The sequence below is a fragment of the Patella vulgata genome, chromosome 3, assembly GCF_932274485.2.
Source record: "Patella vulgata chromosome 3, xgPatVulg1.2, whole genome shotgun sequence".
Classification (NCBI taxonomy): domain Eukaryota; kingdom Metazoa; phylum Mollusca; class Gastropoda; family Patellidae; genus Patella; species Patella vulgata.
Window position 1 is genome coordinate 9,517,103 of NC_065881.2, and position 542,099 is coordinate 10,059,201.

General features: G+C 37.1%; 7 protein-coding genes, 3 long non-coding RNA genes, 1 other non-coding gene and 1 pseudogene across 45 annotated transcripts; 10 read left to right on the top strand and 2 right to left on the bottom strand.

Moving 5' to 3' along the window:
- Positions 1-22,783: 22,783 nt before the first annotated feature.
- On the top strand, positions 22,784-37,774 carry LOC126815913 (heparanase). The gene is made up of 10 exons (XM_050542013.2): positions 22,784-22,993; positions 23,635-23,774; positions 24,949-25,122; positions 25,968-26,130; positions 27,514-27,564; positions 29,303-29,503; positions 31,933-32,044; positions 32,919-33,031; positions 34,027-34,173; positions 37,610-37,774. The coding sequence occupies exons 1-10, from the start codon at positions 22,818-22,820 to the stop codon at positions 37,764-37,766; spliced, it is 1,434 nt and encodes a 477-aa protein (XP_050397970.2). The 5' UTR covers positions 22,784-22,817; the 3' UTR covers positions 37,767-37,774.
- Positions 37,775-49,467: 11,693 nt separating this feature from the next.
- Positions 49,468-56,698, bottom strand: LOC126815349 (putative nuclease HARBI1; annotated as a pseudogene).
- Positions 56,699-81,809: 25,111 nt separating this feature from the next.
- LOC126815880 (uncharacterized) lies at positions 81,810-380,036 on the top strand. 28 transcript variants are annotated; one of them, XM_056099350.1, is made up of 7 exons: positions 348,025-348,053; positions 361,591-361,664; positions 364,183-364,306; positions 364,566-364,653; positions 375,298-375,469; positions 377,399-377,512; positions 378,280-380,036. In XM_056099350.1, the coding sequence occupies exons 5-7, from the start codon at positions 375,336-375,338 to the stop codon at positions 380,027-380,029; spliced, it is 1,998 nt and encodes a 665-aa protein (XP_055955325.1). In that variant the 5' UTR covers positions 348,025-348,053; positions 361,591-361,664; positions 364,183-364,306; positions 364,566-364,653; positions 375,298-375,335; the 3' UTR covers positions 380,030-380,036. The 28 variants fall into 28 exon arrangements, 24 of the variants coding, with proteins under 24 accessions (XP_055955327.1, XP_055955336.1, XP_050397850.2 ...); XM_056099354.1 differs by lacking the exons at positions 348,025-348,053; positions 361,591-361,664 and adding exons at positions 354,040-354,650; positions 354,910-354,955; XM_056099347.1 differs by lacking the exons at positions 348,025-348,053; positions 361,591-361,664 and adding exons at positions 356,069-356,637; positions 360,240-360,325.
- Positions 323,535-348,955, bottom strand: LOC126815882 (uncharacterized). 4 transcript variants are annotated; one of them, XM_056099369.1, is made up of 5 exons: positions 342,202-342,369; positions 331,813-331,941; positions 328,108-328,277; positions 326,872-326,985; positions 323,535-325,291 (listed from the first exon to the last, which is right to left on the bottom strand). In XM_056099369.1, exons 3-5 carry the CDS (start codon positions 328,239-328,241, stop codon positions 323,542-323,544), a joined length of 1,998 nt encoding a protein of 665 aa, XP_055955344.1. In that variant the 5' UTR covers positions 328,242-328,277; positions 331,813-331,941; positions 342,202-342,369; the 3' UTR covers positions 323,535-323,541. The 4 variants fall into 4 exon arrangements, with proteins under 4 accessions (XP_055955344.1, XP_055955342.1, XP_055955345.1 ...); XM_056099367.1 differs by lacking the exons at positions 331,813-331,941; positions 342,202-342,369 and adding an exon at positions 348,805-348,955; XM_056099370.1 differs by lacking the exons at positions 331,813-331,941; positions 342,202-342,369 and adding an exon at positions 342,412-342,477.
- Positions 380,037-385,025: 4,989 nt separating the features above from the next.
- On the top strand, positions 385,026-387,820 carry LOC126815884 (uncharacterized). Its single transcript, XR_008787650.1, has 3 exons — positions 385,026-385,146; positions 386,328-386,438; positions 387,191-387,820. It is a non-coding gene; the product is annotated as an uncharacterized LOC126815884 (long non-coding RNA).
- A 4,417-nt stretch (positions 387,821-392,237) lies between these two features.
- On the top strand, positions 392,238-394,229 carry LOC130012310 (uncharacterized). The gene is made up of 3 exons (XR_008787734.1): positions 392,238-392,452; positions 392,917-393,080; positions 394,056-394,229. It is a non-coding gene; the product is annotated as an uncharacterized LOC130012310 (long non-coding RNA).
- Positions 394,230-395,272: 1,043 nt separating this feature from the next.
- Positions 395,273-397,961, top strand: LOC126815918 (uncharacterized). The gene is made up of 4 exons (XR_008787719.1): positions 395,273-395,391; positions 396,375-396,425; positions 396,863-397,063; positions 397,879-397,961. It is a non-coding gene; the product is annotated as an uncharacterized LOC126815918 (transcript).
- A 411-nt stretch (positions 397,962-398,372) lies between these two features.
- LOC130012316 (uncharacterized) lies at positions 398,373-400,746 on the top strand. The gene is made up of 3 exons (XR_008787737.1): positions 398,373-398,485; positions 399,524-399,664; positions 400,580-400,746. It is a non-coding gene; the product is annotated as an uncharacterized LOC130012316 (long non-coding RNA).
- A 983-nt stretch (positions 400,747-401,729) lies between these two features.
- Positions 401,730-414,084, top strand: LOC126815890 (hydroxysteroid dehydrogenase-like protein 2). 2 transcript variants are annotated; one of them, XM_050541925.2, is made up of 5 exons: positions 401,730-401,764; positions 410,947-411,430; positions 412,100-412,188; positions 412,817-412,958; positions 413,839-414,084. In XM_050541925.2, the coding sequence occupies exons 2-5, from the start codon at positions 410,985-410,987 to the stop codon at positions 414,002-414,004; spliced, it is 843 nt and encodes a 280-aa protein (XP_050397882.2). In that variant the 5' UTR covers positions 401,730-401,764; positions 410,947-410,984; the 3' UTR covers positions 414,005-414,084. The 2 variants fall into 2 exon arrangements, with proteins under 2 accessions (XP_050397882.2, XP_050397881.2); XM_050541924.2 differs by lacking the exon at positions 401,730-401,764 and adding an exon at positions 406,574-409,966.
- Positions 401,771-406,563, top strand: LOC130010231 (ankyrin-1-like). Its single transcript, XM_056099655.1, has 2 exons — positions 401,771-402,124; positions 404,410-406,563. The coding sequence occupies exons 1-2, from the start codon at positions 402,122-402,124 to the stop codon at positions 406,084-406,086; spliced, it is 1,680 nt and encodes a 559-aa protein (XP_055955630.1). The 5' UTR covers positions 401,771-402,121; the 3' UTR covers positions 406,087-406,563.
- Positions 414,085-434,205: 20,121 nt separating the features above from the next.
- LOC126815926 (T-box transcription factor TBX20) lies at positions 434,206-459,638 on the top strand. Of its 2 annotated transcripts, XM_050542033.2 has the most exons (7): positions 434,206-434,524; positions 437,171-437,333; positions 449,292-449,565; positions 452,533-452,694; positions 456,444-456,520; positions 456,910-457,004; positions 457,170-459,638. In XM_050542033.2, exons 1-7 carry the CDS (start codon positions 434,314-434,316, stop codon positions 457,457-457,459), a joined length of 1,272 nt encoding a protein of 423 aa, XP_050397990.2. In that variant the 5' UTR covers positions 434,206-434,313; the 3' UTR covers positions 457,460-459,638. The 2 variants fall into 2 exon arrangements, with proteins under 2 accessions (XP_050397990.2, XP_050397991.2); XM_050542034.2 differs by lacking the exons at positions 456,910-457,004; positions 457,170-459,638 and having other exon boundaries at positions 456,444-456,524.
- A 36,529-nt stretch (positions 459,639-496,167) lies between these two features.
- LOC126815911 (T-box transcription factor TBX20) lies at positions 496,168-528,125 on the top strand. Of its 3 annotated transcripts, none has more exons than XM_050542009.2 (7): positions 496,168-496,605; positions 497,080-497,287; positions 518,997-519,270; positions 520,047-520,214; positions 520,988-521,064; positions 523,189-523,349; positions 527,690-528,125. In XM_050542009.2, exons 1-7 carry the CDS (start codon positions 496,392-496,394, stop codon positions 528,028-528,030), a joined length of 1,443 nt encoding a protein of 480 aa, XP_050397966.1. In that variant the 5' UTR covers positions 496,168-496,391; the 3' UTR covers positions 528,031-528,125. The 3 variants fall into 3 exon arrangements, with proteins under 3 accessions (XP_050397966.1, XP_050397967.1, XP_050397968.1); XM_050542010.2 differs by having other exon boundaries at positions 523,192-523,349; XM_050542011.2 differs by lacking the exons at positions 523,189-523,349; positions 527,690-528,125 and having other exon boundaries at positions 520,988-521,068.
- The last annotated feature ends 13,974 nt before the right edge of the window (positions 528,126-542,099 follow it).

The following is a 542,099-nucleotide window of genomic DNA, read 5'->3' on the forward strand; positions in this document are numbered from 1 at the left end:
TTGTGTTGAGTGGACGTTAAATCCTATTTCTCTCCCTCGCTCCCTCCCCTTTCACACAGTATTGGGTTTGCATACAATCTGATTAACTGAATCGTTTCCACGATGATTCTCTTTACAAAATTTGGGGGTTTGGATGGCCGTATGGTTAGCACGCGCGCGCTGTATCATACGGTCTGTCATTGAGTCAACTGGCGGGGTTTCGGTTGTACGTGACAAGGAGTAGGGTCGCCTGTCCAATCTCGTAGGGTTTCTCCGGGTCCTCCGGTTTCCTCCCAGTGCTAAAAAGACCCCTACGCGCAAGCGAATTATTGAAACAAAATTGAACCATGTGTTAGTCCCGAAATGACCTAGTTTGTATCGAGTGGACGTTAAACCCAATTTCTCTCTCTTTAGAAAATTATAAATTCGTTGTCCGCAGTATAGCCGTGAAGAAGGTGATTATATTTTTGTGTGTAATGAAGACATTTTGTAATACGATGAGTTAACCAGATTTCTTGGATCCTGGTAAAATCGGGTTGTCTCCAGTTACCTCTTTCCATCACTTACCTCTGTTTAGGCACACGTATTTTTGTGTAAGAACATACATTATCTATTATATCGTTTCCTATACAGCTGGGTAGACATGAATACGTTAATAACGGCCCATGTAAACAAATAAAATGAAATGAAATGGAGTTTAACGTTCTACTGTTCTGCTCCGAACTGGGCTAATGAAAACGGACATACACCATACAGTGTGCTATGAGGAAAATTTTGCCTACTCTTATATCGAATTCCCACTGTCAATTTCCAAGGTCCCGTTTACACATTTGTATGTACGTAAAAGATCCATTAACAGTTGGAATTCAATATAAGAGTAGGCCGTAGTGCCGCTGTCCGGGCAAAATTGCCCTAATAGCACACTGTATGGCATATGCTTCATTAGCCCAGTTCGGAGCAGAACAGTAGGACGTTAAACCCCATTTCATCGATTCATTTAATACAACTCGACCAACCAGTCTTTTATACATGTAGGTTATCCAGAAATCCTGCACGGAAACCATAAAAGAAAACAGTGGTGTTTGTCAGTAACAATGCTAGTCAAGACTGAACTCTTAAAAGTTAAGGCAGCTTCCCACATAACAATATGATGTTAATTTTACGTTACATTTACGTAAAAATGGTCAGTCAGTTTACCATCATTTTGCTCATCTTTTTAACGATAATTTTACGTCAGGAAATGACGTTAATCTAACGTAAACTTTACGTCATTTTTACGTTATATTTACGTCATTTTCTGACGTAAATCTAACGTAAAGTTTACGTCATTTTCTGACGTAAATCTAACGTAAAATTTGCGTAAAGTTTACGTCATTTTCGTAAGATTTACGTCAGAAAATGACGTAAACTTTACGTTAGATTTACGTCAGAAAATGATGTAAATATAACGTAAAAATGACGTAAACTTTACGCTAGATTAACGTTTCCTGACGTTAAATTGTCGTTAAAAGGATGAGCAAAAGGATGGATATCTAACCGATCATTATACCGTAAATCTAACATTAAATTAACATCATTTACGGATGCAATTCTAAAGTCAAATTTTGATGAGCATTAAAACCTTCAAAATTATTCATTATTTGCGGCAGTAAATGGGAAGTACATTCAACCAATAATCAAATTTTCCTGACCCGTGGGTGAGGCTAAAAGTTGAGTGGTCCAACGTGTGCGCTTTAGATCATAAGGTCTGTCATTGAGTCAAGTGGTTTGTTTCCACACCCAACTTGAACATGGGTTTTCTCTGGGTCCTCCTACTAAAGATTCCTTGTGCGGATGAATTATTCAACTTGAATTGAATCACTTAGTCCCAAAGGACAGTTTATGTCTATTGGATGTTTTACCCCATTGCTCTCTATCTACCCATAACCAGTCAGAATTCTAAATGTATTGCACAGAAAAGTTAAAAATCTAGCAGAATTATATGACAAAATATACTACAAGTATGTATACATATACTTTATTTAAAAGACAAAAATATAATGTTATAAAATACAAAATACACATTTAAATATTAACAGTTTTTATCCACAGCTGTTTGAGAAATGAAGACGGGCATATGCCACACTGTGTGCAGAGCTATGGCGTACTCTTATATAAAATTCCAACTGCCAAGGGATCTTTCACACACACACACACTTGAGTTTACACTGTACCTTGGTTTTTTTGTCACTTCCGTATGACTAGTCAGCCATCCATGTCAGGTCCTCTGTCCGGCATCACTGACACGGGAAAATGTTCAAGAAAAAGGTCTACATTAGCGCTATGAAAGTGTTGATATGCATATAAGAAAGAAAAAACTGGGATATTGACCAAATTGGGCCAAAACCTATAGCCTCTATCTTATTTGCTCAAGGTATTGATGGAATAGAAGTTAACTTTGGAATGAGTGAAATGAAATGGGTTTAATGTCCTATTCCGACAGGGCTAATGACATGGAAATATGCTATACAGTGTCCTATTATGGAATTTTATCCAGACAGCGGCGCTAAAGCCTACTCTTATATCGAATTCAAACTGCCAAGGGATCTTTCACGTGCACACCAATGTGTGCACAGGACCTCGATCATTCGTACCATCCAAACGACTAGACTAGGGAGAATTAACCAAGGAAAGCAAAGTCCTGAAAAGCCGTATATTGATAATGCTTGTCCTCTCACAATCGGAATGATTCACATTTCACACCCAGTGTACGGACAAACAGGGCCAAAATTGATATGTGGGTGTATAAACAAAGATATATACTACACCAATATTACATGTGTTGCAGAATTGGTTTAACACATTTCAAATATAATTGTAACACGGATATTTGCAATGGTTGATCCATGACAAAAGATTTGAAATATTTTGAAGAGACGCAAAAGGTTACGCCATACAGTGTGCTATGAGGGAAATTTTGCCCGGGCAGCAGCGCTATGGCCTACTCTTGTATCGAATTCCAACTGCCAGGGGATCTTTTATGTGCACGCCAATGTGTACACTGGACCTTGTTTTTTTTTGTCCCATCCAAACGACTAGACAGCTGTCTTCGCCAGGCCCTCCGTCCTGCATCACTGACAATGGGAAACCACACCGGAAAATCAGGATGAACTTTCTCGGCCAATGCAGGGATCGAACACCCGACCTCAAGGCTAGCGAGTCAGCGTCTTACCCACTTAGCCACATGATCCCCCCTTGGCCTCTGTACATGTACAGATGAATTTTGAGCTACCTTTATATATATATTTCTATTTTTAAAACCCGCGACAAGTATATTTATATCAAGGATGTAACCCTCTATCAGTTAACCCGTCACGGATTGGTTTCATTGGTGAACCGGTTCAAAATATTCGTTTCATATCATACCTGACCTTCAAATCCAGGAATTGTAGCCACAACGGGGATCACGTTGGTTAAGTCGGTAAGACACTGGCTATCTAGTCTGGAGGTCGGGTGTTCGATCCCTGCATTGGCCGAGAAAGTTACTCCAGATTTTCGGGCGTGGTTCTCCCTTGTCAGTGATGCAGGACAGAGGGCTAGACAAGACAGCTGTCTAGTCATTAAAATGGGACAAAAAAATGAGGTCCCATGTACACATTGGCGTGCACGTACAAGAGCCCTTGAAGTTAGAATTCGATATAAGAGAAGGCCGTAGTGCCACTGTCCGGGCCAAATTTCCCACATAGCACACTGTATGGCGTATGCCCATCTTCATTAGCCCAGTTCAGAGCAAAACAGTAGGACGTTAAACTTTCATTTCACTAGCCACAGCTCTGTTTTCTTTCAACAATAGGGGGGTGGGGTGGTGGATGGCTGAATGGTTAGCGTGCGCGCGCTGTATCATAAAGTCTGTCATTGAGTCGAATGGCGTGGTTTCGAAACCCCGGTTGTACGTGGCAAGGAGTAGGGTCGCCTGTCCAACCCCGTGGGTTTTCTCCGGGTCCTTCGGTTTCCTCCCACTGCTAAAGACCCCTACGCGCAAGCGAATTATGTAAATAAAAAATTAAACCATATGTTAGTCCCGAAATGACCTAGTTTGTGTCGAGTGGACGGTAAACCCCATTTCTCTCTCTCTCTCTCTTTCACCAAAGGGGGGGATCAAGTGGCTAAGTGGGTAAGACGCTGGCTCGCTAGCCTGGAGATCGGGTGTTCGATCCCTGTATTGGCCGAGAAAGTTCATCCTGATTTTCCGGCGTGGTTTCCCTTGTCAGTGATGCAGGACGGAGGAACTGACAGACGGACAGCTGTCTAGTCGTTATGGGACGAAAAACCGAGGTCCCGTGTAGACATTGGCATGCACGTAAAAGATCCCTTGGCAGTTGGAATTCGATATAAGAGTAGGCCGTAGCCCCGCTGCCCAGGCAAAATTTCCCTCATAGTACACTGTATGGCATATGCTCGTCTTCATTAGCCCAGGTTAGGAGCAGAACAGTAGGACGTTAAACCCCATTTCATTTCATTTCATTTCTTTCACCAAAGACCACATAAATACTTCATTTAGCACTTGTCATTTGAAACAGTTATAGCCTATGTCTTGTCTGGAAGAGGGGGCATCATCACATTACCATACAGGGTATAAGTCGATGTTGAGTATAAGTCAAATTGCCAAATTTTACATTTTTCCAACCTACTTCCATAATTAAGTAGAGGCGGTATATAAGACTAATTTTTTCCAACTCGATGAGTTTCGGGACTGTTATCCTAGTCTAATACCGTGCCGGTGTACGCCGAAGAAAAGTTGGGCCATATAAATAATGAGGGTCTGGGACAGTTGTCAATAACACTTGCATTTATAAACAAACATGAATCGTGATGACGAATTAGGATTCAATAAAAAAAACAACATAGATATGGCCCATGAAGAGAGAAATTTTACAATAAAAAAAATTAAGAGTGTTGGATATTGAACTGACAATGCAATCAAATGGATTTTCGGAAATGGCATTCTTATATAAATTTCATGGGCGTCAACATCTTGTTTTAGGACTAGTTACCTCCCTTAGACTTTGTTTATGATAATGTAAAAGACCGGATAATCTAGCCTATGACCGATTATTCTCAAATGTTGACAACGCAACCACACTAATATTTGTAGAATATAGAATATTTTTTTCTAGATGATAGAGACTAATAATATGCCAACATTGAAATGTGTGCATAAATATGGTATATACTTAACTACACCAATATTATACCTATGTCATAGAATTTGTTACACACATTACAAATATAATCTTAATAGAGATCTTTGCTATGGTTGATCTATCAATAAAAATTGGAAGATTTGTAAGGAACGCAAAAGTTTATTGTTTACTGGCTGCAGCAGGGAGCAATAACAGGAACACAGATGATTTTCAACTCACTGATACAACTCAGTTTAGACTTTAAGCCAAAGAGCTGTTATATAATACTGTGACAGGATATCTGCTCTAAACTAACTAGTCATCAAAGAATTGACTGTCAAAAGTTCAGACAGAAAGTATTTTAGGCCTACAATGCTTGTAAAGCTTTGGCCTACATTCTGATGATATTTGTGCTACCATAGATACATATATATTTATATTATTACATTATGTGACAAGTAGTAGTGTTTGGCAAGTAGTAGTGTTGTCTAACTTTCATTATAAAGCCCATATAAATCTTTTTAGAACTTCTTTGTCATTACTGCCACCAAGGGTGCTCAAATATACATGTAGGATCTGTAAAAAAAAAAAATAAATAAAAAGCAACTTTATACTCCCAAAAAAAAAACGTAATTGGGTTAAACGGCCTACTGTTCAGCTCCAACTGGGCTGACAGCCAACCTACTGTGGATCTGTAATGAAATGGGGTTCAACATCATACTGTGCTGCTCAAACAGGGCTAAAGAAGTTTGACAAATGCTTGAAAGAGTGCTGTGATGGAAATTTTGACTGGCCGTGTGTACAAAAGAGCTTGGTTTTTTGTCCTATCCGAACAACTGTACATTAGCCCTTACCAGCCCCTCTGTCTTGCAACAGTTAAAAGAGGAACCATGCCAGAAAATCCTGATGAACTTTCTTGGCCACCACAAGAAAAAATAAGCTGGGGAGTAGGACTGAAACCTTTATGTACAAGTATGTACGGGCAAACTTGTTATTTAATGTTATATCATTTAAATAGGCCTATGTATATAAGCTTAAAGTCTTGATTATCCATTTTTCAATTAAATTAAATCATTAACATTAACCGCCAGTGTTTGAATATGTGAACATCTCGAGCACCCGATGGCATTGAGACTTGATTATAGACTTAGCAAATTAATACATTAAAATGTCTTATAAAAAAATTTAACATTTACAGTCTCAAGAAATACCTACTTAACCTACGTACAATATATAGATTTAGCTCTTGCATTATGCATTATTAAATTTGCAAAAATATCAGTACAATAACAAAAAAACCCAACCTGAAACACCCATAAAAATGTTTAGAAAATACTACATGTACTTATATTATAATTAGCACAGCCTGAATTTTAACAGTCTACATCATTAATAAATTCGTTATGTGTTTGATAATTTTTTAATCCAGATTTTTTAAAAACAATTTTGGAACCAGTATTACTTTCGATAACTTAAAGCAATGTTGATTTTGTTTATGAATAGTATGGTTTACGGACAATGTAACTGCATTGTGTTAAAAACAAATACTGACTGTCTGATATACAAAGTTGCGTGCAAACTTTTTCCACGGCCAGATTATTTTTTTTATCAACATTAGATCTATCGGTATACTTTCAACGGAAGTTCGCATAAAAAGTGCACTTACCTTCAACTTTACTTTGCTGAATCCAAAATCGTCTGTGTATGTATGGAATAGCTTTATTTAACTTTAAATCACGGCATCATTTCTTCTTTGGGAAAAATAACCTATGCCGCCATTTTAAATCCCAGAATTTCGTACGTTCCGGTCAAACGAACAAACAAAAAATATTTAATAAATAATAAAAGCAATTTAGATAAATAACAACAATAACCGTAACCTATAAAAAAATATTGTAATGTGAATAGAAATAATATGATATGAACCGATTTAAACACAATCATCAACCGTGAACAGATCGTGACCTTGACCTTGCCCGAGACGATAAAAATGTATTTGTACATCTATCTCTAAAAATGGCGACTGTTCGTTTGAAAGGCCTGTAATATTTCTGATAATGAATCTATTCATATAATTTGTTTGTATACGCTCTACTATATTTTATATGAGGTTACATAATTACGTCATATTAAAAGAATAATCAAATCGGGGAATTTTAATTTTCAGAGATAGGTCTTTTATCGAGAGACGATAAATATATGGTCGTCCGCTTGCCAGTCTATCTTTTATAGTCCCATTGGTGCAGAAAAGTAGGAAAATTAAATAAAATTAAATGAGATTAAACATCCTACTGTTTTGCTCTGAGTGAGCTAATGAAGACAGGCATACACTATATACAGTGTACTATGACGGAAACTTTGCACGGATAGCGGCACTATGGCCTACTCTGATATTGAATTACTACTGTCGGAGTGTCTTTTACGTGCATGCCAATATGTACGTGAGGACTTGATTTTTTGTATGACCCAAACACCTATACCTTATCCCTTGCCAGATCCTCCGCCCTGCCACAGTCCATAGAAAATTTTCGTCATAGCACTCTGCATTGCGTATGACTATCTTCAATAGTCCGATTGGTGCAGAAAAGTATGAAAATGAATTTTAAATGGGGTTTGAAAATCCTACTATTTTGTTCCAAGTGGGCTAATGAAGAAGGGCATATGCTATAATGGTTAAAATGTTGTGATTTTGGGTTAAAATGCCGTGATGTTGGGTTATCGGTTTACGAAGGGTGATATCAGTCACCATATCTACTGGGTTTCTTTAATACTCATATTTATAGTATTTTATAGAGTCGGACTAGTGAATGCACGGATTAGTGCACCCACGGACTAGTGAACCCACAGACTAGTAATTGGTAATGATGGAAAAGTGTGTAAAGACCTGTTTTACAGGTTGGCGTGCACTTAGAACTATTGGTAATGACTATATGCGGAAATGCTGCTCTCCAGGCAAAATGTCTTTCCTAGCACATCGTCATTAGTAAGTGCGGTAATGCTGCTGTCCAGGCAAAATTTCTGTCATAGCACATCTTCATTACTAATTTTGATAAAGCCACGGTGGCTAAGTGCGTAAGATGCTGGCTCGGTAATCCGGAGGGCACGTGTTCGATGCCTGCATTGGTGGAGAAAGTTCATCAGGATTTTCCGACATGGTTTCCCCTTGTCAGAGGTGCAGGAACAAGGACAAACCTACATGAGGAAAAACCTACATTTCACAAACTTAGTAATTAGTAACGGGGGGGGGGGGGGGGGTGGATGGCTGAATGGTTAGTGTGCGGGCGCTGTATCATAAAGTCTGTCATTGAGTTGACTCGCGTGGTTTCGGATCCCCGGTTGTACGTGACAAGGAGTAGGGTCGCCTGTCCAACCTCCGGTTTTCTCCCACTGCTAAAGACCCCTACGCGCAAGCGAATTATGTAAATAAAAATTAAACCATATGTTAGTCCCGAAATGACCTAGTTTGTGTCGAGTAGACGTTAAACCCCATTTCTCCCTCTCTCTCTCTCTAGTAATTAGTAACACACGGCTAGCAAATGAGGGGTTCAATTTCCGTGTTGGTCGAGAAAAATGAAATGAAATCGGGTTTAACGTCCTACTGTTCTGCTCCTAAACTGAGCTAATGAAGACGAGCATACGCCATACAGTATGCTATGAAGGAAATTTTGCCCAGGCAGCGGCGCTATGGCCTACTCTTATATCAAGTTCCAACTACCAAGGGATCTTTCATGTGCACTCCTGTGTGTACACGTGACCTCAGTTTTTCATCCCTGACTAGACAGCTGTTCTTGTCAGGCCCACCGTCCTGTATCACTGACAAGGGGAAAACACGCAGGAAAATCTGGATGAACTTTCTCAGCCAATGCAGGGATCGAACACCCGACCTCCAGGCTAGCGAGTCAGCGTCTTACCCACTTAGCCAACGTGATCCCTATGTTGGTCGAGAAAGTTCCCTTTGTTAGTAGTGGTGTAGGACAGAGGACCTAAAAAAAACAGTGTCTAGTCCATCACGTGGGTGTGCACGTAAAAGAACCCTTGACATTTGGAATTTGAAATGAGAGTAGATCATTCATTCATTCAGTTTCTCTTTGTGTGTCACCTACAGACCGCAACTACTAAAGGAGCTAGATCTCTATTCTTGGGCACTTAGAAATGGATACAAAATGTAATGAAATGAAATGGGGTTTAACGTCCAACTGTTCTGCTCCGAACTGGGCTAATGAAGATGGCCATACACCATACAGTGTGTTATGAGGGAAATTTTGCCCTGACAGTGGCACTACGGCCTACTCTTATATCGAATTCCAACTGTCAAGGGATCTTTTACATGCATGCCAATGTGTACACGGGACCTCGTTTTTTTTTATCCCATCTGAACAACTAGACAGCTGTCCTTGTCAGACTCTCCGTCCTATTGAATGGGTCTTACCCATTTTAATGACTAGACAGCTGTCTTGTCAGGCCCTTAATTGTTAGTATCATGACATTAAACTGACATTTGTTTTGCGTTTTACAACTAATATCAGGTTTATGTTAGAAAACTAACGTTAGATTTATGTTAGAAAACTAAAGTTAGATTTATGTTATAAAATTAACATTAGATTTACGTTAGAAAACTAACGTTAAATTAACGGTTAAAATTATGTAATAAAACTAACACTAACGTTAGATTTACGTCAGAAAACTAACGTTAGATTTACGTCAGAAAACTAACGTTAGATTTACGTCAGAAAACTAACGTTAGATTTACGTCAGAAAACTAACCATAAACTAACGGTTAGAAACCTGATGTAAAATTTACGTTAGATTAACGTTAGAATTATAACCAATAATACATATATAATTATTATGTCTGAATTCCGACTATATATCAATTGTTAGAATGTGCACACACTTGTAATGTTATTTAATCAAGAAGTATTCAAAGGGAAAAAAATTGGTTAGTAATCCGTCATAAAGTTTACGTTACATTTACGTCATTTTCTGACGTAAAAGTAACCATAACCATTATGACGTAAAAGTAACGTAAATTTAACCAAAGAATTTTACCATTATTGGACGCTAACCAAAATCTAACCATAATGACGTAAACTTTACGTAAATCTAACCATCAATGTTAACTAGGTTAACTTAAGGGAAAATTTTATACTTAACAGTGCCTTTCAATACCACTTACCATTAACTTACAGGAGAGAGAGAGAGAGAAATGGGGTTTAACGTCCACTCGACACAAACTAGGTCATTTCGGGACTAACATATGGTTTAATTTTATTTACATAATTCGCTTGTGCGTAGGGGTCTTTAGCAGTGGGAGGAAACCGGAGGACCCGGAGAAAACCCACGAGATTGGACAGGCGACCCTACTCCTTGCCACGTACAACCGGGGATTCGAAACCACGCCAGTCGACTCAATGACAGACTTTATGATACAGCGCGCGCACGAACTTACAGGAAGTTACGTATATTAAGTGAAATCTAATAGTAAAGTGACCATCTTAGACTTAAGATATCCTTTGAATACGGACCCAGGGCCCTTATTCACGAAAACTTAAACTAAGTTACAACCGAAATTTTAAGAAATACTGCAACTTCATTGGATATATGCAAATTGATTTTACTGGTCAGTCAATCGAATTGCAGTATTTCTTAGTTTAAGTTTTCGTGAATAAGGGCCCAGATCGTTATATAATTTTAATCTTAAAATACTTTCTCTGGCTAACTCAGTTTTCAATTCTGATTTCAGTTTAGTTTTAACAATGCTATTATCATCCTGAAAGCTGAGTCCTTTGTTTTGAGAGTAGTAATTCTTATTCAGAATCGGACATGGTTTCAGTTTATCTCCTGACCTTAATTAGTACTTGATGTCAATAAAGTTTATTTGTGTCTAGTACATCTACATAATCCACTACTTAAAGTAGCTAAGTCTCTAACTCAATATCATCCAAAATCTTCGACATTGAAAACACGATTTATTTGTCGGTTTAAATCAACATTGATGTTGGGATCTTACCGGGAAAAGATGGCCTTCTGATATCAAATACATGTATTTAAGATAAAATAAACATTTTACAATTGGTACACGAATCGTGTACCACAATGCGTTTCAGCGATATTTGTAATAAGGGACTCGAAAAACGAGGCTAGGCATATTCCACAAGTCATGTCAAGTCAAGTCTCCAGATATATTCTTATCTGGAGAGCATGCCCAATAAATACTATCGGCGTAGACTGGAATAACCAGACGCTAGAGATTGAAATTCAATTGAGAATACTGGCGCATTTCGCCGAACCTAACTGATTAGAAATTACAGTAAAAACAAAAACGATTGAATGTAAATCAAATTATATACATTCATATTATATTATTGTATGCTTGCGACCCATTTGTGTCAATTTCTAGGTCCCAAATATTAGCGACTTGGCTCCTTTAAAACAAACACGATACGAGCTTCTTAATAATTTGTGTCTATTGTAGTACGTGATTAATGTTATGTTTGCCTTTCCTTATTACTTATAAGTTGTAGCGAATTGTAATCATAATACGAGCTTCTTAACAATATTTGTCTATTTTAGTATGTAATTAACTTTTGTCTTTCTTGTAAGATTATTATAACAATATTTGTCTATTTTAGTATGTAATTAACTTTTGTCTTTCTTGTAAGATTATTATAACCAATTCGTGGCTAATTATAATAAGCCATGTTTTGTTAAAAGTCACAAACAAGCTTCGTAATAATTTGTGTCTATTGTATCCTCCGGTTTCCTCCCACGGTTAGAGACCCCTACGCACAAGCGAATTATTGCAATAAAATTGAACCATGTTAGTCCCGAAATGACCTAGTTTGTGGCGAGTGCATGTTAAAAGCCATTTATCTCTCCCTCTCAGATGTTTGAAAATCGAGAGCCTGTATTGCATTGATCAAACAGAACAGTAGTAAAACTGAACGTGTTGTAAAAAATATCAACTGGTGGTTTAGTGGCATGGATAGTGTCTAGTCGTTAGGATATTGCGAAAAGAAGAGGTTCCGTGCACACATTAGCGTGACAGTTGCAATTCGAAATAAGATAAATAACTTATGATTTAAACCATGCAGCCATCCAACACACCTTGCTTCGAAGATGACTAATAAAACCACCGGTCATCGTATAGTTTGACAGCGGTTTCTTCTTGTTGTCGATGATGAATCTTTTATTTCTACTGCCATTGCTCTTAAAAATCATAAAATCAGCTGCAATGTCACCAACACGAAAATAACTCGGAGTTAGGGCTTTTGCCAATGCTGTTTGCATCAATTGTATCTCTCATATGAGGGTTGGGCACATTATTGCCAAAGAGCTAGGAATGACACAAGTTTCTGCAGGATGGAAGCCAGAAACGTGTCAGATTCCTGAAGTCCCGTAACAATCTGCGCCGTTTCAAAGCAGATCCTGATAATGTTTTGGCCAGCATTGTAACCATGGATGAGACCTGTTTCCAAAAATGAAAAAGGAACTAACCGGTCGTCATAAGTATTCGGTTAGTTTTTCTACATTAATCCAGTAGTATTAGGTGGCATTAGATCGTCTTACTTCAGCGAACGCTTTACGTCAACTATACTCTTTCCGGACTCCACGAACTGTTTTTCTGCTATTAGACATATTTATTGGTAACATAAGTCTACGTTACGATAATAAACATTTTTATAAGATGCAATACAATATACCAGATCACATTAAATACTTGATGAGATGTAATACAATACCAAAAAAATCACATGAAATACCTTACGGGGTATCATACAATAGCACCAATTACATTATTATGTTTTTAGGAGATGTAAGACGATACGAAAAAATACATTAAATCTAACGAATCTGAGAGAGAGAGAGAGAGAGAGGGAGAGGGGGAGAGAGATACGGGGGGGGGGGGTTATAACGTACAGTTGTTTTTTTTATGTTAATCCAGGGTATCAGAAAGGGGTATAACACAGTATATGGGAGAGAGAGAGAGAGAGAGAGAGAGAGTGTGTGTTTACCGTCCACTCGACACAAACTAGGTCATTTCAGGACTAACAAATGGTTTAATTTTATTTCAATAATTGCGCGTAGGGGTCTTTAGCAGTGGGGGTAAACCGGAGGACCCGGAGAAAACCCACGAGGTTGGACAGGTGACCCTACTCCTTGTAAACCACGCTATGATACAGCGCGCACGTGCTAACCATTTGGCCATCCAACACCCCCAGTGGTCAGTCGTTCCACTACTTAATTGTATTGTTTTTGGGCCCAGCCGAAAGACAATACAACGGTCCTTTGCAGGCGCTCTGTCCTGCACCAAGTGGCAAACACGCCGGAGAACTTCAGGCAAATGAACCACCGCGGCCCTCGAACTTCTATGGGTTATAGTTCGTCCGTATTATGGTTACACTGAAAATATAATGCGATTTATTTTATGATCAGTAGTGGAATACCGCGTTTTATCAGTGAAATAAAAGTGTTATTCCACTGGCTAGCAGTGAAATAGTTGTTTTACCTAAAATGATTGTAAAATCATAAAATAAATAGAACATTTGTCGTTTTGTCGTGAATAACACATTTTATTTCATCTCTAAGCAAGAAAACGTTTATATATTCACTCATGCTACGTATTCGTGAAAATATAAGTTTTCTTGCTTCTCGATGAAATACAATATGTTATTCACTCTAAAACGACAAATATCCTCTATTTATTTGTTAATGACCCATTGGGATAAAAAATCAAAAAGCATTTTATACGGTAGTTATGGTTTACCAAGGTTAGATCTATTTCACAAGGCCAACTTACATCAGCGACCCTGGCGGAATCTTGAGTTGGCCTTAAGGATTAGATCTAGCAGTGTATTACGGAATAAATGAAAAGAAATAGGGTTTAACGTCCTACTGTTCTGCTCCTATACTGGGCTAATGAAGACGGGCATACGCCATACAGTGTGCTATGAGGGAAATTTTCCCCGGGCAGCGGCACTATCGCCTACTCTTATATCGAATTCCAACTGCCAAGGGATCTTTTACGTGCATTCCAATGTATACACGGGACCTCGGTTTTTCGTCTTGTCCGAAGGACTAGACAGCTGTCCTTGTCAGGCCCTCCGTTCTGCACCACTGACAAGGGGAAACCACGTCGGAAAATCTGGATGAACTTTCTCGGCCAATGGTTTCCGTTTTTACTCCAATTTCAAATCAGTTATGTTCGGCGAAATAAGCCAGCAGTCTCAAGCGAATGCAAATTTCTAGCGTCTGGTTATTCCAGTCTACATACGCCGTTTGATTTGGTGCAATGTGTCTAGCCTCGTCCCTCGAGTCTCTTGATACAACTGGGGCTGAAGCGCATTATGGTACACGATTCGTGTACCAATGGTAAAATGTTTATTTTGTCTTAAATATTGGATATCAAAAGCCCATCTTTTTCCGGTAAGATCACAACATGATCCCTTGGCAGTTGGAATTCGATATAAGAGTAGGCCTTAGTGCCGCTGCCCGCGCAAAATTTCCCTAATAGCACACTGTATGGCGTATGCCCGTCTTCATTAGCCCAGTCGGAGCAAAACAGTAGGACGTTAAACCCGATTTCATTTCATTTCGTTAAATAAGACAATATCAATCAATGACTTGGCCAGTTTATGATCACGACACTACTCGAATCTATAATTAACATACGCTTGTGTTCTTTTATGGATTAGTACACGTATGTATTTCCATTAACACAGATTTCACGGCACAATATATTAGTAAGTCGTCATCACTACCACGAAAAGTAAATCATTCTAAAGCTGGGATAGATTGAAGCTCTGATTGTCTACGAGATCACCTAAGGTGAAAGTGGACGTAAAACTCGAGAAACGAACGAACGAACGAAGCTCTGATAAACAGTATGGCAACTTTTAACAACTCAAATAATATTTTTGGTGCTCACGCTCACGAACGGGTGTTTGGAAATTTGAAATTTATTTTCTGTGGAGTTGGAACGGTTTTGATCTTGTTTTCTGTCGTTTCGATAGTTGTAAATGGTATGATATTAATCGTATACATCCGATCAAAAACTTTAAGGCGGGTGCAGGACGTATTGTTGGCCATTTTATCGACCATCAGTATCTACATAGCTTTTAGTTTGCCGTTTTATATATCATACTTTGCATTTCCGGGTTACGTAATGGTAAATAAAACCCCATGTCTCTTGTTCGGCAGTTTGACACAGAGTGGAATTATGACATCAAGTTTTGTGTTACTGGCTTTGGGACTTGAAAGGTATTTCTACATAATGCGACCCTTTTCTATTATTGATGTTTCTGTAAAGCGACTGTGCTTCGTTTCGGTTTTGGTGTTTTCGGGTTTCGCCATTCTTTCTCTGTTGCCGATTCTAGGATATAATCATTGGAATTCGGAGCAACTTTGTCGCCGTGATGTGTTTCCCGAACCGTATTACAAAACCAATCAAACTATTGCTCTGTTATCTGTGGCGGTTACAACTTTCTGTCATTTGTGGGTGTTGAAAGTGGCCTTAAAACATTCGCAACAAATCACCAGTATAGAAGAACATATAGCCCAGTTAAGGGCAAGTGGACATACATATCCAAATAGAACATTGTTTCCAAAAAGAAAAAGACATGCTTTGGTAACAGTTGGAAGTATTCTGGTCGCTTATCTACTTTGCTATTTACCTCACTACCTGTTCTCGTTTATTTGGACACAACGGTTTTCGGCACTGGAAATATTACGCCAAGTGTTTTTTTGTTGTTTGATTTCAAACTCCCTTGTGAGTCCTCTCATCTACGCCAAATCCAGTCAACGTTTCATGAACAGAGCCCGTATCCTTTTTTGCAAAGCAACCGACGAAAATCGTCTACGATTGCATGACATGATATATAACCAATCCGCAACCTTCTTGGAAACGCAGCAACATGATGCACTGGAAACTTAGAAGACATCTTTCTAACGCAAGCAACCTTCGGCACCGCCGTTGCACATTTTTCGGAATGTGCAGGAATAGACGATATACTAGAGACTGTCCAAGTAAAGCAACCGTAAGCACCGCCGTTGCACATTTTTGAAAAGGTGCAGGAATAGGCGATATACTAGTCGTGGACGTTTCGAATTATTATTAAAAACTAAATGCTAGTAGTAGTGCTGGGTATTGACACCGAAGTCACAATAGGATATGTATTGCGATTAAGGTGCTACGATAAGATTCATACCAAAATGAAATGGGGTTTAACGTCCTACTGTTTTGCTCCTAAACTGGGCTTATGAAGACGGGCATACGCCATTTGTCCCATCCGAACGACTAGACAGCTGTCCTTGTCAGGCCCTCCGTCCTGCATCACTGACAAAGGGAAACCACGCCGGAAAATCTGGATGAACTTTCTCGGCAAATGCAGGGATCGAACACCTGACCTCCAGGCTAGCGAGCCAGCGTCTTATCCACTTAGCCACGTGATCCCCAGATTCCTACCACGATTCACATCTATATGTATATCGAAACGTAGCATGTTAATAAATTCAGAAGTTGTATATCCTTATATAAGTGTTTTTAATTTGTGAAATCTACCTCTATATGTCTTATAAGGATAACATAGTATTGGTTGCCAGGTACCGTTGTTACCGTAATACACGAAGTCTCGATTATAATCCTTGAGTGGCATTTAGCGATGGAGTACAGTGACTTGTCAAAACGTTGTGCTATATGTGTACACACCAGTGATTGGTTTAAACAGTATTTTATCCAGGAGAACAATAGTATTTACAATTTATCATTTAAAGACGGAATCCATGAAACGTACTTTTCATTATTCTGCATGTCTTTTATGGAACAATCTGCCTTTTGATATAAAGATGTGTAAAAATGTTGAAAATTTTAAGATAAATTATTATCTTTAACTTGCAAGTTGCATCTGCATTCTATCTTAGTTTGTGTGTAATTATAGTGTTCTTCCTATATTCTACTTGTATAATGTATATGTTTTGTAGTTTGGGAGTGACTTCCCAAACTTCTCGCTTTAAAATGCTATTCCATTTCAAATGATTTTGAATTTATCCTGATATTACATGTATATATGTCTTTGTAGCTTAGAAAGGACCTATGGAAGATTAGCTTTTTTGTTGGGTTTTTTTGCAAACTAAATACGTTGCCTCATTAAATAAAGTTTTTATAATTATTATTATTATGGGAGATTTGATAAAGAGCTGGCAATTCCCACTATAATACCGTCTTCATTAGCCCAGTATAGGAGCAGAACAGTAGGACGTTAAACCCCATTTCATTTCATTTCCCACTATAATAGTTAAAAACTAGATAATGTAAAGGCAATTTGCTGAAAATTTCTGAATTGATCCTCACTCAACTGAGATATTAGCGTTTGAATTTTAGGCCTAGCCTTGATCATCATTACTAAAGTCGGTAGGATAAAAAACATACTCGATTATCCATTTTTTGATTTAATTATGAATGGAAGTCGAACAGCAAATCGGAACGTAATCCAATAAACATCGCAGGCTAGCGATTCCATCGAGAGTTGATTATGGTCTGGATAACTTAATTAATGTACAGCGCAGTAGACGCTTACGGCTGGCTCCCGGATCCATTCACTTGATTTGATATTTGTTTGTTTGGTGCAATGTCTATTTTCTGTCTTGTCCGCAGGTTTATCTTGTAGATTTTTGTTTTACGTTTAGTGCGGTCCTCCTGCACTTACTATAAAATAACATTTCAGGCCTAAAAAATACCTGCAATAGGCAGATTTAGCTCTTGCATAATGTATGTTTAAGAGAATATAAGTGAATATGATGCAGTAACAAGCACAAATGCTCATATAAAACTGTTTCTATAATTATAGACCGGAGGCGGGGAGGTGTCCATCAAATGGGCACAAAACCAGACCCAACTTTTCTAGAGTGGTACGATGCCGAGCGGTAATCAGTCCGCCGTTGGGGCGTTTTCGAGATATTCGAGGTCAAAGGTCAAATTCGGGGAGATTTTGATTTAACAGTTTTTACGTATTTTTGAAACAGGTTTCAGAGTGTGTTGGTTCTGTTAAGCAAGATCATTTTCGACTTTCCAAAGTAAAAGTTCAGTGCTAAGACCACCTAAAGATAAATTTTAAATGATCCTATTATTAATTAGAACAAGTTTCGCTTTAGTTTTTATATTTTACGCTGACATTTATTATTTTAAATCTTCCTAGTGCTAAAACGGAAAATGTGACCTTTTGACCTCTGTGGTCACAAAGAACAAAGGTGAATTTAGCAAGTTTACATTTTTATTGAAAGTGTGATTACTTTCGATGATTTTCAGCTTATATTCATAATACAAGAAAGACTTGTGCATTCACTTTCAGTGCAAATGAACCCATTTGACCTTTGACCCCGAATATCTCGAAAATGCCCCAACGGCGGACTAATTACCACTCGATATCGTATTCTACGCAAAATTTTACTCTAGAAAAGTTGGGTCTGGTTTTGTGTCCATTTGGTGGACCCCCCCCCCCGCGCTGAGCCTCCAGACTATTACGATCATTACGTATATGACGACTATAAAGATATAAATCTGTAAGATGTTGTGTGATTTGAACCAGTGATTGTTTTCCATATAAATTGTGATGTGTCTTTTAAAATCTCGATTATCCAATTTTACATAAATTATTAAATGTCGATTGTGGCTTAATTCATCCGTTGGTTTAGACTTAAGTGCATTCTTTATGAATAAATGTCTAAAAAATAAATCATATAATATTTGAAAGATCTTCTTTGATGGTCTCATATCGTCGGTGGGGAGTCAAAAGGTCGTATCTGGATTTTGCGAAATTGTCCAGGAGAGTCAAAACTAGCCCAGCGGTTAAGAATCAAAACGTCGTATGTAAAATGTCGTATTTCTGAAGCTTTTTATATAATATTTATTTAGCTATTTAAACAGTATTGTAACGATCCGCGCATATCAAGCCCAATATCTAGTTGAGCACCCTATATACGACATTTTGAAACAATGTCTATAAAACCTCTTTTTATTGGCTTAGAAATACGACTAGCTACCAGATGAAAAGATGTGCACGAAAATTCTCATTCTGAAAAAGCAAAAAAGTGAATTTCGCAAAATATGCCATACATGTATATGACCTTTTGACTCCCCACCGACGATATATAACAATTCTTCAATATCTTTCGAAACATTTCTCTCTGTAGCGGTTTCCGCTCTCTACTTTCCCGTTTATTGTGTCACTTCCGGAATCGTGAGATAATTGTTACGGAGCAATCGTGACAAAGATGTCTATGTTAAAATTACAATTGTAATGCTCTTAAAGCAGCTAAACCTCTTAGTCATTAGTATCCATAATGGGGGGTTGGATGGCTGAATGGTTAGCACGTGCGCGCTGTATCATAAAGTCTATCATTGAGTCAACTGGCGGGGTTTCGATTCCCCGGTTGTACGTTACAAGGAGTAGGGTCGCCTGTCCAACCTCGTGTTTTTTTTTGGGTCCTCCGGTTTCCTTCCACTGCTAAAGACCCCTACGCGCAAGCGAATTATGGAAATAAAATTGAACAATATGTTAGTCCCGAAATGACCTAGTTTGTGTCGAGTGGACGTTAAACCCCATTTCTCTCTCTCTCTCTCTCTCTCTCTCTCTCTCTCAGTATTCATAATATTAGGAATTTTAAGGGTAGACCCAGAGGGGTGCGGGGTGCATGCTCAGTTACATAAAATAAATTGTAAAACAACACTTTTTATTAGCAAAGTGTCACGGTCGTGTGCTTTATCCTTTATCGTCAGATGGTGGGATGGGATGGACTATCAAAGCGCGAGATAATGATATAGGCATGTGTGATATCACAATGAATGCTTTGCATCAATGAAATTGAATCACAATATGATCGTATAATTAATTTCATAATAAAAAATGACGTCAAACGGGGTGTTGGGTTTCTCTCTTTAGTCATTTCCGGACTAACATATGGTTTAATTTGCCTGTATTTATGCGACTTGAAATGCTAAAGTTCAACTAATATGATTATGTAGATGACTCATTCAAATAGTACTAGGCCATCCCAATAAGGAAGTATTCAATGGGGATTTGTTTCCTTTGTATCTTTGTTAAGACTAATTTTACTAAAGTTCAACTTATAGTTCGCTCCAATAGAGAGAGAGACAAATGGGGTTTAAAGTCCACTCGACACAAACTAGGTAATTTCGGGACTAACATATGGTTTAATTTTTATTTCAGTAATTCGCTTGCACTTAGGGTTTTTTAGCAGTGGGAAGAAACCGGGGGGGGGGGGGCCCGGAGAAAACCCACGAGTTTGGACAGGCGATGCTACTCCTTGTCACGCACAACCGAGGATTCGAAACCATGCCAGTTGACTCAATTACAGGCCTTATGATACAGCACACACGTGCTAACCATTCGGCCACCCAAACCCCCATTTTAGAACTAAGAACTAAAAGTGGACGTATCTATATATGTAAAGTAAATAAATAGAGAATCTCCTACGAGTCTTTTCTGATATCTTGATATCAAAAAATGTCAACACTTTATCGACAAGTGTTGATATTTTTGGATATCAAAAAAGACGAGTAGGAGATTTTATTTATCATCCAACACTTTCTTACGCGCATAAATAACTAAATAGAACTTTTTGTATAGATCTAATTTTACTGAACCTGATTACATTATGGCGTAGTGATACATCGTTTTTTGACAGCAAGTCACATGTTGCAAAGTCCTTTATTTATTGACCTGGTGTTCCTTTGATTGAATAAACAAACTAATCAGTGTCACTGTTTATAATTCTTGGATGTTTACGGGGAGTAGTGTAATTGTTTATGGTAATTTAGGACATTTCTCCGACAATATTACTGGATCCACAAAGTAGTCTCTTTTTAATAAAAAAAATGTAGTTCCTCTTTCATTGACCAATCAAATTCATGTAGAGCGACATCTCCCAATATCACAGTAGATTATGAAATTTATCACACAAGCGATATCTACTGTTGAATGTGTTATTGGGTGATAAAGACATTTCAGTATATCATGTTCTTTTTGAATATCATATATCAGCCATTCGGATCAATATATGATGGACGATATTAACCGACTGCTATGTTGGGCAAATTACGAATATTTCTAGCTATAATTAACTATCAAATAAGACTAATAAGAAATGAAATGAAATGGGGTTTAACGTCCTACTGTTCTGCTCCTAAATTGGGCTAATGAAGACGGACATACGCCATACAGTGTGCTATGAGGGAAATGTTGCCCGGGCAGCGGCGCTACGGCCTACTCTTATATCGAATTCCAACTGCCAAGGGATCTTTTACGTGCATGCCAATGTGTACACGGCACCTCGGTTTTTCGTCCCATCCGAACGACTAGACAGCTGTCCTTGTCAGGCCTCCGCCCTGCATCACTGACAAGGGGAAACCACTCACAGTAGGGATTTTGCTAATGTGTTTGTGGTCTGATACCATATTGCGTACGCCTGAATATTCTCTCTTTTAGCATCTGCATGTTACAAATACCAAAATTAAATGATGAATTCCAAATATTCAATGGTTTGTGTATCAAGCGTGGATTTCCATTTAACCTCTTTATCACACAGTACACATAATATCAATTTTGTGAGAATTATTAAATCTTTTCCGCCATATGTTAATAACATTTTTCTAGATAACAATTTAGATGTTTCTGAGATGTCACATATGAATGTTAAAAACCCCCCACACCACTGTCTTTTAATTCAAATATATACTATTAAAAAAAAGTAGGGGATATTGAAATGCTACTACCTATGCAAGTTGTGATATGATAAATAGTCATGGACACTTGACATGCTTTGAGAGTATGTTCACAGATGAAGAACTTATCGCCCCAACAGAACCACTGAGCTGCATGTGCGACACGCAATAGCGCCATATACGTGGGAGGGGTTCATTGTCAAATTTGACACTCCAAGGAAGGGTTGATGAAAACTGCTGCTTGCTGGTTTATTCTATCCATGTTTGCTTTCCTATCGGTTTTTGCATATGATTTACTGTTTAGCGTATCTTTGCTTTAGTGTGTTACGTTTAATTTGACCGAGAGACGTGTTCGTCGACGTCAACGTCAACCGACAACACTGCAAGAATTGGCCGTGGCACTGCACGAGGTGTGGGTCAGATTGCCCCAAACCGTGATTGGACGGTTGATTAGGAGCATGCCACGACAAATTGCTGAATGTCTGAGGATTGGTGGAGCAATTACTCATTATTAAGACAAAAATCAAAAACGTCCATTTTCACTTTTGACAGTGTATCTCTTTGCGAGTGAAATGGGGCCCGTCAGATAAGCCGCCCATATGAACTGCTTATGTTCATGTGTAGGCAATTGGCCTGTTATTAACATACACTGGTTACCTCTAATAAAAACAGCAGTGCATTTGTATTGTTTCTGAATATCCCCTACTTTTGTTGAAGAGTATACATTAAACCCCATTCAAGCGATTAGCCCATATTGGCTCTTGTTTTACTATCGGCGACGTCTGTTACGTTTCTTTATCTCTGTTATCTAAAGCTAAAAATATATATACAGCGACATCCTGGCCATGACACATATGCGTTTAATATAATTCCCATAACACAAGAGATTTTACTTTTCATTTACTTGTCTACTACATATCTGTTGGTAGAGATTCAAGATGCAGATATTGTGGTATTTAGCACTTTGTGTGGTGCTATTGAAATGTATATACACTGAAGATATTGTCATTGATCTGGGTAGATCTACAGTTATTCGCACACTTGGACCAAGATTTATTGGATTTACTTTAGATTCAAGCGTTATACAGAACCACTGGGAAACATTTAGACCAACGTAAGCTTTTTACAATCTTTATTCCATTTGATTACACAGAGTAAATGGCACTAATGTATACAAAACTCTTTACTAAGTGGCCGAATTGTACGCATCATTTGTTAAAATGTAAGTTTATGTAGGGAGCCACGGTGGCTAAGTGCGTAAGACGCTGGCTGGCGTGTTGGATCCCTGCATTGGTCGAAAAAGTTCATCAGGATTTTCCGACGTGGTTTCCCAGCTTCCTAGTCGTTCGGATGGAACGAAAAACCGAGTTCCCGTGTACACATTGGGGTGCGTGTAAAAGATCCATTGGCAGTTGGAATTAAATATAAGAGTAGGCCGTAGTGCTGCTGTCCGGTAACAGTTTTCCTCATAGCACACTGTATGGCGTATGCCCGTCTTCACTAGCCCAGTCGAAGCAGAACAGTAGAACGTTAAACCCCATTTCATTTTATTTATTTTATTGTGGTCTGATCCCTACCACCTTTTGTATAGAGTTGTCTGTGTATGACATTAGGTTAAGGGCTATGGAACAAACATGGCGGTCAAGATTAGTTGTTTTTATTTAATATCTGGTGGTAGTTTTCATCAGTTCGTTCTCATTGGAATACGAAACGAGGATGAAAATCTAATAAGCATGAATTTGAGTTATTTTACAGGTCTTCAAAAGTATTAACCCTATCAACTGCTTTGGCGCCAGCTTATTTCCGAGTCGGTGGAACCGGTGCTGATTTTCTAATATTCAACAATTCTTTAAATATTCGAACTGGTAACGAAGACAAAAACTATACCTTCACAGGTACATTAAACATACATTATGACGTCACAGTAATAATGACGTCATTGTATTAATCATATTATTTTAAACATATTATGCAAGAGCTAAATCTTCCTATTACAGGTCTTTCCTTCGGCTTGAAATGTTATCTAAATTATTAATTATACATTAATTAACTTATCTAGATCATAATCAACCCTCGATGTCATCGCTAGCTTACGACATTTACTGGATTGAAATCTGATCTGCTGCTCAACGCTCATTGATGATTAAATCAAAAAGTGGATAATCAAGACTATTTTTTTTTATCGTACCGACTTTAGTAATGATGATCGAGGCTAAGCCTAAAAAATTCAATTGCTAAATTCTCAGTTCAGAGTGGATCAATTTGATTGAAATTTTCAGCAAATTGCCTTTACATTATCCAGTGTTTAACTATTATAGTGAGAACTCCCAGCTCTTTATCTAATCTTCCATAATGTATCTTTAACAATATAAACTATGCCCCATAATAATTGGCTAATATTACCTGGTAATGAAGATCAATACTCTACCTTTACAGGTATATTAACAATATAAACTATACCCCATAATAATTGGCTAATATTACCCGGTAATGAAGATAAAAGCTATACCTTCACAGGTATATTAACAATATAAACTATACCCCAAAATAACTGACGAATATTACTTGGCCATTAAAGTACGTTGTTAATTATCTCTTAAGGCCAAATTAAAAAAAAACAATACCTGTGTTACCTGACCGTCCGTATTTTTTAAGCGAAAATTGCCGACCATAAAAATTCTCTCTGTATTGACGTGATTTTCTCCTAGACAAATTCCAGCACGAAAATTTGGTATTATTTTCAAAAACGTTATACTTAGTAATTTAAACCAGAAATGTTTGGAAATAGATTATACAAACCCCACGAAAAAAAAGAAGATTTTCCAGCCGACCGACCCTATTTTGTTTTTGGAGGAGGGGTGGGGCCAATTGACAGTTAACAAAGGTATTTTCTTTTCTTGGGTTAATGCTAATAATGTATTTTTCAGGAATCTTAAACCCGCTTTGTTTGACTTTCCTGAAAAATTAGTCAATTGGGTTGCGACCTTTTGACTCCGCATTGACTCATTCGTGAACGGGTTTGGTTTTTTAAAATAAAATTATAATTAATAAAATGATTCTGCTTTTTAGAGTCCGACTGGGATATGCTCAATGATTTTGTGGAACGCTCTGGTTGGGAATTGATATTTGATTTGAACATATTTCTACGGAGTAATGGCCACTGGAATTCTACGAACGCTTTACAGCTGTTTAATTATTCCATTGAAAAGGGATACAAACCAGCAGGATTTGAACTAGGAAATGGTATTTGAATTTTATATTAACTATAACAATCAGGAATAAACCATACATTGGAAATGAAATGAAATGAAATGAAATGGGGTTTAACGTCCTACTGTTCTGCTCCTAACCTGGGCATACGCCATACAGTGTGCTATGAGGGAAATTTTGCCCGGGCAGCGGCACTATCGCCTACTCTTATATCGAATTCCAACTGCCAAGGGATCTTTTACGTGCATTCCAATGTATACACGGGACCTCGGTTTTTCGTCTCATCCGAAGGACTAGACAGCTGACCTTGTCAGGCCCTCTGTCCTGAATCACTGACAAGGGGGAACCACGCCGGAAAATCTGGATGAACTTTCTCGGCCAATGCAGGGATCGAACACCCGACCTCTAGGCTAGCGAGCCAGCGCCTTAACCACTTAGCCACGTGGTCCCCACCATACATTGGATCAATGCAATACAACCAAGGGTGGTGAATATCAATACGAAAATTAAGAATAGAGAATTACCCAACAAGCCAAACGATGTTCAATTTTTGCCCCAAAAGGAAACGTACAATTAAGCAACAAATCTCCCTGTACGACCTGATAGGGTCTTTAGCAATGAGGGCTATACTTGCTCACGTGTCGTGTACAAGGAATCGCAAAAACGCCATTTGATTCAAAGACAGATTTCATCTTCCAAAGCGCACGCTTGAAACCAATTGTCCACTCATATTTTTGTAAGAGCAAGAAGGGTAGGGTGGGGAGGGTGGTTCCCCATATACTTCTTTTCCCGAATGTCAAATATTCTCGCCAGTGTGTGCTCATCTGCACATCGATTTCTGGTCACATATTATGCCTATCTTATGTATCTATTTCCAGAGTTAAATGTTTACCCACAATTCAACGTTACAGCGGCACAGTCTGTTTATGATTTTGGAAACTTAAAACATATTTTATCTAGTTTACCAGAACTTGGAGGTCCATTAATACTCGGACCTGATGTTAACTCTTTAGATGTTGGGTCTTTAACATACATGGACTTGTAAGTAATGAAATAAAACGGGAATTTAGCTTCATAATTTTCTGCACTGACTCGGCCAATGAAGGCGGACGTAGGTCATACAGTGATCTATATGAGGGTACCTTTGACAGGATAACGGCACTATGGCCTATTGTAATTACATCGGGCTTACGTCCTGCAACACTGACAAGGGGAATCCGCACCGGAAAACCCGAGTAACTTTGTCGGCCGACCCCGAACCTCCTGGCTAGTGAGCCAATGCCTTATTCACGGAGATACCGCGACTACTGATCAGCAGTAAATATTCGCTAGGCCGTTACAATCACTGAGATGGGTGTCTTCGATGCGACTTAATGAGCTTTTTTTCCGTCTGCAAATTAAAATTGTAAAACATTTTTGCTTGAAGTATTAGAAAAATAAATAAAGGTGTTTGAAGTATATCTGGATAAAATATATCTCCTATGTAGTTATAATGGGTATAAAAAATGAGTAAACAGGGCACCACTCTGCCTGGATCAGTTAACGCAACAACGTCTAATGTAAACAATGCACACGCCCATGATGTGACGTTACCTATAGAAGGCATACTTGAACTAATAAAGGTCAGTCATCTGATACCGAGGTATGGGGGTGGGGGGGAGGGTCTAGAGTGTCCCGCTTCGACCTCTAGCTGGCCGGTTACCTCTGGCTTGCGGTTGTGGTTTTGATCCCTGGTGTAAGCGTATGTGTGACTTGGAGATAGGGGGCGCCTTCTCAACCTCGTGGGTTTACTCCGGGTACTCCTGTTTCCTCCCACAGGAAAGACCCCTGCGCATGCGCTAAGATAATGAAAAAAAAAAGACAACTTGACCGCGATATCACCTTCGGTGGTACTGGACGTTAAACACAAAGAACAACATACAGAGGTATAATAAGGCTTTCACAATACCTCTGTGAAACAAATTGCCGCGACTCCCCTTGTAAGTAAGCATAAATAGGTAAGAAGTACTGAGGTACTCAAACCGGTTTACTAGTATCGATAACTTGCCAATCTAAGTTACCGGAGAAAACCTAACCGGTTTACTAGTATCGATAACTTAGCCATCTAATTTAACGGTGAAAACCTAACCCGTTTACTAGTATCGATAACTTATCAATCTAAGTTAACGGTGAAAACCTAACCGGTTTACTAGTATCGATAACTTACCAATCTAATTTAACGGTGAAAACCTAATGATCTACGTGGCATTTCAAGACAACAGCTTATTTTTTTTAGAAACAAATATATTTATAATTATAAACTGAGTTTTTGATTTTTGAAATTATATGGCGCAAACATTGTGAAAATCTAAAGATCTCCTTGACCTTTCTGGATTTAAAACAAAAACATTTTCTATTTAAAAATTTATTTGTTCATTGTTCTAGATTTCTGAAATTGGGTGGGGCAAACATCGTGGATATCATCACATATCACCAGTAAGTATTCCACATTTTTATAACAGCGTTTGATTTTTCTGGACAAAAAAATATCAAAACCGAATGCATATAGTTTATCAACAAAGAATGTGTCAATGGTTAGATCTATTTGATACAGGGGAGTTGGATGGCCGAATGTTTAGCACGCGCGCTGTATCATACGGTCTGTCATTCAGTCAACTGGCAGGGTTTCGATTCCCCGGTTGTACGTGACAAGGAGTAGGGTCACCTGTTCAACCTCGTGGGTTTTCTCCGGGTCCTCCGGTTTCCTCCCACTGCTAAAGACCCCAAGCGAGTTATTGAAATATAATTGAACCATGTGTTAATCCCGAAATGACCTAGTTTGTGTCGAGTGAACGTCATACGACCAACTACAAGATGTAAACAGGGCTAGCGCTAATTCCAACCCTAACGCTTACCCTAACCTACAATCTCGCTAACAATCACGTGCCCTAACCTTATTTACTTCTCAGTGACCTTGACGAAAATTGAATTAACAATTAGATCTAGCCATGTGAAGCTTTCGTGTTCTAACGAACCTGGAGTTGGTTGAGTGGTTGAACGTGTGCTCGTTAGAACCTGGGGTCTGTCATTGAATCAGATGGCGTGTTTTCTAACTACCACGTGTTCGTGAAAAGGAGCAGAGTCGCCCAACCAACATATAGTTTCGGACGTGGACGTCCCCCTTCATTTCAGTCAGCTTCTCGTAACGAATAACCCACTGAACTATGGCGGTATATTAGATTCAAAATTCTAACATGCTATCGTCTAATTTCTAACCTCCGTTCATGTAACTTCTAACCTTAATTCATGTAACTTCTAACCTTAATTCATGTAATTTCTAACTTCAATTCGTGTAATTTCTAAATTAAGACAATGTATAATCCAACTTCTTTATTTGTTCAGTGTAAATTTTAATTCTGAACTAGGTCTGTGGGTTGACCGACACGGGCGTGATACCAGTATTCCTATCAATAATATGATTTTAGCATTCTCATAAATTATTTGAGATATTAGTATTTACATAAAATAATTTGAAATATTGGTATTCTCATAAATAATTTGATATATTAGTATTTTTATCAATAATAATTATTGGTAATTACATAAAGTAATTTAAGATATTATGATAATAATAATAATGTTTTTATTTTTTTAATGGAATATATTTAGAACACGAGTTCTAATTTACAACTTGCCCCTCCTACTCTATAAAACTATCAACTACACAGAAACAATATTTACAAAGTGTATATATATATATCATATTATATAAGCTTATAATAAAGAAGTATCAAACAGACAAGAAAGAAAAAAAAACGGCAAATAAACACACATTCAAAGGACAACAGTAATAAGCAAGGGTTAAAAGATTTAATATGTTTTACTAACTCCTTTTTGAAGATTAATAATTTGAGATAATAGTATTCTCATAATTTGATATATTAGTATTCACATAAAATAATTTGGATATAAATATTTTAAGATATTAGTATACTCATAAATAATTTGAAATAATAGTATTCTCAAAAATAATTTGAAATATAAGTATTTGCATAAAATAATTTAACATAGAAATAATTTATAAATACCAATATTCTCATAATTGATATATTAGTATTCTCATTACATAATTTGATATTAGCATTCTAATAAACAATTTGCGATATTTGATGTTGATAGTCACATTTTTGATATTTTAGAATTTTAGATTTCTGAATACTTCTTAACCTTTCAGTTACTATTTTCCGCCCACAAAAGCATCAGTTGAGACTTTTCATAATATTAGTTTACTGGAATCGTTAAGACCACAACTAATGGACGCAGTTGCGTTAGCTAAAAAGTATTGCCCCGACAAACCCATATGGTTGGGTGAAACTTCATCCTCATACGGTAGACAAGTCGATTCGTTGTCCTACATGTATGTAGCAAGCTTCATGTAAGTTTATTGTTAAGCATCTTATATTTTTAACTACTACTTTGAAAACCCCATTAACACTTCATATCTGGAAATTTCCCTTGAGAAAAAGTAGATCAAAATTTGATACAGACAGAAAAAAATCTGTTGCAATAAAGGATCCGGGATCGCTTCAGACCATGGATTCAGATGAATTCATATGAAATAGAGATTGCTGTCCTACACCTGTGCTAATGCAGACTGGTATACGCCATTCAGGATAATATGAGCGACATTTGGCCCGGACAGCGGCCTTTTATTTCGAATTCCAAATGTCAAGGGTTCAGTTACGTGCTCTCCAATGTGTAGACTGGACCTCGGTTTTTCGTTCCACCCGTCCCGCACCACGGACAAGAGAAATCACCCGGGAAGATCTCGAGTAACTTTCTCGGCTAACAGCGCGAGCAAATCGAAACGTCATAGTCAGCGAGGCTCCCGGTCATAGATTCAGTTTTCCAATAGTACAAGGATTTAAAAAAAAAAAAATTTTTATTTATTTTTTACTTTTTATTTTTTAAAAAATCCCAGTATAGGGGTTTTCCAATTCACACCATTTGAAAAACCATCGTCTTTTCTAATCCCAGTCTAGGGATTACTTTTTATAGAAATTGAGACTAAGGCGCATGCGCCAAATACTTGTATATATAGCCTGGATTATTTTGTTATATCATTTATGTACTCAACTCTGGCTGATGAAGGGCGGACAGCCCGAAACATGTTCCAGACCTAGATTATAATTTTTTAAACCTTCTACACAGTGTTGTGAGGTTTGTTGCCGGGGATCCTCTATTTTTGACATAGGTATGATGACACATCTGATCTGCTGCCGAGCAATTGTCTTAAAGCTGAACTCCGGTTACAAAAATACTGAAATAATTAAATAAAAAAAGTTAACGCCCCCAAGCCGCCATACTTGTTTCTAATTTGTGAAATAAATATGGCGGACATGGAGGCTTATGACCTGGAAAGGTTAGCCGATCTCACTTCCAGTTTGTTTCTTGTCAGCCACCTGTAGGGTGACCCACCATAAATAAATATCTCCATATATCTCGACAATTACGCCACAATATTTATATATATGCCAAGCCTCAAATCAGTTTCACACAATTATAGTCACTAAATAAACGATCATGTTGTACTTAATAAGCTATGACCATTAATCATCTATAAATAATAGACTGAAAACTGGTTCCAAGTGTCGTCCATAACATCCAGACACTTTTGAGTAAAATTTGGTTACGTGCCCTTGTTTTGAAATTAGTCTCGCTTAACCAGTCTATCGACCATTCTACGTCTGATTGACAGGTCGGGATAATCGTTTTAAGAACCTTGTAAAAGTAAAATGAAACTACTGCTAGTATCATGTTCCTGTCTAACCCGAGTGATTCAGAGATATTATTTGTACTAAACCAAAAGATACCGCTCTTAACGGTACAGTTAATGATAAAGCGATTTAAAAAATGAAACGAACGTAATTTCTAAATCTGCTGTAATAACCAAGAAGCTTAATTTCACTGCTATTCAAAATCGTCAACAATAAATTTTTTACGGCTGTAATAGTTGATAGATTTGTTGAGAATTGCACGTACCATGGCTATTTATAGTATCATACTGTCAGAAAGTTGGTCTCGGCACGGCGAATGTGTACGCTTCAGTGGTAGTCTCGAACTATCAGCGGTGGACTTTATTTCTGTAGAGTACATGGGCCACCCTACCTGTACACATCCGGCCTTATTCTATACACACGTGTGTAAAGAATAAGGCCGGATGTGTACAGGTGACTGACAAGAAACAAACTGGAAGTGAGATCGGCTAACCTTTCCAGGTCATAAGTTTAGCCTCCATGTCCGCCATATTTATTTCACAAATTGGAAACAAGTAGGCGGCTTGGGGGCGTTAACTTTTTTTTATTTAATTATTTCGGTATTTTTGTAACCGGAGTTCAGCTTTAACCAGTTCTGAACATATCCAATCAATGTGTGCACGTTTAGCGATCAGTCAGAAGATATCTGCCCTTCTGTTGCCTCTATTCGGATCATATCCAATCAACGAAGAACACGTGTCAGTATTTAACCATGTGCATAATTTTATTGAAAAAAACGAAAGATTTAAATTTTTAAAATAAATTAGCGGATTTTAATTTATCTCAAATTTGTTTACATGTATATGGGTTATGTGTACATATTTATATATATATACACATTTCCCTTTTACCTATTCCTTTTTTCTTCTTTGTTTTTCAATCTATTGTAATGTTATGTAATTTATTTCTAACCGGGATAGGGGTTTATATAGGCTTTGCCCGTTCCCCAATCCCCTCAGTTTCTGAATAAATATTGTTTATAAAAAAAATGTGTGTCCGTTCAGGGATCAGTCAGAAGATATCCCCCTTTCTGTTGCCTCTACTGCAGGTGGTTGGATAAACTTGGGATGGCAGCTCAGCTTGGTATAGACGCTGTTATTCGACAATCATTCTATGGACCAGATGATGGAGTAATAACACTACAGCTCGACCCGAGCAATGTAAGTTGATGAATGAAATTCACGAGGTAGTGTATGCTCAATAGGACATGCATTATCTTAGTAATCGGGGGGTACCGCCTGATCGAGAAAAAAATTCCACTGGATTTGTGGGTGGTGCAGGAAGAAGGGTCTGGAAATGAATTTTGTCTGGTCATTTGGATGTGACGAAAAACCAAGTTCCATGTACAAACTGTGTTACTGTTGGGCTGACATCACAGAAATATCCACGCCGGGGCTAAGATCATCCCAAGTCATACAACTGACGTAGTCACGGGAAGTTGCAACTGGAATCTGGCATTATCCTTTACTCGCGTTTCTTTAATGTTATACTATATAGTGTGTCTATATGTTTTGTTAATACGAAGACCCGACAAGGGACCCCTTGTGGTTCGAATGGGACGAAAATTCGAGGTCTCATGTACACATTGACGTGTACATAAAATAACTCTTGGCAGTTAGAATTCGATATAATTCTCCTCAATAACACATACTGCATGCCGAATGCAAATGAAAAGGGGTTTAACGCCCTACTGCTGCGTACTATTGAAAATAGTCGTGGCGGATGCCCGTCGTCATTAGCCCTGTCGGAGCAAACAGTAGGACGTTAAACCCCATTTCATTTAACGCCCTACTGCTGCGGCTGGACTAGTGAAGATGGGCGTGACGGATGCCCTTCGTCATTAACCCAGTCGGAGCAGACAGAGGACGCTAAACCCCATTTCATTTCATTTGCATTGATTCTCTAATCCACCGACGTTGCCAATTGTTTCATTTAAAAACCATCAACTGAACGCAATAATGTTCTGCCAAATAACATGTTTTGAAATATTCTGCACAGTTAAAAACATTCACGCTTTTCATTCACTTACTTTAGGACTTCTGGGTAACCTATCTGCACAAGCAATTGGTGGGAACTACCGTGCTGAACATATCTCGAGGGTCAAATGAAAATATTCGGATATATTCTCATTGTACGAATATACAAAGGTAAGAAGCATGACTTTATATTGCATCACTCAGAGGGATCTGCGGTGGCTCAGTTAGTAAGGAGCTGGCTTGCTAACCGGAAGGTCCCTTGTTAGAGTGTTGATTTCCCTGGTTACTTGAAATTATGTTCGGTTGACTTCAGTATCACTATAATATGTGCAATACCAACAATGTTCGATTGACTTTAGTATCACTATAATATGTGCAATATCAATGTTCGATTGACTTTAGTATCACTATAATATGTGCAATATCAATGTTCGATTGACTTTAGTATCACTATAATATGTGCAATATCAATGTTCGATTGACTTCAGTATCACTATAATATGTGCAATATCAATGTTCGATTGACTTCAGTATCACTATAATATGTGCAATATCAGTATAATGTCTCGCACTTGAACATTAAACTACACACATTTCTGTTGCTATAGAATATAAAAGATCAATCTGATTAAAATACTGATCTATATTTTGTTTCGTTTTTTTATACTTTCGATGGCCTACGCTACATGAAGATCTGACCCGTTGTAGTGGAAGGTCGCGTCAGAGGTCATACGTGCGGCTTTTGACCCCAAGGCGTCAGACATTTGATTAACCAATCAGCATTGATGTCTCTAGTTAGTTACCCACAGTTCCGTGCGCCTTGTGCAAAAAACTCACCGTAACAGACCGTTTCATTGGTTAACCCACCCGGGTCCTAATGTAGTAAAGACAAGTAAAACGAAAACGAAATGTTGAACAATAAAAAATACGAAACGAAATAGGATCTGTTTTTTAATCAGATTGTATAAAAGATATAAAATGTAGTAATACTATCTCCGTAATAACATAGCTATAAAATATAGAATGGAATGGTGCTACCTTCCATTGCTATAAAATGTTATAATAAACCCTGTAATATCACTGCTATAGCATATAAAATGTAATAAAAATATCGCTATAATTCCATTTTAATATAGCATGTAATAATGATATCGCTGTAATTACAGTACTACAGAATATACAAAAGGAAGTGTCACATTGATATTGATGAATTTGGGACCAACCGATGTGAACATCATTATACAAGGTGTTGAAGGAAATAATAGTGATATCTATATGTTATCACCGGGAGATGTTCAAGGTTTACAATCAAAGTTAGTGCGTTTATTTATTTGTTATTACACATAATTATCCATGAAGACGGTATACTAAATTGTCGCCAAACCGTGATATAAAATGTAAATTCGTGACCATGGTTTACAGTGAAAGTTAGTGCTTTATTTATTTATTTGTTTTCACACATAATTATCTATGAAGTGGGTACATTAAACGGTTGTCGCCAAACCATGGTAGACAATTTAAACCCAAACAATCTTCTTTGATTCATGACCACAATATTCGTGGTTGCAAAATAAAGGGAAATAACTATTGCATAGGTTAAAAATTAAGAACTACGTACAGCAGTTTAATTTATTAACGTTAGACAAGTCACAATACAGTCTTAAGACCAACTAGAAATCAGCCAGATTTCTTCAAGTTTGGGAATGTGATCTCAAAGATTTGTTGAAGGGAATCCTGTCATCAACCTCTCGAAGACAATAAATTGTAGCCCAATTATTATCTATTCAGATGGTGTATTGTATAAGTGTCATATTACAATGCGCTATATTTAGAATGTAACACTAAAGCTAGATGGGTTTGGAATCAGATTCTATGAAATTTGAATAAGAGAATAAGAAAAACTAATCAAATTAAACACAGAAATAAACAAATTTAATTACAATTTAATAAAATTAAAAAAAATTGATTCAAATATTACATAATGTAATAATAAGCATATTAATTTGATGTAATATCTACAGCAGCTTGTCTAAGCCAGGGTATAAAATATCTTACATTATTTTACTCATATACTTTGATATGGACCAATTTGATGTTAATCAATTAAATGATTTTGGAACTTTTTCTTGGGGAGATAAATATTCATAAGTAAAACAAGGGTTGTTGAGCACATTACGATTGTATAACTCTTACCAATTATATATTGATTTCTATAGAAAGGGGCCAATATCGAAATATTAATGGCCTATTGATCCATCGTACAATACTATTTACGAACTTATCAATTATCAGTAAAAGAAAATTTGATCCAAAATTATCTATTTTGGTGCAAAAATATGAACATTTACTGATTATTTACATACAGGGAAAAGGTCACCCCAAAACAATCTACATGTATTTGTTATTTAAAAGAGCTAAATCGCTAATATTTAGGACCTAGAAATTGACACAAATGGTTCGCAACACAAATAATAATGTAATATGAATGTACATAAACTGATTTAGTATTTATTGCGCATGCTCTCCAGATAGGAATATGACGTAACCGTTTGAGTTACTTGTGGAATATATCTAGCCCCGTCCTTCTAGTCCCTTGTTATAAATGGCACTTAAAGGCATTCGTGAACCAATGGTAAAATGTTTATTTTGTCTTACAATCTTATGGAAGCCTATAACTACCATTTATAATTTCTACTTTTCGCCCCTTCAAAACACGAAAGTCGAAAAGTGACCTTGAAAGTAGAGACTACATCAACTTCTGGGGCGAAAAAACAACAGTACGACAGCAAGCCAAAATCAAAGGTCGCTAATATCGCCATCAATACTAGACTTTATAAACTATTTTGTTAACGCGAATTTATTGTCAATGTCAACAAAACAGTACACCTTTAATAATGTATTATAACAATATTACTTATATTCTCTGTCACCACAGGGGGATCACGTGGCTAGGTGGGTAAGACGCTAGCTCGCTAGCCTGGAGGTCGGGTGTTCGATCCCTGCATTGGCCGAGAAAGTTCATCCAGATTTTCCGGCGTGGTTCTCCCTTGTCAGTGATGCAGGACGGAGGGGCTGACAAGGAAAGCTGTCTAGTCGTTCGGATGGGACGAAAAACCGAGGTCCCGTGTACACATTGGGGTGCACGTAAAAGATCCCTTGGCAGTTGGAATTCGATATAAGAGTAGGCCGTAGTGCCGCTGTCCGGGCAAAATTTCCCTCATAGCACACTGTATGGCGTATGCCCGTCTTCATTAGCCGAGGTTAAAAGCAGAACAGTAGGACGTTAAAACTCCATTTCATTTCATTTCATTTCTGTCACCACAGAGTTCTTGATGTGGAAATTTACACGGAAATATTTATTTATGGCTAGGGATATGATATCATATCTTTCTTACAGGATAAAATTTAGATAAGAAAGATATGATATCATATCCCTAGCCATAAATAAATATTTCCGTGTAAATTTCCACATCAAGAACTCGTAGTATTATTCTTACAATTTCTCGTACAATAGGGGCCACAAGGCAAGAAGTTAGGCCCGATATACGCGAACATCAAACCGAGATCTTTGATACATAAACATATAATATTAAGTTTTTTTCAAAACCGGATACAAATCGTTAGAGGGACCACAGCCTTCGATCCGATTATCACAAAATTCAAACCCAGGGTGTAACGGTGTATATTTAAAAGGTTTTTAAAATCGGGTATAAACTGTAATTTTTGGTACACCCGGGGTCCATAATCTAGGAGGTTACGGACCGATATGTGCGAGTATGAAAAGAAACAAAAATCCGTGGAATATAGACATATATTTTAAGTTTGATCAAAATCGGATAAAAAAATTGTGACTTCTACAGTGTCCACAACCTTGGTATTATATACTTTTATACTATTTGCGAACGAGGAGCGGGCAGTTTCAATCCGATTTTCATGAAATTCGAACTCAACCATCATAAGGGTGGAATGGTGATATGTTAGAACAGCTTTTAATATTGGATAAAATGCCAATATCAAAAGGAACCGCGTGTCAACAAATAAATTGTGGGCTGACAGGGGCGACTCAATACACGTCCACTTGAAAATATGGGCGTACAAAAATAGCTCAGCATGATAAAACTTGGTTTTTGGAAGACTAAACAACTGATATCAAAGACTTTATATGAAATGAGATTTTTATTTTAGAAATTAAAATGTTAAGTTATTTGATACTCCCACTGGCCGGTTAATAGTTGTCAACGCTTATGTAATTTATATTAGGGCAATGCTACTCAAGACGGACATGTTGTTTAGATCAGCATACCAAGCAATTAAAATCAGTGAACCGGACCAAACCCAAACATCCAAAATTTAGCACTTTTTCCTAGATAGTCCTAGCACTGAATAGCTGTTTCCCGAGATGTCAAAATATACCATACCCACCGCCACCATTATGTCTTTTTAAGCTGTTTCTTCAAATGAGATGTCAAACTGTACCAGACTTGTCCCTTTATGCTCTCCAACCTCGTGCGTTTTCTCCCGGTCCTCCCACTGGTAAAGTCCCCTACGCGCAATCGAATTATTGAAATTACATTGAACCATGTTAGTCTCGAAACGATCTAGTTTGTGTCGAGTGGACGTTAAACCCCATCTCTCTCCCTTTTATGCCCCTGAATGTTGTATTGGACTACCGTCAAGGACAAACAAAGAAATATTTTGTTTGTGTTATTGTGCAAGTCTGAACTTGGCATGTTTTTTTTTCTTCTTCAGATCTCTGAAGCTAAATGGTTATTTACTAAAGCTTAACGATAGTGGTGGGTTACCGCCTTTGCCAGTACACGCCACAACAGGTCCGATAACTCTTCCATCAAACAACATGGCATTTATTGTGCTACCTGACGCCTTGAAATCTGAGTGTATGATATAAAAATAAAAAATAATTTTATGCACTGTAATGGAAATCATCAATCCTTTTGCACATACTGTTGGCTTAGTGTTGGGATGAGTATAATAATGACTTTTTTTAAGAAGGGTTGAAGATTAGGTGCAAAGAGGTCAGTTTTAGAGGACAGGTGTAAATCATTTATAACAAGCCAACAGTGAGGCTGTAGTCCCCCATTGAAATCCCAAACTAAACAGATGACACACATTAATTAATTGCGCTTTTATCTTTTTCAAAAGTATTGAGTACTCAAACTGATTATAAGCATAAAATATTCACGGTCACACTCTGTCAGGTTTTGAAGTACCGGGTAGTGAAACTATATACTAAGTTTCATCTGCACTCTCCATCAGTTAGAATCAAAGTTATATTTTACCAAATCACTGACCAATGACATTGCTTAGCTATGCTCAGCTTTAGCGGGAAATAGCAATCATTGAACTCAGTAAAGACATTTGCATAATGAAAATCTATACGTTAATTAAAAGCTGAGTTGTTATGTTCCAAAGTCTTGACCAATCAAATTGCTTAACGCTATAAGCGCAAGTAGAAAATTCTCATCATCTAACTTAGTCAGTGTATTGATATACTGAAACTATACACAGTGTTTCATCGCTTTCACCCAATTAGAACCAAAGTTATCGTGTTCCAAAGTCTCAATCAATCAAATTGCTTATCTCTGCTTAGCCATAGTGGAAAATACGCACGATAGATGAGATTTAAGTCTCTACTTCTCCTAAGCAGAAAATGCTCAGCATCGAACTTATTTTTACGATATTGATGTAATGAAACTATACACGAAGTTTCGCCACTACGACTCAATTAGAAATCAAAGTTGTCGAGCTCCAAAGTCTCGACCAATCAAATTCTTTAGCGTTCGTCTTAGCCTGAGCAGGAAATGCTCACTATCGAACTTATTCGGGGTATTGACGTAATGAAACAAACACGAAGTTTCATCACTCCCATTTAATTAGAACTAAAGTTATCGTGTCCCAAAGCATCAACTAATTAACTTTGTTAACTATAGTATACCCTAAGCAGAAAATGCTCATCTTCGAACTCCATCAAGGTATTGACCTAATAAACACCTACACCAAGTCTGAACATTCCAACTCAATTAGAAGCAATGTTATTGTGTCCCTAAAAGTGTAAAGGACACAGACCAATTTTAATAGTCAACTGCTTTCTCCGAAAAGCGGGTGACGAAAATGTTTACATTTGTCAATAAGAGTACCATGATTTACGAAGTCGTACTCGTTGTTAAAGGACAATATTGGTGTCAGGCATTATCACATATATGATAGAACTGGTTAAACACGTTCCAAATATAATTTTAACACAGAGATCATTGCTACGATAGACACGTAATAAAGGTTTCAACAATCGGAAGTGATGAACGCAAAAGGAAAACACGAGTTGTCCTTCTATATCAGTTAATAACTTTTAAGTTGTGAAATCACAAGCCATTCGGGCCAGTAGATTACAATTTTTGACAAGCCCAAACCGAATTTCACTGGCCTAAAAATCTGAAAGGAGTAAAACAAATTTTGTTTTAAAGTCTTTATTCTCTAGAATACAAACATAGCAGTGAATCGATTCTCAGTTCATCCATATCATTCTCATCATCTTCCCCACTCCATTCATCCCCAGAAGTGTCCTTCAGGAAAATGACAAGACGTCCGCAATCATGAGTCTAAAACAAACAATCATAAGCTAGATGTAACAATTTTGTCTTCTGCCAACAAAAAACAATTAAATCATTTTTGTATTTGTAAATGAAACATAAATATGTTTGTCTTTTGCCAATAGAGTCCAGAAATTGAGTGCAGTACTTGTCATTATGTATGCATTCCCAATGTCCAAATCCTTAGCCTTATCAAGACTGCATAATAATGTATACTCTTTTAAGGAACGATGATGCTTTGCAACGAAGTTGGCATTCGTGATTTTGATTGACAGTATGTCCTAGTCTGCTTATTGCAGATTTTATACACATTTAGCTGCTTCAGATGACTTGATTGGAACCGAATTTTTTAGATTTTTGTGTTACATGTAATTTCCTCAGTTCATGCTGCTTAATGCTATCAAGCTTCATCGTTCCAAACCTTTGACAAAAGGCTCAAAAGCGGAATCCTTGTCCTTCCGAGATTCGACACATTAAACATTTTGCTTTCATCAGAATCGTACTTCAGACAAGGTCTGCCGTACTTCCATTTTTCAAGATACTGACACTCTTTTATTTCGTATTTCTTTTTTAAGTGTGTCCACTGTCATTCAACCGAGTGATTCGCCTGGTGTGTCCGCTTCGCCCAATGTAGAATTCGTTAGCCAATCACCACTGATGTCGAGGGTCACGTGATTGTCTGGAGACAAAATGGCGAGTATTATCGAGACTTGGAATTCCTAGAAAGAATTGGAACTTATCATTTCATGGGAGGAGAAGGTTGGTCTATATGATACCTCCCTCCCGGAAGATAGAGATCGTACAATAAAGGAGTAATCGAATACGGCGTAAAATTAAAAAAATTCCCAACGGTGCAGCTATTTTCCTCGGTCGCGGCCATGTTTAATCGGGGTGTTCTCACTTTCCCAGCAGCTATTGTTTTCCAGGTAAAATCATTGGACCAGTACTGATTAGGGTAACAATGGTGTTAAAACTATAGTTTTTTTCATATCAATATTAACCACTTTACATAAAAGTTATTTTATTAACAAATTTAGCATGTACATATATATTTTTCATATCAATATTAACTACTTTACATACAAGTTATTGTATTAACAAATTTTGTATTGTACATGTATATTTAAAATCCAACTAAATGTGATATCGAATTTCCGTATTCATATAAAGTCTTCAAACCAGTTAATAATCTTTGTTTTTCATCATGTATTCTTCTGTTTAATTCTAGGTATTTTCTTTTCTTTGGACGTGAAACGCCTCCATTTCCATATTGTAAAATTTGTATCTCTGTGTAACCCTGTTCTGGCGTAGTTCTATGAATCTAAAAATATTTGGGTGGTTTGACGATACTTTCTTTTACTTTGAATGCCAACCTTCAACATATTTTTGGTTGTTCTTGCACCTTCAGTGTAGAAACGGTTCCATAAACTTATATCTACACCTTCGACCCACTGACAGTGATTTATATCGTTCACACATGTCGTAGGTTAAATTGAACTGTTCATGCAATAATTAAAACTGTTCATGCAATAAATAAAACAGAGTTGTTGTTTATTACAAATTTAACATCCAATACATAATGTCGCGGGAAGAGAGGGCGGGTCATCTTCTCACTTTGTCTTAATGAAAGTTAAAATGGGAGATCCAGCTGTTTGATGCCATCGCAGCGGATCGAAAAAACCCTGTGGGGAAAAAGAATCCGCTGTTTAATGTGGAAAAGCGAAGTTCTCGCAGTAAAAACCACATAGCTGGATCCGTGGAGTATTTACAAATGAATATGGCCGTGTGGTTCTTTCCATATTATAAAAGTTAGTTAAAACAGATCTCATATAATAAAAGTTAGTTAAAAAGTCCTTTGATACACATCACAACTTCGGTTTTTAAAATCATTTATTTTCTGCAGACCATTAAAATATTTCTTTGTGTCCGACTCTTCACAGATAAAAGTTACCTGAAAAGGAAAAGAAGAGACAGTAGCAACACAGAACAGAACAATTTAAACATTTATAAGAACAGTACATTACACTAAATACAAATTATATAGATTTATATGCACTGCCATTGTTAATAAAGGGTTGTGTAGATCCTTATTCCTTTGTCATTATTATTAGATTAATATTATTATATTAAATCATGCAGTACACTGAACCGCCATACTGTCCTACAACAATATATGTAGTTCCCTATCTTAATGTGAACTTATTCCGATATTATTATAGCACCTGTTCTACACAACCAGTTATCTTTCCATGACTAGTGCTCTTTTCCGCAACTTACTTAACAGTTGATTCCCGATTCTTCTATGAATTTTGAGATAGCTTCATAAATTTTATGACATATTCCGAGTGGGGAAGAGGACATTTTGGAGGGTATATTTGTTTGGCATCTTCCATTAAACTTATTACAGGTAGTCTTTTATCTTTTAATTTATTGCATGTAATGAAGACATGATTATCGGTCAAAATTTGACCGCATTCGCACTTCACTGGCTTATATTTATGGTCGGTAATTAAATCTTTAGTTCTAAGTCTTGTGATTAACCCACAAATTTTGCACGATGGGTGCTTGATCTCCGTTTTTACAACAAGGTCTTTATTTAATTTGAATCTAAAAGTATTTGCTTTGGCCAACTCAGTTTTCCATTCTGATTTATTTTTACTTTTAACAATGCTAATAAATTCCTGAACGCTGTATTTTAAGTCTTCGGTTTCGCATAGGCTGAGCCCTTTGCGAGCCAGAGTGTCTGCAGTCTCGTTTCCTACTATACCGACATGAGATGGTATCCATGCAAATTCCACGGTTCTATTTTTGCTTTGGAGGGAGTTAACATTTGCATGAATGCTGTGAACAATTTCTGGTCTTGGTGTTGTTTTGTCGTGTTTTATTGACTCTATACTACTAAGGGAGTCTGACACGATGACTGCTTTTTGAACGGTGCATAAAAAAAAAGCAGTCATCGTGTCAGACGCCCTTAGTAGTTAGAGTCAATAGTAGGGTTAATCTGCTGGGAATGTGAGAACAAACCGTTTAATCATGTGACTTGTCATTCGGCTCGTGTGTCCACCGCTTTACTTCTTCTTGGTAAGGTTTTCGTTCTTCACTCGAGTCGACACCAGACCGTTCGCGTTTTGAATCGAGTTGGTCACATGACTGACTCGAGTCGCATCACGTGACTAACCCGTTTACTCCCCGTTGAGCGGAGAGTAAAAAGTTTGTCACGTGACAAAATGGCGTCCTATACGCAACAAAATAAAATAAAGTGTCTCGCCATTTTGTTTTGATGTCATGTGACTACTCGGACTGTTAGGGATGTTTCACCCGGGTAAACTCGGCAATGGAGTCGACTCGAGTGACGCGAGTAAACGACGAAAACCTTACCCTTGTGTTCGCGTTCGTTATTGTGCCTTGGCGGGCACTGCCCCGTCAAAATAGCGTAAAAAGACCGTTCGCGTTTTGAATCGAGTTGGTCACATGACTGACTCGAGTCGCATCACGTGACTAACCCGTTTACTCCCCGTTGAGCGGAGAGTAAAAAGTTTGTCACGTGACAAAATGGCGTCCTATACGCAACAAAATAAAATAAAGTGTCTCGCCATTTTGTTTTGATGTCATGTGACTACTCGGACTGTTAGGGATGTTTCACCCGGGTAAACTCGGCAATGGAGTCGACTCGAGTGACGCGAGTAAACGACGAAAACCTTACCCTTGTGTTCGCGTTCGTTATTGTGCCTTGGCGGGCACTGCCCCGTCAAAATAGCGTAAAAAACCCGTCATTCGAACAGACTTTCATGTTCATTTTTCAAATCTCCTTACTGAAGGTCACGTCCTTGATTTTTCAATCGAGAACCCCGTCGCAGCTTCGTAAAGGAAAATGGATTTTCCGAATATTATTTTAAGAAAATGGCGTATATTTATCTTTTTCTCGAATGATTTACAAAACAAAGGGAACATGAATCAGATGCAGGATGTTATGGTCCGATATGCGCAAATATCAAAAGGAACCGAAATCTCTGGGATACAAACATTAATTTAAGTTTCGTCAAAATCAGATGACAATTCTGACCTCTAGAGGGTCCACAACCTTGGTATTACAAACTTTTACACTATTTGCGTTCAAGGAGTGGCAGTTTCGGTCCGATGTTTACGTAATTCGAATTCAACCATCATCAGGGTGTACCGATGATATATTTAAACGATTTTAAAATTGGATAAAATTGTGACCTCTAAGGGTCCAAAAGATAAAATCGCGATTTTGTCGTTCAATCAGGGGCCATAATACGGTCCGATATGCGCAAATATCGAAAAGAAAGGAGATCTATGTCATATAAACACATGCTTTAAGTTTCATCAAAATCGGATCAAAATTGTGACCTCTAGATAGTCCACAAACTTGACATTACATACGGCCATTTTGTTTGGCAGTTTCGGTCCGATTTTCACGAAATTCGAACTCGACCGTAGTTATGGTGTAACGGTGATATATTCAAACGTTTTTTTAAATTGGTTAACCAGCGGCTGCCAGACAGGATACGCCCACATTTTGCAAGAGATGATTTGAATTTTGTCCTGAAATGCCAAGTTGATCAAATTAAAGTATATTAAATTATAATATAGTCATATTAGAAATACACAAGCCAACAGTGAGGCTGATGTCCCCAGCCGAAATCCCAAAATAAATAGATGACACATATTAATTAATAGCACATTTATTTTTTTTTCAAAAGTACCAAGCCTTCAAACTGATTATCAACCATCACACACTAAGTTTCATCACTCTCTATCGTATAGAATCAAAGTTATCTTGTCTCGAAGCATCGACCAATGAAATTGTTTAGTTCTACTTAACTTTAGCTCGAAATGTCAATCATTGAACTCAGTCAAGGCATTAACCTAATGAACATCTACATCAAGTTTCAACATTCTATCTCAATACAAAGTCTTGACCAATCAAATTGCTTATCACTTTGGTTACCCTGAGCAGAAGATGCTCATTATCGAACTTGGTCAAGTTACTGATGTAATGAAACTATACACCAAGTGTCATCACTCTCACTTAATTTGAACTAAAGTTATCGTGTCCCAAAGCATCAACCAATCAAATTGCTTATCTCTGCTTACCCTAAGCAGAAAATGCTCATCTTCGAACTCCATCAAGGCATTGACCTAATAAACACCTACACCAAGTTTTAACATTCTAGCTCAATAAGGAGAGTTAGTGTGTCCCAAAAAGTGTGACGGCAGACGGACGAACCCATTTTAATAGTCTCCTGCTTTGAAAGGCGGGGGACAATAATGTTTAAATAAAAGTAGCTTTAGGCAAACCAAAATCCCTTTTTTTTTAAAATTTTTATTTTAATTATTAGGCTCTAAGGGGTCAAAATTAAGCCTTATTTATTATGAATTATATAAATAACATTAATTTGTGGTGAAAAAACTCAAGAAAAACGCTATTGTCACATCATTCAAGCACATTTACAGTAAATGATTTGTTGGTAGGCCTAAATACTTACTGTTTACGTTTTTCACCAAGCAATCACGCTCAAAATGAAGGGAACAAATAGTTATTTTCTTCTCGCTGATCGGATCCTTACGTGTGCTTCTGACGATGGATAAGATTCTTCCCCTCCAGTCCAGGTTAGTTTGTCCTTTCGGCAGATAAAGAAAGAAAGGCCTTTATTTCTTGATCGACTTGCGGAACAACCAACAATGCAGCAATTATCTCCACCCATTAGTATTATCGTCTGCTAATACGAGATACCGGAAGTTGACAGTGCACTTACCCGAAGAACGTCGCGCATCCACAAATTATACTAGAAGTAGACGTGAGCGCACTTACCCGAAGAACGTCGCGCATCTACAAATTATACTAGAAGTAGACGTGAGCTGGCGTTCCAGGGTATTACCTGTATTGGCATTGCGGTCACAATTTTTATCCGATTTCAACGAAACTTGAAATATAGGTTTATCAGCCTAAGATCTCGGTTCCTGTCGATATTGGCATGTATCGGACTGTAACGTCATGGATTATGGCCCTTGATTGTACGAAAAATCACATTTTTAGCTTGTGAACACTGTAGAGGTCACAATGTTTATAACCCAAAGATCTCGGTTCCTTTCGATATTCGCGCATATCGGAACGTAACTTCCTGAATTATGGCCCCTGATTGTACGAAAAATCGCATTTTTAGCTTCTGGACCCTATAGAGGTCATAATTTTTATCTGATTTAAAAAAAAACCCGTATTATTATATCACCGCTAAACCCTAAGGACGGCTGAGTTCGAATTTTGTGAAAATCGGCCCAAAACTGACAAAAAAATGGCCACCCCTCGTTCTCAAATAGCGTAAAATTATGGTATATCAAGGTTGTGGACCCTATAGAGGTCAAAGTTTTTATCCGATTTTGTTGAAACTTGAAATATAAAGTTTATAACCCAAAGATCTCGGTTCCTTTCGATATTTGCGCATATCGAATTGTTATTTCCTGAATTATGACCCTTGATCGTAGGAAAAATCACTTTCTTTTTAGCTGGTTCTCTATCCATCTCTCGAAAATGTGGGCGTATCCTGCTTGGCAGCCGCTGGTATTTTTTTGTAGGCATTTCTCGGTGATAATAAAGAGAGTTCTTGAAGAACATCATGGAGCCCATTAGATTGTTCATCATAATGACACTTGCAGCTGACACAGACACGACTAAAGAGTCAGTGATCTGATGATTCTTGCCACCGATCCCCGCAGGATAGTTAGAAATAGCATATCTGTCGCCCTTGATAACTTTTGGAATCTGGTGAACCGCCGTTGAAGTTAAATAAACTGTGTCCGAGGCATTAATAAATGCCTGCCATTCGATGTGGGCGGCGCCCACACGCTCCGCGGCCAGTAGATTTAATTGACCATGAACACAATTGCAGAAAATTGTCCCCCCCCCCCCCGAAATTTTTTTTTGCACGACGCCCCTGCGCTGAGGTGATTGACTGAAAGAATAACTCACTTCTGCAGTGGTAAGCGTGGAAATTATGACCACGGAATTAAATTTTATTTTAACTGGTGAGTGGCTCAATATTTATAGCAATGTAATAATATGAGTATAATAGTATATATACAATTTCAGTTCTAATCCATCAAGATGTTAGAATTTAGAGTCTTAAAAGTTAAAGGTTATAATTAATTTGCAATACATTTATAATGATATTCACAACGATATTTTTAATAACATTTATAATACTTATAATAATTGTAATCATTTCATTCATTACATTAAATTACAATTCCTATCATGGGGTTAATATTCGCTAAGTCTTTCTTTTGCACATTCCAATGCATAGAACCTTGCCTCTTGCATAATGGCGGTGAGGTTATGGTCCTGCAAGGGCAATAAGTGTAGGGAGGATAATGGCGAATTTATATTTCGAAGATATTCTAGAATTATGTGAAAATGTTCCGGGCTGCGATCTAAAAAATAATACCTGTAGTCCTCGTGTTGTTTATATGGTTTAAAGGGTGAATCGTGGGTAATCATTTGTGCCAGAATACAGGATGAGTCTTTACTTAAAATAAACTCGCTTGTATAAAATAAGGTACCTTCAACATTCAATATGATGCGGTAGTCTTGGGCAGCTTGGAATGACTTTAAGAATTTTTTGCTTGTGGGGATATACGATTGTGCCATAGCGGCGTTTGTATTATTCTTCACTCGGCAAACCTCGGCAGATTTCGTTACTCTACATCTAGATTCGGCTGTATGACGTTAAGGTACCTACGCCTATACAATTGCGATGCGGCACCGGTTTACTTATTAGGAAAACTTGCCGCTTTTTAAAAGAAGTTATCAAAATTGCGTCGTTCGAAGCGGGTTTCGAATTTTCAGTTCAAAGTTGTCCGTGTTTGAAGAAAATCGGATAACTTGAAAGAAAAACAGCTTCAGACTTTGAAATATTTGTATGATATAACATTCTTCAAAGGCGTCTTCATGGGCAACGCCGTTGTTAATCCAGGAACTTGAAAATAGTTTCAATGGCTAGATGTAGGGTACTGGAATCTGCTGAGGTTTGCCGAGTGTATTATTCTTATCGTTGTTATTATTGCTGTCGGTATTGAAGCTTCATTTTTGTGTTTTTCAGTTTCAGGTGATGACTATCTTGAGCGAGGCTGTCGAATCGGATAATGACGATGCAAATGACGATAATTTCAGATCTTCAACTAATGTAGTGTGTAGCTGGCTCCCCTCTGTTAAAGCTGTTGCCTGTTTCTTCTCAATTGTAACTGGTGTCTTCTCTTATTCTTCTCCAGAATAAACTTGGGCACAGCTAAGTTTTTTTTTGATTGGTATACAGTATACTTGTTCGAATGAGCTGGGGATGGCTGGCTGGTCAGTGAATATTTTAGGATGTTTCGGACCATTCTATGACTTTTCAGGTAATGTTCCTTGGCAGAAAAGGGCCTGCGGTTGCTTCTCTGTAAACAAGGATCTTCTGGTAACTACAAGGGCCCTTTAATTTGTATAGAGTGGACGTTAAACCCCATTTTTTTCTCTCTCTCTCTGTTGATGAGGTTCATCTTGGCAGTTCCAGGAGATTGTGGGTGCTTTATGTCTGATCTTGCTGCCTGTCCGAAGCAGTGCGAGCACTGATAGCTAAAATTACTGTGGCAGGCAGTTATTTGCGCTCTGCATCTTGGTATTTGGCGAACTCTGCATTAATACATTATTTACAACCGTAACGGATGATCTGTTAAAAAAATGAATAGATATTTTATAGCATATTTAATTAGTTGGGTGTATTATTTCCGTATAAGGTTTCAGATGATTATGGACTGGATCACTTTAGTAGATTTAGGGATTTTTGTATTTTATAAATTACGTCATTTAAGTTATTTTCATGGACACCTTAATTTAAGGATTTAATTGAATAGATAAATCTAACAGTAGAGAAGATTATAGATATGTGCAAGGATAGTGCATTATTCAAGGATATTGAAGGATAATTGAAAGTAATTTTGAAATAGATGGAAGGTTTTTCCACTTGCCCTAGTGAACACTAGTAATCTTTATTTTAAAACATATTCTGCAATTTACCATTCACACGTTTCATTTATTTTTCGTAATTTGGGTCATATCGTTGTCTGCTGTTAGTTTGACAACAAAAATGACCTTTACCTTGTCTCGAACACTGAGTGGATGGCCGAATGGTTAGCACGTGTGCTCTGTATCATAAGGTCTGTCATTAAGTCAACTGGCGTGGTTTCAATTCCCCGGTTGTACGTGACAAAGAGTAGGGTCGCCTGTTCAACCACGTGAGTTTTCACCAGGTCCCCCGGCTTCCTTCCACTGCTAAAGACCCCTACGCGGAAGCGAATTATTGAAATAAAATTGAGCCATGTGTTAGTCCCGAAATGACCTAGTTTATGTTGAGTGGACGTTAAATCTCATTTCTCTCTGTTTTTGACGAGGCCTTGATTTTGCATTGGGAACCACTGGTGGTTCGCGTCAAATATGGTAGTGGTCAGCTGATTAAAGCTGAACTCCGATTACAAAACTACAGAAATAATTAAACAAACAAAGGTAACGCCCAAAACAACCGCCATACTTGTTTTCAATTTCTAAAACATGTCGATTGCTTTGGGCCGCCAAACACACAGGCAGGCCACGCCCACTTCCAGTATATACCTGACAAGCGAAGTATCCACATCGGGTTAGCTACCAATTGCTATACGGGAAATTTTGCCCAGACAGCTGCACTAGGGCCTACTCTTATATAGAATTCCAACAGCCAAGGGATCTTTTACGTGCATGCCAATGTGTACACGGGACCTCGGTTATTCTTCAAGGGGTAACCACGCCGGAAAATCTGGATGAAATTTCTCGGCCAATGTAGGCATCGAACGACTGACCTCGAGCCTAGCGAGCCAGCGTCTTAACCACTTAGCCACCGTGGCTCCCATTTAATTACTTCTATTTTGGTGTAAAAAAAACCCCAGTCTATCGGCCGGTTACGTTACGATAAATTAGTTTGCTACAATTCAATAGAAAATGTCAACGGGTTAGTTTTAAAACAAGTTCGTCGGGGTGTACATACAAGTGTTTTCGGGTTAATCTACTAGAGAAATAACTCGTTTCATTATTAAGAATGAAGACCTTATTTCTTAGTTTCAGAATTAACGAATAGCATAGCCTACTTACTGGCTTTCCTTTTTAATAAACCTATTATAGATGACATACGACCCAATATATTTAAAACTGATACTTTCCCAGAAAAGTATTTATTGGGTGGTTATTCCAATAAAAGTATGGCCGATTTGGTATAATATATGGAAAGCATAGACCTCCAATTATACTAGAAAAACAAGCCAACAGTGAGGCTGATGTCCCCCGCCGAAATCCCAAAATAAATAGATGACACATATTAATTAATCACACATTTATTTTTTTTTCGAAAGTATCAAGCAATCAAACTGATTATCAACTATACATTAAGTTTGATCACTCTCTATCAGATAGAATCAAATTTATCTTGTCCCAAAGCATCGACCAATGATTTTAGCTCGAAATGTTAATCATTGAACTCAGTCAAGAAATTCACCTAATGAACATCAACATCAAGTTTAAACTTCTACCTTAATTAAAAGCAGAGTTGTTATGTTCCAAAGTCTTGACCAATCAAATTGCTTATCGCTCCTTAACCTAAGCTGAAAATATTCGGAGTTTCATCGTTCTCACTTCATTATATAACCAAAGTTATCGTGCCCCAAAGCATCAACCAATCAGATTGCTTATCTCTGCTTACTGTAAGCAGACAATGTTCATCATCGAACTCCATCAAGGCATTCACCTAATGAACACCCTACACCAATTTTGAACATTCTATTTCAATTAGAAGGAGAGTTATTGTGTTCCAAAGTCTCGAGCAATCAAACTGCTTATCGATCTGCTCAGATCAAACTTAATGTAATGAAACTATACACCAAGTTTCATCACTCTCACTTAATTAGACCTAAAAGTAATCGTGTCCCAAAGCATCGACCAATCAAATTGTTTATCTCTGTTTACCCTAAGCAGAAAATGCTCATCTTCGAACTCCTCCAAGGCATTGACCTGATAAGAGAGAGAGAGATGGTGTTTAACGTCCACTCGACACAAACTAGGTCATTTCGGGACTAACATATGGTTTAATTTTATTTACATAATTCGCTTGCGCGTAGGGGTCTTTAGCAGTGGGAGGAAACCGGAGGACCCGGAGAAAACCCACGAGGTTGGACAGGCGACCCTACTCCTTGTCACGTACAACCGGGGATTCGTAACCACGCCAGTCGACTCAATGACAGACTTTATGATATAGCGCGCGGGCTAACCATTCAGCCATCCAACCCCCCCATTGACCTGATAAACACCTACACCAAGTTTGAACATTCTAGTTCAAATAGAAGGAGAGTTATTGTGTCCCAAATAGTGTGACGGACAGACAAGAGCCCATTTTAATAGTCCCCTGCTTTCTTGCAATAGTAACCCTGGTTTTTTTTTTAAATACGCTTCTGTATTATGCACAATCATCTCAAATTTCTGCAGTCATATAATATTGTTCGTGAAGTTTCAAAATAGAGCGATTCTCGAGATGCACAAATACTATCTTGTAATTATATATACATCTATTTTCAAAACATGAAATGAAATTTAAATTTGTATCCAATAAAAATATTAACAAATCAATGGTAATTGTTCTAATCATTGTGTACATGGTTTTATCTAAAATTCGATGACATACGGAGTAGAGATTGATTCACAACATTGAAATTTTACATGCAATAATTATGTTCTCTGACAGCTCTGTCATCTTGAGGACCAGTGAAGTCCGGCACTGGAACAGTTTGTTGGGGCACATCCAGGACACTTTCTTCAACCAGCGGTTCTTTCATTTTTATTTCAATATTATGCAAAATGGCACACGCTCCAAGTCCAACAAAGCGACAAACGTTTCCTGGCTTCATTCTTATCATAAACATATTAATTTTAATAATGTGAAGTGTGAACTTTGATAAGACATTATGTATTATTTATGGATGTGGACGTATAAGACAGTAAATATGCCATGTTTTAATATCATTATTATTATCATCATCCCTATGAACCTATCGAGCTGTAGTGAGAGGTACAGCCGAGCTGTAGTGGGAGGTACAGCAATATATATAATTTTTGCATTATTTCTATTTTACCTCGGAACGAAGGACATGCAATAGCCGCTTCCAGATTCCAAATGTTCTTTCTATTGTAGATCTTGTCGATGAATGGCTCTACATGCATATCTACTGTGTCCAAGAATAATGCCGTCGGATATACTTTTATGATTTAAAGTAGCTAAGTCTCTAACTCAGTATCATCCAATGTCTTCTACATTGGAAACACAAAGTATTTGTCAATTTAAATCAACATTGATGCTGTGATCTTACCGGGAAAAGATAGGCTTCTGATATCCAATATTTAAGACAAAATAAACATTTTACCATTGATTCGTGTACCATAGTGCGTTTCAGCGCCATTTGTAACATGGGACAAGAAAGAAAGAGGCTAGACATATTCCACAAGTCATGTCAAATGGTGACGCCATATTTTATCTGGAGAGCATGCGCAATAGACTGGAATATTGGAGGTTGTCATTAGACTGAGACTTCTAGCGTATTTCGCCGAACATAACGGATTTCAAATTAGAGTAAAAACGGAAAAGATTGAACGAGAATGAAAATCAGTCTATATACATTCAGTTCACATTATGCGTTGCAACCCATTTGTGTTAATTTCTAGATCACAAATGGTAGCGATTTAGCTCCTTTAATTCTAAATATCTATACACATAAGAAGCTTTAAATACGTGGGAATCGTGTGTAGATCCTGGCCATTTAGCTGTTACTAGAGTACATTTTCCTGAAATATTGATAAAAAGTATGTAAGTTTCAACGAAAGTTTATATTAGTTCACCAAAAATCGTACAATCAAACCAACCACAATTTAAATCATTTTTATAACTACAACAAAATTTTGTTATGAACTTTAAGTAAGATTTGCCGTGTTAAATAACTTGTGGGATACAGTATGTACATGTATGTATGTGCGAAAAGCCTGAATATGGCTGGAGCAATGGGATGATGGTCTCATTCCAACTATTACAATTTGTGGGTATATATAGGGGCAGACCACCATTAAATTTCACCATCTCCACCAGTTCGTCTATTTATAGCAATTCTCTCTCTCTCTCTCTTTTCTCCCCTTTTGCATGCCCATTTTTATACGCCCACATTTTCATGTGGACGTATATTGTCGTCGCCCCCGTCCGTCCACAATTGTTTGTGAACAGTCTACAGATCATCATTTTTATCCGATTTCAATGAAACTTGAAATATAGGTTTATCACCTAAGATATCGGTTCCTTTCGATATTGGCATGTATCGGACTGTAACTTCATGGATTATGGCCCCTGATTGTACGAAAAATCACGTTTTTAGCTTGTGAACACTGTAGAGGTCACAATTTTTATCTGATTTAGTTTAAACTTGAAATGTATGATTATAACCCAAAGATCTCGGTTCCTTTCGATATTCGCGCATATCAGACTGTAACTTCCTGAATTATGGCCCCTGATTGTACGAATAATCACGTTTTTAGCTTGTGGACCCTATAGAGGTCATAATTTTTACCCGATTTAAAAAAAAAACGTATTATTATATCACCGTTACACCCTAGGGACGGCTGAGTTCGAATTTCGTGAAAATCGGCCCAAAATTGACAGACAAAATGGCCGCCGTTCGTTCTCAAATAGCGTAAAAATATGGTATATCAAGGTTGTGTACCCTATAGAGGTCACAATTATGGCCCCTGATTGTACGAAAAATCACGTCTTTAGCTTGTGGACCCTATAGAGGTCATAATTTTTATCCGATTTAAAAAAACGTATTATTATGTCACCGTTACACCCTACGGACGACTGAGATCGAATTTCGGGAAAATCGGCCCAAAACTGACTGGCAAAATTTCGAGGTTGTGGACCCTAAAGAGATCACAATTTTTTATCCGATTTTGTTGAAACTTGAAATATAAGTTTAGTAGCAGGATACCCGGCTTCGTTCGGGGGTCATAACTCCGAAACCGGAAGTGGTAGACTAACGCCACCTGGCCTATGTTACTCCCAGGTCCGAGCTACCCCTATACCCCAAATTTCAGACTCGGGGCAGACCTAGTGAAGCCGCCAACCCCGAACAGACCGACTTCGCTCGGGGGTCATAACTCCGAAACCGGAAGTGGTAGACTAACGCCACCTGGCCTATGTTACTCCCCGGTCCGAGCTACCCCTATACCCCAAATTTCAGACTCTGGGCAGACCTAGTGTAGCCGCCAACCCCGAACAGACAGACAAACGACAGTCTCAAATATATATATAGATAACCCAAAGATCTCGGTTCCTTTCGATGTTCGCGCATATCGGACCGTAACTTCCTGAATTATGACCCCTGATTGTACGAAAAATCACTTTCTTTTTAGCTTATTCTATATCCATCTCTCGAAAATGTGGGCGTATCCTGCCTGGCAGCCGCTGGTTATTGATTTTTTGGTCTAGAATGGACGAAGAGGGTTTGGTAAATATTCATGATTTTGAGGTGGAAGGATAACAGGCTTATCCGGTTGGCTACGGCGATATGTACGGCAACTAGTTACATGTTTTTAGTATGCTTCTTCAAGTTTGTGTATCTCAAAAATTTTGGTGGTCAACCTCAATGATTATAGAGTTATTCCTTGCTCTCTGACAAGGTCAAGGCTTCAATGGAAGAAAATGCTTACAAATGTGAAATCCATTGGGAAAATAGGAGTAAATACGTTTGAAAACAAAGAAAAATACCTTCATGATCACAGACAGCTTATACATTTATACTGTGGTAGACCTTACGGTTGACATAAGCTGGTTTATCAGTACTGGGGGCCTGAATAGGGGTATGTATCAATACAATCTCATAGTTAAAAATAACTAGAAAAAATTACTGAAAATAAGTTTTTAGAAACTTATTTTAAGAAAAATATTATAATATAAGAACAAATTTGGTCATGATATACTTAAAACAAGATTATTATACCCAGCAAAAATTATCTAGTTTTAAGAAATAAAAACCTAATTTAAGTTTTGAAAATCTTATATTAAAAAACATGTTCCCATATGTTTCTTAAAATCAGATTTATTACTGGCTAAACCAAGAAATACAATCTACATTTTAGATTTTTTTTGTTTCTTATTTCATTGCTCATTTTAAGTAACAATAATTTAAAAAATAGCACACCCAAATTGAATAGAAAAATAGTACCGGGAACCTCAGGCAACAACTATCGGTACACCTGAATCAGATATCTGCAGATTAAAGGGAATAATAAAAATTATAGAGCAGACAATGAGGAAATGATTGACCGACGAATATGGCTGACAACTCTTAAGAAATGAAATGAAATGAAATGGAGTTTTATGGCACGTCAGCTCCAACCGGGCCATATGGTGCCAAACACATGGTGACTTTGACGAGACAAATTAAATCAATATCACATAAATATATTCATACACACAAATAAAAACAAGTATCACAGACAATGTTTTTAAAAATAAATATAAATAAATATAAGTCCTTTATGTATATAAATAATTAAAAACAAAAATACGGATATATATATATACAATTAAAATTTGTAATAAAAGTTTGTCTCTTTTAAAAAGTTGAACAATTTTCCATACAGCTCCGGTTGAGCAAATAATTGATGTAGTGACTGGCAACGGTAATAGTTTGATCTTACATTCTTGAGATGATTGCACTCAATCAAAATGTGCTTAACTGTCAAAGGAACATGACAGTGAACACATTCTGGTTGCGGCTCTCGCTTCAAAATGAAAATGTTAAGCCTTAATTTTTCTTATCACAAGTGGATAAAAGGATGAATAACAAAAGTCTGAATTATTCTCAAAATACTTTTATTTTCTTAAACATTTAGATACAGAGCTAGCCATTCTTGCTATAATAGTTCGAAAAAAGATAATGTAAAATGAATGATTTAAAAATTTCATTCATATTACTCTATTGCGAGCGAAGATATTAGCCTTTGAAGGTTTGACAAGACGTGTGCAATAATTTCAACCACCGTACTGGTTGATCGAAGCCAAGTCTCGCTCCTCCATTTTTAGATTACATAAAAATATGGCTGAATTGTTCTAATCTATTTAATATCAGAGAAGTCTGATGCCATCTAGAGTTGGCTATGGCCTGGATAAGTTAATTAATGTCTAATTAATAATTTAGATAATAACTTCAGAAGAATAAGACCTGCAATAGGCAGATTTAGCGCTTGCATAATGTATGTTTAATATTTAACGACGTAAATTCTCTGTATTTGTTTATGGATTTATTGAAGGAAACACAGTCCTTAGCATGAACACTGTCTCCTAAAATGTCCATTTGGACCTGCAGGAGAATAGTTTCCTGTCCAGGGACATAGTGCATGCTAAAGGTGTAATATAAGGTCATTAGAATGAGCATGGCACTGGAATAGGAATTGCTTCTCGGCTTCGAAAATAGTCTGCCATACATAGCAACGTATATGTTATCTGCTGTCATAAAGACAGTTGGTGTGTTGTTGCCCGAGAATGGCATTGGTTACACGATCTATTATCCGGCTGACACTGTTTTTGTCTCGACCAAGAGTATCACCAATCACCTGTAGAAATGAACCACTGGCATGAAAGTGGAGGGCAATGGCTACTTTCTGCTCGACTGTAAGATTGAATGAAAAGGGGGTTAAACGTCCTACAATTCTGCTCTCCGGAAGGGGCTAATGAAGACGGGCATACGCCATAGAGTGTGCTATGAGGGAAATATTGCCCGGGCAGCGGGGCTACGTTCTACTCTTATATCCCGTGTACACGGGACCTCGGTTTTTCGTCCTGCATCACTGGATGAACATTCTCGGTCAATGCAGGGATCGAACACCCGACCTCCAGGCTAGTGAGCCAGGGTCTAACCCACTTAGCCCCCTGTCAGACTGATTTGCTTGGTTTATACATATATATTGAAAGGAATCGTTTTCAAATCAGTATCGAGCTCTTAACTCAAAGAGTCAGTAAGGTCCTGAAGCATTGAGCTGTTTGAACCTAAAGTACACCTTTATACCCTTTTCTCTCGATTAAAGTGTGGGGCATGGCCATAGTACCTGCCTACTAGCCATCTTGAATGATTTAACGAGCGGTTAAATGATTTAACATGTCCTGCTAGGTGGGTTAAATATGGACCATTTTAACGATGACGAGAAATTGAGCCAAATGGGTCGCAACGCATATAATAATGCATATAATTTTTCATTCGTTGCGAACAAGATCCGAAATTGGAGCTTCAGGAAGGTTGTGTATATTAGAGTTGTTTCCCTTGAACGGCGTACTTGTTACAAGTTGTTGCACATTTGAAAGAGAGAGAGAAGTGGGGTTTAACGTCCACTCGACACAAACTAGGTCATTTCGGGACTAACACATGGTTTAATTTTATTTCAATAATTCGCTTGCGCGTAGGGGATTTTTGGAAGTGGAAGGACACGGGATTGGACAGGCGACCCTACTCCTTGTTGTTGCACATTTGAAAGAGAGAGAGAAGTGGGGTTTAACGTCCACTCGACACAAACTAGGTCATTTCGGGACTAACACATGGTTTAATTTTATTTCAATAATTCGCTTGCGCGTAGGGGATTTTTGGAAGTGGAAGGACACGGGATTGGACAGGCGACCCTACTCCTTGTCACGTACAACCGGGGAATTGAAACCCCGCCAGTTGACTCAATGACAACCCGTATGATACAGCGAGCGCACGTGCTAACCATTCGGCCATCCCCCCCCCCCCTGCACATTTGAAAAAGACAATACATATAATACTAAGTAACATCGTCATAGCTCCGATATGTATATTAATCCGGGAAGAAGTTAATAGTTGGACACGATTGGTCAATTTCCTTTTGCATTGAGTTTTGCTCCGAACATATTAATGAAAAACGAACCTGTTTGGTTTCAAGCAAAATCATGTCTTCAAAATTCAGTTTATAGATGGGGCTGACTTTAAAGCATAAAATATTCTATTTTATGGAATTTTGATTTGAGAGCGATAGAGATTAATTCTGCGACATAGTTGTTGGTCAGTCTTTCCAATATATCGTTGACCGCATCTAGCACACACCACCATGTACATCATATTCTTTGAAATGACAATTCATGTTTTACCTAATTGTAAAGATGGTTATTAGGCCGTGGTGTGAAATTTCTAGCTAGTCTGCTTCTGTTTTTCCGTGCCAGCAAGTTTTGGGTGAAAAAAAGTACATCATCTAATTCCTCTAGTATTATTTTGTATTGCCAAACAACTTTTCTGTTATCCAATCTTTGACGTTTGGCAGAAAACGTAAAATAAATAAATAAATGCTATGATACTTGAATTTCGCGGTGATTTGGTTTTAACAGATCACATGACATAGCTCGCCAATCAGACACACATGACGAAAAGTTCAACAGGTCGTGTGGCGAAAGGTCACCTGCATTTTGTTTACGTTATGTTAGTAACGGTACATGGCGGAAGGATAGCTAAAACTGCACACGTTGTGTACATTTTGTTAAAAACACTGAGCTTAAACCGTTCACTGCGACAAGCTATGAACAAGGTATGTGCTAACCGGTAGATAAAATGAGATGGAAATGGCAGGCTTGTGCCGGGGACAAATGCTGATTTGCTGGACAGAGAACTCCAGGAATGTGCAGACAAAACTCTCACTGGGTTATAGGCTACTAATACAGACTTCTCACATTCCACGTTACCAACGTAAATAAAACTGTGTATGAAACATTATCACGATTCCAAAATTGTTGAAGAAAGTGATGTTTAGAAACGAGCAAAAAAAGACAAAGAATAATAGGTCTGGTTAATTTGTTAAGGGGATCATAATTTAACATTTTCCCATTTTCTTGCAAATGCAAGCTGATGAAGATATTCTCCTAAATGCATGACAACCCAGACGATGGACTACTCGGCCCAAGACCACTCAGACCAATAGAAGTCCACTCAGTCAAAGACCACTATGGTAAAGACTGTGTCACCATTGAGGTGAAATACAATGTGCAGAACTCATACCCAAGTTGTTAGGGAGAAAAATAGAACCGAATCAGATGAGTTGGTACAAGTGCATTTGCTTTTTTTTTTTTTTTTTTTTTTTTTAAAAAAAATATGTATGAATTATTTCTGAACCAGACTGAGCTTGCATGAGTCTCCTGGCTGAAAATGTCATAGAACCGAATCAGATGAGTTGGTACAAGTGCATTTGCTTTTTTTTGTTTTTTTTAAAAAAAAAATATGTATGAATTATTTCTGAACCAGACTGAGCTTGCATGAGTCTCCTGGCTGAAAATGTCGCTGCGGCCCTTGCATCACCAGTCGAAAAGGGGACATATTCTGGCGCATTCCTCCCTGTTTACCTTACTGTAGCTGCGGAAATTTAAACCCCTCTTGTTAAACTCTATTGAACAAATGACAGGGTTAGGGTGACTAGAGATCAAGCACCAAACAAAATTTTCAATGCGTATGTAAATCAAGCTGCTTTACAGATAGATGTACTTGTTACAAGTGAAAACTTCTAAGTACTATATGTTTTTATTTTACTTTAGTATTCTAATTCATTTCCGACGGTTTCCCCCTTGTCAGTGGTGCAGGCGGAGGGGCTCACAAGGCACAAGGACAACAGTCTAGTTGAGGTGTGCACGTACAAAGATCCCTTGGCAGTTGGAATTTGATATAAATGAAATGAAATGGGGTTTAACGTCCTACTGTTTTGCTCCGAACTGGGCTAATGAAGACGGGCATACGCCATACAGTGTGCTATGAGGGAAATTTTGCCCGGACAGCGGCACTACGGCCTACTCTTATATCGAATTCCAACTGTCAAGGGATCTTTTACGTGCACGCCAATGTGTACACGGGACCTCGGTTTTTCGTCTCATCCGAATGACTAGACAGCTGTCCTTGCCAGGCCCTCCGTCCTGCATCACTGACAAGGGGGAACCACGCCGGAAAATCTGGATGAACTTTCTCGGCCAATGCAGGGATCGAACACCCGACCTCCAGGCTAGCGAGCCAGCGCCTTACCCACTTAGCCATCGTGATCCCCAGGAATTTGATATAAGCGTAGGCCATAGTGCTGTGCCCGGGCAAAATTTCCCTCATAGCACACTGTATGGCGTATGCAGAACATGTATATTAGCAGAACAGTAGGACGTTAAACCCCATTTCATTTCTAATTCATTTTACTAGAACCATTTTACTTAGGTAACTGTTTGTTTTTCTCTTATATGTACTTTTATTTACTGGTATATATCTTTTAATTTTGTACAGTGTATGTTGGCACAAGACCTGATCTGTGTGTAAATACATGTATTCTGTGAACATAACAACCCGAACATAGTATTAGAAACCGTTCTCCAGTATTAATACACTTTATAAATGATGATGTTGTTATTATTATTATTATTATTATTATATTATTATTATTATTATATACATTTTTCATTAATACTAGTGGTGTATGGTATTGTTGTGTACGAGGAAATTTATATGCTTGCATTGGTTTATTTTATTTTTGTTATTTTTCTTTAAATAAATGTACATATCTTATACTCTCTTATAGGGGATTGGGTAGCCGACATCTGAAGAAAGACAATGAATTCAGCACGGCTAAAATCCTAGAAATCAAGAAAAATTACACAACGGAACGTTTGAATGGGAAAATTCAGCACCACATACCTCCACCTTGTGTGCCGGAAAAGCCAAGTCAATGGGTCCCCCCATTTGAGGCGCGTGTGCGACCTCTCGTAACTTGTTCAAGGCCACGGCAATCGCCATAAGTCCGGTTCAACCCAACAACGACACATCCGTAGATTTCGAAGATTTCCTTTTTAACATCACCAACATCTCAGAAAACAGCACCGAAGATCCAGTCACAATAACCAGCACATCTCTACAACCGATCCCTTCAGATCATGATGTGGTAGTCGCTGATTACCATGACTTGGACTTTAACTCAATACTCAATTCACTCTAAAAAACCACCCTATTATTATATGCCTATCATCCTACCCATGGAGGTGTATATATTGACTAGAGTGTGTGGTGGTCACGTGATCGCGTGCCGACTATGGAGGTTGGCAGTCATTTTACAACCGGGAAGATTTAGCCTACGTTGGCATATATTAACATGCCGGAGAGTTGTTGTTTTGGTTAATTCAATGTCAGGCGAAAAGGGAGTGGATTATCATTTCATAACTAGGTAAGATATATTATAAGTGAAATAGTGATCTAATAGATATAGTATAATCATGATAATTGTAAAATAATTTAAAAAAAACACGGCGAGAAGACGTCGAACACTGGAAGTTTGAGGCCGGAAACCGGGCGGGTCTATATTATTAGTACTGATACTTTTATTATGTAATAATTACAAGGTCCGTGCGTTTAGCGAACTTCCAACTTGATGTATATATTTAATTATTATGGAAATTGCGCATATGATATATATACACACATTTGGCATTGTACGAAAAATATCGCGGGGAGTAAGTCTGCTTATTGGAGTGGAGTGTTTAGTCACAGACATGCACTCACTGGCCAGTAGTTGCTTTGCTATCGGTTAGTTTTACTCCCTCGGGTTTTATTAATTAGGCCGACATTCGTTGTGTACACAGATGTACAGAATAAAGTGAAAGTTTCTTGCAATATTTATGTTTCTTTTTTTTTTCTTCTGAAAACCCGCTTCAAACCCCCGAACTAGTTAAAAAAAAAAATGCTTAATAATAAAAATAAGTAATCTTGATAACTTTATTCCCAGTCAAAGTTTGTAAAAAAAAATAGGCCTGATATTTTTTTTACTACGAAAGTTAGTCTTATTTTTTTTGTAATATTTAATATACCGCCGTATTTTTAAACATACGTGGAAATTGAAAACCATATAGGCCTACTATATATATAAGGCCTTGCTAGGCGTGTTTATATTTTCCTTTTTGTTTTAAAAAAAAAAAAAAATTCCAATCGGCATCAGATATTATTTTACTGGTAAATGATAGAAATCATAGAATATTTTTAAAATCGATTTTATTTCTTTACATAGAGAGGTTTAGTTATCTGTCAATCAAGCAGTCCTTTCATTTCAAATCGTCCAACAAATTATTTAGATCTATCCAAAATAAAGTTTTATGTGAACTACCGAAGAGCAATGTTCAAAATTTTGCTGAACACTTTATAGATCTGGACATTCGAGGACGTTCACTTTGCTCAATTAATAAAATTAACATGATTTCGTCAGTTCTGCATTACAATTTACACCATGAATGGTGACCATGCCACGGTATTCATCATGATGATGATTATGATAAGTGTTATTCTTAATAATAATAAAGCCCCAAACCAAAACGATTTTGTTTTTAGGACAGTAAGGTAAGACCTTTAAATCATCATTTTTTTGGTTGATATTGTTGAATTAGAACTGCTTTTTTAATGGGCTTGTCCGCCCTCCGTCAGTCAATTTCCCTTTGTTTACATAGCGTTCATCCGGGCACTTCCGTGATTCTTTCCCGGTTGAAACATGGCGGCCAGTCTCCAGCGACGGCGTTAACGTTACGTTAATGGGGATCACGTGACCACAATACACTCTAGTCAATATATACCTCTATGATCCTACCATGTCACTGCGAATCGAGCGGTATCTATAATATTTTTTAATTTTAGAATCAAATCTAAATTTCATTAATTGGCTAATCAAGATGGACATACGCCATGAACTATGCTATGAGGGACTATGGCCTACCCTTATTTCTAATTCTAACTGCCAAGGGTTCTTTAACGTGCACGCCAATGTGTACAGTGGACGTTCGCGTTTTGTCCTATCCGTAGGACTAGACACTGTTCCTTGTCAGGCCCCTGTCTAGCAAACATGGAGGAGGGGAAACAACGTCGGATGCTGGTTATGGTGACCGGGTGGTTGCGATGGTTAAAGACTCAAACCAAGAAGGAAATATAAAATGAAATGTAATGGGCTAATATCCTATTTTTCCGCACTTGGATACTGAATACTGGCACACACAGTGAAGTTTGCAATTAGGGGTATTTTGCCTTGGGAGCGGTGCTACGACGTACTCTTATTTCGAGCTATAACTGACAATGTGTCATAAAATATAAACATCTTCTCCTGGGGTCAAATTCGGCTACCTAACACATTCACGGGGTCATATTGGTTAATTTGATACCACATATGTTGGGTTGGAGCGCAGCGAAGAAGCACGATGGATGGACATACATACAGAGAGAAAGAGAGAGAGGGGGGGGGGTAAAGTCCACTCGACACAATCTAGGTCATTTCGGAACTAACAGATACTGTAACACTATTTTAATGATAACAGATATCAAGTTTAATAAATACATTTTATCATTTATTTGCACCAGGAACAAAATATAAAACGGTTACATAAATACAATAAGGACTAAACTATACCAAGAACATCAACATGGTACATTAATATAGTTTATGACTATATTTCAACCATTCCGCCCTTCTGCCTCGGCAACGGCTTAACTCGGATGGGCTCATTTGCCGATCTCTACTTCTCTCTACTCGTCTCTCGTCTGCGTCTCTTCTTGGCGTATCTCTAACTGTCGGGGGGGGGGGGGGGTGGTGGATGGCTGAATGGTTAGCGTGCGCGCGCTGTATCATAAAGTCTGTCATTGAGTCCACTGGCGTGGTTTCGAATCCCCGGTTGTACGTGACAAGGAGTAGGGTCGCCTGTCCAACCTCGTGGGTTTTCTCCGGGTCCTCCCACTGCTAAAGACCCCTACGCGCAAGCGAATTATGTAAATAAAATTAAACCATATGTTAGTCCCGAAATGACCTAGTTTGTGTCGAGTGGACGTTATTTATATACCTTTCAAATGGGTCTACACAAACGAGATCATTACTATATATGGCATTTACATGTTATCTTAATTTCGCTGACTGATAAAAATATATACATGTGGAATCGATAGTCCTTAAATAGTACGTACGTGTTTAGAAAGTGTATAATATCTATTATCAAAACCAGCTGTCAATAAGTTCTATGCTCCTAAATGATCGTTCAATTTGATGAAAGTTATAGAGCAATTTGTCACATATAGTTCAATTTTATTTCAATCATTCGCTTGCTCGTAGGGGTCTTTAGCAGTGGGAGAAAACCGGAGGACCCAGAGAAACCCCATGGGGTCGAACAGGCGACCCTACTCCTTGTCACGTACAACCGGGGAATCGAAATCATGTCAGATGACTCTATGACAGACCTCACGATACAATCACCCCCTTTCTGTAACGACTGGGCTGTTTTTCCTATCAATGTTATTGACAATCGAGAATATGAACGATAGGCGGAGTTTCTATCTGCCAATCATGGCTATTTCTTGCCCAATATTCATACACAAATGTTCACAAGGTTTTTGGAAAATAGGGTCCAAGTCCGAGAAGAGGGGATAATTTCGCAACAAATATCGATACGGTTCGTCCTTGCTTCCTATCAAGTTTACAAGTGAATTATTGATGAAAGGACCAACGAACAGACCGACGGACAGGGTGACGAATATTCGCCCAAACTACATATATTATACGTTAAAGCGACGTGTAGCCGTATAAAAATAATTCAATTAAAATATTAAAAATCGTTGATCGAAAGTGTTTTTTATAAGTTGTGCAAACTACGTGTGGGTGTATAAAATGTCAATTAAATATACAAAATATTAGTGATTGACAACTTCTTAAAATTATAACAATCTAAAATACAATCAAGGAATGTATGTATTGTTAATCAAAAGTTAACATTAAGATATAACAATTTGATAGATTATAGAATTATGCCGTCATCCGATGATGTACAAATCTTAATAGTGAAATCAAATCAGATAGTATTAAACTACCAAGAGGTAGAATAATGAGAACAATTCCCATATATCCTGTATACACAGCTGATGGCCGCTCGTCGGTTGCACTCGTTTTCTTTCGTATAGTACTGGATAATGTCTCAGTTGCAACAGTCAGATTCTTTTTAATCTCAGCCTTGAACTCCGCAATAAATTCCGTGGTGTTCTCTCTCTGATCAACAGTACGACACAAACACTCACAGGACGAGGACCTATTGAACAAGATGGCGTCTCTTGGGCTAACCACATCCGGGGTTTTAGCAGATGTTGATTCTTGTATATCAACTGTTCCGACTTCAGTTGTTAGTGCTTCATAAATTGACTGGGTATTGATCGTGGTTGGGAGGGCGGGGTCCTTGGTGCTATTCCATTCCTTATTTGTCGCACTAGTGGTTACCGCCTCGACTGAGCTGATTTCTGATACTAGCGATATTGATCTTAGTGGATCAGAAATGGACGTAGTGCTTAGCTCTGAAACAGATGAAACGCTGGGATATGTCTTGGATATGCCTTTCGGGGTAGTGGTTATCGTCGCATCGGAGCTGTCTTCCGATTCTAGCGATGCTGATGGTGGAGCATTAATCTTGGAGAAGAGGGTGACATCTCTTTGGCTTACCAATTCTTTGCTTTCCGTAGTAGTGGTTATCATCTCAACTGACGTGATTGATGTTTCTAGGGATGTAGATCTTAGTTCGTCAGGAATTGGTGTAGTGCTTAGCTCTGAAACAGAAGGGTATGCCTAGGATATATTTTTCGTAGTAGTGGTTATCCAACTGATCTGACTAGTGCTTTCCGAGTTGATGTAGTGCTTATCTTTGAAACAGGCCTGTCTGTAGATGGTCTCGTACCTAATATCGCATAAGAATAAACTACTGATATGCATATCAACATATCAAGATCAAATTGACTACAATTTTGAGCCACGGGTTGTTTATAAAATAAAATACAGATATTGATATCAACAGCCTTATACAAAATCAAATTAACTACGGATTTCGGGCTAGGGTTGTTTTAGGAATTTTCTGATCAACAACACTTGGGTGTCGATACATGTACAATAGAGTGTAGGTTAATCTCAAAAATTATTTACCTAGATCTAGTTCACCATAAATCTGGACTTCACAAAGAGTCAGTGCGTAACTCAGTAAAGTTGTTATTCTGATGTATCTAGCGGTACAGTTGGTGATTGTAAGATACTGTACCAGATCTGATGTCTGATGATGATAACATTCGGTGTAACATTTACTGGTGCTGTTACAGTCAACTCCCCCTGATAAAATATAGTTACTTAATCTGTTTTCTGGAATTTATAAACATCAGAGACATTATTGTACTGCAGATAGCAAGTCGTGTCTATGTAATTCATACAAAGAGAGAGAGAGAGAGAGAGAGAGAGAGAGAGAGATGGGGTATAACGTCCACTCGACACAAACTAGACCATTTCAGGACTAACCCATGGTTCAATTGTATTTAATTATTTGGCTTGCGCGTCAGGGTCTTTAGCAATGCGTGGTTCCCCTTGTCAGTGATGCAGGTCGGAGGGCCTGACAAGGACAGCTGTCTAGTCACACGGATGAGACGAAAAACCGAGGTCCCGTGTACACATTGGCGTGCACGTAAAAGATCCCTTGACAGTTGGAATTCGATATAAGAGTAGGCCGTAGTGCCGCTGTCCGGGCAAAATTTCCCTCATAGCACACTGTATGGCGTATGCCCGTCTTCATTAGCCCAGTTCGGAGCAAAACATTAGGACGTTAAACCCCATTTCATTTCATTTCATTTCTTTAGCAGTGTGACGAAACCGGAGGGGACCCGGAGTAAACCCACGATGTTGGACAGGCGACCCTACTCCATGTACTCCTTGTCACGTACAACCGGGGAATAATTCATACAGATTTTATTTATAATTCATAAATATTAATATAATTACCATACTGTAATTATGGCAATTCATGTAGATATCATAAATGATTCATAAGTATTGATATATATGATTCCCATCAGAAACCAGTGGATGTTTTTTACATATTGTAGATGGCAATTCATTCAGATCTCATTTATCAATCATAACTATTAATACAATGAAAGGAAATGGGGTTTAACGTCCTACTGGTCTGCTGCGACTGGGCTAATGAGGACGAGCATACGCTATACAATGTGCAATGAGGGAAATTTTACCAGGGCGGGGGGGGGGGGGGGTGATGACCGAGTTCTTAGCGCGTTCGTGTTGTATCATAAGGTCTGTCATTGAGTCAACTGGCGATGTTTCCATTCCCCGGTTGTACGTGACAAGAAGTAGGATCGCCTGTCCAGCCTCGTGGGTTTTCGTCGAGTCCTTCGATCCCCCCCCACTGCTAAAGACCCCTACGCCCAAGCGAATTATTGAAATAAAATTGAACCTTATGTTAGTTCCGAAATTACCTAGTCAAACCCCATTTCTCCCTCTGTGTGTGTGTGTGTCTCTCTCTCTCTCTCTCTCTCTCTCTCTCTCTGTCTCTCTTTCTTTGCCCGGACAGCGGCGAACTTGCGAGCCAGCGTCTTACCCATTTCTCCACATAACTATTAATATCATTCTCACCAATTTAAATGAGTGTATCTTATTTACTCACCGTATTTTTCTCTGTTGTAGACAACCACCTCGTTAATAGAATACGTTGATTGTAAGTCGACTTCCCACCAACTTTTTTTAATTTCAAGGGTATGAGAGCAAGATCCATCATTAAAGTTTGTACTGTTGTCTCCATCTACTGCTTTGTTAGGATCTGCATTAATATTTAAATATGAGTGAACATATAGAGTACTCTGGTATGCAGGTTTACGTAGGGCGACATTTCTCCTCTGCCCTTTAATCACCACTGAAACGAATATACAGATAGAGAAATATTAAAAGCAAGTGCAGCACTAACTCATTCGGAAGTGTGCGGTTGTTTTGCTTCATGCGTATTGTCTGGTATTAAGGGGAATGCTCACTAGTCTGTGGGTTGATTGGTCCGCCGACATCTATTATGATAGACCGGAGGCCAAGCGCGTGGGGGGGGGGGGGGGTGTCCACCAAATGGACACAAAAACACTTTGCTAGAGTAAAATTTTGCATTTTGCGTAGAATACGAGTGGTAATCAGTCCGCCGTTTGGGGCATTTTCGAGATATTCGGGGTCAAGGGTCAAATGAGTTCATTTGCACTGAAAGTGAATGCGCAGTCATTCGTGTATTATGAAAAGAAGCTGAAAATGATCGAAAGTAATTACACTTTCAATGTACGGTAATTCTGATTCGCGTGTTTAATCTGGTATAAAACCCTCATGTTCGGGCCCTGTCTATCTGTGTGCAAACATGTATGGGAACATCATAGGCCCCAGTCAGTGCAAATAATGATGATTGAAAGGACAAGCGCCAGTTGAATTCAAATGCACTTTTAATGTTGACCGAATGGTTAGCACGTGCGCAATGTACCATAAGGTCTGTCATTGAGTCAATTGGCGTGGTTTAGATTCGCCTGTTGTACGTGACAAGGAGTAGGATCGCCTGTCCAACCTCGTGGGTTTTCTCCGGGTCCTCGAGTGGACGTTAACCCCATTTCTCTATCTCTATATAAAAAATGTTATCAACCGAAACAACTACCTAAACATCCAAGTAGACTGAAACGACCCAAAGACAAAACAACACCCCTAGTCCTAACGAGCTGTTCCAACTAGGCCTGAAATAAAATGTGGTTTCGATTACTCGGTTGTACGTGACAAGGAATAGGGTCGCCTCTCCAATCTCGTGGATTTTATCCGCCCCCCCCCCCCCACTGCTAAAGACCTATACGCGCAAGCGAATTATGGAAATAAAATTGAACCATATGTTAGTCCATAAAAGATCTGATCGTTCTATCACCGTTCCAGTATATATCAGGGCCCTGTTTCTCGTAATCTTAACTAAAGATAAAATCCAATTTTAGTGGATACTTCAATTTTGATTGGCTAAGAGAGAGATGGGGTTTAACGTTCACTCGACACAAACTAGGTCATTTCGGGACTAACATATGGTTTAATTTTATTTCAATAATTCGCTTGCGCGTAGGGGTCTTTAGCAGTGGGAGGAAACCGGAGGACCCGGAGAAAACCCACGAGGTTGGACATGCGACCCTACTCCTTATCCTTTACAAACAAGGAATCGAAATCACGCCAATTGACTCAATGACAGAGTTTATGATACAGCGCGCACGTGCTAACCATTCAGCCAACCACCCCCCACCCCCCCTCCTCTGAAAATCGGAATTTTAAGCCCCACTACCAGAAATCCCGTTGATAAGACAGGATATTAAATTGTTTGACTAATGGGGAAGTTTTTATCAACATCTATTTTTAGTTTAACCTAAACCGCATTTCGGACTCCATTAAAGCCATTTCTTCCTCCGGTGTTGCAGGAATCGCAGTGGTCTACCAGGGAATCGTGATCCTCCCAGGAATTCTGTCCATTATACGAGTGTCGACTGTCTTATTAACCTTCATCCTGGTCATTTTGCCTATATGTACATGTGGCATTCTGGATTAAAAGAGAGAGAAATGAGGTTCGACCCCGACGCAAACTCGGTCATTTTGGAACTAACATGGTTCGATATTATTTCAATAATTCGCTTGCGCGTAGGGGTCTTTAGCAGTCGAAGGAATCCGGAGCCGGGGAATCGAAACCACGCCACTTGACTCAATGACAGACCTGATGGTTTCACGCACATGCCTTAAACCATAAGACCCCCCCCCCCCCCCGATTAAAAATAAAACATGAGACAAGGTAAAATTCTAAATTTTTATTATTACCTTTGGAAGATTAAATGATTATCGAAATTGGTCATAATAATCTTTTTATTTGCTTGTTTTGTAGTTATTTGAGTTTTCATTTTTTTTTTTGGTGCTGTTCAGAGCACTATGGAACAATGGTAGGACAAATAAAATACACATTTATATACATTATAGGCCAAATATATTATTTATCTATTTAGAATGACCGGTATACTGTTCTTAAACTAAGTCAGGAAAATGATAATGTCTTTTAAAACTAAAATTCTAAAACTACAACCATTTGACAGACTCTAAAAAGTCAACTTATTTCGATCGTTTTAAAATTTATAAATTAAAACAAAAACATCAAGTGAAATTTGTAGCGAATAAAAAGCGTACGCATAAAAGTAACAGGTCGGATTTACCCCCCTGTACGAATATTCACCATATACACCTAGTTTGTGTCGAGTGGACGTTATTCCCCATTTATCTCTACACGATACATAAATACATGATAATTATAGACATGGCATACTTGATCAATACACCATAGTGGAACTATATTCTCTCGTATGGTTTATACTTACTTATATTATAGTAGAATAAAGATTTATCCATAGTCTCTACACTGTAGCATTTATACTCACCTGATTGTAGAATACAGATATAATCATAGTCTCTACACTGTAGCATTTATACTCACCTGATAGTAGAATACAGATGTAATCATAGTCTCTATACTGCCTCTACACTGTAGCATTTATACTCACCTAATAGTAGAACAAAGATACAACCATATTCCTTAAACTTCATAGTTGCAATTTATTTTAAATCAATGTTCTTGTCATGCGTCATATTTTGTCAATCTGTAAAATGTATAAAAATAAAACAAATTAAAATCTTAAGTATTTATAGATCATATTTACAACTTTAGATTGTTTACAATTATATCGGCTTAAAATACAGATGTGATGTCATCCTTTGATGTTGGCCTACCATTATTTCAAATAATGGTACGGACAATGTGCCAATCGTACAGTATTTATACTAGTTGAAGTATTGGACACGACCCTCGTGTTGTTTCAATATATTACTTAATGTCTCGCTTTCTACCATTAAAGAACACATACAAACCACTATGTGACCTCGATGATCGTGATTTTGGGTATTAACTGCCTGTGACACCATCAGAGATCAATATTGCGATATTAACCACCATGAATATTTCAAAATTACATACAAGAAAATTATAACACACAATGAATCTATTTAATAGATTGAACAAAAATATTTATCGTGGAATTTGGGGTGTTGATAATTGTTGGAATTTTAGTTTCATTGTGGACAAATTTGGAAAACATTTCGGCAGTTTGGCTAGCTTCCATCAATTCGTCATCAGACTTCGTCAACTGCATCTTAAAGATTAAGCAAGCATGTTTAGGGTCAATGTGACGTGGTAAATTAAAGGACTAATCCATTGTGAAGATAAATAGTTTTTGCTGTTAATCTCCCTTCGTTTGTATTCCCGATATAGACCCCTCGCCCCACAGCTTTCTATCCAGTAACAACCTTGTAGTGGTCTAAATCTAGTACTTACTAGTTATAATAACATTTAGTCCTTTACAGATAATTCTATTCTATAAACAGGTGTCCGTCACAGGTTCTGTATACTCCATAAACGTTTATTTCATCGCAGTATCTTCAAAGTTATGTAAGAAAATATAATTATCCTCCAATCACATATCACCCATTATATCCTTTTCATACAAGAATTTAAGTCATGCGTTCAGTTTGTATTGATCCAGATCCAGTAATCATTGAGATGAGATATTTCTGTTTTAAAGAGACCTTGCATGCAAAACGGACGTATTGAATTATGTGCATGATTTGATACACTGATCGACTTTGTGTAATTCGTCGAAGCAGTGACTATGTCTCGAAAGTCAAAGATAGCCATAACAGAAGATTATTCGAAAAGAAAAACTAGGCTGTTGACAAAAACCGATCTCTCTCATGTTCACAAGGGGTAAGCCATTTTTCTCTGAAACAGGGAAGATGGGGTGAAAAACTCCACACGGTTGCATATAAGTTCGGTTGAGTCGGCCAGCTTCTAAGTCACATTTCCTCCAAGTCTTGGAATCGGTGCCGGAAATCAGCAAAAAGACACGATCTGTGATAAATGCTAGGACACGATCGGAATTATGCTCTTGCAGCTGGAGATGACTGAGTTCGTGAGGTAGTGTCTCATCAGTTGTTTACGCCAAAGGTCCTAAGTGACAAAACCGAATATCTTGGTTTTTAAATCTACGAGAGGAAGCTCAACACATTCAACTTGCAAACAATATCGGCAGTGTAGTTAACCATGGCCTTTCCATCAATTGTCCGCAATGAATCACAAATGTCGCCACATAAATCTTGCAGGCTGTCATAAAGCTCAACAAATCTAGCAAGGCATTTGTCCATTGACAACCATCGAACAGTGTGAAGCAGAAGCTGGACGTTCTGTTAGTTCGCTTCTTTACAACATGCCCTTGGAAGTATTTCTGTCTTCGTGTTAGTTTTGATGAATTTGATGAAGGGCGTCAATACTGAATTACGCCCAGAAGAGAGATGTTTTTCGACGAGATTCACCCAGTGAACCACACAGTGGACATCAATTAGGGAAATCTGAACAAAGTATACTAATGTCCAAAAGAAAGTATACACTGCGCATTTTGTGGTGCATCAACCAAAGTCGTTTTTCCATGGTATACGGTATTCGGGTAGAATGTCAATTTGTTTCACATTTTTATTTTGCTTAAAAATGTTGAATTTGGACGCAAGAGACAAACTCAGTAATGCTTTATCAAATGTTTTTAATCTAAACAAAACTTAGTCATACTTTTAGTGTGTATACTTTCTTCTTTTGGACATCAGTATATAATGGTAAAGATTATACTTTGTTGAGAATTCCCTAATTGCTGTCCCATCTCTAATAAGGCTGCATGATGACTTTCCACCATATTCATGAAGCAGGGTTATTTACGTCGGACTTGAAACTATTGCAAAATTGTCGGATGAAATTTTTCCATTTCCGCTTTAGTGAACTGTTCAACAAACATTTTAGCTGGCCCGTCTAAATGTAAGTGAAAAACCGCCTTTCTTTTGGCCACCGTATCTATGAAATTATCAAGAGAAATAATGAATCAAATTCGGCTAGAAAAGGGTCTACAGTCCTGGTAGTGGTACCGCTAAATTTGGGTCCAATATAAAAAAAATGGCGTGGAAAATAACGAGGAGGCGGGTCACTATCAGGCTTATCATTACCTGAAATACTGGAACTGTCCAGGTGAGTATTATTGTCATGATTATGAGTATAACTATCATACATCGTTAGGGTGACCATCTTTGCTTGATGATATTGCGGCACATTATCTTTAAAAAAAACCACCAAAGAAACTGAGGCAGTATGCATAACAATGTTGATATATAGTTACTAAACTGTTCATCATAGCAACAATAGACAATCAAACTATGAAATATTCACATAAGCTTGGTTTGATGTCGTATTTCATAAAATATTTACCACATATGTTTCAGGATAATAATACATAGCAACATTATAGATATAAATACATAGCAACAAGTCATATAACAACAGAACACAGTTTTTATGGGGTACAATCACTAGTTTATTCTAAAAGCACGACGTTTCGACAAGTATCCTCTTATCGTTATCAAGCACAAATGACAATTAAGTAAACTTGTGGACAATATATATATATATGAAATCAATAAGAAGCCATCTACATGGATTACAATAACTCAGTATAAAAGCATGTTATGCTGGTTAAAGATGCATTTTATTTGCATATTACACACGTTCCTTTGACCTCAAATGTTATATAAATAATTAATGCGACATGTATTTACATACCAGGCCCATAATCAACTTTCCAGAACTTCGGACAGTTTTGATTTTTAACAGATTTATGATTTAATTCAAAAATGACAACCGAGACTATGCTATTCTGTAAACGACGATAACTCCTCAGAATGAAGTAATTTGACTGAAATTTTCAACATTTCCCCTTTCATTATCTATTTTTTAAACTATTATTGTGAGAACTGCGATGTATCATACGGTCTGCCATTGCGTCAAATGGCGGGGTTTCGATTCCCCGGTTGTACGTGACAAGGAGTAGAGTCGCCTGTCCAACCTCGTCGGTTTCCTCCTGGCCCTCCGGTTTCCTCCCACTGCTAAAGACCCCTACGCGCAAGCGAATTATTGAAATAAAATTGAACCATGTGTTAGTCCCGAAATGACCTAGTTTGTGTTGAGTGGACGTTAAACCCCATTTCTCTCTCTCTTTTTATCTAAATCTTACGAAATATGTATCTTTAACTTTCCCTGATTGATCACCATATCATGCTATATTAATAATACAAGATACCTTTACACCATCATGTTATACATCAATAGATATATTTGAAATTGAATAATTCAGAGACGATAAAGCGAACGCGAATTCAAATGATACTCAATAAAATCAAGTATATAATATAGATTATATTATATTTCCGGACAAATACATAGTTCAATTTTATTTTGATAATTCGCTTGCGTGGAAACCGGAAGACCCAGAGAAAACCCACGAGGTTGTACAGGTGACTAAACCCCTTGTCACGTACAACCAGAAATTCGAACCCACGCCAGTTGACTCAATGACAGACCTTATGATACAGCGCGCACATGCTAACCATTTGACCATCCAACCCCACCTTCAATGCCGCAGTAGTCCGCTATTATTTCACAGAATGAGTTAATAAAAACACAAAAGAAATTAAATTGCAATTATTTTTTATTTACCATAACCTACGTTTGGCATAGTATTGGCCACAGCTGTTCACTTTAATTTTTTAGTTGGGCTGACGCAACTGTCAAAGCCCGAAACAATCAAAATCAACAATTCAACAAATCAATCCAACAACAACAATACTCAAATTGACTCGGGTTAGCGATGTCAACAATTTATCAAATTAACTCGGGTCAGCGAGGTCAAAACTCGGGTTAGCGAGGTGAAACATGCTAGTGAACTCGAGTCAGCGATGTCACTTTGTCCATCTATTTTCATATGCTGATATCTATTAACATACCCATTTGATTTCATTGTCCGCGCAATCGCCAAATGACCATGTTACTTAACATGGTCACCGCCAACTGGGGGCAGCGCACAAGAAGATGTGACCACTAGTCTATTAGTAATTAGTGGTGGGTTTGGAGGGTAACAGTTTTCTAACCAATTTAACTCAAAACACTCAATAGAGTATGGAAATTCACGTCTCATGTACTCAAATATATCGCGAAGAGTATCACGAAAATTATGTAGTGGTAGGATTCCCAAATCGTTACCTCCACAATGCACAATTATATAATATGGGCAAAATTGGTTATTGTTTAAAATTATCTTCAAGGCCCCAACCGAAGGCCAGAGTGACCCTCCCATATAACCCAAAAACCAAGACGCCGTAAACAAAGACTTGGACCACCCGGCCTCGCTTTGGATTTATGATATGCATGTTCTACAATTGATGAACCAATTATCAACACAATTCGATAATCTGAAAATAACAAGAAACCACGATATTTCATAATTTTATGTTAATTTAGGTAGCCTTATATAAGTACGAAAACAAGATGATTTCCATCGACCTGCTAATTTAATTGTTTCTTCAGGACAATTGGCTAAAGACAAGGCAGAAGCACCCCCAATTCTAAATGAGTGAGTTTTATAAGGCCCGTCATCAATTCCCAACAATGTAAGAGCCTTTCTCAAGATGGAGGAGATTTGATACCTTGTAAGAATCGATTTATTAAAATGGCACAAATCTGGGCCAATAGCCCCAGGCCTAGAAACTAAAAACTGAGCCATGTGATACACTGCACACATGTTATCATTTATGGATGGAATAGTAATAGTGACTCCTTTTCCCAACTGATCAGTTTTAGAGTGACGTAAGGTAACTTTCATAACAGCGATAGAGGAATCAATCACAATGTCATCAACTGCAAGAATATTATCTATATCATTGCCCTTTGAACAAGTCAATTCCCCTATCCTAAATAAACCAAAGAATTCAATAGTAAATGCCGTTCTAAATAATTTTACTTCATATATATCAGCACAAACCGAGAGTAAAATCATTAACATTTTTCGAAGTAAAGTAACTAATTGAAGACGCGTAAGACCTTACTGTGCTAGGAGCCAAATTCCTAAGTGACAATGGTGCAATAAATTATAAAACCATTTCCAAAGTTGGAGGCCAATAGAGGTGGGGACTATTGGTAAAGAGAGGGGGTCGAGGGTCCTCCCCCGAAACGTTTTGAAAACTAGACGCTCTAAAACGCACTCAGTGGGTATTTTCAGCATCATTTTCTGGCAAACAATTTTAATCCCTGAGGCAGCATATGTTATGAAATCTAATCTTAAGACAAATCTTCAAGCCACCGTTCACGATTTATTCTCTCATGTACACTACAAGAACTAGAAATATTTACACTGAGATTCCGCCTCCATTCCAGTAGTGTTCGAAGACTAGGCCTACGTAAAGTCTTTGAGCAAAATGTGACAAATGTACAGGCCTACAAATCTTTTAATTTATATAAACTAAAACAAGCCACACACACAGCTAAACATATCAATATTCAATCCCAATTGAAATAAATGTAACATTTTACTGTATTATTCATTGGTGATTAAAAATCCGATGGCAAAGGCGAATTTTCCCACGTTAAAATTCAAAAATGGCGACCACATTGAAATAAGAACTTTTCGCTTTTTTAAAAGTTAAATCTAGCTGTTTATATTGTTCCCATAGCTATTTTAATGATTCACATAGTACCAGTTGTATTATATTATCTATTTTGAATATGACAGTGGTGATGTTATGTTAGAAATTACCTGTTTGGAATTTTGTAATTTGTCATCCAGTATACCAGATAAAAACAAAATCCAAGTTATTCCATAACCCTTTTAATACCCAGCGTTGCAGCGTATCAGATATGCACACCTACATGATATACATATTATTATAATCCCTATGGAATATTTCAATTATATACTGTTATAATATGAATTATCACTTATTCCCTGTTAAAAAAAAATCGGTCACCGGGTGCAGCTGTACAACTTCAAGGATCCTGACCTCATTGCAAGTGCCTGGGACCAACTCGACACTTTCTGAAAAGTCAATAAAAGCTCTGGAATGATTTCAATTTAAAAAAATAAACAGTAAGCAAAACATCGGAAATAAGTGGTGGGACACAGTATTGTTACACAATTGAGGAAATATCAATTTACACCTTCCTTACATCAGCAATCTTATCAGATTATCAGAAGACGAGTAACAGCTGGCACTGACTTGACACGGCGAACAGCCGTGCGAATGTCATTAACTGAAGTCATTAATCATGACAGCTGACCCGAGTTACGCAAGGTCTTGAAATTAAAAAGCAACCTGTACAGGAAGCTTAATCTGTTTATTACATAATGACTAGCTGTAATCTTCGGCCATAATTGAATCTGAAATATAATATCTGGCCATAGCGGATTGGTCAAGGACTATCTGTCCATTTGGGGCATCCACCCACCCCAGCAGACTAATACTGACCAATCAGGTCACGGTGCATGGGTGTGGTTTCTAAATTCAAGGCTGGACCTCGATCCGGCCCAGTAATATATAAATTCAAACTAAATGTTTTATCAACTATTCCTTCAGAGAACCAACAATAAAAGGAATGAATAACAGAAATAAGGTTGTAACAACGCCACCATACCGGACAACAAAACCAAATGGAAGGAAGAATGGACCAGGACTCGTACTCACCAACAAAGCCCCGAGGAAGAGTTGCACCGCCCTGCCATTCTATCGGACAGAACGACCAGACTAACCCAAACGACCCAAAATATATATATATGTACATAATATGTTTATGTCTGTAAAAATGTCCGTCTTTGTCCATGTCTGTTCCGTCAATTCGCATGCTTGTGAACGTCTACTGGCACATCTCTCGTCCTTTGCACATGTCTATTGTCCTATGTACATATATATGAAAACCTAATTATCCTATTTTTTTTTTTCTTTTCTCATTAATCACATTGTAAATTAATGCACCTTGTATACATAATATGTCATTGTCTGCGACATCACCTCGGTGGAAGCGGACGTAAAATACAACTAACTCATCATCGTTTTATCAACAATCCGGCCCAGAGAGCCGAGCTGGGAACAAGACTGCTACTAGATGAAACCCCTGTAACTTAAGTATTGTAGTACGAGTATTGTAAATATGTTTATAGCAGAATAAAAAGTATTGTATGAACCTGAAACTAGTCTTGTCATCCGAACTTGATTAAAGAACCAATAGTGTTACAGTATATCATGTCCCCACCACTAAAAATATTGGTGGGGACTCGTCCCGGTTTCCCCACCGGGATCTGCGCCCATGGCAATGACCACAGGAATCAACTCTAAAAAAGTAACATCAGCTAAAATAGGTGACTTTTCCCACACATCAGGCCAACCAAAATACACCCACTGACCGGCAAAATAAGCCCACAGCCTAACAAAGCACCCCCCAGCACTATCTGTGTACAAATCTGATGTTTCATTGGAAAACCACTTTTTCTCCAGAAATAATGTAAAACCATTAAAATTTTCTAAAACATTAGGCCACATTGACATGTCCTTCCGTAAGCTTTTATTAATCCTGATATGATGGTGTTTTTCCCTAATGCCACACACAGAATCATACATTCGTCGCAAAAATTCCCTGCCAGGTCTGACAGCCCTACACACAAGAGAGAGAGAGACATGGGGTTTAACGTCCACTCGACACAAACTAGGTCATTTCGGGACTAACATATAGTTTAATTTTTATTTCAATAATTCGCTTGCGCGTAGGGGTCTTTAGCAATGGGAGGAAACCGGAGGACCCGGAGAAAACCAACGAGGTTGGACAGGCGACCCTACTCCTTGTCACGTACAACCGGGGATTCGAAACCAGGCCAGTCGACTCAATGACAGACTTTATGATACAGCGCGCGCACGCTAACCATTCAGCCATCCCCCCACGCCTACACACAAAGTTAAGGGAACTAATCAATGTCTGCAAATCATGCAATCTTACTTTCTTGCGCTCAATTATAGACTTCAGCAATGTGATCAATTTTACAATTTTTTCATTAGGAATTCTGAGACAAAAATCCACACTGTCAATTTCAAGACCCAGGAATGTCAGCCGAGTAAGTTGGCCAACAGTCTTTTCCCTAGCAACAGGAACACCAATTTCATTACAAAGATCAGTAAAAACCGACATCAACACGCTACAATCAACAGAATCACTTGCCCCCATAAAAATAAAATCATCCAAATAATGATCAAATGAACTGCAACCAGAGTTATATTCTATAATCCAATGTAAAAATGTTGAAAACTTTTCAAATAAATTACAAGAAATGGCACAGCCCATAGGAAGACACTTATCTATATAGAAACAGTTATTGAAATAATACCCTAACAAATCAACATTCTGAACAATCATCATCCATCTGTCAAATTAACCGCAAATGTAAGTCATACCAGCATCAGCATTGATTTTCTTGACACCACCGTCTTTAAAAGTAGTAACACCAAAAACACTGGCCAACTGGAAACTAAAGTATTTTTCAAAGAAACCGATACACATCAATTATTGTTTAAGAGCTCCTTTCACCCCAAATATACTTTTTCTGGCATCATTAAATCTCAGATTCTCCGTTTTCATAGGAAATGTACTCAGAAGACCGACTTTGAGTCAGCATGTACGTTGGTATTTAGCAAACTAAGAGAAAGGGGATACTCCAAATGAAATGAAATGAAATGTGGTTTTATGGCACGTCAGCACCCACCGGGCTATATGGCGCCAAACATATGGTGATTCATGTGAGACAAGTTAAATAAATATCACAGAAAAAATATTATATGCATAAATAAAAACAATATAACAGTAAATAAAATTAAAAATAAAATAAACCTTTTATTCATATTAATATTTAAAAGACAAAAATGAAATGATAAATATACAATTAAAATTTATTATAAAAACAGGTCTCTTTTAAAAAGTCTAGTATGTTACAATATAAAGCCGGTTGGGCAAACAGATTGCGTAGAGAGACTGGCAACGGTAATATTTCGATCTTATGTTCTTGAGATGATTGCACTCAATCAAGATGTGCTTCACTGTCAAAGGAACATGACAGTGTTCACATTCTGGATGAGGCTCTCGCTTTAATATGAAAATGTGAGTTAAAAAAGTATGACCAATACGAGAGCGACACAAAACAACTTCATCTCTCCTGTTAGATCTGTAGGAGCTAGGCCAATCTCCAAGGAGAGGCTTGATGTGATGAAGTTTATTTGTGTCTGCAAGATCCCAAGACCGTTGCAAGCGGTCATATATAAAATGGTTGATACAAGATTTAAAATCTGTAAAGGGTAAAAGAAGTTGTGATATGGGAAGATCTAAAGCAGACTTGTAGCATACTGCAGTGCCAGTTTATCACGTCTGTCGTGCAACGAGGGCTCGTGAGCCTCGGCGTATAAACTGTGCACTGGAGATGTACGGAATGCTCCTAAACTGATTCTTAGTCCTTGGTTGTGTATGGTGTCGAGCTCTTTGAGATAAGACTCGCGGGCAGACCCATACACAATACACCCATAATCGAGTTTAGATCTTATTAAAGCTCGATATAATCTGAGCAAGACCTTACGGTCTGCTCCCCAGTCAGTGTTTGATAAGACTCTCAATATGTTGAGGGCTTTCAGACATTTCTTCTTCAGGGTTTTAATATGAGGGATAAATGATAATTTCTTATCAAATATCAAACCCAAGAATTTAGTTTCATCTACAACTGGAATGGGGCTTCCATCCAGTGTAAGCTCCGGATCAGGATGTAAACCTCTTTGTTGACAGAAGTGCATGCAAACAGTCTTGGATTTCGAAAATCGTTGAATAGAATTCAAACAAAGTTGCAACTGACGTTCGATTGTCTGCATACTTGGGGATACTCCAAACGCTACCTACGACGTATAAAAAACAACACTCTAGCTGAACTTGCCGCCAAAGAAACAAATAATATGCAATCAGCAGTTAAAACCAAAACTTGTGGCCATCCAAGGTGTCAAACATGCAAAATATTAAACATATCCGACCATTTCCATAACAAAACATCTAGCACACAATTCCCAATATTAGACCAACTTTCATGCAGTAGTTCAAACATAATTTATCTAATTTCATGCAGACAACGTGACAAGCAATACGTAGGGGAGACTCAAAATGCACTTAGGGAAAGAATTAACGGTCACCAAAAAAGACAAACCGGTCTCAATTCATTTCAACCAACTCAATCATGACATTTCTGATCTCAGTGTCACGCCAACAGAAAAGACCAAGAGCGACTTTTAAACTACAGAAGAAATTAAAACGTTTAAGCTAACAAGAGAAAAATTCTCGATTGACAAATTAAAAACAACAGTTACCCAAGGTTTGAATATTCATACGGCTCGCGCAATAGCCCCTTTTGTAGTTCCATTTAGCGCAACAGCAGCAAGTGCATCCAAAATCATCGGAAAACACTATACTGATCTCCAAGAAAATCACCCGAAAATATTCACACATAAACTTATAATTCCATATTCTAAAAACAAAAATCTGAACGACATCCTAGTGCACAGTAAATTAGATTAAATAAGACCAGTCTCTACCCTAACCCAAAACAAACCATATATCAAATCCTATCCCTAACCGTTAGTAAATAAAATCAACTAGATATAAGAATCCCTAGCTCTAACCCGGTGATCTGAAACAAACACGATTTTTTTAGAAAATCCAATCCGTAGTAGGAAACACACTAATGTGGCTCTCCCCCCGAGAGCCTCAAATTTATTCTTTTTCTTCTTCAGAAACAAAAATACCAGAATACCAGAAGTACCATCCAAGGAGGACCATCAGCGCCACCAACAACAAAAACAGTGAAATTACTTTTATAAATTAATCTAATGTATTGCATGTATTTTTAAAAAACTAGGAAATATCGCGAACTAATTTTTCATCATCTTAGGTCAGTGCTTATGTGGAGACTTAACCTCTCCCCCAAATTCTTAAACCTAACCCACAATCTTGTCAAAAAGCATGTAGCCTGGGCCTAAACCAAGACCTGACCCTAGCCCACAATGAAATGTTAACATGTACACTCCAAAATTCACACCTGTGTGACTTTTGACCAAACATGCAGTTGGCTTTAATATTTAGACCGAACCTCAAAACATGGCGTCTACCTTTGAGATTGACTTAGACTTATGTGACACTCAAGGTTTACTTTTTTACTGACTGTTAACTGGTTTCTTTTTGGAGCCCCAGTGACGGACTGTTCGCTAGAAATAAAGAGGTTTATTTCTATTTCAAGTTGAAACAATTTTTTTTCTTTCTTATTTTCTCACTGTTTTTTTATTGCATATTTATCCCCAGCCTCCTATCATTTCAGGTGCCAGGGTAATGTTTCATAGAGTGGAATGATTGACCTCAACACAAAGATTAAAAAAAAGAAGCAAAACAGGTGAGATAAATGTGCATTTCATACACTTTAAGAAGTACATCCAACCTGATCCCCACTGTAATGTCCAAGTACGCATCTTTAATCTAGATTTTAGAAGTCTGGATGTACTTGTCTTCATTAGTATTAATAGTATGCTATAAATTTATGTTAGGTTAATCAAGTCTGCTAGAGCTTTAGTGTTGCCTAGCAACTTCACTTCTGCAGGGTGTTGGTGGCAGGTGACAATAAAGTTTGATGGAGAGTGGGCTAGATATTAATTTTTTACCGTTTGACGGTCTGTTTTGTTAGTGATATATGATTGTGGATTGCTAGAATTGTGAATATTTCTCCGCGAAATAATTGTGAACATTTGTAATCATCTTTTGTGACTGAGTTTATAATATATTTGTAAACTTCTTCTTTGACTTTTTATTCTGGATAATAATGTGGTGAAACAGCTCGTGCCTGGGAATTCCTCTCTCACCCCCTGGAAGTTAAAATACGGGTTATCGTGCAATGTATGACCGGAAAGTATTTTTTTAATTTTTTTATCCCTCTTTCAATATATTACTTATTCCCTGGCACATTCATGAAAACATGTTTTAAAAGAGATAAAACACTCTTTCGTTTGAGCAAGGAAGGAGGGTTGGGTGGCCGAATGGTTAGCACATGCGCGCTGTTACATAATATCTGTGGTTTCGATACCCCGGTTGTACGTGACAAGGAGTACTAGTAGGCTCGCCTGTCCAACCATGTGAGTTTTCTCCGGGTCCTCCGGTTTCCTCCCACTGCTGAAGACCCCTACGGGCAAGTGAATTATTGAAATGAAATTGAACCATGTGTTAGTCCCGAAATGACCTAGTTGTGTCGAGTGGACGATAAACCCATTTCTCTCTTTGAGAATAGAAATATGTCGCTACCAGATAAAACCCAATTTCTGAAAATAGACTGACTTCTTTCAATTTATTTTCTTTATCGAAGGCCCGGTCCGATTAGCCATACTACGCACGTGGTTTTACTAGAGTCGCGGTCATAGAGTGATTTTTCTTATAGTACATAATGCTTATACTCGATTCCCCATCATTGTATGGTGACTTATTGTATATACCAGGTTGATTTCCTCTCATGTCGTCATAATGTTCTGGGTCGATTAATTTCGAGAAATGTTTTTGGAGAAATTTATTTGGAGAAATGTTTTTAGAGAAATGTTTTGCAAGATTTGTGTTTGGAAATTTGTTGTTCGAGATTTGTTTTTCGTTGCATTTCTCTGATCAAATGTAAATGTAGTCTATTTTCTTGATTTTCTAAAAAACACATCATCTGTGTCGAATTACCGCTCAAAGGAACTGTTGCTCGCATCAATGAGTTCATTTTTTTTAATATTATCAAATCCCGTAAATGACACCTCATTTGTATTTTGATATTAATTAATCATATTGCGCAGTTGTTTAAATTAAAAAATGAAAAATTTGTATTCAAAATTAACACTTTCATTTCATTTCATTGATATTAGCATAAGGTCAAGGACATACCAGATATTCGGACACGAAAGCTACCTACGAAACATTGTTTATATTTATACAACGGGGAAATATGTTATTACTAAAGGGGATACTATATAATTGTATGTATGGTGATGTAACTGAAACCTTTGCATATCTATACAATGTTCCGCTAAGCGTTGTCAGTTTAACGATTATTCGCATCATTCGTCTAAAGATATGAAGGATCATTTTCAAGATTGAAAAAAAAAATGGCGGATCCAAACCCCGTGGTAGCAAGACGTGGAAATCTCACACTACAAGGAAATAGGAAAGCAACTTGAAAAGCTAAGACTCGACTACTGTACTACATAGATCAGAGTATACATAGAGAGATAACAGCTGTCCCCAAGATTTATCGTTTTGTCTGTAAGTGCAACCGCAATTTGGCAAGAAAGTGATGAAACTGAAATTTTAGTTTACGTGATAACACGCGAATGTACGAATTTAAGGGACATTGACAGTGAAATAGTGTATTGTGAGTAAAAGAGGGCCACTATTCTGTTGGTGTTGGGGCTACTATGCAACAAGATGGTGTCACTTTACCTTGCCCTTATCACTTTCTGCTGATATGTCTCTGATATTCAGATGCACGAAATACAACCAATAATAACATTACCAACAGAATACATCAACACAAAATTTATATTGTATGACTCTACGGATATTTCACTTGAACAAAATAAATTAATATTTTCTGAGGTGCAAAACTTTTTAGAATTGAGTAATAGATTTTAAGTACTGAAATTGTCATTTATCATTACCATCACTAGATTCTGTTTACATATTTGTACACTTTCAGACCTTAAACCAAAATTAGTCATTATGTATTTCAAATAACCTTTTTATCTGAAAAAAATATTATTGTATACTTTCAGAATTTTTTAATTAATAACACAATATGAATAGTTTCGACTATATACATGTATGTAAGTAAACTAATTGTAATTATATCGTTTGGTTGACGGGAGAGGGGTGATATAGGTCTAGCCTGTTCCTCCATCCTATTCTTATTGAATAAAAAATATAGTTTAAAAAAATAACATGTTACATTTTCTTTTGCGGCTGTAAATCTATGGCGGTATATTAGATTCAAAATTCTAACATGCTATCGTCTAATTTCTTACTTCTACTACCAGGTATGTTGACGGGTGACAGAGCATCCCACCTGTTATCATTATCATGTATATATCGAATACCATCCGCGTACAATTCCATTGTTTCATCACAACTAGCTTTTCTAGTTATAATTGGATAGGCTACATAAACAAAACAGAGAAGAGTGAGATTGAACGTCCACTCGAAACAAACTACGAAACCGAGAGAAAGTCAACGATGTTGGACAGGCGACCTTACTCTTTGGTGTGTCAAACCCTTGGTGAATCAGAACCACGTCACTTGAATCATTGTCAGATCTTATGACCTAAAGCACAGACCAGCCCCCTATATAAATAAAATATGGACTTTATAAGAAATCGTCTGGGCCGACTTACAGATTCCGTTTAAGAGTATTAACTCACTAAAGCTAATCTCTAGAGTCCTAATTCAAAACATTAGTACAAGGCAAGGTTATGTTGATGTTTTGTTAAATTACAAACTACAACATATAAAGTTGGTATTTCTAGAGTTATATTGCATTCATAGTCGACAATCAATTTTTAATAAACAATAAACGAAAAAAATCAAATGTTTTCAGCGATGGTATACCCAACTATCAGGGGATCTTTTACGTCCAACATTGTTATTGTGTGTCCTACCTAACCCATAGGCTGGGCTAATTATTACGGGCATACCCCATAAAACTTCAGGGTTAGCTTGAATAACATCACATAAAGTAGGACGTTAAACCACATTTTTTATCATTTTATTTCGTTACAAAAAATGGACATACAGACTACCCGTGCCATGCTAGGTGACACAGAAAACTTCAATCCGCAATATAAAACTCTTGTTCATGATATTTAAAACAGGGAATATAAACTAAATATATAGATATATTTAAACTTACAGATCTCATTACAAACATAGCTCTCGAAAACAAATAATATGACGACATTGGTCACCATGTATCTAATCCAAAATGTCATCTTTGTTATCAACTAAATATGAAAATAAATAAAACACATTGGCAATGAGATTAAATTCATTTTAATAGTGGAGGTAACATTCTTGAATTAACATAATATGGTATTTAGCCAGAATTTCGAATTGCGTGTGGGTTGTTTTAGCGCTGGGTAGAAGCCGGAAAATCAATAGAAGTAGCATCTATGACATGCCTTAGATCAGATGAGGTTTGGAGGGGGGGGGGGGCAGCTCCAGTGGTTTATCGCGTGGGCGTTAAATATATGGAAGACCAAACAGCTTTTTATTCAGTTTTCTTAATTCTTACTTCTTAATTTATAATCCTTAATTCGTATTTCTTAATTTGTTGTCCTTTTTTGACATTTGTACACTGAAAATTAACATTTGTATATTAAAATCAATATTTGTTTTACAAATCAGACGTGTGTCATATCAGATTTGTAAAATGTATTTTTGTTTAATTCACTTGTATTTTAATATAAAGATAAAATTTATTTTAGTAAATCAAAAAAAATAATCTACGAGTTAATGGAGGCACAACACGCGGTCGTAGCGAATGCAAATAGGCTGCATGTTGCCGATTTCTAATCGTTTGGGGTGTAACCTGAATTCCTGTTACAGAAAGCTGATTGGTCGTTTGTCCTCGATTTCGCAGGACACGTGTACGACTGTATCGATCCTGGGCTTGTGTAGTGTTTCTAGGACGACCTGAATGAGGTGTATCATCAGCATTGTTTGTTTGTTGGTACCGTTTCGACAGTCTGCTGATCACAGACTGTGACACATTAAGCATGTTGGATACTGCTCGCTGTGTAGAACCCATTTGAAGCATGCCAATAGCACGTAGACGTTCATAATGTTCAAGATACGCTAAACAGTAAATCTTATACAAGAACCGATAGGAAAGCAAACATGGTTAGGATAAAGCAGAACACGGCAGTTTTCATCAAAACTTCCTTGAAGTGTCAAATTTGACATTGAACCCCTTCCACGTGTATGGCGCTATTGCGTGTCGCAAGTGCAGCTCAATGGTTCTGTTGGGGCGATAAGTTCTTCATCTGTGAATGTCAAGTGTCCATGACTATCTATCATATCACAACCTGCATAGGTATTTGCATTTCAATATCCCCTACTTTTTTGAAGAGTATACATGGTAGCCCAGGACTTCTAATGAGGTACTTAATGGTATCACCCTTCGATGGAATGATATTAGGGTAAGCTTACTCTTCCGGACACCTGTTACCACTGTTTGTCGTGTATTTGCTGATTACACTATTTTGCTTGAATACACTATTTTACCTATAACGTTTTTTAGGATTTCGAATTCTGTCTTATGGTTTGGATTGTTCGTACTTGGTTTTATTTTATTATACTTTCTATTTTGGAATGTTCACAAAAACGTATGAAGAAATTTACATACATTCGAACAGGGATTAGTGTTGCGTGTGTTGTTTATTGTTATATTCACCGACGTTATCCTGGCACACGATTATACAGCGAATTTATTATCTTTTTCAAAAGTTTCGATTCCCCGGTTGTACGTGACAAGCAGTAGGGTCCAGGATTTGTCATGGTCCCCCGGTTTCCTCTCACTGCTAAAAGACCTCTACGCGCAAACAAATTAATGAAATAATATTGAACCATGTGTTAGTCCCGAAATGACCTAGTTTGTGTCGAGTGGACGTTAAACCCCATATCTCTCTCTCTTTCTTTCTCTCTTTCAAAACCCATGATTTAATATGAATAAAAATATAACAATGTCGATATATAGTTACTTTATTTTTCGACATAGCAACTATAGACAATGAAGCAATGAAATATTCATACAAGCTTGCTTTGTACTCGTAGTATGTCATATGATATTTACCACCAATGTTTTCCGATAAAACGATAATAAAACATAGCAACCATCATAATTCAAGTCATATAATATTCATATCACCAACAACATCACAATTTTATATCCTAACCCACACAAATCTGCCCAAATCCAGAATAATCTACTAATATTCCAACTCAAATCATCATATATCGTTATATAAACGTTCCTGGTGACAATAATAGAAACTGTAGTTTGTATAGATCAAACAAAAACTATTTGGGGACAGACAATGGTTATTTAAACTACACCATGTATCAAGCATGCTACTTTTCTGCACCACTCAAGACAGTCATAAGCTGTGCAGGGTGCTATCAGGGAAATTTTTCCCCAGACAGCAACTTTAAGGCTTACACTTATTTTAAATTACAACTGTGAAGGGTTTCATTGCGCGCATGTGCACACGTGACATGGGTTTTTCATGCCATCCGAAAGGCTAGACATGTTCCATTGCATCTACCCACCTCCACCCTGTACTGCTGACAACGTGGTACCACACTGGAAAACTCCGAACTAATTTCTCAGCAAACAACATCTATGGCAAGGTTTGGGGGCATTTGTGTGGAACTTTTCACCACAACAGTTCCACAAGATATTGGGTTTCTGAAAATAAATACATTCCACAAGACTTTCGACTTAAAATAATATTCATAGAGTGTTTTGGGTCTGTCGTGTTTTTCACCACAAGAGTTCCACAAGATATTGGACATAGAAAAATTTCTTCTCAGACCACATTCAACAATATTTCTTCTCCGACCCCCCTATACGCCTGTGTGGTACCACATTCCACAATATTTTCAAACTTAGAATAAATATCAATTTTTTCAAAAATTTCTTCTCAGACCTCCCTATATGCCTATGTGGTACCACACAGGTACATATGGGGGTATGAGAAGAGTTTTTGGGAAAAAAATGATTTTTTTCTAAGTCCAATATCTTGTGGAACTCTTGTGGTGAAAAACAACACAGACCAAAAACACTGTATCAAAATTATTCTTAGTCGAAAATCTTGTGGGATGTGGTACCACCCAGGCATATAGGGAGATCTGAGAAGAAATGTTTGGAAAAAATATTGTTTTTCTTTCTAACTTCAATATCTTGTGTAACTCTTGTGGTGAAAAACACCACAGATTAATATATTTTGTAGAATATATTTTCCCCACATCTTACAAGATGATAGGATAAATTATTATTGTTCCAGCGAAATAAAAATAAAATGTTTCATCAATATTCATTGTCCACTTTTCCAAACGCCCTCAAACCTTGCCATGTCTAGCAAACAACGGGACGAAAATAAATTCTTGGGGGACAGACCACATTTATCTAAACTACAGCATAGTTTTAGGCCAGAATGTAGACGGACACATGCTATGCAATGCGCTCTGGGGGACATTTTGCCCAGAAAGCGTGGCTACGGCCTACTCTTATTTCAAATTCTAACTGAAAAGGGTTCCATTACGTACACGTGCACACAGAACCTCGTTTTTTCATAACTTCAGAAAGACTAGATACAAGACAGTGTTCCTTTCCAGTCCCCACGCCAGCGTCCTGCACCATTGACAAGGCGTTGTCCTCGTCTGTCTGTCTTTTTGAAAAAAATTGTAGATGCTATAGAGATCACCGAAATCACCCGAATGACTTACAATTTGTACTCTTAAGAGGAACAGGCCTATTGATTTTCAACAATAGCCAGGGTTATTGCCCTTGATTAATTTGAACAAAAGCTATCACCCGATTGACTGTGAATAATATATACACTTTGTTTAAAGTCTTGAGACAAGAACTATATTTTGTTTCGCTCTTTTATACTTTCGATGTCCTTCACTACATGGAGATCTGTCCGTTTGTAGTGGGAGGTCGCCTCAGGGGTCATACCAACGGTTTTTGACCGTATAACGTCCGACATTTGATTAACAAATCAGCGTTGATATCCACAGTTCCGTATGCGCGCCAAGAAATCGCCGCAACAGACCGTTTGATTGGCCAATCCCTTACATCAACCAGAACGCGGGTTATATAACAGATCTTCCAGTTCCTAGTGTAATAAAGATAAGTAAAACAAAATTGTGTACTATAAAAACGAACCGAAATAGAATCTGTGTTTTAGTCAGATTGAATTTATACAGTGTTTAAGTCGAAGAATCCTACTGATTTTTAACAATTCCCGACAACTTTAACAGCGAAATTTCAATGATTTCTTAATCAATTTTTAGTGTCTTGTAAGTTCTTTTATTAAAGACAAAAAAATTGACGACCCCGCTGAAGTGCGCAGACGACTTAGCTGTTGTGGGCACATGTTTCGTTGCCTGACAATCTATCTTTTTTTAAAAAGTTTATATCGTCCTACGTTATCTTTTACAGCTGTTAATCTACCTTGTTTTCAAACAAAATATATAAATTATTAATTTGTACGACTGCACATTTTGAAAAGATACGTGTTGTTATATATCATGATATTGAATGACTAGTGTAAGTTACCGTCAAATGGCTGCCAAATAATCATCCATGTACATTAAAGTTAGATTTTATGATAAGTGAATATAAAGGATGTTATACCAATGAAATTTCCCTGGTTGAACACAATGTTATATGATATTAATAATACAACATAACCGTTACATTATGGTCTGCTATGCATCAATAGATATATTTGGATTTTAATAATTCAGAGACCACAAAACGAAAGCGTGTGTAATTGATACTTAGGATTTAATCAGCATATAGAATACAGATCAAAATAAACAGACCGAGCTATTCGATACATCCGGCGCCTTCCAATAGTTTCTTTTTTGTTTTTTTTTTATAAAATAGAAATGTGTAGCGTTAGGTCAGCTTACTTTCTCTGTTTATGTGATTCACCATGTAACAAATGCCAATATTTATTTGCGTTTATTGTTCTTTGGTTAGTGTGTGTGTGTGTGGGGGGGGGGGGGGTATTAACACGTGTACTTGAGATCATAAGTTCTGTCATTATATCAAGTGGCATGGTTTCGATTCCCCGCATGATCATGAAAAGGAATAGGGTCGCCTGTCTAATCCCGTGGCTTTTCTTCGGGTCCTCTGGTTTCCCCCCAAAGTTAAAGGCCCTACGCGTAAGCGAATTATTGAAATAACAATTTCAATCATGTTTGTGTCGAGTGGACGTAAATCTTCTTCTCTCTCGCCTTCTTTCTCTAAAAGATAGTTGGAGAAATTAGAAGATGTTTTTTTTTCCTGAGAACGTAGATTTCTACTGGTAGTATAGGTCTCTAGTATGTTTTTAATGATTTTTTTTTCAAGTTGGGCATTAACCATTTGGGTCATAAGCGTATGAACCCTATCGATTTTCAGTGTTCCGTGACCTGCAGTTACCGCCTCAAGCCTTTCGAAAACCTTTTTTACACGATAGAGATCACAATTGCTTTTATTTTTTTTTATTTTTTTAAAACATATTTAAAACACCGGGATTGAAGATTACTCATCGAGCCACCGCGGCTCCCTAAATCTATACGATGTAAGGTAATCTGATACAAGATGCGAATACAAACCACGTCGGTGTGAATAGTTTAAAGCTATATATCATCATTCTAAAACATTCCGTTGAAGATAAAAATCGACAGAAGCGATTGAAAACTTTGTTATACCTCTCCACCCCCTCTCCCTCTCTGTCTGTAATGTTTTCATTGTTTACCGTGAAACAAAGTATTACAGCTTTACGGTTGTGCTAATATTTTTTTAAGAGAACTGAAAACATTAGGAGTAGAATTATTTCATCTGTTACTATAATATCCGTTTATTCAATTCTGGTTGAAATTCTTGTCTTAACATTCAAGTAAATCATTATGTAAAAAATTCAATTTCATCAAAAGTACAAATCAGAATTAAATGAACGGATATTATAGTAAGAGATGAAATAATTCTCTTTTTATTTATAATTTACTAAATGTGTAAATATATAAATACTATTATGTTGTATTTGATAATTATTTATAGTGACGTCATGACGTTACCTCTATTGATCTACGTAATTGTTCATGAATAAAAAATGACCCGAAGATGTTTAATTTTAGTACGAAAAGAAAGCGCTAGCCGTTAAATAAGTATATTAATGTGTTTCTTTAATTTAGTTTATAAATATATATATTAACTGGGACTTGTATTTACCTATACATTCATATATAAAATCAAAAATTGACTAAAAGGGTTGAATAATACGTATGTACATTGAAATAAAATCTTCTTTTTTCGTTTTATTAAAAATCAATGCTTTTCATTTAATCCGATTTTAACAAGAACGGACGGCTTTGTTAATTAAAAAATAAAATCTTTTAAACTCATATGTTTTTTGTAGTAGGTATTTACATACTATTTATTATCTATTAGCTATCTTTTAAATATTGAGACTTAACGTCGATATGTCCATCTTTTAAGTATTGACTCAACGTCTATAATATGTCCATCTTTTAAAGCCAACATATCTTCAACTAATCTTACTATACATAAAATAGGGTTTTACATGACCGCTGACGAACAAATAAAATAACAGTGCCTAATTCATTAATACTCATTTCAATATATCACTAATTTTAAGTGGAGGAGGACCGCACTACACCCACAACAAAAATCTATAAGATAAACCTGCGGACAAGACAGATAATAGACATTGCACCAAATAAACAAATTATATCAAATCAAGAGAATGGATCCGTTTAAAATTTGTAAAATGTTGACATCTAGTGAATAAATATTCAACATATTCTTACAGTGTTTTACAAACTGGATAATATTCGTCACTTACTTTACCTATCTTAAATAACTTTGGCTTTCACCATAATATAATTACAAAACACGTTTCTCCACATGATAGGAAAATTACTCAAGAAACTCTTCTTCTCCCAATAATTTAAACAAAAAGGTTCTATAAATTCATAGCTGAGCAGCTTTTAATAACATAATTTAGATGTGATATTTCTTACTCAAATATTTAATTGTCGAATTTTAAATGTATTTAAAGATACATTATGGGGGATTCGATAACGAGTTTGCAGTTCGCACTATAATAATTAAAAACTAGATAATGTAAAGGCAATTTGCTGAAAATTTAATTCAAATTGATCCACTATGAACCGAGAACTAACGGATTGAAATTTCCAACAAGCCTCGATCATCATTACTAAAACTGAAACTTCAGTACGATAAACAGCGTAGTCTCGGTTATCCATTTAATCGTTAAATCTTGAAGGAAAGTTATGCAGTAAATTTGCTCACAATCCACTAAATTTTGCAGACTAGCGATGCCATCTAGAGTTGATTATGGTCTGGATAGGTTAATAATGTCTAATTAATAATTTAGATAACATTTCAGCCCTAAAGAAAGACCTGCAATAGACGGATTTATCGCTTGCATAATGTATGTTTAATAACGTTTAAACTAATACACGAAATAACCAATGTTCCGACGCCTAGATTTAAAATGTCAGTTCCATGGAGCCTTTCAATAATAATTTGAAAATGCCAAAGTGCATTATTGGATAATGCCTATCTATCTTACTAAATTAAAATGATTTTTGTCCCAATATAAAATACTCTTAGCTCCTATATAAATCATCATAACCCCAAAACCATAAATACTTTGCATATGGCGTATATAGTATTATAGGACTGACTGGGTTTCGATTCCCCGGTTGTACGTGACAGGTAGTAGGGTCGCCCCTCCAACCTCGTGGGTTTTCTCCAGGTCCTCCGGTTTCCCCCAACTACTAACGAACCCTACGCGCAAGCGAATTTTGCAAACAAAATTGAACCCGAAATGACCTAGTTTGTGTCTAGTGGACGTCAAACCCCATCCTCTATCTCTCTCTCTCTCTCTCTCTCTCTCTCTCTCAGTGTTAGTTTTTCTTTTGTTTATTAATTATTTGAAAATAGTGTAATTTATACTTGAATCATATGGTAATAAATAAAATAGTAACAAAGAGTTTTGTTTACTGAAGTTTTAAGGTTTTTTTTTTTTGCTTCTTGGGGTTTTAATTTGGGGCGTCATCTAATTGCTTAAATTGCCTTACCATAAAATAAACGGGTGGGCCGCAGCTATATTTCCCATGCAAGGAAAATAAATTGAATGAAAATTATTTTTGTGAATGATAGTATGTTTTAATTATATAACCCGGGTCATTGGCAATATTATCATTATTCCAAATAAATCTACTATGTCGCAATAGATCTAACAACGTAGCTCTAATCAATGTTTGTTAATGTCGTGATTTTAAGTTAGGAGAGGGCGACGGCTGTCCTAAGTTAACATTTATTTTAGTTAAAATTGTCCCTAAAATAGTTTTGTGAAACGCCACTATTTTAAGTTAAGATACAATTTTAACTTACAATATTATTTTATTGGATTTTGTCTAAAATGCTTAAAATCGTTTTGTGAAACACATCTATCTTAGGTTAGGATAGAATTTTAGTTTAAGACGATTTTAAGGAGATTTAATTTTTTGTGAAACAGGGCCCTGGTGTTGGGAGGGGCCGCTGTTGTTACATTCAAGTTAGTTTAAATTACTCTCAATCATCATTGGAGAATACTGACTTTATCAATTCACAATTTCTAACAATTGTGTTATACCTGCGTTAACGGTTGTAAGCTTGAATTAAATTGGCATATGTTTTGTAGATACAAACCCAGTCTTAGTATTATCTAAAATATAAGCTATTTGTCTAATGCCCGAAATAATGCACATATCAATGTTGTTTATGTATTATTAAACAATGGTTGTATAGCTATATCTACTATTGAATCTGGAAAGGGTCTTGTACCTTATTTAAAATCATCCCAATATTATAATAAGTATTTATAAAATCTGGTAAATGCTTCAATAACTTTTTTGTATCTAATATATTTAAAATATCTTTACCAAGATTTAACTCACCGTCTCTGTTAAAAAGTGTATCATTGTATTTTTTCATATATGAACATACTGTTCAACACTAAATTTAATTAGCTATTTACTCTCAAGGTTAAAATCACCGACGTTTGTTTTATACGGGGAGGTTACCTATAGCCATACTTATTTCAGTTTCAATATCTGGGGGTATTGGTAGAACTGACATAAGAAAATATAATTTAGGTAAAACTGAAGATTGTACAATTTGACATGTAAGGTTAGATTTCGTTTACTCCATAATTAAGGTTGATTTTTGTAAATTTAGTATCACAGTTCATATTTCCACAATACAGCTACTTATTCGGTCCAAGACATACATCTAGAATTAACATGCACTCAGTAACAATATTAACTGGTATATTAAAGCTATATACAATATTGACTGTAGTGAGTTCAAGTGTTTGTATATCAGTGAAATCGCCTTACAACCTATAATACCTTTAAGAGGAGATTGTTATATAATAATAATGAATGGTTCTGTTGTAACGTATAGTTCTGTTGTAACATCGAACATGCCTGATTTAGTCCCCTTGACCAATCGAAGAAGGGAGAAAAATTACCATTGCACTTTACATTACTTATTGTATTTCTCTTAATCAATCATATAAATATGTCACCAAAACCAAAATGCTTCAATACAGTGAAAAGATAGTTGTGACTAACCCAACAAAGGCTTTTTCTGTAAAAAGTTTCATAACAAATCCATCTTTCAAAGTCAACATAGTCGATTACATCTCTTATACTTGCAATATTCTTAGCAATTTTATATCGTCAATATATTCTAAATTGAAGTTTATCTAGGTATTGGTGTTGATATATATCGCACATGTTATTCGCTCAATATCTTAGAGCTATACTGCTTGCTTTAATTGTAGTCATAAAGGGGTCTAAAACCTCATTTAAATCATCACCTGTTTGTGTCGTAAAATTCCATCTCTCTCTCTCTCTCTCTCTCTCTCTCTCTCTCTCACTTTCTCTCCACAAAATGAAATGAAATGAAATCTAACGTCCTACAGTTCTGATCCTATACTCGGATAATGAAAACTGGCATACGCCATACAGTGAGCTATGAGGGAAATTTTGCCCGAGCAGCGGCACTATGGCCCACTCATATCGAATTCCAACTTCCAAGCGTTCTTTTACGTGCACGCAAATGTATACACGGGATCGAAGACCCGACCTCCAGTCTAGTGAGCCAGCGTCTTACCCACTTAGCCACCGTGACCCCCACCCCACCCCCTGAAATATAAAGATAGATCTGACGAATGTAGTGTCCGTGAGTTTAATAATACTGAGTAAAAAATAAATATAAACGAAAATATTACCAAATTAAATATGTTTACCACCACTGCGCTTGTGCATCGCCACCAATCTTTAAAACGGATGTCTTCCAAATAACTAAAGCACAAGCATAATAATCAGAACAATTTGATAATTTAGAATAAAATAGAAAAAAACGTTTTGATGCAAGGGATCTAATTTATATTGTTATACCTAAATAGGATAATATACCCGACATTGGTATCAATCAACAAAAAACCCTATAATCCAAGTCGATCAATTGGGTTACAGAACATTCAAAAGGAGTTAGTGCCGGTTTGAGGTAATGCTAAAGGGATGATAACGTAAGATACTGGAACCCCTCGGTCACTATATATAGGATGTCACACTGACCTTAGAGCAGACGATGTCTCTGAGTTTACAAACATATAGACAGTTGTTAGATAGTATTGATCGGATATAGTGTTTGAGGTGGTATATATAGACGGCTATATATATATATATATATATATATATATATATATATATATATATATATATATATATATACCTTTTAATGATATACTGATTCACGTCCCGATGATAATATGATAGCATTAGATGCAATACTCCTGTGGTATATTTATGCAAGTGTTTATACATATAGCAAACATAGTTTGTCTATTTAGTTTAATTGATAGATAGTTGTCTTTAACTAAGACAATGTTCTGAAGTTATAGTTTAAATTGCTTTGTATTGAAATGAGCATAAAACATCTTTTAATCCGGGATTTCAACTTTTCATACAATTCTGATTAACTAGGAGTAAGGCTACCTTAAAATGAGAAATTTACAATGAAAAAACGCACTTAAAGAATAATAATATAATTTTAGACATGGACTTGTGGATAATTCCATTAAGAGCAATTAATAAATCTTTTTTTTTTAGTATTGATAAACGCGGAAAGCTGACACTGCTGCTTTCGACAGAGTTACATTCCAAAGAGTAATACATTTTTTTTATTGATAACGCCATATTTTAGGTTGGGAATCAGATAATACAGCAAACGATTGGCTTACTAATGGGAACATTTCCCTCCCTATTAATGTCAATGAACATTTATATAGATATGAATTCTGTTTTCAGGAATATAAAAAGAAAAACTGATTATAAAGTATCTAAAAGTCTAAACTATACCCCCCGATACATTGTTGACATAACAACTCAATATTAAAGGAGTTATGTGGCTTCAAACGTACTTTTGGTGGTCATTGTTAATTTATGCAAATTACCCTCTTTTCCCGGACCGAAAATCAAAGAACTTTGTTGCAGAGGATGATCTCACGAACACAAAGGAACCAAGAAAACGTCTTTTCCAATTTGTTCTAGGTTGCCCTAAATTTAACGTAGATTGACTGAACTAAAAGATCTGACTTTAATTTTGGTATTTTCAACAAAATGGAAAAATTTGGCATTTAAGTTCTAAAATACCCGTGACTTTAATAGTAACATATCAGATCTTATTCTATATAATGTATTCTATTCACAGGCATTACGATTTATAGCAATATGTAAGGATAAAGAACTATTTCTTTCTAGAATAGGATCTTTTCGTTTTAAATGCTCTGACAAAGGTGTAATATAAATTTCTTCAACATACCAAGTTTGAAGTTTCTTACAAGCATATATACGATAGCTGATTATATTTTGTGCAATGATATAATTAAATAATACCCTGTTTGTTCCTAAATTGTTAAATTTAAAAATTTTGGCGCATTCCTAAGTGAGGATTGGAGTGGTGGTGGATGGTCTAACCGTTTAACGCGTGGATAAGATCTGTCGTTGAGTCAAATGACGTGGTTTCGATTCCCCGCTTGATCGTCTATGAATTATTGCCCTTATTATACGTTTCTTAAAAACACTCTTCGAAGGTTCCATTTCTTAAACATACCCATATATAGCTTATTATATTTTGTGCAATGATATAGTTAAATACTACATATTTCGATTGCTTCCGTGTATTCAGTATTACTTGTTCTATGTTTTATAGAAATAAGGACTATTACACTTGAATGTTTTCACACGTCTATAATGTTTTGATCCTATTTTTGACTACTGCATAAGCCATTTAGCTTTTTACTACATTTCACGAAAATTGTTATTAATCATTTTTTTTAAATGTGTCTACATTGAGATTTCTTTTAGACCATAGCCGATCATGACTGACACGGGTATGATATAAATACCAGAAATTAATTATGATGTATATCAAAATAAATAATATACACCTTAATCGTATATACGTCTTGTTATTACAAATCTGTGGAATATTATATCAAATATTACAGCAAAATATTTTATTAGCCTGTACCAGTGGGTAAAACTGGAAGTCCCGTGTTCGATCACTGTGTTGACCGAGAAAGATCATCGGGATTTGTCGGCATGTTTCCCACTTGCCTGTGGTGCAGGACTGGGGGCCTGGCAAGAGCCACCGTGTAGTCGTGCGAATGGGGCGGAAAATCTAGGTCCCTTGTACACATTGGCGTGTATGTAAAGGATCCCTTGGCAGTTCTAATTGAATAACAGTAGGCCGTAGCGCCGCTGTCTGAGCACAATTTCCATCATAGCACACGGTATAGTGTTCGCCCTCTTTCAAAAGCCCAGTAGGAGCAGAACGGTGGGATGTTAAACCATATATTTCACTTCTTTATGTAAAACAGAAATATTGTATCCCTTCCATGGATAGATTTAGACGTCTTTGTAAGAAATATATTTTGGCGTAAGATGGCGATATGGCAAGACCCATGGTTAACTGGAGGGAATATTACCATGATGTATACGGATAAAGATAAAGATTCGTCTTCAAAGCTACAGTTATATAAGTCTAATAATAATACGTCAACATTAGGTCAAAAGTGTCGATAAAATTTAATTGTTTAACCATGTTTTACTGGAGATTTATTTACTAGTATTTTAATCCAACATAACTCCTTCTGAAGTTCGAAGAAGTCATTTGTGAAATCCAATAGATCTTTCTGGTATTTATTTAGCTTTTCTATAGAGGTATAAATTTGTTTCTAAAAGTTTTTTTTATAAAATAGAAATATCTCACCCGATATGTCAATATGAGTAAATATTAAAGCGCCGTCTGGTTTGTTTAAGCTTCTTTATTGTAGTGGCACTCTGTCTTTCTTTTTCTAAGGTCAAAAATAATTTGGTGTCTTTTTCATTAATTTCATACCAAGTTTATTTGGATCTAAGTATTGCTCCCTGTGACTCTTCCAACATTTGTCTAATGGTTGTTTAACCTCAGTATATTGGTTATCAAATTTTGCGATAACTTCAATGTCTCCGGGTTCTTGATAAGAATTTCAAACCGGATCAATACCGCAACAAGTTTATAATTTTCGCCATATTTATCAAGTTGAAAATTTAAATCTCTACCAATTATTAATTAAAACGTGCCATGTTTACACTATACCTTTGTAAATATTTCATTAAGTTTGTATAATAAGTATATAGGTCATTGTCAGGTATACGGCTATAAGTATTAACTTAAACTAAGATGTTAATTATAGATACTTAGTACCAAAATGTTAAAATAACCTATATTATCTGATTGAGTTTTAATAAAGTCTATGTTGTTACAACTGTTTCAAACAAATAGCTGTTCTGTGGAGTTAGTTCTACCATGTTAATAAAATATGCGGTCAGCCTAATCGCTCTGCCAATTGGTTTCATCGCATACACTACATTGAGTTTGGTGAAGGAAATTAACAGCGCTGTATTGTTCGTTTAACCAATTAAATATCTTTATTTTTCTTTTAAGCCATTTCCAATTTCCAAGACCGGGGTGGCGTCCTGAACACAACGCGAGAAAATGTTCCAAAAAATTACAAACTTGAAAAAAGCCGCGTTCTTATCGCGACCTGTGCGATTATACCGCGATCTAACGGCGCGCCCGTCACGAACTATCCGCGCTTATGGCGTTTCCATTTGAGTTTCTCCAGGTCACATCACAGAACCTTGGCGTTTGTTTGGAACATGCTCAAAACACCACGCCTTTACCACGTTTATGGCGATCTTGACACGCTGTGGCACCATTGTCCATCGCTGTAGCAGCACAGTAAGAACGCCACTCCGGTCTGACGGTGAAATAAAAGGTTAACACACTACATACAACAATGGAAAACCTTAACATGTCCACCCTGTGAGAGGGGGCATAACTCCTATATCAGAGTTGTCAGAGGGGGAATAACTCCCATATCAGAGTTTATGAAACACACATAATAAGGAAAGAATATTTTGCATATAAATAACTGTCTTAATGTAGCCACGATTACTAGTTTTCTTTAGTGTGTACGAGTATATTACTATAAATATAGTTACTTATATATTTATATGAAAAATGTTATAAATATCTGTAATCTACTAGACAGATTACAGATTGTGTGTGTGTGTGTGTGTGTGTGTGTGTGTGAAGTAGCTTTATTTAACGTCCGCTGCCAGATAGTAGAGAGTGATTGGCCTTATAGCAGACGATGTTTATGACTGCTGTTAGATACTATTGATCGGTATGGTGTATATAGACGACTATATATATTACATTATATATATATACCTTGTATAATATACCTTGTATACATATGATGATCTGGTAGATGTAATCACACTGTGGTAATATACATATTGATCGAGTATACTGTTTGAAGGGTATATATGGCCGACTATATAGATATAAACAAGTATCTAATTTAACAGTACACTGATTCACGCCAGAAGGCTTCAAGGTTCCCAAGAACCAGAAAAGAGCCTTGTCGATAACTGAGTGAACGAACAATACAAAACATATAAAACACTTGGACAGCGCTTTGTTTCATTCCCGAGAGTATGATCTACGCATTTTCCTTACAAAGGGACCTAACTCCAAATGTTAGCGTTGGTAATCATTGGCATCCTCACTGGTTTTAGATAACCAATATACATTTTAAATACGCGGGATGCTAATTGTGGCGTACAATGTGTTAACAATGCGTTGTTAAAAGAGAAATTAATCCAATATGTAAAGAGAGAGAGAGAATAAGACAGAAAGAGAGAGAGAAAGAGAGCGAGAGAGTGAGGGGGTGGGGGGTAACGTCCATTCGACGGGGGAGGAAACCGGGGAAAACCCATGCAGTTCGACAGGTGACGTAACTCCTTGTCACGTACAGACGTAGGATAGAAAGCGCGCCACCTAACTCAATGACTGACCTTATGATCTAACTCGCACGTCTTCGACCACGTGATCGTACAGAACGTATAATAAACAACGTGAAAACAGAAATTTAAAGATGGAGGAAACTGAATTCGAAAGTAAACAATATTTAAAATAAATGGGATTAAAAATTAAAAAGTTTACAATATTTAAAATACATTGGATTCAAATTGAGAAATTACACAGTATTTTAAAAACACGGAATAACAAATTAAAAATTCAAAATAATTTATGAAATGAAATGGGGTTTTACGTCCTACTGTTCTGCTAGAGCCGGGCTAATGAAGACAGGCATACAGTGTGCTATGAGCGGAACGGCTTATTCATATATGGAATTCCAACTGCCAAGGGTTCTTTATGTGAACACCAATGAGTATGGGGGACCCTGAAATTAAAAACTGTACAATACTTAAAATACACGAGGCTAAAAATTCGAAATTACATAATTTTTAAAATCAATGGGATTAATAATTCAAAATTACTTAATATTTAAAATCTATGGGATTAATAATTCAAAATTACTCGATATTTAAAAAAATGGAATAAAAAATTCCGAAATCAAGCAATATTAAAAATACATGGGATTGAAAATTCGAAATTACGCAATATTCAAAATACAATGGATTAAAAATTAGAAAGTACATGTTATTTAAAATACATGGAATAAAAAAACTGGCAATAACACAATATTTAAAATACATGGAATAAACAAATTGCAATTATACAATATTTAAAATATATGGAATAAAAAACTGGCAATTACACAATATTTAAAATACACGGATATATAAAATAAGAAATTACACAATATTTAAAATACATTGGATTAAAATTTCGAAAGTACACAATTATTAATATGCATAGGATCAAAAATAAAAAAATATGCATGAATTAAAATACATGAGATTAAAAATTCGAAATTACGCAATATTTGAAAAAAAAAAACAGGATTAAAAATTAGAAATTACACAATATTTAAAATACATGGAATTAAAAAACTGACAATTATACAATTTTTAAAATACATTGGATTGGAAATTATAAATTACACAATTGTTAAAATACATGGGATAAGAAATTAGAAATTACACACTTTTTAAAAGACGTGAGATTAAAATCAGGCAATTACACAATATTTGAAATACGTGAGATTGAAAATTCGAAATTAGATAATATTCAAAATACATGGAATTAAAAATTCGAATTTAGATAATATTCAAAATTCAGTGGATTAAAAATTTATATGATATATTTATATTTATATGATATGAGATTCAAATTTCGAAATTACACAATATTTAAAAGATATTAAATTAAAATTAGATATAACACATTATTTAAAAGTAGGCCCGTACTTGATTTAATGATCAGTGTAAACCGGGTACACAGGAAGTAAATCAAGTGATTACTCCAGCTTACTCCATGTGGTACAGAAGGAGCAGAAATTATTTCCAAGATAGTTAACATCGAAAAAGTTTAATCGGTATGAATTTTTAATTGATTTTTTTTTCTAATATTTTCAAAGGAATAAACATGGTTATTGTGAAAATACTCGTATAATCTATTTTCTATTGTAACAGTTTGTTCGTATTTGATTATAACCTCACCCACATATCTCGACTTATTTTACCGAATGTGACAGTTTCTCGAATTCTATATCAACAAAGGGAGACAATAAATAAAACAGATGGTTGAAGATTTAATTATTTTACCCATGCTGTATGTGACTTTAGTTTGATGGTATGTTTTAGGTACACGATCAAATCCATTATTTGGCTATAAACACAACCAACTGCATCTAGATACTGTTTCTTTTATGTGCCGTTATGTATATTTAAATAAACCTTTTCAGATGAAGACTGAGGGGGTTTAAGTTGTTTGAAAATGTATCATGTATAATATTGAGTTGGTTGCTCGGCCCTAAGGGAAAGGATTTTAATGGCTTTTAACAAAAAATAAAACAGTTTTATTCTGCCACATATAATTGAGATTGGCTCTTTAAATTTTAATGTTTAATATATAGTGGGTTTCAAGGAGTGTTCACACGTTAAGTTGTTCAGTTCCTCGATTTTCGGTAGTTAATGAGCCATGGGTTATGTTAAATAGGATAACGTTCAGAATTGCATATACTCGATGCTAGGTGGTTTCAGTATTCAGTAACATTGGATATATTCAAATTAGAAGTATGCATAATTCGGGACCGACTGAGAATCTTCCCGAAAAGTGATAATACCTTTCTCAATGGGTTTATCGATTCCTTTGTAATTGTAAATATATTTCATTCAATGGAGAATCTGACAGGGTTTCATTCCAAAAATTATCTGTTCTGGAGTCATTCCTTGAACTTGTTAAAAGGCTACTGGTGCAGTCGACATGACTAGCATACCACCATCCGCCTCCGAATCTCTTGGCACATTCCAAGTTTCCAGAATAATCAACATCGTATGTAGAGAAAGGATTGTTGTTCAAGTTGACAGTACCAGTTAAACTGTCCCCACATGTTGTTCCAACCCCAGTGTAGCCACTAATATATAGTTTATAGGACGTCGATTTATTACTAATAATGAAGTTGCTGTACTGACTAAAGCAAGTTGACGAATCTGGTTTAATCAAGACTACCCGTAAGCTGTAGGTACTGTTCGGATTATCAAGTAGATATAGTACATGTGTCAATCCTAGCCATTTGTTAGAAGCTACGTTGCCAAAACCTTCTTCATATTCTTCAAGAGTTCTATTGAAGTTCTCATGTAAACAGTCCTTATTACGACCGAGTATTCCAGTCCATCCACCATCGTCAAATGTACATAGTACTTCAACAGATTCAGGAGACGCGGGCGGTTTTATGGTTATCAATACATCATTAGTTGATCTCAAACCTTTCTGTGAACCTTCGGTGCAGTCTGAAACAGAAACAAATAAATAATAACATTGCTCAAAGTTCAGAAACACTAAATAACACGTTAAAACAATTAAATATAACCCGACCCTTCTAATGGTTACTGATTTGTTCAGGGGCAACAACTTAATGTAGAATACTACTGCTGACAAATCATAATAACATTGCTTAACGTTAAGAAACACTGAATAACATGTTAAACATTTAAATATAACCCGACCCTTCTAATGGTTATTGATTTGTTCAGGGGCAACAACTTAATGTAGAATACTGCTGCTGACAAATCATAATAACATTGCTTAACGTTAAGTAACACTGAATAACATGTTAAACATTTAAATATAACACGACACTTCTAATGGTTACTGATTTGTTAAGAGGCATTACTCACCGGGGAATACAGCTGCCTCACATAAATGAAATGAAATGGGATTTAACGTCCTATTGTTCTGCTCCAACTGGGCTAATGAAAACGGGCATAAGCCATACAGTATGCTATGAGGCGGATCTTTCACGTGCATGCCAATGTGTCCACGGGACCTCGGGTTTACGTCCCATCCCAACGACTATGCGTTGTCCTTATGCCAGGCGCTCTGTCCTGCACCACTGACAAGGAGGAACCACATTTAGGCCATTACCTCTTTCAGGGGGTGCGATTATGTATTTTATTCATTTTTATGTAAAAAATATATATTTCCAATTGTGGAAGACCAATGGACCCCGACTCCTCTAAGCACTAGGTCCAAGGCCCATCCCACATCCGCCTTTTACGTCATTTAATCATCTTCAAAAATTCTGATTCAATGGTTCTGGTACACGTTACTAGTATTCGTTACGAAGTATTGTCTTCTTTCTGTATTTGGGTCTAATGGTTTAACGATTGAGCGTGAAATCACCAGCTCTGTCATTGAGTCAAGTGACGTGGTTTCGATTCCACGCTTGAACGTGACAAGGAATAGGACCGCTTGTCCAACCTCATATGGTTTTCTCTAAAGATCCTTGCGGGCAAGCGAATTATTGAAATAAAACTGAACCATGTGTATCGAGTGGACAATAAACTCCATTTCTTTCTGCCTGTATTAAGAATTTGTAATATTTACATAGCATCTGTAACTCGTACATTTGAAAATATACAAATGCATTAAAGCTGTTTAACGTGAAATAATAAGTTAATTTTACCTGATATGATATCGTGACAGCCTTCTCCATATTTACCTAAAGGACAGGTACAATCGTCATCTTTACAACGAATGTTCTGTGAAAAAAAAACACAACTAGAGAATCCTAGTGGAAACGTCGCTCAGTAATAATCAGTAATTATACTACAGAGAATTGTGACTACTGGGTGGTATGGTTTCTCACAGACCTGTGTACACAACTGGGTAGTGTGTTTTCTCACAGATTCTGATTTTATTCTCCTACATAATAGACATACCAGGCGCGTGTGAGGAATAGTCGGTTAACTCACCAACTGGGTGATATGGATAGGATTTATTTATGCTCCTACAGCTAAGAGACTAGCGTGGGGTAGGGAATAGTAGGTAACTTGACATTTACAACCCATGAACTAATACAGCTAAATAGAGGAGCTGGAAGTTGGAGTGGTTAATTGGGCAGGATTGTGTGATGGGGTGGGGAGAAAATACTGAACAAAACTCAGTCAACTTTTCTGATTAATTACTACTAATTTATGCGTTGGCTGGTATAGTTTTATCACACAAGTAAATGATGATTAGGGTTTGATTCTCCTAGACTAAAGCAGGAACGGAAATCGATGGTAACTTTTCATGTTGGCATAACCTGGGTCCGTTTACTACCGACTGCAATTAAACTCAATCATTATTCTTAAATGCATTCTGTAAGAGTTAGGTAAAGAGTGGACCATTCTTGCTATATACTAGTTTAACAATAGATAATGAAAATTGAATATACTGAAAATATCATTCAAATTTATGATTGTTGGACGATTTGACATTAACTGTTTATTATCGTAACAACGGTACCGGACAACGGTACATGTAAGTCTCGATTATCTATTTTATCGTTAAAGTTTTTAATCTCGTGAGCCTTCTAATCCATTTAAATCTCTGCCATCCGATGCTCTAGAGGGTTGAATATGTGCTTCAATGTTAATAGCTAATAAATGTCTAAATAGACAAAATTAAGAACAGCAATAGTCAGTTAATAAATGTCTAAATAGTAATTTATATCATTAAAAGTCAAAATTAAAAAGAGCAATAGGTAGATTTTGCGCTTACATGACGAATCTTTAAATTATTTTAATATAAAATACTAACCTGTGTATAACAGGAACAACCAGTTGTATCACCAGACATAACACAATCTCTACCATCTTGATATAAATTACAGGATGAATTACGTGAACAATACAGATATCGTTTACAGTCAGCTTTCTCTGTACAGGCTATAGCACAATCCATTTCCTGAGACGTATAAATTGATTCCAGAAATCTACTTGGGTCACATGTGTTAATCACAACACTAGATTTACTATATGAAGCATTTAGATAATCGAAACTTTGGACTGAAACAAATAAAAAAAGAATAACACATTTTAAAGGCACGGTTCCGGCTATATATAAATGAATAAAAGCGTCGAAATACGCCCACACAGCCGCCGTTTCTTGAAATAAAGCGTGTCATAGACAGCAGCTTATCTGACAGGCACATGTTGTTGTTCACCACATGTGATAAGAATCTGCCTTCAAGTAATATAACCTTTGTTACGGAGTTTTGAATATCGATAGAGTTCGTCTTCTTACTATTACAATATTTCACACCAAATTTAATTTTCTCTTTGTTAAAACTGTAGTCTCTATTGCGTTAATAAGCTTTTTTTTTAAACAAGCGGTTGCCATGCAAGATACGCCCACATTTTGCAAGAGATGGACAGAGAACAAGCTCAAAAAAAGAAGTGATTTTTTCGTACAATCAAGGGCCATAATTCAGGAAGTTATGATCCAATATGTGCGAATATCGAAAGGAACCAAGATCTTTGGGTTATAAATATGTATTTCAAGTTTAATCAAAATCGGATCAAAATTGTGACCTCTATAGGGTCCACAACCTTGATATACCATATTTTACGCTATTTGAGAACGAACGGCGGCCATTTCGTCTGTCAATTTTGGGTCAATTTTCACGAAATTCGAACTCCGTCGTCCTTAGGGTGTAAATTACATTTCAAGTTTCAACAAAATCGGATAAAAATTGTGACCTCTATAGGGTCCACAACCTTGATATACCATATTTTTACGCTATTTGAGAACGAAAGGAGGCCATTTTGTCTGTCAATTTTGGGACGATTTTCACAAAATTCGAACTCAGTCGACCCTAGGGTGTAACGGTGATATAATAATACGTTTTTTTTTTTATATCGGATAAAAATTATGACCTCTATAGGGTCCACAAGCTAAAAACGCGATTTTTCGTACAATCAGGAGCCATAATTCAGGAAGTTAAGGGCCGATATGCGCGAATATCGAAAGGATCCAAGATCTTTGGGTTATAAACTTAAATTTCAAGTTTCAACAAAATCGGATAAAAATTGTGACCTTTATAGGGTCCACAATCTTGATATACCATATTTTTACGCTATTTGAGAACGAACGGCGGCCATTTTGTCTGTCAATTTTGGGCCGATTTTCACGAAATTCGAACTCAGTCGTCCTTAGGGTGTAACGGTGATATAATAATACGGGTTTTTAAATCGGATAAAAATTATGACTTCTACAGGGTACACAAGCTAAAAACGCGATTTTTCGTACAATCAGGGGCCATAATTCAGGAAGTTACAGTCCGATATGCGCGAATATCGAAAGGAACCAAGATTTTTGGGTTATAAACTTACATTTCAAGTTTCAACAAAATCGGATAAAAATTATGACTTCTATAGGGTCCACAACCTTGATATACCATATTTTTACGCTATTTGAGAACGAACGGCGGCCATTTTGTCTGTCAATTTTGGGCTGATTTTCACGAAATTCGAACTTATTCGTCCTTAGGGTGTAACGGTGATACGTTTTTTTAAATCGGATAAAAATTATGACTTCTATAGGGTCCACAAGCTAAAAACGCGATTTTTCGTACAAACTTGGCCATAATTCAGGAAGTTACAGTCCGATATGCGCGAATATCGAAAGGAACTGAGATCTTTGGGTTATAAACTTACATTTCAAGTTTCAACAAAATCGGATAAAAATTGTGACCTCTATAGGGTCCACAAGCTAAAAACGTGATTTGTCGTACAAACAGGGGCCATAATCCATGAAGTTTCGATCCGATACATGCCAATATCGAAAGCAGCCGAGATTTTTTTGGGATAAAGCTATATTTCAAGTTTCGTCAAAATCGGACAAGAATTGTGACCTGTAGAGAGTCCACAAACAAATTGTGGACGGACGGACGGACGGACGTCCGGACGGACGGACGTCCGAACGGACAGGGGCGACGACAATATACGTCCACATGAAAATGTGGGAGTATAAAAAAAAGTAAGTGTTTGTGTGTGTGTGTGTTGGGGGGATTTGGGAATGAAGGTAATGGAACACTGAATACTGATAGGGTTCGCTCCCCACCCCACCACACCCCTCATGAAGTGTTTGTGTGTGTGTGTGTTGGGGGGATTTGGGAATGAAGGTAATGGAACACTGAATACTGATAGGGTTTGCTCCCCACCCCACCACACCCCTCATGAACCCAATGCCTAACACCACATTTGAAAAAATAAACCCTTTAAAAATTATAACGTCTATTGCGTTCAAAAGATTTTCGGAAAATGGGGCTTTACTCTGATACTACGTAATGTAGCAGAATGTTGAATATCAGTTTCTAAAACGTCATTAAATTCAATGTCTTCATTTGTTTTGTTGAAAATGGAATAAACCGAAATATTTGAATGATTGCACATAAAATAGTAGAAACGATGGCGTAAGAAATGTTTGAAAACACAGAGTCCAATATTTTGTGTTATTCTAGTGGTGAAGAACGACACAGATCAAAGTCGAATATCTTGTGGAATATAATACGACAGAGTTGAGAGAGGAATCCACAATCTTGTGGAACTCTTGTGGTAGAAGAACACCAGAGACTCTAATGTTTAATAGGATTTACTTAGTCGAACTTATCCAGCTCTTGTGGTAAAAATATTGTTTGTATGTTTAGGCTGTTGGAAACCAAAACGTTGAACTTATTTTAAACAACTTTCAAGTTGCTCACAGAAAATTGATGGTGCTATTTACTTTGTATTTGGTACAGTATTTATTGATGAAATTCACAATCAATCATTGAACATAAAGTCTACCCGTGTAACTCTGTGTAACAAAGTGATATAACTTAACATCACTGACTCGTTCAACCCAAGCTACGCAATCCAAGTATATATATCCAAAACGAATGATTAGAAATAGATCCTGACAATCAGATCATCTCTCACTCAGTCTATTCTCCAGATCTGCCTCCTCCCTCTGACAGATGTGGAGCGTATGATGACCATGAGGTCATCAATGTCGTGGAAGACTTGTTAGGATCATGTGACAAACTAGTTTTCTGACGGGTTAAATATGCTGGAGAAACGATATAACAAGTGTATTGGTGTAAAGGGGATTATGTTGAAGAATAAATATAACAATATAGATCGCATATAGAGCCACCCCTAGTATACTTACATATAGACTTTCTACAGTAGATGGTGCCCTCTTGTAGAGAATTCTCAGTCGTCCAAATCCAATCAACATTTGAACTATGTAGAAGTTTTGCGTTATTCCAGGCACTGTCGTTAAAACTGTAATAAAGTTATTGAGATGAGAAAACTATTGAATATAAAAATAAAACACTTAATACAAGACGGCTTGCTCTCTGAAATATTAATACAAGATGGCCTGCTCTCTAACATATTACTACAAGACGGCTTGCTCTCTGACATATTAATACAAGACGGCTTGCTCTCTAACATATTAATACAAGACGGCTTGCTCTCTAACATAGTAACACAAGACGGCTTGCTCTCTGAAATATTAATACAAGATGGCCTGCTCTCTAACATATTAATACAAGATGGCTTGCTCTCTAACATATTAATACAAGACGGCTTGCTCTCTAACATATTAATACAAGACGGCTTGCTCTCTAACATAGTAACACAAGATGGCTTGCTCTCTAACATATTAATACAAGATGGCCTGCTCTCTGACATATTCATGAGAAAAAATATGGGGTTTAACGTCCTTTTTTTCTGCCAACCGAACGACTAGAAGCTGTTCCATACACCGCCCTCCACCCTGCACCACTGACAAGGGGAAACCACACAGACAAACCTGGGATCTCTAGGCTAGCGAGACAGCACCTTACTCACTGAGCCACCGCGCCTACCCTAATCGTTAGCAAATACAAACGACTAGAGGCTGCCCCATACCCCGCCTCCCACCTTGCACCAATGACAAGGGAAACCTTGGGTATCCAGGCTAGCGAGCCACCACGGCTGCCCTAATACTGAGCAGAGACGACATTACTATTATATAGATCTTTAACCGACTTTTCAACTTACCCAATATTGTTCCAACCCTCTTCCTCTTCTTCTGAACATTTCCAGGTTGTATCAGTTCTAACACCGTTACTCAAGCCAACGTTAAGACCACGCGGCCCGTTCGTATTATTACACTTGATTGCTATCAGTTTTGTACTGCTTGGTATATTGATGGGTGACACAGCATACCACATGTTATCATTATCATGTATATATTGAACACCATCCGCGTACAATTCCATTTCCTCGTCACAACTAGCTTGTCCAGTAATATTTCGATGGGCTGCATAAACAAAATATAGACTTTATACAAGGAAATGTTCGACTCCCGTATAGTGAATTTATGGCATATCCAGCTCTCCGCGTTCCTACTGTGAACAGATACGATCTGGTGGATTGCTTAGGTTGTAGTGAAGTCGTAGTTCATGGGTGAAGTTGTTTTTCTTAGCCCCCAAATGATCGACGAGGGTCCGTATGTCCGCTATATATCAAACATCCGCCAATCGAGGTGAGGTCGTTATAAGGGCGTGATAGGAGCTCCGTGTCAGCGTAGAGGTGTCAGCGTTCAAAAGCGTAGCGGGGACAAATGGGGCGTGGTGTAACCATGATGAAAACATGACAAAGGGTGAACAATTGGGAGATTTTGAGCTACAGAGCTCAGTTGCCTTCACATTTCAGAAGGTTTTCCGCTTTTCACTACGACCTTACACCGCTCGGTAGAATGTTTGCGCATCATAAGCGTGTAGCGAGATATTCGTTATGTATAAAGGGAGCTTTACCAGCAGCAGTCAAGACAAAAGCCATGAAGACGAATTGAACACACGTTAATAAATAAAAGTGGAACTGTCAAATTAAGAAACCAACTCCATTTAAATACTGATTGCCAGGTGTTTCAAATGGGGTAAGAATCTAATTAAAAACGACATTTGTGGCAATAGGATGGACAAATCAAATCCCTGGTGACATAAGGTGTTCCAGAAAGAGTCAGCATATCTATACAAACATGTCTGAGTTTATTCGGGCGTTAAACATACCATATATCAAGGTACTGTACTCTTTAGCTTATATCAACATGACGAGCTTTTTTCTGGAACACCTTGTGTCATGTCCTATTTGGGGAGTTCATATAGCATACAAATCTACTTTTGTTTACATACTTATAGTGCTATTGGTGAACTTTCTACAATAGATGGTGCCCTCACCAGTTGGTTCTTCAGTCGTCCAAATCCAAAACGGTAGCAACTTAGCATTTGTCCAGTTTGTGTCGTTAAATCTGCAATAATGTTATTGATAAAAGTCAAATATCCAAAATAGAGAGTGAGAGAGGTATTGATCTATCTCCAAAACATATTTTATCTATCTAGGGTTAAACCATTGAGATGAGATACTTTCTAATAGCAATGTTGTTTTAAAACAAATCTGGATCAACCTTTGCGTTGAATAAAACATAATCTATCTAATATTCACTGCCTTTCACAAACTCAATGTCTTAAATTAGTCTGCAGCCATGTAGTCGTTTGGTTACAGTAAGATATGTTATCAAGCGATAAACAGGAGATATTATCCGATTGCGTTGCATGTAACATAAATAAAGAGTTTCAAGATTAATAGATATGTTTGTAATAAGGCGAGGATAAATTCTATTCACGGTCAATTTGAAGATAATATTATGTTATTAACTACTTATTTACATTCCCTCATCGTTGTTTTTAAATTTTCAATATATGACCAAGGGGAATCAACAATAACCATGTTGTAATTCTTGTCAATAAGATAAGTTTTAATTTTTCACAAAATTAATCATAACAAGAAAAAAAAAAGATGAAGGTAACAACCCTTTGTATTCTAAGTAACTACAGCCCCTAAACAATTGGTAATTTGTATTCTCAGTATATACATGTTAGCAATTAATATAAATACAGACGAATTGATAACAACTAATTGTTGGGTCTTGGATAAAAACATGGTATCTTTAAGGGTTTTTATCTATAAATGACGATCCAACTTACGTGACACTGTTCCAACCGCCTTCTCATCATCTGAACATTTCCAGCTTAATTGTATCAATTTGTATTTTCAGTAACTACAGACCCTAAACAATTGTTAATTTGTATCCTCAGTAACTACACCATGATAACAATTGGTAATTTCTATTCTCAGTAACTACAGTCACTAAACAATTGGTAATTTGTGTTGTCAGTAACTATAACATGTATTAATACACACGGTCTGGTAAGGACAAATTGTAGGGTCTTGGATAAAACCATGGTATATTTCAACTTACGTGACAGTGTTCCAACCAATTTCTTCTTCATCGGAACATTTCCAGCTTGTATCAGTTTTAATCCCGTTACTCAAGACGGCGCTGATGCCATTCCAGTAATTGCTATTCGTACATTTAATTGCTATCAGTTGTGTACTACCAGGTATGTTGACGGGTGACAGAGCATCCCACCTGTTATCATTATCATGTATATATCGAATACCATCCGCGTACAATTCCATTGTTTCATCACAACTAGCTTTTCCAGTTATAATTGGATAGGCTACATAAACAAAACAGAGAAGAGTGAGATTGAACGTCCACTCGAAACAAACTACGAAACCGAGAGAAAGTCAACGATGTTGGACAGTCGACCTTACTCTTTGGTGTGTCAAACCCTTGGTGAATCAGAACCACGTCACTTGAATCATTGTCAGATCTTATGACCTAAAGCACAGACCAGCCCCCTATATAAATAAAATATGGACTTTATAAGAAATCGTCTGGGCCGACTTACAGATTCCGTTTAAGAGTATTAACTCACTAAAGCTAATCTCTAGAGTCCTAATTCAAAACATTAGTACAAGGCAAGGTTATGTTGATGTTTTGTTAAATTACAAACTACAACATATAAAGTTGGTATTTCTAGAGTTATATTGCATTCACAGTCGACAATCAATTTTTAATAAACAATAAACGAAAAAAATCAAATGTTTTCAGCGATGGTATACCCAACTATCAGGGGATCTTTTACGTCCAACATTGTTATTGTGTGTCCTACCTAACCCATAGGCTGGCCTAATTATTACGGGCATACCCCATAAAACTTCAGGGTTAGCTTGAATAACATCACATAAATTAGGACGTTAAACCCCATTTTTTATCATTTTATTTCGTTACAAAAAATGGACATACAGACTACCCGTGCCATGCTAGGTGACACAGAAAACTTCAATCCGCAATATAAAACTCTTGTTCATGATATTTAAAACAGGGAATATAAACTAAATATATAGATATATTTAAACTTACAGATCTCATTACAAACATAGCTCTCGAAAACAAATAATATGACGACATTGGTCACCATGTATCTAATCCAAAATGTCATCTTTGTTATCAACTAAATATGAAAATAAATAAAACATATTGGCAATGAGATTAAATTCATTTTAATAGTGGAGGTAACATTCTTGAATTAACATAATATGGTATTTAGCCAGAATTTCGAATTGCGTGTGGGTTGTTTTAGCGCTGGGTAGAAACCGGAAAATCAATAGAAGTAGCATCTATGACATGCCTTAGATCAGATGAGGTTGGGGGGGGGCAGCTCCAGTGGTTTATCGCGTGGGCGTTAAATATATGGAAGACCAAACAGCTTTTTATTCAGTTTTCTTAATTCTTAGTTCTTAATTTATAATCCTTAATTCGTATTTCTTAATTTGTTGTCCTTTTTTGACATTTGTACACTGAAAATTAACATTTGTATATTAAAATCAATATTTGTTTTACAAATCAGACGTGTGTCATATCAGATTTGTAAAATGTATTTTTGTTTAATTCAATTGTATTTTAATATAAAGATAAAATTTATTTTAGTAAATCAAAAAAAATAATCTACATTTACATTTCATCATAGACATACAACGAAAAACAAATATCGAACAATAGATTTCCAAATACAAATCTCCAAATACAAATGTTGCAAAACATTTCTCCAAAAACATTTCTTGAAATTCATCGAACCGGAACATTATGACGACATGAGCCGAAATCAACCTGGCATACAATAAGTCATCATACAATAAAGGCAAATCGAACAAGCATATAAACAAGAAAAATAGCTCGATGACCGTGACTTTAGTGAAATAACGTGCGTGTTATGTTTCTATCTATAAATATATTAGTTAATATGATCTAGCATTAAATAAAATAAATTGAAAGTAGTCTTTTTTTTAGATATTATGTTATTTTTTGATAGCGACATATTTCTTTGGACAAACGAAAGAGGATTTTATCTCTTCTAAATCATGTAATCATGAATGTCCCAGTAAAATAACCAATACTCGTATATTCAAAGAGCGATAGACAAATACTTTCAGGTGAAGCATCACTCGATAACTGAAATTTCCCATTAAGACGCGTATTTTGACTTTCAAATACCCCCCCCCCCCTCACTAAATAGTGTTCAGACGATCAAATGGTACATTTTTGAAAATGTATTTGAACCTTTTTAAGGGTATGCATCACGATATCTTGTATTTCGTGTTATGGCCCGTATTTTGACGTTAAATATCCTCCCCCCCCTCATTTAATACCAGTTAGGGCCAGTCGTCAATGTTTTTTTTCTTTTTTCAAGGTATGTACATTTAAATTTACATTTTGCAGCAAGCACAAAACATACTTTCCAGCAGTATATGAACATATATCTAGACTTTCTTATAAAGATTTTTTTTTTTTACTTTAAATACCCCTCCCCTCCCCTCACTTAATAAAGTTTAGTACCGTTCAAGGCATGTAAATATAAATGCGCCAGAAAATAACTTAAAAGGTTGTACTACGGTATTAAACTCTGTTAAGTGATGGAGAGGGGGTGGGTGAGGTCTTAAATGTCAAAATACGGGCCACACTACGACATTCCAGATATCACACAGAATACCACTGAAAAGAAATTTCATTTACCTTTTCAGAAATGTAAATTATATTCTGGCACATTTAGATAGCTTCACTTGAAAATATTAAGTAAGTGGGAGGCGGGGGGTGGGGGATTTAAAAGTTAAAATACGGTTTATCGCGCAATGTGTGACTGGAAAGTATTTTTTTTTATCCCTCTTTCAATATATTACTTATTCCCTGGCACATTCATGAAAACATGTTCTAAAAGAGATAAAACACTCTTTCGTTTGAGAAAGGAAGGAGGGTTGGGTGGCCGAATGGTTAGCACATGCGCGCTGTTACATAATATCTGTGGTTTCGATTCCCCGGTTGTACGTGACAAGGAGTACAGACTTATGAGTTTTCTCCGGGTCCTCCGGTTTCCTCCAACTGCTGAGAAGACCCCTATGGGCAAGTGAATTATTGAAATGAAATTGAACCATGTGTTAGTCCCGAAATGACCTAGTTGTGTCGAGTGGACGATAAACCCATTTCTCTCTCTCTCTTTTGAGAATAGAAATATGTCGCTACCAGATAAAACCCAATTTCTGATAATAGACTGACTACTTTCAATTTATTTTCTTTATCGAAGGTCCGGGCCGATTAGCGATACTACGCACGTGGTTTTACTAGAGTCGCGATCATAGAGCGATTTTTCTTATTATACATATGCTTATACTAGATTCCCCATTATTGTATGGTGACTTATTGTATGCCAGGTTGATTTCCTCTCATGTCGTCATAATTTTCCGGGTCGATTAATTTCGAGAAATGTTTTTGGAGAAATGTATTTGGAGAAATGTTTTTAGAGAAATGTTTTGCAAGATTTGTGTTTGGAAATTTGTTGTTCGAGATTTGTTTTTCGTTGCATTTCTCTGATGAAATGTAAATGTAGTCTATTTTTTTTTTCTAAAAAACAAATTATCTTTATATTAAAATACAATTAAGTTAAACAAAAATACATTTTACAAACTGATATGACAAATGCCTGGTATATGAAACAAATATTGATTTTAAGATACAAATGTTAATTATACTGTAAAACAAATAAAGAAATAAGAATCAAGAACTAAGAACACTGAATATGTGTTATGTGTTAGACGTTTGCATATCTTTTTTTAAAAAATATGAACAAATATATATTCATAGCAGAATATTTGCATTTTTGTTCTAAAAATGTGCATTAATTACACCTATTGTCGTCATCGTCGTAGATTTGAGTAGGGGCTAACGTCCACTTCGACGTAGGATGATATCGCAGACAAATAGTTCCTAGGATACCTGCAAGGGGAGCGAATCACATAAAAGAGGTTCGCTCCGCTTACTTAGGAGATGGAAAAGCGATTAAGAAATTTTGTCGCTTCCTCGGGACAAATAGTTTAGGGTACTGCCTTTATGTCGAGGCCTTGTTCTTTTTCTATATTTCTATTCATTATTTTATTCTTTATACCAATTTTCCAAACGACTAAGGGGATCCGCGGTGAATTAGTGAGTAAGACGTTGGACCGCTAACCTCGAGGTGTCAGTGAGTAAGAAGTTGGGCCGCTAACCTGGACGTCCCGTGTTCGATTCCGGTGTTGACCGAGAAGGTTCATTAGGATTTTCCTGTGTGGCTGTCAATGGTGTAGAACGGAAGGTTTGTCAAGATACTTAACGTATATTCTTTCGGATGGGACGAAAAAGTCTCGTGTTTCGAGTTGGCAGTAGAGCCTCTGTCCGGACAAAATTCAACCAAAGTACACTGTATGGCGTTAGCCTGTCTTCATTATCCTGGTCGGTGCAGAACAGTAAGACGTTAAACCCCATTTCATTTCATTTCCAAACTAATAATATAAATATTACCTACCTGTGTATGCTACAGGTAATTCAACATTGTTCATCAATACGTCTTATTCATTAAAGTATCCAAAGTTTCTAAGTGACTCCTGTTAACTTATTGAAAGAGACCCAACTATTGCCAGTTTATGTCTTGTCTGGTTTGTTATAGCCAGTTAAAGTATGATCAATATACTAATTCATATTCATAAGTTAGCCAATCATATAGCTATGATCTGTTATAGCCAGTTTAAGTATTTGTGACGCCCACGGGGAGATAATCGATATACTAATTAATATTCATAAGTCAGCCAATCATATAACTTTGATCTGCGCCTATCCATAAATATGTTCACCCAAGTTTTCTGATCTTTTATAGCCTGTTAAAGTATCACTGACGCACACGTATATAATCAGTGTACGAATTAATATTCATAAGTCAGCAAGTGATCGAACTGTCACAATCAATAAATATGTTCATATAGAAATACAATATTTATCAGCTATGTTAAATCCTCAACTCAGAAGTGGTATCTAGTGTTCTAGAATGAATGAAATGGGGTTTAACGTCCTACATTTCTATAACAACCGGGATAATGAAGAAGTACGAACATCAATTAAATACCAAGGTCCCATCCGAATGACTAGACATTTAGAAATCACACCGGAAAATTCCCAATGAATTCCCCAGTGAACAGGGGCATTTCTATTGCGGAAACCGATAACTATATGCATCGAAGGGGGTATGGGTAGCGGAATGGGTAACGCGTGTGCGATGTATCATAAGATCTGTCATTGAGTCAAGTTCCCCGTTTGTACGTAACAAGGCTAGTCTGTCCTCCGGTTTCCTTCCACTGCTAAAGACCCCTACTTGCAAGCGAATTAATTAAATAAAATTGGACCATATTTCTAATCCCGAAATGACCTAGTTTGTGTCGCGGGGACGTTAAACTTTTGCTAGCATTATGGTAGGTCACGTTACATCATGTAGGAATGAATGAATATACTGGGGTTAAACATTCGGTCGGGTTAATGAGATAACGGAGTATTATTATTCAAGTAGAAATACGCCAGTACAACAAAGGCTAGTTAACTGTCTTAATATTTCGAATAAGACGTGGCATCAGAGAGAGAAAGAGAAATGAGTTTTAACGTGCACTCGACACAACTGGGTCTTTAGCAGTTAAGGGAAACTGGAGGACTCAGAGGAAAGCCACGAGATTGGACAGGTGATCCCACCGATTGTTACATACAATATTGGGGAAAACACCACGCCACTTGACGTAATTACAGACCCTATGATCCACAGCGCACGCCCCAGATCAGTCGGCCAGTATGCCTCCATCCCCGTTGGCATCAGTTGTTCCAATCTAGTGTATCAGGGTTGACACAGAATACTGTAATTGCTTGGGTCGTTGCATTGTCTGGGTTGACCATTCGATGTTGGTTCGATAATAAATTTGTTTTGAGTTCATGGTATCCAACATTAATCGCACGACCAAACGACCAGTAAACTGTTAGGGCCAGTGTTTAAAAGGGCTGAGCGAGATTCCAATTGTTCAGACATCATGAAAACATCATTGGGCATTCAACAGTGGTGGAGGACCCGCGGACCAATTGGTTTCCTTGTGCTGGCCTTGCAATGAAGATTTTTTGTAGAATGGAAAGAGAAACTAGCTTGATTCGCCTTTCCCGCGTCCCATCCACAGATCACATGTTTCTGCCCAGATTTAGCTCATTATATTTTTCTGTGGATGCGAGGACGGATTTCATTTATTTTGAAAATAAATGTATGTCATTTCTTTTCCTCAACAGGAGTCGGTGAGCCGCTGACCGCCCTGGGGCCTGAGACCACTACCGATGGTCCGAGGCCTATTGCACCCTTCCATACCTGTGTCAGCGAGAGACAATGTAACGTTTATGAATCAGACCCGACTATAGATTACATGTCATGGCTGTTGCCATATAAAACCTATTTAGAACAATACGTTTTTCAAAAGTTTTATGAATTGTTTTTTAAAGTTTTTTAAAGTACCCAACATGCTGTCAGAATATTTGAATCCTTATGGATGTGATGCTATGGCATAGAATAGTCTTCCATAGTTCTTGTTGGCTTATTCTCAGCGGATACTAGTACTATGATCCACTTTGCAATTGGTTTTATGTATTCCCTATTCTTTGTACAGGTGGCATAAAACATGTTCATGTATAATATACTTCGTTATCGTGTACATGGCTGTTCTTGCACCGGGTTATTACCCAGTCTGATTTCTTATTATATACTCTTCAAAAAAAGTAGGGGATATTCAGAAACAATACAAAAATGCGGAAATGCACTGCTGTTTTTATTAGAGGTAACCAGTGTATGTTAATAATAGGCCAATTACCTACACATGAACATAAAATGTTCATATGGGCGGCTTATCTGACGGCCCCATTTCACCCGCAAAGAAATACACTGTCAAAAGTGAAAATGGACGTTTTTCATTTTCGTCTTAATAATGAGTAATTGCTCCACCAATCCTCCGACATTCAGCAATTCGTCGTGGCATGCTCCTAATCAACCGTCCAATCACGATTTGGGGCAATCTTATCCACTCCTCTTGCAGTGTTGTCGGTTGACGTTGACGTCGACGAACACGTCTCCTGATCATGTCCCAGGCATGTCCTATAGGGGAAAGGCTGGCCAAGGCATATGGACAATATGGTGAAGCTGGAGCTAGTCATTCACGACACGAGCACGGTGGGCACGGGCATTATCATCTTGAAAGATGAAACGTCGACCTGCATGTTGAGCAAAGGGCAGAACTATCGGTGCCAGGACGTGGTCACGGTAGTACACACCGGTGACCCTTCCTTGAACAATATTCAAGTTCGTTCTGCCAAACCATGACAAACCCACGCCCGAATCTGTCATGTTGTCTGACGTTAACTTTAGCATGACGCTCATTTACACGCCTCCAAACGCGAGCAGACCTATCGGAGAAATCGAGAGTTAATCTGGACTCATCTGAGAACATTACACGTGCCCATCGACGACAAACCCACTTTCTACGCTGCCTACACCATTGACGCCTGTTTGCCATGTGCTGACGAGTTAATGGAGGCACAACACGCGGTCGTAGCGAATGCAAATAGGCTGCATGTAGCCGATTTCTAATCGTTTGGGGTGCAACTTGAATTCCTGTTACAGAAAGCTGATTGGTCGTTTGTCCTCGATTTCGCAGGACACGTGTACGACTGTATCGATCCTGGGCTTGTGTAGTTTTTCTAGGACGACCTGAATGAGGTGTATCATCAGCATTGTTTGTTTGTTGGTACCGTTTCGACAGTCTGCTGATCACAGACTGTGACACATTAAGCATGTTGGATACTGCTCGCTGTGTAGAACCCATTTGAAGCATACCAATAGCACGTAGACGTTCATAATGTTCAAGATACGCTAAACAGTAAATCTTATACAAGAACCGATAGGAAAGCAAACATGGTTAGGATAAAGCAGAACACGGCAGTTTTCATCAAAACTTCCTTGAAGTGTCAAATTTGACATTGAACCCCTTCCACGTGTATGGCGCTATTGCGTGTCGCAAGTGATGGTTCTGTTGGGGCGATTACTTCTTCATCTGTGAATGTCAAGTGTCCATGACTATCTATCATATCACAACCTGCATAGGTATTTGCATTTCAATATCCCCTACTTTTTTTGAAGAGTATACATGGTAGCCCAGGACTTCTAATGAGGTACTTAATGGTATCACCCTTCGATGGAATGAATTAGGGTAAGCTTACTCTTCCGGACACCTGTTACCACTGTTTGTCGTGTATTTTGTACACGAGGAGCAGTCCATTTGCTGATTACACTATTTTGCTTGAATACACTATTTTGCTTGAATACACTATTTTACCTATAACGTTTTTTAGGACTTCGAATTCTGTCTTATGGTTTGGATTGTTCGTACTTGGTTTTATTTTATTATACTTTCTATTTTGGAATGTTCACAAAAACGTATGAAGAAATTTACATACATTCGAACAGGGATTAGTGTGACGTGTGTTGTTTATTGTTATATTCACCGACGTTATCCTGGCACACGATTATACAGCGAATTTATTATCTTTTTCAAAAGTTTCGATTCCCCGGTTGTACGTGACAAGCAGTAGGGTCCAGGATTTGTCATGGTCCCCCGGTTTCCTCTCACTGCTAAAAGACCTCTACGCGCAAACAAATTAATGAAATAATATTGAACCATGTGTTAGTCCCGAAATGACCTAGTTTGTGTCGAGTGGACGTTAAACCTCATATCTCTCTCTCTCTCTCTCTCTCTCTCTTTCTCTCTTTCAAAACCCATGATTTAATATGAATAAAAATATTACAATGTCGATATATAGTTACTTCATTTTTCGACATAGCAACTATAGACAATGAAGCAATGAAATATTCATACAAGCTTGCTTTGTACTCGTAGTATGTCATATGATATTTACCACCAATGTTTTCCGATAAAACGATAATAAAACATAGCAACAATCATAATTCAAGTCATATAATATTCATATCACCAACAACATCACAATTTTATATCCTAACCCACACAAATCTGCCCAAATCCAGAATAATCTACTAATATTCCAACTCAAATCATCATATATCGTTATATAAACGTTCCTGGTGACAATAATAGAAACTGTAGTTTGTATAGATCAAAAACAAACTATACTATTCAAAAAAAGTAGGGGATATTTGATTTTTAAGTGTTATTAAAGTCACCTAATGAAACTGACGAAGAAACAAATGACAAAATGAAATGAAGTTCACATTCATCGATTTATTCCAAATGATCGTTAGACTAAGTAAGGCACAGACTGACCATTATAAGGGTAAAATGATACCCGGGGTCAAACAGCAAAGTTACCACAGCATCACAACCAAGTCAGTAACGGGTAAATCCTCCTCTGTTTGCCAAACAAGCATTGATCCGACGTGGCATACTCCTAATGAGACGTATAAGGTCATTTTGGTCCAGATTGTCCCATTCCTGTTGCAACGCAGGAGCAAGTTCTTGGACATTGGCAGGACGTTGTTGACGTTGACGTAACCTCTGTCCAAGCATGTCCCAGACATGTTCGATGGGGGAGAGGTCGGGACTCAGTGCTGGCCAAGGTAATGTGGTGATGTTCTGTTGTTGGAGGTAACCTGTAACGATCCTGGCCCTGTGACATCTTGCGTTGTCATCCTGGAAGATGAAACGGCGGCCATGACGTCGTGCGAACGGCACAACATGGACTGCCAAGATGTTGTCCCGGTAGTACTGGCCTGTAACACGCCCTGCAACAACATGTAAAGCCGTTCTTCCAGCAACAGTGATGCCTCCCCACACCATAACAGAACCACCCCCAAATCGATCATGTCTGATGACGTTAACGTCTTGGAAGCGCTCGTTTCGACGACGCCACACCCTCCTACGTCTGTCCAAAAAATCAACAGTGAACCTTGACTCATCTGAAAACATCACATTGCTCCAGCGTCGATTATCCCAGTGTTGACGATCCCTACACCAACGACGTCTTGCCTGAATGTGATGATCTCTCAAACAAGGGATCACGCGAGGACGTCGGGCGCGAAGGTGACCCCTATGCAGTCGATTCCGAATCGTCTGGCCACTCACTCTCACACCAGTGTCTGTTTGAAGACGAGCGCTGATCTGATTTGCTGTGATGACACGATTTCTCAAGGCCAAGGTACGGATAAATCGATCCTGGGCTTGAGTTGTCGCCCTTGGTCGACCTGAGCGTGGTCTGTCCTGTACAGATTGTGTATCACGGTATCTGGACCATAGCCTGCTTATGACAGACTGAGAAACATTCATCGTCCGCGCCACAACCGCCTGTGTTGTGCCGATCTGTAGCATGCCAAGGGCACGTAACCTTTCATTTTGGGTAAGCCGACGCATATCAAAATTTGTTTTCTGGTCACTAAAACAATTAAACTGATGTTTCCACCCTGGAATTCAATGCCACAATGACTGTAACATTCAAAGTCAGAGTCGTGCAAATCTTGGGTTGGACCCCCATGATGATACCAAGCATCACCTGCATTCCATGCGGTAGCTATTGGTGCGTTTGGGCGTCACATGTAACTGGAAATGTTTCTTCTGTTAGGTTCTATAGTGACTTTTTTCGTAGTCATTTGCATATTTTAGTATTATGCCCCCAAAATCAAATATCCCCTACTTTTTTTGAATAGTATATTTGGGGACAGACAATGGTTATTTAAACTACACCATGTATCAAGCATGCTACTTTTCTGCACCACTCAAGACAGTCATAAGCTGTGCAGGGTGCTATCTGTGAAGGGTTTCATTGCGCGCATGTGCACACGTGACATGGGTTTTTCATGCCATCCGAAAGGCTAGACATGTTCCATTGCATCTACCCATTTTCACCATGTACTGCTGACAACGTGGTACCACACTGGAAAACTCCGAACTAATTTCTCAGCAAACAACATCTATGGCAAGGTTTGGGGGCATTTGTGTGGAACTTTTCACCACAACAGTTCCACAAGATATTGGGTTTCTGAAAATAAATACATTCCACAAGACTTTCGACTTAAAATAATATTCATAGAGTGTTTTGGGTACAACATTCCACAATATTTTCAAACTTAGAATAAATATCAATTTTTTCAAAAATTTCTTCTCAGACCTCCCTATATGCCTATGTGGTACCACACAGGTACATATGGGGGTATGAGAAGAGTTTTTGGGGAAAAAAATGATTTTTTTCTAAGTCCAATATCTTGTGGAACTCTTGTGGTGAAAAACAACACAGACCAAAAACACTGTATCAAAATTATTCCTAGTCGAAAATCTTGTGGGATGTGGTACCACCCAGGCATATAGGGAGATCTGAGAAGAATTGTTTGGAAAAAATATTGTTTTTCTTTCTAACTTCAATATCTTGTGTAACTCTTGTGGTGAAAAACACCACAGATTAATATATTTTGTAGAATATATTTTCCCCACATCTTACAAGATGATAGGATAAATTATTATTGTTCCAGCGAAATAAAAATAAAATGTTTCATCAATATTCATTGTCCACTTTTCCAAACGCCCTCAAACCTTGCCATGTCTAGCAAACAACGGGACGAAAATAAATTCTTGGGGGACAGACCACATTTATCTAAACTACAGCATAGTTTTAGGCAAGAATGTAGACGGACACATGCTATGCAATGCGCTCTGGGGGACATTTTGCCCAGAAAGCGTGGCTACGGCCTACTCTTATTTCAAATTCTAACTGAAAAGGGTTCCATTACGTACACGTGCACACAGAACCTCGTTTTTTCATAACTTCAGAAAGACTAGATACAAGACAGTGTTCCTTTCCAGTCCCCACGCCAGCGTCCTGCACCATTGACAAGGCGTTGTCCTCGTCTGTCTGTCTTTTTGAAAAAAATTGTAGATGCTATAGAGATCACCGGAATCACCCGAATGACTTACAATTTGTACTCTTAAGAGGAACAGGCCTATTGATTTTCAACAATAGCCAGGGTTATTGCCCTTGATTAATTTGAACAAAAGCTATCACCCGATTGACTGTGAATAATATATACACTTTGTTTAAAGTCTTGAGACAAGAACTATATTTTGTTTCGCTCTTTTATACTTTCGATGTCCTCCACTACATGGAGATCTGTCCGTTTGTAGTGGGAGGTCGCCTCAGGGGTCATACCAACGGTTTTTGACCGTATAACGTCCGACATTTGATTAACAAATCAGCGTTGATATCCACAGTTCCGTGCATCACACGCCAAGAAATCGCCGCAACAGACCATTTGATTGGCCAATCCCTTACATCAACCAGAACGCGGGTTATATAACAGATCTTCCAGTTCCTAGTGTAATAAAGATAAGTAAAACAAAATTGTGTACTATAAAAACGAACCGAAATAGAATCTGTGTTTTAGTCAGATTGAATTTATACAGTGTTTAAGTCGAAGAATCCTACTGATTTTTAACAATTCCCGACAACTTTAACAGCGAAATTTCAATGATTTCTTAATCAATTTTTAGTGTCTTGTAAGTTCTTTTATTAAAGACAAAAAAATTGACGACCCCGCTGAAGTGCGCAGACGACTTAGCTGTTGTGGGCACATGTTTCGTTGCCTGACAATCTATCTTTTTTTAAAAAGTTTATATCGTCCTACGTTATCTTTTACAGCTGTTAATCTACCTTGTTTTCAAACAAAATATATAAATTATTAATTTGTACGACTGCACATTTTGAAAAGATACGTGTTGTTATATATCATGATATTGAATGACTAGTGTAAGTTACCGTCAAATGGCTGCCAAATAATCATCCATGTACATTAAAGTTAGATTTTATGATAAGTGAATATAAAGGATGTTATACCAATTAAATTTCCCTGGTTGAACACAATGTTATATAATATTAATAATACAACATAACCGTTACATTATGGTCTGCTATGCATCAATAGATATATTTAGATTTTAATAATTCAGAGACCACAAAACGAAAGGTGTGTAATTGATACTTAGGATTTAATCAGCATATAGAATACAGATCAAAATAAACAGACCGAGCTATTCGATACATCCGGCGCCTTCGAATAGTTTCTTTTTTGTTTTTTTTTTATAAAATAGAAATGTGTAGCGTTAGGTCAGCTTACTTTCTCTGTTTATGTGATTCACCATGTAACAAATGCCAATATTTATTTGCGTTTATTGTTCTTTGGTTAGTGTGTGTGTGTGTGTGGGGGGGGGTAAGTTCTGTCATTATATCAAGTGGCATGGTTTCGATTCCCCGCATGATCATGAAAAGGAATAGGGTCGCCTGGCTAATCCCGTGGCTTTTCTTCAGGTCCTCTGGTTTCCCCCCAAAGTTAAAGGCCCTACGCGTAAGCGAATTATTGAAATAACAATTTCAATCATGTTTGTGTCGAGTGGACGTAAATCTTCTTCTCTCTCGCCTTCTTTCTCTAAAAGATAGTTGGAGACATTAAAAGATGTTTTTTTTCCCTGAGAACGTAGATTTCTACTGGTAGTATAGGTCTCTAGTATGTTTTTAATGAATTTTTTTTCAAGTTGGGCATTAACCATTTGGGTCATAAGCGTATGAACCCTATCGATTTTCAGTGTTCCGTGACCTGCAGTTACCGCCTCAAGCCTTTCGAAAACCTTTTTTACACGATAAAGATCACAATTGCTTTTATTTTTTTTATTTTTTTAAAACATATTTAAAACACCGGGATTGAAGATTACTCATCGAGCCACCGCGGCTCCCTAAATCTATACGATGTAAGGTAATCTGATACAAGATGCGAATACAAACCATGTCGGTGTGAATAGTTTATAGCTATATATCATCATTCTAAAACATTCCGTTGAAGATAAAAATCGACAGAAGCGATTGAAAACTTTGTTATACCTCTCCACCCCCTCTCCCTCTCTGTCTGTAATGTTTTCATTGTTTACCGTGAAACAAAGTATTACAGCTTTACGGTTGTGCTAATATTTTTTTAAGAGAACTGAAAACATTAGGAGTAGAATTATTTCATCATGTAATTTCTAACTTCCATTCGTGTAATTTTTTAAATGAAATGAAATGGGGTTTAACGTCCTACTGTTCTGCTCCTAACCTGGGCTAATGAAGACGGGCATACGCCATACAGTGTGCGAAGAGGGAAATTTTGCCCGAGCAGCGGCGCTACGGTCTACTCTTATATCGAATTCCAACTGCCAAGGGATCTTTTACGTTCACGCCAATGTGTTCACGGGACCTCGGTTTTTCGTCCCATCCGCACGACTAGACAGCTGTCCTTGTCAGGCCCTCCATCCTGCATCACTGACAAGGGAGAACCACGCCGGAAAATCTGGATGAACTTTCTAAATTAAGACAATGTATAATCCAACTTCTTTATTTGTTCAGTGTAAATTTTAATTCTGTTTCATCTTATTTCTATTATTAAGGTGAAACATGTCTACTTCATTGCCGCTTAACATGTTAAGCATGAACGGCAAACGAATTTAGAATTTTGATACCTTTACCTAGCAACCATCATTATGACGTCGTTTGGTGTCGCCACAATGTGCACAATTTGGCGATTGAGCGCCTGATCGAGACCATTCTGTTGATATAAACGACTAACCATTCGGCCATCCAACCCCCCAAGCAACATTGCACGGAGGACCTGACAAGGACAGCTGTTTAGTCGTTCGGATGGGACGAAAAACTGAAGACCTTTGTACACACTGGCGTGCATGTAAAAGATCCCTTGGCAGTTGGAATTCGATATAAGAGAAGGCCGTAGTGTCCCTGTCCGGGCAAAATTTCACTCATAGGGCACTGTATGGTTTATGCCCGTCTTCATTAGCTCAGTTCGGAGCAGAACGTTAAACCTCATTTCATTTCATTTTCTATTTCAAATATAAGCTAAACAGCAATTGTTCATTTTTTTAAGACAAGTGCAGGATTTGGAGAATTTTATTTGATTTTCTTTTTACAGTTGGGCCAATTAATATTTATATACTGTTAGTCTATATTAACACAGGGAACAATTTTATGGATACACAGTAATGTTACTGAGTTTAATACTAAGCGACGTTTCGACGAGGATACTCTTGTCTTTATCATCAAGTCCATCTCTCTCTCTCTCTCTCTCTCTCTCTCTCTCTCCAAATTTCAGCACCCCTTCCAACCTTCACCAGACGAAGAATGAGTCGTTTATATCAACTTAATGTCTCGCTCTCGACCATTAAACGACTTCATAATGATGGTTGCTAGGCAGAAGTGTAAAAATTAAGAAGACGTTTTGCGTCTAAATAATAGAAATAAGATGGAATATAATTAAAATTTACACTGAACAAATAAAGAAGCTGGATTATACATTGTCTTAATTTAAAAATTACATGAATAGAAGTTAGAAATTACATAAATAGAAGTAAAAAATTACATGAACAGAAGTTAGACGAAAGCACGTTAGAATTTTGAATCTAATATTATTATACCGCCATATAAATCTACCTTGCTTTCAAACAAAATATATAATTATTAATTTGTACGACTGCACAGTTTGAAAGAGCATGTGTTATTATATATCATAACATTGAATGGCGATTGTAAGTTACCGGCAAATGACTGCCAAATAATTATCCATGTACATTAATATTAGATTTTATAATAACTGAATATAAAGGATGTTATACCTATTAACTTTCCCTGATTGAACACAATGTTATATAATATCAATAATAAAAGTTACCTTTACATTATGATCTGTTATGCATCAATAGATATATTTGAATTTTAATAATTCAGTTACCACAAAACGAAAGCGCGTGTAATTGATACTTAGGATTTCATCAAGCATATAGAATACAGATCAACATAAAAGATCAAGCAAATCGATACATCCGGCGCCTTCCAATAGGTGTTTTGTGATAAAATAGAAATGTGTAGCAATAGCTCAGCTTATTTTCTCTGTTTATGTGATTAACCATGTAACAAATAGCAATATTTATTTGCGTTTATTAACGCGGCCACTTAAGATCATAAGTTCTGTCATTGAGTCAAGTGGTATGGTTTCGATTCCCCGCATGATCATGACAAGGAATAGAGTCGCCTGTTTAAATTATTACTCATCGAGCCACCGCGGCTCTCTAAATCTATACGAAGTAAGGTAATCTGATACGAGACGCGAATACAAACCACGCCGGTGTGTATATTTTACAGCTATATATCATCATTCTAAAACATTCCGTCGACACAGGCGATTGAAAACTTTGTTACCCCCCCCCCCCCCCACACACACACACACACACACCCGCTCTCCCTCTCTGTCTGTTATGTTTTCATTGTTTACCTTGAAACAAAGTATTACACATTTACGGTTGTGCTAATATTTTTTTAAAAGAGAACTCAAAACGTTATGTTTATTTCTTTTTTCAACGTATATTTTTTATATATTCCCAGGGAGTAGAATTATTTCACCTGTTACTATAATATCCGATTATTTAATTCTGGATTGTACTTTTGATGAAATTCTTGTCTTAACATTCAAGTAAATCATTATGTAAAAAATTAAATTTCATCAAAAGTACAAATCAGAATTAAATGAACGGATATTATAGTAAGAGATGAAATAATTCTCTTTTTATTTATAATTTACCAAATGTGTAAATATATAAATATTATTATGTTGTATTTGATAATTATTTATAGTGACGTCATGACGTTACCTCTATTGATCTACGTAATTGTTCATGAATACAAATGGCCTGAAGATGTTTAATTTTAGTACGAACAGAAAGCGCTAGCCGTTAAATTAGTATATTAATGTGTTTCTTTAATTTAATTTATAAATATATATATATATTAACTGGGTCTTGTATTACCTATACATTTATATATAAAATTACAAATTGATTAAAAGGGTTGAATAATACGTACGTACATTGAAATAAATTCTTCTTTTTTCGTTTTATTAAAAATCAATGCTTATCATTTAATCCGATTTTAACAAGAACGGACGGCTTTGTTAATTTAAAAATAAAATCTTTTACACTCTTTTGCTTTTTGTAGTTGATATTTACATCGTATTTATTATCTTTTAGCAATCTTTTAAATATTGACTTAGCGTCTATACTATGTCCATCTTTTAAATAGTGACTCAACGTCTATAATATATCTATCTTTTAAGGTCAACATATCTTCAACTAATCTTACTATACATAAAATAGGGTTTTACATAACCACTGACGAACAAAAAAAAATAACAGTGCCTAATTCATTAATACTCATTTCAATATATCACTAATTGTAAGTGCAGGAGGACCGCACTACACCCAAAACAATAATCTACAAGATAAACCTGCGGAAAAGACAGACAATAGACATTGCACCAAATAAACATATCAAATCAAGTGAATGGATCCAGGGGCCAGTCGTATATCCTTAATTAGAAGTTTAAAATCTGTAAAATGTTGACATCTAGTGAATAAATATTCAACATCTTATTACATTGTTGTACAAACTGGATAACTTTACCTATCTTAAATAACTTTGTCTTTCACCATAATATATTATGGTACAATCTTATAATCTAAGTCAATACATTTACAATGTTTATAATTACAAAACACGTTTCTCCACATGATAGGAAAATTACTCAAGAAACCCTTCTTCTCCCAATAATTTAAACAAAAAGGTTCTATAAATTTATAGCTGAGCAGCTTTTAATAACATAATTTAGATGTGATATTTCTTACTCAAATATTTAAATGTTGAATTTTAAATGTATTTAAAGATACATTATGGGGGATTCGATAACGAGTTGGCAGTTCTCACTATAATAATTAAAAAACTAGATAATGTAAAGGCAATTAGCTGTAAATTTAATTCAAATTGATCCACTATGAACCGAGAACTAAGGGATTGAAATTTCCAACTAGCCCCGATCATCATTACTAAAAAGTCAGTACGATAAACAGCGTAGTCTCGGTTATCCAGTTAATCGTTAAATCTTGAAGGAATGAAGGAAAGTTATGCAGTAAATTTGCTCACAATCAACTAAAGATCGCAGACTAGCGATGCCATCTAGAGTTGATTATGGTCTGGATAGGTTAATAATGTCTAATTAATAATTTAGATAACATTTCAGCCCTAAAGAAAGACCTGCAATAGACGGATTTAGCTCTTGGATAATGTATGTTTAATAACGTTTAAACTAATACACGAAATAACCAATGGTCCGACGCCTAGATTTGAAATGTCAGTTCCATGGAGCCTTTCAATAATAATTTGAAAATGCCAAAGTGCATTATTGGATAATGCCTATCTATCTTACTAAATTAAAATGATTTTTTTTCCCAAAATAAAATACTCTTAGCTCCTATATAAATCATCATAACTCCAAAACCATAAATACTTTGCATATATGGCGTATCTAGTATTATAGGACTGACTGGGTTTCGATTCCCCGGTTGTACGTGACAGGTAGTAGGATCGTCCGTCCAGCCTCGTGGGTTTTCTCCAGGTCCTCCGGTTTGCCCCAACTACTAACGAACCCTACGCGCAAGCGAATTTTTCAAACAAAATTGAACCCGAACTGACCTAGTTTGTATCTAGTGGACGTCAAACCCCATCCTCTCTCTCTCTCTCTCTCTCTCTCTCTCTCTCTCTCTCTTGAAGCATATGGTAATAAATAAAATAGTAATAAAGAGTTTTGTTTACTGAGGTTTTGGGTTGTTTTTTTTGCTTCTTGGGGTTTTAATTTGGGGCGTCATCTAATTGTTTATATTGAATTACGATGAAATAAACGGGTGGGCCGCAGCTATATTTCCCATGCAAGGAAAATAAATTGAATGAAAATTATTGTTGTGAATGATAGCGTGTTTTAATTATATAACCCGGGCCATTGGCAATATTACCATTATTCCAAATAAATCTACTATGCCGCAATAGATCTAACAACGTAGCTCTAATCAATGTTTGTTAATGTCGTGATTTTAAGTTAGGAGAGGGCGACGGCTGTCCTAAGTTAACATTTATTTTAGTTAAAATTTTCCCTAAAATAGTTTTGTGAAACGCTACTATTTTAAGTTAAGATACAATATCAACTTACAATATTATTTTAGTAGATTTTGTCTAAAATGCTTAAAATCGTTTTGTCAAACACATCTATCTTAAGTTAAGATGGAATTTTAGTTTAAGACGATTTTAAGGAGATTTAAGTTTTTGTGAAACAGGGCCCTGGTGTTGAGAGGGGCCGTTGTTGTTACATTCAAGTTGGTTTAAATTACTCTCAACCATCATTGGAGAATACTGACTTTACCAATTCATAATTTCTAACAATTGTGCTATACCTGCGTTAACGGTTGTAAGCTTGGATTAAATTGGCATATATTTTGTAGATACAAACCCAGTCTTAGTATTATCTAAAATATAAGCTATTTCTCTAATGACTGAAATAATGAACATATCAATGTTGACGTGTTTATGTATTATTAAACAATGGTTGTATAGTTATATTTACTATTGAATCTGGAAAGGGTCTTGTACCTTATTTTTTTTAAAAATCATCCCAATATTATAATAAGTATTTATAAAAATCTGGTAAATGCTTCAATAACTTTTTTTTGTATATAATACATTTAAAATATCTTTACCAAGATTTAACTCACCGTCTCTGTTAAAAAATAAATCATTGTATTTTTCCATATATGAACATACTGTTCAATACTAAATTTAATTAGCTATTTTTAACTTTACTCTCAAGGTTAAGATCAGGAGAGCTCAGTTATTCCCAATCACCGACGTTTGTTTTATACTAGGAGGTTACGTATAGCCATACTTATTTCAGTTTCAATATCTCGGGGTATTGGTAGAACTGACATAAGAAAATACAATTTAGTTAAAACTGAAGATTGTACAATTTGCCATGTAAGGTTAGATTTCGTTTACTCCATAAATAAGAATTTGTTTGATTTTTGTAAATTTAGTATCCCAGTTCATATTTTCACAATACTACTTATTCGGTCCAAGATATACATCTAGAATAAGCATGCACTCAGTAACAATATTAACGAGTATATTAAAGCTATATACAATATTGACTGTAGGGAGTTCAAGAGTTTGTATATCAGTGAAATCGCTTTACAACCTATAATGCCTTTAAGAGGAGATTGTTATAAAATAACAGTGAATGGTTCTGTTGTTACATATAGCATGGCTGATACTGGACATGCCTGATTTATACTTCTTGACCAGCGAAAGAAGGGAGGCACATGACCATTACACTTTACATTACTTATTGTATTACTCTTAATCAATCATATAAATATGTCACCAAACCCAAAATGCTTCAATACAGTAAAAAGATAGTTGTGACTAACCCAACAAAGGCTTTTTCTGCATCAAGTTTCATAACAAATCCATCTTTCAAAGTCAACATAGTCGATTACATCTCTTATACTTGCAATAGTCTCAGCAATTTTATATCGTCAATATATTCTTAATAGAAGTTTATCTGGGTATTTGTGTCGATATATATATATCACATGTTATATCGCTCGATATTGTCTTAGAGCTATACTGCTTGCTTTAATTGTAGTCATAAACGGGTCTAAAACCTCATTTAAATCATCACCTGTAATACTGGGCCCTTATTCACGAAAACTTAAACTAAGATACAATCGAAATTTTAAGAAATACTGCAATTCGATTGGCTGACCAGTAAAATCAATTTGCATATATCCAATGAAGTTGCAGTATTTCTTAAAATTTCGGTTGTAACTGAGTAATAAATAAAAAAATAAATATAAACGAAAATATTACCAAATTAAATGTGTTTACCATCCCCGCTCTTGTGCATCGCCACCAATCTTTAAAACGGATGTCTTCCAAATAACTAAAGCACAAGCATGATAATCAGAACAATTTATTAATTTGGAAATAAAATAGAAAAAAATATTTTGATGCAGGGGATCTGATTTATATTGTTATACCTAAATGGGATTATATACCCGAAATTGGTATCAATCAACAAAAAAGCCTATAATTCAAGTCGATCAATTGGGTTACAGAACATTCAAAAGGGGGTAGTGCCAGTTTGAGGTAATGCTAAAGGGATAATAACGTACGAAACTGGGATCCCTCGGTCACTTATATGGGATGTCACCCTGACCTTAGAGCAGACGATACCAGACGATGTCTCTGAGCTTACAAACATATAGACTGTTGTTTCATACTATTGATCGGATATAGTGTTTGAGGTGGTATATATAGACGGCTATATGTACTATATATATATATACCTTTTAATGATATACTGATTCACGTCCCCTATGATAATATGATAGCGTTAGATGCAATACTCCTGTGGTATATTTATGCAAGTGTTTATACATATAGCAAATATAGTTTGTCTATTTAGTTTAATTGATAGATAGTTGTCCTTAACTAAGTCAATGTCCTGAAGTTATAGTTTAAATTGCTTTGTTGGAAATGAGCATAAAACACCTTTGAATCCGGGATTTCAACGTTTCATACAATTCTGATTAACTAGGATTAAGGCTATCTTAAAAAGAGAAATTTACAATGAAACAACGCATTTGGAGAATAATAAATATAATTTTAGAAATTGACTACAAAAAAGTCAAATTGTGGACAATCCCATTCAGAGCAATTAATATATCTTTTTTTAGCATTGATAAAAGCGGAACGCTGACAATGCTGCTTTCGACAGAGTTACATTCCAGAGAGTAATACATTTTTTATTGACAACGCCATATTTTAGGTTGGGAATCAGATAATACAGCAAACGATTGGCTTACCAATGGGAACATTTCCCGCCTTATTAATGTCAATGAACATTGAACATTTATATAGATACGAATTCTGTTTTCAGGAATATAAAAAGAAAAACTGATTATAAAGTATCTAAAAGTCTAAACTATACCCTCCGATACATTGTTGACATAACAACTCAATATCAAAGGAGTTATGAGGCTCCAAAGGTACATTTGGTGGCCATGTTTAATTTATGCAAATTACCCTCTTTCCCCGGACTGAAAATCAAAGAACTTTGGACATGTTGCAGAGGATCATCTCACGAACACAAAGGAACCAAGAAACCTTCTTTTGCAATTTGTTCTAGGTTGCCCTAGATTTAACGTTGATTGACTGGACTAAAAGAACTGACTTTAATTTCGGTATTTTCAACAAAATGGACAAATTTTGCATTGAAGTTCTAAAATACCCATCACTTTATAGTAACATACCAGATCATATTCTATATAATGTATTGTATTCACCATACTCCTCGCAGTGTTTCGTTTTATTGAGCTAATCCCACTACTCACTGCTGTAAACAAAGCAAATCCTTGTTCTAAATTATGACTGGTCAATAGTCTGATTAACAACCAATAGCTTACTGCGTAACAATACCAAACAGAGCTCCAAATTGGACCAAATATGTTTACATAACGTTACGTCATGAGTCACGATTTTATTATGCCCAATTAACCAGTGTATAGCAGAATGTTGTAGTAAAACTAATTGTGTGACAAACGAGGCTATTAGTACGAATGTAATGTAAACAATACTGTTTCAAGTCGAACAACACTTTCACCGTTTTTAATACGGTACCTTAAATCACTGTCCAAAGTTTTAGGCAAGTTCCCTCATTAAACGAAGTGTTGTCATGTTGTTGTACTTGGGATAGATTTGATTGAACGGGAAGAATAGACACACTCCCTCAAAAGCGCAAGTATTAGAAGCTAATCCAGCAATGGCCAGAGAGGGATTTCTCGGGACATTGCTTCAGGAATATGTCTATTCACAGGCATTACGATTTTTAGCAATATATAAGAACTATTTCTTTCTAAAATCAGATCTTTTTTGTTTTAAATGCTCTGACAAAGGTGGAATATAAATTTCTTCAACATACCAAGTTTGACCTTTCTTACAAGCATATATACGATAGCTGATTATATTTTGTGCAACGATATAATTAAATAATACCCTTTTTGTTCCTAAATTGTTAAATCTAAAAATTTGGCGCATTCCTAAGTGTGTGATAAATACATAACTCTTATTTATTTAAAAGATATTTTAATACTGGATAACATATTTACATGTAAAATTCTACATAGGAACGTCATTTGGATGGGTATAGTAACGTCTATCTATAGATGCTCTCTCGAGGTCCGGGCCGAATTCCCTCCAGGTCTCACAGGACCTCTCTACCAGGTCTCCCTACGTCTGCCTTTTAGGTCTCCTTAAACCTGATTGTAAACTAGGCTTTTTATAATGCCATAGTTAATAGAATTAGTAATCAGAACAATGAAAACTAATTATTAAACGTCACACATCTTAACTCTAGACAATAAGTGTCAAACTTAATTCTTATGTCATATAATTTGTCTAAAGGCACGCCGAATATACAAGTTTGTATAACATATTACATCTTACATAATACTATGTCAAAAAGTCCACACCTGCTACGGATTAACTGTTACAATTAATATGTCCCTTAATATGTCCAAAATGAGATACAAAATAAAATATGAAATCAGAATACAAAATAAAATATGAAATCAGAATACAATATTAAAATTTAGATACCAAATGATATTGTATTACAAGTGAGGGTTTGGGGTGGTGGTGAATTGTCTAACCGTTTAACGCGTGCACGTGGAATCACAAGATCTGACATTGCGTCAAATGGCGAGGTGTCGATTCCCCGCTTGATCGTCTCGGAATTATCGCCCTTATTATACCTTTTTTAAAAATACATTTTGAAAGTTCCACTTCTTAAACATACCCATATATAGCTTATTATATTTTATGCAATGATATAGTTAAATACTACTTATCTCGATTGCTTCCTTGTATTCAGTATTACTTGTTCTATGTTTTATAGAAATAAGGACTAATACACTTGAATGTTTTCACACGTCTATAATGTTTTGATCCTATTTTTGACTACTGCATAAGCCATTTAGCTTTTTACTACATTTCACGAAAATTGTTATTAATCATTTTTTTTTAATGTGTCTACATTGAGATGTTTTTTAGACCATAGCCGATCATGACCGACACAAGTATGATATAAATACCAGAAATTAATTATGATGTATATCAAAATAAATAATATACACCATAATCGTATATACGTCATGTTATTGCAAACCTGTGGAATATTATATCAAATATTACAGCAAAATATTTTATTAGCCTGTACCAGTGGGTAAAACTGGAAGTCACGTGTTCGATCAATGTGTTGACAGAGAAAGATCATCGGGATTTGTCGGCATGGTACCCACTTGCCTGTGGTGCAGGAACGAGGGCCTGGCAAGAGACACCGTGTAGTCGTTCGGATGGGGTGGATAATCTAGGTCCATTGTACACATTGGCGTGCAAATAAAAGATCCCTTGGCAGTTATAATTGAATACGATAAGAGTAGGCCGTAGCGCCGCTGTCTGAGCACAATTTCCATCATAGCACACGGTATAGCGTTCGCCCTCTTTAATAAGCCCAGTAGGAGCAGAACGGTGGGATGTTAAACCATATATTTCATTTCTTTGTGTAAAGCAGAAATATGTATCCCTTCCATGGATAGATTTAGACCTCTTTGTAAAAATATATTTTGGCGTCAGATGGCGATATGGCAAGACCCATGGTTAACTGGAGGGAATATTACCATGATGTATACGGATAAAGATAAAGATTCCTCTTCAAAGCTACAGTTACATAAGTCTAATAATAATACGTCAACATTAGGTCAAAAGTGTCGATAAAATTTAATTGTTATACTATCATTTACTGGAGATTTATTTATTTTAATCCAACTTAAAGCCTTCTGAAGTTCGAAGAAGTCAGTTTTGAAACCAAATGAATCTTTTTGGTATTTATTTAGCTTTTCTATAGAGGTATAAATTTGTTTCTAAAAGTTTTTATAAAATAGAAATATCTCACCCGCTATGTCAATATGATTAAATATTAAAGCGCCGTCTGATTTGTTTAAACTTCTTTATTGTAGTGGCACTCTGTCTTTCTTTTTCTTAGATCAAAATTAATTTGGTGTCTTTTCCATTAATTTCATACCAAGTTTGTTTGGATCTAAGTAGTGCTCCCTGTGTCTCTTCCAACATTTGTCTAATGATTGTTTAACCTCAGTATATTGGTTATCAAGTTTTTCGATAATTTTAATGTCTCCGGATTCTTGATAAAGATTCCAAACCGGATCAATACCGCAACAAGTTTATAATTTTCGCCATATTTATCAAGTTGAAAATGTAAATCTCCACCAATTATTAATTAAAACGTGTCATGTTTACACTATACCTTTTGTAAATATTTCAGTAAGTTTGTATAATAAGTATATAGGTCATTGTCAGGTATACGGCTATATGTATCAACTTAAACTAAGATGTCAATTACAGATATTTATTCCCAAAATGTTAAAATACCCTATATCATCTGACTGAGTTTTAATAAGGTCTATGTTGTTGCAACTGTTTAAAACAAATAGCAGTTAGTTCTACCATGTTAATAAAATATGCCGTCAGCCCATTCGCTCTGCCAATTGGTTTCATATCATACACTAAAATGAGTTTGGTGAAGGAAATTAACAGCGCTTTATTGTTCGTTTAACCAATTAAATATCTTTTTTTTTCTTCTAAGCAATTTCGAATTCCTCTTATATTGATGAATATAAAATTAAATGGCGTAATTTAATGATATATAAAAGTAAATAAACACATTTGAAGCTATGTGGTATATAGTATATATGGATGGCTGAATGGTTAGCGTGTGTGCGCTGTATCATAAAGTCTGTCATTGAGTCAACTGGTGTGGTTTCGATTTTCCGGTTGTACGTGACAAGTAGTAGCCTATGGTCGCCTGTCCAACCTCGTGGGTTTTCTCCGGTCCCTCCGGTTTCCCCCCACTGCTAAAGACCCCTACGCGCAAGCGAATTATTGAAATAAAATTAAACCATATGTTAGTCCCGAAATGACCTAGTTTGTGTCAAGTGAACGTTAAACCCCATTTCTCTCTCTCTCATCTATGTGTAGGGAAGTCAGTTTTGAAAACATAATTGCATAATCGAATAACAATAATACATTATTTCGACATACGTCTAAGAGAATACATTAATATAATTATAAGTCTGATATACAGGTTATGCTTGAATGTAAGGCATAAATACCCATCATTCAATGTCATTGTAAGACATCAAAGTGGCGTTCTCATGGCGCTGCTGCGATCGTACGGGAACCAGAAAATGCACAAGGTCGCCGGCAAACGTGAACACAACGCGAGACAGTGTTCCAAAAAATTACAAACTTGAAAAAAGCCGCGTTCTTATTGCGACCTGTGCGATTATACCGCGATCTAACGGCGAGCCAGTCGCGAACTATCCGCGCTTATGGCGTTTCTGTTTGAGATTCTCACAGCTTTCCAGGTCACATCACAGAACCTTGGCGTTTGTTTGGAACATGCTCAAAACAAACGCCGTGACGTGGTTATCATTGGCGAGCATGCATATCACAAGCTCACAACACGTTATCTGGAGATTCTGCCACGCTTTTACCAAGTTTATGGCGATCTTGGGACCATTGTCCGTCGCCGTACCAGCACAGTAAGAACGCCACTCCGGGGATATAAAAGGGTAATATACTACATACGACGTGGAAAACCTTAACATGTCCACCTTGTGGCATGGAGATAGGGGCGCCTTCTCAACCTCGTGGGTTTACTCCGGGTACTCCGGTTTCCTCCCACACGAAAGACCCCTGCGCGTGCGCTAAGATCATGAAAATAAAAAAAAAGACAACTTGTCTGCGATATCACCTTCGGTGGAAGCGGACGTTAAACACTAACAACAACAAGAGGGGGAATAACTCATTAGAGTTGTCAGAGGGGGAATAACTCCTATATCAGAGTTTATGAAACACACATAATAAGAAAAGAATATTTTGCATATAAATAACTGTCTTAATGTAGCCACGATTACTAGTTTTCTTTAGTGTGTACGAGTACCAAGTTACTTCTATATTTATATGAAAAAGGTTATAAATATCTGTAATCTATAAGATAGATTACAGATAGTGTGTGTGTGTGTGTGAAATAGCTTTATTTCACGTCCGCTGCCAGATAGTAGAGAGTGAGTGGCCTTATAGCAGACGATGTTTATGACTGCTGTTAGATACTATTGATCGGATATGGTTTATATAGACGACTATATATGCTATACCTTTTAGCATTAGACGCAATCACTGTGGTATATTGATCGGGAATACTGTTTGAAGGGTATATATAGGCGACTATATAGATATAAACAAGTATCTAATTCAATAGTATACGTCACGTGTGATATATTTATGTAAGTGTTTATAGATATAAAACAGTTATAGCACACATAATTTGTCTATTTAGTTTAATTGATAGATAATTGTCCTTAACTAAGATAATGTCGCAAGGGTATAAGATAATTTGAATTGCTTTGTAGTGAAAATAAGCATGCAAAATCATAGAATCATGGATTTCAACTGTCATACAATTTTGATTAACATTTTGTTCCTTGTTTTGTATTGATCAAAACACTCCCATTGTTGACACTTTAGAAATAAATTAATCATGAACATAATCCTAAATCAAAATTTCGATCGCAAAGATAATTTGGATTGGTTTGTTGTTAATGCGTTCAATGGATAAATCAGTAGAAATACTGCTATGGGTGAAAGACATATACGTTTTTAAAAAAGAAATTTGGAAACATCCATTTCGTCAACATACCAAGTTTGATAATTCTTACGCGTACATAGCTTATTTTGTTTTTTGCAATGATATAGTTAAATGATCTCTATGAAATGACTATTTATAAAGGGCCGTTACCTTCAATGTGCCTATATTAAGATTTCGTGTAGCACATAGCCGATCATGACTCAAAGTAGTATGATAGAAAGTTTGGGAAATATTCCCCATTGTTTAGATGGTTCCCTTATTGTTAGTTTTTTTCTCATTTTGAGTGAAGTCTGTATAAAATGGTGTTAAACCTTTACTTAAAATCCGTCATCAAAGCGGTGAATTTTAGCGTAGTTACGGTAATAAAGCGACGTCGACGTCACTTGGTTACCGTCTTCACCGGGGCGTAAATGTGGTGGGTAGGGGTTGGGTACAGAGAATTTGCGTTAATCCGTGCGCTTAAATTGCATACGTCAAGCTCCTCACGCAAAACTATAGTATGAAATAAACTTGTCAACTTGTCATATATGATAAAAATGTTTTTAACTCTCATTCTGTTGTTTAATGTTGCCATGTTGGTCTAAGAAATGTTTTTCCCCCCGAGGGAAAAAATAGTCAGTCTCAAAATAAGTGCTCAGTGCAGTCGGTCTCCGGCTAAATACATTAATGAGGTAAACAAACAATCCGTAAATAGAAAGGGAAAATCCCAAATACTTAATCTATGTATTTTTGTGAATCCGTACACCTAAATTGCAAAGGTATAGTATAAAATAACCTAGTAAACTTGTCATGTTTGAAAACAAAATCCCTCTTATTCTGTTATGAGTATGTTGGTCTAAGAAATTGTTACAAAATGTTTTATGCTTTAAAATATATTCTTGATTGACATACAAATAATATTAGTCGAACAGTTGATAAGAAGTTATAGGAAGCATCTTCTTATCTTTAGGATTCGAAAACGAAAGGGTGAGTTGATTTGAGAAGTGCGTAAAAAATCCGTTAGTTATGAAATGTTAAGGCTATCTATTGAACATAAAGAATTTTTATTTGTTGCATATTCAATTCCAGTAGAAATATTAAATCGTATTTTACTCATGTTATAAATGTTTTCTGGCCATCAGAATTCTGCAAAATCTTCCCCCAAAGTCCAGGAAATGGCACTTCAGGGACTTCACACTCAAAAATTACACTCGCACCAGCGATGCTCGAATCCTGACTGCATCACTATCGTATAATAATAATAATAATAATAAAAGAAACTTTATTTAATGAGGCAACTTATTTAGTTTGCAAAAAAACTAATCTTCCATAAGTCCCTCCTAAACTACAAAGACATATATACATGTAATATCAGGATAAATTCAAAATCATTTGGAATGCAATAGCATTTTAAAGTGGGAAGTTTGGGAAGTCACTCCGAAACTACAAAACATATACATTATACAAGTAGAATATAGGAAGAACACTATAATTACACACAAAATAAGATAGAATGCAGTTGCAAGTTAAAAATAATAAGTATGTCATCAGTTGAATATTATGGTTTCTTCTGTGCTCAATATAAAATTTAATGAGTTTTCAGTTTAATCTTAAAATTTTCAACATTTTTACACATCTTTATATCAAAAGGCAGATTGTTCCATAAAAGACATGCAGAATAATGAAAAGTACTGGTCCGTTTTGGAAACAAGAGATTTTTCAATAAAATAGGAATTTAGATAACGTGGAGTATTAAATGTAATAATTTTAAATGACGAGACAATTATATTATAAAGAATCCTCTGTGTGAGGGTAAGCCAACCGAGTTTAGTAAATACTGAGGTAGACATAGTTTCAATTGGTGCATTAAGAATAATTCTTGCCGCCCTCTTTTGTCATTTTGAAAGAATGTATAATCTACTTTTGGTAGTGTACACATTGGCGTGCAGGTAAAAGATCCCTAATTGTCACTTGGAAATTATTATTATTATTACTATGGCACTTGTTATAACCCATCTTTCACATACGTGCTCGGATGGGCTTTACAATTAAATAAATAAATAAATAAAATAAAAAATTGTACAACACTTAAAAGAGGTCTAAATGGTAAATATCAAAGTATTAAGCATTTAAAAGGAATGTTAAGAAGTGTTATAAAAGGCAATTTTAAAAAGATGCGTTTTGATATCGCAGTTTGTCCACTCGACACAAACAAGATCATTTCGGGACTAACATATGTTTTTTTTTTATTAAAATTTATTTCAATAATTTGCTTGCGCGTATTGGTCTTTAGCAGTGGGAGGGAACCGATGGACCCGGAGAAAGTCCACGAGGTTAGACGGGCGACCCTCCTCTTTTTCACGTACAACCGGGGATTCGAAACCACGCCATGGCAGTTGAGTCAATGACAGATTTTATGATACAGCGCGCGCGTGCTAACCATTCGGTCATCCACCCCCTCCCGTAAACGTACCCATGACATGGAATTAAGAGTAGACAGTGCTGCCTGTGCAAAATTCTCCTCCCTAGCCAGGAGAGGGACGTAAATTGTTTTTTAAATTATCAGTGAAGGGACACTAGTCTGAAATGAAATGAATGGGGTTTAACGTCCTACTGTGCTGCTCCGAACCGGGATAATGAAGACGGGTATAGGCCATACGTTGTGCTATGAGGGAAATTGTACCCAGACAGCGACACTGCGTCCTAATCTTATATCGAATTCCAACTGTAAATGGATCTATTACGTGCACGCCAATGTTTGCAATGTGTTTTTCGTCCCATCCGAACGACAAGACAGCTGTCCTTGTCAGACCCCCATCCTGTATTACTGACAAGGGAGACCCACGGCGGAAAATCTGGATGAACTTTCTCGGCCAATGCAGGGATCGAACATCCGACCTCCAGGCTAGCGAGCTAGCGTATTATCGACTTAGCCACCGTGATCCCCCAGGGCACTAGTTTATAACTAGCCATGTTAAATAGGTCACTGGCTAGTAATTTATTATTGGTAGCCTCGTAAGTTTTGTTTTCGGAAGGCGGGAAATTGCTTTTGGTAGCCCAGGGCGTGGGACTAGTAGATTTTTACAACTCTAGTATTGTGCACCTTAAATTTGTCCTATTATATTAGGTAGCAACGGTGACTCAGTGAGTAAGGGGTTGCCTCGCTATTATTGAACAGGTCATGTGTTCGATCCCGCTGTTGGCCGCAACAGTTCATCAGGATTTTCCTGCCTGAATAGACTAACAAACAAACAAACAACAATCACAAAAATTAGTGTAGATTAATTATATTTCGAATTAAAAGTGGTTTGATTATTCAGTTCCATCGTGTTATGTTCCAATTAAACCGTGTGTATCTTCTGATACACAATTAAGTACATGTGCATTGTTCATCTTGCTGAAATTGATAATGTCTCTCTCAATGGATTTATCAATTCCTTTGTAATTGTAAATATATCTGATTCAATGCAGAATCGGACAGGCTTTCATTCCAAAAAATTATCTGTTCTGGGGCCATTCATTGATCCGGTTAAAAGGCTACTGGTGCAGACGACATGACTAGCATACCACCATCCGCCCCCGAATCTCTTGGCACATTCCAAGTTTCCAGTATAATCGACATTGTATGTAGAGAAAGGATTGTTGTTCAAGTTGACAGTATCAGTCAAACTGTCCACACATGATGTTCCAACCCCAGTGTAACCACTAATATATAATGTGTAGGATGTCGATTTATTACCAAAGTTGACGCAAGTTGACGCATCTTGTGTAACCAGGACTACCCGTAATTTGTCGGCATTGCCCGGATTATCAAGTAGGGACAGTACTAGTTTCAAACCTAGCCATTTGTTAGACGCAACATTGCCGAAACCCTCTTCATATTCTTCCAGAGTTCTATTACGACCTAGTATTCTAGTCCATCCACCATCGCCAAATGTACACAGTACTTCAAAAGAATCAGGAGATGTCAGCGGTTTTATGGTTGTCAATACACCATTAGTTGATCTCAAACCTTTCTGTGAACCTTTGGTGCAGTCTGAAACAAAAAAATAACATTGCTCAAAGTTCAGAAACACTAAATAACACGTGTTAAAACATTTAAATATAACCCGACCCTTCTAACGGTTACTGATTTGTTCAGGGGAAATAACTCAACGGGGAATACTGCTGCTGAAATGAAATGAAATGAGGTTTATAACCTCTGCACCGCCTTGGCTAATGATCACGGGTATACGCCATATAGTCAGCGTACGCCATACAGAGTGCTATGAGGGACATTTTGCCAGGACAGCGACACTATGGCCTACTCTTATGTCGAATTCCAACGGCCAAGGGATCGTTTAAGTGCACGCCAATGTGTACACGGGACTCCGTCCCATCCGAACTACTATACGTTGTCACTTGCCAGGCGCTCTGTTCTGTACCGCTGACAAGGGGAACCACGCCGGAAAATCCCGTTGAACGTTCTTGGCCAACGCTAGGATCGGACACTGGGCCGCCAGTATAATGTCCGTTTTGTACAATATTAATCCTTTTGCGCAGGGGCGGACTGGGTAACTCGGGTTTCCATTGGGCCTGTGATATGACTAGAAGAGAAACCAGTCATTACTTCTTTCAGGGGATCAAATTACCAATTATATCTATTTTTTTATAAAAACATTATGTAAAAATTATTTTTTTTCCAATTATGACAGACTAATCGGCTCTGACCCTTCTAAGCCCTGGGTCCAATTCCAGCCCACCCCAGGTCATTTAATCCTCTTCAAAAATTCCGATTCAATTGTCAAGGCACACGTTTTATTTCGAAGTATTGTCTTCTTTCTGTATTAAAGGGGGCGGGGTGAATGTTCTAGTAGTTTAACGATTGAGCGTGAAATCACAAGCTCTATCATTGAGTCGAGAGACGTGGTTTCAATTGCCAGCTTGCATGTGACAAGAAATAGGATCGTCTGTCGAACCTCATGGGTTACCTCTAAAGATCCCTCCGCACAAGTGTATTATTGAAATAAAATTGAACCATATGTTAGTCCCGATATGACCTTGTGTGTGTCGAGTGGAAAATATACCCATTTCTCTCTCACTGTATTAAGAATTTGTAATAATTACAAAGCATCTGTAACTTGAACATATACAAATGTATTAAAATGTTAAACATGATGCAAGCGAAAATCTAGTCGAAACGTCGCTCAGTTATAAGTTGTAATTATCATATAGCTAAATAGAGGAGCAGGAGGACGGGTTGGTGTCTAATTGGGCAGAAGTGGGTGAAGGAATGGGGGCAGCAGAAAGTTGCGTGGGGTGGGTGAAGAGTTGGAGAGAAACTACTGAATCAAACTCAGTTATTTTTTCTTATTAATCACTACTAACAATTGATGTGGTGGATCGTATTTTTTTCTCACATAAGTGGTTATTAGGGTTTGATTCTACTAGACTAAAGTTTTTAATCTCGCGGGCCTTCTAATCCATTTAAATCTCTGCCATCCGATGATCTAGAGAGTAGGTTATGTGGTTCAATGTTAATAAATGTCTAAATAATAATTTTGTATCATTTAAAGACAACATTAAGACCTGCAATAGACAGATTTAGCGCTTACATAATGCATCTTTAATTTATTTTAATATAAAATATTAACCTGTGTGTAACAGGAACAGCCAGTTGTATCACCAGACATAACACAATCTCTACCAGCTTGATATAGTTTACAAGAGGCATCTCGGGAACAATACAGATATCGTTTACAGTCAGCTTTCTCTGTACATGCTATAGCACAATCCATTTCCTGAGACGTATAAATTGATTCCTGGGTCACACGTGTTAATCACAACACTAGATTTACTAAATAAAGCATTTAGATAATCGATACTTTGGGCTGAAACAGAACAAAATAATAACACATTTTAAAGGCACAGTCCCGTCTATATATAAATGAATAAAAGCCTGGAGATACGCCCACACAGCCGAAGTGTCTTGAAATACAGATATTCATAGACAGCAGCGTATCTGACAGGCAAATGTTGTTCACCACATCTGATAAGAATCTGCCTTCAAGAAATATAACCATTGTTACGGAGCGCTGAATATCGATAGACACTATTTTGTTCAAAAGACTTTCGGAAAATGGGGCTTTATGCACAACCGTCAACACACTAGCCATTTATGTTATCTTCCAATATGACAGGCCATGATAAACACAAGGGCGTCCTTTTCAAGCTCGGAATGAAGTCATCACCAAAAAGCAAAGTTTACAGAGGTCCTCGGGGCTGGAACCCAAACTGATTACAATTTGCCACCCACTTCCACCACAGGTGTCATAGAGATCAGGGATGAAATTGATATGCATCATCGTTCTAATAAAGCCAGTCCAGGAAGACATCAGGTTTTGAGATGTAGACCTGAAATGTTAAATTTGGATGAGAATGAGAATTCTGAGGCGAATACTATCCAGGGAAACGGTCACTGACATCCAGAAAATGGTCAAAATGTGGAATTCTGTCATTCAGTTACATGCCAAGGGGAGAAGACACGCCTATGCAGTACCAAATTTCTAGACCGTTAGTGAGCAGAAGTGTCGGTCAGGTTGGATGTACTTCTTAAAGTGTATGAAATGCACATTTATCTCACCTGTTTTGCTTCTTTTTTTTAAATACTTGTGTTGAGGTCAATCATTCCACTCTATGAAACATTACCCTGGCACCTGGAATGATAGGAGGCTGGGGATAAATATGCAATAAAAAACAGTGAGAAAATAAGAAAGAAAAAAAATGGTTTCAAATGGAAATATAAATAAACCTCTTTATTTCTAGCGAACAGTCCGTCACTGGCCCTCCAAAAAGAAACCAGTTAACAGTCAGTAAAAAAGTAAACCTTGAGTGTCACATAAGTCTAAGTCAATCTCAAAGGTAGACGCCATGTTTTGAGGTTCGGTCTAAATATTAAGGCCAACTGCATGTGTGAATTTTGGAGTGTACATTTCATTGTATGATGTCAAAACATGTTAGGTCTAAATATTAAGGCCAACTGCAGACTTGGTTCAAGGTCACAACATGTAAATAGGGTTAGTTACATGATTTTTCAGACAACTGTGGGTTAGGTTTAAGAATTTGGGGGAGAGGTTAAGTCTCCACAAAAGCACTGACCCAAGATGATGAAAAATTAGTTCGTGATATTTCCTAGTTTTATTGAAAATACACACAATACATTAGCTTTATATACAAAGGCGATTTCGCTGTTTTTTGGTGGCACTGATGGTCTTCTTTGGATGGTGCTTCTGGTATTCTGGTATTTTTGTTTCTGAAGAAAAAAAGAATAAATTTGAGGCTCTCGGGGGGAGAGCCACATTTGTATGTTTCCTACTAAATATTAAGGCCAACTGCAGACTTGGTTCAAGGTCACAACATGTAAATAGGGTTAATTACATGATTTTTCAGACAACTGTGGGTTAGGTTTAAGAATTTGGGGGAGAGGTTAAGTCTCCACAAAAGCACTGACCCAAGATGATGAAAAATTAGTTCGTGATATTTCCTAGTTTTATTGAAAATACACACAATACATTAGCTTTATATACAAAGGCGATTTCGCTGTTTTTTGGTGGCACTGATGGTCTTCTTTGGATGGTGCTTCTGGTATTCTGGTATTTTTGTTTCTGAAGAAAAAAAGAATAAATTTGAGGCTCTCGGGGGGAGAGCCACATTTATATGTTTCCTACTACGAATTAGATTTTCTAAAAAATCGTATTTGTTCCACATCACCGGGTTAGGGCTAGTGAATCTTGTAACTATTTGATTTTATTTACTAACGGTTAGGGATAGGATTTGATATATGGTTTGTTTTGGGTTAGGGTGGAGACTGGTCTTATTTAATCTAATTTACTGTGTACTAGGATGTCGTTCAGATGTTTATTTTTAGGATATGCAATTATACGTTTCTGTGTGAATATTTTCGGGTTATTGTCTTGGAGATCAGTATTGTGTTTTCTGATGATTTTGGATGCACTTGCTGTTGTTGCGCTAAATGGAACTACAAAAGGGACTATTGCGCTATCCGTATGAATATTCAAACCTAGGGGAGCTGTTGTTTTCAATTTGTCAATCCAGAATTTTTCTCTTGTTATCCTAAACGTTTTAATTTCTTCTGTAGTTTCAAAGTCGCTCTTGGTCTTTTCTATTGGCGTGACAATGAGATCAGAAATGTCATGATTGGGTTGTTTGAAATGAATTGAGACCGGTTTGTCTTTTTTGGTGAATATTATTGATCTTCCCTACGTATTGCTTGTCACATTGTCTGCATGAAATTAGATCAATTATGTTTGAACTACTGCATGAAAGTTGGTCTAATATTGGGAATTGTGTGCCAGACGTTTGGTATGGAAATGGTCGAATATGTTTAATATTTTGCATGTTTGACATTTTGGATGGCCACAAGTTTTGGTTTTAACTGCTGATTGCATATTATAAAATCTTGTGTGGTTTTTTTTAATCCATATAATTCATTACGTCGACATTAAAGATAACATTTATTATGTTACTTTATCACATTATGATTTTATTTATTGAGAAAATCTGAATGGGATTGGGGAACTGGATTAGGGATCTGGCTTAGATGTAAAACCACTCTTCCTAAATTGGAATGTCGAGTAATTCACTTGATTTATGTTAACTGCATTATTAAGCAGTGTCGTAATTCCTTCCTGGATTTGTTCAGAAAACAAGAATATCAGTTTTGTGATTTTAGTATTTTTTAATACAATGTATTTATAACGCAAATTTTACGTTTCGTTTAAAACAAAATATACGTCCATTTTAATTGGCCGAAGGACGTGTGACTAATAGAAATATGGCGGGCGGACAAACTGACCAAACAGTATATTTCGATGTATTTGAGGTAAGCTAATTTAATATTATATCATAACTGCATGTGCATACTTGTGTTTCAGTGTGACTAAATACTCAAAAAATCATTCTTAGGATACAGCCTCGACACCAGTCCGCCCTGAATTGCAATGTTTGTTTTGTGTTCTGGGCGCCATTTTAAAAAACTGACATGACCTATATTCATGTAGATTTCCAGATTGCAGTAGATTTTAGAAATACAATCCAGCGATAGTGCAGTCTAATTCCTTTAAAAGGGAATCTGAATTCGTTAATTGTCTGGGAGAGATTTGTTTAAACTGCAGAAACATGTAAGGTATATAGGACTAAGACTAGTGCGAGTGTTTGTTATAAATAGACAATTTTTCCCTTAATTTTTTTCTTCCCTCTTCCTGCATTTTTTGGTTGACTTTTTGGTCTAGAATTGGAGAAAAGGGATCAAATGTTGAGCAAAAAGCTACAGCCTGTGATGTTACAGCCATTTGACATTGAAGCCAATGGCAAATAATTGCTAGTCTGAGACGATTTATTATAGATCAGAGTTAACTCCCCTTGTCCCATGAAATATAGACGATTATTATATATATTATTGCACTGTACAACGTCCCAACTGTCATGGAAGCAAAGTCCAGTTAAAAATGAAATGTGGTTTAACGTCCTACTTTTCGGCGCCGACTGGGATAATCAAGATGGACATACACCATGAACTGTGCTATGAGGCACTATGGCCTACCCTTATTTCGAATTCTAACTGCCAATGGTTCTTTAACGTGCACGCCAATTAGTACAGTGGACGTTCGCGTTTTGTCCTATCCGTACTACTAGACACTGTTCCTTGTCAGGCCCCTGTCTCACAACCATGGGGGAGGAGAAACAACGCCGGAAAACTCCGAAAAACTTATATGATGAATGGCTCTGTTTGGATGCTGGCGATGGTGACCGTATGGGACGATGGTTAAAGATTCAAACTAAGAAGGAAATATAAAATGAAATGTAATGGGTTAATATCCTATTTTTCCGCGCTAGGGTACTGAGGACTGGCACACACACAGTGAAGTTTGCAGTTAGGGGAATTTTGCCTTGGTAGCGGTGTTATGACGTACTCGTATTTCGGGCTATAACTGACATTGTGTCATAAAATATAAACATCTTCTCTCGTCGTCAAATTCGACTACCTAACACATTGACGGGATCATGCTGGTTAATCTGATACCACATATGTTGGGTTGGAGCGCAGCGAAGAAGCACGATGGGTGGACATACATACAGAGAGAAAGAGAGAGAGGGGGAGGGGTGTTAAAGTCCACTCGACACAATCTAGGTCATTTCGGAACTAACAGATACTATAACACTATTTTAGTGATAACAGATATCAGTTTAATAAATACATTTTATCATTTATTTGCATCAGGAACAAAATATAAAACGGTTACATAAATACAACAAGGGACTAAATTATACCAAGAACATCAACATGGTACATTAATATAGTTTATGACTATATTTCAACCATTCCGCCCTTCTGCCTCGGCAACGGCTTAACTCGGATGGGCCCATTTGCCGATCTCTGCTCCTCCACTCCTCTCCGCTCGTCTCTCGTCTGCGTCTCTTCTTGGCGTATCTCTAACTGTCAGGGGGGGGGGGGATGGCTGAATGGTTAGCGTGCGCGCGCTGTATCATAAAGTCTGTCATTGAGTCGACTGGCGTGGTTTCGAATCCCCGGTTGTACGTGACAAGAAGTAGGGTCGCCTGTCCAACCTCGTGGGTTTTCTCCGGGTCCTCCCGTTTCCTCCCACTGCTAAAGACCCCTACGCGCAAGCGAATTATGTAAATAAAATTAAACCATATGTTAGTCCCGAAATGACCTAGTTTGTGTCGAGTGGACGTTATTTATATACCTTTCAAATGGGTCTACACAAACGAGATCATTACTATATATGGCATTTACATGTTATCTTAATTTCGCTGACTGATAAAAATATATACATGTGGAATCGATAGTCCTTAATTAGTACGTACGTGTTTAGAAAGTGTATAATATCTATTATCAAAACCAGCTGTCAATAAGTTCTATGCTCCTAAATGATCGTTCAATTTGATGAAAGTTATAGAGCAATTTGTCACATATAGTTCAATTTTATTTCAATCATTCGCTTGCTCGTAGGGGTCTTTAGCAGTGGGAGAAAACCGGAGGACCCAGAGAAACCCCATGGGGTCTAACAGGCGACCCTACTCCTTGTCACGTACAACCGGGGAATCGAAATCATGCCAGATGACTCTATGACAGACCTCACGATACAACCACCCCCTTTCTGTAACGACTGGGCTGTTTTTCCTATCAATGTTATTGACAATCGAGAATATGAACGATAGGCGGAGTTTCTATCTGCCAATCATGGCTATTTCTTGCCCAAAATTCATACACAAATGTTCACAAGGTTTTTGGAAAATAGGGTCCAAGTCCGAGAAGAGGGGATAATTTCGCAACAAATATCGATACGGTTCGTCCTTGCTTCCTATCAAGTTTACAAGTGAATTATTGATGAAAGGACCAACGAACAGACCGACGGACAGGGTGATGAATATTCGCCCAAACTACATATATTATACGTTAAAGCGACGTGTGGCCGTATAAAAATAATTCAATTAAAATATTAAAAATCGTTGATCAAAAGTGTTTTTTATAAGTTGTGCAAACTACGTGTGGGTATATAAAATGTCAATTAAATATACAAAATATTAGTGATTGACAACTTCTTAAAATTATAACAATCTAAAATACAATCAAGGAATGTATGTATTGTTAATCAAAAGTTAACATTAAGATATAACAATTTGATAGATTATAGAATTATGCCGTCATCCGATGATGTACAAATCTTAATAGTGAAATCAAATCAGATAGTATTAAACTACCAAGAGGTAGAATAATGAGAACAATTCCCATATATCCTGCATACACAGCTGATGGCCGCTCGTCGGTTGCACTCGTTTTCTTTCGTATAGTACTGGATAATGTCTCAGTTGCAACAGTCAGATTCTTTTTAATCTCAGCCTTGAACTCCGCAATAAATTCCGTGGTGTTCTCTCTCTGATCAACAGTACGACACAAACACTCACAGGACGAGGACCTATTGAACAAGATGGCGTCTCTTGGGCTAACCACATCCGGGGTTTTAGCAGATGTTGATTCTTGTATATCAACTGTTCCGACTTCAGTTGTTAGTGCTTCATAAATTGACTGGGTATTGATCGTGGTTGGGAGGGCGGGGTCCTTGGTGCTATTCCATTCCTTATTTGTCGCACTAGTGGTTACCGCCTCGACTGAGCTGATTTCTGATACTAGCGATATTGATCTTAGTGGATCAGAAATGGACGTAGTGCTTAGCTCTGAAACAGATGAAACGCTGGGATATGTCTTGGATATGCCTTTCGGGGTAGTGGTTATCGTCGCATCGGAGCTGTCTTCCGATTCTAGCGATGCTGATGGTGGAGCATTAATCTTGGAGAAGAGGGTGACATCTCTTTGGCTTACCAATTCTTTGCTTTCCGTAGTAGTGGTTATCATCTCAACTGACGTGATTGATGTTTCTAGGGATGTAGATCTTAGTTCGTCAGGAATTGGTGTAGTGCTTAGCTCTGAAACAGAAGGGTATGCCTAGGATATATTTTTCGTAGTAGTGGTTATCCAACTGATCTGACTAGTGCTTTCCGAGTTGATGTAGTGCTTATCTTTGAAACAGGCCTGTCTGTAGATGGTCTCGTACCTAATATCGCATAAGAATAAACTACTGATATGCATATCAACATATCAAGATCAAATTAACTACAATTTTGAGCCACGGGTTGTTTATAAAATAAAATACAGATATTGATATCAACAGCCTTATACAAAATCAAATTAACTACGGATTTCGGGCTAGGGTTGTTTTAGGAATTTTCTGATCAACAACACTTGGGTGTCGATACATGTACAATAGAGTGTAGGTTAATCTCAAAAATTATTTACCTAGATCTAGTTCACCATAAATCTGGACTTCACAAAGAGTCAGTGCGTAACTCAGTAAAGTTGTTATTCTGATGTATCTAGCGGTACAGTTGGTGATTGTAAGATACTGTACCAGATCTGATGTCTGATGATGATAACATTCGGTGTAACATTTACTGGTGCTGTTACAGTCAACTCCCCCTGATAAAATATAGTTACTTAATCTGTTTTCTGGAATTTATAAACATCAGAGACATTATTGTACTGCAGATAGCAAGTCGTGTCTATGTAATTCATACAAAGAGAGAGAGAGAGAGAGAGAGAGAGAGAGAGAGAGAGATGGGGTATAACGTCCACTCGACACAAACTAGACCATTTCAGGACTAACCCATGGTTCAATTGTATTTAATTATTTGGCTTGCGCGTCAGGGTCTTTAGCAATGCGTGGTTCCCCTTGTCAGTGATGCAGGTCGGAGGGCCTGACAAGGACAGCTGTCTAGTCACACGGATGAGAGGAAAAACCGAGGTCCCGTGTACACATTGGCGTGCACGTAAAAGATCCCTTGACAGTTGGAATTCGATATAAGAGTAGGCCGTAGTGCCGCTGTCCGGGCAAAATTTCCCTCATAGCACACTGTATGGCGTATGCCCGTCTTCATTAGCCCAGTTCGGAGCAAAACATTAGGACGTTAAACCCCATTTCATTTCATTTCATTTCTTTAGCAGTGTGACGAAACCGGAGGGGACCCGGAGTAAACCCACGATGTTGGACAGGCGACCCTACTCCATGTACTCCTTGTCACGTACAACCGGGGAATAATTCATACAGATTTTATTTATAATTCATAAATATTAATATAATTACCATACTGTAATTATGGCAATTCATGTAGATATCATAAATGATTCATAAGTATTGATATATATGATTCCCATCAGAAACCAGTGGATGTTTTTTACATATTGTAGATGGCAATTCATTCAGATCTCATTTATCAATCATAACTATTAATACAATGAAAGGAAATGGGGTTTAACGTCCTACTGGTCTGCTGCGACTGGGCTAATGAAGACGAGCATACGCTATACAATGTGCAATGAGGGAAATTTTACCAGGGCGGGGGGGGGGGGTGATGACCGAGTTCTTAGCGCGTTCGTGTTGTATCATAAGGTCTGTCATTGAGTCAACTGGCGATGTTTCCATTCCCCGGTTGTACGTGACAAGAAGTAGGATCGCCTGTCCAGCCTCGTGGGTTTTCGTCGAGTCCTTCGATCCCCCCCACTGCTAAAGACCCCTACGCCCAAGCGAATTATTGAAATAAAATTGAACCTTATGTTAGTTCCGAAATTACCTAGTCAAACCCCATTTCTCCCTCTGTGTGTGTGTGTGTGTGTGTGTCTCTCTCTCTCTCTCTCTCTCTCTGTGTCTCTCTTTCTTTGCCCGGACAGCGGCGAACTTGCGAGCCAGCGTCTTACCCATTTAGCCACATAACTATTAATATCATTCTCACCAATTTAAATGAGTGTATCTTATTTACTCACCGTATTTTTCTCTGTTGTAGACAACCACCTCGTTAATAGAATACGTTGATTGTAAGTCGACTTCCCACCAACTTTTTTTAATTTCAAGGGTATGAGAGCAAGATCCATCATTAAAGTTTGTATTGGTATCTCCATCTACTGCTTTGTTAGGATCTGCATTAATATTTAAATATGAGTGAACATATAGAGTACTCTGGTATGCAGGTTTACGTAGGGCGACATTTCTCCTCTGCCCTTTAATCACCACTGAAACGAATATACAGATAGAGAAATATTAAAAGCAAGTGCAGTACTAACTCATTCGGAAGTGTGCGGTTGTTCTGCTTCATGCGTATTGTCTGGTATTAAGGGGAATGCTCACTAGTCTGTGGGTTGATTGGTCCGCCGATATCTATTATGATAGACCGGAGGCTAAGCGCGTGGGGGGGGGGGGGGGTCCACCAAATGGACACAAAAACACTTTGCTAGAGTAAAATTTTGCATTTTGCGTAGAATACGAGTGGTAATCAGTCCGCCGTTTGGGGCATTTTCGAGATATTCGGGGTCAAGGGTCAAATGAGTTCATTTGCACTGAAAGTGAATGCGCAGTCATTCGTGTATTATGAAAAGAAGCTGAAAATGATCGAAAGTAATCACACTTTCAATGTACGGTAATTCTGATTCGCGTGTTTAATCTGGTATAAAACCCTCATGTTCGGGCCCTGTCTATCTGTGTGCAAACATGTATGGGAACATCATAGGTCCCAGTCACTGCAAATAATGATGATTGAAATGACAAGCGTCAGTTGACTCACAATGCACTTTTAATGTTGACCGAATGGTTAGCACGTGCGCAGTGTACCATAAGGTCTGTCATTGAGTCAATTGGCGTGGGTTTTCTCCGGGTCCTCGAGTGGACGTTAAACCCCATTTCTCTCTCTATATATCAAAATGTTATTAACCGAAACAACTACCTAAACATCCAAGTAGACCGAAACGACCCAAAGACAAAACAACACCCCTAGTCCTAATGAGCTGTTCCAGGTAACCCTGAAATAAAATAGTGGTTTCGATTACTCGGTTGTACGTGACAAGGAAAAGGGTCGCCTGTCCAATCTCGTGTGTTTTCTCCGGTCCCCCCACCCCCTGCTAAAGACCTCTACGCGCAAGCGAATTATGGAAATAAAATTGAACCATATGTTAGTCCATAAAAGATTTGATCGTACTATCACCGTTCCAGTATATCTACACAGGTTCAAGGTAATGGCATTATGTCACCAAGACCACAACTCGGTTCTACATTGTTAATCTTGATGTTCAGACGTTTTTCTGATTTTCTAGATGCTAATACTGAAAATCGGAGAAAGAGAAAATGAGAGGGGGATAGGGAGAAATCGGGTTTAACGTCCACTCAACACAAACTAGGTCATTTCGGGACTAACATATGGTTTAATTTTATTTCAATAATTCGCTTGCGCGTAGGGGTCTTTAGCAGTGGGAGGAAACCGGAGGACCCGGAGAAAACCCACGAGGTTGGACAGGCGACCCTACTCCTTGTCACATACAACCGGGGATTGACTCAATGACAGACCTTATGATACAGCGCGCACGTGCTAAACATTCGGACATCCAACCCCCTCCCCACCCCGCCCACCCTGAAAATCGGACTTTTAAGCCCACTACCAGAAATCCCTAATGGGAAAGTTTTTTATCAACATCTATTTTTAGTTTAACCCAAACCGCATTTCGGACTCCATTAAAGCCATTTCTTCCTCCGGTGTTGCAGGAAGCGCAGTCGGTCTACCAGGGAATCGTGATCCTCCCAGGAATTCTGTCCATTATACGAGTGTCGACTGTCTTATTAACCTTCATCCTGGTCATTTTTCCTATATGTACATGTGGCATTCTGGATTAAAAGAGAGAGAAATGAGGTTCGACCCCGACGCAAACTCGGTCATTTCGGAACTAACATGGTTCGGTTTTATTTCAATAATTCGCTTGCGCGTAGGGGTCTTTAGCATCCGGAGGCGGAATCGGAACCACGCCACTTGACTCAATGACAGACCTGGTGGTTTCACGCGCATGCCTTAAACCATTAGCCCCCCCCCCCACGCGGATTAAAAGTAAAACATGAGACAAGGTAAAATTCTAAATTTCTATTATAACCTTTGGAAGATTAAATGACTATCGCTATTGGTCATAATAATTTTTTTATTTGCTTGTTATTTGATTTTTCATTTTTTTGGTGCTGTTCAGAGCACTATGGGACAATAGTGGGACAAATAAAATACACATTTATATAATATAGGCCAAATATATTATTTATCTATTTAGAATGACCTGTATACTGTTCTTAAACTAAGTCAGGAAAATGATAGTGTCTTTTAAAACTAAACTTTTAAAACTACAACCATTTGACAGACTCTAAAAAGTCAACTTATGTCGATCGTTTTAAAATTTATAAATTAAAACAAAAACATCAAACGAAATTTGTAGCGAATAAAAAGCGTACGCATAAAAGTAACAGGTCGGATTTACCCCCCTGTACGAATGTTCACCATATACACCTAGTTTGTGTCGAGTGGACGTTATTCCCCATATTTCTCTACACGATACATAAATACATGATAATTATAGACATGGCATACTTGATCAATACACCATAGTGGAACTATATTCTCTCGTATGGTTTATACTTACTTATATAGTAGAATAAAGATTTATCCATAGTCTCTACACTGTAGCAGTTATACTCACCTGATAGTAGAACAAAGATACAACCATATTCCTTAAACTTCATAGTTACAATTTATTTTAAATCACTGTTCTTGTCATGCGTCATATTTTGTCAATCTGAAAAATATATAAAAATAAAACAAACTAGAACTGCGAAGCAGTAATGACGGGTTTCACCGGTGCCACGTTACCCTAAACATGTCACTTCCGGTACCAATGAAACCATTAAACAGGTTTCCACATAAGCATTCCACACAATATCAATTCATTTTATACATTTGTTACATGTAAGTGTACAGTACTTCCGGTGATAATGAAAATGTTCAATTAGTTTTATGAAATCAGAAATGGCAAAAGGCATCACATGGTGAAATTTTTATGTAAATCGAATAATAATTGCCACTAACCGTACAAGTTAGAAACCATTTTTTGGTATCTGTATGATCGTGTGGGTTCATTGTTCAATCTATTTGTTGATTGGAATCAAATATCATAATTTTAAAAACATTACAAATCAGACTCATTTGAATAAAATATCTGTTTTGAAGGCTAAAAGTACAGATTTTGCCAAACTGACGTTACTTCCGGTGATTATTTATTACCTGTATGAAATCCTAAATGGCATTGAGTATCACACACTGAAAATATTATGAAAATCGAATAATAATTGACACTTTTATGGACAAAAACCATGAAAAGTTACCTGTTGAAAATCGTCTATTTCTCCGCAACAGAACAAGTTAGAAACCATTTTGTGATATCTATATGATCATATTGGTTCATTCTATTAGTTGATTGGAATCAAATATCAAAATTTAAAAAATTAACAATTACGACTCAATTTAATTGACTAAATTATTGGTTTTGAAGGCTATAAATACAGTTTTTGCGCAAATTACGCCATTTCCGTTCACATTAAAAATTGCTTTGACCTAATTAAAATTGACATTACGCCATCTTTTCATTTATATGCTGATGACACCCAACTTTACATTTCTTTTAAACCGTCTCAAAGTTATTTTGACATTTCTAAACTCAATATGCAAAATTGTATAACAGATATTAAAATGTGGATGTCCAACAACTTTTTAAAGCTCAATGATGATAAAACCGAGTATTAATTATTGGATCTAACACAAATTTAAATAAATTAAGTGATACTCCTGTGTAAGTTGGTCATAATTATATAACTCCTTCTAAATCAGCCAAAAATATTTTCGTAATTTTTGATTGTCAGGTGTCTTAAAATCACACATTAACTGTATTTGTAAAACTGGTTATTTTAATCTCCGTAACATCAGTAAAAGTAAAAAGTATATTTCAATTGGTGCGATGAAAATCTTAATTAACTCTCTTGTTACTTCTTGAATTGATAATTATTCTAACTCGCTCTTATACGGCACTCCAGCTAAACATCTTGATAAGTTACAAAAACTGCAGAATTCTGCAGCCCGTCTTATTTCAGGGTCATCCTATCGAGATCATATTACAGGCTGTCGTGAAGCTCAACAAATCTAGCAAGGCATTTGTCCATTGACAACCATCGAACAGTGTAAAGCAGAAGCTGGACGTTATGTTAGTTCTCTTCTTTACAACATGCCCTTGGAAGTATTTCTGTCTTCATGTTGGTTTTGATGAATTTGATGAAGGGCGTCAATACTGAATTACGCCCAGACGAGAGATGTTTTTCGACGAGATTCACCCAGTGAACCACACAGTGGACAGCATTTAGGGAAATCTGAACAAAGTATAATGGTAAAATTTATACTTTGTTGAAATTTCCCTTATTGCTGTCCCATCTCTAATAAGGCTGCATGATGACTTTCCACCATGTTCCTGGAGCAGGGTTATTTACGTCGGACTTGAAACTATTGCAAAATAGTCGGATGAAATTTTCCCATGATAAAACGTACATGCCCACTTTAGTGACTAGAGATCTTATGACCCAAAGCACACACTCGCTCTCTACATAGATAAAATATAGACTTTATAATAAAGAGCCTGGACCGACTTACAGAGTCCGTCTAAGAGTATTAACTCGCTAAAGCTAATCCCTAGAGTCCTAATTCAAAGCATTTGTACAAGGCGAGGTTATGTTACTGTTTATAGAATTACAAACTACAACATATAAAGTTGGTATATCTTTTACGTCCAACATTGTTATTGTGTGTCCTACCTAACCCATCGGCTGGGCTAATTAAGACGGGCATACACCACAAAACATCAGGGTTAGCTTGAATAACATCACATAAAGTAGGACGTTAAACCCCATTTTTTTATCATTTTATTTCGTTACAAAAAATGGCCGCACAGACTACCCGTGCCACGCTAGGTGACACACAGAAAACTTCAATCCGCGGTATAAAACTCCTGTACATGATATATAAAACAGGGAATATAAACTAAATATATAGATATATTTAAACTTACATTCAGTACAAACAACAAAGCTCTGTACAAATAATATGACGACAATGGAAACTGTGTATGTAACCCAAAATATCAACTAAATATGAAAGTAAATAAATAAAACACATTGGTAATAAGATTAATTTCATTTTAATAGTGGAGGTAACATTTTTGTGATATTTCACGAGAATTTCTAATTGCGTACGTTTTTTTAAGGCTAGGTAGAAGCCGGAAAATTAATAGAAAAGCCTTTAGATTAGCATCTATGACATGCCTTAGATCAGATGAGACTGGTAGGAGGGGGTGGGGGTCACTGCTCCAGTGGTTTATCGCTTGGGCGTTAAATCTATGGCTCTTTATTCAGTGTTCTTAATTCATAATCCTTAATTCGTATTTCTTCATTTGTTGTTGTATTTCGACATTTGTACACTGAAATTAACATTTGTATTTTAAAATCAATATTTGTTTCACAAGTCAGACATTTGTCATATCAGATTTGTAAAATGTATTTATGTGTTACTAGCAGGATACCCGGCTTCGCTCGGGGGTCATAACTCCGAAACTAGAAGTGGTAGACTAACGCCACCTGGCCTATGTTACTCCCCGGTCCGAGCTACCCCTATACCCTAAATTTCAGACTCGGGGCAGACCCCGAACAGACAGACAAACAGACAGACAAACGACAGTCACAAATATTAGTATATAAGATGTTTCTATATATAAATATATTGCTTAATATGATCTAGCATTAAATAAAATAAATTGAAAGTAGTCTTTGTTTTTAGTTATTATATTATTTTTTGATAGCGAAATATTTCTTTGAGGAGACGAAAGAAGACTTTATCTCTTCTAAATCATGTAATCATGAATGTCCCAGTAAAATAGCTAATACTCGTATATTCAAAGAGCAATAGACAAATACTTCCCGGTGAAGCATCACACGATAACTGGAATTTCCTATTAAGACGCGTATTTTGACTTTTAAATGCCCCCCCCCCCCTCACTAAATAGTGTTCAGACGATCAAATTGTACCTGCTCTAACAGGGTACGTAAATATGAATATTTTACAATTTTGAAAATGTATTTGAACCTTTTTAATGGTATGCATCACGATATCTTGTATTTCGTGTTATGGCCCGTATTTTTAGGTTAAATACCCCCCCCCCTCCTTTTTTAATACCAGTTAGTGCCAGTCAATGTTTTTTTTTCTTTTTTCAAGGTATGTAAATATAAATTTTCATTTTGTAGCAAGCAAAAAACAAACTTTCCAGCAGTATATGAACATATATCGAAAATTTCTTATTAATTAAGATCGTTTTTTTTTTTTTACTTAAAATACCCCTCCCCCTCACTTCACTTAATAAAGTTTAGTACCGTAAAACACTGATCTGTTTTCAAGGCATGTAAATATAAATCTGCCAGAAAATAACCTGAAAAGGTGTACAGTATTAAACTCTGTTAAGTGATGGGGAGGGGGTGGGTGAGGTCTTAAATGTCAAAATACGAGTCATACTACGACATTCCAGATATCACACAAAAAACCACTGAAAAGAAATTTCATTTACCTTTTCAGAAATGTAAATCATATTCCGGCACATTTACATTTACGTAGCTTGAAAATATTAAGTAAGTGGGAGACGGGGGGGGGGGATTTAAAAGTTAACATACGGGTTATCGTGCAATGTATGACCGGAAAGTATTTTTTTTATTTTTTTATCCCTCTTTCAATATATTACTTATTCCCTGGCACATTCATGAAAACATGTTTTAAAAGAGATAAAACACTCTTTCGTTTGAGCAAGGAAGGAGGGTTGGGTGGCCGAATGGTTAGCACATGCGCGCTGTTACATAATATCTGTGGTTTCGATACCCCGGTTGTACGTGACAAGGAGTACTAGTAGGGTCGCCTGTCCAACCATGTGGGTTTTCTCCGGGTCCTCCGGTTTCCTCCCACTGCTGAAGACCCCTACGGGCAAGTGAATTATTGAAATGAAATTGAACCATGTGTTAGTCCCGAAATGACCTAGTTGTGTCGTGTGGACGATAAACCCATTTCTCTCTCTCTCTTTGAGAATAGAAATATGTCGCTACCAGATAAAACCCAATTTCTGAAAATAGACTGACTGCTTTCAATTTATTTTCTTTATAGAAGGCCCGGTCCGATTAGCCATACTACGCACGTGGTTTTACTAGAGTCGCGGTCATAGAGTGATTTTTCTTATAGTACATAATGCTTATACTCGATTCCCCATTATTGTAGTACTAGTAGGGTCGCCTGTACAACCATGTGGGTTTTCTCCGGGTCCTCCGGTTTCCTCCCACTGCTGAAGACCCCTACGGGCAAGTGAATTATTGAAATGAAATTGAACCATGTGTTAGTCCCGAAATGACCTAGTTGTGTCGTGTGGACGATAAACCCATTTCTCTCTCTCTTTGAGAATAGAAATATGTCGCTACCAGATAAAACCCAATTTCTGAAAATAGACTGACTACTTTCAATTTATTTTCTTTATAGAAGGCCCGGTCCGATTAGCCATACTACGCACGTGGTTTTACTAGAGTCGCGGTCATAGAGTGATTTTTCTTATAGTACATAATGCTTATACTCGATTCCCCATTATTGTATGGTGACTTATTGTATATACCAGGTTGATTTCCTCTCATGTCGTCATAATGTTACGGGTCGATTAATTTCGAGAAATGTTTTTGGAGAAATTTATTTGGAGAAATGTTTTTAGAGAAATGTTTTGCAAGATTTGTGTTTGGAAATTTGTTGTTCGAGATTTGTTTTTCGTTGCATTTCTCTGATGAAATGTAAATGTAGTCTATTTTTTTGATTTTCTAAAAAACTCATTATCTTTATATTAAAATACAATTAAGTTAAACAAAAATACATTTTACAAACTGATATGACAAATGCCTGATTTATGAAACAAATAATGATTTTAAGATACAAATGTTAATTTTACTGTACAACAAATGAAGAATTAAGAACTAAGAACACTTGTACGTGACAAAGCGCGACGTGTGCCTATCAAACCTCGTGGGTTTTCTCTGGGTCCTCCGGATTCATTCCACTGCTAAAGACAACAACGTGCATTTGAATTATTGAAATAAAATTGTACCATATGTTAGTCTCAAAATGACCTAGTTTGTGTTGAGTTAAACCCCCCTCTCTCTCTCTCTCTCTCTCTCTCTCATATGTGTTAGACTTTCGCATCTCTTTTTTTAAAAAAAATATGGATAAATATATATTCATAGCAAAATATTTGCATTTTTGTTCTAAAAATGTACATTTATTACACCTATGTTCGTCATCGTCGTAGATTTGAGATGGGGCTAACGTCCACTTCAACCTAGGGTGATATCGCAGCCAAATAGTTCCTAGGATACCTGCAAGGGGAGCGAATCGCACGAAAGAGGTTCGCCCCGCTTACTTAGGAGATGGTGTAGCGATTAAGAAATTTTATCGCTTCCTGGGGACAAATACTTTAGGGTACTGCCTACTAGTCCAGTTTTATTTATGTCGAGGCTTTGTTCTTTAGCTATATTTCTATTCATTATTTTATTCTTTATACCAATTTTCCAAACGACTAAGGGCATCCGTGGTGACTCAGTGAGTGAGACGTTGGACCGCTAACCTGGAGGTGTCAGTGAGTAAGAAGTTGGGCCACTAACCTGGACGTCCCGTGTTCGATTCCAGTGTTGACCGAGAAGGTTCATCAGGATTTTCCGGCGTGGTTCGCCTTTGTCAGCGGTGTAAAACGGAGTGTCTGTCAAGGTACAACGTATAGTCTTTCGGATGGGACGAAAAAGTCTCGTGTTTCGAGTAGGCCGTAGAGCCTTAGTCCGGACAAAATTCACCTATAGTACACTGCATAGCGTTTGCTCGTCTTCATTATCCCGGTCGTTGCAGAACAGTAAGACGTTAAACCCCATTTCATTTCATTTCCAAACTAATAATATAAATATTACTTACCTGTGTATGCTACAGGTAATTCAACATTGTTCATCAATACGTTTTATTCAATAAAGTATCCAAAGTTTCTAATTGACTCCTGTTAACTTATTGAGAGAGATCTAACTATTATTGCCAGTTTATGTCTTGCCAGTTCATATTCATAAGTCAGCCAATCATATAACTTTGATCGGCGCCAATCGATAAAAATGTTCACCTAAGCTTTCTGATCGTTTATAGCCTGTTAAAGTATCACTGACGTCCACGTATATAATCAGTATACTAATTACTATTCATAAGTCAGCGAGTGATCGAACTGTCACAATCAATAAATATGTTCATATAGAAATACAATATTTATCAGCTATGTTAAATCCTCAACTCAGAAGTGGTATCTTGTGTTCTAGAATGAATGAAATGGGGTTTAACGTCCTACATTTCTATAACAACCGGGATAATGAAGAAGTACGAACATCAATTAAATACCAAGGTCCGATCCGAATGACTAGACATTTAGAAATCACACCGGAAAATTCCCAATGAATTCCCCAGTGAACAGGGGCATTTCTATTGCGGAAACCGATAACTATATGCATCGAAGGGGGTATGGGTAGCGGAATGGGTAACGCGTGTGCGATGTATCATAAGATCTGTCATTGAGTCAAGTTCCCCGTTTGTACGTAACAAGGCTAGTCTGTCCTCCGGTTTCCTTCCACTGCTAAAGACCCCTACTTGCAAGCGAATCAATTAAATAAAATTGGACCATATTTCTAGTCCCGAAATGACCTAGTTTGTGTCGCGGGGACGTTAAACTTTTGCTAGCATTATGGTAGGTCACGTTACATCATGTAGGAATGAATGAATATACTGGGGTTAAACATTCAGTCGGGTTAATGAGATAACGGAGTATTATTATTCAAGTAGAAATACGCCAGTACAACAAAGGCTAGTTAACTGTCTTAATACTTCCAATAAGACGTGGCATCAGGGAGAGAAAGAGAAATGAGTTTTAACGTGCACTCGACACAACTGGGTCTTTAGCAGTTAAGGGAAACTGGAGGACTCAGAGGAAAGCCACGAGATTGGACAGGTGATCCCACCGATTGTTACATACAATATTGGGGAAAACACCACGCCACTTGACGTAATTACAGACCCTATGATCCACAGCGCACGCCTCAGATCAGTCGGCAAATATGCCTCCATCACCGTTGGCATCAGTTGTTCCAATCTAGTGTATCAGGGTTGACACAGAATACTGTAATTGCTTGGGTCGTTGCATTGTCTGGGTTGACCATTCGATGTTGGTTCGATAATAGTTTGGTCTGAGTTCATGGTATCCAACATTAATCGCACGACCAAACGACCAGTAAACCGTTAGGGTCAGTGTTTAAAAGGGCTGAGCGAGATTCCAATTGTTCAGACATCATGAAAACATCATTCAACAGTGGTGGAGGACCCGCGGACCAATTGGTTTCCTTGTGCTGGCCTTGCAATGAAGATTTTTTGTAGAATGGAAAAAGAAACTAGCTTGATTCGCCTTTCCCGCGTCCCATCCACAGATCACATGTTTCTGCCCAGATTTAGCTCATTATATTTTTCTGTGGATGCGAGGACGGATTTCATTTATTTTGAAAATAAATGTATGTCATTTCTTTTCCTCAATAGGAGTCGGTGAGCCGCTGACCGCCCTGGGGCCTGAGACCACTACCGATGGTCCGAGGCTTATTGCACCCTTCCATACCTGTGTCAGCGAGAGACAATGTAACGTTTATGAATCAGACCCGACTATAGATTACATGTCATGGCTGTTGCCATATAAAACCTATTTAGAACAATACGTTTTTCAAAAGTTTTATGAATTGTTTTTTAAAGTTTTTTAAAGTACCCAACATGCTGTCAGAATATTTGAATCCTTATGGATGTGATGCTATGGCATAGAATAGTCTTCCATAGTTCGTGTTGGCTTATTCTCAGCGGATACTGGTACTATGATCCACTTTGCAATTGGTTTTATGTATTCCCTATTCTTTGTACAGGTGGCATCAAACATGTTCATGTATAATATACTTCGTTATCGTGTACATGGCTGTTCTTGCACCGGGTTATTACCCAGTCTGATTTCTTATTATATACTCTTCAAAAAAAGTAGGGGATATTCAGAAACAATACAAAAATGCGGAAATGCACTGCTGTTTTTATTAGAGGTAACCAGTGTATGTTAATAATAGGCCAATTACCTAGACATGAACATAAAATGTTCATATGGGCGGCTTATCTGACGGCCCCATTTCACCCGCAAAGAAATACACTGTCAAAAGTGAAAATGGACGTTTTTCATTTTCGTCTTAATAATGAGTAATTGCTCCACCAATCCTCCGACATTCAGTAATTCGTCGTGGCATGCTCCTAATCAACCGTCCAATCACGATTTGGGGCAATCTTATCCACTCCTCTTGCAGTGTTGTCGGTTGACGTTGACGTCGACGAACACGTCTCCTGATCATGTCCCAGGCATGTCCTATAGGGGAAAGGCTGGCCAAGGCATATGGACAATATGGTGAAGCTGGAGCTAGTCATGCACGACACGAGCACGGTGGGCACGGGCATTATCATCTTGAAAGATGAAACGTCGACCTGCATGTTGAGCAAAGGGAAGAACTGTCGGTGCGAGGAAGTGGCCAATTTAATATAAACCGGTGACCCTTCCTTGAACAATATTCAAGTTCGTTCTGCCAGACTCCTCCCCAAACCATGACAAACCCACGCCCGAATCTGTCATGCTGTCTGACGTTAACTTTAGCATGACGCTCATTTACACGCCTCCAAACGCGAGCAGACCTATCGGAGAAATCCAGAGTTAATCTGGACTCATCTGAGAACATTACACGTGCCCATCGACGACAAACCCACTTTCTACGCTGCCTACACCATTGACGCCTGTTTGCCATGTGCTGACGAGTTAATGGAGGCACAACACGCGGTCGTAGCGAATGCAAATAGGCTGCATGTAGCCGATTTCTAATCGTTTGGGGTGTAACTTGAATTCCTGTTACAGAAAGCTGATTGGTCGTTTGTCCTCGATTTCGCAGGACACGTGTACGACTGTATCGATCCTGGGCTTGTGTAGTGTTTCTAGGACGACCTGAATGAGGTGTATCATCAGCATTGTTTGTTTGTTGGTACCGTTTCGACAGTCTGCTGATCACAGACTGTGACACATTAAGCATGTTGGATACTGCTCGCTGTGTAGAACCCATTTGACGCTAAACAGTAAATCTTATACAAGAACCGATAGGAAAGCAAACATGGTTAGGATAAAGCAGAACACGGCAGTTTTCATCAAAACTTCCTTGAAGTGTCAAATTTGACATTGAACCCCTTCCACGTGTATGGCGCTATTGCGTGTCGCAAGTGCAGCTCAATGGTTCTGTTGGGGCGATTAGTTCTTCATCTGTGAATGTCAAGTGTCCATGACTATCTATCATATCACAACCTGCATAGGTATTTGCATTTCAATATCCCCTACTTTTTTTGAAGAGTATACATGGTAGCCCAGGACTTCTAATGAGGTACTTAATGGTATCACCCTTCGATGGAATGATATTAGGGTAAGCTTACTCTTCCGGACACCTGTTACCACTGTTTGTCGTGTATTTTGTACACGAGGAGCAGTCCATTTGCTGATTACACTATTTTGCTTGAATACACTATTTTACCTATAACGTTTTTTAGGATTTCGAATTCTGTCTTATGGTTTGGATTGTTCGTACTTGGTTTTATTTTATTATACTTTCTATTTTGGAATGTTCACAAAAACGTATGAAGAAATTTACATACATTCGAACAGGGATTAGTGTGACGTGTGTTGTTTATTGTTATATTCACCGACGTTATCATGGCACACGATTATACAGCGAATTTATTATCTTTTTCAAAAGTTTCGATTCCCCGGTTGTACGTGACAAGCAGTAGGGTCTAGGATTTGTCATGGTCCCCCGGTTTCCTCTCGCTGCTAAAAGACCTCTACGCGCAAACAAATTAATGAAATAATATTGAACCATGTGTTAGTCCCGAAATGACCTAGTTTGTGTCGAGTGGACGTTAAACCCCATATCTCTCTCTCTTTCTTTCTCTCTTTCAAAACCCATGATTTAATATGAATAAAAATATAACAATGTCGATATATAGTTACTTCATTTTTCGACATAGCAACTATAGACAATGAAGCAATGAAATATTCATACAAGCTTGCTTTGTACTCTAGTATGTCATATGATATTTACCACCAATGTTTTCCGATAAAACGATAATAAAACATAGCAACAATCATAATTCAAGTCATATAATATTCATATCACCAACAACATCACAATTTTATATCCTAACCCACACCAATCTGCCCAAATCCAGAATAATCTACTAATATTCCAACTCAAATCATCATATATCGTTATATAAACGTTCCTGGTGACAATAATAGAAACTGTAGTTTGTATAGATCAAACACAAACTATTTGGGGACAGACAATGGTTATTTAAACTACACCATGTATCAAGCATGCTACTTTTCTGCACCACTCAAGACAGTCATAAGCTGTGCAGGGTGCTATCAGGGAAATTTTTCCCCAGACAGCAACTTTAAGGCTTACACTTATTTTAAATTACAACTGTGAAGGGTTTCATTGCGCGCATGTGCACACATGACATGGGTTTTTCATGCCATCCGAAAGGCTAGACATGTTCCATTGCATCTACCCACCTCCACCCTGTACTGCTGACAACGTGGTACCACACTGGAAAACTCCGAACTAATTTCTCAGCAAACAACATCTATGGCAAGGTTTGGGGGCATTTGTGTGGAACTTTTCACCACAACAGTTCCACAAGATATTGGGTTTCTGAAAATAAATACATTCCACAAGACTTTCGACTTAAAATAATATTCATAGAGTATTTTGGGTCTGTCGTGTTTTTCACCACAAGAGTTCCACAAGATATTGGACATAGAAAAATTTCTTCTCAGACCATATTCAACAATATTTCTTCTCCGACCCCCCTATACGCCTGTGTGGTACCACATTCCACAATATTTTCAAACTTAGAATAAATATCAATTTTTTCAAAAATTTCTTCTCAGATCTCCCTATATGCCTATGTGGTACCACACAGGTACATATGGGGGTATGAGAAGAGTTTTTGGGGAAAAAAATGATTTTTTTCTAAGTCCAATATCTTGTGGAACTCTTGTGGTGAAAAACAACACAGACCAAAAACACTGTATCAAAATTATTCTTAGTCGAAAATCTTGTGGGATGTGGTACCACCCAGGCATATAGGGAGATCTGAGAAGAAATGTTTGGAAAAAATATTGTTTTTCTTTCTAACTTCAATATCTTGTGTAACTCTTGTGGTGAAAAACACCACAGATTAATATATTTTGTAGAAAATATTTTCCCCACATCTTACAAGATGATAGGATAAATTATTATTGTTCCAGCGAAATAAAAATAAAATGTTTCATCAATATTCATTGTCCACTTTTCCAAACGCCCTCAAACCTTGCCATGTCTAGCAAACAACGGGACGAAAATAAATTCTTGGGGGACAGACCACATTTATCTAAACTACAGCATAGTTTTAGGCAAGAATGTAGACGGACACATGCTATGCAATGCGCACTGGGGGACATTTTGCCCAGAAAGCGTGGCTACGGCCTACTCTTATTTCAAATTCTAACTGAAAAGGGTTCCATTACGTACACGTGCACACAGAACCTCGTTTTTTCATAACTTCAGAAAGACTAGATACAAGACAGTGTTCCTTTCCAGTCCCCACGCCAGCGTCCTGCACCATTGACAAGGCGTTGTCCTCGTCTGTCTGTCTTTTTGAAAAAAATTGTAGATGCTATAGAGATCACCGAAATCACCCGAATGACTTACAATTTGTACTCTTAAGAGGAACAGGCCTATTGATTTTCAACAATAGCCAGGGTTATTGCCCTTGATTAATTTGAACAAAAGCTATCACCCGATTGTTAGTCTCAAAATGACCTAGTTTGTGTTGAGTTAAACCCCCCCCTCTCTCTCTCTCTCTCTCTCTCCCATATGTGTTAGACTTTCGCATCTCTTTTTTTAAAAAAAAATATGGATAAATATATATTCATAGCAAAATATTTGCAATTTTGTTCTAAAAATGTACATTTATTACACCTATGTTCCTAGGATACCTGCAAGGGGAGCGAATCGCACGAAATTTTATCGCTTCCTGGGGACAAATACTTTAGGGTACTGCCTACTAGTCCAGTTTTATTTATGTCGAGGCTTTGTTCTTTAGCTATATTTCTATTCATTATTTTATTCTTTATACCAATTTTCCAAACGACTAAGGGGATCCGTGGTGACTCAGTGAGTGAGACGTTGGACCGCTAACCTGGAGGTGTCAGTGAGTAAGAAGTTGGCCCACTAACCTGGACGTCCCGTGTTCGATTCCAGTGTTGACCGAGAAGGTTCATCAGGATTTTCCGGCGTGGTTCGCCTTTGTCAGCGGTGTAAAACGGAGGGTCTGTCAAGGTACAACGTATAGTCTTTCGGATGGGACGAAAAAGTCTCGTGTTTCGAGTAGGCCGTAGAGCCTTAGTCCGGACAAAATTCACCTATAGTACACTGCATAGCGTTTGCTCGTCTTCATTATCCCGGTCGTTGCAGAACAGTAAGACGTTAAACCCCATTTCATTTCATTTCCAAACTAATAATATAAATATTACTTACCTGTGTATGCTACAGGTAATTCAACATTGTTCATCAATACGTTTTATTCAATAAAGTATCCAAAGTTTCTAATTGACTCCTGTTAACTTATTGAGAGAGATCTAACTATTATTGCCAGTTTATGTCTTGCCAGTTCATATTCATAAGTCAGCCAATCATATAACTCTGATCGGCGCCAATCGATAAAAATGTTCACCTAAGCTTTCTGATCGTTTATAGCCTGTTAAAGTATCACTGACGTCCACGTATATAATCAGTATACTAATTACTATTCATAAGTCAGCGAGTGATCGAACTGTCACAATCAATAAATATGTTCATATAGAAATACAATATTTATCAGCTATGTTAAATCCTCAACTCAGAAGTGGTATCTAGTGTTCTAGAATGAATGAAATGGGGTTTAACGTCCTACATTTCTATAACAACCGGGATAATGAAGAAGTACGAACATCAATTACATACCAAGGTCCCATCCGAATGACTAGACATTTAGAAATCACACCGGAAAATTCCCAATGAATTCCCCAGTGAACAGGGGCATTTCTATTGCGGAAACCGATAACTATATGCATCGAAGGGGGTATGGGTAGCAGAATGGGTAACGCGTGTGCGATGTATCATAAGATCTGTCATTAAGTCAAGTTCCCCGTTTGTACGTAACAAGGCTAGTCTGTCCTCCGGTTTCCTTCCACTGCTAAAGACCCCTACTTGCAAGCGAATTAATTAAATAAAATTGGACCATATTTCTAGTCCCGAAATGACCTAGTTTGTGTCGCGGGGACGTTAAACTTTTGCTAGCATTATGGTAGGTCACGTTACATCATGTAGGAATGAATGAATATACTGGGGTTAAACATTCAGTCGGGTTAATGAGATAACGGAGTATTATTATTCAAGTAGAAATACGCCAGTACAACAAAGGCTAGTTAACTGTCTTAATACTTCGAATAAGACGTGACATCAGGGAGAGAAAGAGAAATGAGTTTTAACGTGCACTCGACACAACTGGGTCTTTAGCAGTTAAGGGAAACTGGAGGACTCAGAGGAAAGCCACGAGATTGGACAGGTGATCCCACCGATTGTTACATACAATATTGGGGAAAACACCACGCCACTTGACGTAATTACAGACCCTATGATCCACAGCGCACGCCCCAGATCAGTCGGCCAATATGCCTCCAGCCCCGTTGGCATCAGTTGTTCCAATCTAGTGTATCAGGGTTGACACAGAATACTGTAATTGCTTGGGACGTTGCATTGTCTGGGTTGACCATTCGATGTTGGTTCGATAATAGTTTGGTCTGAGTTCATGGTATCCAACATTAATCGCACGACCAAACGACCAGTAAACCGTTAGGGTCAGTGTTTAAAAGGGCTGAGCGAGATTCCAATTGTTCAGACATCATGAAAACATCATTGGGCATTCAACAGTGGTGGAGGACCCGCGGACCAATTGGTTTCCTTGTGCTGGCCTTGCAATGAAGATTTTTTGTAGAATGAAAAAAGAAACTAGCTTGATTCGCCTTTCCCGCGTCCCATCCACAGATCACATGTTTCTGCCCAGATTTAGCTCATTATATTTTTCTGTGGATGCGAGGACGGATTTCATTTTTTTTCATCAAAACTTCCTTGAAGTGTCAAATTTGACATTGAACCCCTTCTACGTTTATGGCACTATTGCGTGTCGCAAGTGCAGCTCAATGGTTCTGTTGGGGCGATAAGTTCTTCATCTGTGAATGTCAAGTGTCCATGACTATCTATCATATCACAACCTGCATAGGTATTTGCATTTCAATATCCCCTACTTTTTTTGAAGAGTATACATGGTAGCCCAGGACTTCTAATGAGGTACTTAATGGTATCACCCTTCGATATTAGGGTAAGCTTACTCTTCTGGACACCTGTTACCACTGTTTGTCGTGTATTTTGTACACGAGGAGCAGTCCATTTGCTGATTACACTATTTTGCTTAAATACACTATTTTACCTATAACGTTTTTTAGGATTTCGAATTCTGTCTTATGGTTTGGATTGTTCGTACTTGGTTTTATTTTATTATACTTTCTATTTTGGAATGTTCACAAAAACGTATGAAGAAATTTACATACATTCGAACAGGGATTAGTGTGACGTGTGTTGTTTATTGTTATATTCACCGACGTTATCCTGGCACACGATTATACAGCGAATTTATTATCTTTTTCAAAAGTTTCGATTCCCCGGTTGTACGTGACAAGCATTAGGGTCCAGGATTTGTCATGGTCCCCCGGTTTCCTCTCACTGCTAAAAGACCTCTACGCGCAAACAAATTAATGAAATAATATTGAACCATGTGTTAGTCCCGAAATGACCTAGTTTGTGTCGAGTGGACGTTAAACCCCATATCTCTCTCTCTCTCTTTCTTTCTCTCTTTCAAAACCCATGATTTAATATGAATAAAAATATAACAATGTCGATATATAGTTACTTCATTTTTCGACATAGCAACTATAGACAATGAAGCAATGAAATATTCATACAAGCTTGCTTTGTACTCGTAGTATGTCATATGATATTTACCACCAATGTTTTCCGATAAAACGATAATAAAACATAGCAACAATCATAATTCAAGTCATATAATATTCATATCACCAACAACATCACAATTTTATATCCTAACCCACACAAATCTGCCCAAATCCAGAATAATCTACTAATATTCCAACTCAAATCATCATATATCGTTATATAAACGTTCCTGGTGACAATAATAGAAACTGTAGTTTGTATAGATCAAACACAAACTATTTGGGGACAGACAATGGTTATTTAAACTACACCATGTATCAAGCAAGGTACTTTTCTGCACCACTCAAGACAGTCATAAGCTGTGCAGGGTGCTATCAGGGAAATTTTTCTCCAGACAGCAACTTTAAGGCTTACACTTATTTTAAATTACAACTGTGAAGGGTTTCATTGCGCGCATGTGAACACGTGACATGGGTTTTTCATGCCATCCGAAAGGCTAGACATGTTCCATTGCATCTACCCACCTCCACCCTGTACTGCTGACAACGTGGTACCACACTGGAAAACTCCGAACTAATTTCTCAGCAAACAACATCTATGGCAAGGTTTGGTGGCGTTTGTGTGGAACTTTTCACCACAACTGTTCCACAAGATATTGGGTTACTGAAAACAAATACATTCCACAAGACTTTCGACTTAAAATAATATTCATAGAGTGTTTTGGGTCTGTCGTGTTTTTCACCACAAGAGTTCCACAAGATATTGGACCACATTCAACAATATTTCTTCTCCGACCCCCCTATAAGCCTGTGTGGTACCACATTCCACAATATTTTCAAACTTAGAATAAATATCAATTTTTTCAAAAATTTCTTCTCAGACCTCCCTATATGCCTATGTGGTACCACACAGGTACATATGGGGGTATGAGAAGAGTTTTTGGGAAAAAAATGATTTTTTTTCTAAGTCCAATATCTTGTGGAACTCTTGTGGTGAAAAACAACACAGACCAAAAACACTGTATCAAAATTATTCTTAGTCGAAAATCTTGTGGGATGTGGTACCACCCAGGCATATAGGGAGATCTGAGAAGAAATGAAAAACACCACAGATTAATATATTTTGTAGAATATATTTTCCCCACATCTTACAAGATGATAAGATAAATTATTATTGTTCCAGCGAAATAAAAATAAAATGTTTCATCAATATTCATTGTCCACTTTTCCAAACGCCCTCAAACCTTGCCATGTCTAGCAAACAACGGGACGAAAATAAATTCTTGGGGGACAGACCACATTTATCTAAACTACAGCATAGTTTTAGGCAAGAATGTAGACGGACACATGCTATGCAATGCGCTCTGGGGGACATTTTGCCCAGAAAGCGTGGCTACGGCCTACTCTTATTTCAAATTCTAACTGAAAAGGGTTCCATTACGTACACGTGCACACAGAACCTCGTTTTTTCATAACTTCAGAAAGACTAGATACAAGACAGTGTTCCTTTCCAGTCCCCACGCCAGCGTCCTGCACCATTGACAAGGCGTTGTCCTCGTCTGTCTGTCTTTTTGAAAAAAATTGTAGATGCTATAGAGATCACCGAAATCACCCGAATGACTTACAATTTGTACTCTTAAGAGGAACAGGCCTATTGATTTTCAACAATAGCCAGGGTTATTGCCCTTGAATAATTTGAACAAAAGCTATCACCCGATTGACTGTGAATAATATATACACTTTGTTTAAAGTCTTGAGACAAGAACTATATTTTGTTTCGCTCTTTTATACTTTCGATGTCCTCCACTACATGGAGATCTGTCCGTTTGTAGTGGGGGGTCGCCTCAGGGGTCATACCAACGGTTTTTGACCGTATAACGTTCGACATTTGATTAACAAATCAGCGTTGATATCCACAGTTCCGTATGCACGCCAAGAAATCGCCGCAACAGACCGTTTGATTGGCCAATCCCTTACATCAACCAGAACGCGGGTTATATAACAGGTCTTCCAGTTCCTAGTGTAATAAAGATAAGTAAAACAAAATTGTGTACTATAAAAACGAACCGAAATAGAATCTGTGTTTTAGTCAGATTGAATTTATACAGTGTTTAAGTCGAAGAATCCTACTGATTTTTAACAATTCCCGACAACTTTAACAGCGAAATTTCAATGATTTCCTAATCAATTTTTAGTGTCTTGTAAGTTCTTTTATTAAAGACAAAAAAATTGACGACCCCGCTGAAGTGCGCAGACGACTTAGCTGTTGTGGGCACATGTTTCGTTGCCTGACAATCTATCTTTTTTTAAAAAGTTTATATCGTCCTACGTTATCTTTTACAGCTGTTAATCTACCTTGTTTTCAAACAAAATATATAAATTATTAATTTGTACGACTGCACATTTTGAAAAGATACGTGTTGTTATATATCATGATATTGAATGACTAGTGTAAGTTACCGTCAAATGGCTGCCAAATAATCATCCATGTACATTAAAGTTAGATTTTATGATAAGTGAATATAAAGGATGTTATACCAATTAAATTTCCCTGGTTGAACACAATGTTATATAATATTAATAATACAACATAACCGTTACATTATGGTCTGCTATGCATCAAAAGATATATTTGGATTTTAATAATTCAGAGACCACAAAACGAAAGGTGTGTAATTGATACTTAGGATTTAATCAGCATATAGAATACAGATCAAAATAAACAGACCGAGCTATTCGATACATCCGACGCCTTCGAATAGTTTCTTTTTTGTTTTTTTTTATAAAATAGAAATGTGTAGCGTTAGGTCAGCTTACTTTCTCTGTTTATGTGATTCACCATGTAACAAATGCCAATATTTATTTGCGTTTATTGTTCTTTGGTTAGTGTGTGTGTGTGTGTGGGGGGGGGGGGGGGTATTAACACGTGTACTTGAGATCATAAGTTCTGTCATTATATCAAGTGGCATGGTTTCGATTCCCCGCATGATCATGAAAAGGAATAGGGTCGCCTGTCTAATCCCGTGGCTTTTCTTCGGGTCCTCTGGTTTCCCCCCAAAGTTAAAGGCCCTACGCGTAAGCGAATTATTGAAATAACAATTTCAATCATGTTTGTGTCGAGTGGACGTAAATCTTCTTCTCTCTCGCCTTCTTTCTCTAAAAGATAGTTGGAGACATTAGAAGATGTTTTTTTTTTCCTGAGAACGTAGATTTCTACTGGTAGTATAGGTTTCTAGTATGTTTTTAATGATTTTTGTTTCAAGTTGGGCATTAACCATTTGGGTCATAAGCGTATGAACCCTATCGATTTTCAGTGTTCCGTGACCTGCAGTTACCGCCTCAAGCCTTTCGAAAACCTTTTTTACACGATAGAGATCACAATTGCTTTTATTTTTTTAAAACATATTTAAAACACCGGGATTGAAGATTACTCATCGAGCCACCGCGGCTCCCTAAATCTATACGATGTAAGGTAATCTGATACAAGATGCGAATACAAACCACGTCGGTGTGAATAGTTTATAGCTATATATCATCATTCTAAAACATTCCGTTGAAGATAAAAATCGACAGAAGCGATTGAAAACTTTGTTATACCTCTCCACCCCCTCTCCCTCTCTGTCTGTAATGTTTTCATTGTTTACCGTGAAACAAAGTATTACAGCTTTACGGTTGTGCTAATATTTTTTTAAGAGAACTCAAAACATTAGGAGTAGAATTATTTCATCTGTTACTATAATATCCGTTTATTGAATACTGGTTGAAATACTTGTCTTAACATTCAAGTAAATCATTATTTAAAAAATTCAATTTCATCAAACGTACAAATCAGAATTAAACAAACGGATATTATAGTAAGAGATGAAATAATTATGTTTTTATTTATTATTTACTAAATGTGTAAATATATAAATATTATTATGTTGTATTTGATAATTATTTATAGTGACGCCATGACGTTACCTCTATTGATCTACGTAATTGTTCATGAATAAAAAATGACCCGAAGATGTTTAATTTTAGTACGAAAAGAAAGCGCTAGCCGTTAAATAAGTATATTAATGTGTTTCTTTAATTTAGTTTATAAATATATATATTAACTGGGACTTGTATTTACCTATACATTCATATATAAAATCAAAAATTGACTAAAAGGGTTGAATAATACGTATGTACATTGAAATAAAATCTTCTTTTTTCGTTTTATTAAAAATCAATGCTTATCATTTAATCCGATTTTAACAAGAACGGACGGCTTTGTTAATTAAAAAATAAAATCTTTTAAACTCATATGTTTTTTGTAGTAGATATTTACATACTATTTATTATCTATTAGCTATCTTTTAAATATTGACTTAACGTCGATATGTCCATCTTTTAAGTATTGACTCAACGTCTATAATATGTCCATCTTTTAAAGCCAACATATCTTCAACTAATCTTACTATACATAAAATAGGGTTTTACATGACCGCTGACGAACAAATAAAATAACAGTGCCTAATTCATTAATACTCATTTCAATATATCACTAATTTTAAGTGCAGGAGGACCGCACTACACCCACAACAAAAATCTATAAGATAAACCTGCGGACAAGACAGATAATAGACATTGCACCAAATAAACAAATTATATCAAATCAAGAGAATGGATCCGGGGGCCAGCCATATATCCTTAATTAGAAGTTTAAAATCTGTAAAATGTTGACATCTAGTGAATAAATATTCAACATATTCTTACAGTGTTTTACAAACTGGATAATATTCGTCACTTACTTTACCTATCTTAAATTACTTTGGCTTTCACCATAATATATATTATGATATAATCTTAGAATGTTTATAATTACAAAACACGTTTCTCCACATGATAGGAAAATTACTCAAGAAACTCTTCTTCTCCCAATAATTTAAACAAAAAGGTTCTATAAATTCATAGCTGAGCAGCTTTTAATAACATAATTTAGATGTGATATTTCTTACTCAAATATTTAATTGTCGAATTTTAAATGTATTTAAAGATACATTATGGGGGATTCGATAACGAGTTGGCAGTTCGCACTATAATAATTAAAAACTAGATAATGTAAAGGCAATTTGCTGAAAATTTAATTCAAATTGATCCACTATGAACCGAGAACTAACGGATTGAAATTTCCAACAAGCCTCGATCATCATTACTAAAACTGAAACTTCAGTACGATAAACAGCGTAGTCTCGGTTATCCATTTAATCGTGGGGGGTTGGATGGCTGAATGGTTAGCGTGCGCGCGCTGTATCATAAAGTCTGTCATTGAGTCAACTGGCGTGGTTTCGAATCCCCGGTTGTACGTGACAAGGAGTAGGGTCGCCTGTCCAACCTCGTGGGTTTTCTCCGGGTCCTCCGGTTTCCTCCCACTGCTGAAGACCCCTACGCGCAAGCGAATTGATGAAATAAAATTAACCATATGTTGGTCCCGAAATGACCTAGTTTGTGTTGAGTGGACGTTAAAGTGCATTATTGGATAATGCCTATCTATCTTACTAAATTAAAATGATTTTTGTCCCAATATAAAATACTCTTAGCTCCTATATAAATCATCATAACCCCAAAACCATAAATACTTTGCATATGGCGTATATAGTATTATAGGACTGACTGGGTTTCGATTCCCCGGTTGTACGTGACAGGTAGTAGGGTCGCCCCTCCAACCTCGTGGGTTTTCTCCAGGTCCTCCGGTTTCCCCCAACTACTAACGAACCCTACGCGCAAGCGAATTTTGCAAACAAAATTGAACCCGAAATGACCTAGTTTGTGTCTAGTGGACGTCAAACCCCATCCTCTATCTCTCTCTCTCTCTCTCTCTCTCTCTCTCTCTCTCTCTCAGTGTTAGTTTTTCTTTTGTTTATTAATTATTTGAAAATAGTATAATTTATACTTGAATCATATGGTAATAAATAAAATAGTAACAAAGAGTTTTGTTTACTGAAGTTTTAAGGGTTTTTTTTTGCTCCTTGGGGTTTTAATTTGGGGCGTCATCTAATTGCTTATATTTGCCTTACCATAAAATAAACGGGTGGGCCGCAGCTATATTTCCCATGCAAGGAAAATAAATTGAATGAAAATTATTTTTGTGAATGATAGTATGTTTTAATCATATAACCCGGGTCATTGGCAATATTATCATTATTCCAAATAAATCTACTATGCCGCAATAGATCTAACAACGTAGCTCTAATCAATGTTTGTTAATGTCGTGATTTTAAGTTAGGAGAGGGCGACGGCTGTCCAAGGTTAACATTTATTTTAGTTAAAATTGTCCCTAAAATAGTTTTGTGAAACGCCACTATTTTAAGTTAAGATACAATTTTAACTTACAATATTATTTTATTGGATTTTGTCTAAAATGCTTAAAATCGTTTTGTGAAACACATCTATCTTAGGTTAGGATAGAATTTTAGTTTAAGACGATTTTAAGGAGATTTAATTTTTTGTGAAACAGGGCCCTGGTGTTGGGAGGGGCCGCTGTTGTTACATTCAAGTTAGTTTAAATTACTCTCAATCATCATTGGAGAATACTGACTTTATCAATTCACAATTTCTAACAATTGTGTTATACCTGCGTTAACGGTTGTAAGCTTGAATTAAATTGGCATATGTTTTGTAGATACAAACCCAGTCTTAGTATTATCTAAAATATAAGCTATTTGTCTAATGCCCGAAATAATGCACATATCAATGTTGTTTATGTATTATTAAACAATGGTTGTATAGCTATATCTACTATTGAATCTGGAAAGGGTCTTGTACCTTATTTAAAATCATCCCAATATTATAATAAGTATTTATAAAATCTGGTAAATGCTTCAATAACTTTTTTGTATCTAATATATTTAAAATATCTTTACCAAGATTTAAATCACCGTCTCTGTTAAAAAGTGTATCATTGTATTTTTTCATATATGAACATACTGTTCAACACTAAATTTAATTAGCTATTTTAAACTTTACTCTCAAGGTTAAAATCACCGACGTTTGTTTTATACGGGGAGGTTACCTATAGCCATACTTATTTCAGTTTCAATATCTGGGGGTATTGGTAGAACTGACATAAGAAAATATAATTTAGTTAAAACTGAAGATTGTACAATTTGACATGTAAGGTTAGATTTCGTTTACTCCATAATTAAGGTTGATTTTTGTAAATTTAGTATCACAGTTCATATTTCCACAATACAGCTACTTATTCGGTCCAAGACATACATCTAGAATTAACATGCACTCAGTAACAATATTAACTGGTATATTAAAGCTATATACAATATTGACTGTAGTGAGTTCAAGTCAGTGAAATCGCCTTACAACCTATAATACCTTTAAGAGGAGATTGTTATATAATAATAGTGAATGGTTCTGTTGTAACGTATAGTTCTGTTGTAACATCGAACATGCCTGATTTAGTCCCCTTGACCAATCGAAGAAGGGAGAAAAATTACCATTGCACTTTACATTACTTATTGTATTTCTCTTAATCAATCATATAAATATGTCACCAAAACCAAAATGCTTCAATACAGTAAAAAGATAGTTGTGACTAACCCAACAAAGGCTTTTTCTGTAAAAAGTTTCATAACAAATCCATCTTTCAAAGTCAACATAGTCGATTACATCTCTTATACTTGCAATATTCTTAGCAATTTTATATCGTCAATATATTCTAAATTGAAGTTTATCTAGGTATTGATGTTGATATATATCGCACATGTTATTCGCTCAATATCTTAGAGCTATACTGCTTGCTTTAATTGTAGTCATAAACGGGTCTAAAACCTCATTTAAATCATCACCTGTTTGTGTCGTAAAATTCCATCCCTCTCTCTCTCTCTCTCTCTCTCACTTTCTCTCCACAAAATGAAATGAAATGAAATCTAACGTCCTACAGTTCTGATCCTATACTCGGATAATGAAAACTGGCATACGCCATACAGTGAGCTATGAGGGAAATTTTGCCCGAGCAGCGGCACTATGGCCCACTCATATCGAATTCCAACTTCCAAGCGTTCTTTTACGTGCACGCAAATGTATACACGGGATCGAAGACCCGACCTCCAGTCTAGTGAGCCAGCGTCTTACCCACTTAGCCACCGTGACCCCCACCCCACCCCCTGAAATATAAAGATAGATCTGACGAATGTAGTGTTCGTGAGTTTAATAATACTGAGTAAAAAATAAATATAAACGAAAATATTACCAAATTAAATATGTTTACCACCACTGCGCTTGTGCATCGCCACCAATCTTTAAAACGGATGTCTTCCAAATAACTAAAGCACAAGCATAATAATCAGAACAATTTGATAATTTAGAATAAAATAGAAAAAAACGTTTTGATGCAAGGGATCTAATTTATATTGTTATACCTAAATAGGATAATATACCCGACATTGGTATCAATCAACAACAAACCCTATAATCCAAGTCGATCAATTGGGTTACACAACATTCAAAAGGAGTTAGTGCCGGTTTGAGGAAATGCTAAAGGGATGATAACGTAAGATACTGGAACCCCTCGGTCACTATATATAGGATGTCACGCTGACCTTAGAGCAGACGATGTCTCTGAGTTTACAAACATATAGACAGTTGTTAGATAGTATTGATCGGATATAGTGTTTTAGGTGGTATATATAGACGGCTATATATACTATATATATATATATATATATATATATATATATACCTTTTAATGATATACTGATTCACGTCCCGATGATAATATGATAGCATTAGATGCAATACTCCTGTGGTATATTTATGCAAGTGTTTATACATATAGCAAACATAGTTTGTCTATTTAGTTTAATTGATAGATAGTTGTCCTTAACTAAGACAATGTTCTGAAGTTATAGTTTAAATTGCTTTGTATTGAAATGAGCATAAAACATCTTTTAATCCGGGATTTCAACTTTTCATACAATTCTGATTAACTAGGAGTAAGGCTACCTTATATGAGAAATTTACAATGAAAAAACGCACTTAAAGAATAATAAATATAATTTTAGACATGGACTTGTGGATATTTCCATTAAGAGCAATTAATAAATCTTTTTTTTTTAGTATTGATAAACGCGGAAAGCTGACACTACTGCTTTCGACAGAGTTACATTCCAAAGAGTAATACATTTTTTTTATTGATAACGCCATATTTTACGTTGGGAATCAGATAATACAGCAAACGATTGGCTTACTAATGGGAACATTTCCCTCCCTATTAATGTCAATGAACATTTATATAGATATGAATTCTGTTTTCAGGAATATAAAAAGAAAAACTGATTATAAAGTATCTAAAAGTCTAAACTATACCCCCCGATACATTGTTGACATAACAACTCAATATTAAAGGAGTTATGTGGCTTCAAACGTACTTTTGGTGGTCATTGTTAATTTATGCAAATTACCCTCTTTTCCCGGACCGAAAATCAAAGAACTTTGTTGCAGAGGATGATCTCACGAACACAAAGGAACCAAGAAAACGTCTTTTCCAATTTGTTCTAGGTTGCCCTAAATTTAACGTAGATTGACTGAACTAAAAGATCTGACTTTAATTTTGGTATTTTCAACAAAATGGAAAAATTTGGCATTTAAGTTCTAAAATACCCGTGACTTTAATAGTAACATATCAGATCTTATTCTATATAATGTATTCTATTCACAGGCATTACGATTTATAGCAATATGTAAGGATAAAGAACTATTTCTTTCTAGAATAGGATCTTTTCGTTTTAAATGCTCTGACAAAGGTGTAATATAAATTTCTTCAACATACCAAGTTTGAAGTTTCTTACAAGCATATATACGATAGCTGATTATATTTTGTGCAATGATATAATTAAATAATACCCTGTTTGTTCCTAAATTGTTAAATTTAAAAATTTTGGCGCATTCCTAAGTGAGGATTGGAGTGGTGGTGGATGGTCTAACCGTTTAACGCGTGGATAAGATCTGTCGTTGAGTCAAATGACGTGGTTTCGATTCCCCGCTTGATCGTCTATGAATTATTGCCCTTATTATACGTTTCTTAAAAACACTCTTCGAAGGTTCCATTTCTTAAACATACCCATATATAGCTTATTATATTTTGTGCAATGATATAGTTAAATACTACATATTTCGATTGCTTCCGTGTATTCAGTATTACTTGTTTTATGTTTTATAGAAATAAGGACTATTACACTTGAATGTTTTCACACGTCTATAATGTTTTGATCCTATTTTTGACTACTGCATAAGCCATTTAGCTTTTTACTACATTTCACGAAAATTGTTATTAATCATTTTTTTTAAATGTGTCTACATTGAGATTTCTTTTAGACCATAGCCGATCATGACTGACACAGGTATGATATAAATACCAGAAATTAATTATGATGTATATCAAAATAAATAATATACACCTTAATCGTATATACGTCTTGTTATTACAAATCTGTGGAATATTATATCAAATATCACAGCAAAATATTATATTAGAGTGTACCTATATGTTGCTATGTTATACGTATTGTGGAACATGCTTCTAAAACATCGATTATTTCTCCGTAATCCTATTTCAGACTGAGTCACCATGATTCAACTGCTAGAGTCTTAATGTAACGGGGAGCCACAGTGAATCAGTGGGTAAGACTGGAAGTTCCGTGTTCGATCACTGTGTTGACCGAGAAAGATCATCGGGATTTGTCGGCATGTTTCCCACTTGCCTGTGGTGCAGGACTGGGGGCCTGGCAAGAGCCACCGTGTAGTCGTGCGAATGGGGCGGAAAATCTAGGTCCCTTGTACACATTGGCGTGTATGTAAAGGATCCCTTGGCAGTTCTAATTGAATAACAGTAGGCCGTAGCACCGCTGTCTGAGCACAATTTCCATCATAGCACACGGTATAGTGTTCGCCCTCTTTCAAAAGCCCAGTAGGAGCAGAACGGTGGGATGTTAAACCATATATTTCACTTCTTTATGTAAAACAGAAATATTGTATCCCTTCCATGGATAGATTTAGACGTCTTTGTAAGAAATATATTTTGGCGTAAGATGGCGATATGGCAAGACCCATGGTTAACTGGAGGGAATATTACCATGATGTATACGGATAAAGATAAAGATTCGTCTTCAAAGCTACAGTTATATAAGTCTAATAATAATACGTCAACATTAGGTCAAAAGTGTCGATAAAATTTAATTGTTTAACCATGTTTTACTGGAGATTTATTTACTAGTATTTTAATCCAACATAACTCCTTCTGAAGTTCGAAGAAGTCATTTTTGAAATCCAATAGATCTTTCTGGTATTTATTTAGCTTTTCTATAGAGGTATAAATTTGTTTCTAAAAGTTTTTTTTATAAAATAGAAATATCTCACCCGATATGTCAATATGAGTAAATATTAAAGCGCCGTCTGGTTTGTTTAAGCTTCTTTATTGTAGTGGCACTCTGTCTTTCTTTTTCTAAGGTCAAAAATAATTTGGTGTCTTTTTCATTAATTTCATACCAAGTTTATTTGGATCTAAGTATTGCTCCCTGTGTCTCTTCCAACATTTGTCTAATGGTTGTTTAACCTCAGTATATTGGTTATCAAATTTTGCGATAACTTCAATGTCTCCGGGTTCTTGATAAGAATTTCAAACCGGATCAATACCGCAACAAGTTTATAATTTTCGCCATATTTATCAAGTTGAAAATTTAAATCTCTACCAATTATTAATTAAAACGTGCCATGTTTACACTATACCTTTGTAAATATTTCATTAAGTTTGTATAATAAGTATATAGGTCATTGTCAGGTATACGGCTATAAGTATTAACTTAAACTAAGATGTTAATTATAGATACTTAGTACCAAAATGTTAAAATAACCTATATTATCTGATTGAGTTTTAATAAAGTCTATGTTGTTACAACTGTTTCAAACAAATAGCTGTTCTGTGGAGTTAGTTCTACCATGTTAATAAAATATGCGGTCAGCCTAATCGCTCTGCCAATTGGTTTCATCGCATACACTACATAGAGTTTGGTGAAGGAAATTAACAGCGCTGTATTGTTCGTTTAACCAATTAAATATCTTTATTTTTCTTTTAAGCCATTTCCAATTTCCAAGACCGGGGTGGCGTCCTGAACACAACGCGAGAAAATGTTCCAAAAAATTACAAACTTGAAAAAAGCCGCGTTCTTATCGCGACCTGTGCGATTATACCGCGATCTAACGGCGCGCCCGTCACGAACTATCCGCGCTTATGGCGTTTCCATTTGAGTTTCTCCAGGTCACATCACAGAACCTTGGCGTTTGTTTGGAACATGCTCAAAACACCACGCCTTTACCACGTTTATGGCGATCTTGACACGCTGTGGCACCATTGTCCATCGCTGTAGCAGCACAGTAAGAACGCCACTCCGGTCTGACGGTGAAATAAAAGGTTAACACACTACATACGACAATGGAAAACCTTAACATGTCCACCCTGTGAGAGGGGGCATAACTCCTATATCAGAGTTGTCAGAGGGGGAATAACTCCCATATCAGAGTTTATGAAACACACATAATAAGGAAAGAATATTTTGCATATAAATAACTGTCTTAATGTAGCCACGATTACTAGTTTTCTTTAGTGTGTACGAGTATATTACTATAAATATAGTTACTTATATATTTATATGAAAAATGTTATAAATATCTGTAATCTACTAGATAGATTACAGATAGTGTGTGTGTGTGTGTGTGTGTGTGTGAAGTAGCTTTATTTAACGTCCGCTGCCAGATAGTAGAGAGTGATTGGCCTTATAGCAGACGATGTTTATGACTGCTGTTAGATACTATTGATCGGTATGGTGTATATAGACGACTATATATATTACATTATATATATATACCTTGTATAATATACCTTGTATACATATGATGATCTGGTAGATGTAATCACACTGTGGTAATATACATATTGATCGAGTATACTGTTTGAAGGGTATATATGGCCGACTATATAGATATAAACAAGTATCTAATTTAACAGTACACTGATTCACGCCAGAAGGCTTCAAGGTTCCCAAGAACCAGAAAAGAGCCTTGTCGATAACTGAGTGAACGAACAATACAAAACATATAAAACACTTGGACAGCGCTTTGTTTCATTCCCGAGAGTATGATCTACGCATTTTCCTTACAAAGGGACCTAACTCCAAATGTTAGCGTTGGTAATCATTGGCATCCTCACTGGTTTTAGATAACCAATATACATTTTAAATACGCGGGATGCTAATTGTGGCGTACAATGTGTTAACAATGCGTTGTTAAAAGAGAAATTAATCCAATATGTAAAGAGAGAGAGAGAATAAGACAGAAAGAGAGAGAGAAAGAGAGCGAGAGAGTGAGGGGGTGGGGGGTAACGTCCATTCGACGGGGGAGGAAACCGGGGAAAACCCATGCAGTTCGACAGGTGACGTAACTCCTTGTCACGTACAGACGTAGGATAGAAAGCGCGCCACCTAACTCAATGACTGACCTTATGATCTAACTCGCACGTCTTCGACCACGTGATCGTACAGAACGTATAATAAACAACGTGAAAACAGAAATTTAAAGATGGAGGAAACTGAATTCGAAAGTAAACAATATTTAAAATAAATGGGATTAAAAATTAAAAAGTTTACAATATTTAAAATACATTGGATTCAAATTGAGAAATTACACAGTATTTTAAAAACACGGAATAACAAATTAAAAATTCAAAATAATTTATGAAATGAAATGGGGTTTTACGTCCTACTGTTCTGCTAGAGCCGGGCTAATGAAGACAGGCATACAGTGTGCTATGAGCGGAACGGCTTATTCATATATGGAATTCCAACTGCCAAGGGTTCTTTATGTGAACACCAATGAGTATGGGGGACCCTGAAATTAAAAACTGTACAATACTTAAAATACACGAGGCTAAAAATTCGAAATTACATAATTTTTAAAATCAATGGGATTAATAATTCAAAATTACTTAATATTTAAAATCTATGGGATTAATAATTCAAAATTACTCGATATTTAAAAAAATGGAATAAAAAATTCCGAAATCAAGCAATATTAAAAATACATGGGATTGAAAATTCGAAATTACGCAATATTCAAAATACAATGGATTAAAAATTAGAAAGTACATGTTATTTAAAATACATGGAATAAAAAAACTGGCAATAACACAATATTTAAAATACATGGAATAAACAAATTGCAATTATACAATATTTAAAATATATGGAATAAAAAACTGGCAATTACACAATATTTAAAATACACGGATATATAAAATAAGAAATTACACAATATTTAAAATACATTGGATTAAAATTTCGAAAGTACACAATTATTAATATGCATAGGATCAAAAATAAAAAAATATGCATGAATTAAAATACATGAGATTAAAAATTCGAAATTACGCAATATTTGAAAAAAAAAACAGGATTAAAAATTAGAAATTACACAATATTTAAAATACATGGAATTAAAAAACTGACAATTATACAATTTTTAAAATACATTGGATTGGAAATTATAAATTACACAATTGTTAAAATACATGGGATAAGAAATTAGAAATTACACACTTTTTAAAAGACGTGAGATTAAAATCAGGCAATTACACAATATTTGAAATACGTGAGATTGAAAATTCGAAATTAGATAATATTCAAAATACATGGAATTAAAAATTCGAATTTAGATAATATTCAAAATTCAGATATTTAAAAAAATGGAATAAAAAATTCCGAAATCAAGCAATATTAAAAATACATGGGATTGAAAATTCGAAATTACGCAATATTCAAAATACAATGGATTAAAAATTAGAAAGTACATGTTATTTAAAATACATGGAATAAAAAAACTGGCAATAACACAATATTTAAAATACATGGAATAAACAAATTGCAATTATACAATATTTAAAATATATGGAATAAAAAACTGGCAATTACACAATATTTAAAATACACGGATATATAAAATAAGAAATTACACAATATTTAAAATACATTGGATTAAAATTTCGAAAGTACACAATTATTAATATGCATAGGATCAAAAATAAAAAAATATGCATGAATTAAAATACATGAGATTAAAAATTCGAAATTACGCAATATTTGAAAAAAAAAACAGGATTAAAAATTAGAAATTACACAATATTTAAAATACATGGAATTAAAAAACTGACAATTATACAATTTTTAAAATACATTGGATTGGAAATTATAAATTACACAATTGTTAAAATACATGGGATAAGAAATTAGAAATTACACACTTTTTAAAAGACGTGAGATTAAAATCAGGCAATTACACAATATTTGAAATACGTGAGATTGAAAATTCGAAATTAGATAATATTCAAAATACATGGAATTAAAAATTCGAATTTAGATAATATTCAAAATTCAGTGGATTAAAAATTTATATGATATATTTATATTTATATGATATGAGATTCAAATTTCGAAATTACACAATATTTAAAAGATATTAAATTAAAATTAGATATAACACATTATTTAAAAGTAGGCCCGTACTTGATTTAATGATCAGTGTAAACCGGGTACACAGGAAGTAAATCAAGTGATTACTCCAGCTTACTCCATGTGGTACAGAAGGAGCAGAAATTATTTCCAAGATAGTTAACATCGAAAAAGTTTAATCGGTATGAATTTTTAATTGATTTTTTTTTCTAATATTTTCAAAGGAATAAACATGGTTATTGTGAAAATACTCGTATAATCTATTTTCTATTGTAACAGTTTGTTCGTATTTGATTATAACCTCACCCACATATCTCGACTTATTTTACCGAATGTGACAGTTTCTCGAATTCTATATCAACAAAGGGAGACAATAAATAAAACAGATGGTTGAAGATTTAATTATTTTACCCATGCTGTATGTGACTTTAGTTTGATGGTATGTTTTAGGTACACGATCAAATCCATTATTTGGCTATAAACACAACCAACTGCATCTAGATACTGTTTCTTTTATGTGCCGTTATGTATATTTAAATAAACCTTTTCAGATGAAGACTGAGGGGGTTTAAGTTGTTTGAAAATGTATCATGTATAATATTGAGTTGGTTGCTCGGCCCTAAGGGAAAGGATTTTAATGGCTTTTAACAAAAAATAAAACAGTTTTATTCTGCCACATATAATTGAGATTGGCTCTTTAAATTTTAATGTTTAATATATAGTGGGTTTCAAGGAGTGTTCACACGTTAAGTTGTTCAGTTCCTCGATTTTCGGTAGTTAATGAGCCATGGGTTATGTTAAATAGGATAACGTTCAGAATTGCATATACTCGATGCTAGGTGGTTTCAGTATTCAGTAACATTGGATATATTCAAATTAGAAGTATGCATAATTCGGGACCGACTGAGAATCTTCCCGAAAAGTGATAATACCTTTCTCAATGGGTTTATCGATTCCTTTGTAATTGTAAATATATTTCATTCAATGGAGAATCTGACAGGGTTTCATTCCAAAAATTATCTGTTCTGGAGTCATTCCTTGAACTTGTTAAAAGGCTACTGGTGCAGTCGACATGACTAGCATACCACCATCCGCCTCCGAATCTCTTGGCACATTCCAAGTTTCCAGAATAATCAACATCGTATGTAGAGAAAGGATTGTTGTTCAAGTTGACAGTACCAGTTAAACTGTCCCCACATGTTGTTCCAACCCCAGTGTAGCCACTAATATATAGTTTATAGGACGTCGATTTATTACTAATAATGAAGTTGCTGTACTGACTAAAGCAAGTTGACGAATCTGGTTTAATCAAGACTACCCGTAAGCTGTAGGTACTGTTCGGATTATCAAGTAGATATAGTACATGTGTCAATCCTAGCCATTTGTTAGAAGCTACGTTGCCAAAACCTTCTTCATATTCTTCAAGAGTTCTATTGAAGTTCTCATGTAAACAGTCCTTATTACGACCGAGTATTCCAGTCCATCCACCATCGTCAAATGTACATAGTACTTCAACAGATTCAGGAGACGCGGGCGGTTTTATGGTTATCAATACATCATTAGTTGATCTCAAACCTTTCTGTGAACCTTCGGTGCAGTCTGAAACAGAAACAAATAAATAATAACATTGCTCAAAGTTCAGAAACACTAAATAACACGTTAAAACAATTAAATATAACCCGACCCTTCTAATGGTTACTGATTTGTTCAGGGGCAACAACTTAATGTAGAATACTGCTGCTGACAAATCATAATAACATTGCTTAACGTTAAGAAACACTGAATAACATGTTAAACATTTAAATATAACCCGACCCTTCTAATGGTTATTGATTTGTTCAGGGGCAACAACTTAATGTAGAATACTGCTGCTGACAAATCATAATAACATTGCTTAACGTTAAGTAACACTGAATAACATGTTAAACATTTAAATATAACCCGACCCTTCTAATGGTTACTGATTTGTTAAGAGGCATTACTCACCGGGCAATACAGCTGCCTCACATAAATGAAATGAAATGGGATTTAACGTCCTATTGTTCTGCTCCAACTGGGCTAATGAAAACGGGCATAAGCCATACAGTATGCTATGAGGCGGATCTTTCACGTGCATGCCAATGTGTCCACGGGACCTCGGGTTTACGTCCCATCCCAACGACTATGCGTTGTCCTTATGCCAGGCGCTCTGTCCTGCACCACTGACAAGGAGGAACCACATTTAGGCCATTACCTCTTTCAGGGGGTGCGATTATGTATTTTATTCATTTTTATGTAAAAACTATATATTTCCAATTGTGGAAGACCAATGGACCCCGACTCCTCTAAGCACTAGGTCCAAGGCCCATCCCACATCCGCCTTTTAGGTCATTTAATCATCTTCAAAAATTCTGATTCAATGGTTCTGGTACACGTTACTAGTATTCGTTACGAAGTATTGTCTTCTTTCTGTATTTGGGTCTAATGGTTTAACGATTGAGCGTGAAATCACCAGCTCTGTCATTGAGTCAAGTGACGTGGTTTCGATTCCACGCTTGAACGTGACAAGGAATAGGACCGCTTGTCCAACCTCATATGGTTTTCTCTAAAGATCCTTGCGGGCAAGCGAATTATTGAAATAAAACTGAACCATGTGTATCGAGTGGACAATAAACTCCATTTCTTTCTGTCTTTATTAAGAATTTGTAATATTTACATAGCATCTGTAACTCGTACATTTGAAAATATACAAATGCATTAAATCTGTTTAACGTGAAATAATAAGTTAATTTTACCTGATATGATATCGTGACAGCCTTCTCCATATTTACCTAAAGGACAGGTACAATCGTCATCTTTACAACGAATGTTCTGTGAAATAAAAAACACAACTAGAGAATCCTAGTGGAAACGTCGCTCAGTATTAATCAGTAATTATACTACAGAGAATTGTGACTACTGGGTGGTATGGTTTCTCACAGACCTGTGTACACAACTGGGTAGTGTGTTTTCTCACAGATTCTGATTTTATTCTCCTACATAATAGACATACCAGGCGCGTGTGAGGAATAGTCGGTTAACTCACCAACTGGGTGATATGGATAGGATTTATTTATGCTCCTACAGCTAAGAGACTAGCGTGGGGTAGGGAATAGTAGGTAACTTGACATTTACAACCCATGAACTAATACAGCTAAATAGAGGAGCTGGAAGTTGGAGTGGTTAATTGGGCAGGATTGTGTGATGGGGTGGGGAGAAAATACTGAACAAAACTCAGTCAACTTTTCTGATTAATTACTACTAATTTATGCGTTGGCTGGTATAGTTTTATCACACAAGTAAATGATGATTAGGGTTTGATTCTCCTAGACTAAAGCAGGAACGGAAATCGATGGTAACTTGTCATGTTGGCATAACCTGGGTCCGTTTACTACCGACTGCAATTAAACTCAATCATTATTCTTAAATGCATTCTGTAAGAGTTAGGTAAAGAGTGGACCATTCTTGCTATATACTAGTTTAACAATAGATAATGAAAATTGAATATACTGAAAATATCATTCAAATTTATGATTGTTGGACGATTTGACATTAACTGTTTATTATCGTAACAACGGTACCGGACAACGGTACATGTAAGTCTCGATTATCTATTTTATCGTTAAAGTTTTTAATCTCGTGAGCCTTCTAATCCATTTAAATCTCTGCCATCCGATGCTCTAGAGGGTTGAATATGTGCTTCAATGTTAATAGCTAATAAATGTCTAAATAGACAAAATTAAGAACAGCAATAGTCAGTTAATAAATGTCTAAATAGTAATTTATATCATTAAAAGTCAAAATTAAAAAGAGCAATAGGTAGATTTTGCGCTTACATGACGAATCTTTAAATTATTTTAATATAAAATACTAACCTGTGTATAACAGGAACAACCAGTTGTATCACCAGACATAACACAATCTCTACCATCTTGATATAAATTACAGGATGAATTACGTGAACAATACAGATATCGTTTACAGTCAGCTTTCTCTGTACAGGCTATAGCACAATCCATTTCCTGAGACGTATAAATTGATTCCAGAAATCTACTTGGGTCACATGTGTTAATCACAACACTAGATTTACTATATGAAGCATTTAGATAATCGAAACTTTGGACTGAAACAAATAAAAAAAGAATAACACATTTTAAAGGCACGGTTCCGGCTATATATAAATGAATAAAAGCGTCGAAATACGCCCACACAGCCGCCGTGTCTTGAAATAAAGCGTGTCATAGACAGCAGCTTATCTGACAGGCACATGTTGTTGTTCACCACATGTGATAAGAATCTGCCTTCAAGTAATATAACCTTTGTTACGGAGTTTTGAATATCGATAGAGTTCGTCTTCTTACTATTACAATATTTCACACCAAATTTAATTTTCTCTTTGTTAAAACTGTAGTCTCTATTGCGTTAATAAGCTTTTTTTTTAAACAAGCGGTTGCCATGCAAGATACGCCCACATTTTGCAAGAGATGGACAGAGAACAAGCTCAAAAAAAGAAGTGATTTTTTCGTACAATCAAGGGCCATAATTCAGGAAGTTATGATCCAATATGTGCGAATATCGAAAGGAACCAAGATCTTTGGGTTATAAATATGTATTTCAAGTTTAATCAAAATCGGATCAAAATTGTGACCTCTATAGGGTCCACAACCTTGATATACCATATTTTACGCTATTTGAGAACGAACGGCGGCCATTTCGTCTGTCAATTTTGGGTCAATTTTCACGAAATTCGAACTCCGTCGTCCTTAGGGTGTAAATTACATTTCAAGTTTCAACAAAATCAGATAAAAATTGTGACCTCTATAGGGTCCACAACCTTGATATACCATATTTTTACGCTATTTGAGAACGAACGGAGGCCATTTTGTCTGTCAATTTTGGGACGATTTTCACAAAATTCGAACTCAGTCGTCCTTAGGGTGTAAATTACATTTCAAGTTTCAACAAAATCAGATAAAAATTGTGACCTCTATAGGGTCCACAACCTTGATATACCATATTTTTACGCTATTTGAGAACGAACGGAGGCCATTTTGTCTGTCAATTTTGGGACGATTTTCACAAAATTCGAACTCAGTCGACCCTAGGGTGTAACGGTGATATAATAATACGTTTTTTTTTATATCGGATAAAAATTATGACCTCTATAGGGTCCACAAGCTAAAAACGCGATTTTTCGTACAATCAGGAGCCATAATTCAGGAAGTTAAGGGCCGATATGCGCGAATATCGAAAGGATCCAAGATCTTTGGGTTATAAACTTAAATTTCAAGTTTCAACAAAATCGGATAAAAATTGTGACCTTTATAGGGTCCACAATCTTGATATACCATATTTTTACGCTATTTGAGAACGAACGGCGGCCATTTTGTCTGTCAATTTTGGGCCGATTTTCACGAAATTCGAACTCAGTCGTCCTTAGGGTGTAACGGTGATATAATAATACGGGTTTTTAAATCGGATAAAAATTATGACTTCTACAGGGTACACAAGCTAAAAACGCGATTTTTCGTACAATCAGGGGCCATAATTCAGGAAGTTACAGTCCGATATGCGCGAATATCGAAAGGAACCAAGATCTTTGGGTTATAAACTTACATTTCAAGTTTCAACAAAATCGGATAAAAATTATGACTTCTATAGGGTCCACAACCTTGATATACCATATTTTTACGCTATTTGAGAACGAACGGCGGCCATTTTGTCTGTCAATTTTGGGCTGATTTTCACGAAATTCGAACTCATTCGTCCTTAGGGTGTAACGGTGATACGTTTTTTTAAATCGGATAAAAATTATGACTTCTATAGGGTCCACAAGCTAAAAACGCGATTTTTCGTACAAGCAGGGCCACAATTCAGGAAGTTACAGTCCGATATGCGCGAATATCGAAAGGAACTGAGATCTTTGGGTTATAAACTTACATTTCAAGTTTCAACAAAATCGGATAAAAATTGTGACCTCTATAGGGTCCACAAGCTAAAAACGTGATTTGTCGTACAAACAGGGGCCATAATCCATGAAGTTTCGATCCGATACATGCCAATATCGAAAGCAGCCGAGATTTTTTTGGGATAAAGCTATATTTCAAGTTTCGTCAAAATCGGACAAGAATTGTGACCTGTAGAGAGTCCACAAACAAATTGTGGACGGACGGACGGACGTCCGGACGGACGGACGTCCGAACGGACAGGGGCGACGACAATATACGTCCACATGAAAATGTGGGAGTATAAAAAAAAGTAAGTGTTTGTGTGTGTGTGTGTTGGGGGGATTTGGGAATGAAGGTAATGGAACACTGAATACTGATAGGGTTCGCTCCCCACCCCACCACACCCCTCATGAACCCAATGCCTAACACCACATTTGAAAAAATAAACCCTTTAAAAATTATAACGTCTATTGCGTTCAAAAGATTTTCGGAAAATGGGGCTTTACTCTGATACTACGTAATGTAGCAGAATGTTGAATATCAGTTTCTAAAACGTCATTGCATTCAATGTCTTCATTTGTTTTGTTGAAAATGGAATAAACCGAAATATTTGAATGATTGCACATAAAATAGTAGAAACGATGGCGTAAGAAATGTTTGAAAACACAGAGTCCAATATTTTGTGTTATTCTAGTGGTGAAGAACGACACAGATCAAAGTCGAATATCTTGTGGAATATAATACGACAGAGTTGAGAGAGGAATCCACAATCTTGTGGAACTCTTGTGGTAGAAGAACACCAGAGACTCTAATGTTTAATAGGATTTACTTAGTCGAACTTATCCAGCTCTTGTGGTAAAAATATTGTTTGTATGTTTAGGCTGTTGGAAACCAAAACGTTGAACTTATTTTAAACAACTTTCAAGTTGCTCACAGAAAATTGATGGTGCTATTTACTTTGTATTTGGTACAGTATTTATTGATGAAATTCACAATCAATCATTGAACATAAAGTCTACCCGTGTAACTCTGTGTAACAAAGTGATATAACTTAACATCACTGACTCGTTCAACCCAAGCTAAGCAATCCAAGTATATATATCCAAAACGAATGATTAGAAATAGATCCTGACAATCAGATCATCTCTCACTCAGTCTATTTTCCAGATCTGCCTCCTCCCTCTGACAGATGTGGAGCGTATGATGACCATGAGGTCATCAATGTCGTGGAAGACTTGTTAGGATCATGTGACAAACTAGTTTTCTGACGGGTTAAATATGCTGGAGAAACGATATAGCAAGTGTATTGGTGTAAAGGGGATTATGTTGAAGAATAAATATAACAATATAGATCGCATATAGAGCCACCCCTAGTATACTTACATATAGACTTTCTACAGTAGATGGTGCCCTCTTGTAGAGAATTCTCAGTCGTCCAAATCCAATCAACATTTGAACTATGTAGAAGTTTTGCGTTATTCCAGGCACTGTCGTTAAAACTGTAATAAAGTTATTGAGATGAGAAAACTATTGAATATAAAAATAAAACACTTAATACAAGACGGCTTGCTCTCTGAAATATTAATACAAGATGGCCTGCTCTCTAACATATTACTACAAGATGGCTTGCTCTCTGACATATTAATACAAGACGGCTTGCTCTCTAACATATTAATACAAGACGGCTTGCTCTCTAACATAGTAACACAAGACGGCTTGCTCTCTGAAATATAAATACAAGATGGCCTGCTCTCTAACATATTAATACAAGATGGCTTGCTCTCTAACATATTAATACAAGACGGCTTGCTCTCTAACATATTAATACAAGACGGCTTGCTCTCTAACATAGTAACACAAGATGGCTTGCTCTCTAACATATTAATACAAGATGGCCTGCTCTCTGACATATTCATGAGAAAAAATATGGGGTTTAACGTCCTTTTTTTCTGCCAACCGAACGACTAGAAGCTGTTCCATACACCGCCCTCCACCCTGCACCACTGACAAGGGGAAACCACACAGACAAACCTGGGATCTCTAGGCTAGCGAGACAGCACCTTACTCACTGAGCCACCGCGCCTACCCTAATCGTTAGCAAATACAAACGACTAGAGGCTGCCCCATACCCCGCCTCCCACCTTGCACCAATGACAAGGGAAACCTTGGGTATCCAGGCTAGCGAGCCACCACGGCTGCCCTAATACTGAGCAGAGACGACATTACTATTATATAGATCTTTAACCGACTTTTCAACTTACCCAATATTGTTCCAACCCTCTTCCTCTTCTTCTGAACATTTCCAGGTTGTATCAGTTCTAACACCGTTACTCAAGCCAACGTTAAGACCACGCGGCCCGTTCGTATTATTACACTTGATTGCTATCAGTTTTGTACTGCTTGGTATATTGATGGGTGACACAGCATACCACATGTTATCATTATCATGTATATATTGAACACCATCCGCGTACAATTCCATTTCCTCGTCACAACTAGCTTGTCCAGTAATATTTCGATGGGCTGCATAAACAAAATATAGACTTTATACAAGGAAATGTTCGACACCCGTATAGTGAATTTATGGCATATCCAGCTCTCCGCGTTCCTACTGTGAACAGATACGATCTGGTGGATTGCTTAGGTTGTAGTGAAGTCGTAGTTCATGGGTGAAGGTGTTTTTCTTAGCCCCCCAATGATCGACGAGGGTCCGTATGTCCGCTATATATCAAACATCCGCCAATCGAGGTGAGGTCGTTATAAGGGCGTGATAGGAGCTCCGTGTCAGCGTAGAGGTGTCAGCGTTCAAAAGCGTAGCGGGGACAAATGGGGCGTGGTGTAACCATGATGAAAACATGACAAAGGGTGAACAATTGGGAGATTTTGAGCTACAGAGCTCAGTTGCCTTCACATTTCAGAAGGTTTTCCGCTTTTCACTACGACCTTACACCGCTCGGTAGAATGTTTGCGCATCATAAGCGTGTAGCGAGATATTCGTTATGTATAAAGGGAGCTTTACCAGCAGCAGTCAAGACAAAAGCCATGAAGACGAATTGAACACAAGTTAATAAATAAAAGTGGAACTGTCAAATTAAGAAACCAACTCCATTTAAATACTGATTGCCAGGTGTTTCAAATGGGGTAAGAATCTAATTAAAAACGACATTTGTGGCAATAGGATGGACAAATCAAATCCCTGGTGACATAAGGTGTTCCAGAAAGAGTCAGCATATCTATACAAACATGTCTGAGTTTATTCGGGCGTTAAACATACCATATATCAAGGTACTGTACTCTTTAGCTTATATCAACATGACGAGCTTTTTTCTGGAACACCTTGTGTCATGTCCTATTTGGGGAGTTCATATAGCATACAAATCTACTTTTGTTTACATACTTATAGTGCTATTGGTGAACTTTCTACAATAGATGGTGCCCTCACCAGTTGGTTCTTCAGTCGTCCAAATCCAAAACGGTAGCAACTTAGCATTTGTCCAGTTTGTGTCGTTAAATCTGCAATAATGTTATTGATAAAAGTCAAATATCCAAAATAGAGAGTGAGAGAGGTATTGATCTATCTCCAAAACATATTTTATCTATCTAGGGTTAAACCATTGAGATGAGATACTTTCTAATAGCAATGTTGTTTTAAAACAAATCTGTATCAACCTTTGCGTTGAATAAAACATAATCTATCTAATATTCACTGCCTTTCACAAACTCAATGTCTTAAATTAGTCTGCAGCCATGTAGTCGTTTGGTTACAGTAAGATATGTTATCAAGCGATAAACAGGAGATATTATCCGATTGCGTTGCATGTAACATAAATAAAGAGTTTCAAGATTAATAGATATGTTTGTAATAAGGCGAGGATAAATTCTATTCACGGTCAATTTGAAGATAATATTATGTTATTAACTACTTATTTACATTCCCTCATCGTTGTTTTTAAATTTTCAATATGTGACCAAGGGGAATCAACAATAACCATGTTGTAATTCTTGTCAATAAGATAAGTTTTAATTTTTCACAAAATTAATCATAACAAGAAAAAAAAAAGATGAAGGTAACAACCCTTTGTATTCTAAGTAACTACAGCCCCTAAACAATTGGTAATTTGTATTCTCAGTATATACATGTTAGCAATTAATATAAATACAGACGAATTGATAACAACTAATTGTTGGGTCTTGGATAAAAACATGGTATCTTTAAGGGTTTTAATCTATAACTGACGATCCAACTTACGTGACACTGTTCCAACCGCCTTCTCATCATCTGAACATTTCCAGCTTAATTGTATCTATTTGTATTTTCAGTAACAACAGACCCTAAACAATTGTTAATTTGTATCTTCAGTAACTACACCATGATAACAATTGGTAATTTCTATTCTCAGTAACTACAGTCACTAAACAATTGGTAATTTGTGTTGTCAGTAACTATAACATGTATTAATACACACGGTCTGGTAAGGACAAATTGTAGGGTCTTGGATAAAACCATGGTATATTTCAACTTACGTGACAGTGTTCCAACCAATTTCTTCTTCATCGGAACATTTCCAGCTTGTATCAGTTTTAATCCCGTTACTCAAGACGGCGCTGATGCCATTCCAGTAATTGCTATTCGTACATTTAATTGCTATCAGTTGTGTACTACCAGGTATGTTGACGGGTGACAGAGCATCCCACCTGTTATCATTATCATGTATATATCGAATACCATCCGCGTACAATTCCATTGTTTCATCACAACTAGCTTTTCCAGTTATAATTGGATAGGCTACATAAACAAAACAGAGAAGAGTGAGATTTAACGTCCACTCGAAACAAACTACGAAACCGAGAGAAAGTCAACGATGTTGGACAGGCGACCTTACTTTTTGGTGTGTCAAACCCTTGGAGAATCAGAACCACGTCACTTAAATCATTGTCAGATCTTATGACCTAAAGCACAGACCAGCCCCCTATATAAATAAAATATGGACTTTATAAGAAATCGTCTGGGCCGACTTACAGATTCCGTTTAAGAGTATTAACTCACTAAAGCTAATCTCTAGAGTCCTAATTCAAAACATTAGTACAAGGCAAGGTTATGTTGATGTTTTGTTAAATTACAAACTACAACATATAAAGTTGGTATTTCTAGAGTTATATTGCATTCATAGTCGACAATCAATTTTTAATAAACAATAAACGAAAAAAATCAAATGTTTTCAGCGATGGTATACCCAACTATCAGGGGATCTTTTACGTCCAACATTGTTATTGTGTGTCCTACCTAACCCATAGGCTGGGCTAATTATTACGGGCATACCCCATAAAACTTCAGGGTTAGCTTGAATAACATCACATAAAGTAGGACGTTAAACCCCATTTTTTATCATTTTATTTCGTTACAAAAAATGGACATACAGACTACCCGTGCCATGCTAGGTGACACAGAAAACTTCAATCCGCAATATAAAACTCTTGTTCATGATATTTAAAACAGGGAATATAAACTAAATATATAGATATATTTAAACTTACAGATCTCATTACAAACATAGCTCTCGAAAACAAATAATATGACGACATTGGTCACCATGTATCTAATCCAAAATGTCATCTTTGTTATCAACTTAATATGAAAATAAATAAAACATATTGGCAATGAGATTAAATTCATTTTAATAGTGGAGGTAACATTCTTGAATTAACATAATATGGTATTTAGCCAGAATTTCGAATTGCGTGTGGGTTGTTTTAGCGCTGGGTAGAAGCCGGAAAATCAATAGAAGTAGCATCTATGACATGCCTTAGATCAGATGAGGTTTGGGGGGGGGGGCAGCTTCAGTGGTTTATCGCGTGGGCGTTAAATATATGGAAGACCAAACAGCTTTTTATTCAGTTTTCTTAATTCTTAGTTCTTAATTTATAATCCTTAATTCGTATTTCTTAATTTGTTGTCCTTTTTGGACATTTGTACACTGAAAATTAACATTTGTATATTAAAATCAATATTTGTTTTACAAATCAGACGTGTGTCATATCAGATTTGTAAAATGTATTTTTGTTTAATTCAATTGTATTTTAATATAAAGATAAAATTTATTTTAGTAAATCAAAAAAAATAATCTACATTTACATTTCATCATAGACATACAACGAAAAACAAATATCGAACAATAGATTTCCAAATACAAATCTCCAAATACAAATGTTGCAAAACATTTCTCCAAAAACATTTCTCGAAATTCATCGAACCGGAACATTATGACGACATGAGCCGAAATCAACCTGGCATACAATAAGTCATCATACAATAAAGGCAAATCGAACAAGCATATATACTATTCAAAAAAAGTAGGGGATATTTGATTTTTAAGTGTTATTAAAGTCACCTAATGAAACTGACGAAGAAACAAATGACAAAATGAAATGAAGTTCACATTCATCGATTTATTCCAAATGATCGTTAGACTAAGTAAGGCACAGACTGACCATTATAAGGGTAAAATGATACCCGGGGTCAAACAGCAAAGTTACCACAGCATCACAACCAAGTCAGTAACGGGTAAATCCTCCTCTGTTTGCCAAACAAGCATTGATCCGACGTGGCATACTCCTAATGAGACGTCTAAGGTCATTTTGGTCCAGATTGTCCCATTCCTGTTGCAACGCAGCAGCAAGTTCTTGGACATTGGCAGGACGTTGTTGACGTTGACGTAACCTCTGTCCAAGCATGTCCCAGACATGCTCGATGGGGGAGAGGTCGGGACTCAGTGCTGGCCAAGGTAATGTGGTGATGTTCTGTTGTTGGAGGTAACCTGTAACGATCCTGGCCCTGTGACATCTTGCGTTGTCATCCTGGAAGATGAAACGGCGGCCATGACGTCGTGCGAACGGCACAACATGGACTGCCAAGATGTTGTCCCGGTAGTACTGGCCTGTAACACGCCCTGCAACAACATGTAAAGCCGTTCTTCCAGCAACAGTGATGCCTCCCCACACCATAACAGAACCACCCCCAAATCGATCATGTCTGATGACGTTAACGTCTTGGAAGCGCTCGTTTCGACGACGCCACACCCTCCTACGTCTGTCCAAAAAATCAACAGTGAACCTTGACTCATCTGAAAACATCACATTGCTCCAGCGTCGATAATCCCAGTGTTGACGATCCCTACACCAACGACGTCTTGCCTGAATGTGATGATCTCTCAAACAAGGGATCACGCGAGGACGTCGGGCGCGAAGGTGACCCCTATGCAGTCGATTCCGAATCGTCTGGCCACTCACTCTCACACCAGTGTCTGTTTGAAGACGAGCGCTGATCTGATTTGCTGTGATGACACGATTTCTCAAGGCCAAGGCACGGATAAATCGATCCTGGGCTTGAGTTGTCGCCCTTGGTCGACCTGAGCGTGGTCTGTCCTGTACATATTGTGTATCACGGTATCTGGACCATAGCCTGCTTATGACAGACTGAGAAACATTTATCGTCCGCGCCACAACCGCCTGTGTTGTGCCGATCTGTAGCATGCCAAGGGCACGTAACCTTTCATTTTGGGTAAGCCGACGCATATCAAAATTTGTTTTCTGGTCACTAAAACAATTAAACTGATGTTTCCACCCTGGAATTCAATGCCACAATGACTGTAACATTCAAAGTCAGAGTCGTGCAAATCTTGGGTTGGACCCCCATGATGATCCCAAGCATCACCTGCATTCCATGCGGTAGCTATTGGTGCGTTTGGGCGTCACATGTAACTGGAAATGTTTCTTCTGTTAGGTTCTATAGTGACTTTTTTCGTAGTCATTTGCATATTTTAGTATTATGCCCCCAAAATCAAATATCCCCTACTTTTTTTGAATAGTATATACAAGAAAAATAGCTCGATGACCGTGACTTTAGTGAAATAACGTGCGTGTTATGTTTCTATCTATAAATATATTAGTTAATATGATCTAGCATTAAATAAAATAAATTGAAAGTAGTCTTTTTTTAGATATTATGTTATTTTTTGATAGCGACATATTTCTTTGGACAAACGAAAGAGGATTTTATCTCTTCTAAATCATGTAATCATGAATGTCCCAGTAAAATAACCAATACTCGTATATTCAAAGAGCGATAGACAAATACTTTCAGGTGAAGCATCACTCGATAACTGAAATTTCCCATTAAGACGCGTATTTTGACTTTCAAATACCCCCCCCCCCCTCACTAAATAGTGTTCAGACGATCAAATGGTACATTTTTGAAAATGTATTTGAACCTTTTTAATGGTATGCATCACGATATCTTGTATTTCGTGTTATGGCCCGTATTTTGACGTTAAATATCCCCCCCCCTCATTTAATACCAGTTAGGGCCAGTCGTCAATGTTTTTTTTTTTTTTCAAGGTATGTACATTTAAATTTACATTTTGCAGCAAGCACAAAACATACTTTCCAGCAGTATATGAACATATATCTAGACTTTCTTATAAAGATTTTTTTTTTTACTTTAAATACCCCTCCCCTCCCCTCACTTAATAAAGTTTAGTACCGTTCAAGGCATGTAAATATAAATGCGCCAGAAAATAACTTGAAAAGGTGTACTACGGTATTAAACTCTGTTAAGTGATGGAGAGGGGGTGGGTGAGGTCTTAAATGTCAAAATACGGGCCACACTACGACATTCCAGATATCACACAGAATACCACTGAAAAGAAATTTCATTTACCTTTTCAGAAATGTAAATTATATTCTGGCACATTTACATAGCTTCACTTGAAAATATTAAGTAAGTGGGAGGCGGGGGGGGGGGGGATTTAAAAGTTAAAATACGGTTTATCGCGCAATGTGTGACTGGAAAGTATTTTTTTTTTATCCCTCTTTCAATATATTACTTATTCCCTGGCACATTCATGAAAACATGTTTTAAAAGAGATAAAACACTCTTTCGTTTGAGCAAGGAAGGAGGGTTGGGTGGCCGAATGGTTAGCACATGCGCGCTGTTACATAATATCTGTGGTTTCGATTCCCCGGTTGTACGTGACAAGGAGTACAGACTTATGAGTTTTCTCCGGGTCCTCCGGTTTCCTCCCACTGCTGAGAAGACCCCTATGGGCAAGTGAATTATTGAAATGAAATTGAACCACGTGTTAGTCCCGAAATGACCTAGTTGTGTCGAGTGGACGATAAACCCATTTCTCTCTCTCTCTTTTGAGAATAGAAATATGTCGCTACCAGATAAAACCCAATTTCTGATAATAGACTGACTACTTTCAATTTATTTTCTTTATCGAAGGTCCGGGCCGATTAGCGATACTACGCACGTGGTTTTACAAACTGATATGACAAATGCCTGGTATATGAAACAAATATTGATTTTAAGATACAAATGTTAATTATACTGTAAAACAAATAAAGAAATAAGAATCAAGAACTAAGAACACTGAATATGTGTTATGTGTTAGACGTTTGCATATCTTTTTTTAAAAAATATGAACAAATATATATTCATAGCAGAATATTTGCATTTTTGTTCTAAAAATGTGCATTAATTACACCTATTGTCGTCATCGTCGTAGATTTGAGTAGGGGCTAACATCCACTTCGACGTAGGATGATATTGCAGACAAATAGTTCCTGCAAGGGGAGCGAATCACATAAAAGAGGTTACTTAGGAGATGGAAAAGCGATTAAGAAATTTTGTCGCTTCCTGGGGACAAATAGTTTAGGGTACTGCCTTTATGTCGAGGCCTTGTTCTTTTTCTATATTTCTATTCATTATTTTATTCTTTATACCAATTTTCCAAACGACTAAGGGGATCCGCGGTGACTTAGTGAGTAAGACGTTGGACCGCTAACCTCGAGGTGTCAGTGAGTAAGAAGTTGGGCCGCTAACCTGGACGTCCCGTGTTCGATTCCGGTGTTGACCGAGAAGGTTCATTAGGATTTTCCCGTGTGGCTGTCAATGGTGTAGAACGGAAGGTTTGTCAAGATACTTAACGTATATTCTTTCGGATGGAACGAAAAAGTCTCGTGTTTCGAGTTGGCAGTAGAGCCTCTGTCCGGACAAAATTCAACCAAAGTACACTGTATGGCGTTAGCCTGTCTTCATTATCCTGGTCGGTGCAGAACAGTAAGACGTTAAACCCCATTTCATTTCATTTCCAAACTAATAATATAAATATTACCTACCTGTGTATGCTACAGGTAATTCAACATTGTTCATCAATACGTCTTATTCATTAAAGTATCCAAAGTTTCTAAGTGACTCCTGTTTACTTATTGAGAGAGACCCAACTATTGCCAGTTTATGTCTTGTCTGGTTTGTTATAGCCAGTTAAAGTATGATCAATATACTAATTCATATTCATAAGTTAGCCAATCATATAACCATGATCTCTTATAGCCAGTTTAAGTATTTGTGACACCCACATCGATATACTAATTAATATTCATAAGTCAGCCAATCATATAACTTTGATCTGCGCCTATCCATAAATATGTTCACCCAAGTTTTCTGATCGTTTATAGCCTGTTAAAGTATCACTGACGCACACGTGTATAATCAATGTAAGAATTAATATTCATAAGTCAGCGAGTGATCGAACTGTCACAATCAATAAATATGTTCATATAGAAATACAATATTTATCAGCTATGTTAAATCCTCAACTCAGAAGTGGTATCTAGTGTTCTAGAATGAATGAAATGGGGTTTAACGTCCTACATTTCTATAACAACCGGGATAATGAAGAAGTACGAACATCAATTAAATACCAAGGTCCCATCCGAATGACTAGACATTTAGAAATCACACCGGAAAATTCCCAATGAATTCCCCAGTGAACAGGGGCATTTCTATTGCGGAAACCGATAACTATATGCATCGAAGGGGGTATGGGTAGTGGAATGGGTAACGCGTGTGCGATGTATCATAAGATCTGTCATTGAGTCAAGTTCCCCGTTTGTACGTAACAAGGCTAGTCTGTCCTCCGGTTTCCTTCCACTGCTAAAGACCCCTACTTGCAAGCGAATTAATTAAATAAAATTGGACCATATTTCTAGTCCCGAAATGACCTAGTTTGTGTCGCGGGGACGTTAAACTTTTGCTAGCATTATGGTAGGTCACGTTACATCATGTAGGAATGAATGAATATACTGGGGTTAAACATTCGGTCGGGTTAATGAGATAACGGAGTATTATTATTCAAGTAGAAATACGCCAGTACAACAAAGGCTAGTTAACTGTCTTAATATTTCGAATAAGACGTGGCATCAGAGAGAGAAAGAGAAATGAGTTTTAACGTGCACTCGACACAACTGGGTCTTTAGCAGTTAAGGGAAACTGGAGGACTCAGAGGAAAGCCACGAGATTGGACAGGTGATCCCACCGATTGTTACATACAATATTGGGGAAAACACCACGCCACTTGACGTAATTACAGACCCTATGATCCACAGCGCACGCCCCAGATCAGTCGGCCAGTATGCCTCCATCCCCGTTGGCATCAGTTGTTCCAATCTAGTGTATCAGGGTTGACACAGAATACTGTAATTGCTTGGGTCGTTGCATTGTCTGGGTTGACCATTCGATGTTGGTTCGATAATAGTTTGGTCTGAGTTCATGGTATCCAACATTAATCGCACGACCAAACGACCAGTAAACTGTTAGGGCCAGTGTTTAAAAGGGCTGAGCGAGATTCCAATTGTTCAGACATCATGAAAACATCATTTGGCATTCAACAGTGGTGGAGGACCCGCGGACCAATTGGTTTCCTTGTGCTGGCCTTGCAATGAAGATTTTTTGTAGAATGGAAAGAGAAACTAGCTTGATTCGCCTTTCCCGCGTCCCATCCACAGATCACATGTTTCTGCCCAGATTTAGCTCATTATATTTTTCTGTGGATGCGAGGACGGATTTCATTTATTTTGAAAATAAATGTATGTCATTTCTTTTCCTCAACAGGAGTCGGTGAGCCGCTGACCGCCCTGGGGCCTGAGACCACTACCGATGGTCCGAGGCCTATTGCAACCTTCCATACCTGTGTCAGCGAGAGACAATGTAACGTTTATGAATCAGACCCGACTATAGATTACATGTCATGGCTGTTGCCATATAAAACCTATTTAGAACAATACGTTTTTAAAGTTTTTTAAAGTACCCAACATGCTGTCAGAATATTTGAATCCTTATGGATGTGATGCTATGGCATAGAATAGTCTTCCATAGTTCTTGTTGGCTTATTCTCAGCGGATACTAGTACTATGATCCACTTTGCAATTGGTTTTATGTATTCACTATTCTTTGTACAGGTGGCATCAAACATGTTCATGTATAATATACTTCGTTATCGTGTACATTGCTGTTCTTGCACCGGGTTATTACCCAGTCTGATTTCTTATTATATACTCTTCAAAAAAAGTAGGGGATATTCAGAAACAATACAAAAATGCGGAAATGCACTGCTGTTTTTATTAGAGGTAACCAGTGTATGTTAATAATAGGCCAATTACCTACACATGAACATAAAATGTTCATATGGGCGGCTTATCTGACGGCCCCATTTCACCCGCAAAGAAATACACTGTCAAAAGTGAAAATGGACGTTTTTCATTTTCGTCTTAATAATGAGTAATTGCTCCACCAATCCTCCGACATTCAGCAATTCGTCGTGGCATGCTCCTAATCAACCGTCCAATCACGATTTGGGGCAATCTTATCCACTCCTCTTGCAGTGTTGTCGGTTGACGTTGACGTCGACGAACACGTCTCCTGATCATGTCCCAGGCATGTCCTATAGGGGAAAGGCTGGCCAAGGCATATGGACAATATGGTGAAGCTGGAGCTAGTCATTCACGACACGAGCACGGTGGGCACGGGCATTATCATCTTGAAAGATGAAACGTCGACCTGCATGTTGAGCAAAGGGCAGAACTATCGGTGCCAGGACGTGGTCACGGTAGTACACACCGGTGACCCTTCCTTGAACAATATTCAAGTTCGTTCTGCCAGACTCCTCCCCAAACCATGACAAACCCACGCCCGAATCTGTCATGTTGTCTGACGTTAACTTTAGCATGACGCTCATTTACACGCCTCCAAACGCGAGCAGACCTATCGGAGAAATCCAGAGTTAATCTGGACTCATCTGAGAACATTACACGTGCCCATCGACGACAAACCCACTTTCTACGCTGCCTACACCATTGACGCCTGTTTGCCATGTGCTGACGAGTTAATGGAGGCACAACACGCGGTCGTAGCGAATGCAAATAGGCTGCATGTAGCCGATTTCTAATCGTTTGGGGTGTAACTTGAATTCCTGTTACAGAAAGCTGATTGGTCGTTTGTCCTCGATTTCGCAGGACACGTGTACGACTGTATCGATCCTGGGCTTGTGTAGTTTTTCTAGGACGACCTGAATGAGGTGTATCATCAGCATTGTTTGTTTGTTGGTACCGTTTCGACAGTCTGCTGATCACAGACTGTGACACATTAAGCATGTTGGATACTGCTCGCTGTGTAGAACCCATTTGAAGCATACCAATAGCACGTAGACGTTCATAATGTTAAAGATACGCTAAACAGTAAATCTTATACAAGAACCGATAGGAAAGCAAACATGGTTAGGATAAAGCAGAACACGGCAGTTTTCATCAAAACTTCCTTGAAGTGTCAAATTTGACATTGAACCCCTTCCACGTGTATGGCGCTATTGCGTGTCGCAAGTGATGGTTCTGTTGGGGCGATTACTTCTTCATCTGTGAATGTCAAGTGTCCATGACTATCTATCATATCACAACCTGCATAGGTATTTGCATTTCAATATCCCCTACTTTTTTTGAAGAGTATACATGGTAGCCCAGGACTTCTAATGAGGTACTTAATGGTATCACCCTTCGATGGAATGATATTAGGGTAAGCTTACTCTTCCGGACACCTGTTACCACTGTTTGTCGTGTATTTTGTACACGAGGAGCAGTCCATTTGCTGATTACACTATTTTGCTTGAATACACTATTTTACCTATAACGTTTTTTAGGACTTCGAATTCTGTCTTATGGTTTGGATTGTTCGTACTTGGTTTTATTTTATTATACTTTCTATTTTGGAATGTTCACAAAAACGTATGAAGAAATTTACATACATTCGAACAGGGATTAGTGTGACGTGTGTTGTTTATTGTTATATTCACCGACGTTATCCTGGCACACGATTATACAGCGAATTTATTATCTTTTTCAAAAGTTTCGATTCCCCGGTTGTACGTGACAAGCAGTAGGGTCCAGGATTTGTCATGGTCCCCCGGTTTCCTCTCACTGCTAAAAGACCTCTACGCGCAAACAAATTAATGAAATAATATTGAACCATGTGTTAGTCCCGAAATGACCTAGTTTGTGTCGAGTGGACGTTAAACCTCATATCTCTCTCTCTCTCTCTTTCTCTCTTTCAAAAACCATGATTTAATATGAATAAAAATATTACAATGTCGATATATAGTTACTTCATTTTTCGACATAGCAACTATAGACAATGAAGCAATGAAATATTCATACAAGCTTGCTTTGTACTCGTAGTATGTCATATGATATTTACCACCAATGTTTTCCGATAAAACGATAATAAAACATAGCAACAATCATAATTCAAGTCATATAATATTCATATCACCAACAACATCACAATTTTATATCCTGACCCACACAAATCTGCCCAAATCCAGAATAATCTACTAATATTCCAACTCAAATCATCATATATCGTTATATAAACGTTCCTGGTGACAATAATAGAAACTGTAGTTTGTATAGATCAAAAACAAACTATTTGGGGACAGACAATGGTTATTTAAACTACACCATGTATCAAGCATGCTACTTTTCTGCACCACTCAAGACAGTCATAAGCTGTGCAGGGTGCTATCTGTGAAGGGTTTCATTGCGCGCATGTGCACACGTGACATGGGTTTTTTATGCCATCCGAAAGGCTAGACATGTTCCATTGCATCTACCCATTTCCACCATGTACTGCTGACAACGTGGTACCACACTGGAAAACTCCGAACTAATTTCTCAGCAAACAACATCTATGGCAAGGTTTGGGGGCATTTGTGTGGAACTTTTCACCACAACAGTTCCACAAGATATTGGGTTTCTGAAAATAAATACATTCCACAAGACTTTCGACTTAAAATAATATTCATAGAGTGTTTTGGGTACAACATTCCACAATATTTTCAAACTTAGAATAAATATCAATTTTTTCAAAAATTTCTTCTCAGACCTCCCTATATGCCTATGTGGTACCACACAGGTACATATGGGGGTATGAGAAGAGTTTTTGGGGAAAAAAATGATTTTTTTCTAAGTCCAATATCTTGTGGAACTCTTGTGGTGAAAAACAACACAGACCAAAAACACTGTATCAAAATTATTCTTAGTCGAAAATCTTGTGGGATGTGGTACCACCCAGGCATATAGGGAGATCTGAGAAGAAATGTTTGGAAAAAATATTGTTTTTGTTTCTAACTTCAATATCTTGTGTAACTTTTGTGGTGAAAAACACCACAGATTAATATATTTTGTAGAATATATTTTCCCCACATCTTACAAGATGATAGGATAAATTATTATTGTTCCAGCGAAATAAAAATAAAATGTTTCATCAATATTCATTGTCCACTTTTCCAAACGCCCTCAAACCTTGCCATGTCTAGCAAACAACGGGACGAAAATAAATTCTTGGGGGACAGACCACATTTATCTAAACTACAGCATAGTTTTAGGCAAGAATGTAGACGGACACATGCTATGCAATGCGCTCTGGGGGACATTTTGCCCAGAAAGCGTGGCTACGGCCTACTCTTATTTCAAATTCTAACTGAAAAGGGTTCCATTACGTACACGTGCACACAGAACCTCGTTTTTTCATAACTTCAGAAAGACTAGATACAAGACAGTGTTCCTTTCCAGTCCCCACGCCAGCGTCCTGCACCATTGACAAGGCGTTGTCCTCGTCTGTCTGTCTTTTTGAAAAAAATTGTAGATGCTATAGAGATCACCGGAATCACCCGAATGACTTACAATTTGTACTCTTAAGAGGAACAGGCCTATTGATTTTCAACAATAGCCAGGGTTATTGCCCTTGATTAATTTGAACAAAAGCTATCACCCGATTGACTGTGAATAATATATACACTTTGTTTAAAGTCTTGAGACAAGAACTATATTTTGTTTCGCTCTTTTATACTTTCGATGTCCTCCACTACATGGAGATCTGTCCGTTTGTAGTGGGAGGTCGCCTCAGGGGTCATACCAACGGTTTTTGACCGTATAACGTCCGACATTTGATTAACAAATCAGCGTTGATATCCACAGTTCCGTGCATCACACGCCAAGAAATCGCCGCAACAGACCATTTGATTGGCCAATCCCTTACATCAACCAGAACGCGGGTTATATAACAGATCTTCCAGTTCCTAGTGTAATAAAGATAAGTAAAACAAAATTGTGTACTATAAAAACGAATCGAAATAGAATCTGTGTTTTAGTCAGGTTGAATTTATACAGTGTTTAAGTCGAAGAATCCTACTGATTTTTAACAATTCCCGACAACTTTAACAGCGAAATTTCAATGATTTCTTAATCAATTTTTAGTGTCTTGTAAGTTCTTTTATTAAAGACAAAAAAATTGACGACCCCGCTGAAGTGCGCAGACGACTTAGCTGTTGTGGGCACATGTTTCGTTGCCTGACAATCTATCTTTTTTTAAAAAGTTTATATCGTCCTACGTTACCTTTTACAGCTGTTAATCTACCTTGTTTTCAAACAAAATATATAAATTATTAATTTGTACGACTGCACATTTTGAAAAGATACGTGTTGTTATATATCATGATATTAAATGACTAGTGCAATTAACCGTCAAATGGCTGCCAAATAATCATCCATGTACATTAAAGTTAGATTTTATGATAAGTGAATATAAAGGATGTTATACCAATTAAATTTCCCTGGTTGAACACAATGTTATATAATATTAATAATACAACATAACCGTTACATTATGGTCTGCTATGCATCAATAGATATATTTGGATTTTAATAATTCAGAGACCACAAAACGAAAGCGTGTGTAATTGATACTTAGGATTTAATCAGCATATAGAATACAGATCAAAATAAACAGACCGAGCTATTCGATACATCCGGCGCCTTCGAATAGTTTCTTTTTTGTTTTTTTTTTATAAAATAGAAATGTGTAGCGTTAGGTCAGCTTACTTTCTCTGTTTATGTGATTCACCATGTAACAAATGCCAATATTTATTTGCGTTTATTGTTCTTTGGTTAGTGTGTGTGTGTGTGGGGCGGGGGGATATTAACACGTGTACTTGAGATCATAAGTTCTGTCATTATATCAAGTGGCATGGTTTCGATTCCCCGCATGATCATGAAAAGGAATAGGGTCGCCTGTCTAATCCCGTGGCTTTTCTTTAGGTCCTCTGATTTCCCCCCAAAGTTAAAGGCCCTACGCGTAAGCGAATTATTGAAATAACAATTTCAATCATGTTTGTGTCGAGTGGACGTAAATCTTCTTCTCTCTCGCCTTCTTTCTCTAAAAGATAGTTGGAGACATTAGAAGATGTTTTTTTTTCCTGAGAACGTAGATTTCTACTGGTAGTATAGGTCTCTAGTATGTTTTTAATGATTTTTTTTTCAAGTTGGGCATTAACCATTTGGGTCATAAGCGTATGAACCCTATCGATTTTCAGTGTTCCGTGACCTGCAGTTACCGCCTCAAGCCTTTCGAAAACCTTTTTTACACGGTAGAGATCACAATTGCTTTTATTTTTTTTTATTTTTTTAAAACATATTTAAAACACCGGGATTGAAGATTACTCATCGAGCCACCGCGGCTCCCTAAATCTATACGATGTAAGGTAATCTGATACAAGATGCAAATACAAACCACGTCGGTGTGAATAGTTTATAGCTATATATCATCATTCTAAAACATTCCGTTGAAGATAAAAATCGACAGAAGCGATTGAAAACTTTGTTATACCTCTCCACCCCCTCTCCCTCTCTGTCTGTAATGTTTTCATTGTTTACCGTGAAACAAAGTATTACAGCTTTACGGTTGTGCTAATATTTTTTTAAGAGAACTGAAAACATTAGGAGTAGAATTATTTCATCATGTAATTTCTAACTTCCATTCGTGTAATTTTTTAAATGAAATGAAATGGGGTTTAACGTCCTACTGTTCTGCTCCTAACCTGGGCTAATGAAGACGGGCATACGCCATACAGTGTGCGATGAGGGAAATTTTGCCCGAGCAGCGGCGCTACGGCCTACTCTTATATCGAATTCCAACTGCCAAGGGATCTTTTACGTTCACGCCAATGTGTTCACGGGACCTCGGTTTTTCGTCCCATCCGAACGACTAGACAGCTGTCCTTGTCAGGCCCTCCATCCTGCATCACTGACAAGGGAGAACCACGCCGGAAAATCTGGATGAACTTTCTAAATTAAGACAATGTATAATCCAACTTCTTTATTTGTTCAGTGTAAATTTTAATTCTGTTTCATCTTATTTCTATTATTAAGGTGAAACATGTCTACTTCATTGCCGCTTAACATGTTAAGCATGAACGGCAAACGAATTTAGAATTTTGATACCTCTACCTAGCAACCATCATTATGACGTCGTTTGGTGTCGCCACAATGTGCACAATTTGGCGATTGAGCGCCTGATCGAGACCATTCTGTTGATATAAACGACTCGCTCTTCGTCCGGTTGAATGGTTTGGCGGAGTGTTAAAATTAAAAAACAACGAGAGAGAGAGAGAGAGAGAGAGGTGGGGTTTAACGTCCACTCGACACAAACTAGGTCATTTCAGTATTAACATGGTTCAATTTTATTTCAATAATTCGCTTGCGCATAGGGGTGTTTAGCAGTGGAAGGAAACCAGAGGACCCGGAGAAAACCCACGAGGTTGGACAGGCGACCCTACTCCTTGTCACGTACAACCGGGGAATCGAAACCACACCGGTTGACTCAATGACAGACCTTATGATACAGCCCGCACGTGCTAACCATTCGGCCATCCAACCCCCCAAGCAACATTGCACGGAGGACCTGACAAGGACAGCTGTTTAGTCGTTCGGATGGGACGAAAAACTGAAGACCTTTGTACACACTGGCGTGCATGTAAAAGATCCCTTGGCAGTTGGAATTCGATATAAGAGAAGGCCGTAGTGTCCTTGTCCGGGCAAAATTTCCCTCATAGGGCACTGTATGGTTTATGCCCGTCTTCATTAGCTCAGTTCGGAGCAGAACGTTAAACCTCATTTCATTTCATTTTTTATTTCAAATATAAGCTAAACAGCAATTGTTCATTTTTTTTAAGACAAGTGCAGGATGTGGAGAATTTTATTTGATTTTCTTTTTACAGTTGGGCCAATTAATATTTATATACTGTTAGTCTATATTAACACAGGGAACAATTTTATGGATACACAGTTACTGAGTTTAATACTAAGCGACGTTTCGACGAGGATACTCTTGTCTTTATCATCAAGTCCATCTCTCTCTCTCTCTCTCTCCAAATTTCAGCACCCCTTCCAACCTTCACCAGACGAAGAATGAGTCGTTTATATCAACTTAATGTCTCGCTCTCGACCATTAAACGACTTCATAATGATGGTTGCTAGGCAGAAGTGTAAAAATTAAGAAGACGTTTTGCGTCTAAATAATAGAAATAAGATGGAATATAATTAAAATTTACACTGAACAAATAAAGAAGTTGGATTATACAATGTCTTAATTTACAAATTACATGAATAGAAGTTAGAAATTACATAAATAGAAGTAAAAAATTACATGAACAGAAGTTAGACGAAAGCACGTTAGAATTTTGAATCTAATATTATTATACCGCCATATAAATCTACCTTGCTTTCAAACAAAATATATAAATTATTAATTTGTACGACTGCACAGTTTGAAAGAGCATGTGTTATTATATATCATGACATTGAATGGGGATTGTAAGTTACCGTCAAATGACTGCCAAATAATTATCCATGTACATTAATATTAGATTTTATAATAACTGAATATAAAGGATGTTATACCTATTAACTTTCCCTGATTGAACACAATGTTATATAATATCAATAATAAAAGTTACCTTTACATTATGATCTGTTATGCATCAATAGATATATTTGAATTTTAATAATTCAGTTACCACAAAACGAAAGCGCGTGTAATTGATACTTAGGATTTCATCAAGCATATAGAATACAGATCAACATAAAAGATCAAGCAAATCGATACATCCGGCGCCTTCCAATAGGTGTTTTGTGATAAAATAGAAATGTGTAGCAATAGCTCAGCTTATTTTCTCTGTTTATGTGATTAACCATGTAACAAATAGCAATATTTATTTGCATTTATTAACGCGGCCACTTAAGATCATAAGTTCTGTCATTGAGTCAAGTGGTATGGTTTCGATTCCCCGCATGATCATGACAAGGAATAGAGTCGCCTGTTTAAATTATTACTCATCGAGCCACCGCGGCTCTCTAAATCTATACGAAATAAGGTAATCTGATACGAGACGCGAATAAAAAACCACGCCGGTGTGTATATTTTACAGCTATATATCATCATTCTAAAACATTCCGTCGACACAGGCGATTGAAAACTTTGTTATACCCCCCCCCCCCCCACACACACACACCTGCTCTCCCTCTCTGTCTGTTATGTTTTCATTGTTTACCTTGAAACAAAGTATTACACATTTACGGTTGTGCTAATATTTTTTTAAGAGAACTCAAAACGTTATGTTTATTTATTTTTTCAACGTATATTTTTTATATATTTCCCAGGGAGTATAATTATTTCACCTGTTACTATAATATCCGATTATTTAATTCTGGATTGTACTTTTGATGAAATTCTTGTCTTAACATTCAAGTAAATCATTATGTAAAAAATTCAATTTCATCAAAAGTACAAATCAGAATTAAATGAACGGATATTATAGTAAGAGATGAAATAATTCTCTTTTTATTTATAATTTACTAAATGTGTAAATATATAAATATTATTATGTTGTATTTGATAATTATTTATAGTGACGTGATGACATTACCTTTATTGATCTACGTAATTGTTCATGAATACAAATGGCCTGAAGATGATTAATTTTAGTACGAACAGAAAGCGCTAGCCGTTAAATTAGTATATTAATGTGTTTCTTTAATTTAATTTATAAATATATATATATATTAACTGGGTCTTGTATTACCTATACATTTATATATAAAATTACAAATTGATTAAAAGGGTTGAATAATACGTACGTACATTGAAATAAATTCTTCTTTTTTCGTTTTATTAAAAATCAATGCTTATCATTTAATCCGATTTTAACAAGAACGGACGGCTTTGTTAATTTAAAAATAAAATCTTTTACACTCTTTTGCTTTTTGTAGTTGATATTTACATCGTATTTATTATCTTTTAGCAATCTTTTAAATATTGACTTAACGTCTATACTATGTCCATCTTTTAAATAGTGACTCAACGTCTATAATATATCCATCTTTTAAGGTCAACATATCTTCAACTAATCTTACTATACATAAAATAGGGTTTTACATAACCGCTGACGAACAAAAAAAAATAACAATGCCTAATTCATTAATACTCATTTCAATATATCACTAATTGTAAGTGCAGGAGGACCGCACTACACCCAAAACAAAAATCTACAAGATAAACCTGCGGAAAAGACAGACAATAGACATTGCACCAAATAAACATATCAAATCAAGTGAATGGATCCAGGGGCCAGTCGTATATCCTTAATTAGAAGTTTAAAATCTGTAAAATGTTGACATCTAGTGAATAAATATTCAACATCTTATTACATTGTTGTACAAACTGGATAACTTTACCTATCTTAAATAACTTTGTCTTTGACCATAATATATTATGGTACAATCTTATAATCTAAGTCAATACATTTACAATGTTTATAATTACAAAACACGTTTCTCCACATGATAGGAAAATTACTCAAGAAACCCTTCTTCTCCCAATAATTTAAACAAAAAGGTTCTATAAATTTATAGCTGAGCAGCTTTTAATAACATAATTTAGATGTGATATTTCTTACTCAAATATTTAAATGTCGAATTTTAAATGTATTTAAAGATACATTATGGGGGATTCGATAACGAGTTGGCAGTTCTCACTATAATAATTAAAAACTAGATAATGTAAAGGCAATTTGCTGAAAATTTAATTCAAATTGATCCACTATGAAACGAGAACTAAGGGAGTGAAATTTCCAACTAGCCCCGATCATCATTACTAAAAAGTCAGTGCGATAAACAGCGTAGTCTCGGTTATCCAGTTAATCGTTAAATCTTGAAGGAAAGTTATGCAGTACATTTGCTCACAATCCACTAAAGATCGCAGACTAGCGATGCCATCTAGAGTTGATTATGGTCTGGATAGGTTTATAATGTCTAATTAATAATTTAGATAACATTTCAGCCCTAAAGAAAGACCTGCAATAGACGGATTTAGCTCTTGGATAATGTATGTTTAATAACGTTTAAACTAATACACGAAATAACCAATGTTCCGACGCCTAGATTTGAAATGTCAGTTCCATGGAGCCTTTCAATAATAATTTGAAAATGCCAAAGTGCATTATTGGATAGTGCCTATCCATCTTACTAAATTAAAATGATTTTTTTTCCCAATATAAAATACTCTTAGCTCCTATATTAATCATCATAACCTCAAAACCATAAATACTTTGCATATGGCGTATCTAATATTATAGGACTGACTGGGTTTCGATTCCCCGGTTGTACGTGACAGGTAGTAGGATCGTCCGTCCAGCCTCGTGGGTTTTCTCCAGGTCCTCCGGTTTGCCCCAACTACATTCAAGTTGGTTTAAATTACTCTCAACCATCATTGGAGAATACTGACTTTACCAATTCATAATTTCTAACAATTGTGCTATACCTGCGTTAACCGTTGTAAGCTTGGATTAAATTGGCATATATTTTGTAGATACAAACCCAGTCTTAGTATTATCTAAAATATAAGCTACTTCTCTAATGACTGAAATAATGAACATATCAATGTTGACGTGTTTATGTATTATTAAACAATGGTTGTATAGTTATATTTACTATTGAATCTGGAAAGGGTCTTGTACCTTATTTTTTTTAAAAATCATCCCAATATTATAATAAGTATTTATAAAAATCTGGTAAATGCTTCAATAACTTTTTTTGTATATAATACATTTAAAATATCTTTACCAAGATTTAACTCACCGTCTCTGTTAAAAAATAAATCATTGTATTTTTCCATATATGAACATACTGTTCAATACTAAATTTAATTAACTATTTTTAACTTTACTCTCAAGATTAAGATCAGGAGAGCTCAGTTATTCCCAATCACCGACGTTTGTTTTATACTAGGAGGTTACGTATAGCCATACTTATTTCAGTTTCAATATCTCGGGGTATTGGTAGAACTGACATAAGAAAATACAATTTAGTTAAAACTGAAGATTGTACAATTTGCCATGTAAGGTTAGATTTCGTTTACTCCATAAATAAGAATTTGTTTGATTTTTGTAAATTTAGTATCCCAGTTCATATTTCCACAATACTACTTATTCGGTCCAAGATATACATCTAGAATAAGCATGCACTCAGTAACAATATTAACTGGTATATTAAAGCTATATACAATATTGACTGTAGGGAGTTCAAGAGTTTGTATATCAGTGAAATCTCTTTACAACCTATAATGCCTTTAAGAGGAGATTGTTATAAAATAATAGTGAATGGTTCTGTTGTTACATATAGCATGGCTGATACTGGACATGCCTGATTTATACTTCTTGACCAGCGAAAGAAGGGAGGCACATGACCATTACACTTTACATTACTTATTGTATTACTCTTAATCAATCATATAAATATGTCACCAAACCCAAAATGCCTCAATACAGTAAAAAGATAGTTGTGACTAACCCAACAAAGGCTTTTTCTGCATCAAGTTTCATAACAAATCCATCTTTCAAAGTCAACATAGTCGATTACATCTCTTATACTTGCAATAGTCTCAGCAATTTTATATCGTCAATATATTCTAAAAAGAAGTTTATCTGGGTATTTGTGTCGATATATATATATATCACATGTTATATCGCTCGATATTGTCTTAGAGCTATACTGCTTGCTTTAATTGTAGTCATAAACGGGTCTAAAACCTCATTTAAATCATCACCTGTAATACTGGGCCCTTATTCACGAAAACTTAAACTAAGATACAATCGAAATTTTAAGAAATACTGCAATTCGATTGGCTGACCAGTAAAATCAATTTGCATATATCCAATGAAGTTGCAGTATTTCTTAAAATTTCGGTTGTAACTGAGTAATAAATAAAAAAATAAATATAAACGAAAATATTAGCAAATTAAATGTGTTTACCATCCCCGCTCTTGTGCATCGCCACCAATCTTTAAAACGGATGTCTTCCAAATAACTAAAGCACAAGCATGATAATCAGAACAATTTGGAAATAAAATAGAAAAAAAATATTTTGATGCAGGGGATCTGATTTATATTGTTATACCTAAATGGGATTATATACCCGAAATTGGTATCAATAAAAAAAAAGCCTATAATCCAAGTTGATCAATTGGGTTACGGAACATTCAAAAGGGGGTAGTGCCAGTTTGAGGTAATGCTAAAGGGATAATAACGTACGAAACTGGGATCCCTCGGTCACTTATATGGGATGTCACCCTGACCTTAGAGCAGACGATACCAGACGATGTCTCTGAGCTTACAAACATATAGACTGTTGTTTCATACTATTGATCGGATATAGTGTTTGAGGTGGTATATATAGACGGCTACATATACTATATATATATATACCTTTTAATGATATACTGATTCACGTCCCGTATGATAATATGATAGCATTAGATGCAATACTCCTGTGGTATATTTATGCAAGTGTTTATACATATAGCAAATATAGTTTGTCTATTTAGTTTAATTGATAGATAGTTGTCCTTAACTAAGTCAATGTCCTGAAGTTATAGTTTAAATTGCTTTGTATTGAAATGAGCATAAAACATCTTTGAATCCGGGATTTCAACGTTTCATACAATTATGATTAACTAGGATTAAGGCTATCTTAAAAAGAGAAATTTACAATGAAACAAACGCATTTGGAGAATAATAAATATAATTTTAGAAATTGGCTACAAAAAAGTCAAATTGTGGACAATCCCATTCAGAGCAATTAATATATCTTTTTTTTAGCATTGATAAAAGCAGAAAGCTGACAATGCTGCTTTCGACAGAGTTACATTCCAGAGAGTAATACATTTTTTTTTATTGACAACGCTATATTGTAGGTTGGGAATCAGATAATACAGCAAACGATTGCCTTACCAATGGGAACATTTCGCGCCCTATTAATGTCAATGAACATTTATATAGATACGAATTCTGTTTTCACGAATATAAAAAGAAAAACTGATTATAAAGTATCTAAAAGTCTAAACTATACCCTCCGATACATTGTTGACATAACAACTCAATATCAAAGGAGTTATGAGGCTCCAAAGGTACAATTGGTGGTCATGTTTAATTTATGCAAATTACCCTCTTTCCCCGGACTGAAAATCAAAGAACTTTGGACATGTTGCAGAGGATCATCTCACGAACACAAAGGAACCAAGAAACCTTCTTTTGCAATTTGTTCTAGGTTGCCCTAAATTTAACGTAGATTGACTGGACTAAAAGAACTGACTTTAATTTCGGTATTTTCAACAAAATGGATAAATTTTGCATTGAAGTTCTAAAATACCCGTCACTTTATAGTAACATACCAGATCATATTCTATATAATGTATTCTATTCACCATACTCCTCGCAGTGTTTCGTTTTATTGAGCTAATCCCACTACTCACTGCTGTAAACAAGGCAAATCCTAGTTCTAAATTATGACTGGTCAATAGTCCGATTAACAACCAATACCTTACTGCGTAACAATACCAAACAGAGCTCCAAATTGGACCAAATATGTTTACATAACGTTACGTCATGAGTCACGATTTTATTATGTCCAATTAACCAGTGTATAGCAGAATGTTGTAGTAAAACTAATTGTGTGACAAACGAGGCTATCAGTACGGATGTAATGTAAACAATACTGTTTCAAGTCGAACAACACTTTCACCGTTTTTAATACGGTACCTTAAATCACTATCCAAAGTTTTAGGCAAGATCCCTCATTAAACGAAGTGTTGTCATGTTGTTGTACTTGGGATAGATTTGATTGAACGGGAAGAATAGACACACTCCCTCAAAAGCGCAAGTATTAGAAGCTAATCCAGCAATGGCCAGAGAGGGATTTCTCGGACATTGCTTCAGGAATATGTCTATTCACAGGCATTACGATTTTTAGCAATATATAAGAACTATTTCTTTCTAGAATCAGATCTTTTTTATTTTAAATGCTCTGACAAAGGTGGAATATAAATTTCTTCAACATACCAAGTTTGACCTTTCTTACAAGCATATATACGATAGCTGATTATATTTTGTGCAATGATATAATTAAATAATACCCTTTTTGTTCCTAAATTGTTAAATCTAAAAATTTGGCGCATTCCTAAGTGTGTGATAAATATATAACTCTTATCTATTTAAAAGATATTTTAATACTGGATAACATATTTACATGTAAAATTCTACATAGGAACGTCATTTGGTTGGGTATAGTAACGTCTATCTATAGATGCTCCTACTAGGTCTCACAGGACCTCTCTCGAGGTCCGGGCCGAATTCCCTCCAGGTCTCACAGGACCTCTCTACCAGGTCTCCCTACGTCTGCCTTTTAGGTCTCCTTAAACCCGATTGTAAACTAGGCTTTTTATAATGCCATAGTTAATAGAATTAGTAATCAGAACAATGAAAACTAATTATTAAACGTCACACATCTTAACTCTAGACAATAAGTGTCAAACTTAATTCTTATGTCATATAATTTGTCTAAAGGCACGCCGATTATACAAGTTTGTATAACATATTACATCTTACATAATACTATGTCAAAAAGTCCACACCTGCTACGGATTAACTGTTACAATTAATATGTCCCTTAATATGTCCAAAATGAGATACAAAATAAAATATTAAATCAGAATACAAAATAAAATATTAAATCAGAATACAATATTAAAATTTAGATACCAAATGATATTTTATTACAAGTGAGGGTTTGGGGTGGTGGTGAATTGTCTAACCGTTTAACGCGTGCACGTGGAATCACAAGATCTGACATTGCGTCAAATGGCGAGGTGTCGATTCCCCGCTTGATCGTCTCGGAATTATCGCCCTCATTATACCTTTTTTAAAAATACATTTTGAAAGTTCCACTTCTTAAACATACCCATATATAGCTTATTATATTTTGTGCAATGATATAGTTAAATACTACATATTTCGATTGCTTCCGTGTATTCAGTATTACTTGTTCTATGTTTTATAGAAATAAGGACTATTACACTTGAATGTTTTCACACGTCTATAATGTTTTGATCCTATTTTTGACTACTGCATATTACAGCAAAATATTTTATTAGCCTGTACCAGTGGGTAAAACTGGAAGTCACGTGTTCGATCACTGTGTTCACAGAGAAAGATCATCTGGATTTGTCGCCATATTTATCAAGTTGAAAATGTAAATCTCCACCAATTATTAATTAAAACGTGTCATGTTTACACTATACCTTTTGTAAATATTTCAGTAAGTTTGTAAAATAAGTATATAGGTCATTGTCAGGTATACGGCTATATGTATCAACTTAAACTAAGATGTCAATTACAGATATTTATTCCCAAAATGTTAAAATACCCTATATCATCTGAAAGAGTTTTAATAAGGTCTATGTTGTTGCAACTGTTTAAAACAAATATCAATTCTGTGGAGTTAGTTCTACCATGTTAATAAAATATGCCGTCAGCCCATTCGCTCTGCCAATTGGTTTCATATCATACACTACAAAAAGTTTGGTGAAGGAAATTAACAGCGCTTTATTGTTCGTTTAACCAATTAAATATCTTTTTTTTTCTTCTAAGCAATTTCGAATTCCTCTTATATTGATGAATATAAATTTAAGTGGCGTAATTTACTGATATATAAAAGTAAATAAACACATTTGAAGCTATGTGGTATATAGTATGGATGGCTGAATGGTTAGCGTGTGTGCGCTGTATCATAAAGTCTGTCATTGAGTCACCTGGTGTGGTTTCGATTTTCCGGGTGTACGTGACAAGTAGTAGCCTATGGTCGCCTGTCCAACCTCGTGGGTTTTCTCCGGGTCCTCCGGTTTCCCCCCACTGCTAAAGACCCCTACGCGAAAGCAAATTATTGAAATAAAATTAAACCATATGTTAGTCCAGAAATGACCTAGTTTGTGTCAAGTGAACGTTAAACCCCATTTCTCTCTCTCTCATCTATGTGTAGGGAAGTCAGGTTTGAAAACATAATTGCATAATCGAATAACAATAATACATTATTTCGACATACGTCTAGAGAATACATTAATATAATTATAAGTCTGATATACAGGTTATGCTTGAATGTAAGGCATAAATACCCATCATTCAATGTCATTTTAAGACATCAAAGTGGCGTTCTCATGGCGCTGCTGCGATCGTATAGAACCAGAAAATGCACAAGGTCGCCGGCAAACGTGAACACAACGCGAGACAGTGTTCCAAAAAATTACAAACTTGAAAAAAGCCGCGTTCTTATTGCGACCTGTGCGATTATACCGCGATCTAACGGCGAGCCAGTCGCGAACTATCAGCGCTTATGGCGTTTCTGTTTGAGATTCTCACAGCTTTCCAGGTCACATCACAGAACCTTGGCGTTTGTTTGGAACATGCTCAAAGCAAACGCCGTGACGTGGTTATCATTGGCGAGCATGCATATCACAAGCTCACAACACGTTATCTGGAGATTCTGCCACGCTTTTACCACGTTTATGGCGATCTTGGGACCATTGTCCGTCGCCATACCAGCACAGTAAGAACGCCACTCCGGGGATATAAAAGGGTAATATACTACATACGACGTGGAAAACCTTAACATGTCCACCTTGTGAGAGGGGGAATAACTCATATATTAGAGTTGTCAGAGGGGGAATAACTCCTATATCAGAGTTTATGAAACACACATAATAAGAAAAGAATATTTTGCATAAACACACATAATAAGAAAAGAATATTTTGCATATAAATAACTGTCTTAATGTAGCCACGATTACTAGTTTTCTTTAGTGTGTACGAGTACCAAGTTACTTCTATATTTATATGAAAAAGGCTATAAATATCTGTAATCTATAAGAAATAGATTACAGATAGTGTGTGTGTGTGTGTGTGTGTGAAATAGCTTTATTTAACGTCCGCTGCCAGATAGTAGAGAGTGAGTGGCCTTATAGCAGACGATGTTTTTGACTGCTGTTAGATACTATTGATCTGGTATGGTTTATATAGACGACTATATATGCTATACCTTTTAGCATTAGACGCAATCACTGTGGTATATTGATCGGGAATACTGTTTGAAGGGTATATATAGGCGACTATATAGATACAAACAAGTATCTAATTCAATAGTATACGTCACGTGTGATATATGTATGTAAGTGTTTATAGATATAAAACAGTTATAGCAAACATAATTTGTCTATTTAGTTTAATTGATAGATAATTGTCCTTAACTAAGATAATGTCGCAAGGGTATAAGATAATTTGAATTGCTTTGTAGTGAAAATAAGCATGCAAAATCATAGAATCATGGATTTCAACTGTCATACAATTTTGATTAACATTTTGTTCCTTGTTTTGTATTGATCAAAACACTCCCATTGTTGACACTTTAGAAATAAAAAATCATGAACATAATCCTAAATACAATACATCAAAATACCAATCACAAAGATCATTTGGATTGGTTTGTTGTTAATGCGTTCAATGGATAAATCAAAAGAAATACTGCTATGGGTGAAAGACATATACGTTTTTAAAAAAGAAATTTGGAAACATCCATTTCGTCAACATACCAAGTTTGATAATTCTTACGCGTACATAGCTTATTTTGTTTTTTGCAATGATATAGTTAAATGATCTCTATGAAATGACTATTTATAAAGGGCCGTTACCTTCAATGTGCCTATATTAAGATTTCGTGTAGCACATAGCCGATCATGACTCAAAGTAGTATGATAGAAAGTTTAGGAAATATTCCCCATTGTTTAGATGGTTCCCTTATTGTTAGGTTTTTTTTTTTCATTTTGAGTGAAGTCTGTATAAAATGGTGTTAAACCTTTACTTAAAATCCGTCATCAAAGCGGTGAATTTTAGCGTAGTTACGGTAATTAAGCGACGTCGACGTCACTTGGTTACCGTCTTCAACGGGGCGTAAATGTGGTGGGTAGGGGTTGGGTACAGCGAATTTGCGTTAATCCGTGCGCTTAAATTGCATACGTCAAGCTCCTCACGCAAAACTATAGTATGAAATAAACTTGTCAACTTGTCATATATGATAAAAATGTTTTTAACTCTCATTCTGTTGTTTAATGTTGGTTTAAGAAATGTTTTCCCCCGAGGGAAAAAAATAGTCAGTCTAAAAATAAGTGCTCAGTGTAGTCGGTCTCCGGCTAAATACATTAATGAGGTAAACAAACAATCCCCAAATAGAAAGGGAAAATCCCAAATACTTAATATATGTATTTTTGTGAATCCGTACACCTAAATTGCAAAGGTCTAGTATAAAATAACCTAGTAAACTTGTCATGTTTGAAAACAAAATCCCTCTTATTCTGTTATGAGTATGTTGGTCTAAGAAATTGTTACAAAATTTTTTATGCTTTAAAATATATTCTTGATTGACATACAAATAATATTAGTCGAACAGTTGATAAGAAGTTATAGGAAGCATCTTTTTATCTTTAGGATTCGAAAACGAAAGGGTGAGTTGATTTGAGAAGTGCGTAAAAAATCCGTTAGTTATGAAATGTTAAGGTTATCTATTGAACTTAAGAATTTTTATTTGTTGCATATTCAATTCCAGTAGAAATATTAAATCGTATTTTACTCATGTTATAAATGTTTTCTGGCCATCAGAATTCTGCAAAATCTTCCCCCAAAGTCCAGGAAATGGCATTTCAGGGACTTCACACTCAAAAATTACACTCGCACCAGCGATGCTCGAATCCTGACTGCATCACTATCGTATAATAATAATAATAATAATAATAAAAGAAACTTTATTTAATGAGGCAACTTATTTAGTTTGCAAAAAAACTAATCTTCCATAAGTCCCTCCTAAACTACAAAGAAATATATACATGTAATATCAGGATAAATTCAAAATCATTTGGAATGCAATAGCATTTTAAAGTGGGAAGTTTGGGAAGTCACTCCGAAACTACAAAACATATACATTATACAAGTAGAATATAGGAAGAACACTATAATTACACACAAAATAAGATAGAATGCAGTTGCAAGTTAAAAATAATAAGTATGTCATCAGTTGAATATTATGGTTTCTTCTGTGCTCAATATAAAATTTAATGAGTTTTCAGTTTAATCTTAAAATTTTCAACATTTTTACACATCTTTATATCAAAAGGCAGATTGTTCCATAAAAGACATGCAGAATAATGAAAAGTACTGGTCCGTTTTGGAAACAAGAGATTTTTCAATAAAATAGGAATTTAGATAAAGTGGAGTATTAAATGTAATAATTTTAAATGACGAGACAATTATATTATAAAGAATCCTCTGTGTGAGGGTAAGCCAACCGAGTTTAGTAAATACTGAGGTAGACATAGTTTCAATTGGTGCATTAAGAATAATTCTTGCCGCCCTCTTTTGTCATTTTGAAAGAATGTATAATCTACTTGTGGTAGTGTACACATTGGCGTGCAGGTAAAAGATCCCTAATTGTCACTTGGAAATTATTATTATTATTACTATGGCACTTGTTATAACCCATCTTTCACATACGTGCTCGGATGGGCTTTACAATTAAATAAATAAATAAATAAAATAAAAAATTGTACAACACTTAAAAGAGGTCTAAATGGTAAATATCAAAGTATTAAGCATTTAAAAGGAATGTTAAGAAGTGTTATAAAAGGCAATTTTAAAAAGATGCGTTTTGATATTGCAGTTTGTCCACTCGACACAAACAAGATCATTTCGGGACTAACATATGTTTTTTTTTATTAAAATTTATTTCAATAATATTGGTCTTTAGCAGTGGGAGGGAACCGATGGACCCGGAGAAAGTCCACGAGGTTAGACGGGCGACCCTCCTCTTTTTCACGTACAACCGGGGATTCGAAACCACGCCATGGCAGTTGACTCAATGACAGATTTTATGATACAGCGCGCGCGTGCTAACCATTCGGTCATCCACCCCCTCCCGTAAACGTACCCATGACATGGAATTAAGAGTAGACAGTGCTGCCTGTGCAAAATTCTCCTCCCTAGCCAGGAGAGGGACGTAAATTGTTTTTTAAATTATCAGTGAAGGGACACTAGTCTGAAATGAAATGAATGGGGTTTAACGTCCTACTGTGCTGCTCCGAACCGGGATAATGAAGACGGGCATAGGCCATACGGTGTGCTATGAGGGAAATTGTACCCAGACAGCGACACTGCGTCCTAATCTTATATCGAATTCCAACTGTAAATGGATCTATTACGTGCACGCCAATGTTTGCAATGTGTTTTTCGTCCCATCCGAACGACAAGACAGCTGTCCTTGTCAGACCCCCATCCTGTATTACTGACAAGGGAGACCCACGGCGGAAAATCTGGATGAACTTTCTCGGCCAATGCAGGGATCGAACATCCGACCTCCAGGCTAGCGAGCTAGCGTATTATCGACTTAGCCACCGTGATCCCCCAGGGCACTAGTTTATAACTAGCCATGTTAAATAGGTCACTAGCTAGTAATTTATTATTGGTAGCCTCGTAAGTTTTGTTTTCGGAAGGCGGGAAATTGCTTTTGGTAGCCCAGGGCGTGGGACTAGTAGATTTTTACAACTCTAGTATTGTGCACCTTAAATTTGTCCTATTATATTAGGTAGCAACGGTGACTCAGTGAGTAAGGGGTTGCCTCGCTATTATTGAACAGGTCATGTGTTCGATCCCGCTGTTGGCCGCAACAGTTCATCAGGATTTTCCTGCCTGAACAGACTAACAAACAAACAAACAACAATCACAAAAATTAGTGTAGATTAATTATATTTCGAATTAAAAAAAGTGGTTTGATTATTCAGTTCCATCGTGTTATGTTCCAATTAAACCGTGTGTATTTCGAATTAAAAGTGGTTTGATTATTCAGTTCCATCGTGTTATGTTCCAATTAAACCGTGTGTATCTTCTGATACACAATTAAGTACATGTGCATTGTTCATCTTGCTGAAATTGATAATGTCTCTCTCAATGGATTAATCAATTCCTTTGTAATTGTAAATATATCTGATTCAATGCAGAATCGGACAGGCTTTCATTCCAAAAATTATCTGTTCTGGAGCCATTCATTGATCCGGTTAAAAGGCTACTGGTGCAGACGACATGACTAGCATACCACCATCCGCCCCCGAATCTCTTGGCACATTCCAAGTTTCCAGTATAATCGACATCGTATGTAGAGAAAGGATTGTTGTTCAAGTTGACAGTATCAGTCAAACTGTCCACACATGATGTTCCAACCCCAGTGTAACCACTAATATATAATGTGTAGGATGTCGATTTATTACCAAAGTTGACGCAAGTTGACGCATCTTGTGTAACCAGGACTACCCGTAATTTGTAGGCATTGCCCGGATTATCAAGTAGGGACAGTACTAGTTTCAAACCTAGCCATTTATTAGACGCAACATTGCCGAAACCCTCTTCATATTCTTCCAGAGTTCTATTAAAGTTCTCATGTAAACTAGCGTTATTACGACCTAGTATTCTAGTCCACCCACCATCGCCAAATGTACACAGTACTTCAAAAGAATCAGGAGATGTCAGCGGTTTTATGGTTGTCAATACACCATTAGTTGATCTCAAACCTTTATGTGAACCTTTGGTGCAGTCTGAAACAAAAAAATAACATTGCTCAAAGTTCAGAAACACTAAATAACACGTTAAAACATTTAAATATAACCCGACCCTTCTAACGGTTACTGATTTGTTCAGGGGAAATAACTCAACGGGGAATACTGCTGCTGAAATGAAATGAAATGAGGTTTATAACCTACTGTTCTGCACCGCCTTGGCTAATGATCACGGGTTTACGCCATATAGTCAGCGTACGCCATACAGAGTGCTATGAGGGACATTTTGCCAGGACAGCGACACTATGGCCAACTCTTATGTCGAATTCCAACGGCCAAGGGATCGTTTAAGTGCACGCCAATGTGTACACGGGACTCCGTCCCATCCGAACTACTATACGTTGTCACTTGCCAGGCGCTCTGTCCTGTACCGCTGACAAGGGGAACCACGCCGGAAAATCCCGTTGAACGTTCTTGGCCAACGCTAGGATCGGACACTGGACCGCCAGTATAATGTCCATTTTTGTACAATATTAATCCTTTTGCGCAGGGGCGGACTGGGTAACTCGGGTTTCCATTGGGCCTGTGATATGACTAGAAGAGAAACCAGTCATTACTTCTTTCAGGGGATCAAATTAACAATTATATCTATTTTTTTTATAAAAACATTATGTAAAAATTATTTTTTTCCAATTATGACATACTAATCGGCTCTGACCCTTCTAAGCCCTGGGTCCAATTCCAGCCCACCCCAGGTCATTTAATCCTCTTCAAAAATTCCGATTCAATTGTCAAGACACACGTTTTATTTCGAAGTATTGTCTTCTTTCTGTATTAAAGGGGGCGGGGTGAATGTTTTTAGTAGTTTAACGATTGAGCGTGAAATCACAAGCTCTATCATTGAGTCGAGAGACGTGGTTTCAATTGCCAGCTTGCATGTGGCAAGAAATAGGATCGCCTGTCGAACCTCATGGGTTTCCTCTAATTATCCCTCCGCACAAGTGTATTATTGAAATAAAATTGAACCATATGTTAGTCCCGATATGACCTTGTGTGTGTCGAGTGGAAAATAAACCCATTTCTCTCTCACTGTATTAAGAATTTGTAATAATTACAAAGCATCTGTAACTTGAACATATACAAATGTATTAAAATGTTAAACATGATGCAAGCGATGATTGTTAATTTTACCTGATATAATACCGTGACAGCCTTCTCCATATTTACCCAAAGGACAGGTACACTCGGCATCTTCGCAACGAATGTTCTGTGAAATAAAAAACACAACTAGAAAATCTAGTCGAAACGTCGCTCAGTTATAAGTTGTAATTATCATATAGCTAAATAGAGGAGCAGGAGGACGGGTTGGTGTCTAATTGGGCAGAAGTGGGTGAAGGAATGGGGGCAGCAGAAGGTTGCGTGGGGTGGGTGAAGGGTTGGAGAGAAACTACTGAATCAAACTCAGTTATTTTTTCTTATTAATCACTACTAACAATTGATGTGGTGGATCGTATTTTTTTCTCACATAAGTGGTTATTAGGGTTTGATTCTACTAGACTAAAGTTTTTAATCTCGCGGGCCTTCTAATCCATTTAAATCTCTGCCATCCGATGATCTAGAGAGTTGGTTATGTGGTTCAATGTTAATAAATGTCTAAATAATAATTTTGTATCATTTAAAGACAACATTAAGACCTGCAATAGACAGATTTAGCGCTTACATAATGCATCTTTAATTTATTTTAATATAAAATATTAACCTGTGTGTAACAGGAACAGCCAGTTGTATCACCAGACATAACACAATCTCTACCAGCTTGATATAGTTTACAAGAGGCATCTCGGGAACAATACAGATATCGTTTAGTCAGCTTTCTCTGTACATGCTATAGCACAATCCATTTTCTGAGACGTATAAATTGATTCCTTGGTGACAGGTGTTAATCACAACACTAGATTTACTGAATGAAGCATTTAGATAATCGATACTTTGGGCTGAAACAGAACAAAAAAATAACACATTTTAAAGGCACAGTCCCGTCTATATATAAATGAATAAAAGCCTGGAGATACGCCCACACAGCCGAAGTGTCTTGAAATACAGATATTCATAGACAGCAGCGTATCTGACAGGCAAATGTTGTTCACCACATCTGATAAGAATCTGCCTTCAAGAAATATAACCATTGTTACGGAGCGCTGAATATCGATAGACACTATTTTGTTCAAAAGACTTTCGGAAAATGGGGCTTTATGCACAACCGTCAACACACTAGCCATTTATGTTATCTTCCAATATGACAGGCCATGATAAACATAAGGGCGTCCTTTTCAAGCTCGGAATGAAGTCATCACCAAAAAGCAAAGTTTACAGAGGTCCTCGGGGCTGGAACCCAAACTGATTACAATTTGCCACCCACTTCCACCACAGGTGTCATAGAGATCAGGGATGAAATTGATATGCATCATCGTTCTAATAAAGCCAGTCCAGGAAGACATCAGGTTTTGAGATGTAGACCTGAAATGTTAAATTTGGATGAGAATGAGAATTCTGAGGCGAATACTATCCAGGGAAACGGTCACTGACATCCAGAAAATGGTCAAAATGTGGAATTCTGTCATTCAGTTACATGCCAAGGGGAGAAGACAGGCCTATGCAGTACCAAATTTCTAGCCCGTTAGTGAGCAGAAGTGTCGGTCAGGTTGGATGTACTTCTTAAAGTGTATGAAATGCACATTTATCTCACCTGTTTTGCTTCTGTTTTTTAAATACTTGTGTTGAGGTCAATCATTCCACTCTATGAAACATTACCCTGGCACCTGGAATGATAGGAGGCTGGGGATAAATATGCAATAAAAAACAGTGAGAAAATAAGAAAGAAAAAAAATGGTTTCAAATGGAAATATAAATAAACCTCTTTATTTCTAGCGAACAGTCCGTCACTGGCCCTCCAAAAAGAAACCAGTTAACAGTCAGTAAAAAAGTAAACCTTGAGTGTCACATAAGTCCAAGTCAATCTCAAAGGTAGACGCCATGTTTTGAGGTTCGGTCTAAATATTAAGGCCAACTGCATGTGTGAATTTTGGAGTGTACATTTCATTGTATGATGTCAAAACATGTTAGATCTAAATATTAAGGCCAACTGCAGACTTGGTTCAAGGTCACAACATGTAAATAGGGTTAGTCACATGAATTTTTCAGACAACTGTGGGTTAGGTTTAAGAATTTGGGGGAGAGGTTAAGTCTCCACAAAAGCACTGACCTAGGATGATGAAAAATTAGTTCGTGATATTTCCTAGTTTTATTGAAAATACACACAATACATTAGATTTATATACAAAGGCGATTTCGCTGTTTTTTGGTGGCACTGATGGTCGTCTTTGGATGGTGCTTCTGGTATTCTGGTATTTTTGTTTCTGAAGAAAAAAAGAATAAATTTGAGGCTCCCGGGGGGAGAGCCACATTAGTATGTTTCCTACTACGAATTGGATTTTCTAAAAAATCGTATTTGTTCCACATCACCGGGTTAGGGCTGGTGAATCTTGTAACTATTTGATTTTATTTACTAACGGTTAGGGATAGGATTTGATATATGGTTTGTTTTGGGTTAGGGTGGAGACTGGTCTTATTTAATCTAATTTACTGTGTACTAGGATGTCGTTCAGATTTTTATTTTTAGAATATGCAATTATACGTTTCTGTGTGAATATTTTCGGGTTATTGTCTTGGAGATCAGTATAGTGTTTTCTGATGATTTTGGATGCACTTGCTGTTGTTGCGCTAAATGGAACTACAAAAGGGACTATTGCGCTAGCCGTATGAATATTCAAACCTAGGGGAGCTGTTGTTTTCAATTTGTCAATCCAGAATTTTTCTCTTGTTAGCCTAAACGTTTTATTTCTTCTGTAGTTTCAAAGTCGCTCTTGGTCTTTTCTATTGGCGTGACAATGAGATCAGAAATGTCATGATTGGGTTGTTTGAAATGAATTGAGACCGGTTTGTCTTTTTTGGTGAATGTTATTGATCTTCCCAACGTATTGCTTGTCACATTGTCTGCATGAAATTAGATAAATTATGTTTGAACTACTGCATGAAAGTTGGTCTAATATTGGGAATTGTGTGCCAGACGTTTGGTATGGAAATGGTCGGATATGTTTAATATTTTGCATGTTTGACATCTTGGATGGCCACAATTTTTGGTTTTAACTGCTGATTGCATATTATAAAATCTTGTGTGGTTTTGTTAATCCATATAATTCATTACGTCGACATTAAAGATAACATTTATTATGTTACTTTATCACATTATGATTTTATTTATTGAGAAAATCTGAATGGGATTGGGGAACTGGATTAGGGATCTGGCTTAGATGTAAAACCACTCTTCCTAAATTGGAATGTCGAGTAATTCACTTGATTTATGTTAACTGCATTATTAAGCAGTGTGGTAATTCCTTCCTGGATTTGTTCAGAAAACAAGAATATCAGTTTTGTGATTTTAGTATTTTTTAATACAATGTATTTATAACGCAAATTTTACGTTTCGTTTAAAACAAAATATACGTCCATTTTAATTGGCCGAAGGACGTGTGACTAATAGAAATATGCAGGGCGGACAAACTGACCTAACAGTATATTTCGATGTATTTGAGGTAAGCTAATTTAATATTATATCATAAATGCATGTGCATAATTGTGTTTCAGTGTGACTAAATACTCAAAAAATCATTCTTAGGATACAGCCTCGACACCAGTCCGCCCTGAATTGCAATGTTTGTTTTGTGTTCTGGGCGCCATTTTAAAAAACTGACATGACCTATATTCATGTAGATTTCCAGATTGCAGTAGATTTTAGAAATACAATCCAGCGATAGTGCAGTCTAATTCCTTTAAAAGGGAATCTGAATTCGTTAATTGTCTGGGAGAGATTTGTTTAAACTGCAGAAACATGTAAGATATATAGGGCTAAAACTAGTGCGAGTGTTAGTTATAAATAGACAATTTTTCCCTTAATTTTTTTCTCCCCTCTTCCTGCATTTTTTGGTTGACTTTTTGGTCTAGAATTGGAGAAAAGGGATCAAATGTGCACTTTCATAGCAGTTTTGGGTAATACTGATGATATTACAGCGGAAGGATAGGGGGTGTAAAGTGTCTTTCTGCAGAGCAATCATTGTGTCGGAAGTGAGATTTTTACCCCAGTCAACTTCAAATCCGCGTAGCAAAAAAATCTAAATGGTCACCCCCCTACACAATTATGATGAGATTGTCAAATGTGGTCCCCATTGTGCCTATAAAGGTTGGAACCAACGGAATGTTGAGCAAAAAGCTACAGCCTGTGATGTTACAGCCATTTGACATTGAAGTCAATGGGCAAATAATTGCTAGTCTGAGACGATTTATTATAGATCAGAGTTAACTCCCCTTGTCCCATGAAATATAGACGATTATTATATATATTATTGCACTGTACAACGTCCCAACTGTCATGGAAGCAAAGTCCAGTTAAAAATGAAATGTGGTTTAACGTCCTACTTTTCGGCGCCGACTGGGATAATCAAGATGGACATACACCATGAACTGTGCTATGAGGCACTATGGCCTACCCTTATTTCGAATTCTAACTGCCAATGGTTCTTTAACGTGCACGCCAATTAGTACAGTGGACGTTCGCGTTTTGTCCTATCCGTACTACTAGACACTGTTCCTTGTCAGGCCCCTGTCTCACAACCATGGGGGAGGAGAAACAACGCCGGAAAACCCCGAAAACTTATATGATGAATGGCTCTGTTTGGATGCTGGCGATGGTGACCGTATGGGACGATGGTTAAAGATTCAAACTAAGAAGGAAATATAAAATGAAATGTAATGGGTTAATATCCTATTTTTCCGCGCTAGGGTACTGAGGACTGGCACACACACAGTGAAGTTTGCAGTTAGGGGAATTTTGCCTTGGTAGCGGTGTTATGACGTACTCGTATTTCGGGCTATAACTGACATTGTGTCATAAAATATAAACATCTTCTCTCGTCGTCAAATTCGACTACCTAACACATTGACGGGATCATGCTGGTTAATCTGATACCACATATGTTGGGTTGGAGCGCAGCGAAGAAGCACGATGGGTGGACATACATACAGAGAGAAAGAGAGAGAGGGGGAGGGGTGTTAAAGTCCACTCGACACAATCTAGGTCATTTCGGAACTAACAGATACTATAACACTATTTTAGTGATAACAGATATCAAGTTTAATAAATACATTTTATCATTTATTTGCACCAGGAACAAAATATAAAACGGTTACATAAATACAACAAGGGACTAAATTATACCAAGAACATCAACATGGTACATTAATATAGTTTATGACTATATTTCAACCATTCCGCCCTTCTGCCTCGGCAACGGCATAACTCGGATGGGCCCATTTGTCGATCTCTGCTCCTCTCTACTCCTCCCCGCTCGTCTCTCGTCTACGTCTCTACTTGGCGTATCTCTAACTGTCAGCAAACTGGTGTTTATATACCTTTCAAATGGGTCGACACAAACGAGATCATTACTATATATGACATTTACAAGTTATCTTAATTTCGCTGACTGATATAAATATATACATATGGAATTGATAGTCTTTAATTAGTGCGTACGTGTTTAGAACAAAATGTATAATATATATTATCAAAACCAGCTGTCAATAACTTCAATGCACCTAAATGATCGTTCAATTTGATGAAAGTTATAGAGCAATTTGTCACATATGGTTCAATTTTATTTCAATCATTCGCTTGCTCGTAGGGGTCTTTAGCAGTGGGAGGAAACCGGAGGACCCAGAGAAACCGCATGGGGGTTGGACAGGCGACCCTACTCCTTGTCACGTACAACCGGGCAATCGAAATCATGCCAGCTAGATGACTCTATGACAGACCTCACGATACCACCACCCCCTTTCTGTAACCTCTGGGCTGTTTTTCCTATCAGTGAATATGAACGATAGGTGGAGTTTCTATCTGCCAATCATGGCCATATCTTGCCCAAAATTCATACACAAATGTTCACAAGGTTTTTAGAAAATAGGGTCTAAGTCCAAGAGGGGGGGATAATTTCGCAACAAATAGCGAAACGATTCGTCCTTGCTTACTATCAAATTTACAAGTGAATTATTCATGAAAGGGCGAACGAACAGGCCGACGGACAGGGTGACGAATATTCGCCTAAACTACATATATTAACGTTAAAGCGACGTGTGGCCGTATAAAAATAAGTCAATTACAATATTAAAAAACGTTGATCGAAAGTGTTTTTTAAAAGTTGTGCAAATTACGTGTGGGTGTATAAAATATCAATTAAATATAAAACATATATACAATTTCTTAAAATTATAACAATCTAAAAATACAGACAAGTACTACTTACGTATTGTCAATCAAAAGTTAACATTAACATATAACAATTTGATAGATTATAGAATTATGCCGTCATCCGATGATGCACAAATCGTATTAGTGAAATCAAATCAGATAGTATTAAACTACCAAGAGATAGAATAATGAGAAAAATTCCCATATATCCTGTATACACAGCTGATGGCCGCTCGTCGGTTGCACTCGTTTTCTTTCGTATAGTACTGGATAATGTCTCAGTTGCAACAGTCAGATTCTTTTTAATCTCAGCCTTGAACTCTGCAATAAATTCCGTGGTGTTCTCTCTCTGATCAACAGTACGACACAAACACTCACAGGACGAGGACCTATTGAACAAGATGGCGTCTCTTGGGCTAACCACATCCGGGGTTTTAGCAGATGTTGATTCTTGTATATCAAATGTTCCGACTTCAGTTGTTAGTGCTTCATAAATTGACTGGGTATTGATCGTGGTTGGGAGGGCGGGGTCTTTGGGGCTATTCCATTCCTTATTTGTCGCACTAGTGGTTACCGCCTCGACTGAGCTGATTTCTGATACTAGCGATATTGATCTTAGTGGATCAGAAATGGACGTAGTGCTTAGCTCTGAAACAGATGAAACGCTGGGATATGTCTTGGATATGCCTTTCGGGGTAGTGGTTATCGTCGCATCGGAGCTGTCTTCCGATTCTAGCGATGCTGATGGTGGAGCATTAATCTTGGAGAAGAGGGTGGCATCTCTTTGGCTTACCAATTCTTTGCTTTCCGTAGTAGTGGTTATCATCTCCACTGACGTGACTGATGTTTCTAGGGATGTAGATCTTAGTTCGTCAGGAATTGGTGTAGTGCTTAGCTCTGAAACAGAAGGGTATGCCTAATATATATTTTTCGTAGTAGTGGTTATCCAACTGATCTGACTAGTGCTTTCCGAATTGATGTAGTGCTTATCTTTGAAACAGGCCTGTCTGTAGATGGTCTCGTACCTAATATCGCATAAGAATAAACTACTGATATGCATATCAACATATCAAGATCAAATTAACTACAATTTTGAGCCACGGGTTGTTTATAAAATAAAATACAGATATTGATATCAACAGCCTTATACAAAATCAAATTAACTACGGATTTCGGGCTAGGGTTGTTTTAGGAATTTTCTGATCAACAACACTTGGGTGTCGATACATGTACAATAGAGTGTAGGTATCTCAAAAATTATTTACCTTGGTCCACTAGTTCACCATAAATCTGGACTTCACAAAGAGTCAGTACGTAATCCAGTAAAGTTGTTATTCTGATGTATCTAGCGGTACAGTTGGTGATTGTAAGATACTGTACCAGATCTGATGTCTGATGATGATAACATTCCGTGTAACATTTACTGGTGCTGTTACAGTCAACTCCCCCTGATAAAATATAGTTACTTAATCTGTATTCTGGAATTTATAAACATCAAAAACATTATTGTACTGCAGATAGCAAGTCGTGTCTATCTAATTCATACAGAGAGAGAGAGAGAGAGAGAGAGAGAGAGAGAAGAGGGGTGACGTAATTCATGCAGATTTTATTTATAATTCATAAGAATTAATAATAATTACCATGTAGTTATGGCAATTCATGAAGATATTATTTATAATACATAAGTATTGATATGATTCCCATTAGAAACCAGTGGATGTTATTTACATACTGTAGATGGCAATTCATGCAGATCCCATTCATGGGGTTTAACGTCCTACTTTCCTGCTGCGACTGGGCTAATGTGCCATATAGTGTGCTATGAAGGAAATTTTTCCCGGACAGCGGCGCTAAGGCCTACTCGTATATCGCATTCTAACTGTCAATGGGTCTTTTATGACCTTGTCAGGCCCTCCTTTCTGCATCACAGACAAGGGGAAGCCAAGCTGGAATCCGGATGATCTTTCTCGACCAACACCGGGCTAGCGAGCCAGCGCCTTACCCATTTAGCCACAGAACTATTAATATCATTCTCACCAATTTAAATGAGTGGATCTTATTTACTCACCGTATTTTTCTCTGTTGTAGACAACCACCTCGTTAATAGAATACGTTGATTGTAAGTCGACTTCCCACCAACTGTTTTTAATTGCAAGGGTATGAGAGCAAGATCCATCATTAAAGTTTGTACTGTTGTCTCCATCTACTGCTTTGTTAGCATCTCCTCTAATATTTAAACCTGAATAGCGGTAAACATCTAGAGTACTCTGGTATGCAGGTTTATTTAGGGCGACATTTCTCCTCTGCCCTTTAATCACCACTGAAACGAATATACAGATAGAGAAATATTACAAGCAAGTGCAACACTAACTCATTCGGAAGTTTGCGGTAATTCCGCTTCGGGAGTATAGTCTGGTATTAAGGGGAATGCTCACTAGTCTGTGGGTTCATTAGTGCGTCGATATCTATTATTATAGACCGGAGGCTAAGCGTGCTGGGAGGGGGGTGTCCATCAAATGGGCACAAAACCACTTTGCTAGAGTAAAATTTTGCGTAGAACACGAGTGGTAATCAGTCCGCCGTTGGGGCGTTTTCGAGATATTCGGGGTCAAAGATCAAATGAGTTCATTTGCACTGAAAGTGAATGCGCAGCCATTCGTGTATTATGAAAAGAAGCTGAAAATGATCGAAAGTAATTACACTTTCAATGTACGGTAATTCTGATTCGCGTGTTTAATCTGGTATAAAACCCTCATGTTCGGACCCTGTCTATCTGTGTGCAAACATGTAAGAGAACATCATAGGCCACAGTCAGTGCAAATAATGATGATTGAAAGGACAAGCGCCAGTTGACTTAAAATGCACTTTTAAAGTTGACCGAATGGTTAGCACGTGCGCAATGTACCATAATGTCTGTCATTTCGTCAATTGGCGTGGTTTAGATTCGCCTGTTGTACGTGACAAGGAGTAGAATCGCCTGTCCAACCTCGTGGGTTTTTTTCCGGGTCCTCGAGTGGACGTTAAACCCCATTTCTCTCTATATATATCAAAAATGTTATTAACCGAAACAACTACCTAAACGTCCAAGTAGACCGAAACGACCCAAAGACAAAACAACACCCCTAGTTCTAATGAGCTGTTCGTGACAAGGAATAGGGTCGCCTCTCCAATCTCGTGGATTCCCCCCCCCCCCCACACTGCTACAGACCTCTACGCGCAAGCGAATTATGGAAATAAAATTGAACCATATGTTAGTCCATAAACGATCTGATCATTCTATCACCGTTCCAGTATATCTGACCAGGTTCAAGGTAATGGCATTATGTCACCAAGACCACGACTCGGTTCTACATTGTTAATCTTGATGTTCAGACGTTTTTCTGATTTTCTAGATGCTAATACTGAAGAGCGAGAGAGAGAGAGAGAAATGGGGTTTAACGTCCACTCGACACAAACTAGGTTATTTCGGGACTAACATATGGTTTAATTTTATTTCAATAATTCGTTTGCGCGTAGGGGTCTTTAGCAGTGGGAGGACCCGGAGAAAACCCACGAGATTGGACAGGCAACCCTACTCCTTGTCACGTACAACTGGGGATTTGAAACCACGCCACTTGACTCAATGACAGACTTTATGATACAGCGCGCACGTGCTAACCATTCAGCCATCCACCCCCCCCCCCCCCCTGAAAATCGGACTTTTAATATTAAGTTTTTAAATTGTTTGACTAATGGGAAAGTTTTTATCAACATCTATTTTTAGTTTAACCCAAACCCCATTTCGGACGCCATTAAATCCATTTCTTCATCCGGTGTTGCAGGAAGCGCAGTCGGTCTACCAGGGAATCGTGATCTTCCCAGGAATTCTGTCCATTATACGAGTGTGGACTGTCTTATTAACCTTCATCCCGGTCATTTTGCCTATATGTACATGTGGCATTCTGGATTAAAAGAGAGAGAAATGAGGTTCGACCCCGACGCAAACTCGGTCATTTCGGAACTAACATGGTTCGGTTTTATTTCAATAATTCGCTTGCGCGTAGGGGTCTTTAGCAGTCGGAGGAATCCGGAGCCGGGAAATCGAATCCACGCCACTTGACTCAATGACAGACCTGGTGGTTTCACGCGCATGCCATAAACCATTACCCGCCCCCCACCCCGGATTAAAAGTAAAACATGAGACAAGGTAAAATTCTAAATTTATATTATTACCTTTCGAAGATTAAATGACTGTCGCTATTGGCCATAATTATATTTTTATTTGCTTGTCGTTATTTGAGTTTTCATTTTTTTGGGTGCTGTTCAGAGCACTGTGGGACAAATAAAATACACATTTATATAATATAGGCCAATATATATTACTTTTTTATTTGGGATGAAATGAAATGGGGTTTAACGTCCTACTGTTCTTATTTGGAAAGACCTGTATACTGTTCTTAAACTAAGTCAGGAAAATGATAGTGTCTTTTAAAACTAAAATTTAAAAAAAAAAACATTTTACAGACTCTAAAATGTCAACTATGTAGGACTAACTATCGTTCTAATTACGATCGTTTTAAAAAATTATAAATTAAAACAAAAACATCAAACGAAATTTGTAGCTAATAAAAAGCGTACGCATAAAAGTAACAGTTCGGATTTACCCCCCTGTACGAATGTTCACCATATACGCCTAGTTTGTGTCGAGTGGACGTTAATCCCCATTTATCTCTACACGATACATAAATACATGATAATTATATACATGACATACTTGATCAATACACCATAGTGGAACTATATTCTCTCGTATGGTTTATACTTACTTATATATACTGAGCGCCATGGAAAACGCATCACTTAGTTTTTCGTATAACAAAATGATCCTGTAAACATATCTTATTTATTTTGCTTCTTATTGTGAACTATATTCAAATGGGAACATATCAATAACAACACATTTGTACACTTATGGATGTTTAATCTGTAATCAACGGTACAAAGTCAGAGGGGTCAAAACCAAAAGTACGACACAGATGTCAGTAGCGCGTGTGTCCTCCACGGGCTCTTACGCACGCTGTGCAGCGACGTCGCATGGAATTTAGCAATGTTTGAAAGAAGGTCCTCGGGCAAATTGTTCCATTCTTGGACAAGAGCAGCTTCTAAAGCGGCAATGGTGTGCATCTGTAGTCTCCGATACGGACGGCGTCCAATCTCATCCCAGACATGTTCTATCGGTGCCATGTCCGGGAACATGGCTGGCCAGTCCAAGACATTGATGTTGTTAGCAGCCAGGTAGTCCATACCAAAACGGGCGGTATGCGGACGTGCATTATCCTGTTGAAAGTGCTGAAGTTGTGGGTGCGCTCGAAACATCGGAACAACAATTGGTTGCAAGACATCATCACGGAAGGCTACAGCATTAACGCGACCCCTGCAAATGTGTAGGGCGGTCCGGTGATGAAATGTGAAGCCTCCCCACACCATTACACTTCCCCCACCCCATCGATTCGTTTCGAAGACGCAGCAGTCTGCAAGACGTTCCCCAAGACGTCTCCACACACGTTGACGGCCATCAGCGTGATAAAGATGAAAGCGACTCTCATCACTGAAGAGCACACTTTGCCAGTCTACTCTTCTCCAAGTCTGGTGTCCTTGAGCCCTGTTCGAGTCGCTGGGCGGAATCTATCACGCAGATGAGTGACCCGGATGTAGCGGTCTTGAGCCTGGGTTGTAACGCGTTGTGGACCAGGACGTTGATTATCACGTTTTGATCCAGTAACCCGAACACGTTCCACCAACCTTACAATAGTGGACTGATGACAATTGAAGTGTCTGGCAATATCACGTGTGGACATTCCCATGGCTTCATTCCGTTGATTTTCAGTAAGTCTCGGCATCTCTAGCTCGATTCTTTCACACGTCCAACAACAAATTACGACAGATTGACGTTTCACAGTTCATGTACTGCACATTAAGTTGAAAACATGCTTTAAAGGGCTCACACACAATGCTGCACGTGAATATTGGGTTTTTCATGTGCATCTCGTCCAATTTTTTTTTGTGCACACGGGCCGATATTTTTTGCGTTTGGGAGCATTGTGTGAAACAATAGTTCATAGTATTGCATAATATTATACATACAAAACCACCTAGTAATAAAATATTTGGGAAAAAAAGTGTTGCGTTTTCCATGGCGCTCACCTGATAGTAGAACAAAGATACAACCATATTCCTTAAACTTCATAGTTACAATTTATTTTAAATCACTGTTCTTGCCATACGTCATATTTTGTCAATCTGAAAAATATATAAAAATAAAACAAATTAAAATCTTAAGTATTTATAGATCATATTTACAACCTTAGATTGTTTACAAATATATTGTCTTAAAATACAAGAAAATAATAACACACAACGAAACTATGTAATAGATTGAACAAAAATATTTAACGTGGAGTTTGGGGTGTTGATAATTATTCGAATTTTAGTTTCACTGTTGAAAAATCTGGAAAATATTTCGGCAGTTTGGCTCGCTTCCATCAATTCGTCATCAGACTCCGTCAAATGCATGTTGGAGATTAAAAAAGCAATGTGACGCATGTTCATTGTAAACTGCACTCTCGGGTATATTAACATGACAACTAAAAGGACTAATCCATTGTGAAGAAAAATAGATTTTTCCCTTAACAACCTTGAAGCTGTCTAAATCTAGTACTTACTAGTTATATTAACATTTAATCCTTTACAGATAATTCTATTCTATAAACAGGTGCCCGTCGCAGGTTTCCATCGCTGTGTCTTCAAAGTAATGTAAGAAAATATAATTATCCTTCAATCATATATCACTAATTATTTCCTTTCCATACAAGAATTCTTCTTAAAGGTATACTGGAGAAGTTAATTTGTTCCACATCACTGGATAGATATTACCGACTAAGCATGCGTTCAGTTTGTATTCATTCAGTAATCATTCATATGAGAATGCTGTTTTAATGAGGCTTTTGCATGCAAAACGAACATATTGAATTATGTGCATGATTTGAAATGAAATGGGGTTTAACGTCCTACTGTTCTGCAACTAACATGGGCTAATGAAGACAGGCATACGCCATACAGTGTGAAGCAGAAGCTGGACGTTCTGTTAGTTCGCTTCTTTACAACATGCCCTTGGAAGTATTTCTGTCTTCGTGTTAGTTTTGATGAATTTGGTGAAGGGTGTCAATACTGAATTCAGCCCAGGCGAATACTGAATTTGATGAAGGGTGTCAATACTGAATTCAGCCCAGACGAGAGGTGTTTTTCGACGCGATTCCACCGGTAAACCACACAGTGGGCAGTCAATAGAGCGGGGTTGTTTAGTTTCAGCAACATGAAGAATTCGTTCTTTTTGACAACCATCGCGGTATCCCCGTCCGCTGCACCCAGAGATAAAATTATCGATTGGGAATTTCATTATCACCGACAAATTTCCTGAAAATGCCGCGCTGTGGTAGTATTCTCCAGGGACTCGCAGATTAGCTTTTTTCATGGAAGTCTCCAGCTTCAGTGGATCGATCGCAAGCTAGCAGAATATGTTCACCCTGGCGAACAGTAGTCTAATCGACGTGTACCGTGACCTGGCGGTGCCTCAGTTTGTTGATTTGTTGTCCTTCAACATATTTCGCCATTTCATCAATCCTTGTCTGTACAGAATTGTTGCTGAGAGAAACTACCGCAGTTGGATCATCAGACCTCTACAAAACTGTGTTTAAAATAGATAGCCATTTGTGATAACTATAGTATACATTCGCCTAAATGCCAGGAATGGCTATAGTATCAAAGGAATGGCAATAGTATCGATGTAAACGGGAATACGCCATACAGTGTGCTATGAGGAAACGGTTGCCAGGACAGCGGCGCCACGGCTTACACATATATCGAATTTCAACTACGAAGGGATATTTACGTGGACGCCAATGTGTACATTGGCATTCTGCCCTGGACCCCTGGAAGGGCGGCGGGGCTGATACAAATATGATACGATACACGTAAAGTACCTGCTTATAATCAATAGCGTCTTTGGCTAGGAAACAAAATGGAATGAAAGAAAACCAATTGTTGACAATTAGAGAGCGAATAAACATTAGTTATTATGCTCGATTGAGTCCTTTCAGTGGGAATTTAAAACAGAGCAGCAAACCTTTTCAAATATCAAATATTAAATACTAGTAAGTTGAATGTGACAAAAATCCAATAATTAACGGTGTGGAATGGACGATTTCTCATTTCTACATTGAGTAACATAATAGTTAAAAATTACACTTGGTAACCTGCTCTAAATGACGTCAGGACACAGCGCTATATTCTGAAGGAAAGGCCAGATGCACCGGCTGAAACGTCTACAACAGATAGATCGTTGCAGCTACCACTGCTGACGGTCACGAGCAAGTTGAAACCACGACCCGCATCTCAACAGCCCTATCATCTTCGTAAATCCGAACCGAGATGTCAGTTATCCACCAACGGACAGGTTATGGGCTGTGTCCTCACACCAGAGCAAAAGATTGTTTCTGAAGGTTGGCTTTTCTCAAAAAAAAGTATCGTTAGCCTGACATATTTAGTGAATACATTTTGTGATGGATAATTTATCGTACAAACGTAATGAGGATCGAGGCGAGTCTGAAATTGTATCGCCAATATCGCGGTTCAAAGTGAGCAATTAAACTCAAATTTTAAGCATAATAATATTCTGTTTTCATTGTCTATTTTGTAACGATTATAGCGAGAACTGTCAACTCTTATCTAATTTTACATAATGCCCCTTTAATCTGGCATCTCTGCAAGTTTTTTTTAAAATTTACCACTGTATTTCATCTTACTGTAGGTAAGCACATCAATTACCATTAGCAACCTATGTATAGAACTACCTGCGTATTTTGGACAATGTCATACTCTAGGTCAGTGATTAAATTTTTAATATGGAGAATCAATTACCATTAGAACTACCTTCCTCTTTTGGACAATATCATACTGTTGGTTAGTTATTTAATTGTTTAATATAGAGAATCTTAGGGTTAGTGTAAATATAATGTTCGAAATTAAATTTATTTTCTTGGTGAGAATAATAAAGCATCTTTAAAGCAAAAAAAAAAAAAAAAAATTAAAATGAAATGGAGTAAAACGTCATACTGTTCTGCTCCGACTGAGCTAATGAAGACGGTTAAAGCAGAAACTTTAATTGATTATTTACAAATGGACCTAAAAGTTTACCTAGTGTATTATAGAGAGGGGTTCACTAGTCCGCGAGTGCTATCACTATGAGTATAACACCCCCCCCCCCCCCAAAAAAAAAAACCCAACAAAAAACAAAATTACTAGTGGCTGATTGGTATTATGTCGCCCTTCATAAGGCAACAATCCGACATCACGTCATTTTAAGCCGGCAATACGACATTTTACCCGACGCCACGACATTAACCATGTCGCGTAAAAATGTCATATTGTCCTGTTAAAATGTTGCCTTGTCGGCCATCTTCCTCTCAAACATTAGCGATAAAATCTCAAAACGTTTCAGTACCCTAGGCATGATTTAATTTTAGCGATAAACGATTAATTTACATGGATGATAATTTGGCAGCCATTTGATTGTGACTTAACAATTGCATTCAACTTCACGTATCCTTTCAAACGGTTCCGTCGTAAAAATTAATAATTTATATATTTTGTTTGAAAGAAAGGTATTTGTACAGCTACAAAAGAAATTGTGTTCGTTTTTACGAAATGCAAAATGATACTGATTTCACACATGGCATACGAACACAATACAAGCTGATATGAATATTATATGATTTGTTGCTATGTATTTATATGTATAATGTTGCCATGTATTATTATCCTGAAACATATGTGATAAATATTATATGAAATGCAAATACAAACCAAGCCTTGTGAATATTTCATAGTTGGATTGTCTATTGTTGCTATGTCGAAAAGTGAAGTAACTATATATCAACATTGTTATGCATACTGCCTCAGTTTTTTTGGTGTTTTTTTTAAAGATAATGTGCCGCTATATCATCAAGCAAAGATGGTCACCCTAACGATGTATGATAGTTATACTCATTATCATGACAATAATACTAACCTGGACATTTCCAGTATTTCAAGTAATGGTATGCCTGATAGTGACCCGCCTCCTCGTTATTTTCCACGCCATTTTTATATTGGACCCAAATTTAGCGGTACCACTACCAGGGCTGTAGACCCTTTTCTAACCGAATTTGATTCATTATTTCTCTTGATAATTTCATAGATACGGTGGCTAAAAGAAACGCGGTTTTTCACTTACATTTAGATATGGGTTGAACAGTTCACTAAAGCGGACATGGAAAAATTTCATCCGACAATTTTGCAATAGTTTCAAGTCCGACGTAAATAACCCTGCTTCATGAATATAGTGAAAAGTCATCATGCAGCCTTATTAGAGATGGGACAGCAATTGGGGGAATCTCAACAAAGTATAAACTTTACCACAATACTTTGTTCACTGTGTGGTTCACTGGGTGAATCTCGTCGAAAAAAATCTCTCGTCTGGGCGTAATTCAGTATTGACGTGCTTCATCAAATTCATCAAAACTAACACGAAGACAGAAATATTTCCAAGGGCATGTTGTAAAGAAGCGAACTAACAGAACGTCCAGCTTCTGCTTCACGCTGTTCGATGGTTGTCAATGGACAAATGCCCTGCTAGATTTGTTGAGCTTCACGAAAGACTGCAGGATTTATGTGGCGACATTTGTGATTTATTGCGGACAATTCATTGAAAGGCCAGGGTCAACTACATTGCCGATATTGTTTGCAAGTTGAATGTGCTGACCTTCCACTCGTAGATTAAAAACCAAGATATTCGATTTTGTCACTTAGGACCTTTGGCGTAAACAACTGATGAGACAACTTCACGAACTCAGTCATCTCCAGCTGCAAGAGCATATTTCCGATCGTGTCCTAGCATTCATCACAGATCGTGTCTTTTTGTTGATTTCCGGCACCGATTCCAAGACTTGGAGGAAATGTGACTTAGAAGCTGGCTGACTCAGCCGAACTTATATGCAACAGTGTGGAGTTTTTCACCCCATCTTTCCTGTTTCAGAGAAAAATTGATTACCCCTTGTGAACATGAGAGAGATCGGTTTTTGTCAACAGCCTAGTTTTTCTTTTCGAATAATCGTCTGTTATGGCTCTCTTTGGCCTTCGAGACATAGTCACTGCTTGGACGAATTACACAAAGTCGATCAGTGTATCAAATCATGCACACAATTCAATACGTCCGTTTTGCATGCGTGGTCTCTTTAAAACAGAAATATCTCATATGAATGATTACTGGATCAATACAAACTGAACGCATGTCTAGTCGGTAATTCCATCTTTTTGAGGATAATTATACTTTCTTACATAACTTTGAAGACACTGCAATGGAATAAACGTTTATGGAGAATACAAAACCTGTGACGGACACCTGTTTATAGAATATAATTATCTGTAAAGGACTAAATGTTATTATAACTAGTAAGTACTAGATTTAGACCACTACAAGGTTGTTACTGGAAAGAAAGTTGTGGAGCGAGGGGTCTATATCGGGCATACAAAAGACGGGAGATTAACAGTGGATTATTCACAATGGATTATTCCTTTAATTTACCACGTCACATTGCCCCTAAACATGCTTGCTTAATCTTTAAGATGCAGTTGACGAAGTCTGGTGACGAATTGATGGAAGCTAGCCAAACTGCCGAAATGTTTTCCAAATTTGTCAACAATGAAACTAAAATTCCAACAATTATCAACACCCCAAATTCCACGATAAATATTTTTGTTCAATCTATTAAATAGATTCATTGAGTGTTATTATTTTCTTGTATGTAATTTTGAAATATTCATGGGGGTTAATATCGCAATATTGATCTCTGATGGTGTCACAGACAGTTAATACCCAAAGTCATGACCATCGAGGTCACAGAGTGGTGTGTACGTGTGGTTTAATAGTAGAAAGCGAGACATTAAGTAATATATTGAAACAACACGAGGGTCGTGTCCAATACTTCAACTAGTATAAATACTGTACGATTGGCACATTGTCCGTACAATTATTTGAAATAATGGTAGGCCAACATCAAAGGATGACATCACATCTGTATTTTAAGACAATATATTTGTAAACAATCTAAAGTTGTAAATATGATCTATAAATACGTAAGATTTTAATTTGTTTTATTTTTATATATTTTACAGATTGACAAAATATGACGCATGACAAGAACAGTGATTTAAAATAAATTTTAACTATGAAGTTTAAGGAATATGGTTGTATCTTTGTTCTACTATTAGGTGAGTATAAATGCTAGTGTAGAGACTATGAGTATATCTGTATTCTACTATCAGGTGAGTATAAATGCTGCAGTGAAGAGAATATGAGTATATCTGTATTCTACTATATAATTAAGTAAGTATAAAACATACGAGAGAATATAGTTCCACTATGGCGGTGTATTGATCAAGTATGCCATGTCTATAATTATCATGTATTTATGTACCGGTAGAGAGAAATGGGGATTAACGTCCTCTCGACACAAACTAGGTGTATATGGTGAAAAATCGTACGGAGGGGGGGGGGTAAATCCGACCTGTTACTTTTATGCGTACGCTTTTTATTCGCTACAAAGTTCGTTTGATGTTTTTGTTTTAATTTATAAATTTTAAAACGATCGAAATAAGTTGACTTTTTAGAGTGTCAAATGGTTATAGTTTTAGAATTTTAGTTTTAAAAGAAATTATCATTTTCCTGACTTAGTTTAAGTACAATATACAGGTCATTCTAAATAAATAAGTAATATATTTGGCCTATAATATATATAAATGTGTATTGTATTTGTCCTACCATTGTTCCATAGTGCCCTGAACAGCACCAAAAAAAAAAAATCAAATAAGTACAAAACAAGCAAATAAAAAGATTATTATGACCAATAGCGATAGTCATTTAATCTTGCAAAGATGACAATAGAAATTTAAAATTTTGCCTATTCTCATGCTTTACTTTTAATTCCGGGGGGGGGGGGGTGTAATGGTTTAAGGCATGCGCGTGAAACCATCAGGTCTGTCATTGAGTCAAGTGGCGTGGTTTCGATTCCCCGGCTCCGGATTCCTTCGACTGCTAAAGACCCCTACGCGCAAGCGAATTATTGAAATAAAACCGAACAATGTTAGTTCCGAAATGACAGAGTTTGCGTCGGGGTCGAACATCATTTCTCTCTCTTTTAATCCAGAATGCCACATGTAAATATAGGCAAAATGACCAGGATGAAGGTTAATAAGACAGTCGACACTCGTATAATGGACAGAATTCCTGGGAGGATCACGATTCCCTGGTAGACCGACTGCGCTTCCTGCAACACCGGAAGAAGAAATGGCTTTAATGGCATCCGAAATGGGGTTCGGGTTAAACTAAAAATAAATGTTGATAAAAACTTTCCCATTAGCCAAACAATTTAAAAACTGAATATCCTGTCTATCAACGGAAATTTCTGGTAGTGGGGCTTAAAAGTCCGACTTCTAGTATTAGCAACAAGAACATCAGAAAACGTCTGAACATCAAGGCTTGGGATAACACTATGACACCTAAAACAGAGAGAGAGAGAGAGAAAGAGAGAGTTTAACGTCCTTTCGACACAAACTAGGTCATTTATGGACTAATTTATTTCAATAATTCTCTTGCGCATAGGGGTCTTTAGAAGTGGGGGGACTCGGAGAAAACCCACGTGATTGGACAGGCGACCCTACTCCTTGTCACGTACAACTGGGGAATCTAAACCACGCCAATTGACTCAATGACAGACCTTATGGTACCTTGCGCACGGGCTAACCATGCGGTCAACATTAAAAGTGCATTTTAAGTCAACTGGCGCTTGTCCTTTCAATCATTATTTGCAGTGACTGGGGTCTATTATGTTCCCTTACATATTTAATGGGGGGGGGGGGGGTCTGCGAAAGTACAAACAAGGATGCACATAAATTTGCTGAAAACTAAATTGCAGAACCGAGAACTAAGCGATTGAATATTTCCGCCTAGCCTCGATCATCATTACTAAAGTCAGTACGATAAACAGCATAGTCTCCATTATCCATTTAATCGTGAAGGAAATTTATGCAGTAAATCGACTCATAATCCACTAAAGATCCCAGGCTAGCGATGCCATCTAGAGTTGATTACGGTCTGGATAGGTTAATTAATGTCTCATGAATAATTTAGATAACATTTCAGGCCTAAAGGAAGATCTGCAATAGACAGATTTAGCTCTTGCATAATGTATGTTTAGTAATTCTCTGTCTATATATTCGTTTCAGTGATTAAAGGACAGAGGAGAAATGTCGCCCTAAATAAACCTGCATACCAGAGTACTCTATATGTTCGCACCGGTATAGGTATTAGTGGAGATGCTAGCAAAGCAGTAGATGGAGACACCTATCCTACCTTTGGAGATGGGTCTTGCTCCAGTACCCTTATAATTTTAAACAGTTGGTGGGAAGTTGACTTACAATCAACGTATGATATTAAAGAAGTGATTGTCTACAACAGAAAACACAAAAGTGAGTAATTAAGATCTGTTCATAAAGTTAGAATTTAAAATGGTGTTGTTTAATGAATAATGATGTTAATACTTATAAATTGCGAAACTACTGCTTTTCAGCTACAGTATGTAAATATTAGTTCTTTGTTTGTGTGTGTAAATTCCAGACGTCAGAATCAGCAACTATACTATATCAGGGGGAGTTGACTGTAATCGCACCAGTAAATGTTATGCTGAATGTTATCATCGTCCGACATCAGATCTGGTAGATTATCTTACAATCACCAACTGTACCGCTAGATACATCAGAATAACAACTGTACTTACCTCGGGTGTATCTCTTTGTGAAGTCCAGATCTATGTAGATGTAGACCAAGGTAATTATTTTTGAAATTTGACACTACTGCATTTTCAGAAGTGTAAATTCTCGCTTCGGATATAACAGTCTTCGAATGATTCTTCAATACCATGCTACCTATCACTAAAAGCACGTCCATTGCTGCTTACAAACATGTTTATAATTTACTGGTACATTCAGATTGGCACACCTTGAAAAACACCGAGTGGTACGAAACACTATTAAAGGGGCATTCAAGTAAAAATTAATGGTCTAAATACGAAATTCCAGTGCGGTGAATATCCTTGCAGTGAGCTGGTTTATAGTGTGACGGGTTTCCGTATATTTTAATAAGTCACGTAATATCCTACATTTGCATATCAAAGTTGATACTGTGCGAAAGATGCTATGTAGAAAGCGTGAAGGACAAATGGGATGTGGAAGAGCGCAAATGTAAAATGTAATGCGAGAAATGTAAAATGTAATGCGAGAAATATAAAATGTAGACACTTAACATTTGACGTTTTACATTTAACTCTTGCCTTAGCGGTATTTTGACCGGTATTAGGACTTTGTATATTGTACTTTTTACATGTTATCAATGAAAGCGACATTGTCGCAGAGCATTTGATATTGGCAACGATACCCTTCCATAGTATATAAAACCACATTTTGAAAAATACAAATTTATTTTATGTTTTTTATTGTATATATTTAGAATTACATATAGGTGTATATGGGTTTTCAAGTGCTTAGGGCCTCTATTGGTTTTTGTGTGAAATGAAATAAAATGGGGTTTAACGTTCTACTGTTCTGCTCCAACTAGGCTAATGAAGACGGGCATACGCCATACAGTGTGCTATGAGAGACATTTTGCCTGGGCAGCGGCACTACGTCCTACTCATATCCAATTCCAACTGCCAAGGGATCTTTTACGTGCACGCCATGGTATATACAGAACCTCGGTTTTTGGTCCCATCCGAACGACTAGACAGCTGTCCTTGTCAGACCCTCCGACCTGCATCACCGATAAGGGGGAAACAACGCCGGAGAATCTGGATGAACTTTCTCGGCCAATGCAGGGATGGAAACTATAGGTAAGCGTATCAATTACCATTAGCAACCTATGTATAGAACTACCGGTTTATTTTGGACAATATCATACTCTACCAGAAGAAATCTCAGTTTTGGCATAATAATAGAACAACGTATAGTCGTCTTGTGGGACGTAAATAAAACCGAGGTCATGTGACATTCGAGTGCACGTAAAAAAAAGCTTGACAGTTTTAATTCGAAATATGAGTAGGAAATTGTGTCGCCGTCAGGGCAAAAATTCCCCTCATAGGACACTGTATGGCACTAGCCGTCTTCATCAGCCCAGTCGGTACAGAACTGCAGGACGTTAAGCTCAATTTCATTTACAGATTTCATATATAAGCCGCCCTTCTCTTTCAGATCTGAGCAGTACATCCATCCATGAAGCACCAACATCACAAGTTGGTTTTCAAGGGTCAACAAATAAGGAATTGAATAGCTCCAGGGCCCCCTCCCTCCCAACCACGATTAATACCCCATCAATGTATGAAGTCGGAACAGTTGATATACAAGAATCAACATCTGCTAAACCCTCGGAAGTGGTGAGCACAAGAGACGCCATCTTGTTTAATGGATCCTCGTCGTGTGGATGTTTGTGTCGTACTGTTGATCAGAGAGAGAATACCATGGAATTTAGAGATTAAAAGGCTGAGATTAAAAAGAATCTGACTGTTGCAACTGAGAAATTATCCAGTACTAAACGAAAGAAAACGAGTGCAACCGACGAGCGGCCATCAGCTGTGTATACAGGATATATGGGAATTGTTCTTATTATTCTATCTCTTGGTAGTTTAATTCTGTCTGACTTGATTTCACTATTAAGATTTGTACATCATCGGATGAAGGTATTGTTCAATATTCCATGAAAGTTTTAAATTTTTGTCCCCCGCTTTTCAAAGAAGGCAGGAGACTATTAAAATGGGCCTGTCCGTCCATAACACCTTTTGGGACACAATATGTCTCCTTCTAACTGAGGTAGAATGTTTAAACTCTGTGTGTAGGTTTTTTTGGGGTTCGAGGATGAGCATTGCTAAGCAGAGATACCCCATTTGATTGGTTGGTGCTTTGGGACACTATGACCTTGTTATAATGATGCAACTTGGTGTATAGTTTCATTATATTAATACCTTGACTAAGTTCTATAAGCGAAGCTTAGCGATAATCAATTTAATTGTCGAGACGTCAGAGCTCGATAACTTTAATGATAATTGGGTGAGAGTGATGAAAGTGTATAGTTTCAGTTCACTAATACCTTAGAACATAAAACTGTCTTTCTAATTGGGGTAGAACGTTCAAACTTGGTGTTGGTGCTTATTAGTATTCAATCATGCGCATTTTCCACGGACTCGTTCGGTTGATACTTTGGATCACGATAACTTTGGTTCGATGATGACAAATGGAATGAAATGAAATGGGGTTTAACGTCCTACTGTTTTGCTCCGAACTGGGCTAATGAAGACAGGCATACGCAATACAGTGTGCTATGAGGGAACTTTTGCCCGGACAGCGGCACTATGGTCTACTCTATATTGAATTCCACCTGTCAAGGAATCTTTTACTTGCACACCAATGTTTACACGGTACCTCGGTTTTTGTCTCATCCGAATGACTAGACAGCTGTCCTGACTTTTCTGGCAAAGTGGCGATATGCAATATGATTGGTCAAGACTTTAGAACATAACTGTGATTTTAATTGTGGTAGAATGTTTAAACTTGGTGAAGATGTTCATTAAGCGGCCCATACACGTTTAATTTTTTCGTCAATTGATGGCAATTGATTGATATAATTTAATTGGCGAAATTGACCTTGCCCACCCTGGATCAATGTTTTAGCGTCAATTTTCATTCTGATATAAAACTTCGAGATGAAAGCATCTATGGCACTAGCACACACGGTCTTTTTAATTGGCGAGCCGCCAATAAACACCAAAGGAACTTTGATCCGTCAATTAATTGAATCAATTAAATTGTTTAAATAAATTCGACGTCAATGTCCTCCATACACATTCAATTTCTTGGTCAATTAATTGACGAAAAAAAATGGACGTGTATGGGCCGCTTAAGATGACTAAGTTCAATGATTAAAATTTTCCACTAAAGCTAAGCAGAGCTAAATAATGTCATTGCTCTGTGACAAGATAACTCTGTTTCTAACCGATGAAGAGTGGTGAACCTTGACTGAGTTTGACCGTGAAGAGAGAGAGAGAAATGGGTTTAACGTCCACTCGACACAAACTAGGTCATTTCGGGACTAACATATGGTTTAATTTTATTTAAATAATTCGCTTGCTCGTTGGGGTCTTTAGCAGTGGGAGGAAACCGGAGGCCCCGGAGAAAACCCACGAGGTTGGACAGGCGACCCTACTCCTTGCCACGTACAACCGGGGATTCGAAACCACGCCAGTCGACTCAATGACAGACTTTATGATACAGCGCGCGCACGCTAACCATTCAGCCATCCAACCCCCCTGACCGTGAAGAGTCTCTGCTTAGTAGTTTGATTGCTCGATCGATACTTTTCAAAAGGATAAATATGCAATTAATTAGTATGTGTCATCTATTTATTTTGGGATGTAGGCGGGGGAAATCAGCCTCACTGAAAGCTTGTTTAAAAAAATTAACAATCATACTTTCCTGGCTTATGATTTGAGAATGTTATAATTTAAAAAAAACAACCCAAAAAAACAATCGATTGAAAGCTATCCTTCACTAATTACAAAGTCGAAAAACTCTTTGGATCAATATTAGTTATATATTGAAAACCACGTGGGCCAATGTTAGTTATATATAAGTTTTAAAACCACATGGGCCAATGTTAGTTATATATAAGTTTTTAAACCACGTAGGTCAATTTTTGTTATATATAAATGTTCGTATTTTATTTTTTGCACCACGAAGAAGCGCATATTTCCGCAACGTTTCTGTTAAATTGTATTCAATCCCAATAAAAACAGAAGTGGAGATCTATTTTACCAATTAAGCATACATTATGCAAGAGCTAAATCTGCCTATTGCAGGTCTTTCTTTAGGCCTGAAATGTTTTCTAAATTATTAATTAGACATTCATTAATTGATCCAGACCATAATCAACTCTCGATCGGATTTCTCCAATATTAAATGGATTAGAACGGTTCAGCCATATTTTGATTTAATCTAAAAATGGAGAAGTGAGAATTAGCTTCGAACAACCAGTACGGTGGTTGAAATTATTGCACACGTCTTGTCAAACCTTCAAAGGCTAATATCTTCGCTAGCAATAGAGTAATTTGAATGAAATTTTCAAATTATTCATTTTACATTATCTATTTTCGAACTATTATAGCAAGAATAGCTAACTCTTTATCTAAATCTTACATTGTAATTCAAAGTTATCTTTCTATTAGCTTATTTATTGATTTAATTCTTACACAACCCACCTTTAAACACTGCACCAAACACAAACTAAATAGCACAAGTGTCATTATTTCCCACCCTTAAAAATCTATGACACAGGAAATAACACAATTACCTCCCCTGTTTTGCTATTGACAACATGGGGCAGCCATTTTCCAACGTTGGAATTTGAAGTTAAAAATGATATTTTTGCCAATTTCTCAGCTGGCAATAGTGAATTATAGGATTATTCTTTAACAAGGTAGGACTGTTCATGGATACCATCTATTTTAAGGCTTTATTTTAATACATTTTAAAAATATAACTTGAAAATTTGAAATTTCCGCTTTAAGTATAGAATGAATAAAACATGTTAATGTTGCTATTTTTCTTTCGTGTTCTCTTATCTAATTCTAGTGTCATTAGTACTGACATTCAATTACTTTTTTGAATAGTCAGATATCCTCTTACAGAGTCACATAACAACTTTTGGTCGTCGAAGGAATTATTAGTGAGCAGAAATTCCCCCGTGTATCAGCAATCACTCGTCACTTCAGTCACTTATATATTGGGATAACTCGGGTTTTCCGTTTGCGTTCGTCACTTTATTACACATCAATGATCCATGTGTTAAAATTATATTTGGAGCGTGTTTAATCAGTTCTATCACATATGTGATAATGACTGACACCAATATTGTCCTTAAAAGCATTAGATTAATCATTACAACCCTTTTAAAGATGACTGGTTTGTGTTTTTCATTTGTATTGCTGTTATTCAAATTTATTCTAAGACGCTGCCTCGCTATAGCCAGTCACGGGTACGATTCCTGTGTTAGTCGAGAAAGTTCACCTTGATTTCCCGGCGTTGCTTCCCCTTGTCAGCGGTGCAAGATGGAGGGTCTGGCAACGACAGCAGTCTGTTCGTTTAGATATGACGAAAACTGAGGGCCCGTCTACACATTGGAATGTGCGTAAAGGATCCCTTGACAGTTGGCATTCGATATAAGAGTAGGCCGTAGCGCCGCTGTCCGGGCAACATTATCCCCACAGCACACTGTATGGCGTACGCCCGTCTTCATTTTCCCAATCGGAGCAGATCCCTAGGTCGTTAAACCCAATTTACAAAATTGCTAACTTGGAGGTCATGTGTCCGATTTCACCCTTTTCACTGATTATAGCGACCGATATTCACCGCTGAGCAGTTTGCACTCGATGTAAAATCGATAAATCTGTACCGTTAATTATTGGATTTTATTTATTAGTATATTAGATGTTATTAGGTTTGCTCTTTTGTTTTAATTCCAGTTGAAGGAACTCAGTCAATTACATTAATTAATGATGTCTATTCGCTAATTTGTTCCAGTTTAGTAAATTCTGGTTATTTGTTATTTCTTTTTAATGAGTTACTGTCTGTTCCAGGGGGGTTACAGTGTCTAAGTGGTAAGACGCTGGCTGGCTAGCCAGGTGTTGGATCCAGATTTTCCGGTGTGGTTCCCCCTTCTTAGGGATGCAGGTCGGGGCTGACAAGGACAGCTGTCTAGTCGTTCGGATGGTACGAAAAACCTAGGTCCCGTGTACACATTGGCGTGCACGTAAAACATCCCTTGACAGTTGGAATTCGATATAAGTGTAGGACGTAGTGACGCTGTCCGGGCAAAATTTCCCTCATAGCACACTGTATGATATATGCCCTCCTTCATTAGCCCAATTCGGAGCACAACTCTAGGACGTTAAACCCCATTTCATTTCATTTCCGTCTGTTCCAGGTGACACTCAGACTCGAAAATTGCTTTGCATTGCTTCAATTTGTAATCAAAATGGCTAAAACGTAGTGACATACACGGAATTGTCATCCCTTTGCTGTCTATTGCGTTGGAGCTAATTTTAGATCAGGTTATAGCCTATATCCCCTGGAAACATCCTGAATGCTGGAAATCGAATTAGGAGTTGAAAGTAGGGCAATTTTCCGTGGCATGGTGGGTGTGGGGGCGCCATGTTGGTATCTATAACTAGGTTTTAACGCTATTTGGTTTTACCCTTACGCAAAGAAAGTGTCAAGGACACTACACTGAGAAGGAAGTGTCAAGGACACTACACTGAAAGGACACTACACTGAGAAGGAAGTGTCAAGGACACTACACTGAGAGGTATACGAAGTGAAAATTTGATATCTGAAGTGTTCAATTCTAGCACACTTCCATTATCTAATATGCAAATTAGGCGTCCACGAAGTACGCACTTCATTTATTGGTTTGCCGTATAACCCATGTCAACATACCAAAATCCCAGTGTATGCCCAGGAGATTGTAACGGATAGCAAAATGATTCGGATAACCGTTATTAATGATTCGGATAACCGTTATTTTGTATCCGTTAACAGATATCCCCAGTAGGGCGTTTCTTTGCTAAAGCAGCAGACAAACAGGGGTCAAAGGATAATATTGGTGTCAGGCATCTACCGTAGCAATGGTCTCGGTGTTAAAATTATATTTGGAATGTGTTTAATCAGTTCTATCACATATGTGATAATGACTGACACCAATATTGTCCTTTAATGTACACGGTGTCATATGAAACTTTAAATCACCTAAAGTATAAAGACCCGGAAGTTTATATATCCAAAGGCACAGACTCGACTTCAATATCACGCAACGACGACAACATCGATAAAAATAATAATGGAGACACCGATGTAATGGGAAGCCGTCAACGCCAAGGCCCGATTCCTAGAAAATTCTTAAGCACGTTCTTGTGCTTAGATTTAAGTAGACTTTGCATTTAAGTAAACTTACCTTTTTTTGTGTTCCAGAAAATTCTTTGTGTTCCAGAAAATTCTTAAGAACGTTCTTGTGCTTAGATTTTAAGTAGACTTCATTGTAAGCACAAGAACGTTATTATGCGTTCCAAGAAAAAACATAAGCACAACTTCGTTCTTAAACATAGTCAATCTAAGCACGAGTCCCAAGCAAGGTATACAGCTTGCTTACCAACATTAAGTCTGTTTCTGCTTCAAAAAGATGGCTGACGGTAGAGTTATTCGACGGCATTTCCGACACCTTTTGATACCAAAGAGACAATTACAAGACAGAGAAAATCCTTCTCCAGAAGAAATTTCAAATTAAGAATGCTATAAAAAATTTCGCTTCTAGGCCTACCCTGAAACCATTTTATTTATTTGCCAATTAGTAAACAATAGGCTACCGGTTGGCGGAAACCGGAGGACCCGGTGAAAGCCCACGAGGTTGGACAGGCCATTTCAAGTATAAGCCTTCTCGTATTATCAGCACAGGGCACTTCTTCCTTCCGTTGTGAATTTTCCAGTAGTTCTAATTTCTACAGCAGAATACAAAAATACACGGGAATAAAGGTATCCCGATCATCAAGTAGGATTACTCCAGTTTTTATTTGGGGGGGGGGGGGGACGTTCGTCATTCGCCGTCTTAGGAGAATCACAGCCACCGTATGTTCGGGTAGTTCTTCAGTTGCAGGTACTTGATGACTGCCCTATAGGCAGTTTTGTCCATTTTTTCTGGTAAGGTTTACAAGATGGTCTGCTACGAAGATCATACAAAACAATTCGGTTGCAGTTCGTATGTCTATGATTCATTCAATGATTATACTTGTTAGTGGCAAAAGTTTGTGTTAACCCATTTGATCTATCCTTTTCGGGCTGAGAATTTTTCCGACAGCCCTCGTGTGTAATCGGAAGTCAAGAGATATGCGGGCTCTTAGTGTGGTAAACGGACAAGGCTTTAATACGATACCAGATCCCATACCATACCACAAGCAAAAATTACATTAAAAAAACGTATGTCACTGTAAAAAGAAGAGTTGAATGTCAAACTTAAAATTCTGCTTTGGTTAGCTGTGACAACCGATGCCTGGACAAGCTCCGCAACAGTGGCGTCTACAGACAACCGATGCCTGGACAAGCTCTACAACAGGGGTGTCCTTTATCTTGACATTAATTCGAAGCCATGTTATCAAACAAACAAAACTATCGAGCGTCATACGGGTATTAATTTAGCTGGTGATATGGCTCGATAGCTCGGGTGTTCGATCCCTGCATTGGCGGAGAAAGTTTTTCCGGCGTGGTCCCCCCTTGTCAGTGATGCAGGACGGAGGGCCTGACAAGGACAGCTGTCTAGTCGTTCGGATGGGACGAAAAACCGTGGTCCCGTGTACACATTGGCGTGCACGTAAAAAATCCCTTGACAGTTGGAATTCGATATAAGAGTAGGCGATAGTGCTGCTGCCCGGGCAAAATTTCCCTCATAGCACACTGTATGGCGTATGCCCGTCTTCATTAGCCCAGCATAGGAGTAGGGCGTTAAACCCCATTTCATTTCATTTCATTTTGGGGCTTATGCTAGTCTACTAATAATTAAACAAAATGCACATTTCTCTAAATATAGTTTGGTGCTGTTAAATGTAAGGTCTGAAAGAAATATTTTTGATTTCAGAAATGGATCCAAATGTTCTCGTTGAATGGGATGAGCATTCTCAAAACATCGTGATTTTAAAAGATCTGGCAATTGAAGATCGATATGAGGTTAAGAAAGGAGCTCGCGTAAGAATGTGGTGGATAGATAAAACATCGTGGAATGGAACTGTGATAACTTTTGAAGGTGAGGTAGAAAGTGACAGTGATGAAGACATTCCACTTTCACATATTTTGAAAAAAAACCTCGCACATCTTGTGAAGAATTAATGAATCTTGGGAAAGGATTGGAAGAATATGATGATTACATGCCATCTTCTGATTCAAGAGCATTCCGGTGCAGTATTTGAGCCAAATTGTTGCGGGCGATTGAACTGCAAAAGAGAGATATTTGCGGCTTGGTGATGTGCCATGACCACTTTATAGAAGAGTGTACATTTTGTCAAACACAGAGTGTATCGACTACTGTTGAAGGGGGCAAAATACAAAATAAAGAACCAGAAAACTATATCATAGAAGGTGAATCAAGAGCACTTGCCAAGGAGGGTCGAAATAAAGGACTTCCTTATGCCAGTGAAAAATCAGGTAATTTTGTTCCGGCACGCAATCAGCTAGGGGATCGTTGTAGCTCAGCATCATGTGAGAGGAGAGGCCTTTCATGCAAGTCGCTTACAGAGGGCAGACGAAGTGTTATTTTAAAGGCGTATTACGATATGCCCACATTAGCGGAGAAGAGAAGATGGCTAACCACTCATGTTGTAGTGACAGCACCGTTTCGCACAACTGTTCATCAAGGTGTCAGAAGCCGGAAAAGTATTACTTACCTGGTGAAACAAGAGAGTTAGTTCAAATATGTCGAATGATGTTCCTCGCTACAACGGGTATTTCAGAGCGCCAGATACGCACGGCCTTGCAGAAAATGACAATAAAAGGTGTAATGGATGACGAGAAGAAATGAAATGGGGTTTAACGTCCTAAACTGGGCTAATGAAGACGGGCATACGCCATACAGTGTGCAATGAGGGAAATTTGGCCCTTGTCAGGCCCTCCCGTCCTGCATCACTGACAAGGGGAAACCACGCTGGAAAATCTGGATGAACTTTCTCGGCCAATTCAGGGATCGAACACCCAACCTCCATGCTAGCGAGCCTGCGTCTTACCCACTTAGCCACGTGATCCCCCGATGACGAGAAGAGGGATGGAAGACATACACCGGTGAAAGAACGAGACAACCTAATTCGAGAATAGTTTAAAATTCACATTAATCGCTTTCCAAGAACAGATTCCCATTACTGTCGAGCAACATCGCGTTTTGAATATTTGTCTGGCGACCTTACAGTGAGCAAGATGTATGAAATGTTCCGGAAAGATACAGGACGAATAGATATCTCTCTTGCAGCGTACTACAGGGTCTTTAAAGGGATGAAACTTAAATTTGTTAGATTGAAAAAGGATATGTTTATGTGAAGTATTTCGTACAAGTGGAAAGGAAGAAAAGAAGTGACTGGACGACAAATACATGGGGCATATTGCTGAAAAAGATTTTGTAAGAAAGCTAAAAGATATGATTAAGTTCGCTGATGATCCAAGTCACATTCTAGCTTCTTTTGACCTTCAGCAGGTCATTTACCTCCCAAAGTCTAATCGATGCGAAGTATTCTATAAAAGACATCTGTCTAACTATAATTTTACAGTCTGTAATATCAAAGACAAAACAGTCCAATGCTACTTGTGGCATGAGGGTATTGCGGCTCGCGGTGCAAATGAGATAGCCCCGCATGTCCATAACTTCTTACACAAATCGGACACGATTGGTGTCAAGGAGTAACACTTTGTGCCGACGGATGTTCCGGACAAAACAACAATTCTATATTGCCAGCCATGCAACTTTAAAATTGGTAGAAACCTCAGCATTTATTCAAGAAATAACACTGCATTTCTTTAAAAACTAGCCATGGCCAAAATAAGGGGATGCGGTAGGGCTCTTAAAGGGGCTGGCGAAATACTCTTTCCTTCACAGCTCTCAACATTAATACGTATGGCAAGACGTGATCCATATTCAGTGATGGAGGTGTGCACTCAGGACATACATGACTGGAAGGCATTTTCTCAACAACTGGGTGTTCTTAAGAGTCAGAATATCGGAAGAGGGTGATCAGATAGATTGGACAAATATAATGCAGTTAAGGGTGAAAAAAGGCGAACATATGAAGTTATTTTTCAAATTGTCTCACCTACAACCACTGTTCTCAACACTTAATCTTGGTGGAAGAAGAAACTCCATATCCAAATTTATTCCAGGAAGAGCATACTCTTCCCCGCCAAGGCTCTCTGTCGACAAATACTCGGACCCTCAAAGCTCTTTGCTTGAGTGATACCCCAGTTGTTCGCACTCCAGAAGCTAGATTATTTTATGCCAATTTGTCGCATTGAATGACAGTGTTGTACTATACATATTGAAAGATGTCATAGTGTTTTCTCAAACAGTTGAACTATTCTATTTGCGGCCTTTATTTAAATATATTGACTGAATTTGGTCCGTTTACGTCATCTTTAATTTTTTAATGCTTAATTATTCTGTAAAATGTATTTGCTTTTGTTTTAAACCTCTCACAAGGCTTAAATGGAATGGTGTGGGGATTTGTTATCGCTAGAACCCCTTTTAGAAAAACATTTTTTTTCACAGCAGTAGTCCAAAAGTGCCGCAGAGTTCTTTAATGCTTTACTGTATGGTATGGACTGGGGTTAACGTCCCTTCAACATATTACTTCGGTTATACCATAATAGTAAGTTTCCATTACATTTAACCCAGACAGCGGGTTAACTACTTACTCTTCTTCGAATTCCAACTATCAGGGGTTTAGGATCCCATTCCTTGGCAGCCCCGCAGGCGCCATCTCCAGTACTCTAGCAGCTAGATTACCCCCCCCCCCCCCACACACACACACACGCTTTATATTATGATATAGGTTAATTTATTTTACAAATTGATAGCGCCTATAGCTTTTACGTGCATTCCAATATATACACGGGAACTCCGTCCTGCATCACTGACAAGGAGCAACCACGCCGGAAAATCTGAACACCCGACCTCATGAATGGGCAGATGCGTCTGTATCGTTGCATACTTTGTAATGTGCACATGCCGGAATAAACTGTCGATCAATTAGATTTATTAATAGACACTTTGGCTATATATCAGTTAGATTTATTAAGCCACTGATCGACAATGTTTCTTTTCCTTTTATTCATTAGTCGGACATGTTTACATTACAAAGTAAGCAACAATTCAGACGAATCTGCCCATTTTAAATTATCTTGAAAACTAATTTGAATCAGAATATTTCATCGGTTGTAATGTTCATGTCTTTATTGATATATATTGCGTTGTGTTGTTTGGACATCAGGAATCGACATCAAAGGATAACACCGATTATTTTCATTTCTAGGTTGTTGCTCTGTTTTTATGTTCTGTGGCACAATGGACACAACAACTAATTTTCATAGCATCTGTTGAAACAGATTATTAATTACTATCCACATACAAATGCAAAAGTGTCTGTTTGAATTATCCTTTGCGTTCAATTGAGCATATCGTCGTTGAAGATTCTACAAACAATTCAACTATACCAGGTTAACAACACCATAGTTACAACCCCAATGAAATGTTATAATACGAAAACGTACTTAAAGACCACCTGCAATCTGCTTGTACAGTTGACCACTGTACAAAAACTGTCTCTCCATCACAATCTAATAGACATTAACTAGGTTTTGGGCTGCAGAAACGTTTTTTTCATATCGCCGCCTAAAATCAACAGTGGGAATCAGCGATATATCCCAGAAACCGCTAGTAATATGGATCTCTTCCCCCGTGGAGTATCGGGATTCTCCCCCGGAAAATTTGACGGCCGCACAGGTTTTTTCCAGCCCAGAAAATCGTTATCTAGCGAACCTTGAACAAAATGACATGACAGGGGCGCACACGACATGACCAATGATATGTAATGTATAACATCTTCAAATCAATACTCCACATGGTGTTTTTCTTGTCCACCCTCTTCCCTCGGCTCACTGCGGGGATGTTAACCATTAAAGGGTGGATCCGGGTTAAATACCGGGTGCTGCACAAGAAAGTTCTTCTGCGTTACCTAGTGTTATTTCCCGGTATCATTGGCGCGTAACGGATGGTAATTACCAGTTTCTGCCCGTCGTGACCTCAAAAGTGTTAACCTTTCGTCAACCAGTCAAGGTTCGTACTTGAAGCAAGGGGAGGTACTCCGGTTCAATATTCCGAAATTCTTAAACATAAATAGAAACTTGTTTGGGATAAGAACATAAAAATAATGCACCACCCCAATATAATATTTTTTATTTCCGAAATCCTTTCACATTAATAGAAACTAGGTTGGAAGGACATAAAAATAATCCTCCGCCCCATTTAAAAAAAAATTATTTCCGAAATCCTTAAACATTAATAGAAACTAGGTTGGAGGGATGACGTGAAAATGTTATTTCCATCACCGTTATGCCAACTTCTGTTTAGCTTTACCTAGGAACACATTTCACGCTTTTGATAAACAAAAACATTTTCTCTTTAATAGACATTCATCCTGGCCAAGAAAACGTCGTTTTCGTTACATTTATTTTATTGAGCAGCGTATTGATTTTGAAAATTCATTCGATTATTTATTATCACATTCCACATAGTTTGTACGTTATGAGTTTTTGTAACAATAAAAAATAAATGAAATGGGATTGTATCGACCATAATAATGTAAAAAGGATACGCCATACAGTGTTATGGATAAAGGGAGGTAACTATATGTTAAAACTAGGTTCAGGCCATCATTAATATCTCTTAACGATCTTAACGTTAATTCTGAGTGGGATAGGGAGATGCCAGTATTGGAAGAAACAATCGAGATGACGATATTTAGTGGTGGTCTGCCTCCAACTCCGGTTTTCCACAGCGAGTCATATGTTCCACAAACAAACAAAAAAACATGTACAAATGTCTACCAATGGAATTCATTTCATCCTAATATTTTAATAAAGGAATAATCAATTATAGGCTAGTGGTCATATTAAAACAAAATCACCAATACTACCACACTATGATCTAGGACAGAGTATAACGTCATAGCAACCATCTTGGAATTGAAACGGGATATCAATGATGGCTGTGTGCAATCTATTTCACGTAGTTCATGCGATAGTCTCCTTCTAACTCTGTGGAAGATGACTGACCTTTAAAAAGTCGGACCACTATAGTTCTTCGTGTGACGTCACGTCATAATATTTTCTACTAAAGCCTCAATAACGCCGAAAAAGATAGCTTCTGTAGCGGTTTTTATTGTTTTTAATCTAACACGAGCAGATCAATCAGATTAGATGGTAAAAAATGCATTTCTGAATGAATTCAGAGTAGAAAGTTTGTTACGGTTGATAAGCCTCGGTTAAGGATTTATTATCCAGTGTTAATGCCTATATTGATGCTGAAACCAGAACAAAACGTGTAAGTAGTAGTCATGTTGACAAATCAAGATGCAGTACTACAAAGGAATCTGCAAAAAAGTACTTTTTGATACCAGTGACAGCACCTCAAAAGATTCATCTAGGATATAACAGCATAACATAAATTCCATCACCAATTTTTAGTCTTGTACATATCCTGTTCAACTTTTGTTGAACCAATGTTTTAGCTTTGTTGGCCCATGTTTTAGTTTTGTTGAACCAATGTTTTAGATTTGTTGTCCCATGTTTTAGTTTTGTATAGTATGTTTAATTAATGTCTTCTCATCGTTCTATCTGTATGTTCATGCACGCCTGGGCACATTCACTTGTCGCACAGACTGAGTAATAATAATAACTCCACAGGCGGACCACGAGCTAGCATTTTGTTTTATATTTCCTTTTTTTTTTAGAAATCCTACAAAAAAGAGTTGTTTAGTTTTCAAACAAAAAGGTATCCGTCACCTTGGGACCCTGTTTATTACAGGTTCTTCTTGCACAAAATCGATGTAAATAGCAAAGTTAAATCGCGCTTCGAACAGCACCACGAACTACTAACAATGATAGGTAATTTAACTACCAAAGAAAAGTTATTAGAATATTTCGGGATGGAGAATGAACAGGACATACCTAGACGAAATGGCCCAGAAATAAACGGAGATTATTTTGGATATGGACAATTTTAATTAAAGGAGAACGATCATCGATTTGACATTGATGACTGGATGTTTTTCATACCAACAACTTGCAAAGACTCGGTTCAACCACCAGCAGATGAAGTTTACAATTATTCAATGAATTTATGTCACTGTGCTGGAGTCTCCAGTTAATGTATTTAGGTGACATTGCACATGCGAGTGATCTGGATAGACTAGTAGCCAACTGCAAATATAATGTTCCATTTTTCTATTCGGCTTCCATATTCTCTAAGTATTTTATTGACAATCTGGAGGACATATTAAAAGTGGAATATTCTTTAAGCCCACTTCAACGAATTAGGGCTCTTGGGGTGGTTTTTGTAATACAAGAGGTGGAATTGGTAAAAAATGTGGAATCTGCTCTTGTTCAGGAACATTCTGTCAGAAATCAGGAAAACCTTCTTGAAGCAGGTTCAAGTAAATCTGAAAGTGTCATACGCGTATCACAATGGCTGCTGGTGGTGTGACAAAAATCCTTGCACAGATACAGGGGTAAACACCACATAATCCTGGTTGTAACGGTCCGACAAGCGACAATATCAAAAGGGACCCATATCTTAGGGATATAAAAATATATCTTAAGTTTCATTAAAACCCGATAAAAATTATGACTTTTAGGAGTCCACCAGCTAAAAACGGGATTTTCGGACGACGAATGCTCAGTAGTCCGGGTTCATTAGTCCACCGATATATATTAATAGGGTTACGGTTAAGGTGCACTAGTCAGCGGGTTCATTAGTCCGCCGATATCTACTCTTAGGGTTAGGATTCGGATTATATTTATAGTATTTCTTACAGTGGCTGACTAGTGAATCCGCGGACTAGTGAACCCCTCTCTTTCGAACATTCAGAGAGAGAGAGAGAGAAAAATGGGGTTTAACGTCTACTCGACACAAACTAGGTCATTTCGGGACTAACATGGTTTAATTTTATTTACATAATTCGCTTGCGCGTAGGGGTCTTTAGCAGTGGGAGGAAGCCAGAGGACCCGGAGAAAACCCACGAGGTTGGACAGGCGACCCTTCTCCTTGCCACGTACAACCGAAACCACGCCAGTCGACTCAATGACAGACTGTATGATAAAGCGCGCGCACGCTAACCATTCAGCCAGCCAAAACCCCCTCGGACATTCGGAGGCCATTATCCAGTAAAGTACGGTCCGATATGCGCGAATATCGACTGGAACCGAGATCTTGTGGATATAAACATTTACTTTAAGTTTCATCAGAATAGAATAAAAATTGAGGCTTAAAGAGTGTCGACAACCTTGGTATTACATACTTTTCCACTATTTGCGTATATACCAAGAGCGGCCATTTTGGTCTGGCGGTTTCGGTGCGATTTTCACGAAATACGAACCAAATCATCATTAGAATGTAATGGTGATAGATAAAAAGGCGATTTTTCGAACAATCGGTGAAATATTCAAACGTAGTTTAGATCGGATAAAAATTGTGACCTGTAGATTGTCCACGAGCTAAAAACGTGATTTTTCGGACAATCTATGAAGTTACGATCGGAATCGGTATTTTTGAGAGATAATCCTACATTTCAAGTTTCGTCAAATTCGGATTAAAATTGTGACTTGTAGAGTGTCTACAACTACAAAGAAATGTGAATGGACTACGGATGACTAATATTTTTATCTTAAATGTATCTGAAAAATGAAATGAATTGTTGTTTAATGGCGGGTCAGCTCCAGCCGGGCTATATTGCGCCAAACATATGGTGAATCTAACGACACAAATTTAAACGATATCACTTAAATGAATTTATATATGTAACAAAAAAAACAAATATCACAGAAAATATAATTAAAAATAAATAAATAAATATAACAAATCTTTTACATATATAAATATTTAAAACGATATACACGATTAACTATGTACAATTAAAATTGCTCCGGTTGAGCAAATAGCTGACGTAATGACTGGCAACGGTAGGATTTAGATCTAATATATTTGAGATGTTTGCATTCAATCAAGATGTGTTTTACTGTCAAAGGAACATGACAGTGAACACATTCTGGTTGAGGCTCTCGCATCAAAATGAAAATATGAGTTAAAAAGGTACGACCAATGCGAGAGCGACACAAAAACAACCTCAACCCTTTCTATAGGCGTTTGGCCAGAAATGAAATGGGGTTTAACGTCCTACTCCTATACTGGGCTAATGAAGAAGGGCATACGCCATACTTTGAGGGAAATTTTGCCCGGGCAGCGGTACTATGCCTACTCTTATATCGAATTCCAACTGCCAGGGGATACTTTACGTGCAGTCCAATATATACACGGGACCCCAGTCTTTCGTCCCACCCGAACGACTAGACAGCTGCAAATTTCCAGCGCCTGGTTATTCCAGTCTACATACGCCGTTTGGTTTGGTGCAATATGTCTAGCCTCGTTCCCCGAGTCTCTTGCTAGAACTGGGGCTGAAACGCATTATGGTACACGATTCGTGTACCAATGGTAAAATGTTTATTTTGTCTTAAATATTGGATATCAGAAGCCCATCTTTTTCCGTTAAGATCACAGCATCAATGTTGGTTTAAATTGACAAATAATTTATGTTTTCAATGTTGAAGAATTTGGATGATATTGAGTTAGAGACTTAGCTACTTTAAAACTATATCTGGGTACAAGAGATCCTCATCCCATAAACTGACCATTCGGAATCGGAACTCCCTGAAGTACTATTTCCTCCCAACACCTACGGAGTGGGCGGACTTAAACTATTTCTGGGTACAAGAGATACTCATCCCATAAAGGCTTGGTCACTCCCTGGTCTAGCCAGGGAGTAAAACATTTTCGCATATTTAAGGCTTACCTTTATTCTTTAAAAATAAAACTAACCTAATTCGAAACATAAAGATACTCCAGGAGAAAATCACCTATTTTTCTCCCAGGTTATCCCTCCCTGTATTGTGAGGAAGGATCACATGTAAGGAGGCATGTATATATCCATAGGTATTTTATTTTTAATTTTACTAACTGTGATATTGTTTTTATTTATGCATATAATGTTTTTCTGTGATATAATTTAGCCTGTCTCGTAATATTCGCAATATAGCCCGGTTGGAGCCGACGTGCCATAAAACCACATTTCATTTCATTTCATTTCATTTCATTTCCTCAGGGGTTAGATCAATATAACGCCCATGGGAGACTTTAAATCATATATAAATCATTTCATTTATGGTCGCTGGCAACGGCCTTGAGATCTTCCAGACACAAACAAACTTCATCACATTAAGCCTCTCTTAGGAGACTGGCCCAACTCTACAGAACCAAGTTGTTTTGTGTCGCACTCAGATAGGTCATACATTTTTAACTCATATTTTCATCTTACAACGAGAGCCTCAGCCAGAGTGTGAACACTGTCATGTTCCTTTGACAGTTAAGCTCATTCTGATTGAGTGCAAGCATCTCAAAGATGTTAGATCCAAAAACTTCCGTTGTCAGTCATTACAGAATTTATTTGCCCAACCGGGTCTATATTGTAAAGCGTTAGATTTTTTTAAAAGGAGACACATTTTTATAAATAAAAAAAAAAGTTTTAATTTGTATATATATAGTTTTTCGATATTTTACTTTTTAAACATTTGATATACATGTACGTAAAATAATTTTCTTTTTTTTAATAGTGTTAACTGTGATACTTGTTTTTATTTATGTATATTAATATTTTGTGATTTCATTTAATGTGTCTCGTAAATATCACCATGTGTTTGGCGCAATATAGCTCGGTTGGTGCTGGCGTGCCATTAAACTATATTTCATTCATTCATTTTAATGACCATGGAACCACTCCAAACAATGATCGCGCAATATATTTTCGTTTAGGTCGCACAGGAGTACGCGAACAGCCCAAACCGAACGACAATCGTTTACGCCTAATTAGCCCATTCGTCGCGATTATTTTTTTTATCATTTGTGAATCAGCCATTAGTATTTACTGCCGCATAGTAATTTAGCATATGTTTTTCTTTGTTTATTGGCTTTTCGCCCGAAACGATATGGTACACAACTCGTGTACCATATTTTAAAACGTTCATTGTGTCTTAATATTGGATATTAGGATCCCACATTTTCACGGCAACATAACATCAATATAGATTGAAATGGACAATATTGAATTCTAATTTGTGTTTTTAATTTCGAATTTTATGAAAAATATTGCGTTAGAGACTTAGCTTCTTTAATATTTCCCGTTAAAGCTAAGCAGAGCTTGGGGCAAGATAACTTTGATTCTAACGGATGGAGAGTGGTGAAACTTAGTGTATAGTTTCAAAACCTGAGTTTGATAGTGAACATTTTATGCTTAGACAAAGCATAGATAATCAGTTTGATTACTCGATACTTTTGAAAGATAAATGTGGAATTAGTTAATATGTGTCATCTATTTATTTTGGGATTTCGGCGGGGGACATCAGCCTCAATGTTGGTTTGTTTTATTTTATCCGAGTTGATGAAACTTAAAACGTATGTTTATATACCAAAGAGCTCGGTTCCCATCGATATTGGAGCATACGAACTTCCTGATTATACGATAAATCAAGTTTAAAGCGTGTTAACCTTCTAGAGGTCACAATTTGTATTTGATTGTAAAAACAGTTGAAATGTATCGCCGTTACATCATAAATGTTCGAATTTCGTGAAAATAAGACCGAGACTTTGAAAAAATGGCCACTACCATTTTCGCAAATAGTATATCAAGGTTGTGGATCCTCTAAAGGTCACAATTTATATCCGATTTCGTTGAAACATAAAATAAATGTTTCCTTTCGATATTGACGCTTGTCGGACCATATCCATTTTTTATACGCCCACATTTTCATGTGGACGTATATTGTCGTCGCCCCTGTCCGTCCGTCCGTCCACAATTGTTTGTGAACAGTCTATATGTCACAATTTTTATCCGATTTCAATGAAACTTGAAATATAGGTTTATCACCCTAAGATCTCGGTTCCTTTCGATATTGGCATCTATCGGACCGTAACTTCATGGATTATGGCCCCTGATTGTACGAAAAATCACGTTTTTGGCTTGTGGTAGAGGTCACAATTTTTATCCGATTTTGTTGAAACTTGAAATGTAAGTTTATAACCCAAAGATCTCGGTTCCTTTCGATATTCGCGCATATCGGACCGTAATTTCCTGAATTATAGGCCCTGATTGTACGTAAAAACGCGTTTTTTTGCTTGTGGACCCTATAGAGGTCATAATTTTTATCCGATTTAAAAAAAACGTATTATTATATCACAGTTAAACCATAAGGACGGCTGAGTTCGAATTTCGTGAAAATCGGCCCAAAACTGACAGAAAAAATGGCCGCCGTTCGTTCTCAAATAGCGTAAAAATATAGTATATCAAGGTTGTGGACCCTATAGAGGTCACAATTTTTATCCGCTTTTGTTGAAACTTGAAATGTAAGTTTATAACACAAAGATCTTGATTCCTGTCGATATTCGCGCATATCGGACTGTAACTTCATGAATTATGGCCCGTGATTGTACGCAAAAACGCGTTTTTTGGCTTGTGGACCCTATAGAGGTCATAATTTTTATCAGATTTAAAAAACCGTGTTAATATATCACCGTTACACCATAAGGACGGCTGAGTTCGAATTTCGTGAAAATCGGCCCAAAACTGACAGACAAAATGGCCGCTGTTCGTTCTCAAATAGCGTAAAAATATGGTATATCAAGGTTGTGGACCCTATAGAGGTCACAATTTTTATCCGATTTTGTTGAAATTTAAGTTTATAACCCAAAGATCTCGGTTCCTTTCGATATTCGCGCGTATGGGACCGTAACTTCCTGAATTGGCCCCTGATTGTACGAAAAATCACGTTTTTAGCTTGTGGACCGTATAGAGGTCATAATTATTGTCCGATTTAAAAAATCATATTATTATATCACTGTTACACCCTAAAGACGACTGAGTTCGAATTTCGTGAAAATCGGCCAAAAACTGACAGATAAAATGGCGTAAAAATATGGTATATCAGAGGTTACAATTTTTATCCGATTTTGTTGAAACTTGAAATGTAAGTTTATAACCCAAAGATCTTGGTTCCTTTCGATATTCGCGCATATCGGACCGTAACTTACTGAATTATGGCCCCTGATTGTTCGAAAAATCGCGTTTTTAGCTTGTGGACCATTTTGAGGTCATAATTTTTATCCGATTTAAAAAAAACCGTATTATTATATCACCGTTACACCCTAAGGACGACTGAGTTCAAATTTCGTGAAAATCGGCCCAAAACTGACAGACAAAATGGCCGCCCCTCGTTCTCAAATTGCGTAAAAATATGGTATATCAAGGTTGTGGACCCTATAGAGGTCACAATTTTTATCCGATTTTGTTGAAACTTGAAATGTAAGTTTATAACTCAAAGATCTTGGTTCCTTTCGATATTTGCGCATATCGAATTGTAATTTCCTGAATTATGGCCCTTGATTGTAGGAAAAATTACTTTCGTTTTAGCTTGTTGTCTATCCATCTCTCGGAAATGTGGGCGTATCCTGCCTGGCAGCCGCTGGTTTAGCTTGTTCTCTGTCGACGTCTTCAAATCGAAACCACGGCAGTTGACTCAATGACAGACCTTATGATACAGCAGGCACCTGCTAACCGTTCGGTCATCCAACCACCCCACGTCCGAAGTGAGGATTAGCGCTAGCCTTGTATACATCTCGTGACCTATGACGAAACATTGAGTTGGCCTTATCTTAGGCACAAACTGTTGTATATGCCGTAGTGCTGTAATTTGGGGTTCAACTTACGAAGTTAATTCGGATAAATAGTTAAAATTTTATTTTTAATAAACGAGTGTTCAAAACTGGCTAACAATCACAATAACGAAATAGAATAACATATATAATATACAAGCTGGGATTAAAATAGTTATATAATAAATATCTAATTAATAGTTTATATAACATTTCGGGCATAAAAGAAGATCTGCAATAAGCAGATTTTGCTCTTGCATAATGTATGTTTAAATACAGAAGATTATAATATGGACATGGCAAGAAGGCGTGTTAAATGTAATAACGAAATATATATAGTTATAAATATAAATCCAAACAGTTAAAAGAATTGAAAAATTAAAAATACATTAGCTAAATCTGCCTATTGCAGGTCTTTCTTTAGGCCTGAAATGTTTTCTAAATTAATAATTAGACATTAATTAACTTATACAGGCCATAATCAACCCTTGATGACATCTGTTTTCTCCGTAATTAAATAGATTAGAACAGTTCAGTCATATTTTGATTTAAGCTTAAAATGGAGGAGCGAGACTTAACATCGAACAACCAGTACGGTGGTTGACATTATTGCACAGGTCTTGTCAAACACTCAAAGGCTCATATCGTCGCTCGCAATAAAGTAATATGAATGAAATTTTCAAATTATTCATTTTACATTATCAATTTTCGAACTATTATAGCACGAATGGCTAGCCCTTTATCTAAATCTTACACAATGTATCTTTAATGAAATATCAATTCGGCCATTGATCAATTGCTAAAATTAAATAGTAATCAAATAATATAAAGATATACGGTAACATCCAGTATGAACATTGTAGTTGTTCCCGCTCAAGATTGGAAAAAAGGTGAAATGGGTATAAAAACACTGCAAAGCAAGAAATATTATTTAAATAACTCCACACGAAAGAGGAACAATACTGACTCTCTGCTATTGTATCAGTGCATCAATCCAGTTTGAACATTCTAGGTCAATTAGCATAAGAGTTTATGTGCCCCACGATGTGTCACACGGGCAAACGCATATTAATATTCCTGTTTTCTTTGAAAGACGGGTGTCAATTGGGAATGCGCAACACAGTGTAATAAAGCGGTTTTCAATAAAGTTTAAAGGTGACCCGAAATTAAAATATTGATCTCCATCTAAATTGACGGCGTTTAGAAAATAAATATTCACACTTCTAGTATTATTGAGAATGAATATAATTTAATACGTTTCGGGAACGTGTCCTTTGGATAAAAAAAAGGAAATAATCAAATTGTTCTGCGCAGTAGCGGATCTACAAACTGTGGAGGGGGGGGGGGTATTTCCAAATCTACGACGCCATCCACAATCCCACCCCACCTATACATGCCAACAGATTACGTCATAAAAATGTATAAAATAACACATGAGCGCTCCGGTGTAACGTAGATCGCATTCCCTATATTAAAGTTGTTCGCAGATCGTTTAATCTTGCCGGAAAGCAGTTTTATGTACAAGAGCTGACTGAAAAGTTCGAAGTCGGAATGAATCATGGACATAAGAACTGCTACTGTAGTGTTATTATTGTCTTCGTACCAGATCATCTTGTTAACCTACCAGAAATAGACAAAACTGGCTATTGATGAGCAGTCATCAAGTACCTGCAGCTGAAAGGACTAATCCCAACACGGATACATGCCAACATGGTCTCCACTTTAGGGGATGGTGCACCTTCCTTTTCACAATAAAGAAGTGCAGAGTGAGCCTTGACGGGGACTCGCGTCCTGGAAGGCCATCAACAGTACCAGGTGCATGACACGGTGATGTCTGATCCACCACTCGACATATTGCCAGTGAAAGGTTATTCGTCTTCAATAGAAGGTTTCATCCCGCGTTAAATCAAGCCCCTTAGGGCATTCCCCGCATATTTCGGCACTAATTTCGATTGTCTACATACCCAGCTCTAGATTCCTCGATAATAGCTAATACCAAGTCTACCTGTGATAATTGAGTTTCAAAGTTCAAGATTCGTTCAATGTCAAGGTTTCCGTGGAAGTCGGTAGCTATAAGTTAGGCAATTGCAAAAAAGTGTAGCAACATCTGGATGGTGTAAAACTGGCGCTCGTTGCTTCAGGAACATGGAGATCTGGTGATGTATAAACATTATGCTAATGTTTCCTTGATCTGGTGATGTACAAATCTTATTAGTGAAATCAAATCAGACAGAATTAAACTACCAAGAGATACAAAAATGAGAACAATTCCAACACATCCCGTATACATAGCTGATGGGCGCTCGTCTGATGCACTCGTTTTCTTTCGTCTAGTACTGGATAATTTCCCTATAGCAACAGTCAGATTCTTTTTAATCCCTGCGATATATTCCGTGGTGTCCTCTCTCTGATAAACATGCCGACAGAAACACCCGCAGGACGATGACCCATTGAACAGTACGGCGTCTCCTGGGCTCACCACTTCTGAAACTGGTGAAACGCTTGGATAGGCCTTGGATATGTTATCCGTAGTAGTGGTTATCGTCGTAACTGTATCTTCCGTTTCCGTCGTAGTGGTTACCGTCGTAACTGTATCAACCGTTTTCGTAGAAGTGGTTTTAGGAGATGTTGAATCTTGTATATCAACTGATCCGACTTCAGTTGTTGGTAGAGTACTGGGGACAGAGAGGGTGGGGTCGCTAGCGCTAATCCATTCCTTCTCTGTCGTACCAGAGGTTACCGTCTCAACTGAACTGATTTCTGATTCTGGTGATGTAGTGGTTAGCTCTGAAACAGATGAAACGTCTGGATAGGCCTTGGATGTGTTTTCCGTAGTAGTGGTTATCGTCGTAACTGTATCTTCCCTTTCCGTAGTAGTGGGTATCGTCGCAACAGTATCTACCGATGTTGATCTTTGTGTATTAGGCATTGATGTGCTTAGCTCTGAAACAGATAAAACATTTGGATCTGACATGGGTCGGTATTCACATCACTAATGTGGCCGACACCAGCCTCAGACAAAAGGATGGATGCGAGTACCGAATGATAGAAAAGCTTAACAGATATAATTGTCAATGATCGGGTTTATATGAAACATGATATGGTTTTCTGATGGTGGTAATACCAGCATCGGACAAAAAGGTGGATGGGTGCATAGCAAAGCAGCCTTGTTCACTGAAATGTCAATTCCACATGCAAATACTGAACGAAATTGAATCATTCCAGTTAGAGATTCATTGTTCTCGGTGTTGTAGTTTCAAGTGATATCTATAGCTCTCAAATTGAGTGGCGGCACCTTGGGAATTGACTGATCACCAACTCTTACATACTGATACAAACACAATTATGAGTAAAGGTATATAAAAATTTACATGTCAAATTCAAAACTTTTTACCTTGGTCCACTAGTTCACCATAAATCTGGACTTCACAAAGAGTTAAACCGGAGGTAAGTAAAGTTGTTATTCTGATGTATCTAGCGGCACAGTTGGTGATTGTAAGATACTGTACCAGATCTGATGTCTGATGATGATAACATTCAGTGTAACATTTACTGGTGCTGTTACAGTCAACTCCCCCTGATAAAATATAGTTACTTAATCTGATTTCTGGAATTTAAAAAACAACAAACAGCTTCAACCAATCCACGGCAAGCTGTGTATATAATTCATCATCTTCAATAGAAGGCTTGACCTCTCAGATTCCTTGATAGAATATATCATGATCTTGTAGAGGCATTTAGTAACTGGATCGAGCAATAAACTATAATACATGCTTATGGAAGATATCACCATCATATAGCATTGCGAATACCAAGTCTCGCTTTCAACGGACATTTCCGGCGTGGTTTACCCTTGTCAGTGGTGAAAAACAGGGCCTGACAAGGACAGCTGTCTAGTCTTTCGGGTGGGACGAAAAACCAAGGACCCTTGTATACATTGGCGTTGCACGTAAAAGATCCCTTGGCAGTTGGAATGCGATATAAGAGTAAGCCATAGTGCCGCTGGCCGGGCAAAATTTCCCTCATACCACACTGTATGGCGTATGCCCAACTTCATTAGCCCAGTAGAAGCAGAACAGTAGGACGCTAAATTCACATTTCATTTCACCAAGTCTCGCACATTACAGCTGAAATGTATAATGTATTGAAGGGTCGTTCAATGTCAAGTTTCCTTGCAGGTCGCGATTTATGACATTGATTTGAATGTGTTTGTTTCATGACCTCTGATTGAACAACGCTATTGTTCACGTGTCCGCGGTAAAGGGGGATAACGTACATTCCTATAAGTTGTGGAAAGTTATACCAATCTAGCAACCGGTTGATATCTTATAACTCGCTTGCGCGTAGGGGTCTTTACGAGTGGGAGGAAACCGGAATACCCGGAGAAAACCCACAAGGTTGGACAGGCGACCCTACTCCTTGTCACGTACAACCGGGGATTCTCGAAACCACGCCAGTTGACTCAATAACAAGCTTTATGATACAGCGCGCACGTGCTAACCATTCGGCCATCACACCCCCCCCCCCCTGCTTCAGGAACATAATTCATAAGTATTCATATCATTCTCATAAAGTTAACCAATTTATAAATTCCAGCATTAATACCGGACGCCATAATTCACGTATTTGTAGCGGATTATATCCCGGTTGGAGCTGACGTGCCATAAACTGGATTTCATTTGTTACTCACCGTATGCTTCTCTGTTGTAGACAACCACTTTGTTAATAGAATACGTTGACTGTAAATCAACTTCCCACCAACTGTTCAGAATTTCAAGAGTGTGAGAGCAAGATCCAGCACGAAAGTCTGTACTGTTGTCTCCATCTACCGTTTTTTCAGCATCTCCGCTAATACCTAAAACGGTGTTAACAAATACTGTACTCTGGTATGCAGGTTTATTTAGGGCGATATTGCTCCCGTCCCCTGTAATCACTGAAACGATTTAACAAATAAAGAATTATTAAAGATTTTAATAACTACCCTATGGCCCCACATTTGAGCGGGTTGAATTGTCAAATGGTTAGCGCGTGCATGATAAGGCCTGTCATTGAGTCAACTTGAGTGGTTTTGATTCCTCGGTTGTACGTGACAAGGAGTAGGATCCCCTGTCTTACCGCGTGTGTTTTCTCCGGGTCGTCCAGTTTCCGCCTACTGCTAAAGGCCCCTAGGCGAAAGCGACTTTTTGAAATAAAATCGAACTATGTTAGTCCCGAATTGACCTAGTTTGTGTCGAGTGGACGTTAAATCCCATTTCTCTCTCTTCTTCCCGTCTTTTTTGACATAAAAAACAATATCAACCCCGCCCGTAGCCAACGAGGGCCAAGCCCCCCCCCCCCGAAAAAATACCTACTGTAGACCATTCAACTACAAATGCTAATATATAGAGGATATTTGTCGTTTTAGAGTGAATAACATATTTTATTTCATCGAGAAGCAAGAAAACGTTTATATTTTCTACGCATTCGTGAAAATATAAACGTTTTCTTGCTTAGAGATGAAATAAAATATGTTATTCACGACAAAACGACAAATGTTCTATTTATTTTATGATTTTACAACCATTTTAGGTAAAAACAACATGGGCTACTGCTAGCCAGCGGAATAACACTTTTATTTCACTGATAAAACACGGTATTCCACTACTGATCATAAAATAAAGTTTATTATTATAACGGTTCAACGACAATAGTTAAACATTTTTATGACTTCAAAAAGTTACAATTACAGTATACAGTCAACAGCGACATTGCGTGGAACTTTCTTTGTGTCTTCAAACATGCACAAAGATTTTCTTACAAAAACATTACCGTGGTTTTTTTTTTTTTGGGGGGGGGGGGTTGTTTTGACAATCAAAATCAGTAAAAATGCATTCTTAAATACGTAATATTTCCAAATTGATCTGAAAATAACGAAGTTAAAAAACAAACTCATAGTTATTTCCAATTTACTGTTTTCAGGTCAAGTTACAAATTTAAATTACAGAAACTCTGAAATATTACAGCTGAATGTTTATTTACAGGATATTTACTACCAACTTTGCGGCCAGTAAATTTCATGTAACTTACCAGATTTTTTCTAACACTGTATTCACTGTATTATTTTATTAAAACAATATCTTATTCACTTTAATTTACAGAATTAATATAATAAATACAGTCAGAGCTTGACAGGATTAAACGTGTAAATGGATCGTTTTCTCACAAAAACAGGATGAAAACTGGATACTGGAAAGGACGACGTTGGGGAGCGGCCCGTCTTCATTAGCCCAGTATAGAAGTAGAACAGTAGGACGTTAAGCCCCATTTCATTTGGGGAGCGGTAAAACACTAAGGACTCAAATAAACGGCAAAAACGGATGGAGGCGATTGGCAGGACGTAATTCATGACGGTAAAAGTCAAGATGATGAAAATGATTGTGGGGGTAATGATGATGATGTGTGTGGTCATGTTGATGGTGATTGGGTTCAAAAGCAGGATGCTGATGGACTCCAGAAGCAGAAGGTAATGAATACGGCGACGGAACTGGTAAACAATGATTTGGCGGCGTCTTTGAATCCTGTCCAACCGAAATCGGTACCCGGTGGGTTTCCTGTAACAGATTGCAGACGCTTTAATCCTAGATGAAATGTACGCTATCCTTTGCTACAATACTCGACAGACAGGCACGCTGCATTTTGCCACTCCTGTCGCATATATGGCAAGAAATATGGTAAAGGTAGGCTGGAAAACAAGAGGTGCACTACATTGGGCTTTACAAATGGAAAAACGCCACTGACAAGAAAAGGGAGTTTTGCAAACACGTAGAATCTGGACACCACGTAACAGCGATCGCAGATATGAAATCACGAGAAATGAGATCTGCACAGAATAGCAGTGTTTCGGTACAAATACGTCGTGTTTGAACGACGGCGCTATTATGTGAAATCCACAGTCGAGATGATACAGTAGTTAACAACAAACGGATTGGCCCTCCGTGGAAACTACGTAAACAAAAATGTCACTGGTCTCTTCAATAGTTTGTTTGAATATACAACGACCGATACAAAATCAGCAAGGCAGATGCATTCCCTACGTTCATCGCTTCAATCACCGTTTTCATTTAGTGGTGGTAAATGTATCGTCTGTTCGCGTACTTTGATTTTTTTTCAAACATGTGGAAACTATTTGCAAATTTTTCAAGAAATCGGTGTCTATGCCGGCACTAGTTTGAAGAGTCCTAGCCACTAGATGCCCGGACACTATGACGCCACAGTTGCTATAATAGAGAACTATGGCGGGGTGATAGAAGCCCTGGAAACAGTTGTTGATTCCCAAAAGTTCGGGTAGTTGCGACTGGACTATTGACGATTATGAAAGGATGTCAGTTCGCTTACAAAGCAGCAATGATGAAAAAGATTTTAGTAATTTTAAAACCGGCTGACAGTTTTCTCCAGTTGCGCGAAAACGACATCAATGGGGCAATGGTACTGATTGACGATGGAAACAAATTGCTAGCAGATGCGCGGAGTAAGAAAAAGTTGGATGATATATGGGACAATGCAATGAAGTGTGCACAGTATTTGTGTCTATAATTGTATTAATCCTTTTTAATTTTTGAAATATTGACTTTTCAAGACATTCAAAGAATGCTGATCATGAATAAATAGGATTACAACCTAAAAAAAACTTTGGGACCCCCAAATTTGAAAAACAAAATGGCCGCCATAGTCGCCTAAAATGATGTTATTTGTGCACGGTACATCACCAACTGAGATTGTTTTCTTGTTGATATTCTTTTTAAATGTGACTTTTGCAAGACATTAAAACACTGCTGTTCATAACAATATTGGACATCAAGGTGATCATAATGTTTTTGAACCACAAAATATAAAGAACAAAATGGCCGTCATATTCATTCGTCTCTACTATAGTGGTAGGTGTGCACAGTGTATCGTCATCTGTGAAACGTCACAGTCGTTAAACCTGTTCTTTCTGATTAACTGACGTCATTGTACCCTAAAAGGTATTGATATACAAATACACAAGTGCATATCTTCATGAATACTTTTAATCCTTTAGAAAGAAAATATCATGGAAATTTTCTTAAACAATCAACACCAATAACAAGTGAAACAGACAAATATCATTTATAAAAGTCGTGTGAAACTTCTGAAGTCATGCTTTGCAATTTGGTAACGCATAATCACCATATCTAGCTTCAATAAATTCTACATTTAATTATATTTTGAATTCATAAAGTAGGCATGTTTCTGACTTGCGTTTCAGTTCAACTACTACACATTCGAATTGTCATTGAAACAACTTTCTTCATCACCAGGCGTTCTGCAGCCACACGCAGCTGTGCAAGAAAGTTTTGATCTCCTGCATTTGCAACGCATTGTTTGACAGTTAGTAGTACGACATGAACATGTAATAAGTGCAAGGCAAGCTTCAGGAATGGGATCCAAAGACATCAATATGGGTTGTAAACCTTTGTTTGTTCTTGTCCAACCCATCTCTGTGACATCTGGAAGTTGTGGAATAGCTTCACAGGCTTTGTTCCAGATCATGATTTGGTAATGTACCCGTTTGATGTGGTAGCATAAGGCATCACTCGTGGGCGGCATCAACTCAGGTTTGCATGATTTCTCAAATAAAATCTTTCGCACCGTGTTCACTTTTTGAACATTATGGACACCATACACCTTACACACAAATTCTTCAGTGGAATTGATCTTGTCGTGAGTCAGGTATTCAGTGCCCAAATCCTTCAGGAGATGATGATGGCTGCCAAAGATCTTCCACGCTGATCTCGTAGTGTGGTCACATAAGTAGGATGTAGAATCACAGCCTGCCAGTGCATGAAACGGCAACAGTGATGCAACCGAATGTACTGGTAGGGTTTTGTAAACTTTACCAATTGGAATGAACTTTCTTTTCTGGGCAGTTCCTGTCAACATCCAGACGTGGTCAGCTTTGAAAGATGAAAAGTGTGCGAAAAGAAGCAGGAGGACATCTGTATCTCTGGCAGCCACTACAACCGTGCCTGAGGTGATGTTGATGGCATGAAGGATAAGTCGTGTGTCAGCTTCCTCATGGGTTGACCTTACTTGATCCAGGTTTACAGTGGACTTGGAAGACCTTACTTGATCCAGGTTTACAGTGGACTTGGAAGACTTGACTTCTTTCTCGTCGACAAAGCCATCAGCTACAACTACCCCTTTATCATGTGGAGCATTTTCCAGTAGCTCTTCTGATAAGAAACGAGCAGGGTCAGCTTTGTTATCAGTTAAGGCTATGAAGTTGGTCCATGAGTGAGGAAGTGGCACATCTCTACCTTCCACAACACGTCGTATTGGCCTTGTTGTTTGGGACCTTCGCTGTCTGGTTTGAGATGTAATCGATTCATCTCTGTATCTGTCAAACACAACATCAATGCGATCGTATGCTGTGCTTGATCGGAAGATTGAGCTGGTGAATGATCTGCCAGATCACCAAACGATGTTGCATTCGCTGGCTTTCCAATTGAGAGAACTGGTGCCTGTCCATCAATGACTAGAGATGAGAATCTTCCACTCAAGTCAATCCATTCAGGACAATCCACATCAGAAGTTAAGATGTCACCCAACACTGACTTATTCCCTGACCTCAGAAAGCTGATGGTTTCAGCAAGAGCTACTGGCACTGACATAGGTTCATGGTTTAAGATGTTTTGAAGATCCACAACACGTCCAGCTGCAGATGAGACGCTGAAGAACATTTTTATCTGCCTTCATCACTGTTCCATTGTTCTTAGTGGTATGCTTATATTCAACATCGTACAGGTTCCCAGATGTCAAGCAGTTGTTCCTTTTCAATGGGCTGTATATACTTTGTCTTGGAGGTGATTCTGTTCTGCTGAGTAGACGACAGCTTACAAAGTCATCAAGCTGTTGCTGACCAAGAACTTTTGCATCAAGTACGGATTCCTGTATCTTCTCGGTTGCAAGGTCTTTTGTGGCAATGTTTTGCAATACATTTGGTTGAACATCAGGCGTGAATACTTTGAAACGCTGTAATATGGTTACAAGAATGTCTTCGTCTGCATTATCTCGATGTTGCCGTCCTTGTTTTGCTTCGTTGTGGCCGAGAATATCCTTTGGATGCACGTGAAACATATCATGGGTGTCTGCTGCAATGTGAGATCTGAGATTGTATGATAATGCCCATCTCTTTTGCCAGTGCCGTTCAGCCACTCTTGCGCCTGATCTGGATCAACTTGATTGAATTTTCGCTCAGATCTTTTCACTACAAAGTTTCCCTTCTGAAACTCATCTTGAACCACATCTGGTAAGGTCTTCATATCTGCCACATATACAGGACCCCATCGCCCATAGTTGTAGTGATCATACCGAAGGAAGTAGGGTAACATACATGTGAAGGATTGAAGGTGCAGATACCATATTCCATCTCTCTGAGCTCGCGTGAATTTGAGCAGAGATAAAATAGAAGTATTTCCAATGAAAGGCAGTTTTCTACCTTGAGAGGAAAACAAAAGTATCATTTTAGTTGTAGAGTGTAATGGTATAAATTTACAATGTGTTGATATGAAAACAAATCAGTATTTTCATAACGAAAATAATTTCTTTAGACAATTTGTTTTATTTGTGATGGTCCCAAAAAATTTATTTTAGCTTGGTAAACAATTTCACTGCTGTTAGCATCTATAAAATGTCTGAAAAAATCACATTTAAAAAGATTATCAACAAGAATTCAGTCTCATTTGATAATGTACCATGCATTAATAACATCACTATTTCGGCCATTTTGTTTTTCAAATTTGGTGGTCCCAAATTTGTTTTTTTTTAGGTTGAAATCCTATCTATTTATGATCAGCATTCTTTGAATGTCTTGAAAAGTAAATATTTTAAAAATTAAAAAGGATTAATACAATTATAGACACAAATACCGTGCACGCCCGTCACAATTTGATGCAATTTTGGCGGCCATTTTGTTTTTCAATTTGAGGGTCAAAAACACTTTTTTCAGCTTGGTATCCTTTTGTTTTGTAATCAGCACCCTTGAAATAGGTAAAAAAGAATGGATACCAAATCCTACTAAAAAATGCCTCAATATCTTTTATTAGAGCCTTTTTCCAGAATTGGGCCTAGTCTATATTTCAGATCGGTGATCTCCCAACAAGAAGCAGGCTAAGAATCTTGACTATGTGACCGATGAATTTGTCCCCAGTTCCCCAACTCAATAGTTTCATAGGGTAAATGCATCTTCAGGTGAGATTGCCAGTGTTGTAAGAGCACCAGTAAAATCTCATATGGACTATACAAATTCCCTTCTATAAGGAGCACCAGAAGCGGCTCTAAATAGAATACAAATATAGCAAAACAAGGTTGCACGTCTCACAACTCGTACACGAAAATTTAATTACAGAAACTCGATTGGCTTCCTGTTCGAATGTAATCCTTTAGTGACATTTAGCGATTGAAAACATAACGAAAGTGCCACAGTTATATGGGACAAGCACGACGTTACGATAAATATCCTCTTATCTTTATCAAGCACCTATAACATTTAGCAAACTGCCAGTTTTCTCTTGTGACAAACTGATTAAAATATAGATCTATATTTCGTTTCGTTTTTTTATACTTTCGATGGCCTACACTACATGAAGATCTGACAAGTTATAGCAATAGTCATGTCAGGGGTCAAAAGACCGACTTTTGACCTATGACGTCAGACATTTGATTAACCAATCAGCATTGATGTTACTAGTGGATTACCCACAGTTCCGGGCAAAAAAGGTCAAACACTCGATTCGACAGACCATTTGATTGGGTGACCCCTCATTTCAAGCAGAACACGAGTTAAATAACAAGTCTTCCAAATCCAAGTGTAGTAAAGACAATTAAACGAAATTTTGAATTATGAAAAGGGATTGTCTTGTAAATGAATTATTTAAAAGAACTCTGTGATTTCTATACTCCCCGGTGACCTAGTCATAGTTCATCAAGTGATAATGAGCATTCCGAAATATAATAAAAGTTCTGGTGAATATGTATTCCCCGTCGGAGCAGCTAAAATGTGGCATGATCTTCCAAAAATTGTCATAGAGACCTCTTCCATCCATAGCTTTAAGATTCACTCTAAAATCATCTATTTCAAAAATGCCTTTGAACTGTTTTGTTATGAATGCGCTTGAATTAGAAACACGCATATTTAATGAAGCGCAATATAATATGAAATGAAATGATGCCCTTGAATTAGAAAAACGCATGTTTAATGAAGCGCAATATAATATGAAATGAAATGAAATGAAATGAAATTAGAAACACGCATATTTAATGAAACGCAATATAATATGAAATGAAATGATGCCCTTGAATTAGAAAAACGCATGTTTAATGAAGCGCAATATAATATGAAATGAAATGAAATGAAATGAAATGGCAGTTTAACGTCCTACTGTTCTGTCCCGAACTGTATATAAAATGAACAACAATAATAATTTCATTACCTGGTAGTAAAATAGAGATACAGCAATATTCCTTAATCTTCATTGTTACAATTACAAATTCCTGCAATTACTATATGCATCAAAATGCTGAAGAATAAACAAAAGATATCAAAAAATAAAGTATATTAAAATGATAAGTATATGAATATCCAAAATTATTAGCACAACTGTAAAGCTTAAAGCTGCACTACTTTGTTTCGGATTAAACGATGAAAAAGATAAAAGGTATGCTGACACAAACTGATTTCAACACCGGTTTAACAACATTGGGACTATTCATAAGTATATTTATACATATTTACATAGTAACACTGTTTTTTTATTGATCATAGTTACCATTGTTATATAGAATAGTGGTAACTAATAGAAAAACTGTAACTGTATATGCTTACAATTTAGGAACAATGAGTGGGTTAATCCTGGGGTAGAATTTAGAAAATTAATAAAGTTAATGGCCAGTTGTTTCTTATTGACTTTCAAGTCGAGAAACGTATTTTTTAATTAAAAAAATTTCGTTTGATAAAAAAATGAAATTTGATATTTTACTTAAAGATATGTCAATTTACAAATAAGGGCCCATTTTCTATATTACAATCCCGTCGTTGGCTGCGTAACTCTATCACGTAGATGTGTGCCCCTCTTCCCGATATAAAAATATGAGATTTTGTTTTGTGTCACAATTCATGTTGTCGTTGACGTTAAAACTAAATTATGTTTGTTGACGTAGTATGGTCGCAACATTTAGATCGAAGATCCGGGTATACAGATACATTAAAACCGGTCCCTGTGCTAGATGAATTGGATTTTGCTTTGGTTGGGGCCCAACTGGGTCTATATTGTAAAACGTTAGATTTTATAAAGGAGACACTGCATGCGCAATAAATACCATCGGTGTGGACTGGAATAACCAGACGCTAAAGATTGCCATTCAATTGAGACTTCTGGCGTATTTCGCCGAACCTAACTGATTAGAAATTACAGTAAAAACAGAAACGATTGAATGTAAATCAGTATATATACATTCATATTACATTATTTTATGTGTTGCGACCCATTGGTGTCCATTTTTAGGTCCCAGATATTAGCGATTTAGCTCCTTTAAATATTTGATATACATAAAATATGTTATTTATTTTTAATAGTGTTAACCGTGATACTTGATTTTATTTATGTATATTACTATTTTGTGATTTTATTTTTTAAAAGAGACATGTTTTTATAATAAATTTTAATTGTATATTTATCATTTCATTTTTGTATTTTAAATATTAATATGCATAAAAGGTTTATTTTATGTTTAATTTTATTTTTAATTTTATTTACTGTGATATTGTTTTTATTTATGCATATAATATTGTTTCTGTGATATTTATTTAACTTGTCTCACATGAATCACCATATGTTTGGCGCAATATAGCCTGGTTGGAAATGATCGTTAAACTACATTTCATTCATTCCCGGCGATTCAGATTAGGTGGCTGTCTTTGTCATTTAATGGGAGGGGCTGACAAGGAAAGCTGTCTAGTCGTTCGGATGGGACGAAAAACCGAGGTCCCGTGTACACATTGGCGTGCACGTAAAAGATCCCTTGGCAGTTGGAATTCGATATAAGAGTAGGCCGTAGTGCCGCTGTCCGGGCAAAATTTCCCTCATAGCACACTGTATGGCGTATGCCCGTCTTCATTAGCCCAGGTTAGGAGCAGAACAGTAGGACGTTAAACTCCATTTCATTTCATTTCATTTGTCATTTAATGAATCTGTCAAATTTCGTTCTGCTCTCGTGCATTGCTTTAAGGAAGTTGGGATTATAGGTAGCGACAAAGGTTATGATATTATCCGAACTGTCTTTTGCTTTAGTTCACCTAATCTGGCAATCCAGAGGTATTCATCTATCCCAGCGATGCATATTTTTCTAGCTAAAAAAGGGTATATTATTTGTGGTGTGCCGTGGATGACATGAATTATAAGAGAAATAGTTTTTGGTATCTATTTCTTTAGAATATCCGTTAAAAGAAGTTCTCCCCTTCGTTTCACTAGAACGTCCCAAGAATGGGATTTGCAGATCGTTCGTTTCAATTGTGACTTTGATGTTTAGATATAAATCATTCATTATTTGTTGCCAATCTGCAACGTTGCCTATTCGTTCATTCCAATTATTAAAGTTTGCTCGAAGAAGCTTAATAAAGCGGAACGTACTCGCAAAAACCTAGTATTCTTTCCTATAACATCTTTATTTCTAATATACATTAATGTACGTATGCTCACTAGACCTTAGCAATCTATACGTCGAGGCGCATGAGCCCTTACTGCACAACAGACGTGATAAACTGGCCCTGCAGTATGCTACGAAAATAGCATCTTTACCAAACCATATTTCATTTAACACCATATTTAGACCCTATCATGAGCATTTATATATGCTCAAGACTAAAGTTTATTCCACCATTCGGTATTCGCATACAACCCCTTTTGTCTGAGGCTGGTATCAGCCTTGACAGTATTGCGAATACCCCTTTCTTTGGGACTCCACCGTGGGCTGTGTCTCCCCCAAAGATCGATTTCGATCTTACAAAACATAAAAAGAGAGATACTAGCTCCACGGTTTTTCAGTCTCTCTTTCGAGAGCTGAGGTCTAAATATGGTGATTATGCTCCAATTTACACAGATGGTTCGAAAGATGATGATCGGGTAGCTTCGGCTACCGTGACACCATCTGATACCATATCTGTCCGCCTTCCACCAGCTGCTTCTATCTTTACAGCTGAACTCCAGGCCATTCTTCATGCTTTGGAGTTCATTCAATCATCATCTAACTTAAAGTATATAATTTTTACTGATTCTTTGTCCTCGTTACAAGCAATAAACAATAAACAGCTTGATCACCCATTAATAGCAGACATTTATAGTCTGCTATTATCTAACGGGTTAATCAGCAAGGACATTGTCCTTTGCTGGCTCCCAAGTCATATGGATATCAAAGGGAATGATCAAGCAGACTCGGCTGCCAAGTCTGCTTTAGATCTTCCCATATCTGAATTTTTAACTCCATATACAGATTTTAAAACGTCTATTAATCATTTTATTTATGACCGCTGGCAACGGTCTTGGGATCTTGCAGGCACAAACAAACTTCATCACATTAAGCCTCTCTTAGGAGACTGGCCAAGCTCCTACAGGTCTAACAGGAGAGATGAAGTTGTTTTGTGTCGCTCTCGCATTGGTCATACCTTTTTAACGCATATTTTCATATTAAAGCGAGAGCCTCAACCAGAATGTGAGCACTGTCTTGTTCCTTTGACAGTGAAGCACATTTTGATTGAGTGCAAGCATCTCAAGGATATTAGATCGCATTTTATCGTTGTCAATCATTACATCACATGTTTGCCCAACCGGGTTTATATGGGAAAGTGTTAGACTTTTTAAAAGAGACAGGTTTTTATCATAAATTTTAATTTGTATTTATATATCATTTCATTTTTGTATTTTAGATAGTTATATGCATAAAAGATAGATTTTATTAAGATAGATTTTATTTTTAATGGTACTTACTGTGATATTGTTTTTATTTATGCATGTAATTTGTTCTGTGATATAATTTAGCCTGTCTCGAAATAATCACCATATGTTTGGCGCAATATAGCCCGGTTGGAGCTGACGTGCCATAAAACCACATTTCATTTCATTTCCTTAGCAATCTCGTTATGGGATTTTTAGAAGAGTTATATACAATAACTAAAAAAAAGATTTGGAGAGAGAGAGAGAGAAATAGGGTTTAAAGTCCACTCGACACAAACTAGGTCATTTCGGGACTAACACATGGTTCAATTTTATTTCAATAATTCGCTTGCGCGTAGTGGTCTTTAGCAGTGGGAGGACCCGGAGAAAAACCCACGAGGTTGGACAAGCGACCCTACTCCTTTCCACGTACAACCGGGGAATCGAAACCCCGCCAGTTGACTCAATGACAGACCCATGATACAGCGGAGCGCGCATGTGCTAACCATTCGGCCATCCAATCCCCCGAATAGTAAAAAAGGCGTTGTTTGGCCAAAACAAACTTACAGTCGGCGAATTATTAGCAAAAAAAACCAATTAGATTTGGGACAATTGAAAAGTGCCAGAAACACCCTCGCCAAAGTCGTCAGAATAATTACGTCTCATCCTAGTCCGGCTAAAAAGGTACTAATCGGCTTATTTATTAATTCTAAAATATTTCATTGATATTACTATAAGACTATTGATCTTAATGTTCATAACAATGACGCTTTGTTAAGGGAGTGCGGGCATCAGGGTATCTTTTATACACTAAAACAATACTTCCTGTTCTTTTCATCGTGATAATCTGTTGATTTTGAGAGAGAGAGAGATAGGTTAACGTCCACTCGACACAAAATAGGTCACTTTGGGACTAACAGGGTTCAATTTTATTTCAATAATTGGCTTGCGAGGAGGGTTCTTTAGCAGTGGAAGGAAACCGGGGGACCCACAAAAAACCCACGAGGTAAGACAGGCGACCCTACTCCTTGTCACGTACAACCAGGGAATCGAAACCACGCCAGTGATTTTGATAGAAAAAATTGGCCAACATCTGAAACAAATCCCCGATCCGCCGAACCAACATCTAAGATGATCAGTCTTGAGGCCTTACCAGAAGGAATGAATCGATCGCATTCATTGCAATTTGGAAGTATTATCTCCAATAGTCCTATAAATATATCAACATGATTAAAGTAGGTCTACCCATCGATACTACATGTAATAAACTTTAATAAGTATACCTAACAAGAAAGTACTTTTAAAAAAGGACATTATCTTACCTGTTTTCTGTCCATGTTCCGTAGATGGCGTGATTAGCATTTACTCAAGTTTCATGCAGGTAGACAATTTCACAGCCTTCAGTCCTTTGAATAAGTTATGTAATTTTGTTCGACAGACTAAACTAGAAATTTCACATACATTAATTATTAAAAGCGTGTGAACGTATGGAATACTTACCTATACTTTCGTACGTTTCTTAAATTGCCATTTCCGGCAGCAACAATATCAACAGTTTCTTTCGGGTTATCTTTTACCTTGATTTCTGTAGTACTTAAATCCCATTTCATTGATTGCCCGATACCGATATAGAGTTGTTTTTGGTACTTGTACATCCTTCTCTCTCAAGTAGCGTTGTAAAATGCATAATGAAATCCTCAACAAGAATAAAATTATTTTTACTATATAGACACGTATCAAACAAGGTTATGAAATGCAGAACATGGTATATGTCGAATAGCAATGATGAAATATATTTAAATAAAATGCACTTACATACTTACATTACCGTGTAGTTTATGGATGATCTCTCTGTGAAGCCACGGTGGCTAGGGGATTACGACGCTGGCTCGCTAGCCTGGAGGTCTGGTGTTCGATCCCTGCATTGGCCGAGAATGTTCATCGGGATTTCCGGACGTGGTTTCCCCTTCTCAGTGGTGCAGAACGGAGGGCTTGACAAGGACAGCTGTCAAGTCCTTCGGATGAGACAAAAAGACAATAACCTTGGAACCTAGGAAAAAATAGCGGCACACCTGGCTAAATATATATGAAAAACGTTTGAATTTTGCTAAATAAAAACATGGTAACCGTAGACAGAGACTAGTCATAGACATATAGAATGACTCAAACTAAATAAAGAAAAACACAGCTATGAACTTATCAGAAGCCACCATTGCATACTCAATTGGGATCACGTGGGTTTTTTTCACAATTTAGCGGCACACTTAGGGGAGAGAGAGAGAGAAATGGGGTTTAACGTCGACTCGACACAAACTAGGTCATTTCGGGACTAACGTATGGTTTAATTTTATTTCAATAATTCGCTTGCGCGTAGGGGTCTTTAGCAGTGGGGGGAAACTGGAGGACCCGGAGAAAACCCACGCGGTTGGAGGCACACTTAGGAAGATCTCGCGGCACGACTCACACTGGTTGAGAATCACTAACTTAACCAGTATCCACATTCTCATATACACAAATCATCGTGCATTTGCAAACGCACGTGATGAAAGGATGAGCCATTAATAGCGACATTTCTACATTGAATTTAATCAATTTAAATAAACGGATATTATAGCAAGAGATGAATAATTCTTTTTATGGATTATTTATTAAATGGGGAAATATGTAAATATTATTATGTGGTATGGCATACGCCATAGTGTGCTATGAGGGAAACACTACGGCCTACTCGTATATCGAATTCCAACTGTCAAGAGATCTTTTACGTGCATGCCAATGTGTACACGGGAACTCGGGTTTTCGTCCCATCCGAAGGGCTAGACAGCTGTCCTTGCCAGGCCCTCCGTCCTGCATCACGCCGGAAAATCTGGCTGACTTTTATTCCTCTGATAAAAAATCGCTACGTGAAAGCTTTATATTGTAATATAGTTGAACCATGTTCGTTCCAGTTAGTGTCTAGAGGAAATTAAACTCGTACATCATTGTTTTTTGTCCATCTGAATAAATAAAACACATATTGTCTACACTATGGAGTGTATAATTACTTGATAGTAGAATATAAGTACGACTTGAAACACCTAATTACCAGTTAGTTCCCTATAACCCTCCATGTCGTCAAAGTATCGTCAAAATGGAGTTATTCCTTTCACGAGGTTTAATCCGGATGCTTTTAGAAAACTTATATCCCTTTCATGTTTTATCTAAATGCTTTTAGAAGGTCTACAAGAATCCTGCTTCAATTAATAGAACGATTTAAAGTAATAATTCAGAACATTATTAACCTGGCATGATTTTATTTCTATTCTATTTCAAATAGGCCTGCAATATTTTGTACAAGAAACACATTTGAGATTATTGATTTATTTAATGCTACAAATAATTTTAACCCAAGGCCACATAAGAGTAACTACTTTGCATATAGTATGTCATGCAAGAACGAATTCACCATTTAAAACCATTGTACACAAAAGTATTTCTTTATAAGTAAGAGTGCCCCTCTTTTCATGACATCTATACTAATATTTTGTGACTGTCGTTTGTCTGTCTGTCTGTCTGTCTATTCGGGGTTGGCGGCTACACTAGGTCGGCCCCGAGTCTGAAATTTGGGGTATAGGGGTAGCTCGGGCCGGTGAGTAACATAGGCCAGGTGGCGTTACTCTACCACTTCCGGTTTTGGAGTTATGACCCCCGAGCGAAGCCGATCTGTTCGGGGTTGGCGGCTACACTAGGTCTGCCCCGAGTCTGAAATTTGGGGTATAGGGGTAACTCGGACCCGGGAGTAACATAGGCCAGGTGGCGTTAGTCTACCACTTCCGGTTTGGGAGTTATGACGCCCGAGCGAAGTCTGTCTGTTCGGGGTTGGCGACTACATTTGCCCCGAGTCTGAAATTTCGGGTATATCGGTAGCTCGGACCGGGGAGTAACATAGGCCAGGTGGCGTTAGTCTACCACTTCCGGTTTCGGAGTTATGACCCCGAGCGAAGCCGGTCTGTTCGGGGTTGGCTGCTACACTAGGTCTGCCCCGAGTCTGAAATTTGATGTATAGGGTTAACTCGGACCGGGGAGTAACATAGGCCAGGTGGCGTTAGTCTAACACTTCCGGTTTCGGAGTAATGACCCCCGAGCGAAGCCGGTCTGTTCGGGGTTGGCGGCTACACTAGGTCTGCCCCGAGTCTGAAATTTGGGGTATAGGGGTAGCTCGGACCGGGGAGTAACATAGACCAGGTGGCGTTAGTCTACCTCTTCCGGTTTCGGAGTTATGACCCCCGAGCGAAGCCGGGTATCCTGCTTGTTAGATATAAAGTGAGTTCAGGTTTTCTTTTAAGGTTTTTCGTATCTCAATTGTCTGGCTGTTAATGCATACTTGAATCATATCGTAGTATTTAAAACAGTAACAAAAGTTTTTGATTTGATGGGTTTTGTTTTTTTGTTTGTTTGTTTGGGTTTTTTTTTCGGGGGGGGGGGGGAGGCTAATTTAGGTTGTCATCTAATTGCGAAATTTATCTCTCAATAAAATCAACGGATGGACCGCAGCTGTATTTCCCATGCCATGAAAAGGAATAATTTAGGTTTAAAGTTATGTGACGCCGTTGCCATTAGGTCGAGAAAGTTCATCCAGATTTTCCGGCGTGGTTCCCCCTTGTCAGTGATGCAGGACGGAAGGCTTGACAAGGACAGCTGTCTAGTCATTCGGATGGTACGAAAAACCGAGGTCATGTATAAACATTGGTGTGCACGTAAAAGATCCCTTGAGGTTGGAATTCGATATAAGAGCAGGCGGTAGGTATACTGTTCGGGCCAAATTTCCCTCATAGCACACTGTATGACGTATGCCCGTCTTCATTAGCCCAGTTCGGAGCAGAACAGAAGGACGTCAAACACCATTTCATTTCTTTCCTTTACCACTAGCCACAGTATTCTCATTATTCCAGAAAAGAGTTGGCGTGGTTTCGATTACCCGGTTGTATGTGGCAAGGAGTAGGGTCGCCTGTCCAACCTCGTGGGTTTCCTCCCTGTCCTCCGGTTTCCTCCCACTGCTAAAGACCCCGAATTATTGAAATAAAATTGAACCATGTTAGTCCCGAAATGACCTGGTTTGTGTCGAGTGGACGTTAAACCCCATTTCTCTTCCTCTTTTACTATTCGTGGAATTATTGTTGGCAAATGTCGTTTGTCTCCGTCAATAATATGTCTACTACAGACCTAGTTTGTATCGAGTGGACGTTAACCCACCTCTCTCTCACTCTCTCTCTCTCTCTCTCTCTCTCTCTCTATGTGTAACATTGTGATATTGATATAAACAGCTTACAACGTTTAATCTGATAAATATGTACTTATACGTGATGGAAATTTGGACGGAGGCTACAGGACATGCCCAAATTTAACTCGGCCCATAATATGCAATAGTCATGGTCGTTTGCATAATTATTACTTCGTTCAAAATTTGGCTTGACAACTCGTAGAAATTTTAAACTGGCATGAGGATCAAACTAGTTGTCGTTATAGCCTTGTTCGGGAATTGTTAAGTAATCTAGCAACGTCCAGGTGGGCTTCTGATATCAAATATTTAAGACAAAATAAACATTTTACCATTGGTACACGAATCGTGTACTATAATGCGTTTCAACGCCATTTGTAACAAGGGACTCGAAGAATGAGGCTACACATATTCCACAAGTCATGTCAAACGGTGACACCATATTCTTATCTAGAGAGCATGCGCAATAAATACTATCGGTGTAAACTGGAATGACCAGACGCTAGAGATTGGCATCCGATTGAGACTTGTGGCGTATTTCGCCGAACATAACTGATTAGAAAATATAGTAAAAACGGAACACATTGAATGTAAATCAGTTCATATACATTCATATTATATTATTATATGCGTTGCGACCCATTTGTGTCAATTTCTAGGCCCCAAATATTGGCGATTTAGCTCCTTTAAACTTATATGAGTTATTAATGAGTTTAACAAATATGAGGAAGCATAACATACTCTACGAGTTAAAACACTAAATTTTGTGTCCCTAGAAAATTCTCAAGACCATTCTTACGAAAGCACAAGCCAAGTATAAGTCTATTTCTATGATATGGTTCATTTCGATGCATTTGACATGTCCCCTATTCACATATAAAATGTGCCACAAGATAAAAAAAAACGCGGACACATACAAACTAACTGAATAATAGTGAGAGCGCCTGATCTTAAAGTAGCCTGTGTGTTTGTAGAGAGAGAGAGAAATGGGGTTTAACGTCCACTCGACACAAACTAGGTCACCCCGGGACTAACATATGGTTTTTAATTTTATTCCAACAACTCGCTTGCGCGTAAGGGTCTTTAGCAGTGGGAGGAAACCGGAGGACTCCTTGTCAAGAACAACCGGGGATTCGAAACCACGCCAGTCGACTCAATGACAGATTTTATGATACAGCGCGCGCACGCTAACCATTCAGCCCCCCCCCCCCCGTGTGTTTGTATCCTATTGTTTACTAATTGGCAAATAAATAAAATGGTTTCAGGGTAGGCCTAGAAGCGAAATGAAATTTTCTATAGCATTCTTACTTAATTTGAAATTTCTTCCGGGGAAGGATTTTCTCTGTCTTGTAATTGTCTCTTTGGTGTCAAAAGTTTTCGGAAATGCCGTCGAATAACTCTACGGTCAGTCATCTTTTTGAAGCAGAAACAGACTTAAGGTTGGTAAGCAAGCCGTATACCTTGCTTGGGACTTGTGCTTATATTGACTCTGTTTAAGAACGAAGTTGTGCTTAAGTTTTTTCTTGGAACGCATAATAACGTTCTTGTGCTTACAATGAAGTCTACTTAAAATCTAAGCACAAGAACGTTCTTAAGAATTTTCTGGGAACACAAAATAAGTTAAGTTTACTTAAATGCAAAGTCTACTTAAATCTAAGCACAAGAACGTGCTTAAGAATTTTCTAGGAATCGGGCCCTGGTGTATCTTTGGTATGAAGGGGGGTTGGATGGCCGAATGGTTAGCGTGTGCACGCTGTATCATAAGGTTTGTCATATGTGACAAGGAGTTGGGTTGCCTGTCCAACCTCGTGGGTTTTCTCCGGGACCTACGGTTTCCTCCCACTGTTAAAGAACCCTACGCGCTAGCGAATTATTGCAATAAAATTGAACCATGTGCTAGTCCCGAAATGACAGTTTGTGCCGAGCAGACGTTAAACCCCACCCCTCTCTCTCTCTCTCTCTCTCAGAACTGTCACTTATTTCAGCAATTCGATTATCCATGTAGTCTGGGTTTTTTTCAGAGTTAATTAGCGACGGTGGACTGATAATTCAGACAGCCCAAATTTATTATTAAAGCGTTGTTTTTAAAATATCCGTTTGAATTTACAACTTCTAATCAATTAATGTCCCGTAATTTTAGATCAATTGATCAGAATCTACTAATGGTATCTCCAACCAATCTAATCATTCAGATCGTGTCTTCTCCTCTGCTGACCCCACTGTTTGGAACTCTTTACCACAAAGTATGAAAACCAGCGAAAATATTAAATTATTTAAAAGGAACTTAGAAACGAACTATTCCAACATTCCAACTATTCCAACTATTCCAACCTGATCAATATGCTTACACAATAATTAACAACTTCTTCAGTAATTAGTTGATAATGCTAATAAATATTTTATGTAATTGATCAATGTATTGTTATAGATATAATATAACACACAAACAGTGATGTAATTTAGAATTGTAACTATGAAGTTTAAGGAATTTGGATGTGTATATGTTCTAATCTCCGGTGAGTATAAACGAGTGATAAGTCATTTCGGGACTAACATATGGTTCAATTTTATTTCAATAATTCGCTTCTTTAGCTGTGGGAGGAAACCAGGGGGGGGGGGGAAGAAAACCCACGAGGTTGGACAGGCGGCCCTACTCCTTGTCACCTACAACCGGGGAATCGAAACCACACCAGTTGACTCAATGACAGACTTTATGATACAGCTTGCACGTGCTAACCATTCGGCCATCCAACCCCCCAAAAGGGGAAAGATAGTGGGTATAAACTCTGCCGTGTGGAGAATATTTATATTCTACTACGTATTTGTATCTTATGTTCCACGGTGCGTAAATCGCGGGTTGGCTCCCGGTGTAAAAGATCCCGGGGCTGTTGGAATTCGATATAAGAGTAGGCCGTAGTCCCACTGTCCGGGCAAATTGAAGTACAGCTTTGATAGATTAATTAGTTTGAATATGTTTTAGTTCAAATATATCATCAAGTCACACAGTTTGTACGTGGGAAAGTATCTTTAATTATAAGCGAGAGAGATAGAAATGGGGTTTAACGTCCACTCGACACAAACTAGGTCATTTCGGGACTAACATATAGTTTTATTTCATCTCCATAATTCGCTTGCGCGTAGAGGTCTTTAGCTGTTGGAGGGAGCCGAAGGACCCGGAAAGAACCCACGAGGTTGGACAGGCAACCCTATTCATTGTCACGTACAACCGTGAAATCGAAACCCCGCCAGTTGACTCAATGACAGACCGTATGATACAGCGCGCGCTAACCATTCGGCCATCCAACCCCCTTAATGATAAGCTCTATAGGGTTGAGAATATCGACGTATCTTTATTCCATCATGTAAATATATTCTACTATGAGTTAATTACAAACTATATCGGTATCTTTATTCCACCATGTAAATATATTCAACTATGTAGTGGAGAGTATATTCTGAATCGCTTAAGATGTCTTTACACACTTTATCATCAATCAATGTTGAATATGATGGGGCTAAAAGAAGAGTTAAAATCAGTTCAGATTTCGTGTGTGCTGATATGTCCTAAAAACATTACCAAAATGTCCTGCAAGTAGTCGAAACCGATAGAAAAGTACTCCCAAATATGCGAAAATGAAAATCTGAAAACTAAGATATGTATGAGATTTTAAACTAGGCCGTATATTATAGAATGCAACTGTGTCGGTGTTAATAAGTGCCTTATGGCAATCCTGTTTCTGTATATATAAGTCCATCAACATATAATTTTAAAAATAAATTCATTACATTTACTACAAATTTTGTTGACTTTTATTTATTACACTATAGTTAGGTTATGGTCTCATAGATGCATAATTTATGATTGTTTATTAGGTTTAGTTCACTTAAATCAAAAGTCAACTGCTTGATCGGGTGATCTAAAGATGTGTGGCCAATAATCCTTTCTGAACAAAAAACAAAACAAAAAATAAAAACCACCACAAAATTGCAATAATAAACTGCATTTCTCATAAAATGCATTAATTGAGCATGAGTTACTGACAGATTTTGGCAGGCTGTGGTGGACCCCCTAAATATCAATCAATCTGCCTAATTTTTTGCAGAGTGTTTTTTCGGGAAAAGGAACAGATTAGAAAAGGGGCCAGAGGGGTCTGAAAATTTTTAAAATATCGAGGGGCTATTGATGCACCCTACTGGACATTTATTCATACGACAAACGTATAATCCACGTCGTATAGCCGAGATCTAAATGGATTTGAACTTCTGCGAGATATAAAAACTTCGCTTGGAGCAATGTAATCTGAATGACATTTTCAATATATTCATTTTTCATTATCTATGTTTGAACTATAATATTAGAACCGACAGCTCTTTAACTAAATCTTACGTAATGAACAATACATTTTATGGCTTTTTTTTATTTGTTCAACTATATTGTATTGAAAACAGTCTTGTAGTGCTGTGTGTGTTAATTCGTTTCAGTTATTGAAGGGGAGGGGAGCAATGTCGCCCTAAATAAACCTGCATCCCAGAGTACTCTATATGTTCAACGCTATTCAGGTTTAAGTATTAGAGGAGATGCTAACAAAGCAGTAGATGGAGATACCAATACAAACTTTCGTGATGGATCTTGCTCTCATACTCATCGAATTCTAAACAGTTGGTGGGAAGTTGACTTACAATCAACGTATTCTATTAACAAAGTGGTTGTCTACAACAGAGAAAATTACGGTGAGTAAATAAGATACACTCATTTAAATTGGTGAGAATGATATTAATAGTTATGTGGCTAAATTGGTAAGACGCTGGCTCACTAGCCCGGTGTTGGTCGAAAAAGTTCATTGGGATTCCGGCTTGGTTTCCCCTTGTCCGTGGTGCAGGAAGGAGGGCCTAACAAGGACAGCTGTTTAGTCGTAAAAGATCCCTTGACAGAATTATATATACGGGTAGGCCTTAGCGCCGTTGTCCGGACAAAGAGAGAGAAAGGGAGAGAGAGCGTGAGAGAGAGGGATGGGGTTTAACTAGGTCACTTTGCAACTAACATAAGATTCAATTTTATTTCAATAATCGCTTGCGCGTAGGGGTCTTTAGCAGTGGGGGGAAACCAGGGGACTCGACGAAAACCCACGAGGCTGGACAGGCGACCCAACTCCTTGTCACGTACAACCGGGGAATCGAAACAACGCCGGTTGACTCAATGACATACCTTAAGATATTGCACGAACGCTAACCACCGGGCCATCGAAACCCCCTGTCCGGGCAAAATGTCCCTCATTGCACACTATATGGCGTATGCTCGTCGGCCTGACAAGGACAGCTGTCTAGTCCTTCGGATGATACGAAAAACCGAGGTCCCGTGTATACATTAGAATGCACGAAAAAGTTGGAATTCGATATAAGAGTAGGCGATAGTGCCGCTGCCCGGGCAAAATTTTCCTCATAGCACACTGTATGGCGTATGCCCGTCTTCATTAGCCCAGCATAGGAGCAGAACAGTAGGACGTTAAACCCCATTTCATTCGTATGCTCGTCTTCATTAGCCCAGTCGTAGCAGACCAGTAGGACGTTAAACCCCATTTCCTTTCATTGTATTAATGGTTATGATTGATAAATGAGATCTGAATGAATTGCCATCTACAGTATGTAAAAAACATCCACTGGTTTCTGATGGGAATCATATCAATACTTATGAATCATTTATGAGATCCACATGAATTGCCATAAGTACAGTATGGTAATTATATTAATACTTATGAATTATAAATAAAAATCTGTATGAATTATTTCCCTGGTTGTACGTGACAAGGAGTAGGGTCGCCTTGCTATCTGCAGTACAATAATGTTTTTGATGTTTATAAATTCCAGGAAACAGATTAAGTAACTATATTTTATCAGGGGGAGTTGACTGTAATAGCACCAGTAAATGTTATACTGAATGTTATCATCGTCAGAGATCAGGTCTAGTACAGTATCTTACAATCACCAACTGTACCGCTAGATACATCAGAATAAAAACTTTACTGGGTTACCCACTGACTCTGTGTGAAGTCCAGATTTATGGTGAACTAGTGGACCAAGGTAAATAATTTTTGAGATACCTACACTCTATTGTACATGTATCGGCATCCAAGTGTTGTTGATCAGAAAATTCCTAAAACAACTCTAGCCCAAATTCCATAGTTAATTTGATTTTGTATGAGACTGTTGATATCAATATCTGTATTTTATTTCATAAACAACCCGTGGCTTAAAATTGTGGTTAATTTGATCTTGATATGTTGATATGCATGTCCGTATTTTATTCTTATGCGATATTAGGTACGAGACCATCTACAGACACGCTTGTTTCAAAGATAAGCACTACATCAATTCGGGGAGCATTAGTATCGGAAGTCAGATCAGTTGGAATTATAACCACTACTACGAAAAATATATCCCAGGAATACCCTTCTGTTTCAGAGCTCAGCGCTACACCAATTCCTTACGAACTAAGATCTACATCCCTAGAAACAGAAGTCAGGTCAGTTGATGTACAAGAATCAACATCTGCTAAACCCCCGGAAGTCGTGAGCACAAGAGACGCCATCTTGTTTAATGGATCCTCTTCGTGTGGATGTTTTTGTCGTACTGTTGATCAGAGAGAGGATACCACGGAATTTATTGAAGAGTTCAAGGCTGAGATTAAAAAGAATCTGACTGTTGCAACTGAGAAATTATCCAGTACTATACGAAAGAAAACGAGTGCAACCGACGAGCGGCCATCAGCTGTGTATACAGGGTATATGGGAATTGTTCTCATTATTCTATCAATTGGTAGTTTAATACTATCTGATTTGATTTCACTATTAAGATTTGTGCATCATCGGATGACGGCATAATTCTATAATCTATCAAATTGTTATATCTTAATGTTAACTTTTGATTAACAATACATACATTCCTTGACTGAATTTTGAGATTGTTATAATTTTAATAAGTTGTCAAGTACCATTGACTTTGTTTGTACAAAGTTTAAAAACCCTTTGCATTAATATTTTGTATATTTGATTGACATTTTATACACCCACACGTACGAGAGTAGTTTGCACAACGTTTAAAAAACACTTTCGATCAACATTTTTTAATATTTTAATTGACTTATTTTTTATACGGCCACACGTCTTTTTAATGTATAATAATATGTAGTTTGGGCGAATAGTCGTCACCCTGTCCGTCGGCCACTCGTTCGTTCCTTTCATCAATAATTCACTTGTAAACGCGATATAGGCTACAATTTTTGACGGATTGTTTTTGAATGTGGGGTGGGGGCGGTAGAATTGGGGTCACGAGAAGACGAACCGTATCGTCATGTGACCTTCTGTTACCTCCCCTTTGTCGGAAACCCTGTGACGGAGGTAGAGGCTACACTTTTTGACGGATCTTTTCTAAATCGATATTTAGCGTTCTGCGACTTTCCGTTCCAGAGTTATACCCCCTTTGCCGAAAATCTAGCGTTGGAGCTGTAAATTTTAAATGATCTTTTTTCAAGTTTTACTCCCTTTTTATGGACAACTTTTGAACGTGATAAGCTATTTAACGGATCCTTTTAGAAATTAGTTTTAGGGGGATCATTGGCATTATGGAAGGACGAACGCTATCGATTCTAAGCCTTACTTGGTTTTCAATTCGAGAGTATGCCTCTAAAACCCCTCTTTGTCGAAAAACCCATGGACGCGATAGAGGCTATAGTGTTAAACCATCTGTTTTTAAATTTGATAGGAAGCAAGCACGAACCATATCGATATTCGTTGTGAAATCATCCCATCCCCTCTTCCCGGACTTAGACCTGTTTTCCAAAAACCTTGTGAACATTTATGTATGAATTTCTGGCAAGAAATAGGCCTGATTGGCAGATAGAAACTCCGCCTATCGTTCATATTTTCGATTGTCGATAACGTTGATATGAAAAACAGTCCAGTCGTTACAGAAAGGGGGTGGGGTGGGTGGGGGCTAATGGTTAGCGCGTTGTATCGCGAGGTCTGTCATATAGTCAACTGGCATGATTTCGATTCCCCGGTTGTACGTGACAAGGAGTAGAGGTTATCCGGTTTCCCCCCACTGCTAAAGACCCCTACGAGGAAGCGAATTATTGGAATAAAATTGAATCATATGTGACAAAGTGCTCTATAACTTTCATCAAATTGAACGATCATTTAGATGCATAGAACTTATTGACTGCTGGTTTTGATAATATATGATATTATACACTTTGTTCTAAACACGTACGCACTAATTAAAGACTGTCAATTCCACATTTATATATTTATATCAGTCAGCGAAATTAAGATAACTTGTAAATGCCATATAAAGTAATGATCTCGTGTGTGTAGGCCCAGTTGAAAGGTATATAAACGCTAGTTTGCTGACAGTTAGAGATACGCCAAGAAGAGACGCAGACGGGAGACGAGCGGGGAGGAATAGAGATCGGCAAATGGGCCCATCCGAGTTTAACCGTTGCCGAGACAGAAGGGTGGAATGGTTGAAATATATCCATAAACTATATTAATGTACCATGTTGATGTTTATATTTTGTTCCCGGTGCAAATAAATGATAAAATGTATTTACTAAACTGATATCTGTTATCATTAAAATAATGTTAAAGTATCTGTTAGTTCCGAAAGGACAATTAGCCAGCATGACCCCGTGATTGTTTTAGGCAGTCGAATTTGGCCCCGGGGGAATTTGGGCCCCGGGAGAAGATGTTTATATTTTGTGACACATCGTCAGTTATAGCTCGAAATAAGAGTACGTCGTAGCACCGCTCCCAAGGCAAAATTCCCCTAATTGCAAACTTCACTGTGTGGGCCAGTATTCAGTATCCCAGTGCGGAAAAAAGGATATTAGCCTATTACATTTCATTTTATATTTCCTTCTTAGTTTGAGTCTTTAACCATCGGTCCCACCCGGTCACCATCGCCAGCATCCAAACAGCCATACAGTCTACATGTAAGTCCATCATATAACTCCCTCGGGGTTTTACGGCGTTGTTTCGCTTTGTCAATGGTTACAAGACAAGAGTCTGACAAGGAACATTATCTAGTCGTACGGATAGGACAAAATGCGCACGTCCACTGAACACACTGGCGTGCGCGTAAAAGAACCCTTGGCAGTTAGAATTCGAAATAAGGGTAGGCCATAGTGCCTCATAGCATAGTTCATGGCGTATGCCCATCTTGATTATCCCAGTCGGTGCTGAAAAGTTCGACGTTAAACTACATTTCATTACATTTATAACCGGACTTTGCTTCCATGACGGTTTTACAGTGCAATGATATATGCAGTCGTCTATATTTAATGGGACAAGGGGAGTTAACTCTGATCTATAATAAGGAATCAGACTACTAATTATTTCCCCTCATTTCATGATGGACGAATGTAGTGCGAGTTATATATAGACAATTTTTTTCTTATTTTTTTTCTCCCCTCTTCCTGAATTTTTGGGTTGACTTATGTCTAGAATTGGAGAAAAGGGATCAAATTTGCAATTCCATAGCAGTTTTGGGTAATACTGATGATATTAGAGCGGCGTGATAGGTGGTGTAAAGTGTCTTTCTGCAGAGCCATCATTGTGTCGGAAGTGAGATTTTCACCCCAGTCAACTTCAAATCCTCGTAGCAAAAAATCTAAACGGTCAACCCCCTACAAAATTATGACGAGGAGATTGCCATATGTGGTCCCCATTGTGCCTATAAAGATTGGAACCAACGGAATGTTGAGCAAAAAGCTACAGCCTGTGATGTTACAGCCATTTAACATTGAAGTCAATGGGCAAATAATTGCTAGTCTGAGTCCATAAATGTGACTATAAAAACAACAACTCTAAAGTTTCATGTGTAAAGACATGGCAAATACTTTTCACATAAAAACGTAAGACAATTTTGATCTTTCAAACACGGATCAATCTTGATAGAATGCAAGAACACGTTGGAATGATTAAATGTCTTTCGATATTTTACCCTTTCGTCGTACCAAAGATATGAGCCCTTTAATCGGGCAATCTCACTTTGTTTTGACAAGCCATTAATTATTGTGGGGACTGTTATTTCTATATACACTTGCTGGGCAGTAAAGACATTCACTAAGTATATAAACCGAGATGCAAAACGTTGAGGAATATAAAAGATATCAGAAACTTCGTAAAAGCCCCTCCTCTCTCCTCCAGCGTTTTCATCAAGTTGGTCTAGAAAGTCCACGACAAGTCTTTCTCGGTGACTCAAATTCTCAAGTGTTTTCATAGTTTTTTCTAGCGCAACTCGACCTCTACCAGCTCTCCATGGCCACCAGTCTTGATTCTTCCAAACATCGGGAACACTAGGCTGTGATAAATTGGCAACACGCATGCTTTCTTGAAACCAAATCTGATCCGTGGGAAGATTATGCAAGTTCCAGATATTCAACAAAACATCGTCTCCCACATGGAGATACCCATCTACGTCATAATGCATTAACATTGCTTTATGAAGGCACTGGTATCCTAATTCGCCATTAGCAAAACTAGGAGGCATCTCCACATAGGACACAGGGTATTTTAATGTGTTATAGCCCTCTAGGAAATTCCGTTTATCTTGTCCACAATACAGGATATGACGAAAGGCGGGTCTATATATCTTTTCGAAATACTCGAGCGATCCGTAATGACCTGCTCTATTAAACACAATGACTAGAAGAATGTTGGTGATAACTGTAGATTTATGTAATCCTGGAGGTTTGAGGCACGTTCCTAGCCCCTTTGTGCACATAAGAGTAAAATTTCTGCTGGAAAAGGCGTTCTTAGTGGCTGCAGGGTAAAACAAAATGCTATGGGCGGGTTCTAATGAATACGTTCCAACTGCTTTATCAACTAATTCTGGTTGACTATACTCATGTTTCAGAAGGATTTCTAACCATCGAACTATGGACCGATATTCGGATCTTGGCATCATCTTCTTTTCAACCATAAAGTCGCTTAAAGATATCACACATGAGAAAAACGTTGATCTTCTTGTACACTCCCAACTATTAACAGCCGCCATTATTTGCGGAGAGTCTTTTAATTCTTTTATGGATTCACAACCAAATTGTTTCCAATTATCTTCAGAAGCTATAAATGAAGCCCCGTTCCCGATTTCTTGAAGCAGTTTTTGAACCCACAAAGACCATAAAAGCTGATTTTTCTGTAATGGAACAATGGCCCAAAAAGCATCATACTGGAACAATATATTGTCTTTAAGCATTGGTTCCATTGTATTGAACGGTAGCAATATCTCTGGTGCTCTATAATCTATGAAGTCTTTGCCCACAGAAATATCAGTTGTCCTGAGAACCTTTTGTAATGACGCAGTTTTCCAAACGCCGAGTTCGTAGCTATAAGACGGCGCATTGTCCTTTGCCAACGGATTGGGAAATCCTCCATAATATGAAAGCAACGAGAAGTTCGCTGTACCGTTATATCTTAATCCCGTCATATATTTGTCATAATAAAATCTATTTAATATTGATGTAGTTTTGGTGTTCACATGGAATGATAGATAGATATATCTAGCTCCGTTCTTGATAGCTGCTAAAGTCAAATCTTCTAGAGCTAAGGAGGCAAGCGGAGAACACCTGAAAGGAGAGAACTGTCGTTTAACATTTCCCAATACAACTGGGTCATCACAGGACTAATCATCATATATCACATTTACCATAACTCCATCATGCAATACTAGAGGCTAATTTTTGACTGGAGAGAGTGAGGGGGTGAGATTGAAACTAGGTCATTTCGGAACTAACATATTTAAATATAAGCCTGCGCATAGGGGTCTTTAGCAGTGGGAGGAAACCTGAAAAAAAACCCCAAAGGTTGGACAGGCGACCCCACTCCGTGTTACGTACAGCCGGGAAATTGAAGCCACGCCAGTTTTTTAATGACAGACCTTATGATATAACGCGCACGCGCCCACCCTTTTGCCTGGATATATATCCGCGTTTCCGCCTATTGTTTGTCGTAGGCGCTTTCCGTCCGGCCTCAATGAGTTGGTACATTTTCCTTGTCCAGTGAAAATTACGGAAGTTTGTTATCGGCACATTTTAGTCGAGAGGCGAGTGAATAGTCGCCCGACCACCGTAGTCGCCCAACTAGAAATTAATTAAGCTTTGAATACTTTGCCGCGTTGATGGCGTTATGACCGCTCAAAACCCACCAGAGGAAGTAACTGATAATCATCACCACGTACCACTAAGTTTCCTGTAGTTTATAAGAGATTTTACACTGATTTAGCATGCTAACGGAGTGAAATGAAATGAAATGGGGTTTTACGTCCTAAGTTTCTGCACCTGCACCGAACGGGCGAGTAAAGACGGGCGTACGTCATGAGGGAAATTTTGCCGGGACAGCGGCCTACTCCTACAACGAATTCCGAATTGCACGCCAATGTGTACACGGGAGCTCTGTTATTCGTCCCATCCAAACGACTAGATACTGCCTTCGATAGACCCTCCGTCCCACACCAGGATCGAACCCCGGACCACCTAGCCAGTGAGCCAGTGTTTTAGGCCCTTTTTTCATGCACACGTGTTCGCCCTGAAAACGTCGGTCTAATGCAAAGGTAATGTAACCGCGTAACCGGGAAACGGGCCTACTCAATGAGCCACCATAGCTGCATCTAATGCATTGAAAGATCAACGTACATGTTATTTGAATTAAGAACAAGTAAGCTCCAATCTGTTCTCTGTTCCAGATCATGTAGTTGGTGTGGTCTACTACTTATATCTGTTATTACCCATCTGTCATTTTTCTTCAATCTGGAATTTAACAGAACATTATAGTATAATTAAAAATCAAGCAGGGGCCATATTCACGAAAACTTATACTAACGTATTTTAAGAAAGCAGCGTTTTCATTGGCGAAAAGCTAAAATGTGTGTAAAGGATTTTAACCTTAAAACCAATGAAAAGACCTCATACTTAAAATATTTTGGTTTAAGTTTTTATAAATACTGCCGATGTCCAAATATTGTTCATTACTGGTCTACGTTCACTTATAATATTTCGTTGTTTTATTGTTGTTGTTTTTACCTCTTGCCGACTAATTTGACTTTCCAACGTGGTTCCTCTATCTCTCCCTGGACTATAATTAGGTGAAACTGTAAATTTATATTCTGTATCGAAACATTATATTATTTACTGGAACATTATAAAATATCTATTATTTACTGGAACATTATAAATACCTATTATTTACTGGAACATTATAAATACCTATTAATTACTGGAACATTATAAATACCTATTATTTACTGGAACATTATAAATACCTATTAATTACTGGAACATTATAGATACCTATTATTTACTAGAACATTATAGATACCTATTATTTACTGGAACATTATAAAATACCTATTATTTACTGAAACATTATAAATACCTATTATTTACTAAATACCTATTATTTACTGGAACAATATAAATATCTATTATTTACTGGAACATTATAAATACCTATTAATTACTGGAACATTATAAATACCTATTATTTACTGGAACATTATAAATACCTATTATTTACTGGAACATTATAAATACCGATTGTATACTGGAACATTATAAATACCTATTATTTACTGGAACATTGGTAATGTTGGTCTTGAACTCTATTGTTAAATATAACCAGTTATGTAGAAACCATAGAACTATGGTTAAACAGGTCACAGATACCAACTTTATGTGTCGCTGATAACCCATCGTTTATTTAATAGATACCCAATATCTTCATAGACTCTAAATAATAATATGACAAGAAATGGCGATAAATGAATCATCCATATTGGCCGTAATCGCATTGATTAAAGTCTCATTGCGCCATTTTAGTGCTAGAGGAGTCCGCGGTAAACTACACTATTGTGAAAGACCAATAATAGGAACACCAGTTCAATTTTATTTAGTATTTACGAAGATATGTGGAATTATAATGCCATCGATCTATGCTGCTCACTGTGTAATAAGGTCTATGCCATTTTGTTGTGGGGGTTGGATGGCTGAATGGTTAGCGTGCGCGCGCTGTATCATAAAGTCTGTCATTGAGTCGACTGGCGTGGTTTCGAATCCCCGGTTGTACGTGACAAGGAGTGGGGTCGCCTGTCCAAACTCGTGGGTTTTCTCCGGGTCCTCCGGTTTCCTCCCACTGCTAAAGACCCCTATGCGCAAGCGAATTATTGAAATAAAGTTGAACCATATGTTAGTCCCGAAATGACCTAGTTTGTGTCGAGTGGACGTTAAACCCCATTTCTCTCTCTCTCTCTCCATTTTGTTGTGGGCGAACATAATTAAGAGGTATATTCTATATTCGATTGAATCCATGAGTGTGTGTGTGTGTGTGTGTGTGCGTGTGTGTGTGACGTGTGTGTGTAGGGGCGGGGGAGGGGGTATCTAGCATTGGTATTTTGATTTTGTTTTCATATATCTTTACCTTGAATTAGGTAGTGGCATATATTCAAATACAGGTAATGATGCGTTTATTTAAGATTTAAGTTATGTTAAAATCAGTACAGTCTTTCAATCGATATAATCAATCGATATAATCAATCGATTAAATCGTTTCATCAAAGACTATCTTTTTTAGTTAAAGGGTGAGAGAGAGAAATGGGGTTTAACGTCCACTCGACACAAACTTGGTCCTTTCGGGACTAACATATTGTTCAATTTTATTTCAATAATTCGTTTGCGCGTATGGGTCTTTAGCAAGTCTTTAATTCAATACCACCCACAGTCTTCGATATTGCAAATAAGACTTGGTCAATTAAATAATTAAAATAGCTAACATACCATTTTACCAGACTAAGTTCTATAAAAGGTAAAGCAAAATGGTCGGCAACGTCTCAAATAAATTTATAGACGAGAGATGCTAATTGTTGGCCGGTTGGGGAGGTTCGGATATTTCCGGAGTCCAAAATAGCCGCTTTATATAAATGAGTATTTTGGTAAATACTAACCATAACCCTAAACCTTTCAAGAAGGGTAAAAGTTAAATTGGATGCACGTTCAGTCGTCTAAAGAGGGTTAGTCTTAGGGTTATTATTCCCCCAAATTCTCATTTCTTTAAAGCGGCCATTTTGGACTCCGGAAACACCCGAACCGCCCCAACCGGCCTACAAATAGCATCTCCCAATATATTTGATAAGAGAGATATAGAGAAATGGTGTTTAACGTCCACTCGACACAAACTAGGTCATTTCGGGACTAACACGTAGTTCAATTTTATTTCAATAATTCGCTTGCGCGTAGGGGTCTTTAGCTGTGGGAGGAAACCGGAGGACCCGGAGAAAACCCACGAGGTTGGACAGGCGACCCTACTCCTTGTCACGTACAACCTATATTTGATAAATAAACTATACACATATCTATGGAAAACAGCTACTGATTTACTCTCTCAACGTGTTCAAGAATAAAAATAATATTTGATATTGTTATCATGCGTGCTCCCAACTATTAAGCATATCCGGCCATGACACCTGTTGCTGCAACAGTTCACGTTATCTAATAAAAGTGTAGCTTTTTGATTTTATGAAGTAAATTTGCTAAATGTAGGACAGATAATTAAACCTATTCAAATAAACCTCCGTATAGATAAACAGTATTCAAATAAACACCTGGCCTACCTGACTCAAACTTGACGTAATTTTAGTCGAACTATCATCTCTATGCATCCATTCGACTCTATGGTTAATTTTGAGAATGATTGACACTATACACGCAAACAATAGGCATGGATTTAGAACGAAAGAAGGTATCATAAAACCTGGTTGTTGTGTCCAGCTGATCAAACAAAAAATACCAGCTGTTATCATGGACCTTATAATACCTATAATAATACATATATACGGTCCATGCTGTTATTGAAACCATTACATAAAGCAACCATGGCAACATCATTATAGATACAGCGGGGGATAACCGTCGTGTATTAAGTGTGGTTTAATGGTCGAGGGCGATATATTGATACAGCACGAGGGGTGAATCTAATATTTCATCTTTTATAAATAATGTACGATTGGCCAATTGCCCGTACATTATTTGAAATAATGGTACGCCAACATGAAAGGATGACGTCACTATATCTGTATTTTAAAGGGATATAGAAGGCAGACCACCATTACTTTCCTCATTGACTTAATGTTAATTCTGTCTTTTTGCCCAGCTCCCACTTTTGCCCAAATTTGCATTGAGCATTCAGCTTTTCACTACAGAGAGAAAAAAACAAGTGGTCATGTCTTTGCACCAAAATTTGGATGAGGTTGACCGCCAAAATTTTGAGATACGCAAACATGAAGTAGCATTGTACACATTGGCGTGCACGTAAAAGATCCCTTGACAATTGGAATTCGATATAAGAATAGGCCGTAGTGCCGCTCCGGTTTCCTCCCACTGCTAAAGACCCCTACGCACAAGCGAATTATTGAAATAAAATTAAACCATATGTTAGTCCCGAAATGACCTAGTTTATGTCGAGCTTTTTTATCTAACTTTTACATAATGTTTCTATTAAGTTCCAGTATATAATAAATAGCAAACAAAATAAGCACTGCATCATCACGTTTTTGGAAGACTTGTGTGGATTCACTTTTAGCTGTCACATGTTGCTTGCATATAACATCTTAAAATACAGATGTGGCGTCTTCCTTAGATGTTAGCGTAGCGTTATTTCAAATAATGGTACTGGCAAGCGTACATTATTTAGACTACTATCTGTTCCAGGCGAAACTATGACTCGAAAATTGTTTGCTATTTCTTCAATGGGCACAAAACCAGACCGAAATTTTCTATAGTAAAATTCTGCGTAGAATACGATGCCGCGTGGTACTCAGTCCGCTGTTGGGGCGTTTTCGAGATATTCCAGGTCAAATGAGGTCATTTGCACTGAAAGCGAATGCGCAGCAATAATTTGTATCATGAAAACATGCTGAAAATGATCGAAATGATCTTTCAATAAACATGTAAACTTGAATTGCTAAATTCACCTTTGTTCTTTGTGACTCCGGAGATCAACAGGTCAAATGTTCCGTTTTTCCACTAGGGAGATTTAAAGCAGTAAAATTTCAGCGTAAAATATAAAAACTAAAGCGAAACCTGTTCTAATTAATTTTAGGAACACTTAAAACATATCTTTAGGTGGTATTAGCACCGTACCATTCACTTTGGAACGTTGAAAAAAGATCTTGCATAACAGGCCATGACAACCCTTCTTATTAAAATTGATTTCTAATTATATATATCGTTGATGTGTAACGTGATAGTGACACAGCTACTCTTGCGTGCTTCATTAAACTAAATGAACTAAGATTCAGGGATGATAACACTGCCAGTGATTTGGTTGTAACTGCAGAAGATTGCGTTCAACCTCAATACACCCAGAGGCGTAGCCGTGAAATATATATTAGGGGGGGGGGGGGTCCGCAAATAGCGCGATAGGGAGAGTGTGGGAGGGTCACCCTCCCACTGGGGGGGGGGGGGAACCCCATAAGTTTCCTGTAAACACTGTTTTGGCATATTTTACGGTGTTAAACTAAAACATCACACCAACATATTGAGATATGTACAGGTTTTATACAGATAGAATCATAACTAATCCTAATAATTGTTGTAAATAAATAGGAGTTAGGGCCTAACTATGTAAATTTGGGGGGAGGGGTCCAAGTATAATCAGACCCCCCCCCCCCGAAAAACAATTGGGGGGGGGGGGGCGGCCCCTCCATGTGTGACGCCCATAAATACACCCATGTACATGTATTCTAGCGTAGGCAATGAGTATGTCAATGTCGTATAAATTAATATTTGGTTTTTAATATATTAAAGGAACAGGTGGGCTGGCTGACTAACAGCTCGAAAAGAATATGAATAAAACCGTTGTTGGTAGTAATAATTAATTGAAAGTATAAATTTTGGCTTTATCCGACTTTATGGTTAGTTGTTTTTATTTTTACCCCGTAGCACCAATCACTGATAAGGATGACATTGATGCGGCTTAATGAGCTAGAAATATTAACTTTTTTCCTGCGACAAATTAAATTCTAAAACATTTTTTGTATATATTAGAAAAATAAATAAAGGCGATTTAGTGTAAATGGGTATTAAAATGCCTAAAATGCAGCATTCTCTCCGAAGCAGTTATGTCTTATGTAAACAATGCACGCGCCATTCAGCCAATGATTCACACCGCGTGCTGTGACAGCACGTGTTAAGGCAGTCATCTATGACAGAGATATTATAAGAGATTCGTAATTCTCTGTGAAACAGATTGCGTGATAACCATTTGGCTATCCACCACTCCCCCCCCCCCCGATTGGGAGATTTGTATAATTCGTTAATACACATTCAATTTATATGAGTTATTAATGAGTTTACCAAATACATGTATGAAGAAGCATAACATACTCTACGAGTTAAAACACTACATTTTGTGTCCTGCAGAGATTTAGCTTCGATCCAGTAGTATATTCTTGTAAGAACTGTCACTTCTTTAAGCAATTCAATTATCCATGCAGAGAGGGTTTTTTTTTCAGTGGTAATTAAAGAAGGTTGATTGATAATTAATTATTAAAGCGTTGTTTTTAAAATATCCGTTTTAATTTACAACTTCTAACCAATTAGGGAGGTTGGATGGCTGAATGGTTAGCGCGTGCTAAGTCAGCTGGCGTGGTTTCGATTCCCCGGCTGTACGTTACAAGGAGTAGGGTCGCATGTCCAGCCTCGTGGGGTTTCTTCGTGTCCTCCGGTTTCCTCCTACTGCTAAAGACCCTACGCGAAATCGAATTATTGCAATAAAATCGAACCATATGCGAGTCTCCCTCCCCCTCCCCCGCCTCTCTCTCTCCCTCTCTCGCTCTCTCTTTGGTAAGAACTGTCACTTATTTCAGCAATTCGATTATCCATGTAGTCAGGGGTTTTTTTTCAGAGTTAATTAGAGATGGTGGATTAATTAGAGATGTTTTAATTTACAACTTCTAACCAATGTCCCGTAATTTTAGATCATTTGATCAGAATCTACTAATGATATCTCCAACCAATCTAATCGTGCAGACCGTGTCTTCTCCTCTGCTGGCCCCACTGTTTGGAACTCTTTACCACAAAGTATGAAAACCAGCTAAAATATTAAATTATTTAAAAGGATCTTAAAACCGAAGTATTGCAGCAGTCATTCTGTTCATGACTTTAATAACATTGTAATTTGCGCTATTTGTTGGAATTATTAAAAGCATACCTGAGAAATTGAACTAAAACATATGTAACACTATCTTAGTATAACAGAGATCAGTTTCGTAAATATCAGGTTTATTTACATCGGAACAGAATATATCAACTCTACATCATTACAACAGCAATACAGGTACTTAAACTATACAGGAACTAACTACATCGGGAACTACACTACGACCGTAATACATATAACTGTATTAAATCCACCATTGTGCCCCTCTACCAAAGCAGCGACTGAAATCGGGCGAGTCCATACGCCGGTCTCTCCGACTCTCTCTGCTCCGTCTAGTCGTCTTCAGTTTAACTGTCAGTGAACTCCCCATTACATGTACATGTATATAGCGCCGGAGAATAGACATGACATATGGCCATACATGCAATTGTCCCTTTTATCTCGTCATGGCATGGTTACTGACCAGTGCATATTCCTTTGAAGTCCTGCACACAGATCATGTGCAGCCCGTAAATGACATATTGAATTTATTACATGTTTAACTACAACACAGACAATCGTGACTTAAGAACAGTGATTCTCAACCAGTGTGCCGGCACACCGTGCCGCCGAATTTTGAACAGCACACTAAGAAAATGCGAAAAACCACCTGATCCCAATTGAATATTTTTTGGTGTCTACTGATAGCTGTGTTTTCTTTATTAATTTTGAGTCATTCTATGTGTCTATGACTAGTCTCTGTTGTATGCCGTTTGACTGTTTTTATTTTGCAAAATTCGAGTATTTTTCATATATATTTAGTCAGGCGTGTCCCTATTTTTTATGTGTTCCAAGGTGTGCCGTTGGCAAAAAAAGTTGAGAACCCCTGCTTAAGAACGGTGCATACAGAGTTGAAACGTCAATATCATATATTATCAAAACTAGCATAGGTCATGAAGTTCTGTGCACCTAAATGATCGTTCAATTTGAAGAGAGGTATAGATCACTTTGTCACACATACCTGATCATTATTGTCTTACACACCAATTAAAAACGTCTTCAGTAATTAGTTGAAAATATTGATAAATATTTTATATAATTGATCAATGTATTGTTATAGATATAATATAACACACAAACTGTGTAGTGATTTAGAATTGTAACTATGAAGTTTAAGGAATTTGGATGTCTATATGTTCTAATCTCCGGTGAGTATAAACGAGTGAGAGAGAGGGGGGAGAGGACGAGAGGAGAGTTTAGCGACACAAATTAGGTCATTTCGGGTCAGTTTGTTTTTCAATAATTCGCTTGTGCGTAGGGGTGTCTTTAGCAATGGGAGGAAATCGGAGAAATGGGGTTTCCACTCGACACAAACCAGGTCATTTTGGGAACCAACGATGTTGGACAGGCGACCCTACTCCTTGTCACGTACAACCGGAAAATCGAAACCACACCAGTTGACTGAATGACAGGCTTTATAATACAGCGCGCACATCCCAACCATTCGGCCATCCAACCCCCCAAAAGGGGAAAGATAGTGACTATAAACTCTGCCGTGTAAATAATTTCCATATTCTACTACGTGTTCTGCTATCACGGATCCACAGTGCGTAAATCGCGGGTTCGCTCCCGGTGTAAAAGATCCCTGGGCAGTTGGAATTCGATATAAAAGTGGGCCGTAGTCCCACTATCTGGGCAAAATGAAGCACACTTTTGATAGATTAATTAGTTTGAATATGTTTTAGTCCAAATATATCATCAAGTCGCCCAGTTTGTACGTGGGAAAGTATCTATAATTATAAGCTCTATAGTGTTGAGAATATCGGCGAATCTTTATTCCACCATGTAAATATATTCTACTATGAGTTAATTACAAACTCTGTAGTGGAGAGTATATTCTGAATTGTTTAAGTCTTTACACGCTGTATCGTCGCTCAATGTTGAATATGATCTAACTAAAAGAAGAAATAAAATCAGTTCAGATTTCGTGCATGTCCCAAAAACATTACCAAAATGTCCTGCAAGTAAGTAGTCGAAATCGATAGAAAGGTACTCCCAAATATGCGAAAATGAAAATCTGAAAACTAAGATATGTATGAGATTTTAAACTAGGCCGTATATTATAGAATTCAACTGTGTCGGTGTTAATAAGTGCCTTATGGCAATCCTGTTTCTGTATATATAAGTCCATCAACATATAATTTTAAAAATAAATTTATTACATTTACTACAAATTTTGTTGACTTTTATTTATTACACTATAGTTAGGTTATGATCTCATAGATGCATAATTTATTATTGTTTATTAGGTTTAGTTCACTTAAATCAAAAGTCAACTGCTTGATCGGGTGATCTAAAGATGTGTGGCCAATAATCCTTTCTGAACAAAAAACAAAACAAAAAATAAAAACCACCACAAAATTGCAATAATAAACTGCATTTCTCATAAAATGCATTAATTGAGCATGAGTTACTGACAGATTTTGGCAGGCTGCGGTGGAATCTGCCTAATTTTTTGCATAGAGTGTTTTTCGGGAACAGGAACAGATTAGAAAAGGGGACAGTGGGTCTGAAAATTTTTAAAATATCGAGGGGCTATTGATGCACCCTACTGGACATTTATTCACACGACAAACGTATAATCCACGTCGTATAGCCGAGATCTTAATGGATTTGAACTTCTCCGAGATATAAAACCTTCGCTTAGAGCAATGTAATCTGATTGGCATTTTTAATATATTCATTTTTCATTATCTATTTTTGCACTATAATATTAGAACGGACAGCGCTTTAACTAAATCTTACGTAATGAACAATACATTTTATGGCTTTTTATGACTGTTTGAACTATATTGTATTGAACCAGTCTTGCAGTGCTGTGGTATTAATTAGTTTCAGTGATTGAAGGGGAGGGGAGCAATGTCGCCCTGCATAAACCTGCATCCCAGAGTACAGTATTTGTTAACACCCATATCGGCATTAGCGGAGATGCTAACAAAGCAGTAGATGGAGATACCAATACAAACTTTCGTGATGGATCATGCACGCATACTCTTGAAATTCGAAACAGTTGGTGGGAAGTCGATTTACAGTCAACGTATTCTATTAAAGAGGTGGTTGTCTACAACAGAGAAAAACAACGTGAGTAAATAAGATCCACTCATTTAAATTGGTGAGAATGATATTAATAGTTATGTGGCTAAATTGGTAAGACGCTGGCTCGCTAGCCCGGTATTGGTCGAAAAGGTTCATTGGGATTCCGGCTTGGTTTCCCCTTGTCCGTGGTGCAGGAAGGAGGGCCTAACAAGGACAGCTGTTTAGTCGTAAAAGATCCCTTGACAGAATTATATATACGGGTAGGCCTTAGCGCCGTTGTCCGGACAAAGAGAGAGAAAGGGAGAGAGAGAGTGAGAGAGAGGGATGGGGTTTAACTAGGTCATTTCGCAACTAACATAAGATTCAATTTTATTTCAATAATCGCTTGCGCGTAGGGGTCTTTAGCAGTGGGAGGAAACCAGGGGACTCGACGAAAACCCACGAAGCTGGACAGGCGACCCTACTCCTTGTCACGTACAACCGGGGAATCGAAACAACGCCGGTTGACTCACTGACATACCTTAAGATACTGCACGAACGCTAACCACTGGGCCATCAAAACCTCCTGTCCGGGCAAAATGTCCCTCATTGCACACTATATGGCGTATGCTCGTCTTCATGAGCCCAGTCGTAGCAGACCAGTAGGACGTTAAACCCCATTTCCTTCCATTGTATTAATAGTTATGATTGATAAATGAGATCTGAATGAATTGCCATTTACAATATGTAAAAAAACATCCACTGGTTTCTGGTGGGAATCATATCAATACTTATGAATCATTTATGAGATCTACATGAATTGCCATAATTACAGTATGGTAATTATATTAATATTTATGAATTATAAATAAATTCTGTATAAATTATTCCCCGGTTGTACGTGACAATGAGAACAAGGAGTAGGGTCGCCTGTCAAACATCGTGGGTTTTTTCCGGGTCTGCCGGTTTCTTCCCACTGTTAAAAACCCCTACGCGCAAGCGAATTAATTAAATATAATTGAACCATGGGTTAGTCCCGAAATGGCCTAGTTTGTGTCGAGTGGACGTTATACCCCATCGCTTTTCCAACTTCATGGGTCTCTCTCTCTCTCTCTCTCTCTCTCTCTCTGTATGAATTAGATAGACACGACTTGCTATCTGCAGTACAATAATGTTTTTGATGTTTATAAATTCCAGAATACAGATTAAGTAACTATATGTTATCAGGGGGAGTTGACTGTAACAGCACCAGTAAATGTTACACTGAATGTTATCATCATCAGACATCAGATCTTGTACAGTATCTTACAATCACCAACTGTACCGCTAGATACATCAGAATAACAACTTTACTGCTTTACGGTGTAACTCTGTGTGAAGTCCAGATTTATGGTGAACTAGTGGACCAAGGTAAATAATTTTTGAGATACCTACACTCTATTGTACATGTATCGGCATACAAGTGTTGTTGATCAGAAAATTCCAAAACAACTCTAGCCCAATATTTTGTATAAGGCTGTTGATATCAATATCTGTATTTTATTTTATAAACAGCCCGTGGCTCAAAATTGTAGTTAATTTGATCTTGATATGTTGATATGCATATCTGTATTTTATTCTTATTCGATATTAGGTACGAGACCATCTACAGACACGTCTGTTTCAAAGATAAGCACTACATCAATTCGGGAAGCATTAGTATCGGAAGTCAGATCAGTTGGAATTATAACTATGGTGGCCCATGGTTATCATAATAAATGTGTAAAAAATCCACCGCAAATATTAAAAACTGTAAAAATAAATTTGATCATGAATGAAAATAAAAATTCGCTAAAAAATAACAAAAAAGAAATCGAAAATAAAAACTAAATTAAATTAAATGAAATAAAAAAATAATTTAAATTAAATTAGATTTAAATTAAAATCATTTTTGATAAAAGCAAAGTAAAATAAATGTAAATCAAAAACTGAAATGAAAAAAAAAATTAAATTAAAAATATTTTTTTAAAAAAAAGGAAGTTTGAAAACTTAAATGAAAAAAAAATTAAAGTTTTTTTGTTTTTTTTTTTTAAATCGAAAAGTGAAATGAAAACTAAAATACACATGTCTCTACGTGGCCCATCGTTATCATCAGCCCGTCGTTATCATTCAATCGGAACTGCAATCGAACGCGCCGAAACCAGAGTTATTTCCCTTTTCTTCGCGGTCACGTCAGTCAAAAACTTTTGGCATCATGAAATATGAATAGAATTAGAATGGATCGAAAAAATGAAATCTGGGCGCGCCTCAAAAAGATGTCCAACAAAAGGACCGCAAAAAAGGGCATTGCTTCCTCAAACAGCAAGGTACCACCAAGGGAAATACCGAGCGGGATCTCTCACCCGTTTTACAACACCCGGATTCGAGGTCAAGTTAGCACACATATTCTCTCACCCGTATACCAGCACCCAGATTCGAGATCAAGTTAGCACACATATTCCTATGTTTCGAGATATATTACCGTATATACTAAACATATGGGGGAATCGGGTTGGGGTAGACTCACTGCGCACGCAATAACGTCTAAACTAACTTTGGTGGCTTCAAAATCTTTATTTCACCAAATCGACAGATGGATAAGATATGAACGAACATGCCAAATTTCATTAACTTTCTATGTTGGCGTATCGAGTTATTTCACCGCAAAGTTCCTAGCAAAATTTCATAAGCTTCCTATGCTGGCTTTTTGAGTTATACCACCGGGTGCTAGTAGGAACTTTGCGGTAGTAAAACTCGATACGCCAACATAGAAAGTTAATGAAATTTGGCATGTGCATACCTTATGCATCTTTCGATTTAGTGAAATAAAGATATTGAAGCCACCCACCATAGCTAGTTTAGAAATTATTGCGTGCGCAGTGAGTCTACCCCAAACCGATTCCCCCATATGTTCGATTACAGTTCCGATTGAATGATAACGATGGGCTGATGATAACGATGGGCCACGTAGAGACGTGTATTTTAGTTTTCATTTCACTATTCGATTTTAAAAAAAAAAAAAAAATTTTTTTTTTCATTTAAAGATACATTATGGGAGATTCGATAACGAGTTGGCAATTCTCACTATAATAGTTAAAAACTAGAGGCAATTTGCTGAAAATTTCATTCAAATTGATCCACTATGAACCGAAAACTAAGCGAATGAAATTTCTGCCTAGCCTCGGTCATCATTACTAAAGTCAGTACGATAAACAGCATAGCCTCGATTATCTATTTAATCGTTTAATCGAGAAGGAAAGTTATGCAGTAAATCGGCTCACAATCCACAAAAGATCGCAGGCTAGCGATGCCATCTAGAGTTGATTATGGTCTGGATAAGTTAATTAATATCTAATTAATAATTTAGATAACATTTCAGGCCTAAAGAAAGACCTGCAATAGACAGATTTAGCTCTTGCATAATGTATGTTTAAGTTTTCAAACTTACTTTTTTTTAAAAATATTTTTAATTTAATTTTTTTTTTCATTTCAGTTTTTGATTTACATTTATTTTACTTTGTTTTTATCAAAAACGATTTTAATTTAGATCTAACTTAATTTAAATTATTTTCTATTTCATTTAATTTAATTTATTTTTTATTTTCGATTTCTTTTTTGTTATTTTTTAGCGAATTTTTATTTTCATTCAAATTTATGTTTACAGTTTAATATTTGTGGTTGATTTTTTACACATTTCTCTATGATAACCATGGGCCACCATACTACTACTACGAAAAATATATCCTAGGAATACCCTTCTGTTTCAGAGCTAAGCACTACACCAATTCCTGACGAACTAAGTTCTACATACCTAGAAACAGCAATCAGGTCAATTGAGATGATAACCACTACTACGGAAAGCAAAGAATTGGTTAGCCAAAGAGATGCCACCCTCTTCTCTAAGATTAATGCTCCACCATCAGCATCGCTAGAATCGGGAGACAGCTCCGTTGCGACGATAACCACTACCCCGGAAAGCATATCCATGACATATCCCAGCGTTTCATCTGTTTCAGAGCTAAGCACTACGTCCATTTATGATGCACTAAGATCAATGTCGCTAGAATCAGAAATCAGTTCAGTCGAGGCGGTAACTACTAGTACGACAAATAAGGAATGGAGTAGCCCCAAAGACCCCGCCCTCCGAACCACGATCAATACCCCATCAATTTATGAAGCACTAACAACTGAAGTCGGAACAGTTGATATACAAGAATCAACATCTGCTAAACCCCCGGAGGTGGTGAGCACAAGAGACGCCATCTTGTTTAATGGATCCTCTTCGTGTGGATGTTTTTGTCGTACTGTTGATCAGAGAGAGAATACCACGGAATATATTGAAGAGTTCAAGGCTGAGATTAAAAAGAATCTGACTGTTGCAACTGAGAAATTATCCAGTACTATACGAAAGAAAACGAGTGCAACCGACGAGCGGCCATCAGCTGTGTATACAGGATATATGGGAATTTTTCTCATTATTCTATCTCTTGGTAGTTTAATTCTGTCTGATTTGATTTCACTAATACGATTTGTGCATCATCGGATGACGGCATAATTCTATAATCTGATTTGATTTCACTATTAAGATTTGTGCATCATCGGATGGCGGCATAATTCCATAATCTATCAAATTTTTACATTTTAATGTTAACTTTTGATTAACAATACATGCATTTCTTGTCTGTATTTTGAGATTGTTATAATTTTAATAAGTTGTCAAGTACTATTGACTTTGTTTGTACAAAATTTAAAAAACCTTTGCATTAATATTTTGTATATTTAATTGACATTTTATACACCCATACGTACGAGAGTAGTTTGCACAACGTTTATAAAACACTTTCGATCAACGTTTTTTTTATTATTTTAACGTATAATATATGTAGTTTGGGCGAATATTCGTCACCATGTCCGTCGGTCTGTTCGTTCGTCCTTACATCAATAATTCACGCGATATAGGCTACAGTTTTTGACTGATCGTTTTTTAATGTGGGGGGGGGGGTAGAATTTGGATCACGAGAAGGCGAACCGTATCGACATGTGACCTTCCGTTACCTCTCCTTTGTCGAAAACACTGTGAAGGAGGTAGAGGCTACACTTTTTGGCGGATCTTTTCTTAATCGATATTTGGCGTTCTGCGACTTTCCGTTCCAGAGTTATGGCCCCGTTGCCGAAAACGAACTATATTTTTTAACGGATCTTTTTAAAGTTATACTCCCTTTTATGGACACCTTTTGAACGTGATAAGAGACTATAGTTTTAACGGATCTTATTAGAAACTATTAGGGGATCATTGGCGTCATGGAAGGACGAACCCTATCGATTCTATGCCTTACTTAGTTTTCAACTAAAGAGTTTGCCATCTAAAACCCCTCTTTGCCGAAACACCCATGTACAAGATAGAGGCTTTAGTTTTTAACCATCTGTTTTTAAATTTGATAGGAAGCAAGCACGAACCGTATCGATATTTGTTGCGAATTATTCCCTCTTCTCGGACTGACACCCTATTTTCCAAAAACCTTGTAAACATTTATGTATGAATTTTGGGCAAGAAATAGCCATGATTGGCAGATAGAAACCCCGCCTATCGTTCATATTCTCGATTGTCAATAACATTGATATAAAAAACAGCCCAGTCGTTACAGAAAGGGGGTGGGGGTGGATGGGGCCAATGGTTAGCGCGTTGTATCTTGATGTCTGTCATAAAGTCATCTGGCATGATTTCGATTCCACGGTTGTACGTGCCAAGGAGTAGGGTCGCCTGTCTAACCCCGTGGGGTTTCTCAGGGTCCTCCGGTTTCCTCCCACGGCTAAAGACCCCTACGAGCAAGCGAATGATTGAAATAAAATTGAACCACATGTGACAAAGTACTCTATAACGTTCATCAAATTGAACGATCATTTAGGTGCATATAACTTATTGACAGCTGGTTTTAATAACAGATATTATACACTTTGTTGTACACACGTACGCACTAATTAAAGATATCAATTCCACATGTATATATTTATATCAGTCAGCGAAATTAAGATAACTTGTAAATGCTATATATAGTAATGATCTCGTGTGGTGTGTAGACCCAGTCGAAAGGTATATAAACACTATTTTGTTGGCAGTTAGAGATACGCCAAGAAGAGACACAGACGGTAGACGAGCGGGGAGAAGAGATGAGCAGAGACTGGCGAAAGGTCCATCCGAGTTAAGCCGTTGACGAGACAGAAGGGCGGAATCTTTGAAGTACAGTATAGTCATAAACAATATTAATGTACCATGTTGATGTTTAGTTTAAGTTCTTGGTGTAGTTTAATTCCTGTTGTATTTATGTAACCGCTTTATATTTTGTTCCTGGTGTAAATAAAGGATAACATGTTTAGTTAAACAGATATCTGTTATCATTAAAATAGTGTTACAGTATATGTTAGATCCGAAATGACCTAGTTTGTGTCGAGTGGACTTTAACAACCCCCCCCCCCTCGCTCTCTCCCCCCCTCCCTCTCCCCCCCCCCCCCCCCGGAAGATGTTTATATTTTATGACACATCGTCAGTTTTAGTTCAAAATAAGAGTACGTCGTTGCACTGCTACCCAGGCAAAATTCCCTTAATTGCAAATTTCACTGTGTGTGTGCCAGTCTTCAGTACCCTAGCGCGGAAAAATAGGATATTAGCCCATTACATTTCATTTTATATTTCTTCTTAGTTTGAGTCTTTAACCATCGATTCCAATCCGGTCGCCATCACCAGCATCCAAACATGTAAGTCCATCATTGTTTCGCTTAGTCAATGGTTGCAAGACAGGGGCCTGACAAGGAACAGTGTCTAGTCGTACGGATAGGACAAAACGTGAACGTCCACTGTACACATTGACGTGCACGTTAAAGTACCCTTGGCAGTTAGAATTAGAAATAAGGGTAGGTCATAGTCCCTCATAGCACAGTTCATGGCGTATGCCCATCTTGATTAGCCCCTACGCACAAGCGAATTATGGAAATAAAATTGAACCATATGTTAGTCCCGAAATGACCTAGTTTGTGTCGAGTGGACGTTAAACCCCATTGCTCTCGCTCTCATGACAGAATGGACGTTGTACAGTGCAATGATATATGCAATCGTATATAATTTAATGGGACAAGGGGAGTTAACTCTGATCTATAATAAACGGACCATAAAACCAACAACTCTATAAAGTTTCATGTTTAAAGACATGGCAAATACTTTTCACATAAAAACTTAACACAATTTTGGTCTTTCAAACACGGATCAATCTTGACACAATGCAAAAACACATTGGACATATTAAATGTCTCTCGATATCTTACCCTTTCGTAGTACCAAAGATACGAGCCCTTTAATCGGGCAATCTCACTTTGTTTTGACAAGCCATTAATTATTGTGGGGACTGTTATTTCTATATACACTTGATGGGCAGTAAATACATTCACTAAGTATACAAACTGAGATGCAAAACGTTGAGGAATATAAAAGATATCAGAAGCCTCGTAAAAGACTCTCTTTTTTCCTCCAGCGTTTTCTTCAAGTTGGTCTAGAAAGTCCACGACAAGTCTTTCTCGGTGACTCAAATTCTCAAGTGTTTTCATAGCTTTTTCTAGCGCAACTCGACCTCTACCAGATTTCCATGGCCACCAGTCTGGATTTTTCCATACATCGGGAACAGCAGGCTGTGATAAATTGGCAACACGCATGCTTTCTTGAAACCAAATCTGATCCGTGGGAAGATTATGCAAGTTCCAGATATTCAACAAAACATCGTCTCCCACATGGAGATACCCATCTACGTCATAATGCATTAACATTGCTGTATGAAGACATTGGTATCCTACTTCGCCATTTGCAAAACTGAGAGGCATCTCCACATAGGACACAGGGTATTTTAATGTGTTATAGCCCTCTAGGAAATTTCGTTTATCTTGTCCACAATACAGGATATTTCTAAAGGCGGTTCTATATATTTTTTCGAAATACTCGAGCAATCCGTAATGACCTACTCTATTAAACACGATGACTAGAAGAATGTTGTTGATAACTTTGGATTTTTGTAATCCTAGAGGCTTGAGACACGTTCCTAGCCCCTTTGTGCACATACGAGTAAAGTTTCTGCTGGAATAGGAGTTCTTAGTGGCTGCAGGGTAAAACAAAATGCTATGGGCGGGCTCCAGTGAATTCTTTCCAATTGCTTTATCAACTAATTCTGGTTGACTATACCCGTGTTTCAGAAGGATTTCTAACCATCGAACTATGGACCGATAATCGGACCTTGGTATCATCTTCTTTTCAACCATAAAGTCGCTTAAAGATATCACACATGAGAAAAACGTTGATCTTCTTGTACACTCCCAACTATTAACAGGCGCCATCATTTGCGGAGAGTCTTTTAATTCTTTTAAGGATTTACAACCAGGTTGTTTCCCCTTATCTTCAGAAGCTATAAATGAAGCAGAGTTCCCGATTTCTTGAAGCAGTTTTTGAACCCACAAAGACCATAAAAGCTGATTTTTCTGTAATGGAACAATGGCCCAAAAGGCTTCGTATTGGAACAATATATTGTCTTTAAGCATTGCTTCCATTGTATTGAACGGTAGCAATATCTCTGGTGCTCTATAATCTATGAAGTCCTTGCCCATAGAAATATCAGTTGTCCCGAGAACCTTTTGTAAAGACGCAGTTTTCCAAACGCCGAGTTCGTAGCTATAAGACGGTGCATTTTCCTTTGCCGACGGATTGGGAAAACCTCCATAATATGAAAGCAACGAGAAGTTCGCTGTACCGTTATATCTTAATCCCGTCATATATTTATCATAATAAAATCTATTTAATATTGACCTAGTTTTGTTGTTTAAGTTGGATGATAAATAGATATATCTAGCTCCGTTCTTGATAGCTGTTAAAATTAAATCTTCTAGAGCTGAGGAGGCAAACGGTGCGCACCTGAAAGGAGAGAACTGTCGTTTAACATATCTCAAAACAACTGGGTCATCACAGGACTAATTATCATATACCCCATTTTCCATACCTCCATCATGCAATACTAGAGTTTGGGTTTAACGTGCACTCAAGACAAACAAGGTAATTTCGGGACTAACAGAATGGTTCAATTTTATTTCGATATTTCGCCTGCGCGTAGGGGTCTTTAGCAGGGGGAGGAAACCGGAAAAAAAACCCCACGAGGTTGGACAGGCGACCCCACTCCTTGTCACGTACAGGTAGGAAATCGAAGCCACGCCAGTTGATTTAATGACAGACCTTATGATGTAACGCACACGTGCTAACCCTTTTCCTTTTTTTTGGGGGGGGGGGGGTAGCCACGGTGGCTAGGTGGTTAAGACGCTGGCTCGCTAGCCTGGAGGTCGGGTGTTGGATCCCTGCATTGACCGAGAAAGTTCATCTGGATTTTCCGACGTGGTTTCCCCTTGTCAGTGGTGTAGAACGGAGGGCCTGACAAGGACAGCTGTGTAGTCCTTCAGATGATACGAAAAACCGAGGTCCCGTGTATACATTGGAATGCACGTAAAAGATCCCATGGCAGTTGGAATTCGATATAAGAGTAGGCGATAGTGCCGCTGCCCGGGCAAAATTTCCCTCATAGCACACTGTATGGCGTATGCCCGTCTTCATTAGCCCAGTATAGGAGCAGAACAGTAGGACGTTAAACCCCATTTCATTTCATTTCATTTCATTGCTAACCCTTTTGCCTGGATATATATCGGCGTTTCGGCCTATAGTTTGTCGTATAGGCGTTTTCCGTCTAGTGTTTGTCGTATTGGTGTTTTCCGTCTACTGTTTGTCGTATAGGTGTTTCCGTCTATCGTCTGTCGTATAGGTGTTTTTCGTCCCGAATCAATGATACTTTCCTTGTCCTGTAAAGAAAGCACGGAGATTTGTTATCGGCACATTCAACTCGAGAGGCGAGTGCACAGTCGCTCGACCACCGTGGTCGCCTAATTATTTTAATTAAGCTTGGAATACTTTGCCGCGTGGCTGGTGTTATGACCGCTCAAAACCCACCAGTGGAAGTAACTGATAATCGTCACCACTAACCACTAAGTTTCCTGTAGTTTATAAGAGATTTTACACTGATCTGACATGCTAACGCATTGTAATGAAATGAAATGGGGTTTAACGCCCTAATGTTCTGCATCGAACGGGCGAGTAAAGACGGGCGTACGTCATGAGGGAAATTTTGCTGGGACAGCGGCCTACTTCGACTGTCAAGGTGGTTTTTTTTTTTTAACTTGCATGGTAATGTATACACGGTAGCTCGGTTATTCGTCCCATCCAAACGACTAGATACTGCCTTCGATAGACAGTCCGTCCCGCACCAGGATCGAACCCCGGACCTCCTAGCCACTGAGCCAGTGCCTTAAGCCCTTTTTCAATGCACGCGTGTTCGCCCGCGAAAACGTCGGTCTAATCCAAGGTAATGTAACCGGCGAAAACCCGTACATGCGAAACGGGCCTACTCACTGAGCCACCGTAGCTCCAGCTAACGCATTGAATGATCAACTTACATGTTATTTGAATTAAGAACAAGTACGCTCCAGTCTGTTTTCTGCTCCAGATCATGTAGTTGGTGTGGTTTACTACTTATATCTGTTATTACCCATCTGTCATTTTTCTTTAATCTGGAATGTAACAGAACATTATAGTATAATTAAAAATCAAGCTGCGGCCATATTCACGAAAACTTAATCAAAGTATTTTAAGAAAGCAGCGTTTTCATTGGTGAAAAGCTAAAAACCAATGAAAAGACCCCATACTTAAAATATTTTGGTTTATTTTTTTATAAATACTGACGATGGGCAAATATTATTCATTATTGGTATACGTTCACTAATAATATTTTATTGTTTTATTGTTCAGGGAAATGTTTATCTCTTTCCCGACTAATTTGACTTTCCGAAGTGGTTCCTCTATCTCTATCTCTCTCTGTGGGCTATAATTAGGTGAAACTGTAAATTTATATTCTGTATCGAAACATTATATTATGACATAAATACCTATTATACATTATAAACACCTATTATACATTATAAATACCTATTATGCATTATAAATACCTATTATACAATATAAATACCTATTATACATTATAAATACCTATTATGCATTATAAATACCTATTATACAATATAAATACCTATTATACAATACCTATTATACATTATAAATACCTATTATACAATACCTATTATACATTATAAATACTTATTATACCTATATACATTATATTATAACATAAATACCTATTATTTACTGACACATTATGAATACCTATTATTTACTGACACATTATAAATACCTATTATTCACTGGAACATTATAAATACCTATTATTTACTGAAACATAAATACCTATTATTTACTGAAACATTATAAATACCTATTATTTACTGGAACATTATAAATACCTATTATTTACTGAAACATTATAAATACCTATTATTTACTAGAACATTATAAATACCGATTGTATACTGGAACATTATAAATACCTATTATTTACTGGAACATTATAAATACCTATTATTTACTGGAACATTATAAATACCTATTATTTACTGGAACATTATAAATACCTATTATTTACGGGAACAATATAGATACCTATTATTTACTGGAACATTATAAATACCTATTATTTACTGGAACATTATAAATACCTATTATTTACTGGAACATTATAAATACCTATTATTTACTGGAACATTATAAATACCGATTGTATACTGGAACATTATAAATACCTATTATTTACTGGAACAATGGTAAAGTTGGACTTGAACTGTATTGTTAAATATAACCAGTTATGTAGAAACCATAAAACTATGGTTAAACAGATGATCACAGATACCAACTTTATGTGTCGCTGATAACCCATCGTTTATTTAATACATACCCAATATCTTCATAGACTCTGAATACGACAAGAAAGTTCAATAAATTAATCTCTCATATGTTAGTTTATGTCCACTGAACGTGTTAACCCCTCACCATCTCTCTCTCTCTCTCTCTCTCTCTCTATAAGATATGTGGAATTATGTCATCGATCTATATGTCCATTTTGTTGTGGGTATATTCTAAATCCGATTGAACCCAGGAGTTTGGGAGTGTATTTTGATTTTGTTTTCTTAATTCAATGTTAAAGATACATTATGGGAGATTCGATAACGAGTTGGCAGTTCCCACTATAATAGTTAACCAGCGGCTGCCAGGCAGGATACGCCCACATTTTCGAGAGATGGATAGAGAACAAGCTAACAAGAAAGTGATTTTTCCTACAATCAAGGGCCATAATTCAGGAAATTACAATTCGATATGCGCAAATATTGAAAGGAACTGAATGAACGGCAGCCAATTTGTCTGTCAATTTTGGGCCGATTTTCACGAAATTCGAACTCAGTCGTCCTCAGGGTGTAACGGTGATATAATAATACGTTTTTTAAATCGGATAAAAATTATGACCTCTATAGGATCCACAAGCTAAAAACGCAATTTTTCGTACAATCAGGGGCCATAATTCATGAAGTTAGGGTTCGATATGCACGAATATCGAAAGGAACCGAGATCTTTGGGTTATAAACTTACATTTCAAGTTTCAACAAAATCGGATAAAAATTGTGACCTCTATAGGGTCCACAACCGTGATATACCATTTTCTTACGCTATTTGAGAACGAACGGCGGCCATTTTGTCTGTCAATTTTGGGCCGATTTTCACGAAATTCGAATTCAGTCGTCCCTAGGGTGTAACGGTGATATAATAATACGTTTTTTTAAATCGGGTAAAAATTATGACTTCTATAGGGTCCACAAGCTAAAAACGTGATTTTTCGTACAATCTGGGGCCATAATTCAGGAAGTTACGGCCCGATATGCACGAATATCGAAAGGAACCGAGATCTTTGAGTTATAAACTTACATTTCAACAAAATCGGATAAAAATTGTGACCCCTATAGGGTCCACAACCTTGAAATACCATATTCAAATTACGCCATTTGGCAACGAACGGCTGCCATTTTGTCTGTCAATTTTGGGCCGATTTTTACGAAATTCGAACTCAGTCATCCTTAGGGTGTAACGGTGATATAATAGAACGGTTTTTTGGGGGAGCCTGTTCCTTCTTGTTGTTTCGCAATCCAACGTGGAAACTACACCAAGGTTGTTTTACTTTAATAATATTTATTTCTACATTGCTGGCCACTCAAGTAGTAAAATGATTGACCTATTCGCTGTATCTTCCAGGGAAACCAGTCTGTTAACTCTTTATCCTTCCGCCTCTAAATCATAAATATATACCATAACCTGGCATAAATGTTTACCACGTGCGCGTTGTATCATAAGGCCTGTCACTGAGTCAACTGGCGTGGTTTCGGATCCCCAGTTGTACGTGACAAGACCCCTACGCGCAAGCGAATTATTAAAATAAAATTAAACCATATGTTAGTCCCGAAATTACCTAGTTTGTGTCGAGTGGACGTTAACCCCGCCATTTATCTCTTTCCTTCCAATTCGACATACTGATATACATTGCTATTCCTATCCTTCTAGATTCAGATTCAGATAGATACTTTCATATGTAACACTTTCATAGCTGCAACAACTATTTGCATAGAATCCACTCTCACAGCTCCTGTATCCAAGATTTTGCTCCGACCACTTCAATATCTAAGTTTATGTCGGTCGCAAACCATTTTCGATCTGTTCCACTCAAAGTTTCGGCTTTTACATAAGGTACAATATTTCTTGGGTGGGGTGGGGGTGGGGGTGGGGGACCATTTTCTCTTAACGCCTTTAGACATTTTTTTTCAAAAAAAAAAAAAGGGTTTACTTTTCCGTCCCACATTGTTCGCGACATTCTAACAGATCGTGCACTTGACTTGTTTTTTTTTCTCTCTGTAGTGAAAAACTGAATGCTCAATGCAAAATTGGGCAAAAGTGGGAGCTGGGCAAATAGACAGAATTAACATTAAGTCAATGAGGAAATTAATGGTGGTCTGCCTCCGTTATCCCTTTAAAATACAGATGTGACGCCATCATTTCATGTTGGCGTACCATTATTTCAAATATTAGTCCTACCCAAATGATTTCTTCATTTTCTGAAACAACTATGTCCCTAGTGTTCCAGAAAAAATTTCCCCGCCAATCGGAGTTGAGCAAATTTTTGTACAGCATTTTGAAATTTTGACCCCCTTGGTCAACATAATGAAACTGAAAACCATTTATAACTTCAAAAATATCAATTTTACAGCCTAGAAATATATTATCAACATAGGAAAGTGATACCAAGGAATCCAGAAATTACGTCAAAAGTAACGTACGATGTCACCGTGACGTCAGAATACAAAATGGCGGAACTATGACGTCACTGTGATGTCAAAATTCAAAATGGCGGAGACGTGTTGTGAATAAAGCAATAACAGCAAGCAAATAGACAAGAGGAATATTCTGGACACCATAAAATATTCATTCGGATCATTTGTTCTACCCCGTACCAAATTCATCTTCTAAATCAATGCTGATTTGTTCGATATTGAGACAACCCTCCCCGTGGCATCCTCCACACGCTTCAACACATTTCAAACCATTCTGTGTACAAGAACATGACGAGCATTGGTGTTTCAACGATTTACATTTACACCAGATGAAATTCAGAACGTTGTCTGGTGCTGATGGAAGAACAGTTGCGATGGGAACGTATCTATTATCTATCACTTGCCAACCACAATTCACAGGATCGACGCCATCGTCTAGTTCATCCCAAATTCTAACCTGAACATGAATGCGGTGAGCATGCTGCTCGGCCGCGGCAGCTGTTGGAGGAAGTCTATTGATTTGAATGGAAATTTTTTCAGCAATCATAGCTTTGTACCTTAGGTACCGGACTTTAGTCAGAGAAATCTTATTTTTGTGACCATACATTGACATTGCACAGAATAACCTTTCCCCAGCTTCAGATACTTCGGACTGGGAACTTCCAGGTGAAGCTATTATCTTGCTAGCTTCCTGAAAGATGTCACTGTTCGTATGTTTAAGAAGTCCCAATTTACTGAATCCGAAACAACCAGATTTCCCTCGTCAAATTGTCGTATTTGGTTCATAGCCGTCGAACACGACGATTGGCGAGGGAAATCATTTTACAAATGACCGATAGTTTTCTAAGATGTTGTAGATATTCGTACCCTTATTCCACCTTACAAAAATTAGCAGACCTCCATCAATGACAGTTATTTCACTGGTGAGCGAAGTGTTCGAAACGGGTGAAACGTTCTTGAGCAAATGCTCAGCGAGATCGGACTTGGTTACATGTCGCATGAAAGCTCCTGCAAACAGTGAGGACGGGAAGGCACTCAACTCATATTTGAAGAACTGTTGAATATCTGTACCTGTGCGCTGTGCCACCGTAATACATCTTTGAAAAAGAACTTCTGGTTGCACTCGCACTGTCTTACCTTGAACTTTAACACCTGGCTTCAGGTCCCTCGCCAATCGTCGTGTTCGACGTCTATGAACCAAATATTAAGGATCATCAGCACGAGCGCCGAGCTGCTACGTCTAAATATAGGAGCAGTGACATTTCTCTGAAATTGGACACCACAGTTATCTATAGTCAAGCCCAGTTACTGGCCAACATTGAAAACAAAATCCGTCTAATCATAGAACTAGAATACTAACGGGAACGCCCACCGTGTGACGTCACTACCTTATGTGACGGCGGGCTTCTGACGCTGATATCGGGCACAGCGTACTTCCGGTTTCTGCTCGCACTAACAAAATGCCTGGCGCGAATTGTGTTTTGTTCGGATGTTCCGCCTGCAATAAAAGAAATCGGGGTTGATCATTCTATCGCTTACCCAAAAAAACATAGAGTGGAGAGAGAATCATTACGTATCATACAGTCTACCAGATCAGACCCGATAAATGACAAGACCTTGACAATATGTTCAAGACACGTTGAGCCGGATTATTTCGTTGAAAAAGTAAGTGAAAACTCAAAAGAAATTAATTATGTAGATTCTAGTTGGCAGTCCACCCTGACAACCTACAATGAAACAATGAAGTTAAGTTAAACCCATACTAGCTGAATGTCTGTATTTTCATGTTTGCCCGTTAGATTTTACCCTTTCTTTCATCAAAGTTGTATGCATATAGGTTTGTTTACATTAGCTAGCTAGGCCTAGTCTACTTTCAATTTGTTATGAAATTGACGATTACTACACCCGATGAGTGTGTGACAGCATGACGATTCTCTCTCAACAATCTTCTTTTACTTTAATTTTATGAATTACTAATTATTATTTTTTTTTTAAAGGTCAAAGTTTTAACTGAGCAGCTCCATAAAAATTAAAATTGTATATTTATTTATGACTGACCTTGACCTGTCAAATCCTTTTATTTTTAAATTCCGAAATAATCTTGTTCCCGGTATGAATAATCAACAAGCATGGAAAAAAAATAATTATATCTGAACCTTTTGTTTTGTATGTAGGAACCTTTTTATTTTGATTTTATGAATATTTCAGATGTTTACAAAAATTCTGGGTCCACATATCGAAGATTAAAAGAAGGGTTAGGGAGACTATCAACCTTAATTCTTCTACAGAAAAGCGTAACAACAAAGAAATTGAATCCAAGGAAGTCACCGGTAACTTAAATTTCTGTTAACTTAATTATGAATATGAACATTCGATGTTTCCTTATAAAAGATCAGTATATGAACATTTAATTCATCAATATTAAACAGACATTATGCAAGAGCTAAATCTGTCAATTGCAGGTCTTTCTTTAGGCCTTTAATGTTATCTAAATTATTAATTAGACATTAATTAACTTATCCAGACCATAATCAACGCTCGATGGCATCGCTAGCCTGTGATATATACTGGATTAGAGCCCAGTCTGCTACTTCTGATTAAATCAAAAAATGGATAATCGAGACCATGTTTTTTTTTTTTTTATCGTACCGAGCTTAGTAATGATGATCGAGGCTAGGCCCAAAATTCAATCACTAAATTCTCGGTTCAGAGTGGATCAATTTGACTGAAATTTTCAGCAAATTCCCTTTATATTATCTAGTTTTTAACTATTATAATGAGAACTGCTAGCTCCCTCTGTAATCTCCCATAATTTTATTTATAAATACTTGTATGAATATCCGATTCTTCTTTATATTTACTTTTGTAATTTTTTCGATTTTATTCAGAAACCGAGAAAATTATGAATACATGTATGAGAATCCAATTCTTCTTGTTTTAATTGAATGTTATGATTTTGTCTATTTTATTCAGGGTCCAAGGAAAACCGAGGAAACTCAATGTTTACATATGAACGAAGTAACCTTTCAGATGTTGCAGAAATCATTTTTATGTCAAATGCCTGCTTTGTGGCTATGTCAGTCTTCAAGTGATTATATCTATCTGTTTAAAACTGAAGATAAAAGTGTAACATACCATTTAACCATTGACAAGGACTTGAATTGTGAAGTACAATATAATAATTTTTGTTTCCTGTTCAAATTAAAGTTACATCTATAGATTTACTTATAAGAACTGTTGAGAATATGAAGATATGTAGGGGCATAACATCAAAACATTTACAGTCTTATTCTCAATGTCAGCCTACAACTGTAATATATATTAGACAGGTTGATCTTTTCATGAACACAAATAAGTCAACATATAAATTACGAAAGCTGTGTACTTGCTTCTGTATGTAATAGTTTTGTTGAGGACACTCAAAAAGAAATTTGTTTAAGTTGTCGACAGATTAACAGAGATTTACAGAGAAAGTAAATAGCAATAATAATAGTTTATTTCACATATATGGCTACATAGCACATTGCATATTCAGATTTTGATTGACAATATATAATTCAAAGAATCAATATTTACATACTTGTAAATGTAATTTACAATTCAAAAATAGCTTAGCAATAATATATAGTTGCCATATAAACGAGCAAAAAGTGGTAGAATATAATCATGTGGTACGAATTTGATTTAAATGTAGATTTCACTCCATTTTGATTTATTTCTTCCAACTGACTCCACTCCACATAGATTTGAGGTCAAATGAGAAGTAAAAGAGTTAAACTGTGATCAGTTTGCTGCAAATATTTCACACAATGAAAGTAACAAAAACACAGATTATACAGATAATTTCATACAACAAAATAGAAAGTGTATAATTAAACTAAATATTTCCTGGCTCTATTGGAATTAATATCGATATTGGAAGTATAAAAATATAAATGTGATTGAATCTAGGATTAAATCTAGAACTTAATCAGCAGTGTTCTACAGATTTTTTATTTCTTGTTATTACTGTATTGTAGATAATAAGTAATGAAAAGAAAACAAGGCCCCAAGTTCACAAAGCATTCTCAGTCTTAAGTTAAGGTTTTACTCAAAATTGTTTGTCTTATTTTAACTTAAATATAGCACTTTACTAACTATTGTTGTTTTAATGTAAATATATCAATAAGAAACTATGTGCAAAGTTTTGTGTTTCTGGATCAAAGATATTTCTCAAAACAGTGATTGAAAGTTGAGCAAATTCTTAAGTCTGGGAATGCTTTGTGAACTTGGGGCCAGGTTGATAATTGTAAACAAAATATATCGAGACGCAATGAAATAGCACCTCTGAGATGACGTGGCATAACTTTGCACCTTCCACAGTTGCACAAAACCTAGCTTTTTAAAAGCTGCATTATATACCCCACGTGTGTACCAGAAAAATCAACATACTGATTCTGTTGGGTTTAATTTTTTTGATTGAGAATTGTTCGGGGTGCGTTTACACAATCTTCAAAACATTCTCACATGTTATCGTAATATGATGTTGTTACATCCTTAATTGCAAGATTAAAGCAAATCTTTAAAACAAAATTGAGCTGAAAAGTACTAAGTAGGGTGTTAACCCTGGATTTACTTCTAAACAAGATTTACATTCATCCATTTATAAAAGTGATGTATTATTTTTATTGCATCTCAGTATAAAATATTAACAATGATAACAAAATTTATACAAATTTTATACAGGTGCACTACTTGTAATGTGTGAGCTTTATAAATGTATTAAATTATTCTTAAATATACATTATGTAAGATTTTGATAAAGAGCTAGCCATTCTTGCTATAATAGTTCGAAGATAAATAATGTAAAATGAATAATTTGAAAATTTCATTCAAATTACTCTATTGCGAGCGAAGATATTAGCCTTTGAAGGCCTTTGAAGGTTTGACAAGACGTGTGCAATAATTTCAACCATCATACTGGTTGTTCGAAGTAAAGTCCCACTCCTCCATTTTTAGCTTAAATCAAAATATGGCTGAACTGTTCTAATCTATTTAATATTGGAGAAATCCGATGCTATCGAGAGTTGATTAGGGCCTGGATAAGTTAATTAATGTCTAATTAATAATTTAGAAAACATTTCAGGCCTAAAGAAAACCTGCAATAGGCAGATTTAGCTCTTGCATAATGTATGTTTAATCATTATTATCATAAGCTTATGGATTTTTTTGTGCATTTCTATTTGCCTTTAGTGTTTATCAATGGTCATTATCTGTTAAATTCACAAGTTTTATTTAACAAGCATCACTGTCATGTGAATAAAATATCTTTGAACAGAGCCTTGGATCATTCCAACCACATATTGTTGTTCTTGTTTTTTAAATTAGTTATCTTGAAAAGTAATTTAACCATTTGTTCCAAATGATGATAAACTTATACTAGAAAATGCACAGGCAGATGAACAGTTTTGATGTATAATATTCCTTGTTGGGGTTAAACTCGATTGAGGTTCGGCAAACCCTTGGGATCATGTGAACATCAGATCATTTTTCATATAACCACTACTTGAACTTTCCCATAAAATTAAACTGGATTAGTTTGAATCTTAAAAAGAAAATAAATAACAATGAAAACAACGTAAATAAAAACCAAACAAAATCAATAGCTATGAATTAAAATTACCAGTGTAAATCTGTACACAACCAAAGACAGGGTTGGAGGTTATAATTTCCCTCACAATTTTATCTAATTACGAGCTTGATACCAAATTAATACAGTTCTTTAAAGGCTCAATACCACTCTTGTTGTAACTGAATAATATGTCCCAATCTTTATTCTGGTCAACAAATTTAACTATTTTAGAATATTTCAATTAATTGATGATACAAATTTCATCTTAACACACCTTATTTAAAAAATTTGAAAAATTCAACATAATGGTTTGAAACGTCTAACGTAAACCTTTTCAAATGAAACTTCGATTTAAAAATATTTTCGAACCCTCTGGACAAGTAAAATAGGATGTAATGGATAATTTACACAACAGGTCGGACACTTAAACATCTAGTACTTAGATAGAGATATTATTTATTTTCTGGAGCTTTCAAGCCAGCAAGAGTGTTATTGTCCCTTTAAAGTAAATATTATACAAAATAAAAGAAACTGTTCCAAAGCAATTTGGGATCACGTGGCTAAGTGGGTAAGACGCTGGCTCGCTAGCCTGGAGGTCGGGTGTTCGATCCCTGCATTGGCCGAGAAAGTGATGCAGTACGGAGGGCCTGACAAGGACAGCTGTCTAATCCTTCGGATGATACGAAAACCCGAGGTCACCTGTATACATTGGAATGCACGTAAAAGATCCCTTGGCAGTTGGAATTCGATATAAGAATAGGTGATAGTGCCGCTGCCCGGGCAAAATTTCCCTTAAATCACACCTTATGGCGTATGCCCGTCTTCATTAGCCCAGCATAGGAGCGCAGAACAGTAGAACGTTAAACCCCATATCATTTCATTTCCAAAGCATTTTGATCGTTTGAGAAGAAAAAAAATATATAGACATGATCGAGACTATAATGAGTTTCAAAACTTGCCCATTTGCTACGAACACTATGTGGCTATATGTATGTATGTTGTATATGTAGAAAACTTACGGATGCTACTGGAACGACAGGTTGAGATGTCTCAAACAAATCTTTAGCAAAGAAAAGCTGTAGTAAAGAATAAACATTTTTTTTTTATAAACAATATTTTTATTCAAGATGTCTGAATGGGATTGGGGAACAGGCTTAGCCTATGTAAAACCCCTCGTTATAAACAGGAAAAGGGCACTGGGAAACCAGCCAAAACTGGCACGGACATGCCATAAGGCTAACAACAATATACACAAAACAATAAATAAAAATAATAACAAGTCCTAAATAAAATGTGAATGTCATCATAATTTATTAATAATAATTTTATAATATGTAGTAGAAAATGATACACAAACGTGTGTTCGGATAATTTAATGTCCGAAAATAAATGGTTTATACTCCCGATGGTATGTTATATAACTAATTTTAAAAAAACTCATTAAAATTATGAATAACTTACATCTATTACACCGTCAAGTTCTTGAAATTCCAGGGCGTCGTACGCTTCTGCCATGTTGACATACGGCCGGAAGTTACTTGTGCCTTATTGACTTTGCGCATGCGATGTACAGCATAATTGTGTCATCACCGTTATACGTCACCGAGTGGGCGTTCCCGTTAGTATTCTAGTTCTATGGTCTAATCAATCAGGTAGTCAACGATCTTGAATTTTGACATCACAGTGACGTCATAGTTCCGCCATTTTTTGTTCTGACGTCACGGTGACGTCGTACGCAAAGCCGTGTATAGGGAAATTTACGACAACTCATTTACAGGCGCCATTTTGGTGTCCCAACTATAACGCCATAAAAACTATGACGTCATGGCGTCATATAGCTTTACTTAACAAAACGTTTTATTTTTTTCTTGGTATAACGTTTTACGGGCTACAATTCATCCTAAACAATTTGCAAAAGAAACCAATGCAGTTTGGTTCAATGATAAATATGTCAGACGAAATCATACTCAAAATCGGCCAAAATGACATGATTAACAGAATTCAATTGGGTGTTCTTCAGGAATTTTCGGAGAGCGATATCTCGTAATCAGAGTATTTTAGTGGTGGTGGGGGGGGTGTAAATAATTTCTTTTTAAATTCTTCAAACACAGAGTGGTTATGCAAGCGAAATGTGTGGAAAAATTGAATTTGACAAACATCAATAAAAAAAATGTATTTGTCATTTGGTGGCGGGCATTTCTTTCAATATGACTGCCAAATTTGGTAAAAGAATATCACTTTAAAAAATAAAAATAAAAATGAAAAAAAAAACAACATTAATTTGGTAATAAAAGGGCAGATATAATCTCAAAAATTTAATTTCGAGAAATCTTGATGGTAGAAATTCACAATGGCTGGCAAAATGAAATCCAAATTGGTGGAATTTTAATTAATCGTCATTTCTTTCCGCTGGGTATGACTTTATGTGGTATATTAATCCCGAAATGACATAGTTGCTCTTAAATGAATATATTGTTAACGCGCTTTAAACATCAAGATGCAATAGACTTGGTGTGAAAAATTTTAGGTACATTGAAATGTTGGCAGTAAAGATAATATCATAGTTTTTAGTTACACATTGTTAACCAACCGCCCATAGATCCTTTAATGATAATAAATCATATACTTTATTCAGCTCGAAGCAATATTTAAAATGATTAGATGCAGTTCGTTTAACTTGAATGTAGATATTATATCTATGTTGCATATATAGGACCTTTCCGTTGAAACATATCATAGAAGTATCTTATTTCATAGTTTTACGTATTTGTCGACATTATAAAGGTGTACTTGTTCTATTGTTCCATTCAGCCTATGTATTTTCTTGTTTCACTTGACTAAACAACTAAACAAAAAATTTTGTAGGAATGTATAGAGGCTTTTATAGATTGAACAAAAAGCTGATAAATATTGAGATGTGTGGAACATGTTCGGGGCGATTTGTAACAAATCTCAGACACGATATATATTTGATACTAGTTGAGCATCAGAACAACATGATTATTTCATTGGAAATGGGGCGCAAATAGCCAAAAGAGTCGGATAAACTCTAAACCAACTGCGTCTCCTTCACTGGGCCCCTTCAATGTCTGTCTACCTGTGGAATAACATGTACATTATTTGTATCTGTTAAATTTGTGCGGTTTATATATTAGATTAATATTATTATTTACTCATGGGCGGGGAGTGATAACGTCTTACCCCAAACAAATTGCAAAAGAAACCAGAAAGTTTCGGAGAGCGATATCTCGTATATCAGTAATGTCACTGATGAAATATATGCCCGAGACACATGTCACGCTTTATTTAAATTTTACCGATTTTACACCGATTTTAAAAATATTTATCCATTAGTCAATTTAAAGAAATTTCTATTTTCGAAAAATTGATGATACAATTAATGATCGATGACAGAAAACTGACACACAATCCGGAATGACTCCAGACCAAAAATCATGGAATTTCAGGCATTTATTTTGCCGGCTAGAAGGCAAAAAGGTTGTATCTCCCAAATTACTATTTACATTTACATTTTTCACTTTACCCGTCTGCACAAAAAATCTGATTTTTAAAAGCGTATGCAATTTAATAGCGCTTTTATTTGGTGTATCTTTTATTTCACTTTCTTACGAATTAGACTATTCTTATAACAATAATGTGCGCTTTCTGCATAATAATAATAATAATAATAATAGTTTGTTTAGCTATACTTTTCGTTTAAAAAATGTATTCGATGACACATATCTATATACATCCTTGTCGGGGGCAGCCAACTTCGACACAACAATATGATAGGACATAAAATAGATAGTGAGTAGGTACAAATACTTGGGACCCAAGATGGCGTCTTACTACACTTGAGGTCATATTTTCTTGACGTCATATGAAATTTCTGGCTTCACAGTTGTCGCAACTTTATCTATATACGGCTTTGGTCGTACGTTACTTTTGACGTCATTTCTGGATTCCTTGGTATCACTTTCCTATATGTTGATAATATATTTCTAGGCTGTAAAATTGATATTTTTGAAGTTATAAATGGTTTTCATTTTCATTATGTTGACCCAGGGATGAAAAGTTCAAAGTGCTGTAAAAATTTTCGCTCAACTCCGATCCGCGGGGAAAATTTTTCTGGAACACTAGGGACATAGTTGTTTCAGAAAGTGAAGAAATCATTTGGGTAGGAATTTCTTCCCACAAAGCTGGATTTGTCACCTTCTCCAACCAGCCTATATGGAGGTCGGGTGTTCGATCCCTGCATTGGTCGAGAAAGTTCATCCAGATTGTTCAGCGTGGTTCAATCTGAGTAAATATTAGCCTGGATTAAGACCGTGAGAAATTTGGTATTTTAGTGAAAATGCAATTAAAGCATCGTTATTTTAATGAGATGTTATGTTAAAATCAATAAAGTTTATCAATCGATATAATCAATTAATCGTTTCAGCAAAGACTATCTTTTCATTTAATAAATATTTAATGGCTAACATACCATTTTACCAGATTAAGTTAAACATACATTATGCAATAGCTAAATCTGTCTATTGCAGGTCTTTCTTTAGGCCTGAAATGTTTTCTAAAGTATTAATTGGACATTAATTAACTGATCCAGGCCTTAATCAACTCTCGATGGCATCAGATTTCTCCGATATTAAATAGATTAGAATGGTTCAGCGATACTTTGATTTAATCAAATATGAAGGACCGAGACTTAGCTTCGATCAACCAGTACGGTGGTTGAAATTATTGTACACGTCTGTCAAACCTTCAAAGGCTAATATCTTCGCTTGCAATAGAGTAATTTGAATGAAATTTTCAAATTATTCATTTTACATCATCTACTTTCGAACTATTATAGCACGAATGGCTAGTTCTTTATCTAAATCATACATAATGTATCTTTAATATTATCTAATAAAAGCGTAGCTTTTTGATTTTGCGAAGTAAATCGGCTGCATGTAGGAAAAATAAATACGCATTCAAATATACCTTACCAAGGCCAGAAGAAAATTGTACATTCGAACCTCACCCAGGATATTAACCTCGATAATACAGCATGAAATATAGGCACAACACACATAAGCGCAAAGGCCCCGAACTCGATGGGAATTTGAAGGTGATATTCACACGTAAAGGCCAATTTGACTGGTCAAGGCCAAACAGTCGTTTATAGAACAAGATGGCTTAGCGCATAAATGGAAATATACGAACATTATTATGAAACAGCGCTAGACAGGAAGCCTAGTGTGTCTGAAGAGGTCTTAGTTTCTTGCTATGCAAGTCTAAATAGTCAACCAACAAAATGGCGGATAAACGTATCTCAAACCAGAAACTTAAAAGTTCGGTAAAATGAAAAGTCCTTGATCGATTCGGCTGAAATTTGATGTGGGGGCATCGCGAGCCCCCCTGAACATCCCCTGACAATGGCAAGTCAATGGTAAAGGTGCGAAAGTTCAATGACCCCGCTCCATGGCTATACTATTCAAAAAAAGTAGGGGATATTTGATTTTTAAGTGTTATTAAAGTGCCGATCTGTAGCATGCCAAGGGCACGTAACCTTTCATTTTGGGTAAGCCGACGCATATCAAAATTTGTTTTCTGGTCACTAAAACAATTAAACTGATGTTTCCACCCTGGAATTCAATGCCACAATGACTGTAACATTCAAAGTCAGAGTCGTGCAAATCTTGGGTTGGACCCCCATGATGATCCCAAGCATCACCTGCATTCCATGCGGTAGCTATTGGTGCGTTTGGGCGTCACATGTAACTGGAAATGTTTCTTCTGTTAGATTCTATAGTGACTTTTTTCGTAGTCATTTGCATATTTTAGTATTATGCCCCCAAAATCAAATATCCCCTACTTTTTTTGAATAGTATATATACATGTACATAAAAAATATGTTAATAATGGTCTACCTGATTCGAATATAAAGTATTTGTAGCCCCACTTTTACTCCTACGTATCCATTCATTCGATTCGATTCTGATGTTAATTTTGACAATGATTGACACTCTACATGTTTAGTAGAATATATCGAGGTTTATTATAGTCACTATAATATTTGTCAACTAGACACCGCGTAAAGCATGTAGTCTTGACTGTCTATGTCATCTGTTTTTACTTACCTTGGAGTGGATAGACATCGGTAATATAGACTCTATTTTAACAGGTTTTTTTCACCTCGAGGCATCTTTTCCGCTTGACTACACCCATTGTTATACGTCACGTCCACATTCTGTGTGTGTGTACGAATCAGTTGAATATTTACAGAGATTATACAACATGATACAAATGAGTCCTGGCCAACATAGGCCTATGAGACACTACAGATAAAACATTAAATGATATGATATATAGCAATAAATACCGGTAAAACAATTAATTACGTAATCACATTTATTGAAAATATCTATTCAAAATCATAAAATTCCATACTATATCCAAAACTATAAGGCAAAAATAGAGCTAAAACAAAGTATGTATATAAAATACCTATTCTAATAATAGAATTTCATCCAATATGTTAAAAAAACAATCATAAAAAATTATAAAAGTAAACGTTTTGAGTCAATCACAGAATTTAAAACTCTACAGTGTTTTTCAGGATGTTTCGTCTATTTTTCATTTTGTCTAAGAAAATTCCAATATGGCATTCAATGGGATTTATTAAAATATATAGAAACTGTCATATGTGGCTAAAAGATTAAAATCTTGATTTTTTAACTTTAATAAAAGTTCTGATCGTAGGTCATTGTAACACGGGCATTGGGCTATAAAATGGAATTCATCTTCAATCAGGTTTCTATCACAAAGTTTGCATAGTCTTTGTTCTAGTGGAGTTGGGGGGGGGGGGGTGTATATCGGCCAGTCTCTATTGCGATCGGGAAAGAACCACTTCTCAGGTGACATATCAATCTCCTTTGGTATCTGACTACATGTATATACTTCTTATCTTTACCAATTTCTTTTAAAACAGTTCTCAAATTTGATTCCTGCCTAATTTCTTCTACTGACTTGTCATTTTCAATATAAACACTATTATAGGTTGGCGCGTCTTTCAAACATCTTTTTCTTTTCATAACCTTGAGTTTGTTATCAGGGTTAATTAAACTCACTGTGACTAATCCTGGTTTGGTGTTTCGTGAAGTTGGGGTGCGTTGGTGGTGAACTCTACTCTTTAGTTTCTTTCGCTCAACATGACTAATGTTAATGTTCGAGAGTTGAAGACGTCCCTGACTAATTTATTCACTTTATCCAACAATAACTCTTCAGTTTCTCCTTCGCATGTTTCTAAGTTTTGAACTACGAAGTTAATGATCTTGATCCCTCTTTTGTCACACTTTCCAAAACTTTAAATTTATTTTCAAAATCTGTCCTTACTTTCACTATCTCTGAGTCTATTTGTTTTTAAACAGTTTCCTTCAGATCCTCGCCAGTCTTCTTCTCTAGACGGCTCAGCTAACTTTTCAATTTAGCATCAATAATTTTTGAGTGTTTATTTTCTAGATTTTGCACCATACTTTCAGTCAACTGGCGATGACTAAGACTTATCTTAGAGTTTATTTGAGTGCCTAGTTCAGCAACCATGCTAACGAGTTGATTAAATTGTGACGTTTCAGCTTTACTTTTTTATACATTTTGATTTCTTAGCGTTATTATCTTCTTTCTCTTCATTAAAAACGCTATCTTCGTGTGTTCTCTTCTGACTACACAGTCTTGTAGAATGAGTGTGACTAGTTTCATCAGCAAGTGTAGTTGGGGTCACAGTGTTTGTCATCACATCCTTTACATACGATTCAGAAGTCGATAAATCCATTGAATCGGGGATATCCATTGATTGAACGAAATTATCCATATTTATGTTACTATTTTTTTGTCACTAATCTGTAATAGATTTCTTTCATATTTAATGGAGATATGCAATATAAGCTATTTAAATATGGCGCGACTCTTAACTTTTTTTTGTTGCACGGATGGTTGGGTGACCCGAGCACTTCAATTTAGCTGAAGAGGTGTTGACTGTGCAAAGACGAATTTCTCAATGAAGACGAAACAGGCCCGGGCACTCTGGGAGCACATGCACGGGGCAAATATTCACTATATAGGCCATGCACGTGGTATTGTCACAACATCAAATGGTAAATAAAGACATGTTAAAAAATATTCTCATCACGCGTTTGTCTTAAGATATTATTGGATCGCTAACTACGTTAAAAATTCTAAAAATTATTGTCGTTTTTATTTTTCAATTTCGCTATTTATTTACAGAGTGCTGTCGTTTAGTTTCGGCGATTTCACATCTCCCAATTACTCGTGTTCGGCAAGATAAGAGTACAACCGGTATTTTTCTTTTAATTTTGCAAGGTTCGTGAAATAGTCGTTGAATTGCCCAAGACGACTTTTGCCAAGTTAGGAAATTTAACAAATTGTTTCGTATTTTAAATTTGCTACCTGGAATTAATCAAAACGAAAGGTAGCCTCTATTGACCAGATTTACTGTTCGAGACTATTTGCTTTTAAGGTTAAGGGGAAACAAATATTTTTTTGTTTTGTTTAGGTATTGACCGACGGACTCGTTTTAATTTTTTGTCAATCGATTCAATGAATTACTATCCAACATTGGTTTGGGCGATCACTGTGATCTTGGTACAATAACTAAACTTCCCTTTGTAATAATTACAAAAGCTATAGTACTAGGAATCATTAATAAATTTCCGACCAATACAGAGCACCAGTCTATAATTACTGCTTTACATGACGACAGCGTGACGTTTCATGAAAACGGTATTTGAAGTAGGCTGGTCAGACTGAAAACAAGGAGTAATGGTATCTTAATAAAATTATACCCCTTTTTCCCCGGGATAGTGGACAAGACACCATCGGCAGATACCAGCACGATACATTTAATAAATAGAGAGACACAGACATCTGTCGATGCTACAACTTTGACCAAGTTAAATAGAAAAAAAAAGAATTTATTAAGCAGGATCAATAGGTATACAAAAACAATTTTGCGTTTAAAAAATCGACTAAGGAAGACCTCAAAAGAATTGATTCGCGCGAAGGCTAATAATAATAAAGTTTTGGCAAATAAAACAGCTGGTTGTAAGTCCCAACCTCGTGGGGAAGACGTAATTTTGTATGATGTCGAAAATCAAAGATACACTTCAGAATGCCATAATTTCGTCATGCAACTAGAAAACCTCAACGTTTCCGATAGGAACGTCGACGCGGTTATAACCGCATGTTTGGCTGTCGCGGGACTCAAATCTAATTATATTCCAACAAAAACTACAGTTCAAAGAATATCATGTGAGCGCGTCGATGTATCTTTAAAACATGTTTCGGAAACCCTAAAGTCAGCGAAAAACACCACTTTATATACGGACGAAGCTACAAAATTTGGCTCTAAATTCGGTACATATGCAATAACCGCTGACTCAACTCATACGCCAATTATTATTGGTCTTCGAAATATGGCTGATAAATCTGCGCAGCAAACTACTCTTACAACTTTAAATGAAATTTTGGCAGATCTTGATGATGTAGCTGGGCCCATTAGTAAATCTGTTATTTTCGAAATTAGAAATACAATGTCAGACAGAGCCAGCACCGAAAAGCTTTTTAACACTTTATTTGCACAGTATAGAGGCAATGTTTGTTCTAAATTAGTAGAAAACTGGTCAGATTTATCAGATTCAGAGCGAAATATTCACCTAAATATAAATCATTTCTTTTGCGGTCTTCATCTACTAACTGGGTTGGCCGATAAAAGTGCGTCTGAATTTAAGAAATTTGAGGAAATGCATTTTAAAACGTATTCGGCCAAACGTTTAAAACCGCGTCTTCATTTTTGCCAAACGAACATGGGTGTGTTCGTTTGATTCGGACCATCTGTAAAGCCTTTACACAGGGTGGGGACGAAAAGTCGGGTTGTTATTTACCTTTTAAGTTGTATCTCAAGTCCCTTGGGATTTCAAAATTACCGCTAACGCCATTTCATGGTAACCGGTTTAATATAATTTTCCACAATGCCGCAATTGTAAATTATATGGCCAAGCATATAACAAATTTTCTTAGTGATTTTGGAACAGAAAATAGATTGACCTAAAGCATGTTTTTAGATATTAAAATTCCGCTATTTCATATCGAGTGCCAGGCTTTGGGCTTGATAGATAAATTAATTACTGCTCCACTTTGACGCATATTAGAAAGCGGCATTAATGCACTTGACACGAAAACTATTTATCAGAAATGACATGATTTTTTCGAAAACCCGAATATTCAAAACTTTGTGGAAGGTAAATCACACCCATTTGAATCCCTAATCAAAATTGAAAACGAGTCGGTCCTTTCTAACCTGACGAAAATTAATTCCGATTTAACTCTTAATACAACCCTGATCCATGTTTTGAAAGTCCTCTTTGCCGAGTTCAGAAAGTACATTGCAAAAATTTTACTTGAATATCGAGATGACTTTAATCCTTCGTGTTCGAGTTCTGCCATGCCTCACAACAAATTACCAGAAATCGTGTTCAGTCATCTCGATAGAGTAATGAGGATCGCGCCCTCGTCTAATATTTTTGGCAACGAAGCGTCCATTTTATATAAAATGAATAAATCTGATGAATGGCTAAAAAATCTTTCACCTGTTAAACGTAATTTGGTCTTAATGGATGCTCAAACGATAACTAAAAATCAACTTTCTAAAGACGGGAAGAAATCGAAAGAAAAAAGCTAGCGGTGCTTTTAGCGAAAAAGAATGAATTAATAGAAAAGGGGAAACGTGAGATTAGGAGAGAAAAAAGCCCAACAACAGAAATTGTCGGCGTGGGTCTTTGGAAAAGTAAAGAGGGTATGGAATATGGGCTTTTACAACTTACAGATAGGGAAATGAAATAGGCACTGAAGGCACAGCTCCGGTTTCGTAGGTATGTTTTAAATCAGCAAGTTTCCAATAAGTCTATATTTTATTTTTCTGTCGCCGTAAGGAACACTCGATTCCAGTTTTAAAAGAAAATTTGCAAAAATTATTTGACCTGGCTGATCCTACCTAACCGAAAAAAATTTTCAATGCCCCTTTTTAGCGGTTATAAAAAATACTATTTCTTCATTCTTCGTTTCTAATTTATTTGTCAATCCGGTCGGGTCTTCGATCCCTGCATTGGCCGAGAAAGTTCATCCAGATTTTCCAGCGTGGTTTCCCCTTGTCAGTGATGCAGGGCGGAGGGCCTGACAGGGACAGCTGTGTAGTCGTTCGGATGGGATGAAAAACCGAGGTCCCGTGTACACATTGGCGTGCACGTAAAAGATCCCTTGGCAGTCTGAATTCGATATAAGAGTAGGCCGTAGTGCCGCTGCCCGGGCAAAATTTCCCTTATAGCACACTGTATGGCGTATGCCCGTCTTCATTAGCCCAGTTTAAGAGCAGAACAGTATGAACGTTAAACCCCATTTCATTTCATTTATTTGTCAATCCAGACGTCCGAGCAGACCGACATTCCCACACTTTTCAGAGTATTTTAACAAATCATTATTTAATAACTGTTTTCTTTAAACCAATCGGTTAATTTTCGGGTAGCAATTTATTTTACAAGATACGCCTACTACTGTAGATCTCCTTTGACACACTCTAAGTATGTCCCAAGGGGAACAATTGAGAATCTACCATTATGTTTATTACAGATTAGTTCGTCTGGTAAATAATGACTATGTATTATTTACTATCAATCGATTTGTGAAATGTCGGAACAGATCGTGTTTTTGGGTAAGATTTGAATTATGCTTTGTTTGATATAGTGAATACACCTGCGCCGGTTACCTCAATTTTTAACCTATTTTTCTTTGGGGAAAACCTGTATTTCTGTACATAATATAAATGTATTTGATTTAGGCGTGTTGTAATAGACGACATACCGTTACGAAAGAAGATCTAACATACAGGCATGTTGATTTAGAGGGCGTTGGTCACGATGAGATGTGTTTTTGTTAATGTTATCGATCGCTCTCAGTCCCTATAAAGTTAAAAGAAATACAATAAGGAACGTGATCCCGAATTTGAATTTGTTCTTAATTATGTATCTTCAACTTTGTATTCACTTATTCCAACCCAGCATCAAAATGTCAATGTACATCTCAAATCTGTACATAACTTGATCAGCTATTGCATATTTTTCATTCGGGTTGATTAAAATAGTCTGTCATTATTTATTTAATACTCTAATTATTCCATGAAACTTTTCGTCAATAAACATACTTCCGAACATTATTTCTTAAATGGGACATCAAATATAAAGTTACAAAGGCATATTAACATATAAATACCAAAATCGACCTATTTGTCTATGGATATACAGAAAATATAAATAGATTGGTCTAATATATCTACAAAAACGTAAATAAATTTAAATTGGAATGCACACATTAATTACACGGTAGAGTAGTTCATGCACAGAACAAAAATAAAAAAAAAACGAGCTTAAATTGGTTCTTATTTTAACAAATATGATAAGACTTACCATTAAAATCATCATTCATGAACAATTAAACTATTGCCAAGTTGGATATTTGTGTGATTTAACCATTTGAATGGGACTTTCTAATATATGGAAAAGTTGATCGCCCAAGTACCGTTACAGCGGTAGATTTTTTCATCAAAAAGAGTTATGTTTCTTGGTCACATCAAAGTTTCAAATTTTGCTCTGAAAAACGAATACTTAATTTCCGCAGTCGGGATTCTTCGTTTTTTTACGTTCGTACAATTAACGATTGAATTTAACATTTGTACGCGTGTGCAACTCTTAGTTAGAGAGAGTGGTTGTCTGTATTATCAGTTACCTTGAGCTGATTTTTTTTAACATTTATATGCAATAGACTATAGTATGGGGAATATGGGGAATTTCGTGGTTTACAAACCCAATATGCAGAGGGTGCTTGTCGTACTCATATTGTAGATGTTAAATATCCTTTGTTTTGTTTCAAATAATTATCATTCACATCAATGATTCTGTTATTAAAAACAACCGGCATGAAAATGACTACATAATAAATTGGAAGTTCTACAATAAGGATCTTTTTTTAAAAGTCCAACGAGTAAAGAATAATTTTTTACATGGCTTCATTGATAAATAAGTGAATGAATATTGTCACGTGAATGTCTATTTTGGGCGACTGTTTGTTGCCTACAGTGCACGAGCGAGCCCGTGGGAGCACTTTTCTCATAAACGAAGTTTTGATCCGCGTGACACAGGTCAGTTTATATAGTACAGATAATTGAGGCTGTGGGCGACTCTATACACAGGAATGGCCGATCCAAAAACTGAGCTGCATTGCGAATGCTCGGAGATCTGAAATTCAGTCGAATCATGGAGCAGATTTCGTCAGATAGCAAATTACGATTTAAACGAATAGTCCCGAATGGTAGTGGTGGTTCATTCATTTCGGAAAAGGAATCTATAATTTTAAAAGGGCCAAAGCTATTTTTAGTCTTCCTCTCCCTTTTCCTTTTCCCCCTTTTGCATGGCGATTTTTGTTGACTTTTTGGTGTAGAATCGAAGAAAAAGGGTTTGAAAATACATTTTCTGCCAGGTTTTGGTGAATATTCATAATTGTGATGCGGAAGGATACAAGAGTTGAGAGGTCGGTTAGGATGAAATGCAGGGCCTGAAATTGCATGTTTACTTATCTCTACTTCCAGCTTGTGTATCTCAAGTTTTTCATGAAGAACCTCATACGTGCTTTTGGGCAAGTGGTTGCCACATGTTGCTCCATCTGTGGTAGAAAGCGTTCTACCCAACGAAAATTTGGGAAAAATTTAGAGCCGGTCTAATATACGAGAATTAACATTGTAGTCAATGGGAAATCTTTAGTGATCTGTGGCCAAATGGATATATCTGCCGCTGGTTCACAATAGCAGTGTATTTTAACGTACAGTTGAATGGGTATATCTTGTGAAATATAGCACACAGGTATAGTTTCTTGACAGTTTATAATAAAGGGTCATCTAGGATTGTTGTTTATATAGATATAGTGTCATAACTGTAAATAGTTTTCGAGATTTTTTTTTAGCTCGGGGCACCCTATGTATGTATGTATGTATGTGTGTGTGGGTGGGTGTGTGTCTGTGTGTCGCCTACAGGCCACAATTCTTAAGTGATCATATTGACACTTTACATACTTATTCCCTACACCCTAAGGATGACCCCTATTGTTTTTGGTGCATGCCCGACCCCCAGGGTTCAGAGCCACGCCCATTGCTTGTATTTGTTTGTCGTCTACAGGCCGCATTTCTTAAAGTATCATACTTATTCTTTGTACCCTAAGGAACATCCCTATCGTTTGGGGTGCATGCCCAACCCCCAGAGGCAGAGCCACGCCCATTTTCTTTTTGTGTGTCTGTGTGTCGCCTACAGGCCACAATTCTTAATTGATCGTCTTGAAAAAATTTCGTATGAATTCCTTATACCCTAAGGATGATCCCTATTGTTTTTGGTGCATGCCTGACCCCCTGGGACAACCACGCCCATTTCTTGTATTTATTTGTCATCTACAGGCCGCAATTCTTGACGGATCATTTTGAAACTTTGCATACCTATTCCTTATACCCTAAGGATGCCACCTATTGGTGATTGCCCAACCCCCAGGGGCAGAGCCACGCCCATTTGTTCTTTGTGTCTCTGTGAGTTGCCTACAGGCCACGATTCCTAATGGATTGTCTTTGAACTTGGGATATGTATTCCTTATAGCCTAAAGACGACAACTGCATGTCGCGACTCCCAGGGGCAGAGCCACGCCCAATTTTTGCCTTTAGCGCCCGAAGGCCACAATTCTGAATGGATTATCTTGGAACTTGGAATACTTTTTTTTCTTATACCCTAAGGACGGCAACTATTGATGTTGTCATTTCAATAACAGATTGGTACCTATTTATATTGTTCCATATCCAGCCCCCAGGGCCAGAGCCACGCCCATTTTTTGTATTTATCGTCTACAGACTCCAATTCTGAATGGATCATCTTGGAACTTTGCATATTTATTCCTTATACCGTAAAGACAGCAACTATTTATTTTGGTGCTTGCCCCGACCTCCTGGGTCACACCCACTTTTTTGTTAGCATTTTGTCTGTAAATTTGGCAAAACAAATCCAACGCCTAGCCTCCTTTGCCTCGTATAATATTACAGCCATTTCATATTTCATTCTCTTCATTTTAAAAAGTACCATATCAATCAATCAGTGCTGTAATGTGGACGTATATTGCAGCATTAGCGATGCTCTCGTTTATAAATAATATTATAACATACTTATTTTATGCTATTTACCATTATACAATAAGGTAGGGGAGTTGGATGGCTGAATGGTTAGCACGTGCGCGCTGTATCATAAAGTCTGTCACTGAGTCGACTGGCGTGGTTTCGAATCCCCGGTTGTACGTGACACGGAGTAGGGTCGCCTATCCAACCTCGTGGTTTTATCTTAAAAATTGATGCCGAAAAGGCCTTCGATAGAGTCTCTCACACATACTTGATGCATGTTTTGAAATATTTTGATTTTGGAGAAAACTTCATTAATTATGTAAGAATCATGTATACAGATATATAATAGTGCTGTAAAATGTAATGGCCACTTATCCCCTTATTTTAAAATTGAACGTTCAGTATGACAGGGATGTCCCATGTCTGCCATTTTGTATGTTTTATGCTCAGGGCCTCTAAATTTATTAATAAAACAGTCACCTATTAAAGGAATTTCTATTGAGTATAGCAGTTTAACTTCCTTGATTTATCAACATGCCGACGATACAAATTTAACACTTGGAGATCAAGATTCGGTAGACAAAGCTTTCGAAGTTTTAGACACTTACTGTAACGCGTCTGGTGCTAAGATTAACGTACATAAAACAGAGTTATTACCTATTGGAAAATCCGTCAACAAAAAGTACGAATTCAATAATCCTATTATTGTTAAAGAAGACTGTATTAATATTCTTGGGGTTTATTTAGGTCGGAACAAGTTAATGTGTGAAAAACTTAACTGGGACGATAAAGTTAATAAAATTAAGTGTATTTTAAATATGTGGTTTAAACGTAATATCAGTTTACAAGGCAAGATCCTTGTCACAAACAGTTTACTGTTATCTAAATTATGGTACACAACGAGCGTTATACCGATACCGCCTACCGTTGAAAGTGACATTGTAAAGCACGTGCAAAGCTATATTTGGAACAAAAAGCCTCCACAAATACAGTATAAAACTATTATTGGAAATAAGTCAATAGGTGGTTTGGCACTTCCTCATATAGGTTTGAAATCAGATGCACTGTGCATCAAATGGTTAATTAAATATTTTGATGATACACATAACGCCGTATGGAAAGAGACAATGACGTATTTTCTACGGAAATACTCTGATCTCGATTTAAGCCATGATATTTTTAATATACATTATAAAACTAGTTTAATGAAGACCTTACCTGTATTTTATCAAAGATTACTTTGTGCTTGGAATAGACTAAATAATAACTGTAGAAGTTGTCCTATAGATATCTATGATATTTCTTGTCAATCCTTGTTTAATAATCCTTTCATATCAAAGGATAATCAAACGTTACTATCCCCGAAATCTGATATATTTAAACAGTGTAATATTGTAAAGGTATATGATATTATATATTATGTAAAACCTGACTTCTTACCACCTCATACTATATTGGATATCATTCATACAGATTTCCCTGAGTATTGTAGCGAAAAAATATTAAAACAATATAATATTATAAAGTCTTATATTCCTGATACTTGGTGTACTATTATTAACAACCATACTACCTTTCTTTAAAAAAGAAAAGAATGTATTTTTACAATTGATAACGAAAAAATTGAACCAAAGCAATTAACAACTAAGTTCTGTTATAACAGTCTTATTAAGAAATTGTTCGTAGAATCAAAATGTATTGTATTTTGGGAGAAAATAGTGATGAATATAAATTGGAATATTGTATGGAAAAATGTATTTTTAAGTTTTAAAGACCCGCAAATGATAACATTAGAGTATAAAGTTGTACACAATATTATTTGGACAAAATTAAAATTATTCAAGATAAATAAAACATTAGATGACATTTGTCCAGTGTGTAAAGAAGAAACTGAAGATATAATACATATGTTTTTTAATTGTCTAGATTTACTATACCTAAGAATGATTATTAAAGAAATGTTAAATGATTTATTATCTACCAATGTCACTGAGGAAGATCTCAAAACATATTTCTTAATTGGGTTACAATCCAAAAACAACTCTCAGCCCTACGAATTAGTCAATTTAATACTAAGCTGTGCCCGAATTTCTGTGAATAAACGGAGAATGAAATCCCTTGACAATACTACTACTATAGAAATTGATGTTGTAATTTTTTTTAAAAAATGTATTAAAGAGCTCCTTTAATAATGTAAGAGAGTACTGTAAGAAAAATAATATTAATTTTATTAAAAAGTTTATTTCGCCGTCATTATTTTTTTTTTATGAAAGTAATGGATCTATATGTATCGATATATAATTATTATTTTAAATATTGAAACTAACTTTTAAACTCGAAATGGTTTCGCACTTTCGCCAAGTTACGAGATTGAAAGCTATAGATAAATGAAGCCCACTGTGCTTATATTGTAAATATCTTTATGTTGTTAATGGTACTATATACTTTTTATATATTTTAAATGTGTGTGTCTGGAGTGTGATTGTTACACTGAAAAAAAACTTGTGTTGGATCTCAACACAAGTACTTGTGTGAAAATTATTCTACACAAGTTATGTGTTGTTTTGCATTGCATTAACACAAACTTGTGTTCTTTTTAATGCATTAACACAAATCTTGTGTTTTTTCCATATAATTAACACAAGTAATGTGTACCGTCAACAAATATTTTTTTTTTTAAATTTGAACTCCATACAAAGTCTTAATCCGGGGGTCCACAAGTAAGAGAAAGGTATTTTTTACTCAGACAATATAGCCAGACAGACTTGAATGCTAATTGGTGTTAAGATGTCTGTAGTTAAAATAAAGTTGGGCCCAATAAACTGGTAGATCAAAGGCCTGTTGAGCGCTCATGCCCGGTGTGATTTTAACAATTGACTCCAAATGCGTTGACAAGAAAATAAGTAAAACTGTTATTGAATGTGATTGGTTGATAAAATCAACGTACTATAGGCTACATTTTGTCTGCGATATCATCTCGGTGGAAGCGGACATTAAATGAAGTGATTTCACACAATTAATTTAACATTTAACAACGTGCTGAAATGATTTTGGAGCAGTGATATGTTTGACAAATGTAAGCTAATGGTCACATAGAATACAAGACCGCAGGTTTGTGAATATTTATATAAAAAAAATAATACCATGTATGTAATTTAGCATCGATATTGTTTCTCTGTATAATATTAGTATTTCGTTTCCTTAAAAAAAACTCCAACAATTTAAACCGGAAGTTCATGTTTATTATATGGCGCGGTCAGGAAAAAAATTTCGGCATGTTATTATCAAATCTGTTCAATTTTTCTGAAATCATGCTTAATTAACATTAGTTGTTCGGCGCTACGATGTTGTTCAAATACTTACATTACAGAATCACATTATGATTAAAGCAGAAACGGTTCGACTTGAACCAGCAGGTAAGAATCTGTTTTGAAATTATATCTTGGGAGGTTGGATTGGCGTTGGAGACCCGATTGGCGGCCATTTTGATTCTTGTTTCATGATTTTTTTTATATTATAACGATTTTGCCAAGAGTAGACATAAACGCGGGCACAGACTAGAAAAAAATCTTTTTACACTTTTGTGTTAGTTGAATTGTAATCTAATTTATGTTTAAAAAAACAACCTTAAATCTAATAAGCAGACGGAAGATATGGACGAACAACAAGAACAAGTTATGGAGGTCCCAACAACTGAACTTATGGAAGTAGAAGAATCGTTTACAGCCGAAACCCGATACGATGTGCCAGTTCCGGTTATGGAGTCCTCCATCTCAGACGATGCCGACGTTAGTGTCTTCTGCGACGAAGAACCCGTAGTGGTGTATCACTATAAACCTCAGAATGCCTCGTTCGGCATTTCTGTCCAAACGAGGCAAAAACGTGTCAAAATTTTTGCCCCGATTTTGCCTCGTTGTAACGAGGTAAAAAAAATACCTCGTTTCTCTGGAGTTCCAAAACGTGTTTTTTTTTAAATTGCCCTGTTTTTGGAACGAGGTATTTTGTTCAGAACGAGGCTGGGTAAAATGGCCTCGTTTACTAAACGAGGTATTTTATCCAAGATAATTATTAGCGGTATTTGCTGTCGACAAATAGAGCCATACAAATAATGTTCGGACCATCATGTGACCAATTGCAGATCTACAAATTAGATTATTTATTTGGGACATGATATTGTTCATAGTTATGGCTTACTACACTGGAGTTCTATTATGTATAATAAACGCTTCCCGAGCGAAACAAAACATAACAATGTCACGTGACAATATTACATATGGCGGATACAAGCGTTCTTTGATTACATGCTGTTTGGTTTGATTATTAAATAATACGGCAATCTGTATATATGGGAAAAGGAGAATGAATTTCCCCAAATCCAAAACTAGATGACTGGAATATTTATTGAATGGAAAGTAAATATTTTATAAACAAAAATATTCGGATTTGCAGTATCCTAGCTTGGATGGATTTGTGATTTGAATCTCGAACTCAGTGTTTTATACATTTTATTATAAAATTGTAATAAATGTTTTACATGAATGAACAAAATCTACAATTTAAAACAGTACAATAACATTGTGATTTGACGCTCTACAAATCACTAAGAGTATAACAATTGCTTGTTGAAAAAGCGTTAATAATATGTTTTTTTCCATTTATTATTTTTTAAAAATATATTCAAAAAGAATGCGTCTTTTACAGATTTCAATATAACCACAAATGGTTGATTGTTTTAATGCTAAGATAAGTATTAATGGTTTGTATTTGAAAATCAAATTATATAAGCGAAAAATAGTAAGATACATTATGTATATCTTAAAACACTCCCTTCTCAGTTACTACTTCGGCGAATATCGTTTGATAATTTAGATGATCAGAATTAAACACCGTTTTGCTATGTTATTATTGTTTTATGATTGGGTGGGGGTATACTTAATTAGGGGATTGGATTGAAAGATTATAGCTACCATCTTATGGGGACATAATGTGTGGTGCATTTACGGTCTTATAAAGCTCTATTCTTACATAAAGAATTCTTGATTCGCACGGAAGTGTTTTAGCCGTGATCATTTTAAGTCATGCTTATGCCAAGATCTGGGTAAGTGTTAATTTAACTAGATATCAGAAAAGTACCACGTTTTCATAAATGTACTCTTTAGATAAATTGTACAATATTTATCAGTTCACTAGTTACAATAAAATCATGCATTATAGCTATTTTTATTTATTTATCCCTGGTGCTTCAAATTCAATTTAGGGTGCCTCAACATATTTAACAATATGTTTTAAAGCTTTAGGTCATTTTATTATATCTTTCTACCATAAATAATAGCCCGAATTTAGGTATACCAAAAGTTAAAGAAATATAAACAGTTTTTGAGTCATTCAGATATGACTGCCAAAATTGTCACCAACACACATGTCGTGTTTAGGCTAAAATCTAACCAGAAAAGTATTGTCAATACATAATAAAATATATATTGCATTAATCAATTCCATTCCGCAATTGGTTTGTCTTAAACTCGTCATTTGTGTTCATGGGCATCAGGGTCGAGATGGCAACGTTATATGTTTTATTCGTCTAATTTACTATAAAACATCATTCGGTTTGCCTCACGGGTTAACGGCATATTAATAGCTTTATTCACTGAGATGGTTCCTTTACTTATAGTTTATTTTTCGAATTGCTTTTTGTATTTATTTAAATGGAAATATTAACAACATTCTATAAGTCAATCCACGAACATACCCAATTTCAATATTTGCGTGTTGACCTTTAACATCACACTTAGATCCTGTACGCTTTGTGTCTTACAGTCAATACATGTCATGAAGAAATCTTTAGACATAATTTCGTTTATAATACTTTACTCGTTTCTATTGAGTTGTTTAGCAGAAGTAACCCATGACAACAATATGTTGAGACGACTACGTAACAGAATAGGACGATTCAATGTTATTAAAATGACACAATGACAATTTTAATTTTATTACCAACCCTTTCACAATATTTGAATGAAATATCTCACACAGGGTGTTAATCTGTTTTCAGTTTCTATTCCAATTCAATAAAACATTCAATACATGTCTTGGCTTGATTCATTATTTACAATTTAATACGTTAATCGTGTATTTTAAATAATACAGTTCAAGAGATCAAAACATTTCCGAATTTATACATTCAACATTACACGTAGACCTAAATGTATTTTTCAAATACGTGTATAAACATTTATATGAAATATATTATAAACAGATATGCTATGACCAGAGTTGCCATTATCTTTATTATTCGACTGGAAAACTCCTGTCATTCACTCTGTCGTTCGACTGATCCATCATTCACGTTGTCATTTCCGAGTCTGAAATTTGGGGTATAGGGGTAGCTCGGACAATTACCTTATCTATTCAAAGCGCTTGTTTAGTTTTAAATACTTGTGAACTTTACTAAAACTCACTTTGTTGAACGGGTTACTTTCGTTGGTATCGCCATATAGGAACGCTTTTGTATTTATGGATTTAAATGGGAGGGTATTTAATGTTGAGATACGCTGAGACGAATAATTTGGGCAGTGCAGAAAATAATGGTCGCTGTCTTCTTGAGTATGACCACAACTGCATGTCGGGTTATGTGAAATATGCATTAAAAATCTATGGAAGTTTAGAGCACTTTTACAATTACGAAGTCTGGAATGTATAATCTGAAATTTACGTTCTCCATAGTAACATCTTACTGACATCAATAAATACAAAAATATGACTAAGTCGAAAGTCAACAAGACGGTATACAAGCCAAAATGCAAGTCGAAAATAAGAAATTAGGAAAAAAAACGAGGGGCGCTATTATCGCAGTGTATTATTTCTTGATTTCCTATTTTCGAGTCGATTTTGGCTTGTATAGCGTTGCTGTCGCCTCACATTTTGTCGTAACTGCTACTTTTCGACTTTCGTGTTTTGGAGGGCGAAAAGTAGAAATTAAGAATGGTAGGCTTCTATAGTTAGGCGTTTGTATATATGACTGTATACTTGACACATGTACGACCTGAATGGCTGAATGGCCGGTAACCAAATATGTTATTGTGAGTGTTAAACGACATCGTAATTATTTTATATTTTGCAAAAAAAACAAACAACAAAAAACAAAACAAAAAACACAAGCCGTGATTGCCATTACTACAATACGGATTACTAAATATACTTTGTGTTCAATTTTATATTTTAATACTGAAGACAGGGCCGGACTATAAATGAACAAGGCGGATCCTTTTGGCTTATATTGAGTAATTATTGCAACGTGTTACAGTTGAAAGTTCCAAAGCATTTTCACATTCCATGTCCGATAAATTTAATCATCATGCAACTACTGATTGGTGGGTCGTCGAAACATTTAGATGCATACATCACAGCACCGTGGTTTAGACAACTTGCAATTGAACTAGTTTTATTGTTGTACACATAATGAAAGAAACTGTGTTATTTCACAGCTGAATTCTATGGTAAGAACCGTAGAACCACCTTGTAGGGAATAACTTTTAAACATTAACACCCTATACACACTCTGCCAGCGGCATCTTTGACCCACACTCTCTTAACATTAATCCAAACTTTAAATCTTTCAACGGTTTAACAAGAAGGTGCTAAATATTTCCATTTAAATAAATACAAAAAGCAATTCGAAAAATAAACTATAAGTAAAGGAACCATCTCAGTGAATAAAGCTATTAATATGCCGTTAACCCGTGAGGCAAACCGAATGATGTTTTATAGTAAATTAGACGAATAAAACATATAACGTTGCCATCTCGACCCTGATCCCCATGAACACAAATGACGAGTTTAAGACAAACCAATGGCGGAATGGAATTGATTAATGGAATAAAATATTTATTATGTATGGACACTAAGTTTTATGGTTAGACTTTAGCCTAAAAAAACATGCGCGCTGATTACAATTTTGGCAGTCATATCTGAATGGCTCAAAAACTGGTTATATTTCTTTAACTTTTGGTATACTTAAATTCGGGCTATTATTTCATATATATATTGATCAACAGCGGCGATAAAAATCATTAGTCTCGACAATGACTAGTTGTAAGTGAAAGTCTCTCAGGGGAGCCAGGCGGCTCTGTGAATAAAGAGCTGGCTTGAACGCCTCGTGTTCATTAGCCTGAATAGTGAAGGAATGCGGGTCATTAAACCCCAATTTCATTTCATAAATCTCTCGGCTCAATAATGAGCTACTCGGGTTGGTTAGATCCACGCCTTAATGCATATACAACCAATAGAGAAATAGGTCAAATATGGCGACAATGATCAACTTGCTCTTCTTCTACTAAATTAAAGATTCGTATGGAGATTCTGTCGATATAATCATATATTTATATCTGCTCTTTCTTAAAATGGAGACGGTTAGTAAAATGGTCTTCTTTACGTTCCTAAATATCAGTATGACCTTAGTGAATACCGCACGATTACGATCCGTTCCAGACTGATAACTTTACGTTCCTAAATATCAGTCTGACCGTAGTGAATACCGTACGATTACGATCCGTTCCATACTGATACCTTAATTATAGGCTAATTATAGAGCCTTCAATTTCAAACACATTTTTATTATCATATGCTCTTATTTTTTTTTCATCATTATGTGATTAACATTTCCTAAACTTTACGATTTTCAACTTTTTTTTAAAATAATAGTCCATCTCTGAGACAACAAAAACGTAAATAAATGGAAGATAAAAGCAAGAAAGACAACCCTAATAAAGGAGTCAGGACTAAGACTAGTAATTATTTCCCCTTATTTCATGATTGTCGAATGTAGTGCGAGTTATAAATAGACAATTTTTCCCTTAATTTTTTTCTCCCCTCTTCCTGCATTTTTGGGTTGACTTTTTGGTCTAGAATTGGAGAAAAGGGATCAAATTTGCAATTTCATAGCAGTTTTGGGTAATACTGATGATATTACAGCGGAGGGATAGGGGGTGTAAAGTGTCTTTCTGCAGAGCAATCATTGTGTCGGAAGTGAGATTTTCACCCCTGTCAACTTCAAATCCGTGTAGCAAAAAATCTAAACGGTCAACCCCCTACAAAATTATGATGAGGAGATTGCCAAATGTTGTCCCCATTGTGCCTATAAAGATTGGAACCAACGGAATGTTGAGCAAAAAGCTACAGCCTGTGATGTTACAGTCATTTAACATTGAAGTCAATGGGCAAATAATTGCTAGTCTGACTCCTGATGATAAAGAAGCATGGCCGACTCGGGGTGTTGATATTTTTTCAACGGCTTATTTCCTGAAGTTTTGAATGGAAAGTGTCAGAAATGGTAAGAATACTGCTTTTTATTGCCCAGCAGTAAGTTTTTTGACTATTTGGTATCAAAATAGCCATGATTGGGGGTATCCGTTGGTTGTAAATGTGTAACATTTTGTTCACAATGATATCAAAACATGGTTAGGTCTAAATATTAAGGCCAACTCAACTCCAGATTTGGTCTAAAGTCACGAGATGTAAACAAGACTGACCCTAACCCAAGACCCAGTCCTTACCCTAACCCTAACCCACAATCTTGTCAAAAAGCATGTAGCCTAGGCCTAAGCCAAGACCTAGTTCTGACCCTAGCCCAAACCCACAATTGTGTCAAAAAATCATGTGCCCTAACCCTATTTACATGTTGTGACCTTGAACCAAGTCTGCAGTTGGCCTTAACATTTAGACCTAACATGTTTTTGACATCATACAATGAAATGTTAACATGTACACTCCAAAATTCACACCTATGTGACTTTTGACCAAACATGCAGTTGGCCTTAATATTTAGACCGAACCTCAAAACATGGCATCTACCTTTGAGATTGGCTTAGACTTATGTGACACTCAAGGTTTACTTTTTTACTGATTGTTAACTGGTTTCTTTTTGGAGGACCAGTGACGGGCTGTTCGCGAGAAATAAAGAGGTTTATTTCTATTTCCAGTTGAAACCATATTTTTTTCTTATTTTCTCACTGTTTTTTATTGCATATTTATCCCCAGCCTCCTATCATTTCAGGTGCCAGGGCAATGTTTTATAGAGTGGAATGATTGACCTCAACACAAGTATTAAAAAAAAAAGAAGCAAAACAGGTGAGATAAATGTGCATTTCATACACTTTAAGAAGTACATCCAACCTCATCCCCACTTCTGCTGACTAATAGTAATGGGCTGGAAATTTGGTACTGCACAGGCCTGTCTTCTCCCCTTGACATTTAACTGAATGACAGAATTCCACATTTTGACCATTTTCTGGATGTCAATGACCATTTCCCTGGATAGTATTCGCCCCAGAATTCTCATTCTCATCCAAATTTAACATTTCAGGTCTACATCTCAAAACCTGATCTCTTCCTCTACTGGCTTTAGGAGAACGATGATGCATATCAATTTCATCCCTGATCTCTATGACACCTGTGGTGGAAGAGGAGGGCAAATCGTAATCAGTTTGGGTTCCAGGCCCGAGGACCTCTGTAAACTTTGCTTTTTGGTGATGACTTAATTTCCGAGCTTGAAAAGGACGCTTGTGTTTTTATCATGGCCTCTCATATTGGAAGATAACATTAATGGCTTGTGTGTTGATCGACGGTTGTGCATATCTCTTGGTCAGGAAAGTTGTAGGCACCATCGCCATTGTAAATCATTTGACAGGCCCGTGTGAACGGGGCGACCTATGATTGGTCAGCAATGTATCAGATTCCATACCGGGGGGTGGGGATGAAAAAACTGTTGTAGTGTTACATAATCAGATTATTTCAACTTACTTATCCTGTGGAAATACAGCTATATGGGAGATATTTTTAAATTAATAGGCCCTGCATGTTTCAACATTTTAGATTTGACCACAATCTGGCACTTGAAACTATGTTAACAGAGAAAAACTGTGTGGTTTTCGATGAAAGTGTTAAAAGTCTAATATTGCATCATGATTACTGTTTTAAAGTATTTTCGTGTTTGATTTATATTGAATTCATCTCATCTTTTTGAAGAATGCATTTATGTTCAAAAATAAAAATGTTCTGTGGAATTCAAAATTCATGTGCTTTTAAATTATCAGATTCCAAACTGGGGGATAGGGATGAAAAAGCTGTTGTAGTGTTACATAATCAGATTATTTCAACTTACTTATCCTATGGAAATACAGCTATATAGGAGATATTTTAAAATTGATAGGCACTGCATGTTTCAACATTTTAGATTTGACCACAATTTGGCACTTGAAACTACGTTAACAGAGAAAAACTGTGTGGTTTTCGATGAAAGTGTTAAAAAGTCTAATATTGCATCATGATTACTGTTTTAAAGTATTTTCGTGTTTGATTTATATTGAATTGTATTTAGAAAACGAAGGAAACCGAATGACCCAGCGAAAAAACTCAAGAGATTGGACAGGCGACTCTACTCCTTGAAATTGAAACCATGCCACTTAACACAATGACAGACCCTGTGATTTCATGCGCATGCATTACCTACTAGACCATTCCCCCCAGTCCCACCCCATATCGAATAAAAGTATGACTTATTTCAAATATGATATTTACATATAAAGAAAGTAGAGAGACTTCAATCTTACTAGAAAAATACTAGATTACCTGAAATGAAATGGGGTTTAAAGACAACGTCCTACTGGTCAGCTCCGACTGGTCTAATGCATTGTGCTAAGTGAAAATGTTTGTCTGGGCATCGACACTATGGCCTACTCTCATACCGAATTCAAATTTAGTTAGTGTTAGTTGTATTTTACGTCCGCTTCCACCGAGGTGATATCGCAGACAATGACGTGTTATGTGTACAAGGTGCATTAATTTACAATGTGATTAGTGAGAAATATTAGGATGGTTAGGTTTTCATATATATGTACATAGGACAATAAACAACAGTAGGATAACATGTGCAAAGGACGAAACAGGTGCCAGTAGACATTTACAAACATGCGATTTGACGGAACAGACATGGACAAAGACGGACATTTTCACAGACATAGACATATTATGTACATATATATATATTTTGGGTCGATTGGGTTGGTCTGGTCGTTCTGTCCGGTAGAATGGCAGGGCGGTGCAACTCTACCTTGGGGCTTTGTTGGTGAGTTTGAGTCCTGGTCCATTCTTCCTTCCATTTGGGTATGTTGTCCGGTATGGTAGCGTTTTTACATCTTTATTTATGTTATTCATTCCTTTTATTGTTGGTTCTCTGAAGGAAGAATCCAGCACCTGAAAAAGAAAGCTAGAGAAAAGAGAGTATCTGATCTTACTGTGATTTTTTGGTTATGTGTACGCCAATGTGTACATTGGATCTCAGGGGAAACCACTCTGCAAAATCAAGATGAGCTTTCTCGGTCAACCCCAAGAGATAACCTGTGGCCTCCATGCTAGTGTGCCAGCACCTAATTTACTCAGTCACCATGGCCGTCTTCTAATTACTGTGACAGTGAAACCATGTGACAAACAAGGATTATTAAGATAGACTTTTACGGCTTGGTAGTTCCTTGGGATTAAAACTTTTGATACATATAGATACATTAGTTTCAATTTCATATCACACAGTTTGTATATATGGTAAGGTAGCTTTAATCGTAAATTACATATCATTTATTTATTTTTTCAGTTTCAATATTGGATGTATATGCAAATCACCCAGAAAAAGATCATGTAATAACAAAAGAAATTATAAAAGAAAAAAAGGAAGAAGAAATGGCTGGAAAAAATGATGATAGAGCAGCTTTTTCTTGGTGGGTAACTATTCAATTCTAATAGAAAAGATTGTTATGCTATTTTGAAATCTAAAATTCAGTTTAGTATAGTAAAACTGTACACGTCATGTATGAGCAGAGACAGAATCTTAGTTATATGTAGATATCACTGTCTCATCTGTGGCAAAGCAAACCAACACATGAAACAAAACAAATGTAATTAAAGTAACATTTTTTTAATTAATCAAAACTGTCTAGTCAATTTAAGCCAACTAATACATTGCCATTTTTTTTTCAGTTACCCACCTCGGAAGATCAAGTTGGAAAGGGCTATTGATATTGTGGCGACGTTTTCTCACAGATCTTGCTTATCAGACAAAGACTATGTAAGTACCATGCATATTTGCTTTTTAAATCAGGAACTGGGTCTATACACTTGGTGGGGGGGTTGGATGGACGTTAAACCCCATTTCTCTCTCTCTCTCCTAAATATTGAGATTTTTGTTTACTTTTAAACTGCATATATTCAAGGTATCAGGAGCTTTTTATGGCTCCCGTACAATTTTATAAACATGAAGGACTGTACCTTTTGAATATTAAACCATCAAATTATTTTATAATTTTGAAAATGAAATGAAATGGGGTTTAACATCCTACTGTTTTGCTCATAAATTGGGCTAATGAAGACGGGCATACGCCATACAGTGTGCTATGAAGGGAATTTTGCCCGGGCAGCGGCGCTACAGCCTACTCTTATATCGAATTCCAATTGCCAAGGAATCTTTTATGTGCACGCCAATGTGTACACGGGACCTCGGTTTTTCGTCCCATCCGAACGACTAGACAGCTGTCCTTGTCAGGTCCTCCGTCCTGTATCACTGACAAGGGGAAAACACGCAAAATGTAAGTAACATATATATTTGTATTTTTAATCAGGAAGTACTTCTATACACTTGCTTGGTAATCTAGTTATTCTTCTTGGGGCAATGCCTAGTACTCTGCTGTTTCAAGTACTTGGCATGCTTGATTTTTGCCAATCACATCCATTGATTTCCTTCAAGTTGCGATAGGCCCTACATGTATGTGTATTTTTACAGTAAATAGCAGTAAAATAATGATGGACAGTATTTTACTTTCAAATAGATTTCAGTAGATTTTAAAGGGTAATATCCAATTTGTTGTCAATGGAAATAAAATAAGAATGGGTCCAAAAATAATTAGACATTACGCAAAGTTGAAACCAAATAGAGACTCGGTCTCGATGTGGCAAAATAAATTGTTTATTTAAACGTTGTGAACCATAGAAAGTATTCTTATCTCCTACTTTTTATTTTTTAGGCTGGAACACCATTGAAAGAGTATTTGCTGTATGATAACAACAAGAAAACCCAAGCATCAATTTATTTTATACTTCTGGGAAAGAATGCATTTGACCCAATTTTTAAATATTTATTTTTTGTTATTAATGTTAAATTTTCTTCCAAAACACAATTAGATTTTAATTCTCTTCAGAAATGTATGTATAATATAGCAAGTAAAGTGGCATATAAATCACTTAGAATTTGGTCAGAAATCATAAAGTATTTAATAGGCATTACTAGAAACCAAATGTAGATCAAATACACCCAGAATTACAAAAAACCTTGACCTACATAAAGGTGACTTTCCCTTGCTTATGAAATGAAATACGGTTTAGTATCCTACTTTTCTGTGTTCTTAGAGTGATTCTGCCCTACACCCTACTCTTATATCAAATATTTCAACTGTCAAGGGTTCTTTAACGGGAACCCGGGGGGGGGGGGCAATGATTAACACGCACACATTTGATCAGGAAGTCTGTCATTGAGTCAAATAATTCAATTGTCAAGGCTTCTTCTAAGTGAACGCAGTGGGGATGGTTTCGATTCCGGGAATGGGGGAGGGGGTGGTGGATGGCCGAATGGTAAGCATGTGCGTGCGGTATCATACGGCCTGTCATTGAGTCAACTGGCGTGGTTTCGAATCCCCGGTTGTACGTGACAAGGAGTAGGGTCGCCTGTCCAATCTTGTGGGTTTTCTACGGGACCTACTGTTTCCTCCCACTGCTAAAGACCCCTATGCGCAACGAATTATTGAAATAAAATTAAACCATATGTTAATCCCGAAATGACCTAGTTTGTGTCAAGTGGACGTTAAACCCCATTTCTCTCTCGCTCTCTTTCGATTCCGGGCTTGTACCCAATTATCCCTTGCCATATCCAAGACTACTGACAAGTGGGAACTATGCCGGAAAATCCAGTTGAAATTTCTCGGCCAACACCTTATACTCACTGAACCACTGTGGCTTATGACTTGTGATTGTATATAAATTTTTTGTACATATGATATTTTTTTATTTCAATCCTGTAATCTTGATGCTTTGCTTCTTTTATTTACAAAATATTCATTTTGTTTGGGGTTTTTTAATGAGGAAAAGGTTTTACATCATTTTATTACTCCTGCAAAATAGTGCATTTTTCTTTTGTTAGTTTTCTGTGTATATTAGTTATTTCTATATGTCTCACAAATCACTTGCAGTGTGATTTTGTAGCACTTTTCAGTTTTTGAAATTGTTTCAATTTAGTGCATAATTAATCTTAGTGCTTGGTTTGGATGTTATTAAATTTAGATATTATTTGAATTATATATTTTGGAGTATGGTGTAGGGATACTGTGTACATATCTTTATATTCTCAGTTCTTGTTTTGGGGTAAAGAACAATTTATATAGCTATTTTATATTTTGTGATAGGTAAAGTGTGTGGGGTTAAGAACAATTTAAATAGCTATGTTATATTTTGTGATGGGTAAAGTGGGGTGTGTGTGTGTGTGTGTGTGTGTGTGGGGGGGGGGGGGGGGGGGGTCATTATATATAACACAATATAATTAGTATTAGAATTCTCTGTTTTTCTGTTAACATTTCAAATATCTATTTAGTTTTGATGTATTAATTTACGTTTTCCTATGATTTTATGAATAAATAATAATCTTACAAAAACAAAAACAAATTTTGTTTCCTTCTTTTATCAAACTTTACAGGTCTAACAGAGCAAAGAGATGGGTCCTGCATAAAAAGGTTGCTATACTGTATATAAATTGGGGAAAAACACAACACAAGTTTTTGTGGATGGTTATACACAAGTTTGTATGAAACCACACAAGTTTCAGAAATTTCAACACAAGTTTCAGAAATTTTAACACAAGTTTCAGAAATTTCAACACAAGTTTCAGAAATTTCAACACAAGTTTCAAAAATTTCAACACAAGTATCGTGTAGATTTTCACACAAGTTTCAACACAAGTTTATGTTGTTTGATAAATTTTAACACAAGTTTTGTGTTGTTTCAACATTTAACACAAGTTTTGTGTTGTTTCAACACAAGTTTGTGTTGTTAAATAGAGACACCTTACTTGTGTTGAAAACAACACAAGTTTGTGTTGTTTCAACACAAGTTTTTTTTCAGTGTAGCGTGCATCTGTATATTTAATATACTTGAATGAGTGAATGTTTTTTAACATGTAATCGGATGTACTGTATATTTATGCTGTATTAGTACCTGAATAAAATTTTCTCAAGAAAAAAAAAAAAAAAAAAAAAGCGTGCGCGCGCTGTATCATAAAGTCTGTCACTGAGTCGACTGGCGTGGTTTCGAATCCCCGGTTGTACGTGACACGGAGTAGGGTCGCCTATCCAACCTCGTGGGTTTTCTCCGGGTCTTCCGGTTTCCTCCCACTGCTAAAGACCCCTACGCGCAAGCGAATTATGTAAATAAAATTAAACCGTATGTTAGTCCCGAAATGCCCTAGTTTGTGTCGAGTGGACGTTAAACCCCATTCTCTCTCTCATATTTACTTAGATCAGATAATTACATAGTAGTAGTACAAATAGTATATTTTGTTTGGCCCTTTAAATTAGTTTTCTATTTAATGTTAGGGTCAAGAAGTAGTACTGATCTGGAGGCGGCATGGTATCATTTTAAAATTATGACGATTGAAGCCAGTTACGCCATTTTAGTTAACCCAAAACATTGAAACTAACTGTTTGTGTGGGGTAAATAAGACTGGGAATGGTTGATAACACTCGAATCCGGTGAGATTTCCAACAAGGTATGTTCCGAAAAAGCGCCCTCTCAATGTACGCACGTGCATCGTTAAACAATCCTCCTTGTTCGTTTCCAGTGGGACAGGAAACCAGTTAAAGATACTTTCCCGCGTACAATCTGGGTGATTTAATGGTATATATAGACTAAAAAACATATTCAAACTAATTAATTTGTCATAATTTTGCTTCAAATCCTTCTCAAACATTGTAATTGAGAAGGAATGCCTGCTATAAAAATTCGATCAAACCAGGTCACGTGACTTACCTCTCTTGGAAGTCAGAGGAGAATAAATTGGATACATAAGACGATGTTGCCTTTAATAGCTTACTATTTATTACAAATATCGAATCCTAATTAAATTCTCGGATTATCCACTACCCGCGTCTTTTTCCGTCATTTTATGTCAGAAAGTGTTGTACGTGTAACTCTTCATAAAGTTTATCAACTTGTACATCAAGCGCTCAATGTTCGCGTGTGACCTTTGACATCACGCGTGCAAAAATTCCTAATCGTCGGACTGTCGATTAGGGGAACCCTTACATTTTTGTCCTATATACGCTCCACGAATTTTTTGCGGCGAATCCAGTATTTTTCTAGTAAGATTGGATATCTCTACTTTCTTTATATACCAAAATTGCCATATTTTTATTGGAAATAACCCCCCAATAAATACTTTTCTGGGAACCCATCTTTAACGTTGCTAATTATATAACTGGTGCCCAATTTCATCTCATTTTAGTTTCGATGTGAAACAGTTCGCAGTTTGTAACCATTTATGATAATTATTGCGCATTTAGCCCCGGATTAAACTTTACAGAAAAGACCTGGGTAGCTCTCAGTCTGTTTCACAGAGATCTTCTAATATCTGTGTAACAGATGACTGTTTCGACACATGACGTCACATCACGCGGCGTCAATCATTGACTCAATAGCGCGTGCATTGTTTACATAAGACGTTACTAATTTGGGCTAAATGGTAAATTTTACTTATTTTAATACCCATTTACACTAAATAGGAAATGATTTTTACCTACAAATAATTCAAACATCTTTATTTATTTTTCTAATAAATGAAAAAAATGTTTTAGAATTTAATTTGACGGAAGAAAAAAGTTAATATTTTGGACTCATTAAGTCGCATCATGTCATCCTTATCAGTGATTGTAGCGGCCTAACGAAAATTCACTGCTGATCAGTGTGGGTAGCTCTGTGCCCTCGAACCAACTGGTTTCGTTGGGCCCCCAACGCTGTGAACAATCAGTGACATAATGCTAAAAGGAAATCTATATCTATTATGTATAATTAATTACTAGTCATTCGACATGTATATCAGTTAGTGGTTCCCCTTTGTATATATAAAAATATGCTAAGTTAGTTATTTTATTATTTCCGTGCTCTTCATCTTTCAGTATAATTGATCCGGTTTTGTGTATTTTAAATAAAATGTTTTGTGTTTCCGGTGTCTCGTTTTGGTTTAAAGGACAATATTGGTGCCAGTCATTATCACATATGTGATAGAGCTGGATAAACACATTCCAAATATAATTTTAACACAGAGATCATTGCTACGATAGCTGAGTAATACAGGTTTCCTGAATCGGAAGTGACGAACGCCAAAGGAAAAAACGAGTAATCCCTCTATATAACTGACTGATGTGACGAGTGATAACAGATACACGGCCGAATTTCTGCTCACTACTAATTTGGAATGTGTTTAACCAGCTGTATCACATATGTGCTAATGACTTGCACCAATATTGTCCTTTAACCCACGGCCTGGAAAGATGGATAAGTCAAACAGTATGGATTTAGTCTCAAAACCCTAGGCATGTAGAGCAAATGAAGACAGCTGTTTGTTTTATAAATCAGGCTGTTGTGTCCGGTTTGCTGAAACCGAATTTACCAGGGAGATGGATTTACATTAGCTTCGACTTGTTTTTACAAATCCCATATAATTAGATCTATATATTGTACTTTATAATCTGTACATATGTATTAAATAAATAGTGTTAGAAAAATATTACCAACTGTTAGATAACCAATCCATGTCAACATATCGATATGATGTGATAATATATACAGCGGGAGAAAGCTGTCGTGTATTAAAGAGATAAAGCTATGGTATTCCCTACTAGGCCAGAAATGAAATGAAATGAAATGGGGTTTAACGACCTACTGTTCTGCTCCTAACCTGGGCTAATGAAGACGGGCATATACGCCATACAGTGTACTATGAGGGAAATTTTGCCCGGGCAGCGGCACTATCGCCTACTCTTATATCGAATTCCAACTGCCAAGGGATCTTTTACGTGCATTCTAATGTATACACGGGACCTCGGTTTTTCGTCTCATCCGGAGGACTAGACAGCTGTCCTTGTCAGGCCCTCCATCCTGCATCACTGACAAGGGGAACCACGCCGGAAAATCTGAATGAACTTTCTCGGCCAATGCAGGGATCGAACACTCGACCTCCAGGCTAGCGAGCCAGCGTCTTACCCACTTAGCCACGTGATCCCCTAATAGGCCAGTGGTGGGTTAGGATTAGTTAGGAACGGTGTTCGATCACGGGTTTGTGGCGCTATGTTTAGCCAATATTCCAAATTTAGGAATGGATTGTTACCGTAAGCGAAAATACTTGCTATACTTCAATTATGCATTGATCGATTTTTTGTTCATGTATGTTGAATACAAAAACTTTAATGGTATCAATATCGACAGTTTAGTTCTAATGAAGACGGACACGTGACATGCAGCATGCTATGAGCGACATTTTTCCGTGATAACGGCACTTTGGCCTACTCTTATTTCGAATTCCATATGTCAAGGGTTCTTTTACGTGGACGCCAATGTGTATACGGGATTGGGTTATTCATACCATCCGAACAATTATAACACAAAATCACTATATTAGTATTAAAACAAACCAAAAAATCTAGTTATGTTTTTTCACTTTCTACTTTTCGCCTTTGCAAATTCACTCTAACTTTTTCATCTTTGCATTTTCAACTATCAGAATTTCTCCATTGTACTTCCCGCCACCAAAATGTCTCCAATCGAACGGACAGAGGGCGTGGTTCCGGGTTCAGTCGAAGTTGACGTCATAAGACGTCAGTATTTATCGTCTCGGCTAAAATTACTGTCCCATTGGGTTATTCATAACTCTTAAAAATTGTCCTATTTTGTTGATTTTTTTTTTGTAGAAAAAAAAATGAAATAAATTCGTTTTCATGCCGAACAACGTTTTGTTTAATGAGTTATAGCATCGAACCTTGAGGTTGGCTCATTGTATTAATAGATCGGATGAATATTTGACAGCACATCGGCATGAATATTTAGTTGATAAGGATCTGTAATTTGTAGAAAATAAAAAAAATCAAAAAAAATCCCTGAAAAGAGGTATGAATTATTGTTTCACTGGGTCGGTTTCCCAGAATATTTAAATTTACCTTTTCAATCGATCATGATAAGGTACGGTAGTTGTGATCGAAACACATGCAGCAGAGTCTACCTGTCTACCTGTCAATTTTAAAATCTAATGGATTATGTAGTTGTCATTAAAACATGACAGTAAAGACATAAATTATTTGTTCTTTTCACATTGAAACAAAAGTTATATTAATAAAAATATAACTAGAAACAAAAGTTATAGTAATTAAAATACAAGTCGGGCCTAATTTGACCTATATGTACCTCTCCGACAAGACTCAAGAGTTAACAAAAACCTATATTATTGATGGTCGGAGGATTGTTTAATGGTGCACGTGCGTACATTGAGAGGGCACTTTTTCGGAACATACCTTGTTGGAAATCTCACCGGATTCGAGTGTTATCAACCATTCCCAGTCTTATTTACCCCACACAAACAGTTAGTTTCAATGTTTTGGGTTAACTAAAATGGCGTAACTGGCTTCAATCGTCATAATTTTAAAATGATACCATGCCGCCTCCAGATCAGTACTACTTCTTGACCCTAACACTAAATAGAAAACTAATTTAAAGGGCCGAACAAAATAAACTATTTGTACTACTAATATGTAATTAACTTATCTAAGTAAATATGAGATAGAGAATGGGGTTTAACGTCCACTCGACACAAACTAGGGCATTTCGGGACTAACATGTGGTTCAATTTTATTTCAATAATACGCTTGTGCGTATAGGGGTCTTTTAGCAGTGGGAGGAAACCGGAGGACCCGGAGAAAATCAACGAGGTCGGACAAGCGATCCGACTCCTTGTCACGTACAATCGGGGATTCGAAACCACGCAAGTTGACTCAATGACAGACCTTATGATACAGCGCGCACGTGCTAACCATTCGGCCATCCAACCCCAATCATCATTATATGAAGGATAAACTCTAAAATATAAAACAAACACTAATTAGACAATATACATATTAAAAAATAACTAATTACTTTTGTATATTTATTATATTATCTTATTTGTAATTAATAAAATAGTATTTAAATTAGAAAGCATTTGTCTAATATTGTCATGTCGAGTTAAACAAATATAAAACTACCTGAGTTAGTGAATACGGTGCCCTAACAAAGACAGAGAAACTTATATAATCCTTATATAGAAGTAGATTTCACAAATTAAAAACACTTATATGGATATACTACTTCTGAATTTATTAACATGCGACGTTTCAATACACATTTGCTTGATAACGATATCTGTATTTGTATCGAAACGTGGCATGTTAATAAATTCAAAAGTGTATACTCATATATTCTTTTAAAATGGAGATTTAGGAAAAAGTGCCTTAAGGTGAAACAAGATAGAGTCTAAGTTACCGATTTCTGCCCACTCCAAGTTAAGTAAAAACAGAAGATGACATAGAAAGTCAAGACTACATGCTTTACGCAGTGTCTAGTTGACAAATATTAGTGACTATAATAAACCTCGATATATTCTTCTAAACCTGTAGAGTGTCAATCATTGTCAAAATTAACATCAGAATCGAATCGGATGAATGGATGCATAGGAGTAAAAGTGGGGCTACAATTACTTTACTTTATATTCGAATCAGGTAGACCATTATTAACATATTTTTTATGTACATGTATTACGATGTATATACTATAGCCATGGAGGGGGTCATTGAACTTTCGCACCTTTACCAGTTCCCGTGGTCGTCGGGACTTGACAGTGTCAAGGGGTGTTACGGGAGGCTCGCGATGCCCCCACATCAAATTTCAGCCGAATCGATCAAGAACTTTTCATTTTACCGACCTTTTAGTTTCTGATCAGAGATCCGTTTATCCGATAGACGCCATTTTGTTGGTTGACTATTTAGACTCGAATAACAAGACACTAAGACGGCTTCAGACACACTGGGCTTCCTGCCTAGGACTGTTTCATAATAATATTAATAATTTTCGTATATTTCCATTTTTGCGCTAAGCCATCTTTTTCTATAAACGACTGTTTTGGTGTTGACCAGTTTAACTGGCCATTACGTGTGAATATCACCTTCAAATTTCCCATCGAGCTCGGGGTCTTTGGGCTTAATATCCTGGATGAGCTTCGAATGTGCAATAGCACTCTATTTTCCATGGCCTTGGGAAGGTTTATTTGAATGCGTATTTATTGTTCCTACATGCAGCCGATTTACTTCGCAAAACCAAAAAGCTACGCATCTATTAGATAATATAATATATTAACTTAATCTGGTAAAATGGTATGTTAGCCATTAAATATTTATTAAATGAAAAGATAGTCTTTGCTGAAACGATTGATTATATCGATTGATAGACTTTATTGATTTTAACATAACATCTCATTAAAATAACGATGCTTTAATTGCATTTTCACTAAAATATCAAATTTCTCATGGCTTAACCCAGGCTAATATTTACCCAGATTGATTATTTAAGATTTGATTAAACAAACATTATGCAAGAGCTAAATCTGCCTATTGCAGGTCTTTCTTTAGGCCTGAAATGTTATCTAAATTACTAATTAGATGTTAATTAACTTACCCAGACCGTAATCAACTCTCGATGCCATCGCTATCCTGTGATATTTATTGGATTTGCATACATTTTATGATAGATAATTTAACGTAGAAATGTAAAATCGAGATTTTGTTTACTATCGTACCAACGTTAGCAATGACCACCGAGGCTAGTCTAAAATTGAATCGCCAATATCTCGGTTCAGAGTGAAGCAAAATGACTGAAATTTTCAGAATATTCTGTTTTCATTAAACTATTATAGCGAGAACTGTCAGCTCTAATCTTACCTAATTCTCCCTTAAAAAAAACAAAATCAAATTATACATAGGGAACAGCATAGATCGATGAAAATTCAATTCAACATATCTTTGTACATATTGAACAGCATAGATCGATTGTTGGACTAATATTCCTATTAGAGTTTGATGTTTCACAATATTTTAGTTTGCAAGGGATTCCAATTGCCCTAAAATTGACTTTTATCAATGTAAATACGACCAATTTCCTTAGGGGTTCGGATGGCCGAATGGTTAGCGCGATCGCATGCATCATAAGGTCTGTCATTTAGTCAGCTGGCGTGGTTTGGATTCCCCGGTTGTACGTGACAAGGAGTAGGGTCGCCTGTCCAACCTCGTGGGTTTTCTCCGAGTGCTCCGGTTTCCTCCCACTGCTCAAGACCCTTACGCTTAAGTGAATTATTGAATTATAATTGAACCATACGGGTCCTCCCTGCTAAAGACCCTTACGCGCAAGCGAATTATTGAAACAAAATTGAGCCATATGTTAGTCTCGAAATGACCTAGTTGGTGTTGAGTGGACGTTAAACTCTCTCTCTCTCTCTCTCCCACTCCCTCTCTCTCTCTCTCACACACACACACACACTCTCTCTCTCTCTCTGTCCCTCTCCAATTTCAGTATAATATGATTAATTTCTTAACATATTTAGAGTATACATGAAGATATTGGGTATGTATTAAATAAACGATGGGTTATCAGCGACACATAAAGTTGGCATCTGTGATCATCTGTTTAACCATAGTTTTATGGTTTCTACATAACTGGTTATATTTAACAATACAGTTCAAGTCCAGCATTACCAATGATCCAGTAAATAATAGGTATTTATAATGTTCCAGTAAATAATAGGTATTTATAATGTTCCAGTACATAATAGGTATTTATAATGTTCCAATAAATAATAGGTATTTATAATGTTCCAGTAAATAATAGGTATTTATAATGTTCCAGTAAATAATAGGTATTTATAATGTTCCAATAAATAATAGGTATTTATAATGTTCCAATAAATAATAGGTATTTATGTTTCAGTAAATAATAGGTATTCATAATGTGTCAGTAAATAATAGGTATTTATAATGTTCCAGTAAATAATAGGTATTTATAATGTTCTAATAAATAATAGGTATTTATAATGTTCCAATAAATAATAGGTATTTATAATGTTCCAGTAAATAATAGGTATTTATAATGTTCCAGTATATAATAGGTAATTATAATGTTCTAATACATAATAGATATTTATAATGTTCCAGTAAATAATAGGTATTTTTAATGTTCCAGTAAATAATAGGTATTTATAATGTTCCAGTAAATAATAGGTATTTATAATGTTCCAGTAAATAATAGGTATTTTTAATGTTCCAGTAAATAATAGGTATTTATAATGTTCCAGTAAATAATAGGTATTTTTAATGTTCCAGTAAATAATAGATATTTATAATGTTCCAGTAAATAATAGATATTTATAATGTTCCAGTATATAATAGGTAATTATAATGTTCTAATACATAATAGATATTTATAATGTTCCAGTAAATAATAGATATTTATAATGTTCCAGTAAATAATAGGTATTTATAATGTTCCAGTAAATAATAGATATTTATAATGTTCCAGTAAATAATAGGTATCTATAATGTTCCAGTAAATAATAGGTATTTATAATGTTCTAGTAAATAATAGGTATTTATAATGTTCTAGTAAATAATAGGTATTTATAATGTTCCAGTAAATAATAGGTATTTATAATGTTCCAGTAAATAATAGGTATTTATAATGTTCCAATAAATAATAGGTATTTATAATGTTCCAGTAAATAAAAGGTATTTATAATGTTCCAGTATACAATCGGTATCTATAATGTTCCAGTAAATAATAGGTATTTATAATGTTCCAGTAAATAATAGATATTTACAATGTTCCAGTAAATAATAGGTATATATAATGTTCCAGTATATAATAGGTATTTACAATGTTCCAATAAATAATAGGTATTTATAATATAATATAATGCTCGAAAAAAAACTAGGTCATATCGGGACTAACATTTCATTTATTCGCTTGCCCGTGTGGGTCTTTAGCAGTGGGAGGAAACCGGATGACCCGAAACCACGCCACTAGACTTAGTGACAGACCTTATGATGTAAGGCACCCGCGTTACCCCCCCCCCCCCCAGGACATTAAAGGATGGGGTTTTGATCGATGATGCCCAGGCATGAAAAGAATTGTTAATACCAAAGAGGCGAGATATGGCGGGTTTAAAGATTATTTGGTAATTGATTTAAAGTTACTATCCCACAAAAGTATTTATCGGATGGTTATTTCCAATAAATGTATGACAATTTTGATATTTATGGAAAGTAGAGACAGCCAATCTTACTAGAAAAATACTGAATTCCTTGAAAAACACTCACGGAGCGCGCACAGGACAAACATGAGAGGGTGTCACTAATTGGCAGTCTGACCATTAAGGGCTGTCTGCTCGAGTGACATCAAAGGTTGCACGCGTAGACTGCCTGACCTCTTGACGTTAGGGAGCGCTTAAAGTATATGTTGCTAAACTTGATGGTGAGCGTCGATATTGATGATAAATGGTCAGCGATTTAAGACAACATCGTCTTTTTAATGGAATGCTTGTTGACTGTCAGACGACTTAGCTGTTTCGTTGCCTGGCAACCTTGCAATATTTTGTGAATATAGCCCCTGCTTGATTTCTAATTATACCACAGTGTTCTGTTACATTCCAGATTGAAGAAAAATGACAGATGGGTAATAACAGATATAAGTAGTAAACCACACCAAATACATGATCTGGAGCAGAAAACAGATTGGAGCGTACTTGTTCTTAATTCAAGTAGCATGTACGGTGATCTTTCAATATGTTAGTTGGAGCCGCGGTGGCTCAGTGAGTATGGCGCTGACTCATCAACTAAGAGGTCCATGGTTCGATGCCGCAGTTGGTCGAAAAAGTACCTCTGCATCTTGCAGTTTGGATTCCACTTGTCAATGGCGCAGGACAGAGGGTCTGGAAAGGACAGTGTCTAGTCGCTCGGATGGACAAAAAAACCCGAGGTTCTGTCTACACGTTGACATGCACGTTAAAGAATCCTTGACAAACGGAATCCGTTAAAAGAGCAGGTCACTGTCCGTGCAAAATCTCTCTCATAGCACTCTGTATGACGTACGCCCGCCCGTCTTTACTCGCCCGTTAGCATGCATGCACTCGCCACTTGACATGAATGTCCCGGGTTCGGACCTCGGTATCGGCCGATAACCATCCATAATTTTCAAAACAAGATTAGCACGTGTCAGGGTTGTCTGCCAAGGAAAGTTTACTAAGCCGTTGGTTTCTACGGACGAAAACCGACATCTACCCGTATACCTATACCGTGCACGTTGGCATTTAGAATTCGACAAAAAGTAGACCATTGGCCTAGTTATCTTGAATATTGGTATCTGTGTTTGGTGGCTGATTCAGAAGTTAGTTCCGAAATTACCAAGCTTGACCCGAATGCACGTTAGGCCCCCCTCCACCCCCTTCTACCCCCTCTCTCTCTCTCTCTCTCTCTCTCTCTCTCTCTCTCTCTCTCTCTCTCATTACTGTAAATCGTCATTTTTCACTTTTCAGGTGTCCACCATTTGCATCCCCAGATGTAGAAGATTTAATTTCAACAGCTATCAAGAATGGAGCTAGATATATCTATCTATCATACCGTGTCAACAACAAAACTACCTCAAGATTAAATCGATTTTATTACGACAAATATATGACGGGATTAAGATATAACGGTACTGCGAACTTCTCGTTGCTTTCATATTATGGAGGACTTCCCAATCCGTCGGCAAAGGACCTTGCGCCGTCTTATAGCTACGAACTCGGCGTTTGGAAAACTGCGTCATTACAAAAGGTTCTCAGGACAACTGATATTTCTGTGGGTAAAGACTTCATAGATTATAGAGCGCCGGAGATATTGCTACCGTTCAATACAATGGAACCAATGCTTAAAGACAATATATTGTTCCAGTATGAAGCTTTTTGGGCCATTGTTCCATTACAGAAAAATCAACTTTTATGGTCTTTGTGGGTTCAAAAACTGCTTCAAGAAATCGGGAACTCTGCTTCATTTATAGCTTCTGAAGATAATGGGAAACAATCTGATTGTAAATCCTTAAAAGAATTAAAAAACTCTCCGCAGATGATTGCGGCTGTTAATAGTTGGGAGTGTACAAGAAGATCAGCGTTTTTCTCATGTGTGATATCTTTAAGCGACTTTATGGTAGAAAAGAAAATGATACCAAGGTCCGATTATCGGTCCATAGTTCGATGGTTAGAAATCCTTCTGAAAAACGGGTATAGTCAACCAGAATTAGTTGATAAAGCAGTTGGAAGGTATTCATTAGAACCCGCCCATAGCATTTTATTTTACCCTGCAGTCACTATGAATTCCTATTCCAGCAGAAATTTTACTGGCATGTGCACAAAGGGACTAGGAACTTGCCTCAAACCTCCAGGATTACAAAAACCCAAAGTTATCAACAACATTCTTCTAGTCATTGTGTTTAATAAAGTAGGTCATTACGGATCGCTCGAGTATTTCGAAAAGATATATAGACCCGCCTTTAGATATATCCTCTATTGTGGGGAAGATAAACGAGATTTCCTAGAGGGCTATAACACATTAAAATACCCTGTGTCCTATGTGGAGATGCCTCCCAGTTTTTCTTATGGTCAATTAGGATACCAGTGTCTTCATAAAGCAATGCTAATGCATTATGACGTAGATGGGTATTTCCATGTGGGAGACGATGTTTTGTTGAATATCTGGAACTTGCATAATCTTCCCACGGATCAGATTTGGTTTCAAGAAAGCATGCGTGTTGCCAACGTATCCCAACCTACTGTTCCCGATATATGGAAACATGATGACTGGTGGCCCTGGAATGGTGCTAAAGGTCGATTTGCGCAAGAGAGAGCCATGAACACACTTCAGAATTTGAGTCAAAGAGAAAGACTTGTCGGAGCCTTTCTAGACCAACTTGAGGAAAACGCTGGAGGAGAAAAGAGAGTCTTTTACGAGGCTTCTGATATCTTTTATATTCCTCAACGATTTACATCTCAGTTTGTATACTTAGTGAATGTATTTACTGCCCAGCAAGTGCATATAGAAATAACAGTCCCCACAATAATTAATGGCTTGTCAAAACAAAGTGAGATTGCCCGATTAAAGGGTTCATATCTTTGGTACGAGGAAAGGGTAAAATATCGAGAGACTTTTAATCATTCCAACGTGTTTTTGCATTCTGTCAAAATGGATCCGTGCTTGAAAGACCAAAATTGTATTACGTTTTTATATGAAAAGTATTTGCCATGTCTTTAAACATGAACCATTTAGAGTTGTTGTTTTTATGGACACAGCTCACCAAATATTTCTACGCCGTCACCCACGAATGTAGGGCAAAATTTATTTCTAGTCTTTCTCTTCCTTTCCCTTTTTCCCCCTTTTGCATGGCGATTTTTGTTGACTTTTTGGTGTAGAATCGAAGAAAAGGGTTTGAAAATACATTTTCTACCAGGTTTTGGTGAATATTCATGATTTTGAGGCGGAAGGATACAAGAGTTGAGAGGTTGGTTAGGTTGAAATGTAGGGTCCAAAATTGCATGTTTTCTTGTCTCTACTTCCAGCTTGTGTATCTCAAGTTTTCCATGGTGAACCTCATACGTGCTTTTGGGCAAGAGGTTGCCACATGTTGCTCCATCTGTGGTAGAAAGCGTTCTACCCAACGAAAATTTGGGAAAAAGTTAGAGCCGGTCTAAGAGACGAGAATTTACATTAAAGTCAATGGGCAAATGTTTAGTGATCTGTGGCCTTATGGTCACATTTATTATAGATCAGAGTTAACTCCCCTTGTCCCATTAAATATAGACGATTGCATATATCATTGCACTGTACAACGTCCCAACTGTCACGGAAGCGAGAGAGAGAGAGAGAGAAATGGGATTTAACGTCCACTCGACACAAACTAGGTCATTTCGGGACTAACATATGGTTTAATTTATTTCAATAATTCGCTTGCGCGTAGGGGTCTTTAGCAGTGGGAGGAAACCGGAGGACCCGGAGAAAACCCACGAGGTTGGACAGGCGACCCTACTCCTTGTCACGTACACACCGGGGATTCGAAACCACGCCAGTTGACTCAATGACAGGCCGTATGATACAGCACGCACGTGCTAACCATTCGGCCATCCAACCCCCCGTCATGGAAGCAAAGTCTGTATTAAGCGAAATGAAGTACGGTTTAACGGTCTACTGTTTTGCAGCGACTGAGATTGTCTACTATGACTTACTCTTATTTCGAATTCTAACTGGTAAGGGGTTTTTTTTAAATGCACGCCAATGTGCAAATTGGGCCGCGGGTTTCCATTCCATCCAAACGACGAGACGCTGTCCTTGCACAACCCCCGTCCTGCACCATTGAGAAGGGGAAACAACTCCTGAAAACCCCGAGGGAGTTATATGATGGACTTAACGTGTAGACTTCATGACTCTGTTTGGATGTGTGGGGTCGATGGTTTGGGTTCGTTGAGTAAAGATATCGTTCACAGGTTATGAATGAAATGGGGTTTAACGTCCTACTGTTCTGCTCTGATTGGTCTAATGAAGACGGGATCATATTTTTAAGTTATAATTTTAAAACGTATTAAAATGAAGCCTTAAAATAGATGGTATCTATAAACAGTCCTACTTTGTTAAAGAATAATCCTATTAATCCTATAATTCACTATTGCCAGTTGAGAAATTGGCAAAAATATAATTTTCAACTTCAAATTCAAACGTTTGAAGATAGCTATTCCATTTGGGGAATAGAAAATCAAGGGGGGTAATTGTGTTATTATTTCCGGGGGTGAATGAATTTTAAGTGTGAGAATGATACCTATGATCGTATAATAGTGAGTTGACAACCTATTGAGCAAAAGACATAGAAATAATTATGTTTTGACTTTCTTAGAAAATATGAAATTATCGCTTTAAAGACTCAAACTAAGAAGGCATATAAAATGAAATGTAATGGGTTAATGTCCTATTTTGGGGGTACAAACCGGCATATTAAGGACGGGCATTGTGCAATTAGAGGAAATTTGGCCCGGGCAGGAGTGCTACGGCGCACCCTTTTTTTAGAATTCGTTTAGGGATAGTAAACTGTTAAAGGTTCTTTTACGTGGACATCAACGTGTACATCCGAATTACCAGACGATCAATCTAATTAAAATATAGATCTATATTTCGTTTCTTTTTTTTTTTACTTTTGAACTATAAAAACGAAACGAAATTGGATCTGTGTTTTAATCAGATTGCCAGACGATTAGCGTTACGAGTCCACGGAGGAATTTCTCGACCAACACCGGATCGAAAACGAGAGTTCCTGGGGTCTGTTTCACGAAATTTTAACTAAGATAAAATCCAAATTTTAGTTATTTGATTGGATAATATTATATTGATTTTAGTGCTTAGCCAATTAAAATTGAAGTACCTACTAAAATTTGGATTTTATCTTTAGTAAGAATTCGAGAAACAGGGCCCGGGTTACTAAGGCAGCGGCATACTCACTGTGTAACAACAGTACATGCATAACCATTACTTTAAAGGTAGCATTATAAAAATCTTTAAAAAATGAAATGGAGTTTTTTTTGCAATGACGAGGCTAATGAAGATGGGCATGCAGTGTGCTATAAGGCCAATCTTGTCCGGACAGCGGCGCTACAGCATGCTCTTTTATCGAATTCCAACTTTCAGGGGATCTCTTTCGTGAATGTCAGAGGGCCTGACAAGGACAGCTGTCTAGTCCTTCGGATGAGACGAAAAACCGAGGTCCCGTGTATACATTGGAATGCACGTAAAAGATCCCTTGGCAGTTGGAATTCGATATAAGAGTAGACGATAGTGCCGCTGCCCGGGCAACATTTCCCTCATAGCACACTGTATGGCATATGTCCGTCTTCATTAGCCCAGGTTAGGAGCAGAACAGTAGGACGTTAAACCCCATTTCATTTCATTTTCATTTCATTTCGTGAATGTCAATGTGTATACGAGACCTTGGTTTTCCGTCCCATCCGAACGACAGTACGTTTTCTCTTACCACGTCCTCTATCCTGCACCTCTGACAAGGGGGAACCAGTCCGGAAAATCACGATTAACTTTCTACGGCCTACTCTTATACCTAATTCCAACTGCCACGTGTTCTAGTACGTGCATGCCAATGTATACACGGGACATCGGGTTTTCGTCCAATTTGGCGAGGTTGGACAGGCGACCCTACTCCTTGTTACGTAAAATCGGGGAGGTTTTTTGTCCCATTTGACGAGGTTGGACAGGAGACCCTACTCCTTTTCACGTAAAATCGGGGAATCGAAACCACGCCAGTTGATTCAATGACAGGCCTTATGATACAGCGCGCACGCGCTTACCATTCGGTCATCCAACCCCGGCTAAATATAATTGTTAAGACCAGCTCAACTTTTGTCAAGGTCGCTGAGATGTATATGCGGTTAGGGCACGTGATAGTTGGCGAGATTTTATTTAGGGTAAGCATTTGGGTTAGGGTTGGGATTAGCGCTAGCCCTGTTTACATCTCGTGACTTATGACGAAAAATTGAGCTGGCCTTATCATTTAGTAGTAACCACCCAGGAGCCCCACGAGATCTGAAGTTGAGTTCCGACTATAAAACAAACATACCTAACGCCTTACCAAAACACCAAACACAAGTTGTAATGCAATCAGAATTCAGTCAGGTCACTGATAAAAACAACAAACGTTCGACAACAACAGATGAATTATCGTCGATCATTAATTTCAGATATATTGCATTATGTTCAACTTCTGTTGATATTTTAAAGAAAAGATAGATGACTTTCTCAACAAAGATGTCTAACAAGGCGCGAGAGGGATCAATGTGACCGTGTCCTAACATTTGGTGTATATCTTATGAATATGACAACAGCAATCGTAAACGCAGTATATTGATCACTGACCTTCAAATTTAAATTAACCGAGCTTGCAATTATTGGTAAGGGTTTTCATATTTGTCTGTTGTCACGATGGCTAAGTGGCTAGCCTGGAGGTCGCGTCTTCGATCTCTGCATTGGCCGAGAAAGTTCATCGGGTTTTCCGGCGGGGTTTCCTGACACCAACAGCTGTCTTGTCGTTCAGATGAGACGAAAAACCGAGGGCCCGTGTATACATTGGCGTGCACGTAAAAGATGCCTTGGCAGTTGAAATTCGATGTAAGAGTTGTCTATTTTGGCCCTGCCTAGGCAAAATTTCCCTCATAGTACACTGTATGGCGTATGCCCGTCTTTGTTAGCCCAGTAGGAGCAGAGCAGCAGGACGTTGCATCATAGAGTCAGTCATTGAGTCAAGTGGCGTGTTTTCGATTTCCTGCTTGACAAGGGGTAGGGTGGACCGTCCAACCTTGCGGGGTTTCTCTGGGTCCTTTGGTTCCATCACACTGCTCAGAACCCCTAGGCGCAAGCGAATTATTGAAATAGAATTGAACCATACGTTAGTCTCCAAATGACCTAGTTTGTGTTCAGTGGACGTCAAACCGATCTCTATCTTTAGCAGCTAATCCCCGGATCTGATATGTACGTTTGTTTGTGATTTCTGCGTATTGCGTATTGTGTCATGTCCGTAGATTTGTTTTGTGTAATTGTGTGTGGTGCAGTCGCCCTGCGCTTAGTTCTTCGCGAATCAAAATGCACTGATAATTGTCACACCAAACCATTGACTTTTGGCTATATATAGTAGGGATGTCGTGCACTAAGCATGTGCTTGTGCTGCCTAAAGCACCCGATTTCACTTCTTATTGGAGTAGTTTACATAAAACACAGATCCATTTCGTTTCGTTTTTTATAGTTTAAAATTTCGTTTTACTTGTCTTTACTACACTAGGATCTGCAAGAGCTGTTATATTATCGGCGTTCTGGTTGATGTGGGGTATTAACCAATGAAACGGTTTGTTACCGTGAGTTCTTGGCGTGCGATGCACGGAACTGTGGGTAAACCATGGGGTCAAAAGCCGCTTGTACAAGCCCTGACGCAACCTTCCAGTACAACCGGTCAGGCCTCCATGAAGTGTGGGGCATCGAAAGTATAAAAAAACGAAACGAAATATAGATCTGTATTTTAATCAGATGGATGGTTTATGAACATGCGTACACCTTATTTTCAGATGCCTTTGAGTAATGAAAATCTTGTCTAGTAAAAGCAAAGCACTTTGTAAGGCTAAAATGGAAGAGGGGCGGAGTTAAAGCCTAACATTTCCTAAGCCCTAATTGGGTTTCGCCCTTCTCTCTATTTTTCAGAAAATGGTTTCTCCATGTCAACTAAATCGTTACCATGTGGCAGTATTGGTTATGTTATTCATTATTTGCTCTTTAAGCTGGCTAGATGTTCGAGAAACTTATTATTTTAAATTCGGAAGAGTTGTGAAAGAGAGGTGTGTATGTATATTTACTGTAGACCAAATTTGATTGGCCTTTACACCGGGGAGTAACGGTGGTTTAGTGAGTAAGACGTTGGCTCCGTAACCTGGAGGTTCCGTGTTCGTTTCCTGCGTTGGTCTGGAAAATTTATTGTGATTTTCCCGTGTGGTTCATCCTTGTGAGTGCTGCAGGAAAGAGGGCCTGGCAAGGGGCAACGTATAATCGTTCTGGTGGGACGAAAACCCAAGGTCCCGTGTACACATCGGCGTGCACATAAAAGAGCCCTTGGCAGTTGGAATCCGACATAAAAGTAGTTTGTATAGTGCCGCTGTCCGGGCAAAGTTTCCCTCGCAGCCCTTACCCTAACCCACAATCACGTGTCCGAACTCTGTTTACCTTGACGAAATCAGGGGTGCGGGGTGGGGGCTGGGAGTGGGGGGGGGGCTTAATATTTAGATCTGGCAGTTCATCCACGAGGTATGATGGACGTATTCAAAATATCTGCCATTGACAGCAGCTTGATTCTACGTACCAATCAAAAACAGTTTACAAACGAGTCTTAGCCTCATTGCTTACGTTTACAACAATATGTTATCTTGTTTGTTGCAACAAGATGAGAGTTACTTCCCTACGCCAACTTCCTTTGTATTTAACTATGCTTTTGATTGGTCGATAAAAATACCACAGTCATCGAGAGCCGATAATTTTAACACGTGTCTCCCCCATGGGTGAACCCAGGGGATTAGTGGAGTTGAACGGAATGAGACCACAGGGGATACCGAGGATGTGATTAACACAGGGATTAGTGGATTAGAAGGGAATGGGGCCACAGGGGAAACCAAGGATGTGATTAACCCAGGAATTAGTGGAGTTGAATAGAATGAGACCACAGTGGATACCGAGGATGGAGTATAATATGAATATTCTCAAGGAGGCGGATATACTGTTGACGTACATTAAAGGGGAATAATTCCAATCATTCTTTGTACTTTTTTTTGCAAATTTACACCGGATAAAAAATAAACCATATCGTGTCATATCGAGTTTAATCAGAAATAAACATGTATTCGAAGTATAACATAGTTATTTGTAATGCGACAGAGATATTACTAACAATGCATTAAAGATAGGTACTTCGGAAAAGCCGTAAAATGTTTGCAGAAAGTAATGATTCTCTAATATTTGATATTTCCAGATTATTTCAGAAGAACGACAAATGGATCATAACACCGGCGAACGACAATTTGTCATTTGCTCTTCAGCATAACTTCAATTGGAGTGTTCTACAAACAGCCTCCACGAAAAGGTATAGTTAACGTTTCTAGCCTGATCTGTAGCATAACGCCAACTCAACCCCGTGGGTTATTTGTATGGTAGCACATCTAATTTGTTTTGGGTTGTTAATATAGCTAACAAAATGGGGTTGGGTTGTTCACATAGCTAATAAAATGAGGTTGGATTGTTCACATAGCTAACAAAATGAGGCTGGGTTGTTCCCATGGCTAACAAAATGAGGTCGAGTTGTTCCCATCGCTAACAAATTGAGGTTGGGTTGTTCCAAAAGCTAACCTCGGTGTTAGCCGGGAAGGTTCAGCGGAATTTCACAGTGTGATTTCCCTCTGTCGGTGGTGCGCGACGGTGGGCCTGCCAATGCACAGCTGCTAGACTTTCGGATGGGACGAAACAACGAGGTCCCGTGTACAAGAAGCGTTCACAATTGGAATGCAATTGCTTATCGACTAAAGTTCCTTCGTGGACCTTTTCATTCATATTACGTATCATTCATATTCGTATCACAAGGTTTGTCATTGAGTCAACTGGCGTGGTTTCGATTCCCCAGCTGTGCGTGACAAGGAGTTGGGTCGCCTGTCCAACCTCGTGGGTATATCTCTCTCTCTCTCTCTCCCTCTCCCTCTCTCTCTCTTTCTCTCTCTCTCCAGGCAAAAGTTTGCCTCTAGTATTGCATGATGGAGGTAAGGAAAATGGCGTATATGATAATTAGTCCTGTGATGACCCAGTTGTGTTGAGATATGTTACACGACAGTTCTCTTCTTTCAGGTGTTTTCCGTTTGCCTCATCAGCTCTAGAAGATTTAAGTTTAACAGCTATCAAGAACGGAGCTAGATATATCTATCTATCATCCCACGTGAATAACAAAACTGCATCAATATTAAATAGATTTTATTATGAAAGTAAATATATGACGGGGTTAAGATATAACGGTGTCCTAAAATTCCCGCTTCTCTCATACCTCCACGATCTTTCCAAAACTAAATCCAGAGTGCCATATTTCAGTTATGACCTTGGTGTGTGGCGAACGGATCCAGTGCAGAAGATTTTCCATAATGAGAATTTACCATCCGTGAACTCTCATCCATTCGTCGATTCTAGATCACCTTCTGTGATTCTACCGGTGGGAAAACTTCAGCCATTTGTCAAGGAAGATGTGCTGTTTCATTACGATTCATTTTGGGCAATTGTGCCATTACAAAATAAGAACATATTGTGGTCTTTTTGGATTCAAAAACTTCTAGAGGAAATAAATAGATCAGTAACGTTCTTTTTCACTAACAACAATATGGACGATGATTGTAAAGCTCCCAAAATGAACGTGTTGTCACTCATGGAGGATTGGAAATGTAGCAACCGGACGAGTTTCTTTTCGTGTATTTTAGAATTAAGTAAAACAATGGAGGACAATGACTTAATACAGAATTCGGAGTATCTCACGATAAGTAATTGGTTAGAAAATCTTTTAAAAATCGATTACAAAATGCCTTTATTGAAGAAAAGGGTGACCAGAAAGATTTCTATTAAACCCGTTAATAGCGTGCTGTTTCATCCAGCAATAAGAACAAAATTTCGAAATCGAAATGTAACATTCAAGAACATATGCCCTAATGGTATGTCTGTGTGTCCAGTGTACGTTAAGGAACCTTTCAAAACGATCGACAATATACTACTGGTAATTGTGTTCAATACGGTGGGTTATTATCAGATACTGCATTATTTAGAGAAACTATATAGGCCAGTCTTTAAACAAATTCTCTACTGCGGTCGAAAGATACAATTGTTTGTAAAAACGTACAACGCCTTGAATTATCCAGTTTCTTTTGTGGAAGTGCATCCTAATTTTTATTACGGAACTTTGGGATACAACTGTCTTCGCAAGGCGATGATGATGAATTATGATGTTGAGGGATATTTTCATGTCGGCGACGATGTTTTGTTAAATGTTTGGAATCTACACAATCTTCCCAGAGACAAGTTATGGTTCCAAAAGAGTATTCGAGTTGCAAACATTTTTCAGGAGAAGGTTCCAGATATAACGAGATGGCGCAAGCGGAACTGGGCACCGTGGCGTCAAGTTCGGGGAAAAGTAAGAATCATCGAGGTTTTGGATCAACTGGGACGTTTACGTCAAACAAACGAAATGGTGAAAGGATTTCTCGATCAACTAGCAGAAAATGCTGGAGGTATCAACAAGGTATTCTATGAGGCGTCCGATATCTATTACATTCCACGAAAATTTGTCAAGCAATACTTATTCTTCATTGAGAAGTTTAGCGACAACAATCTGTTTCTTGAGATTGGTATTCCGACTTTAATGAACGGACTCGTGAAACAGGATGAAATTGTTCGACTTAAAGGGACGTATTTATGGTATCAGGATAGAGTATTATACAATAACACTTTTAATCATACTCATGTTTTTATGCACGCCTTTAAAGTTAACCCTTGCATGAAGTCCGTATCATGTAAACAGTTTCTTTGTAATAAATATTTACCGTGTCTTTAGTACAAGAAAAGAAATATATCTCAATGGGTTTGTTTGTTTGGTTGTTTTTTTTTGGGGGGGGGGGGCGAATGGTTCAACGCGTGCGCTTTTGATCACAAGGTCCGTCGTCGAGCTAATAATATTAATAATAATAATAATTGATTTGTATAGCGCCAACAATTCAACTCAGCGAGCTGCTCTCGGGCGCTTTACATAAGAACAACTAATATAAAATTACAACAATCACAACACTTTAATCCATAAAAGAAAGAAATAAACAAAAAACGGAGAACATTATTTAGTACACATGGTAAAAGTTTCGATTCCCAGGAATAGGTTCACCTATCTAATATTGTGGGTTTTCTCCGGGTCATTTTCGATTATCGCCTACCTCGGGGGGGGGGGGGGATGGCCGAATGGTTAGCGTGTGCGCGCTGTGTCATAAGGTCAGTCGTTGAGTCAACTGGTTTCGATTTCCCGGTTGTACGTGACAAGGAGTTGGGTCGCCTGTCCAACCTTGTGGGTTTTCTCCGGGTCCTTCGGTTTCCTCCCACTGCTAAAGACCTCTACGCGCAAGCGAATTATTGAAATAGAATTGAACCATATGTTAGTCCCGAAATGGCCTAGTTTGTGTCTAGTGGACGTTAAACACACTCTCCCTCTCTCTCTCTCTCTCTTTACCAGTAGATTTGACAAAACTATTGAACAAAGCAATAAATCTGTACTCGCCTCACAATATATTCCAACCCCGCCTCCTTCACCAAAAACAAAAAACAAAACAAATGTAAAACAATCTCATGAAATCAGTTTTATTCGTAGAAACCACACAGAATAGAAATCAAAAATCAAATCTGTGAAGAAAAACTAGTCATTTATCTTATCCACAATCGTGAGAGTTTCACAGTATGTTACGGGGTTTTAAAAAACCTACAGCCTTGGTTTATATGCTTTTTATCAAAATTTAACACACATTTGTATGAGAGTTTCACAGTATGTTACGGAGATTCAAAAATTATAGCCTTGGTATATATACATTTAATTAAAATTTAACACACATTTTATATACATATAGACAATTCAACAATTGGTTTAGAATAGTTTACCTTTGTATTGAGCTGACAGTGTTTACCATCATGGCGATGCTTGCCCTTCTATTCGGGCTCTGTTCGATTATTGGAGTGTATTCCAACATCTACATAGATGTTACGCATTCTAAAATAGTCCAACGGATTGATTATAAATTTGTTGGAAGTATTTTAGACTGTGGTATGATTAAACATAATTGGGGTACTTTCGATTTCAAGTAAGTGGGATATTTTTTTATTATTTTTTTTTTAAATTTTAGCCGCTTTAGTACAGTGCGTAAGACGGCGGCTCGCTAATCAGGAGGTCCCCGATTAAGGAACCTTTCAAAACGATCGACAATATACTACTGGTAATTGTGTTCAATACGGTGGGTTATTATCAGATACTGCATTATTTAGAGAAACTATATAGGCCAGTCTTTAAACAAATTCTCTACTGTGGTCGAAAGATACAATTGTTTGTAAAAACGTACAACGCCTTGAATTATCCAGTTTCTTTTGTGGAAGTGCATCCTAATTTTTATTACGGAACTTTGGGATACAACTGTCTTCGCAAGGCGATGATGATGAATTATGATGTTGAGGGATATTTTCATGTCGGCGACGATGTTTTGTTAAATGTTTGGAATCTATACAATCTTCCCAGAGACAAGTTATGGTTCCAAAAGAGTATTCGAGTTGCAAACATTTTTCAGGAGAAGGTTCCAGATATAACGAGATGGCGCAAGCGGAACTGGGCACCGTGGCGTCAAGGTCGGGGAAAAGTAAGAATCGTCGAGGTTTTGGATCAACTGGGACGTTTACGTCAAACAAACGAAATGGTGAAAGGATTTCTCGATCAACTAGCAGAAAATGCTGGAGGTATCAACAAGGTATTCTATGAGGCGTCCGATATCTATTACATTCCACGAAAATTTGTCAAGCAATACTTATTCTTCATTGAGAAGTTTAGCGACAACAATCTGTTTCTTGAGATTGGTATTCCGACTTTAATGAACGGACTAGTGAAACAGGATGAAATTGTTCGACTTAAAGGGACGTATTTATGGTATCAGGATAGAGTATTATACAATAACACTTTTAATCATACTCATGTTTTTATGCACGCCTTTAAAGTTAACCCTTGCATGAAGTCCGTATCATGTAAACAATTTCTTTGTAATAAATATTTACCGTGTCTTTAGTACAAGAAAAGAAATATATCTCAATGGGTTTGTTTGTTTGTTTGTTTTTTTTTGGGGGGGGGGCGAATGGTTCAACGCGTGCGCTTTTGATCACAAGGTCCGTCGTCGAGCTAATAATATTAATAATAATAATAATTGATTTGTATAGCGCCAACAATTCAACTCAGCGAGCTGCTCTCGGGCGCTTTACATAAGAACAACTAATATAAAATTACAACAATCACAACACTTTAATCCATAAAAGAAAGAAATAAACAAAAAACGGAGAACATTATTTAGTACACATGGTAAAAGTTTCGATTCCCAGGAATAGGTTCACCTATCTAATATTGTGGGTTTTCTCCGGGTCATTTTCGATTATCGCCTACCTCGGGGGGTGGATGGCCGAATGGTTAGCGTGTGCGCGCTGTGTCATAAGGTCAGTCGTTGAGTCAACTGGTTTCGATTTCTCGGTTGTACGTGACAAGGAGTTGGGTCGCCTGTCCAACCTTGTGGGTTTTCTCCGGGTCTTTCGGTTTCCTCCCACTGCTAAAGACCTCTACGCGCAAGCGAATTATTGAAATAGAATTGAACCATATGTTAGTCCCGAAATGGCCTAGTTTGTGTCGAGTGGATGTTAAACACACTCTCCCTCTCCCTCTCTCTCTTTACCAGTAGATTTGACAAAACTATTCAACAAAGCAATAAATCTGTACTCGCCTCACAATATATTCCAACCCCGCCTCCTTCACCAAAAACAAAAAACAAAACAAATGTAAAACAATCTCATGAAATCAGTTTTATTCGTAGAAACCACACAGAATAGAAATCAAAAATCAAATCTGTGAAGAAAAACTAGTCATTTATCTTATCCACAATCGTGAGAGTTTCACAGTATGTTACGGGGTTTTAAAAAACCTACAGCCTTGGTTTATATGCTTTTTATCAAAATTTAACACACATTTGTATGAGAGTTTCACAGTATGTTACGGGGATTTAAAAATTATAGCCATGGTATATATACATTTAATTAAAATTTAACACACATTTTATATACATATAGACAATTCAACAATTGGTTTAGAATAGTTTACCTTTGTATTGAGCTGACAGTGTTTACCATCATGGCGATGCTTGCCCTTCTATTCGGGCTCTGTTCGATTATTGGAGTGTATTCCAACATCTACATAGATGTTACGCATTCTAAAATAGTCCAACGGATTGATTATAAATTTGTTGGAAGTATTTTAGACTGTGGTATGATTAAACATAATTGGGGTACTTTCGATTTCAAGTAAGTGGGATATTTTTTTATTATTTTTTTTTTTAATTTTAGCCGCTTTAGTACAGTGCGTAAGACGGCGGCTCGCTAATCAGGAGGTCCCCGATTCGCTTCCTTTGTTGGCCAAGAAAGTTACTCTGGATTATCTGGCGGGGGTTCCCCTTGTCAGTGAAGCAGGACGAAGGACCTGACAAGGAAATGTGTCTAGTCGTTCGGACAGTACGAAAATGGGGGTCTCGTGTACACATTGGTATGTACCTTCGAGACCCATTGACAGTTGGAGTTCGAACATAGCACACTGTATGGCACACTGTATGCCTGTCTTCATTGGCCCAGTTCGGAGCAGAACAGTAGGACGTTAAACCCCATTTCATTTCATTTATCATTAATAATGAAAACAATAATGAAGTAGAGTGTAGAGGAGACCACAAAAGGTTTAGTATTATAAATAATATGTACTTATTTTACATACATAGTTCGGCAAAAATGTTAGCTCTTGCTAAAGGATTGGGTCCAAGTTATTTACGAGTTGGTGGAACGGATGCTGATTATATGGTATTCACGAGAAACAACAATGCCAGAAATAAACGATTTATCTTGGGTCCCAGTACGAAAGGACATCCTAACTTTTACATAATGGGTTAGTAACACGTAAAATATATATAAATCGAAAAATATATTAAAAACGACATTTTCTCAAAATATGTTATCTATTAAACATACATTATGCAAGAGCTAAATCTGCCTATTGCAGGTCTTTCTTTAGGCCTGAAATGTTTTCTAAATTATTAATTAGATATTGATTAACTTATCCAGGCTATAATCGGATTTCTCCGATATTAAATAGATTAGAACAGTTCAGCCATATTTTGATTTAAGCTAAAAATGGAGGAGCGAGACTTAGCTTCGAACAACCAGTACGGTAGTTGAAATTATTGCACACGTCTTGTCGAACCTTCAAAAGCTAATATCTTCGCTCGCAAGAGAGTAATTCAAATTGAATGAAATTTTCAAATTATCCATTTTAAGTTATCTATTTTCGAACTATTATAGCAAGAATGGCTAGCTCTTTATCTAAATCTTACATAATGTATCTTTAATGTGTGTAGTTATAATTTAAACGCCATTTTTTACCCTGTGGGGTTTGCATTATAAGGGATCTAATTGACGTTATTCTAAACGTAGTCGAAAGTATTCTTTCAAAATTTATTAGCACCACAAAGTTTTTAAAACTGAATATCCCTGTCAGTCTAGAAATGTTTTTGAATTATGCATGCGTCTTTCTTTCAAATTGGGAATGCAGACATTAAAATACATATTATTTAGCGGCGGACCAATGGGTTTTCTTGGGACCCCTATCGCGGTGAAGAATACGAAAACGAAACTAACTGGGTTCTCCTTTCCAGCAGTCCGGTTTACTCCCACTGCTAAAGACCCCTACGCGCAAGCAAATTAATGAAATAAAATTGAACAATATGTTAGTCCCGAAATGACCTAGTTTGTGCGAGTGGACGTTACACCCCATTTCTCTCTCTCTCTCTCTCTCTCTCTCTCTCTCGTTTATGTATTTGCCCAGTTACTAAATGACACTTAATGAACATCTATTCTGTTGTAGCCAGTGATTGGGATAAATTAAATCATTTTATACAAACGGTTGGATGGGATCTGATATATGATCTGAATATTGCTCCCCGTAAAAATGGTAAATGGGATCCGACCAATACTATTGATCTCTTAAAATATACAGCTGAAAAGGGTTATAAAGTTTATGGTTTGGAACTCGGCAATGGTGAGTAAACTTGTTAAATATAGACGATTGCATATGAAGAGCTCCGGGAGAAGAACGATCTAAGTCAACTTTTCAACGGACCCCAGTTAATGGCGCCATCTGGTAGTAAATTGTATAAGCTTTCTGTGGAACAATCAATTTCAGGTAAAACGATCCGAGTCACATCGAAACAAGGCCCATTTGAAATGGCCTCCCGGACAAATACGTCCATCGAACCCTTTATTTGACCATAATTTGGCTGTAAAGTTGAAGTCAGTAGTTGTACTGGTAATTATGATTCGTATTAAACATCATTTTGAAGTTGTAATTAAACTCACTCGCTGTTCTGTTCGCGTCAAGCATTCTCGTCCAAAAGTCTGTTTTGCCTTTTATGCGAAAAAACAAAACAGTGACAGAAGTACATTCCATTAAAATTTAAAACAAATTCAAATGAGACTTGTAAACCGTTTTAAAGTTGAAGGACGGTACATCGATTCCTTTAGATTAAGCATGCAACTCTTTATAAGAGAGGGGGTGACGGTGGGTAAGTGGGTAAAACGCTGGCTTGTTAGCCTGGCGGTCGCGTGTTCGATCCCTGCATTGGCCGAGAAAGTTCATCGGTAATTTCCGACGTGGTTTCCCCTTGTCAGTGATGCAGGACGGGGGGCTTGACAAGGACAGCTGTCTAGTCATTCGGCTAAGACGAAACACTGTATACATTGGCGTGAACGTAAAAGATCCCTTGGCAGTTGGAATTCGATATAAGAGTAGGCCATAGTGCCGCTGCCCGGGCAAAATGTCCCTCATCGCACACTATATGGCGCATGCCCGTTTTCATTAGCCCAGTCGGAGCAGCACAGTAGAACGTTATACCCCATTTCATTTCAATCCATTTCTTTTTAAAGTGACGTCGCCACGCGCAATCTCTAAATTACAAGCGGGGAATCGAAACCACGCCACTTGAATAAATGACAGACCTTGTGATCTACACAAGCACGCGCGTGCAACCATTCGCCCCCCTCCCCCTCCTTCCCGCCTCCTGCCACCAATCAACAAGCTTAATTCACTCTGGTCAAGATTTTTTGGCGCTAAAACATCTGTTACCAACAATTCATGGCTTACATATACCTAAAATATTCGGACCAGATGTTACCAATCTTGACGTTGTTAGTTTTACAGAAAGGTTTGGAATCGAACGTATTTAAAGATACATTATGTAAGATTTAGATAAAGCGCTGACTGTTCTTGCTATACAAGTGTAAGATTAGATTATTGAAAATGGATATTATGAAACTTTCTGTCAAATTGCTTAATTCTGAGTGAAGTTATGGTGTTTAAAGTTATGATAAGATATAGGGTAAATAATTCCGATTGCCAAATATAATTGCTTCAATAATAAAGACAGTTCTTCAATAAGTTACCTCCGTAAGTGCTGTTCATATTAACGTAGATATTGCAATATTACTAATTCACTCGCTATCTTAGTCACCTGATGGTCTAGAGAGTTTATTATCGGCTTGCAATGTGAATAAATGTCTAAATAATAATTTATACAACATGTATAGCCAGTAAAAAAATCCTGCAATAGGCAGATTTGACTCTTACATAATGCATCTTTAATTGCTGATATTTCTTGAAACATTTTATTAACAAGTAGAAGCGAAACCCGTCACCACCGCAACGCAGTTTGGCCATTTATTATCTCTTTTGCAGACACTTAGCATATTTTTAGAAATGTGTTATCTGCCGGGTGGTTGGAGGGAGGGGGTCTAGTGGTTTTATTAACAGGTAGAAGTTTCTAGCTAAACCCGTCACCGCCGCAACGCAGTTCAGTCATTTATTATCCCTTTTGCAGACACAGAGCATATTTTTAGAAATGTGTTATCTGCCGGGTGGTTGAGAGGTCTGGTGATTTAACTCGTGCGAAGTGAAACCATAAGGTCTGTCATTGAGTCAAGTGGCGTGGTTTCGATACCCAACTTGTACGTGGCCAGACGTGGTGTCGCCTGTCCAGCTTCGTGGGTTTTCCCCGGGTCCATCATTTTCCTCCCACTGCAAGCGAATTATTGAAATAAAATTTAAACGTATGTTATTCCCGATATGACCTGGTTTGTGGACGTTAAACCCTACCTATACCAAAAACATGTGATCATTTTATATTTTCAGTTTTCTGACTCACGGGGGTAGAGAGGCGGTTGATGCAGTTACCTTTCATCAGTAAGTTTAATACTTTTATAAGAACATTTACAATGATTTTTATAATTGAAAAAAAAATATGTGTTTCTTACACGTGGCCATAGATTTGTTTTTTTAAAAACAATCCTTGGGCCCCCCACAAATGTTCCCAGCTGGTTTGAAAATGGTTAAAAGTGTTGACCAGATATTATTATTCTTTTGGGGTTTTTCTTTGCACACAGACAGCCGCAGTGGCCCAGGGAATAGGGTGTTGGCTCACTATCTGGAGTGGTTCACTAGTTATTATTAGCCCACTAAAACCTAATACTATAGTTACGATTAGCACACTAAAACCTAATACTATATTTATTTCAGTTATTATTAGCACACAGAAACATAATACTAGTTATGATTAGCACACTAAAACCTAATACTAGTTATGATTTGCACACTGAAACCTAGTACTATATTTATTTTAGTTATTACATGGGCGGTTCACATGCATCCGTATTAGAATATCGTAGTGCTCACGTGCTGGATTCATTGAAACATAAAGTCGATACGGCTATCAATACGTGTAAGAAATATGCCCCTGGTAAACCTGTATGGTTGGCTGAAACATCTGTTGCATGGAGCTCTGCACCAAACAATTTAAACAACCAATACGTTGCTAGTTTCGCGTAAGTAGTACCAATTACATATATTTTGTTGTTTTCCTTAAATATAAAATTAATATTAAATGTTTTATTATACTTTACGGTACTCACTAGTACCGTACATTTTACATATCCGTGTTTTTTCTAATAGAATTCCCACCTAGTGGGTTTTCTCCGGGTCCTTTGGTTTCCTCCCACTGCTAAAGACCCCTACGCGTAAGCGAATTATTGAAAAATAAAATTGAACCATGTGTTAGTCCTGCAATGAGCTAGTTTGTGTCGAGTGGACGTTAAACCCTCTCTCTCTCGCGTCAGGGGTCATACGAGCGGCTTTTGACCCTATGACGTCATGCAGACATTGATTAATCAATGAGCTTTGGCGTTTCTAAGGGTTTGCCCACAGTTCCGTACAGAGCACACCAAGAACTCACCGTAACAGACCGCTTCATTGGCTAATTCCTCACATCAAGTAGAACGCCTGTTATATAACAACTCTTCCAGATCCTAATGTACTAAAGACAAGGAAAACGAAATTTTGAAATATAAACACGCAGTCTTCTTTTATTGCTGTTTATCGCCTGTCCAACCTCGTGGGTTTTCATCGGGTTCTCCGGTTTCCTCCCACGGCCAAATACCCCTACCCGTAAGCGAATTAATAAAATTAAATTGAACCATATATTAGTCCCGAATATATTAGTCTCCATGCCACATACGTTCACACTTGGGATCAATATCACGACCGGAAGTCAGAGGTGATGGACCAACTAGAACTCTAAGCTCTTATTAAAATTAAAGTAGTGTGAGGTTTACCCATATATAGTGTTTAATTTAAATTACAGTTGGTTGGATAAATTGGGAATATCAGCTCAAAGAGGAATCAAGGCTGTTTTGAGACAAACATTCTACGGCGGATTAATATCAATAATAATGTAAGTTTTGGCCCTCAAAACCGCTGATCACCTTTTGGTGATTCTTCCAATTTGCAATATTGAGAAATAGAGAATATCAAAAAAAACAAGTAGAAGATTTTATTTATCACCCAACTCTTTGTTATACGTCACAAAATATTAGCACAATTCGATAATGTAAAAAACACCCGAGGCTTTGCCTGTTTCGTTTTTTACATTTGTTGACGAGTGTTGATATGTTTTGATATCAAACAAGATGAGTAGGAGATTTTATCTATCAGCCTACTCTTTCTTACACGTATAGTTCCTTTTTAAATTGACCAATCAAATTCGTGTAAAGCGATATCTCCTGGGACATTTGAAATTATGGTACACCAACACCAAAGGGTGGCGTCACATCTGTATTTTGTATCATTATATTGCAGGATTACTGGATAACCTATCTATATAAGAGATTAGTTGGAGATGGAGTATTAAGTGTATCATTTGGTGGAGATACTCATCTAAGAGCCTACGCTCATTGTACAAGAGTACCCAGGTTAGAATGCCCAACAAAAACGTATATATGGAAAATTTCATTCAAATTGTTTACTATCGTAGCAACCGTACTTGACAATCGAGACTAAGTTAAAATTATCCATTTTATCTTACGGGAGTTACGGTGGCTAAGTGGGTAAGACGCTGGCTTGCTAGCCTGGAGGTCGGGTGTTCGATCCCTACATTGGCCGAGAAGGTTCATCGGAATATTCCGACGTGGTACCCCGTTGTCAGTGGTGCAGGACGGAGGGCCTGAAAAGGACAGCTGTCTAGACGTTCGGATGGGACGAAAAACCGAGGTCCCGTGTATACATTAACGTGTACGTTAAAGATCCCTTTGATATAAGAGTAGGCGATAGTGCTGCTGCCCGGGAAAATTTTCCCTCATAGCACACTGTCTGGCGTAAGTCCGCCTTCATTAGCTCCGTCGTAGCAGAACAGTGGGATGTTAAATCCCATTTCATTTCATTTCATTTTATCATACATTTATAACATTAGAGACCAAAAAAAAGACATTTAATATGCAGAGTGGGCTCTGACATAATGAATCTTAAATTAACATAATATCATGAAATCTATCAAAGTGATCAGCAGCAATAGTGTGATATGTGCCTGACAATGTCCGTAACACCGTGCCTTATGTCCAGACTTGTACATACGTCAAAATTCTACGGAATACGGTTGGTTTGATTTCCGAATGGTTAGCGCGCGTGCGCTGTATCATAAGGTCTGTCATTGAGGGAACTGGCTTGGTTTCGATTCCCCGGTTCTACGTTAAAAGGAGTAGGGTCGCCTGTCCAACCTCATGGGTTTTCTCCGGGTCCTCCGGCTGCCTCCCACTGCTAAAAACACCTACGCGCAAGCGGATTATTGAAATAAAATTGAACCATGTGTTAGTCGAATGGACGTTAACCTATGCATTATGGCAGTGATTCACAATGGCTTTTTTTAAATTGTTTTAAGTTCACACGGTTACCATAAGGGCAGTGTAACTATTATGGCATTAATTTACAATTGGTTTTTTTTTTATTGTTTTCAGTTCCCATGGTTACAATAAGGGCAGTGTAACTATTATTCTGATGAATATTGGTTTAAATACCATGCCAGTCGAGATAAAAGGGGGTCATACACAACACCTGTATATGTTTTCACCTGGTGATAGTCACGGTCTTAATTCAGAGTATGTATACGTCATACAGTTCTACCTTTTCTGTCGAAATCGGTTTTACAAACCCGAGTAGAGGATTTGGCATGATTTCCGTCATACAGTTCTACCTTTTCTGTCGAAATCGGTTTTATAGACCCGAGTAAAGGGTTGGGCATGGTTTCCGTCATTCAGTTCTATCTTTTCTGTCGAAATCGGTTTTACAGACCCGAGTAGAGGAATTGGCATGATTTCGGTCATTCAGTTCTACCTTTTTAGTCGAATTCGGTTTTATAGACCCGAGTAAAGGGTTGGGCATGGTTTCCGTCATTCAGTTCTACCTTTTTAGTCGAATTCGGTTTTATAGACCCGAGTAAAGGGTTGGGCATGGTTTCCGTCATTCAGTTCTACCTTTTTAGTCGAATTCGGTTTTATAGACCCGCGTAAAGGGTTGGGCATGGTTTCCGTCATTCAGTTTTACCTTTTTAGTCGAATTCGGTTTTATAGACCCGAGTAAAGGGATGGGCATGGTTTTAGCCATTCCGTTCTACCTTTTCAGTCGAAATCGGTTTTATAGACCCGAATAAAGGGTTGGGGGATGGTTTCATGCCTGTGCTTTAGATCATAAGGTCTGTGGCGTGGTAAGATTTTGTTTGCCCACCTGTACGTGACAAGGACAGTTGTCTAGTCATTCGGATGGGACGAGAAACCGAGGTCCCGTGCACGTAAAAGATTCCTTGGAAGTTGGTATTCTATATAAGAGTAGGCCATAGTGCCGCTGCCCGGGCAAAATTTCCCTCATTGCACAGTGTATTGCGTATGGCGTCTTCATTATCCCAGTCGGAGCAGAAGAGTGGGACGTTAAACCCCATTTCATTTCATTTCATTTAGCTTTGGCGATAACCTTGTTTCAAATTATATGTGAGTTCAGCACCTTGTCTTTTATTTCAGGTCAATCAAACTTAACGGCCATGTTTTGAAATTAGACAGCCATAACAACTTCCCTAACATGCCTCCTGTATCACATACGGGTACAGTTCAAGTTGGGCCAGCAGCCATTGGTTTTATTGTTCTACCAGATGCCAATCATTCCGCTTGTCGTTAATAAAATATTTTTATTTGGGTATTTCGTTTGTTATATTTTCCAATATGTAAACATAGCGTTGTGTGTCTGTTGTCCGTGAAATGGTTTAAGGGACCTGGGGCCTGTTTCGTGAATCGTTTGATTGGATAATATTAGATTGATTGTAGTGCTTAGCCAATCAAAATTGAGGTATCTACTAAAATTTGAATTTTATCTTTAGTTAGGATTTCGAGAAACAGGGCCCAGGTGCGTGTTCAGGAATTTGTACAGGAAGGGGTTCTGGATGGAAACAACGGCCAGTTTGGCGTGAGATCTGGCAGATTAACCGAGAATTTGATAAAATCGGAAGCTCTGAGACAATATTTCTGCTCATTTAGGTGCATACATGTTTAGAATTAGATTGGAGTGAGGACAAAAGGGCGTTATTCGATGAATGTAGATGTAATTAGGTCATTCCGGGACTAACATATGGTTCAATTTTATTTCAATAATTCGCTTGCGCGTAGGTGTCTTTAGCAGTGGGAGGAAACCAGAGAACCCGGAGAAACCCCACGAGGTTGGACAGGCGACCCTACTCCTTGTCACGTACAACCGAGGATTCGAAACTACGTCAGTTGACTCATCAATGACAGACCTTATGATACAGCACGCACGTGCTAACCATTCGGCCAGCGTGAGCACCAATGTATGTGATGGTTCACATCGGATACCTGAGGCTTTTGCAAGTTTTTGATGGCAGAAAAAATAAGTGATTGCAGTATAAAATCTACCTAAAACACGTGCTTTAATCTTTTCCAGTGACAATGACCTGTAGATGCGCGTCCTTAATTCCGATAGGGCTCCTTCTTATTTCAAACCAAAACATTGAAGCATGTTCCTGAAACAAAAAAAGGCCTAAAATAGTCGTTTAATGACAGAAACAATTACACAAATTTCCTTTGTTTGGGATCTGGAGTTCGAAGATCAGTATTAATCACAGGGGGGTTATTTCGGTATATCACAATCCTTAGTAAAACAGGAGTTGTCTCCCTTTAGCTACGGCTCTTACAGAGGTAAATTAATGGCTAATTTCTAGCGGCTGTCGATATGTTTGTTCAATTTACACCCCGATTAGCATTCATTTCATAATCAACACACGATGCTCTGCCATCGTTGGACTTTAGAGAATTTGTGTTGGCGGGAACGGTCATTTTGTCGCTGTGGGTTGCGAGCGAGGAGAAAGGGGTGCAGCTGCTAAACCGGATTTGACAACTGAACAACGGGTAATTTACAATTTACACACGTCAGCTGTCCATCTGGAACGGACAAAGGTCAGTCAAGATTTGCAGCAGATTTATGAATTAATTGGGACTGGAAAGAGTTGTAGATGAATTGAAGTCATCGCACGAGGATTAAAGAACACAGTTGTAATGGTATGTATTTTCTCTATTATGCAATCGTCCTATCAACATAACAGGAAGGTTTTCGGTCAGTTAAAAATATCAACAAAGATTAGATTACCCAGACTTTAGTGTGGTTGTTGTTCATTTTTCTCGATTATCACGACAACCAAATTAGCAATCTGGCACAGACGGTGAACAGGATATTAGACCAGGTGTAAATCAATCTCATGGAGTGAGAATTTTACTAATATTGAAAAGAATTTTACTAATATTGAAAAGAATTTTAAATCAAATTGGGGATCTATTCGCGAAAATACTTTTCAAGTTAGAGTTGACATATTTTAACAGAAATGCCAAAAACGTGTAAGTTTCTAATATAAGATGTTTGGATTTTTTAAATAAAATTTAGGTCATCTTGGGATTAACATATGGTTCAATTTTGATTAAATAATTTTGTGTAGGAATCTTTAATAGTTGGGGGAAACCGAAGGACCCGGAGAAACCCCACGTGGTCAGACAGGCGACCCTTCTCCTTGTCACGTGCAAACTGGGAATTAAAACCATGCTACTTGACTCAGTAACATTATTTATGATTTAAAGCCGGTCGGGGCAAAACTGTAGGACGTTAAGCCCCATTTTATTTTCATTTCATGATTTAAAGCACAAGCGTTTAACCAATCGGTCGCTATCACCTTAATTTTTACGGAAAAATCGCGCTTACTGGTTAGTTTCCTGACTGAAGGGGATTCTTGGTGTTTAACGTCCACTTCCACCGAGGGTGATATCACAGACAAATTATATTTTCATTTTTATTTTCTTAGCGCACGTACACGTCCTCTAGTTTCTTCCCACTGCTAAAGAAACGCGCAAGCGGATTATTGAAATGAAATTGAACCGTATGTTTGTCCCGAAATGACCTCTCCTTGAAAGATGTGTTATGTCAGAGCTAAATCTGCCCATTGCAATCTTTCTTTTGGCCTCAAATGTTTTATATAAATTGTTATTCAGACATTTATTCAGATGCCATAATCAGCTCTCTAGACGTTCGGATGTTTGTGATTGTAAACGGATTGAAGTGCGATCGCCATTTTATCAGTTAAATTAAAAATAGATAATCGAGACTTTGTTTATTATCGTAACAGCGGTAGCAATAAAAATCGAAACAACGCAGGGGGGTTGGATGGCTGAATGGTTAGCGTGCGCGCGCTGTATCATAAAGTCTGTCATTGAGTCGACTGGCGTGGTTCGAATCCCCGGTTGTACGTGGCAAGGAGTAGGGTCGCCTGTCCAACCTCGTGGGTTTTCTCCGGGTCCTTTGAATACTCTTACAGGTATCTTTATCAAGCCATGATTTCTCTTTGTCCTCCGGTTTCCTCCCACTGCTAAAGACCCCTACGCGCAAGCGAATTATTGAAATAAAATTAAACCATATGTTAGTGCCGAAATGACCTAGTTTGTGTCAAGTGGACGTTAAATCCCATTTCTCTCTCTCTCTCTCGAAACAACGCTATTTTTCAATTATTCTCAACTTGCTCAGAATATGATTTTGCATTCGTTCCATTTGCGGCCTTGGTATTGAAATTTCTTCCTTTTTTATTAATAAAAAACATAGTGGAGCATTAGATAGTCTTTAAAGATACGTTTCCACATACAAACTGCGCGATTTAATGATATATTTGGACTGACAACATATTCAAACTAATTAATCTATCAAACAATTTCTTCAAATCCCCCCCCCCCCCAATATCTGTTTTTAGAAGCCATGTTTTAAAAAATCTGTTTTTAGAAGCCATGTTTTAAAAAATCTGTTTTTAGAAGCCATGTTTTAAAAAATCTGTTTTTAGAAGCCATGTTTGTCATCTAACTTGATTGAGGGAGGGTCAATTTTTCAGAATGTATTTATCATTACTTACTGTCCATTTACCATATATATTGGGGCCTAAGTAATTTCCTAAAATATTTTTTGTCGACTTCCTTTTCCGCCGTTTAATTGCAGAGTCTGTTATACGTTTAGACACCTCAATGTTCCCATAACCGCTCAACCATTCGATCAAGAAATAGCAACCGCTCCCCCAGTCAAGCTAGCATACAATCAGCCGTCGGACAAGCTGTCGGGTTGCCAGTTAGTGATACTGCGGTATTTTTGCCCAGCGCTTGCCCCATGGGTGTTTTCGGTTAACCCAGTATTTTTATAGTAAGATTGGGTGTCTCTACTTTCCATGTATACCAAATTTGCCATACTTTTATTAGAAATAACCGCCCGATAAATACTTTCGTGACAATGTATCTTTAATCTTTTGTTTAATTTTACATAGGCAGAACGACCACCAGTGGAGGATGATTTAAAAATATTGAGTCGAAGTAGCAAGGAGAAGATTTACCTTCGCATTAACAGTAGTACTGGTGCTGACGTCAGTGATGACGAAACAAGATCAGGTGCCGCTTCGTCTTCCGGTAGCTTTAAGAGGAAACTTCAAAATGAACCAACGGATGAGGTCACGTTGGCTTTAGATCAGATAATGGACCGGGCTGGGGATCCTCACAACTCTTCTATGGACATGTTTCTAACCAAACCACCTATATGTAAAGCTGTAGAGATCGGGCAGCTCTCTGCCGTTCGTTCTCTGTTAGATGCAGGCTTTGACAACACTGCCAAAGATTGTGACGGGAATTCCCCTTTGCATTTAGCCGTTTGTTTAAAATTGTACGAAATTATGCAGTTGCTGTTGGATCGTAATTCGCCTCTCGATTCTTGTAATATTGTGGGCTATACACCTCTTCATATGGCAGTTATTAATAGAGATATCCATGCTACCCATTTAATCTTAGAAACCAATCAAACACCAGTTTTAAGTTATATTTCTCAGGGTGTTGCATGTCCCCCCATTGATCTCAGGGCACTGTTCTCAGGGGATACTTGCCTCCATATTGCCACAGAACAGAACTGTATAGAAATGGTTAACATCATTATCATGAATGGTGCTAATATGAATGCTTTGAATTTCCAGTCGCAGTCGCCCTTGATTCTGGCTTGCAGATATAACTACGTGGACATAGTAGCGCTATTGTTAGACAAGGGTGCCGATTCCAACCTTAAGGGTTACTTTGGTAACGAGAGAGTTACGCCCCTTGGATTGTGCGCTAGATTAAATAGAATAGAATTGACCCGGATGTTAGTAGAACATGGTGCTGATGTAAACGCACATGATGATAGTGGTCCGTGTCCATTATTTATATCGCTTAATCATCGATCCGATGACGTCACAGATTACTTTTTCGCAGAGTGTCTTGACAAGGGTCTGGACGTGACCGTCTGCCGTAGAAATAAGGAAACTCTTATGCACGCGCTAATGTTGTATACCGGAGATAAGCGCATCCAGTATGCTCGGAACCTTGTTTCCAATGGATGCTCGGTGAATCAAGCCACGCGCTCGAAACAATGTCCATTGCACGAGGCAATCGGATGGCGGGATACCAAGATGGTATCGGTTTTATTAGAATTAGGAGCAGACATGGACATGTTAGATCGCTGGGGACAGAAAGCTTTGCACGTCGCCGTATCAGCAGGCGTAGAAGATGTAGTCCGACTGCTGCTCTACCACGGAGCTGGGATTAACTCGGTCACAACTTTAGGCGTATCCCCTCTATTTATGGCCCTTGAATACCAGCATAAAGAATTAGCTGAATATTTAATATGTAATGGCAGTAATCTACAACAAGAACTCTATTTACTAGCGCATGAAGTAAAACGCCCTATTTTCGTAGCCATGGAAAATAAGCTTACACCTCAGTATTTACAGACAAACCCATCGTATCTGAACCATCTTAGACACCAAGCCGGGTCCCCGACTAAACTTTTTATACGCTGTGTCAGTAAAATACGTCATATATTAAAACAAAGTAACCAATCATTAGCAACAGCCTATGAACTCCCGCTTCCGGTTGTGTTACAGCAGCAAATTAGTTTTGGAATTCACCCAGAAAGTATATGACCGAATTAATATTTGTTTTAAATATTGTTAATTAATTTCATTGATTATATTTTTTAGTGGGGATTGGGGAGGGTTAATATAGGCTAGGCCTGTTCCCCAATCCCTATTCAGATATAATTCTGAATAAAATATTGTTTAAGTAAATAGAATTATCTTGGAGTGATGTTGTGACTGTTTCGATCCATTTAGATAATTCCTTCCTTCAACAACTATGTTATAGTTAGTAAATGTTGTTTTATAAAAGAAACCAAGGTGGCTTTTTAATGAATGTTGTTTTATTAAACGTAATTAGAAGAACTATAGTTTGTCATTGGATAGAAACTCGTATTCCAAGTACATAAATGTACAGGGAATAGGTTCGTCTGTCCAACCTCGTGGCTTTTCTCCGGGTCACCCGGTTTCCTCTCAATGCTAAATGCGCCTACGCGCAAGCAAAATATTGAAATTAAATTGAACCATATGTTAGTGCCGAAATGACCTAGATTTACAATCTATTGAATGTATGTCATACATGTATTTGTACTTTCTATAGCATATTATTTATATCTATATATACACCTGAATCTACCTACATCTAGATAAATAAACACCTGAATCTAAATATAAATACACCTGAATCTTAATATACATGTATGAACCAATTTTACACAGTTTAGATTTAAACAGTAGTCCATTTAAAATTACATCAATAAATGGCGGACCAAGCTAACGTTTACCGTTAGTCGCTGATGTCACTACCGGAAACTGGTGATGAAAGGTCTGCCAGGCGAGGCTACCATAGCCATTTAGCATGTTACTTGATAATCAAGAATATGTGGTCAATCAAACGATCGCCAATTCTCATAGACGGTGCAGACACAATTGATGCCTATTTTTAGTCCAAACTTCCAACAGTGACAGTTCCGTTTAGAACAAAGTAATTTGACTGAAATTTTTAACATTTTCTTTTTTTATCATCTATTTTTGAATCATTATAGCAAGAATAGTCAACTCTTTATAAAACTCTTAACTAATGTATCATATATTTCCTTGTATGACATTTAAAAGTAGAGGTATACTATTCATAATAACATAACTATATGGATTTACTACTTCTTGCTTTATTACATATACAACGTTTCAGTACTCTTACAGGTATCTTTATCAAGCCATGATAAACTGAGAAATAGTAAATCCATAAAGTTGTGTTATTATGAAATAGGTTATTTTGTTAATAGAACCCCGGTCTAATATTTGTGCAATTAGTAGGCTAGCTACATAAAGTAGATTTTTATGTCGTATCCAATGCCTACCATGAGGTACGGCCATTCCATACTCTTTCTAATGTATGACCATATATGGTTCGTCTAGTGATAGTAAAAGCTCCCTGGTGTTTTGATTGGTGGAATTGAAATATGCAGGATATTGAATAATCTGACTAAATTTAAATGATCTATAATTTATATTCGTATATAAGAGGGGTAGGATGACCGAATGGTTAGCGCGTGCGCGTTGAGTCATAAGGTCTGTCATAGAGTCAACTGGCGTGGTTTCGATTTCCGGTTGTACGTGACAAGGAGTAGTGTCGCCTGTTCAACCTCGTGGGTTTTCTCCGGGTCACCCGGTTTCCTCTCAATGCTAAAGACGCCTACGCGCAAGCGAATTATTGAAATAAAAGTGAACCATATGTTAGTCCCGAAATAACATAGTTTGTGTATATTTATAATGTATTCTATATTGACGAATGATTTTCACCTTTTTCAAATTAATCTGTCGACCTTTGATACGGTGGGTAATTAAGTTGACTTTTACGCCATTTGCAACTTCTATTAACAGGGTTTTAATACCTATTTATCCGTTTTGGTGTAGCTACTAATTTTACCACCATTTGTATCTACTTTCGAAAGATCCAAATATCATAACCGAGAGAATTCCGCGTTTACAATGATTTGCAACGTGTACTCTGATTGGTGCTTTTAATAAAAACCACGCCCTGTTTTAAGATGTGACATTTGTTCCTTCGTTCATGAGACATAACGTCCGCTTCCACCCTGGGTGATGTCGCAGACATGGGAAGTTGCATTATTATGACTGGCCTTTATATTGTAAAGATGACTGGTATAGTCTTATGATTTGTGTTCAGTTGATTTATTTAATTTTGGTGCTGGTTAAGTTCGTTCGTGTTAGTTTTTTTTTAAAGAGATTTCCTTCATAGATTTGAAATAGTACTTGTTTATAGTAAGGCCAAGAAAAAAAAGTATCTGTGTTTACGGTAACTAATCGGCCCCAAAAATAGGTCGGGAAATCTTTTTATTTATTATTCGTATTTTTTTTTTTACTTGAGTTTTGTATTATCTCTTTTGTAGCAGTTTTTAACAAATTACTCTATCTGATTAAAACACGGATCCTATTTCGTTTCGTTTTTTTAGTTCAAAATTTCGTTTTACTTGTCTTTACTACACTAGGATCTGGAAGAGTTCTTATCATCGACGTGTTCTGGATGATGTGAAGGTTTAGTCAATCAAACGGTCTGTTTCAGCGAGCATTTGGCGTGTGCACGGAACTGTAGATAATCCACTAGAGACATCAATGCTGATTGGTTGATCAAATATCTGACGTCATAGGGTCAAAAGCCGCCCGGGTGACCTCTGACGCGACCTATCACTACAACCGGTCAGATCTTCATGTAGTGTAGGTCATCGAAAGTATAAAAAAACGAAACGAAATATAGATCTGTATTTTAATCAGATTGCAAAACTTGGTAAAAGTTTTGAAAAATCTCACCAAGACCTAGTTAAATGGGAGAAAATTGTTTATGGTCGGCAAATTTGGTTTTAAAAAATAAGGTCGGTCGGGTAAACGTAAGCACAGATTTTTTATTTTATTTTGGTCTAACCATTTAGTGCATCTATATTTATGATGTATGGTATACATGTATAGCATGTATAAGCTTTAAATATACTTAATTTATATAAATTATATTAAACTCATAATCTTTGTTAACAGATTAATCTATCTAATTGTTATATAATAAAACTAATTGTTAAAAAAATAAACCTGTCTTATGATAAGGCATTTCAAAGCCAAAGTACTGAGATTTAATAAAGAAATGGAATGGGGTTTAACGTCCTACTGCTCTGTTCCGACTGGGCTAATGAAGACGGGCATACGAGCCACACAGTGTACTATGATGTGAAATTTTGCTCGGACAGCAGTACTAAGGCCTACTCCTATATCGAATTCCAACTGTCAAGGGATCTATTGCGTACACGCCAATTTGTACTCTGGACCTCGGTTTATCGTCCCATCCGAACGACTAGACAGCTCTTCTTGTCATACTCTCCGTTTTGCATCTATGACAAGGCCGAGCCACGCCGGCCAATGCAGGAATCGAACACCCGACCTCCGGGCTAGTGAGCCAGCGTATTACCCACCTAGCCACCATGACCCCCCATTTAACAAAGGAATGGGCGTTACCCTTAAGCAGAACACTTGAGTCCAGGACATCTCACATAATTACCGCTTCTATTTGCCAATCTCAGTTTAAAATATGATTAAAACAAAGAGAAAATAATTCTTTCCGGTTTATTTTCCATTATAGTGACAATTCAATGCCTAAAAAGCGCGAAACGAATGTTATACCCGTATTTTAACCAGACTGTCATATTGCCGACCGTCTAAATTAGCTCAGTCGGAGTAGAACAGTAGGACGTTAAGCCTCATTTAATTTTCAGTTTGCCTGTAGCTGTTGATTGCAATTAAGAGGATAAAGTGGTCTGATTCCATAATAGGACCCAACAATTTAAGAGTTATGCCCCTTTATACAGTGAAGAGATCGAACTTTGCTCCTTGCACATTGCCCCTTGCACATTGCCCCTTGCATTATAACTGGAAGTAAATGGTAATGTAATGTATTTTATTTTTTTGTTTTATTGATAAAACACTTTCATATTTGAATGATTTAGCTTGTTTCACATTATTATTCATTACGGAAAAAGAGATGAAAAACTTCATTCACCAAATGCAAATAGAGCTACTAATCTCTCGTCATTGTTTTATCAGATCTAGGCCTACTGCCTGTTAAATAAAACATAATATTACATAATAGAAATGAAATGAAATCAGGTTTAACGCCCTACTATTCTGCTCCTAAACTGGGCTAATGAAGACGGGCATACGCCATATAGTGTACTATGAGTCAATTTTTGCCCGGGCAGCGGCACTACGGCCTTCCCTTATATCGAATTCCAACTGCCAAGGGATCCTTTACGTGCACGCCAATGTGTACACGGGACCTCGGTTTTTCGCCCAATCCGAACTACTAGACAGCTGTCAGGCCCGCCTCCGTCCTGCATCACTGACATGGGGGAACCACGCCGGAAAATCTGCATGAACTTTCTCGGCCAATGCAGAGATCGATCACTCGACCTCCAGACTAGCGAGCCAAAGTCTTACCCAGCGTGATCCCCCTACTTCCTTTATCTCTTCTTCAATATATCGGTTTTCGCCAGTCCAACCTCGTGGGGTTTCTCTGTGTCCCCCGGTTTCCTCCCAATGCTAAAGTCCCCAACGCTCAAGCGAATAATTGAAATAAAATTGAACTTTGTGAAATACGCACATGACAAATGTTCCGGATTAGCACTTTTTGATTTAAAAAAAAACAAACAAAAACACAACGGGCGTAAAACTTTAAATTACTCCATTTTGTATTCAGATTTTGACTAGGGGCTGATTAAAGGGGCATTGTCATATTTGGTGACCTTTAAATATTACATTATTCCTAATTTGCATTGTTATATATTATGCACAGCTGCAACATTTGACAATGTCTCTTTTAATCGCCTCTTATAAATTTAACTTGTTAAATTCCCTTTTTTTCAGAACAGCGACCTGGAGAAATCTATGCACGTGTACTAGTTATGAAAACCGCATTGGTAATAGGCGCATCTCGTGGAATTGGCCGCCAGATTGCCCTGACTTTGGCTAAAAATGGCTACAACATATGCGTGGCAGCAAAAACAACAGAAGATTCGGATAAACTTCCAGGAAGCATCCATACTGTGACGAAGGAAATCCAAGAATCGGGTGGCAATGCGATCCCTGTTCAGTGTAATGCCAGAAGTGAAAATGAGATAAGGCAAACGGTGAAAACTTGTATTAATCATTTTGGTGGGTTAGATGTCGCCGTGTACAATGCAGGCGCCATTTTGTGGAATAAGATCATGGAAACGCCCTTTAAAAGGTTTGAACTCCTGCTAGACGTAAACTTACGAGGTGCTTACGTCATGTTGGAGGAAGTTCTAGCATATTTCACGAAAAAGAATTCTGGGAAGGTTATTATGGTGTCGCCTCCTATTTATAGCAGGTTAGTTACTGAGTTGTTAAATATAAATTAATTTAATAAAATCAAAACCATAAATGATTACTTTTAAATATTTTTAGTATGATATTTATTTAGGGAAAGGATATGAATTCAGACAACTTGACACTAGCTGAACATACACACAGATGTTAACATAATTGAGAGAGGGGGGATGGCCGAATGGTTAGCGCCTGCGTGTTGTGTTATAAGGCCTTTCAATGAGTCAACGAGTCAACTGGCGGGGTTTGGATTCCCCGATTGTACGTGACAAGGAGTAGGGTCGCCTGTCCAACCTTGTGGGTTTTCTCCGGGTCCTCCGGTTTCCTCCCACTGCTAAAGACCCCTTCGCGAATTACTGAAATAAAATTGAACCATAAGGCCTTTCAATGAGTCAACGAGTCAACTGGCGGGGTTTGGATCCCCCGGTTGTACGTGACAAGGAGTAGGGTCGCCTGTCCAACCTTGTGGGTTTTCTCCGGGTCCTCCGGTTTCCTCCCACTGCTAAAGACCCCTTCGCGAATTACTGAAATAAAATTGAACCATAAGTTAGCCCCATAAGTTAGTCTCTCTCTCTCCTTCTCTCTCTCCCTTTCTCTCTCTTCTCTCTGGCTTGCTAACGTTCCGTTTTCGGCGTGGTTTCTAAATTTGGAGTTGTTCTCTTTGTTATTGCAGATTTTTTAAAGGAAAAACTCCCTACTCAGTTAGTAAAATGGGAGTTAGTATTCTTGTTCAAGGATTGGGCATTGAACTTAAAGACACGGGTAAGATGCTTTATTATGTCTTTCTTGTAAAGAGGGTTGGATGACCGAATGGTTAACGCGTGTGCGTTTGATCAGAAGGTCTGCCATTGAGTCAAGTGGTGTGGTTTCGATTCCCCGCTTGTACGTGACCTGGAATAGAGTCGCCTGTCCAACCTCGTAGGTTTTCACCGGGTCCTCTCTGGTCTTCTCCCCTGCGCACAAGGGAATTATTGAAATAAAATTTAACCATGTGTTAGTCCCGAAATGACACACTCTCTCTCTCTCTCTCTCTCTCTCTCTCTCTCTCTCTCTCTCGATATTGTTTAGTTTCACTTTTGAGTTGTACAATCAAAATATGTCTTACATAAAATTCTATACCACATGATCCTATGATAATTTGTGTAATCTAGACGCCCTGATTGCGAATTTCGTGATGTTTAATTGCAATAAACGTTGGAACCCAGAGAACGAACAGATAATAGACCCCCTGTCCCGAGATAAACTTTCAGACCCGCCCTCTTTTGTGTATAAATTGTTACGTCGTGGTTAGGGGAATCCCCTAATCTGTACCACCGTCGGTGCTGAATTCTTAAGTTTGTCCTCGTTTTGTATGTGACCCGTGATATATTATAAACTATCTTATATTTAGGTGTAGCTGTGACGTCTTTATGGCCTGCTACGGCGATCAGGTCACATGTCACCGACGTCATGGGACTAGACAAGAAAATAATGCGAACACCAGATATATTTGCTGATGCCTGTTTGAATATTGCACAAGAAGAATCAAACCGGTAGGCAATTATATAGTACCAATATATTAATAAATAGAGAATCTCCTACGAGTCTTGTTTAATATCAAAATATATTCAAACACAATTCGATAAAGTAAAAAAAACGAGTTGCCGAGTTGTTTTTTTTTTTACTTTATCGACGAATTAACTATAAGAGTAGGCCGTGGCGCCACTGTCCTGGCAACATTGCATGGTGAATGCCCGTCTTTATTAGTCCAGTCTGTAAAGAAAAATGGGATGTTAAAACCCCCATTTCAGTTCATTTACATTTTTAGTCCTGTTACAATACAGAACAAGGAGTGGATCGCTTAGCTAACCTCGTGGGTTTTCTCCAGGTCCTCCCACTGCTAAAGATCCCTAAAGAAACCAAATAATTGAAAACGTAGGGTCGCCTGCCCAACCACGTGTGTTTTCTCCGGATCGTTCCACTACTAAAGACACTTACGCACAAGCGAATTATTGAAATAAAATTGAATCATGTGTTAGTCCCGAAATGACCTAGCTTATGTCAAGTGGCCGTTAAACTCTCTATCTTAGCGATTGGGAAACACATTAAACAGTACACAATTTTTATGGGAAAACAATGGTTATCATGTGCGCGCTGTATCATTAGGTCTGTCATTGAGTCAACTCTACGTGACAAGGAGTTGGGTCGCCTGTCCAACTTCGTGGGTTTTCTCCGGGTCTTCGGTTTCCACCCACTGCTAAAGACCTCTACGTGGAAGCGAATTATTGAAATAAAATTGAAAGATGTGTTAGTCCCGAAAGGACCTAGTTTGTGTCGAGTGGATGTTAAAACCTCTCTCTCTCTCTCCCTCTCTCTCTCTCTCCCTTATCGTTATCAATCACAATGATAAAGTTATTTTTGTTTTTCATATAGATTAAATGGACAGTGTCTGATCGATGAAGATTATCTCAGATCAGTAGGTATTACAGACTTCGCCCAGTATAGATGTGACCCAGAGCACGAACCACCCAGAATGATGCCACGTAAATTTCCCTCACTTAAAGTTGCGGAAGAAGAAGAGGTCACCGCTAAACTATAAAACTATAAGACATATCGAACTAAATGTGATTTAAAGTTTCCTATAAATTTTTGTATCTATATAAATATATTTTCTCATTATTTTGATGTGTTTTTGTTTTGGGGGGGGGGGTAATTATTTTCCAGTCAATATATCTATTGCTTGTGAATGGAATGTTTATCTTACCATAACCTAGAATTCTTTAATATTGATCCATACATTTAGCTTCTTTTAGATTGGGGTGGGGGGGGGGGGTGTCACCGGGTCCTCCGGTTTCCTTCGACTGCTAAAGACCCCTACGCGCAAGCGAAATATTGAAATAGAATTGAAACATGTGTTAGTCCCTAAAATGACCTAGTTTGTGTCGAGTGAACGTTAAACCCCATCTCTCTCTCTCTCCCTCTCTTTCTCTCTCTCTCTCTCTCTCGGTATGTCTGTGGTTCATGTGTTCATGTGTTCACGGGTCATCAGGTTTTCGTCCCATCCGAACGACTAACGCTGTCCCTTTTCAGGCCCTATGTCCTGCACTGCTGACAAGGAGGGACCAGACCGGAAAACCCCGATGATCTTTTCCGGGCAACGCAGGGATCCAGTTTAACGAGTCAACGGCTTGCTCACTGAGCCACCGTGGCTCCATGAAAACGGTTCAGTGGTGTCGAGCAAACGAAAAGCCATTCCCCTACCAAATGAAATGGTTGATTGATTGATGAAATTGAAATCATAAAATGAAATGTTTCTTTGAATTGTAATTGGATACAATATCTTCTGCTTCGTGCTAATACGGTGGTTTCTGGGATGGGAATATCTTCGCCAATTCTACACGTTCATTTTGTTTAATATCCACATCATAGCCAATATACATAACACAATGTCACGACACGGATTAACCCGAAAATCATATTTTGCCACTTTGCAATCACTTACAAATGTCGTCTGCTGGTTACGGCGCCAGAACGTCACGTTCGAGGCTCGAGATGTGCAAATCCGAAGCTGATGGTAATACCAGTAGCGCGCCAATTGATCCGCCGAGTTGAGCGCGTGTTTCCAGAGAGCATGCCATGATTGAATCGAAAGATTATCAAAAGGGCTGTTATTAATCCACGCTGGATGAAACACAAGCAAACATCTTTATTTAGTGAAGGTCTGTCGTGCCCAGAGCTCTGTTTGTGCTAATGCACCAAGATTGGAGAGGTATCTTGTTATAGCGCGACCTCTGTATTTGCCTACAATTAACGTGAATGCTTTTTGTCGCCGCGACGTGCATTTATTCCAAAGTTGGACATGTTTGATTGTAACTTTAAGCTCTTCGTCTTATGATAAATAAACTGGGTGGAGAGGATTAAACTCTTCTTGCAACTGTTATTACTTTCATTAACTTCATAAATACAAAAAGGCCAGAGACATAATGATACTTGATATGCTATTGGTTCCTGTATAATTCCAGGGTTAACATCGGTGACGTGCTGAGAGAGAGAGAGAGAGGGAGAGAGAGAGAGAGAGAGAGGGGAGAGAGGGAGGTTTAACGTCCACTCGACATAAACTAGGTCATTTCGGGACTAACATATAGTTCAAAATTATGTCAATAATTCGTTTGTGCGTAAGGGTCCTAAGCAGTGGGAGGAAACCGGAGGACCCGGAGAGAGAGAGAGAGAGAGAGAGGGCGGCAGAGGAGGAGATGCCAGCAGGAGGCACAGATTAAAATTAAACTTAAGTTTTTTTAAATTTGAAATATATCACTTTTAACTTTGTTGTGTACAAGCTGTCCTGCTTAATTTGAATAAAATGTTTAATTCCTCTGTATAAAATGTCCCCCTTTCTTGATATTAGGCCCTATACACTTAGGTACATACCATCAAGGAGTTAGCTCCTTGCTTTACTCCAGGACGGGTTTAATATAGGCTATGCCTTTTCCACAATCCCTTATAAACATCTTATTCGTTTAAAACTAAAATTAGTAAACTAAAAATAGGAACCTTTTTTTTTTAAACTAAAATTATTAAACTTTTTTTTAAACTAATATTAGTAAACTTTTTTTAAAACTAAAATGAGTAAACTTTTTTTTAAAAAAACTAATATTAGTAAACTTCTTACCTTTTTGGTTTTTACCTTAAATTAGTAAAATTGGCAAACTTCTTATTTTTTTTAAAAACACAAGACTAGATCATCTTAATTCAATACTCTATTTTCAAACAGGGGCCTGTTCCAAGAAATTGTATCTAAGATAAAATCCAAATTTTAGTAATTTGATTGGATAATATTAGATTGATTTTAGTGCTTAGCCAACCAAAATTGAAGTATCTACTAAAATTTGATTTTATCTTTAGTTAAGATTTCGAGAAACAGGGCCATGGATAGCTTGTGTAAGGGACATAATCGCTTTAGACGCGTCTTGGTTCATAATAAACTCAAAAAGAAACGTTTAAGCAATAAATTAATAATCAAGATAAATTAACTTAACAACAGTTCGTTACTTCTTGTGAAGTGAGTTTTTCATGGAATAACAAAATGAAGATCTGTCATTAAAGAACGAAATAAGCATTTTGACCGACACAATCAGACTTCGTTTGTTATATCTTTGTTTCAAAACACAATCACATACCTTGATCTAAATGCTCCTCTATACAAGAATTAAATAGTATCAATTTACTATAGAATAGGCTACACCAGGGTTTCCGCACCTCTCTTTATTTGTTTTGTGCAAGGGAGCCACGGTGGCTAAGTGGGTAAGATGCTGGCTCGCTAACCTGGAGGTCGGTGTTCGATCCCTGCATTCGGATGGGATGAAAAACCGAGGTCCTGTGTATGCATTGTCGTGCACGTAAAAGATCCCTTGGCAGTTTGAATTCAATATAAGAGTACGCCGCTGCCCTGGCAAAATTTTCCTTACAGCACACTGTATGGCGTATGCCCGTCTTCATTAGCCCAATCAGAGCAGAAAAGTAGGACGTTAAACCCCATTTCATTTCATCTCATCTTTGTTTTGCGCACGTTGGCGTGCATGTTAAAGAAGCCTTAACAGTTGGAGTTGGAATTCGATATAGGAGTAGACCCTAAACCCGCTGTCCGGGCACAACTTCCCGTATAGTGCACTGTATGGCCCTCTGGACACCCCATCCCGTAAACCCACTGTCCGGGCACAACTTCCCGCATAGCACACTGTATGGCCCTCTGGACACCCCATCCCGTAAACCCACTGTCCGGGCACAACTTCCAGCATAGCACACTGTATGGCCCCCTAGACACCCCATCCCAACCTTGACACGCGCCTGTGAAATGAACTAAGTTTTGGGAAGCACCCCTCCCTGTTAGACGGTCGATGTGGAAGATTGAATGGGCCTTGAATTTAATATTGATTTGTCGAATTGCCGAACTACAGACTATCAGTTGTTATATTGTGAAAACATCAACACAATTAACGCCATTAATCCCTGAACACACTCATGCATACAAAATACAATTATACAATATTATTTTATACCACAAAATATCACCGTTACCAGTTATCTGATGACATGAGTTTTTCTAAAACACGCTTTTTAATCGTTCCATCGGCCCCGTTCTGCGTTTTCTTTTCTCTTAGAAGCAGTAAAAATCGCACTAATCCGCTAACTAAGTGAATTGATTGAACGCTCAAATTAAACGCCGTCTTTTATCCAAAAAAAAAATGATTGTATGGCGATTAATATAACATAATACTCGTTATGGTTTATAAAGAAAAAAATAGATTTGGTGCTTTCTGTGATGCTAATTTGAGTATAAAATCGATGTACAGTTAGAATAATGAAATTAATTCTAAAAGACAATCATACATTTCCTTGTATCATATAGACAAATAATTTTAAAGGGGATGTTCAAATAAAACAAATGAATTTCAGTCTTTGTTTTAAACAATAGTTTTATTCATTAAATCTGAATTTGGATTGGGGAACAGGGGGTATGCCTATGTGTAACCCCTCCCTCTGATTTAGATACACATTATATTTCAGTGTTTGCGTAGGGGGGGGGGGTAGCCTCGTGGGTTTTCTCCGGGTCCTCTGGTTTCCTCCCACTGCTAAAGACCCCTACGCGCAAGCGAATTATTGAAATAAAATTAAACCATATGTTAGTCCAGAAATGACCTAGTTTGTGTCGAGTGGACGTTAAACCCCATCTCTCTCTCTCTCTCTCTCTCTCTCTTTGCGTAGGGAAGAGGGTGGTGGGGTGGATGACTGAATGGTTAGCAAGTGCGCTCTGTATCAGAAGGTCTGTCATTGAGTCAACTGGCGTGGGTTTGATTGCCCGCATGTACGTGACAGGGAGTAGGTCACCTGTCTAACCTCGTGGGTTTTCTCCGGGTATTCCGGTTCCCCCCACTGTTAAAATTGAGAAAAAATTGAATTTTGAGTTTTAACTGCCAAGGGTTATTTTACGTGCACACTATTGTATACATTGGAGATCTGTTTTTCGTCCTATCCGAACGACTATACCCTGTACCTTTCCAGCCCCTCCGCCCTGTACCACTGACAAGAGGGGGGGGGGCACGCCGGAAATTCCCGATAACCTTTCCACATGAAATGACTGGGCTAATGAAGACGGGCTAACGCCATGAGGGAAATTTTGCCCGGACAGTGGCGGTACGGTCTACTCATATATTGAATTCCAACTGTCAAGGAAGCTTTACGTGCACGTCAATGTGTACACGGGTTTACGTCCCATCCAAACGACTAGACAGCTGTCCTTGCCAGACCCACCTTCCTGCACCCCTGACAAGGGGAAACCACGACGGAAAAATCCGACGAACTTTCTCGGCCAACACCAGGAGAACTCAAGACTAGGGTCCTCAAGACTAGCTAGCCAGCGTCTTACTCACTTAGCCACCGTGGCTCCCCCACAGTCAACACAGGGATCGAAACACGGGACCTCCAGGTTAGCGAGCCAACGTCTTACTCCTGAGCCACCTTGGCTCATAATTACGTAGTCGTTGGTGTTCTAACTATGCACAAATTACGTAGTTTACAATATCAATCTTTTTTCGCCTTCCCGTTTGAAACAAATTGATAAAATATAAATTTAACACTCGGGTTGATAACCATCACTTCAAATTTATCACGTACTTGGAAAAAAAGGGGAAAAGCAAGAAAATGTCTTTTAAAATTTGGGCACTAATGGCCACCTAAGTTGCAATAAATGTGCACGTGCAGTTTAGAACATCTATGATGACGTCTGTGATTGTGTTGATGCCTATCGGGGCAGATTCGAATTAAGATGTACAATTCCAACAGTGAAACAATTAAGATTCAAAAGAATTTCCCCATGGCACCTAGATCAGATCCGACAAAATGGCCTCATTTATGTCTGTTGGTATTGCTTGTAAGACTGGAAGTTAAAAAACAAATGTGTTTGTCATTCTGAAGCATTTAATTTGCCACATTTTGTGTTTTTATATAGATGTCCGCTAGGAGGCGAATGTTTAGTATATATACGGGTAAATCTATTTGTTAAGGCCAGCTCAATTTTTGTCAAGGTCGCTGAGGTGTAAATATGATTAGGCACGTGATTGTTGACTAGATTGTAGGTTAGGGTTAGGATAAGAATTGGGGCTAGGGCCAGGGTTAGGGTTAGGATTAACGCTAGTCTGCTTACATCACATGACCTATGACGAAAAATTGAGCTGGTCTTATCATTTAGCACTAACCGTATATATACATGTTTTAAAGATTGGTTCCTAGAAAAATATTTATCGGGTGGTTATTTCCAATACAAGTATGGCAATTTTGGTATATATGGAAAGTAGAGATATCCAATCTTACTAGAAAAATACTGGATTCCCTGCAAAACACTCATGGAGCGTATACAGGACAAAAATGCAAGGGTTCCCCTAATCGACAGCCAGACGATTAGGAATACCTGCACGCGTGACGTCGAAGGTTGAACGCGAAGATTGAGCGCTTGGTGTACATGTTTATAAACTTTATGAAGAGTTAGACGTACAACACTTTCTGAGATAAAAATCACGGAAAAAGACACGGGTAGTGGATAATCTGGGCCCCGTTTCACGAAATCTTAACTAAAGGTAAAATCCAAATTTTAGTAGATACTTCAATTTTGATTGGCTAAGCACTAAATTCAATCTAATATTATCCAATCAAATTACTAAAATTTGGATTTTATCTTAGTTAAAATTTCGTGAAACAGGCCCCCGAGAATTTAATTAGGATTCGATATTTGTAATAAATAGTCAGCAATTAAAGACAACATCGTCTTGTGTATACAATGAAATCTCCTCCGACTTCTCCCGCGTTGCTATAGGTACCGAGAGAGGTAAGTCACGTGACACAAACACGACCTCTTTTGGTCGATTGTTTATAGCAGGGTATTCCTTGGCAATTACAATGTTTTGAGAAGGATTTGAAGCAAAATTATGATAAATTAATTAGTTTGAATATGTTTTTAGTCTAACTATATAATCAAATCACCCAGTTTGTATCTGGGAATGTATCTTTAAGTGGATACGTAATTATTAAATAATATTAAAGCCGTAGCAATATTTTGCAATTCATGACGAATTTCAAGCCAAGAAATGAAACAGCTGCTGATCATTGACAAATAAAATAAAATAAAATAAAATATAACAAAATTACACCGGAAATAGCTCTGACACCATTTCACCTTTGCATTGCGCAAGAGACAACGTTTGTCAGTTTTGTGAAGAAAATAGCAACTAAGATAAAGAAACAAGGGCTGGTATGTTCGAGTATTGTTCAATCTTATCTATATCATGTAATTTTGTACAAAATATACATAACTGAAAATGTCACTGGTATAAACATAAAACAAAACCTTCAAAACATTTAGAAAATCTTTTAATAGAAATAACCGGAACCGTGAAATCATATTAACATATACATACTGTATATAAAAATTATTATTACATAAAACTCGTATGTTGTTCTATAGAGTTCACAATAATGATAATATAATCACATCCTGTCATCCTCATGAAAGGGGAATTATGGGAAATTAGATAATGAGATAACAGTTCTCACTATAATAGTTAAAATCAAGATAATGTAAAGGGAATATGCTGAAAATTTCCAGTCAAATTGCTCCACTCTGATATTAGCTTTTGAATTATAGGTACGATAAAAAAAAAACATAGTCTCGAATATCCTGCGTTGAGCAGGAAATCAGATTCAAATCCAGTGAAAATCCGAAACATAATATGGCATTGAGGGTCTTTTCATGTTAATTAATGTCTAATTAATAGTTTATATAGCATTTTAGGCCTAAAGAAAGACCTGTAATGGGCAGATTTAACTCTTGTATAATGTATGTTTAATGAACGTGTCAGTATCTGTTTAAAAGATAAATAATGCAAGATTTAGAGAAAGTACAACCCGTTCTTGTTATAGTAGTTCAAAAATAGAAAATGAGAAATGAATATATTGAAAACGTCAGTCAAATTAATTTATTCTAAGCGAAGTCATTATTTGCTTGTGCGGTTGGGAAAAAAAGGGTTAAGAATCACTGGATTAGCATGTGCGCGTTGGATCATAAGGTCTGTCATTGAGTCAACTGGCATGGTCTCGATTCCCCGGTTGTACGTGACAAGGAATAGGGTCTCTCCTTCTGATATATATATATATATTATAGGTGTACATAAATTTTCGAAGTATTTAGGGTAGTGATGTGAATTTGCACTAAGGGAGGTGGGGGTATTTACACTCTATTGTTATTCATACTTTTATTAATTATCAATGTATATTATTTATATTTGTATACATGTTTTGGCTACAGCAAACATTTTGCTTCGCCTGTAATAAGGTTCAGAAGCCTGTCCAACCTCGTAGGATATTTTTTTGTAGTTTAATAAGCTCTTGTCGGTTGGTGTAGTCGGTTATTAAATGTAGTAGGACCCTTAGTATAATATTTTGAAATAAAAAGTTAAGATAATCAACGTTGAATTTTTATCAGCTTGACATTTAACTGACGTACTTGCAGGATTGCGTTTGCTTGAAGATTTATAGCATCTATATAAAGAAGTTGGTAATCTGAGGAACTGACGAGATTCTAGAGAATATTTCATATTAAACGGAAGTATATGTTTACATAGGTAAAGATGCATCATAAGAGAAAGAGAAATGGGGTTTAACGTACACTCGACACAAACTAGGTCATTTCGGGACTAACATATGATTCAATTTTATTTCAATAATTCGCATGCGCGTAGGGGTCTTTAGCAGTGGGAGGAAACCGGGGGACCCGGCGAAAACGATCGAGGTTGGACAGGCGACCTTACTCCTTGTCACGCACAATGACAGACCTTATGATACAACGCACACGCACTAACCATTCGGCCATCCATCCAACCCCGCTAAAGTAGCTCTGTGAGCAAACCTTGATTCGCTAAACTGCAGAACCGGTGTTCGATCCCTGTGTTGGCCAAGAAAATTTATCGAACATTTACTGGCGTGCTTCCCTCTTGTCAGTGGTGCAAGAGGAGGGCTAGACAGGGACAACGTACATATGTCGTTCGGATAGGACGAACAAACAAGGTCTCGTGTACATTCGGCCATCCAACCCCGCAAGAACGAGAGTGTTGCTTTATTTTAACGTGTTGTTCATGTTTCCGTTGGACATAACATCCACAAATCCTATAATGACGGTATCTATAGTATTTAAATTCTCGGTTACAACAGAATTACAATATGATCACACTTGAATTCACATCTAAAATACAAGTATAAAGATGATACGAAGATAAGACTTGACTCACAAAATTCCCCCAATTATATAATTTAACAGCAATTAGATTTGCAGGTGTGTTAGCACGATAAACGGTCGTGAGGGCACGCCAATTTGATTTTGTGTTCTTCAGGAACACCTGTTGACATTTTGCTTCTTATTTCTTCTAGAAAACGGGAGACACGGTGGCTAAGTGGGTAAGACGCTGGCTTGTTAGACTGGAGGTCGCGTGTTCGATCCCCCTGCATTGGCCGGGGAAGCTCATTGGGATTTTCAGACACGGTTCCCCTTGTCAGTGGTGCAAGACGGAGGACCTGACAAGGACAGCTGTCTATTCGTTCGGATGGTATGGAAAACTATGGCCCAGTGTATACATTGACGTACACGTTAAATATCCCTTGGCAGTTGGAATTCGAAATTAGAGTAGGTCATAGCGCCGCTGTCCGTCTTCAATAGCCCAGTAGGAGCAGAATAGTAAGGCGTTAAACCTTACTGCTAAAGACCCCTACACGCAAGCTAATTATTGAAATAAAATTGAACCATATGTTAGTCCCGAAATGACCTAGTTTGTGTCGAGTGAACGTTAATCCCCACCCTCTCTCTCTCTCTCTCTCTCTCTCTCTCTTCATCAAGACCCGAAAATCAGATTGGTGTGGCCTAAAACACAATTCACGCAAGTGCTGAAAACAGCATGAAATGTTTTCGTGTTTGGCTTTTTGTGTGTACGTTCACAGATGAATAATTGTATCAAATACTAAAACACAGCGCCATCTAGCACCTAATACTCATTCGTGTAAATTTCACTGCTGTTTGACACGCACACCCATTGACAGTCCGTGCAAAAAAAGTCTTGAAAAACTTCAACGAACCTTCGAAAATGATGGATGATTTTCCTCTTATACTCATTTAATTAATTTGGAATTCAAGAATTTGAAATTTGATATTTAAATTGTATTGTTTTTTAATTCGCTTATATTATCCCACTTTCACGTAATCCATATTGCGGTGTCTTTTTTTCTCTTGTCATTCTGTCGTTGAACGTTTTGTATAGATCCATCACGCAAAAGCATGATGCGAATTAGAAACGAGAGAGAGAGAGAAATGAAATAAAATGAAATGGGGTTTAACGTCCTACTGTTCTGCTCCTAAACTGGGCTAATGAAGACGGGCATACGCCATACAGTGTGCCATGAGGGATATTTTGCCCGGGCAGCGGCGCTACGGCCTACTCTTATATCGAATTCCAACTGCCAAGGGATCTTTTACGTGCACGCCAATATGTACACGGGACCTCGGTTTTTCGTCCCATCCGAACGACTAGACAGCTGTCCTTGTCAGGCCCTCCGACTTTCATCACTGACAAGGGGAAACCACGCCGGAAAATCTGGATGTACTTTCTCGGCCAATGCAGAGATCGAACACCCGACCTCCAGGCTAGCGTCTTACCCACTTAGCCACGTGATCCCCCAGAAAGAGAGAGAGAGAGAGAGAGAGAGAGAGAGAGGGGGGAGGGGGTAATGTCCACTCGACACAAATTAGGTCATTTCGGGACTAACACATGGTTCAATTTTATTTCAACAATTCGCTTGTGCCTAGGGGTCTTTAGCAGTGGGAGGAAACCGGAGGAGCCGGATCAAACCCAAAAAATTGGACAGACGACCTTGCTCCTTGGAATTAGAAACTAGCACGCTGTTTAAATAGTAGTAAGTGCGGGGGGGGGGGGGGGGCTGCGCCACACGCAAACAATTACATAGTACACAATACCCACAATCTGATTAAAATACAGATCTATATTTCATGGGGGAATCACGTGGCTAAGTGGGTAAGACGCTGGCTCGCTAGCCTGGAGGTCGGGTGTTCGATCCCTGCATCGGCCGAGAAAGCTCATCCAGATTTTCCGGCGTGGTTTCCCCTTGTCGGTGATGCAGGACGGAGGGCCTGACAAGGACAGCTGTCTAGTCGTTCGGATGGGACGGAAAACCGAGGTCCCGTGTACATATTGGCGTGCACGTAAAAGATCCCTTGGCAGTTGGAATTCGATATAAGAGTAGGCCGTAGCGCCGCTGCCCGGGCAAAATATCCCTCATGGCACACTGTATGGCGTATGCCCGTCTTCATTAGCCCAGTTTAGGAGCAGAACAGTAGGACGTTAAACCCCATTTCATTTCATTTCTATACTTCATTTCGTTTTTTTATACTTTCGATGGCCTACATTACATTATATGAAGATCTGATCAGTTGTACCGGCGGGTCGCGTCAGGGGTCATACGAGCGGCGTTTGACCTATGATGTCAGGCATTGATTAACCAATCAGTTTTGACGTTTCTAGGGGTTTACCCCAGTTCCGTGCAGAGCACGCCAAGAACTCGCCATAACAGGCCGTTTCATTGGCTAATTCCTTACATCAACAAGAACGCCTGTTATATAACAACTCTTCCAGATCCTAGTGTTGTGAAGAAAAGTAAAACGAAATTTTGAACTATAGAAAACGAAACGAAATAGGATCTGTGTTTTAATCAGATTGCAATATGCAGAAATCACAAAATGAAATGAAATGGGGTTTAACGTCCTACTGTTCTGCTCCTAACCTGGGCTAATGAAGACGGGCATACGCTATGAGGGAAATTTTGCCCGGGCAGCGGCGCTACGGCCGACTCTTATATCGAATTCCAACTGCCAAGGGATCTTTTTTTACGTGCACGCCAATGTATACACGGGACCTCCGAACGACTAGACAGCTGTCCTTGTCAGGCCCTCCATCCTGCATCACTGACAAGGGGAAATCACGCCGGAAAATCTGAATGAACTTTCTCGGCCAATGCAGGGATCGAGCACCCGACCTCCAGGCTAGCGTGCCAACGTCTTACCCACTTAGCCACGTGATCCCCATAGAAATCACAAACAAACTTACATATTAGATCAAGTGAATGTATCCAAGGGCTTGCCGAAAGCGTCCACTGGGCTGTAGTGATACAGATTTCACCCGAAAATGAAAAAAGGGACTGCGATCTTCTTCTAGATGCAACGACTAAACGAAATGAAATGAAATGGGGATTAACGTCCTACTGCTCCGACTGGGATACTGTGAACAGCGGGGGCGGAGAGAGAGAGACAGAGAGAGAGAGAGAGAGAGAGAGGGAGAGTTTAACATCCACTCGACACAAACTTGTATCATAAGGTCTCTCATTGAGTCAACTGGCGTGGTTTCGATTCCCCGGTTGTAGGGTCGCCTGTTCAACCTCGTGGTGTTTTTCCAGGTGTTCCGGTTTCCTCCCACTGCTAAAGACCCATACGCGCAAGCGAATTATGGAAATAAAATTGAAACATATGTTAGTTCAGAAATGACCTAGTTTGTGTCGAGTTGACGCCAAACTCCATTTGGAATTCGAAATAACAGAAGGCCGTAGCGCCGCTATCATGGTAAATTTTCCCCCATTTTACATCCAATCTAAAACCATGGTATGTGTACCTTTAAATAACTTACTTCAAATATAAACAGCGAAGTGACTTAATGTTTTTTTAATCTTTGATATGCCATCGAAACGTGGCTTTTTACTTTCACTGTGTGGTAATTACAATTTCCTTTCACACGAAAGGTGCAATTACTGATATGACTTCTATTCTAAATATTACAAACAACACTATTATCTCATATTATAGCGCCATTCGGGAATTTCTGACGCCATAGGCGGACACTCGCAAAATGAAATCAAAATTTCTGCCGTCGGCTTTCTGGAATTTTAAGTGTTTTGAGCGGCTGCTAAGGCAATCTGCAAGATATGCGCTAATTTGTGAAATTCTCCGGACACTGAGACAAACCTTTGACAGATTCCAGATCTTGAAATAAAAGGATTGTTTGTTGTAATATGGTGTACTTGATTCCAGAGGAATATCTGAACTGCTACAGTGGCTAACTGGTTGTCACTTTGCCTTACATCTAGCTGTGGGAAATGAGAATTGTTGTTTTCGAGGCTCGGCGGCGCCGATTGAAATCACAAGGGGTGAAGTTTAATGAGATGGACGATTAAAGACATATTATTTTCTGCTCCCTTATCTTAATAGCCAGCATTGAAAATCTCTAACATAGTTTTGCAGTACCGCCGATTACTCGTACAAATTTTCTGACAACTCTGCGCGGAGATATGGCATTACCTTGGGGACCTACAGCGTTGTTGCTTTCACAATCTTCCTGGAAGTGAGTATCAGATAAGGGTTTATATATTTCTCTGTGATAGACTTCCAGTTCCCTTGGTTGTATTAATGATGGAATTCACGCGCTGTAAACTGGAAAGGAGAACGTCCAACTGATAAGGCAACTCACACGCTCTAATTTGTGACTAATTACGATATAAAGAGACGTTGTCTAATCTAGATTTGGCGAAGTCATTTCTGAAATGGATTCGGTCCCTGGTGGAGTACCTCACGGGATTTTCCTGCTCTTATCGTCGGCTTTGAGAGTGGCATTATCGGGTGAGGCGGCCCTTATCACAATAGTTGAGTCGAGAACAACGGGTCGGGTGGGAAAACCTGACAAACTTGATGAAATCCAGATTAATGATGAATATTGAAAACTTGTTTGTTGTGGGTTAATATCATTTAAACAATGGTGTATCAATATTTCAGTTCTTGTCCTTTCATATGGTGTAGAATACAGATATTGTGTGTGGTGCTTTAGACCATGATGTCTGTGATCGAGGCAGATGTCTTGTTTTCGATCCAATTCTTGTATCCCCCACCCACCCATCTTCAATAGAAGGCTTAATCTCGCCTTAACTACGTACGCGGTCGTTGCTTTAGGAACACCCCCCCCCCCCAAACGTTTTCAATGGTTTTCTTAAACGAAATTCCACCCAGTGGTATTTGGAGACTCTAAACATGGGGTCTGTGGTCGAGGCAGGTGTCTTGTTTAAAGTTTTCGTCGATCATATTCTTCTATCGTCACCCCCAAACCTTGTCGGGGGGGGGGGGGGGGTAGGATGGCCGAATGGTTAGTGGGTTCGCGTTGAATCATAAGGTCTGTCATTGAATCAAATGGTGTGGTTTCGATTTCCCGGTTGTACATTGTACGTGACGCGGAGTATGGTCGCCGGACAAACAAAGTGGATTTTCTCCGGGTCCTCCGGTTTCATCCCACTGCTAAAGACCCCAACGCGCAAGCGAATTATTGAAATAAAATTGAACCATATGTTAGTCCCGAAATGACCTAGTTTGTGTCGAGTGGACGTTAAACCCTATTTCTCTCTCTCTTGTTAGAAACAAACTGGCGAGAGTGGCTGGTTAATTAAGTCTATAGGCGTATGAATACAAACATGCAATATTATATGTATATGTAGTCCTGAATAAAGCACGTGACACACACTTCGTGCCATCGACATCGTTTTTGTTTTCTTTTTCCCCCACATCAATACTAGAAGCCATCGAGTCTACTATTTATGGACCCAGCCTGAGAATCCGCTTCGTGATTTCTCATATATCGTTCGCAACACCGGTTGTTGCCGAAAACTGTAAAGGTCACACTAAACGTAGGCTGCTTGTCTACAGTTAGCTTCGCTTGAAAACAGACACTAAGCTAGTTGACCGACATCTTACGTCCTAAATCGACGATTTTCGTCGAAAACACAAAGTATAATTAAAGAATTTTGATTAGTATTTATTCTGCATCCATTTAATAAAACAGAATTTTTTTTATTTAATCTTTGTCTGTATGCCTGGGCCCTTATTCACGAAAACTTAAACTAAGATACAATCGAAATTTTAAGAAATACTGCAATTCGATTGGCTGACCAGTAAAATCGATTTGCATATATCCAATGAAGTTGCAGTATTTCTTAAAATTTCGGTTGTAACTTAGTTTAAGTTTTCCTGAATAAAGGCCCAGTTGTGAAACGGAGTAGAACCGCGTTACAAAACAGTATACTATATATATATATTTTTTTTTTATTTTTTTTTTATTTTTTTTTTATTTTTTTTTTTCGATATGGCGGCCATTCAGGACCGAGATCTATTCTCGAAGTATAAAGTAGATGGATCTCTGTGTGCAGAATGTGTAAAGGTTAAATCCCCTTTCATTTCCTTTCATTTATGAAGCTGTGCATTAACCCTTAATTGATGAATACTCTTTCGTAGATTCGTCACAACTTTATAGCATTTACAGGGGATCACGTGGCTAAGTGGGTAAGACGCTGGCTCGCTAGCCTGGAGGTCGGGTGTTCGATCCCTGCATTGGCCGAGAAAGTTCTTCCAGATTTTCCGGCGGGGTTCCCCCTTGTCAGTGATGAGACGAAAAACCGAGGTCCCGTGTATATATTGGAATGCACGTAAAAGATCCCCTGGCAGTTGGAATTCGATATAAGAGTAGGCGATAGTGCCGCTGTCCTGGCTACATTTCTCTCATAGCACACTGTATGGCGTATGCCCGTCTTCATTAGTCCAGTTCGGAGCAGAACAGTAGGACTTTAAACCCCATTTCATTTCATTTCACTTTATAGCATTTACAACCCTAAAGAAAACGAATGGAATTAAATCAACAACTAATACCCAATTCATAACAACTGTTGGCTTAAAAAAAACGTAGCAATAAACAACGCCATATTGTGACACTTAAATCCACGTTGAATTAACAATAAGTTCAGTTAGATAATTACCATTCTCGAATTACCAGCCTATTATCTGTGTTTGGTTTACTGTTGGTCATTTATCAATGACTGGGTGTTCTATTCTACAGTTGAACAAGATAGAAATAAGAGTTAAATTATCTAGTAGCGGGTGATATATCCATTTAACAAAATAATGACAAATTTACTTTTTTTATATATATAATTGAAAGGAAATGGGTTTTTACCTCTTTCTTATCTGTAGTGACTGGGCTAATGAAGACGGACATAGACCATGCGGTGTTCTATGAGGAGAATTTTGCCCGGACAGTGGCGCTACGGCCCTACTCTTATTTTGAATTTCAACTGTCAAGGGCTCTTTCAGTGTACGTCAATGTGTACACGGGGCTGCGGTTTTTCGTCCCATCCGAAAGACTAGACACTGTTCCCTTTTAGGCCCTCGGTCCTGCATCACTGACAAAGAGATGGAAATAAGACTCAAAAGTTAGATTATCTGGTAGGGTTTGATCTACCCATTTAACAAGATTGTGTGCATATACAAATAAAAAATAATAGAAATATACATGAAACAAACAAAGGATATATACATGGACATAATTATACAAAGAATTTCCGGTGTTCACAATGGCCGCTTTATATAAATGAGTATTTGGAGAAATAATAACCCGAACCCTAACCCTTTTTAGGAGACTGAACTTGGACCCAATTTACCTTTTACCCCTCTTAAAAGGGGTTAGGGTTAGTAATTTGGGGGAGAGGTTAAGTCTCCACATAAGCACTGACCTAGGATGATGAAAACTTAGTTCCTAGTTTTATTAAAAATACATACAATACATTAGATTTATATACAAAAGCGATTTCACTGTTTTTTTTGGTGTTGGTGGCGCTGATGGTCTTCCCCAAAATACTCATCTATAGAAGAAGAAGAAACTTTATTGCATAAAAAAACCTTATAAGGCTATGTGCATATACAAATAAAAATAATAGAAATATACATGAAACAAACAAAGGATACATACATGTACATAATTATACAAAGATACACAACTTTACAAAGACATGAACGAATTGTATACAAAGATACACAACTTTATAAAGACATGAACGAATTGTATACAAAAGCTCCTAAACATTTACATGTAACTAGAACAATAAATTGAATACTTTCTATATCATATTGTTAGAAAATGGATTCCATTGGTAAATTATCATTATAATTCATCGACGTTTCTGAGAATCCTTTTTTAAGTTTACATAAATGGTCTTCTTTATGTTATATTATTATATGACAGTGATTGCGACAATGCGTCGATTCCCCAGTTGTACGTGACAAGGAGTAGGGTCGTCTGTCCAACCTCGTAGGTTTTCTCTAGGTACTCCAGTTTCCTACCACTGCTAAAGACCCAACGCGCAAGCGAATTATTGAAATAAAATTGAACCATATGTTAGTCCCGAAATGACCTAGTTTGTGTCGAGTGGACGTTAACAACCCCCCCCTCTCTCTCTCTCTCTCTCTCTCCAATGTGCGCGGCCTCCGACAAACTCCTTTCTAGTCAAATTATTTTAAAGTCATGCACAGGTCGTCACTTGGGGAATTTTGAATCTCTTCAAACTACAATATTGTGAAAGGGTGGCTCTATAAAGGGAATATTGGTCAAACAGTTTTAAAAATATCAGTTTAGGATCGGTTTAATTCGTTCCGTATTCACAAAGATATGGTGCACTGAACACTTCCCAAGATATTGCAGTCAATGCAGATGATAAAAACAAGTCAGATCCACCCCTTTTTTTTTTAACCCGAAGGAATTCAAGTCCGAAGACCCTCTGTCATAATAAGCCTAACTCACAACCTGGTTAGTGTTAAATGATAAGGCCAGCTCAATTTTTCGTCATAGGTCACGAGATATAAGCCGGGCAAGTGCTAATCCCAACCCTAACCTTGGACCTAGTCCCAATGCTTACCCTAACTTATCCTAACCCTAACCTACAATCTCGTCAACAATCACGTGCCAAAACATTATTTACATCTCAAAACAACCTTGACAAAAATTGAGCTGACCTTAACAAATAGTTTTAGCCCTAACAACCCGCTGTACGAACTACTACGGGCAGTGTACGGGGGAGGGGGGGTACATTTTATTAAACCAGAGCGTGAGACTTGTGCGTCACTTGCGTGTATTCGCCACTGTAACAGATCACACATTGGCCTTAGAGACTTGTGACAAGTGCTCGTTACTTACTTGCGCGTCACTTGCGTTTATTCGGCACCGTAACAGATCACACACTGACCGTAGAGACTTGTGACAAGTGCTCGTTACTTACTTGCGCGTCACTTGCGTTTATTCGGCACCGTAACAGATCACACACTGGCCGTAGAAACTTGTGACAAGTGCTCGTTACTTACTTGCGCGTCACTTGCGTTTATTCGGCACCGTAACAGATCACACACTGACCGTAGAGACTTGTGACAAGTGCTCGTTACTTACTTGCGCGTCACTTGCGTTTATTCGGCACCGTAACAGATCACACACTGGCCGTAGAGACTTGTGACAAGTGCTCGTTACTTACTTGCGCGTCACTTGCGTTTATTCGGCACCGTAACAGATCACACATTGGCCGTAGAGACTTGTGACAAGTGCTCGTTACTTACAAAGCTTCCACCCGGTTTCTTGCAGCCGGCCTACGAGGTACCATACCCTACGATCCATGCGTGTACGGCGGGTTGGGGGCTAGGCTTTAGATATTTGGGGCTTGTTTTCTTAAAGATACATTATGGGACATTAGATAAAGAGCTGGCAGTTCTCACTATACTAGTTAAAAATATAGATAATGTACAGGGAATTTGCTGAAAATTTCAGTCAAATTGATCCACTCTGAAACGAGAATTTAGCGATTGAATTTTAGGCCTAGCCTCGATCATCACTACTAAAGTCGGTACGACGAAAACATAGTCTCGATTGTCCATATTATGATTTAATCATGAATGAGTGTTGAGCAGCAGATCGGATTATAATCCACTAAATATCGTAGGCTAGCGATGACATCCAGAGTTGATTATGGTCTGGATAAGTTAATTAATGTCTAATTAAGGGTGTATATAACATTTGAGGCCTAAAGAAAGATCTGCAATAGGCATAATGTATGTTTAATCAAATATCAAATAATGTATATCTGGGTATGAATTAAGAAATCATGAAAATGAAAGATTGTCAGAGAGAGAGAGAAATGGGGTTTAACGTCCACTCGACACAAACTAGGTCATTTCGGGACTAACATATGGTTTAATTTTATTTCAATAATTCGCTTGCGCATAGGGGTCTTTAGCAGTGGGAGGAAACCGGAGGACCCGAAGAAAACCCACGAGGTTGGACAGGCGACCCTACTCCTTGTCACGTACAAACGGGGATTCGAAACCACGGAAAGATTGTCAGACAAATACAAATGATAGATTAAAGATTTTGTTAAGTTAAATTACCTTTATGTCTTCACCAAATATATTATTCTAGATAATGACTCATTATGGGTGCTGAAATTAATAATAATGGTTATCATTATGCTTTCTTTTGTAATATAGAATTTAGAAATAATTCAAATCTGTTTTTATTTTAAAGAAACTGCCAAATTTATATATTCAAATGCTGTTTGTTTTTGCGTTTTTTTTGGGTTTTTTTTGTTTTTTGTTGTTTTTTTGTTTGTTATTTTTGGGGTTTTATTTTTATTTTTTTTTATTTTTTTTGGGGGGGGGGGGGGTCGTCGTATTGTTTTCTCTTTTTATTATTTTATGATTTGATTTATAAATACGACACTAACTGAAAGAATATAATATCATATATATTTAAAATTAGTTTTATAAGACAATAACAATATTTCCATAAATACACTGACTGAAACGTTATAATATTTATATTAAAAAAGACCGTATAAAAAAAAAAACATTGGAAATATAAATATTTTAAAGAAAACATAGGAATATGAAAATTCGCACAAAACAAACTATAATAGTTGACATTTTGTGTGCGTGTGTTCTGTTCGCGTTGCGTTTTTCCCACACAAAACAACTGCAATATTCCCATATTTATTTTGTCAGCACATGAACAAATGTATATGAGGCTGATTTTATTAGTGGGTTATGCCATGTCTATATAATTACTAATATGAGAGCATATAAGGTATGTCTTTCAACGTTAACATGACACGGAAAGGCCTGACAGCTCATATATTGTGATTAAAACGAAGAAAGAATAAGCCTGTCGCATGTATCTCATTCGCCACCTAGCAATTATAACCAATGATAAATTCAAAACTGTCGACACTGCCCTTTGTAAATAACGACGGAGGAAAGTCAAAAACAATAGATAGAACAGCTCAGCACTGTTTCCTCTTTTTCCGACGGCGTCTGTGAGAGAGAAATGAGAAAGGCGTTTCTCCCAGGCATGACGGAAAGCATGTATGTGTAGTCTATAATGATAATAGAATAATAAATGTTAAATCAGTAACATGGTAGACCTATAAAGCCTATCTTAACTCGCTATGGCCGTATCTTGTTAGCCGTATTTCACGTCAGAGAGACGACGAAGGGTTAATACGGGGAGGAAGAAGTCAAGAGCCCGAATGATTAACTCTGTTGAAACCCAGCCAGTCAGAAGTAGCAAGCAAATAAGCTAGCTGAATCTGTTACGTGTTGAAAGAAAATGTATCGGCAGGCCAATTAAATGATACCCAATCTGCCTGCCTTGTCTAGTGCCCGCCCACATCGGTCAATTCCCGAACTTGGCAGTTAACGAATTGGCCAATCAAAAAGTCGCTTTCATCCACTCTCGGCTCGTCGCGCATGAAAACCAATGCCGCTAATATTTTTGTATAATGCTCACTGAATGTTCAAAACATACGGAACTATACTTTCAAAGATAATATTTGAATAACGTTTGCCTATCTTATTGTTTAATCAAGACACTCGATATCGAAACTACGGCGTGCGCGGGTGACGTCGACATGAAGACGGATATTAAAGAAGAACCGATTGAAGAAAGTTTCGAAGGAGAAAAGAAGAGAGTAGCAGACGATATTTGTGACAGCAAGACAACGAAGATGTCCCAATTGTCAGCCAAAGCTACAAACTTTAGCATCGCTGCTTTACTCCGTGATAAGACTACCAAGGATGAGGCAGATACAACGGAAGGTCAAGAAGTAAAAGTCCCCTTGGGTAAGTTTCGTAAATAGTGCATTATTTTTAAGTTAAGTTTCCTCTTATGTAGTTTTATTATCTGTAACAATCTTATTTTCAATTTTATATTTTGTAAAGCGCGTTGAAAATGTGCCATGCTTTTTAATGTGTAAATGTTATGTTTTAGAATGTGATAAATAAGAATGTATTATTATTATTATTATTATTATTATGGCACATCTCAAAATGTTTACCATGAATACAGTTGTCTGTTCATTTCCCTCCATTTAACCAAATCATGATATAACGCATGAACAGAAGTGGGCTAACACTATAATTATAGGAAGTTGAATAACTCTCCTATTCAGTTGTACTTTAAAATTATGTCTGTATTTAATAATAGCCCATATTCAAATATAAATATATTTATATTTGAATCACATGACGGATGTCCTGTAATGACCAGTTGAATGTACAGGTATATGTTAAACCTGCCATAAAACAAACCCAAATACGTTGTTTTATTTGCCAGTTAAAACCAATCTTTCAATATAAGTCAAAGTATTGGTAAATTATCTGAAACGAATATCGATTAATTTCTATAATTTTGGTTCTATTATTTATATCGGACAAAACCGGACATTTGCTGATCATATGAACACCATATGAAATTGTTCCCCCTTAGGGATACATTTCACACCAGATGTCTAAATTGATATGTATTCTGTTTATTCTCCTTTCTATAAACGTGTTTTCATTAGGATAGTAGGGATGTTCATTTCATAAAAAATAAATTAAATAATATGAGTAATTAAGCAACCCACATAAGTAATAATATATATTAATTTCTTTGTATCGCCAAGTGGAGAAGAGGAAAAATGAGTTTTAATATTTTTATCTGGCTCCGAGTTCACAAAGCATTCTCAGACTTAAGTTAAGAATTTACTCAACTTTCAATCACTGTTTATGGGAAACATCTTTGATCCAGAAACACAAAACCTTGCACATGGTTTCTTGTTGGTGTATTTGATACATTAAAACAATAAAATTTTTATAAAGGGCTATATTTTAGTTAAAATAAAGCGAAGAGTTTTGAGTAAATTCTTAACTTAAGTCTGAGAATGCTTCGTGAATTCGGGGGCTAAAAAGCTTATATTTTAACAAAAATCACATTCATCAAGTATACCTTCGACAGTTTAGATTAAATACAAAAGAACATTTATTAATAATACAGAGATTTAATTTCAATTTATACGATTTAGAAATGTGGGTATCTGTTAAGATCACATTCATCAAGTATGCCTTCGACAATTTAAATACAAAAGAATATTTTATCCAATACAGATTAATCTTTAATTAACATGATTTGGAAATATCTATTAAAATAATATTTGGGAGGGAAATAATTATTCTAAGTAAGAAAGATCATCAGTATTTTTAAAATAAATGATAATATTTAACATGTAGTCTGTGGTTTCTCAGTCCTACGTTCTGGGGATTTTTGGAATTATAAAGTTGATTTATGATGCAGTACGACAATTCAGTCATTCTGTTTTCATATTTAAAATCAATCGGATAAATAATAATATTGATTAGATGTTACATGAAATCCTCTTGAAATGATTAAAAGAAGGTTGAAGAGATTTGAATAATATGAACTAGATGGGCCTTATTGTTTGAGAAAAAATCCCAGAAAGTTTGACGAATTAATATTAAAAATAAATACACACCGTGGATAATAATCGAATAAAAGATAGAGAGAGAAAGAGAGAGAGAGAGACTTAAGTTAAGAATTTCCTCAAATTTCAGTCACTGTTTATGAGAAATATCTTTGATACAGAAACACAAAACTTTACACATAGTTTCTTATTGATGTATTTGATACATTTAAACATAGAAATTTTATAATGGGCGAACAATTTTGAGTAAATTCTTAACTTAAATCTGAGAATGCTTTGTGAAGTCGGGGTCATTAAATTGTTTTTCCATAAATAGTTTTTAGTGTGCTACTGTTCAATTACAAAATGTCACTCAAAGAAGTCCCTTTCATGATTGTACTTATTCACAAAATATGAATATCATTTTAATAATTCGAAATGTAAACACATTGTTGCGGAAAGTAAACCTCATTTCCTTATAGAAGAAAAAACTTCATTGCATAAAACCCCTTACAAGGTAATGTACATATATGAATAAAAAAAACTACTAGTATACATGAAACAAAGAAACAAACAAACATAATGATAGGTACACAGAGATTTAAACGGGCAAGAACATAAAGCCATTATTTAAATGTCTTCCATTGCATTTAAGTTTTCAAAATAATTAATTCTGCAAATATAAAAAAAAACTATGCCGCCAGTCAAATAATTATATATTCTGGCCCACAAAGTTATTGTTCGCCTTATTTTAACTAACTAAAATATAGTCTTTTATGAATCTTTTGTTGCTTTAATGTATCAAATACATCAATAAGAAACTATTTGCAAAGTTTTGTGTTTCTGGATCAAAGGTATTTCTCAAAAACAGTGACTGAAAGTTGAAGAAATTCTTAACAGAAGTGTGGGAAGGCTTTGTGAACTCAGGGCCTGGATGATGAATCTAAATTAAAGATATTAATTCAATTCCAAAAAATTATACTGGATAACCGAACATTAAATTAAAAAACAGAATACTTTCTTGCAGAAGACAATATGAAGACACCATCCGATGAAAAAATGACCATAAGAATAGATTCACCTTTGACCCCAGACACGCCCGATAAACTACACTGTCGTCTAGAAACTAAAGAATTGTGGTCCAAATTTCATGAATTAGGCACTGAAATGATCATAACCAAGACAGGCAGGTATGTATTAGAATCTTCAATTATTTCCAATTATTTTCATTTTTCATTTATTTCTATTCATTTTTCATTTATTTCCATTTACAAGTTCCTTTAGTATGGGTTTGACAAGTTTTATTTTGGGATTCCATTTATGGCAAATTCACATAGGTACAATTTCTATAACTTTCCTTTAGTATGGGTTTAACAAGTTTTATTTTGAGGTTCCATTTATGGGATTGGCACGTTTTATTTTAGAGCCCCGTCTTCATTAGCCCAGTTCGGAGTAGAACATTAGGACGTTCATTTTATTTTGAAGTTCCATTTATGGGATGGATGGGCAAGTTTTATTTTGCGGTTCCATTAATGGGATTGGCAAGTTGTATTTTGGAGTTCCATTTATGGCAAATTCACATAGCTAAAATGTGTATAACTTTCCGTCTAACACTTCAAACTGGCTAACTTTTTTTTCTTGTATATGAACAGCTTTGATTTATTGTACCGTTGCAATTTACTAACTTGATTTACATTAATCCAGGACAAAATATACATTTTAACACACGTACCAAAATTATCAAAAAACGATTAGCCCATTGTGTTAAGTATGAAACATTAAAAAGACATTTAGTTTGAAAAATTGGTTTGTTTTGTGAAGTGAGTATTTGTCTATATTTGTCCCAGGTTTAGGCCACACCAATTTGAATTTCTGTTCTTCGGGAACACCTATTAACACTTCTTAAGGAAAACAACTTATCTAAAAACAAAAGATACTTAGTTGCTCTTCTAAAAAAAAATTAGTTCCAAATATTTATTCATTGACTGGTTTATTTATTGATAAAGCCTCCGAAGAACAAAATCATAATTGGTTTGGCCTTAGTGTTCATCTTTGTCCGCCGAAATGAAACTTTAATCGAATTTAGCTTAATTTAATTAAACGTCAGATCAACCCAATTTTATGCTCAAATTGAATCACATACAAGACATTAGGCTATGTTCCTATAGCAATATAGAAAATTCAAATCTGTTCACATTTTAAAATTCAATCTTTTCACATTCTAAAATTCAAATCTGTTCACATTAAAGTTCAAATCTGTTGACATTAAAATTCAAATATGTTCACATTCTAAAATTCAAATCTTTGCACTAAAAGTTCACATCCTGAAATTCAAATCTGTTCACATTAAAATCCAAATCTGTTCACATTTTAAAATTCTAATCTTAACACTGTAAAATTTCATACAAGTTGACATCCTAAAATTCAAATCTGTTAACATTAAAATTCAAATCTGTTCACATTTTAAAATCCAAATCTGTTCACATACTAAAATTTAAAAAAATTATATATTATATAAATATTTCCAAATGTAGAAAGGCAAAATGTAGATGGAATCATTAATCTAATCTAATCAATATAATTTCACGCAAAACCAAAAATAAAAATCCTGACAAAAGTCATTCTATTTTCAGTGAATACCATCGAATCCTAAATTCAAATTGTACTATTCAAAATCTGTTTTTAAAAAATACTTATCATATATCCCTTTATTTTCTTTTTTTTATGTTGTCTAAATGGAACTCCAAAATAGAACTTGTCAATCCCATATTATCAAAGGAACTCAAAAATTAAAATTGTCGATCTCATAAATTGAACTCCAAAATAGAACTTGTCAATCCCATATTATAAAAGTAACTTATCCTAAAGGGAACTTAATTTAAAACATTCTTAAAGGAACTCCAAAATATTTTTTTCAAACTCACACTAAGGGAACTCAACAATAAACCTATATATCCCATGTTTAAAAGAAACACCGCAATAAAATTTGTCAATAGGAACGCCAAAGTAAAACTTGTCAATCCCATATCATAAAAGGAACTCTAAAATAAAAATGATCAATCCCATATTATAAAATTTTGTAAAAGGAACTCTAAAATAATCCCATAAATGGAACTCAAAAATAAGACCTGTCAATCCCATATTGTAAAAGGAACTCAAAAATAAAACTTGTCAATCCCATATTGTAAAAGGAACTCAAAAATAAAACTTGTCAATCCCATATTGTAAAAGGAACTCAAAAATAATCTTGTAAATGCCATCTTGCCAATCTCATATTGTAAAAGGAATTTATCAATCCCATATTGTAAAAGGAATTTATCAATCCCATATTGTAAACGGAACTCAAAAATAAAAACTTCTCAATCCCATATTGCAAACGGAACTCAAAAATAAAACTTGTCAATCCCATAGTGTAAAAGGAACTCAAAAATAAAACTTTCAAATCCCATATTGCAAACAGATTTTAAAAATAAAACTTTCAAATCCCGTATTGCAAACGGAACAGAACAAAAAGAAATAAGACTTGCTAATCCCATATTGTAAAAGTAAAACCCATACTAAAGGAATCCCACAAAAACTGTACTAAGCTTATCCTCCATTCTACAACTAAACTTATCAACCCTAAAAAATACAATCAATGCTAAAACCTTAGTGGGCTTGTCCTCCACCCTACAACTAAACGTATCAACCATTAAAAAATACCCGACTCCGAAACGAAACTTTTAAAAAAACTAATAAATCCTAATCCATCCAAATTCAAAACCTCGTACGACCTGAATCGATAAAAGGAGCTTGAGTGGCCGAATGGTTGGTATCTTTAGCAGTGGAGGAAATCGGGGGACCCGGAAAAAACCCACGTGGTTGAACAGGTGACACTACTCCTTGTCAAGTACAAGCTGGGGATTTAAACAATGCAACTTGACTCAATGACAGACCTTATGATCTAAAGCGCACCACCCAAGTAGACCACCCCTGCATTGCCTAACAGCTTTCAGCGATAAATATTCTCAGGTCTACACATGTCAATTACTCTCATAATCTGTCTGTAAACCTAATCAATTTATTATGTGAGTGAGAGAGAGAGAGAGAGAGAGAGAGAGAGAGAGAGAGAGTTTAACGTCCACTCGACACAAACTAGGTCATTTCGGGACTAGCGCATGGTTCAATTTTATTTCCATAATTCGCATGCACGTAGGGGTCTTTAGCAGTGGGAGGAAACCGGAGGACCCGGAGAAAACCCACGAAGTTGGACAGGCGACCCTACTCCTTGTCACGTATATGTGTGAGAGAGAGAGAGAGAGAGAGGGAAGGAGAGAGGGAGAGGGGGAGAGAGAGAGGGGGTAAGGTCCACCCGACACAAACTAGGTCATTTCGGAACCAACATATGGTTTAATTTTATTTCAATAATTCGCTTGAGCTAAGGGGTCTTTAGTCGTGGAAGGAAACCGGAGAAAACCCACAAGGTTGGGCAGGCGACCCTATTCCTTGTCACGTACAACCGGCAAATCGAAACTATGCCAGTTTGCTCAATGACAGACCTTATGATACAACACGAACGCGCTAACCACTCGGCCACCCAATCAATATATTATTGCCAGTGGAACCGATAAAATATCAAAAACATATTACAAATCTATTTTAATGATAATTTGAAAATCAAAACTCTACTAAAATGTTGAAAATTCTCCCCTAAAACAAATCTACCTCATAAAACAAATCGATTTTACCTCATAACAAAAAAAAAATATTCCCCAAAACAAACCGATTCCTACTCATAACAAAAAGTTTCTACTTTGAAACAAAATTTAATCGACCATGTTCGATCAAAGTGGATGTTGAAAATTTTTTGGGACCTGTATATAATCTAGTAGCCCAGCTCAGAGACCTAGAACTTTCAAAATGATAACCCCGCCCCAAACTTCCCACCCACACCCCTCCGCCTTTTCTTAAAGAAGCGGAATAGTCGTGGAAATGACGATATGTCATTCCCAGAACTGACCCGTTGCGTTTCTTAATGGTGTGTCCTGACTCTTTTACCGTTTTAAATGTAAAGTTTTGATTAATCTTGGTTGCATGATTTTATTCAATAAGAAATGAAATGAAATGGGGTTTAACGTCCTACTGTTCTGCTCCGAACTGGGCTAATGAAGACGGATTATCCAATAAGTCATTTCCAATGCACTCCCAAAATTCACACCTGTATTAGGGCAACACACTTTCTCAAAACCGACCGGCAACTTTCGATTGTTCTTAAAAAGCGACAGTTTCGTTTCGTTGTAATGGAATTTACATACTAACGCTTGGCATATAAGTTTGGCGGTTTCACGACCTCAAATGTTTAATTTAATACTTAATTTTTATAAATGCATTCTATGTCAAAAAGTTAAAAGTCTGTTGAAATTTCGCCTGCCAAAGAAGAAAATTCACACGATCTCTCTACTGACTTAATTAAACATTAACAATGTCGTTGATTTTTAGGTGATCTTTTTGTTGTGGTGTCGACTTTCGCTATGACTTTATCTTTCACGACTAAATTTATAAACTTACACTCACAGGCTATTAAAAGCGTCTTTACTCCGATGGTGAGAACCTTTACCCGTTTCCGACTTGTACGTAATTTATCTTCTCCAGCTCTCCGGTATTAAAAGGAGTGGGGAGGTAAATTTGGTGTCGTGTAAACGAGATGGTGTCATCTAGGGTTGATCTATTAGTTCACGCCAAATGAACGATACAATTAAATAGGATTTGAGAAGTTGTGAAACTTTGATGACGAAGGTGTGAAAAGGGTGTGAGTTGGTGCAAGGTTACATATTTTCAAGACAGGGCAATTAGAAAGTTTAGCTAATTAGTTTGTTAGTTAATTAATCGCTCCCTTAGTCAATGACCCGTCCCTTACCTGCGTACAACCTGCTATCACCAATCAATCATAGCTTATTAAAATGTCACAATCTGCCTGTGAAAATGGGTGGGTGGGGGGTATCGCCTTACCTTACATTGTTTTTTGAAATCTGTTTGAGCATGGGGCTGAATACAAACTAGGTCGTTTCGGGACTAACTTATTGTTTAATTTTATTTCAATAATTTACTTGCGCGTAGGGGTCTTAGCAGTGGGAGGAAACCGGAGGACCTGGAGAAAACCCACGAGGTTGGACGGGCGACCCTACTCCTTGTAACGGTGCAACCGGAGAATCGAAACTAGGCCAGATGACTCAATGACAGACCTTATGATTCAACGCGCACAGACAACCCTACTCTCTCTCTCTCTCTCTCTCTCTCCATATCAGATAATGCATATTAAGAATTACACGATTTGACGTCGTTGATCTATATCGCACGAACGCCAATTTGCGGATAACTAACTACTCCTATTCTAGTCAAATTATCGCAATATTTCTTTACGGCCTCGTAAACAATCCCCCAAATTTGTAACTCTTAATCCAAGCCATGAACATCACATCATTGTACCGAATCATAAAATTGGAAACTAATTAAGGCATTATTGAACTAAGCTTAAAACTATTGGTTTGTGTAGATTACTTAACCGAGTGAGATATAACAGAACTTGTAAAAGATAACGGAAATGTATCGTTAACTATGAGTTTCATCATTAAACGAATTTTATTTCTGTGGTAATTTTATTACACACAATCTGATAAATACAGAGAAGAAGTCTGGTCACAGTCAATAAACAATTTACCCATACCAACATCCTCTTGCGGGTTCGTTTCATGAACAATACACGGATTGACTTTAGGTTTTAGTCAGTTGGTTTTAACCGCCCCCTTAACGATAAATAACAAATCCGATGTCACGTCGATGATCTGGGCTCAATACATTATATAAAACGTTCAACTATTGAATAGCTATCCTGGAGAGAGAACGGTGCGCTAAACAAATAACCCCGCAGCTACAGAAACATAACCCCGAACAGGAGTGAGGCTCAGTAGGGTGCGCGCGACGTTCTATACCGACATGCCCGAGGCGGGAGAAATCATTGTTTTGTTTTTTTTATTCGAGGACTTTTATTACCTAATTTATTTATGGTGGGACAAACAAACATTTGTTTGCCTTGCTATTATCGGGTTGTAGGGATTTGATTGGTGGATTATCGGGCTTGATGATTTGTTTTGTTAAAAAAGCGTGCTATCAAAAAGTCCGTACCTTGTCAACCAAAGGTAACAATTACACATATATAATTAGAAAGTATGGCGATGTAATCGAGTGATAAAAGCATTAAAATCTGACCGTGGTCAGTGAATTGACCAGACAAATGTATAACTACACGATTTATTGACCACCGCAAACAATATACGCTCGTTATTTGTCCAAACAACTTGGTTCTAATCTCCGCAAATTGTCGGTGTGTGTTGATTTATCGTTTATTTAGTGGTTCGTGTTGTTAGAGTCTTATTATTATCTTTAAACTATAGTTCATGTTAACTGTCACCTTACTCCCTGTTATTTTCCTATCTATTTTATCTATCAATTCTTTTTGTCTTCTTCAAATTAACACCGACTTTTCTTTCCGTTTCATCTTAAAGGAGATGTGTCAAAGACTAAAATTAAATTTATGTAAAAAAACATTCTATAACCACATGATAAATTGACGTGCATGAAAAGGAAAATGGAGAATTTATTTTTTATTTTTATTTTTTTTTATATTGCTATAGTTAGAATCTCATACATCATCAACATAGATGAACATTTCAGATAAAACTGAGTTTTGAGGGTTGATTAAAATGGCCTTAATATTCTTGAAGGAATGCATCTTAAGATGGACAAATTAATTGATGAGAATGCAAAGATCCCAAAAGATGCAAAGAGAATATAATACCAAATATTATCAATTTGATTTTTTTTGGACGCCAAAATGGTTAGTGCGTGTGCGTTAAATCATAAGGTCTGTCATTGAGTCAACTGGCGTGGTTTCTATTCCCCGGTTGTACGTGACAAGGAGTAGGGTCGCCTGTCCAACCTCGTGGGTTTTCTCCGGGTCCTCCGGTTTCCCCACTGCTTAAGACGCCTACGCGCAAGCGAATTATTGAAATAAAATAGAACCATGTTAGTTCCGAAATAACCTAGTTTGTGTCGAGTGGACGTTAAACTCTCTCTCTCTCTCACTCTCTCTCTCTCTCTCTCACACTCTCTCTCTCTCGTGTTAGCTGCAGTATATATAAAATCTCAATTCATAAACTAAGCTTTTTCTTTAAAACTCACCCCGTCTTCATTAGCCCAGTCAGTGCAGAAAAGTAGGACTTTAAACCCCATTTCATTTTGTACTCACTTGTATGATATGATTTCCTGGTGTCAGGGCGGTATATATATTTGGTTTATGGATAAAATTTACGGCACCAACTAAACCAAGATTCCAATCTTTACATAATCATCCATGTCTGGAAATAACACGAATAATATCAAGGATACAGTCTGTGGTTAATCTGCACAAGCCCATGCATGTGTTCGAAATTCCAAATAACGACGTCACACATAAAACCGATTCGATATAGGTTTATGTTAATATCGTCCCAACTCACTAACACAATTCAATTTTCGATCTGTTTACCCCTGTTTTTACAAGTAGACTCTCTCTGTTAGTTCCTCATCAACTTAACCTGGTTAAATGAAAATACCAAACCCTATTATTGAACGGAAATTACACTATTCCATCTAAACTGTCCTTGACAAATATCCGCCATTTTCATTCCGGGCTGAAAAAAAATAGAAATAAAAACAACTTTATAAAACGAAAATTATCGATGGACAAAAATTGACTATTGTTTAAAATCATAAACATATCATCACACACCAAGTCATAAAATAACACGATTATGTTTAAAATATCAGATTTGTTAAACATACATTAAACATACATTGCGGGTCTTTTTTAGGCCTAAAAAATGTTTTATTAACTATTATTTAGACATTTATTAACATGAAAAGGCCTTAATCAACTCTCGATGGCGTCTTATGTGTCGGGTTGTCACTTGAGTTGAATGTGATCTGCTGCTCAATGCTCATTCATGATTAAATAATAAAAAAATGGATAATCGAGACTATGTTTTTTTTATCGTACCGACTTCAGTAATGATGCACGAGGCTATGTCGAAAAATTCATCGCTAACATCTCGGTCCAGAGTGGATAATTTGACTGAAATTTTGAGCTTATTCCGTTTACATTATCTAGTTTTTAACTATAATAGAGAGAACTGCCAGCTCTTAATTACTAATTTATTTTTAGAGTTTTTTTAATCGCTCACCGAAGTGTACACATCCCCTGAACTAGCAGGTATTTCTCTGAGCTTCATTAGCCCAGTCGGTGCAGAAAATTAGGACGTTAAACGCCATTGCATTTCATTTTTTAATTATTCCATAGTTAATCAACCACAAATTTAAAAAAAAAATTTAAACGCTAAACGAAGTGTATACACCCCTTTAATTGTAGATGCCTTTCTGAACTTCACCAGCGTACAGGTGAACTAAATTAAATCTTATTTTTACAGACTGTGTTGTAATTTGCTTGTCTTTATTTAACAAGAGAACGTAATTCGACTAATGAGCAAACCTTAATAAGTCTTGAAGAAAACTCCTTGGAATAAAGTTCAAGCTTCTAATGTACTGAAACTTCTAAACAGAATGAAAACGTAAGATGTCGCCTCGTGTATTAAAGATATAGGGGAAGGGTAAAATAGCCTGTCACCTGGTAGACTAATAGATTCCCATGTATTGACACCCATCTCCATATATCTTCTTGGGATATTTTCATCTGAAATCCGTTCTCATTAGTAACAATACTCCGATATTTGCGCACACGTTTAACTCGTACGTCAGACTAATGTTCTACTCGGTAATTAAATAATCTGTTTTCTTTTGATTTCGTTCCACTAAACAGTTCCCGGACCAAATAATCCCGTACAACTATCATCAATTTACTTGACTAATGAAGTCTACATGTTATTGCCTCGTGTTAAATTACTCAATTTAACAATGTATAACGTACCTGTAGACGGCGTCTACATCCAGCAACTCAACCGCTCACGCAAATTGTAATTTTATCAAAACTGCAACGCAAGTAGATGGACTTGACGGGTGCGTTGTGTTCTTGTTGGTGAGCTTCCGTTTACCTATTTAGCCTGTAAAGAACTCATCGATACGGACATCACATTACTTTTAATACGACAGAATACGAGAGCAAAAGAAAGTTTAATTAGAGAAGAAGCGTGATGGAGAAATTTAGCTGACATGAAAAGCGAATTTAAGAGAAGAATTCATATCAAAAACCGACGATAGTTAATTTAATTCGTCTATTTACTCATTCATCTTCTGCCACGGAAGTAAAAAGAAGCGAAATTAACCCTCTAATGGCTTTTATTATCAAGATATTCAGTAGATTATTATCACATTATAAATCCAAGGAAGGAACTTTTAAATGAAAAATGGATCGAATTTCGTTTAAAGTAGCTTAGCTTTTTTCTTTATATTCCGATTTTCATGTTATTAGCGTTTGGTCCAATTTCAATTTTTGATGAATTTCGTGTTGTTTGCCTACCTCGTTACGTGTTTGTCAGTGAAAGATTTTGATTGGATTTTATGTTATTGGTACTTACATGTATAATTAATTTGATTAGGATTTCACCCTGCGTAGCTTGTGTGAAACACTATTGTTTTTGTTAAGATTTTTTCTTCTTATTATTTTTTTTTTCACTTGAGCATATCTCAAAAATTACTTGTCGGATCTATTCGATGTCTTCGGTTTGGGCCATTTCGATTAATAGGTGACAAAGTGTGTAAACAAAAAGTCATTTAAAACCCATCCAGCGTCTTCATATTTTAAAATATTTCTTCGTTACTTTAATAAACTCGTAGAAATAACCCATACGAAGAGAATATAGGTCAAAATAAGTCTGCAATATAAGCAGTTGCCGAGAAATAAGAAATTTAGCATAAGTCACTTTTCACGTTATTTTGCCTGTAAAAGAATCAATTATTATTCGATTTTCAATTTTCTTTCATCATTTGATGCCTAATGCCACTATCGACTAGGCCAAATCCTTTTAACGTTTTCACTGTCACCGGAAATGACGTCATTTGCCAAAAAACGATTTTTTAACCTTCAAAACAAATATTTTATTCAAATCAGTCGTACTTTTTATTTGTTTAAAATAATAAACAAATAGAATGAACCCATACGATCATAACTTGTACGGTTGCAGAGAAATAGACGATTTTCTGCAAGTCACTTTTCTATGCTTTTGGTCTATAAAAGTGTCAATTATTATTGGATTTTCATAAAAATTTTCACCATGGGATGCCTTAGGCCATTTCTGATTTTAAAAAGCTAATTTCACATTTTCATTCAAATCGCAAGTAATGTCATTTTAGAAAAATCTGTATTTTTAGCCTCCAAAACAACTATTTGTTTGGAGTAAGTGATATTGAATATTCATATAAAACTATGCTATTTGTTTTTAAGGGACAGCTAGTATGAATCGATACGATCATATAGATATCAAAAAAATGTTTCTAACGTCTTCTCGCGATGAGAAATAACCATTTGTGTCAGTATCACTATCTAAGATTTTTCGCATTTTAATCAGGTGTTATAAAGGGTTAATTCTGTTTAAATTTTAATCAATTTTCTATCATGCAGAGGACAGTCGAAGTGGTTATTTCTGCTTCCCAATTTAATTGGGGTTTTTTGATAACGGAAGTGAGGTCATCGTGTCGAATCTATGTTGTATAAATGGAACTGATATTGGAGGATTTATTTGCCAATTCTGCGTCGATTTTATAGCACGTGTCCAAGGCTCGTCTGGAAATCTGTTTTACGTTTAAATTGGTACGGGAAGTGATAGCAGTTCAAGGATATAGTTGGCACTGGAGGGGGATCACGTGGCTATGTGGGTAAGACGCTGGCTCGCTAGCCTGGAGGTCAGGTGTTCGATCCCTGCATTGGCCGAGACAGTTCATCCAGATTTTTCGGCGTGGTTCCCCCTTGTCAGTGATGCAGGACGGCGGGCCTGACAAGGACAGCTCTCTAGTCGTTCGGATGGGACGAAAAAACCGAGGTCCCGTGTACACATTCGCGTGCACGTAAAAGATCCCATGACAGTTTGAATTCGATTTAAGAGTAGACCATAGTGCCGCTGTCCGGGCAAAATTTCCCTCATAGCACACCGCCACACTGTGTGGCGTATGCCCGTCTCCATTAGCCCAGTTCGCAGCAGAACAGTAGGACGTTAAACCCCATTTCATTTCATTTCATTTCAGTTGGCACCGGTGAAACCCGTCATTGCTGCATTGCAGTTCTAGTTTTGATACTGTTTTGGTAGTCAAACAATTTTCGATTATAAAATCTGTTGAGGCACACCCATAAAAACATATCAAATTGGAAAGAAGCCATATATAAATATAATTTGATGTTCTCCGTCAGATTCTGATTTCTTAAATTAAAGAAAAAAAAAAATTAAAGAAATGCGTAAATTATATAGAACATATAAATCATTAAATGGCCTTCGTATTGATATCCGTTTACATCTGCGCCAGCCGATGGTCTAGAGAGAGTTGATTATAGGCTTGTCATGTGAATAAATGTCTAAATGATAATTTATATAACATTTGAAGCCAAAATAGAAACCTGCAATAGGTAGATTTAGCTCTTACATAATACATCATTAGGAAACCTATGGAAAATTGCCTATGTGTTATTATAGTTTACCCTTATTTACAAATAAGATAGAGAGAGAAAAATGGGGTTTAACGTCCACACGACACAAACCAGGTCATTTCGGGACTAACACATGGTTCAATTTTTTTCCATAATTCGCTTGCGCGTAGGGGTCTTTAGCAGTGGGAGGAAACCGGAGGACCCGGAGAAAACCCACGAAGCTGGACAGGCGACCCTACTCCTTGTCACGTACAACCGGGGAACCGAAACCCCGTACAAATAAGATAATATAATAAAAATACATAAGTAGGCTAATAAGTTACATTTTAAAATGTATATTGTCTAATTTAGTGTTCGTTTTATATTTTAGTGTTTAGCATATTTATCCTTCATATATGGTGTCGGGGGGTTGGATGGAAGAATTGTTAGCACTGTTAGCGCTGTATCATAAGGTCTGTCATGATACATTTCATTGTCATTTCAGGCGAATGTTTCCGACAGTTCGAGTTTCTTTTACTGGTTTAGAACCGGATCAGAAGTACCTGGTGTTGATGGATATAGTTCCGGTAGATAACAAAAGATATCGCTACGCCTATCATCGTTCATCATGGTTAGTCGCCGGAAAGGCTGATCCAGCACTTCCGGCACGGTTCCACCTTCACCCAGATTCTCCGTTCACTGGTGACCAACTTCAGAAACAGACCGTGTCCTTTGAAAAGTTGAAATTGACCAATAATGTTCTCGATAAGACGGGTCATGTAAGTAGTTTGCTTGGTCTTGTTTTTTTTAGATTTCACTCCTTGCTTGTTTCTTTCGGAAGGGTTCTCGAGTGGTATAATGTGTGAGCTTTAAATCATAAAGGCCCGTCTTTGAGTCAAGTGACGTTGTACGTGGCAGAGAGTGGGGTCACCTGCCGAACTTTGTGGGGTATTTTTTCAGGTCCATGATTTTAGTGCTTAGCCAATGAAAAACATGGTGCAGTAAGGGCAAACAAAAACATGGTACAGTAAGGGCAAGCTAAAAAAAAACATTTCTAAGGTTACCTGACCGACTATATTTTTTTTTTTTTTTTAGACGAAATCGGCCACCCTAAACATTTTTCGGTCATTTCCCAGGCCTTATTACCTAGTCTTGGCGTGAGATCATGAACCTTGCTCAGTAATTAAGCTAGAAATGCTAGGAAAAGATAATAGAAAAAAAAATAATAATAATAAAATGAAAATATTTGGGGGGTCGAAGACCTACCCTATTTTGGAGGGGGGGGGGGCAAGTAACCATAAACACGGGTATTTGTTTTCTTGACCTAATGCTGCAGTGTAAAGGAGTTGCGAATGTGCGAAATTGAAGGTTACTATTTGGAATCTGATATTATATCCGAAATGACTTCTCCATTGAAACCAGGAATAAAGCTTTACTAGCTAACTGAAACCGGTTGACTGGAACCAGGAATTACTAGCTAACTGGAACCCTAGAACCAAGAATTAAATATTACTAGTTAACTGGAACCCTGGAATCAGGAATTATTAGCTAACTGAAATCAGTTGCCTGAAACCAGAAATTACTAACTAACTGAAACCGGTTAACTGGAACCAGGAATTACCACCTAACTGAAACCACTTGACTGGAACCAGGAAGTAATTATTACTAGTTAACTGAAACCAGGAATTACTAGTTAACTGAAACCGGTTGACTGGAACACGGAATTAGGTATTACTAGCTTACTGAAACCAATTGACTCAGTTAACCTTAATATTTACCAAAGCTCCTACATGTATCCAAAAAAAGAAAAATATTATATTTTTATTGACAAATTCTCTGTATTTACTCGGTGTATATAGCTGATATTTAAGATATTATAAATATGAATTATAGAATATATAGATAGATGTCCCAGACAGGGGATAATTCAAATCTAAATTGTATTAATATCAATAACGACAGGATTCAGACTGTGAGAGTGACAACCATACTTACGTTCAGGAGAGAGAAACGAGTTTTAAGTCCATGCGACACGAACTAGGTCATTTCGGGAGTAACAACGTTCTATTTTATTTTATAATTTACTTGTGCGTAGGGGTCTTTCTCTTTAGCAGTGCTAGGAAACCTAAGGACCAAGTGAAACCCCTGCTCGCAGGTAAATTGTTGAAATAAAATTAAACCATATGTTAGTCCCGAAATGGCGTTGTTTGTGTCGAGTGGACGTTAAATCTCATTTCTCTCTACCCTTTTCTCTTTTTTTTCAAATTATGAATCAAAACATCCGTTTGTTGCACTTTTGCATAGTTGGAATTAATTCCAACTGAAATATTAAATTCAAAACTATAATTTGTTAATAGAAACACCTTGAATAAGAAAGAAAAAAATCATTTCTAATAATCTCAGAATTCAATGATTCTGGAATTGGAGGTTTGTGTTGATCTGGTAAAATATGAAAAAATTAACTCTAAATGTACAACCAAATTTAATTGAATAGATTCTAGAATTGGATGTTTGTGTCCTCGAAAATGTTAATCTGAGAAAATATGCTCAAATTAACTCTAAATGTACAACCAAATTGAATTGAATAGATTTTAGAATTGGATATTAGTGTCGTCGAAAATGCTAATCTGAGAAAATATAATCAAATTAACTCTAGATATACAACCAAATTAAAAAAAATAAAAATTGGCGCCCCTTAAACATATTAACATTTATACACACAGTTGTTGATATGGTTTTTCAATGTACTCTTAGTTTCCGCCAGACATTGGCTAATCCACACGAAACAGCCAGGCTACTCGTTTAAAGAAAAAATAAGATTTCATCTGAAATTCCAATATCAGTTTAAAAGTAATTAATTAAGAAATCGATGAGTTTGATGTATATAAATCGACGATGTCACGTACAAATTGAATAACATTAATATCATATATTTTAATACATCAAAGATGGTTAAGATTCTTCCGCCAATCGATCGCTAATCTCCGTACCTACAATAAGCCCATAAAACATATCACAATAAGTTACCAAGGATGTACAAAGGATCAAACGGTCTAACCCATTGGCCGAACATCAAGGGAAAAAACTTAAGTCTTCCAAGCCATTGATTTTTAAGGCCAGACATGATTTTTTTTTCCTGACGTTTTTGCTTTAAAGATTTCCTTAATACCTAGTAATCCACCCGCTTGAAATCCTTAAAAATAATGTTGTAAGCGTCACCACGGGTATTCCCTGTTTTTCTAGCTAGTCATGCGATTTTTTATCTCTAATTTCTTGAATTTCTTTTCGCAATCCCCCCGAATTAAACCAAAATGTAATTCAAGAATAAGGAAAATCGCACGAGTGTGCAAATCGTGCTTGGCAACTCGTGTAACGGATTTGGTCACTTTGGAACTGATCAGACAAGTCTTGGTGAAAACGATAGTATTTCAAAGTGAGAGTTAAGTCCCCCTGGAGCTCCTGAGATAGAAATTCGTCCACTTGACCCAAAGCTTCAGACAACCATATTTCACAAAGGCGTTGACTCTCATCCAGTTAAGTGTTAAAATATCGAAATAAACCGTCTGAGAAAAGCACATAAATCTCTGCCATCGAATTCCTCCAAGTCTTAACCGAACACTTCGCTTGTTATCTTTCTGTTAGAATAAACAGGTTTCAGGGAAGAAAATGGCCTTGTTGAAAATCAAAACAGCCAATTTATTAGTGTTATATTAATGAATGTTTGTTTTTTTTTCTGTTTTTTTTAGACAATAGTCAACTCCATGCATAAATACCAGCCTCGTATTCATATCATGAAGAAACAAAAGGACACTGAACTTCCGGTGACGTCATTAGAAGGACAAGAAGTAAAGACGTTCTCTTTCCCAGAAACAATATTTATCGGTGTGACGGCATACCAAAATCAGTTGGTAAATATTTATTTTCACATTTTATTTATTTTAAATTAATCACAATTATTAAAAAGGCCTTCGCGATTTTTGTTTAAAGAGAGAGAGAGAAATGGGGTTTAACGTCCACTCGACACAAACTAGGTCATTTCGGGACTAACACATGGTTTAATTTTATTTACATAATTCGCTTGCGCGTAGGGGATTTTAGCAGTGGGAGGAAACCGGAGATTTTTGTTTAAATCATTCTCATTAATATACATATTTAATTTCGTTTCGTTTTTTTATAATTCGTAAAACCAGAATTAATTGGTAAATATTGAATTTCACGTCGTTTGGATTTAAATTAAATCCGAATTATTTGAGGGCCCTTGACATTAAATATCTTCAAGAATTTGATTATCTCTGATTAAAATACAGATCTATATTTCGTTTCGTTTTTTATGCGTCCAGCAGCTCCCATTAGTGAAGGCAAATAAAACGAAATTTTGAACTATAAAAAACGAAATGGAATCAGATTTTGTTTAAATCTACCTTAAGGGCATAATTGGTCAATATTATTTTTAATCGGAAAGTGTGATAATTGGAAAGAACAAATATCTAGTAATCCTTAAATAAATTATTACACCGCGTGCACTAATCAGCATGACGTTGCCCTAGCTTAGCGAGTGTATTACGCACCCGTTCTTCGGTAACGCCAGCGCGTCCATTCATCGCCTTGCAAGTGTAGTTTATAATAGCGGCTACACTAAAAGTGTTCAAAAAAGTTTCGCTGGAATAAGGTATTTCGAAAGATATAATTGGATTTTTTTGGTAACAAATATACTTTTCATGGTAGTTTGAGTATGTTTTCAAATCGTTGATTAAGATCGTGACTGTCGAGGAAATATAATAATTGATTTATCCACATGCCGCCATTTTTAAAAATTAAACGATGCAACTAATTTAGGTAACCCAACGATTAATCTGAGCTTTTACTAATCAAGTTACAAAATATTTTTTAATGCTCACGTGCGAGATCAGTTTGACATGTCAGCAGGGTCGAGCATGGTCGGCAATTGGCCATTGGCCCACGAGTATCTCAGGGGTTGGGGGGCGTCACTGAAACTAATTTATCGCGCAGGGTACGATTGACCAATAGGCATGGTAGGCAATTGACCTAGGGCCCATGGGTATCGGGACGGGGGGGGGGGGGCACTGAAACGAATTTATCGCGCGGAGTGCCAGCGTATAATCTTGTTTCAACATTTCTGGAAATTTGAGTTTGGCCTAAGGCCCACGAGAATGTCCTACCTTGTATGTCTGCTAGGAGGCGTGATATGTACTGTGATAATTAGTCGAAAGGTGTAATTAGTATACTGATGATATAGGCGTAATAGGTGAGAGAGAGAAATGGGGTTTAACGTCCACTCGACACAACCCAGGTCATTTCGGGACTAACATATGGTTTAATTTTATTTCAATAATTTGCTTGGGCGTAGAGGTCTTTAGCAGTGGGAGGAAACCGGAGGACCCGGAGAAAACCCACGACACGTACAACCGGGGATTCGAAACCACGCCATTTGACTCATTGACAGGCCTTATGATACAGCGCGCACGGCCGCACGTGATAACCATTCGGCCATCCAACCCCCCGGCGTAATAGGTACTGTGATAATTAATACATAGGTATAATTAGTAAATATACTGACGATATAAGTAATTATCTTGTCATAGTGTATACCATTGTACTAATAATTACTAAGATGCTGTGCGGATACAATCACAGGGGGTGTACTTGTATACAGTTCTACAAACTTTCTCACGGATAATCTTTTCACGAGTGCCATCTGGCTTGACACCGTCTACAAGTTCTGTGGATTTCAATCGCGGAGAGAAATTTACGAGGTTGGGTATCAGTAAGGTCGTGCTCCCCTATGTGCTGAGGTTTTCATGGAAACCCCGTGACTTTAATCACTACATAACAGCACACCTTCGCTAATTTACACATTCTTAACTCTTCGGTTATTTATGCTTAACATTTCTCTAACCCTCCATTAGCCGTATCTTCATTGTTTCTCAACGCCTCCAGTCCACTCTCAACCTGCCAAACAACAAAGTTTCACTAATTTGGCTATACGATCGTAAATTGCTTTTAGTAACAGAAGTTTGCATCTGGTGGGTCATCGCCTATTGAATAAATCAGTTGTGGTCTTTGTGTTCTCGGTTCTTTTGTCTTCACATATTGTATCTGGTTGTGGGTTCTTATCTTCTTAATTACGTGTTTGACTTATCAACGAACCAATTCTTAGTGATAGAAACTTGACGTGCTGTTTTTAATGAGCAGCATGGTCCATATATTCACTCTCTGTGTTGGCTTTTTATGACATTCCTGGCGCTCTTTAGCATTTCGTATTGAAGTACAAATCAAACTCAATCGATTCTAATCAGTGATCAATATACACAAAATCCAATGGACGAAATCTTAGTTATAGAAACTTGAACTGCTGTATTTAATGAGCAACATGGTACATATACACGAAATGAAATGAAATGATGAAATGAAATGGGGTTTAACGTTCTACTGTTCTGCTCCTATACTGGGCTAATGAAGATGGGCATACGCCATACAGTGTGCTATGAGGGAAATTTTGCTCAGACAGCGGCACTACGGCCTACTCTTATATCGAATTCCAACTGTCAATGGATCTTTACGTGCACGCCAATGTGTACACGGTACCTCGGTTTTCCGTACCATCGGAACGACTAGACAGCTGTCCGTGTCAGACCCTCCGTCCAGTATCACTGGCAGGAGGGAATTTGCCTGGGAAATTCACTTGGATAAACGTTTTTCTTTGAAATTTCAATATTTGAAAACTCGTTCTTCTTTCAGGACAATTAGCTGACTTCTGCTTAAACTCGTAAACCTCGTTTTTATCGGAAGATATTATATTTCTCATGTCCAAAATAATTGATAGATTTTCGCATTTAATCATAATTAAGTCATTTGTTCGAGCCATAAACCTATGAAATTTCTAATGACCCGGGAAAATATAATTTTATAGACTAAAATTGCGCAATAAACCCACAAAAAATAAACTAAGTTAACTATTACAAAGATTCAGCCATTTTGGCTGTCCCGTTATGCCAGCGCTTATTACAAATGTAATTTATGTATTTTGGATCGTAGTTGCCTAAGGGAAGAAAATCATTTAATAGTTTTGAATTTCCTTTGTTTATTGGTTTATATACCTATACTAAATCAATTCTTGTCAACTTATCCATTGTTTATTATAGAAGAAGGTCTAATTATAAATGAAATGAAATGGGGTTTGACGTCCTACTGTTCTGCTCCGACTGGGCTAATGAACACGAGCATATGAGATACAGTGTGGTACGAAGACAATTTTGCCCGGACAGTGGTACTACGACCTACTCTTATATCGAATTCCAACTGACAAGGGTCTAATTAAAAGATGAAGGCTGATATGTTGAAATACGCACCAGTGCCAGGGCTCTGTTTCTCGAAATCTTAATTAAAGATAACATCCAAATTTTAGTAGATACTTCAAGTTTGATTGGCTAACCACTAAAATCAATCTAATATTATCCAATCAAATTACTAAAATTTGGATCTTATCTTATTTATAATATCGTGAAACAGGCTCCAAGTCTTTATTAAACTCGTTACTTAAATGCGGTTACTGCCCGTCGCAAAGTTTTCTTGCTTGATAATATTTTTAGACATTTGTTAAAACTAAATAACCGTTTATTTTATTTTATTTTTTTAGATTACCAAGCTAAAGATTGATAGTAATCCATTTGCTAAAGGATTTAGAGATTCCACAAGATTAACAGATTTTGACAGGTAATTTTTAAATTTTCAAAATTTCGTTTTAAATAAATGAAACGAAATATAGATCAGTATTTTAATTGGATGGGCATCATTGTATATTTTGATTAATATTAAATCTAGCCTATTAAATCTAGCGCAATATCCACGCACAGGCCTACTCAAAGCGCAGTCCACGACCACAGCGCAATAAATCTAGCGCAATATCCACGCACAGGCCTACTCAAAGCGCAGTCCACGACCACAGCTGTCGCAAAGTGAATACTTTTTTAACGTTGATAAAAATAAACAAATACGTCGTAAATTATTTCTTCTCCATAATTATTATTTATATGCGATTATTGTTTCGTGTTGATAAAAATAACAAAAATATATCGTGAAATATTATTTTTTGTTGATTGCAGAGAAACTATGGAATCGTTAATACAGAGTCACTCGTACGCCAGATCACCATTACGTGCACTACACGGCTCAGATATGGATGACGGTAGAGATAAAGGTGAATGCTATTTAATATTTTTTAACTGTTATTATGTACCGAGACTAAATCTTACATGCTTTTTTTATATTTTCATCGATAAATAATCGATAAATAAAAAAATCTGACTGATAAATCGATTTAACCTGTGCTCAAATCTAATACTGACATTTTCTGTTATTTCAGATTACAGTTCAATGTCGTTATCATACATGACCCCATGGCGTATGCCTCCTGCGGCATTACATCCGGTGCTTGACAAATCACAGCTTTCGTTATATACACAGTTGGTAAATCACGTGTATAATGGAGATACCCAATCAGCGGCCACGTTAAATGAAATGTTGATCAGAAGTTCTTTATACCAGAATTATCTACGTAGTGCGCATGCCCAGTCAGGGGGATCCTATTCGCATGGACTCTACCGATACCATCCATACACACCCAGCGATAAGTCTCGATCACCCGAGACTTGAAAATCAATCGTATTCATCGGCATCATCGTCATATTTATTCTAATTCCATTTGTACATTCTCTAACGATAACGTAGGAATACATATAACTGAGTCATTCGGCCTACCCCGTTACGAGAATATCGGACTACTTCTATCAACATGTCCGGTGATATTTTATTTGGATTTCGTAAAACGAAACCTTTGAATCGGTTTTCAAGCTGTACGAATGAGCTCACTTTATGGCCATATTGTATTGACCAACTGCAGGGGAAACTGGAAATAAACACCATCTGGATTGTTATCAGGGTGTTCCGGTACATGTAAGCCCATAGCATCAAGGCATTCGATTTGAAGCCCTGTATTATTAAGTTTATAAAGAAAGGTTTATCATACCAAAGTTTAAGCATAAAGGGGCTATAATAAAAAGTTTATAAAGCAATGGATATTAAAATATGTATATATAATAATGTATATAATATGTAAGCTTTAAGTGTGCGATTTGTTCAACTGTGATATACAACTCATTTAACCGAGTCGCAATGGTGGATCCAGGTTGGGGCGGGGTTGGTTCTTTGGAAAGCAGCCCCCCCCCCCCTAAATCATATTTAAAAAGTCACCTATTATTATGTGTGTATGAAATGTGTAAATTTATGCTTTTTGTTGGTGTGGGTGATGGGAGAGCGATTTGTTTTCTTATTTGTGGGGTTCGCCCCACCCCAATGTCCACCCTCCCCCGCCCCTAACCAAATATCCCGAGTCCAGCACTGCCAAATTGTATATAGACAATTTATATAATGCCATCACCAACCAAAGAATGATGATTGAGATAAAAGTACACCATCTTCGACACCTTTTTTATATTATATAATGTCATAACGAACTAAAGCAAAGGAGACTGAGGGGGCTTAGTATACCATCTTCGACATCCCATAGATTTTATATATGTCTTTAGCAACCAAAGAAAATTAATTGAGCTAGAACTAAGTACACGTTCTTCGACTTTAAACATTATGTTTTAAAGTCGTCATAAATTTACAAATATACATACAAATATTAAAACTCAAACAATTTTTGTTTTTATTTCCTGTGGAGTCCGATAATACGACAAAATGTCTGACCTTTCAGTATTAGCATTACTTACATGTAAGTAACATTATCACTCGTACTCAGATGGAATACACCAGTGCAATATTAAAATATTGTTGTACCAAAATTGTTTTTACCTATGCCATTCTCTATTCTTCTAGAAGCCAGAGCTTAGAGGGGCATTTGGTAAGAATAGATAAAGAGCTGACATTTCTCACTATAATAATTAAAAAATAAAAAATGAAAACAGAATATGCAGAAAGTTTCAGTCAAATTACTTCTCTTTGAGCCTTGTGCCTCGTTATTGCCGGAAGAAGAATAGTGTAGCATTGATTGTCATTGCTTCCGTTGTTACGGTATGAAACGAAGTCTCGATTATCCATTTTACGGTTATAACATCAACCGCCAAACGTATTTATATCTATTGAATATCTAGACAATACGATGGCATCAAAAGTTCATTATGGACTTAGTAAGTTCATTAGTGTCTAATTAATAATTTATATAACATTTAGGGCCTAAAGAAAGACCTGCAATGGGCATAATTCCTGTTTAAGGAATGGGTTTTAGGTCAAGGTAATTTAAAAAGGGACTTTTAGTTTTTCAGAGTCGGGTTGGCAAAAATCTGGAATGGGAAATCCATCCAGCTATGGGCACGTTATAGGCATTCGTAATTATCGTATAATCAATCAAGAGAGATAAATAGGATTTAAATCCACTCGACACAAACTAGGTCATTTCGGGACTAACATGGTTCAATTGTATTTAAATAATGGAGGAAACCGGGGTCCCAGAGAAAACCAACGAGATTGGACAGGCGACTCTTCTTCTGTCACGTAAAAGCGGAGAAACCACGCCAATTGACAGCCCTTATGATCTAATGTGCACGCATAAAACCATTCAGCCACCCAACCCCTCTAAAACAAAGGTACAACCAAATTTATCTTCTATGTGAAGTTTCCAAATTAATGAGCAGTAGATATTGTCAAAGGGACAGGCATACCCTGGTTGTTCATTGTTATATAGTTGATTTGTACATTGTGAATTGTTACTATACTTAAATGTTATTGTCCATTTAGTGCATTTAATGTTGTTTTTTCTGACATAAAACATTCCCTGAAATGAAATGAAGTTTACTTTTTGTACTCTGTTGTACAAGTCACCATCTGTGGTATGGAGGGGGCGGGGGGGGGGGGCGTGCTCTAATATTGGGGTTACTGCCTACTCTTATGTCGATTTTCGACTTTCTGTATATAGAAGCGTTATTAACGTTTCAGGCGCCGCCATTGATATACATTAAACCTCAAGTTTTCGTGCCATTTGCATTGCTGTCCCTCCACCACCACTGACAAGGGGTACAAGGCTGAAATATCCGGTAGAACTTTCTTGACCAATACTGGGATCGAACCCGCGACAGCCTGATTGGTGAGCTAGCACTACACCCACTGGCATCAACCCCTAAAATACGAGCTACCGTCTGTATTGGTTTGACTGTTAACAATGCAGACGGGTGGTACCGTACCCTTTGTTGCTTGCGACCCCATTCCAGAAACCAGTATCTGATCGCGACTCCTCTAAGAACAAAGGCACTCAGGTAAATCATATCCTCATCCCGATGAGCGGGGGAATCCCCTAAAACTAGTTTCACTTTCCGGATCAAAATGTTGTAATGGGAGACTGATGAGGCAAATCGTCGACGTGAGGGGGGCAAGACGATTGTCAATGTGGCAAGAGGTGTATAGATCACAGATTCACACCTGTCATACACACAAAGACTAAATAAACTTTTTCAGTTTTATTAAACGGAAGCAGAATAAATACTAAGAGATAAAGACAGAGAAATGAGGTTTACCGTCCACTCGACACAAGCTATGTCATTTCGGGACTAACATTTGGTTCAATTTTATTTCAATGATTCGCTTGCGCGTAGGTGCCTTTAGCAATGGGAGGAAACCGGGGGACCCGAATAAAACCCACGAGGTTGGAAGAATAGAACCTTAACAAAACTCCCAATGTATACTTATTGTTTTGGACTAAAATCGTCGATTTCAAACATAAAATGTCGGTCAACTATCTCCAGCGGAGTTAACCTGGAGACAGAGAGCCTAGTATGTGCTATAGTAACTGAATAATTGAAATTTGAATTTGAAATTGAGTTTAACGTCCTACTTTTCTGCACCAACAAGTTCATAAAGACGGTATTAAACCGGAACAGAAAGATGGTAATGGTCTAGCAAATGCACTCCCCACATTCTGATCCGCGCCTATTACAAATAACGGGTAGCCGCTGTTAGCTAGTGTCTAGTCGTTCGGATGGAACGAACAACCGAGGTCCCGTGTACACATTGTCATGCACTAAAGAACCCTTGCCAATTAGAATTCGAAATAAGAGTAGACCACAGCACCGCTGTCCGGGCAAAATGTCGCTCATGGCACACTGTATGATGTATGCCCATCTTCATTGGCTCATTCGGTACAGAAAAGTGGGACTTTAAACCCCATTCTATTTCATTTTATTTCCTACATTGTATAGATGTAAAACAATCTAAACCCGTCGGTCTATCAGCGTGTGTGGTTCCCCCTTGTCAGTGATGCAGGACGGAGGGCCTGACAAGGACAGCTGTCTAGTCCTTCGGATGAGATGAAAAACCGAGGTCCCGTTTATACATTGGAATGCACGTAAAAGATCCCTTGGCAGTTGGAATTCGATATAAGAGTTGGCGATAGTGCCGCTGCCCGGGCAAAATTTCCCGCATAGCACACTGTATGGCGTATGCCCATCTTCATTAGCCCATTCGGTACAGAAAAGTGGGACTTTAAACCCCACTTCATTTCATTTCATTTCATACATTGTATAGATGTAAAACAATCTAAACCCGTCGGTCTATCAGCGTGTGAAACCTAACACAATGTACCAGTGTAGATTGACGGTGGTTTTAAACAGTTCTTCAGATTGAGTGATAACTATACATAAGATCGTCTTATTTCTATATCTGTTAAACAAACACGGCTACGACCCTTAGTCGGCATCCGAGTGACGACCCAAAACACTGGTTCTATTATCTCTTCCTGGTGTTGGCGGCGATGGGAAGGAGCAAACTAGTCGAACGCCAGACAACAGTAAATTTTGAGAAAACATCTCTAAGGGCAGTAGAAGAATGCAGGAATTGTTGAAAATCACAAAGAAGTATTTTATCGCCTTAAAACTCTAATCATGCTATGACAAATTCCGATAAGTTGAAGAAGAATGTTATCAGGAAATAAAGAAGCTAGCTAACTCAACGTAGACCCATCAACGCCACAGTCGAGATACGCCAGCAACTTTACTCGCTAAATTCACTATAAGTTCTCGTTGGCGTTGACGGGTTTGGATAAGGGTTGCTCGATTCAGTTGATTTGAATGTCCTTATCAGTAGAAAATGGCTGATACCGTCACCGTTAAGCAATTACTCATCTACGTCTTCTTGGTAATCATCCGACATATTTTATATTTATTTAACTTCAGTATTTTACTGATAAAAGTTTTCAATGTCTTCTACAGCATAGTTTGCGGCACAGTTGAATCATATACCACTTCTACTGAATAGTTATATACGTTGTATGTCGAAAGATTTTATGACCTTTTTTAACTTTCCCTGCTGAAAGATACAATCACTTTAATACTTTATTTGGTAGCGTTTTGGGAGAGAGAGAGAGAGAGAGAGAGAGAGAGAGAGAAAATGGGGTTGAACGTTCTACTGTTCTGCTCCTACTGGCCACGGGCATACGCCATACAGTGTGCTATAAGGGAAAATTTGCCCGGGCAGCGGCACTATGGCCTATTCTTATATCGAATTCCAACTGCCAGGGGATCTTTTACTTGCACGCCAAAATATACATGGGACCTCGGTTTTTGTCCCATTCGAACGACTAGACAGCTATCCTTGACAGGCCCTCCGTCCTGCACCACTGATAAGGGGAAAGCACGTCGGAAAATTCCGATGAACTTTCTCAGTCAATGCAGGGATCAAACCCGCGACCTCAAGGCTATCGAGTCAGTGTCTTACCCCCTTACCCACCGCGGCTCCGTTGAAAGAGAGAGAGAGAGAGAGGGAGAGAGAGGGGTAACCTCCACTTGACACAAACTAGGTCATTTCGGGACTAAAATATGGCTCAATTTTATTTCAATATTTCGCTTGCGCATAGGGGCCTTTACTCTACTTTCCATCACTGAGCATTTTCGGCCAACACCGGGATCGAACACATTACCTCCGGGTGAGCGAACCAACTCTTTACTCACTAAACCACCGCGGCTTACCTTTGTTTTTGTGACAGTGACAAGGGGAAACACATTTTGTACACAGAGCTCCACCTACTTCATACTTCGAGAATAGATCTCTGCCCTAAATGGCCGCCATATCCAGAAATTAGTATACTGTTTTGTAATGTGGCTCTACTCCTTTTCGCATCTGTCATACACACAAGAGAGAGAGAGAGAAATGGGGTTTAACGTCCACTCGACACAAACTAGGTCATTTCGGGACTAACATATGGTTTAATTTTATTTCAATAATTCGCTTGCGCGTAGGGGTCTTTAGCAGTGGGAGGAAACCGGAGGACCCGGAGAAAACCCACGAGGTTGGACAGGCGACCCTACTCCTTGTCACGTACAACCGGGGATTCGAAACCACGCCAGTTGACTCAATGACAGGCCTTATGATACAGCGCGAGCGTGCTAACCATTCGGCCACCCAACCCCCCCGTCATACACACAAAGACTAAATAAACTTTTTCAATTTTCGATTCTCGAAATATACTTAGTGTTTTCGACTAAAAGGGTCGATTTTGGACTTAAAATGTCGGTCAACTAGCTTAGTGTTTGTTCTCAAGCGGAGCTAACTTGCTGTAGACAGACAGTGTATGTTTAGAATGGGGGGAACCACGTCGGAAACTCCCGGGGAACCAACTACCAATAAGGACCCCCAAATCGTGATTATTTTTAGAAACATTAATAATTAGGTTATAGCGATTGCCAGATCTTCATACTATTACAATATTCCTTAAGAGCGATGCTATAGGCTGATTTCATATGAATATATCCGGCCTGATTACACGGTTCAAGCCAAATTATCGCCGATTGCCAAGACGAAGGGGTATTGAACTAAAAAATGTCTTTGGAATTATTAATAGAGCCTGAATCCTCGGGTTCGATGCATCAAATGACACAATACCAGAGTGACATTATCTTTACACCGTGTTAATTCCTGTTTATTGAGATAGAAGTTGGCCAAACTAAAAATATCTCACCGAATAACATTCCCACATCATTCTTATTCATTTGTATTTTGTGAAATGTCGAAGAAAATTAACACACAACAGAGTCGACTATAATTCTGCCATTTATAAAGAAACGGTTATAAAAAACCCATAAATCTTATCCAGAAACAAGCAATAAGACTGCATGCTTGTGTTTTATTATTAACACAGATAAACTGTACGTGCATTAACACGCCCGTCGCCCCGGAATTACTATAACTTTAAGAGAATCAGGAAGTGTAGACTTCCAGCAAGACGTATTATCACTACGTTTTTATATTATTGTAAATGGTTTGCATTCCTTACACCACAATAAAATTTGATAAGAAAAAACAGAAACGGAAAACGAAGACTATGACATTAACGTGTTGACATGAGCGACCGTTTTACGGCAAGATGGCGGTCGATATACTGGGTGGTCTGATCTATGGTTAGTCTCTACTTGTCGTTTTCTATATAAACGGACCAGTCAAATAGTAAACCGTGTAGTCGAATAACATCTTCACGTTTTCTCAGTTTTACAAATCTACTTGGTTTAGTTATCGTTTGCTTTGGCATTTGGAATAAATCTTAAGTGCCCCCTGTAATGAAATCATTTCGATAAACATATTAGTAGATAAATTGTTTCAATGCCATTTAGTAATGGAACTGGAAGTACACAGGGCATAAAGTGTGCTTATTCCTGGACGACGTTTCTATAATGAATTTCTTGAGTATCTTTGTATAATTATGTCCATGTATGTATCCTTTGTTTGTTTCATGTATATTTCTATTATTTTATGTGTATATGCACATAACCTTGTAAGTTTTTTTTATGCAATAAAGTTTCTTCTTCTATCAAGCAACGATATACTGTTATTACTGGGGGTTAACGGTCACTCGACACAAATTACGTCATTTCAGGACTAACTCATGGTTCTATTTTATTTCAATAATTCGCTTGCGAGTAGGGGGCTTTAGCAGTGGGAGGAAACCGGAGAAAACCCATGAGGTTGAACAGGCAACCCCACTCCTTGTTACGTACAAAAGACGAATCGAAACCACGCCACCTGACGCATCTTAGAGACCTTATGATGCTAGGAGTACGCGTTAACCATTAGCCCCCCCCCCCTCATATGCTTAAATTGATTAGGAATTTTTAGTATTTATCAATTTATGATATTTATGATAGAATTAGAAAGAATTGTGTAACATTATATACATGTAAACAGAAATAACAACTTAGTTAATGATGCACTAATTACCTTGACGGTGACCTCCATTAATTAATGTATTGTCATTTTTGTAATTGCATAAGGGGGGAGAGAGAGAGAGAGAAATAGGGTTAACGTCCACTCGACAGAAACTAGGTCATTTCGAGACTATCATATTATGGTTCAATTTTTATTATTTCGCTAGCGCGTAGGGGTCTTTAGCCGTGGTAGAATACCGGAGAGACCGGAGAAAAACCACGAGAAGCGATCAGGTGAAACAATGAAGCACTGATCTATAGAGATGATACATGTACTTATACTTCATCGTAGCAGAATTTAATCCTACACGCACATATCGTGAACTGCATGTGCAGTTTTTGTATACAAATTGTCAAACTTCAAGTACCATTAGAGAAGGTCTCAGGTAGAAACAATGGGTCGTTGATCTAGAAGAGATAGTATATGTAATTATACTTCATCGAGTGCACCTAATAACGAGTTCATCTAGAGATATAATAAAACACACACATACATACTTATAAACAAAGGTACATATCACGTTCTGTGACACATCACTTCACTACTATTAACACTTAGATGCGAAAATTTGTTAATATTTTTGTAAGTAAATGTTCTACAGACACGGGTGGCAGAAACCAGAAGGCTGATAATATCAACACATTTCAAGAGGTAATCTTTAACTAGAGAGAGAGAGGCTCTTCTTTATTACTATGTACGATATAAATACAGTGCTAAAAATAATGAAATAGAATTGGGCTTAAAGGACAATATTTGTGTCAGTCATTATCACATATTATGTGATAGAACTGGTTAAACCCGTTCCAAATATAATTTTAACACAGAGATCATTGCTATATGATAGATGCGTAATGAAGGGTTCAAGAAAGGGAAGTGACGAACACAAAAGGAAAACACGAGTGTTATGTGAGACTGTGTGAGGACAAGTTTATTCAGTTCTATCACATGTGAGATAATGATTGACACCAATATTGTCCTTTAACGTTCTACTCCGCCGACTGGGCTAATGAAGACGGACAGTGGTAAAAGCAAAAGTAACTCTGAAATGAAACGGGGTTTTACGTCTTACTGTTCTGTATCAACCGCGATAGTAACCTAAACCTGACCCTAACCCTAGTCAGTGATATTCTCGGGTCCTTTCTCGACTAAAACCCAGGACCTTCTGGTCAATGAGCCAAAGGCACACCGACCGAATCACTACTCCTCCCAACTCTTAATTGTTGACCGAGAAAGTCATTTCCGTCGGGTATGTAACCGCGGTAGTAAGTGATATACGTACCGTCAGTGATATTCTCGGATGCTTTCCTAATATCCTTCTCGGCCACAGGGCCGTAACTAGCTCAGAGCAACGAGGGTACGGGAAGTGTTCTCAGGGGTGCTGTAAAATTGACGGACAATGTATATCTATTGCTTTTATGGTCGACAATTTTTTTCACAGGGGGGGCGAAACTTTTTGCAGGGGAAGTGGGGGGGGGCTTCGCCCGCCTGCACCCTCCCACCCCCACCCCCAGTTACAGGCCCGCACGACGAACACCCGAGGGCACCTGTTTAGCGCGCCAAAGGCACACCCACCACATTTAATACATACAATATTGTGTAAGCCTAAAGTAAAATGGCGTGTACGTGACCAGGAGCAGGGCCGCCTATCCAACCTCGTGGGTTTTCTACGGTTTCCTCCCACTGATCTAGACCCCTACGCGCGAGTGAATTGTTGAAATAAAATTGAACCATGTTTGTCCCATAACGACCCCCCCCTCTCTCTCTCTCTCCCTTTCTCTCTCTCTCTCTCTCTCTCGCTCTCTCTCCGGTTTAATGTATCTAAACGTCAAGCGTTAGAACTCACCGAGGAATGGAATTCCCAGCTAAACAAGTGCAAACATGTTCTTTTGGTTACGTTATAAAACTCAACAGGAGCTGGTTATATTCATATTAAATAACGCCAAAAAGATACGAAGCCTGACATCTTCACCTAAAGTGCATAATTTCCACTCATACATCACGTAAATAAAGACTGTAGGCAGTGACGCCATGACATCATACCTCACCTAAGAGCATTTTCACAGACATAGGGGGCCTTCGCTATCTAAAACGCTGTTCATAACTAGGAAGATTGAGTATAAACGGTTAGTTTATTTAGTAGACAATCTCGGTATCATTTCTCCACCCCACCCGTATAGCAGTATGCCCGGGGTCAGGTTATCGTCACCTCATTTGAACTGTAAACAACATAAGCGACAACATCCTGGTGTGTGGCCTCGGATAGTTTCGGTACTTTCCGGTGCAGTTTCGTCATAGATCAAGCCATCTAGCGGAGAATTATATACAAACTTCACATGTTTAGGACCTCTTATCTGTTCCATAGTGATGGTTCATAACGATAAAACAAGTGCCTATGAATTATACTCACCTTACACGTGGCCGGGAAAATCGTTCAATATATATAAAATCAAGGGCAGACTTCGTTTGTAAACAATTTTTGACTTTTGAGACAGAATGGCGGCGGGGGTATTTTGACGTAAAACGTTCGAATGCATCTTACTACGAGAATTTGTTATTATTGGTGATAATCTACATTACTTTTAAATAACACTCGAGTACGGTTTCAGGTAGAAAACGGTGCGTTTTCGTAATCTTCAGGCGTTGCTATTTCAAAATTGTGTTATTTTAGAATGTTAAGAGGGTCCCGTGGTTTATTTGTAGCTGTTGTGTATATTTGCTAGTGGTAGATAAATTTTACGTTATTATTGGCTATAAATATAGATAGCCAGAAAAGTAACGTGTATATTGCACTACGATATCTGTTAGAATCATGGGCATAATTCCATGGGCATAATGTATGATTTCATATCTAAACAACGGCCGTAATCAATTGAATGCTGCCATATTGTAAAGTGGCAATATTGCAAAGCAGCAAATGTCCAGCCTTTGCATGGTGTTAAACATATCTATGCTAATAGTCCAAGAGCCAGTGACGAAAAAAATGCCTCATAAGTAATAGAAGGTTTGACCATATTAATTGGCAGCTATTGATAGGGCAAATTCAAAACACCCAGTCTTACGAGGTTCCAGTGGGGCATTTGGCTGGAGGGGCAGATAAAAAGGGCCAAAAAGGGCTAAAATTTGCCTCATAAGTAATAGGATCAGAATTATTTCTAAAATGTTGCCATACAATGAATGAATATAAAAAATATAAATCTGACCGGAAAAAGTGGGGCCATGCCCTTTTCTGACTGCCTTAAGAAGTGCCGTCGGGGGCCAAAATCTGCCTCATAAGTAATATAGTTGCAATTGGTGCCACATGTTAGCTATGTACAAGCCGATTCTAAAAATATCAAATCTGACGGGTTTCAGTGGGGCACGTCCCTAATCTGACCACTTAAAATGAGTGTCGTTTGTCTGCCTGTTCAGGGTTGGTGGCTACATTAGGGCTGTCCCGAGGCTGGCATTTGGTGCATAAGGGTAGCTCAGACCGGGGAGCAACATAGGCTAGGTGGCGTTGGCCTACCGCGTCCGGTTCCGGGGTTACACGCACAACCCGGGCAGCGCCGGGTTATCCGCTAGTACTGTATTATAACAATCCACAAAACTTACTGAATCTTGTAAACGTCCACATGTTTCATATACAACGTTTGAAAACTCTCACAATCTTATTAAAATACAGATTTAAATTTCATTTCGCTTTTTTTTTATACTTTCAATAGCCTACACTACATGAAGATCTGACCAGTTGTAGTGGGAGGTCACGTCAGGTATCTTGTAAACGTCCACATGTTTCATATAAAACGTTTGAAAACTCTCACAATCTTATTAAAATACAGATTTAAATTTCATTTCGCTTTTTTTATACTTTCAAAAGCCTACACTACATAAAGATCTGACCAGTTGTAGTGGGAGGTCACGTCAGGTATCATACGAGCGGCTTTTGAACTTAGGACGCCAGACATTGATTAATCAACTAGCGCTGGCGTTTCTAATGGTTTACCCAAAGTTCCGTGCACCTCACGCCAAAAATTCGCCGTGACAGACCTTTTCATTGGCTAATCACTCACATCATCCAGAGCACAGGTTATATAACAACTCTTCCAGATCCTAGTGTAATAAAGACAAGTAAAACGAAATTTTGAACTATAAAAAAACTAAACGAAGTAGGATCTGTGTTTTGATCAGATTGGAAAACTCTAATACTTAAAAGTGGTAGGCTACCAAAATGATGTTTGTTGACAGTTGAATATAGCCATATTACCATTTTAAGGCACCCGAGGCGGCCCAGTGAGTATGGTGTTGGCTCACAATTTAAGAGGTTCCAGTTTCGATCCCGGTGTTGATCCGAGACGATTGGCCGCTTTAGATCATAAGGTCCGGTGTGGCGTTGTTTCGATCCAAGACGTTTTCGTGACTTGTACGCGTCCTCTGGTTTATCCAGCTGCTAAAGACCCCCCTCTCTCTCTCTCTCTCTCTCTCTCTCTCTCGCTATCTTTAAATATTTTTTCCGTTTTTCGCGTTTCCATTTTATATTTCTACGCCGGATGTCTCCTCGTTCGTTCTACACTGTCTGGGTTTTGTTGCTCGATTCTCTATTAGAAGAAAGGCGAACTATATTAATCTTTCAACTCGACGAGACACGGTGATTGTTTTTAGGTTTATCAATTCATGTATTGTAATATCCCTTTGCACTAATAACTCTATCAGAACACGAGTATACAATCTCGTGTCTTCTACTCAGAATACATCACAGGATGAAAGAAAAACCTCACGATAAAAGGCGCTATAACACCTTTAGATGGGCGTGTAAATTATATCCAAGATACCATGTCGTGTAAATCTAGTCTACTACATCTCCATCGTCCATTTGTAACCCACCCTACCGCCATGTTGACGCCAACGACAAATTGGCTGGATGATCTAAGATAAGGAAACACTGCTTGATTTTAATTTAATAGCCGTTTATTCTACACCGAAATTATTCGTTTATACATAAATGTAAAACAATGCACGTTCCACACAGAATTGGCATCAATCTGGTTAAACAACAGGGGCCTGTTTCACGAAATTTTAACTAAGATAAAATCTAATTTTCAGTACATATAATTTGATTGGATAATATTAGATTGATTTTAGTGCTTAGCCAATCAAAATTGAAGTATCTACTAAAATTTGGATTTTATCTTTAGTTAAGATTTCGAGAAACAGGGCCCAGATCTATATTTCGTTTCATTTTTTTATGCTTTCGGTGGACTACACTACATGAAGATCTAACCAGTTGTTTTGGGAGGTGGCGTCAGAGGTCATACGAGCGGTTGTTGACCTATGACTTAAGACATTTGATTAACCACAGTTCCGCGCATATAACGCCAAAACTCGCCGTAACAGATTGTTTCATTGGCTAATCTCTCACATCATCCAATTTTGAACTATAAAAAACGAAACGAAATTGGATCTGTCTTTTAATCAGTTTGAATTGGAATTAAATTAATCCATTAATTAAACAACTTTGAACATTAATTGTACGGCTCCGTATTCCACTGCCTACTTACTATATTCTGGACGAAATATAGTCTTGATTGTCTAGTATAGTTTCTACTATAATAAACAAAGTTCGGGTTATCCATTTTAATCATGGCCATATACACATTAATTGTACGGCTGCGTATTCCACTGCCTACTTAGTTTATTCTGGACGAAATATAGCCTTGATTGTCTAGTATAGTTTCTACTATAATAAACAAAGTTCGGGTTATCCATTTTAAATCATGGCCATATACACATTAATTGTACGGCTGTGTTTTCCACTGCGTATTTACTATATTCTGCAAGAAATTATGAGGGTTTCAAGTTTTCACTCGATTGTCTAGTACAGTTTCTACTATAATAAACAAAGTTCGGGTTATCCATTTTATATTAAATCATTAAATGGCCAAAAAGGCCACTGTGTTTTAAACCATTAAAAATCACAAATATAGCATCGATCGTCTAATACCCGTGCTATTATAATAAACATAGTTCGGGTTATCCATTTTACATTAAATCATTAAATGGCCATTGTGTTTTAATCCATTAAAAATCACGGTCGTGTGAATACCTAATTAATAATTTATTTAACATTTCAAAACAAAGGCCAGCAATAAGCAGATTAAGCCCTTGCATGATGTATCCTTAATCCATTAAAGTGTATGATGTAAGAGCTAAATCCGCCTAATGTATTTTTTTGTTTTGTTTTGCCTCCAATGTTAATAATTAATCAGATATTTATTCACATGCCAAACCCATAATCAACTCTCTAGAACATCGGATAGTTTTGATTTTCAACGAATTTAAACATGATTGCAAGTTAATAATTTAATTAAAAAATGGATAATCTTTACTTTTTTTATTATCGTTAAAACGGTAGCAGTGACAATTGAGACTACACTCCGCTTAGAATGAAGTAATTTGACTGACATTTTCAACATATTCTCTTATCATTATCTATTTTGAACTATTATAGACAGAACTGTCAGCTCTTTATCTAAATCCTACATAATGTATCTTTAGTTAAACAATTTTTAACATTAAGTATACGGCTGTGTATTCCACTAAGAAATGTGTAAGTTTTATCTGGATAAAAAACAATTAAGACACAAAAATCATTGACATTATATTATTCTAATTAATTATACAAATTTGAACATTAAGATTGTTTCATTCTAATTCATGTATACAAAATGTCGCGGTTTATTTACACTTACAAACTTTTATCAGCTTTGAACTTTCACTGTTTCAAACCCATCTGATCTTTTTCTCAGAGAGAGGCGTAGAATAAAATCTACATTTTAACCGAAAGGTTGGACAGATAATATAAATCAGATATAACTTTGGGTGTAGTAGAATCACATTTAATAGTCTGTGTTCCTTCGTACATGTATTAACGCTCATAACAACTTGCCAAGATAACGTGTTCCACAATACAAACACGGTACGCCAGCTTTAAATAAATAAGATTTAATATAATTTATCAGCCTGCTGTAGATTGTAAAAGAAAGACCATGTTCCACCAAACAAATTAATATCAATAACGGAAGTATGGCAGGGGGGAATTATGGTATCATTTCTACAGCCTCGGTTCAATTAAATCCAAATGTCAAACACGCAGCACGTGCAGATTATTGCGCAATGCAGCGGCGATAACTCTTGATAAGTCTAAACTTGTTAGAAGTGAAGAGTTAAACGACTAGAAAAGGCATCAGGGAATCAATTGGCATCTCCCCATCTGTACATCTACAACATAAGTGCGGTATATTTCAATTACTGTTAGAATTAATTGAATAGACACAATATACAAACACGTTTTACCCTGTAAAATCATTCGTAAGGCCATACCAATTTGATTTTCTGTTCTTCGGGAACACCTGCCTCCAATTCGTCTGAAAGCGCTAAACGAGAGAGAGAGAGAGAGAGAGAGAGAGGGGGTTAACAACCACTCGACACAAACTAGGCCACTTCGGGACCAACAGATGGTTCAATTTAATTTCAATAATTCGCTTGCGCGTAGGGGTCTTTAGCTCCACCTCAAGCAAACGTTACCTCTAAGGCCACAATAATTTTGTTTTCAGTACTCGAGTTCACAAATCATTCTCAGACTTAAGTTATGAATTTACTCAACTTCCAATCGCTGTTTATGGGAAATATCTTTGACGCAGAAAAACAAAACTTTAAACACAGTTTCTTATTGATGTATTCGATACATTAAAACAACAAAAGTTTTATAAAGGGCTATATTTTAGTTAAACCTCAAGGTCAGAAAATGAAATTGGTGTGGCCGTAGAGTTAACGTCTACTTCCACCTAGAGTTATATCGCAGATCAAAATTTTACCTTTTGGTAGTATCATTTTTATTGTGTGTGTGGTTTTTTTTGTTTTTTTTGGATGGCCGAATGGTTAGCACGTGCGTTCTGTTTCATACGGCCTGTCATTGAGTCAACTGGCGTGGTTTCGAATCCCCGGTTGTACGTGACAAGGAGTAGGGTCGCCTGTCCAACCTCGTGGGTTTTCTCCGGGCCCTACGGTTTCCTCCCACTGCTAATCTGTGTCGAGTGGACGTTAAACCTCATTTCTCTCTCTCTCCATCTCTCTCTCCATCTCTCTCTCTCGTCTTCATGAGTTAAGTCGGAACAGAACTGTATGCCGTTAAAACCCCAATTTCATTTCATATCATTTGACGATAAACAACGGCACCTTTCTTTTAATCTTTTAAACCTCTTTCCGGTGACGTATATAACCCACATATTTAAAAGAAATTTTTCAGTACATTTAATCTAAAAAAACAGATTTATCACAAAATTATTTCACACCCTCTTATAATTTAATTTAACTTTCTCACACTTAGAAAAAAAAACCTTAAATACCTTATAAATGACCAACCCAACAAGTCCTTGATTGTGTTTAAAATGTCTGGGCGCCATCTTGATCTTGTTACCAACGTCACAAACAATAGACATTTAAATTAGTATTATAATTTGACCTTTCAGGACACGATTCCGCCCCCTGAAATAACCCGACGATAACTGCGGCCATAACTAAACAGTCTTATTAGCTATTCCTGAAGTCGGTGTAATTTAAAACATATGGGCCTTGTAGATAAACGATTAGCTCTCAACAACATCCGACAATAACGAGACGTTTATGAGTAATAAGTGACAACATTAGAACTCTATAAATACTGTGAACACCAGCACGTGATGGACTTCCACCGGCATTCATATAACAAAATGTCAAAATCTCTTAACGCATATTCGCAATTAAAATCGTTTTAAGTTGAGTAAGAATTTAGAAACAACCGATGCCTGGTGCTCCAACTGCGTTATTTTATTTTAAGATGACTATTACATCCTCTAAAAATTAATGCATAACGCATTAGTTAAATTTCTATGACTCTTATCTTGTTCAAGGGTTTTAAAAACGGTGTGAAAACGGAATACATCATCGCCCAATCTGTTGGTAAAAACAGCCCGCGTAAACATGACTAACACGGCTGTGATTACTGGTATTTTCCCCTGACACTAAAGGCCACAAATCTGCCTCTTGAAGACAGGTTGAAAAAATGGTGGATGTTTTCTACACTTGTTGGAAACGACAGGAGATAACGCTCAGTTGTCAGCACGTGACACGATCTTTAACCCACGTGTATTTAACGCCATGACACATAGCCTCCAACCCGCTAGCTAATCACCTGTACAGCAAGATGGGAGAATTCTTTTATCGCATTCTCGCGATGACGTGTTGCTGTAAACATGTGTCAGTGCCGACATATTTTATTTTCTTCTTCTTCCTTCACAAACATCAACACAAAAAAACAAAATCCTTTCCGTTTTGTTTTGAGTGTTTTTTCTCAAGCATTAACAAATCGTGTACATTCATCCACATTTATCATTGGCAAGCGAAATGCCAACTTCGTGTTTATGAATATAAAAAAGGAATTGGGTTTAACGAAATGAAATGAAATAAAATGAGGTTTATGTTTAACGTCCTACTGTTCTGCTCCGATTGGGCTAATGAAGACGGGTATACGCCATACTGTGTGCTATAAGGGAAATTTTACCCGGACAGCGGCGCTACAGTGTACTCTTATATTGAATCCCAACTGTCAATGGATCTTTTACGTACACGCCAATGTGTACACGGGTCCTCGGTTTTTCGTCCCATCCGAACGACATAGATACGTTTACGATTTAAAATGTCGGTCAACTAGCTTAGTGTCCATTTCTCAAGCGGAGCTAGCTGTAGACAGGCAGTATAAGTTAAGTATGGAGCAAACCAATGTCCAAAAATTAATCACTTTACCAATTCTGGCAACTTGTTCATTGTTAGACAGTAATAGAGGCACATACATCATCCTATTTTTGCGTAGTCGGGGTAGTAGACTAGACACTAACTTCCAATTTCATATCATATAACATATATGTAACATAACATAGACTTAACGTCATGTATCCAAATCCCTGAAAATTAACGCAGACAGATTTTTTTTTTCATTTTCCTTTTTTTTTCTCAAACAAGATAATTGAATAACTGCCAGGAAATCTGGACCACATTTTCGACTTGGCACTCGATTTTTTTTTTCACAAATATCTTCCTTATATACCGATGTTAATAGATCGTGATATATCGATATACTGTGGAACCAATATACCCCGATGTCTACACGATCTAGACATATACATCTTCTCCTATACACCATACTGAAATCTTATTTAAAGTCAAATGACCGGTTTAGCTGACCGGTGGTTTGAATGATACTGTAATGTGAGATATACGTCTTTTACACATTACTTAACTTACCTTATCAATAATATTTATCAGGGAATTTTTGAAATGTCACATATTGGATTTAGCCTCCAATTAACTTTCCACGAAATTGAATCTGCAGTTTTTATTTCTATGTCTCACTTGGAAAGTATCGGTGTACCGAAGCTAAATCAATTGTAAGGGTTCTTCAGGGTCGGATTTAGATAAATAAGGGTCAAAGGCTATTCCCCCTATGAGATCCCTCACAATCCCCCATCCCCACGACTAGAGGAAGATAAAAATGTGGGTTTTTTTAAAACATCATTGAGCAAAGTCGAGGATGATGACCTATGTTTGAAATTACGTCAGTGAATGAACAATCTAATTAAAACACAGATCCTATTTCGTTTCGTTTTTTTTAGTTCTAAATTTCGTTTTACTTGTCCTTACTAAACTAGGATCTTGAAGAGTTGATATATAACCGCTTTCTGGTTGATGCAAGTGATTAGCCAATAAAACGGTTATATAACCCGCGTTCTGGTTAATGTAAGGGATTAACCAATGAAACGGTCTGTTGTGGCGAGGTCTTGACATGAACGGAATCTAATTAAACACAGATCCTATTTCCTTTCGATTTTTTGGGTTTTTTTAGTTCTAAATTTCGTTTTACTTGTCTTTACTAAACAAGGATCCAGAAGAGTTGATATATAGCCGCTTTCTGGTTGATGCAAGTGATTAGCCAATAAAACGGTCTGTTGCGTCAAGTTCTTGATGTGTGGTGCTGCCCGCAACAGTGGGTATCTCACTAGAAACGTCAATGCTGATTAGTTAATCAAATGTATGCTGTCATAGGACCAAAAGCCGCCCGAATGACCCCATCGAAAGTTTAAATAAAGAAACAAAATATATATCTGTATTTTAATCAGATTGGTGGCAGAAAGGCTTATGACAGTGTCAAAATTATTATACACCTTGGCCGGAGGCCCCCCCCCCCCCCCCAGATCTAGTGGCCTACCAAGCGGGATCGTCCAGTGTAAAACTACAGTTTCGCGTCAGACCCTGATAATGCTTAGCGTAATGATCATTGCTGCCATCTTGTGAATTTAAATTTCACTCGTTCTAGAATATCTGATGCCTCTTTTCAATTCGTTGCCTACCCAACTTCTTGAGTTTTCTCCGGGTTCTCCGGTTTCCTCTCACTGCTAAAATATTACGCACAAATGAACCATTTGTTAGACCCGAAATGAGCTAGTTTGTGTCAAGTGGATGTTAAAGGAGCTAAATCTGTATTCTTTGGCAACTAGAAATGGGCACAAATGGATCGCAATGCATATAATTAATGTAATATGAATGTATACAAGCTGATTTACATTCAATTACTGTAATTTAGAATCAGTTATATTCGGAATATACGGCAGACTGCGGAAGAGTACAAATTGAATGGCAGTCTTTGGCGTCTGGTCTACACCAGTAGTATTCTTCTGTGGGCTTTGTTTAGTCTCGTTCATCGAGTCGTTTCATTACAAATGGCGACCGAAAACATTTAATACTAATAAAACAAACCTTACAAGGTTTTGTGCATACATGAATTAAAAAACATAAAAGGTTATGTGCATACTATCTGACAAGGTTATGTGCATATACTGATAAAAAAAACTGACAAGGTTATGTGTATACTAATAAAAGAAACCTTACAAGGTTATGTGCATATACTTATAAAATAAACTTACAAGGTTATGTGCATACACGAATAAAAAAAACTCTTATAAGATTATGTGCATATATGAACATATGAATAAAACGACCATACAAGGTTATGTGCATACATGAATGAAAAAACAAACTTACAAGGTTATGTGCATATATAATAAACTTGATTGCATAAAATATATAATACCAGTAAAAAGCCTTACACGGTTATGTGCATATGAAAAAAAAACCTCACCAGGTTATGTGCATATACGAATAAAAAGAACTCACGCGGTTATGTGCATATATGAATAAAACATACACAATAATAGATGCATAGAGATATATACTTAAAACATAAAAGCTTGGTATATAAAAATCTCCTAAACATTTTAACATTCTATTATCCTAGAAAGAGAGAGAGAGAGAAGAGAGGGAGAGAGGGAGAGAGTCCTTATTTAATTGTTATTCACACAGACACAGGAATCTATACACCCACTCTATGTACAGAACAAACAACTATCGTAAATAAGATCTTTGTTTAAGGGTGGAATATATGTTACGGTATATGAGCTTTTATTAATCAAAGTTTGCATAATACAAAGTCCTTTGTACCATAAATATATATTCCATGCAGCCAAAGATGAGTATTTGTCTCGTCGGTAATTCCATGTAATCTTTTCGGGTTAATAGCTACGCGGCTCTGTTGGTGAGAAATTTAGCCTGTACATATTCCCTTTAGCTCCTCTAACTATTGGAAGCTAAAACTCTATCGCTGAAGTAACACATTACGGGTGACATGATAGCTAAACCATTTCCAAATGCATGATGGCAGCCATGATAGCAGTCACACTCGATGAGGTCTCGGCGCCATACAATCGAGATTTCAGCGAGATTTGGTGATAACCTTACTCCACAGTCCAGAATGTATCGCATTGCTTTCGCTGACAACGTGAGAGATAATTAATTTGCAAAATTTCGCCATATCAAGACGAGAAATCGGAGTATAAAGGAGCGCAGTGTGTTTGCATTTTATTTAGGCTGAGAGCAAGTGGTAATAATTCTTATCCAGTAATGAGCTTTTAACCAACTAGGTCGCCAAGATCAACGAGCTAACACGACGAATCTGATTCAATTCGAGGCTTTTATGGCCATTTAGTGACCCGAGTATCAAGCCTCTTTTAGAGAAAATCTGTCCACTTTTATCCGACATGCGTTCATCATTTGTTTCACTCGTTTAACTAACACCGATCAGTGAATTGTGGGATTTGAATTTGTTAACATTGATAAACTGAGATTAGAAGATTTCAGACTGTCGCTTCGTTTCTTCCCATCAGTCTTCATTAATCCAGTCGGTACAGAGAAGAGGACGTTAAACACCATTTCATTTCGTTTCGTTTCTAATCAAATTGATTTTTGAATTTGAACTTGGGTAGGGCCAAAGACAAGAGTAGTCTTTTTGACCATGTATTTGTATTAATTGTTTTGTGTATTTTGAAAAACATAGCCTAGTAAAGTATATCTAAAAAGAGAGAGAGAGAGAGAGAGAGAGAGAGAGAGAGAGAAATGGGATTTAGCGTCCACTCGACACAAACTGAGAGAGAGAGAGAGGGGGTGTAGCGTCCACTCGACACAAACTGAGAGAGAGAGAAATGGGGTTTAACGTCGACACAAACTAGATTATTTCGGGACTAACATATGGTTCAATTTTATTTGAATAAATCGCTTGCGCGTAGGGGTCTTTAGCTGTGGGAGGACCCGGAGAAAACCCACGAGGTGGGACAGGCGACCCTATTCCTTGCCACGTACAGCCGGTGAATCGAAACCCTGCCAGTTGACTCATTGACAGACCTTATGATACATCGTGCAAGTGCTAACCATTCGGCCATCCCCACACCCCCCACCCATATCCAAAAGGTGTTAGCCTATATTTGATTGGAGTGCTGTTGTAGTACATTTATTATGAACTTTGATTGTTAGGCGAAACCCGACTGTAAACAAAAATCTAAAGCGCATGCTTTAAAGAATTTGGCCAACCCCCGCATCCCCCCACCACCTTCGCTCCCCAACAAGTTCAATTGGTTTTGACTATTACATGAATTGGACTGCTTTATATTGGTAATCTCTCATCTGTGTATTTGTATTTTAATAACGTTTTGTGTATTTTGAAAACAAAACTAGCTAGTAAATTATACCCCAAAGTTGATTGAGGCGCTGTTTTCGTACATTTGTTATAATTTTTTTCTCAGAAAAATGTTACAGAAGTATGAAGTTTTTTTATTGAAGTCTAATAGTCTCCAAAAACGTCATTCTTCTGTGCCATTTTTCTGAGAAAAAAAATATCAAAGTATTCACATTTTAAAAGTAGTGAACAATCAGAATGGGGAACATTATTTGGCCCACCCTGTATAAACTTACGATGACATTATACGATTGGTATACAAAAAAAATCCTAAACATTTTCATATTTCTACATTTTTATTCTGCATCAATATTTTGAATTGTTGGGAATTGTTCAATTTATTGAAAGTTCTTTCTAGAAATATATAATTATATTTTGATTTTAGGCGAAAACAGGCGCTGAAAAATCTTGTACGCTAGATTTAAAACAATGGCCGGCCTATAACTTGACGTTTTAAAACACGATTGTTATAGAGTTCTGTCGTGAAATAAGAGTTTAATTACATTACCAACTCAGTTAAAATTGATCCTTATCGGCTGTAACTCTTCTACACCCTGGATAAACTCGTTCTGGTTTTGATACACGATATCTCACCCGAGATTTTTACTGATAGCTCGCATATAGCCTTCATTTCTCCCAGGACATAAACTCGTGACGTAAATTTCATGTTGTCGTAATTTTACTCCAGGAGGATCATAGTTCACAAACAGTGAGCGGAATTCACCGAAACGCTTATGCAATTACAATGAGGGAAAATTTCGACAGATGCGATAATTGGACTTATTAAAACCTCAATACATTCTAATGTTCGGTCCGTCGAGGGTTATTTGGTCGTTTAGGGAAAGATATTCTTACTAGCGTCATAACACATTTATGATCCTGTTTCCACTCGGAACTCCCTTTACTGTAAATAACCATAATAAAATCCATCCATCTTAGATTACCTAGTAGGTATTATGAATTACGCGCAGACTCATTGGGGCATGTGTGCAGACAATAATGACTAAGTTGTCGTCAATTAGAAAATAATAAATGTCTAAAAGGGTGGGTAAATAAATGTTTGTGTGTGCGGAGTTTTATCGTCCTATGGTGTTAGTGTTCGATGGGTCTCTGTTGGGGTTCATCGTTTAATGAAGGTAGCTTATGGGGTAATAAAATTGCTCGCGTGCGGAATCAATTATAAGTACGTTCTTTATTAGAAGTGAGAATTTTAGCACCGACCTTATTAGCGTGTTTGTTTTAATCGCTAATGGAAATAAACTATATACTTGGCCCATACATGTTAATTGTTGAATTCTAAGGTCCCTTGTGTTCCAGATGCCGCCATTTAGAGAGAGAGAGGGCGAGAGAGAGAGAGAGACTAATATATCGTTTAATTTTATTTCAAAAAGTCGCTAACGCGTAGTAGGGGTCTTTAGCAGTGGGGGGAAATCAGGGGACCTAGAGAAACCCATGAGGTTGGACTAGGTCTTTTCGGGACTAACACGTACAAGCAGGGAATCGAAACCACGTCACTTGACTCAACGACAGACCTTATGACCCCACCCACCCACCCACCCACGCGCTGGGTCATCATTAACATCCTGATTTTCTGCACCAGCCGGACGAATTTGTTTGCCTGGGCTGAGCCACACCAAACATTTAGAAATTGTTTCAGAGCGCCGTCTCTCTACAGAAAAGTCAATAATCTGACGCAGACTAAAACCGGAAATATGAAAAAAAAAACATTGTTAATCCATTGTAGCTTTTCAAATATGTCAGTAATTTGACGCAGTCTACAAATGGAAATGTGAAAAGAAATCCATTGTTAACCCATTGTAAATTTTCAAATATGTCAGTAATTTAACGCAGTCTACAAGTGGAAATATGAAAAGAAATCCATTATTAATCCATTGGAGATTTACGTAATTTAAAATAAAAATTAAGATTTCCAAATAGGTCAGTAATTTTACTCAGACTTCAAATGGAAACATGAAAAAAAATCCATTGTTAATCTATTGGAGATTTTCAAATAGTTTTAAAAAAAGATTTTCAAATAGGTCAGTAATTTGACACAGCCTTCAAATGGAAATAATGAAAAAAATCCATTGTTAAACCATTGGGAATTTTCAAATACGTAGTTTTAAAAAAATAAGATTTCCAAGTAGGTCAGTAATTTGACACAACCTTCAAATGGAAATATGAAAAAAAATCCGTTGCTAAACCATTGGGAATTTTGAAATACGCATTTTTAAACAGATTAAGAATACAACAGTATCGTTCATTTTGGCACTTTTCGGAAATATCTGAAAATATGATATTTAACTGAAACGAATATTAAAATTGTGGTGATAATGAAGAAATTAAAGGAAAGGCGACATTAATAAAAATAATTGTGATAACAATGTTTTTAAGCTAAGTGATGAACATTTGGTAAAGGCGTGTTAAAAATACCGCGGGCGAACGATTAACTCATGCGAAGGCGGGGGCTATCAAAATTGATCAGCGTTCGCTCGTTAACCACAAACTGTTTGCCAGACTAAAGTGGGGAATGAGGTGTTTTTGGCGGTAATTTTACTGTCGGTTCCAGTATTAATATCACAGAAATAAAAGAAAGACAAAAAAGAAGACGAAGGTGCCAAAGCGAACCGCGATGCTTTTGAAGACAACCTCGGCACTTTGTCTTCGATGATCGTGTGCGACACATGGACCGCCTTTCAGGAATCGCCAAATAATTACAATTTATTCAGTCGCGTTAATAAATTTAATTGTTTTTACTGGAAGAGTTTGTGATATAATTGAGTTGGGTTTGTAACTGTCATTATTTCTGTTAACCTGCTAATTTCTTATATTGCCAATTAAAATCAGGAACTGGATAATCCCTTGTCGCTAGGAGGAAAGAAACAAAGTATTCGGTTCCATAAGCTTGGAGAACCATGGTGACCCATTGTGTATGGAGCTAGGGGAACCTTGGTGGCCCAGTAATAATGGCGCTTGGGAACCATGGTGGCCCAGTCATTATGGTGCATGGGGATCCATGGTGGCCCACTGAGTGTGGAGCTAGGGGAACCATGGTGGCCCAGTAATAATGACGCTTGGGGAACCGTCGTGGCCTAGTGATTGTGGCGCTTGGGGAACCACGGTAGCACACTGCAACGAGCAAATCACGACAGAGGAACTTTCTTTGTTAACACTTGGATCGAATCCATGACTTCATGGTAACGAACCAGCACCTTACACACAGAGCCACGGCGGCTCCCAATTAATCCATAGATGAGGCAAAAATTATTCACTTTAATATAAAGTTCATAATTATGAGGGATATTGGGTGGCCGATTGGTTTAACTCGAGTGAGTTAGATCATCAAGTAGTAGTAGTAGGGTGGCCTGTCCAACCTCGTGGGTTTTATCCGGGTGCTACGGTTTCCTCACACAGCTAAAGACCCCTACGCGCAAGCGAATTATTGAAATAAAATTAAACCATATGTTGGTCCCGAAATGACCTAGTTTGTGTCGAGTGGACGTTAAACCCCATTTCTCTCGCTCTCTCTCTCTCTCTCTCTCTCTCTCTATTAGCCGGACAGATGCAGAAAAATAGGACGTTATTCCTCGCTTCATTCCATTCATTCATTTGTTTGTGTGAAATCGAACTATTTTCATTACAACACATCTATCAAACACCTTTTCTTGGAAGTCATTATTTTTGTTAAACCTTGGAATATCTTTTTTTTAAAAAAAACAAAACACAATTTCCAAAGGGATCCAAGCATTTTACATCATGCGTGATTATTACATATAAAATCTTTGCTATTATTGTTCGGTAAACCTTCGTTCATTCCCCGTTAGACTGTAAATATCAGTGATGGGCCTTTGTAGCTTGAATCAATCCTAATTGTTTTTGATCATGCTCAGGGGTCAGACATTGATCGCCATTTTTTCCATTTATCAAAATGTTTCCTAATGATGCGAGATCTTTCTGATTTATAATCTTTTACCAACTGTCACGCCGATTAGAAAGATAATTTTGATTGAGATATTTGGGTCGTTTTTTCCCGGCCAAATCGTCACATTATCCATTACTGAAATAGACGCGTGGAGCTCAATGTACCGCAAGGGAGAAATTTCTCCCGTTATTTCATCACTAATCCGACGCCTTTCTCGACCCTTCTCGCCTGTAGGGTCAATTCTCGCGATCTCTCGCCATTTTAGAGAAGCGCGTGAACGAAGTCACGAGGGAGTATAAAACGGACTAATCAGATTACTCGAAGCTGGTAAAAGGCATCGATGTGGCTTTTATTGAAAAATGGAACCCTCACACCTGCTATGAAAATATCATTCTAAACGCGATAATTTAATAAACCAGACTGTTTTCCCCGAAGCGACATTGGCTGATATATCAGATTGGCGGGAACGACTGCTCTAACCGCCATAATACACCCGGGAAATCAACCAACAATGTGTAAATATTAAAAATGATAAAACTCCAAGGAATCGCCAGCCATTGGTAATTAACTTAGAAATTTGATTTTCACAAACATTGACCAAACGTCGCTTAGACCCCGCCACTAAATACATTATTGCCTTATTAGTCAAATGACATGCGCGCTGATTAGTAAAGTTAGCCCTGGGTAATTCAATTATAGAATAAATATTAAACATCAAACAACACGATGGTTTGAATTATGGGTAATATGCTCCATTAACTCTATGGTGTACATACGGGATAGAACCCACATAAACGACACCTCGGTCTACCTCGTAAATAATCGCTTATACTCACGAGGGCTCTTCACCAACGGTCAGTATAAAAGCCTTAATGAACCTTGTGTTGGTAAACCGGAATGATTTTTTTTTAGATTTAGCTATCTGACTACGTCAAGCTAATGAACGATGAATTTGTTTCATGTGCTTCTAAGAACTTTTCAGCGTAATAAATAAAAAGAGGGGATGAATGTTGTTTGTTATAAACCGAGATTTTTTTAATATTTGGGGATCACAGTGGCTAAGTGGGTAAGAAGCTGGCTCGCTAGCCTGGAGGTCGGGTGTTCGATCCCTGCATTGGCCGCGAAAGTTCATCCAAATTTCCCCCCTTGGTTCCTACATGTCAGTGATGCAGGACTGAGGGCCTGACAAGCACAGCTGTCTAGTCGTTGGGATGGGACGAAAAACCGAGGTCCCATTTACACATTGGCGTGCACGTAAAAGATCCCTTGACGGTTGAAATTCGATATAAAAGTAGGCCATAGTGCCGCTGCCGGGCGAAATGTCACCCATAGCACACTGTATGGCGTATGCCCGTCTTTATTAACCAGTCGGTGCAGAACTGTAGGATGTTAAACCCCATTTCATGTCTGGTCTCTTTGAAATCGGATCTGAGGAATTATAATTGGTTAAAATGATTAAAGATTTGGTACCTAATATTCTATTAATAGCCACAACAACCTCGACTTGTATCTCTTTGATCTAGAATAGGTGTGATTTAAAGATACGTTATGTAAGATTTAGATAAAGAGCTAGCCATTCTTGCTATACTAGTTCGAAAACAGATAATGTAAAATGAATAATTTTAAAAATTTCATTCAAATTACTTTATTGCGAGCGAAGATTTTAGCCTTTGAAGGTTTGTCGAAATATGTACAATAAATTCAACTACGGTACTGGTTGTTCGAACCAAAGTCTCGCTCCTTCATTTTTAAATTAAATCAAAATATGGCTGAATCATCGATGCCATCGAGAGTTTATTATGGCATGTATCCGTTAATTAATGCCTAATTAATAATTTAGAAAACATTTCAGGCCGGAAGTAAGACCTGCAGTAGGCAGATTTAGCTCTTGCATAATACATGTTTAAAGGACGTATGTCTCTATTCTTGCAACCTTAAAATAGACAAAAGTGGGTCTAAAAGCACATAATTGTATTGTGATTTCTAATCAATTATCTTCGGTGAAATACGTGAACAGTCCAAGTTGAACGGCAGTTGTATTCGCTTGCATAATCCATTGTACAGGGTATTTTTTTTATTTTTAATTTGTCGCTTTTAATTTACCCATTACTAATTACTTGTATACCTTTAATATGTTTTCTTCGGTCTACCATTAAGCCTCTATGGCTCGTGCTAATCAATCAGCCATCCAACCCCCGTTTATGGCTTGTTGACCACCTTAGGATTGTCTTGTAGGATATTTTTTTTCTCTGTTCATTACAAATGAATCCCAAAAACTATAGAATACACGACTCGTGTACTCGTTTTAAAAATTTTCATTACGTCTTAAATATTGGATATTAGGATCTCATATTTTCACAGCAAGATACCAACATAAATATTCATTAAAATGGACCAATATTGAATTGTTTATTCGGGGTTTTTTTGGGGGGGGTTTTTTTTGAAAATATTGAGATTTAGCTCCCTTAAAGATGTGGTGAACACTAATCCAAGATTAATAAAATAAAAACAAAACATTGTTTCGTGTTTTTATTTTCATTCACAAGTGACTGATCAATCAACAATGGCTTTTTTTCTTATAAAAAGAAAAACCGTCGGTTCATTTGAAAAGATCTGGTTAAATCCTCAACATCCCTATTTTCTTCGGTTGACTGGTTGAATAATCATGATTGGATTCTATCGTTAACTACTCCTCTTATCTTTGCCATGTCATCAAGGAAATTGGCCAACATTTTCTACTTGAAAGCATCGCCATAAAAAGTCAATTTCACGAGTCAGTTTGAAAATGGGTGTTTGAATGGTGCAGAAACATTTGCGGTTACGTTTCATGATTTTTCTATTCTATGAGTAAGGCCAAACCTATTTGAATGTTTGTTCTTCAGGGACACCTATTAAAAATTCTGCCTCCAATTTTAAAAAAGATTTTTTTTTTAGAACATTCAGTACTTGGTTATTCTTAACAAAAGTTTTTAGTTCCAGGCCCCGAGTTAACTAAGTATCCTCAGATTTAAGTTAAGAATTTACTCAACTTTTATAAAGGGTTATATTTTAGTTAAATAAGTTGAACAATTTTTCATAAATTCTCAGATTTCAGTTAAGAATTTACTCAACGTCTATAGGGGGTCATATTTCAGTTCAAATAAGGCGAACAATTTGTAGTAAATTCTTAACTTAAGCCTGAGAATTTTTTTGAAATCGGGACCAGATATTTAAGTTATAAGATTTTAACAAAACATTTTATACAAGATAGGAATTGATTGGGTTATTTATAGGTCAAGATTCCGAAGAACTTAAATTAAATTATCTTGGCCTAAAGCCTTGCATCGTTGATGGTGATGTATTATCAGCCAATAACGTAATAAATCATCCTTTTTAATGGCCAAACTAAAATGTGATTTTTATTTTCTTTTTTTTTTTTTAATGTGTCTTTTATTTTCGAATTATTTTTATTTATTTATTTTTATTTTATTTTTTTTTTTAATTTCTATACTTTTGGTTTAATTTTTTGTGGAAGCGAAATGCTTTATTGGGTCGGATCACTGCATATAATTGACCTTTGACCTTTGATGTTCATTTGATGATTTGTTCTGTTCTATGATTTTATTTTGATAAAAGAAATACTTGAATCAGAAACGGGTGGGGGTGGATGGCCGAATGGTTAACACGTGCGCGTTGTATCATAAAGTCTGTCTTTGAGTCAACTGGCGTGGTTTCGATTCACCGGTTGTGCGTGACAAGGAGCAGGGTCGCCTGTCCAACCTAGTGGGTTTTTTCCGGGTCCTCTGATTTCCTCCCACTGCTAAAGACCCATCTCTCTCTCTCCCTCTCTCTCTCTCTCTCTCTCTGTTTCCTTGTTTTCGGGTTTTAACTAATTCGGTTTGAAAATGCCCGTATCAATAAGTATCGATAATAGAAACATACTGAGGTTTTCTATTTTAATACCCCTTTATTCAGACCAATGTTACGAGATAGTTAGAGAAACTCTTTCTTACCCACATCGATAAAGACTTAAATGAAACTTCAAATTATCCAAACGATGTAACCATTTTTGTTATTCTATAGTTTGTTATTAAATCGTTTGTAAAATACCGGTATGTTTTTCATCTTGGTTTATTGCTTCCCCCATTTTCTCTTTCCGGCTTTTTTTACCTCATCATCAATAGCATGTTGGTATGTTTTTTATAGTTATGACGGGTATCGCAATATATAGTCGTCATTTAGCTAAAAGACAGAGCGATATTTATTGTCAATTATGTGAAAATGTTCAGATAAGAATGGAGTATTGTTTATCTGGAAAATTACATATTGTCGCTGATAACAGGCTGCTATTTTTTATAAAACTCTCTTTACTGTCAAATTATTACTATTCAACCACCAGCTTGTCAGAAGAATAGATACGCATGTAGATAATAGCAGTTCGCTTTACGCCATATTTCCATTTTATCAAAATCTTTCTTAGCTATTTTCTCCCGTATGGCCGATAATTGGAAATGAGTTAATGCCATGATGGCAAATTGGATGGACGAGATATCAAAATCATGAATCTTCGACGCCGAAAAGCGTCAAATTACAGCTGATGAGGGGCTACTGATATCACGTGACCCTCCACACGTCACCGGACACGAGCCCGCTAAGTCTTTCCCTGTCGCGCACGCGCTCTGCAAATCTATTGCCACGTCAATATGCCAGTTTGTCTTTAATGAGGTATTTCAGATTCAGTTTATGCAATTTCCATATTCCTCTATCCGAAGACAAAGCACCAATTTAACAGTCGTGAAAAACACCACGCGTAGATAATATCGCAAAATTAAAGCTTTCGTCTTCTCAGTTGGCGCCAAGAGTCATAACGGAATTGGTAATAGCCTGCGATAATTTTCGTATTATCCGCTAAATTATACACTAGCAGAAACATTATGACACGCTCGTGCCCCGAAGATAGAAGAATATGGCAGAGTTGGTCAAATCATTTCAACACGAATCGACCCGGACTCTTTTTTATGTAGGATTTCCTAAACATGGAAGAATCACTACAGACAATTCACCGCGGACTGACGTCCAGTATAGATACCTTATCTAAGAATATGTGTTGGTTTGTCTCGTCCCTAGATCCCCAAACACTCGTGGCAATGCACAAATTACGCTAAAATCTCGTTATGTCGGCTCTTTGGAAAGCCGGAAATATCCAGGGGGGTGAATAGGTATCAATCCGCTATAATGGTTTCCTCGTTTCCTTATCGCAAGATTATGTTGATCACGAAAGGGAGTCGTTTGATGACCGATGCTCACTTTGTCTTGATAGCCTAATATTAATGATGGTATGATAAAAAGAAAACTCATAAATGCAAGGAGGCAAATATTCAGACTGGCGAATATCTTATTGTTTTTTGATTACATGCACTTGTTAAGGTATTATTATATCGTTTAGATACAGGTCCAAGCAGATGTGCCCTCCAAACCGATAGTTCAATCAGCTCAGACTGAAGACGCGAGATGCTAGATAAAACCCCATCACGCCATTTAGCTGACTGTCTCCTTCCACTCGAGTTTTCCTCTATTATCTTTAACTGCGGTTTGTGTATAATATTATCTTTATCATTACCACTGGCACTATTTCCTTGTCTATTCCTGCTCTCAGACATTCAGTCTTGTCAATGAATATCCCAATAAAACCATTATCCGGCTGCACGTGACAATCTCCTAGGAAACATTTGTCTACGATATCACCTATGGTGGAAGTGGACGTAAAACTTCAGGAATGAACGAACGAACGTACGTGACAAGGAATAGGGTCGCCTGTCCAACCTCGTGGGTTTTCTCGGTGTCCTCCGGTTTCCACCTACTGCTAAAGACATCTACGCGCAAGAGCCTTTTTGAAATAAAATTGAACCATGTGTTAGTCCCGAAATTACCTAGTTTGTGTCTAGTGGACGTTAAACACCATTTCTCTCTTTCTCTCTCTCTCAATAAAACCAAGGAAAATGTAGATGGCCATTTTGATGACAAGGGCGTAATGTTAGAGGAACATTTAGAAAAGAAATGAATGAACACCCTATATTCAAGAATATGTAAATTGTTTTGAAATGGAATGTCCAAAGAAACATACAGGGCCAATGCGCCATTCATATAGCGGAATTCAATCCTATTTTATTGAAGAGGGTAACGGTGGCTAAGTGGGTAAGACGCTAGTTCGCGGTTCCGTGTACACATTGGCGAGCACGTTTATCCATTTTGCATTATCTATTTTCAAACTATCATAGCGAGAACTGTTAGGTCTAAATCTAGCATAACGCATCTTTAACTGTCAAATGTAGTCAAATCCTGGTTTATTGAAACATTAGCAATCATACTGAAATCATATTTTATTGAGAGAGAGAGAGAGAGAGAGAGAGAGAGAGAGAGAGAATTATTGAAATAAATTTGGACCTTGTGTTAGTCGTTGGTTCCGAAATGATCTGGTTTGTGTCGAATGGGCTTTAAACCCATTTCTCTCTCTTTCTCATTTCAAATTTCCCGAATGATGTATTTAATCCTCCAGTGCTTTAAAACACAGACTAGAAGAAACATCACTGAATAATTAACATCGATAAACAGATATTGACTGAACAATAAGCCCTGTAGTACGTCACATTGACTGAATAATAAGCTGTTTAATACGTCATTAACTATAGCAACCAAATATCATAAAATGATTGACAGGTATTTACCCAATGTTGAATTACCTGTCATAAATAAATCTAATGAATATTCAATAATTGTTTTCTTGATTTTCTCCAAGACATAATAAAAGCTTTGTATCAAATATCGCTCAAATTATGGAAAGTGTTTGTAGCCAATAATCAAATTGTCCCTTGAGAAAACGGAACAATTAAAAGAGAGAGATTGACGGAGAGAAGTGACTCACGTTAGTTGAACACGAGCCGAGTGACACGATCATCAATTAATACAGACTGCTGTCTTGTAATATCCTTAAACAATTTTAATATTGATAATAATATTGATATCATTAATAATGGTAAGATTATCATATATCATTAATATAAAAAAAAACATTGACAATTTTAATATTGATAATAATAATGATAGTATTAATAATAATAACATCATTATATATCATATATACAAAACATTGACAATTTTAATATCGATAATAATATTGATATTGACTATTTTAATATTGATAATAATATTGATATCATTGATAATAGTAAGATTATCATATATCATTAATATATAAAAAAACATGGACAATTTTAATATTGATAATAATATTGATATTAATAATCATAGCATCATTATATATCATATATACAAAACAATGACAATTTTAATATTGATAATAATATTGATATTATTAATAATCATAGCATCATTATATATCATATATACAAACCATTGACAATTTTAATAATGATAATAATATTGATATTATTAATAATAATAACATTATTATATATCATATATACAAAACAATGACAATTTTAATATTGATAATAATATTGATATCATTATAATAATAACATCATTATATATCATATATACAAAACAATGACAATTTTAATATTGATAATAATATTGATATCATTAATAATAGTAAAATCATTATATATCATTAATATAAAGAACATTGACAATTTTAATATTGATAATAATATTGATATCAGTGTTAGTAATAGCATCATTGATAAAGTTTTGATATACAAAAACACTAACAATTTTTTTTATATAGATAACAATATTGAAATCAAAATAGTAATAACATCATTATATATCATTAATAAAGTTTTGAAATATTGATACAATTTTGAAATACAAAAACACTGGCCTCGAGTTCACAAAGCTTTCTCAGACTTAAATTAAGAATTTACTAAACTCTCAATCGCTGTTTATGAGAAATATCTTTGATCCAGAAACACAAAACTTTGTACATAGTTTCTTATTGATGTATATGATACATTAAAACAACAAACGTTTTATAAAGGGCTTTATTTTAGTTAAATTAAGGAGAACAATTTTGAGTCAATTCTTAACTGAAATCTGAGAACAGTTTGTGAACTCGGGGCATGCCCACTTTAATATAAATACCCAGCAATCATATTATAATTAATGCATGTGTGAAGCTCATAACATTATATTGCACACTATCTGTTTGGTTTGTGTAAAAGAAACGGTGTGTGATTCATATTGATATTAATATCGATGTAGAATCTAAACTAGTATTAGGGGGAAATAGGTGGCCAAATGAAGCTCATGCATAACATTATAAATTACACACTATCTGTTTGGATTGTGTAAAAGAAAATAAGTATCGGTGTGTGATTTTTATTGATATTTATATTGATGTAGAATCTAAACTATTATTAGGGGGTGGCCGAATGGTTAGCGTGTTCGCGTTGTATCATGTAGACAACTGGCGTGTGGTTTCGATTCCCCGGTTGTACGTGACAAGGAGTATTGTCGGCTGTCCAACCTCGTGGGTTTTCTCCGGGTCCTCCGGTTTCCTCCCACTGCAAAAGACCACATGCGAATTGTTGAAGTAAAATTTCATGGGTAGGCTATCTGTGTAAATATTGAAGAGTGAATATATAGTTCTAAGAGCCTTACACATATAATTAACTACATTGTAGTTTTATTCACTGCATATATAAATGGAATATTTTCTTTAAACAGACAAAATACCAGAAACGCAAAGAAACCGACGTTCAAATAGAAACCGCCCCTCTGAACACTGTGATGTCACAGCTGACGTCACGACGCCTGCAATACCATGCACGCGCGATGACGTGAAGGCTTGACGTTAAACAGACAATGAACTTTGGGAGTGATCCTGAGGGAGAAAGATCGCGTTTGTCTTGTTTATGTTGACGAGGGGAAAAGTTTGCAGCATTTTTTTCGATACTCGAAGAATCTTGTCGGGCCATTAAAACCACAATGGCGCCACATATGTACCCACAACGGTGTCTGCTACCAAACAAAACCCTTGAAAGTTTCTCAAGATTATAACGCGATAACCGGATCCCACAGAGAAGCAGATTAATTCAATTGGGTGATATTCGTAAAGTTTACCTTTCGCTACACTCATTGTAAATTATAGACGGCAAGCAAATGCCCCATTGCGATCTTAGTTTACGGGGCTGCAGTTTCGATCGCGTCTCGCCAGTCTCTGCTAGAATAACGACAAATTGTGGAAAGTGATTCCGATTGTGCTAACATTGTGGCGGATTGGCGCCAAAGCCGAGAAAGTTATCAGAAGAAGACTCGAAAAACAACAGATTCCGTTTCCTTAATATCGCCTCAACAACAAATACAGATTGTCCGATATAAGGCTTGATAAAACACGGTATAACACACAAGAAAACTTTCTGTCTATCGCATTTTGAGAAAGGAATAATGTGCGTTTGTGTGCTGATGTGTATTAACGTATTATATGTATCAATTTAACCATTGTTTCTTCTAATTATATCTACATATTACCTTATATATAATAACAATAAGCTGACACGATAGATAACCTTTCCGTGTTATGATTCATGTATTGTTCCAATAGTCACGAGCTAATATATATGAACTTGTTTCATGAGCTAATATGGTCTTGTCTTTCCCGAGCCAACGTCTCTACTGTGAAATCATATCGGTCATAAAGAGACGTGTCCGTTAAAAAAAATTATTGTTAAAGATGCATTATGTAAGACCTAAATCTGTCTATTGTTGGCTTCAACTGTTATATAAATTATTATTTAAAGATACATTATGGAAGATTAGATATGGGGCGGACAGTTAAAAACTAGATGGTGTGAATGAATTATGCGGAAAATGTCTGTCAAATTGCTTCACTTTAAGCTGAGAAAACCTAATTTTAAAATCTCTGTAGCCTCGATTGTCATTGTTGCCGCTGTCACGATAATTAACAATGTCTCGATTATCCATTTTTGCGTTAAATATCAACGGACGTTAAACAGCGCAGATCGGATTCAAATCCAATGATAATCGGACATATAAGATGGCATCAAGAGTTGATTATGGTCTTTTCATTTTAATAAATATCTAATTAATAGTTTATATAACATTTCACGCCTAATGAAAGACCTCTTGCATAATGCATGGGGTGGGGGTAACTTACACTCGACACAAGCTAGGTCATTTCGGGACTAGCATATGGTTCAATTTTATTATTTCAATAATTCGCTCGCGCGTAGGGGTCTTTAGCAGTGGGAGGAAATCGGGGAACCCGTAGAAAACCCACGAGGTTGGACAAGCGACCCTACCCTCTTGTCACGTACAACCGGGGAATCGAACCCACACCAGTTGACTCAATGACAGACCTTGTGATACAACATTCGGTCATCCAAACCCCCTAAACTATTTGTGACAGGAAACGATTGCGTATGGCTATGTTGGATTACATATAATTAATCCGAGCTGAAACACATATCGAATCATGATAGGAGTTTAATATACAAAAAGTTTCATTCCGTGAAAATTTCTTATAATTGAAACAGTGCATCCATTTCTACGTGATTGCCATACTGAAAAAAAAACCACTATGATTTAAATCAAAAAATTACTGTGTATGGCTATGGTGGGCTAAATCGCAAACAGTTTTCTCCGCCGTGTTAAAATCTGAAGAACAAATGTGAGCCTTAAAGAGGTGGGTCCGTTCGGTCCGTTCTAAACCGCTATCGTCTTCATTAGCCCAGTCGGTGCAGACAAATATTAAATCAATGAAAATACTAAATCAATGAAAATATTAAATCATTGAAAACACTAAATCATTAAAAACATCGAATCAATGAAAATACTAAATCAATGAAAATACTTAATCAATGGAAAAACAAATATACTAAATTCATGAAAATACTAAATCAATAAAGATAATGCCAACAGTACGGTTTAGAGGAAGAAAATTCGAATATTGCATTTAATAATGCGATTTAGAATTAAACCCCTTATTGACTAGTATTTTATAAAATAAAATAGTTGTATGGATTTATTAACATGCTACATTTCAATACACATACAGGTATTGTTATCAAGCAAATTTCAATAGACATACATGTATCGTTATCAAACAAATAATGATTTGTTAACAAAAATGTGATGCAATATATAAGTTATTTTATAAGATGACATTTCAGTTATTTGAATTAGTAAACCTTGCATCTGAGTCTACTGGGTACAAAATAATGATGTTTATTGATCATTGAAGAAAAAATGACCAGATTTCTTCTTTTTCGGTGGAGAAAATATTTATGTTTGATGATCTCATCAAATAAGAGAGAGACAGAGAGAGAGAGGGAGAGAGAAATGGTGTTTAACGTCCACTCGACACAAATTAGGTCATTTCGGGACTAACATATGCTTCAATTTTATTTCAATAATTCGTTTGCGCGTAGGGGTCTTTAGCAGTGGGAGGAAACCGGAGAAAACCCACGTGGTTGGACAGGCGACCCTACTCCTTGTCACGTACAACCGGGGAATCGAAACCACGCCAGTTGACTCAATGACAGACTTTATGATGCAGCGCGCACACGCTAACCATTCAGCCATCCAACCCCCCTCAAATAAAAGAAGTGTTTGATTCATCGCACCCTTTTACCTACATGTATATACATGTATAATGTGATTTGAGGGCTGGTTGACAGGCAGCAGGGGTATTTATTATCGATATATCATTTTACTATAGATAAATATATAGAATAGTATGGTATATACTTATACAGTATTCAAACATCCCTTAATATATAGGGCCTACAATAACTTATCATTATGCAAAATATAAACAAACGGGGTTCAATTCGCAGCTTGTTCGTTGTGACAAGGAGTAGGATCGCCTTTCCAATCTTGGGGTTTATACCTAGTTTTCCGGTTTCCTCCCACTGCTAAAGACCAATACGCGCAAGCATACGAATTGTTGAAATAGATGTGAGCCATATGGCAGTCCCAAAATGTCCTAGTTTGTTAGACACAAAAACTCTTTCTCTTTTTAAAGGAACCTTACGTGTAAGCTAATTGTTGTAATAAAATTGAACCATATGTTAGTCCTGACCGAAATAACCCCCCCCCCCCCCACCTCTCTCTCTTCCCCAACTCACCCCGACTTTCTCTATCGAAAAAAGCAAACTAAATTTTCACTGTAAAAAATTCATAAGATTCTGGATGAGAACGTTGACATTTTTATTTGGCGAGGAAACATGGGGTGTGAATATGAATCATAATTAATTGAAATAATTCATTAAATATTCACAGTTCGTGTTAGAAAAAAAACCCTAACGAATGGCAAATAAAGTTACAAGTATTCCATTTTCCGATATCATAGTTTGTGTTCATTTCATCAAACAAATAATGTTTTGGTGCAGTATAAACCGCTTCTTGTTTTATAGATCCTGTCTTCATTAACCCAGGTCGGAGCAGAACAGTAGGACGTTAAACCCCATTTCATTTCATTTGTTTTGTTGATTTCTTCTGTCGTAGAGTCCCTAGAAAATGTCCCAAGAAAACATTCCAATTGCCGTTAACAAGACTTTGTGAAGTGCGAAAAAAATAGTTATCTCTAATATTTTTTCATATTAATTTAGTAATTAAACAGTAACACGCTCAAAATTATTGATGGGATAATGATTACTGGTTTATTAAGAAAATAAATAAACCATCCCGATCATCGTGTACGTAAAGAAAATGTATTTCAAATACCGTACACAAATTCAGCGTTCCATTAATTTTCCCAGATTTTATGGTCATAAAAATAACCTGAATTTATTAATCCGTTCATAAAACTCGTCATCTCCGATTTTAAGAGAAACGAAAACCATTGATATGGTGTAAATATTTTCCTCTGTATTGGCATGATAAATTGACAAGTCGCTTGTAACATGTAATCAATGTGCTGAAACAGACAACTTGCCTCAGCCAATTAACAGTCATCTAATATCTTACTCCCCTCCGCGGGACGGCCTCTCGCGGCATTTCATTGGCTAGGTCTGCTGAGGTGGTTAACCAATCCACTTATCGCTTACAGCGGAGATTGTTGAGGAGAAATCGGCTATTAGCAACATACGATTGAGAGTTTGTGGCATCCGAATTTTAGTGTATGTTGTTAAAACGTTTGTCATTTGTGTGATAAATTTGAAACATCGTCTCATTTTAAAGGATTTTCTTCGCCATTTAGTTACAATTATCCATAGGCTGCCAAGTTAGCCTAGGAAAAAGATACGAACCGAAACACGGGGCTTATTTCTACATCACGTGAGTTTGTGTCAACTTTTACACGGGTTAATTCTAAAACTACAAATATGTCAGACACAGAAGAACCTTGTGTTGTTCCAAAATTGGAGAAGATTGACTCTAATGAAAATATCATAAATATAGTTGATAAAGAAAAACCTCAATTATCATCGAAAGCGTCGGCGTTTTCTATAGCGGCCATTATTGGGAGTCCGACACCGAAAATTGAGAATAGCGATAGTGAAGATATTATCATCGACGATACCTCCCTTTCACCTTTAGGTAAGCCAAATGCTAATTATATATTTTTTTAAAAGAAAAATAAACACTGTTTTCTTTTTTTCTAGATTAGATTAAGATCCGTTTTATAATGCCTATTGTTTTTGTTGTTAATTTGAAATTTCATTAAATAATGCATTCATGCATTTCAACAAAAAATAATTTTGTTAGAATCTCTTAGGGAGCTAATTTGGTCAATTTCCCATTATTTTTTTTTTTTTTTTTTTGATGACGTGATAAAATTCTGTACAAAATCAAACAAAGGTTAATAACTCTGTGAATGGTATTTCGTTACGGGATAATTTCAACTTCTTAATGAAGTCTAATTACTCTAATGATTTGTTTTATTTTTCAATGGAAAGATTTTCTCTAATTCTATTTGTTTCCCGGAAAATAATTAATCTACAGTTGACACGCAAGTTCAATAGATTGATAAGACGGTAACATTAATTAAGGGTTAATTTCTTGTAATTCTAGAAAAATTGGTAGAAAGACAATCCGCGATGCCACAGAAAATAATACCGAAAGACAAAATACCTTTAAAGACAGCCAAAATAGCAACGACACCAGTGACGTCATCTGGAAGCAAAGAAATGGAGCACGTGAGTTGTCGTCTAGAAACAAAAGAACTATGGGATAAATTTCACGAACTTGGAACGGAGATGATTATTACTAAGACGGGAAGGTAGGAAATTGATATATCTTCTTAGCTATTGTATTCCTGAGTATTGCTTAACAAATCGTATTTAACCCAAGTAATAACATCGAGTAGGCGGTCAAATTAGAAACCAAAATACAATCGATTGATTTTAAATAGAAGAAACAAACAAAGAATAAATTTAAACATCGTCACACAGGTGTTGCTTACTTTAATACAAACCGATTGACGTAATCATTCAGTTGAAAAAACAAAAAAAAAAACATTACGTGAATTTCTTTGAGTGGCATTTAATAATTGAACAGTACCACATTCAAGAATATTTTTTGTAACAATAATGTCCTAATAATTACTGTTATCATAAATATCAAGTTATGTTGAGAGAAAAGCAGCCAAATATTTGATCAAAATAAAGATGTTCTTTGGGTGGCCCATCTTCATTAGCCTTGACAGTTGGAATTCGATATAAGGGTAGGCCGTAGTGCCACTGTCCGGGTAAAATTTCCCTCATAGCACACTGTATGGCGTATGCCCGTCTTCATTAGCCCAGTTCGGAGCAGAACAGTAGGACTTTAAACCCCATTTCATTTCATTGAGTGGCATTTAGTAATTGAACAATAACATACTCAAGATTATTTTATTATGGAATAACAATTACTGGTTTATTAACATACAAGGTTTCGACGATGATACTCTCGTTTTTAACCAAAAAAAATATGACTCATAGGTTTACTGTATAAATTCTTGGGGTTTTACTTATATATTATCATTAGCTATTAATTGTTATTCCATATTTAGTTTATGAGGTAAGTATTACGTCATACTAAAAACTATTTATGGAATAAATGGAATTAAAATTACTGGTTTATATGCAACGTTTTGACGATGGTACTGTCGTCTTTATAAAACAAATTTTAACATATAGGTAAAACCCTAAGCTAAGTATTTATCCGTTGCCTGTGTTAATAAATCAGTAATTGTTATTCCATAAATAGTTTTGTAGTGTATCACGTGAATTGCTTATGGCGGTGTAGAACGGTAGACTTCTTGGTCTTTAACCAATCAATGAATTCACATTTTAAAAGGCAAATAATTGTTACTTTTTTTTCATACTCTTTAAACGGTATTTTGTATGGTTCAATTTTATTTCAATAATTCGCTTGCGCGTAGGGGTCTTTAGATTTAGGAGTAAACCGGAGAACCCGGGGAAAACCCACGAGGTTGCGCTTAAACTAAACATAACAGTTTTATGTCATGCTGTAATTGTTTTCCATAATATAACTGCTGTGTTTGAGGGTTTTTCATGCCAAAATCTTTAGACAACATTTTAGACAACAAAAGGTACATATATTAAATAAATATCTATCCTTTTTGATATAAATTTAATACTAGAAACCATACAGGAAAACTGCACATCTAAACACAGATATGACAAACAATAATTACATTTATATGTATTAATTAAATGCTAGAAATCATTTTTACAAACCAAGGGATAAATAATTCGAACAGAAATAAAACAATATGTATATATATATTGCTAACAAATATTAGTTATACTATTATACTAGAAACCATTTCAACAAACCCCATGGAAAACTGCTCATCTAAACACAGATAAAACAAACGAGAGAGAGAGAAATGGGGTTTAACGTCCACTCGACACAAACTAGGTCATTTCGGGACCAACATATGGTTTAATTTTATTTACATAATTCGCTTGCGCGTAGGGGTCTTTAGCAGTGGGAGGAAACCGGAGGACCCGGAGAAAACCCACGAGGTTGGACAGGCGACCCTACTCCTTGCCACGTACAACCGGGGATTGGAAACCACGCCAGTCGACTCAATGACAGACTTTATGATACAGCGCGCGCACGCTAACCATTCAGCCATCCAACCCCCCCGATAAAACAAACGATACTGTGACATCCCGTACAAATTCCAAGATAATTTAAACAGAAAAAAAACAATATTATATATATATATATATATATTGCTAACAAATCTTTGTTGTACTATTATACTAGAAACCATTTCAACAAACCCCAAGGAAAACTGCACATCTAAACACAGACAGAACAAACGATGCGGTGACATCGCGTAGACAATACAATTACATAGTCTAAAAATTCCAAGAGATATACATGTATAATTGACACAGAAAAAAACAACAATTATACTAGAAACCATTGCAGCAAACCACAAGGAAAACTGCACATCTAAACACAGATAGAACAAACAATACGGTGACATGCCGTATATAGACAATACAATACAAATTCAAAGACGTATATAATTGAAACAGAAAAACAAACAATATAAATATATATATATTGCTGATAGCTGTTTGTTGTACTATTATACTAGAAACCATTTTAACAAACCCCAAGGAAAGCTGCAGATCTAAACACAGATAGAATAAACGATACGGTGACATCCCGTACAATTAGATAGTCTACAAATTCCAAGATAATTTAAACAGACAAAAACGATATCATATTTCTGATAAGTGATTGTTGTACTATTATACTAGAAACCATTTTAACAAACCGCCAGGAAAACTGCACAGACAGAACAAACGATACGGTGACATCGGGTAGACAATACAATTACACAGCCTACAAATTCCAAGAGATATATATAATTGAAGTGGAGAAATATTGATTTTTGTCTGAAACACAAAGAAAGTCGGAGTTGTCCTTTAAAAAAGCGATTAATCGAGGTCTAAATTAGAGTTGAGAAGTATGTGACACTATCACACGAGATTTAAATACATTTTAACGTGACTGAAATAGCTTATTAGGCGGCTAAATCTATTTGTTAAGGCCAGCTCAATTTTTGTCATGGTCGCTGAGATGTAAATTGAGCTGGCCTTATCATTTAGCACTAACTCTTATTAGGCTCGTTGATCTAGGCTTTATTTCATTACATCCTTTATTTTGGTATGTCCTTCGATATTAGATACAAATGAAATGAAATGGGGTTTAACGGCGTACCGTTTTGCTCCGACTGGACTAATAATGAAGACAGGATTACGCCATACAGTGTGCTATGAGGGGAATTTTGCCCGGACAGCGCCTACTCTTATATCGAATTCTAACTGCCACGGGATCTTTTACGTGCACGCCAATGTGTACACGGGACCTCCGGTTTCGTCAAATCTGAACGACTATACGTTGTCACTTGTCAGGCCCTCTGTCCTGCACCACAGACAAGGGAGAACCATGCGTGACAACGCAGGGATCGAGCGCGAGAGCTCAAGGTTATCGAGTCAACGTCTTACTCATCGAGCCACCGCGACCCCCAATATATTAGATATAAACTTATTTTTCATAACATTCTGCTTGAGAACCTTACATTTGTCTCAGATTCATTTTTGACGTCCCACTTTTCTGCACTGATTGGACCAATGAAGACGGACATTGTATTGTATGTGTACATAATGCCTGTAAAAACACGGTTTAGGAATTTCGGGGCATTATTTTATAACCAACTTATGATTCATAATATTCTGATGTAGAAAATGACAATTGTCGCAGATTTATTACAACTAGAACATTATGGACAAGTAACAATTGTTATATTCATCTTATGCATTGCCCACGTGGAATCGTTTTTTTTATGAAGATCGGAACATTGGATAATGAAAGACATAGAGCTCTTTCATTGTATATTTTCCATTTCATCAAGTTATGTTTCACTTTGAGTGGGGGAGTGGGTGATCTTAAAATATTATTTTGTTATTATAATGTCTAATTGATAGTACACATATTATAAAAAACAACGATCCCGTGTCTCGAGTATTTTTTTTTTATAGAAGGTTGTTGTTTGTGGTGTGGTGTGGCGTGGTACAACTACACGTCAGCTACGATTACAAAAGTTGAGACACGCACGAATCCATCCCTTGAATAATTATAGACACGACGATTTAAAAATACAAATTAAATTTTGAAATGGAAAGGTTAAAACCATTTACTAATTTTGAATATCATGTAAATTTTAAATCCAATGTTTTGGGCAAATGCCTCTCTTCAGGCAATGAAATAAAATCATATTGAACTGTGTGCACGCGAAGTGGAGACTGGAATGTATCGAACGACTTTTTTCAATGACAGTGGTCTCCCAAATGACTGATTCACTGATACAGAGCATTAAAGCAGTAAATGTTTTCCTTTGAAAAATCTTTGTCTCGAAGCTACATGTTGAGAGATAATTATTAAAGTTTACAAAATGTATGATATTCAAGGAATTTACACAGATTTTCAATTTATTAATCAATCTAATGAATTTATACAGGTATGCATTTTGTTAATCAATCTAAGGAATTTACATTCTTTTTGTTAATCAATCTAATGAATTTGCACAGATATTCATTTTGTTAATCAATCTAAGGAACTTACACGGATATTCATTTTGTTAATCAATCTAAGGAACTTACACGCACGGATATTCATTTTTTTAATCAATCTAATGAATTAATACAGATATTCATTTTATTAATCAATCTAAGGAATTTACACAGGTATTCATTTTGTTAATCAATCTAAGGAATTTACATTCTCTTTGTTAATCAGGCTAAGGAAATTACATAGATATTCATTTTATTAATCAATCTAAGGACTTTACACAGATTCACACAATATTAATAAATGAACACAGTAAGGATTATTTTAACCATTTTCAGTTCCTTTATAGAATACAATACCCGAATAAAGAAATATACCACGAACAATTATTATGCTGTTAAAGATCCCTTCGCTTTATGATATACCTAAAATTAAGTTCCTGATATCTGGGTTTTAAATTTGAGGGAATGGGCCAATAAATAAGTTATGTTGCAACAAAAATCCCCACTCCTATAAACTTTATTCAGATCCCCATTTTATTCTTTCTCGTTCAAATTTAATAAGCAGGTCTGTCAAATGAACACAACAGTAGTCATACGAGTAAAATATCTAAATATGTAAATTTCATGCTTATCATATTGTGAGGTGCATGTAGTTATTATATTGACGCCGTAGACAAACCACCGCCTACAACTTACAAACGGGCACCTGTGCATAAAAGCACGTCATTATAAACTAATTTATCCTTAATTATCCCGTGTTATTTATTATATTTTATATAAGTAGCATCTAGATCACGTTTTAGAGCAGACAAGGTGTAGACATACTTAATTACATGTTAGAACTGACATATGCAAATATTAAATTAATTCATGTTATTTTTTTTATTTTTTTTTTTTTGTTTATCACCTACTGTATTTCTTTTATATATCCATATTTATTCTTGTATTTAGGAGATGTTATATAGGCTATGCCTGTTTCTCAATCTCTTACAAGTTTTAATATCATAAGGCCTGTCATTGAGTCAACTGGCGTGGTTTCGAATCCCAGGTTGTACGTAACAAGGAGTAGGGTCGCCTGTCAAACCTCGTGGGTTTTCTCCGGGTCTTCCGGTTTCCTCCCACTGCTAAAGACACCTACGCGCAAGGGAATTATTGAAATAAAATTGAACCACGTGTCAGTCCCGAAATGACCTAGGTGGTGTCGAGCGCTCTCTCTCTCTCTCTCTCTCTCTCTCTCTCTCTCTCTCTCTCCACAAATTTTTAAATAAAATGTTTTAAAAACACATGTTAATAAACTCAGAAGTAGTATCTCCATATAAGTGTTTTTAATTTGTGAAATCTACTTCTATATGTCATATAAGGATTAAACAAAATATTGTTTATCAATTTGAGGACATTTCATTGTTGTGTTGTATTAGATATTGAATAAGATTATTTGGCCAACAACAATCTCAACCGTTCCACGTAAACTCAGTCAAATGTGGAAACACAAAAATTATTCAACTGAGAAATTTCTAATCAGCAAGCAGAACAGTAGAACGTTAAACCCCATTTTATTTCATTTCTAATTAGCAAAAGGCGCGAATAATAGGACAGGTTGATTGTAAAATTCCATAATGTTATTTTGAACGATTTATGAGATATGCTTCGTAATAAAATCATATACCAAAAACTGTAATTCAAATTCATTTCTGTGACAATAAACACGAAAACTACATCTGAGACTTTTCTAATTAGCACAAGGAATAACTAATATAATTGTTGATGTGCAAAATTTTCCTCATATATAGTATATACTCGTTTTCATTAAACTGGCACCGATTTCACAAAGCATTCTCAGACTTAACTTAAGAATTAACTCAACTTTCAATCACTGTTTATGAGAAATATCTTTGCACATACTTTCTTATTGATGTATTTGATACATTAAAACAACAAAAAATTTATAAATTTATAAATTTATAAAGGGCTATATGTTAGGTAAATAAGGCGAACAATTTTGTGAAACCGGGGGAGGGTGGTGGGGTACATAGGCTTAGCTATATCTTGTATGAGAATATTAGTTAAACAAAAAGCTGGTTAATGCATAAAAGCAAGACGTTAAACCAGGTTTCATTTCCTTTCCTGAGATGACTCAATACCCGTAAAAGATCCCTTGACAGTTGGAATTCGATATAATAGTAGGTCGTAGTGCCGCTGTCCGGACAAAATTTCCCTCATAGCACATGGATAGCGTATGTCCGTCTTCATTAGCCCAGTATAGGAGCAGAACAGTAGGACGTTAAACCCCATTTCATTTCCTTTTCCGGGATGACTCAATCCCATAATAATGTGCTGACTGATGCTATGTAATTACCCTTTAAAGATCTTAATTTCTATTAAAGAAACAAGGATTGTTATTCCACGGCTATATAATTAACAATATCATTATATACAATAAGTAAAAGGATAGCCTTGATTTAAACCGCTGGATAATTTCACTCTTTTCTATCTACAACAATCACCCATGTTTGTTTTCAATGTTTATTTATTTATTTTAACCGGTTCAACTTGATTGGGCTGTCTTTTAGCAAATTAACTCCCCTGACGAAACAACTGGTGCGTTATGAATTCGACTAACACTATTGTTAATCGGCACGCTTCTCTGTTTAAAAGTTAATTGATACAGCCGGCGCTCTCAACACCCTGGGGGTCAGTGTTTAATGCCTTTAATAAGGTAATGGCCACGGAAAGCTGGCAGATAAAACAAATTATATCAGTTGACCACTTAACTGCCTCCAGGCTGGTCCTCAACTTTATATCGTCCAGATAGTCACAAGCTTCCAGTATGTTGTTTTCTTTAAACGGTCCAGATAGACACACATTTCCAGTCTTGTTGTTCGTTATGAATAGACTATCATGTTAGATAGCCACAAGCTTCCAGTGTTTTTATTTGTTTGAAGCGATTGGTCCAGATTGTATTAATTACTACTATCCACTTGGTTTTTTATTTCAAGTACGCCAACTTGTCCAAGATAAAGAAATGAAAGGAGTTTATAACGCTCTTTGATATTTTTTCCCCTCTTTATGAGATATAATTGGTGTATATGGTGGACAAGTTAGTATGACACTGGCTCACTAATCAGAAGGCCCTTGCGTTGGATGAGAAAGTTCTTCGGGATTTTCCGGCCCGTTTATCAGTGTACGGAAATCCTAAGCCTTTTGTGCACCATTGGCAGTGCATTAAAATCACCCACCTGACATTTGGAAAACGAAAAAAGGAAAAGGGTTCACTAGTCCTCGGGTGCACTAGTCCGCCGCTATAAGAAATACTATAAGTATGGGTATCAATAAACTTAACCCTAACCCTGATCCAACCCTAATAATAGATATCGGTGGACTAATGAACCCACGGACTAGTGAGCATTCCCCGAAAAAAAGAGTAGGCGTATGGCCATCTACATTATTCCAGTTGGTGCAGAGAGTAGACGTTAAACCCCCTTTCAAATATGAAATGTGCATACATGTAAATAAAAATAAAACACCCGTTTCTAACCCTTATAACCTACAGCATCTGGAAACAAAAAGTGCCTTTCTTGTTCATTGGCCAAAAAAAGGCCACCGGGGGATTTAACAGACCAAAAGGAAAATGTTATAGCTAGGTGTCATTGACATTTATATCAAGTGTAATTTGATTGAAAGATTTTTTCTTAAAACCAGTTTTGTTGATCATAGGTATTAAACCTATGTCATTTTTTAAAAAAAATCTGTTTCGTTGACAAGCATCAAATTTATGTCATATTTTCTTTAAATCCGTTTCGTCGATAAATATCAAACGTATGTCATATTTTCTTAAAACTTGTTTCATAGACAAGCATCAAACCTATGCCACTTGCTTTAAATAGGTTCCGTTCATAGGCATCAACAATATGTCATATGTTCTTAAAACAGGTTTCGTTGATTACCACTTACATTATCAAACGTTTGTCATATTTTTGACCTCGATTTTTTTTTCTCCATTTGACATGTCACCTAATACATTTATTATATATACCACTACCATTATGCTGTCTACACTGTCTGGAGATAAATTCCTTTAAACCTAATGGCTTGTCTTTTTGTGAAATGTAATGAAATGGGGTTTAACGTCCTACTGTTCTGATCCACCCAACCTAATGAAAACCGTTGTTTGTGAATATAGATTGAAACTTTTTACTTTTTTTGCAATGTTTTAGATAATATTTGTACATATTTTTGTAAAATGAAACGAAATGGGGTTTAATATAATATTTTTACGGATTTAGAAAATAAGCCACAAAGAAGTTTCCATCTGATTTTGATCTATTATGATTTACATACCGTTGTTTTGTAATATTTGTGAGGAATTGCGAGAACAACTGTGTATTATGAGAAAGTGAGAATCGTTGTTATTTTATAATCGCTCTTTTGAATCAATAGATTTTCCGTCTGTTTGTTTTAGAATATTAGCTTAAAAATACATTATGCAAGAGATAAATCTGCCTATTGTAGGTATTTCTTTAGGCCTGAAATGTTATCTAAATCATTAATTAGAAATTTATTAACATGATAAACATCGCACATATTTTGTCAAAACTACAATCATTGATAACTTCGCTCACAATAAAGTAATTCGAATGAAATTCTCATTATATTCATTTAGCACTATCTATTTTTGAACGATTATAGCAAGAATGAACAGCTCTTGATCTAAATCTTGCAAAATGCCCCTTTAGTAGAAGAAAATAAACTGGATTAAGAAACGGGTCATATTCCAATAGATTCAATTGATAACGAATACTAAAATATTAGTTCTCCATTAGCCCACTCGGTGCAGAAAAGTAGGACGTTAAACCCCGTTTCATTCCACTTCTCTTATTGATATTATAGGTAATTATGTGTAACCTGGTCATTTATTAATGTCTCCTGGATATTCCTACTCCCCTCTGTGTCAGTATAACATAGGTTTGGGTGGAAGGTGTTATGCGTGATATCAATTGTAAGACTGACAGTCTTCATTAGCCCACTCGGTGCAGATAGGTAGGGCGTTAAATCCCATTTCATTTCATTTCTTAATGATATTATAGGTAATGATCTTTTGATTAAACAGGAGCCTGTTTCACGAAATTTTAAATAAGATAAAATCCAGATTTTAGTAATTTGATTGGATAATATTAGATTGATTTTAGTTCTTAGCCAATCAAAATTGAAGTATCTACTAAAATTTGGATTTTATCTTTAGTTAAGATTTCGAGAAACAGTGCCCTGGTAATTTATTAATGTCTACTGGATATTCCTACGCCCCTCTGTGTCAGTATAACATAGGTTTGGGTGGAAGGTGTTATGCGTGATATCAATTGTAAGACTGACAGTCAATTACTGTCGACCAGCCTTAAAACCCAAATATTTATTGTTTCTAAAAACAAGAGATCGACCTTCTTGTGGCGTTAAATTTGACTTTCTTGTTAACACAACTGATAGATCCTTTTTACTCCATATTTTCTCACCCTTCTCGTTCTTTGTACAGTTGACAGGTAATTTAGCCCCGTTGTTAAATTGGTCCCGAGACAAACTAGTGACATCGTTTGACACGACCCCGTCATTCAAACGCAACCACTGTTTATATAAGCTCGCAGTAGGTGCTTCCTAAGGAAGTAAGCATTGACAACAAACAAAGCTTTCCACAGCCATTGTGGGCTTGATCAAATAGGCTACAACAGCCCTCAGCGGGAGTCAAACCGGAAAAAATCGTAACGACAAACATTGTTATTATTGAAAGAAAGCAGTTGTGAAAAGTGATAGGCCTGACGCAGTTTGTGACAAGATTACTAGTAGGCCAACAGACAAATGAATGGACGAGGGAAGAATGTAATTATGTACTATAGCGAAACGCAACTGCCGACTTGTCGAAAGATTGCTTCCATTTCGTATTCAGGAAAAATACATTCAAATAATAGGGTTGACTGTAAATGTCCAATTTTAAGAATGATGAATGTATGAAAACGAAACGAAGCGATTAAAGACTATTTAACACGAGAAATATAAACAAATCTTTTTAGTTAAATCTCTCTGAGATTGAACAGCGAACAGTTTCTGCTTGAAGACCCATATTACTTGGTCACAATGATGGAAAGCTTTGACTACCATGCCTATAATTTTCTCATCTTCCGGGCTGCAGTTTTCGCCTAGAAGATGGGATAACTGCTAGTTATGTGCGGCGCTGATTTCACAATTGCGAGTCCATGATAATTTGAGTCTATTAGTCGTCAGCCAAATAGCTCCCAATGATATGTAAATTTGCCCAAATTGTTATGTGAGTCTTCCGTTATGCAGCCAAACTCTGAATTCTATTGTCTCTGAGATGTTCATCGCTTCTGTAATTGTTTGCGGAGAAGGTTATTATTTTTCATTTAAAGGCATTATACGTCTTGTCATGCAGGCTCGTATTTCTTTGTAGAGTGCTTCTGTCTCGCGATAATTTTTGGTTTTCAAGTCAGAATAATAATTACCATATATATAGACTTGAATTTTCTAACCCCCCATTTATGGTCATCTACACAATGGCTGTCTTCGAATACCCGCATGTTGTCTGGACTGATCTTGACTTCGGCAGGGGGGGTGGGGGGGCAGAGATAGCGCTTCACGTTAGAATGTTACAACATAATATGTTGTAAATTATTGATACTTTTATATAAAAATTAAAGGGCGTATGTGGCTCTATTTTTTGCAATTCTACACGTTTTTAAATTACTATTTTGTCGTTTGTGGATCAGCTTTTACTAATTACTTCCTCATTGTGCTGTTGGATATGAGTACAGATTATAAAATGTTAATAGTGTCGTAAATATTGCATATTAGGATGCTATAGTTTCATGGCAAGATAACAACATCATTATTGATTGAAATTGAGCAATATTGAATTCTAATTCGTGTGTTTAATTTCGAATTTTATAGAAAATATTCAGTTAGAGACTTAGCTCCTTTAAGCTACCAATGTCGGTTGAAAGTTTAATTAAATTGAGTTCAGCGCCGTCTATCTCTCCACATAATGAAGACGGGACGTGTAGAAACATTCCATTTATTTATATGTTTCAAAGTATAAGTGTACTTAATTATCCAATTATACTAATGTGTTTTTCTTAATTAGCATGTACAATGTCTTAAGTATGAACTATTCTGATTTGACTATGAATAATTAGCATTTAATGTGAAAGTTGTCGCCAGATTGTTATGATACCCGTATCCGTTGTAGGAAAAAGGGTGTCGTCTGAATGGACGTACATATCATTTACACTTCAACGGGGGATAAATGAGATTTTTAACACCACGGTCACTTCGTATTTAAAACAAAAGGTCCCGAGACATGCTTCAAATTGATACCATTAGGATTTTATAAATGCGCTCGCACGACCGAATGTGAACACGCGCAGTAATTTATCTTACGAAGTATGCAAATTAGCGCGTGCTGGACAGTCAGGTGACATATCGCTTGTTAATGTTCGTCTGCATTCTTCTATGTCTCCATCAAATTTAGTCATGGTTAACCTGACAAAACCACGACCATCTGGGAACGTGGGCATGCACAAGGGGAGGCCACTTTAAATCCAGTATTTTCACGTCTGTCGTTAATAATGGCTCGCTTTAAATCTCGAACATCAAACGATATGCTCGAGATGTCTTTCTGACCAGTTGAAGTGTCTTTATGGTGGCACTTGAAACTACAAAAGACAAGAGTCCTTCGCAAGTTAATGAATATTGAAACTTGCTTTTTTAAGAAGTTGTTGGTTACTTTTTTAGGGGATTAACTTAAATTAACCATTTTGTAATGAAAACATTATGATGGGGAAATTATTTTAACAAGACACTCTCCTTACCAGGCCATTCATTCTGCACCACTGGAAGGGGAAACTATAGAATTTGTAGGCCTACTAAAAAACAATGAAAAAAAATTGCAAAATATTAGTTTCTCGTCAGAAAAGCAAATAAGTTTGAAAGCTAAATACCCAATTTGACATAAAAGCTTGCCCATTAGCAAATCCTGTAATATAGAACATCTAAAAAAAAACTCAACGTTCAGATTCAACAAAAGATGAAATTTAATGAGGAATCGTAATTTATATCCGATTTAGATTTTAAGGTTTGAGTCAGGAGCCGAAGTTCACATTCAACAAAAGATGTAATTTGATGAAGAATTGCGATTTAGCTTAAAGTTGAGTCAGAAGCCTAAGTTTTAGTTAGAAGTGAAATATATGTTGCTATCCCGACAGTCGGTGAAACTTGGTGAAATAAACACAAAGCCTGTTGACAGGTGGACAGATTTATTTATTTTTGTTGAGACAGCTATTACTTCCTGTATTGTATCTAAGATTAAAATAACATTTACAACGTCTGTGATGCTGTAAGGCCAAGAGAAGAAAACCCAGTGTTTACGGTGTTTTGGCCACAAAAAAGGTCGATATGTGGATGCTCAGTGTTTTATATTTTTTCCCCGCGGTTTGTGGGTTAAGATTGTTTAGAACTAAGTAAACTACTAAATTAAAGATACATTATGGGAGATTCGGTAACGAGTTGGCAGTTCTCACTCTAATAGTTAAAAACTAGATAATGTAAAGGCAATTTGCTGAGAATTTCATTCAAATTGATCCACTATGAACCGAGAACTAAGCGACTGAAATTCCCATAAGCAGTAAATCGGCTCACAATCCACTAAAGATCGCAGGCTAGCGCTGCCATCTAGAGTTGATTATGGCCTGGATAGGTTAATTAATGTCTAATTAATAATTTAGATAACATTTCAGGCCTAAAGAAAGACCTGAAATAGGCAGATTTAGCTGTTGCATAATATATGTTTAATCATTTAATAAACTGAATCTATTCGTGCATTTTATAGTCTTTCTGTCATTTTTAAAACGGTACCGTAAAGTGTTTAATGTTGATTTTCTAGTATTTTTAGCTTAATTACTGAGTAGGAATTCTGTAAGATAATGCCGATTCGGAATCATATAATACCGACAGTTCGATCAGTGTCTGCAGAAAACTACGCCAAGACCGAGTTATATCTATTTGTTAAGGCTAGCTCAATTTTCGTCAAGGTCGCTGAGATGTAAATAAGGTTATGGCGCTTGATTGTTGGCGAGATTATAAGGTAGGGTTAGGGTAAGCATTAGGGCTAGAGCCACGGTTAGCGTTAGGGTAGGGATTAGCGCTAGACCTGTTTGCATCTTGTGACCTTTGACTATACTTGAAGTTGGCTTTAACAAATAGATCTAATCATAGAACCAGGGAATTCAGAAAAAATGTTTTGGCTTTATAGGGTTTGTCGGGTAAATACGGGTATTCTTTGTTTTTATTTTTGGCCTAAGATTAAAATTACATTTACCATGTCTGAGTTGCAGTAACCATTATACTATGACGTCATCTCGTGTCGTTCGTTCTGATCGTAAACCACCAGGGATCTTTTCTTATCCTTAATCCCGTCTTTAACTTTAATTTTGACACTATAAACGGTGTTTAAATTGAGCGAATTGCACTTTTAAAAAGATTTGAGGAATCCATACATTGAAGAGAAAGGTCGAGGTTCTGGCCTCGATGCTATGTTATTAGCACTTATACCACCGCCGAGGCTGTTATTTTCTATAGAATAACACAATTATGTACTTATAAGGCAGACAAAACGAGGCAATACTCTTCGCACTTATTTTTTTAATGGTTTTGGCTTTTAACCTCTTTTGCATGACTGTATATACAGCCATTTACATAGATCAAGGAAAAAGGATAAAGTATTTTTAGTAATCTTTATTTTTTATTTATCCTTCTGGTGAAATCTTTTTCAAATTCGGGATTGATTTTTCTATCAACAAAGAAAGTCTGTTTTATCTGAATAACAAAAATACGTAAATTTGTTGATCTTCATTTGCATTTTTCCGTCAATATATAATTTTCAAGGCTCAATCATTCAAAGTTAAAATGCATTCAGATTTACTATACATGTATATTATTTTATTAAACAAACAAAACTAAAATATAACTGGGGGTGGGGGGGTGGATGTCTGAATGATTAGCACGTGCGCGCTGTAAAAAAGTCTGTCATTGAGTCAACTGGCGTGGTTTCGAATCCCCGGTTGTACGTGACAAGGAGTAGGATCGCCTGTCCAACCTCGTGGGTTTTCTCCGGGTCCTCCGGTTTCCTCCCACTACTAAAAACCCCTACGCGCAAGCGAATTATTGAAATAAAATTAAACCATATGTTAGTCCCGAAATGACCTAGTTTGATATAACATCGGTAGATAAATCTCTCGGCTTGGGTTTTTTGGGGCTTTTCTGTCATTTACAAATACGCGCATGATGTTACATTTCGACTTCTGACTTTTGGTAGAGACATTGATAATTTATTGATTTATTCAGTATAATTAGTAAATTCTTTTTGAAGACGTCTGTGGTGCCATCGTTTATTACAATATATTTGTGTGATGCGAATATTCATGATAAAATATAGGTTCAGTGTCAATGCACCGAAAGATGGTGGACCTGATAACGATGAGACTTTCAAATGGCCAGACCTTTTGGATGTGTGTAAGAAATCAAATGTCAATGTAGATGAATTTGATTTATTTTGTGAATTTGTGTGTGTGGGTGTGTGGGTGTGGGTGTGTGTGTGTGGAGGGGGCGAGGAATGTGTTGCATTTTAGATAGAAAATTAAAATTGGTACACAAACTTCATTGTGTGAAATATTACGAAACGAAAATTCAATCACTTATCGAAATAACACATTAAATCAATTAAATACCGTATTTTGCTCTGAATTAAAAAAAATCGTTTGGCGCCTTTAACGGAAAGAAACATATTATATATCATGACGGTACCCTTCATCTGAACACAGCTCACCGAATATTTCTACACCGCCACGCGTCACGAATGTAGGGCGAAAGTTATTTTTAGTCTTTCTCTCCCCTTCCCTTTCCCCTTTTTTGCATGGCGATTTTTGTTCACTTTTTGGTGTAGACTCAAAGAAAAGAGTTTGAAAATACATGTTTTCTATGGTGAACCCCATACGTGCTTTTGGGCAAGCGGTTGCCACATGTTGCTCCATCTGTGGTAGAAAGCGTTCTACCCAACGAAAATTTGGGAAAAAGTTAGAGCCGGTCTAAGAGACGAGAATTAACATTAAATTAAAGTCAATGGGGAAATCATTTCTGATCTCTGGCCATCTAGCCTCGACTGTATGGCGGTGAATGATGTGTACCTACACCTATCTATAGGTATAGGGTCTTCACATAGTTTCTCAAGATGAACATCAATAGATATCTATATAAGTGTTACCTGTATACAGGTATAAACAAAACTACGATTGCTCGTTAAGGTAACATGATTACGATAAGCACGGTTTCATTTCTAAGCCTGGGAGATTTACTGCCGTGCCCCTGAATAAAGGGTCGCCATTTTTCATCGTTGTTAAACAAGTTAATAAATGGCGGCTATTGAATTTCAAGGTGTAGAAGTCGGTAAGGTATTATTAGGGTACGATCAGTCACAGTTTGACTTTTTAAATAACAACAATGAGTAATTTAACTTGAATAATCTGTGTATATAGTCCTGCAGGTGCTCGCTGACAATAAACAACTATTTCTACCTGTTTAACTTATATCAGATATTGACACCTACCTATTAACTTCTATTAATTTCATGTTTAATATATGTAAATACAGGTTGGCTTTCTTGACCTGCTCATCACAGGTTACAGATCCGTGTGGTGTCTAGAACCAAATGTGATGGCTAACTCGCCTTCACTGGATTCTTCCTCCTCCTCATATTGAATTAGTTTATTCAGGGACCCCCCCCCCCCTTCCCCCCTTCCCCTCCCCAAAATGACGGTATAAAAAATGCACCGATTATTCTATTTCTATGAATCATGTATATATGAATTTTTTGTTGGGTGGAGTAGTACAACTTATGAATTTGGGTGTTATAGTCGGGTTAAGATATGCGCCAAAACCCAAGACTGGCACCCATATTTTTCAAACGTTTGTCGGAGAAATGTAAATATAAGCTTTTTGTTAGATGGGGTGTTGTAACTTATGAAGTTGAATTTATATATTCCGTTCTAGATATGCGCCACAAATCACAAATCACCACTAACCCCCTGATTTTTCTAAATGTTCCCGGAGAATACACCCACCGTCAGTATTTTCTCTTTAATTCAGAATAAATGCTAAACATACTACCATTAAATTAACAAGACGAGAGAACATTTACATTACTTCTACACTGTATTAGACTATCCGACCTATAAGACGAAATTCCAAATAAAACAGAACGATAATCATTCGGCCATCCACCCCCCAATTCCAAATAAAACAGAACGATATCTTTAGAAAACCAATCAACACTAAGGCACATCTAAAGCTGCTTAAAAATGAAATGAAATGAAATGGGGTTTAAGGTCCTACTGTTTTGCTCCTAAACTAGGCTAATGAAGACGGGCATACGCCATACAGTGTGCTCTGAGGGAAATTTTGCCCGGGCAGCGGCAGTACGGCCTACTCTTATATCGAATTCCAACTGTCAATGGATCATCTACGTGCGCGCGGATGTGTACACGGGACCTCGGTTTTTTGTCCCATCCGAACGACTAGACAGCTGTCCTTGTCGAGCCCTCCGTCCTGCATCACTGACAAGGGGAAACCACGCCGGAAAATCTGGATGAACTTTCTCGGCCAATGCAGGGATCGAACACCCGACCTCCAGGCTAGGGAGCCAGCGTCTTACCCACTTAGCCACGTGATCCCCCTAAAGCTGCTTAAAAGTTTAGTACTTACACATCAGACATGGTGAAGCGAGCATTGATATGTATTGAGCATGCGTCCGCTTACATCGACGTCAGCATTATTTAATCTACTTATTTAAAAATGCTTTTATAACACTATAACTACCACTTTTAAGTTCCTACTTATCCCACATTGATATGTATTGAGTATGCATTTGCTTACATCGACGTCAGTATATTATTTAATCTACCTATTTAAAAAAAATTTATAAGGCTTTATACACCTATAACGGTAAATCTCTTTGATCTTTGGGGTATATTCTATGCCCGGAATAACTTGCGGTCTGAAAGTTGGGGGCGGCTTTGGATATATACGGGGGAATTTGGGTTATTCTTCAGAAAGTTTTTCTTTAAACCTGTAACGGGTTATTTTTCCAGGGTAGGTTTTTTTCATAAGAAAGTATGATATAAGGCTTTTTTACTGGTATTCTGGGATATTCTTATTTTATATACATACATGTAAACATAGACAGTTTATAATAAGCAAGATAAAGTCCTCGACTTCGGTTATGCTGGGGAAGAAAGACTTCAGAAAAAAAAAACCCGACAGAAAAAGCTCGGCCTACCGGCCTCGCTTTTTCTTTTTCTTGGGTTATTTTCTTCAGTCTTTCTAATAATACCACTAAAACTTTGTAGCAGTTTCCGTCGCAAAGTTAAATAATGTTTTTTTTTATTATTGGCCGGTTAGTCTGTTAAAGTGATTAAATAATTTCCAAACGAAATGTATATAAAGTTTTTTTAATAATAGCCGTTTTCTGTCGCAAATTTAAATAGTGAATTGTCTTTATTGGCCTTAGGCCGTTTAGTCCGTTAAAGTGATTAAGAATTTTCAAAACGAAATGTATATAAATGTTATTGAATAATAGCCGTTTTCTTCGCAAATTTTAATAATGAATTATCTTTATTGGCCTTAGGCCGTTTAGTCTGTTAAAGAGATTAAAATTTTTCCAAACGAAATGTATACAAAGGTTATTGCAGATGATTCTCGCCAAGATCATAAAAAGTTTCATCATGCACAGTTATTGCTGTTAATAAATAAACGGAATTTTATTAATCTCGGCCTCAACTCGTATTTACATCAATACCCACGAGTTTTATTCTTCACTTTCCAATAACCTCAGCCATTTTTTTTTTATTTTATCTTATTCAAAATCAATAATTATATAAGGCATAAACAGCTATTATTCACACCAAAGCATAAAAAAACAACCGCTCAGCTGATTTCCATAGAATCTACTGGCGAGAATGTGTAATCTTTTATTCATTGGATGACTTTATACTTTTCGTGCTGATTAAATTCCGTCACTGTTAGCCATAACTCGACAATCTGCGATTGAACTATGGAATAATGGAAATCATTGACACCGTTTTATTACCTGATAAAAAAAAAGTAATAATAACTTTCTTATCCTCTGAAAATACAAAAAAATAAAAGATCAGCCAAAATTATCAGCAAATATGAAAATCTTAATGAATATTTTTTTTTTACGAAATATTCTTTTCAATTCCGCTTCTAAGATGGCGGAGTGAATCTAGCAGAAACCTATTCTGGGTCGATAGAGTTATCGTCCCCGATCAGCAATAAAACTGTCGGTGAAACATAACGAATGTTATTATTGACGCCTAATATTCACTTTGAACAATATTCAATAGACAGTATCGTCCAGACGAATAATACTTTATTTCCTATTGCTACTAAAAACCTAGTTAATCGCGTGTTCTCTTGCACCCTTGAATCATTCGAGCAAAAAGTCATCTCTTGCTCCGACGGAATAATATCCAACACACTGATAATGGCGATATTACTAGGGGAATATGCCATAAAGTATTGCTCTTATATCAATTTCAGAGCGGCGTCATAACATGGACACAAATCAATGGGAAGTGAAAATTGGTGTCTTAACTAAATAGATCTAGATATTGAAACGAATCAAAATATGACACATGGGATAAGGACCTTGTTTCCATAGTGACACGAGCGTACCATGTCGAATGAGAAACTGTTGATAGTCCAATGTAATCGTGGTTCTATCAGACATTTCTATGATATTTATATTAGAAATGGACAAGGAGTGAAATGATGTAGCAGGCAGTCAATACCAATCCACCTTCTTATCACTCTCCACCCGTCATAAATCCACTGAAACCAAATTAAAATCGAACCAAGAGCGAATCATTGCTTATCAATTCATCTGAAGTATAACATCAATCTTTAAACGTGTTAACTTTGTTTCGTCAACACAGAAACACTGAAACAACAGATTTAAGAACAACTCGTCTGCTGAAATATATATAGAGAGGAGAAATGGGGTTTAACGTCCACTCGGCATAAATCAGGTCATTTCGGGACTAACACGTGGTTCAATTTTATTTCATTAATTCGCTTGCGATTAGTGGTCTTTAGCAGTGGGGGGAAACAGGAGAATCCGGAGAAAACCCACGATGGACAGGCGACCCTACACCTTGTATCATGCATTTCTGTATAAAATGAAATAAAACGAAAGGGGTTAACGTCCTACTGTTCTGCCATACAGTGTGCTATAAGGGACATTTTTTCTCGGACAGCGGTGCTACGGCCTACTCTTATATCGAAGTCCACCTGCCAAGATTCGTTTACCCGGATAGCGGCACTATGGCCTCCTCTTATATCGAGGAACAACTGCCAAGGGATCATTTACGTGCACGTCAATGTGTACACGAGACCTCGGTTTTTCGTTTCACCTGAACGACTATATGTTGTCCCTTGCCTTGCCCTCTGTCCGGCACCACTGACAAGGGAAACCACGCCGGAAGATTCCGACGAACTTTCTCGGCCAACACCGGGATCGAACACGGGACGTCCAGGCTAGCGAGCCAACGTCTTACTCACTGAGCCACCGTGGCTCCCCATTTCCGCATAAAAGTCTTACTAACAAGGGATCCTGACAATCTAAGGAAAGATGGGTATAAATATAAATCCATCCATGGCGAATGGGTATGTAGGAGGTTCAAGAGAGCTATTAATTCTTAACAAGACATTGCCATTTATCTTGACGGACATACAAATGCATCTTCAATAGAAGACTTGATCTCGCTTTAACTACGTACATCTTATCAAGGCCTTCACGTAATACCCTACATATTTCAGCACTAATTTCAATTGAGTACAAGCCCAACTTGTGAACCTATCAGATTCCTCGATCGTCCCGAATACCAAGTCTCGGTGTTTCAAGCTAAAATGTCTACCTGTGATAATCGAGTTGCAAAGTTCAAGGTTCATTCAATGTCAAGGTTTCCGTGGAGGTCGCTACTGCTCTCGTGTCTATAGATAACAATGCTATAAGTTCGGGAATTGTGAAGTAAACAAGCAACGGCCAGATGTTGTGAAACTCGCAGTCGTTGCTTCAGGAATATGATACAAATGTAACATGCTCCTGAACAATTTCTTTGACTAATGATACTAAATACAACTTTCTGAATAGCAAATCTTAAAAAAACAAAATATACATTTAAAAAAATTCCGAGATCAAATCCCTTTTTATTCATCTTTTTAAACAGTTATTAAACGTCCTCCTTTCTGAATAGCAAATCTTTCAAAACAAAATATACATTTTAAAAAATTCCGAGATTAATTCCCTTTTTATTCATCTTTTTAAACAGTTATTAAAAGTCCTCCACATTATCAATGGAAAAATTTTGTTGATTAATATTACTAACACCACTTTCTGAATAGCAAATCTTTCATTAAAAGTGAGAGATATTAAAATAAAACGAATTTCTGAAATGAAATCAGTTTTTTTTCATCTTCAAATTGGATAATCTAGCCAAAATAGTTATTGCATGTTCTGTACGGTTCACTTTCCTGGAAGACATTTTGTGGGAAAGATACCTCGATGTGGAAATCTTAAGGGGCACTTGTATATAGCTGCGTTACAACTAAGCCGTTCCAAGCCGCGATAAAATTCAAGAAAGTACACCGTTTACATTGTGACGATGAATAAATTTGAAGGCAACATACATGTACTTAATATTCTCTCACTATACTCATGAAATTTAATATGATTGTTATTGTGTGACATTATCAAAATAGGCATCTTGAAAAGTAAAAGGGGATGGTGGATGGCCGAATGGTTAGCGCGTGCATACTGTATCATAAGGTATGTCACTGAGTCAACTGGCGTGGTTTCGAATCCCCGGTTGTACGTGACAAGGAGTAGGGTCGCCTGTCCAACCTCGTGGGTTTTCTCCGGGTCCTCCGGTTTCTTCCCACGGATAAAGACCCCCACGCGCAAGCGAATTATTGAAATAAAATTGAACCATGTGTTAGTCCCGAAATGACCTAGTTTGTGTCGAGTGGACGTTAAACCACATTTCTCTCTCTCTCTCTGAAAAGTAAAAACATCTAGAAGAACAGTATATCTACCATCAGTCTAGTCTCGGTCACCCAGAACCTCCTAGTCTTTAATGTTCGTAAAATATTTTTCTGGGTGATAGAGACTACCATTAGTCCTGTCACGTCAAGACCATCTCCAGAATAATGACATTGATAACTAAGCAAGGCCCGTTTTCTTTTTTTTTATTTCCATAGGCGAATGTTTCCAACTTTGAGGGTTTCGTTTACTGGTTTGGATCCTGATCAGAAGTATTTGGTGTTAATGGATATAGTTCCGGTCGATAACAAAAGATATCGCTACGCCTATCATCGTTCATCATGGTTAGTCGCCGGAAAGGCGGATCCACCACTTCCTAACAGGTTCCACGTACACCCCGATTCTCCATTTACCGGAGACCAGCTACAGAAACAGACAGTGTCGTTTGAAAAGTTGAAACTCACCAATAATATGATGGACAAAACTGGCCATGTAAGTTAAATAATTTTTTAAAACTATTGAAATTATACATGACATTTTAAAATTGTGAGTCAAAACTAATGTTGCCACGGTCTTGCAATATTGACAGTTTTACACGTAATTGTCTTGAGTGATCGCGACTTAATGCATCCGGGTATAATCGCTTTTTTTAGCCTTAATTAAATCCCCGATTAAGGTATTGTAACCCTTTGTTTTAAGCTAGATTAAATCCGTGAATCTATAAATGTCAGAGTTCGCCTTGTTTAAACCCTTGATTTAACCCTTTATAAAACTCTGGTGTAGCTATGTGTAAATCTCTGGTGTAGCTCTGCTGTAGCTGTGTAAATCTCTGGTGTAGCTCTGTGTAAATCTCTGATGTAGCTCCGTGTAAAACTCTGATGTAGCTGTGTAAATCTCTGGTGTAGCTCTGTGTAAATCTCTGATGTAACTCCGTGTAAAACTCTGATGTAGCTCTGTGTAAAACTCTGATGTAGCTCTGTGTAAATCTCAGTGTAAATCTCTGTTGTAGCTCTGTGTAAATCTCTGATGTAGCTCTATGTAAATCTCTGATGCAGTCTTTTGTCAATCTCTACAGTAAACTTGTATAAAAATTTAGTCCTACACATCAAGTCTTAGTGGCGCCATAAATAAATCTCTGATGTAGGCATGTAGGCACGTTTAAATATCGCATCTGGACTTATTCTAACATAGAATCTGTTATGGTTGATAACTTATTTTTTTTTTAATATTTTTAGGTCATTTGAATTATATGTTATTGAATTTTCCAGGTGATCCTGAATTCTATGCATAAATATCAACCACGTATACACGTTGTTAAGAAGAAGGAATCAACACAATGTCAAGGAGCTATATCTTCAATAGAAGGCGAAGAGTTTCGTACTTTCATATTTCCGGAATCCGTATTCATCGCTGTTACTGCTTACCAGAACCAACTGGTAAATATGGCTATATGTTTAGCGTCATTTTCCCGCTATAGAATCCCTTGCAAACTACATTATTTGAACGATGATTTTCTAATAGGAATATCTTCCCCAAAACAGCTCAATTCTGCTCGCTATGCAAATAATTATTAATGGATCTGTTTCAAATCCGGCGGAATCCAAGCCGGGGGATTATGTTAGGAATTTAATTTTGTTTTCTTAATTAAATGTTAAATATGAGTACATATTAGCGTGGATTAAGCCATGAGAAATTTGATATTGTAGCGAAAAATGCAAATGACGCATCGGTACTTTAATATTTATATATAAATAACATAATTTTGTCTTTTTATAATTAACAGAGTCATTAAATTGTGTCTTTTCGAAGGCGAATTATTGAAATAAAATTGAACTATATGCCCTAGTTTGAGTCAAATGGACGTAAAAACTTCTCTCTCCCTCTCTCTCTCGCTCTCTCTCTCTCTCGCTCTCTCTTATTTTAAAATATGCATTATTGCAGTTCTCTTGATCTTTTTTAAACTTATTGGTTAATTGAATATGGTTACTGCCTGTTGCAAACTTCTAAAATATGCATTATTGCAGTTCTTTTTATCTTTATTTTTTTGCAAAATTTTTAAATATGCGTTATTGCAGTTCTTTTTATCTTTTTTTTTTAATTTATTGGTTAATTGAATGTGGCTACTGTCTGTTGCAAAGTTTTCTTGTTTGATAATATTTGTAGACATTTGTTAAACATAAATTACAGTTTATTTTATTTTATTTTTTAGATAACCAAGCTAAAGATTGATAGTAATCCATTTGCTAAAGGATTTAGAGATTCCACAAGATTAACAGATTTTGACAGGTAATTCGAATCATTTTCAATTACCTTGACTTTGTCTATGTTCACGCCACTACATAGTTTATTAACCATGATATATGGTTACTATAGCAGAACTTCGGTGACATTTAGTATTTGAACAGTAACCCTCTAAAAACTATTTATGGGAGAAAGGGAGACATGGGGTTTACGTCCACTCGACACAAACTAGGTTATTTCGGGACTAAAATATGGTTTAATTTTATTTTAATAATTCACTTGCACGTAGGGGTCTTTAGCAGTGGCGGAAATCGGAGGACTCGAAGAAAACCCTTGAGTTTGGACAGGCGACCCTACTCCTTGTCACGTATACACCGGGGAATCGAAACCACGCCAGTTGACTCAATGACAGACCTTACGATAAAGCGCGTACACGCTTACCATTCGGCCACCCGAACTCCCAACTATTGATGGAATAAAAATTATTGGTTTGTTAACCAGTAATTGTTATTTCATATATAATTTTTAGTGAGATATTATATCAAAATAATACTTTATTTTATTTTATTCCTCAATTTCATGTTTTCTATGTACAGCCTCTACCATTCTTATCGATATAGTAACTTTTTACTCATTTATATCGCGTTCTTCCCCCCTGTCATTATTTTGGCAGGTAAAGTTAATGATTTTAAAAGTAAAAATAAAACATTAGAATCATTGTATTGTGTTTACACCTGTCGAGTTTTGTTTCTGTTATTTATTATTTTTGTTCACTTATCTTTGCCTTAATGAATCGTATTTCGTTTAGATTAAGGCTTAACTAAAAACACGAATACAGTTAACTATTATTCGTTTAAGTCACGATACGCTGAGACATTACTTATCGCAATATTTTAACACAAACAATGAATTATTCAAATATATCTTAACTAGTCATCGCATTTTTATTAACGATATACATCACGGAAATTAACCTGTATTATCACGCCGGTTATTTTAGGAAACGACATGTATATATTGTCTTGTTGTATTTTATATTTTATCATTGCTTGATAATGACTAGAGAAGCCTAGTTGAAACGTCGCTCAGTAAAAAGCAGTAAATTGTATTCCATAGAATTGTGACCTGTATATCACATTTGCCAAAAATAAAAAAAAGGACAGATGACGCATAAAATTAATGTTCTAGATACAGTTAACTATTTAAAAGATTCTGTTCTGTAGAATTTATATTAATTTGAAATATCCTAAATAATTTTAAAGCGGGTGGGGGTGGGGTACATAGGTTAAGTCTGTTTAAAATAGTAATTTGAAAGATTATTATATTTCTGAAATGACAAATACTTGGAAATTTTGAGATTTTTTACTAGTACATCTATCCGAAATTATAAATGTTGTATTAGAGATAATTTGAAAGATTATGTAATTATATTATCAAAATGTTAGAAATACTATAATTTTGAGATTTATACTAAATCCTACACCATGTTATTGTTAACAATTATGAACTACACGCATATAACAGAAAATCTATGCTAGCTTCTAAAATAAAGAGAAGTGGCATCAGATGTTATATATATGTAACCTACACCATCCGCGCTATGTTTCTTTTCACTTGATTTACTCTTTGTTGTTTATTTCTGTCGTGTCCGCAGGTTTCTCTTATCGGTTTTGTTTTCCGTCTAATGCGGTTCTCTTACTAATGTAATGGGCATATAATTCGTGCACTTATTCATTCGTTCCTTTATTAATTAATTAATTAATTAAATTCATTCATTTAATGTCCATTAAGTTGTTTAATTAACTTATTTAATTTTCAATAGATTTCATTTATTACCTGTGCATATTTTATGTTTTCCGGTATTAAATAGTTTAAAGGATAATTCAAATGTAAGAAGAAGAGGGTACCTCTTCGAAGCCTTGGTCTAATAATATCTGACGATGAAAAGAGTATAAATTTCTCTTCTAGTGAAGGATACTTCCGTATCGGATCCTTCGAACCATTGTTTTCATATTCCTGTTGGACGCGGATTCTACACAAGTTTTGGATTTTTTTGTATATTTATAACCGAAGATTCGCACTGCTACACTATCTGTTTGTTTTTTGTTGTTGTTGGGTTTTTTTTGGGTTTTTTTATAAATAAACTGAAGTATCGGTTTTTATTTTCAGCAGTCCCGGGATGTCACCCAGTTTCGCTTTTCCTTATCGCGACACGATGGAGTCTCTATTACAGCAACATACATATTCTAGATCGCCACTGAGATCATATGCTGATAGCGGTGATTATGAAGAAGCCATGTTAAAACACAGAGAATACCTACTCGCCAAAGGTTCGTTCCATTTCAGTCTATTGAATTCTTTGTTTTTCTTAAAGATGCATTATGTAAGAGTTAGATAAAGGACTAACAATTTTCGCTATAATAGTTAAAAAATATAGTTTTATAGAGTAGGAGGAACATGTTGAATATTAGAACTCGTGTACTAAATAGGTTCCCTTAGAAAATATTATTATCATAACGACAAAGGAATATATTGAAACGTTCGGTCCAATTACTTCATTCTGAGCGAAATTGTGCAATCTTGATTTTCATTGCTACTGTCGTTACGATAATAAACAACATCTCGATTAGATATTTTCAAATTAAATAATTGAATGGCGATTGTGTTTTAATCCATTGAAAATCACAACCATTCGATGTTCTAGAGAGTTGATTATTGGCTTCGCGTGTGAATAAATATCTAACATTTGAAGCCAAAAACAAGAACTGTAATAATAGACAGATTACATAATGCATCTTCAAATATTAGAAAAATTTGCTGATTGCATTTTGATTTCATTTAAGTCTATCGAATTTTTTTTTTCTTAAATATTTTTTGAAAATATTGCGGAATGTATTTCGGTTTCAATTTAGTCTATCGAATTCTTTTTTTATAAATAGTTTTTGAAAATATTGCTCATTTTATTTCGTTTACTGAAAAATGTTTAAACGTCCGTCCTGTAAAAATAAGCTTTGAATATGTATTATGTCCAAGTAGAAAATCGGATTTCTAACAAATATATTTCTAACAAAAATATTTCTAACCAATATGAAAAGAGAGAGAGAGAGAGAGAGAGAGAGAGAGAGAGAGAGATGGGGGGGGTCTTTAGCAGTGGGAGGAAATCGTAGGACCCGGAGAAAACCCACGAGGTTGGACAGGCGATCTACTCCTTGTCACGTACAACCGAGGAATCGAAAACCACGTCAGTTGACTCAATTATAAACCTTATGATACAGCGCGCACGCCCCGTTAACCATTCGGCCAACCAACCCCATGAAAATAGAAGTAGCCAAGGCTTTTTGTCGTATATCTGTATCCTAAACCTTTATAACTCTGTGGAGACATACAAATGATAAACACGTCTTCCATTCCTTTAAATCAAATAAATCAAATAATTGTTCATTTTATCTTCTTGTTGGTAGAGTATCAATATCCCACGTTATTGATCATCTTTTTAGAAAATATATTTCTGATAGAAAAAAAAGTCCATAATCACACAAATGTCTGAAGACGTCAGTAGATTTGTCGCCATCTTTGAATCTCTTTAGTTCGAATTATTGTCAAAATACGAGAATGAGAGACGTAAGCAATATTTAACAGTTAGTTAAAAACAAGGCTGTTACGTTAACACGACATTAACGACGAGTATCAGACGACAAATCAGCCAACTTACATAATCCAGAAGGTGTTTTTTGGCGCCAAACGGTCCTCCAATATGGCGTTTGATGGTAATAAGGCGCAGATTTGACGAACGAGAAGTTGAAAATGAGATTTAACTAAATACAAGGGTGTAATATTAAAATGATTTGTCAAACGGTTTATTATTACAACCGATAATTTTCAGTTTCTGATTCATGTCGGTTTTTATCTTGTCTCTGCCATTTTTAAATTTCTGGTCTCAATAAAGGCATCGTACGTGTCTGTCGTTTTATTACGCTCTGACAATTTAACTCAGTTAAATTTCCGTCACATCATTAAAGGGAGATAGAGAGAGAAATGGGGTTTAACGTCCACTCGACACAAACTAGGTCATTTCGGGACTAACATATGGTTCAAATTTATTTCCATAATTCGCTTGCGCGTAGGGGTCTTTAGCAGCGGGAGGAAACCGGAGGACCCGGAGAAATCCCACGAAGTTGGATCACATCATTAAAGAGGGATAGAGAAGCGGGGTTTAACATCAACTCGAATCGATACAGACTAGGTCATTTCGGGACTGACGCATGGTTCAAAGCCGGGTTTTCTCTTGCCTCTACCATTTTTTTAATTCTTCGTCTCAATAAAGGCATCGCATGCGTCTACCGTATTGTTACACTCGGATAATATAACCAAGTTATACTTCCGCCGCATTAATATATAGAGAAAAATGGGGTTTAGCATCCATTCGACACCATCTAGGTCATGTCGGCACTAATATTTAGGTTAATTTTACTTCAATAATTCACTGACGCGTAGGAGTCTTTAGCTGTGATAGGAAACCAGAACATCCAGATAAAACCCAGGAGGTTAGACAGGCACCCCTTCTTCGAGATGATCTAAATGGCGATCAGAGGTTTTAAAGGGCCTGTTAAAGAAAATGAATACTTTGCCGGATATGAATAAATTTTTAAGTTAGTGATCTGAGGAGCCTCTTTCTAGTGTGGGGTCCAATTTGGGGAAATTAGCCAAATGTGCCAAAACCGGCCTCGGGTTTTATAAATACGATTTGCGCCATCTATAAACAATTTTGTACTAAATCATCCATTCGGGTGGTCTATCTTGACTTCATAATTCTGTAAACCGTAAGACCGGATTTTGTTTTGTCTTCTGGGGGTGTCAACTGCTTGTTTAACCGATTGAATTCTCGAGACGTTTGGCGAGATTGCGTGATTTGCTCGCGTGGAAATTGCTCAAGCCACGTTTCAATTACAAAAGAGTCAGTGATAATTGGCTCTTATTACAAAAGACAGATTAAAAACCTTTCATTCAACGAGTTAGTTTTTCGCTCAACTAGAATCACGTGTTTGGCGCGATCTTAAGACTCGGGGGTTGACAAAATGGTAGATCTGTGACGAAAGCGGTGATTAGTTAGTCTCCATCATTCAGACCTCCGTTCGTTGAAGACTAGGAGGTTCTGGGTGTCCGAGGCTAGTGATTAGTATGTCCTCTTTCGGTTTAACTTCATTATCGTTATCTGATTTGTAAATTGGATGGCGGGAATAATACATGAGACGCCGCCCAAATCCTATTAACAAGTGTCACGGGGACAGAGAGATAACTATTGTTTTAAATACCGACTACAGATTACATATTGTATTGCACATATTTTATACAATACTTACATTAAATCATCGTATTCCCTAGACTAAACAATCTTTAAGACAATTGTCTCTTATTATTAAACATGGTGCTTTTTAATCGTTGAGGTGCTTCTGAAACACAGTGAATGATATTAATCTTACAGCGGCATTCAGAAACTGGAAAAAGTAATAAACTATTACACGCACGTCTCTCAACGTTAAAGATATACTCTTCGAAATGTGACCAAAAGAAATTAGTTAATGTCCTTCCATAAGCAAGTTGGGGGGTTGGATGGCCGAATGGTTAGCACGTGCGCGTTGTATCATACGGTCTGTCATTCAGAAGCTGGACACAATAATAAACTATTACACGTACTTCTCTCGACGTTAAAGATATACTCTTCGAAATGTGACCAAAAGAAATCAGTTATTGTCTTACAATAAGCAAGTCTTCTAGGTTAAACCTGCACTATGCAAGAGCTAAATCTGCCTATTGCAGGTATTTCTATAGGCCTGGAATGTTATCTAAATTATTAATTAGACATTAATTAACTTATCCAGACCATAATCAACTCTCGATGTCATCGTTAGCCTGCAATATTTAGTGGATATGGATACATTTTGTGGTGGATAATTTAACGTAAAAATAGATAAACGGGACTTTGTTTATTATCGTTACAACGTTAGAAATGCCGATCGATGCTATAGCCTAAATTTGAATCGCTAATATCTCGGTTCAGAGTAAAGCAATTTTAAGCATATTTTTTTTTATTATCTATTTTTAACTATTGTAGCGAGAACTGTCAGTTCTTTATCTAAATCTTATTTCCCTGCGTGGTTTCCTTTTGTCAGTGATGCAGGACGGAGGGCCTGACAAGGACAGCTGTCTAATCGTTCGGATGGTACGAAAAACCGATGTCCCGTGTACATATTAGCGTGCACGTAAAAGATCCCTTGGCAGTTGGAATTCGATATAAGAGTAGGCCGTAGTGCTGCTGCCCGGGCAAAATTTTCCTCATAGCACACTGTATGGCGTATGCCCGTCTTCATTAGCCCAGTTTAGGAGCAGAACAGTAGGACGTTAAACCCCATTTCATTTCATTTCATTTTATCTAAATCTTACCTAATACCCATTTAATGAAAGATATGTCGAGATTCTGTTATCAGGGAAGTTTTGAATATAGTAGGTAGTGTATTTTATTTGTATTTTTGAAAATAATATATATTTGGGGTTTTTTTCAACCAGGACTGATGGGCCTTCGGACCACGTCCAACAGTCCGAGGCCCAGTCCTCCCCATGAACCTTCCTTAACCACAACCTTACCTCTAAATATTTTCCCTTATATTTTCAGATGACGTAGATAATCATGAAGTGATGCCGAATCCTGCTTGGTCTGTGTGGCGTCCAGTCTGTTCCTCTGTGAATTCATCTGTAGCTAGCAGAAACTTTTACACCTTATATGGTGGTTTGTTAGGTCTCAGTAATACTGGATTACCGTTTCCTGCTATAGGTTTTCAACCCTTACCTTTACCCAATGGACTTAGAGAACTATCGTCACCAAATTCGTCAGTTACGTCATCCGAATCTGTGCGTCACGTGTATTCCGGACTTTACCGATATCATCCGTATATGTTACACGAACGATTAAAAGGTGTTTCGTCGGAATCAAGTAGTGATTCGTGTAGGCAATAAAGTGATGTTGTAATTCTGTTTCAGTATTAATAAATCTGTGAATAAATTATAATAAATTATGTATAGGACTGATATTTATTGGACGTAAAGTTATACGTGCTGTAGAAAATGTATTCATCATGTGTATCACGTGATAAAAACTCAGAAAATAAATAGATAAAAACATTGTAGATATTATTTTATACATCCTTTAAAATATTTTGGTGGTCTTTTGTCGTCACTCTAGTAGTTCGGTTTCCTTTCCATGAATTTCTTTTTCACGCAGTACAGTCCTGGGTTTGTTAATATATTTGGATATTTTTCACGAAAGATGTTTTGTGCTTATGTGCCCTCTACAGGGATGTAACTAATAAAGACAATGTTATTTCCCTTGTGACCGGAAACCTTATGAACACTCTTGTCTTTCGAGGGTTGGTCTGCTGAAATCATGTCAGTCCTAACAGAAGCATAAGCTCCCCGGTAAAGCAGTGCACTTGGGCCCCTACCTACCTACACAGTCACTTACAGGAATAAAAATGTAAATGATCAATACAATTAAACATATATTTTTATTATAATGGTGGAGTTTTCCAACGTTCTTCCCCTTGTCAGTGGTGCAGTACAGAGGGACTGACAAGGACAGCTGTCTAGTCGTTCGGATGGGATGAAAAACCCAGGTCCCGTGTATACATTGGCGGGCACGTAAAATATCCCTTGGCAGTTGGAATTCGATATAAGAGTAGGTCATAGGCGTATGTTTCATAGTATGACAATCTATGTTAAGAAAATGTTATATATGGACTTGTAATATATTTTAGGCAAAAACACAAAATAAGCTTCAAAAGAATAACAAACATAATATAAAGATACATAATATGATATAAATATTTGACAATGGCACCCTAGCTGTCTTCAACCTCATAGTAGGGGATATTCAGAAACAATACCAAACTGCGGAAATGCACTGCTGCTTTTATTAGAGGTAACCAGTGTATGTTAATAACAGGCCAATTGCCTACACATGAACATAAACAGTTCATATGGGCGGCTTATCTGACGGCCCATTTCACTCGCAAAGAGATACACCGTCAAAAGTGAAAATGGACGTTTTTGATTTTTGTCTTAATAATGAGTAATTGCTCCACCAATCCTCAGACATTCAGCAATTCGCAGTGGCATCGTCCAATCACGATTTGGGGCAATCTGATCCACTCCTCTTGCAGTGCCACGGCCAATTCTTGCTGTTTTGTCGGTTGACGTTGACGTCGACGAACACGTCTCCCGATCAAATTAAACGTAACACTCTAAAGCAAAGATACGCTTAACAGTAAATCTTATGCAAGAACCGATAGGAAAGCAAACATGGATAGATAAACCAGCACGCGGCAGTTTTCACCAAACCTTCCTTGAAGTGTCAAATTTGACAATGAATCCCTCCCTCCCACGTGTATGGCGCTATTGCGTGTCGCATGTGCAGTTCAGTGGTTCTGTTGGGGCGATAAGTTCTTCATCTGTGAACATACTCTCAAAGTATGTCAAGTGTCCATGACTGTTTATCATATCGCAACCTGCATAGGTAGTTGCATTTCAATATCCCCTACTTATTTTGAAGAATATATTTGAGACAGTAATATATTTTAGGCAAAAACAAAAAAACTTCAGATGTATAACAAACATAATATAAAGATACATTATATGATGTACATATTTGACAATGAAACCTATAGCTATCTTGAACCTCGTAGTTCTTGATTAATGTTTGCACGCCTGAGGGGCGTATATTTCGTTGCCTGGCAAGCTATGTTAAGAATATATATTTGAGTCTGTAATATATTTTCGGCAAAAACAAAAACAAAGCTTCAGACGAATAACAAACATAATAATAAGATACATAATACGATGTACATATTTGACAATGGCACCATAGCTATTGTCAACCTGATATTTCCTGATTAATGTTTGCGCGAACGAGGGGAATATGTTTTGTTGCCTGGCAACCTACGTTAAGAAAATGTAATATTTGAGACTGTAATATATTTTATATAAAACAGAAACCTATTTTAAGAAAATGTAATATTCGAGCCTGTAATATATTTTAGGTAAAAACAAAAAAATAAGCTTTCGACGAATAACAAACATAATAGCTAGATACATAATACAATGTACATATTTGACATTGGCACCTTAGCTATCTTCAGCCTCATAGTTCCTGGTTATCTCTTTCACTGACGCATTCTTTCCTGTTTTATGTTAAACCCCACTATCATCAGTTAACAATAAAATGCCACTTTATAACGGCTTTGAAGTAGCGTTTTACACGTACATTTACCCGCAGGATGACTCTTGGTTACAATCAAGCGCGATAAATAGCCAACGATACCTTCATCTTCAGCCTCTCTGGTTTCAACTATCCAAACCGTCTTATCGTTAGCCTGCTTAGAAGTGGCCCTTAACACGATAGAGACGAAAAATTCACAGAGCCGCAGGTCCTCTAATATGATATTTGGCAGACTTCGGGCTCAGAAAGCAACTTTCTTCTGTGTCCAATTATTGAGTGGTTTATCATGTGGGTGTATTGATGTTTAGTGAAGTGGATAGAAATGGTTGAGAATTTACAAAGAACCATAAGGCGACCTTGCTCTCAGCATGATACCGATTCCTGTATCACTCAAATAAAAGAGAAAGAGAGAGAGAGAGAAATTGGGTTTAACGTCCACTCGACACAGACTAGGTCATTTCGGGACAAACATATGGTTCAATTTTATTTCAATAATTCGCTTGCGCGTAGGGGTCTTTAGCCATGGGAGGAAACCGGAGGACGCGGAGAAAACCCACGAGGTGGAAACCCGAAAAAAAACCAAGCAAGGAGTGAAATCTAAAAAACAAGACCAAGCAAATGACTTACATGACCCGTCTTATCTAGAACATTATTAGTCAATTTCAACTTTTCAAAGGACACAGTCTGTTTCTGAAGTTGGTCACCAGTGAACGGAGAATCTGGGTGAAGGTGGAACCGTGCCGGAAGTGCTGGATCGGCCTTTCCGGCGACTAACCACGATGAACGATGATAGGCGTAGCGATATCTTTTGTTATCTATCGGAGAAAACCCACGAGGCTGGACAGGCAACCCTACTCCTTGTCACGTACAACCAGGGATTCGAAACCACGTCAGTTGACTCAATGACAGGCCTTATGATACAGCGCGCACGTCATGCTGACCATTCGGCGACCCACCCCCCCACTCAAATAAAATCGGTTTCACTTGGCAAACCTTGTTTTGTTTTATGACTAAGAGGGGTTGGATGGCCGAATGGTTATCATAACATTATAAGGTCTGTGATTGAGTCAACTGGCGTGGTTTCGGTTCCCCGGTTGTACGTAACAAGGAGTAGGGTCGCATGTCCAACCTCGTGGGTTTCTCTGGGTCCTCCGATTTCCTCCCACTGCTAAAGACCCCTACGCGCAAGCGAATTATGGAAATAAAATTGAACCATATGTTAGTCCCGAAATGACCTAGTTTGTGTTGAGTGGACGTTAAACCCTTTTTCGCTCGGTGCACTCCAAACCAGCTTGTATTATTAAGTATAGCCAGTGTTGCAGGACGAAGGATCTGGCAAGGGACAACGTATAGTCGTTAGGATGGTACAAAAAAACGAGGTCCCGTGCACACATTGGGGTACACGTTAAAGAATCCTTGGCAGTTCGATGTAAGAGTAGACTGCAGCGCCGTTGTCCGGGAAAACTTTCCCTTTTAGCACATTGTATGGCGTATGCCCATCTTCATTATCCCGGTCGGAGCAGAACAATATGAAGTTAAACCCCATTGCATTCCATTTAACACCTTAAGAGAAAATGGGTCCGGTTGGCGCTTAGTTAAATTATATTGGTCTCAAATGTTATATCAATTAATAATTAGACATTTATTGACATGACAAGCCCATAATCAACTCTCTAGACCATCAGATGGTCGCGATTTTTAATGGATTGAAAAGATCGCTATTCAATAATTTAATTTAAAATGCATAATCAAGATTTTGTTTATTATCATAACAATGGTAGCAATGAAAATGGAGACTACGCTATACTCTTATCAAAACTTCCAACATTTATACTTCGCTTAGAATAAAGTAATTTGACTAAAGTTTTTAATATATTCATTTTTCATCCTCTTATCTTTTTTTTTTTTTTTTTTTCTTAAACTTACATAATGCATCTTTAAATAAGCAATACATGGGTGAATGTTGGGAATAAATGTGTTCCGGGTGACGGGTCGAAGAGTTATTTTTAGCATAAAGGAAATAATCAAACCACATATTTGGGTTTACAAGATTTCTTTACCCGGTAAGGGAAGTAGCAGTTTCTTAATTTGATTGAAACAATATTTTATTTGGAGAACGATGTGAGTATATACAATACTGATATAATAGATTTGAAAACAAGCCGAAGCCTATATACATGCGTGTCCATGTAACTCATACATTTCAATACATTTAGTAACAGGGCTCACGTTGTCGGTCGCCAAAGTCGCAATTTGCAATAAAAATATGAAAGTGGCCACAAAAAATTGATTTTGGCGATAATTTTGGCGATAATGTTTCGGGGTACTGGCGATTCCTGTTTAAAACTGGCGGAAAATATTTTAAAATTCTCATCGTGTATATCCTAGATTGGCCATTACATCGAGTGTCAATCACAATCATGTCGTGACATACTATAAATTAATTGATTGGTTGATAATTAGTAATATGTACAAAGTTCAAAAGTATAGCTTTATATAGACAAATAAATAAATAAATTAGAGGGGAATCAAGCATATAGAAAAAAGCACATTAAAATTAAACAAGGAGATTGGCACTTCTAAAAATGTGTTCAATAAAATATTGGGGCGATCGCTTGTCTTGCTCAACATTGGGAATGCCCGCACCTCTCCAGACCGGGGGCCTGTTTCACGAAATCTTAACTAAAGATAAAATCCAAATTTTAGTAGCTACTTCAATATTGATTGGCTAAGCAATAAAATCTATCTAATATTAGCCAATCAAATTACTAAAATTTGGATTTTTATCTTAGTTAAAATTTCGTGAAACAGGCGCCTGGGCCCTGTTTCTCGAAATTTTAACTAAAGATAAAATCCAATTTTAATAGATACTTCAATTTTGATTGGCTAAGCACTAAAATCAATCTAATATTATCCAAACAAATTACTAAAATTTGGATTTTATCTTAGTTAAAATTTCTTGAAACAGACCCCTGGACCTGGCTATACGCTCCTACGAGTTGTCCAAACCTGGGGATTTGTTTTCTTCGAACAAATGCATTCACCAACCGAAAAAAATAATTTAAACAATCCCCAACAATCAATCTGATTATATTTCGTTTCGTTTTTTTATACTTTCGATGGTGTACTATGCATGAAGGTCGGACGAGTTGTTTTGGGGGTTCGCGTCAGAGGTCATACAAACGGCTTTTTACCCTGTGACATCAGATATGTGATTAACCCATCAACAGTGATGTTCCTAGTGGATTACCCACAGTTCCGTGCAGCCCACGCCAAAAGCACGCCGTAACAGACCGTTCCATTGGTTAATCCCTCACATCATCAAGAACATGTCAATGATAACAACTCTTCCAGATCCTGGTGTAGTAAAGACAATTAAAATGAAATTTTGAACTATAAGAAACGAAACGAAATAGGATCTGTGTTTTAATCAGATTGACCCAACAATATGAGTGATGGATTCAATCATGATAACAACCAACAAATGAAATTATATATTTAAAACCCCATTCAGCAATGGCGGGAACATATCTTTGTATGACAATACAGATAAATGAAATGGGATTTAACTTTCTGCTCCAACTGGACTAATGAAGACGCGCATACCCCAAACAGTGTGCTACGAGGGGAATTTTTCTCGGACTAATGCAGACGCGCATAAGCCAAACAGTGTCCTATGAGGGGATTTTTGCCCGGACAGCGGCCCTCCTACTCTCATTACGAATTCGTACTGTCGAGTGTTATTTTACGTGCGCACCAATGTGTTTTCGTCCTATCCGGAAGACTAGACACTGTGCTGGCTAGGTCCTTTATCTTGCACGACTGACAAGAGGAAACCACGCCGGAAAATCACGAGTAACTCCAATACAAATAGTTCTAGTAACTGAAATGAAATGAAATGGGGTTTAACGTCCTACTGTTCTGTTCCGAACTGGGCTAATGAAGACGGGCATACGCCATATAGTGTGCTATGGGGGGAATTGTGCCCGCACAGCGGCACTACGGCCTACACTTATATCGAATTCCAACTGTCAATGGATCTTGTACGTGCATGAGGGAAATTTTACCCGGGCAGCGGTACTACGGCCTACTCTTATATCGAATTCCAACTGCCAAGGGATCTTTTACATGCATGCCAATGTGTACACGGGACCTCGGTTTTTCGTCCCATCCGAACGACTAGACAGCTGTCTTTGTCAGACCCTCCGTCCTGCATCACTGACAAGGGAGAACCACGCCGTAAAATCTGAATGAACTTTCTAGGCCAATGCAGGGATCCAACACCCGACCTCCAGGCTAGCGAACCAGCGTCTTACCCACTTAGCTACCGTGACCCCCCAATTCGAGTAACTAAAATTACCACTTCAAATTCAATGTTGTTTTATTAACCGCCACTTCGGCTCCATATCAATCACTGAAATTAACTCTAATGACAATAATATTATCATATCCTTAAAGACAGACGGAAACAGTTTCTTTTCCAAGTGTCTTTCACGGTCATTGATTGGATGGCAAGTGGCACGGATTCCATGGAAACACGTGGTGATTAAAGGAAACGCGGTCTTTGACTGTTGAAACTGATCTCCAGTTAATTAATGGGGCTTATTTAATCCATGGGTTGAGATTTGTAACCTGGGCGACGGGGTAAGACAAGGCGACCCTTTTTCATGGCACGTTTTCCACGGATTCAATGAATGCGAGGAGATCAGTGTTTGGCCCCCGACTTAACTCAGTATCAAATAACCGTAGAAGGCGATTCCTAGACGAATCGTCTTAACAAAATCTTTTAACAAAGTTTCAGACAAATGCTAGCTTTTATATTCAACGCAGACAAATCACAACAAGAACCGAGAATCGATGACTTAAAGACAGACTGGGTGATCGTGTAAGAAATAAAAGAAAAATAGATCAAGAAGATTTTTACAACTTGATGTTGGTGTCTGATAGGGTTGGGGTTTCTTTGTATTGAAGGGTTACCACTGTAGTTCAGAGCATCTCTGTTCTGATTATATACGATAGAAGAAATTAAATGAAATGGAGTTTAACGACCCACTGTTCTGCACCGACTGGGCTAATGAAGACGGGCATACGCCATACAGTGTGCTATAAGAGAAATTTTGCCCGGACAGCGGCACTACGGCCTATTCTAAGATTTCCAATGATAAAAATGATAAAAATGCTGACGGTTCGGTTCATCAGTTTTTTATTGACACAAAACTGGCCGCGAGTTCACAAAGCATTCTCAGACTTAAGTTAAGAATTTACTCAACTTTCAATCACAAGTAAAGTTTATGAGAAATATCTTTGACCCAGAAACATAAAACTTTGTACATAGTTTCTTATTGATGTATTTGATACATCAAAACTGTTTTATAAACGGCTATATTTTGGTTAAAATACGGCGAACAATTTTTTGTAATTTCTTAATTTAAGTCTGAGAATGCCTTGTGAAACCGGGACCAGGTCTAACAAGTTTGATTGTTGTTGGAAAGGAGTAAAGATCAAGGTCTATTTATATACAACTAGTTTCAAGAACTTCTGTAAGAGAAGACGTTCAATTAGAACTATTTTGTTATTCAAAATATAAAAAAGAATTACCAAAAAAACATTTTTATTTTATTGGCGAAACAAAATACTGGCGAAACAAAATATATGGTGTAAAATTTAAATGAAAAACATCTGTCAAAAATGGAACCCAGGTTGAGAGAGAGAGAAATGGGGTTTAACGTTCACTCGACACAAACTAGGTCATTTCGGGACTAACATACGGTTTTAATTTTATTTACATAATTCGCTTGCGCGTAGGGATCTTTAGCAGTGGGAGGAAACCGGAGGACCCGGAGAAAACCCACGAGGTTGGACAGGCGACCCTACTCCTTGTCACGTACAACCGGGAACTCAGGTTGAACACTGCCGACTAGGAATAATTATTTGTAACAGATATGGATATCCTACACACCATATCCAAAATTTCAATGATTTTATAAGAAAATTGACAATATTTTTATGGATAATCGAAATGCCGACAATGAGGAAGTATAGCTTACACGGGTTTCAGTTTAAATTTATTTGATTGCATCGATATTTCATTATACCATGTAAAAGGATTAAACACAAGTTCTAACAACTTATAAACGTCTTCTCCTTATAAAATGTTAATTGATGAGAATATTTGAAAGGATAGATACGAAGTTATACTTACAAGGGATTAATTATATATAACTGAATAATGTGTACGCGAGTTCTGTAATTTGTAAGATAAGATTTTATTGTATCAATACGCCCATTTAACATACCTTATACAAGAGCTACCCGCCTATTGCAGGTCTTTTATAGGCCTTAAATGTTACATACACTATTAATTAGACATTTATTAACATGACAAGACAATAGTCAACTCTCGATGCCATCGGATATCTCCGATATTAAGTAGATTAGAACGGTAAGGACATTTAATGATTTATTTTAAAAATGGAGAAGCGAGGCTAAGCTTCGAACAACCAGTACGGTGGTTAAAATCAATGCACACATCTTGTCAAACCTCCAAAGGCTAATAACGTCGCTCAGAAAAGAGTAATTTGAATGATATTTTCAATATAATTTTGCATTATTTATTTTCGAACTATTATAGCAAGAATGGCTACCCCGTTATCTATAAATCTTATATAATGTATCTTTAAGGGCAGCATACATGTTACTAAAATAAAAACAAAATGATAATATAGTGCAATAGAACCAAAAAAAACTTTTCATGTAAACTGAATGATTTACAACAATTTAAAATACTGATGACGAAAAAAAATATAGAAATTTTAAAATGTTTAGGAGCTTTTGTACACAATTCGTTCATCTCTTTGTAAAGATGTGTATCTTTGTTATGTCCATGTATTTATCCTTTGTTTGTTTCATGTATATTTCTATTATTTTACTATTTGTATATGCACATAATCTTGTAAGGTTTTTTTTATGCAATAAAGTTTATTCTTCTTCTTCTTCTCTGTAGTAAGTACGTGACTAGGAGTAGGGTCGCCTGTCCAACCTAGTGGGTTTTCTCCAGGTCCTCCGGTTTTCTCCCACTGCTAAAGACTCCTACGCGCAAGCAAATTATTGAAATAAAATTCAAACCATATGTTAGTCCCGAAATGACCTAGTTTGTGTCGAGTGGACGTTAAACCCCACCTCTCTCTCTCTCTCTCTCTCTCTCTCTGTAGTGAAATTCTGAGATAAATCGGTCAGAAATTGTATAAAGATGATGACGCCATGAAGAAACACTGGGCGTCTTTATTTCTCTGTACTTAAGATTGTATGAATACCGTTAGAATCGTGTGATGAGTTTTTCCTGTTATTTCTTGCCAGAGGTGATTGTGTCAGTTTTCAATGATCTGTTGACCTTTTCAAATACCAACAACATACTTCCAACATATTTAATCTTAATAGGCTAGCAATTTTGTGTGTTTAATATAAATATTTAGCCAATTGAATAGGGTTTTTTCCCTTATAAATTGAAATTCGTGTCAATTGTGTATAAGGGCGGGGGCCGTTTATGTATCGGATTTAATGTTTATTTTATGGGGATGTATTTTATCATATTATCTAATATAATGTCGTAATTCAGTTTTACTGGCCAAAAAAATTATCGACCAAGATTTTCTTTTAAATATAACCAAATCAAATTATGTTTTATGACCCATCTGATATCATATTATAATAATTATCAAAAGTGAAATGAAATGAAATGGGGTTTAACGTCCTACTGTTCTGCTCTGAACTGGGCTAATGAAGACGGGCATACGCAATACAGTGTGCTATGGGGGAAATTTTGCCCGGACAGCGGCACTACGGCATACTCTTACATCGAATTTCAAATCCCAATGGATCTTTTACGTGCATGCCAATGTGTACACGAGACCTCGGTTTTTCGTCCCATCCGAACGACTAGACAGCTGTCCAGGCCCTCCGTCCTGCATCACTGACAAGGGAGAACCACGCCGGAAAATCTGGATGAACTTTCTCAGTCAATGCAATTAGGAAAATTCACCGAGTATTCAGATTGTTGGAGATGTTCAGATTTGATCGTTTTCCGTGATCTAACTTTAATAATTCATTTTTATAATATCATGGACCTTATAATATGTATTACAAGGTCCATGATAATATCCAATCAATTCGTACATCAATTATTCGCAAAGGTAAAAATAAACCTGTTTTTTTTCTCTCTTCCAGAATCCAGATTCTCTGTAATAACAGCCTCCATAAGTAGGCATGTATACATACACGAAGGCCAAGTGGCTGTACTTATAACACAGCGTTCTCTATTACCCCTCTATTACAAACGATATAAGCATTTTATACACAGATAAGCCGCTTAATACAAATATTATTACACCAAATTCAACAGCTCCAGTGTAATAGGCATTTCAAGCTGTCAATCAAAGTAGTGTCAGGCTGGTAGTTTATAACGAGGCTATTAAATCACTAATGGATGATTTGACACTTCCGGGCTGTGGAACTTTATTTAGAGACTATTGTCTCCATATCACTTTGTTTAAGATAGAACAATCATATTATTATTATATTACTATATACTGTTAACATTGGCATCATTCAAAACACGGCTCGAGTGTGGCCCGCGGCACATCACATCGTCCCTGGACACCACACAACTGTACAAACAAAATGAAATATTTATGATAAGGGGTTAACTCTGATCAGTTTTTGTCTTAAACACACAGCATGTCATACGAGACCACACTCACAAATCAGAACATTGTTCTGAAAAAAAAAAAAAAAAAAAATGCCTGTTTGGAGTTTGTATTCTACCCACGATGCAAGAGATTTAGAAAATATGAACCTGCAACAAAATGAAATGGCATATTAGAAAAGATCTTTTGGACTTACAAGGACTTTTTAATTTTTGTGTTTTTACCAATTTTTTCAATCCTTTAAGTTTATATAACCTAATTAAATCAACATAAAAGATCTAGACTTATGGCAAATAGTGTAATTATTTTTGGGCAATTTATATTTATTAACGTGACAACCCCATGATCAACTCTCTTTAAATCATCGACTGGAAGAGATTTAAATGGTTATAGCCCCCCACCCCACCCCACCGAGATTTAGATATTTAATCTTAGCTGAATAAAATATTGCTTAAATGAACTAAACATACTAATAATACATGATTTAAAATATCGGAAAGTAGATGAATTTTAATTAAAATATAACCCTTTGGCTTGTTTTCTGAATCCTTCCATTTTGGACAATGTATGTTTTTAACATGGATCTTATCTGCACAAAATATTGCTTAAATGAACTGAACATTCTAATAATACATGATTTAAAATATCGGAAAGTCTGTTGAAACCTTTTATTTGAATACACGTTGTCATTTATATCATTCTGAATTTAGTTTAGGGTTTGGTTTTTTTTTTGTATCTAGCTTCATCGAACAGTAATTATTGTGATTTATTCAAGGATAAAAGGTCAACAACTTTCTATTAAGTCCAAGATGTGTCTTGAAGATTGAGCGAAAGTGAAGAAAATGACAAGGACGGCTTTCCATCTGTGAGACGGAAGAGACAATTTAAGACGGACGGTTACGATCATTGATTAAACGATAACCAACATCGACAAGACGATTAAACAGCAACTTGGGGCATTTTCACAGTGTTGAACACCATACATCACCGTTTCACTCATCTCGACAAGCCAATTAAAACCTACAACTTGTCCGCTTTCACACCATCGCCATCTATGCAGCTTCACCAGTGTCCATTGGCTCTATTCTATTACACGCGTCAGTGCTCTTAGATTGTTGTTTCACGTCTATGCTGATTTTCCTTGTATCTTGTTTAATGGAGAGTTAGCCGCAGTTTGTTCATGTCTTGTCTCATTTCACTGGTCACCGATGACAAATCTTTTAGTTTTCCAGATCGACAATAGTTCATCGCTCCAGTCATTCCATCAAGCAATGTCCTTAAATGCCATGATTGAAAATAACATATAGTACCATCCTTCTATTAAAATAGAAAACCTCAGTAAATTCTTTATTGATACGGGCATTTCCAAACCGAATTAGTTCAAACACGAAAACAAGGAAACAAAAAAGTGACGTGTCTGGTGCTTTTTCTCTCAAGGTCCAACACATAAAAAAACGAGTCACACCCAGCACCGGGTCAAATAGCGATTTAATACGTAATGATACAGGGGTTTTCAAACCGAATACGCTAAAATCTGAAAATAAGGAAACGAATAGAATAGAACCGAGTCAAGACACCAATATGAGTTTAAAAAATTGTCCCTTAGATCAACCCTCGGAACCAGATTTTTGCTCGCCACGCTAACAGCTTCCGACCGCCAATCCCCAATATGAATTTAGTTCCGACGGCCATGTAACTCTCTGATTCTGCGAATCTTTGCTAGGTGAGCCTTTGAGTGGGAGCACTGGTGGAGAATTCTAATTCAAACAACTCAATATTTATTAATTATTTCTTATTAAAAGGGTTTTGTAAATATTATCAACAATACACCCCCCCCAAAAATCTCTAAAGCATTCATTACGGAAAACACGGTGTTTGTTATTGATTGTTGAACCAAGGACTTGGTGGAACTAGGAAATTTTACGTCAGCCCCGTGCGTCCCCTACATCAAGTTATTAAAGGGTTTTGTAAATATTATCAACAAAATCACCCCAAAAAATCTCTAAAGCTTACAATACAATGTTTGACTCTGTGGTGCTAAACAAGAGCCGTTTCATTACGGAAAACACAGTGTTCTTTATTGCTTGCTGAACCAACGACTTTGTGGAACTAGGAAATTTAACGCCAGCCCCGTGCGTCCCCTACATCAAGTTATTAAAGGGTTTTGTATATATTATCAACAAAATCACCAAAAAAAAATCCCTAAAGCTTACAATACAATGTTTGACTCGGTAGTGCTAAACAAGAGCCGTTTCATTAAGGAAAACACAGTGTTCGTTATTGCTTGCCGAACCAACGACTTGGTGGAACTAGGAAATTTAACGCCAGCCCCGTGCGTCCCTTACATCAAGTTATTAAGGAATATTTGTATATTGACATGTTTAGCGCTAAGACCTAACAATTTAATACACAGTTTATGTCTGCAATAAACAACGCAGTTGAGAAATTAAATGTCTGTTAAATTTGATTAAACTACCTCGTTTATTTCCTCTCGATGTATAGTCATCGATCTATGGGTATCACGTGATCGATAAAGCTCCGGTAGACGGCAGTGATGTGAACATTGAGTGCGATAAGGGGTCGTCATCAGATTCTAATCACCTCGTGTTAACATTGTCGATACCATTCCAACAAGCGATACAGTAGCGTCAATATTTCAGGAAAATTTAATTCCAATTTTCCGCAAGTCTGGTTGGCAATTCTACACTTGACAATTTTGTAATGAAGCTGTCACTGTGATGAGGGATGGAAGCTGATAGCAAGGTGGCTGAAAATCACCCGAAAATTACGATCCCAACACAATTTGCTGCTTATCTAACGAGACTCTCACGAGATCTTTATTTTACATATTAGGCTTTCATGTGCCTGGTTAAGATGTCACATTGACAAGACGAGAATTAACGAGATTTTCCCGTTGAAAGATTTTTAGTTGTACTGACGTTTCTTGGTGATTTGTTTTAGGGAAATGAATGAAATGAAATGGGGTTTAACGTCTTGGCTCCGACTAAACTAATGAAGACGGATTTATTTTGTGAGTTTGCTGTAATGATTGTATTTATTTAACTTCAGTATTACTTCCGACATTTTCTATTTTTTCCAGTTAAGACACA

What these genes read in the sequence shown, in the direction of transcription:
- LOC126815882 (XM_056099367.1), bottom strand. Translation starts at nt 328,241, where the DNA reads ATGGGTTATCAGCGACACATAAAGTTGGTATCTGTGATCATCTGTTTA. An exon ending in ATTGTTCCAGTAAATAATAG is followed by an intron (nt 326,986 to 328,107) that starts GTATTTATAATG and finishes GTTACATTCCAG; the next exon opens with ATTAAAGAAAAATGACAGAT. An exon ending in GTTCTTAATTCAAATAACAT is followed by an intron (nt 325,292 to 326,871) that starts GTAAGTTGATCA and finishes CTCTCCTTTCAG; the next exon opens with GTGCGCACCGTTTGCCTCCT.
- LOC126815913 (XM_050542013.2), top strand. Translation starts at nt 22,818, where the DNA reads ATGCAGATATTGTGGTATTTAGCACTTTGTGTGGTGCTATTGAAATGT. An exon ending in CATTGTACGAATATACAAAG is followed by an intron (nt 33,032 to 34,026) that starts GTAAGAAGCATG and finishes CTGTAATTACAG; the next exon opens with TACTACAGAATATACAAAAG. An exon ending in GTTCAAGGTTTACAATCAAA is followed by an intron (nt 34,174 to 37,609) that starts GTTAGTGCGTTT and finishes TTTCTTCTTCAG; the next exon opens with ATCTCTGAAGCTAAATGGTT.
- LOC126815880 (XM_056099352.1), top strand. Translation starts at nt 375,336, where the DNA reads ATGGGTTATCAGCGACACATAAAGTTGGCATCTGTGATCATCTGTTTA. An exon ending in AATGATCCAGTAAATAATAG is followed by an intron (nt 375,470 to 377,398) that starts GTATTTATAATG and finishes GTTACATTCCAG; the next exon opens with ATTGAAGAAAAATGACAGAT. An exon ending in GTTCTTAATTCAAGTAGCAT is followed by an intron (nt 377,513 to 378,279) that starts GTACGGTGATCT and finishes TTCACTTTTCAG; the next exon opens with GTGTCCACCATTTGCATCCC.
- LOC126815926 (XM_050542033.2), top strand. Translation starts at nt 434,314, where the DNA reads ATGAAGACGGATATTAAAGAAGAACCGATTGAAGAAAGTTTCGAAGGA. An exon ending in TTCTCGATAAGACGGGTCAT is followed by an intron (nt 449,566 to 452,532) that starts GTAAGTAGTTTG and finishes TGTTTTTTTTAG; the next exon opens with ACAATAGTCAACTCCATGCA. An exon ending in GGATGACGGTAGAGATAAAG is followed by an intron (nt 457,005 to 457,169) that starts GTGAATGCTATT and finishes CTGTTATTTCAG; the next exon opens with ATTACAGTTCAATGTCGTTA.
- LOC126815911 (XM_050542009.2), top strand. Translation starts at nt 496,392, where the DNA reads ATGTCAGACACAGAAGAACCTTGTGTTGTTCCAAAATTGGAGAAGATT. An exon ending in ATTATTACTAAGACGGGAAG is followed by an intron (nt 497,288 to 518,996) that starts GTAGGAAATTGA and finishes TTATTTCCATAG; the next exon opens with GCGAATGTTTCCAACTTTGA. An exon ending in AGATTAACAGATTTTGACAG is followed by an intron (nt 521,065 to 523,188) that starts GTAATTCGAATC and finishes TTTTATTTTCAG; the next exon opens with CAGTCCCGGGATGTCACCCA.
- LOC126815890 (XM_050541925.2), top strand. Translation starts at nt 410,985, where the DNA reads ATGAAAACCGCATTGGTAATAGGCGCATCTCGTGGAATTGGCCGCCAG. An exon ending in TCGCCTCCTATTTATAGCAG is followed by an intron (nt 411,431 to 412,099) that starts GTTAGTTACTGA and finishes TTGTTATTGCAG; the next exon opens with ATTTTTTAAAGGAAAAACTC. An exon ending in CATTGAACTTAAAGACACGG is followed by an intron (nt 412,189 to 412,816) that starts GTAAGATGCTTT and finishes TCTTATATTTAG; the next exon opens with GTGTAGCTGTGACGTCTTTA.